Raw genomic sequence first — 576,716 nt, forward strand, 5'->3', positions numbered from 1 at the left:
GGCTAGGGGCCGTGAGGGGGGGGGGGGGTTGAGGCTGGCCTGGGCATGTTTTGGGGTCCGGCGATTGGGCCGTGGAGGGGTTGCATGGCCGGTGATGCAGGGGTCGCAGGGCTGGCCAGCGATCGAGCTGGCCAGCAATTGGGAGGCCAACAGACAGGTGCCACTGCGCATGTGCCAATCTTGGCACTGACAGATCAGCGTTTGCACAGTGGCCCGCTCAACACTATGCTGCCAGCCTCTCCAGCGGGAATGGTTTTTGGACTGATTCATTCTAGTGCACTCTGCAATGCACAATGTGTGGGAGATTCATTTTGAAACATATATCATACATGGTATGTGACAGGGGCAAACATATTGGGGGCAATTTTCCCCAGAAAAATTCTAAGTGTCAAATTTGTGTAAAAACTGGAGTAAATCACGTTGGTTTTTTCAGTGGGAGATTCATTTTGAAACTCCCACTGAAAAAAACAATGTGATTTACTCCAATTTTTACACAAATTCAACACTTAGAATTTTTCTGGGGAAAACTGCCCCCAATATGTTTGGCCCCTGTCACATACCATGTATGATATATGTCATACATCACTGGGTCAAAATCCTAGATCTCCCTTCTGAACAGCACAGTGGGTGTGCCTTCATCATAGTCATCGTCACCTTCTCAAGGGGAATTAAGGATGCAATTGTAAGTGTTGGCCTCACCAGTCACACCTACATCACCTGAACACATAAAATATCTTACAGAACAGAACTGGTGGCACATACAGGGAATCCTGAACAGTGATTCTCTAAAACCACAGGCAGAGCTCAATATAGATCTGTAAGAAATACTTGACCTTATATGGCACTTTTCACACTTCAGAACACCCCAAAGTGCTTTACAACCAATGGAATATGAAGAGGAAACCCTCAGGCGATCTAAATTGACTTTAGTGGGCCTGATCCAATATTCAGGCACTTGATTTGAGCCACATAATTGTTTTTAAAATAAAAGTGAACAAAAGTAAATTATAATGGTACTTAATGACATTTAGATTTCACTTAATGCTACTGTTGCTTCTAAAACCTGGCCCCTCTTAACTTGAATCACTACACCAACATAACACCAATCACGACACCACACCTACAACAAATCATTGGATTGAATTTGAACTCTGCCTCAGATTAGAAGTATGAGGATCACTTGTTAAAGAATTTGTGGCCGAACCACTAAACTACAAAGCGAATGCCACAGCCTCATAACTTCTTTCAATCACTATTCTCAATCTCTTATATTTAATCTTTTATCTTTGTCTCCTCTTTTTGACTCTTTAATTGCTTGCATCTTTTCCATCCCATCTTCATGATTTTGAACATAATCATGTTCAAAATCATGGTATGTGTGTTAACAGAACATAAAGTCAAAATGAGCATAAGACTCAGCCACCTACCTTTCTGGTCCAGAGATCATCTCTCTTGGTTTACTTTCGACACTCAGAATCTATGACAACTGATTGATTGCGCCAGCAATTATTAGCAATAATCGGTCTCTGCTGCATGTACTTTGTTCTCTCCAAGTTCTCCATACAGTGACAAAAGAAACTGCAAGATGATATGGTTTTATTGTTCAAATATGGTATTTCCCTTCTAGCCAGAATCAAGAATTATTTGAATTACCTTGGAGTACACCAACACACCACCGTTTGAGATTGGTGGTTATTGGTTACCACTATGGCTATTGGTTTGGGTGGGGAATGGTGTGTGAAACAACCATTGACAACTTTTTCATTTCATGTTTTAAATCTCAGGCTTCAGTCACAAAATGAGGGTCATAAAAATGCCTCTTTTCAAGAATCTTCTCCTGGTTATATCCCGACTTTCTTCCTTCTTTCAAATGTCTACATTTATCACCAAAGGCAGTGAACTTTGACAGAAAAACGGTCCAGCCGGATGTTTATCATCAGCCTGCCTGCAAAGTGTTTCTGATAATAAAGTCACCGAGCATATCAGCCTGCACCCGAGTCCACCATGGTATCTTCACCCATTCCCATCTACTCTGGGGCCACATTCGTCACCATTCGGCTTCCCCGTTATGGTTTCAGTGTGAGGGTCAGGGTCAGAGCACACCCGCACCCACTTCCACTTCACTCCACCAGGATTTATTCATCCGCCGAACCAGTTGTGCTCCTCTTAACGCGGGCCTCCACCATCTTGTCCATTTGCTGCTCCATCCTTTCAGCCGCAGAGGAACTCGAATCCTGACTGGCCGCTCTGCTAGCCGACAGCGGCGGGGCGCAAACCCCAACGGTGAAAGCGCGAGCAGCCAGCGGGAAAACCAGCGCATGGCAAGACCCACGTGAAGGGAAGGGGAGAGGAAAGCGCATGGCAAGAATCGCGCGAACAAGAGGCGGGCGGGTGGGGGGGAGAGAGAGAATACAGCGCATGGCAAGAAGCACGTGGGTGGGGGGAGAGAGAGCGAGAGTACAGCGCATGGCAAGCAGCGTGCGGCTAATTCGACATAAATTAAGATCAACTGGTTAGTTTTTGATAGCAATTCATTCTCATTATTGAAGCCAACATATCTTTGACTGTCTTTTTTTAATGTTTTTCTTGGGACATGGGCATCCTTGGCATAGCCAGCATATACCCAACATGAATTGCCCTTTTTTAAAATACTTTTCCAATTCAATCAAATCAAATCCAATTCAGAGTCTCAACAAGTTGAGACATTTCAGATCCAGGCTGATGAGACATGGCGAGCGACCAAACCACCCTGTCCTGGGCCTGATCTACATGAGCCAAGCTGATTGGAGAAGGGGGAGGTTCCTCCTCCAAGACTTGAGCTCATTTGCATCTTAGCCAAAAGGCCAAGATGCCGCTTTAAAAAATTGCTTCATATGAAACATATGAAGCTTCAGTGTAACCTAATGACCTCAACCAAGTACGGCCGACCATACTACACTTGATCTTAGCCAAAAGGCCGAGAAGCGATTGAGAAGGTGGTCATGAGCTGGCTACTTTAACTGCTGCCATCCATCTGGTGCAGGGACTCCCACAGTCCTGTTAGGGGCGGAGCTAATACAGTTAAACACCAGTAGAAAATTACAGTAGACATTATGCCTGAAAACTACTTCTGCCCAATAGTCCAAAAGTAAAACCCTGACAGCCCTTTGCAACCTAATGCATCCTACAGATGTTGCTATGCATTTCAAAGCAAACACAAAATGAAGCCTTGAACAAGAATAGCTATCACTACACATAGTTTCAATAACTAAAACTTGAATTTATATAGTGCTTTTATTGTAATAAAACATTGCAAGGCGTTTTACTGCAGCATTATAAAACAGCATATGACATTGAGTCACATAAGAGATATTAGTTCAGGTGACCCAAAGCTTGGTCAGAGAGGTAGGTTTTAAGGAATGACTTAAAGGAGGAAAGTACGGTACCAAATGGAGAGGTGTAGGAAGCAAATTCCAGACCTTAGAGCCTAGGCAGCAAAAGGCTGGAGCATCCCCAATTTTAATTTTCAACAGCTGCGTTGCATGACTGAAGGAGCTTAGAGATAAGAGAGGGACAAAAGGGCTATGGAGGAATTCGAAATAAAAAATGAGAATTATCAAACCAGGATGCTGTTTAACTGGGAACCTCAGCAGCCACAAGGGTGAACAGGATTTGATGCAAGGACATGAGCAGCAGAGTTTTGAATGGTACCAAATTTGCATTACAGAGGATAGAATGTAGGAGAGTGACCAAGAATGCATTGGAATAGGGACAGAGTTAACAAAGGCATGGAGAAGAGCTGAGCAGGGACAGAAACTGGCAATGACAGAGAATCACCTAGGAATCAAATATAAGTTCACGAATAGCCGGAGTCAGCCTCAGACAGTTGCCAGGGAAAGACTTGGAATTGTTGGTATGGGTATGGAGTGTTTGGTGGGGAAGGAAGACAATGGTTTCAGTCTTTCCAATATTTGATGTAAGGAAACTTCTGCCCAGCCATGTCAGATAAGTTGTCTGATAATTTAGAGACATTGGAGGGTTTGAGAGGGGTGGTGGTGCCGAGTGTCATCAGTATCCATGTGAAAACTGACTCCCTTGGATGACATTGCTGAGGTGTAGCATGTAGTTGAGAAATAGGAGACGTGAAGAAATCTTTGGATGACACCAGAGTTAACTGCTGGAGCAAGAAGAGAAGCTATTGGTGTCAGTTCTGTGGCTACGATTAGATAGACAATAATGAAATCAAGCAAGTGCAGTTTCTGTCAGTTGGATGATGATGGAGAGGAAGATTGAGTCATCAACCATGTCAAAGGCTGCAGACAAATCAAGAAGGATACTTTGTCTATGTCACAGTCATATAGGATGTCATTTGTGACATTGATAAGAACTGTTTTGTTACTGTGGCAGGGGTAGAAATCTGATTGGAGGAATTCAACCATAGGCATGAATTTGGGATACAATAACGTATTGAAAGATTTTGGATCAACTCTTTTACAGCGCCCTGGAACAGGTTGGTTCTGGGATTCCATATGCAACCATAACCAAAGATCAAAGATGTGCGGGTTAGGTTGATTGGCCAGGTTAAAAATTGCCCCTTTGAGTACTGGGATGTGGAGGTTAGAGGGATTAGCGGGTAAATATGTGGGGGTAGGGCCTGGGTGGGATTGTGGTCGGTGCAGACTCGATGGGCCGAATGGCCTCCTTCTGCACTGTAGGGTTTCTATGATTCTATAACTAATGACAGGAAATCCTCCTTGCCAGAATTTTCACAGTACTGAATTGCACAGTTTAAGCAAAAATCATGTGCATCATGATAGCCCATCATGTGCTAATGTATAAAATATGTGCAGAATTTAATGCAGATAAGGAAAAAGGCAACAAAATTAACTGAAAATCCAAACTTTTGGAAGATTTTATTTAGATCATACCAGGGCAAGAATCAACCTCGGTTTTATATGTACCAACCAATGTCAAAGGAACAGGCCAATGAAGCCGAGTCTACCATTTGGTAAAATATGCACCTCAACCCCAATTACTCATTTGCTCCATAGTCTCTGATAGAGGACTACCAGAAATGCACCTATCACTTGAAAGCTACAATTGTTCTGGCATCCACGGATCTTTTCAGGAGGAGAGTTCCAGTCACTGAAAATGTGATGATTTCCTTTGGTGGCTTTAGAAATAAAAAATCATAAATACATTCTGAAAGAATGAGCATGGTTTTATTAGAAATAATCAGGCGAAAATTTTTATGAACATTTATTTGTGACTACTACAGGAACCCGGGGCATTCTCATTGCACTGTGACAAAACTGCACCAACTTAAGTGCACTTTTGGAATACGGTATGTTAAAGATAAAACATGCAATTTGCCAATGATTAAAAACAATACTTAGCACATACTTGAAAATTAAAATGTGTATTGTACCTATATCCAAACAGCAAATCCTCCAAATAAATACATTATTAAAAGACAAAATATTCACATTTGTCTTATATGACAAATAGAATTTCTTCTATGATCGAACAAACATAATTGTAGTACTCATCTATCATACCCTATAAATGGATAATGTGTTATGTTAAAGTTTCATCTAAAATGCAGTGTCATCCACCACATCTCACAACGCCTTCCTATGAAAAAAAATCACCATATCTCACAATAGTTATGACTTTAAAATAAGAAAACTTGTACAGGTAACTTAACATTCAAAATAAGTCAGCTGTATTTGGAGACAGTTCATTGTACACTACTAATAGCTATGTTTTTTAAAAAAGTAAAATATCACAGGGTGCAAAAACATCATTGCTAATTATAAATCTATGCATTTCCAAAATATTTTGAATTCACTTCGTATTATTTACAACTAAAATGTTGCCTAGCCTGTGAATTAAGACTAGTGTTTTACTGAAAGAAAAATTACGGAATAAATACATTTCAGAAAAATACTAACAATTTCCTGTCCTAAAAATACCACAAAAGTTTGTGCAGGATAAAAATAACAAAGATTACAGTGAAGGGTCATACAAAAAGTATATTTGATTAATTGTAAGTGTTTAATTCCTTCATGCTCAACGATCTCTTAAAAACGTTTTTACTAAAATCTATTTATTTCTATAAAGTTTTATCCTAAAATTCAAATTATTTATTTTATCCACCATTTATTTTTACTGTGAATAATCTTGTGAATATCCACAACAGGCCTGCTCATGGGAAATGAGTTAGGTGATCATAATGATTTAACTTTCCAGGTGAAACTTTCCAGAGTTTAAAAAACACAACTTGCATTTTTAAATAGCAATCTTTCACCACCCTAGGACACCCCAAAGCACTTTTCAACCAATGAAGTACTTTTGAGTTACTCTCGTAATTTAAGAGCTTGATGACAGCAAATTTCCATACAACAATGTTGTACAAATAGCAATGAGATGCATGTTTTAAAAAAAAGTGATGTTGGTTGAGGGATAAATATTGGCCAGCATGCAGGGAAAGCTCTCATGCTCTTCTTCAAATTGGGATATTTTTATATCTGAAAAGGTGAGGACCTGTTTTACATATCATCCAAAACTCTTCATACTGCAGAACTTTAGAAATAGCAAGGGCCCCTTAAGCCTGCTCTGCCATTCAATAAGATCATGGCCAATCTGATGTTGTCCTCAACACTTTCCTGCCGGTTCTCCATAACCCTTTTTTATTGATTTATTGTCACAAGTAGGCTTATACTGCAATGAAGTTACTGTGAAAATCCCATCCTTGCCACATTCCGGCACCTGTTCAGGTACACTGAGGGAGCATTTAGCATGGCCAATGCACCAAACCAGCGTGTCTTTCCAACTATGGGAGGAAACCGGAGCACCTGGAGAAAACCCACACAGACACAGGGAGAACGTGCAGACTCCGCACAGTCACCCAAGCTGGGAATTGAACCCTGGTCCCTGGCACTATGAGACAGCAGTGCTAACCACTGTGCCCCCGTGCCACCCAAATTCCTGATAGATCAAGAACCTGGATATCTCAGCTTGAAGTCAGTCAATGACGAGCCTCTCTCGAGAGCAAAGAATTCCAAATATTCATGACCTTTTGAGCAAATAAATTCCTCATATTTGTTTAAATGGGTGACCACTCATTCTGAAACTATGCCTGCTGGTTCTAGATGTTTCAAGGGGAAATATCATCTCAGTATCAACCCTGTTAAACACCTCAGAACAAGAAGTCTCACAACACCAGGTTAAAGTCCAACAGGTTTATTTGGTAGCACGAGCTTTCGGAGCACTGCCCCTTCATCAGGTGAACGCAGTTGTCTGACTTGTCTGCCGCTTGAGACAACTCACACCTCTTTAAGCTGTGCTGAACTCTCTCTCCACTTGTATTGTCTGCACTTGTAAAACCTTGATTACCTGTTAAGACTCGCATTCCAACCATTATCTTGTAATTGAGTCTGTGTCTATATATGCCCTGTTTGTGAACCCAACTCTCCACTCACCTGATGAAGGGGCAGCACTCTGAAAGCTCGTGCTACCAAATAAACATGTTGGACTTTAACCTGGTGTTGTGAGACTTCTTACTGTGCCTACCCGAGTCCAACGCCGGCATCTCCAAATCATCATTCCTCAGAATTGTATGTTTCAATAAGATTACCTCTTATTTTTCTAAACTCCAATGAGTATAGGCCTAACCTACTTAAACTTCCCTTCTAAGTCATCAATACCTTCGTCCCAGAAATCATCCTCGTGAACATTCTCTAATTTGCATCCAATGCGAGTATGTCATTCCTTAAATAAGGACACCAAAACTGTGCATTAATTCCTTAAATAAGGACACCAAAACTCTGATTGTGGTCTCACCAACATCCTGTAAATTTGTAGCAAAACTTCCCTACTTTTATACTTTAGCCTCATTACAATAAAGGTCAACATTCCATTTGTCTTCCCAATTACTTGCTCTACCTACATGTTAACTTGTGGATACCCAGATCTCTCTGTACCTCAACATTCAATAGTCTCTCTCAATTAAAATAATATTTTACTTTTCTATTCTTCCTGCCAAAGTGGATAACCTCACATTATTCCACATTATATTCCATCTGACAAATTTTTACCCACTTACTTAACCTATCTATATCCCTTAGCAGGCTTTGTGGCCGTGATTGTCCCAAAAATATTCTAAGTGTCACGGGAAAACTGGTGTAAATCACACTGTTTTTCTCAGTACGACTTCAGACAAGAATTTCCCACACTCTGTGCAATGCAGAGGTCCCAATCAGGAATATCATTAAAAGCTCGGGGGGCGGGGCCTATTCACACCAGAGGCCGACAGTTCCAGGCCTCTGCGCATGAGCAGTGGCCCCAAACTGTCAGCCTGCAATTTGCTGGCCAGCTCGGGACCCACGCAGTGCTGCCCCTCCACGCCCGCACCCCCAACGGCCCAATCGCGGCCCCCACAACCATTCCCGGGCCAGCCCCGACCCCTCCACTCACATCCCGGAGCGCCCCCCCCCCCGCCCCCAGCAGTGACAACTCCCCCCCACCCCCACGGCGGATGCCACCTGGCAGACTCACCAGGCTGACCACCCTCCCCCAGGCTGCTCTGATTGCCAGCCTCCCTCCAGACCTGACCGATTCGCATGCAGAGTAGCTGTGGGACCCCTCACCCCCACGGATCACCCCCAGCTGGCCCCACCCCATGCCTTGTAGGCAGTGCCAAGGTGCCCCCTGAGCTGGACACTTTGCCCCTCGGGCAGTTCCAGGGGGCACAGGCTGGCACTGCCAGGGTGCCCATGCCCAGGGGCCACCACCCTCTGCCGCCCAACACCCTGGGGGGCCCTGATTGCCCCCCCTTCACTCCAGCGGGGTTGTCCCGTTTGTTCCCCAAAAGTGGGGAGCTACTCTAAATCTCGCCAGACTGAAATAGTCCTGGCGGGTTGGCAGATGCTAGCGGGCCCGGAGAATTCAGTCCCCGGCCCACTAATTACATTTAAATGGTATTTTAACGGCTATTTGAATATTAGCCCTGCCTCCCAGCTGATTTCCGGTGCCACGCAGATGCCGCTGGAAATCTGGGCCCGAGAGACGCAATCGCGGCACGAACGCTCGCAGGAATTCCACAAATCGGCTGACATGTGATTCTCCTGGCCCACCACATTGAAATTTAACACGGCGGGATAGGAGAATCGCCCCCCCTGTGTCTTCCACAACTTGCTTTCCCACATATCTTCAGCAAATGTGGTGATAGTACACTTGGTTCCTTTGGTCAAGTCATTAATATGCATCATAAATAGTTGAAGCTCCAGCACTGATCCTTGTGACATCCCAGAAGTTAGTTTGTCAACCTGAAAATGACCCATTTATTCCATCTCTTTTTCCTGTAATTTAGCCAATCCTCCATCAATGCTAATATATTACCCCCAAAACCATGGGCTCTAATCTATCCAGTGACCTTTAACACGGCACCATATTGAATGTTTTTTATAAATCCAAGTACACTACATCTACTGGTTCAACCTACTCTTTGCATTTTCAAAATATATCAAAAACGATTTCCCTTCCATATAACCATGTTGACTCTGCTTGATTGTATTATGATTTCCTAAAAGGGCAACTGCTACTTCCTTAATGATGGATACCAATATTTTGACAATTATCGACATTAAGCTAGTATAGTGTCCTGCTTTTTGATTCCCTCCTTTCATGAATAGGGTGTTACATTTGCAGTGTTCCAATCTGCTGGGACATTTCCAGAACTAAAAAGATTTCGACTAATGCATCCACTGTTTCTGCAGCCACTTCCTTTATGATCCTAGGATGCAGTCTGTCAGCTTTTAGTCCCATTAGTTGCTTGGGTAGGTTTCCTCCAGGTGCTCCGGTTTCCTCCCACAGTCCAGAAGACATGCTGGTTAAATGCTTTAGTCATTCTAAATTCTCCCTCAGTGTTCCCGAACAGGCACCAGAGCGTGGCAACTGGAGGATTTTCACATTAACTTCACTGCAGTGTTGTGGGCTGCATGGTGGCACAGTGGTTAGCACTGCTACCTCACAGCACCAGGGATCTGGGTTCAATTCCCGGCTTGGATCACTGTCTGTGTTTGTACGTTGTCTCCGTGTCTGCGTGGGTTTCCTCTAGGTGCTCCGGTTTCCTCCCACAGTCCAAAGATGTGCAGGTTAGGTGGATTGGCCATGCAAAATTGCCTCTTAGTGTCAGGGGAACTAGCTAGGGTAAATGCATGGGACTATGGGGATAGGGCCTGGATGGGATTGTGGTTGGTGCAGACTTGATGGGCTGAATGGCCTCCTTTTGCACCTTTTGCATAGTTTGCCAAGTACCTTTTCTTCCAGTGATTATGATTCTTTAAAATTCCTCCCTTCCTTTAGCTCCCTGATTTTCTATTATTATTGGGATAGTGTCTTTCACCCTGAAAACAGATACAAGATATGTATTCCAAGTTTCTGCCATTTCCTCGCTTTTCATTATTAATTCCCTAGTATCATTCTGTAGGAATCAACATTTTCTTAACTGTTTTTAATATATATTTGTCGAAGCTCCTACTGTCCATTTCTCTATTTCTTGCTAACTTACTCTCATTATCTATTTTCTCCCTCTTCTGCTAAGTCATCATTTGCTGGTTTCTAAAACTGGCCTAACACTAACCTGCACAACATTTTATGCCTTTTCTTTCAATTTTACAATATCCTTAACTTACTTTGTTAGTCACGGATTATTCATCTTTTGCATAGTCTTTCTTTCTAAATTGAATGTCTTTGTTCAGAATAATGAAATACCTCTTTAAATGTTTGCCACTGCTTAACTTTCATCTTACCTTTTAATGTAATTTCTGTAATTTCTTAGGCCACTTTAGCCATCTTTATCTTCATAACTTTGTAATTGCATTTATTCAAGTATGAGACACTAGTTTCAGATCCAAGGTTCTCACCTCAAACTGAACGTGAAATTCTGTCATGTCTATCTCACTTCTATAGAAGATCCTTGACTATGAAATCATTAGCCAGTCCTGTCTCATTACATATTGGGTGGTCTTGTGGAGCATTTGGTTAGCCCCTATATGCCAAAAGCTATATCAAGATTAAATTCACCCATGATGAATGCAGTACTTTTCCATTATTTCTTGATTTATATTCTGTTGTACACTGCAGCTATGAGGGGGCTTCTTTTCTATGCTATTTCTTAACTGATTGATTCCATGGCAAATAGCCACTTGGCTCAGGTAGTCATTTAGAGATTGCCTTGTTGTTCTGCATTTTAATTTAGCCCGTAGCTGTTCACACTCATTCCACAGAACCTCATTCTTAGTCCTGTCTACATTGTTGGCTCTTGTGTGCACAATGACAACTGGATCTACTTCCTCCCAACCAGAGGCGGATTTAGAATGAAACACACCATTCCAGGGCACAGGGCCCTGAACAACAGAGGGACCCCATAGCAGGCCAGTGTGCTAGGCATCTGATTGGAGGTTGATTACTTTTGCATTTGTTGATATCAGCAGCAAATCAGACTCTGCATGGTGAGTCTGAAAGAACGTGAAAACTAACCTGTTTTCCTTTTCTTTCAGACTCACCTTGTTGTGAACTTGTTGAGGCACACGCACACAAGACCATGACAGAAGGCAAGGGAGAGGTACAGCATTTGGCCACATGAGGAGGGATGAAGCTGCTGAGGTTTATGGTACATGGATCAAGCCACATGAAGCTGAGCAGGCAAACAGATTTGCACCGGGCACTGGCACTAGCAGATCCATGCCAGCAACAGCAACAGGCGCACAATGCCCCAGCTCCCGAATCAAACCACAAGGAATGGAGCAGGTTTGCATCGGGGCATTGACGGTAGCAGACTCAGGCCAGCAACAGGCATGCGGCACCCCAGTCCCCAAATCAAGCCACAGGCAGGGTGCCGGCATTAATGGACCCAGGGCTGATAACAGCAACTGGCACGCAACGTCCCAGTGTGCAACGTCCCCCCAAATCAAGCCACGAGGAGCCGAGCAGGTGAGCAGGTTTGCGATGGGTGCCAGCGCCAGTATTTATGGGCCCAGGCCAGCTACAGGTGCGCAACACCCTGAATTATGACACAAGGATCTGAGCACTAGGTTGTGCTGGCAGCAGAATGTGTCCAGGCTAGCAATCAGCAATAGGCTTGTGACGATGCCCCAAGGCGAGGGAGAGGCATAGCAGCCACAACAAATGAATCAGCTGCCTTGAAGAGTGAAGACCCCAGGTGAGCGTTGAGAGTGAGAATGCAGAGTGTAAGGGCTGGGAGGAAACCATGTGAGGATATGGGGAAGGGGGTCAGAGTGTGGGAGAGGAGAGTGTATGAGGTGTTTGGGTTGTAAATCTGAAGGGAGGAGAGTATGTGAGGACCAGTTGCATCATGGAGGGAGGAGGAGTTTGTGATGGGGTTGAGGGTTCACGAAGAGGGAGAGTTTATGATTTTGTGAGGGGGGAATGGGCAGAGGGAAGAACAGTAGGTGTTGTTTGAAATCCACAAATCAGAAACGCGGCTTCATAATTAAAAGATGAATCCAATTTTTGCAGAACTTGAACCTGATAAAAACGTGGAATTGACTGTGCAAAAATGTGCTCTTTTAGACACTTTATTAGCTGCTTAAAATTAAGATCAGTTTCTTTAGCAATATGAAGCAACACTATCATTCTGGCCATCAAAAACACAAAATTACAGGCAAGGCAAGAGCACAAAGCTAGCAAAACGTTTGTCATTTTACTATTAAAAGTTCTAAGTATTGAGCAGTGCGCAAACTGCATGTTCATTCTCATCCAAAAGTATGGGTGAGTTATCTGACGACTTAAACTTGCCAATTTCCAGAGATGCCACATCGTCTGAAAAAGCTGTAACTACTGTCGCTCTCAAGACTGGCCTTTAGAAAGTCTCTGGGACAAAGAACGGAATCCTGCCAGACAAAGCCACTGATATTGGACTTGGACTTACATGATGCCATCCACATGAATTTATGGCAACAACCTCTTTGATTTTGTGAGAGGAAGTAAACTTCTATTTTCAAACTGAATGACACTCTGCGAAATATACTGAATGGCAGCATATGCACCTCGTTAATTTGAGCATTCGCTCCTGTACTGGACTGGCTCATTCTGCCCTGCACTGGCCTGTGCTGCAATGATATTGTTGGCTGATTTTTCCATCTTGTTGCTCATTGGCAAGTTTCATGTTTGTTCACCTCAAGACTCAAAACACAATATTGACCATCTTTACCATCAATCTAACAAGAGGTCAGCTTGGATTTCAATCCAGCAATTATTCATAGAGGTGTGTTTTTACAAGTTGAAAAGAAGTGATCAATTTGTTATATTTGTGGCTTATGCCTTTGCATTGTGGGGCAAGGATAGGTGGGAAAACCCAGAAACGAAGGTGAGCGTGGGCTTACAAATCTGCCTTGTCTCCCAACCCAAATTCCTCTCAAGTACCAAGGAAATGGCCTTAACCCTAACACCAGCAGGCAACAGAGATTCTGGGAAACAGTACTAAGAAAGCGTCAACCTGGATTATGTACTCAAGGCCCTGTTATGAGGCTTAAATTTAGGACATATATAAATGTGGTTCAGGCACAGAAGTAGCAGAGAGTGAGGAGGTACCACTGAGCACCAACCTCTGGGGTGTGGTGGGGGGTGGGGTTTCAGCCACTGTCATGGTGTGGAATGTGGGGGGGGGGGGGTTTTGCAGAGTGCCGGGGGGGGGGGGGGGGGCTCGTGCCAGTCTGGGGGTCCTCAGGCCGGGGGTTGCCGCTGGCTTGGGGCTCATGTTGCACACATTTCTCTTGTTGCTGAATGACCCCCGAAGGATTGGATATGAGATCGAGTCCCAACCCCACTAGTGTTGCTCTGGTTGCCCTGCCATCTGTCTCTTGGATAAGCTCTGTGGTTCATTGCTAACATTCCATCTAAGGCCCTCCTAACAGTTACAAGAGCCAAGCCTGGCCCAATCATGCAGGTGCTAACGCGGCTCCTCACACTGCATGAATTCTGCAGTGCTCCCTACAATGGCCACCCTTCGCGTGAAGGTTATGAGGATGCTTTTCCACTGTCTGTCTGAATTTCAAGCCATTCCTGGCAGCTAGGGCACCAGATATCCAGGTGCTTGCAATCATGTCTATAGTTCAAAGGTTCCCAAAGGGGACCCCCTCACAGCCACCTTTATACACCCTGTGCCTGCCATGGCGAGGATATGCCAACAGTTGGCAGCCCATTGAGGTGGCACATAGCACCGGGGATGGTGTCAGGTTTGCAGCATTCAGACTCATGGGTAAATCATGAGAGTGAGGAGCCCAAGATGGGTAACCTTACGGACTATCTCCGTCTCTCCTGCCCTATGTCCCTGGGCAGGCCACTACATCCATTTCAACATGGCCTGGGCCCAACAGGGTGCCCGAGCTCAGGCTTCGCCATCTCTAGGATGCCCCATGTGCAGGGGGCTGTTGACGGAATGCAGGCCCCATATGATCAAGGGATGCCCTTTATCAATCGGAAAGGGTTCTACTCCCTTAAAGTGCAGTTAGTGTGTGACCACCTGGCTAACAGTATGCAAATATACGCACACCGCCCAGGAAGCATGCTCAACAGCTATATCCTGCTCAGCTTGTTCAAGAGCCACCCCAAACTATCAGGATGGTTCATGGGGCACCCACTGAGGCCATGGCTGATGATGCCAGGGAGGAGGTAGGCCGAAGGGCCTCTCTTGCGCAGAATGATGCTCTGAGCCTCCAAGCGTACAGTCGGGGTACAAGACTCCCTGTGGAAGGCAGATCATAGATAGGTTAATCACAGCTGTGGAGTGCAATAACATTTATTAGTGAATTTGGAAATTGACAGTTACCAAAACCCTAATTAGTTCATGCCTTCACCCATGCCCTACAAGTTCTAAACCTTACATGGCCTACCACTACGACTAGGTGCCCCCAGATGCACATCAGAAGTGGTGATGGTCAGCTGTGTTCCCCCCCGCAGCTGACGTTCCGGGGTCATGAATGCAGCTATGCCACCCTGTTCAGCCCGTTGCCCGTGAGGTGCAGTGTGTCAGAAAAGGCTGGGTCTCCTGGGTGGAAGGCCCTGCATGGTTTCCAGCGCTTCTTCCTCCCTTGGGGTGCCCATGGGCCCCTGGGGCATTCCATGGGACAGTTGGAGGGCTGCAGTGAGCTCCAGAGGCCTCTGCATCACCCAGCATTGCCAGTCCTGGAGGCCCAACTGTGTCTGCACCATGGTATGCAAGCCCTCAGCAATAGTCCTCTGAATCTAGATCGATCTCTGGATCCCCTCAGCGATAGCTGCCTGAGACTGGGCCAAGCTTTGGAGCCCCTTGGCAAGTGCCCTCTGAAACTGGACCATGTTCATCTGGCAGTAAGGATACTTCAGTTGCAAGCAATAAAATAACTAACTTCATCAAGTAAATCAAAGAAAAAGGTTTAATAAAGAAACTTCATTATACCAACACTCAAGCCATATCCTGGGCCACACAAGCTCCCCACAATCCCCATCTGCTTCCTATTTATACCAGGTCAGCTGGTCAGTTGACCACCACATCATTTTGCCATTGGTTACATTGTCTACTGGGTCAGTTGACCCTCACAGCATGTTACCATTGGTTACATTATAACAAATTCCAATGTTATCATTAGTTACATTATAACAGGCCAAGCTCTTGAGACCCGAAGCTATGGCTTGCTATGTCTTGAGCATGCCCCCAAGGCCCTCAGGCTTGATCTTCTGGGACTCGGCCATAGCTTGGACCCTGCCACCCAAGGTGACCATTTCCTGCCCCAACTTTCCACTGCGGTCACCACCATTGCAATGTTGGCCTGGGTGCCACGCAATGTCGACACCACGTAAGGCACCTAAAGGCTGTGGGACTCCTCCAAACAGCCGTACAGTTGCTGGAATGTTGCTGACAGCCCCTTCTGCAATTCCTAACTCTGCCTCTGCATCTCCAGCAGTTTTGGGAGAACTGATCCCTTGCAGCTTGGCATCTGGCTGGAGGCCAGCTGTGTCCTTGACCCTGGCAGTCTTCCACCTGCTTGAGCCTTTGGATATTCCTGCCTCCACCTGATGTGCATCTATGGCTGTGTGGTGCTCACCAGTAAGTACCCCAGAAGCATTACCACTAACATGTCCCACCGAGGTGACTGTATCTGTGTTGGTGGATGGTGGATGCCTGTGTTGAGTGCTCAGAACTGTCATAGGACATAGGAATTAGGAGCAGGAATAAGCAGTTCATCCCTTCAGGCCCGCTCCGCCAGTTAACATGATCATGGTTAATCTTATCCTGGTCTCAACTCCACTCCTGTTCCCCATAGCCCTTTATCCTGCTTTTCATCAGAAACATATCTATTTCTTTCTTGAATGTTTTAATTCTGCCTCCACTGCACTCTGGGAGCAGAGAGTTCCACGGAGAGCTGTACTCTCCCCCGCCGTGTGCTTCTTGCCAGGCACTGTACCCTCCTCCTACTCCACATGCTTCTTACCCTGCACTATACTCTCCCTCTCCCCTCGTCCCCCCAGTCCACATGCTTCTTGTCAGGCGTGGTACTCTCTCCCTCACTCTTCTCAATTCTTGCCATGCACTGGTTTTCCCACCGGCTGCTCGTGTTTTCTCAGAGCTTTCTGCAGGGCTTTCCTTCAAGATATCCTTGGACCTTCCCTTCGGGGTATCAAAGGGGGGGCGGTCACAGCCGAAGTGCTGAGTCCTGATTTCCCAGCCTAATTGGGGTTGTCTCTGCAAAAGAAGACACATGGGAGGGACAAGTGTCTGGGCAGATTACAACTTACTTGAGATAGGTCATACGAATGAAGGTTTGTGGCTCCTTACTTCTGTGGTACACGCCGACCTGGCTGTTGGTCACGGTTCTTTTCTCAGCCACCCCTCAGAACTCCATGGCATGCTCCTCAAAGGGTGTCAGGAGACACAGATTGGGGACCCCACTGCTGATCTTATGCTGCTCCCTCCTGTTATGGGCCATCTTCTCCTGTGGGAACAGGAGGGGGGATTGAAAACCTATTGGCTGGAAGGGTGCAGGGTGTTGGGGGTGGATGCAATTGGGTGGCGTATATCAGGACCCTGCCTTGACAAGCAGGGGTTGTGACAGTGGGTGCCAAAGGGATTGGAGGAAAATGCTGTGGGTTCAGGTGCTGGAAGGCCAGGGAGTGGATTGACGTGGACATTCCAGACGTGACATATGTGCCTGATGACAGCACAGGATGGACATTCATCCTTGCTGCCCAAATGAGGCAGCTCATTTTCTTGCTGCACTGGCTGCCGATCCTCTGTGTCAGTGCTTGGACACTGACAGCCGCTGCCACCGCTGCCCAAGCTCCATTGCCAGCCCAACCCCATGGTCATTGACCATCACGGGGAAAGGTGGTGGCCCTCCTCTCACCACGGCATCCAGCAGTCATCCCAACACTCCGTGGAGCTGCTCTTCGCAGTACCATCTTCTCGCTATGAGTATAACGCTCGTGTTTAAATGCAGCTTCCTCTTGTTAACGTGAGGGGCGGGGGGGGTAATCCCACCCGAGAGGCCGGCATCAGCTTGCTGAGCGGGCCACTGCACATGCGCCAATCTGTCAGTAGGGAGATCGACACATGCGCACTGCCATCCCTCCTCCCCCTCCCCAACTTCACCATCGACCTCCTGATCGCCAGTGTCCCAATGACTCCCACCCCCTTGGCACTGCCCGAAGCCCAGTGGGCAGTGCCGGAAATTCAGATTTCCATATGGTAATCAGCCTTGCACTGATGTCCGGTCAAGGCTGATTACATTAAAGGGCCTGGGAAAGTCGCAATCGGCTGGACGCCGGTCACAACTCCCACTATAGGCTCCTCGCTGACATTTCCCAGCCCACTGCACTATTCGAGCAGCGCAAGGGTCAGGGAAATTGCACCCATTGAGAGGCGAAGCTACGGAATGATTTGAAAATATGGATGAGAATTTTAAAATCAAGATGTTGCTTGACCGTGAATCAATGTAAGTCAGCAAACACACTGGTGATGGCAAAACAGTATTTGCTGTGAGTTAAGATACAGGTTGCAAAGTTTTGGATGACCTCAAGTTTACAGAGGGTAGAATGTGGGAAGCCAGTCTGGAGTATATTGTAATAATCAGATCTGTAGATAACAAAGGCATGAATGAATCTATCAGCAGCAGATGAGCTGAGACAGGGCAAAGCGAGGCAATGTTATGGCAATGGGACAAGTGGTCTTATAGCGATGACACAAACATGATGTCGAAAGTTCATCTCAAAAGAGACATTGCAATCCCGTTGCGCCAAACAGCCTCCTTCTTTGTATTAGTATTCCATGATTCTCAGTTGTTAGAAATCTGAGTAATGAAGTTACATTCCTCCTCAAGATCGAGGGATGCAACAGTGTTGCAATATTGACCTTCTGCTACTCATAGCCCTTGGGAAAGGAAATTGAGGTTTGGATAGAAAAAAAATGTTTAAAGCAGGTAATCTCAGTATGTTAATTTCTCCCTTTCTTTTTTAAGTTAATGCCAATGTTAGAACTCAAAATATTAATTTACGTTTCTTACTTGTATTTTAAGATACAAAGAAATAACTAAAGCTTCTCAAATCTATTTAACAAAATAATACACTTTACTTCATTTGCTACGCTGCTGTCCAAACATCCACTTGATTGAGACCCCTCCACTCGCTTCACTCTTGCCGCTACTGGCATATTGAATGGCGGAGAAGGCTTGAGCGGCCAAATGGCCTATTCCTGCGCCTAATTCTTATGCTTTTCTAAGGGAGTATATCCATCCATCGCACACAACACAAAGAAATGTAATAATTTAACACAAGTGTGCAACGGTTCAGTAAATTGGTATTTTAATGTTTTCATCCAGAGACAAAAGGCTGAATTTCCCGTCCTGTCCACCACAGGAATTGTAGCAGGCAGGGGCAGACTGTGCAAAGGTCTGTTGACCTTGGGTGGGAATTTCCGGCCTTGGGGCTAGCACGGCCAGAAAATCCACCCAAAATGTTTTTTTTTCCCAGTGTCATCAGGGCAAGTGGCAATAGCATGCTATGCATAGGAAGTGAAGGAATTTTTTTTAGAAATTGCCAGGCAAAACACCCAAACATTCTTGGATAATTTTCAAATGGCTGAAGAGTACACTACATCAACATAATTATATTGACCAAGTGCACAGATGTCATCTTGCATAGGAAACAGGTAACTTCACAGGATCTTTAGTGCAGGAGGCCATTTGGCCCATTGAGTCTGCACTGGCTCACTGAAAGAGCATTTTACCGAGTCCAACTCCCCTACCTTATCCCCATTACCTTTCACATTCTGTCTTTTCAGATAGCAATCCAATTCCCTTTTAAATACCTTGACTGAACTAGCTTCCATCACCCTCTCAGGAAGTTTGTTCCATACTCCAACAACCTTGTGGTGAATGATTTTTTTCCCCCGCAAAACATTTATTTCTCTTACCAATTATTTTGAATCTGTGCCCTCTAGTTCTTGACACCGTGGAGTGGGAACAGTTTCTCACTATTTACCCTGTCCATACCCCTCAGGATCTTGAATACATCTACCACCTCAGCCTTCTTTTCTCCAAGAAAAACACTGTGGCACAGTGGTTAGCACTGCTGCCTCACAGCACCAGGAACCTGGGTTCAGTTCCTGACTTGGGCATTGTCTTTGTAGAGTCTGATGTTCTCCCCATGTCTGCGTGGATTTCCTCCGGGTCCTCCAGTTTCCTCCCAGTCCAAAAGATGTACTGGTTAGGTGCATTGGCCATGCTAAATTCTCCCTCAGTGTAATCTAAGAGATTATGCTTCATGTGTAAGCCAAACAGTATCATTTAAGTATCATGACTGATTAGATCTCCTCCTCATCCTGACTTTTGCCTTTCCACATAGGTAGTTGGCTATGCATCAGAACTAATCTTTCCTCCATCTGCCCAGGGGTACAGAAGTCAATTGTTATGCATCTACTGGAGCTTCAACTGAGATCAGCTCATTTCACCCTTCTCTTTTATACAACATCTTTAAAATGAGGTCAATGTTGATTTCACAACAAGACATGTTAAGTTATTTATATTTTGACACCTATTTGGCTATATGGGCCTAAATTTTACATCACCTATGTGAGCGCTCCCAATGTCTTCATAGTACATTGTGATATTATACTGGGCGAACATTCCCTAATGTTGGCAGTCTGCTTGAGATCAAAGAACCATTAAAGGCTCTTTCCTTCCTCCTTCGAGAAAGAACCTGCTCAGCCACATGGTCATGATGATGACCCAGCAATGAGGCAACATTTGGAAGCTAGGAAGACCAGGGATGCCTTGATTCAAGGGAGCTTCCAGTATGCTGCCAAAGTCAAATCATTGGAAAGATGCAGTTATATTATTTCTCAGAGCTCATGAAGCCCTCTTGATCAAGAAACTATCATGCCCAATCACTATGAGCGATGAGTTGAAGGCCTTTTATCTTACTGACACAGAAAATACAAGGACCCGTGACATGAGACTACATTTTAATACAGTGATGTGTGACAGCAAAGTAAAACACGAGACAAGTGATAATGAAAAAGACCTCACCCATGATATCCCTTGTGTTTACAGGGATTTCATGAATTGCTTGTAAGCGCTACATCTTGGTGCTCCCCAGTCGCCAGCAGCTGCATTGGAGACAGGCTGCTGACCCTGATATCTCTGGTGGCTGTCTTCTGGTCGCTGGTGCCTGTGAGGGCCCCAACAGAGTGGGAGAGTCCTGCACACTGGTAGAACACTCCTCTGTCATTACATACTGTTTGGCTTACACATGAAGCATAATCTCTTCGAGGTTTGTCAATTCCTGTGACACAACACCGCATTTTCAGGAAAGAGGATAAAATTAAAGTTGTGTGTCAGTATACAAATATTGTGTACCACAAATATAGATATTTGATTTCAACTGGACCATAAAGAGATTAGCAATAAGATCCTTTCAGTTAAGTTTTAGTTCAGATGCAATGGTCACTGGCAATGTGGCGACTGTCATCATTGGAAGCACCTTGAGAAGAGCCCCAAGATGCATGGCGCTGCAGGTCTTCCATCAAATGAGATTTGCTTGTACCTCCCTGTTCACCTTAGATGGACAAGCAGCCAGCAGTCACTAGGTGCCTCATCTGTCTCTCACATTGGCTGTGCCCTGCTAATGTTACTGCCAGTATTTGGACTCGCAGGACTGAACACATTTCCCAGAAATGCCTGATCGAGTTCCTGGAGCTGGCGCTCCATAACAGTTGCTAACCTCTCAATGGAGGATACTGTACATTCAGAGAAAAGGGTCAACTCAGTGCTCATACTCCACATGAACTTCTCCATTTGTTGAACCATGGCATGCAAACCCTCAGGAATTTCTGCCAGATCTCCACGTACATCCTTTATCTGCTACCTGTAGATAACTCCAGAGGCTCATCATCTGCCTAGGCTCAGCATCCTTCGATTGTCAAAGATCTGGGAACTCTCAGTCTCCAACAGCTCCTCAAGCAAATGTGACACACCTTCCCCAGTATGTGCAACCATTTTTGCTGGAGTGCTCAAACCCACCAAATGCCTGTAGCTGAGATGTTGCAAGATGCAGAGTAAAGATATGGTGCCAGTGCATCTGACGGTTCCTTCCCCTACGATGTTAATGGAGGGCCTTGCCGGATCATAAGCTGGTTTTAAAGATGATCCCTCTGATGGTGGGAAAGCAAGTGTAAGCATCCATGAGCATTTCAGATTCAGAGTAGGTGACTTCAATTAGATTGTGCAATTGGGCATGCCAATCAAATATTTCCGTAAGTAAAAAACAAAGGATTAATGGAAGTCACCTGGCAGTCTTTCACACATTAACCTCTATTTTTGAGACCCTCCCCCAACTAATGTGTGTCCACTCCTGACCTGTGGTTACGTTCCCAGCTGGAAAGATCCCAGAATGGAACCCTGGCTCAAAAAACTAACTTTTAAAAAATAAAATGTGAAGGAATAGAGTCACAGGTCCACTAATTAATTAACAAAGAAAAAAAATGTATTAAATTTTTAAAAATTGGGATGATGATACAATACTCCTTTACTGTCCCTTATTTTACAAATACGCACATTTAAGATTAACATGGATTACAAAGTACATCTTAAACTACAATGGTCTCAGTAACACAAAGCCGCGTTTAGGCACACAAGATGATTGTGGTCAAAAACACTCTCCACTCTAAACCCTAATTGAATGTTTGTGGATGTCTCCTCAGAATTCCCCAGATGATTGACACATGGGTGCTTCCGAACTCCACTCTCCAAAAGCATGCTTTAAAATCTCCTTTCGCAATAATGCCTTCCATCAGCGGTTTGCATTCTGATATCCAGTCCAGGTTTTACACTACCCCCTTTAGGATTTGTCACGACTACTGTACAAACTATTCACAATTGCTTTAACTTGCAATTCCCAGGTGCTATTAAAATAGCATCAGATTTGATTTACCTCTGAAGTCTGCTTTCCTACATTATATCTGGTTACTGCAATTGTCTCCAATTCCGAACAATTCGTTTACTCTTCCTTGAATTATTCTCAATAATAATTTTGTCTCTGTTCTCTTAATTTCAGTCATCTTAAGACATTCTTTCTGTCCTAAATCCCTGGTTATCGGGACAGTAACTGGTTATTTGGGAAGCTTGCCTCTTTGCAGCTCCCATCATGTTCAGCCTTTCTCCTGGCAGAGTCGAGAGATGCTCACTCCCTGGTGTCTTGTTTTCAACTGCAATCAAATTCAGCTAAACTAAGAACAAAAAAGTTTTTTTGTCCCCTCAAAAGGGTCTTCAGTTGCTAAGCAAGACACACATACATCTTCTGGCCTATTTCCTCTTCATACCATAGCCCTCTCTAAGCAATAATAGAATAACAGTTGGAATTGAAACCAACCCCACACATGCAAACACCTTTGTCCAGCATGAATTTAACTATAGGTTTTACCTTCCTTCCACAGAAACATTAAATTAAACTCACTTAAATCTATACCTTATTTCTTATGCAAATATAAATCCCTTAAAACTACCTTTGTTTTCCTATGTAGGTGTAGAGTTTTGATTTATTTTCGAGTGTTGGTTAGGACCAGCAGTTGGGGTGCCAATATACACACATATTCTTTACTGTCTCAAGAGGGGCCAGATACACAAATAATGCACAGGATAATCTAAATAAGAAATGGGGAAGGTCATTGTGACATTGTCTAATTGTCCCAAACTACCTCAGTGCAGAATATACATACATTATTTACTGTCTCTGGAGGGACAATATCAAGTTCCTGCATTGCAATTACTCTACAAGAACACAATTATCAGAGGGTATTATGCGGAGGCCTTTGCCTACTTAATACCATTAAGTTGTAACTGATAACGAAAACCTATATAAACTGTGTTCATTTGAATCTCGTTGGAGAAGCACCTGGATGATCCAACATTGGCTCCCTGCATGCGTCATAAAGACACCACTTTTATAACAGAGTATTTCTAGGACCTTTCACCTAACAGCATATAGACCCAGGCAGCCTTCGAGGACACAGGAAAATGTACCAACTTTAGCTTGCAGCTTTACACCCTCAAGCCCCCCCCCCAAATGGAAGCTTACACATAAACATTGATTCAAGGTGACAATGGGCTTCATTACTCACCCTTGCAGAGCAGAGAAGGTAATTGACCCTCTTCCGGCATTGTACCCGTGTCTTTTGTTTGACCCTCCAGCTGCTGGTCAGATGTGGGGGCATCACTGCCTGTGGGCACTCATCCAAACAGTCATCAGAGTAGCGAGGGATAGCTTGCTACAGCCATTTCCAAATCTTCTTCCATGGCTTGCAGCTACAGATGACATTGCCCTATTCCTTGACCAAATTCCTCCTGTCTTTCAATCTCCAATGAAAAAATTAAATTTCAAGATCCATGGCCCTCTCTTCCAGAATTTCACTCCATAAACTTCTCTACCTTGTGCTTTGAAACTGTAGAGGATCAGAAGGACCTTGTGGTCCGGGTCCATAGGACTCTAAAATCGGCCCCGCAGGTGGTTAAGAAGGCGTATGGTGTACTGACCTTTATCAATTGAGGGATTGAGTTTAGGAGTCCGGGGATAATGATGCAGCTATATAAGACCCTCGTCAGACCCCACTTGGAGTACTGTGCTCAGTTCTGGTCGCCTCATTACAGGAAGGATGTGGAACAGATTGAAAGGGTGCAGAGGAGATTTACAAGGATGTTGCCTGGATTGAGTGGCATGTCTTATGAGGATAGGCTGAGGGAGCTCAGTCTTTTCTCCTTGGAGAGACGTAGGATGAGAGGAGACCTAATAGAGGTATATAAGATGTTGAGAGGCATAGATCGGGTGGACTCTCAGAGGCTTTTTCCCAGGGTGGAAATGGCTGCTACGAGAGGACACAGGTTTAAAGATGCTGGGGGTAGGTACAGGGGAAATGTTAGGGGGAAGTTTTTCACACAGAGGGTGGTGGGCGAGTGGAATCAGCTGCCGTCAGTGGTGGTGGAGGCAAACTCAATAGGGTCTTTTAAGAGACTCCTGGATGAGTACATGGGACTTAATAGGATGGAGGGTTATAGGTAGGCCTAAAAGGTAGGGATATGTTCGGCACAACTTGTGGGGCTGAAGGGCCTGTTTTGTTTTGTGCTGTAGTTTTTCTATGTTTCTATGTAAACCCCATGCCCACAGCTAATTCTACTGAAGTGGACCCCCACCTCCTCTGAAAATTAATTTCACATTGACTGGCTGTTAATTGGCCAGCTAGCACGTGATTGCTGTGGGCTGCCAATCTCAAGTGGGAATGGAATTGACATGTTTCTAGGCCCGCCAATCACATGCATATACTGAGGGAAAAATTAAGGCCATAGAGTGGAGGGCAATGGCAAAACACTGCTCCAAGAAACAGCTCAGTTTGAAGCATCAGCAAACAACGTGCCAAGGACATGTGTTCAAGCAGAGCACACATGAATGAATGATCAACATAAAGCACTTAAAACAATCCGTTAAGTTGATTCTATTACACCTTTATCCTGTTCCCTTTCAGTTACTTCGGAATATGTAGCACCATTAAAGAAAAATTACATTTTCAACCTTCTAAATTAATTAAAAGGATCTTCTCAATGCTGCGTGCAGAGCAAAACATATTCCCTTGTTTCTGCTCAATGCCTCCTTCAATTGTTCTAATACAAAAATGAGCATAAGATGGAAACAGATCATGAGTAACAGCCCTTCTGCTCCAAGAATGAATTATTAGCCCAATCTTCGGCTACTCTTCTAAACTGAGTACAATGGTCACCTTATGCCATGTTATAGTCAGTATTGTGCTGTGGACACCCATACACTAAGAACTGGGTTGTGACTGTGCAAATTTATTTTATAAAGCACCCCTACAGATCACAATAAAGATACTTTGATTCCAACAGTCAAATTGGATTTTAACAAACTCTACAGGTAACAGGACAATTTGAACACCCCAATGCCCACTAAAACTCGTGAATATATTTTTGAAAAATCATAATGCTTTACACCCTGCAGTACATAAAAAGAAAAAAGGTCAATTAGAGTGCTCTTTCCTTAATAATGACCCAAGATTGAACATTAAAATTTCTATGTTTCTTCACATGCCTCTTGTCATCTCTGGATGCATCAAGTTTGATTTGTGCTAACACAATAATCCCTCTATCACTTCAATACTGAAAACAAAATCCCATTATGAACAATTTTAAATTTATACAAAATTCCAATACTTTAATTACAAATAAAAAGCTTCTCAGTGCAGAAATCTAATAGGTAACGTTGATGATAAAACTGGAAAATCGTAAATTTAGATAAATGTAATTTCTAATGCTATAGTTGGTCTTCTGGGTTACAAGTTGGATTTCTCCACAACACAAAGTAGATTATTCTGTATAACAAAAAGTTTCCCTATTAAGAAACAGATTATTTTGTATTATGTGGCTGATAAATTGTTCATTCAAATTGATGGAGGAAGTGATATCAAAAATTAATAAATTATTGAGAATTGCAACGTTTCAAGTATAAAAAAACAAAGCTCACTTAAAGGAATACTCTAGAATTATAATAGCTTTAACATCAGGCATTTTTATGTATACTGGCTGCTGGATACCTGCCTATGTACAAGAGCTCTCATGCTTCTTACCAAAGTGTCCATTCTTCACGTGCAGTCGTAGAGAGAGTCTCACAGATCATTTTGCAGTTGAGGGCGTCCTTGTTAAATCAGAGTTTGCTACATTTGGTATCCTCGCATGCATTTTCTGACAACAGTGAATATAGTCAAAAAGTAAGAATCCTGGTTTGTCTCTCTGCAGCTCTAAGTTCCAAGGCCATACATAGATGGCCTACTGTTGTTCCAGCCAATTCAACACAAATTACAAATCAAAGATTCCTCTTGCTCTGTACAGATCACAACCACAGTGGGTAACACAAGGGGATGCGTTGGCCTAGTGGTATTTATCGCTAGACTTTTAATCCAGAAACTCAGCTCATGTTCGAACCTTGCCTCGGCAGATGGTGGAATTCAATAAAGAAATCTGGAATTAAAAATCTACTGATGACCATGAAACTTGTCAATTGTCGGACAAAACCCATCTGGTTCATTAATATCTTTTAGGGAGGGAAATCGGCTGTCCTTACCTGGTCATGTGACTCCAGAACCACAGCAATGTGTTTGATTCTCAACTTCCCTCAGGAATGGCCTAGCAAACCACTTGGCTCATGGGCAACTAGGGATGGGCAATTAATGCTGGCCAGCCAGTGATGCCCATGTCCCACAAATGAATTTTAAAAAAACATGTTCCTCAGTGAGTCATCAGGAACCCAAAGTACCACTTTTTCCCCCTTAACTTTTCAGTACCCATTCACAGATAACACAGAAGATGTTAACCACCATATTCTCTCAAACTTTATTTTTCTAACTGGATTGGTGGTGAACTTCTCACAAGCAGTCAAATAAGAGACTACTATAGATCTTGACCCTAGGATATTCCCTTAAGTTTTTCCATTGGAAATATTCTACATGGTTCATTTACACTAAGAAACTCTTTAAGAATTCAACCCATATTGATCTCAGAAATACACACCCAATTACAAATACTATTATGTAAGGATTATACTATTGAGGTCAATATAGACTTACTTTATTGCCCATCATACATTTAAACATATATTTTGCAGTTCCAACTTAGACCATAAGTTTAAATATACTTAAACAACATTTCATTTCTGTTGCTAAATTCAGAACAATGGACATGTAAACTAATGGTTACAATTGTTATAAAAAATGGGCTTGGGAACAAATGCAGTTTATCATGGACTCCAGCTGTAAAATTATAAGTTTTTTGTGTGCTCTCCAGGAGCGGAATCATAATTGATGATGAACTTTCTCAGTTCTTCAATGCAACGTTCACCTATCTCACGCAAATTTTCTCTTAGTGAAAACTGTATTGTATTTTCCAATGATGGGTCTTTGTCAATAAGCATCTGAACAACCATGCCAAAGGTTTCACAGTCTTGTCTATACACCTGAAAGACAAAGTTAAAAGTTTTAAATTCAGAGTAACAAACCTGATTCTGTTATTTTAGTACAACATGATTTAGTTAAATAATTTTTGGAATAGTCACAGCTTTCACAAAAATATTAGTCATGTAATTTTATACAGAACTCAAATCAAAACACTGCACTTTAAAAGATAGATGTTTATCTCAAAGAAGACAGATGCATATGAATGTTTCTTTACAATTTATGGCCTTAGTTGTGAACAGTACATGATGCACTTTTTCAAACCTCTGTCTCACTCACACTATTACATTAAAGGCACTATTAAATTCATGTGGTTATTGTTGGTTGCATCTAAATATTAGAGATAGATGGAGTTTATAACGAAACTATCCAATTTTAACTGGAGTTCTGTGTGATTTCTGTCCAAGACCTTATTGTTTTACTTTAGATTTTTATACGAAGTATTAAAACATTTTATTTCTAATTAAAAGCTTAATATTGACTACAACATTATCAAATAACCAATAATTTACATTTTTCAATAAGTGTTTTTTGTCCTGTTTTCTGACTCGATGGGCAAATGGCCTCTTTCTGTACTGTAGGGATTCTATGATTCAAGTGGACTAGTCATCTAAAGTCATTAGAGGAATATAAAAACACTAAACAGCAAACATGCATCAGCAGCAAATATTTCTACACAGGGCACATTGAGACAAATGGGTTTTAAATTGCTGTTTAATACATTATGACTTATGTTGCATATTCTAAGAATGAATAGTTAATTATATAACCACTCTAAATTTACAGTTCGTCATTACTTTTCCACTTACACATTTGCTGGTTATTAATCTTTAGTATTTTGTAGCCTAAGTCACTGTCTAACAAAACATTTACTCTATGCCTAGAGTTAAGACCACTAGGATGCCTCTCATATAACCGGTAAATTAAATAAAGTAAATAAGGTTTTCTGTTAATTTTTTGGACTTGCTACAAATTACCTGGACATTGCCCACATAAAGGCTCACCCCAGGTTCCAGGTGATGGGGAAAGTAGTAGTGATCTCAGATGTTGAGCCCAAGAATAGTATCTTGGTTACTCCAAGTAAATGAATAGGTTTACTTAATTAGTTTATTGGGTAGAATAAATGTAGTTTTATTGTTAATGTTTTGCAAATTATTCTCCACATGTAATATTACACATGAATTGCTAAATTAAAAAAATCTCAGACCACACATATTGCACAAATTAAATGAATAAACTGCTTCAACTTTTAAACTTTTAAACATCACTCTTAATTTCCGTTTTCCCTAGTGAGCAATACAAGAATTGTTGTGTGGTCTATGTCTGTCTGCCACTGCTAATGTTAACTTTATTTTTTGGTTTCAAAACATGAACTTCTCATTTCCTGAGAAACTAATTACACTATATGGGCTCAGTAAAAAATAAGCACTAAAGAATAATAGTGCAGTATCTTACTTGATTAGGATAAAACATATTTGTAAATGAAAGTGTTAGCCAGATTTTTAATAAATAGCATTCTCACAAAGCAGTGTGATGTTTTTTTCTTTACTCAGATGTTAAATGAAATAACAATGTTAATACTGTTTCCAGCCTTAACTGGAAACTTACTTTAGATAAATCTTAACTGGGTTAGATTGTTGCTTATTGGCTACAACCCAAAGAACAGTAGGCATTATTATTTACAAGATAATAGTTCAGATTGTTACTACTGATCATCAAAAGTCCATTGCAACTGCTTTTTGTCCTCTGGTTGAAGTAATATTTCTATTATTGCAGATAATTATTTTCTTCCCATACATTTATGCTTCATCAACAGTTGGAGTGATCTTTCTCTGGTACAAAATAACAGTATTTACTATTATTTGTCAATCAAACCATTATGCCTAATCTTAAATTAACTCAATTTGCACTGTTGCATACCAGGATCCATAGCTAAAATATAATTAGAACAACAAACCCTACAGTTTGATCTGCCATTGCACACTGCTGCCTAACATAATTTTATACAAGGTTTCTTCCGATACTGATAAGCACCCCAACAATTATTTCTAAAAGAGTATACAATTTAAATTACTTCAGTTCATAGCAACTAAAGCTTTCAGTTATCTTTAAATGGTGCTAAAACAGTTGTGGCTGTAAATTGGAATTTTAAAATTTGTTTTTATAAACTTCATTTAAAATCCTGGGTAAAAAGCAAAACTTAAAAGATATTTCAGTAGCTTAACATTTAAAATGGCACACATTTTAGTAAGAAGGTGAAGCATAGAAAACATCTCAGCCAGTGCTCAGATTGTGATGTTTCTTGATTTCTTCGCATTAGAACTTGTTTTCACCATTAAACATTAAACAGTTTTTAATTAATAGTAGCGGCCTTAGCAACAAATTACACATAAAAAATAAATAGAAATGGATGTTTACGCGAAGAAATTAAATGTTCCAAGGAAAAATCTCAATTTGTTTAACCCTGTGGACTAGAAAATCTAGACCCTCCCTACACTTCATCTCCACACCTCGCTTGCCTCCTTTTGGCCATCTAACATAATGGATGGGATTCCAATTCCACATTTTCCTACATTATACTCCATCTGACAAATTTTTGTCCACTCGCTCAACCTTTCTATATCGGTCTGCTACCTCTTTATTTCCTCTTCAAAACAAGCTTTCCTAGCTATCTTTGTGTAATTTGCAAATTTGCCTTCACTCCCATCATCTAAGTCATTAAAATAATTGTAACAAGTTGAGGCCCCAGCACAGACCACTGCGGGAATCCACCATTACATCCTGCCAATCAGAAAAAGACTCATTTATGCATACTCTTTGTTTTCTGCCAGTCAGACAATCAACCTTCTATCCATGCTAATATGTTACCCTCCACCTCCACCATGAGCTTTTACTTTCCACAATAATCTTTGATGTGAAACCTTAAAATGTCTTCTGGAAATCCAAGTATGGTACATCTACAGGGGAGGCAGTGGCTCACATGCTTTGTTCTGAGAATGAGGTATACAAAATTATTAGGGGTAGGGAGAGAGTAGATAAGCGTGTTTCCCTTGGCAGAGTTCAAAAATCAGGGGTCACAGATTCAAGCTAAGTGGCAGAAGGATTAGAGGGGTCATGAGGAATTCGCTGCCTCAGTTGGTGGTGAAGGCAGAGACCCTAAACTCATTTAAAAAGTATCTGGATTTGCACCTTAAGTGCTGCAAGTTGCAGGGTTATGGGCCATGTGCCGGAAGATGGGATTAGAAATGGTCTTTGTATTGGCATGGACAAGATGGGCCAAATGCCCCCCTTCTATGCTATTGTTCTATGGTTCTAATGTGTTTTCACTGCCTCACAAGTGATTTTCAACTTTCCTGCTACCTTGAATTTTATTAATCTTGATCTTTACTTCCCTGTTGTCAGGCCTTCATGACAACATGTAGCTCTCTATTAGGGCTTTGATGAAGAAGTGAAGCAGCACCAGCATTCTCAGGAGCAAGAGGAGCTGGCTTCCTTAAATGCAGCTGTGCATCAGGAGGTTCAAACTTCCACGGCAGATAGTGGTCAACCTGCTTCCTAGTGGGCCAGGCAGGCACATACTAAAAGACGCCATCAAGGTCACCACAGTCCTTGATTTATTTACTTTACGTTCCTTTCAGATATCTGCTGGTGATATCTGCAGAATCTGAATGCACTAGCTGTATCTCCCAGGTGATGGATGCCATATTTGCCAGGACTGTTACCTATGTCCATTTTGTTGCTGATGAGGCTAGTTAGAAAAAGAGGGCTCTTGCATATGCTGCAGTGGCTGGATTCCTACAAGTATAGTAAGTCAAAGGCTGCACACACGCAAGACTCCCTCCAATCAACCAGTGGTATTTATTAATTGAAATGGATTTCACTCTACCAACAAGCAGCTGCTATGTGACTATCAGAAAGTTTTCATTCATATCTGTGCAATCTCTCTATCCTGGAAACTGTCATGATGCCTTCATAATGCACCAATCCCACCTCCCACAGATTTTCACACCTCCAAACAAAGTCAGTGAATGGCTTCCTGGAGACAAAGACCAGCAAACGTTTGGACATGGCTGATGACACCTGTGAAAAATGCTACCACCGATGAAAAGGAAGGTACAACATGGCCTTTATTGAAAGGTGCGATAGTAGCAATAAATAATTCTTGCTACAATTGTAAGGGTTTTGCTGATACCACATCTGAAGTATTGTGTGCAACTTTGGTCTCCACATTTAAGAAAGGATGTACTTGCAATGGGATGGTACACTAAGTTGGTCCCCGAGATGAGGGGGTTGTTTTATGATGAGAGACTAAGTAAATTGGGCCAATATTTTCTGGAGTTTTAAGAATGAGTGTCGATCTCATTGAAACATACAGGATTCTGAAGGGGTTTGATAGGGTAGATGCTCAGATTGTTTCCGCTGATCAAGGAATGTAAAACACGGGAGCACAGTTTCAGTATAAGGATCTGACTATTTAAAACAAAGAAAAGTACAACACAGGAACAGGTCCTTTGGCCCTCCAAGCTCTGCCGATCATGATGCCCTAACTTAAACTAAACTTAAGCTATGCCCTTACTCGGTCCATATCTCTCTATTCCCTCCCTATTCATGTACCCATCCAGATACCTCTTAAATGTTGCACCACCTCCTCTGGCAGCGTGTTCCAAGCACCCACCACTCTGCGTGAACAACTTCCCCCACACAACTTCCTTAAACGTTCCCCTCTCACCTTGAACCTGTGCCACTTTGTAATTGACACTTCCACCCTTGGAAAAAGCGTCTGACGATCCGCCCTCCCTATGCCTCTCTTAATTTTGTATACCTCTATCAGGTCTCCACTCAGCCTCTGTCTTTCCCGTGAAAACAATCCTAGTTTATTCAACCTCTCCTCAACATCCTCGAGACCAATAACATCCTAGTGAACCTCCTTTGCACTTTCGCCAAAGCTTCCACGTCCTTCTGGTAGTGTGCTGGCCAGAACTGCACGCAATACTCCAAATGCAACCTAACCAAGGTTTTATATAGCTGCAACATGGACCACGATTCTCCCAAAAGTGCTGAATTAGCGGGAAAACTGTTCTAAATCCCGACTGTTTTATCAGTTCAGCTTCTCACCCGAATCTCCCCACACTGTGCATTGCAGAGGTTCCAGTCATGAATATCATAAAAAACTCAGGGGGGCGGGGCCTATTCACACCAGAGTCTGACAGTTCTGGAACTCTGCACATGCACATGGCCCCGAACGGTCAGTCTCCCCGTTTGCTGGCCAGCCCGGGACCCCCGGAGTGCTGCCCCTCCAGCGTCCCCCCCCCCCCCCCACCCGATCCCGGCCCCCAGAACAATTCCCGGGCCAGCCCTGACCTCTCCATCCCAGAGCGGCCCGATGCACAGCTCCCCCCACCCTCCCACCCAAGCAGTGGCGATTCCCCCCACCAACCCTCCCTCCCCAGCCCACCCCAATCGCTGCCCTCCATCCATCCCAGACCCATCCTGTCTATAGAGTGGCAGCAGGACCCCCCACCCCCACCGATTGCTCCTAGGCTCCACCCACAATAGGCCCCACCTCCTTGGCACTGTCCAATGCCCGGTGGGCAATGCCAAGGTGCTGCCTGGGCACAGGCACTTTGCCCCTTGGGCGGTGCCAGGTGGTGCAGGTGGCACTGCCAGGGTGCCCATGCCCAGGGGTCACCACCCGACCCCCTGGGGGGCCCCCCGATTGCCTCCCCTTCATTCCAGCAGGGTCTCCCACTAGTTCCCCGAACTTGGGGAACTAGTGTAAGCCCCACTGGAATGAAGTACTCCTGGCGGGGTGGGAGACTCAATCGGGACCTGAAAGTTCCCGATAACGAACTGCTAAACATATTTAAAATACATTTTAAAAAGATTCAATGACTTACCTGCCTTCTCGCTTCCAGCGTGGTCTGACCGGCGACTATTCGCCGGCTCTGGGAGATGCGCATGAATTCCCGGCGCATGTGCAAATCCCAGTACAAGGCCGCCGACGGCATCTCCGACCGCGACCCACCAGAAAAGTTGTGGGTCGCGATGGGAGAATCGCAGCCATGATTTCCCAACTCTTGTTCTCAATGTCAATCTTTTTATTTAAACAATTCATCCAAGTACAAACCAAAATACATTACAATTTTGAATTACAAACCAGAATATAATAGTCTCACAATAATAAATTGTAAAATGACAACAAATATAACACAATGTCAACAATGAATATGCCATCCTTAATACAACAGCACAAACTAACATAGCACAGCAAATATGCTGTCCTTTATACAGTACAATTATACTCAATGTCCTAGCTGATGAAGGCAAGCATGCCATATGCTTTCTTAATCACCTTGGCCACCTGTGTTGCCACTTTTAGGCTACTGTGGACCTGCATACCCAGATCCCTCTGTATGTTAATGTTCTTAAGGGTTCTGCCATTTACAGCATAATTCACACCTAATTTTGATCCTCTAAAATGCATCACCTCACATTTGTCTGGATTAAACTCCATCTGCCATTTCTGTGCTCAAGACTCCAATATATCTATATCCTGTTGTATCCTCTGACAATCCCCGTCCGGCACTATCAGTAACTCCACCAATCTTCGTGTCATCCACAAACTTACTAATCAGACCCCCCACATTTTCCTCCAGATCATTTATATATACTACAAACAACAGAGGTCCGAGCACTAATCCCTGCGGAACACCACTAGCTACAGATCTCCATTCTGATAAACACCCTTCCACCGGTACTCTGCCTTCCATAACCAGGTCAGTTTTTTATCCATTTAACCAGCCCACCCCAAATCCCATGTGATTTTAGCTTCCATACCAGTCAGCCATGTGGGATCTTGTCAAACGCCTTACTAAAGTCCATGTAAACTACATCCACAGTCCTTCCCTCATCAATTAACTTTGTCACCTCTTCAAAAAACTCAATCAAGTTGGTGAGACATACCTTCCCCCTACAAAAACATGCTGCCTGTCACTAATTAGTCCATTTTCTTTCAAATGTGCATATATCCTGTACCTCAGTATTTTCTTCAAAAGCTTCCTAACCACTGATGTCAGGCTCACCGGCCTATAATTTCCTGGATTATTCCCTGTTTCCTTTCTTAAACAAGGGAACAACATTGCCTATTTTCCAGTCCTCTGAAATCTTGCCTGTGGTCAAAGAGGATATGAAGGTATCTGTTAAGACCCCAGCTATTTCTTCTCTTGCGTCCCGTAGTAATCTGGGTAGATCCCATCCAGCCCTGGGGACTTGTCTTCCTTAATGCAATTTAGGATACTCAATACTTCCCTCTTCAATGACATTCTCTGCAGTGTTCACACTTCTATCCCTGACCTCAACATCCATCATGTCCTTCGCCTTGGTGAATACTGATACAAAGCACTTATTAAGGATCTCACCCACTTCCAGTGGCTCCACATATAACTTCCCTCTATTTGTCCGTGATTGGACCTACTCTTTCTCTTGCTCCTAATATATGCATAAAAAAGGATTGAAATGAGGAAACATTATTTCATTCAAAGCATTGAGAATCTTTGGAATTGATAAAACACTTTTAAGGCTCGGATAGACAGAATTTTGGTCTCCAAGGAGCCAAAGGATACAGGGAGTGGGCAGGAAAGATAAATCTGAAGATCAGCCATGATTGCAGTGAATGCAGTGTAGGCTCAACAGGCCAAGTAGTCTATTCCTGGTGCAATTTCTTGTGTTCTTGTACAAGGACGGGTCTGATATGGGTGCCTGCAGCCACTCAAATAGACTTTCTCTTCTATTTTCTATTACTTCTATGTGATGCTACTCCTGGCCTCAGCAGAGCTGGAGGAAGGCTTCATCTACTCTTCACAATTGAGAAAAAAGATTTGCATTTTCATCACACCTTTCACAACCACTAACATCCCAAAACTTTTCACAGCCAATGAAGTAACGTAGGAAATATGGCAGCAAATTTGCACACAGCAAGCTCCCACATACAGTGACAAAGACCAGATAATTAGGGAATTTTCACAATAACTTCATTACAGTGTTAATGTAAGCCTACTTGTGACACTAATAAATGAACTAAAAAAAACTTTAAATAATCAGTTTGTGGTGACTAGGAATAAATCTTGGCCAGGATAAAGGGGTAACTCCCCTGCTCTTCTTTGAAATAATGCCATTGGATCTTTTCAGGCCAGCTAAGGAGGAAGATGGGCCTCAGATTAACACTTCCATAAAATGGAATCTCCAACAGTATAGCACTGGAGTGTCATCAGCCATGATTTTTGAGCTCAAGTCTCGAATGGACTTGAATCCACAACCAACAGAGCTATGGCGCTGACACAAATGCCTTCGGCAGATTTTGGAGGCCCCTACCTAAGAATGCCCCACCTGCATCTGTGCAGGGGTAGACTCAGCCATGTGCAATACATTGTTTGGCTGAGGGACAGGGCAAGGGATGGTAAATGGAAGCAACTGGAGCATAGCCTCCTTGTGCTCTTTGTCCATCTTCCCTCTCATGGCCCTGCTAGCCAACAGCTGAAGAGTACTTTGCTGCAATTCAGTGAGGCGTTGAATACTAAAGCAAGACATTTCTGCATCCCATTTATTCCACATCCTATTTAAAGTGAGCAATTAAGTGTGCAGTCATTGGTGATGTGTAGCATGCAGTCTGCTGCTGGCTGCATCTGACCTATTATGTGGAATACTCCTTTGCATACATCAGTGCGTAGGCTTAAGATATTGTGGTACTCATGGTAGAGATGGATGCCCCTAGTCTCTCTGCAAGAGAGATTGCGTCTGGAAATTCTGAACAGAATCTCTCACATTATCTGCTATTGTTCAAGGATTATCCTCTTCATGGATGACTTTTAAGGCTCAGCATGTGCCCAAGGTAGCAGAACTTGGGGCTCTGCGCCCTTCAATGGGGACTTTCTACTGCAATCCTAGTCTCCAAGAATTGTTCCTGCTCACTTGTGATATGTGCCTCACCATGCAACACACTCTGGCTAACTCCTTGGGGGTCCTGCCAAAATGTGAGTTTCTGCACTGATGGAAGGGGTGCAAAAGTTAAGTGACAGTGTTTCTTCAGAGTGTGCAATCCCCTTGGAGGACTCCTCAGCTTCCTCTCGCTCCAGCTCTTGTGTCATACTTTTGGGAGATTAAAGACATAAATTAGAACTGAAATGGGGAAAGAGTTCAAAATTGTCATTGTGCTGATGTTCACACTTCATTTAATGGTGATGGCAATTCAATATGAAAGATCCTAATTCAATATGTGAGATCCTAAATGAATATTTCTCATCAGTATTTACTGTTGAGAAAAGTATGGATGTTAGGGAACTTGGGGAAATAAATAGTGATGTCTTGAGGGCTGTACATATTACAGAGAAGGCGGTGCTGCAAGTCTTAAAGCGCATCAAGGTAGATAAATCTCCGGGACCTGATGAAGTGTATCCCAAGACATTGTGGGAGGCCAGGGAGGAAATTGCAGGTCCCCTAGCAGAGATATTTGAATCATCTATAGATACGGGTGAGGTGCCTGAAGATTGGAGGGTGGCAAATGTCGTGCCTTTGTTTAAAAAGGGCTGCAGGGAAAAGCCTGGAAACTACGTGCCAGTGAGCCTCACATCTGTGGTGGGTAAGTTGTTGGAAGGTATTTTGAGAGACAGGATCTATAGGCATTTAGAGACGCAAGGAGTGATTAGGGACACTCAGCATGGCTTTGTGAGTGGAAAATCATGTCTCACAAATTTGATTGAGTTTCTTGAAGGGGTAATCAAGAAGTTAGATGAGGGCAGTGCAGTTAATGTTGTCTACATGGACTTTAGCAAGGCCTTTGACAAGATACCACATGGTAGGTTGTTGCATAAGGTTAAATCTCACGGGATCCAGGGTGAGGTATTTAAATGGATACAAAATTGGCTTCTTGACAGAAGACAGGTGGTTGTAGGAGGTTGTTTTTCAAACTGGAGGCCTGTGACCAGCGGTGTGCCTCAGGGATCAGTGCTAGGTCCACTGTTATTTGTCATTTATATTAATGATTTGGATGAGAATATAGGAGGCACGGTTAGTAAGTTTGCAGATGACACTAAGATTGGTGGCATAGTGGACAGTGAAGAAAGTCATCTCCAATTGCAACGGGATCTTGATCAATTGGGCCAGTGGGCTGATGCATGGCAGATGGAGTTTAATTTAGACAAATGCGAGGTGATGCATTTTGGTAGATTGAACCAGGGGCAGGACTTACTCAATTAATGGTAGGGCGTTGGGGAGAGTTACAGAATAAAGAGATCTAGGGGTACATGTTCATAGCTCCTTGAAAGTGGAGTCACAGGTGGACAGAGTGGTGAAGAAGGCATTCAGCATGCTTGGTTTCATTGGTCAGAACATTGAATACAGGAGTTGGGACGTCTTGTTGAAGTTGTACAAGACATTGGTAAGGCCACACTTGGAATACTGTGTACAGTTCTGGTCACCCTATTATAGAAAGGATATTATTAAACTAGAAAGAGTGCAGAAAAGATTTACTAGGATGCTACTGGGACTTGACGGTTTGAGTTATAAAGAGAGGCTGAATAGACTGGGACTTTTTTCTCTGGAGCGTAGAAGGCTGAGGAGTGATCTTATAGAGGTCTATAAAATAATGAGGGGCATAGATCAGCTAGATAGTCAACATCTTTTCCCAAAGGTAGGTGCGTCTAAAAATAGAGGGCATAGGTTTAAGGTGAGAGGGGAGATGTACAAAAGGATTCAGAGGGGCAATATTTTCACACAGAGGGTGGTGAGTGTCTGGAACAAGCTGCCAGAGGTAGTAGTAAAGGTGGGTACAATTTTGTCTTTTAAAAAGCATTTAGATAGTTACATGGGTACGATGGGTATAGAGGGATATGAGTCAAATGTGGGCAATTGGGAGTAGCTTAGGGGTTTAAAAAAAAAAGAAAGGGTGGCATGGACAAGTTGGGCCGAAGGGCCTGTTTCCATGCTGTAACCCTCTATAACTCTATGAATGATTGTGTCTGGGGTTTGGCAGTGTGATATGTAATTCTGCCATGAATGATCTGGGAGACACGGTAACTTTAATCATTCTGCCAACCTGCTGATTTCTGAGGCCTCCTTCTCCACTGCTGTCAGGGTAGCTATTACTTGAAGACCAACCCCCTCCCTCCTGGTTGTCTGGCACTCCTTGGGCAAGCACGTCTCCTCAAAGCAGTTGAAGTGAAGTTATGAAAGATAAATGCATTGTTTATGAGGATGAAATGACAATTTGAGAGCATCAGTGTGGGATGAAAATGAGATGAAAATAGATGAGGGTGAGTGAGTGTCACCTGTGGCTCTTCTGATGGGGGTGCAATAAGGTGCCTTGATAGAGAGAAGTGGGCAGAACTGCAAGGTGTTTTGGTCTGAGGAAGACTGTGCCGAAGAATGCCAGGAAATTCAAAGAGTGTGGGTTAGCATCTGTATGTGGGGTGTCACTCATCTTTCTGCCCGAGTGAGGTTACTGAATCCAACTGCACACAAATCACACTTCTACTGTTAACTACATCACCAATTCCAGCCACCCATTTGGTTTGAGAGACAGGCCTCTTCTTCTCATGCACGGGAAAGAATACTTCTCTTTGGGCCTCCATGTCACCTACAGCAAAGCTTCCAGAGAGATATCATGTATGTTGCCCATCTATCCTTCTGCTTCCATTTTCCCAAGTGAGAAACCCACAATAGAGAAGCTCCTTTAAAAAGAGGTCATTTTCCTTTTGTGTATAGTGGAACTGAGGCTAGGAAGCATGGAGGGCTTAAAACTAACAGAGCTTTATTTAGAAGTATGTTCACAAGCTGCTTCTTCACTCTGGTAGTTTTCCACGCTAGTGACCTGTGCTATCACTTCCAGTGACAACATGCATATATTAAAACAGTGGTTCCTGCAGTTACTAAAGCGCAATATAAATGCACAACATGTAAAGCGGGGTTGGGGATTGGCCTTCATGGAGTGTAGGGCGCCTGATTAATAGGGACACCATGCCATATGAACCTGCAAGGATGCCGCCAATACTTAGTGGCCCTGTCCCCTGGTAGCATGGCTACTCCTGTCGCTGGTAAAATATCAGCATTGGTGGGAAGAGACCCTTAAGTGGCCACTGCTCTTGTCCTTCTAGATGGTAGTGGTAGTGGGTTTGTAAAGTGTTGTCTAAGGAGCCTTGCGGTAGATATTACACACTGCTGTCACTTTTCATTGATGGGGACTGGGAATGAATGTTTATGCTTGAGCAGCCCATTAGTGAGCTGCTTCGTCTTGGATGGTTCTGAGCTTTGAGCGTTGTTGGAGCTTCACTCATCCAGGCAAGTGGAGAGTGTTCCATCACACTCCTGGCTTGTGTCTTATGCCTCCTGGTTCATTTTGTGTTTCTATTAGTTAAATATGTTGAATTAGCTTTGACTATAGCTCTGTCGTGAAATGACGAGTTGTGAAATTGAAAATCATAGAATCCTACAGGACAGAAGGAGGCCACTCAGCCCATCGAGTCTGCACCGACCACAATCCCACCCAGCCCTTATCCCCATAATCCCATGCATTTTACCCTAGCTAGTCCCCCTGACACTAAGGGGCAATTTAGCATGGCCAATCCACCTAACCCACACATGGCCAATCCATCTAACTGGCACATGGCCAGTCCATCTAATCCACACATTTTCGGACAGTGGGAGGAAACCCACGCAGATGCGGGGAGAATTTGCAAACTTCACACAGATAGTGACCCAAACCGGGAATCAAACCTGGGTCCCTGGTGCCTTAAATCTGGTCACTTCTAAGATAGCACCAAAAAAAAAGTTGTCATAATAATATTAAAACCTAACAAGTTGATTAATATTCTGCAAGGAAGAAAGCGTACCTCCCTCTCTCAGTCTGGCCTGTATATGGCCAATTGTATATGCACAATTTACAGTGATTTATCATCAAATTAAAAAAACTGTCTCAACATTGGACAACCATTCTGAATGAAACATAACCATTTTGAATTGTGCGTATCTCAGGGAAAGAAAGTAGGTTATTTGTTAAAAAGGGAGCCTCAGAAAAGATAATCAAGTATATACATCTTCATGCACAGGGATATTAAAAAACTTAAGCTTAAAAAAGATGTCCTGAAATTTATACTATTAGTCGAAAAGATAATCCATGAATCATGCCATCAGGCAAGTGTTTTCAGATTTTTACAAATGAAAAGTACCACCTTCAAACTTCCTAAGCAAAAAATGATAAATATAGCATAAGCTCAGTAAATTACAGTTGACTTTAAGAGATAATAACTGCACAATTATCAGTTAATTACTGAGTTCAAGAACTCAGTTGGTCTGAAAAGAAAATATACACAGCAGCATTGAAGAAGTACTTTTTCTCCATTCATGTTTCCGTAAAAACTTGCTGCCATCTGCTTCAGGAGTATTGGGACTATTATAACAATAGATTCAGAACACTAGACCATCAGTACATTACCATTTGTGATACACCCTGTCACACATGCTGCTCTCTTTTTTAAAAAAATCTACAGATAATATAAATTAAAAGGTTTTTACAGCTTTTTCTATTTGAGGGTAAAACGATATTCAGAAATAGGTTCTTCAAATATTTATTTGACAAATGCCCACAGCTCAACATGGACTATTTGAAATGTGTGAAATTGCATATAATATATCCAATATCAATTTCAAACACGGAAACTTAGCCACTGTTATGCATTTGAAACTGACTGGTGTCAGTCTATAAAGCTTTCATATGATTATGTTGAGTCTCGACACCGTTCAACTAAAAACCAAGGAAGGAAATATTACGGAAAGGTTGTGCACATAAGCAAGCACAAACATGTGCACATACATCAATGCCAAATTGTGCTACAGAACTTTATTTACAGTGAATTGAATTGAGACCATCAACGTTCGTTGACTTGATGCTTTTATCAATACCAAGTGTGAGGTGGAGACTTTGACCTGATCTGATTGGAGCGTATTTAAGTCCAAATCAGATTCCAAAGTAAATGAGCAGAATTTTAATCCACTTTCTAAAGTCAGACAAAAAAAATATTTTTAAGGAGTATCACTAACACTGCAGAGGTGTCTACTGTACCTCGATATTTTATCATTTGTAATTTAAACAACTTCAGAAGAACACTATCCAAATTAAATAAATAGGGAAGTTCTTTGAGAAACTTTGTATTATCTGGTACTCTACCAACTGGAATTTAACAGATTTTCTGATGTTTTCCGAACACAAATCATTACCAACCAGAAGCAATTACCAAGTTACCCAGAACCCATATCTGTATACTGTATTATTTTACACTTTATGTTTTAATGTACTGTTGAAAGGAATATTGTTCCTTACTTCCTGACTACTTGAATATTAGTTCCAGTGCTAAATTGAACGCTCCATTAACTGGCATTTTTGATTACAAGGCATGTCAAATAAAAAAGATTTTATTGTATCTCTCTGTGCTCTACAGACTTTCCCAAAAAATGTATAATGATACAAAAATCAACTGACACTGGAAAGCTAGCAACTCAGTGAAAGACACACTTTGATCTGGCCAAAACATATTGATTTTCCAGTGCAAGGAGCTGTCCCAGTGTTGGAGACTGGCACATGCCAAGGTCCAGAACTATGTGCAAGGGGTGCATTGAACCGTTATGCAGTTGTCACAAAGGTTCAAGAAGGAATGAGGTAAAGGCCACAATTTGGGACTCTGCTGCCCTGGTACACAGACCAGGGACCCATGTAAAAACCTTCAGGCAGTATATATCAAAGTGTTTTATCGCAATGTAAATGTAGATAGAAATTCTATTGTAAATTAAATGAGGCACCACAGACTTTTATATAAAAGGTAAAGTCACCAAAGTCCAGAATTACCATAGATTTCTCTTGCCTTTGAGGGGGAGAGCTAATGGGTGGTGATTTTAACCTGAGGATCACCACACCTCAGGCAAGGTTGAGAAGGCGGGGCCTTCATGAATAATCTCAGCCAGTACAGGAATTGAACCTGCGCTGTTGACATCACTCTGCATCACAAACCAGCCATCCAACCAACTAAGTTAACTGACTCTATATGGAAAGAAACTGATTTGAAACACTTCCCATCTTCTTCCAGAATGCAGCCTCAACAAATGTAATCCATATAATTTAATTACCTTTAGTCATATGAATGACTAATTTCTCATAAGTGTTCATCATAGGAACAACCAAAGCCAAAATACTGACTTTGGGGGCGATTTTAACCATTTTTTGTCTAAGTGCTGGGCGGACTTGAAACTGAGCAAGTTTCAGATCCGCCTTCTGGGCATGTTTTCAGGCTCCCGCCCCCCCATACCCACTCTGCCTGCAAAATTCTGAGTGAGCCTGTTACTCACTGCAGAAGGCTGTGGGTGGGGCTTAACGTGCCCCATAGCCTGCAGAGGGAGGGAGTGCGTATGTGCAGGCCTCTGATGCTGCACATGCACATTAGCAGTAGCAGGGGTCTGATAGAAAAGGGAGCTGTCAGGCCCCTGCTAATGCAAGCAGCTTGAAGCAGCTTCCCCGCGTGCAATCGTGGGGACCTGCGGCCCGATATACAACCCCTGCTGACTCCCCCCGCCCAGACTAATTGCGGACACCCTCCCTCCCCCAACAATCGTGGCCACGCTGCCCTCCCCCCACCAATGGCTGCAGAGTGGCAGCAGGCCCTATTATCACTACAGAGTGGCATTCTATTGTGCCACCCTGCCCCCGGCACTGCCCAGGTGCCAGGGTGGCACTGCCCAAAGGTCAACCCCCCTCCGCCCCGGCCTTCCCAGTAGGAGGGGCGGGGGGGGGGGGGGGGCCTCAATGACCTCCGGTTCCACAGGCGAGGCCAAGTTGACTGCTCCCCGTTCATGGGGAGCACGTCTATTCCTCACCGGCGAGAACCTTTCCCGGCAAGATCATAAAGGGGAGTGGGCCTGGACGATTGAGCGCCGGGCTCGCTAAGCAGATGGTAAACAGCATTTCAATAAATTTCCATACATTAACCGACCTCTCACCCACTTCTGGCGAGAGGCCGACTACGCCGGAAAGCCAATGCTTGTAAAATGGCGCTGGTCATGAAAACCGGCACCAATCACGCTAATCACTTTATGCCCCTGAAAACGGGCACAATGCAATGCTAGAATCACCCCCTTTGTCTCCCAAGTTAAAATGTTGTCATCAAGCACAAAGTGGTTGTAGATCCAAAACAATAAAATTTTAAAAAAGATTGATTTAGTGTATATAAGCAAATCGTGTGGTTCAAAATAAATCCATATAATGATACTTGAGGCACAGTTAATGTTAAGACTTGACTGTTTAACAGGATTCAAGTAGGTTGATGAAGTAAAAATTAGGACACATATCCTTTCTTCACCCCTCCCCAGTGTCCTAGCTATCCCATATCTAAGTGTTCAAAAGCCAACACTGGTTTCCCTTAACAATGTAATTGACATTAACAAACCTTAACAATGTCATTGATAAGACAATGCTACTGATCACATGAAATATTGTTGAACCATACCCCAGAAGTCCTTCCAGAATCAATGCACATACCAGCTACAAGATGCATGGCAGCAATTCACCAAATCTCCTTTCCAAACCCATGACCTTTAACACCGAGAACAAGGGCAGTAGGCACATGGAAACACCACCACCTGCAAGTTAACCTCCAATTCAAACATCATAACATCGAAACATATAACCTTCAATGTTGCTCGGCCAAAATCCTGGAACTCACTCTCTAACAGCACTACGGATTGTGGTGGTTCAAGATAGCTCACCACTGCCTCCCAAAGATTAAGTCACAGTGACTGAACTCTAAAGTACTTTATTGGCACTATAGTGTCTTGGCATTGGTGGCCGTAAAAGAATTTATATAAATGCAATTCTTACATTTTAAAAAAAATGATGGGCAACAAAAACTGGCCTTCCAGAGTTGCCATTCACTGCATTGTCAGTATTTTAGGATACACACAAAAAACAACTATAAGTGGTTCAGACTCTGTCTTGCCAAATAAGCAGACACCCATATTCAAAAAACTTTATTCAAAGGAATATTCTAAAGAGTTATAAACATTATGGAAGCAGATTCCAATTGAAAAGGAAAGCCAGCTCAGAACTACTTAGCAGATATCTAATTCAAAACAGAAAAGGACAAAGTACGCAAAAATACAATTCATTCCTTTTCTTCAATTAGCCATGTCAACAAATAGCAAAATTGCAAATGAAACTTTAGTGGAAAATACCAAGAATTATTCCTGATTTTGGTAATGAAAATTCAAACAAACCCAAGGGGACAAGTAGAGCAGAAAGAAGTCATGCTGAAAAAGTTCAGAGAAGGTTTACTGGACTAATGCTAGGAATAGGCGGGTTGCCTTATGAAAAAAGATTGGACAGTTAGGCTGGTTTCCACTGGGGTCTTAGAAGATTAAGAAGCCACTTGATACAAACCTTTAAGATCCTGAGGGGTCTTAATAAGGTAGATGTGGAGAGAATCTTTCCTTTGTGGAAGAATCTAGAACAAGGAAAATCTTGCAGCATACATTTTACTTAATTTATTTTAATGCTTAATTTTTGTTTTTATCCACAATACATCTTCTTTTGTAAGTGCAAGTATAAGATGGATCATGCAAAGGACAGAAACAAACAAGAACAGAGGAAAGGAAATCAAAATAGAGCCACTGGAAACTGGCAGTAAAACAAAATTGCAACTTATACAAAATGCTTAAACTGCATAAATTCAAAGTTTCCCCAAGTAAAAGTATTCCAATGCAGTGTGTTGGAGCACCAATATTAGTACCCATTATCTGCATTTTGCAGATTTCGTCTTGCACAAATATATTAATGAGCTACTTTCAAAAACTTAAAGCAGTTTGCACAGAGCAGCATTGATGAAAGATTGGAGGCAGAAGTATACATTCCCTGGCTGGCAGGTTTTCAGACTGGGGGTGGGGAAGGATGAACCTGTGTAACTCCTCAGATGGCCTTCCCACTGTCCTTCCACCCGACTTCTCTACAATTTTACGGTGGGACTGCTTCCCCTTGCCCCAATTGAGGCCCTTAGCAGTCAATTAAGGGCCATTTCCCACTCAGTCTGGCAGGCAGAGTTAAGGGTTTGTGATAGGGGTTGCCTCCATCTATGACCTCCTTTCAACATCAAGGTCCCTCACTGACTTTTCCGGTGACAGAATGAGAAACCCTGCCATCCTAAAAATCTTGGCCTAGGGTTGGATAATTGTTACCTCCGACATAATAAGGGTCAAGAATATGAGAGAAAGGTACGAAGAATGTGACAATAACTGTTTACTGATAAAAATGATTACTGCTGTATTTCCCAGTCCATCAAATCAAAACTTGCAAGGGTTTAAGAAGTATGAAATCAGATTGTCGCCATTTTATTGTAACATTTACTGCTTGCATATCAAGTTCAAATCTACTCCCATTTGAATGAGCACCTGAATTAAAACAAAGTTTATTTATATATTAGTCACAAGTAGGCTTACATTAACACTGCAATGAATTTACTGTGAAAATCCCCTAGTTGCCACACCCCGGCACCTGTTCGGGTACACTGAGGAGGAATTTAGCATGGCCAATGCACCTAACCAGCACGTCTTTTGGACTTTGGGAGGAAACCGGAGCACTCAGAAGAAACCCACGCAGACACGGGCACAATATACAAACTTCACACAGTGACCCAAGCCGGGAATCGAACCTGGGTCTTTGGCACTGTGAGGCCGCAGTGCTAACCACTGTGCCACCGTACCACCCCTAAATGCACTAATGCAGTTTTTCTAGATTAAAATTGCGTCTACACTTCTTTGTTGGCTGTGTAGCACTTTGGGATGTCCAGAGGTTGCGAAAGAAAGCATATGTACATTTTTAAGCAGCTAGAGAACAATGTGAAAATCTTGAAACAAGGCTCTCATGTTGACTTATTCAGCAAACTGATTTCACAGCAGACCTTTGTATAAGTTTTACAATGTGTTTGATTTTTTTAAAGAACAGAAACAACTTATAACTGTGTGGTGATATAAACAGGGCCTAGTTTTAAGGCTGATAAAATTGGATATCCTAAATTAAAGAATTGGGCACATTGAAATCAAACACAGTCAAACCGCAGGCAGGCCAATTGTACAATACACAAATGTGTCTGGGCCTGACCCATCAACCACCCATCAAAGGTCGTTACACTCTACTTGAGACTTAGCAGGAGATCATGGCACCTCATTGAAATGCATCGATCTATTGTTAGAAGCCCAGATCGGGCCAGACTTTCTGTCACCAAGAGATCCTGTAGAAACCTTACCTGATAACAAGTTTAACAACATGGAGATGGACACCTGGGGGGCGGACCCTGGTGTCCTGTCAGGCAGACATCAAGAAACTCACTGGGTATTGGAACCCCTCCTGGGACCTCATTGGCCAGAAGCCAGAGAAGTTTCTGGAAAGGCAAGCAGGCTGGGGATAAAGGGACACACTCAGAAGCACACAGGAGCGAAGACTCGACAGGGGAGACAGCCGTGACCATTCGGAAGACTGACCAGACAAGGAAGGAAGGAAGAAGCGGCCATCGAGACTCACCTTCGTGACAACAGACCAGAGGGACTCAGAGAATCGGGCCTGCAGTTTAACCAAGCCATCTTTACGGGTAGTATACTTGAATCTGCTGGGGTATCCTCTTGTTTTATGTGGGTATTTTAAGGGTTAATAGTGTTATTTAATAAACTTGTTGAATCTTTACTTGTGTTTGTCCTTTGTCCACCTTGCAAATAAGGGCACCGGGGTAAAACCTTGGAGTAAGTAAACTGGTTGAAAGTATCTGAGAATTAACAGGTACAACTGTTGGTTTGGGTTTGCTCACCACATTATTTCATGTTTATGCTGTGCTGCAGTTGGCACAAGTAGACTCACCTCTACTTAAGATCTGAAATTTACAACTTTTTATAGCCCAGAATTGAAATTGCATGTCATAGGATTGACCATTATTACCCTTATTACTGATAGACAATATCTTGGATGGGGGTTGGCCCAACATGTAATCTTGGTTGCTCAGAGGACTGGAAAATATCAAAGTTGAAGACCTAATTAATAAGTCTAAAACTGCAAGTTAAATTTACTTAAAAAAGAATATGATTAGGATTACATGGAAGTAAATAGAAAATTACACATCCCAATAAAGCAATGAAGATCGAATCAGTCCATATGAGTTTCAAAATATCAAATATAATTCTTATGTCAAATGCAAGACTTTCCTGTATTTCAATAAAGTGCTGCCTTCAGATAAAACCTAAATTGCAGGAAGAGCCATCTATACTTAAACAATCTAGACAAGCTCTTGACACACTACATCAAACAAGATCCTTTCCACATAGCCTATAACTTTGAAGAAATCTTGATCTCTCCATTCTTTCTAGCTAGTTTGGTAATTATAATACTCATAATTTCTATTACATGAATAGATGAGAATCGAGTAGCAACCTTATTGTTGCCTAAAGAATTACTCATCACATCAGGCTTGAAATGAAACCTTCCAGAACAGCCATCAGGCATGACATCCCATTAAAGAGAAATAGCATACAATAAGTTTTAAAGTTGTTTTTAACCTAGTAAATTCTTTTTTTAAAAACTCTAAAGTATCAATCAAGTGAGATCTAAAATAAAATCAGAAAATATGAAAGTTCTTAGTTCGCATCAGCGGAGAGAAAAAACAAGTTAATATTTCAGGTATATAATCTGTCATCAGAATACAATGATCTGATTAGCTTTTATCCACAGGCAATGACAACAGGAGGCAGAGTACCTTTGAAGCTAGCAGTCAATCTCCAGAAAGCATTTATGTATTTGTGCATTTCCTTCATACGCAAAACAATAGAAATCTTTTCAAAATTCTAACAGTAGTTCAACTTAATTTGCCATACTGGTTTCGCCAAAAAACTGCATCAAAAGAAATGAAAAGATTTAATGGTTTGAGGCATCAGTGCTCTGCTTCTGCCACAGAAACATGTGAGGTTTCTGAATCACATTACTATGGCATTCTTTGGCAAACGAGTCTTACAAAATTTACAGCATAGCAAACTAAATTCAATAAATTGTAGTAGTGATATAAACACATATCGATAATATTAGAAGCACTTTATATATAATGTAACAAAAGAGTTAATATTTAAGAGCCAGCATTCATTTTGCAGGCTTATAAAAATCAAGACTTTAAAACAATAAAAGCATGTTCAATTTAATTATCTTAAGTTTCTAAAGTCCATCATTTACATCAATTTTAGTCACCAAATTAATGTGCAATGTAGCTGCTACTTTTAATATAATTCAGCAAGATATTTCAGTTTTCCAACAATTAAAAGGAGAAATGCTTTTCTTTTTTAGAGGCATGACATAAATTAGATGAGTAAATGTTTGATTTAATTATTGAGGAAAGAAGCTAACTCACATACGATAATATATAATCCTACAATTACCACTGTGGCAGGAAAAGGGGAAAAATGAAATAGGTACTGCATAAGTAGGAAACGAGCTCACAATTATCATTCACAAACTGTGTGTAGGTTTCCATTTGTTTTCTTTTTTAATGAAACCACTTTGAACAGGTTGTGCATCAGTCATTCTACTCCTTCACGTAGCATTATCTATTCAAAAAGAATAGCTTTGATTAATACTGCTATTTCTATCTACATAATTATAATTCCAATGTACTTTGTAACTGCCACATTAAGCATGTTTTGTGGTCACGAAACATCAGACTATGCTGGAAATGTCTGTGAATATATCAGGGATATATCATATTTCAGAGCTTATTTAGGGAATATATAACCAAACCAATCAACCCACATAATAACAGTATTCTAACACCATCATACTGGCCCTGAGAGACTACTGTGTGTGTGGCCTTGCTCTATTAGCCTCTACAAAACAGATGTGCTGGAAAGAGATAATGTTACCCGATTCATTAAGTTTCCGACTAAATTACAACACGGTCAAAGGTTTGGAAGGTTAACTGAACTGGATAACTACAACATAGCACCCAGTTTTTATTTTATTATTGAATCAGACATCTCAACAACCAAGTAACAATGGCTATTCACAAATAATCCAACTAGTGCTTCGATCCCAAGATGACTGAAATAATGCATACTCATATCCTAAAGCTCCACCTCTGTCACAGAAGACTTCTTATACCATTCATAACAGGAAGGGCACAGTTGACCTGCAACAGATTTAGTTTGCTTAGGTTAATTCTGCAGTTACAGTATAGGCATAATCTTTTGATTGAGTGCACAGGCCACACAGGAAGGTGCCTTCACAAATATTTCTACAAGAAAAACTTAACCAATCTACATCACAAATAAGGGTAAGTTACATGCAGGAGGACAAATAAGGGTTTGTAAGATCATAAAGTAATTATGGACAAATCCATATATTGAAATCTATATTTGCACTATGATGTGCAGTTAGGCTTGGATATTAAAAAAGGTAATCTATGTAGTTTCAGACAAAAATTCCAAGTGAGGATTTCTCTACCAGTTGGGAATTTTAACTCCTTCACAGGTTCCCACCCAGAGGTCAGCTTGATTAACAGGCTGGACTTCGAGTTGAGGGATGTGGGTGGGGGGGGGGGGGCGGGGGGGACTCAGAGCAGGCAAAGGATCCAATAGGTCTGAACAACAACCCAGGGTGGGACATCATCTCCACTCTGAAAATCTTTGAATAGGGAGGCAGATAGAGAAGCACTTTTGTTCCTCATGGCCTTGAAGCACTTAAGTTCTGCATGAAGCTGACCTCACCTCTCCAACTGCCAGATTTCCCAAAGCTCAGGAAACCGGAACGGTTACAGTTAAACCTGTAAAACAAATTGATTGGTTGCTAGTCTAATTGAAATGTATATATTCTTGGAACTGGATTGGCTGCCTCCCCATTTTCCATCCCATTAAACCCAGAAGTGAAGGTGAATTGGCTTGAGATTTTAAACATATTAAGGTAACCCCAAGTCACCCATTTTTGGGCGTTAAAATCCAGTCCTACCATACCATTATAATAATCAACGTTTTGAATCCATGCCTTCTTGTCCTACACCCATAAATATATATTACAGATGAGTTTTTCCATACTGTTTATTAAGTCTCATATCTTCATGAACTGTCAAATGCACTCTTTCGAGGTTAAAATTCCCAAGTCTCCTCATCTATTTCTCATAACTGAGACCCCTTAAACGAGGGGTCACGTGTGTGGCTCTTCTGTGTACTTTCTCCAATATTTGACTGTTTCCCTTGTTTCTTGGTGACAAGATCTGAGCAGAATTCTCAAGATGGAATCAGACCAAAGCACTATGTAACAAGCACCTGGATATTCTCTCAACATCACAAAGGAATAATCAGTAGATGGTTACACCAGTCAAAATATGATGCAATGAGAAGTATTTGAAATAATATTTGTGGAGAGAAGCAAAGTTACTAATCAGAATTATTGTGTATTCTTGCTAGTTCATTGACAGGAAAAAATAACTGTTTCTTTCCACAGATGCTACCTGATCTGGTGAGTATTTCCAGCACCCAGCATCTGCAGTCATTTGTGTTTGTATCCGAAATATACTTATCCTTTTGTGTCTCTAAAATGGAACATTTAGCACACATTAATTTTTCTTCCAGAACCCACCAAAGGCTACGTGCCCGGACAACATCACAGCAATAGTACTGCAGACTTTTCTTCTTCTTAGGTAGTCCTTTGGAGTAAAGGATGACTTGTTTCAGCACGAAAAATGAATTATCAGGTGACTGAGGAATCCAATGTATGACCTACAGTCTCAGTCACAGGTGGGTCAAACAATGGCTGGTAGAATAAGTTAGTGAGATGCCTGGGTTGCCATATGCTCCTTTTGATGTTAACATTTGGTTTCGGTTTGCTCTCGGTGAGATGCCTGGGTTGCCATATGCCCCTTTTGAAGTTAACATTTGGCTTCGGTTTGCTCTCGGTGACGAAACTCGAGGTGTTCAGCTACTTTCCGGCTTCTTTTCCTCCATTTGGGGCAGTCTTGTGCCAGAGATTCCCAGGTGTCGGAGGTAATGTTGCACTTCAAGGAGCCTTTCAGCGTATCCTTGAAGCGTTTTCCTCTGCCCTCCTGGGCTCGCTTGTCATGTCAAAGCTCCAAGCGCTTATTTTGGGAGTCTCATGTCAGGTATATGGACATTATGACCTGCCCAGCGAAGCTGATCGAATGTGGTCAATGATTTGATACTGGGGATGTTGGCCTGATTGAAAACACCGACGTTCATGTGCCTATCCTGCCAATGGATTTGGAAGATCTTGCAGAAGCAGCGCTGGGTGGTACTTCTCCAGTGTTTTGAGAATCCTGCTGGACATAGTCCACATTTGAGCCATATAGGATGCTGGGTATTACTACTGCTCTGTAGATCATGAGCTTCCCGGTCTTCAAACACTCTCTTCCTCGGCAAGCAAACGTTGCACTAGTACACTGAAGGTGGTGTTGAATCTCATCATCGATGTCTGCCCTTGTTGACATTAGGCTCCCAAGATATGGAAAGTGGCTCATGTTGTCCAAGGTCTTGTTGTGGATTTTGCTGACAGGGGGTGGGGGCACAGGGGATCAATGCTGTGTGGCAAGGACAGGTTGGTAGAGGACTTTTGTCTTACAGATGTTTAGTGTAAGGCTTATGCTCACGCACACCTCAGTGAAGGTGTTGATAAACGGCTTGGAGTTTGGCCTCTGAGTATGTGCAGATGCAAGCATTGTTCGCATACTGTAGTTCAATGACAGAGGATGGGACGACCTTGAATCTGCAGGCAGTGGACATTGAACAGATTCTCGATTGTTCTGTAGTTTAGCTCCAAATTCAATAAAATTACAAGGCACCTATATTACGAAATTGACTCTTGAAACCAAACTTTATTTGCTATCACTCCTGGCCCATAGGTGTTGAAGGCATGATGAGCTGGGGTGTATACTGGAAGTGAGCTGGAGGCTCAGTCAGGGAATAATGTGGTTAGAGACTTGGAGGAAAGGATTACTGGAATGGAACACAGAAATAGGGCATGAGCTGGATGAACGTAGATGATAGATTCTAAATGTGCAACAGTTGCAAGATGGCGCTGTTCAATCTCATTAATGCAACTGGGTCCTGAGCTGTCTGGACATATTCCTGCAATAATCTGGCATTTGGGAAAAGTAACTGAAGCGAATCAGTGAGCTGCTATTAAGAATCCAGTTTTTTTGCACACTATTTTATTTATAGATAAAACTTGCTTGATTTTTATCATAAACTGAAAACCATAATTAATTATTCAAATGATCAGAAATCAACATTGAGCCCAACATATAAACATTGTTTTTGCACACTTCATACACATTCCTGTCTGACTGACCCGAAGTAACAATGTGGGCTGGGTGCAACAAGCCAAGGTACGATTGATGGGTGGAAGCAGACCTCCAAGCAGGTGAAAATGGGAATCATGGCCGGCGACACTGGAATGAATGACTGCGGAGGTTACTGCGTACAGAGGCAGGCTGACGGAAAGCTTGCCTCAGTGCACTGGCACTTTGTGAAAGTTTATTAAGAAAATGACAACAGTCCTCTAGCCTGTCCATCCCGCCCCCTACATACTTTCATTACCTCAGCCTTCCCAACCCATGCCCGAATCCTGCCCCCCCCACCCCACTCAGCCCCAAAGCCCGCATACCTCCATGCAAGCTTACACCACTCTACCACCTCACATGACCCTTTATGGCACAAGTAACAATTTATGCTAATCCATGCACCCACCCAACACTGATAGGTTTACACCCTCCATGCCAACTCATCCAATATTCTTTGTGGGCAGACCTCAGGACCCTTGCTGAAATGAAATAAATTAAAATTCCAAATGTCTACTGCAAGACTTTATTTTAAAAAAATCATTGATAACATTTAATATTCCTTCAACTACATAAAACCTTATAAAACAAACATTTCATTTAAATGCTTAATCACCTATAAAAACAAATATTGAAATTCAGGGTCCCATTTCAAGCAACATATAACCACTTGTTTCTGTCAGTCAAACTGAAATGGCAGGAACTTCCAATGAGAATAGAAGGTTGTGAAATCAATCATCCAGCAATAATATTCCTCATGCTTCTATCAGCAGTGTAAAATAGCATGCAATGATTTTTTTTCAAATTACTTCAGTTTTTTAAAAAATATTTAAAAACCGGGTGTTTTAAATGCCTTGACTGCTTGACAGTTGCTTATGACAGTTCACTTTGACACTTTTGACAGCTTGTGATAGTTTAAATGACTTTAGAGTGTAAGCACTTTCTACACACATTGATATCTACTTTTAACAATCCCAAAGGACACCTTACCTTTCCCAAAGGCCACTTGACTTCCTCCAAATAGGTCCCAAAAAGGATACCTTACTTTGCCAAAAACATATCCCACCTCTCCAAAGGACTCTGCAAAGTTTAGACTTGCTTCTACCAGGCCTAATGTGCATAGTCATGTTTCCCATTTCTAGTTAACAAATATCAGACGTGACTGGAGGCAACTGTCTCCATGAACAACAGACGTATGTTTTGGGACCTGCTTCCCCATTCTCCTACCTCCAAAAATGGTGGGGATGGGGAGTTCTGTTGTCATGAAAATGCAGGCTTTTAAGTCCATTAGTAACAGACCTGATTCAGCACTAAACAAAGAAAGAACTTGCTTGCGCTAGCGACAGAATCAAACTACAACCAACAGTGTCAAACATCTTTAATGCAAACCTTCCAGTTAACATGAAAAAGTGTTATGGGAGCAGCGGAAAGAGTTTCTGTAATAGAAAGTACCAAGCTGAAAATTCTAAATTACAAATTGAATTTTATCATTTTTCCATTTCTCAACAGAAATAGAATCAGTAGTCTTGATAACAGTATTCGATATTTAGTGGGTAAATGTATCATCATGTAAATTACTAAGAAATATAGAAAGCAGCTAAAGTAGACATCTAATCTTACAGTAGAGGCAGGAGCAGCATCAAAGTGCTATCATCCTCCCAAACCTAACACCTGTTGCTGATTCTGATGAAGAATGAAAACTTTTGCAAGACTCTTGGGGATGATGATGCCTTGGAACCATATAACAGGAACAGTCAATGACATTAAGGAAGGGATAATAAGGGAAATCTAAACAATTATATTATCTGACATGGAATAGGCAAATCAAGAGAAACATGACATATTTCTGTTCACCACTGTCATCAACAAAAAATAAACTTAGTAGAGAATAATCCCACAATGTTCCCCATCCCAGAATTAACAATGTGTAACTAAAGGATAGTTGGTGTTGGAAGATAAAACATTAAAGCAAATAAAAGACCTGACAAAAAAGCAATTCTGTGGCAGTAACCTAATCTTGGGATTGACAACTGTTATAAATCTTCTGATTTTTGTCATTCTTGTGGCTTACATTAAAATCTCAAGCTTTCAATTTGATTACTCCATTCTAATTGTGCTGGAAGAGGGGTGCAATTTCAAAATGGATTTATATTCACTGAAAAGATCGTTATACTACTTAAATTACTCCAATCTTTTCACTAAATTTAGTTGATAGCCTAGATTGGGATAAGAGGCGTCACCGGCAATAAATGAACTACACTGTCCTGGATCATGTCACGTAGGCGGTAGCCTTGGCTCAGTGGTAGCATTCTCGCCTCTCACTCAGATGGTTGTGGGTTCAAGCTGCATTTCAAAGATGTAAGCACATAATCTAGGCTGATATTAATGCACACTACTGAAGGAGTGTTGTCAGAAATGCTGACTTTTGGGTATGACTGCAAATCAAAGCCTCGTCTAGCTCATGACACGATTTGAAGGGCAGCAGTGGAGTTCCTCTGCTGGATGCTGACGTGAATCAGCGGTCAACTGACACGCCCAATATAAAATGTGAATCTCTGATGTTGGTGGTTGTCATTTTGAAATATAAAAAAATAGTAGCCACAATCAACACTTTTTAAAACCATCAAATTAATGGCCTTTGGCATCAAGGTCTTTTGATAGTCTCAGTCCCTGAACAATCTTGTTCTTCTGTCAAAACACTACACATTTCTGTTCCAAAAGCTGGTTACATCAACTCGGTGCTGCTCTGAAATCTTTCCTGGACTTGGGGCTTGATTTGACCCACTTAAGTGAGAAAGAAAATTACATTTCTGGTGACGACATAACCATTTTGACGATTTACGAGGACGTATTCCGAAACATGCTTCTCAAGATCAGGACGGTTCCCTGTCCTTATGGCACATTTCATGTCAAGCATCTTCAGGACAGATTTCTCTTCCTTCCATTCTTGCACCAATTTTTCACTAACACCAAATTCCCATGTTACATCATTTATTTGCTGAGTTAGCAAATGTTACAACTTTCTGCTTAAAACCAGCTCCTTAGTTCATTCCTTTTACCAGAGGACCCATTTCTGATTGGCGTTTGTAACACGTGGCCTGTGGGGCGTATTTTATACTCCCTTACATCATCTTCGCAATACAGTTCATATCATCTGCTTGATCCCATGTGTCAACTTACATAGTCAGTAAAACATGCATCACTGACATCAAAAGTTGAGGCCAAATCCTAGTGCAAGTATAGGGCTGCATTTTACTCCTGCCGGGTGCATTTTTGGTGGGGGATTCACCCCACCACCTTCCCACCTACACCACCACTTTCCCACCCAGCTCTTAGCTCACCTCCATAATCAAAATTGTCAGCCCACCATATTTAAATAGATAATCAAGGGTTAATTAGGCTTGTTGCCAGGCCAATTGATAAATGCACTGCCAATACATAAAATATGTGGCATGGGCAGTTGGACAGAGTGGACAGCTTGATTTTTAAAATAATTTCTACAAAGTGTGGGAAGGAGGTTGGTGGTGTAATCTTTGGGGGCTGCTCTTTGCAGACTGAGGGGGCAGCCCCACCCAACCCTCAAACCCACCAATCTCAACCCGTTCCTAACATGCCCAAACTCTCGCTGCTCAAGACCCCAGACTTACTTGTTTCTGGGAATCTAATAGGCCTTCTTCTTCTTAGTTATTGTAGTTCTGGCAGTGCTCACTAATGACTCTTGGCACAGACAGAACTAATGGAGCTGGATTTGCTGGCAGCTCCCAAGGGCAGGATCTCCTCACCAGTGAGGAGTGTAAGTCCCACTCAGCCCTTAGGTAGCCTGCCCGCAGTGCTTAATGGCTACTGGGTGGGCTGACATGGATAGAGTGCTTTGGGGGTGGGGGGGGAGAGACAGGCTGGTGCAAGCTATCCACACTCAAAATATTCAGCCCATGATATTTCTTAGCAGAAAGATTGACGTATATGCCAAGTGAAGGCCTAAATATGAATTTTGGTACCCAAAAAATGGGGTCACTTTATACGCCATACCATCTCACGCTGCAATTTATGGTACTTGCTCATTACTTTTTGTTTCTGTACATCTCTCCTCCTGTCTTTTCTGATATGTCTCTCATACAAACTGGGAGACATCCAGAGATGAAGTGTATGGCATACATTCCGTCAGTCACAGTAAATTACATTCCCATTTCATCTGAACCATTCTCTCCTATAGCATCATAATCACGCAGAACAAGAAGGGCAATGCAAATAAAGGAAAGAAACAGTGGAAACTTTAAGCTTAAAACATCTTCTAAAAAATAAAACAACATGCATTTATCTAGTGCTTTTAACATAATAAAGATTAAACATATAATTGTCTTTAAAAAAGATTTGTTTATCATACCCTTAGCCAGAATAATACTGTGGTGTTTTTATAGCATTTTCACTTCACCTCAAATGTTTTAAGTTTCTTCTCGAGTCAGCATATATTGCACTTCAGCTAGCAGACTTAAAACAAATCAAGCACAGTATTTTCCAAGAATATTCCCCACATATTGGGATAAATAGTGATCTGCCAGGGCAGCTTTTGATACCAGTTCAACATACAATTAGCAAATGAAAGAAATTTACTGCACGATTGTTCAGATAACAAATAGCGCACACTGTGATTTGCTTTCAAATCAATGCCACAGCAGAGTCATTCAGCTCATGCCTAACAATAACACTGATGTGTTTAAAATTAGTCTTCTAATATATGTTCTGGAGAAATAATAATCATTCTCATCAATCCCTTTGAAAACAGTTCCTGCATGTGATCAAATGTGGTCAGAGCTACAGTTAACAATACGTTGAAGAGAATAAAAAGCACCAGTAGACTCATCCAGTGTAAAATGAGTTCTCACTTTTCTTAAATAAAGTACTATGCTAACAAACAAGGCACACCACTGCTGAAAATGCATCAAAATAACCACCACCCGACTGAATTACTTGTGTTGAGCATTTTTGTTTGGAGGGGAAAGGAACCATCTGTTTAACACTGTTAAAATCGGTTTTAATTGTTTAAGAATGCCCTTTTTTGGCACTACGTTTCCACCTTTTGACCATATCTTGACTTTTAGATACTCTGTTAATCCTTTTTGGCTCTTATATTATGATGTTCCGCAAAATATTTATCATGTATGTAGATGATGGAAATCAGACTTGTACAAAATCTATAAATGCTGACCAATTCCCACTGCATTAATAGAGGCAATTATTTCACATTTCTTCAAACAACTTCGAAGCAAAGAACAATCTAATTGGGCAGTAATGGTGTAGTCTCAGTACAGTCAAATATGATAGAAAAGCTGGACATCTGACAAGAATTCTTTTTACAAAAGCTAGGTGCCAGACAAGGTTCAAAAGTATGGATTGTATCGTTTTAAACATTTCTTGTGAAGAATATGGTGGAATTATCTTTATGGGGTCAATCCAAATTGACAATCCAAAATTAGTGTTTACATTCAAATCAGATTAGTTGTCTCCGAGATAAATTCCATAAACTGATGGTACCCATTTTTGTACTAGATATTATGTTGCCATTTCCATTTTTTGTCCACAATTTCACTTTGTATGCCACAAAGTAAAATGTCAACATAACTTAAATCAATAGGAGCCCTATAGATGAGTAAATACACTGCATGGCATGATTCTCAACCAGAGACTGGAAGCCTGAAGAGATATTACAATTGGCCTAGGATTAAATGTAATAATTATGCAAGGATCCTTCTCCAGTAACAATGACTTGCATTTATATAGTGCACTTAACATAGTAAAACTTCCCAAAACACTTAATAGAAACCTTATCAAGTAAAATCTGGCATCAAACTACTTAAGGAGATACTAGGACAGATAACAAGAAGCTAGGCTGATTAAGTAGCTTTCAAGGGGTGTCTTAAATGGGGAGAGAGAGGTTAAGTGGTAAAGAGGCTCAGGAAGGGAATTCCAGAGCCAGCAGTGGAACTATTAAAATTGGGGATTCGCGAGTGGTCAGATTTAGAGGAGCATAGAGATACTTCACCAATACAATTGTCCAGCACAATACTTTGTGTACATTGTAGATAAGAACATGTTCAGGTCATGCTCCTTACAGTAAAATCTCCCACCATCATTCACATGAAGCACTGCCTTTGAGTCATATTGGAGTTCTGGCAGCAGGTGGAGAATCACATCCTAATATGAGGCAGCAACTCCAGAACAGAAAAAGCTAAAGAAATTGGAGGAGGAAAGAAAAGTCCCCTTGGAAACATTTCAGAAATAAATATTACAGAATTCCAAAATATCAAAAAGTAAATTTGTTGTCATACAATTCTCCAGAATAATAATATAAAGTAATTCATCACTGAAAGGGTTCCAAGTACTATCAACGACAACTGCTTCTCCACTATGCAATCTGCAGACACTTGTATTTTAAACCCACATTTCTCTGGCAACCAAAACACTCGATACTGCCTATGACTGACAGTTTTAATCTGTATTTGTTGGCTCAATAAGGTGCCAAGGTACATGTTGGCATTTGAATGGCTGTTATTGATTTGTTCTTTATTATAATAGGCTCTTGGCGGTGCAAAGTATGCAGTTATTTTAATAATGCCTATACAAGCAAAGTTTGCGTAGCTGTCTAGAAAGAATGAACTGTAGTCAATGCAACCAGCATCAATATGATGTCTAGACAAGATAGAATGAACTTTGTAGTTTTTTAGGAACCTTTATTACTTGTTTTCTGACTGAATTGCTTAACTATGGCATATCTGAGCACAATGAGGAGATGCCGGCATTGGACTGGGGCAAGCACAGTAAGAAGTCTTACAACACCAGGTTAAAGTCCAACAGGTTTATTTGGGAGATCTCCCACTCCACCTGACGAAGGAGCAGCACGCTCCGAAAGCTAGTGGCGTTTGCTACCAAATAAACCTGTTGGACTTTAACCTGGTGTTGTTAGACTTCTTACTATCTGAGCACAGCATACTTGCCAACAAACAGCTTCAAAATTAAGAATTCTAATCAGTTTTTTAAGCCTCTCTCATAATTTCTCACCCTTTTGAGAGGAACTTCAAACTCAGCCAATTGAAAATGTAATCGATACACTAATAACTCACTGAAAATGTGATCTAATAAATCTTTAGGTTACCAACACATCACTGCTTCTGCCACTCGAATTTTCTGCCTGCTCTCTCTCTCTCGAAGATGTGCGTGGTTGGGGGAAGAGTGAGATGGTGGGTATTTAACTTACCTGACCCATAGGGAACAGGGTTATCAGGAAATTGTGGGAACCTACTGTTTGATATTGCCATTTATTATTAATTTGTGTCACAAATAGGCTTACATTAACACTACAATGAAGTTGCTGTGAAAATCCCCTAGTTGCCACATCCCGGTGCCTGTCCGGGTACACTGAGGGAGAATTTAGCATGGCCAATGCCCCTAACCAGCACGTCTTTTGGACTGTGGGAGGAAACCGGAGCCTCCGGAGGAAACCCATGCAGACACGGAGAGAATGTGCAAACTCCACACAGACAGTGACCCAAGGCTGGAATTGAACCCGGGTTCCTGGCGCTGTGAGGCAGCAGTGCTAACCACTGAGCCACCGTGTCGCCCTGAACATGTTGGTGATGTGACAATATTGTGCTTTTAGGAAATTTGTCATATTTCTTGTGGAGGATCTGTTTTAGCAGTTATTTTGTTATTGCCAATGCTGTTTTGTCTATATCCAGCAGCCCTATATTGTTACTGCAGCAGCATAATTGCAATAATGAATTCCATTAGGACCTGGAAACTTGACAGCTATTAGTCCTAATACTTTTCTCAGTATCCTTTCCCTGGTGATTGCAATGGTTTTAAATTCCATTTATGGGATGTTATTTGTATCTTTACATTGAAGATAAACACAAAATATCTGTTCAATTCATCCATTATTTCCTTATTTTCCTATTATTAATTCTCTATTCTCACTCTTCAAGAGGACCTACACTCACTTTACTTACTCTTTTCCTTTTTAAATACCTGTAGAAACTCTTACTATGTTTTCATACTTATATCAGCTTTTTCTCATATTCTTAATTTCTCCTTCCTGATTGATCTTTTAGCCATTCTTTGCTGTTTTTATGTTCCATCCAATCTTAGACCTGCCACTCATCTTTGAGAATTATATGCTTTTCCCCTCAATTAGATCCATGGGGAATCATTGATTGATCTCCCTGTGGAACTCGTTGAGTACGAGTTCCCCTGGTAACAGGCAATGGCTTGCCCAGCTGGAACTCATTATCTATGCCTGCTATAAGGCTGACCCACGACTGGGCCTGCAGAACTACTTGAACCAAGCAGGGACTAGTGTGTGTATACCCCATGATCGTGCTTTGCATTCTGTAAATAAACTATGTCCCTTTCCAGTTGGGCTTCCTAAGTTATTACAGATACTATACAACATTCCCATTACCTGTCCTGGCTTGGATAGACTCCTATACCATGATGCCATGGCCAGTTTTCCCATCCACCCTGCAGTCACCAGAGGTGGATGAGAAAACTGGGTCATGGCTGATTCCGGGGATGGCAGAACTGATGTATGAGGAGAGATTGACTAGGTTAGGATTGTTTGCGCTGGAGTTCAGATGAATGAGGGGGGATCTCATCTGGAGTTATACAATTCTAAAAGAACTAGACAGGGTAGATGCCAGGAGGATGTTGCTGATGGTGGGGGGAGTCCAGAACCAGGGGTCACAGTCTGAGGACTCAGGGCAGACCATTTAGGACGGAGGTGAGGAGACATTTCTTCACCGTAAGAGTGGTGAGCCTGTGGAATTCATTACCACAGGAAGTAGTTGATGCCAAAACATGGAATGTATTCAAGAGGCAGCTGGAGTTGGGGTGACTGGGATCAAAGGTTATGGGGAGAAAGCAGGATTAGGCTACTGAGTTGGACGATCGGCCATGATCGTGATGAATGGCGGAGGAGGCTTGAAGGACCTAATGGCCTTCTCCTGTTCCTATCTTCTATGTTTTTATGTCACCACTTTCATCTATACAGGCTGCAACAACCATGAACCTGTGGAAAAATTGCAAAGGTTGAAGCTCCTCCATATCTGCCCCACTTGCAGTCACAAGCCTCGGACCCTGAACACTGACAAAATCAGAAGACCCTATCCCAAGGTCTGCCTCCTAGTATAAAGTGTCCAGGTAGCTTTCCCCCTTCATGATGCATCAGAGAGTCTACAGCTCAGCCTCCAGCTCAATATTTCTGAACCAAAGCTCTTCAAGTCACGGACACTTACTGCAGGCCATGTTTGACCTGTCCAAGAACTCCCACATTCTAAAGTCACAATGCATCACTTGCCCGGTCATCTTTATTATTTCTTAATTAATTAATAAACATTGCCACTCCCAATAACCTTTACTATGGCAATTACATCTAATAAACCTTTACAATTACTAACAAATTGTATGAGTATGAAGGATAAGTATAGGCAGGATTGAATAGCTCTTATTGCCTCTCGGTCCTTTTTTCTCCGCTGTTCTATGTGCTGTTGACTGCCTCAGGGTCCTCTTTCTCTCCGCTCTTCTGGGTGGCAGTTACTGTCTCTGGGTCTTCTTCCTCCCCACTCTTCTAGGTGGTGGTTACTGCATCCAGAACCTCTTCTCCCTCCACTGCCCCCCCCCCCCCCCCCCCCCCCGCCTCCCAAAAAAATATAGCAAAGCATTAACTGCAAACATGTGTTTTAAATGTTCACTTCACCGTTGTTCTTACTGTATTCCAGTATCATAATGTTACAATGAAAGTCCCACCCCCCGCCCCCCCCCGATTGTTCCCATGTATGTTCAACTTCATTCATAGAAAAATTAAAAATGCTAACCTCTTCAATCTCTTTGGATTTCTCAGCAATTGTTTTGGTGCGAAGATCTGCTTGACTTAGGTCAAGAAGGTCAACAGAACTCCGTGTATTCATCTCCAGATCATCCAATTTTTCAGGAAATAGCATTTGAATAGCCTCCTACAACCAGAAAAAAAATGACTAAAAGAGAAATGGCACATGATGCTTTTTCATGACAACAAAATTATTTATTGATACGTCAATTTTGGCAAATAATTTTTGGTTCAAACTATCGTGAGTCTGAATTCAGAAACAATAGTTTCAGCTATCAGTTTATCTATAAATGGCAGTTTTGAAGACAAGTGGATTATGCAATGAAGTAACAGCACCCAACTATTTTGAGTACTTGGTGAACTTATAAAGGGTGTATAAATAGCAGCACACGGCTGCATCCCATCAATTTTGAGGGAAATTCAACTGCATCAAGAGTCAATTTTTGAGGGATCTAAATGGTGTTCTTGCAAAGGTTTAATTTGTTGATCCCAGGTGCCTTGCTGTTCTTCAAACTTTTGATGTTCTTTGGATCTCTGATCTGGCAATTTTCCCAGGTAGACATTGAGCTGTTGAGGTATGGTGCTGTCATTGAACTTGAACATGGAGCTGGTGCTGGGCTGCTCGAGAATCTCCTGAAAATATTCCATCCATCTTGCCTCATCCGTTAATAGCATCCTACAGTCCTTGCCCCCTAATAACAAGTGGTGTTGCCTCTTGCACCAGTCAGTTCCAGTACGATCCTGTACAGTGCCTTGGCGTCATTCCAATTTGCTATTTCTTGTGCCTTCCTACCTTTGAAACCCTATCCACCCTGATTTGTTTCTCCTGCATCTTCTATAGAGTTATCCAGTCTTCTTTACTTCTCATTGTTTTGTCATCCTTGCTCAATGTTCTTTCCCTGCTTCCTTTTGCTCTTGTCAACTTTCTTCCATCAAATCAACTTCCTTGTTGGGTCATTGATCCATCATTTGGTTTTTTCCCTTTTGCCCATTGGTGACTTCTGCACTTTCTTTAATACTTCTTTTGAAAATTTCCCACTGATTCTTAATGTTGCCCAACCTCATTAATACTTTGAGTCTGTTGAAGAGAGCCAGCTTGAAACTATCCGTCATGGCCTTTTCCTTCATTTTCTCATTGCATTTGATTTATATATGTAGTTGTTGCATTCTTCAGCTTCAGGTGGACACAACACCCATACATCAGCACATCAAAATATCCAAACATCTTGGAGGGTGTCCTCCATCTGCTGCTGATGCATACATAGTCAATCACCTTCAGTGTTTTACCATCTGGAGACCTCCCTGTCTTTGTGTGGATGTCCTTGAATTTGAAGATGGTACTCCCAATGTTGGGCCCTTTGCTATTGCAGAAGACCAGCAGATGCTCATTGTTGTAGGGAAATATCCCTTACCAGTGCAGAATAGAAGTTGAGTCGCAAATCAAGGTTCAAAGCGTGTCTTTATTGTACAATTACTGGGATCCCAGGGAGACCCCCGTAGCCAGCTCAGAAACAGTGGCTTGGCCACGTTGATCTCAATTAAATCACATCAGCTCTGGATCTTTATAGGGATCCAAAATTCGCGCGGGAACATTTGATTATGCCTTTTTTTACACAATGTATAAAGTGGTCTGTCAGTTTCAAAAGTCCCTAGGAAGTTTCATGGATTAGCATTTGTATGGTGTGTGTTCGTGTTAATGGGATTACTTGGTCCTGCCCCGGTGTCTAAATGCGTTTCCCATTACTATCTCTATGTGTCCTCTTATTTAAATTGGTCCTATTGTTCCGTGTCTGTGTTTCCTGCTTGTGAGATTGAGTGTTAATGTCATCCTGTCCTGTTGGGTGTGTGGGGTATTTCATTCTTAACCTTTTATCCTTATCTCTTAGTTTATCAGATTTTTATGTCTGCCTTGGCCGAATTGGTAATATTTCAGTGATAGCTTGGTTTTGATAACCCACTCTCTGTCTCGTTTCATAGGGATCTTGATCTTCCTTGGCCAGTTTAAAATGCAGCTATGCGCTGTTGCTAGGCAGATTAGGGATCTTCCGTAGTTTCTGAAATTCGTGAGTCTCTCAGCTGTGCAGGGGGAGACCCGATCGAATATCCATCCGGGGGTGCCCCTCTGCATTGTTGGCCCGTTATGAGTGGTGCCAATTAGTCCAATAAAAATATGTTTGATGGTACAAATATGGTTTTCTGGAAAATTTCCTCCTTCACTCATCATTTCCTTTGGACATGTTTGCTGACCCATGGCACCCGATCATACCGTTCAGTGTTGGGCAGTTACGATCAAACTCAGAATTGAAGTCATCAATCAGTTGCTTGATATCATAGCTGGATACCTCATCCAACGTATCCTGCAATTGGTGGTTGAATTAATCTTTCTCCCCCTCTGTGACTGTCTCTGTTGGTGCATAAACTTGCACCACAGTGACTCTGGGATGCCTTGTGTGGAACCTGGCAGTGATGACTTACTGGCTTCCACTGCATTAATGCTTGTGTTGAGGCTCACAACTGCATGGGTGTGGTGTTTTTCTTGTCCGAATTACAGGATCGTCACAACCTCAGTGCTGATTTGTCTATGGCTGGTCCACTGCATCTTGCTGATGTTCTAAGATGTCAAGTCAATGGGTTCTCATTTTCTTGCAGTACCTGGGACATCTTCCCACACTGTAAGAGTATTTTGACATTTCAAGTTCTGATTCTGGTGATGTGTTTTGGCACTGAAAATTGGATTGTGAAGGATTAGACTTCCTTTCAGCTTTTATCCAATCCAGTCACGCATTCACCCTCAGATGTCCCGTCCAGAGGGTAGCAGTGGAAGGGTGCGTTTCTAAATGGAGGGCTGTGATAAGCGGTATTCCTCAGGGATCAGTGCTGGGACCTTTGCTGTTTGTTATATATATATATATATAAATGATTTGGAGGAAAATGTAACTGGTTTGATTAGTAAGTTTGCAGACGACACAAAGGTTGGTGGATTTGCGGATAGCGATGAGGACCATCAGAGGATACAGCAAGATATAGATCAGTTGGAGACTTGGGCAGAGAGATGGCAGATGGAGTTTAATCTGGACAAATGTGAGGTAATGCATTTTGGAAGGTCTAATACAGATAGGAAATATACAGTAAATGACAGAACCCTTAGGAGTATTGGTAGGCAAAAGGATCTGGGTGTACAGGTACACAGGTCACTGAAAGTGGCAATGCAGGTGGAGAAGGTAGTCAAGAAGGCATACGGCATGCTTGCCTTCATCGGCCAGGGCATTGAGTTTAAAAATTGGCAAGTCATGTTGCAGCTTTATAGAACCTTAGTGAGGCCGCACTTGGAATATAGTGTTCGATTCTGGTCGCCACACTACCAGAAGGATGTGGAGGCTTTGGAGAGGGTACAGAAAAGATTTACCAGGATGTTGCCTGGTATGGAGGGCATTAGCTATGAGGAGAGGTTGGAGAAACTTGGTTTGTTCTCACTGGAGCGACGGAGGTTGAGGGGAAACCTGATAGCAGTCTACAAGATTATGAGAGGCATGGACAGAGTGGATAGTCAGAAGCTTTTTCCCAGGGTGGAAGAGTCAATTACTAGGGGGCATAGGTTTAAGGTGCGAGGGGCAAGTTTGAAAAGAGATGTACGAGGCAGATCTTTTACACAGAGAGTGGTGGGTGCCTGGAACTCGTTGCCGGGAGGTAGTGGAAGCGGATATGGTAGTGACTTTTAAGGGGCGTCTTGACAGGTACATGAATGAGATGGGAATAGAGGGATATGGTCCCCGGAAGCGTAGGGGGTATTAGTTAAGTCGGGCAGCATGGTCGGTGCAGGCTTGGAGGGCCGAAGGGCCTGTTCCTGTGCTGTAATTTTCTTTGTTCTTTGTCCTTTCTTTGCAGGTATAGCTGCAGCAATGAATCTTTACAACCTTGGGTGGTGGTAATGGGGTTAAATTAAATTGTACAAACTTATTTTGCAAACATTTATAAAATTTGATATAGCTAACTCAGAGTAACATAAAATCTGAACAAATTCTGTAGCAATTACAATTAATTGGCATACTTACAACGTTATCACATTCAGACATTTCCAGCTCTGGAATCTGCTGCTGTTCAGAACACCAATCATTTACACCTTCTTTGTTCAGGTTATCAGCAGTTTTGCTAGATTTTTCAAAGCTCTAATGAAATAAAGAAACATTTTACTTCTAAATCTGTAACTTCGATTCTATTTGGTGTCTCTCCCCTCCCTCCCCACCTTCAAAAGAACCCTTAAATCATGAGCGGTAAGGCAGATGTTAGGCCATTTCTGAATGCCGAGGATTGTAACTGTTTATTTCTACAGGGGCAAATGACGCATCATTTAAATCAGGTTTGTTGAACCTTTTCACTTGGTGGCGGAGCACATTTCCATTTTCCTCTCACTCAAGGGGCAGATGAGCAAATTTCAGAAATATAAAAATTTGACAGTGTTAAACGTGAATTTCAAGATAGAATTGAGGTATGAAAAGAAGCAACGTGCTCAGCATAAAGAAAACAATGTCAAAGCAATAAATCAATAATTAAAAATCACCATTAGAGTGTGAGGGGGATGGTCTCACTCTCAATCTCTTGATGCTGACCCATTCATCCTCACTCACCTGGTGAATGGGTGTGATTCTGCGTTGGTGTGTGGGGGCGAGAGCAAGTGGCAATCCTGAGTCTTTGAGTGAGCCTGACACACATGCTCTCTCCCTCCCACACATTCACTTTCTCTCCCACACTCCCTCCCTCACTAGCCCAGTTGATCAAGATCCCATTATTGTCTTAGATAACCTTCTTCAATGTCCATTACATCACCAATTTTGGTGTCATCCACAAACTTGCTGACATGCTTCCTATATTCACATAGAATCATAAAATCCCTACAGTGCAGGAGGCGACCATTCGGCCCCTTGCGTGTGCACCGACCACAATCCCATCCAACCTTAGCCCCGTAGCCCCACATATTTACCCTGCTAGTCTCCCTAACACTAAGTGGCAATTTAGCATGGCCAATTAATCTAACCCGCACATCTTTGGACTCTCATCCAAATCGTTTATATAAATGACACTTCTGGCCCAGCAGTGAGTCACTCCCTCCCCCACCTGGCCTCGCATGGAGACAAACTCTCCCTCTTCCATTCAGCCGCCTTTATCTCTATCGCCACCACCTGCCTGCCATTGCCCCCCCCCCTTCTGCAGAGATCACTCGCTGATGCCGGTGTTTCTGTTTCTCCAATCACAGACGACTGCTCATCCACATTTGCTGCTTTTAGTGAGTCTGAGCAACAGCCTGTGATTGGCAGAGCAGTTTTTTTCAGAACCTTCCGCTGCACTTACTGGCATTTTGAGAACTACCTCTGGGGGCCATAACAGGGTTTCACAGGCCACAACTGGTTCACATAGGACAAGCCTAACTTAAATGAATGCCATTCATATTTTTGGTAAGGTTTACTAATATTCAGTTTTGATTCCAAAACTGATAATTGGTCTATCCTAACAGCAGACTCTTGTCAAAATTTTCAAGTAAACTTAGTAGGTAATTTTTATTCTCCTGCTAAATATTAAAAGCAAACTGCTATATATTGCAACCTTGCCTTTAAACAGTTCATTTTTATTTAGATTAGTACGTGCAAGATTTTCCCTCAAATCAGCAAAGACCGATGGTGGGCAGGAAAGTAGTGCTGAACCCGCTGATACCGATGGCGGCTTTTTCCGTCATATAGTCCAGCACTTGGTACCTAAAATCTCCATCCACAGGTTCCACGCAGTATTGCCAGCAGAGCAGGGGAAACAGAGGGGCCTCAGTGCTGCAATCGAGGCGCCACATTTAAAGGTGGCCCAAGCGCGCACCAGCCACATTTCATAGGTCACTGGGAAGTGACTGCTGCTAAGTAACCCACCCCCTTTTTTGGACAGCTCACTATATATACTCCTGGATACAACAGAGGTTCGACGTGATGTCCTCCACCAATGTACAGGAAGAAAACTAGCCAGCAAAGTCACCAACTAGCATGGGAGGCAGTGATATTGGTGGTCAATGTTAATGGCCTGCACTAGCAGACAGCCATCCAGTGCAGGAAGAGGATGAATGATTGCCAGGATAAGTCACTCTTTTCATCACTCTCAACTCACACACCCATCACTAATCCACAGGGATCTCACTCACTGTCAGCTCAACGCACACCACCACTTGCTCTCCCACACACACCGCCATCTCCCCTGTGGGTCATGTCCTCATCACCTCGCTGGTCCCATTCACCACATGACAGGTATCATCATCTGCCTGGACACATGTCCTGCTTACACTCTTTCCATCTATATTAATGCAGGAAAAGTTTGCTAACAACAAGAGAGAGATCACAGGTGGTGGAGGAATGCCAGGGCTGAAGGTCCTCACCGACTTTGAGGACAGAGCCTTCCAACTGGCTGGGGAGGACGTCAACCGCTGCTATGCTCATGAGGAGGTCAGCAGCAAAAAAACTAAGTGAGGATCCAGCACTGCATCATCCATCAGGCAATAATACTGGTGTTGTTAAACCTGGTGTTGTTAAACTTCTTACTGAGTTCTGAAAGCCCCTGCCATGCGCTTAATGACCTTTCCTTTTTGTCGCAGCCTTCACCCCCAACCCCGAGTGCAGTGCAGAAGAGGAATATGTAGATCCCAACATTGCAGACCCGTCACAGCGCTCATCCACCACCTCCACCAGTACAGAGACACACCGAAGTGGGATCTAATTTTAGAGCAGTCTCAGGGTCACAATCTGGTGAGCACATCATGTTTCCAGATCCAGAGCAGGCGGGAGCAGGGATATCCCAGGGTACCAGCACCTGCAGGATTGCTGGAGGCTAGGAATCTGCTAAGTCTCAGTCAGATGATGTGCCTTTGGACTTGGACATGTCTCAGTTGCTGGAGTTCCAAAGGCAAACTCAGGAAGGGATCCACTCCGTGGATTGAAAGGTTGCATGGAAAAATCCACCCACTTTATGTCTGAGGTGACTGTGCCGACACTTCAACCCAATGAGGTCAGCACAGCTAGGGTGGCGGCTCTCCACATTTGGGCCTTCCAGAGAATGCCAGCCAAGGTCATCACAGACAACAGGATGTGGCAGACAGCAGGCTGCCTCCATCTCTGCTGTGGACGGCGGGGATGCATCAAGACATAGCAGCAGGGTTAGAAAGGTTAAGAGGTTCTAGATGCACAGTGCGGCTGGGCCCAGATGTTAAGCACTTGGATATAACATTCACCTCTGTAAATAAACTATCACTAATTGCGCTCTTTCTTGTTCCAATGAGCTGTGTTCTTTCAGTCCCAATCTGAAAATTGCTCCAGCAAAGGTCAGGGTACTCAGTTCAGGGCTTCCTCTATGTGCTTTGTGCAAGATTTTCAGCACATTGGTGGCATCCCTTCACAATGACAGAACACATCAGTCATGTCTGTTTTTCCACAGGGAATGAGGGTATCTCCCACAATGTAAAGAGCTAGCATCACTCATTCCAGTCATTGTCAATGCGTGCTTTCTCTCTCTTCCTTTGGAGCTGCGACTGGCCCCTCTATCCCACATGCCTCAGCCTCCGGTGACAATGAACCTCAAGGGAAGGCTCACAAAGGAAGACATTAGATTAGGAGAGGTGAAACTTTCCCTGTTGTACTCCCATGATATTGAGAGCAAGTGAGCTGCCACCAGCTAGGCAGGAGTAAGACATTCACAGAAGCTGTGAGGATCATGCACAGTCCCCACTGCAAGTCATCATCATCCTCCTGCAAGGACTATGGGAAACCACTATGTCCCCATGACAGGAGCCTTACCACAGAATGCGAGCACTGCCATTAGTCAGATGGGAAAATAATGCCTGTGAGGATAATGAGATGTCCCCATTGGACCTGCTCATCACTCTCCATGAATCGAGCAGCAACGAGCAGAACCAGAACTTGTCTGCCTCACCTGGACTTTGCAATTGCCTCTTGGCCGACATCCTCTCCCTCGAGGACCTCCTCAGTCTTGTCCCCATCAATGTCTTCCTCATTGGAGGAAACATGTTACCCCTCCATCTCATCCTCAGACAGTTCCTTCCCCCATTGCAGTGCCAGGTTGTGCAGAATGCAGCAAATAACCACAATGCATGCCACCCTCTGTGGTTTGTATTGCTGGGATCAATCAGACCAGTCCAGGCAATGGAACCTCATCTTCAGCATCCCAATGGTCTGCCCCACAAAAGCGCAAGTTGCAGCATAAGCCACATTGTACATGGTCTCAGCTGCACTCTGTGGCCTCCACACAGTATCAGCCAACTCCTCAGTGAGCAGCCCTTGTACCCGAGGAGCCATTCCTGCAGCCACTGTGGAGCATGAAACACATCAGGGATTGGGCAGTGGCTCAGAATGTAGGGTTCATACACAGTCCCTGGAAATCAAGCACAAACCTGAAGGATGTGTTTAGCATGGTTGCAGACCAGCTAAACATTTAGCGAGTGGAAGCCTTTATGGTTTATGTAATTCAGATTGATGCCCCAGAGATCTGAGCATCATGCGAGTGCAGTCGATGGCAACCCTGTGGAAAGCCAGAGATTTGCGCAAAGTCTATCACTCTTGCATTCTGGAGTGACTGATCCCAGTCGAAATCGATGAAGTTGTGTGTCCTCGCGAGGACTGCGTCTGTCAACTCTTGGATGCACTCATGTGCGGAGGCCTGAGGCATCTGCAGGTATTGTGAGGCACCGTCTATAGACTCTGGATCGAGCAAGGCACCTATGAATGATGGCTCTCTGGGATTCATCCTCTACATGCGCAGCGAGCCCTACCACCCCTTTCTCTTCATGGTTCTGCTCCTGCCTTTGATGAGCGAGGCACCTCCAATTACTTTTTCTCTCCTGCCTATGGATGAGAAGAATAACAGTGAGTTCACCAGGCTCCATGTTTTGTACATTCTCTTCACTGCAGTATCAGAGAGAGAGAGACTTGATGATTAGCTTCAAACTCCCAAGGACCACTCTTTGCCCAGTTATCGTCTGAAGCTGCCTCTCAAAACCCACTGACTGGCAACCACATTGATGCCCAGTCCTTCATTCGCATGCTGATTGGACAAGACCCCACATCGCCCTTGTCCCACACCACATGACCAAGTTTCCCCAGCTTTGGTAACTCTATTGCTGCATCCTGAGCTCCCATCTCAGGTGCAGGAATCGTCCCAAGCTTCACTCTTCCCAAGGCCTTGTGCTCAAACTGATCTATGGGGGGGGGCATTTATCCATACATATCTCAGCACAAAGCCATGGGTTACGAGTGTTCTTCTCAGGCAGTATGTCATTGCCAACTGTCTCAGGGAATGCATCTGCTTTCCCAGTAAGCCAATGCTACAGGCACACCATGGCAGTCAGTAATTTTGGAAGTCAGTGTGCCAAAGATTAACTGCTGAGCAGTAATCAGTGGCACTCACACATAGAAGTGGTGCTTGAGTGAGCATACTTGTGCGAATAGTTAGACTCCAGACATGTCAATTGAATTACAGCTGAATAGTCTCAGCTGCCATGCGGTAATGATCACACTTGTCTTTTCATTAGCCTTCATGTCTTTTCATTAGCCTTGCCCTGGTTAACACCCTGCCATCAGAAGCACCTCTCCCTCCCCTGCCAGGTTTGAAAACAACTGTCACTCCATGATGATTACACACCTACCAAAACACTGCCTCATGTTTCCCTTCTCTCTGTGAGGCTCTTTCAAGAAGCCCACGGCGCAGCAACAGAAGGCAACCTCAGGTACAGTGCTTTTCACATTTGACAGTCTTGCCCCTGGTTCCACCAAATAAGCCCCTGAAACCTTGGAGTCTACCCCCTCCATTAGGCCCCAACACTCTTCCAGTATTACCACAGTCTCCCTCAAGTCAAAGACTGGTCACCCCCAGTCAAAGGCCTTTTGACAGATCAATAAAGGCCATGTAAAGCTCTTTTCGCTGTTCCAGGCACTTTTCTCGGACTTGTCAAGGGACAAAAATCATATTTGTGGTTTCCCGCGATGACTGGAAACCCATGGCTCTCCGGAAGTATATCTTTGCTGATAGGTCGGAGGCAGTTCAAGATATGCCTTTGAAGTTCCCACAGATTCTTTCACTTTTCAAAAAGGGCGATTAAATCAATGATGGCTTCGTGGAAGTACCTATGGTAATACCTCTTCTTCCAGATGTTTTATAAAAAGATCCGAGAGCCTGAGTGGAAGTTTATGACCACCAATTTTTTGGATCTCTGAAGGAATGTTGTCCAGGCCACATGCATGATTAATCTTCATTTCGTATCTCCATAAATATTGGCAGCATACCCAAATTTGATGTCTTACGTTATTGATGGATTATGTTGATGGTTTATTCTCATACTTTAGACTTAGCCTATAACATTGTTGCTGTCAACACTCATCTGTATAGTCATGGGACTTGGGTCAGCTACCAAAGGCACCTCTGGGTGCTGGTGAATTTTCACCAGCAGTGTCTCCTCAGGATATTCAGTCAATTGAGAAATCAAGCAAACAAACTCCAGGATCCTCACCAAAGCCAATTCCTTCAGCATTGCAGCCATGATCATACAAAATCAGCTCTCCGTTGCTCTGGGCCCTGCATCCACATGCCAAATAATCGGCATCTGTAGCAGATCCTCTTTTCACAACTTAAGGATGGCGTCAGATCTCAAGGAGGACAGAGAAAATGTTTTAGGGACACAATGAAGGCCTCACTGAACAGGGGACAAATTGAAAGGGAGAAACTGACTGTAAACTGTGCCATGTGGTGGCACTTCATACAACAAGCCACCTGGGTGAGAGAGCGTGAGAGTGAGAGCAAAACCCTGGCTTGGGAACCCTCCTTCTTCAGGAAAACTCTTCTGCTCTTTGCCCAAAGATTCCATGAATGGTCTGTTGAGATACCCAAGGACACACAAATCATGAACCCTGGGCAGATGTCATCCTTGTTTTGAAGAATTGACAATGCAATGATGATTGCTATTGCCATTTCAAGATACAGTGATCTAGAAGTTGAAAGAGTACACCAGATTTCTGATGAACAGTATGTAATATTAATTACAGAATTACATTTGATAATTAAATGGATATTTGTTACTTTGCATAGAACAAATTTTCTGATAGATACCCCATGAATCACATTGCAGCATTCTTTTAGGACGATTATCAAAATGATTGAAGCATGAAAATGAGCTAACCTTTGAAGTAGCTGGTGGCACTGAACCAGATGGAGATGCATCTCTTGAAGGTGTCAAAGAGGAAACGGAAGACCTTTCTCTATCTGAATACATAAGCAAAATGAGATTAATGTTTAATGTAGGTTATAGTTTTAAACACAATATGTTTAATGTTTATTTGATAAAGTTCTTTTAGCCAAAAGGTTGTTGCTTGTCTTAAATTAGGTATCTTCAGTTATGCCATTTTGATTCAGCGTTCTAAAATGTGTAGTAACTTATGATACGAAGCCAGAACTCGCGCAGTGTGAATTTAATGGCTTGGATTTTTAGGTGGTAATGACAGCAAACTGTCAGCATTTGCAGTCGTTAGTCCATAATACTGACAGCAACTTTAGGAGTCCGCAGAATAACACAGAAATCCTATTTTGTGCTCCTCTGGAGGCTGCGCTGTTGAGGCCCCCCCACGGAATGCAATTCCTAAGCAATCAGTGAATTGATGAAAACTTATATGTTGCAAGTCTCACAGCAAATACCCTTGAAAAAGTTGTAACTTGTTGAATAAGATGTAATTGTAATTTTAATTCTGCTCTATGTTCATAATTACTCCTGAACACCCTCGCTGGCCCTAAAAACTAGTGTTACACTTGTCGAATGTCAAATATTTATGATGATGATGAATAATACTTCACACATTTGGAAATAAACATTTTTATGGTTGGTTATGATATTTTAGCTTTATCTTGATCCAATAGAGTTTAACCATTTATTTTGCACCCTTATAATTTAAATTTAAAGTGAAGGGGTTCAGTGAATTTAACTTTCTAATTTGTTGTCTGTAAGAATATTTCAATGTGATTGCTGCTTACCCTGCTGACTGGCATCACTGCGCCCAGAAGCCTGGAGATCCCCTTGATTTTTTGCTCGATTTAAACTATCATTGGGAAAGGGAAGGCTCACACCACAGAGATCATTAGGGCTGGAATTCTCCCCCAAAAAATTCAGTGTTAAATTTGTGTGAAAACTGGAGTAATTCACGCTGTTTTTTTCAGTGGGAGTTCAGACAAGAATCTCCCACACTCTCTGCATTGCAGAGGCCACCAGCGTGAATATCATTTAGAAACTAGGAGGTGGGAGAAGCTGAAATCAGCGTGCTGAGCGGGCCACTGCGCATGCGCCGATCTGCCAGTGCGAAGATCGGAGCATGCGCAGTGGCCCTGCACTGATGGCCTCCCGATTGCTGGCCAGCCCCACGACCCCTGCAACATTGGCTCTCCACACCCCCCCACAGCCCAATCGCTGGCCTCCCACCTAGCAGGATATTACGTTCCCACTGAAGTAAATAGCAATTTAAATGGCTCACCATGTTCCCCGGGAGACATGCCGTAGCAGGGCCATAAAATCCTAGCCATTATCTTTTCCTATTTTAAAGAAACCCTTTTTAAACAGTTAAAGCTATGTTTGATCAGCTGATTAAAGATTAATATCATCATGCAAAAATGATATCATTGTGGCAATATAACTTCGAATGTCATCTGGCTCAGCTGGGATAACCTCTGTAATCAGATAGCCTAATTGCTTGGTGAGAAACGTTGAGTGTCACCAAGCATTTATTTCATGTCTGGGAGTTGGGACTGTGAGGGAAATTACTTGAAGGTTTGGAAGTGCAAACTTTTATAAAATTTTAAAATAGAAGCACACATTATAGCCTTCTAAAAATGATCCATATCCAGGAAGATTAAAAAAAGTGAACTTCAAATTGTGAACTATCAGTCTCACTTTGCTTATCAGCTTGCATCGAATTAAACTTTCAGTGTTGCAGTTCTTGTTTTATTACTCATTGGTCAAAATAGCAATCAGGAATCACCTTTACAAATGAAATTCAAAAAGCAATTCACACTACTTGTCCTTCCTCAATTAACTGCAGACTGCAAATACTTCAGGATTATCAAGTCATAGAATCCCTAAGTGCCCAAGGAGGCCATTCAATCCATCAAACCCGCACTGACAACAATCACACCCAGGCCCTACCCCCATAACCCCACACGTTTACCCTGCTAATCCTCCTGACATTAATGGTCAATTTAGCATGGCCAATCAACCTAACCCGCAAATCTTTGGAGTGTGGGAGGAAACCAGAGCACCTGAAGGAAACCCACCCAGACACGGGGAGAACGTACAAATTCCACACAGTCATCCAAGGCCGGAATTGAATTCGTGCCCCTGGTGCTGTGAGACAGCAGTGCTAACCACTGTGCCACCGTGCCGCATGCAAACAACTAACAGAACATTTCAATCAAAGCAATAATTTCATTAAACCTCAACCGAATGTAACACCACCTGCAAATGCCATCTTGTGGTGGGTCGTTGTACAGTTCTTTTTTTCAATAAAATTAAAAATTAATTGGGTACACTTTTCTAACTTTAGACACTGTTATATAATTTGGCTCTTGTTAAATGATGAAATTTAGCTGAAATAATCTACAAGGGAAATTTTACGAAACAAAAACAGTGAGGAGGAAAAATATGAAACAACTGTTTAAATGGCTTGGTATGATGGTCATTGAGCCAAAGATATTAAGCACTTTGAGGATGAGCATTTAAAAAACAATTTTTTTTAAATGGAGAGGATTCATGAGTATTACATTTATCATAACACAAAAAAGCAATATTCCAGATGTACTGCACACATACTGTATTCATGCAAACAAACTGCAGGATATTGATATTCCAGACTCCAAAATTGTAATTGTTAACAGTATATTAGAGGAAAATATCAATGAACTCAACAGGTAAAGCACAAAATTACACCACATTACACTCCAAGGAACTTGTTTCAGTGTAACCGAAGTAATTCTGCATACTGTCATTACGTCTTATAACAGGAAGCATTAAGAGAATTACTTTTATTTTGCACAAATACTCTTTTCAGCTTTTATTAAAACATTTGATAAGTAAAATTTTAAGAAGAAATATTTGGGACCTCCTGCACAACAGTGACAACTAGGCTCAGAGAGGGGTACTTGTTCAAGAGTTTGGATTTAATATAAAATGGTAGGTCTTACTGAACCACCCAATGATTTAAATAATTTCAATGAGCACATCATATTTGATTGAACCTTAATTGAACTGAAACTTAATTGAATTATTTCTGTGCAGTTTCCTCAGCATATTTCTCAACATTTCCCTGTGAAACACAACCCACTTCATAGATAAATATGCAGCTTTAAGTACAGAAGTATCAACATTTGTGAAATTTTGCTATTTACATGTATTTTATGCCAAACCGGAGGATAAAAATGATCTACAATAGAAATAAGCATATATTTGGATCAGATATTGTGTTATTCAATATGAAAGTGTTTTGCATGTCACTACCTGAACAAAAAATTACAATGAAGTACTCACAAGCCGGGAATCAAACTCACAGCGCCAGGGACCTGGGTTTGATTCCCGGCTTGGGTCACTCTGTGCGGAGTCTGCACGTTCTCCCCGTGTCTGCATGGGTTTCCTCCAGGTGCTCCGGTTTCTTCCCAGTCCGAAACAGGACAGGTGCCAGAGTGTGGCAACTAGGGGATTTTCACAGTAACTTCATTGCAGTGTTAACGTAAGCCTACGAGTGACACTAATAAATAAAGTTAATTCTTCCCCTTTAGTTTACTGTTTACATAAAGCAATGCAATATGATTCTATTAAATGTATTAACAGCTATAAAGTTTATTTGTTAGTGTCATACAATAATACTGCAATAATGTTACTGTGAAAGTCCCCTAGTTGCTACACTCCCACGCCTGTTCGGGTACACTGAGGGAGAATTTAGCATGGCCAATGCAACTAACCAACATGCCTTTCAGACTGTGGGAGGAAACCGGAGCACCCGGAGGAAAAGGTGCAGACTCTGCACAGACAGTGATCCAAGCTGGGAATCCCTGGCATTGAGAGGCAGCAGTGCTAACCACTGTGCCATCGTGCCACCCAACTGTGCCATCGTGTCCCCCAGCTTGCTCTTTTGGTTCCAATTTCTACCCCTCTCACGTGGTCCATCTCCGACACTTCCCTTTTGAAGTTCTTTTTTTAAAATCTTCCTGGGCATGGATCATTTTTAGATGGCTATTATGCATGCTTTCTGGTGGTATCACAGCTTGGTATGGCTCCTGCTCTGCCCAAGACCGCAAGAAACTACAAAAGGTCATGAATGTAGCTCAATCCATCATGCAAACCAGCCTCCCATCCATTGACTTGGTCTACACTTCCCGCTGCCTCGGCAAAGCAGCTAGCAAATTAAGGACCCCACGCACCCCAGACATTCTCTATTCCACCTTCTTCCGTCGGGAAAAAGATACAAAAGTCTGAGGTCGTGTACCAACCAATTCAAGAACAGCTTCTTCCCTGCTGCTGCCAGACTTTTGAATGGACTTACCTTGCATTAAGTTGATCGTTCTCTATACCCTAGCTATGACTGTAACACTACATTCTGCACTCTCTCGTTTCCTTCTCTATGAACGGTATGCTTTGTCTGTATAGCGCGCAAGAAACAATGCTTTTCACTATGTTAATACATGTGACAATAATAAATCAAATCAAATCAAATGCTTTTATTTTAAAATATTATAAAAGTTTGCACTTCCAAACCTTCAAGTAATTTCCCTCACTCACCCAATTCCTAGACATGAAGAAAATGCTTGTTGGCAGTCACAGTTCCTTGACCTCTCTATTTCCAGTGACAGACTGACCACCAATCTTCATTACAAACCTACCAACTCCCACAGCTACTTCAAATACATCTCCTCAAACCCCGCTCCCGACATGGATTCCATCCCATTCTGTCAGTTAGAAATCATACAGTGCAGAAGGAGGCCATTTGACCCATCGAGTCTGCACCAACAACAATCCCATCCAGGCCCTATCCCCATAACCCACATATTTGCCCCGCTACTCCCTCTAACCTAGGCATCCCAGGACACTAAGGGGAAATTTAGCATGGCCAATCCACCTAACCTGCACATCTTTGGACTGTGGGAGGAAACCGGAGCACCCGGAGGAAATCCAAGCAGACATGGGGAGAATATGCAAACTCCACACAGACAGTGAACCAAGCCAGGAATCGAATCCAGGTCTAACCACTGTGCCACCCGACTGTTGCTCCGTCTCCATCGCATATGTTGATGTTAATTTTTTAAATGGTGCTTCTGACATGTCTGCTTTTTTCCTTATCCAAGGCTTCCCCCACCTGTGGTTGACAGGGCACTCAACCGGGTTTGACCCATTTCCCACACCTCTGCCATCACCCCTTCCCCTCCCTCCCAAAACCATGATAGGTTCTGCCCCCTTTATCTCACTTTCCACCCCACTATCCTCTGCATTCAAAAGATCATCCTCTGCCATTTCTGCCAACTCCAGCATGATGCTACCATGAAACCAATCTTCCTGTCACTCCCGTCAGCATTCCACAGGGAATGCTCCCTCTATAGTACCCTGGTCCATTCCTCCATCATCCCAACTCTCCATCCCCCTTCTCACAGCACTTTCCTTTGCAATCGCAGAAGGTGCAACACCTGCCCCTTTACCCTCCTCACCATTCAAGGCCCCAAAAATTCCTTCAGGTTAAGCAAGATTGCGCTTCCACTTCCTTCAATTTGGTCTATCGTATTCACTGCTTCCAATGCGGTCTCCTCTACAGTGGGGAAACAAAATACAGAACACTTTCACTCAGTCCGCAAGCATGACCCCAACTTTCCTGCTGCTTGCCATTTTAAGTCAGCCCCTTGCTCTCATCTTGTGACCATCTGTGCCCTGCTGCATTGCTTGAGAGAAGCCCAGCGCAAGCTGGAGGAGCAACATCTCATCTTCCGGTTGTTCAAGTTGCAGCCCTTGGGACTCAATGTTGAGATCGGCAGCTTTAGATTGCGACTTTTCTTCTCCATTTTAAACCCTTTATATCGACTCAATGCAATCCTCCACCGCCCCCCCATCCTCTCCCCCCCCGAAACATCATGTCTTTTCTTCTTAAAGTTGACGAACAGCTAAAAGGAGTAGGAACCAGTTACTCTGCTTTCTCGCCTTACAGAGGCTGCCAGACCTGCTGAGTTTTTTTTCCATCACCCCTTCCCCTCCGCACACGAGGACGGCCTCAACCGGGATCTTGGGTTCATGTCACACTATCTGTAACTCCCACAACTTGCCTGGACTAGCAAAATCTCACTAGCTGTCCTGTCTGGAGACAATCCACACCTCTTTAACCTGTGCTTAATGCTCTCTCCACTCACATTGTCTGTACCTTTAAGACTTGATTAGCTGTATTAGCATTGATTAGCTTGATTAGCATTCCAATCATTATTCTGTAAATTGAGTTTGTGTCTCTGTATGCCCTGCTTGTGAGCACATCTCCCACTCCACCTGACGAAGGAGCAGCAAGCTCCGAAAGCTAGTGGCGTTTACTATCAAATAAACCTGTTGGACTTTAACCTGGTGTTGTTAGACTTCTTACTGTGTTTACCCCAGTCCAACGCCAGCATCTCCACATCAGTTTTTTTCCACCATCCTCGGTTCTTTTTTCAGATTGCAGTCCAGTGGCACATGAAGTAAAGCTTCATGACAGAAGCCAGAGGGTGGTTGGAGAGGGTTGTTTTTCAAACTGGAGGCCTGTGACCAGTGGTGTGCCTCAGGGATCAGTGCTGGGTCCACTGTTATTTGTCATTTATATTCATGATTTGGATGAGAATATAGGAGGCATGGTTAGCAAGTTTGCAGATGACACTAAGATTGGTGGCATAGTGGACAGTGAAGAAAGTTATCTCCAATTGCAACGGGATCTTGATCAATTGGGCCAGTAGGCTGATGAATGGCAGATGGAGTTTAATTTAGACAAATGCGAGGTGATGCATTTTGGTAGACTGCACCAGGGCAGGACTTACTCAGTTAATGGTAGGGCGTTGGGGAGGGTTACAGAACAAAGAGAACTAGGGGTACATGTTCATAGCTCCTTGAAAGTGGAGTCACAGGTGGACAGAGTGGTGAAGAAGGCATTCGGCATGCTTGGTTTCATCGGTCAGAACATTGAATACAGGAGTTGGAATGACTTGTTGAAGTTGTACAAGACATTGATAAGGCCACACTTGGAATACTGTGTGCAATTCTGGTCGCCCTATTATAGAAAGGATATTATTAAACTAGAAAGAGTGCAGAAAAGATTTACTAGGATGCTACTGGGACTTGATGGATTGTGTTATAAGGAGAGACTGGATAGACTGGGACTTTTTTCCCTGGAGGCTGAGGGGTGATCTTATAGAGGTCTATAAAATAATGAGGGGCACAGATCAGCTAGATAGTCAATATCTTTTCCCAAAGGTAGGGGAGTCTAAAACTGGAGGGCATAGGTTTAAGGTGAGAGGGGAGAGTTACAAAAGTGTCCAGAGGGGCACTTTCTTCACACAGAGGGTTGGGAGTATCTGGAACAAGCTGCCAGAGGTAGTAGTAGAGGCGGGTACAATTTTCATAGAAATCATAGAAACCCTACAGTGCAGAAGGAGGCCATTCGGCCCATCGAGTCTGCACCGACCACAATCCCACCCAGGCCCTACCCCCACATATTTTACCCGCTAATCCCTCTAACCTATGCATCCCAGGACTCTAAGGGGCAATTTTTTTTTTAACCTGGCCAATCAACCTAACCCGCACATCTTTGGACTGTGGGAGGAAACCGGAGCACCCGGAGGAAACCCACGCAGACACGAGGAGAATGTGCAAACTCCACACAGACAGTGACCCGAGCCGGGAATCGAACCCGGGACCCTGGAGCTGTGAAGCAGCAGTGCTACCGTGCCACCCTGTCTTTTAAAAAACATTTAGATAGTTACATGGGTATAGAGGGATATGGGCCAAATGCGGGCAATTGGGATTAGCTTGGGGGTTTTAAAAAAGGGCGGCATGGACAAGTTGGGCCGAAGGGCCTGTTTCCATGCTGTAAATCCCTATGACTCTAAAGCTGTATGGAGTCAAGTGATTGAGATTGGCTTTCATACCTCCCAAAGTCAAATTACTTATCGTCATTGTCCAAGTTTATGTATACAGATAGCCGCTTCTGCAATGTAGTGGAGGGCTGCCAACATCTGTAGAATCATACCCAAGCAAGAAGCAATGTCATCAAAATGGGACAGAAAAAATGCACTGATTGTTCCATTGTTGGAGAAGGAAATTACAATTTTGTGTTTTAAAAACTTCACATTGTTACTGCCAGATACATCATAACTGGTAGTCAAAAAAACCTGTAAACTAATACATAAATGGATCCATGTTTGCTCGAATTCAGCCACAATACCACCATCGGAACAAAATTAATTCCTTCTAAAGGCCAGCCTTAAGTAACCAACATTTCTTGGAAACATGCCTAGCACAGATGCTGCCAGATCTGCTGAGATTTTCCATTTTCTGTTTTTGTTTCAGATTCTAGCATTCACAGTAATTTGCCTTTATCGGTTTCTATTGTCCCTAGGAGTAGAAGACACAAAACGCAAGGGAGAGAGAAATAGTCCTGCTCAGAGATTAAGTGACACATCCATGTAACTATCAGCTGGGGATGGAAAGATAGGAAATATATAAATAGTGGTGACAGAATTGCAAAAATCTCTGACAGTCACATGCTGACTATATTTCATCAGCAATCGAATGATTAAAAGAATGAGTATGGTGATCGTCAAGATGGTGACTTTGTCATGATGAATTCATATGCATTTCCTTGTATTCATGCTGCCCTTGAAGACAACTGTCACAGAGCATCCACAAGGATGATTTCTCAGAGGACCTCATTCCTTCTGAAGGTGTATGCCATGATGTGGAAGCGCTGGAAAGAGTGCAGAGGAGATTTACCAGGATGCTGCCTGGTTTGGAGGGTAGGTCTTATGAGGAAAGGTTGAGGGAGCTAGGGCTGTTCTCTCTGGAGCGGAGGAGGCTGAGGGGAGACTTAATAGAGGTTTATAAAATGATGAAGGGGATAGATAGAGTGAACGTTCAAAGACTATTTCCTCGGGTGGATGGAGCTATTACAAGGGGGCATAACTATAGGGTTCGTGGTGGGAGATACAGGAAGGATATCAGAGGTAGGTTCTTTACGCAGAGAGTGGTTGGGGTGTGGAATGGACTGCCTGCAGTGATAGTGGAGTCAGACACTTTAGGAACATTTAAGCGGTTATTGGATAGGCACATGGAGCACACCAGGATGATAGGGAGTGGGATAGCTTGATCTTGGTTTCAGATAAAGCTCGGCACAACATCGTGGGCCGAAGGGCCTGTTCTGTGCTGTACTGTTCTATGTTCTAAACATACTGCCATGCACCAGCACAATTATTTGCACATTGGTGCATTTAATTAGGTAGTTAGTTGGTTTTTGACCCAATTCACACCTCACAATTGAGTGCAAGCAAACACTTATGGCAAGTGCAGATGTGTGGGTTGCAATGGGCAGCACAATAGCACAGTGGTTGGCACCGCTGCCCCACAAAGCCAGGGACCCAGGTTAGATTCCAGCCTTGGGCGATTCCCTGTGTCTGCATGGGTTTCCTCCAGGCGCTCCGGTTTCATTCCAGTCCAAATATGTACAGGTTAGGTTAATTGGCCATTGCCCCTTAGTGTCCCAAGTTGTGCAAATTGGGGGGGATTAGCAAGGTAAATATGTGGGGTTGCAGGGATAGGGCCTGGGTAAGATACTCTGTTGAAAAGTTGGTGCAGACTTGATAGGCTGAATGGTCTTCATCTGCAAGGTAGGGATTCTATGATATTTATGAATTCTCTCCAAGCTCTGCTCAGCTGCACACAGGTGCTGAATCTTGGTGGCTATTGTGAAAGAGAATGCAAGAGGGGTGTACGTCAGGAACTTAACAAGGTATGCCACACACATTCACCAACTCAATTGTGAGAAAATACAAGGTTGTTCCCATTGAAAGAGTAGCCACCACCCTGGAGTTTCAAGCAAATATTTCAACTAAGACCATCAGGTTAAATGTACAGCTATAAAAACTTTGGATACCAATTTGACTGAGACAGGATGACAGATAAACTTATCTGGAGACTTATAACAGGTGGAATTTTCTCCAAGGAAAATAATGGTGGGAGTTGCGCTGGGGGGGGGGCTAAACATGCAGTGAGCCTGACTGCAGAATGCTTGGGTGCCATTCCACACAGGCGCCCTGATCCCATAGCACATTAAGGGACCCCTCCCTCTCCCCACTGACATCATCAGCGGCATGTTTCCCCTACCCCCCTCCCCTGCTTGACCCTACATCAGGACCATCTATGTGCCCCCATTATTACCCTCAGCATGCCTCCTGCCACACCCCCCCCCCCCCCCCCCCCACCCCCACTCATCATGACCCTGACATGCTCCCTCTATAATGCCCCCCTTCATGCTCCCCCACTGCAGGACACCCCCTGCACCCCCTCATAGCCCCCACCATCATGGCCCCCTCCACAATCATAGCCCCCAACCAGGCTCCCCTGTCACAATCCTCACTCAGCCCCCTTCCCCTCCCAACCACCTTCATAGCCCCCACTGGCCCTACCCCTAGGCACTGCCCAACTTGCACTGCCAGGGTGTCCAGCAGGCACAGCTAGAGTGTCTGGTGAACACTGCCAGTATGCCCCCAATCAGCTAGGGGCTTCAATGGCCTCGGAGTCCCCTGGCATGGCCATCGCTGGTGGAGACCAGGTGGAGTGACTCACGCTCATGAGATGTCCCACTGGAGAGTGGGAACATTCGGAAGGCGGGATGATCATGTGCTGAACTCACTAATGAGATCGAGATCCAGTCAATCTCATGTTAACCAGCGTTCGATTCTGGTTTGCGCCAGTAGAAAGCTGCTGGGAAGGTTGCAAACTATTTGGTGCTGGGTGTGGAATTGGTTTTTAGGCCTGCCTGCTATTTTCTGGGATTGATGCAATCTGCACCAGGTGCTATGAGGTCGGTAAATCACCTCCAACATGTCACTGATCTCAAGCAAGCTGTCTGCTTGTTAATCAGATTGGCAAGAGTGATGTGATGTTGACTTAGGAGTGAGCAGATGGCAAAAGGGGACATGATGTGGAAGCTCCACTTAAAGGACTCCCATTTCTCATCCATTGGGCCCTCCCAATTCCCCTCGTGTCCCAGCACAGGTGCAAGTGAAGCATTCTTTGGTGGGACCTCCAGAATCTCCAAAACTTAACAAGTCAAAGGCCTCTCAACAGTTATGGCAGGGATGTAGGCAGCCTGCTTCTAACTCTGCTGAAGACACACAGGATGCACCATGTAGAAGCAGCTGGAAACATATATTGAAGAGATTGTACATTGCCAATATAGGCATATAAAGGTGTATGATAAATTGCTAATTTTCTTTTTTCTCATCGAAACCTACAAAATTCTGAAGATGCTGATAGGAGAGATGTCGAGGGATTATTTCTGGTAGACAGGGGCACAGTGGCTGGCCATCTAGGCCTAAGATGAGGAGGAATTACTTCATTCAAAGTGTTGTGAATCTTTGGAATTCTCTACCGCAGAGGGTTGTGGTTATTCCATCACCGAATACATTTAAGGTTGTAATAGACAGATTTTTGGTATTTTGGGGAATTAAGGGATATGGGGAATAGGTGGGAAATGGAGTTCAAGTTCAAGATTAGCTATGATTATTTTGAATGCTGGAGTAGGCTCAATGGGCCATATGGTCTGCTCCTGCTCCTATTTCTTGTGTTAATGTGAAAACACAAAACTTACTGATTAAACTACTTCCACACCTTGCCTATTATCATGTCATGAGTCCTATGAACACATCATTACCTATCAGGACTCATTGAGCAGAAGTGTAATGGGTGTGAGTGATTGAAAGATTTTTAAAAATTCTTTCATGGGATGTGGGTGTTGCTGGCAAATTCATAGAAACCCTACAGTGCAGAAGGAGGCCATTTGGCCCATCGAGTCTGCACCGACAACAGTCCCACCCAGGCTCTATCCCCACAACCCGACATATTTACCCCATTATTCCCTCTAACCTATGCATCCTGAGACACTAAGGGGCAATTTAGCATGGCCAATCAACCTAACCCGCACACATCTTTGGACTGTGGGGAAAACCGGAGCACCTGGAAGAAACCCACGCAGACAAAGGGAGAACGTGCAAACTCCACACAAACAGTCATCCGGGAATCGAACACAGGCTGCAGTGAAAGCGTAACAGGAAGTGGACCAGGTCGCAGCAGGTTTATTGTGCCAGTGTTGGATTTTGTTTTTTAAATCATTCGTGGGACATGGGTATCACTAGCTGGCCAGCATTTACTGCCCATCCCTAGTTGTCCTTGAGAAAGAGTTGGTGGCTGCCTTCTTAAACAACTGAGTGGCTTTTTCAGAGGGCAGCTAAAAGTCAACCACATTGCTTTGGCTCTGGAGTCACATGTAGGCCAACCCAGGTAAGGTCATCAGATTTCCTTCTCTAAAGGACATTAGTGAATCAGATGGGTTTTTCCGACAAGCGATAATGATTCCATGATCATCAGTAGATTGTTAATTCCAGGTTTTTTTATTTAATTCAAATTCCACCATCTGCCTTGGTGGGATTCGAACCCGGGTCCCCAGAACATTAGCTGAGTTTCTGGATTAACAATCTGGCGATAATACCACTAGGCCATTGCCTCCCCTCACGAAGAAGCACTCATCAGAAAAAATTGATCGACATCCTGCTGCACATATTACCTCACTCTATCTTTTCGAGCTTACTCCATCATATCACTCTTCACACTGATTTATCTTGCAAATGCATATCCTGTTCTATTTACTTCATTACACCCCCAGCTATCCATCCATCATACAGCCACTCTCATTCTTATGCAAATGAATGTCTTTACCCAATAGTCACCCTCATCAAAGGCACTGCATCCAACTGCAGAAGAGAGCACAGAACGAGGGGGAGGGAAAGAACAGGTTTGATTTATCAGTTAAACTGCAAAGGAGATAGTGGCATTTTGACATCCCTGACCATCAGAAATGGGGACCTCTTTCTATGCACTTCCTTACATCCCCATCTATCTATCCAGCAACTGCAAATCAGTTACCAGATGACAATTACATTTCAGCATCCTACATATCTCTCAACACTCAAGTCATGTTGACTTGATTTATGAACATCTTCATTATTCTAAGTTCGAACATATTTAACTTGCTGGGACTAATTCATATAAATTCTCTCCACATCCAGGAATCCATTGACCTTGCAGGTGACAAATTCTCCAAGAAATGAATTCCTTATGAGGATGTACTTAGTATGCGTCTTTTCAAATACTCACAATTCAATAGGATCGGAGAGTCATACTGTTGGATTTTCACCTGGTTTATTTGCATGCATCTTCACACCCACAGTTTTTTAAAGGTGTGTGTGCGCGTGCGCAGGTATGCTGGGGGGAGGAGCTGTTGATGAAAAGGATCATCAGTGATGAGCAGCAATTTGCACTGACAGGTCTTTTAAGAGAATGAAGGAATCTACTTCAACGATGAATGGGATGATGTCACAGTTGCGATGATATCCTCTGCAGAGAGAGAATGGTCAAATCCACAGAATACCAAATGTAACCATCAAATGGTCCCATACATGGCGACACTGAAATGTCTGCACCTTAAAAAGAATTGCACACCCTGCCTTATAGCCTTCGCTGCAGAGTACCAGCAGTGAAAATGAGAGAGATGATGGTGAAAGGAAAAAATGAAATGGGAACTCCACTTGAAGCATTTTCACTTCTCACTCACTGTCCCACCCACCAGCGCCCCCACCCAGTCAGTACCTAACTTGCTGCCTCGTGTCCCTCTGCCTGTGCCATCATGTGGGCAGCACGGTGGCACAGTGGTTAGCCCTGCTGCCTCACAGCGCCAGGGACCCAGGTTCGATTCCTGGGTTGGGTCACTGTCTAAGCGGAGTCTGCACATTCTCCCTGTGTCTGCGTGGGTTTCCTCCGGGTGCTCCGGCTCCCTCCCACAGTTCAAAGATGTGCGGTTAGGTTGATTGGCCATGCTAAATTGACCCTAGTGTCAGGGAATTAGCAGGGTAAACATGTGGGGTTGCAGGAATAGGACCTGGGTGGGATTGTGGTCAGTGCAGACTTATTGGGCCGAATGGCCTCCTCCTGCACTATAGGGATTCTATATCTATATATTGGCTGTGACTGACCTGCATAGCTATAGGTGGTGCAGTCTTCGACAGGGGCCTCATGGGCTCCAAATCTAAAACATTATCAGCCATATTACCCCAGCAGTCAAAACAGGACTTGAGAGGCTTACCGCTACTTCTCCTGAAGCAACAGAGGTTGCACCATGTAGGAGCAATAGGTAAAGGAAGATTAAAGCTTTACAATGGCGGAAGGTTATGCATATGGCTATATGAGAAAATGCTATGTGAATAAAATCACTTAAACATTATTAAGTTGAATCACATTCCTGTCTTGTCCATTCTTATCTGCTGGAAGGCAAGTCACATTTTAAGTCACTTGATGATGAATGAGAAGGCATAAATTGCTGGGGACTAACAATAGGGGATAAGTCAAGGTCAGGGTGGGGGGATAACTGTTTGCAGGATTGCTCATATCAGTGTTATTGTGGAGGGCGGGAGAGAGGTGCAGTGGGAAGAGTTGCCATCATATGCGGTCTTGACAACAGTCCACTGGTGCAAACCAAGTGAACATTGCATTAGTAAGGCCACTGTGCAGCACTGCCCTCATGATCTTCCTCCCCAAACTGTCTGTACATGATCTGCATTTTTTGCCTTCTTCCACTTGCAGGCCAAAAGGTACCTCTTAGCCTTTTCCCTTGTTTTTGTGACTATGACTCATCTTTCATTCCCTACAGTATAAAAATCTCCCACTTTCATGCCTTTTAGTTATGACAAAGGGTCATCCAGACTTGAAACGTCAGCTCTTTTCTCTCCTCACAGATGCTGCCAGACCTGTTGAGATTTTCCAGCATTTTCTCTTTTGATTGCTGCTGCACTATGCTGCACAGCAAACCATTACCATCCTCATCACTTGAGCTGGTGTGTATTCAAGGGCACATCCATATCTGTTTAGACACCTGAAATGCATCTTTAGTGTGGCTATGACTTGCTCAATCACATATCTGATGGCATTATGGTTTTCACTGTACAGCTATTTGGCCTCATTGGTCAGGTTTCTGTCAAATGTATCGAGGTTTAGATTGGGTAATTTTTAATTCACATTGGCCACCCTTCAGTTTGCAGGTTCAAAGGAGTCATAGAATTTGGATTGCCATTATGACAGCTCCCCAGAAATCTTGTGCACACAGGCAGAAATATCTTTAAATGAATGTACATCGGCTGTACAGGTCATAGAACGAAAGCTCTGGTGGTTCATAAATATTCCTGGTTGCCATTATGTTATGTGCCTGTGTGAAGCCAGGCAGACAGCAATCTGTGCAACTGCTCATTCTGGTTAACATCACTGCAGGCAAAGTTTGCATTACTGCTCTCACAAACCATCCAAAAATTACCGTCTTATGCACTTGTGCATTGCTGTCAGGGAGATCTGGATGCGTCTCCAGTGGAGGTCTGTAAGGATCCAGAAAGAAGAAAATGAAGGGCGGTGAACACTTTGACAGTCACAGGTAACCAGGTCCAGCAGGGAGCAGGTCTTCTTTTAGGATGTCGCTGATGTGTTCTGCCATCTGGAATGCCAAGCTGAGCCTTTGGAAGCGCTGCTATTCCAATATGTAAAAGAAACTTAGCTTATAACTAAACCTTTTGCTGTGGGTGATGACTTCTGCGAGCTGCTCCCTTCTGCTGCTCTGCCCTCAATTAGCAGAATAATAGTCAATTGACTACATGATAGATAGCAGAGATGACAGATAACAGATAAAGAATAACTATTCAGAGTAACAAAAAGTGAAAAGCGGAGTCGAACAAGAATCACTGCGGCGAACATTGTTGTTCACAGTTTAGAGCAATGATTTGGATTTTGGAATAAGAAACTCAATATCTAAATTTACAGATGACACAAAAAACAGAGGGGGAACACAACAACTCACAGTGCTAAATAGGATAGATTCAGAACAGATCTAACAGCTTAAAGCTACACATCCAAATGGTGCCATGGGCCATCAGCAGCAGCAGAATTGTATTCAACCACGATCTGTAGCCTCATGGCCCAGTACATCCCTCATGTCAGTGATATCAAGAAACACCTGAGTGCATTGAACACAGCAACGGCTACAAGCTGTGATAAGAACACAGCTGTAATACTTTAGACTTAACCAGAACTAGCCATGTTCTTGGCCAAGCTATTTCAGGATGTGGAGATGCCGGCGTTGGACTCTGAAGCTATTTCAGCACAGCTACAACACCAGCATCAACCAAAGTAGAAAACTGCCCATGTATGTCATAGAATCCTACGGTGCAGGAAGAGGCCATAAGGCTCATCGAGTCTGCACCGACCACAATCCCACCCCAGCCCTATCCCCATAACCCCATGCATTTATTCTAGCTAGTCCCCCTGATGGTAAGGGCCAATTTAGCATAGCCAATCCCGTACAGAAAATGGAGGACAAATCCGATCCAAATTCCCAAATAATCAGCCTGCTCTTAATCATCAGCAAAATGATGGAAGGTTTACTTAAAATTACTTAGAATCCCTACAGTGCAGGAGGTGGCCATTTGGCCCATCGAGTCTGCACCGACCACAATCCCACCCAGGCCCTATCCCCATAACCCCATGCATTTACCCTAGCTAGTCCCCTTAACACTAAGGGACAATTTAGCATGGCCAATGCACCTAACCTGCACATCTTTAGACTGTGGGAGGAAACCGGAGCACCCGGAGGAAACCCACACAGACACGGGGAGAACGTGCAAACTCCGCACAGACAGTGACCCAAGCCGGGAATCGAACCCAGGTCCCTGGCACTGTGAGGCAGCAGTGCTAACCACTGTGCCGCCCCATTGTCTCATTGACTGTGCTATTGAGCAGCATTTATTTGGCAATAAACTGCTAACCAATGCTCAGTTAATGTTCCGCCTGGGGCACTTGGTTCCAGACCTCATTACAGCCTTCGTCAAAAAATGGATAAAAGAGCTGAATTTGAGAGGTGAAGTGGGAGTGACTGCCCTTGACATCAAGGCAACATGCAACTGAGTGTGGCATCAAGAAGCCTTGTTGAAGTCAATGGGAATCAAGAGAATTTGCCTATTGGTTGAAGTCATACCTAATGCAAAGGAAGATGACTGTGGTTGCTGGAGGTCAATATCTCAGTTCCAGGACATCACAGTAGAATTCCCCAGGATCGTGTCTTGGGTGCAACCATCTTCAGCTGCTTCTTTAATGACCTTTTCTCCATCATTAAACAAAAGTGAACACTGATGACTGCATGGTGTTCATGACTCATCAGATGCTGAATCAATCCATGCCCATATGCAGCAAGACCGGGACAACATTTGAACTTGGGTTGATAAGTGGTAAGTAACATTAGCGCCACACAAGTGCCGGGCAATGATCATTTCTGACAAGAGAATCTAATCATCTCCCCTTGATGTTCAACATATTGTCCTCACTGAATCTCTCAATACCAACATCCTCAGGGTTATCATTGACAAGAAACTGAACTGGACAAGCCATATAAATTCTGTGGTTACATGAGCAGGTGAGAGATTGGGAATTCTATAGCGAGCAATTCACATTCTCAACCCAAAGCGTGTTCACTATCAACAAGACACAACTCAAAAGTGTGATGGGATATTCTCTGCTTGCCTGGACAAGTTCAATTGTAACAACATAAGCAGCTCAACACCATCCAACACAAAGCAGTCCACTTGATCCGCATTCTACCCATCACCTTAAACATTCACTCCCTCCACCAATGAAGCACAGTTGCAGTACTGTGTACCCACCTAAAGATGCACTGCGGCAACTGACCAAATCTTCTTTAACTGCATCTTCCAAATCCATGACTTTGAACACCTAGAAGCAGATGCATGCGAACACCACCACATGCAACTTGCTCTCCAAGCCATACAACATTCTGTTTTGTAATTTCAAGATGGCTCACCACACCTCCTCAACGGCAATCAAGGATATGCAACAAATGCTGGCCTTGCCCACACCCCATGAAGAAAAATGAAAAATAAACTTGAACACTTTCTCAGGCTGCAAGATGGTTTATAGTGTTGGTTCCTTAGGTTTAATTTTATTTTTTTTTAAACTTAAGCTACATAAAACATTATAGTCTTTGAAGGTGATACGAAAAACATGGCGAAGTAGTTGATACTGATGAGGGCAAGTATATGTTTTGGGATGATGTACAGGATGGCACAATGGGCAGAAGTTGGAAAATGAAATATAATGCAGAAAAGCATGAAGTACACATTTTGCAAGACTAACATGGAAAAATTGTACACTATTGTTAGGTTCCTGGGGCAGGAAAAGAGATGTAGAATTTTTTTTGCCATTTTTAAAAATTGTTTTTCTGCTGAGCAATACAAAATGGCTGCTACAAGTCACATGACCACATGGGTGGCCCTTTGTTCTGGGAGCTACTACCTGGAGTTCCAAGAACAAAATGATTCTTTTCTCAGCCTGTGGAATCTCACACCTCATTGTACAGACTGTTATAATCACAAAGCCAGGAGACTCTCACATTGAAACTTGTCATGTCTGCAGAGCTACTTTTTTTTTTAAATCACACTTGGGATAGTCCAGGCCCTTTTCAAAAGGAAACTAAGGGACAACATCTATATCTGATAAACTCATTCTTTTAGTGGAGTCAGAAGGTCCACCTAGACAAAGGCTTCCTGACACCAGACTCTCAATTTAGATGTTAACTTTTTCAAATGCTAATGACTAAGGCATTATCAGTCCTGAAATCAAAACAGTTCTAGACTCCGAATAACCATCCCATTTGAAATCATTGTGGAGAAAGAAGATCACATGACTTGAGTGACAATTTTGAAATCTTCAATGCTCAGACTGCTGTTTTAACTCTAGCCCAGCTGAAAAACAGTTTGCCCATCTCTCAGCTCCTCCAAACCTAACTCTGTTGAAAGATTTCCTGATGTGGAGATGCCGGTGTTGGACTGGGGTAAACACAGTAAGAAGTCTCACAACACCAGGTTAAAGTCCAACAGGTTTATTTGGTAGCAAAATCCACAAGCTTTCGGAGCGCTGCTCCTGCACCAGGTAAGTGGGAGTTCTGTTCACAAATAGGGCATATAAAGACACAAACTCAATTTACAAAATAATGGTTGGAATGCGAATCTTTACAGGTAATCAAGTCTTAAATGTACAGACAATGTGAGTGGACAAGACCTCTTCACCGCACAGGACCTTCAACCGATGCTATACACTAGATACATCGATGACATTTTCTTTCTTTGGACTCATGGTGAACAATCACTGAAACTACTATATGATGACATCAACAAGTTCCATCCGACCATCAGACTCACCATGGACTACTCTCTGAAATTGGTTGCATTCTTGGACACACGCATCTCCATCAAGGACGGTTACCTCAGCACTTCACTCTACCGCAAGCCCACGGATAACCTCACGATGCTCCACTTCTCCAGCTTCCACCCTAAACGCGTTAAAGAAGCCATCGCCTATGGACAAGCCCTCCGTATACACAGGAACTGCTCAGAGGAGGAGGGTCGCAACAGACACCTCCAGACACTGAAAGATGCCCTCATAAGAACAGGATATGGCGCCCGACTCATCGATCGACAGTTCTGACGCGCCACAGTGAAAAACCGCACCGACCTCCTCGGAAGACAAACACGGGACACGGTGGACAGAGTACCCTTCGTCGTCCAGTACTTCCCCGGAGCGGAGAAGCTACGACATCTTCTCCGGAGCCTTCAACATGTCATTGAATACGACGAACATCTTGCCAAGGCCATCCCCACACCCCCACTTCTTGCCTTCAAACAACCGCACAACCTCAAACAGACCATTGTCCGCAGCAAACTACACAGCCTTCAGGAGAACAGTGACCACGACACCACACAACCCTGCCACAGCAACCTCTGCAAGACGTGCCGGATCATCATCTCACGTGAGAACACCATTCACCAGGTACACAGTACATACTCTTGCAACTCGGCCAACGTTGTCTACCTGATACACTGCAGGAAAGGATGTCCCGAGGCATAGTACATTGGGGAGACCATGCAGACACTACGACAACGGATGAATGAACACCACTCGGCAATCATCAGGCAAGAGTGTTCTCTTCCTGTTGGGAAACAGTTCAGCGGTCATGGGCATTCGGCCTCTGATCTTCGGGTAAGCCATCTCCAAGTCGGCCTTCACGACACACGACAACGCAGAGTCGCTGAGCAGAGACTGATAGCCAAGTTCCGCACACGAGGACGGCCTCAACCGGGATCTTGGGTTCATGTCACATTATCTGTAACCCCCACGACCTGCCTGGGCTTGCAAAATCTCACTAACTGTCCTGTCTGTAGACAACACACATCTCTTTAACCTGTGCTTAACGCTCTCTCCACTCACATTGTCTGTACCTTTAAGACTTGATTACCCCTATAAAGATTCGCATTCCAACCATTATTTTGTAAATTGAGTTTGTGTCTTTATATGCCCTGTTTGTGAACAGAACTCCCACTTACCTGATGAAGGGGCAGCGCTCCGAAAGCTAGTGGATTTTGCTACCAAATAAACCTGTTGGACTTTAACCTGGTGTTGAGACTTCTTACTGTGAAAGATTTCCTACCATCATGGGCAAAACCAACCCAGTCTCGTTGTGCCTACTTCATCTGTGGTATCCAGACAACTACAAAGATAACCCTACAACTCCTGTTCTTGTACTGTTTTCTCTATCCCCCCTTTAATGTGTGTGTGTGTACACAAAACTGCAAACACTCCTTCTCCAGTTGTCTGAATATGAAATAAACTAACCTTCTGAGTTAATCTGACACACTTTTACTGCTGATTATTAGTCAACTAATAGAGTCAACTAATAGGGGCGGCACGGTGGCTAGCACTGCTCACAGCGCCAGGGACCCAGGTCAAATTCCCGGTTGGGTCACCGTCTGTGTGGAGTTTGCACGTTCTCCCCATCTCTGCATGGGTTTCCTCCGGATGCTCCGGTTTCCTCCCACAGTCTGAAGGACGTGCTGGTTAGGTGCATTGACCCGAACAGGTGCCGGAGTGTGGCGACTAGGGGAATTTCACATTAACCTCATCGCAGTGTTAATGTAAGCCTCGTTTCTGACTAATAAAATAAACTTTAAACTGGATTATACAAACAGAAGGATTGGGAAACCACACCATCACATACTTAAAATTAGTGCAATTTGCCTGTCTCTCTCCTCTCCATAACCCAATCAATGGGATGATTTTGAAAAGCGTAAATGAATCATTGGTTATGCCTCTTCACGAATCCTTAAAAGGTGCGAGTGCAAGTTAATAAGATGATCAAAGAAACAAATGGGTTAGGTAATAAAGAGTAGAATTGGTATAGAAGAAAATAATTCACGTTAGAACTTTATGAAGACTGGATTGGCTTCAGCTGGAGTATAGTTAATTTTTGGGCACCACACTTCAGGAAAGCTGTCTTTACAAACATCTTTAAAATCAACATCACTAATAAACAGATTATCTGATCATTATCACATTGCTACTTGTGAGAGATTGCTGTATGAAAATTGGTGGCTGTGTTTCCGACAACAGTGACTACACGTCAAAAGATTTTCACTGGTGTAAAGCACTTTGGGACATCCTGATGTTATGAAAGGTTCAAGTTTTTCTAAATGCAGTTTTTTATTTTTTTTGCAATTAAGCCTCATTCCTGTAGCAGTGATGATCTTAAGAACATTTCATTTCAATGTATATGTAGTTTAGGATGTTCCCAGGACACTTGATAAAGGTTATTTTCCTTTCAAAAATTGCTATCCTAAAATATGTAAATACTTAATATGGCTTGGAGCTATGGATACACTAACTAGCAGGGAAATGGAAAACACCCAAAATTTTAATTTAGCAATGTTAAATGTGAGCAAGAGGAAATGTCTTCATTCCAACTAATGATGCAGTTTAAAACACAAGTTGCAGAAGTATCAGTTATCAAAAGCCTGATTCTTTGGACATATTAACCATACCAAAAATGATAAAATTGGTCTTATAGTCTTAAAAATCAACAGTAGTATTGCACAATATATATTTTTAAAGGTTTACATGGAGAGCTTTGAATTTCTAACTTGACATGCAGGCCTAGGTGAATTGTCTCTTTAACATACATAGACTGTAAAGTTCATGAACTCCTTTGCTAATACCATGCAATCTCATCACCATTGTCTTTTTTTAAGGCAGTTAACAGTTAATACTTTGATCTTCCCGTGGACATCTGCAGGTTTTAATATCATGCTGTTCAAACTGAATAGAAAGGTCAGGACTTCTATCAAAATCACCCATATAAATCAAGTATCCTTTGTATTCCAGGCAGACCGAGTATAATTAACATGTTTCAACAAACCAACTTCCTCAGTAAATACATGCCTTATGGATGTAACCAGATGCTTCCAACAAAACGTGCCAGTACTTTTTCTTTACATTAAGCCAGTAAGAGAATGCACAAAAAAGCCACCGACTGTGATCAGTCCATTGTTCTATCAATTGCATTCTCTTTGTTCAGGGAGGACTTTTATTTTAATTACGTTAGAAATGGAATCTAAATAATCTCAGCAACGTGTTCTTCTTGAGAGAAATTATCTCATATTTCCAAACACTCTATACTCTTAACTACATTAAATTCATTAAAAAAGATACATCTATTGAGTGTGACTAACCACTTTCATATTAGTATAATTTAAAAATGTTCAAAATACACAATTTTAAATTTGTAAATTACGCAGAACAGTTTAACAGGAAATCTATGAAATATATTAACACATTAAAAAACAGCAACTTAGCCAACATAACCCCACACTCCCAACTTCTCAGTGAATAGTAGAATTTGTGAAATATATATACCTAGCCAAACCAAGTATATAGTGCTTATACAGTATTTATTGAATACAGAGCAGCATTATGTTTAACAGAAAGGAATTGCAAAGGAGAAAAGATGGAAAGGGCTGGATCTTCCGAACAGTGGTATCGATGGTCGGATTGCCACGAGGCTCGAAGATGTGTTACTCGAGGAAGTCCCTCGAGGAACTCTGCTGGAGCGGAGTAGGGGAAGACAGGACATGTAGTCCTTTTGGGGCAGAGGCTGCCATATGGTAAGTTTAAGGGTCGAGTCTTAATGCTCGTGAATGATTGAGCGGAGGGGTCAGCAGCTGAGGTAGGTAGGTGGTAAGTCAGGTGAGTAAGGGAGTGAAGTGGGTACATGAGATTGGTGAGGTGAGATGAGGCGGGCAGTCAGGTCAGGTTGAGGAGGTAGTCAGTGGTCAGTGAAGCGGTCGGTGGTCAGGGTTATTGTGTTGGAGTCGGAAGAGTTGCTGGATCCAGCTGGCAATTGGATTGGGTCGGAGGGATGGGGGCTAATCCGATTGGAAGGGTTAGCCAGCTCAAGGTCATGGTTGATGTTAGGATGTAATCAGTTGGATAGGGACAGGAAGGTAGTCGGAAGATAGTCGGGTGATTAGGTTGAAAGGGGGAGGCACAAATATTAAGGTTGGATGCAGCAAGGAATTGGTTCAGGGTTAGTTTTCCCTGTAACCTCAAATGCAGCTTGCAACTACTAGCGTTTCCTTTTCGTAACACATCCCAGCCAATAGAAAAGAGAGAAGGAAAAGATAGCAGGAAACCAGGCGAGTAATACCAACAAGAGGCTTCCCATTTACTTCCATGCATGGCCAAGAAAGTTGCTAACTTTCAAAAAAAGGGGTTCAGATCAGGAATAGCTTCATATTCAGGCATTACATTATTACAAAAACTAATGTGCAAAATCAATTTTAGGGATTAAGGTAGTTTAAGATTAAGATAACAGCACTGAAATAATGGCAAGCAATTAAGTAGGAAAGAAAAATGTGGAAGCTGTAAATGTTGACTGAAATATTCTAAAAGCATAAATAAATGAATAATTCTTCACTTACTTAACTCATAGACAAAATATGATAAGATTGTGATCCTTAAATCCACATTTTAAAAGCATTTGGAACACAGCAGACTTAAAGCAACTGTAATCCTGAGCTCAAGTCAAAAATGCTTAGTTAAAATCCGCATCATATTCCAGGCCACTGTTTTGAAGATGACTAAGAAATAATCCACAAAACCCAAAGTGCAATTACTGAAAGAGCAGGATTAGCCTTTTCCTCATATATCCCACCCTTCCAAAAGATTGTCCATAAATCCAGACACCAAACTTGGCTGAATAGTGGCTTTATCCAAGATGTTCATTTAACTTCAGAAATAAAACTTCCAAACAAGCAAAATATTTTGTATCTTCTAAATGAGAGCCCAATGTCTTGTAAATATTAAATAAACAATTAAAACATGATGAATAAAACCTTGGCAGAGGACAAAAACTGCTGAGAAAAAGATATTCCCCCTGCAAATCTAGTAAGCATCCTGAGTAAACTACTTGTTTAGGTTATTCAGATTCATTCAGGTACAGTCCATATGGGGTAGCAAACTGAACCATGAAAAAAATATGGATGGTAGAAATATCTATTATAATGATGATTTCATAGCATTTATAGCTATAACTTTAATTCATAGAATCCATACAGTGCAGGAGGCCATTCAGCCCATCGAGTCTGCACCAACCACAATCCCACCCAGGCCCCATCCCCCCAGCCCTAGCCGTTTACCCACTAACCCCTTGACATTAGGGTCAATTTGGCCTGGCCAATCAACCTAACCTGCACATCTTTGGAGTACCTCCCAGGCAGAGTCACCATCTGTCCTTTTCTCCACACCCTTTTAAATATATTCAAATATTTATCTATTTCCCTTTCTAAAATTATGATAATTATGTAAAATTATATTAGCTACTTGCATTATAATTTCTTGTTAGGAACTTAGTGTCCTAACAACTTTCCTTTTAAAATTCCTGTTAATAATAAGTTTACTCTGGATACTTGCTAAGGAAGTCATGATGTGGAGATGCCGGCGTTGGACTGGGGTAAACACAGTAAGAAGTTTAACAACACCAGGTTAAAGTCCAACAGGTTTAAACCTGTTGGACTTTAACCTGGTGTTGTTAAACTTCTTACTTGCCAAGGATACAGGAATTCTTATTTAATTCATCAAAACCTCTCAATTTTGAGCACTCCATTTATTTTTATTGCCCTTTACTTTCTAATGATGAGAGTTTCTACTCTCTGCTTACTACTAAACTCTATTGTCCCTGATATCTTAGAAAACTCATTGGGCATAATATTAACCTAAAGATTAGCAAACAGGATGAAAGGGCATTAAAAAAATTAAAAAACAAATACTCAGGGAACATAACAGTTGTGGAATGTAGTATTTAAAAATATTTGATAATAAAGGAGTATGAAAAATAAGGGCATATTAAAATGGCTGTGTAACAAGGTTGAGAACATCAAAAAACAGGAACTGAAGGCAACAATTAGAAGAAACTAGATTTACTAGGGATAATTGAAACATGTCTGCAGACAAGAAAGGATGACAGTTAAATATTGCATGCTGAAATGTATTTGGAAATGACAGATAGAAAGGGTGGAGGAATAGCAATATTATTCAGAAATAAAAATAGCAGTAGCATCAAAGGACATAAGTCATTGTGACAACATTTGACCCAGAAGCAGGTTAGTAAGGAAAATTTATAATTTCTTAAAAACAATGACCAATTCCACAGACCTTTTAAAGAATGCTTGAAAGGGGCTTTTAAGAGTTCACAACAATTGTAAAAGGATCAACTGTAACTTTCTTGGATAATGGGAAATACTGGCCCACGTGACCTGACGACTCTGACCTAGTAATGCCAATAGGAAGGAAATTAAGGAAGAAGCCATGTGACCAACAGCCACAAAGGAGAGCTACAAGAAAAGAGGCTGAAGGGTGATGGTGTGGATACAGACAAAGAGAAAGCAAAGACAAAAAGAGGAATACAGAATTCTTGTGAGGATAAGCAGCAAATCCCTCTCAGGCAGAGGTCAGTTTTACTGTTTGGCAGAAAAGGATATAGGAGCTTCGCAATCTGTGAAAAATGATCCAAAATCTGGGAAGTTACACGAAAAACTCAGTGCTGGATGTTTTCCCAGAAGTGGCCAAATTGTGAACTCGGTGTAATTGGTTGGTTGCAAAAAATTTTGGAAATCTGCACCATCAAGACTCTCACAAGAGTATGTGGAAGTGTGCCTGATGATAATCCTACCAGTGAGACCAGAGGGTGAACGCTGTTGTCAGATACGACTCTTGACCTACCCTGCGTGAATAAAACATCTTGTGGAACTGTGTAAATATGTGCAGGGAGTGACATGATTATGCATAACCATGCAATATGTATCTTTGTTGAAAGAAGAAAAAAGTGGAAGGAAACAAAGCAATGTGAGAGGAGGTAATTAGAGTGGAAGAAGACTTCCTGAGAAGTATTAAAAATCAACGTGAACCAGTTCAACTGAATAATCTGTTTCGAGGTAGTAGATTCTATGACATTCTCTTAAAGACTTTCACGTCATTCATGAAATACAGCACCAAAAGTGGACAGAAGATCTTCTTGCAGATGCAACAATGATTTATACAGGTTAATCACACCCTCTGCTTTTGAACTCTGCACTTACTTATAAAACCAAGAATCTCTCATAAAAACAGCTAGAAGTCCAACAGAGCAGCAATCTTGGCATTACATACATCAAATAACACACACAATGTCAGTATTTGCTCCAATTCAGCTTCTGGGACCTTCTCCTTTGTTCCAACACCAATCCTGTATTTCCCTTTGCAGATGGGAACCTATTTATTCTATCAGAAAAAACAGCCATTTGGTTTGGACAACTTGGTGGAAATCATTGGTTCCTTTATGTTAGACATTGGCAAAGCTGTTCTGGACACGTTCCACCAGGGTTTTCAGGTGCTCCTTGCCTGACTTAAATACCACTTCACTTTCCTTAAATGTCAGAAACTAGCAGCAGCAGCATACTATGAAATCCAAGAAAACCAAATACCACTGAGAGCACAGACATTGACATCCATAAGTACCTCCCTCTCCTCCCTCTCACCCTCCAGCATTACATCCAGGTCAGCATCTATGAAGAAAAATGGGATTCCTGTCCACTAAGTGCCAATGAAAGTAGAAAGAGGGTGCATCAGATGAAATGTGGGGAATGATCTAATGATTATGCCAAATCCTTCCACTTCATCAGAGGGAAAATCAGTGACTAGTGGCGTGCGCAGGGATCGGTGCTGGGGCCTCAACTATTTACCATATACATAGACGATCTGGAGGAGGGGACAAAAGAACAAAGAACAATACAGCACAGGAACAGGCCCTTCGGCCCTCCAAGCCTGTGCCGCTCCCTGGTCCAAACTAGACCATTCTTTTGTATCCCTCCATTCCCACTCCGTTCATGTGGTTATCTAGATAAGTCTTAAACGTTCCCAATGTGCCCGCCTCCACCACCTTGCCTGGCAGCGCATTCCAGGCCCCCACCACCCTCTGTGTAAAATATGTCCTTCTGATATCCGTGTTAAACCTCCCCCCCTCACCTTGAACCTATGACCCCTCGTGAACATCACCACCGACCTGGGAAAAAGCTTCCCACCGTTCACCCTATCTATGCCTTTCATAATTTTTAGGTCTCCCCTCATCCTCCGTCTTTCCAGTGAGAACAACGCCAGTTTACCCAATCTCTCCTCGTAACTAAGCCCCTCCATACCAGGCAACATCCTGGTAAACCTCCTCTGCACTCTCTCTAAAGCCTCCATGTCCTTCTGGTAGTGTGGCAACCAGAACTGGACACAGTATTCCAAATGCGGCCGAACCAACGTTCTATACATCTGCAACATCAGACCCCAACTTTTATACTCTATGCCCCGTCCTATAAAGGCAAGCATGCCATATGCCTTATTCACTACCTTCTCCACCTGTGACGTCACCTTCAAGGATCTGTGGACTTGCACACCCAGGTCCCTCTGCGTATCTACACCCTTTATGGTTCTGCCATTTATCGTATAGCTCCCCCCTACATTTGCTCTACCAAAATGCATCACTTCGCATTTATCTGGATTGAACTCCATCTGCCACTTCTTTGCCCAAATTTCCAGCCTATCTATATCCATCTGTAGCCTCTGACAATGTTCCTCACTATCTGCAAGTCCAGTCAATTTTGTGTCGTCCGCAAACTTACTGATCACCCCAGTATTACTGATCACCCCAGTGACCGAGTGTAGGGTAACAAAGTTTGCAGATGACACAGATGAGTGGGAAAGCAAATTGCGTGGAGGACACAGAGTCTGCAGAGAGATTTGGATAGGCTAAGTGAGTGGGCAAGGATCTGGCAGATGGAGGATAACGTTAGTAGGTGTGAGGTTATCCACTTTGGAAGGAATAATAGTAAAATGGACTATTATTTAAACGATGAAAAATTACAACATGCTACTGTGCAGAGGGACCTGGGGGTCCTTGTGCATGAATTACAAAAACTCAGTTTGCAGGTGCAGCAGGTAATCAAGAAGGCAAATGGGATGTTGGCCTTTATCGCGAGAGGGATGGAGTATAAAAGCAGGGAGGTCATGCTGCAACTGTACAGGGTACTGGTGAGGCCGCAGCTAGAGTACTGTGTACAATTTTGGTCCCCTTATTTAAGAAAGGATATATTAGCTTTGGAGGGGGTACAGAGAAGGTTCACCAGGTTGATTCCAGAGATATGGGGGTTAGCTTATGAGGAGAGATTGAGTAGACTGGGCCTGTACTCATTGGAGTTTAGAAGGTTGAGGGGAGATCTTATAGAGACATATAAGATAATGAAGGGGCTAGACAGGGTAGAAGCAGCGAGGTTATTTCCACTTACAATGGAAACAAGAACTAGAGGGCATAGCCTCAAAATACAGGGGAGTCAATTTAGAACAGAGTTGAGGAGGAACTTCTTCTCCCAGAGGGTAGTGAATCTTTGGAATTCTCTGCCCAATGAAGCAGTAGAGGCTACCTCGTTAAATGTGTTTAAGTCACAGATAGATAGATTTTTAACCATTAAGGGAATTAAGGGTTATGGGGAGCGGGCGGGTAAGTGGAACAGAACCCACTATCAGATCAGCCATGATCTTATTGAATGGCGGAGCAGGCTTGAGGGGCTAGATGGCCTACTCCTGCTCTTATTTCTTATGTTCTTATGTCCATGTGCATAGATCCCTGAAAGTTGGCACCCAGGTTGATAGGATTGTTAAGAAGGCATACAGTGTGTTAGCTTTTATTGGTAGAGGGATTGAGTTTCAGAGCCATGAGGTCATGTTGCAGCTGTACAAAACTCTGGTGCGGCCGCACTTGGACTATTGCGTACAGTTCTGGTCGCCGCATTATAGGAAGGATGTGGAAGCATTGGAAAGGGTGCAGAGGAGATTTACCAGGATGTTGCCTCGTATGGTGGGAAGGTCTTATGAGGAAAGGCTGAGGGACTTGAGGCTGTTTTCGTTAGAGAGAAGAAGGTTAAGAGGTGACTTAATAGAGGCATACAAAATGATCAGAGGATTAGATAGGGTGGACAGTGCGAGCCTTTTTCCTCGGATGGTGATAGCTAGTACGAGGGGACATAGCTTTAAATTGAGGGGTGATAGATATAGGACAGGTGTCAGAGGTAGGTTCTTTACTCAGAGTAGTAAGGGCATGGAATGCCCTGCCTGCAACAGTAGTGGACTCGTCAACATTAAGGCATTTAAAGGGTCATTGGATCAACATATGGATGATATTGGAATAGTGTAGGTTAGATGGGCTTTAGATTCGTTTCACAGGTCGGCACAACATCGAGGGCCGAAGGGCCTGTACTGCGCTGTAATGTTCTATGTTCTATGAAAAGAGATGCAACAGGGGAGCTGGAGGACTGGCACTAGTTATCAGTGTCTTGGGGAAATTTCTACTAACAGACAGTGCGACACTAAAGCGGAAAGACATACTGTACAATAGAATTTTAAACTATTAAATAGACCCACGTTTATATATCCTGGAAGATTGAGTTATGCCCATAGAATCCCTACAGTGCAGAAGAGGCTATCCAATTTCCATATCAATTAAGAACTCACTGCAGTGAAAATCTGAACTTTTAAACAGTTTCCCCGGAAACTGGGGTTTCTGATCCAAAAACAGACCGGCTCCTGTTTTCCATCTCCCTGGTGAAAATTCAGCCCATGTTTTCAGTAATAAGCAAAAGCTTTAGCGCTCGAGAAATTACTGCCCTTGCCTTAATTAGAAGTGTTTGGAGAAACTGCTATGTTAGGGTTCTATGTTAGGGACTTGTGAGTCAGGCTGACAACATGTCCATTATAGTGGAACTTGCTTACAGAAACAATCTAAAGCACAACGTTCAGAATGCAACGCAGTAGAACAAATTAATTGAATCGAGATGAAATGAGTGCCGGAAGCCGAAAAGAGGAGAATAAGAAAGACAGCACTGGCACTTGTATGAATCATAGAAACCCTACAGTGCAGAAGGAGGCCATTCGGCCCATCGAGTCTGCACCGACCACAATCCCACCCAGACCCTACCCCCACATATTTACCCGCTAATCCCTCTAACCTACACATCTCAGGACTCTAAGGGGCAATTTTTAACCTGGCCAATCAACCTAACCCGCACATCTTTGGACTGTGGGAGGAAACCGGAGCACCCGGAGGAAACCCACGCAGACACGAGGAGAATGTGCAAACTCCACACAGACAGTGACCCGAGCCGGGAATTGAACCCGGGACCCTGGAGCTGTGAAGCAGCAGTGCTAACCACTGTGCTACCGTGCCGCCCCTATGTCAAAATAGCTTTCCTCAACTTTAATGTTTCCTATTAAAAACCATTCCCCAATACATTTTATACTCTTTTCCACACATTACAATCCTAATGAACCTCAAGATTTTAGATGGCAAGCATTGTAAGCAAGAAAGAGATTTTAACTTTCTAAAGATACAATTTCCTAGAAGTAATATTTTAGTTGGCTTCATGAGCATGGAGTGAAGTACAAAGGTGGTGAGAAGCAATGTGTCCTTCTCCTCTCCCTACAATTATTCTTGTTTTAATATAATTTTAATTTTTACTATTTGCTTGCCAAATACTGTACTATTTGACAAGCAATCATTTATTTTCTGCAATATCAACATACATTTTAAAAATGGTCTAAATTATCACATTTTAAAATTGTATTTTTATCAATGAAAATACCCTGTCCTTGCTTTCCTTCTATATACTTACTTTTGTTGAACTGGGACTGATGGGAAGTTGGCTGTTTGTTTTTTTCTGGCGAGTAGCTTCTGCTGCTGATGCTTGATCCAGAGCGGCTGTGAGGAGATTCTCTTCTGTAGTATGATGTTTCTCTTTTATGAGGGGAACGCTCTCTTACATGTGGAGAGGAATAGAAATTCTTTCTTCGGAAGTTATCCCTGTGAGAATATTATCAAAGATTCTATTACAGTTCCACATTGCATTTATTTTAAAACTAGGAAATTAGATAAACCTACACAAATAATCTAGAAATGTCTAACATAACTCGGGGCAGCACGGTGGTACAATGTTTAATGCTGCTGTCTCAGCTCCAGGGGCCCAGGTTCAACTCCGGCGTTGGGTGACTGTGTGGATTTGCATATTCTTCCCGTGTCTGCATGGGTTTCCTCTGGGTGCTCCGGTTTCCTCCCACAGTCCAAAGATGTGCAGGTTAGGTGAACTGGCTGTGCTAAATTACTGTCTGTCCCAATATTCACAAGTTAAATAGACTATGGAAATGTGTGGGGTTATGAGGATAGGACTGGGGAGAGGGCCTGGGCCAGAGAGTCAGTGCAGACTCGATGGGCCGAATAGCTTCTTCTGCACTGTAAGGATTCTATGTTCTATGACATAACTCAATCTTCCAGGATATATAAACATAGGTCTATTTAATAGTTTAAAATTCTATTGTTCAGCATGTCTATCCGCTTAAGTGTCGCACTGTCTGTTTGTAGAAATTTCCCCATCACTCTGATAACATCCTACATATACAACAGCACATCTTCCGATTTAAACTACAGAATATTTAATAGCCTATGTAAAAAAGTATTAAGCATGTTTCCTTTCTCCCATGTTAAATGTTGAATTGCATGTTTACAATCACAGTCCAAAACAAAAGATATACTAAACCTAAATGGGTCTTCCATTTAATGAAGGTTTTACGTCAAAGTCAAAATTACCCAATTAAAATGAGTAAATGTGTCGGGAACAGTTTTTGACCCTGCTAATTTCTTTTCGACTATCCTGTTAGCATTGATTTCCTTAAGAGTTCCACAGGCACTACAATTGTTCCGCACCTTACAAGTGGTCATTCGAAATGTACAAGCCCAGATACGACTGGTGTTCTATTTGATCATGATTTTGATTACCCTTGACATCCATACATTCCCAATTTCTTACTTGGGTCACTAGATAGCAATCAGGAGAAGAAACTCTAGCCGTTTTTCCACTGCGACTGCTGCCTCAAGATAAGTTAACTTGGTACTCACTGGAAATGAAACCTGCTAACTTCTAATCCTTTCTGTTAATGTCTCATTGCACTGTGATTTTCCTTACCTGGAAACACGAGCCATAAAGAAAATATACAGCAACAAGGCATTACAATTTTTAAATACAGCACACGATACATTTGCACATATTGTGATTAGCTACCACTATTAGAAATATTTTGAAACATAGCTCAATATTTTCATTTTTCTACTAAGTGACTTGGTGTTTGGATTTTATTTTGCTCTTTTTTCCCTGTCTTGTTACTTGCCCAAATCCCACCTCCCTTCTTTGTAATTTGCTCTCTGTTCAGTTTATCTTCTTACATTGCATTTTTCACAATCCCAAGGCCTCTCACACATGAACAAGCTTTGTCTCATAGTCAACATCTGACACATTTCTGCCAAAGATGTCTGCAGTATGCTGACAGCTTGCATGATGTGGACACAGTAATGTCAGGGGAAAGATTTTACAGCTTCATCTTGAAAAACATTCAGTTTTGGGTACCAATATTGAAGCAGCTTTACAAGCATATTTCATCACTTATGGTTATATTTTGTTTGGTGACCCCACTAATTGCAATATTTTACATTGTCATTGATTTTTTGGATTGTCTTTGTTGATAATCTAATAATTTTTGCGGATTCTATTCTGACCATTCAGCATTTTCTTTTCTGATGCCAGTAGGCATAAGATTTATTCCTTTTGCAAGAAAAGAAATATTCACTTGGTAACAAATCAACTGAAGTCTCACAATCAGCAGCGAGTCTGTTCAATTTTCAATTATAGGTCACCTTGAAACATTGGGAGTTGAATACTTGCATTGTGTCTTTAAACACAGCAAAATCTCCAAATATAATTCATAGAAGCAAAATCAGAATAACATGGATGTCAACAGAGAGATTAGGGACATGATCTTTCCACCCCACTGCACTGGTCAATTAATGTGGCGAGGCTGGAAAATAGGGCAAGGGCCAAAAAATCAGATTCGTGCCCAGCTATTTTTTCCTGGTGTGAAATGCTCCGTGCCCCAAAATGGGCATTTAGACTTTAGCGTGAATTTAAATGGATATCATTAGTGGGTTCAGCAGGGCCATTTCCCCCCTCCCATACCTTTCCCATCTCTTCAGTGTGACCACCAGCGTGAATCACAGATGGTCTATAAAAGTCTGGGCCAAGTGCAACAGTAGTGAAGGAGAGTGAGAAGGTGAGTACCACTGAGCAACAACCCTCGGAGTGCAGAGGGGGTGGGGGTTGTTTCGCAGCCACTGCCATTTTATGGTGTGGGGTGGGGGGGGCTTACATGGGTGCTGGGGTTTGGGGGGGGTCTCATGCCAGTCTGGGGTCCTCAAGTCGGGGATTGTCGCTGGCTTGGGGCTCATGTTGCACGCGTTCCCCCAGCCTTGGACCGACCCCTGAGGAGTTTCACATGAGGTCGACTACCAACCCCACACATATTGCTCTGGTTGCCCTGCTATCTGTCCACTGGACAAGCTCTGTGGCTGACTGCAAACATTCCAGGCCCCACTGTGACAAGCAGCAGGTCTGGCAGCTGTTGCCCAAATCAAAGGAGCTTGGCAGGTATTAACACGGCTCCTCACACAGCATGGACTCTACAGTGCTGCCTTCGATGCCTTGCACTTCATACTTTTTTTTTTTACAAACCATATATAGAACAAAGAACAAAGAACAATACAGCACAGGAACAGGCCCTTCGGCCCTCCAAGCCCGCGCCGCTCCCCGGTCCAGGATTGAATCCTGAATCCAGGATCCCCGCCCAATTTTCCAGCCTATCTACATCCTAATATCCTATCCACCGAGCTGTCCCTCACAGCTACGATGCTTTGTTCATCACAACCTATTAACTCACCCCCACCCCCCCATTCCAAACCATGTGATCTCCAGGGAGAGGCGAAAACCCAGAGTGAAAACCCCAGGGCCAATATGGGGAAAAAAAATCTGGGAAATTCCTCTCCGACCCCCTGAGGCGATCGAAACGAGTCCAGGAGATCACACTGGCCCTGATCAGAAAATGCTTCCCAACCCTATTCATTTCCACTTCTGCTTTACGAACACCATCTGAATCCCCTGCCCCCGAGACAGGTTCCCAACTATCCGCAGTCTCGCTCTGTACTGGCACCAGCAAGATGATCATAGAATGAAGCCTTGAAACGAGAAACAAAGAACAATTAGCCCGCGCCGCTCCCTAGTCCAAACTAGACCACTCTTTTGTATCCCTCCATTCCCACTCCGTTCATACAGCTGTCTAGATAAGTCTTAAACGTTCCCAGTGTGTCCGCCTCCACCACCTTGCCCGGCAACACATTCCAGGCCCCCACGACCCTCTGTGTAAAATATGTCCTTCTGATATCTGTGTTAAACCTCCCCCCCTTCACCTTGAACCTATGACCCCTCGTGAACGTCACCACCGACCCGGGGAAAAGCTTCCCACCGTTCACCCTATCTATGCCTTTCATAATTTTATACACCTCTATTAAGTCTCCCCTCATCCTCCGTCTTTCCAAGGAGAACAACCCCAGTTTCCCCAATCTCTCCTCATAACCAAGCCTCTCCATACCAGGCAACATCCTGGTAAACCTCCTCTGTACTCTCTCCAAAGCCTCCACGTCCTTCTGGTAGTGTGGCGACCAGAACTGGACGCAGTATTCCAAATGCGGCCGAACCAACGTTCTATACATCTGCAACATCAGACCCCAACTTTTGTACTCTATGCCCCGTCCTATAAAGGCAAGCATGCCATATGCCTTCTTCACCACCTTCTCCACCTGTGACGTCACCTTCAAAGATCTGTGGACTTGCACACCCAGGTCCCTCTGCGTCTCTACACCCTTTATGGTTCTTCCATTTATCGTGTAGCTCCTCCCTACATTATTCCCACCAAAATGCATCACTTCGCATTTATCAGGATTGAACTCCATCTGCCATTTCTTTGCCCAAATTTCCAGCCTATCTATATCCTTCTGTAGCCTCTGACAATGTTCCTCACTATCTACAAGTCCTGCCAGTTTTGTGTCGTCCGCAAACTTACTGATCACCCCAGTTACTCCTTCTTCCAGATCATTTATATAAATCACAAACAGCAGAGGTCCCAATACAGAGCCCTGCGGAACACCACTAGTCACAGGCCTCCAGCCGGAAAAAGACCCTTCCACTACCACCCTCTGTCTTCTATGACCAAGCCAGTTCTCCACCCATCTAGCCACCTCCCCCTTTATCCCATGAGATCCAACCTTTTTCACTAGCCTACCATGAGGGACTTTGTCAAACGCTTTACTAAAGTCCATATAGACAACATCCACGGCCCTTCCCTCGTCAACCATTCTGGTCACTTCTTCAAAAAACACCACCAGGTTAGTGAGGCATGACCTCCCTCTCACAAAACCATGCTGACTATCGTTAATGAGTTTATTCCTTTCTAAATGCGCATACATCCTATCTCTAAGAATCTTCTCCAACAACTTCCCCACCACGGACGTCAAGCTCACCGGCCTATAATTACCCGGGTTATCCTTCCTACCCTTCTTAAATAACGGGACCACATTAGCTATCCTCCAATCCTCTGGGACCTCACCTGCGTCCAGTGACGAGACAAAGATTTGCGTCAGAGGCCCAACGATTTCACCTCTCGTCTCCCTGAGCAGCCTTGGATAGATTCCATCAGGCCCTGGGGATTTGTCAGTCTTTATATTCTCTAACAAACCTAACACTTCCTCCTTTGTAATGGAGATTTTCTCCAACTGTTCAACACTCCCCTCCGAGACACTCCAAGTCAACACATCCCTCTCCTTTGTGAATACCGACACAAAGTATTCATTTAGGATCTCCCCTACTTCTTTGGGCTCCAAGCATAAGGCCCCACTTTTGTCCCTGAGAGGTCCGATTTTTTCCCTAACAACCCTTTTGTTCCTAACGTATGAATAAAATGCCTTGGGATTCTCCTTAATCCTGTCTGCCAAGAACATTTCGTGACCCCTTTTTGCTCTTCTAATTCCCCGTTTGAGTACTTTCCTACTTTCTTTGTACTCCTCCAGAGCTCCCTCCGTTTTTAGCTGCTTGGACCTAACATACGCCTCTCTTTTCTTTTTGACCAGTCCCTCAATTTCCCTGGTTATCCACGGTTCTCTAATCCTACCCTTCCTATCCTTCTTTTTTACAGGCACATGCTTGTCCTGTAGCCCTAACAACTGTTCCTTAAAAGACTGCCACATACCAGATGTGGATTTACCCTCAAACAGCCTCTCCCAATCAAGAGCTGCCAATTTCTGCCTGATCCCACTAAAGTTAGCCTTCCCCCAATCCAACACCTTACCCTTGGGACACCACTCATCTTTTTCCATCACTATCCTAAAGCTAACAGAATTGTGGTCACTATTTGCCACATGTTCCCCTACCAAAACTTTGTAGACCTGACCGGGCTCATTCCCCAGTACCAGGTCCAGTATAGCCCCCTCTCTAGTTGGACTGTCTACATATTGTTCCAACGAACCCTCCTGTACACATTTTACAAATTCCTCCCCATCCAGAGTCCCTGCCCTCAGCGATTTCCAGTCTATACCAGGGAAATTGAAGTCTCCCACTACAACAACCCTATTTTTCCTGCACCTATCCAGTATCTCCTGACATATCCGTTCTTCCACTTCCCTTGGGCTGTCGGGGGGCCTGTAGTACACCCCCAACATAGTGACTGCGCCTTTCCTGTTTCTAAGCTCCACCCAGAGTGACTCGTTACACGACCCCTCTGAATTGTCCTCCCTCTGCACCGCTGTAAATATGCTCTCCAACTATAGTTTGTATCTCCATGTTACATCACTGAAAGAGACATGTTGTCAAAGCTTCTCATCTTGCACTCAATCAGGAAAAATGCAAGAATGACAAATTTCAAACAATCGCAACACTTTACACTATAGGAAAAAAGCTGCTGATTTATTAATGGTCCAGAATTTGGCACTTGCCACTGACCGCAAGAAAAGCTGACCCACAAAGTATTTTTGAGGCTCTATTTTGTTCTGACTTTGAATTTGGAGCCAATAATGGCATCAGAATAGTGCAGGCAGGAAGTAGGCTGATCAGTCAATCAATCAAATTGAAGAATTCTCAGATAGTAAAGCAAGGGTTATAGTTTACATTGGCCAAGGCATTGCCATGGAAAAAGCAACAGGAAACTATCGGCTCGCAATGTCCCAGGGAATTCAAAACAGGTGCAAAGCTTGACTATTTGCTGTTAGTTTGTAGAGAGAACAGGTCAATTTCAAGTCAGCATAAATGAGCCATATTAAGCGCCAAGCTTGACTGATTATCTTAAATTGGTTGCTATTAGCTCACATAGGATTGTTCAGCAAATGTTCCAAGTGTGGGCTGGTTGAGAATGATCTGTAATCTGTCTATTAAAAACAATCATAACAACATTTCACAAGTTGACACTGATTGGCCAATCAGCATGCTTTTTTTTCCTGTAGTATAAATTATTGAGAGTGCTTCATATGTCATTTTGTACTGATGAGCACAAGACAAAAAATTTGGCATCAAGTCGTTCTTTTCAGCAATATTCAATTTTATGTCCTTTGTCACAAAGATGTGCTTATGTCAAATATTGATTAATATCCACTGGATAGAAACAGGAACTGGGCTATTTAAAAAGACAGACTTTGATGATGGCCGACTCTAATTTACATTATTCCACATTCAAACAAAATGGAGAGAACACAAGTCTGTGAAACTCATCACAGACAACAACATCCTCTAGGGTTTATGAATGGTCTTCCTTCCTGCCCCACCAACAAGATGTCCACAGAAACCACTTACAGTATTCTAGTGCTGAAGACAAATCATTCAAGGGTTAATTGCTTGGACAAAAATATCTGGTTTTCATAAGATAGCTCTCCAGACCACTAATCGTGTTATAAATGGAATATACAATTATATTTAAATTTCTGGCAGTTGGATAGATCACGTGATTACCCCAAGTCCTTTGTGTCATTTTAGCATCTTTTGTTCTGAGCAGAACTGGACTAGCAGTTGAACTAAATGGAGCACCTGCTCCTCCCTCCCTTTCTTTCTACCTAACTAACAAGTTTTGACTTTGTCTACTAATTTAACTTTGTCTCCATACTGCAGTAAACAGAGAAGAATGACTAAAGCATCTAAATCTTTAAATGGGAACTTTCAAGATCATCAAGTTCAGCCAGAAGCCAGCTGACTTGCGAAACTACAAACTGTATCCTTTGTATATGGACTCTAACTTAGCCAATCTATCCTCTCATGCTCGATAATCTGTATTTGTGTGTGTGGACTTGGGGTCTGTATGTGTGCACATGGATGTGCGGAAGTTGGAGCAGATCTTATTACATTGCCCAGATTGGTTTAAATAGAATAAAACCAACCTTCTTTGTTAAACTCCAGAAAAACTGTTCGATTGGTTCTATGTGATCACACTGTGTATAACTTTTCCAAACAAAAATCCCTGTTGCGGTCAAATGACGAGAATGAAAAGAGGGAAGCCATTTGACCCCTCCTCACCGGCGTAAAATATTTACTATATTGAAACTTAAAAAATAACATTAAATTCCCCATAATCTATTTTGCTTCACTAATAAAGTTTCAATTTTTCAAGCCCATCTTTTTAATAATGGGTACCAGACATTATACAGTACTCCTACTGTGACCTAATGGCTTTCATTAATTCAACATCACGCCTTTGTTTTATATTTAGTACCTCAACATTTAAAACCTAGAAACCCAATTTTTAAAATTATGACATTTTTTGTCCCCACAGGATTTCTTGGAGAACAAAACAACTGTTCTGATCCCTTTCCGCCAAGGTAAAAATTTGTACAACAGTTTTCACAGGAGCATTTTATTATGTTAAAGGCACTATATAATGCAAGTTGTCAGACAACAACAATCAAGTTAATAACAATCAGCTTGGATTCAGATGGTGAAAATCCAGCCTGACTAGTCCGCTGCATTTTATTTTTGGAGAAATAAATATCAAAATGCACGGTGATAAGCCTCAAGATAAGTCTTGGCTCCCAAAAGACATTGCCAACATTCTACAGGAATGGCTGTTGGTTGAATTCAAAATGATGGGGATTCAGGATGAATCATGGAAATTGATAAGGAACTGTCTAAAAGTAATAAATCAATACTCATGAGCAATTGTCAATTTTGGGGTTATAGAGGGGATGAGGGAAGTATCAATGTGGATGATTCAGTGCTTGGTGCTGGAACCTATACTTTCTACATTACAAAAATGACCTGGATTCACATATGATGTCAAACTAAAGAGGCAGTGGAATTGGAGGAAGGTCAGGAATGAGCGAATAAAATGTACAAAGAGACAGACAATGATGGATGAAATTTATACAAGTTGCTGCACATAGGAATAAAAATAAACTGCAGGACCACTTGGCATTTAACTAAGGATGAAGTTAAAAGGAACCTAGCAATCTTAGTAGAGTTGACAACAAACATAGAAATAAATCAATAACACCTTTAGAATGTTGAATTATGAAACCTAAAAGATAGACTATGGGGACAATTCTCCAACCTCACCACACCTGGCGCACGCAGAGAATAGCATGCAGGCCCAAAATCGGTGTCGCGCCTGGCACCAAACAGTTTGCAATCCTCCCAGCCCCTTTCCAGTGGCATGAACCGGATCACACCCAGAAAGAGGCCGGTTAGCATATTTAAAGTAGCATTTAAATATGCATAGCCCATTCGATTCCCAGCGCACGTGTTTCTCTGGCCTTCGGTGCAAAAATGGCGAGAATCATTACAGGTCTCCACTTGCGGAGACCTGGCGCAGTGGCCATGTCGGGCGGAATGGAGGCCATTGAAGCCCCGGGTGGCTGGGGGCATGGTTAGGCAGTGGCCACCAGGCACTCCGGCAATGCCAGTTGGGCAGTCCCAAGGGGTTGGGGCCTGGGTGGAGGCTATGACGTGGGGCTATGACAAGGGAGAGGGCTATGATGGGGGAGAGGGCTATGCAGAGGATGCCATGCCATGGAGAGGGGTGGGGAAAAATGCCACCGATGTGAGAAGTGGTGAGGGAGGGGTGGGAGTGGTGGTATGGGGAGGTCTCCCGGTGCACTGCGAGATCAGAGCACCCTTGTAAAACAGTGCCAAGAGCTCTGAAGCTGGGCTCACCAGCGTATTTGGCCCCCACCCAGTACTGGCACAAAACTCCCAACTCTCCAAAAACTGATCGAGTATGGGAGGATTGCAGTGCGGAGTGCACCCGAGACCAGCGCAGATTACTCCATTATTCTCATCATTCTGTGACTGGATTGTTTTTTGGGAGAATTCCACCCTATATCAGAGTTGGAGGTGATCCTGGTATAGAGAGCACCTTGAAAGCCAAATCCACTTCTGGGTGCCAAGTAATAAGAGAAGCATTCTCTTATTACTTGGCAACGATCGGCATGGTAACACAGTGGTTAGCACTGCTGCCTCGCAGCGCCAGGGACTGAGGTTCAATTCCACCCTGGGGTGACTGTGTGGAGTTTGCACATTCTCCCCGTGTCTGCGTGGGTTTCCTACGGGTGCTCTGGTTTCCTCCCACAGTCCAAAGATGTGCATGTTTGGTTGATTAGCCATGCTAAATTGCCCCTAGTGTCAGGGGATTAGCAGGGTAAATATGTGGGGTTAAGGAATTAGGGCCAGGGTGGGATTGTGGTGGGTGCAGACTCGATGGACCAAATGGCCTCCTTCTGCATTGTAGGAATTCATTCAAATGCTGGTGACAAAGTAGAATGTTGATTTCCAGTGTCAGGTATCTGTATTTGGAAGGCCTGGGAGAAAATTAGAATTTCAAACCTAGGAATGAGCATTCAAGGGATGATCTTTTGGAAATGTGCAAAATCATCAAGAATATGGAAAAATGAACGCAGAATATTACTTTAGTTTAAAATGTGGAAGGAGAACTAGAGGATATGATTAAACTATAAATTATAATTTTAGGATCATTGTACATTCTGATGCTGGATAGAAACTCAGCACCCACTCTATTTTCAAGGACACACACAGCTCATCCTAATGCTAACGTCATTGCTGTGGGCATGTACTCTGTTGACGCCCTGCTAACCCACTGGCAAATGCTTGCTGCCCTGCTCAGCTCGCTTGCTACCTTCCCTTTGACAATCATGGGGTAGTGAGGGGTCTGGAGCAGGGTGACAGGAGCATGATGCAGAAAAGGTTTGAGAGAAAGGCAGTAAGTAGGCAGAGTGAGGTGACGTATTCTTTTTTTCCCCAGCTGAGTTTGATGTGTGACATTTTTGATGTAGGCAGCCACCTGGATGTTACTGAAAGGTGATGCCAAAGGCACTGTAACTGTATATTTGGATGTGCACCCTCTGCAGTTGCAGCATTAACAAACACAGTCTTTTAGGATTCATATTGTTATATATTATTACATTATCTGTAAATTTCTCAGGACCACAGAGCTCGGAATTAACATGTTGTGTCTAAGTGTTCCGGAGCCACTAAATTCAATGAATTACAGATAGAGTAATTGAAGCAAAAAACCCTGATTCACTTAAGGAACAACTGGATAACACACTGAAGAGAGGAGCAAACATTCAATTTCCTTGATGAACGACTAAGATTACCTGGATGAACTACATTTGAAAGCATTTTACTCATTTCAAAACTTTCACTTAACTATCCAACTCAATCATAGAAAATATTTTGTCTAGCAATAGCATAAGGATAGATTTCTTCTTTCCGTTATGTTAACAAAATCATATGTTCACTTGTAAACAAAGAGCTTACAATTTCACTGCAACTGCACATGATATAAACTGCTCCTCAGTCTATTATAATGCAGTACAAGAACTTTTTTCAATTAAAAATAGAAAATGCTGGAAAAACGCAACAGGTCTGGCAGCATCTGTGGAGAGAGAAGCACAGTTAATGTTTTGATTCCATATGATTCTTCTTCAGATGAAACCTGCTTTCCTATTTTTATAACTTTATCAATACTTTCGTGGAGGTGATGGACGGCATAGAGATATTGTCGCTGGACTAGTAATCCAGAGACCCAGGGTAATGCTCTGGGGATCCAAGTTCACATCTCACCACAGCAGATGGTGAAATTTGAATTCAATAAAAATCTGGAATTAAAAGTCTAATGATGACCATTAAATCATTATCGATTGTCATAAAAACCCAACTGGTTTCCTTCCTCTAGGGAAGGAAATCTGCCATTCTAGCTTGGTCTGGCTGACATGTGACTCCAGACCCACAGCAATGTGATTGACTCTTAAATGCCCTCTGAAGAGGCCTAGCAAGACTCTCGGTTGTATCAAACTGCTGCAAAGTCAATAAAAAGGAATGAAACCAGACAGATAACTGGTACGGCAGACCCCGCAAGGGTGGTGGTGGCACAGTGGTATACAATCAAGAGGGTGATGTCCAGGGAGCCCTCAATATATCCTCTGGACCCCATGAAGTCTCATGGGGTCAGGTTAAACATGGACAAGGAAACCTCCTGCTGATGACCACATATTGTGACCCCTGAGCAGATAAAGCAGTACTCCTCCATGTTGAACTCCACTTGGAGGAAGCACGAAGGGTTGCAACAGTGCAGAATGTAACCTGGATGGGGCAATTCAATGTTCGCCAAGAGTGGCTCCATGTGAGACTGGCTGAGTCCTGAATTGTGCAGCACTGCCACAATGCTGAATAGGATCGACTTCAAACAGATCTAACAACTCAAGACTGGGAATGCTGGGTCATCAGCAGCAGCAGAATTACACTCAACCACAATCTATAACCTCATGGCCTGACATATCCCTCTGTCTAGCATAACCACCAAACCATGGAAACAAGTCTGGCTCACTGAAGAGGAGTGCAGGAGGGCATGCCAAGAGCAACATAAGGCAAACCAAAAATGAAATGTCAACCTGATGAAGCAGCAACACAGGACTACTTGCACGCCAAACTGCATAAGTAGCAAGTAATACACAAAAGCTAAGCGATTCCACAACCATGGATCAGATCTAAGCTTTGCAGTTCTGCCACATCCAGTTGTGAATAGTGGTAGATAATTGATGCGCCATTATAGATGCACCCATAACAATCCCCAGGGTAATGCTCTGGGGAGTCAGGTTCGAATCCCATCACAGCAGATGATAAAGTTTGAATTAAGTAAAACAATCTGGATTTAAAAGTCTATTCATAAAAATCCATCTGGGGAGGAAATTGGTTCTCTTTACCTGATCTGGTCTACTTGTGACTCCAGATCTACAGCAATGTGGTTGACTCTTCAGGGATGGGCAATTGATGCTGACCCAGCCAGTGGCATCCACATCCCATCAAGGAATAAAACAAAATTGCATTCCAATAATTCCAGTTTCTTCAGTGTCGCTGGTTTTAATTCCTCCATCAATGGTGGTTGTGTCTTCAGCTGCAAAGGCCGAGCTCTAGAATTTCCCATCTCTCTATTACTCTTTCTTCCTTTAAGACACTGCTTAAAACCTACCTTTTGACCAAGCTTTTGGTAATTTTCCCTATTACCTCCTTTTGTGGTTTGGTGCCATATTTTGTGCTATAAAGATTCTGCGAACACCTTGAGATGTTTTATTATTTTAAAGGCCTTATACAAGTTGTTGTTGGTTAATAATAATTAGTTTTCAATATCTTTCAAATAGTAGGTAAATACAATAACATTTACAAAGGAAATGAAACTTGCGCATGCATCTTAATTCTCATCCTAATTGTGGAGTCAGTTGTGCATCAATTTGAGGATGACACCCGCTCAGGGTCGTGGACATCTGCTGTAGCGAACATCTAATTCATGGTTCATGTTAATATTTTAAAGGTAATGATCAATCCTAGGAAGATTATTGTTATGAAGATACATTAATTAAAACGTTGCTCTTCAGTGATTGCCAGAACACCTAAGGAAATGGCAGTCTAAAGAGTCAGATTAGAAGAGACAGAAGTAGTAAACAGCTGGTGGGCTTACTTAGCTAAATACATTGTAAGGGAAGGATATATGAATGATTTAAGCTTATTGAGTTTAAAGGTCGGTTTAAGGATAGCCTAAATCATGGAGAAAGGGGGGACTTAGCAAGTGTTTGCTTGGAGAGGTTTTTGGTTGCAGTTTGGGGCCAGTTCGCTTTACATCTCTGAGAAGATAACACAAATAAATTACAGACCTGCACTGTAAGCAGAATAAAACACTAACTCCAACATTGACTGCATGAATGACAGGTGAGGCTTAATCTCAGTTTGAATCTTATGAGGAACAGAAGCTGGAAGATTATCAACTTTAAATTTAATGGGAAAACAACAGTAGGCCTCACTGTGTCTTATTGCAAAAGAAAGCAACCAGCAGATTAGCTTGGAAGTATTGAAAAGTAACACAAACATGGGACAATTGAGAGGCTAAACAAAAGTTCTATCTGAGACTAGCTGGACCTCAGGAAAACTCTCCAGAGGATTGTGGTCCCTACAGAAGTAAAAATCTTTAAGACTGATGTGTCATAAGAGAATTCTTGGGGAAAGTAAACAAACCTGAATGCATGACATACATAGGTGTAAACTATATTGTTAAGTGAATAGTGCTTGTTTTGGTTCATTCTCTTATACACAATAAAGTTTATTTTGTTTAAAAATAAAGTGAAATCTTGTGGTGTAATTCTATTAGTTAAAAGTATTCCGATTTATTTTAAATGTTAATGGTCCCTAAACTGATTGCAACACTGACATGGGTCTTATGTAACTGAACTGGCAGATTTTCGACCTGGGCACACGATATGGAATGTCATACGAGATAGTGGGATCCGAAGTGCAGGATTTTCTTCCTTCTGTCTCAGCGCTCTGTCTTGTAATTAAGACACTCAAAGCATGATAAAGCTTGATGGATAAACTGTTGCTATTCTGAGCAGGTGATAGCAAACCCCTCACAGTCATTAATGCCAATGTCACCATGCTTCAAGAAGAGTAGCTTAGAAGCATTTTCTTTGTCCTCCCTGGAATATTGGTCATCTGAGAGTTGGGAAAACCAGGCCTAAAATGGGAGACTATTTTGGCCATCCAGACACTGTGTCCAGTCCATCAAAGATGATTTTGTATGAGTTTTTGCCTGAATGCTTGACTTCAATAAGTATATTAACAGGCCTGCTAAAGAGTCAAGCCTTGCTTCTTCCATTTACAACAGTTTACCCGTTAAATTCTTAACTGAAGGTATAGGAAAATGTATTAATTTGAATTTCAAAAAAAAATTTCTATTACGTATTAATAAATTTACAAACTTTAAATTAATCAACCTGTTACTCCTTATTTTTATTGTGGGATAGAGTAAACCACAAAGTGGTCTTTAATTAATTCCTTCATTAGGTAACAGTGTTTGTTTGGGTCTATAATACTTATGCTTTAGGAAGGTTAGTTCAATAACTGGTCAAGTCTAAATTATGTATTTGCCATATACTTCCACCAAGAAATACATTAATAATGAAAACAGACTTTGTCAACAGCCACCAGCAGTTATCCATCTTACTTTCACAATCACCCATGCTCCTGTTTTGAGGGCAACAAAAAGGGCAGGACACATTTGTTTTTAAAAAGCAAATTTTGAAACTTATTTGAGGAAGATGGAATTAAAAGCCATACAAAACTAAACTTACCTTATAAATCACAAAAATCTGATTAAAAATGGCCAACTAGCAACAGGTATCTAGAAAAACAACAATGTAGCACCATTTTCAAAAGGCTAATATTGTTAAGAACAAAGAAAATTACAGCACAGGAACAGGCCCTTCAGCCCTCCAAGCCTGCACCGACCATACTGCCCAACTGAACTAAAACCCCCTACCCTTCCAGGGACCATATCCCTCCATTCCCATCCTATTCATGTATTTGTCAAGACACCTCTTAAAAGTCACTAACGTATCTGCTTCCACTACCTCCCCTGCCAGCGAGTTCCAGGCACCCAGCACCCTCTGTGTAAAAAACCTGCCTCATACATCTCCATTAAACCTTGCCCCTCGCACCTTAAACGTATGCCCCCTAGAAATTGACACTTCCACCCTGAGAAAAAGCTTCTGACTATCCACTTTGTCCATGTCCTTCATAATCTTGCAGACTTCTATCAGGTCGTCCCTCAACCTCTGTTGTTCCAGTGAGAACAAACCAAGTTTCTCCGACCTCTCCTCGTAGCTAATGCCCTCCATACCAGGCACCACCCTGGTAAACCTTTTCTGTTCCCTCTCCAAGGCCTCCACATTCTTCTGGTAGTGTGGCGGTCAGAACTGAACACTATATTTCAAGTGCAGCTTAATTAAGGTTCTATAAAGCTACAACATGACTTGCCAATTTTTAAACTCAATGCCCTGGCTGATGAAGGCAAGCATGCTGCATGCCTTCTTGACTACCTTCTCCAGCCTTGCCACTTTGTGACCTGTACACATAGATCCGACTGCCTATCAATACTCTTAAGGGTTCTGCTATTACTGTATATTTCCCATCTGCATTAGACCTTCCAAAATGCATTACTTCACACTGTCCGGATTAAACTCCATCTGCCATCTCTCTGTCCAAGTCTCCAACCGATCTATATCCTGCTGTATCCTCTGACGGACCTCATTTGCTTATCCACAATTCTACCAACCTTTGTGTTATCTGCAAACTTACTAATAAAACCAGTTACATTTTCCTCCAAATCATTTATATATATATCACAAACAGCAAAGGCCCCAGCACTGATCCCCAAGGAATGCCACTAGTCACAGCCCCCCATTCAGAAACACACCCTTCCACAGCTATCCACTGTTCTATGACCGGGTCAGTTCACCCCTGATCCTGTGCGACTTTATCTTCTGTACCAGTCTGCCATGAGGGATCTTGTCAAAGGCCTTACTGAAGTCCATGTAAACAACATCCACTGCCCTCATCAATCATCTTTGTCACTTTCTCAAAAAACTCGATCAAGTTACGAGACACGACCTCCCCTTCACGAAACCATGTTGCCTCTCGCTAATACATCCACTTATTTCCAAGTGGGAATAAATCCTGTCTCGAAGAATCCTCTCCAATAATTTCACGACCGCTGATGTAAGGCTCACCGGCCTGTAATTATCCTTGCTATTCTTCTTAAACAAAGGAACAACATTGGTTATTCTCCAATCTTCTGGGACCTCCCCTGTAGCCAGTGAGGATACAAAGATTTCTCTCAAGGTCCCAATAATTTCTTCCCTTGTCTCTCAGTATTCTGGGGCATATCCCATCAGGCCCTGGGAACTTGTCTACCTTATGTTTTTCAAGACCCCCAACACCTCCTCCTTTTTGATCCCAACATGACCCAAACTATCTACACACCTTTCCCGAGACTCATCATCCACCAAGTCCTTCTTTTTGGTGTATACTGATGTAAAGTACTCATTTAATACCTTGCCCATTTCCTCTGGCTCCACGTATAGATTCCTTCCCCTGCCCTCGAGTGGGCCAATCTTCTCCCTGGCTACTTTCTTGCTCCTTATATATGTATAAAAAGCCTTGGGATTTTCCTTAATCTTGCTGGCCAATGACTTTTTGTGACCCTTTTAGCTCTCCTGACTCCTTGTTTAAGTTTCTTTCTACTTTCCTTGTATTCCACACTTGCTTCGTCTGTTCCAGCTTCCTAGTCTTGACAAATGCTTCCTTTTTCTTTTTGACTAGGCTCACAATATCTCTTGTTATCCAAGGTTCCCGAAAATTGCCATACTTATCCCTTCATCCTTACAGGGACGTACTGGTCCTGAATTCCTATCAACTTACACTTGAAAGCATCCCACATGCCTGATGTTGATATGTCCTCAAACATCTACCGCCCCCCCGCCCCCCCCCGCCCAATCTACATTCTTCAGTTCCTGCCTAATATTGTTGTAATTATCCTTCCTCCAATTTAGCACCTTCTTTTGAGGACTACACTTATCTTTATCCATCAGTACCTTAAAGCTTACTGAATTGTGGTCACTGTTCCGAACTGCTCCCCTGCTGAAATGCCGACCTCCTGGCTGGGCGCATTCCCAAATACCAGGTCCAGTACAGCCCCTTCCCTAGTTGGACTATCTACATCCTGTTTCAAGAAGCCCTCCTGGATGCTCCTTACAAACTCTGCCCCATCCATGCCCCTAGCACTAAGTGAGTCCCAGTCAATATAGGGGAAGTTAAAATCACCCACTGCAACAACCTTGTTACTTTTATACCTTGCCAAAATCTGCCTACATATCTGTTCCCCTATCTCTCGCTGGCTGTTGGGAGGCCTTTAGTAAACCCCCAACCTGGTGACTACACCCTTCCTATTCCTGAGCGCTACTCATATTGCCTTGCCTTAACTAGAGGTGCAACTCCCCCAACCCTTTTACATCCCGCTCTTTCCAATCTGAAACATCTGTATCCTGGAAAATTAAGCTGCCAATCCTGTCCTTCCCTTAACCAAATCTCTGTAATGGCAACAACATCAAGTACTAATCCAAGCTCTTAAGTTCATCTGCCTTACCTGTTACACTTCTCACATTGAAACAAATGCATTTCAGTCCTCCAGACCCTCTTTGATCAGCAACCACACCCTGCCTGCTCTTCTTCCGAGTCTTACTGGCCCTACTCTCTGGTTTGCCTTCAGTTAATCCCTCTTTGCTTTGGTTCCCATCCCCTGCCAAGCTAGTTTAAATCCTCCCATGTCACACTAACAAACCTCCCGGCCAGAATATTCATGCCGCTCCAGTTTAGATGCAACCCGTCCTTCTTGTACAGGTCCCACCCGTCCCAGAAGAGATCCCAATGGTCCAGATATCTGAAACTCTACCTCCTACACCAGCTGTTTAGCCATGTGTTGAGCTGTACTTTCTTCCTATTTTTATCCTCACTGGCACGTGGTACAGGGAGGAATCCTGAGATTACAACCCTAGAGGTCCTGCCTTTTAACTTTTTACCAACTCCCTAAACTGCTGCAGCAGGACCTCATCACTCTTCCTATGTATGTTGTTCGTACCAATATGTACCATGACCTCTGACTGTTCACCCTCTCCCTGCAGAATGCTTTCTGCCTATACAGAGACATCCTGGACCCTGGCACCAGGGAAACAACATACCATCCTGGAGTCTCCTTCACGTCCACAGAAGCACCTATCTGCACCCCCAACTATTGAGTCCCCTATAACTATTGCTCTCATGCTCTTTGTCCCTCCCTGCCTAACAACAGAGGCAGCCGTGGTGCCATTGCTCTGACTGCTGCTGCTGTTACTCCCTGATAGGCCATCCCCCCCGCAACAGTATCCAAATTGGCATACTTGTTAGAGAGGGGAACGACCACAGGGGATTCCTGCATTGACTGCCTGCCCTTTCTAGTGGTCACCCAACTATCTGCCTGCACCTTGGGTGTTGCCACAGCTATAAAACCCCTGTCTATGATGCTTTCCGCCACCTTCATGCTCCTCCATGCATCCAACTGCTGCTCCAACCTATCCATGCGGTCTGTGAGGAGCTGCAATTAGGTGCACTTCCTGCAGATGTAGTTGTCCGCGACACTGGAAGCGTCATGGATCTCACAAGTGCAGCACTTGACCCCACTGACCAACATTTCTATCACTGATTAAATTATTTAAGAAAGTTTATTAAACTCTCACCGTCGGTTATTGCTGCTGTTACGCGAGGTAGGTCTTTATATCATTTACCTTCCCAGGATGTTCTCTGGATCTCTCCCTGTAGATTAACAGTTACAAAGCAAGAGGAAAGAAAACAAAACAAAAAGAAAAAAGCACCTCCTCCCTCTCGGCACTGAATTACCACACTGCTCCAAATTACAATCCCACTCAGCCTGAGTGAGGCTGCCAGTCTCCCACTTCACATACGCAAAACTCATGTTAATCATTATTACCTGCCGCTTATTCATCAGTATACTCCTCAGCAACAATTTAAAAAAGCACAAACATTGTAGGTTTTAAAACGGCAAAAACTAGATCTTACCTGTTAGCTGTAGCATATCTCTTTGTCTTGGGTCCCCTACAAAAATTAGTTCAATTAAAAAATTAAAACTTCCAGCATCAGGCAGTCCTAAAAACTGAAGTCCTGAGAATCATAGTGACATATAAATTAGACAGTAGAATTACTAATTTAATCAAAAATAAAAAAATGTTTAATAGGGACAGTTTGAGTGAGAGCTTTTGGTTAGCACACTGCACTTTTAAGCCACAGGGCTTGGATTAAATCCAGGCCAACTTGATAGAACATCCATGTAAAGGTTCTCACAAAGAATGTGTTTGGGTAGTACTGACCCAATTCCTAATGGGCTCACAAATTGTCCAATAGCTTGGTCCAAATCGATAATCGTACTAAGACAACACAAACCACCGATATGGAAACTGGAGTTGCTGGTGTTTGCATCCAAAAGAGGTTAAGGAATTACTTGTCCTTTCTGTCCCCTTTTTCTTCTCCGTCTCAATCTAACCTTGATGTGGAGATGCCAGCATTTGACTGGGGTGAGCACAGTAACAAATCTCACAACACCAGGTTAAAGTCCAACAGGTTTATTTGGTATTACGAGCTTTCAAAGCATTGCTCCTCCATCAGGAGTCACTCACCTGATAAAGGAACAGCGCTCCGAAAGCTCGTGATACCAAATAAACCTGTTGGACTTTAACCTGGTGTTGTGAGACTTCTAATCCAATCTTCCCTTTCCCTCTTTATTTTACTTCCTGCTACCCAATTTCATTCTATTTCACTGCATTTACTTCTCAGTCAGTTCTGTCTCATATTCAAATCTGTAAATCCCACTGGTTAAAGACATGGCCATCTTTCACCAAGATTCCAGATGCCCTGTTGCCCTTGCACCAATCTCAAGCTGAAGAGTGAGGGAAAATGTCAAATTAATAGGGCACACTCAAGAAAATTCTCAGCCATTATGCCACTCTTGCAAGAAGTAGGAACTGAATCATGAAAAATGCCACAGGGCCAAATGAGGATGGTGTAATTCAGCAATGTTGAAGACAGCAGAGGGGTAAAGGACAACCAATGAATAGATGTTTTAAGTGATTGACCTGTCAAGATTGAAGCCTGACTGGATGGCCAACTAATGGAGAGGAATGCATGCCATGTGTGCATATCTTCTAGTTCTTTGGTATTAACCCACTATAAGGTATCATTATGACAAACCCTAAGTGAGATTCCTCAAAAGGTGTTGATCCAGGCAAGACCCCTCAATTTGCCACCGTTTGGTTGGAATGCCCCCAAATTGTACAAGCCTGGGTAAGGAGGGATAACCAGCTCTGTTCAACCCACCCTCTGCTGGAAGCAAGATCCAGACCCAATGGCTATGATTAAAAAGGATCCAATTTAATCAGGCTTTCTTGAGCTAGGACAGAGTAGAGGACGTTACGGCTGTCCATTTCATTCTACATACTCTTTTAACAGCACAAAACTTAAAAGCTACAAGTGTGGAGTCCCATTTCTTCAACTTGGAGTTATAAAAATGTTTTAATTCAACTTTTATCATTTTCTATGTCTCTTTCTCTATCCTTCTCGATCCAATAAATTTTACTTTCTCTACCTAATTTTACATATAATTCACTGGTTCAAAAGCTCCACTATTCATTATACTCATTTTCAATCCAATTGGTTGAGAGACACAATTACTTGCCTTGTTCGCCATAGAATGAGCCGTGTTATTTCAATCTTCCACTTACACAACTTGCAGTGCAAAATCTCTGACAAACAACAAGTGTCATTTGTTCACAACTATAATAAATGTCACCATGCCAGGAATAATTTAAGCCTGCACAATTTCAAGCATTTTGTTCTGTGATCCATAAAAAATGTATTCTAGGTTCAAGAAATATTAATAAATCTAAAACAAAATGCCTCCAACAGCTCTACCTAGCAACAAGTTAAATAAAAGGTGGACAGAAAAATAAATCAGTTTTTGCTCACTGTAATTGACTTCAATTGAACAAAATCGGCATCACAACTAAATAACATAGGTTGAATGAGTCAGCAGCACGAATTGAACTTGTTTACAAATTTCTTAGGCCTAATTCTGACACGCTCAACAAACTTTGCAGAGTTTATATGGATTTAAAATATAACGAAATTAAATAAATCAAACATCTGCTTTCACTCCATTACCAAAACGTTCCTTTCAAATGAAACTGTAAACCACATTCTTTCATGGTCAGCAACAGGATTTAGAACACTAAAAAAAACTCTACTGGCAACTTTCCAATCCCTTGCAGCTACACTGAACAGCTTCTAGTTAGAAAAGTTGTTTTATGGGTCAAACCAAAATACTTCCCTGCAGGAGTGCCTAGTAATGACAGGAGCCACACCATGTGTACTTATATCATGCTCCCCATGTACTCGTCTATCACATTATTGCATGTTTTTCACTGCAGTTCATCCAATAATACAGAACCTAATCAGCACACCCACAGTGGAAATCCCATTATTCCACTAATGCTATTTTACTAACGTTTAAGTTTCAAACTGTTAATCTCAAATTTTCTCTCATGAAACATTCAATTCAATGCTTTTCAAGAGGAACTGAAGGAGGAGACAAACTATTGGAAAAAGAAAGGAAAACCCAAAGCCTGACAGTGAACATGAGCCAAAATATATAATTGGAACAAGACAGACTGAGGAAAAAAAAGAGGGACAAAGCAAATTTAAATACATCTCTCAAACTGAAAAAGCCAAACATAGGCAAATAAATGAAAACCACAAAATGAATACTGAGTAAACAAAAAAAAACAGAAGATTTTTATATTTGTACTGCGTGAACTGAACATTCACCTGAGCACCTGGCCAGACATTTATATTTAAAAGATATTTTTGGCAAAATAACCTGCATCATTTTCTGAGAGCCAGCAAATTTTTCCAACTCCAAGAGTTAAATTTTTGTGTTGATGGAATGGATGCCTTTCCTGTTGATAAATCTGACAGGGTTGTCACCAAGTGTTCTGAAGGCCACAAGGTTTCAATCAATAATGCCCTGCACTTAGGAGAATCCTGCTTTGGTGCCAGCAATGTCTCCCCTCTTGTGCACTGTCCAGCGTTGGCAAAGAAGGTAATAGTGATTTGTGAGATGCAGTGGTGTTCTGCCTTATGTGGGATGCCATCAGCTGATCCTTGGAAGGAGCCAGAAGCAAAGAAGTTCAAGAACACAGTGACTTGGATGTCTACTTGTCGGACATGGTGACCAGTGCTGCAAGATGATGAGGGCACAAACATCTATGACCACTTGCAGATTGGTCAAATTATGGTAGTTCCTTCTTCAGCAATAGATCCTATTTTGGGGACAGGATCAGTGTGTCCCTTCTGCCACTGGTCCCTCTCTTCTGCTCTCCTGATGCCTGGATTTCTGGACTTCCTGCAGAAAAAGTGTTGCTCCTTGCAGAAACTGTTGCTCATCACCACTGGGAACAAAATCCAGAATTCATGCCCCACTGTCATCTGTTGCCTGCCTTGAGCTCAGTCAATTTCCAAGTCATCCTTGACTGCCTTACCCCCTCTCCTATCCCATGCAATGCTGGGAGGATGACAAATTCCTGCACTTGAGTAATAATTGTCAATTCTTCCTGTCACTTTAGCAGCACAAAGGGCACCTGTCTCCCAATGGCCGAGTTCCATTCAGCGCAATATCCTGGGGAGGTCATGACCATCTCCCCATTCTGCACCATATTTCTTCACCTGTCTCATACAAGCACCTGTATCTGCACCCACTGCGAAGAAATTCTCAACAGCCTACGTGAACGAGCTTTTCAATCATAAGTAAAGTAAAAGTAAAGTTTATTTATTAGTCACAAGTAGGCTTACATTAACACTGCAATGAAGTTACTGTGAAAACCCCTAGTCGCCAGACTCCGGTGCCTGTTTGGGTACACTGAGGGACAATTTAGCATGGCCAATGCACCTAGCCAGCATATCTTTCGGACTGTGGGAGGAAACCAGAGCACCTGGAGGAAACCCACGCAGATACGGGGAGAATTTACAGACTCCGCACAGACAGTGACCCAAGCCGGGAATCGAACCCGGGTCCCTGGCGCTGTGCTAACCACTGTGTCGCCCCAACCTCATCTTAACTGCCTTTAAATCAGGGATCAGGTGCGATCACTGCCCTTACCTCCCCTTCACGCTGGTAAATACAGCCAGTGCCAGCAATGGCATTGCAAGTTGGAACACCAGAAGGCATTGGTATTTCCAGGTCCCAAATGCTTCTGTTACAGACCTCAACACGGCCCAGAATGTCAGCCCTAAGTCTATGACAGAAAGTAGTATGCCAACGAGATGCAAAATGTTAACTATTATACTCCTACATCATTAAATCTAAATAACTCTTTTATTCTGTTCAATTCTTAATTTTAGACTTGGCTTGATTATTACAAGGGCAGATTGTGCTTGATCCTATCAAGCAGAATTACCTTGGTTAAAAAGCCAAATCACTAACCTACTTAAATCACCAAATCAAACATAGCTAATTGCATTTAATATATTTTACCATACCAGCTAAACTTTGAAACTACAACAAAATCTTTTTCTGAACTAATAGTTGATGTGAATTTTGAATTTGTTATCTCCAGCGCGATGTTACATTCTCAACTCAGTGTAATAATCTTTGGCCTGCAGCATTTGCAATGAAATTATTAGGTTAGACAAATACTATTGCAGTCTGAACAAATTATAGCAAGGTTGATTACATTGCAAGAATGATCTTTGTTTGATTTTCACATCTGCTGATGCTTGAATTTGGATACACACCATTAGAATCTTCAGTCAGAGAAATATGTAATAATGAGTTTATTTTTTGTTTTGATAAAGTGCTGTATGACAGATTATTATCTCTAAGCAAAATCAATCAAAGAACGGGTATCAAATGTGGAAAAGTCAACCAGAGTTTATGTGTATGTTACAGGAATATAATAACATTCCCAAGATGTTTCCTGGATGATATTTAGTGTTTCAAGTAATATCTACTCTACTTCATTTTTATGTTTGCAAGCATAATTGGAATTCAATATTAATCATGCTCTTTAAATAAACTACAGGCAGTGAACTGAAGATCAAGATTTCAATTGAAGGGCAGATGTAACAATATGCATCTTCTGATGAATGACAGTTGATAACACTACAAAACTTTAAATGGAAGTCTTCAAATCAAAAGCAATTTTGAAGTATATAATGATGGAAGGGCGAGCTTAAGATTTCTGGGGAAACAGGAGGTGTTCTAAGGCAGGAGAGACTTTTACAAGCCAGATGGGTTAAACCCGAAGAGGGCTGGGACCAATGTCCAGTATCAGATCAGTCATGATCTCATTGAATGGCAGAGCAAACTCGATGAGCCGAATGGCCTATTTATTTGCTCCTATAGTCTTATGTCCTCACAGGAAGATTAACCAGCGCACTGGGAAGGTTTAAACAAATTTGACAACAAGAATATAGCAGCGGAAAGTCATGGTGCACAGAAAATTGAGGACATAGAGCAGTAGAATAAAGAATAGCATGGCCAAAGCATTATACAGATGGATTGAAAAAAAAACAAATAAGACTACCATGGTGTTGGAAGGCAGCGTGCTACAAATAAGTTATAAATTTTCTCATCTAGTTATGGCATTGCAGCTGTACAGAGACTTGCTTAATCTAATTGTTGTTGGCTCCAATTATGCAGGAAGAATAGGGAAAAGGCAACGTTGATCAGGGTTTACAACAGTTACACAGAGGGATGGCAGCATCTGTGTGGAGACAGAAATAGTGTTAACATTTTGAGTTCTGAAGAAGAGTCATATGGATTCAAAATGTTAACTTTGTTTTTCTGAACACAGATGCTGCTAGGCCTGCTGAGCCTTTCCAGCACGTTCTATTTTTATTGCAGAATTGCTAAAATGTACACAGGAGAACTTTCCTAACCAGTATGTTTCCAGCCCAATGAAGAAAGATCAAAGTTCTGGAGAATGAAGTCAGGCAAGTACTATCTGAGTAAGAATGCTCATAACATAATTATGTAAAAGTAGTTACATAAAGGGAAAAAGAAAAATGAACTGTGAAAAAACCCAGTTGGAAGATGGTCAACTTCAGTTATTTGAAAAGAGATCTAGCACAAATGGATTAGAAACAAAGATTGGCCAGGAAACAGTAAATGAGCAGGCTTTCAAGGCAGAGATAATTCAGGTCTAAAGCAAAATATTTTGGAATAAGATGAGATAAGGCATCCAAAGTTTGAGCTCCATGAACGACAAAGGAAGTAGAGACTAAAATAAAAAGAAAGGGTTTATGACAAATATCAGGTACAGAATGCAATGGGAAATAAAGCAGAACACAGACCTTGTAAGGGAAAATTGAAGTAAAAGGGCAAAGCAAATATGTGAGAAAAGGTAAGCAGGTAACATAAAACGGAACCCAATTTTTTAAATTTGCATTTAAAAGGTAAAATGATAGTGAAAGGAATGATAATCATTTAGGGACAAACAAAGAAATCTTCTTGTGGAGGCAGAGGGAGTGACAGAGGCACTAACAAAGTATTTTGTATGCCTTCAAAAAAGATGAGTGTGAAAATCAAGTTGGGGGGAGTAACGATATTATGACAGGATAAAAATAGAGAGTAGGGAGGTGCTGAATGAAGTTGGGACCAAAGTTAACATGCTATACTGGTCCAGATGGAGCGTTTCCTAGGTTGCTCAGGGAAGCAACAATGGAAACAGCAGAAGCTCTGAACACATTCTTTGAACATTTTGGTATGGGAGTGGTACCACAGATTGGAGGACTATACACACCACTGTTCAAAAAGAGAGGGATAAACCTGGTAATTACAGGCTAATCAATCGAATGATGGGAAAACTATTCAAATTCATTGTCTAGGACAAAATTAATTCTCACATTAGACATGAGCATAGGAGGCAGCCATTTGGTCCATCAACCTACTCAGCCACCGAGTATTATCTAGCTAATCTAATTTTGGCCATAGATCCACTTTCCTGGTTGTCCCCCATTACCTTTGACTCCCTTGTAGATCAAAAATCTGGCCAACTCAGCCTCAAAAATATTTAATAACCTAGTCTCCATGGAACTCCAGGGTAGTAAATTCCCAAGATTAATAGCCCTCTTAAAAAATAAATTTCTCTTAACTCTGTTTGAAGCAGGGGATCTCTTATTTTAAAACTGCGTCTCTCATTTCTGGACTCCCCCACAAGGGCAAACATTCCCTCTGCATCTATCTTGTCAAGCTGCCTCAGAATCTTATATACTTCAATAAGGTCACCTCTCACTTCTAAACACCAATGAGTACTGGTCGATCCTGCTCCACCTTTCTAAACCAACCCCTTCATCTCAGAAATCTGTCTAGTCAACCTTCTTTGAACTCCCTCCAATGCAAGCATGTAATGAGACTTAAACGGTATACTGTACTCTAGGTGTGGGCTCACCAATGCTCTGTAGTGTGACAGGAGTTCCAGACTGCTATAATCTGTCCCTCTTACAATAAAGGCCATCATTCCATTTGCCTCCCTAATTTCTTGCTCTACATGTTTAACTTTTTGAAGTTAGCTTGCAATCATGTAAAAGAGGAAGTTTAGGTGGGCTTAAACGTGGACATATCCCCAGGTCCGGATGAGTTCTATCCGACACTGCAGTGGAGGGTAAGTGAGGAAATTACAGGGGCTCTGATGCAAATTTTTAATTCCTCACTGGCTTTTGGGAGGTGCTAGAAGATTTAAGGACAGCTAACGTGATTCCATCTTTCAAGAAGGGTGGCAGAGATGAACAAGGGAATTAGAGACCATTGAATCTCACCTCAGTGGTCGGGAAACTATTGGAGAAAATTCTGAAGGAGAGAATTAATCTCCATTTGAAGAGGCGAGGTTTAATCAGAGATAGTCAGCATGGCTTTGTCAGAGGGAGGTCATGCCTCACAAATTTGATTGAATTTTGCAAGGAGGTTATTGTGTGTGCAGATGAGGGAGTGCAGTTGATATAGTTTATATGGATTTCAGCAAAGCCTTTGATAAGGTCCCACATGGGAGACTAATAAAGAAGTTAAAAGCACATCAGATCCAGGGTAACTTGGCAAGTTAGATCCAAAACTGATTTATTGATAGGAGGCAGATGGTAGTGGTAGAAGGCGGTTTGTGTGACTGGAAGCCACTTTCCAATGTCACAGGAATCAATGTTAGGGCCCCTTAATATATAAAGAACATAGAGGAGAATGTGGGGGAAGGCATTTGCAGATGACACAAAGATTGGTTAATTGTGATGAAGAAGGTCTTGGGTTATTAAAAGAAATGGACAGGTTGCTCAGATGGGTAGATAAGTGGCAGATGAAATTTAACCCTGAAAAGTGCGAGGTAAGGCAGCAAACCTCACAACCTTTAAAAAGTACATGGATGAGCACTTTCATAACATTCAAGGCTCTGGGCCAAATGCTGGAATGTGGGATTATTCTAGTTTTAGTGTAGTTTTGATGGTGCAGACTTGATGTGCCGAATGATCTCTTCTGTACTCTATGCCTTTCCTTATCACCAAGTTAACTGATGCTACACCTTGATCTTCTGAGCCAAAATAAATTCTCACTACTGTACTGATCTCATCCTTCATTGGTGAACTGGCGCAACAACAATAATCTCTCACTCAATGTCAACAAAATGAAGGAGATAGCCATTAACTTCAGGAAACGCAGTGGTGGACATGCCGGTCTACTTCAATGGGGATGAAGTGGAAATGATCAAGAGCTTCAAGTTTCTAGGTATCCAGATCACTAACAACTTGTCCTGGTCCCACTAATGCTATAGTTAAGAAAGCCCACCAATGCCTCTACTTTCTCAGGAGGCTAAGGAAATTTGGCATGTCCGCTACAACTCTCACCAACTTTTACAGATGCACCATGGAAAGCATCCTTTCTAGTTGTATCACAGCTTGGTATGGCTCCTGCTCTGTCAAAGACCTCAAGAAACTACAAAGGTTCATGAACGAAGCCCAGTCCATCATGCAAACCAGCCCCCCAACCATTGACTCTGTCTACACTTCCCGCTGCCTCAGAAAAGCAGCCAGCATAACCAAGGACCCCACATACTCCGGACATACTCTCTTCTAACTTCTAACGTTGGGAAAAGGGTACAAAAGTCTGAGATCATGTACTAACCAAATCTGTCATCAGATTTTGAATGGACCTACATTATATTAAGTTGATCTTGCTCTACACTCTAGCTCTGACTGTAACACTACATTCTGCACTCTCTCCTTTCCTTCTCTATGAACGGTATGTATAGCATGCAAGAAACAATATTTTTCACTGTATACTAATACATGTGGCAATAATAAATTAGATCATTAACATTTCCTTTTTCCTTCCTATCTTTCCAAAATGGCAAATAACCTGGAATATTCAATTCTCAGCCTTGTCTCTGTATGACCATTAAATCATACCCATTTATTTAAATTTCTGCTGTCAATTCATCTATCTTGTTAAGGATTCTGCACCCATTCAGATAAAGAGCCTTTAGCTCTTGTCTTTTTCCCATTTTTCCCTTCACTGACTCGCTTTGCTTGTGCACTCATATGCTTGTATACTCTGTCACACCTTGTTTTTCCTCGTTAGCTTTAATTCTCCCCTCACGTGAACTCGACTTTCAACTATTGAAGTTAATGACCTATCTGCAACCCTAGTTATGCATTTCAGTAAGACACTGGTCCCATCAGGGTTCAATCAAAGGCTGGAAAAGCATGTTTTAATAAGAGACAGTGAGCACAGATGTGTCTGAGTAACCTGATTTAGTTACTTGGTAAAGTAACAGAGCAGGCTGGTGATGTCATGCATATGCACTTTCAAAGGACAACTGGTAAAATACCACAGAAAATGAAAACAAATAAAATTAAAAGGACAGTGGTAACTTGGGTACATAATTGACTAAGGAATGGGGCTAAAAGTATATACTGTGGTCACCCAGGGTTTGATATTACGGGCATTACTTCACTTTTTAAAAATTCTTTCACATGATCTGGGTGCTGCTGGGTGGACCAGCATTTATTGCACATCCCTAATTATTCTTCAGAAGATGGTGGTGAACTGCCTTCTTGATCCACTGCAGTCCATGTGGTGTATGTACATCCCAGTGCTGCTAGGGAGGGAGGGAGTTCCAGGATTTTGATTCAGTGACAGTGGAAGAATGGCAATCCAACTCCAAGTCAAGATGGTGTGGGGCTTGGAAGGGAACCTGCAGGTGGTAGTGTTGCTATACACCTACTGCCCTTGCCCTTCAAGGTTGTGGGTATTGTTGGAATTGCACTCATCCTGGCATGGAGAGAATATTCCATCATACTCTGCAGAATTCCCAGCCTCTGATCTCTACTTGTAATCTACTATTTATACGGCGAGTCGAGTTCAGTTTCTGGTCAACCTTGGTAGTGGGGGTTCAGTGGTGGCAATGCTGTTGAGCATCATGGAGAGAGAAGAGTGGATTCACTTGTTGGAGATGGTCACTGCTTGGCACTTGTGTGGCACAAATGTTATTTGCCACTGATCAGCCTGAGCCTGAATGTTGTCCAGGTCTTGTTGAATATGGGTGTAGAATGCATCAGCATCTGAGAAATGGCCAATGGTGCTGAATATCTGAGAACATCCCCACTTCTGACCTTATGATGGAGGGAAGATCATTGATGAAGCAGCTGATGGTTGTACCCTGGACACTGCCATGGGGAACTTCTGTAATGATGTCCTGGGACTGAGAGGATGAACCTCCAACAATCACGATCATCTTTCATTGTAGTTGATCATAGAATCATAGAAACCCTACAGTGCAGAAAGAGGCCATTTGGCCCATTGAGCCTGCACCGACCACAATCCCACCCAGGCCTACCCCCATATCCCCACATATTTACCCGCTAACCCCTCTAACCTATGCATCTCAGGACACTAAGGGGCAATTTTAGCATGGCCAATCAACCTAACCCGCACATCTTTGGACTGTGGGAGGAAACCGGAGCACCCGGAGGAAACCCACGCAGACACGAGGAGAATGTGCACACTCCACACAGACAGTGACCCAAGCCGGGAATCGAACACAGGTCCCTGGAGCTGAGAAGCAGCAGTGCTAACCACTGTGCTACCGTGCCGCCCCTGTTATGAGCTATCAATATTTTTCTTCCAACTACCTTTGAAAATAAATGTAGGTAATTGAAATGTAATAACACATTTCAAATAACTAGACAAAAGGTTGTCCAGCGTTAATTCACACCTTGAGAACTACAGTTGCATCTCAGTACAAGGCTGTTACTTTCTGCAAAACTTAAGAAACAGCCTTTGGAAATAAACAAAAAGTTCAGAAAATGCAAGAATATGCAGGTATTTTATATCCAATCCCAGATGTTCAGTACTCAGAGTTAAGCAAAATCTCAGCTCTTTTTGTTACTCTGGAAATGCACAAAGACCTCCCTTGAACTTTAAACCAATGTTACTTTTGCTTGCCCTTTTTACAACTATTTCCATATATATATTTATTTATTTTAATCAAAGAGCGATAGTATAAAACTAAGTCTGCTAAAATGTACCCCATAATCTAATAATATACACAAAACTCAAATGATTAACAGTCTATTCATCAAATTAAACAAAACTACAGTTTCCCACAAATATAATAAATGCAGAAAACTTACACTTGAAAGGAAACATTTTATCCACTTTAGTGTATTGAAAACCAACTGTTTTTCAATAATTCAATCAAGCTAAAATGCCAATACCATCTATGTGCAATAATCATCATAGTGTGTCAGTATCAGTAGTTTTTGCTGACAGTGTGAAAACTGTTTTTAAGATAGTCCAAAGAGAGCAGCAAACAGCTGGACTCCCAGACCACTGCTATTTGGTGTCTAGCCATCTTCCCATGGGGTCCTAAAAATCCTTCCAATATAGCTCCATTCCTGGTAGTTTCTTTTGTAAAACTTCCTGCCAGTGCCACCTGGACAACACCAACCCAACCACTCTATATTGGACCCAAGTAGCTGTGCACACGTTTCAGTGTTGAAAGATCAGCCTCAAACAATTAACTCAAATAACATAAACACTGTTCTTGGAATATTACAACAACTTGAAAGTGAAGTGATTTGTAGCCCATTTGTACTACTGAAACATTTCAGCTCCTGTTCTGTTGATGCAATTTGCAGTTCCACTGCTATCAAAACTGTCTCATTTATTTGTTCAAAGATATTTTGATATATAGCTGGAAAGGAGAATAAACATGAAATCCCAGGGCCAAGCTGAACAGAAGACTTTGTACTCGCTGTGCGATGCAATACTCACTATTTGCCTGCATTTATGAAGTAATATTCAAGATGCCATCCAGGAGAACCATTTGCTTGACTGGTACTGCCACTGATCTCGATATCAGCTCTTTCATTACCAGTTCACTATTGCCAAAGTACACATTATCTGCACGATGCATTACACCAACTCCGAGGCTCCCTAAACAGTACCTTCCTACTGTGCTCTCTACCACTGAGGACAAGGGCAACAAGGTTGCCAACATAGCGCTGCTCCTTCGTCAGGCAAGTGGGAGTTCAGAACTCCCACTTACCCGACGAAGGAGCAGCGCTCTGAAAACTAGCGGATTTTGCTACCAAATAAACCTGTTGGACTTTAACCTGGTGTTGTGAGACTTCTTACCAGATTACTGAAACCAGTTCAATACTTCTTAAGGTAATGCCATTGGACCTTTTACATCCACTTGAGGGGAATGATCAAATTTATCACCTTAGCTGCAAAAGAGCAACCCCAACAGCACTCCCTCAGAATTGCACTGAGGTGTCAGGCTCAATTAAGCATTTAATTCTTAGATCCCACACCTTTCTGAATCACATTGCTCTGAATCAGTGGCAAAAGAGCTACTTCTGATTCAAAGCTAACCCCCTAACGTAAAGCTACATCTTTGGTTACAATGCCATTTGTTTTTATTGCACACTGCTTATTTTATTACACATTTATGAAGCCAATGCAGTTATAAAACAATGGTATAAGCTATCCATTCTACCATAAGGGATTGCTTTCTCATTTCCAAGAGATGACTTTAATCAACAAAATTGCAAGCAACTGCAGCATATTCAAAAACGTGCACTGAAGGAAAGCAAGCAAAGCTTTGTTGCTTTAAATCCATCCCAACAAAATTGAACAATTGAATTGCAATTTTATTGCCACAATATCTGACAGTTATGTTACAGTAAATTGAGCTTTATATGATCTGATAGCCTGTTAACTTAAGTGTACATGACATGCCACATGTTATGACTGTTACTAGCTATGAGTAAAAAAAATTGGTAACAAGTCCTTTAGCACAATTACAAGCAGAACTTGAGACAAACTTAAGAGGCGGCAAAGTGGCAAGCACCGCTGCCTCACAGCGTCAGGGTCCCAGATTCAATTCCAGCCTCGGGTCACTGTCTGTGTGGAGTTGACACATTCTCCCCGTGTCACATCTTTGGATTGTGGGAGGAAACCCACGAGGTTGATTGGCCATGCTAAATTGACCCTAGTGTCAGGGGGATTAGCTGGGTAAATGCATGGGTTGTGGGAATAGGGCCTGGGTGGGATTGTGGTCAGTACAGACTCGATGGGCTGAATGGCCTCCTTCTGTACTGTAGAGATTCTATGAACTTTCAAGGCATTTTCATGGGTAAAATGGCAAAGATATGCAAATTATTTGTGAGATGAAAGTCAAAGGTGGGGTGGGGTGTGGCGGAGAGAGAATGATGGTTCTTCAACAATCACTCCTGAATATCTATTGAAAGCAGATCAAGAATAAAACTGCATGAGACTTAATCCACCCGATTCCAGTCTTATTGAGGAGGGAGAAAGCGAGAGAGTAATACTGATGATCAGAAAAAAAAACACACGCACGTTCACACATTGACACGCATGGATTAACTGTCCTTTAAGGCAAGTTGCACACAAATGGATAAACAAAAGTCAATTAATACCGTATAGGGAAAAAGCATTTAATATTTTTAATTACATTGACAGTTTCAAAGAAACCTCATCCAGAAGAAATATCTGTGGAATAATTATGTGGAAGAGTTATGAACAAAGTAACATGGTCCGTTAATAGGGAGAAAAAGGCAAACACAACAAACAGTATTATTGAACTTATTACATTTCACACTCCAGGCTACTCTTTTTTTCAAAAGCTTCAGGCCACATAAATATCCAAAAACATATGTCCTACGTTATTTTCGTGGAAGATTTTGAGTTTTATGAGGTACAAGTGACTTGGTAGAAGATAAATGACAGACCACAGGGCTGGAAGAAATAATTTTAATGTGTTATAATGCTTTGAATTCTCATATCATCGTATCAGAAAACTTATACTAGTTGGTTTGTTACTTTGGTGATTCTCTCTTGCTAAAATACTTATTACAATAAGGTTCAAGAGAAAACTGATTTTCACCTCTCCCAATCATCACAGTGGTATAATTTCCAAGAGGAGTCAGAGAGAGAAACATGCAGATTACACCACAATGCCAAAATTGAATTTTCCCTACAACTCAAGATTAAGTGCTTTGTAGCCTTTTAAAAAAAATATTAGAATCAAGGCCAGCTAAGCTTGAAGTTGCAATATATCCTTTAGAATAAGGTATGAAACTCATACACCAAAAGAAAAAGCTTAAGGAGCACATATATATTGCGAGTGAAGAAAAAAAGATCAGTAAAGAGAAAGACACACAGTCAGAATCAGGGGAATTTATAACGGGGAACAAATAAATAGTTGACCATCTAAATGTATACTTTGGTTCTGTCTTCACAAAGGAGGACACACGTAACCAGAAATGTTGGGGAATACACGGTTTAGTGAGAGGGAGAAACGGAAGGAAATCAGTATTAGTAGAGAAATGGTATTGGGGAAACTAATGGGTTTGAAGGCCAATAAATCCCCAAGGCCTGATAATCTACATCCCAGAGTACTTAAGAAAGCGGCCCTAGAAATAATGGATGCATTGGTGGTCTTCGTCCAAGATTCTATGAATTACAGATTGGTGGATAGCTAATGCAACCCCACTATAAAAAAGAGGTAGAGAGAAAACAGGGAATTATTGACCAGTCAGCCTGATTTCAATAGTGGGGAAAATTCTATTAGCAAAGATTTATAGCAGAGCGCTTGGAAACAGTGGTAGAATCGAACAGAGTCAGCATGGATTTACGAAGGGAAATCATGCTTGACAAATCGACTGGAATTCTTCGAGGATGCAATTAGTCGAGCTGATGAGGAGGCGCTAGAGGATGTGGTTTATTTGGATTTTCAGGGGGGCTTTTGATAAAGTCTCATACAAGAGATTAACGTGTAAAATTAAAGCTCATGGGATTGGGGGTAATGCATTGAGATGGACAGAAAACGAAGAGTAGGAATAAATGCGTCTTTTTCCGAAGGGCAGGCAGCGACAAGTGGAGTACCGTAGAAATCAGTGCTCGGGACCCAGCTATTCACATATATATTAGTGATTTAGATGAGAGAACAAAATGCAATATTTCCAAATTTCAGATGACTGTGATTTGGACAAGCTGAGTGGGTGGGCAAATGCGTGGCAGATGCAATATAATATGGATAAATGCGAGGTTATCCATTTTGGCAGCATAAACAGGAAGGTTGATTACCAGAATAGCTCTAAATTAAGAGAGGGAAATGTGCAGCAAAACCTTGGGTCACCTCGTACACAGTCACTGAAGGTAAGCATGCAGGTGCAGGCAAAAATGGTATGTTGGCATTAACAGCCCTGTAACTCAGAGGGCTAAGGAAAAGAGGAGGAAGGCGGTATTAATCGGGGACTCGATGGTGAAGGGGACAGACAGGCGTTTCTGCGGAGGTAGGCGGGAGTCTCGCATGGTGGTCTGCCTCCCTGGGGCCGGGATCCAAGATGTCGCTAGTCGCGTCCCGGAAATCCTGAGGTGGGAGGGAGAGGAGCCTGAGGTAGCGGTACATATTGGTACCGCTGATGTGGGTAGGAAGGGAGAAGGGGTCATGAAAAGGGAGTACAGGGAATTAGGGAGACAGCTGAGAAAGAGGAAAGCAAAGGTAGTAATCTCAGGATTACTGCCTGTGCCACGGGAAGGTGAGGGCAGGAATGGAGTGAGGTGGAAGATGAATGTGTGGCTGAGGGATTGGTGCAGGGGGCAGGGATTCAGGTTCCTGGACCATTGGGACCTCTTTAGGGGCAGGGGTGATCTGTATACAAAAAACGGGTGGAACTTGAATCACAGGGGGACCAATATCCTGGCCGGTAGGTTGGCTAAGGCTACAGGGGAGAATTTAAACTAGATAGGTTGGGGGGAGGGGAGCTAGAAGAGTTGACTGGGATCAAGGAACTAATTGATGGGGGGGAGGATGCAGGGGTAAGGGGAATTACAAAATTAATGGTAGAGGAGAGGGTGCAAGTGAATGAAGGCGGTAATTTAGATAAGGGAGTAGAGGGAGAGGGTGTTCGTGACTCATCAAAGCGGGTCCAGATAAAAGCTGGAATAAGGACACTTTGCCTGAATGCACGAAGCATTCGGAACAAGGTAAATGAGTTGATGGTGCAAATCAGCACAAGTGGGTACGATCTAGTGGCCATTACAGAAACGTGGCTGAAAGGTGACCAGGACTGGGAGATGAATATCCAGGGGTATCAGGCGTTTAGGAAGAATAGACAGGAAGGAAAAGGTGGTGGGGTCGCGCTATTAATAAGAGATAATATCAGGGTAGTACTGAGGGATGACATAGGCTCTGAGGAACAAAACGTGGAATCATTATGGGTAGAGATGAGGAATAGTAGAGGGAGAAAGACACTAGTAGGTGTGGTATATAGGCCCCCAAATAATAATGTTGAGGTAGGGAGGGCTATAAACAAGCAGATAAGGGATGCGTGTAAAAACGGAACGGCAATAATCATGGGGGACTTCAACATGCACATTGACTGGCAGACTCAAGTCGGTAAGGGTGGAATGGAGGAAGAGTTCTTAGAATGCTGTCGGGATAGTTTCCTTGAACAGCATGTTACGGAACCGACGAGGGAACGAGCTATTTTGGATCTGGTATTGTGTAACGAGGTAGGTAGAATTAAGGATCTTATTGTGAAGGACCCTCTTGGGTCTAGTGACCACAATATGGTCGAATTTCTGATTCAGATGGAAGAGGAGAAAGTTTGGTCCCAAACCAGTGTCCTCTGTTTGAACAGAGGGAAATATGATAGGATGAGGGATGAATTGGCTAAGGTAGACTGGGAGAGCAGGCTGGCAGGTAGGATAGCTGAGGAACAGTGGAGGATTTTTAAGGAGATCCTTTTCAGTTCTCAGCAAAAATATATTCCAGCAAAAAACAAGGATTGTAAGAAAAGGGAGAACCAGCCGTGGATAACGAAGGAAATAAAGGAGAGTATTAAAATAAAGACAGCTGCGTACAGAGTGGCCAAAAATAGTGGAGAAACAAGTGATTGGGAAAAATTTAAGAAACAACAAAGAGAGACTAAAAAAGCGATAAAGAAAGGAAGGATAGACTATGAAGCTAGGCTAGCAATTAATATAAAAAATGATAGTAAAAGTTTTTATAAATATATAAAAAGGAATAGAGTGGCTAGAGTGAATGTTGGACCCTTGGAGGACGAGAGGGGGGAGTTAATAGTGGGAAATGAGGATATGGCTGAGTCTTTAAATAAGTTTTTTGTGTCGGTCTTCACGGTGGAGGACACAAATAGTTTGCCAAATATTAACGATAGAGGGTTGGCAGCAGGAGAAATACTTAATACAATTAATGTTACCAGAGAGGCAGTGCTGGATAGACTAATGGGACTGAAGGTCTATCCGACAGGAAGCAAAGAGTCGGAATAAATGGGTGTTTTTCCGGTTGGAGGAAGGTAACTAGTGGCGTGCCGCAGGGATCGGTACTCGGGCCGCAACTGTTTACCATTTATATAGATGATCTGGAGGAGGGGACGGAGTGTAGGGTAACGAAGTTTGCAGACGACACAAAGATAAGTGGAAAAGTGAATCGTGTGGAGGACGGAGAAGATCTGCAGAGAGATTTGGACAGGCTGAGTGAGTGGGCGAGGATATGGCAAATGGAGTATAACGTTGAGAAATGCGAGGTTATACACTTTGGAGGAAATAATAACAAATGGGATTACTATCTCAATGGAAACAAATTAAAACATGCTACCATGCAAAGGGACCTGGGGGTCCTTGTGCATGAGACGCAAAAGCCCAGTCTGCAGGTACAACAGGTGATCAAGAAGGCAAATGGGATGTTGGCCTATATCGCGAGGGGGATAGAATATAAAAGCAGGGATGTCTTGATGCACCTGTACAGGGCATTGGTGAGGCCGCAGCTGGAATACTGTGTGCAGTATTGATCCCCTTATATGAGGAAGGATATATTGGCATTGGAGGGAGTGCAGAGAAGGTTCACCAGGTTGATACCGGAGATGAGGGGTTTGGATTATGAGGAGAGGCTGAGGAGATTGGGTTTGTACTCGTTGGAATTTAGAAGGATGAGGGGGGATCTTATGGAGACTTATAAGATAATGCGGGGGCTGGATAGGGTGGAGGTGGAGAGATTCTTTCCACTTAGTAAGGAAGTTAAAACTAGAGGACACAGCCTCAAAATAAAGGGGGGTCGGTTTAAGACAGAGTTGAGGAGGAACTTCTTCTCCCAGAGGGTGGTGAATCTCTGGAATTCTCTGCCCACTGAGGTGGTGGAGGCTACCTCGCTGAATATGTTTAAAGCGCGGATCGATGGATTCCTGATCGGTAAGGGAATTAATCGTTATGGGGATCAGGCGGGTAAGTGGTACTGATCCACGTCAGATCAGCCATGATCTTATTGAATGGCAGGGCAGGCTCGAGGGGCTAGATGGCCTACTCCTGCTCCTATTTCTTATGTTCTTATAACAGCAAGAGAATGTGTACAGGAACAGGAATGTCTTACTGCAATTATACAGGGCCTTGGTGAGGCCATACCTGGAATATTGTGTGCAGTTTTAGTCTCCCTATCTGAGAAAGGATGTTTTTGCTGTAGAGGGAGTACCGCGAAGGTTTACTAGACTGATTCCTGGGATGACGGGACAGACAGAGAGATTGAGCTGGTAAGGATAATATTTGCTGGAGTTCAGAAGAATGAGGGGAATTTCATAGAAACTGATAAAATTCTAACAGGAATAGATAGGGTAGTTGCAGGAAGGATGTTCCTGATGGTGGGCTGTCTAGAACCAGGAGTAATAGTCTAAGGATATTGGGTAAACCTTTTAGGACCGAGATGAGGAGAGTGGTGAGTTTATATAATTCAATACCACAGAAAGCAGTTGAGGGCAAAACATTGTATTTTTTCAAGAAGGAGTTAGATATAGCTCTTGGGGGCAAAGGGAATCAAAAGATATGGAGGGAAGGCAGGATCAGGCTATTGAGTTAGATGATCAGCTATGATCATAAATTGCGGAGAAGGCTCAAAGGGCCGAATGGCCTACTCCTGCTCCTATTTTCTATGTTTCTTTCTAAATGGAGTGTGGAGTGGAGATAACAATCAGATTAGCCATGATCTTATTGAAAGGCAGAGATTGCTCAAAGGCCCAAGTGGCTGCTCCTAATTCGAATGTTCACTTACAAAACAAAAGTATGATTCTAATATTGAACACTAGAAAATCAGCCTGTTTAAAATTAACATTTGCACATTAAATTTATTAAACAATAAATGGCATAAGATTGAAGAGTTCTGAGATGCAGAGGGTTCGGCATGTTCAAGTGCATGAATTGCAAGAGGTTAGTATGCAGGTACAACAAATAATTAGGAAAGCAAATGGAATGTTATCATTTTTTGCAAGGGACATTGAATACAAAAGGTAGAGAAGTTATGCTTCAGTTATACAAGGCACTGCTGAAATCACATCTGGAATACTGTGTACAGTATTTGTCTCCTTATTTAAAAAAGGATGCAAATGCATTGGAAGCAGTTCAACGAATGTTTGCTAGATTAATACCTGGAATAGGCTGGTTGTCTTATCAGGAAAGGTTGGATAGGCCGGGCTTGTATCCACTGGAGTTTAGAAGAGTAAGCCTTTAAGATCCTGAAGGGTCTTGACATGGTGAAGAGGATGTTTCCTCTTGTTAGAGCATCCAGAACTGGGGGGGGGGGGGGGGGGGGGGAGATCACTGTTTAAAAACAAGGGGTCACCCATTTAAGACAAAGATGGGGGAAATGTTTTTCACTCAGAGGGTCATGAGTATTTGGAACTTTGTTCCTCAAAAGGTGGTGGAAGCAGAGTCTTTGAATACCTTTTAAGGAAAAACTAGGTAGATGACAAGCAAAGGGGTGAAACATTATCAGGGGTAGGAGGGAATGTGGAGTGGAGGTAACAATCAGATTAGCCATGATCTTATTGAAAGGCAGAGATTGCTTAAGGGCCCAAGTGGCTGCTCTTGATTCGAATGTTTGCTTACAAAACAAAACTACAATTCTAATATTGGACACTAGAAAATCAGCCTGGCATACAATTAGCAATGTTTGCACATTAAGTTTATTAAGCAATAAATGGCACAAGACATGGGTGCCCCAAAACCTTGTGCAATCAGGAAGCAAGTCACAGGTTCAATTTCAGCTGTTATTTGAGAGGAGCACACGGACCAAGTAATTGTTCACAGGAAGATTTAAAACAAAACTGTTGAGAAAATATAAAAGTATATGTTCTGTCCCCTTGAAAGCTCAAGTGAGTTTATCCAATCAGAAGCGGAGTCATTCAGATTAGGAAAATCCCAGTTTGCACTGATTAGCTGTTCTGAATGACACATGCCAGTATAATTGGCCTCAGATTTGCCAGGTTTCAGGAGGAAATGATCCACTAGGGTTTCCAATCCTTGCAATTCATACTGGAAGTGTGCATGTTTGCCATGGATATAGAGTGGATCAGGTTCAACTGCAATCCCTTGCAGGTTATTAAGGCTTAAAGTTGAAAAATGGACACTTGAGCAAGATACAAGGAGAGAGCTCGTGCCTGTGGATCATTATACCATAAAAAAGTAAATATCTCTCGGAAATTAACAGATAGAATAAAATTACCAAGAAAACAAATTGAAAGACAAGTCACTTCAAGCTGTTCTTGGCCACCAATGACAATCAAACAGCAGAGGATGCAGGTCATTTGCCATCACTGTCAGAGAATGATAGGTGACACAGAAATACAAGGGTATGAAAAGGGCAAACATGACAGCTTAAAAAACATATTTTTGATTATTAGACAAATGTTTTATTAACATTATGTGAGGAAGCATATAAATAGAAAAATTAGTCGAGAGTACACAATTACTCAATATGCCAAAATAAAACCACGGTTAACATTCATTACAGAATATTATAGATTTAAATAATAAACTCATGGTCATGAAGGGCAATGAATTAAACTGTTTTAATCCTTGGGATATGTTTATCCCATTGATAGCAGAATCTGCTTTGTAAGATTTGAACAGATGTCCCAATTTACTAAACAGGTTCTCAGCGCCCTCCAATGGAAAATTCATGTCCTGCATCATTTTATCAAATAATCATGAGTAACCTGAACAAGAATGATAGTGATTTAAAATGATACATCAGATAACACTCAAAATATTGTGCTAAGAATTAATTTAAAAATATTTTTAAAATTCACATGCCAAGGACACCGACAGATAAATTCATGCCAAATGACTTTAACAAAGAAATGGTTCCATATTGGGTCGCCCGATGTGCAAATTGAAGTTAAATTATTTCTCAAAACCTAGATTAAACAGCTGCAGTTCTAAAGGGACTGTACTTAGATATGACCAAGCATGCTTAACTTTTTACTGGACTTGGTAACATTTTAGTAACTGCATTTTGTTCTCCCATTTGCAATTAAAGAAATGGATAATGCTGAAACTATTCAATCATCTAAGAACAAGTATACATTGCACTGTAAAAGGCTTTTTAAACTCCCTCTCACTGGGATGGATTCAAAGTCATCAAAACCAGAGCAGCATGTGGCACAGTGGTGCTCCTTCACAACGCCAGGGACCAGGTTCAATCACGGCCTTGGGATTCTGTCTGTGGAGTTTGCAATTCTTCCTGTGTCTGTGTGGGTTTCCTCCCACAGTCCAAAGGTATACAGGATAGGTGGGTTGGCTATGCTAAATTGTTCCATAGCGTCAGTGGGCTTAGCAGGGTAAATATGTGGGGTTACGGGGATAGGGCTTGGCTGGGATTGTTGCCAGTCTAGGCCCGATGGGCCGAATGGCCTCCTTCTGTACTGTAGGGATTCTAAATGAAGTTAGTGTTCCTTTAACAAGGGAGGGATACCTGCTCAAGTTGTACTCATTCAAAGTAAAAGGTGCTCTGATAATGTAGAGTCGTTTTCTTCATTTGTGACATCGTTCTCTTCCTACTTATCAACTTTTGTGCAACAAAGATTGAAGAAAACACACGTTTTCTTCTCTCATAAGGACCAGGAAGAGGTTGATATATCATTTGATTCAGTGAACAGTTACGAAAATCCACAGGTTTTGGTGAATGCAAAACAGGTTTTTGGGAAGAGGTTCCATATTTAGTCAGGTCGTTGACATCTCTCAATGTAATTTGCAATTCTGCACCCCACTGTCATTCCTTCCTCCATCCAGTTTCTGATATTGTCCATCCTTCGCTGATCGGGCACTCTTCACTGATCTTTCACTTTCTATCGTCATCTTACCTTTTCCAGTTTCTCAATTTTCACTTTTTCATTTCAGCCAAAAGCTCATGTAATACTGGGACCTGGATTCTCCTGCATATGAATTCAGTGATTTTTCACTCTGTCCAGGTTCAAAGGAACCTTCACCAGAGTCACATTTCAAAAGTTATAACCCTCTTCTCAACCTCATTCTGGGTTTTATTAGCAGGGATTTGGAAAGTTGCTTTTCAGGTGCAGGCCAATGTTGGAAGAGGTTAGGAAGGTGATAAGCATGCATAGTGGAATGAGATCCTCCAGATTCAGGAATATAACATGAAAATTTGTGAGGAGAGTTGGAAGACACATTTTGGGTGTACTGAATCATGGTGTAGAAGTTCAAGAAAATCAGATGAAGGGAAATGCACCATAGACCTGGGAGTAGTGTGAAGGGTGTGCTGATAATGGAAGGAGGTTTGGAGGATACAACAGCCACAAGACGATTGTACCAGAATGTGATAGAAGTGGATGCGATTGAGCGGTGGTGCAGATTTTTATTTGGTGGAATTCGAGACCTGGGGTGTGACAACATGCTTACTTACTGATATTCCATATGGATTACAAATCGCCCTTGTCCAGGCGTTCTCAACATGCTAAGGTTACTTATCTATCACGATAGAAAGGTCACTCAGCACAAGAAAACAAATTTAATTTGAACCAAAACTCAAATTTCAAGGCCTGAACTCTCTTAGAGAAGGTTCCTGAGACATCACTATATTCAACAACATGAAGGGAGAAGCAGAAGATGAAGCTGCAGGCCTCCTTCAATCTCACATCAATCTGTTCTTTTCCACCCCTATTTCTTTTGAACATACAAACATCTCAGAGATAGCATCTTGTAATGTAGTCGGCTTGACGATTTGTTCCATTTCAGTTCCTGAGCCTAGTAGTGCTAACATTTACAGTGGTCCATATGTGGTGGCCAACCTTGCCACAATTCTTGCATCCATTATCTTTGCTCCAGCACTCAGCCGGTGAATGGTCTGTTCTTGCATGTGAATGACACGCCTGTGGCCGGGTGGGCTTTCTCTGGGTGGCACCCACCCAATGGACTCTTGTTGCTGTTCCCAACAGTGAAGCCTCTCTAGCTGCAAGCTCCATTGAGCCTGCAATCGCAAGAGCTGTTTTTAAGCTTAAAGTGCATTCAGAGAGCAAATATCGCTGGATTGTCTCATTTCTTAACCCACAGACCAAACAATCTCAAAGAGCGTCAGCCATCCAATGATTCACCAAACTCTCAATATTCTGAAAGATGCTTTAAGGCTGCTACAAACTGTGAAATATTCTCATTCTCTTACTGATTTCTTTGATGAAACCTGAACTGTTCCACAATAATCAGTGGCTTAGGTGAATGTTCTTTGAGGACTTTCACCAATTGCTCAAGGGTTTTGGTACTAGAATTATCTGGCGGAACCAAATTATGAAGCAAGTTATAGGCTCTATTTCCAATAGTACTGAGAAAAATAGGGACCACGAGTTCCTCCAAAATTTTATTTGCCTGTACATAATACTGGAACCTCTCGCACAGGAGCTCCATGTCCAATTTCTTCATCAAAAACACTTAAGGTGCCAAATTGACCCAGCATTTTCTTCACGGGCTAGGGGGATTATGCAGTACTCTTCTCCATAGCTAGTTTGTTGACTCATGCTATTAACCCCATTGCACAGCAGACTAACTCCTGATTTAAACACAATGCAGAAATTACTGCACAGACTTTTTCTGCTTCTTTTTTGAGTGCAAACTCAGTGGCTTCCTGACCAAGTGCATGGACACTGCAGACAAGACTCTACCAATTAAGTTTTCGGTAAGAACTCACTTTTTTTGCTTAGACTGCACAGACTTTGACACTATTTTTTCCCTTTTTTTGGTATGCAAGCTCCATGGCTCCATGTTACCCGACCACACCCTGCAGACAATGTCAACTGGAGTCTGCTGCTTACTTTGCTAGGAAGGATACTCAATTTTTTTTCTTGTACCTTACCGGCACTCTCAATATTGCGATGTTTAAACCTGTTGCTGCTCCTACCCAACCTCTGAATTGTCTAAATTCAAACCCCCATGAATTTACAGTTTAAAATTTACAGTTTCTCTGATCCCAACTCATCGCCAGTTTACTTCTAATAGAACACTGATGCTGTGGGATGCGATAATAAGTAACATAGAAGTGCCACATGAGGGTTGGAACAGAAAACAGTGAACAGGTTTATTGGAGAAATGTTCATTTTGCAGGGTTATGATCCAGACTGCCCGCAAGTCTTCAGGAGTCCCAATGGATCACGGGATGACCACACGGTCATTCTCTTAAAGGGGCCATGTCCCAACGCTGTAACTTCTTGTTGTGTCTGTGGTGTTTAGAGATTAGCCTTCAGGGGTAAGGAAAGTGAAATTTGAGTAAAAAGAAAAAAGGAAAGCAGTTTGAAATAAAGGAAGATATGCTCAGTTTCAGATTTAAAAAGGAGAAATTTGGGGGAAAATATTTTTAAAAGAAGATATTGGCTGTAGTTGAACAAGTTCAGAAGTAAAAAAAAAGTCTTGGGGAACTGCAAAGCTTGTTCCAAGAGCCCGGGAAAGTGAAAAGCTCAGATTTGCTCATCTCCCGATTGGAACAAAGCTTGTACGGAACTATCCCTGCACTAATTAAGGGGCTGCAGGCAGTGAAGTCTTTCAGATGAGAATTCCTTGACCTGCTAAAGAAAGGAGAGGAGACAGCACCGGTTTCTCGGAGTGAAATTAACAAAAAGAACAGCACTTTGAGAGAAAAAAAGACTCTCCAGCCAGCCAGGAAAAATGAGAAAACCTTTGAAATTGAAGTAAAAGACAGCAAAAAGATAAATTAACAGTCTAAAGAAAGGGTCCAAGAAGTAGGAGTTGCAGTTTCCTGTCAAAACTCCAAAAGCGCAGGAAAAGCAGAGACAGAAACAGCAACTGTGGCAGTTAAAAAAGAAAAGCTCACAATCTTAAGGAGGTAACACATCTAAAGTAGTACAACATTTAATGCAAAAACCACAAGATGAACAAAGGACAAGATCCCCCTATAGAGGACAACTCTAAAGAGATGGCAACTGTAAAAAGTGGGCCTGTAAGCAACGCAAGACCTCAAAGGAGGAAATTAAGACCTCAAGAAAGAGGCAATTCTGGTATTCAGAGGATAATAAACCCTCGAGCAAGAGGCAATGCCTGACTCGGGCAGTAGAAGTCCCCTAACTGGGGGTACTGAGAAACCCTGGCGAGGGTTGGAGACAGACGGAGTGCAACAAGAGATCCCAGCAGGGTGCTCTGGTTTCCTCCAAAGATGTGTAGGTTAGGTGGATAAGCTTTGGTAAATGCATGATGTCATGCAGACAGGGAGTGGGTCTGGTTAAGGTGCTCTTTTGGAGCGATGGCATAGACTCAGTGGGCCAAATGGCCTTCTTCTGCTCTGTAGGGATTCTATCGTTCTAAACATGAAAAGCATGAGAAGGGAGAGATTGTTATCAAATGTTGTTAGAAGGAAATGATAGATGTATCTTGGAAGAAACTCAAAAATGGATAAACTAAATGGACTGCAAAAGCGGATGCATGGACTAAAGAACTACTCAGATAGAAGCAGAAGAATGGTTGATATGGAAAATGAAAGAAAGAGAATGGTAAATTAAGCCACTCAATTGAAGGAGATATGCTGGAGAGAACTAGACAGAACAGCAATTCAGGCAGAGATGGAAACTGAGATTACATGTCAGAACAAGATTGCTGAAATGGTTACACGAATAGAAATGCACAAGAACCAATATGATAATATGGTCGGTGCAAAATGTGCTGACTAGAAATGCTAGGAAGAGAAGGAACTTCATCACACGGCTCAAGTACCAGAAAGAGTACCACAATCATTTCCTTCACAAGTGACAAACTGAGATTATGCAAGAACTGTCAAGACATATGACTGTGTTGCACTGTGATGATGGTACCTGCCTGTATTGTAGAGAAGGCGCTGGACAGAGAAAAGGATCAATGGACGATTGGAGAGTGACACTGTCTGCAGAGTAAAGTATGTAGTCCTTGGTCAGCGCACAGTCTAGAACAGAATTCAGAAAAAAGCAAGCCTGTATGGAAGAATCTCGTGTAAGACTATATTCAGAACTGTGCATGGTTGAAGTTTTCTAGATGATGTTAAATGCAAGCCTCAAAATCCCTCCATTGAATAAATGCTACATTGATTTACAAATGTCTAACTTGTATGTATAATGCTTATTTAGTATGTGGGTTGAGTAAATCAATTTTGAAGATTGTATAAGTTAAAGGGGGAGGGATGGTGTGTACATGATGTCTGTCTCTTTAAGACTGTATAGCAGAAGTTACCTGACTTGACGGACCAATGGAAACAGAAAGTGAATGATCACACCAGAGGGTGGAGTCCTCTATCAGGCAGAATCGAGTAGCCATGTGGTAAGCATGTAAGGACTGGACAGATTGGGGCAGCAGCCCTCCTGCATCAAGTTTCTCTCATCAATAAATACCTTTTGTTCCTAACAAAGCCTCAAATCTTTTGACAATGCCATAAGAGCCACAACATAACACTACCCCAAATATATACATAACATTAGTAAACAGCAATTTCAGAGAATTTGATATTTTCATCAAAGTCTAAAAGGCTGAAATGTTAAAATAAGAGAAACGTAATTTCCCATTGTGAAAACAACCTCCTTCAACTTGTTCTACTGTATTCGCTGCTCCCTATGGAGGTCTCCTCTCTATTGGGGCGATTGAAGAAACGCTGGATGACCGCTTCACAGAACACCTTCGCTCTGTGTGCAAGCATGACCCCAGCCTGCCGGTCGCTTGCCATTTCAACTCAGCATCATGTTCTAATGCTCACATGTCTGTCCTAGGCCTATTACAATGCTCCAATGATGCCAAACACAAATTGAAAGAACACCTCATCTTTCAGTTCGTCACATTACAGCCATCTGAGCTCAACAACTTTAGACAGTAAACTTCCCCTGCATCTTAACCCTCCCCTCCCTTCTGTAGTTTGTTTTTAGTTGCTTTTCAGCTCCCTGGCCTGGCCCCGCCCTTCCCCACATGGCCACCTGTTCCTTGCTGTTCAATTGCTCCCATTAACACGTTCTAGCAGCTGATCTTTTGCCACCATTAGCATTCTTCACCCCTTAATGGCACCATTAACATCCCCCTTTGTCTTATGTCCATGACAAATTTGTCAATATCTCCTCTGCCTTGACCTTTCCCTGTTCTTCTATTCTGTTGAACCTCCTCCGCCTCCTGTCCAACTATAATTAATTGGGTGTCCTTGTACAGCAGTCACTGAAGGTAAACTTGCAGGTCATAGAATCCCTACAGTGCAGAAGGAGGCCATTCAGCCCATTGAGTCTGCACCGACAACAATCCCAACTGGGCCATATCCCCATAACCCCACGTTTACCCGCTAATCCCTCTAGTTTATACATCCTGGGACACTAAGGGGCAATTTAGCATGGCCAATGCATCTAACCCACACATCTTTGGACTCTGGGAGGAAACCTGAGCACCCAGAGGAAACCCATGCAGAGAGAATGTGCAAACTCCACACAGACAGTGACCCAAGCCACAGCAAGCAGTAAAAAAGGCAAATGGTATGTTGGCCTATACAGCGAGAGGACTCAAGTACAGGGACAGGAATATCTTGATGCAATTATACAGAGCATTGGTGAGGCCACATCTAGAATATTTTGTGCATTTTTGGTCTCCTTATCTGAGGAAGGATGTTCTTGCTCTAGAGGGAGTGCAGTGAAGGTTTATCAGACTTATTCCTGGCATGGCGGAACTGACGTATAAGTAGAGATTGAGTTGGTTAGGATTGTATTTGCTGGAGTTCAGAAGAATATGGGGAATTTCATAGAAACTTATAAAATTCTAACAGAACTAGACAGGGTAAATGCAAGAAAGCTGTTCCTGATGGTGGGGGTGTCCAGAACCAGGGTTCACAGTCTGAGTAGACAATATAGGACAAGGATGAGGAAAGACTTCCTCACCCAGAGTGTGGTTAGCTTATGGAATTTGCTTCTACAGAAAGTAATTGACGCCAAAACATTGAATGTTTTCAAAAAGCAGTTAAGATATAGCACTTGAGGCAAAGGAGATCAAAGGATATGGGGGGGGGGAAGGTGGGAGCAGGCTATTGAGTTAGATATCAGCCATGATCATAATGAATGGCAGAGCAGGCTTGAAGGGCCAAATGGCCTCCTCCTGATCCTATTTTCTATGTTTACATTCCTACCTTTCTTTAGTTCTGTAAAAGGGTGATTAAGACCCAAAATGTTCACTCAGTTTCTCTCCACAAATGCTGCCAGATGTGCTGAGTTCATCCAGCATTTTCTGTTTTTAGTTCAAAAAAAGTACAAGTCCATTATCTTGAAAGTTGGGTTAAAATTTGATCCATGCTGGTTGGTTTGCTAAGTCAAGTTGATAATTTGATTCTTGTTGAGATTATAATTTTAATAGCTTTTACCATGAGATTTTCTGACATTCACATTATGAGCAAAAGATTTCACAACAAATAGTTATTAAACTAATAAGATGTCAAAAAAGCATGCATTTCATAAAATGCGAAATTAAGTCATTTCAAATCTTATAATCTACGTAAAGCAGAAAAATCTTTGCAATTAAGTTGGCCCTGTAATTTGAAGTAAATACACCAATATTATTGCACTAATTTATTCTTCACTCACAACATCAATCTTAAATGTCATATATCAGTATAATTTGCATTTAATCAAATGGGGACCTGTCAACCCCTCCACCAATTAAATTGTAAATAGGAATGCCCATGGGCAACTTTCCAGCTGACCAATTGTGGCCCTTCAGTGACAATTAATGTCCACTTAAGGGCCTAACCCACTGTTGCTGGTTGGTCCTAGAGTCAGTCAATGCCTAAGCTTGCGGCCAAGGATGTTGCGCCCCACAAGGCTTCCAGTTGCTGACTTATGTCACCAAGAAGCGGAGAAAAACCTGCAAGCAGAGCCATTCCACCTACGTATACCTGGTGCTGACCCAGATCGACCTTCCACTGGGATCTTGTCTGAGACCATGAGCATCATGAACTCTGTTGTGGTTAATATCTTTAATCACATCACCTTCGAGGCCCCTGTTCTTGCTGCTGATCCCCCTAAATCCGTTCCCTGCTTAACATGAAAAGATACAGTGGCCCTTCTCAAAAGGGTGACACAGGCTCTCACTTGTTCTCCAGCCAGCTGAAAGCCACTTCACCTCCACAAGATTCTGCCCATGTTTAACAATGTTAGACATTTTAGGCAAATTAATATTACTACTCAAATAGAGAGTGGACAAACCTGAAAGCACTTAGATTCACATCCCTTGCAAGCTGCTGATTGTTCTCCACATATTCTGCATAAATTACATGGCCACTTTGCACCAAGGTGGTTCCCAATTCTTAAATGGTGACAGCCGTCTTTTCTACCATTGTGAATACAATACTGGCTAAGATAGATGGGGTAACTAGATTGAAAGGTATGACAGTGGATAAGCAATGGCGAACGTTAAAAGATCAAATTCATAAATCATAAAAATAATACATTCATTCAAGGAATAAAAATCACATTGGAAAAGTGGTCCAACTGTTGCTCACAAAAGGATAATATTAGATTAAAGGAAGAGATTTCTAATATTGCCAAAAAGTAGCAATAAATCTAAGGATTTGGAAAATTTTAAATTTGGCAAAGGATGATTAAGAAATGATGAAACAAAAGAAAATGGAATACAAGAGTAAACTTTCGAGACATAAAAACAAACTGTTTAAGCTAAGAAGCATAACAGAACAGGAGGCAACCATTTGGCTCATCAATCCTTGTACTGATCCTTGGGAAACACCATTGTCTACCATCCTCCAGAATGAAAACAATGCCCTTTACCATGGTTTTCATATTGCAAGTAAATTGCATTAGCACAAATGTGGGGAGAGTGTTCATTTTGAAGTCTATGTTTTCAGAATATCACAATGAAAAGAGAAAGATATCTCATTACATGCTCTAAAAAAAAAGCTCTATATGATTGATACTTTTCAAATTGTCTTTCTAAAACACTATAATTTGATCAATGACAATGTACTAGAGAAACAGCACAGCCTGCCAAAGCATCTATCCTTTTTTCTAATTTCAATTTTCATTGTTCTCTGCACTGCAAAATTATTTTTGTATCGAGTACATCAGCTTTTTAAAATTCTATGGAATGTATGTTATAAGCTCTTGACTGCTCATTAATGAAATGCTGATTGTCAGCAAAAGAGGCAATTGAAGAAAGAAGAGCTGGATAACCAGTCTTCTATTTCAGGATATTTAACATGCCATTAATACTTGCAGCCCATAAGAATTATCCTGCAATATCCACTTCTCCCATCTTTCTGATCAGGAAAGCATTGATCACTGCATCGCTCACCAACAGTAACAATTCATTTCAAAGTCCCTGTTTGCAATTTGAATTGGTGGTCATGGAGATAGATTTTTAAAAGCTGAAACCATGATGAGAAAGAATGACTTCTCATCTAGTTCTGTCATCAAACTTAGAATACACTCGAAAAGCAAAGGGAAAATATCAAAATGTGGATGTCAAAGAGAAGTTATGAAAAATGTGGCACATGTAAATATTAAAGTTAGTGTAAAACAAGTTAGGAATTATGGGTCCCCTTACCTGCCTTAGAACCAAAGAACAAAGAAAATTACAGCACAGGAACAGGCCCTTCGGCCCTCCAAGCCTTGTTTACAATCACATTCTCCTGTCCCTGACCATTTTTCAAACCAGAAGATTCTATCCTATGGCGTATGACTTCCTCCTGAAACAAAGTGTCCAGGTAAATCACACCCTCCCTTTTGTGTTGCAATGTCCGCAGCTCAGTCTCCAACTCAATGACTCGAGCTCAAGTTCCTCAAGCCACAGGCAATTACTGCAGCATGTTTGCCCTGGATAACACAAGTATTCCTGAGCTCCCACATGCCACTGGAAGTTAATTTGGTGAAACTCAGAAGATTGAGAAAAGGGACGCTCAAAATGAAGACTAGTCCTGTCATGGCAGGGAGAAGGGAGCTTGCTAAAACATCAGGAGAGATTTATCTACAAACTTACATTTCTGCTGAATGTGTGACGTAACGTATAAACATGGCATGCAGTTTTCAGTTACGTTAAGTTGTTCTAAGTAATTTTTCTAGATATATGTGTCAGTTGCCTAAGTAATGTTGAGTCAATGTTGATTTTAGTTTGTTACAATAAAAATCTTAAAAAACATGAAATACTGTAATGTGATGTTTTCTGTCAATAGTTGGAAAATGCATAGAAATCATAGAAACCCTACAGTGCAGAAAGAGGCCATCTGGCCCATCGAGTCTGCACCGACCACAACCCCACCCAGGCCCTACCCCCATATCCCTACATATTTACCCATTAATCCCTCTAACCTACGCATCTCAGGACACTAAGGGCAATTTTTAGCATGGCCAATCAACCTAACCCACACATATTTTTGGACTGTGGGAGGAAACAGGAGCACCCGGAGGAAACCCAAGCAGACACGAGGAGAATGTGCAAACTCCACACAGACAGTGACCCAAGCTGGGAATCAAACCAGGTCCCTGGAGCTGTGAAGCAGCAGGGCTAACCACTGTGCTACCGTGCCGCCCATCTCTCTTAATAGTTACTAATCGTAACAGTATGTTTTTGAGAAGTCTAGGGATCCTACTGTCACAAATATTGAGAGCAAGAAACAAATTAGGAATGCCCCAATTGCATTCTTCATGTCTAAAGAAGTCTGCTTTTAAATTTGCATCTCCCTCTGAAGTGAAACTTTTTTTTCCAACTGTTTGAAAATTTTGTAAAGAAGCAAAACCCACTACAGATCTAATCGGGAAGTTGAAGACAAGTTTTGTGAAAGTTCAAAAACGTTCCAGATAGCTAACTATTCACATTTATAGCTGGACAAATCCAATTGATGTTCTATTGCTGTTGCTGTCAAGGACAAACAAGCCATGGAAGTACTGCTTTCTTCACCTACCTGTAATCAGATGGTCTATTTTCTGAATGCTCCTCTCTGGGCCATCTGGGACCTTCGTCATCCTAGATGAATTTTAAAACAGAAAATAACTCAAAAATCTCGAACATCATGGCCACAACTCGAAATAAGTGTCATAGCATGATAGACCCCACCCTCCACAAACTTCCATCTTTAAGAGATGGAGGAGGCAACCAACCTTTCAACCAAAAAGGTGGGTCCCTCATTTAAATATTTCAATTAAGCTCATGCCTAAGATTTTCATTTATTTTCCAACATTTAAAGGGCCTTGAGATCTTGCGTAAAGAGAGGCGATAATTGCTGGATGGCACAGAATAAGTGTTTTTCTCCAGGATGTGGAGGAACAGAGATGTTCCTGTGTTAGCCACTCTTGCAAACCTCTCTACAACTATAAAAACAATTATCTGTACATTAACACTGCATTTTATATTTAATATCGTTTACATTTCTGCATTCTCCTCAGCATCCCATCCCAAATCTTCTCCCCATCCTGTAATTGCTCCAGGCACCTCCCACCAAGTACTCCCTGATTCCCCTCCCTTCACTCTGCTTGTCTGCAACCTCATGCCATAGGTCTGCCTGCCTGACAAACTGTCAGCCTCTCAATTTGGCTGTCTGCAGTCAGGAAACAGTTTCCAAAACTTGTAATCATGTCATACTATTACATTTTCAGAACTGGAGGAAACCCACAGTTGTGCATCCCAATTGTTAAACTGCACTCTAGTCCCATACCTCACCATTTTCTTATCAGAGGCATTAACTTGTTGGTTTGCATACCATGGCCGGGATTCTCCCAGCCCACTGCGCTACTCAAGCAGTGCAGGAGTCAACAGCAGGGGGCCCTTTCACGAGATTCGCAACCAGTGTCCGGCCGGTCGCGAGTCTCCGAGGTGATTTTTTTTTTTAAGGGCAATCATATGGAAAATAACATATGCCGTGTTCCCCACCCGTGGGAAGTAATTCCCACCAGTGGGGTTTACAACTGCTGTCCACTAACGGGTAACAGGCACCCTCACCCCACTAGTGGGGACAGAGGCCTTGAGGCCCGCCGGGAGGTCATGGGGGTAGGGACTGCCCCTTGGGCAATCAATCAGTGGGAGGCTGGCTGATCGGCACATGCACAGTGGGCCCGCCCCTCCACTTTTCAGTGTGAACCTCTGAGGCACTCTGTGAACCACAGAGTGCTGGAGGGTCATTCAGGTAAGTACGCCCCAAAAGCGGATGGGAAATTCGCCTGTTGGGCACTTAGTTTTGTTTTGGGAGAATTCCGGCCAATTATTTTGGTTCTTATTCTACTCAATTTCAACTCCAGTGTAAAATGAGAATAAACATAAACAAGTGTCAATGGGAAAGTACATAGAAATCATATACCTTTGCCCCATGCTAACCGAGATTTATGAGTCATGTTAAAACTCAATAGTGAGAACTAGCAAATTTCCCCAAATCTCCAGCAAAAGGTACTCTACTTACTTAGGCCTGGATAGCAGGGATACTTGGAACCAAATGAGAAGAAGTCTCAGTATCAGTTATATACCTGCCCCTTTAAGGAGTCAGCCTGGTCAGTTAATCATTTGCAATGTCTTAAAGTGCTACAGATCTACTTAACCGAATTTCTAAATTCTATCCTAGAGCCAACTTGATATTGAACAGACAAAAGCAAATTACTGCAGATGCTGGAATCTGAAACAAAAACAGAAAATGCTGGAAAATCTCAGTAGGTCTGACAGCATTGGTTCTGGAGCAGAGTGTTGAAGTGGAAACTTTCCTGCTTCTTGACTGTGATAGAAAGACTCAGCAAAATTCATTTCGATAAAACAACTAGCCTTTATTTACGAAAGACCGCATGCAGTTTTGGCTGAAAACTCGAGTTCAGAGAGCAGTTGGTACAACTTGCTAATTCCTCCTCAAGTCCGCAATTACACAAAGAATCAGTTCAGTATTTATGCATAATCATTATCAGTTTCCGTGACCAGAGCATATTCAGGAATTCGATTAGTAATAGAATCATAAGCAATGTCATTAATTATGTCATAACTTGCTGACCTCCTAGAACTCTTTGCCTCATCATTCATACCCTTATCTTGTCCTTTGATGGAACAGAAGAAGGTCTGTGACTCCGTCATCCCTGACCTTATCTTGTTTTATTTACTCATACAAGTTTTGCGGTGTCAGCCTTGGTTATATTGTACCAAATAGCTGACCAATTTTCCCATTATGCTATTCCTTAGTTCGGACAACTTCACAAGAGGAGTCTGCAATCTGAATGATTTTCATTTAAATCAATTGGGGGAGGGGGGGGCAACAGAATTTCCCCAATCAATTTTCCCCACCTCCACCAACGATGTAACTGGAATCCTGATTTCAAAAGTTGGGATCACAATTTGCCTATATTTAAATATAATTACCAGGCCTTTATGCCTGATAGTTCCCCCACCCTTAATTATCCATTCATGTTGGTGTACTGAATCTCAATAAGTCCACCTACCTGACGAGCAAAACTCACTGGAGGTGCACAGGTGAGTACACGTTATAATGCCAAAAAGAGGAAGGATGTGCATTAGGACAGATGAATAAGAGCTTAAGGAGATAGTGAAAGAAAGTATGCCACTGGTCACTGTGACTGTCCGAATAATTCGGACACTATGACTGTCTAAATAACTCAAAGCAAATAGGGGCAAAGGAAATTGCAATATAGTTCATCTTTTACATGACACAAGTACTGCAAAGCATGCTGTCTAATCGAAGCATAGAGATCATGGAAGCTATAGATTTACAAAAAACCCCAATAATGTATATTTAGTATTCATTCACTTAATAAAAACAAACAGCAAAGGGAGGGGGGGGATGGAAAAGGGTTGTCTTTACCCAGGAGCCAATTTTGGGTGACGGATCAAACCGTCGGCTATATCCATAATCTCGACTGTCAGTGGAATAACCTCGATACTCCTCCGAATGGTTGTAAAAATTATATTCACGGCTTGTGCTGCCTCCTCTTCCTCCATCACCACCATGATCATAATCCTGCCTCCTTGGCATCACTTGTACTGTTCTTTGAAATTCTGGTGCATCCTGGGGGAAAAGGTTCAAAATATCTGTGGCACAATACCATAGTAACATTATATTGTCATAATGAGAATGGTTTTTCAACTAATGCACACATTGCTAAAGAATATAAATCTAATATCATATTAAAGCAGAAAAAAATCAATGATTTAAAATTGTGACTAATGCTTTGTAAAATGTTTTAACAACTTATAGAACAATAAGTAATTAGGCAGCTTTATCATACCAGCAGGGAACAAATGATTTAATTAAAAATTGTTCACAGGGGATGATTCAACAGAGGAGGGAAATTTAGCCCATTCCTGCTCACTCACAGTGGTCCCTGGGTTTCAATCAGAAATTACCAGTTTGTCTTATTTTCCCTTCCATAGAGACACTGAAGCCAATTTTTATGTCTCCTCACTGAAAGGAATATCAAGATGGGTCATCAGCACAGACCAAATGTGGAACCATCTGTGTCAGTTATGAACCATGCAGACATTTATAACAGCTCTCTCCACCCTAGTTTCTTCATGCAGCAACTTTCCGCAAAGGCAGACACTGGTTCAATGTAGCTAGAATCAAAACTCTCCACTTACTATCAGCATAAAATTTGAAGCAAGTCCCTAGTGAACTGGCATGTGGTTAAAATTTGCAGTTTATAATGCCCAGTTTCCCAAGCTTATGATACCAATCTTCTTGCATGCCACTTCTGCAATCTTCATAATTTGCCCCACCTTCTGACATTATTTCTTGGATCAAGCCCCGCCCTCACCCCACCAAGCCCAAAGAAGAGTTGGAGCTTTCTGGAATATCAACTGGAGATGAACAAATATCAGGGGTTCCGCCTCCAATTTTTCTTTCAGAAATATAGAAAATGTTTTCTCTACATCTAAGTCATGTGCATGTCAAGCATTTTTTCAAATAATATCAAACTGTTGACATTGGAACTTACTTTCTAGCTATTCCAGTAATTAAGAAATGCACGCTTAAGTTTGTTACATATCAGGTTGCCTGTGGCATTAATTTTAGTCCTCTGATACTATATTTCTCATCTTGCAATCCACATGTTTTGTGTCACCACAGAATTTTCTCCCATGTCTTTGTCAATTCCATTTCAAGGGAAAGACACTAATCCATGTTCATCATCTTCTCGCAGCACAGTGGTGGAGTACAATTCTGCTGCTGTTGGCCAACAGCACCTCGAGTTGCTAGGAAAGTTGAAGGAAATGCACACTGATAGTGCCACACGACACAACTTTGTCTCCACAAAGGGTTGTGCGTTAGTCACTCCAACTGATAGATGCACGGACAGATGCAACTGCGGCAGAAGGGTTGGTGATGATGAGATAAAGTATGTTTTTCCCTCTTGTTGGTTCCTCACCACCTGCTGCAGTTCTAGTCTAGCAACTATGTCCTTTAGGACCCAGCCAGCTCAGTCTGTGTTCACACTGCAGAGACTACCAAACCACTCTTGGAGACACTGAACATTGTACAGACTATATTTTGCACCCTTGTGACCCTCAGTGCTTCCTCGAAGTGGAGTTCAAAATGGAGGAGTACTGATTCATCAGCTGAAATGGGAACGGTTTGTGGTAATCAGCAGGTTTCCTTGCCCGTGTTTGACCTGGTGCCATGAGGCGTCATGGGGTCCAGAGTTGATATTGAGGAGTCCCAGGGCAACTTCCTCCCAACTGACGCCACCACTGCTGGGTCTGACCTGCAGTTGCTGTTTCCAGTGCCTAGGTCAATGTTGCCATATTCTTTTTGTGGTTGAATACAATTGAGTGGCTTACTGGGCCATTTAAGATCAACCACATTCATGTGGGTTTGGAGTCACATGTACCAGTTAAGAACAGCTGGCTTCCTTCCCTAAAGGAATTAGTGAACCAGTTAGGTTTTTACAACCATCGATAATGGTTTCATGGTCATCATTCCAGATGGTTTCATTGAGCTTAACTTTCATCATCGAATCTGGGTTCCCAGAGCATTACCCTGGATCTCTGGATTACTAGTCCAGTGACGATACCACTGCGCTATCACCTCCTCATGTAAACTTCGAATGTTTACAGCCTACAATGAGACTATTCAGCCCATCGTGTCCAAGTCAGTTCTCTGTGCAAGGGACTGTTAATTTTTGGATCATCGTTTTGAAAAGCTCTCCCACCATCAAGTTAAACTGCCTGGTCTGTAGTTGCTGAGTTTATCTGTGTACCCATCTTTTGAACAAGTGTGCAACATTTAGAATTCTCCAGTCCTCTGTCCCTCTATCCAAGGAAGATTGGAAAATTATGGCCAGTGCCAGAATTGCAATAATCTCCTTAATCAATACTTCCCACCCCTCCGCTTTTCTTTCCTTCCTCATCTTTCCTAAACACCTGGTGTCCAGACATATTGGGTAGAGTCCTACCCTCTTTTGAGGCAGATCTGGTGCACATGCATTGTAAAAAAGATTAGACCCTGTTGCATTCCCTTTATTTGACCCCACTGAGTCCTTACTATTTTTGACTCTAGTTCTACCTATCCTATTCTACCTTCATGAACTCCAGCATTCCATTGTAGTCGTTTTGATACAAATGAATGGCTTCTTAAGCACCTCAGAGGATGGCTGAAAGTCTACTTTAGTGTGGAACTGAAGTCACCTAGTCCAAACTGATTGAGGACAGGTTCTCTTCCCTAAAAGTCACTAGTGAACTAGTTGGGCTATTAAAACAACTCAACAGCTCCATGGTCAATTCAAGATGTACTGAATGGCTTACAAAACAAAATGATTCCATGGTTCAAACAAACTAGTTGATTTCATCCAAATGACACAAGCACAAACAACTGTAACATGCAGAAGGGGATAGGTGAAAAATAAATGTACATGAACTGGATGCGATGTCTCCTCAATAAGATGTCAGCATTTATTATGTTAGAACTTGACTAAGGAAGGACAGGAGAAAAATGAGAATACAATTACAACAGAAGTTACAATTAAACATACTGCATGTTGTGTTCTTTCAGGATGCAAGCGACCCCGTTGAGTTCTTTCACCACATTGCGATCGTGACTCAGACCACATTCCCTCCTGTATATGACACTTAGCTGTGAAAGCAAAACAGGGAATAAGAATATGTCAAATGCATTATCCTCATCGACACATTCTTGATTAATCCCTGCCTCTTCAAATGTAGTTTAAGTCTGTCAGAATTGCTTCCAATAGTTTCCCCACTATTCTTGATACTTCCATCAATGGGAAGTTTCTGATCTACTCTGTCTAGACCCCTCATGACTACAAGATTGCCAATTGTACTGTTTTGCATTAAATAAAATATTTTGTATTAAATGAAATATTTTAAGTCACGTATCTATTTATTTGCATGTCACAGCAAGCTGCAAGGCTGACTGTTGAGGACTAGAAATGTGCTATCAAAGTGCCACTTTTCTTTTACGTCCAAGGTAAAACATGAGGGATTTTTAAATAAACAACAGTGTTGAAGTAAGATATCTGTGAATTTGCAATTTCATTACAACCAACATACAAACGTGCGAATTAGGAGCAGAAGTAGGCCACTCGCCCCACGAGTCTGCTTTGCCAATCAATAAAATTATGGCTGATTTGATTGAAAGCTCAACCTCACATTCCCGCCGATAATCTTTCACTCCTTTGTTAATCAAGAATCTAGTAAGAGTTTTAACAACACCAGGTTAAAGTCCAACAGGTTTATTTGGTAGCAAATACCATTAGCTTTCGGAGCGCTGCTCCTTCGTCAGAATCAAGAATCTATCCAGCTTAGCTGTAAGATTCTATTTCCACTGCCATTTGAGGTAGAGTTCCAGAGACTCATAACCCTCAAGAGAATGAGCAACCCCTTATTTTTGAGAGTGACCCCTAGTTCTAGATTTTCCACCAAGTGGAACCATCTGCTCCACATTCACTCTGTTAAATAGCTCAGTTGGCTGGATGGCTGGTTCGTGGTGCAGAGCGATGCCAACAGGGTTCAATTCCTGCACCAGCTGAGGTTATTCAGGAGGGTTCTGCCTTCTCAACATTGCCCCTCACTTGAGATGTGGTGACTGTCAGGTTAAAATCACCACAGTCATCTCTGCCCTCAAAGATGAGAGCTATGGTCATCTGGGACCATGGCAACTTTACCTTTACCCCTCAGAATCTTAAAGGTTTCGATCAAGTCACCTCCTACTCTTCTAAACTCTAATGGATACAAACCTCCAACATTTCCCCATAAGACACCCCACTCACTCCGAGTATCAGTCTCGTAAACCTTCGCAGAACTGTTTCTAATATATTTTTATATATTTTCTTAGATAAGGAGACCAGTACTGTGCATAATACTCCAGATATGGTCTCACCAATGCGTTGTACAACTGAAGCATAACCTCCCTTTTGAAATTAATTTCTCTCGCAACGAACAAAATCATTTTTTTAGCTTTCCTGATTACTTCCTGTATCTGTATATGAGCCTTTGATGATTCATGCACGAGGACACAGAGATCCCTCTGCACCTCAGAGCTCAGTAATCTTTCACCATTTAGATAATAAGCTTTTTAAAAAAAATTCTTCCTGTCAGAATAGACAATTTCACATTATCCCACATTGTACTCCATTTTCCAGGTTTTTCCCATTCACTTAACCTGTCCACACCTCTTTTTTAGCCTACTTTCATTATTTTCAGAATTTATTTTCCTACCTATCTTTGTGCTGTGAGAAAATTTAGCAACCGTATCTTCAGTCCCTTCTTCCCGGTCATTTATATAAATTGTAAAAAATTAAGGCCCCTGCACTGAACCCTGTGGAACATCACTCGCCACACCTTGCGAAACTTACTGTTTCCTCTTAGCTAGGCAATCTTCAACCCATGGCAATATGTTACCTCCCACACCATGAGCTATCATTATCCGAAATAATTTTTGAAGTGGCATCTTATCAAATGCCTTCTGGAAAACTAAATGGAGTGTACCCATCAGTTCCACGTTATCCATAGTGCATGGGACTTCTTCAAAGAACTCCAATAAATTGGTTAAACATAATTTCCCTTTCACAAAAACATGTTGACTCTGCCTGATTGCCTTAATTCGTTTCAAATGCCTAGCTATAACATAATTAAAAATAGTTTCTAACATTTTCCCTATGACAGATGTTAGGCTAACTGGCCTCTAGTTTCCTACTTTCTGTCTCCCTCACTTTTCCATTCCCCTAGTGGGCTCTGGCAATACTGAAAAAGCAGCGATGGGTCTTGTCCAATCAACAATCTGTAGCTCTTCCTTTCTTCAGCTCTCTGCTCTTTCCAACTGTATAACACAAAGAGTAACAGTCTCTACTTTATTCTCAGAGTTGAAGACAGCGAAACACCACTGCTCCATTCATTCAGAGAGAATCTGTGGGATTCTATGGTTTCTGTTTTTTTTCCAATGTCATCCCCGGCTTCAATTCCCATATCAAGTTAGCTTAGACCCTCCCCAATAGAATTAGAATATTGTCCTCAATAAGCACATTGGTTTCAGCTATGCTCAGCTGCACCTAGTTTGTCCTTTTCTGGGGATGGTGGGACCTGTACTGATCCCAGAATCTAAATCTTTCTTACCTGTACCATCTTTCCAACCACGCGTTCATTTTCCCAAGCTCCTTTTTCTATACTAACTTGCACGTGGAACTGGGAGTAATCAGAATATTACAACCGTTGAGGTCCTTCCAGCTGGTTTCTTTCAAACATCCCTAAGATCTGCCTGCAGGACATCATCCTTCTTTCTATTCACGTTGTTGGTACCGATAAGGACTCCTGAATTGCAGCCAGTGACATTCCTGACCCTTGCACCAGGGAGGCAACATACCACTCAAAGTTTACAGCCTCAGAAACATCGGATTGTTCCTCTTCTTCTAACTATAAGAAGCCCCTATACCTATTATTTTATCAATCTTCTTCTGCCACCCTTCCCCACCACACCAATACATCTGAGTCAACCATGGTCCTGCGGATTTGGCTCTGACTCCACTTCCCAGAGTAACCATAACTCTCACCAGTGCTGAGAAATTTTCATCAATCTAGTCAAAAATCAAACTTTTATTTCTGTGTCGAACTGACAATGAAACTTAAAATGAACTGCTGCTTAACCAAAATCCAATAAACTATTCCCTAGCATCAACTATGAATTTGCGGTCTTACCCTAACTTTTTAAGCATTAGTCATAAAAGCACTTTTTACAGTGCAAGAAAATAGACTGCCTACATGGCTATCATACCAACTAATTCAGAATACTTGAATGTTCTTCAAAATAAATTAAAATATGCAGTCTTATAAATTTCTTCTAAAATGTAACATATTCATATAACTAGTCATAGGACGAAGTGGGGAGTGTCCCTGCATCTGAGCCAGAAGCTTCAGATTCTAGTTTTACTCCAGGACTTGATGGGTAAGTGTGACAACACTGTGCCTTTAAGAACTGTATATGCGTCATGTTTCTTGTGAAGGGACGGTTTTATACTTCAGCTCTGATCACAGTGTCGACTGCAACCGGCAAAAGAAGCACGCAGAAGAATAATTGCTCCTAGTTATTGGAGTGTTCATTTTAATCTGAGTTAATGCAGTTTTATTCTTAGGGTTCTCCCCTGGGGTTTCAGAGTAGGGTTTAATTAGGTTGATCGACAAGGAGAGAGAGTCATGTGAATCAGCGGAGCTCGTCTTACAGAGACAATCAGCTAGTTGTTGTTTGAATTTGACAGGAGCAGCAGCTCTTTCTTTCTGCAGTGATTAGCACTGCTGCCTCACAGTGCCAGGGACCCGGGTACGAGTCTGCACGTTCTTCCCCTTGTCTACATAGATTTCCTCTGGGTGGTCCGGTTTCCTCCCACAGTCTGAAAGATGTGCTGGTTAGGTGCATTGGTCATGCTAAATTCTCCCTCAGTGTACCCGAACAGGCGCTGGAGTGTGGTGACTAGGGGATTTTCACAGTATCTTAATTGCAGTGTTAACGTAAGCCTACTTGCGACACTAATAAATAAACTTTAAATGAAGTCTTGAACCTGCTCGAAAATGAGTATCTCTCTCCAGAGGTCTGTAAACGGCAAGAAGTGTTTTTTCTCTCTATCTCTCTTTGGAGTTCTGCTATTTGAAGACAGGTCTCTCTCTGGAGTTCTGCTGTCTGAGAGTCAGAAGACAGGTATCTCTCTATACCTCTGTCCAGCGGTATTAAAAGGCTTGGGGATTGGCAACTCATTTAAGCCTCGTGTGCTTTTGCTAACTGATTAAGTATTTCAATTGGTAAAAAAGTTATGCTAATTTTTTTATAGTTAAACTGTGTTAAAATAAAGTTTGTTTTAATAAGAACTTCTTAGTGGGTCAATAGAATCACACCTGGAAAGAAACACCCTAAGTTCACACTAATGCCAAAATCAAAAAAGGTTGGGGGTCTAGGCTAACTTCACAATATACCTTGGAGTTTCTGATCTGGTCCCTAACAAAATGGGAGCTCTTGTGGAATTAACATCTATAATTCCTTGTTTGATTTAGGAGTATTGAACTCCAGAATGGTGAGGGTTGAGTACTGGTGTGGCATTCAGTTAGTTTAAATTGGGAATGCCTTGAAGAATAATGGCTCCTTCAGTGGCTAAAGTTTTCCTGGATGCAGAAGTCACTCAGGGTGGTTTAAAGAAGGTGGTTAAAGCAAAGCGTTTGGAATTGGCAAAAAAGCCGCAGTTGATGGGGCAAGGAGGGTGGAGATAATTGCAGTGAAAGCTCAGCATTTAAAATTGCCAGAAAAACAGTCAGAATAATTGGAAATGGCTAGAATTCAATTACAAATTAACAGGTTGAAGTAGAAGTTAGAACAAAAGAGAAAGAGAAATAAAGAGGAAAGATACAGTTTGAATTGCGATTAAAAGCAGAAGGAAAAGAAAGAATAGCCCTGGCAGAATAAAAAGAAAGAATATCCCTGGTGGAACAAAGAGAAAAAGAGAGATAGTTAGAACTTCAGGAACTGGAAGGACAATTTGAACTCGAAATGTTGGAAGTGCAAATGCGTAAAACTGCGAGTAGCAGCAGCATAGAGTAGATGATTTTGCATTGGTTTGGGAATCAAGGTTCGAATTTTAATCTGAGGAAGAGAAATATCCTCAGGTGGTAAGGGCAAAGGAGATCTCGTTGGAGATAGTAAAGATAGTTTACCACAGTTACTAAAGTTGGACACAAAGTCAGTGTCAGTGGCTTAAGAAAAGCTTGGGAAGACATGTGGTAAAACAGAATAAGCCAATGGGCTTTGTTAAAATGGTAAAGGAAACCATATTTGAAGCTAAAGAGGTGCAAAATAATGTAAAGCCGAGTCAGAGGTTGGTTGATAATCAAGTGTCAGATCTCTTTAAAGAGTTTACTTGTGTGGGTAAGGTTTACTCATATGTACCTGGAGGAGTAGGTAAAGATATTATGATTTTAAGAGCTACAGGATTAAGTCAATCTTTAAAAGTGAGAGACAAGGAGATATGTAGTTTCGAAGGAGTAGTGCCAGAAAAGGAGGAAACATGTGAAATTACTGCTGAAAAGAGTAGTGTTCCATTATGTAAGATAAGGTTGGGGAGTCCAGTGAAAACTGGTGAAATGGTGGTAGGAGTATTAGAGAAAATACGTTTTCCAGGAATAGATTTTATCCTGTGTAATAATATAGCTGGATCATAGGTATGAATGATGCCTCCTGTGGTTGAAAAGCCAGTGGAAAATCAAACAACTGAGGTATTGCAGGAAGCAATATTTCCTGACTGTGGTAACAAAGTCACAAAGCCACAGGTTGAGACAAGAGAAGCCATAGAAAAGTTTAAAGTTTTAAATTTTTATTTATTAGTCACAAGTAGGCTTACATTCACACTGTAATAAAGTTACTGTGAAAATCCCCCAGTCGCCACACCTCAGCACCTGTTCGGGTACACTGAGGGAGAATTTAGCATGGCCAATGCACCTAACCTGCACATCTTTGGACTGTGGGAGGAAACCGGAGCACCCGGAAAAAACCCACACAGACACGGGAAGAACGTACAAACTCCACACAGACAGTGACCCAAGCCGGGAATCGAACCTGGATCCCTGGCGCTGTGAGGCAGCAGTGCTGACCACTGAGCCACCGTGCCACCCCAAGTAAAGATAAAGAGGCTGAGGTCCAGTTATCAGAGACCATTTTTGACCAGATGGTTGAGGGAAAACAAGAACAGGTGAAGCAGATATCTTTAGTTTGGAAAAGTTGGCAGAATTACAACAGAAAGATGTAGAGATAAAGCTGTTTGTATCAGAAAGCATACATGGAAGACGAATCTGAGTGCAAGCCCGAGTTATTACGTTAAAAATGTCTTCATGAGGAAGTGGAGGCCTTTACATATTCAGGCAGACGACAAATGGGCAGATGTTCATCAAGTTGAATGGCCAGTGGGTTATAGAAAGGAGTGTTGCAGGTAGCATGAGGTACTAGTAAGAGGTCATTTCGGTGTAAAGAAAACTCAAACAAAAATACAAAAACATTTTTATTGGCCTGGACTGCATAAGGATGTAGTTGAATTTTGTCATGCATGTCATACGTCAGGTAATAGGAAAACCTCAAGCGCCCATAATACCAATTCGGCATTTGAGGAACCTTTTACGAGGGAATTAACTGATTGTGTGGGACCAGTGCCTAAAATGAAAAGTGGGACTCAATATTTGTTGACCATAATGGATGTGTCTACTATATTTCTGGAGGCCATTCCATATCATAAATTACAGCTAAAAGGATTGAGAAATTACTTAAATATTTTACTAGATACCAACTACCTGCAGAAATACAATCAGATCAAGGATCAAATTTTATGTCAAAGTTATGGATAAGTTAGCGGTAAAGCAATTTAAATCAACTGCATACCACCCAGGATTGCAGGGAGCATTAGAACAGTAGCAACAAACTTTAAAGATCGTATTGAGGGCCTTTAGCCAAGATTATCCAGAGGATTGGGATAAAGGAATTCCATTAGTACTTTCTGCAATTAGGGATGCACCGAATGAATCAACTAAGTTTAGTCCATTTGAATTGATTTTTGGTCATGAAGTCATGTGGATACAAAACTGGCTCGATCAAAGAAGTGGAGATGCCGGCGTTGGACTGGGGTAAGCACAGTAAGAAGTGTCGATATGCACGATCTTCTTGGAGATCCTCTCCACTTGGAGCCGGCAGTTTGTGGTGTCGATGGTAGTCATGATGTGGAGATGCCGGCGTTGGACTGGGGTAAGCACTTCTTACTGTGCTTACCCCAGTCCAACGCCGGCATCTCCACATCATGACTACCATCGACACCGCAAACTGCCGGCTCCAAGTGGAGAGGATCTCCAAGAAGATCGCGCATATCGACACTTCTTACTGTGCTTACCTCGATCAAAGAAGACAGAGGGTAGCAGTGGAAGGGTGCATTTCTGAATGGAGGGCTGTGACAAGTGGCGTTCCTCAGGGATCAATGCTGGGATCTTTGCAGTTTGTAATATATATTATATATATAAAAATAAATGATTTGGAGGAAAATGTGACTGGTTTGATTGGTAAGTTTGCGGACGACATAATGGTTGGTGGATTTGCGGACAGCGATGAGGACGATCAGAGGATACAGGTCAGTTGGAGACTTGGGTGGAAAGATGGCAGATGGACATTCATCTAGACAAATGTGAGGTAATGCATTTTGGAAGGTCTAATACAGATAGGAAATATACAGTAAATGGCAGAACCCTTAGGAGTATTGATAGGCAAAGGGGTCTGGGTGTACAAGTACACAGATCACTGAAAGTGACAATGCAAGTGGAGAAGATAGTCTTGTTTGCCTTCATCAGCCGGGGTATTGAGTTCAAAAATTGGCAAGTCATGTTGCAGGTTTGTAGAACCTTAGTTAGACCGCACTTGGAATATAGTGTTCAATTCTGGCCGCCACACTACCAGAAGGATGTGGAGGCTTTGGAGAGGGTACAGAAAAGATTTACCAGGATGTTGCCTGGTACGGAGGGCATTAGCTATAAGAGGTTGGAGAAACTTGGTTTGTTCTCACTGGAACGACGGACGTTGAGGGGCAACCTGATAGAAGTCTACAAGCTTATGAGAGGCATGGACAGAGTGGATAGTCAGAAGCTTTTTCCCAGGATGGAAGAGTCAATTACTCGGGGGCACAGGTTTAAGGTGCGAGGGGCAAGATTTAAAGGAGATGTACGAGGCAGATTTTTAAAAAAACAGAGTAATGGGTGCCTGGAACCCGTTGCCGGGGGAGGTACCATAGAACCATAGAAAATTACAGCTCAGAAACAGGTCTTTTGGCCCTTCTTGTCTGTGCCGAACCATTTTATGCCTAGTCCCACTGACCTGCACTTGGACCATATCCCTCCACACCCCTCTCATCCATGAACCCGTCCAAGTTTTTCTTAAATGTTAAAAGTGACCCCGCATTTACCACTTTATCCGGCAGCTCATTCCACACTCCCACCACTCTCTGCGTGAAGAAGCCCCCCCTAATATTCCCTTTAAACTTTTCTCCTTTCACCCTTAACCCATGCCCTCTGGTTTTTTTCTCCCCTAGCCTCAGCGGAAAAAGCCTGCTTGCATTCACTCGATCTATACCCATCAAAATCTTATACACCTCTATCAAATCTCCCCTCAATCTTCTACGCTCCAGGGAATAAAGTCCCAACCTATTCAATCTCTCTCTGTAACTCAGCTTCTCAAGTCCCGGCAACATCCTTGTGAACCTTCTCTGCACTCTTTCAATCTTATTTACATCCTTCCTGTAACTAGGTGACCAAAACTGTACACAATACTCCAAATTCGGCCTCACCAATGCCTTATATAACCTTACCATAACACTCCAACTTTTATACTCGATACTCCGATTTATAAAGGCCAATGTACCAAAGGCACTCTTTACGACCCTATCCACCTGTGACGTCACTTTTAGGGAACTCTGTACCTGTATTCCCAGATCCCTCTGTTCAACTGCACTCTTCAGAGTCCTACCATTTACCCTGTAGGTAGTGGAAGCGGATACGGTACTGACTTTTAAGGGGCCGTCTTGACAAATACACGAATAGGATGGGAATAGAGGGATATGGTCCCTGGAAAGGTCAGGGATTTTAGTTCAGTCAGGCAGCATGGTCGGTGCAGGCTTGGAGGGCCGAAGGGCCTGTTCCTGTGCTGTAATTTTCTTTGTAAGAGATGACGATTGAGGAGCAGCAGCATTTTACTACTGCAGGCAAGAGGACAACAACGTGAAGTGAGACTGTTTGCTGAATCACTTAAACTGATCAAGGAAATATTGATGAGTCAGCATTCTTAGACTACATTATTGGACTGTGTGTCAAACTTTAGGGAGAGATTAACTAGAGTTGGTGAGCTGGCTGAACAGCATGTGATGAAACAAGAATTCGTAGTTTTTCTAGTGGGGATAAAGTATTTGTACTATTACCAGGGGTAGGTGAATCTTTAAAAGCAAGGTTTATCAAATCAAAAAATTAAGCGAGGCGAATGATTTGATAAGAACACTGGATGGAAAGAAAAATCGTATGTCATGTGAATATGCTCAAACAGTACTTTGATAGGGTAGGAAATCAGAAGGAGGATGTGTTAGTTGTTAGAACTCAAAGGGAAGAAATAAATCCAGATGATTCTAAATTTGACATTCCTCAAATTAAATTGGACAATGAGGAAGCTGTTCCAATTGAGCAATATTCATATAGATTTAATCCACTCAAATTGGCACAGGTTCAGGTGAAGCTGACGTTTGTTCGGTCTGAGATGCAGAAGCCAAAAATCTCGAAGAAACGCCACAAAGGGCTGGTGGATAGTTATAAATCTCAGTTAATGAAGACTTGAATCGAGGCAAATGAGTGCAATGTAAAACTGGTGATGGTAGACAAGGAGAACCATTTGCTGGACAATGATGTGAATAAGACAAATGAGCAGGTGCGGAGACAGATGCAAGAAAAGTTGACTGATTTGGAATCTGTTCCTGAGTTGTTGAAATTATCCAAGCATAAACTGCAGGATTGTCACAACAACAGCTCGTCATCTATGAAAAGAAAATTGTAGATCAATCAGCAGCCATGTGTGATCTCAAGATGGAGATTGAGGAACAGAAGTATTTTACTTCTGTAGGCAAAAATTAAAGGGCAACAGCGTGATGTGAGACTGTTTGCTGAACGTGCACCATCATTCAAAATGAACTGCTAGAATAATGAATGTATACGGCTTGCAAAGACGTGGATACCAAAAGAAACAGAACTGTTCATAGCTGAATTTCAAGTCAGTTATGATGGTTTTTGCAACAGCATAACTGCTACAGCGTAACTGCCATGGTGATTGCTGGAATCATAGTTGCAATCCGCTATATGCTAGAACTAAGGGGCATGGCTTAAAATTAAGGGGGAGCAGATTTAGGACTGAGTTGAGGAGGAATTTCTTCACTAAATCTGTGGAATTCCCTACCCAGTGAAGCAGTTGAGGCTACCTCGTTGAATGTTTTTAAGGCAAAAATAGATAGATTTTTGAACAGTAAAGCAATTAAGGGTTATGGTGAGCAGGTGGGTAAGTAGACCTTCCACGAAAAGATCAGCCATGATTTTATTAAATGGCAGAACAGGCTCGAGGGGCCAGATGGCTTACTCTTGCTTCTAGTTCTTATGTTATATGTCCTTACCAAAGATTATGCAGAAAACAATGATGAAGATCCAGAACAAATTAAGGAATTGATAAACTACCTTGGAGCAGAAAGATATAAATTGGAGAGGCATGAAAGAATTTTGAGTGTACTATTTTGCAACAGAAGGTGGAGTTGGACTGCCTGACAAAGGATCTATGGCCTGCAGGTCTAGGCAACTGTGGGGGTTACAAATAGTGTGACATGAACCCAATATCGAGGACGGCCTCAACCGGGATATTGGGTTCATGTCACACTATTTGTAACCCCCACAGTTGCCTAGACCTGCAGAGTTTCACTGGCTGTCTTGTCTGGAGACAATACACATCTTTTTAGCCTGTCTTGATGCTCTCTCCACTCACATTGTTTTGTTTCTTAAAGACTTGATTAGTTGTAAGTATTCGCATTCCAACCATTATTCATGTAAATTGAGTTTGTGTCTTTATATGCTCTGTTTGTGAACAGAATTCCCACTCACCTGAAGAAGGGGCTTAGAGCTCCGAAAGCTTGTGTGGCTTTTGCTACCAAATAAACCTGTTGGACTTTAACCTGTTGTTAAACTTCTTACTGTGTTTACCCCAGTCCAACGCCGGCATCTCCACATCATGTCGGTCATAGAAAACAGAGGATAGCAGTGGAAGAATGCGTTTCTGAATGGAGGGCTGTGACTAGTGGCGTTCCTCAGGGATCAGTGCTGGGACCTTTACTGTTTGTATATATATAATATATAAAGTGATTTGGAGGAAAATGTAACTAGCTTGATTAGTAAGCTTGCGGATGACACAAAGGTTGGTGGAATTGCGGATAGCGATGAAGACCATCAAGGATACAGCAGGATATAGATTGGTTGGAGACTTGAACAGAGAGATGGCAGATGGAGTTTAATTCAGACAAATGTGAGGTAATGCATTTTGGAAGGTCTAATACAGATAGGAAATATACAGTAAATGGCAGAACCCTCAAGAGTATTGATAGACAGAGGGATCTGCGTGTACAGGTACATAAGTCACTGAAAGTGGCGATGCAGGTGGAGAAGGTAGTCAAGAAGGCATACGACATGCCTGCCTTCATCGGCCGGGGCATTGAGTTTAAAAATTGTCAAGTCATGTTGCAGCTTTTTGGACCTTAGTTAGGCCGCACTTGGAATATCGTGTTCAATTCTGGTCGCCACACTATCAGAAGGACGTGGAGGTTTTGGAGGGGGTACAGAAAAGATTTACCAGGATGTTGCCTGGTATGGAGGGCATTAGCTATGAGGAGAGGTTGGAGAAACTTGGTTTGTTCTCACTGGAACGAGGTTGAGGGGCAACCTGACAGAAGTCTACAAGATCATGAGGGCATGGACAGAATGAATAGTCAGAAGCTTTTTCCCAGAGTGGAAGAGTCAACTGCTCGGGTGCATAGGTTTAAGGTGCGAGGGGCAATGTTTAAAGTAGATGTACATGGCAATTTTTTATTATTACACAGAGGGAGGCGAGTGCCGGGAACTCACTGCCGCGGGAGGTAATGGAAGCAGATACGATAGTGACTTTTAAGAGGCGTCTGGGATGGGATTGGAGGGATATGGTCTCCGGAAGGATAGGTTTTAGTTCAGTCGAGCAGCATGGTCGGTGCAGGCTTGGAGGGTAGAATGGCCTGTTCCAGTGCTGTAATTTTCTTTGTTGGCTCTATTCTCTTTCCACAGATGCTGTCAGACCTGCTATGATTTTCCAACATTTTCTGTTGTAGTAATCCAGAACCCAGGCTAATCTCCTGGGGGCACAGGTTCAAATACCAGCACAGAGCAATCTAAATTCTATTATTAAAATCTAGAACGGAAAGCTAGTCTTAGTAATGGGCGTCATGAAACTACCTTTTAGGGAAGGAAATCTGTCAAGCTTACCTGGTCAAGTCTATGTGTAACTCCAGACCCACAGTAATGTGGTTGATATTGGTAGGAAAGCAAATAGAATGCTATAATTTGTGAGGGGAACTGATTATAAACATCGGGTGGCTATGCTTCAATCGTACAGGGCATTGGTGAGGCCACATCTGTGTTTACAGTATCGGTCTCCTCATACATTTGAAGCAGCTCAGAGAAGGTTTACTAATCTATTTCCAGGAATTGGCGGGTTATTTTACGAGGAAAGGTTGGAGACGTTAGGTTTGCATCCACTAGAGTTTAGAAGTGGTACGGCACAGTAGCGCAGTGGTTAGCACTGCTGCTTCACAGCTCCAGGGTCCCAGGTTCGATTCCCAGCTTGGGTCACTATCTGTGTGGAGTTTGCACATTCTCCTCGTGTCTGCATGGGTTTCCTCCGGGTGCTCTGGTTTCCTCCCACAGTCCAAAGATAGGTTGATTGGCCAGGTTAAAAATTGCCCCTTAGAATCCTAAAATGCGTAGGCTAGAGGGATTAGCGGGTAAATATGTGGGGGTAGGGCCTGGGTGGGATTGTGGTTGGTGCAGACTCGATGGGCCGAATGGCCTCCTTCTGCACTGTAGGGTTTCTATGATTTCTATGAGAAGTGCAAGAGGCAATTTGATCAAAACCTTTAAGATCGAGGGGGATTAACAGGGTGGACGTGGAAAGGATGTTTCCTCTTGACAGAGAATCTAGAACTGGGGGGTCACCGTTTAAGAAATAAGAGCTTGCTCATTTAAGACAGATTTTTTTTTCCTCAGAGGGTCATGAACCTCTAGCACTATCTTCCCGAAAAGGCAATAGTGGAAGCAGAGTCTTTGAATATTTTTAAGGCAGAGCTAGATAAATTCTAGATTAAAATGGGGGGGGTGGCAAGAATCTGGAGTTACAATCAGATCAGCCATAATTTTATTGAATGGTACAGCAGGCTCAAGTGTCTGACTCCTGCTCCTAACACTTATGTTCATATGTCCTCTTAACTGTCCCCCTGAAATAGCCTATCAAGCCACTCAGTTCAAGGACAATTAGGGATGGGCAATAAATGTCACATCCCATTAAATTTTTTCAACCAAAACAGAAGTGATTGAGTGTGTGAGTATTTTTATTGTTTGCTGTATGGATCATTGAGGGGTGGCTTTTAGCGAGCGGGCGGTTGAAGACTGGCTAGTAAAACTAAAACTACCAGGCTTACGACCATCATAAATGGCTGAATTCCTATGCTGCTATATTGTAAAAGGTAACAAATGTGCCCAAATGACTAGTTGCGAGACAGTAACACGATCATGACAATGAAGCAGATACCTGATATCGTTTTGATTAATGAAACTCTATCAAGAGAAACAAATAAACCATCAGTTGTTTAAAATTGAAATATTTTGATGTTCTAATGTTGGATTTAAGAACCAATAAGGCATCGGTCGTTCAAAATTATCTCAGGAATAAAACCAAAACGAAATTTATAAATCCAGGCAGGCTGTTCCACCAAATGTCAAACCCAAGTGATGCGGGTTACCCGCCTCCTAAAGCTCTGCTGTACAAATGGTCTCTCACATCTCGGCTCCAGTGCAGCCAGGAATCAGACGGATGGTGGGAGGAGGAGGAAAGGAATCAAAAGGGATAAAAAGCTGGCTTCCCGGGTTCCGCTGTCAGTTGTGTTGAAGAGCACCCGAAACCGCTTGGCACAGATGGCCAAGTGACAGCCGCCTTTGGTCTGGGCAACACTACAAAGCACTAAAGGATTGAACATAACGAACAGCGGTCTGAAAGTACTGACCCAGGAAATCCCATCACCATTAGCTTGCAATAGCACCGAGGCCTAACTAACAGGGGATCGAGCGGGGCGGGGAGGGGTCGCCCAAGCTACCTAACCCACCCAAACCTTTTTGGCAAGGGCCAGAGCAACCGTCCGTCTGTCTGTCTGACTGACTGTAACCCGCCCCGGCCCACTCATTCGGAGTAGGTGTAAAGCCGGCCTGGAGTGAAGCGACGGGCCGGCGAGAACAACCACGCAGGATGTTGCTAGGGCGACGCCCGCCTTCCGCGCCGAGGGAGGCCGTTGGTCGCGCGTGACCAGCCCACCCTCACTTGGAGCTTTTCAAACCTTCCTCTCGCCAACCGAACCCGCGGCGCGAGAGCCACCAGTCTTCAACCGCCCGCCCGCTGAAAGCCACCGTCTCCCTCAATGATCCATACAGCAAACAATAAAATACTCACTCTCAATCACTTCTGTTTCGGTTGAAAAAAAATCCACCGATTTAACGTTTGAAGAACCGAGAGGTCTAATCTGTCGCTTCTGACCTGGTACCGGATAAGTCCCTCCCTTTATTTCCCCCCCCCCCCCCCTTCCCGCCCGCCCGCCCGCCCGCCTGAAATCAGGGAACGTCAAACACGAAAACAAATGGCCGCCCGCCCACTGCGGTTACCAGGCTGTTGCTGTTTGGCGAATCAACCTATAATTGTATCAGACCTGTATCATCGTCAAGTTAAAATAGAAACCTCCCCTACACTTTTTGAAGCGGACCCCCAGGCATTTTCCACTGTTTGGCCAACGCAACTTCAAATCTCGCGCGAGGGGAGGAGAGATCACCGGCAGCAACATGGCGGCTGAGCTGCTGGCTGGCTGTGTTGGTAACACAGTTACTTAAAATGTGAAGGGAAGGCATGAATCCGGCGGGGCAATAAATCCAGGTAAAGAGTCCGGAAGTATATATTTCACTTAATGGTAGCTTGCAGACATATCCCTGATTAATCTTTGCACCTTAAGTGAGGTAGGCATTGCAACCAGGTAATGAGTTGGATAGTGAGAACATCGGTTTTCTTGTTTTTTCTTCTCAGTGAAAATAGACCACTTAAAATAACGTCTGCTTAATCCAAATTGGGGCCTCACCTTAAAAGTAATCAAGTCAATTTACGGATCTGATTGAAAAATTGAATCAGTCTGGTCTGGTGGCCACTGGATGGAAAGGTCTTGAGGTAGGTTAAGTTGGCCACAAGTAATTTATTGGGTATATGTTACACTGCGAGGTAGTTTTCTTTAGTGAAGTGTCAGCTCCTGTTGTTTGTGTACTGTTGTCTCCGTGACTTGAATATTTTGAGATTAAGTGTGTGTTTCTGTTGGGCATTTTGTTTTACTGACATTGATGTACTGCATACCGTGCTCGAACCTTTTTGCCAAGTTCACAGCTACACAGGAATCTCCAAGAAGATTTCTGGTAATGAGCTTGTGGCTTTTGTTTTGGTTTGACTTTACTGAGGATGAAAATTCATGTAAAATTTCAAGGTATTCCTGTCATAAAACAAAAACTTAAGTGGCAAACGGAAATGAGAGTTCATAAATACGTGCCAGTAATTGTACTTTTGCCACAAATCTTGGTAATGGCAAGACTTATTAATGAATTTAGAGCATCTAGATATGTCATAACCAGAAATAAAAGTAAGGTAGATTAATTGTGACCAATAGCAAATATGCAACTTTTAACTGAAGGGCAGGAGGTGATTTTCAGATTTCCAGCATATGCAGTATTTTGCTATTGTCTTTCAGAAAATTTTGACCCTCATACCATAAAATCAGTACTTTATTTTTTTATCTGACAAATGGTTAGATTTTTTTATCTATAAATGGTCTCACACATCTCATCAGTGACTGTTTCTACATTGAAGACACTATAGAAGTGCTTTTGCTTGTGATTGCTGCAGTTGATCTGATGGTAAATATGTAAGTGCAGATGCTGCTCAGCTATGCCGACCTGGAATGTTTAATCCAACACTTTGCCTCTTTTCTTGGGGAAATAAGAGGGCAAAACATCAGACACTTTTATTGTTATTAGAACGTACTTGTGAACTTGAAGTGAGAAACAGTTCATATTAAGAATTGAAATTCTCTCGATTTCAATGTGTAAGCTGTCGGATAAATGACTTAAAACGTACAAGTAGATTTTTTAAATGGAGAGAAGTAACTGGTGAGAATTGGCAAAGTTTTGCAAAAATGATGATGCTCTGCCTCGGATGCACTGGGGAAATGAGAAAATAAAGTGCATCGATGAAATGTGTGCGACGATTGTTAGGAGTTTCATTTTTGGGGTGAAGTTTGTTTAGCTGATTTTGATACACGTGACTTGCCTGCACTAGTGACTGGATTCTTCTGTGAGTTTGCAGATTACATTTTGGAGTTTCAAAATGAATCTGATTTAGGTGCTCAAAATTATGAAAGAACAGAACTATCCACACTATGTTATGTATTTGCCACTAAATGTCAGGAAAAAATGCTTCTGAAATAGGATGTTGAGTAGTATAGAGTACATCAGCTCCAGAAGGTTGGAAACATTGCAGACTTTCCAGTGAACAAGGATTGTTTTGATAGTTGGCACAAATAGATATTCTAGGATACCAAGAGGTACAAGTAGACTAGACTTCTTCAGTGACAGATAGTGACTAATGGAAATTAATTATTGTTTGAAATCTTTGTAGCGGCATCCCCTTATTACTGTTCTCATTCCATAATTTTCTTCCAGTTGGTGGTTCCTGCTAAGTTGTGGTTCTACGGGTTCCAACAGCCAAGAAGTTATTAGCTCAGTCTTCGTTCCTCAAATTGAACTTGGCCAGTGAATGCTAGCAGGTAATCAGACACTGAGCCTGATCCTGCCTCACCCAATACCTATGGATATATTTTCTGACGGAGATTTGCTGGATAACATCTAGGGGTGTAAACGTTTGTTGACTTTTCTTGACCAGGCCAGGTCATTCTTGTTGTCCATCTAACGTTCTTCAAACATTAATTCAGGTCAGAAACTCGAGTGTTCTATGAAGTCCATCTGGATCATAAGTTTTGCACTTTGAATTTGGCTAGGGTGAGCATGAGATATTTCACTTCAGGTATGATTCAAATGACCTACTAAGGAGCTTTTATCAAACAAAGTTTATTTAAGTATACGGTTAATATGTATAGAAAAACAGCAATAATTTTTACCAATTATAAATAAGAAAAAAAAAGTTGTATTGTATAAACAGTGAATATAGGAAATGTCCCAATCAAACCAATCCCATAAACAAACCCTTTTCCTCAGGTTTAACACAGCAAGGACTAATGCTCACATGATACTGGAATTTAGTCCTTTGGTTGAATGCTGCAATTCTCTTGAGACTCACACAGACAAGCTTGGAGTCAGAACAGCTTCCCAAAATACCACGGAGACTCTAGTCAAGCCAACCACTGACAGCAGATTTTCTACTTCAGAAGGCCAGGAACCTTGCTTCCAGCTAACAGCAGAATTTCCAAAACGAGGGAGAGAGAGGGAGACTCTGCTTTCCAGCTCGATATCCACCCACTGCTAAACTAAAACTGAAAATAAATCCTTAGATTGTTTTTCTGGGGAGGAACCACCTCACTTTGGCTTGTCAGTCAATCTTTCCCTGAACATGCAGGGTCATAAAACAAATTCCAGAAAGTACTTGAGGCCCATAGTAAAAATAAACAAAACCCCATTTGAGCCATTGAAGGGGCAATAAAAGGTCTTCTCCACCCCAGCAACAATTTTTTTAAAAAACTGACGCTATGATAGCTGTAGAGATCATGATTTTAAAAATTTTTTTTAAAGATGTACTCATGTCACCCATCTTGCCAAAGGTAGAAACAAGCCAAAGTTATTTGCCTTTTTATTAAGAAGTCTTAAATTTATCAGGTCACAATTCAAACTTCTCAGCCCTTCAGAAAGTAAACCAACTTCTGTTGCTGACCTGTAGCATTTTATCCATTCATAAAATATCTAAGCTGCATTGTCTCCTTTTATATTTCATGTGGGTGATAAATTGTATTTAATACTCTATCCAGTCTATTTGGAAGCTTCTTATCATTTTTTTCCCTTAATTTGGGTTGAACTTTCGAAAGGGTTTTCAGTTTTCTTACCAGTCCACCTAATTAATTGTCTGTTGAGGCAGACATTGAGTTTAAATTGTTATAGTGTCTGATAAGATCATGAAATCACAGCACAACAAACATAACTTAATATGGAAGATCAAACTCAAACTGCAGACCTTTTGGCATTAATGCTGGATGAATAAATGTTTACAATTGACCTGAGAGCTGAATGTATATAGGTATGCTTTGGCTTTAATTTTTATCAGATACTTGGTATAAATTGCTTGTATATTTGGATTGAGACTGATTTTTGTTTTTGTGCAAGAAAATAAAATAACAGAAGCTCAGGCAGACTACTATGTAAAGTTAAAGCGTGTGGGATTGTGTAGTGTCAGGAGATGGATAGAAAGCTGGTTAGCAGATAGGAAACAGAGTTGGCATAAATGGGACTTTTTCCAATTGGCAGGCAGTGACTAGTGGGGTACCACAGGGGTCTGTGCGAGGACCCCAACTATTCACATTGATTTGGAAGAGGGAACTAAATGTATTATCTCCAGATGAGCTGTGAGGAGGATGCAGAGATGATTCAGCGTGATTTGGACGGGCTGAGTGAGTGCGCATATGCGTGACAGATGCAGTGTACAGTGGATAAATGTGAGGTTATCTATTTCGGTAGCAATAATAGGAAGGCAGATTATTATTTGGGTGTAAATTGAGAGAGGTGGAGACTCAATGAGACCTCGGTGTCCACCAGCATCAGTTGCTGAAAGTAAGCGTGCAAGTACAGCAGGCAGTAAAGAAGGCAAATGGTATATTGGCCTTAATAGTGAGAGGATTTGAGTGTAGGAATAGGGATGTTTTACTGCAATTGTCGGTGACGCCACATCTGAACTAGTGTGTGCAATTTTGGTGTCCTTATCTGAGGAAAGATGTCCTTGCTATATGAGGAGACGCTAAGTCGGTTTGGATTATATTCATTGGAGGGGATCTCGGAGAAACTTATAAAATTCTAACAGGATTAGAAAGGATGGATTCAAAAAGAATGTTCCTGGTGGTGGGGGAGTCCAGAACTAGGGGTCATAGTTTGAGGATAAGGGGTAAACCTTTTAGGACTGGGGTGAGGAGAAACATCTTCACCCAGAGAGTGGATGAATCTGAGGAAGTCACTACCACAGAAACATTGTGTGATTTAAAGAATAAATTAGATACAGCTCTTGGGGCTAAAGGGATCAGAGGATGGGGTGGATGGGCTGGAAAGGTGGGATCAGGATACTGAATTTGATGATCGGCCATGATAATGAATGGCGGAGCAGGCTCAAGGGGCCAAATGGCCTACTCCTACTCCTATTTTCTATGTTAACTTTTTATCAACATCTTTGAAATTGAATGGTGACCAATCCAATAGATCCAGTGACAGACACATTGAGGTTATGATCGGCAATGAGGTGCTCTACCTTCAGAAAGGATTTAAAGGCACAACTGAAATGTTACTTTCTACTTGTTGACAGTCATGGCTGGAGCATAACACTTGGTTACCAAGCAGTGCTGTTCAAGGCAAAGAAATCTCCTAAAATTAATGTGAAGCACAGTGACTGTGATGTGTAGTATTTAAGAAAGAACTTTATACAACACATTTCACTTCCTGAAGAGAACAAACAAAATTTTGATGAAGTGCAGCCATTATTCTTGTGGAAGCTAATATAGCAGCCAATTGTGCATACAAGAGATCCGACAGATAGAAAGATTTGCATTTTCTCTCATGCCTTTCACGACCTTGGTACTCCAAAGCACTTCACAATCTATGAAGTTTTTCTGAATCAGTCACTGTTGTAATGTAGGAAACACGGCAGTTTTCATTTCTGCAAGCTCCCACAAACAGCAACATGATTACTCAATAATTGGCTTTTTGTAATGTTGATTGAGGGATAAATATTGACCAGCACACTTGGGATAACTTCCTTGCCCCTCTTTGAAATATCACTATGTTATAGAAACATAGAAGATAGGAGCAAGAGGAGGCTATTTGGCCCTTCAAGCCTGCTCCGCCATTCATCAAGATCATGGCTGATCGTCCAACTCAATAGCCTAATCCTGCTTTCTCCCCATAACCTTTGATCCCATTCCCCCAAGTGCTATATCTAGCCACCTCTTGGATACATTCAATGTTTTGGTATCAACTAGTTCCTGTGGTAATGAATTCCACAGGCTCACTACTCTTTGGGTGAAGAAATGTCTCCTAGTTTCCATCCTAAATGGTCTACCCCGAATCCTCAGACTGCGACCCCTGGTTCTGGACTCCCCCACCAACAGGAACATCCTCCCTGCATCTACCCTGTCTAGTCCTGTTAGAATTTTGTAAGTCTCTATGAGATCGCCCCTCGTTCGTCTGAACTCCAGCGAAAATAATCCTAACCTAGTCTATCTCTCCTCATTCACCATTCCCTCCATCCCTGGAATCAGCCTGAAAATCTATCATTTACCATTTATATCAATCCAAACTGTTGCTGATTTGGGCAAGGGATGAGGGGGTGGGGGAGGAGGGAGATAGGAGATATGAGGAAGAACTTGTTTCATGCAGGGAATTTTAATGACCTGCTGCTCACTGCCTGTGAGGGTTATGGAAGCAAAGATGATCGATGACCAAAAAAGGAAATTGGGTGGACACTTGATGGAAATAAAATTGCAGGACTACAGGAATACAGCAGTGGAATGGGACCAACTGGATTGCCTTGCACAGGCATGGTTTCGATGAACAGAATCACTCCCAGTGACTGACTCGAAGAGGGCAAGTATTCCTAGATTTGTTAGTAAGCAACGAGCAGAACTTGGTTTGTGTAAAAGCCAGGTAACATTTGTATAGTTGTGACTATAATATAACTGGATTCTATGCTCAACTTGAAAAGAGAAACTTAACAGAATTACTAAGACTCTGGTACAGCTAATTTTAACAGTTTGAGACTGACTGATGACAATAACTGGATCAACACTATTATTGGGCAGGTGAACAGTGAGGAGTTTAAAAAAAAAGCTTTATCCAGGACCAGTAGATGGCCCTAAGGAGCAAAAATAGCAGTAATCAACAAAAGGGGAAGTCACAGATAATGTAAACTAAAGGAAGGAGCATCCCTAGGGGACTGGAAGTAAAATACAAAAACAGCCAATGAAAACAAAAACTTGAATAAGACTTGCAAAAGTGAGTTTAAAAAACTGATTAACATAGGAGGAAGTGTTGTCAGGGGTAAGTTTAAAAATAGATGCTGATAATATTGCAAACAAATATAAGAAAATGGCTAACTTAATACTTTGTGTCAGTCTTCACAGTAGAGGAAGAAATATTATACTCCAGACAGACTAATAGTGAATCAAGGACTGGAATTCATTCAAGTTTACAAGCAAGAAAATAGTTGTAGAAAAATAATACCATGAAAGACTGACAAATCCACAAGATGGCTTCTATTCGAGGTTTTTAAAGGAAATAGTGGGAGGCATCACCCAATAACTTTGAAAGATTATAACCCAAGATATCTAGATTCCAGAATTGTCCCTTAGATGGAAGAATGCAAACTTAAGCATCATTTAAGAGAAGGGAGAAACTGTTGACTGGTTTAAAGTTTATTTTATTAGTGTCGAAGTAGGCTTACATTAACACTGCAATGTGAAAATCTCCTAGCCATCACACTCTGGTGCCTGTTCGGGTACACTGAGGGAGAATTTAGCATGGCCAATGCACCTAACTAGCAAGTCTTTTGGACTGTGTGGGAGGAAACCTACGCAGACACTGGGAAAACGTGCAGACTCCACACAGACAGTGACCCAAGCCAAGAATCGAACCCGAGTCCCTGGTGCTGTGAGGCAGCAGTGCTTACCAACGTGCCGTCCTGGTTGGGCAATTGGTGAGGCAGCCGAAGACAGTAGGGATAATGAGTATGCACTTGAATTGGAAGGATGTGACTCATGCTGTCTTATGGTTAATGACTTGCATAATATTGTAGCCACATATCCACGTTTTCTGATGATTGAGATTGGTGGCAGGGTAAGAAATGTAGATGGAAACTTAAAATTATACATAGAAATTGATAGATGAATTAAGTGGGAATAACTATGGCATTTCACTGGAATAATACTAGAGCTGTATAAATTAGAGATACATTCCCTGGAATGAAAAATGAATCTCTAGGAGGCCAAGAATGAGTGACTCGCTGTCAGCAACAAGGCCGGAACAGGCCCAGGGCACTGTTACTCAGCCTTGCACCAGGCTCAACCCAGTTGTCATCTGCAAATTGAGCTACTCTAGGGAAATTGAAGGGGTCGAATTTGATCCCCTTCTGCTGATATTGCATTAAGCCATCGGTGAGTTATCTGTTAACCGGGTTTGGAGTTGTTGAGCGAGAAGAGTGCTGTGTCAGTGTGTGGGACAATCGCAGCTCAGGTGCTGAGTCGGTCATGTAAACCTTGAAAGGGTGAGGGGGTGCGATTTAGTAAGGGAGGGTGGGGGGAATTTTGTTCCCAACTCTGCTCCATGCCTACTCCCAAAATTCCAAACATGGCTGTCCTCACATATTTAACTGGACACCACTTACCTGGAGACGTGCTGTGATGCTAACACTGGTTAACACGCAATGACCACAGGAAACTCCCCCTTCCTCTTGGGTATCACTGATGCATAGACATATGGAAAATATTGGGGTGGCACAGTGGTTAGCACTGCTGCCCCACAGCTTCAGGGACCCGGGTTCGATTCCCGTCTTGAGTCACTGTCGATGTGGAGTTTGCACATTCTCCCTGTGTTTGAGTGGGTTTCCTCCGGGTGCTCCGGTTTCCTCCCACAGTCCAAAGATGTGCGGGTTAGGTTGATTGGACATGCTAAATTAACCCTTAGTGTCCTGGGATGTGATAGGTTAGAGGGATTAGCAGGGTAACTAAGCGGGGATAAGGCCTGGGTGGGATTGTGGTCGGTGCAGACTCGATGGGTCGAATGGCCTCCTTCTGCACTGTAGGGATTCTGTGATAAATAGGAATAGGTATAGGGCATTTGGCCCTTCAAGCCTGTTCCGATATGATCATGGCCAATCCTCTGTCTCAACACCATACTTCTGCACTCTCTCCATGCCTCTTGATACTTTTAGAGTCTAGCAATCTATTTCCTGCTTAAATATGTTCATTCCCTCTGTGGTAGAGAATACCACAGGTTCAGCATCTTCTGAATGAAGAGGTTTCACCTCATCTCAGTCTTTTGTAGCCTATCTTGTATCCTGAGACTGTGACGCCTTGTTGTGGACCCCCCAACCCAAGGAGATAACATCCTTGCATCCAGTCGGTCTAGCCTTGTCAGAACTTTGTACCCTTCAATGAAAGCCCCTTTCATTCTTGTGAATCCAGGTCTACATGACCCAAACTCCCCTCATACGACAATCCTGCCATCCCAGGAACCAGTCCAGTCAACATTTACTGCATTCCCTCTATAGCAAATATATCCTTTTCTTAGATAAGGAAACCAAAACTGTACACAATACTCCAGGTGCCATCTCACCAAGGCCCTGTACAGCTACAGTAAGAAGTACTCCAGTCCTCTTGTAGGGTTCCTATTCTATTCCTTTACAATGAACTAACTGGAAGGTCAATATCCTGAACTGATCAAGTGGCAGTTACATTTAGAGTATAAAAATGCTTTCATCTCATGGCACTTTTATAATCTCACCCATTTGGAGTGTATTTGTATTTCACCACAGATGACTAAAAAGTGCTGTAATTTTCCAGCCTCTCATTCTGCACTGATTTGGCTGCTTTACGCTATAATGTGTACATGATTCCTTGTCACAAAAACTTTCAGCCCTTTTTTGTCTTTGGCCTCTCTCATCCCCAATCTATGGAGGAGGTGATTTTGAACATGTGGGGCAGCACAGTGGTTAGCACTGCTGCCTCACAGCAGCAGGGATCCAGGTTCAATTCCGGCGTCGGATGACTGTGTGGAGTTTGCACGTTCTCCCCGTGTCTGCGTGGGATTCCCCTGGGTGTTTTGGTTTCCTCCCACAGTCCAAAGATGTGCAGGTTAGGTGGATTGGCCATGCTAAATTGCCCCTCAGTGTCAGGGGGATGAGCAGGGTAAATACGTAGGGTTATGGGGATAGGGCTTGGGTGGGATTGTTGTCGGTGCGGGTTCGATGGACTGAATGGCCTCCTTCTGCACCATAGGGATTCTATTCTAAAACCCTCTATGACTAGTGGGTTTTCATACTGGTCGGATAACTCCATTATTGTTGTATTGTACGATTACGAAGCTAGAAGGTGAACTAGATGGAATAGGTGTTCTGTTGGTCTTCCATTTCTGTTCGTATAAATGAATGACCAGTTTTTTTAATTGTGGTGTTTTAGTCAGAGGGAATTGGAGAATCAGAACACTAAGAAATTTCCCCACTTGTTGAATAGAACCATATCTATCAGAGCAAGCAGACTGAGCCTAAGTTTAATATATCTCCAGTTGTTGGGTTTTTTTAAGTAATGCCAAAACTTCAGCTAATACAAAGATGCATGAAGTCAGTATCCTGGTTAATGAGGTATCTTTATTTGACCAACGATTACTGAGAGAGAGAGCGTTGGGCAGTCCAACACCTCTCTGAAGAGAAGGCCCTGAGCATTCCAATACCACTCTGAAGTTACAATGCTGACAGGACAATTATACATTTTCAAGTTTACTTTTCCTGCCTTCCCGTTAGTTATGGACCAGTCATCATTAGTGCAAATCAATCATTGTTAACAGTTGTCATATACCTTAGCCGATTACATTCTACCCGCTGACATCATTGATCCGTAGAATCCGGATGTTTCTTGCCCCTATTGCTAGCACCCCCTGATGCTGAGCTATCGAGTTCAAAGATACTGTTCTAACCAACTCTCAATTATGTCAATGGTTGAGTCAGACAGTTGATATTCCCATGTCTAAGAAGCATTGTCTTATCAGCACAAATTGAACATTCATACTATGGTCTTGGGAACCCAAACTGTCCGTAATTTATGCTGATAAGAATATACACGTTCTGTGGTTTTATTGTTCCAAAGAATGTGGTTCGTCTCACTCCGTCTTCATCCCATGATGCTCTGGAGCAGCCTGTCTTTGCCTAAAGTGTACAGATTTTTTTAAAAATACCTTTTAAAATCCAAAATACATGTTTAAATCAAAAATACTTGGAAAATCTCTTACTATGATTATATGTCTCTTTATGCAGACTGTACCCCTGTTATTCTGTAAGTCTGACCTGGAGTCTTTTCACTTAATGCTAGTAGTTTAATTAGTGTCTTAAATCCCTGATTATTTGAAATTTCTCTAACACCAATAATGCATTTATTTGACAGCCCAGATTATCTCCATTGTGGGGCTTGAATCTACATCCTGAGCTGAGAGTACTACTAACTGAGTCAAGCTGACTGTAGTCAAAGATGATTTGGAGCAAATCCTTTTACCCTACAGACGTATACTTCCTACCTTGTGTTGCTGATGGCTTTTTTATTAAGGAAGGAAAAAGTATGTCAGTTAAAAATGAAAAAGGAACACTTGGGCTAGGGCTAGACCATTTGTCTACAATACAAAGAAAATTACAGCACAGGAACAGGCCCGCCAAGCCTGCACCGACCATGCTGCATGACTTAACTAAGACCCCCTATCCTTCCGGGGACCATATCCCTCTATTCCCATCCTATTCATGTACTTGTCAAGACACCCCTTAAAAGTCACTACCGTATCCGCTTCCACTACCTCCCCCTGGCAACGAGTTCCAGGCACCCACCACTCTGTGTAAAAAAAAAAAAAAAAAAATCTGCCTTGTACATCTCCTTTAAACCTTGCCCCTCGCACCTTAAACCTATGCCTCCTAGTAATTGACTCTTCCACCCTGGGGAAAAAGCTTCTGACTATCCACTCTGTCCATGCCTCTCATAATCTTGTAGACTTCTATCAGGTCGCCCCTCAACCTCCGTCGCTCCAGTGAGAACAGACCAAGTTTCTCCAACCTCTCCTCGTAGCTAATGCCCTCCATACCAGGCAACATCCTGATCAATCTTTTCTGTACATTCTCCAAAGCCTCCACATCCTTCTGGTAGTGTGGCGACCAGCATTGAACACTATATTCCAAGTGCGGCCTAACTAAGGTTCTATAAAGCTGCAACATGACTTGCCAATTTTTAAACTCAATACCCCGGCCGATGAAGGCAAGCATGCCGTATGTCGTCTTGACTACCTTCTCCACCTGCATTGCCACTTTCAGTGACCTGTGTACCTGTACACCCAGATCCCTTTGCCTATCAGTACTCTTAAGGGTTCTGCCATTTACTGTATATACTGTATACAGACAACCTTTAATTTAGAATGGTAGTTGAGGAAGGTTATAACGCTTTTTAAAAACTTCAGAAACCTTTGGAAGCTATTACTTTGATTTGCCAAAGTAATTTGTAAAATGAGTGAAGGTAAAATATTGGTAATATGTTTCAAAGCATTATTGTTGCTATAGTATACCCATGCCTTGTTTGTGGAGGTTTTCTCTTTGCAATTGTCAAACCTCTTGTAACCTAAAATTATTTGTTAATCAGTTGAGAGGATAAACATTTAAGATAACAGTTCTATCCATAAAACTCAAAGAATGCTGCTCCATGACCCTAATTTGATATATTCTAATTTGTTCCAATGCAGTGTTCAGTAAAAGTGGGAAGATAGTCTGCCCAACTTGAATAATTCATCAGCTACTGTCCAGAGCTTTGTCTCATTATTGTGAAAGCTGTTGCCGGTCCGATTTTCCATTTTCAATCCTGTAAGTGCTATTGACCCAAAAAATACAGCTGAAACTTAATTAACCTTGCTTCAAAGTGTTCTTGAGTGTTACACCTACACAGATGCATGCACTTAAATATTTATCTTCCCCCTGTATAGCTACTGGCATCAGATTAAAAATTAACTATTATAACTTCTCCATTGTGATTTTTTTTTTCTCTCAGTTGTTTGTGAAGGAGGAATTTTGGATTTAAAAACAATGAGTGGTGGACTGGCACCAAGCAAAAGCACAGTGTATGTATCCAATTTGCCATTTTCACTGACGAACAGTGATCTGCACAAGGTAACACTTTAACTGTCATTTGCATTATAGGTGTTTGAAACAGATACTGTACTCTGGACTGTGCATTTCACTCTTAGGATATTTTTTTCTAACATTGCTAAGATTATGCTTTATTTATCTTGCCCTGTTGGAATTTGAAGCTAGAGCTCTCTCAATGCTTTTACAGTTTATCCAATGGCAAGGATGGTCCCAGGAATGAACCTGGCCTTTACTCGAGGAAATTTCAAGGGGCAAATAAATAATTTAATATTTATTTGCATCTTTTCATGTCCTCAAGGTGTACGGCACAACCAATTAGTTGATATATTTACTATTATTATGCAAGTAAGCACAGCAAAGATGCAGAAAAGAGAATGAAAGTAATGACCAAATATGTGTTGAATTGTACTGATTGAATGAGAAATATTTGCCAGGATACCAGGAGCATACAAATGGTGCCATGAGAGCTAATAGATTTGAGTAATGCACCTTACCAATGAGTTGTGACACTGAGTGTCATGGTTGATTTTAATATGGTCACTGAATAAAGTACTTGGCAGTGACGAGCTCCTCTTGGGTGCTACATCATAAAAGAGGCAACCCTTCAGGGAAAATAAAGAAAGTAACATATAAATAATTTCTGCAAATTAGATTTGAATTTACCCCCTTCAAGTGCATACTGTGTCCTCTGCTTCCACTGCTGTGGATGAGGAAAAGCAGCTTGACCTCATCTACATTATCTCGCCTCTTTAAAATCCTAAACAACAATCGTATCACCTGTCAACATTCTCTTTTTCATTGAGAACATGCCTAATTTATATAATACTCCTCATAACCCAAATATACTATCTTGATCATTCCAGTTGCCTTCTGTGCCCTTGCAATAGTTGTAATGTCCTTCATGTATTTCAGTGATGAGAAGTATACATGGTATTCAAAATTTAATCCCATAAAGGATTTAATGCCATTAATTACCCTGCTGTTTTGGTTCAATACTATCCTTTTTATTATATCTCCACATTTTATTTATTTGCTTTATTCACTGCCACTGAGCAGAGTTACAATGACAATCAAGATCTCCAGATGTCTTTAATTTTCAATACATTTTGTTTCCCTTCAAGTAATAGCCCCTTTCTTTATTTTCTGTACATATTTGAAGCACTTGTTCACTAAATTTCATTTACCATCTGTCTGCCCAATAGCCAAATATATTCAGATCCTTCTGTAACTTATTCTATATAGTTGAGAGGTTTTCACCTTTATTAGCTTTGCAATAGCTTCCCAGTTAAATCGAAGAGTACATCAGGGATTTGATTTGTCCCCAAAACTGTTCAACCTGTACATATCTTCAGAGACATCTACCATGATGAAACAAATGTTGATGGGTTGAACGTCAAGAACTTGAGATATGCAGATGACACTACTCATTATTTACAATTTCCTGTAGGGTCTTGTCTCTTATTCTGCAAAGTAAAAGCAAGGAGTGTGGAACACAAGGTGACCAGATTTTCAAAAGTCAAAACCAATGTACTTTGAAAAGCCTTGGGAAGGTGAGGCTCCATGATGATTGACATGTTGGGTGACCAGGAGTCTGGGAGAGGGCAGTTGAAGATCGGAGGACATATCATGCCATCTCCCAGAATATGTCCAGCCAGATTTGAGAACCCAATTCCATCGATTATGAGTCACTAAGAAGTTCCCAATCAATTTAATTTTAACTCGATATCTTTTCCCCTGGAACACACAGGCCTTCAAGAAATCATGCTGTTTCGGTTTGCTGTAATTTTACACTTTGCATGCTACTCTACTATATAAACAACAATATGTGATGAAACTATATTGGGGGGTGCGGGGAAACACACCTTAGAATCTCCTCCCAAACAGTGCTTTCTCTCAGATGCCTTCACCAAGAATTCACTTCCAAGATTCCAGTCTCTTCTTTTAGTATTCCACTGCCTTGGATTGCCACAAGCATTCAAGCTTCCACACAATCTCTCGGGTACCCAACCATGCTAACAGAACACAACTGCTTCACAGGCTGTATTAAGATATCACCAACCTTAGGATTACTTCACCTGTCTGGCTTCTCGCTAGCTGACTTCACCTTTTAGCTCTGTCTTTAACTGGGAGCTGCTTTCTGCCTCTCTCTTTAACTTCACTGAACAGTACCTTATTCAGATTCCAGTTGTTTGTCCCTTTGACTTAAGTGTTCCTGGGATTCCTCTTTTCATCACCTTTTTTCCAGAATTATCTGTTCTTGAGCTTCTGGTACTTTCTGCCCCTTACTCTATTGTCTTGCCTCTCTGCTGTCTGTTTCTTTGAGAGCTACTCCCTTCTCAGGTACCTGGTTTCGATCCCTTTAATCACATTTTAGTTTAATGTTTTAAGTTTCCTTTCTACTTTGCCTTTTGTTTCAGGCACTTCCCTTTTTGGGGACTACCCCTTTTGATTTGTCTCTCAGTTAATTTGATTTAGTTTAATTGTTTTGCCAAAAACATTAACTGAATCACAAGTGTTTATGCTTTTCAGTGAGGGGTCCCTGGTTGCTACCCAACAAACTCATCTTTTTTTAACTGTTTGTTTTCATAGCTGATCTGATTGTGACATTAGTTCCACATTCCCGCCTACTCCCAATAACCTTTCACCCCCTTGCTTATCAAGAATCTTATCTATTCTGCTTTAAAAATATTCAAAAAATTTGCTTCCACCACTTTTGATAAAGTGTTGTTCCAAAGACTCATGACCCTATGAGAGAAAAAAATTCTCATCTCTGTCTTAAGGGGTCACCCATTTATTTTTAAACAGTGATCCCTAGTTCTAGATTCTCCTGCAAGAGGAAACATCCTTTCCATCAGTCCTGTTAAGACTTCTCAGGATCTTGTATGTTTCAATCAAGTCACCTCCTATTCTTCCAAACTCTGGTGGACAACAGCCTTTCCAACCTAAGACAATTCTTCCATTCCAAATATCATTCCAGTAAACATTCTCTGAACTGATTCCAATGTATTTACATCCTTCCTTAAATAAGGAGACCAATGCTGTGCACAGTACTCCAGATGTAGTCTCAACAATGTCCTGTATTACGAAAGCATAATCTCTCTATTTGTATTCAATTCCCCTCACAATAAACAGTAACATTCTATTAGCTTTCCTAATTTTTTGATGTACCTGCGTACTAACCTTTGGAATTCATGCACTAGGACACCCAGATTCCTCTGCATCTAAGAGTTCTTCAATCTCTTAATCATTTAGATTAAAAAATGGACAATTTCATATTTTCACATTTTGTACTCAATTGCCAGATCTTTGCCCATTCACTTAATCTATCTATCTCTCTCTCTCTCTCCCTAAGCTCCTTATGTTCTCTTCACAACTTGCATCCCTATCTTTCTTTGTTTCAGCAACAAATTTAGCGACTATATCTTCAGTCCCTTCATTCAAGTCATTTTGATAAATTGTAAGAAATTGAGGCCCCAGCACTGTGGCACATTACTCATCTCATCCTCCCAACCAGAAAATGACCCATTTATGCCTACTCTGTTTCCTGTCTTCTATCCATGTTACCTCCTGCACCTTGAGGTTTCATTTTCTGCAATAAGTTTTGATGTGGCACAAATCAAATGCCTTCTGGAAATCTCCTGCTTCCCCTTTATCCACAAAACGTTATTTCTTCTTAAGCCAACAAATTGGCTTAAACATTATCTTCCTTTCACAAACGCATATTGACTCTGCCTGATTGCTTTGAATTTATCCAAGTGCCCTGCTATAACGTCTTTAATAATAGCTTTTAACATTTTCCCTATGACAGATGTTAAGCTAACAGGTCTGTGGTGTCCCGGCTTTATTTCTCCCTTTTTTTTGAAGAAAAGAGTTGCATTTGCTATTTCCCAATCTGATAGAACCTTCCCCAAATCTAGGGAATTTTGGAAAATTAAAACCAATGCATCAACTATTTTACTAGCCACTTCTTTTAAAACCCTAGGGTGATGTCCATCAGGACCTGGGAACTTAACAACCCACTGCTCAACAATTTGCTCAATACCACCTCAAGATGATTCCTCCCTTCTATTCCCTGATTTGCAGCTATTTCTGGGATGCTACTTATATGCTCTATACTGAAGACAGATGCAAAAGATCTGTTCAATTCATCTGCCATCTCTTATTTTCCACTATTAATCCACGGACTAATTTTCTATAGGACCAATGCTGCCTTGTGAACTCTAGCTTTCTCTCATATTCTATATTTTCCCTTCTTATTAATCTTTTAGTAATTTTTAAAATATTCTGTCCATCCTCTGACCTGTCTCCCATTGTTACACAATTATCTGCTTTTTAAGTTTGAAACTTACTATAACATTTCTAGTTAACCAAGACTGGTGGATCCACTTGTTGGAATTTCTCTCTCGTTGAAATTCTGAAATGTCCCTTTAAATGTCGTCTCCTGTATCTCTATTGACCCATCTTCTAACCTAATTTGCCAGTTCACTTTAGACAACTCTGCTTTCACGCCTTCATAATTGCCCTTACTTAAGTGTATATTATTTGTCTTGGACCATTCTTCTCTCCCTCAAACTGAATGTACAAATCAGTCATATTATGATCAGTGCTACCGAATGGCGCCTTCACCAAAGGGTGATGAATTAATGTTATCTCGTTGCCCAGTAACAGATCCCCTGTAGGCTGCTCTTGGGTTGACTCCAGAATATGCTGTACCAAGAAACTATCTCAACAACATTCTATAAACTTGGCTACCATTTCCCATCTGATTTTTCCAGTCTATATGTAGATTACAATACACCATCATTGTTCTGTCAAGCACCCATTATTTCTTCTGTTTGTACTTCGTCCTACCATGTGCGTACTGTTAGGGGACCTGTAAACCATTCCCACAACTGACTTCTTGCCTTTATCATTTCTCATCTCTACCCAAACCGATTCTACATCCTGGTTTCCTGAACTTGGGTTATCCCCTAATTCCATCCTTAATTAACAGAGCCACACCTCCCCCTTTTCCTAGCTCTCCGTCCTTCCTAAATGTCATGTACCCTTCAGTATTCAGGTCCCCGCATGTCTCTATGATGGCTATCAGATCGTACTTATTTCTTAGTTCATCTGTTTTGTTTAGAAGGCTATGTGCATTCAGATATACAGCCTTTAGTTTTGTCCTTTTTAGTATTTTTGTAACTTCTGGCCTTATCTGCTGATTTACTGTTAGATTTTCTGTCAGGATCTCTTCATCATTTCCCATGTTAGTACTTTTGTCTTTTACCTTATCTGTACTCTTTGATTTACCACATCTTCCCAAATTTGATCCCTCACCCGACTATTTATTTTAAAGTCCTCTCTACTTCCCTATTTATGAAGCTCACTAAAACACTGGTCCCGTCATGGTTTACGAGTGGACCATCGCAATGGGTCAGTCCCCATTTTTCCCAGTACTGGTGCCAGTGCCCCTTTAGAACTCAATTCTATCACGTCAATCTTTGAGCCACACGTTCATTTCTCTAACCTTATTTACTCTCTGTCAATTTGCATGTGGCTTGGGTAATAATCCAGAGATTATTACCTTTTAAGGTTCTGTGTCTTAACTTGGTGCTTTACTCCTCATACTGACTCAGCAAAACCTCTTTCCTTGTCCTGTCTGTTATTGATATCTACATGGACCACGACAACTGGATCCTCCCACCCCTCCTCCCAAAATCCTTTCTAGCCCTGAGCAGATTTCCAGAATCCTGACACTGGGCAGTTTGGTAAAAAGACCAAAGGTTAATGAACCAGGACATTTTACAGAGGACTAAAGCAATCCCAGTCCAGTCAACACTGCAGATTTTTCTTAAATATGTTGGATTGACAATTGGACAAGTCTAACTCAGTCAGTTAATTACCACCCTATCAATCCTCAAATGAAGTTACGGAAGGAGTCATTCTCTTTGCTGCAGAGAACAGTGTCAATCCCCTCACTATGCTGTCCCCTACAACCACTACAATTTTTTTTTGCTCCCCCCACTTGAATGACTTCCTTTTTATTTTATACTTTTCCAATTCAATCAAATCAAGTCCAATTCAGAGTCACAACAAGTTGAGACATTTCCGATCCAGTCTGACAAGACAGGGCATGCAATCCTCTACCCTGTCCTGGGCCTGATCTACATGAGCCAAGCTGATTGGAGCAGGCGGAGAATTCCTCCTCCAAGGCTTGATCTCATTTGCATCTTAGCCAAAAGGCCGAGATACCGCTTTTAAAAATTGCTTCATATGAAGCATATGAAGCTTATAATCTGACCCAATGACCACTACCAAGTGCAGCATCAGCAGACTACACTTGATCTTAGCCAAAAGGCTGGGAATGACTTCCTTTACCATGTCCAGTCAGCTCATCCACCCTGCAGCCCTCATTCTCATTCAAACAAGCTCAAAGAACCTCAAACCTGTCAGACAATGGCAAAGGTCGAGGCTCCAGCACTCCTGCCCTCTGGGCCTCCCTTATCTACCTCGATTTGCAGTCACACTCTCTTGTTCCCAACAACTAACCAAATCAGAAGACCCTATCTTAAGGAGTATGACCACCTCCCGTTAAAGTGTCCAGATAACTCTTTCCCCCCCCCCCCCCCCCCCCCCGCCACCCCCGATGCATCGCAGTGTCTGCAGCTCTTCTTCCAGCTCAGTGACTGAGTCTTTGTTCCTCAAGCTGCACACGCTTACTTCATATGTATTTGGCCTGGAATATCACAGTGATATCCAGGATTCCCCACATACTGCAGCCAGGACACATCACCTGACCTGCCATCCTTTAATGTGTTTAAATTAACTGAATTATTTTCAATTATTTTCCTCCTTTATGTATTTTATGAACCTTGCCACCAATTCCCATACTTTTTTAAACTTTAGGAATGGAATAGACCATAACCACTTCACAGATTATCCCCAAGCAGGAAGCTTCTTCCCCTATATTAGAGTAAGAACCAATTCCTACAGGGTGAAAATGTTAGAAATGGCAAAGGAACACCTCTTTCCTCTTTTTCTTAACTCACCTTCTTCAAACAGTTCTCAGCATTCTTGTTCAAAGCCACACTCGTGCACCAATGGTATCCTGGGGCTGACAATTGACTCTTGACAGCCATCCTTCTTTGTGTCTGATATAACCCCAACCAGTTAAGGTTTCCCCATAAACACTCTTCTATTTTTCTGGCTGTTCCTTGGTACGATGCTTCTTGGAATGTTGTCTAGATGTTAAATGTTGACAGCAGCTACACTCACTCCTCAGATATTCAGCTCTTGGATCTGTGCACCTGTGAAATGACTTTTGATGCTTTACTACATTTAAAGCATGATAGAAGTGCATGTTCTGTCTGGTGAGGTCTGAAGCCAAGAGGTTGTGATGAAACCTATGCTGAGCATCTGTGAACAGGTTATTGATGTGTAGATTCCATTTGATCATACAGTTTATGATTCTTTCCATAACTCCATTGAGGATTAAAAGTGGGCTGATAGGGTGGTAATTAACTGACTAAGTTAGCCTTATCCAATTGTCAGTGTTGCAAAGTTTGGTAGAGTAATTGTAGATTGGTAATTGTAAAATGCTAGGGAGAAAGCATTGCATGGTCCCTTTAAAAGGTGGTGCTTTTTCTGTGCTTCGAGAGTTTTTTAAAAATGCAAGTACATAGGGAGCCCCAAACTGAAACATTTGTTTCGAAAGGCCAAGCAGCAGTTTTTACCAAGACAACAGGCTTTTGAATTTAGCCAATCAATTTAATCAGGCACTTAAGAACCTATTAAATTTAAATCTGAGGTTTTGATAACCTAAGACCAATCCTATTGTGAGAAATATTGATATGTCATCACAGGTATAAAAGAAGAGGGGCAGTGGGACAAACGAGAGAGCAACTGCCATCTGTCAGAGGTAACAGCTCTCAGTTCAACTCTCAAGAAAGCGAGAGAATAGCTGGCACTCATAGCTTCATCTATGTCTTAGAGAAAGTACCATTTAGGTACCAAAGAAGAAAGAAGTTCCAGAGAAGAATAAAAGGCCCAGAATATTCCAAAAGAGACACAGCCTGGTTGTAATTTAGAGAGTGACTAAATTCTATTTTTGTTAATGAGTGGGAATTGTATTTATTGGAACAGCACACCATTCAAATCTTGTTTTATTTTGGGATAGTTAGAAGGGATTTATTTAGTTTGTTAATAGTTTAGTTAACAATTTACCTAATAGTGAACAAATTATGTGTTGATTTTAGAGTGAGTGTCAGGGATTTAATTTGTATTTAACCATTCGAAGTTGCTGAAGCGCAGGTCACACTACTTCTCTCACACTTTTTACAGATTATAAAGTGAGGTACTCCTCTGTGTTTCAGTGTTAGTCCTCAGAGGGAGGAATCAACCTCCACTTTATAACAGTCAGCACAACATATTTAAGAAAAATCTGCAGAGCTGACTGGAATGAAATTGTCTTAATCCTCTGTAAAATGTCCTGGTTCATTAACAATTGGTTTGTCTCATTTTTCTTTTTACCGAACTGTGTATAGTTTTACAACGCTGGAGTTTAATAATGGTCAAATGCATTTTTGGGGGCAGGGGCAGGAGACAGAGAGACCAGACAAGATAAAAGTAACAGGCTAGTCTCCGGAGAGCAGATAAACTAGTTGCATTTTTGTGCGGAGAACACACTTTTTCCAACTAAACGGCAGAATCTGGAGGGTAGGCCACTCCAATGATATTCTATTTCTCCAGTAATGACTGGCAAAGGCATGAGGGCAGATCCCTTGGTCATTCTGTCAGGGAAACCCTGTTTGGTACAGGGAGCATAAAAGAAAATACTTCACGAAATAGGCTGAGTACAAGATTAATATGAAAACCGAACATTCTTCACAAATCAAAATCCTTTCTGTAAATGTTTTAAACATTTTCATTGCTAGAAGGGTTTTCTGGGTTGCAAAGCTTCGTAGCAGTAAATAAAGAAATAGATATTACACAACTGCTATGATCAAGCCTCAATGTGCAGGGAAGCAGCTATGATTTTGAGGCAAAATTGAATTTTAAGATTTGAAACGACTTGTTTTGAATGTGTTATTGGAAAAATTGAGTTTCTATATTTCTGAAGGTTTGTATAAAAGTGTCTCATTTTACAAGTGATCCATCCGATTGCAGAAGGAAATTGACATCGTTGCTATCCTACATTTGCAAGCCTGCTTAACATATTTGTACCAATTCTTCAGTGTTGATTCATGGAAGTCAAATATTTCTCAGATGCCAGTGACACATGAAAGCAATCAGCAATTCAAACTTGCATGACTTGGGATACAGCTCAAAATGCTGTCTTCATACACAACCCTACTTTAAAAGAACAAAATCTGCAACTGTACTGCCAGATGTTTTTCATCATTTAATTGGATATCTAACCATATTAAAAATCCTGTTATATTTCTTATCGACATCTTTCCATTGAAGATTCGTATGATCACATTTCTGTTGGAAACTTTCTATGATCTTGTTCTGTAATTAAACCAGTGAAGGTACTTCAGTGCTGTCACAGTCAGAAGATCTAGTTATTTTTTGTTTTTTTCATTGCTGATCTTGAAATAGGAATTTATAATAGAAATATAAGTTGACTATTAATTGTGCTGGCACTAATTCTTCACCTGAAGACTACACTTGGTCTTGACTTCCATGTGCAATGTAATATCACAGAAGATTGACTAATAATTATAAAATATATCACACCATTCACTGAAATCCTCTTGGCAACAGATCTGGCATATGCTTCCATGAACATTTCCATTCTTGTACAATTAAATTTCTGCAGTGCAATTGTTTTCCTTATCTCATTTCTTTAATTGCTCCTCATAAATAGATAAGCAGGCAAAACAACAACTACAGTTGAGAATATCATCTACTAGCAGGAGGAAATAATTGTGGAAGCATGAACATTTTTTTTAACCATCCAATTTTCAGACTTTAGGGGGGCGGGGGGGAGAGGAGGAGGAAGAAGAGTGGTGGTGTTGACTGTAACTCGGTGGTCATACTTTTGCTGATAAGAAGTCAGAGACTTGAGCATGCAATTTAGGCTGACACACAATTGCTGTATTGAAGTTCTGCCCTGTCATATGCCTCACCCTATCCACGGAATTGGACTTTAATATTGAATCTAAGAGATTCACATAAGGGAATTGACAAACTGTCCTCATTTGTTAAAATTTGTTTCCAACAGATATGAACTTCCATATATTGTGGGGAGATGGTTATGGCCTGTTATTCTTACCTATCTGTAGAACTAACATTCACAATTGCTCCCCAACCCAATGCTACTGCTGCTTCCTCTTCAGTGATCACTCCCTAACATGTATGATTGTCCACTTACGAAACTCCATGTTATTGAACATGGGTTCTGTGGGTCCTTGTGGGGCTGATTAGCCCAACCCTGGAGCCGCATCTTCAACCACATACTTCTGTGATGATACTGTGCCTTTTGAGAAATATATTTTAATCGTCTTTCTTTGCAGGATATTTTGTCGGGACTGTGTTGTCTGACCGGTATCCTTCATTGTTGCTGAAGGAGGATAATTGAAGCATTTGTTGATTTAATCTGAACTAATGCAGTGTTCTGTGGTTTTAATGTCCCCTGGGATTGTTGGGTGAAGTTTAATTCGGGTTGGTTTGACAGGTCATGTAATGTGGCCAGGTTCAGCTATTTTTCACAGAGCCATTCAGTTTTAGTTTTGTTTTTAGCTGCTTGAAGCTGAGAGAAACAGCAGCATCTTTGTCAGCCATTGATGAGAGGTGGCTCCCCAGGTAAGGGTAATGTTCTGTTAGAATGTAACTGGTAACAACGTTGTATTGGATGTAATGGGAACAAGATAGAAGGGCCAGCTGACCCAGTAAACCATGGAACCAATTACAGGATGATGTAATAGTCAGCTGACCAGCTGACTCACTATAAATAAGAACCTGTTTAGAATTGTGGGGAACTTGGAGTGGCCCAGGGCGCAACCCCAAGTTTGGAGTAATGAAGTTTCTTTATTAAACCCTTTCTTTGATTTATAAGTTGGAGTAAGTTTTGTTGTATTTTCATTATCTGCATTTTGAAGAGTTTCTTCTGGAGAAATATTGGTAGCAGAGGAAAACCCATCATGGTGTTTGTTTTTGAAGAAGTACTACAACCATGGCAGAAGGTAGAAGTAAACCGGTGGGATTTGATTGTCCTCCTGTCTTTTCAGATGCCGAACCATATCGGCAATGGAAGGCAGAGGTGGAAATGTGGACCCTTGTCACCACAATACCAAGGGGGAAAACAAAAGCAAAGTATGTCATTAGCTTTGTCGCTTCCAATTAGGAGCAAAGTATTTTCCGATTGGACAGCAGATGCCCTGAATTGAGAAGAAGGGCTACAGCTCCTACTACAATTCTTAGGTAAATTTTACCAGAAAAATGAGTTCTTAGAGAATGATGAAAGATGGGTGATGTTTGACAGGATTAGGAGACAGGACACCCAGTCCATGGAAAAGTATATCATGGATTTTGATAGGGGCCACAACAGGCTAATGAAATTTAATTTGGAGATTCCAGATGCAGTATTGGCCTCTAAGTTGTTGGACTATGCATGTCTGTTGCAAGTGGATACTCTTTTAGTAATGGCTGGAATACAATTAAGGGGAACCGAGCCCCTCCTTGATCAAATGGCAGCATCATTAAAAACATTTTTCTGGAAACAATCCTTCCCCGCCACCTTGTTCAATGCAGACCGGAATGCCAGAGCACCCAGAACAGAGGAGTCAATGGTGACTCAACCACATGCCAGACCAAATGGTACACAAAGACCTTTAAACAGAGACAGTTACATTAATAACAGACCTAGTGTTGAAAACGGGTATAGCCGATTTGAAAATGGGGAAAGAAGACACATGGGAAACTGATAAAAGATGTTTAAATCGAAGAAATGCTAGAGGGATTATGAATCGCTGTTTCCAATGCGATTTCCCCATTCCACTACATTGTAAACTGTCCGAAAAGAAGAAATCGTGTCTTTGAAACCACATGTGACACAGAATACGTGAAAACCAATAGTGATGAGGATAAGGACCAAGAAGGCATTGTTTTGGTGGCAGAAAAGTTGAGTCCCATAATGAGCATCCTGATAGACTCTTTCAACTGTGCTGTTTTAGATAGTGGATGTACGTCCACTCTGTCTGCGGCCAAGAGTGGCTAGATTGTTATTTAGGGTCTCTTGGTCATAAAGACCGAAAGAAAGTAAAAGAACATGATAGTTCCACCTGCTTTAGATTTGGAGATGACAACACTCTAACGTCCTCCAAAAGGGTGACACTTCCCTGTAAGATTGCAGGAATCAGTTTATTTATAAGTACAGATGTAGTTTCCAGTGATATACCTTTGTTGTTAAGCAGGTCTGCAATGAAGAAAGCTCAGATGACCATCGATTTGAAACAGGATAAAGCTGTGGTATTTGGGAAAACTGTGTACCTACTTTTTACAAGATCTGGCCATTATTGGCTTCCTTTTAAGCAAACCAAAATTATCAGACCAAAGGGTTCATAAGGCATTAGTGTCGCTAACAGACAACAGCATGATGGACCAGAAGATTATTCTGAAACTCCATAAGCAGTTTGGTCATCCAGCACCACAGAGACTGAGAGCACTGCTGCAGGATGCAGGTGTGCTGGACAAAGGATCTAATGATCTCCTGGACCAAATATCAGCCAAGTGTGAAATTTGCATAAAATTTAGAAGGACACCCCTGTGTCCAGTCGTGAGTCTACTGTTAGCACAAGATTTCAATGATGTAGTGGCGATGGATCTAAAAGACATTGACACAAGGACTAAGGCTTCTATCTATTTTTGTTGACATGGCCACCCGGTTTAGCATATCCACGGTGATTTACAGCAAAGATAAAAAGACCATTTATAGATAAAATTATGACCCACTGGATTGGAAGCACCATCTAAATTTTTGACGGAAAATGGGGGCGAATTCGCAAATGATGAGTTTCAAGATATGTGCGAAAATTTAAATAATGCACAATGTAGCAGAGAGCCCATTCATCAATGGCCTCTGTGAAAGTAATTATGCAGTTATAGATGACATGTTGCATCAAATTTTGGCAGATCAACCGGGCTGTAAATTGCAGGTTGCATTAGCATGGGCAGTGCACATCAAAAATTTGTTACAAATGATGGGGGGCTATAGTCCATACCAGTTGGTATACGGGAGGAATCCGAAGCTGCCATCAGTAACAGATGCTCCCCTGGCGCACGAACGGACAAGCATTAGCACCATGTTTTCTGCACACTTAAACGCTATGCATGCAGGGAGAAAGGCCTTCATCAAGGCTGAGGTTTCAGAATGGATAGGAAGGGCCTAAGGAATCGCATAAGACCGTCGGGGGTATACTTTGAGAAAGGGGATAGGGTCTACTATAAAAGAGTGGAACGAGCGTGGGAAAGTGATAGGAACAGACAGCAAAGTAGTTATAGTACAATACGGTAACCAGACAGTGCAAACCCACTCTTCGAGAGTAGTGGGACTTGGTATGAATTTGGAGCATCTGAGCAAGATGCAGAAGTGCAGAAGGTACCTTGTACCTCACATGCACATACCCTGAGTTATTATGAGGAGCAGTCAACAATAGATGAGAGGGAATCTGATGATCAATAAAGTACCAGTGAAGCAGGGGATAAAGTTGCTACTTCAAAGGTACAGCTCCCCAAAGTAGGCACAGTGGTATCGTACATATCCGAAGGGTCAAGCGAGTGGAGGGAGGCCACTATAATCAGGAAAGAAGGAAAGGCCTCTGGAAAGTACAAACATTGGCTCAACATACAAGAGCAAGGGCAAGAAGCCAAAGCTATAGATTGTGAAAATGGGGTGGACAGATGGAAACAAAAAAAGTGAGACTGAAGTCCTGAGGATGAGACAGTAAGCATTCATGAACCCAGGAAAAAATCACGAATCTGTGACCGAAGAGGACAGCAGTCTGAGAGTAGCAGCCCTGACAGAAACAGACATGGCAGTAGAGGCTGGAGTTTAACGAGGAAGGCGAGGAATCAAATCAATGATAGGAATAGGAGTAGAAGCCCCCATGATAAGGAAGTATTGATAGTTGCAAACAAAATGGAGCTTGTGGAAGTAAGAGAGGCCAAACAAAAAGAGCTGGACAGTTGGAAGGAGTTTGGGGTGTACACCAAGGTACCAGATGAAGGGCAACCTGCTTTGTCCCATAGGTGGGTTTGCACAGAGAAAGTTTTGCAAGATGGAATGTATAAAGCTAAAGCCAGATTAGTAGCCCGTGGGTATGAGGAACATTTAGATGGGAGAGACATTAGGGTTGATTCATTCACAGGGAAAGTGACACTGAACATTTTTTTTGCTGTTCTATCATCTAATAATTGGATATGCAAATCAATTGATATCAAAGCAGCACTTCTGCCGGGCGAAACATTTCGGAGAAAAGTTTTTTTGAGGTCACCCAAAGAAGCAGGTAAAACACCGGGACATCTGTGGAAATTAAACAAATGTGTATATGTAATGCATCAAGAGTTTGGTATTTCTCTGTACGCTCTGTATTGCTGAAGACTGGCTGTGTCCAGATAAAAGCAGATCCAACAATGTTTTACTGGAAGGCTAAAGGAAAATTAGCTGGAATTTTTATAATGCATGTGGATGATTTCCGATGGGGTGGCACAGAAGAACTTGAAAAAGGATAATTGAGAAGCTGAAAACAGAATTTAAAGTAGGGAGTCAAGCAGCTGGTGCTTTTCGATATCTTGGTCTTTATATCCGACAAAGTACATCTGGTGTAACGATGAGTCAATAGGGATATCTAAAAAGTATTGATCCCATTCTCATCACCGGAGAAAGGTCAATGGAAAAAGAGGAACAGGCCAACGAGAAAGAAACAGAGCTGTTAAGTATGATAGGACAGCTAAATTGGCTATGCGCACAGACAAGACCAGATGGGAGCTATAATGCCCTAGAGCTCAGTAATATTTTGAAGCACCACAGTCAGAGAGATCTTGCAAGCTAATAAAACATTAAAAAAGTTAAAATTAGCGGAGTGTGTAATTAAATTCCCAGCACTAGGAGAACCGGAAGATATGAAATTGGTTGTGTTTAGTGATGCTTCACATGCCAATCTACCAGGTGGACAAGTGATGCTGGATTCATAATATTCCTGGTAGGTAAGGAAGGAAAATGTTGCCCCTTGGCCTGAGAAGCAAAGGGTAGTTAAAAGCACATTGGTGACTGAAACCCTAGCATTAATGGAGGCGTTGGATATGGGGATATATTTGTCTGACACATTAACAGAATTATTTTTCATGGGCACATTAGGTAAGTAAGTATCAATTGGGTGTTATGTGGACTTTATGGGACAATGTTCACTCAACAAAAAGTGTAGCAGAAAAACGACTAAGAATTGATTTGGCCAGCATTAAACAAATGCTGGAAAACAAGGAAGTTTCCAAACTTAACTGGGCGGTGCAAATCTACAGGTATCCGACTGTTTTACAAAAAGGGGTGCAGGTACTGGAAAGTTATTAAGAATACTGGAGGATGGTTGTCTTAAGTTATTTTTTTTTAAATAAAGGGAATCTGTTAGAATGTAACCGGTGACAACATTGTATTGGATGTAATGTGACCAATGGGAACAAGATGTAAGAGTCAGCTGACCCAGTAAACCATGGAACCAATTACAGAGTGGTGTAATAGTCAGCTGACTCACTATAAATAAGAACCTGTTTAGAATTGTGGGGCACTTGGAATGGCCCGGGGCACGACTCCAAGTTTGGAGTAATGAAGTTTCTTGATTAAACCTTCTCTTTGATTTATAAGTTGGAGTAAGTTTTGTTTATTCATTATCTGCATTTTGAAGAGTTCCTTCTGAAGAAATATGTTCCACGTTTAGAAGGTTTCTCCATTGATCTTGATAGAGTGAGAGACTGGATCTTGGCCTGGGGTTGGTAAAGGACTTGAGGCATACATAAATTTCAGGAAATTGAGAACGGATAAGGCTCTTGAGGAATATTAAGATAGCAGGAAAGAGCTTAAACAGGGACTTGGAAGGCTTGACAGGGCCAAGAAATGTCTTTGGCAGACAGGATTAAGGAGAATCCCAAGGCTTATTATGCATATATAAGGAGGAAGAGTGTAGCTAACGAAAGAGTGGGTCTACTTGAGGACAGTGGAAGGAATTTGTCTGTGGAACCAGATGAAGTGGGTGAGGTCCTTAATGAGTATTTTGCCTCCGTATTCACAAAGGAGAAGGATGTGGGTGGTGAGTGTTGAAAGGAGGATGTTATGTCAAGAAACAGGTGTGAAGTTTCTCCACTCTTGTCCTTGTGTTTGATTAACTCGCCCTGTGTATGGCCATCCATTTTCAATCGGCATCGACCATTACCAAGAACATAGACCCCGTGAACGGTCCGGCACTGTCATGTGCAGCCATGTCTACAGCCGTCCTGGCCATTCCTAAGTGTGAAGAGTAGTGACTGGTGACGGTTCTGCCCATGTTGATATTGCCAACACTGACCCATGAGCAAATATCCATACCTGGCCACCAGACATGGTAACTTGGAGGATCTTCAGTTTGCCACTTCTGGGTGGCCATAGTAAAGTTCAGCCAGGATGGGATGGTGAACCTGGCTCAGGATAACACTCTTGAACCCCATAGGAGTGTGCCATCTTCCACAGTCAGCTGCTCTCTGCGACTCCAATATGGGTGCAGTTCAGGCTGTAACAGCCTTTTGGATACCCCCATCAGCACTAGCTGCTTCAATTCATTCAGGACTGGGTAATTTTGAGCCAGTAAGAAGTTTAACAACACCAGGTTAAAGTCCAACAGGTTTATTTGGTAGCAAAAGCCACACAAGCTTTCGGAGCTCTAAGCCCCTTCTTCAGGTGAGTGGGAATTCTGTTCACAAACAGAGCTTATAAAGACACAGACTCAATTTACATGAATAATGGTTGGAATGCGAATACTTACAACTAATCAAGTCTTTAAGAAACAAAGACTTGATTAGTTGTAAGTATTCGCATTCCAACCATTATTCATGTAAATTGAGTCTGTGTCTTTATAAGCTCTGTTTGTGAACAGAATTCCCACTCACCTGAAGAAGGGGCTTAGAGCTTCGAAAGCTTGTGTGGCTTTTGCTACCAAATAAACCTGTTGGACTTTAACCTGGTGTTGTTAAACTTCTTACTGTGTTTACCCCAGTCCAACGCCGGCATCTCCACATCATAATTTTGAGTCCACAGCCAAATATTATTGGCTGTCATTGGGAGAGTTTCGAAAAAGTTCATGATTACCGTCTCTTCCATTAGGGGTACGACAAGTATCTGTTAATCGTAATCAAACCTCAGCATCTGCATTCGCAACTCAGCCTCCTGAAGAGTGTTCCAATCGATAATGCAAGGCAGATAGTAATAAAGTCCAAAGCTGGATATGGGCCGATGTTATGGGCTGCACCGCCATGCAGATACTTCTGAAATTTCTTTGTCCAAACTAGCACCATAGACGAGGTGTCACAGTGGTTAGCACTGCTGCCTCATAATGCCAAAGACTTGGGTTCAATTTCTGGCTTGGGTCACTGTGCGGAGTCTGCACATTTTCGCTGTATCTGAGTGGGTTTCCTCTGGTTTCCTCCCACAGTCTGAAAGACATGCTGGTTAGGTGCATTGGCCATGCTAAACTCTCCCTCAGTGTACCTGAACAGGCACCAGAGTGTGACAACTAGGGGATTGTCACAAACTTCATTGCAACGTTAATGACTTTATAAATGTTAAACTTCCTCTGACTATGAATTGCTGAATGTCGCTGGGAATCCTCATCTAGCTTTAAATGTGAGTACACATGAATAAGTTCATAATCGGAAACAAAAATCCTCTTTGCGTTTAAGTCCTCGATCCAAGGGATTGGGTATTTATCCAGCTGCGAGAAACAGTTTACCGTTTGTTTAAAATTTCCCAGTACAAAGTATTTGTATTCATTCTTGGAACTTGGGTGTCGCTGGCCGGCCAGCATTTATTGCCCATCCCTAGTTGCCCTTGTTCAGAGGGCAATTAAGTGTCAACCACATTGCCCTGGAGTCACATTTAGGGCTGACCACGTAAGGATGACAGATTTCCTTCCCTGGCACATTAATGAACCAGATTGGCAGGGGGGTGGGAACCAAAGCAAAGGTGAATTAGCTGAAGGGGAACCAGAGAGTAGGGCCAGTAAAACTCAGAGAAACAGCAGGCAGGGTGAGGTTGCTAATCAAAGTGTCTGGTGGACTGAAGTGCATTGCTTCAATGCGAGAAGTATAACCGGTAAGGCAAATGAATTTAGAGCTTGGATTAGTACTAGGAATATGATGATGTTGCCATTACAGAGACTTGGTTAAGGGAAGGACAGGATTGGCAGCTTAACATTCCAGGATACAGATGTTTCAAGCGGGATAGAGGGGGATGTAAACAGAGTGGGAGAGTTGCACTACTGGTTAAGGAGAATTTCACAGCTGTACTACGGGAAGACACCTCAGAGGGTTCATACGCAAGGCAATATGGGTAGAGCTCCGGAATGGGAAGCGTGTAGTCACAATGTTGGGGGTTTACTATAGGCCACCCAACTGTCAGTGCGAGATAGAGAAACAGATATGTAGGCAGATTTTGGCAAGGTGTAAAAGTAACAGGGTTGTCGTGGTGGGAGATTTTTACTTCCCCTATATTGACTGGGACTCACTTAGTGCTAGGGGCGTGGATGGGGCAGAGTTTGTAAGGAGTATCCAGGAGGGCTTCTTGAAACAGTATGAAGATAGTCCAACGAGAGAAGAGGACATACTGGACCTGGTATGGGGAATGAGCCCGACCAGGTGGTTGACATTTCAGTAGGGGAGCAGTTCGGGAACAGTGACCACAGTTCAGTAAGCTTTAAGATACTGATGGATTAAAAACAAGTGTCCTCAAGTTAAGGTACTAAACTGGGGGAAGGCTAATTACAATAATATTAGGCAGGAACTGAAGAATGTAGTTTGGGGGCAGATGTTTGAGAGCAAATCAACATGTTGCGTGTGAGAGGCTTTCAAGTGTAAGTTGATAGGGATTCAGGACCTGCACGTTTCTGAAAGGATGAAGGATAAGTATGGCAAGTTTTGGGAACCTTGGATAACGAGAGATATTGTGAGCCTACTTAAAGAGAAAACGGAAGCATTTGTCAAGGCTAGGAGGCTGGGAACACACAAAGCAAGTGTGGAATACAAGGAAAGTAGAAAGAAACTGAAGCAAGGAGTAAGGAGGGCTAAAAGGAGTCAAAAAAGCATTGGCCAGCAGGATTAAGGAAAATCCCAAGGTTTAGAGGGTAGCCAGGGAGAGTGTTGGTCCACTCAACGACAAGGGAGGGAATCTATGCATGGAGCCAGAAGAAATGGGCGAGGTATTAAATGAGTACTTTGCGTCAATATTCAACAAAGAGAAGGAATTGGTGGATGATGAGCCTGGGAAAGGATGTGTAGATAGTTTGAATCATGTTGAGATCAAAAGAGGAGGAGGTATTGGGGTTCTTGAGAAACATTAAGGCAGACAAGTCCCCAGGGCCTGATGGGGTGTACCCCAGAATACTGAGAGAGGCAAGGGAGGAAATTGCTGGGGCCTGGAGAGAAATCTTTGTATCCTCACTGACTGCAGGGGAGATCCCAGAGGATTGGAGAATAGCCAATGTTGTTCCTTTGTTTAAGAAAGGTAGCAAGAATAATCCAGGTAATTACAGGCCGGTGAGCCTTACATCAGTGGTAGGGAAATTATTGGAGAAGATTCTTCGAGACTGGATTCATTCCCACTTGGAAATAAGTGGACGTATTAGTGAGAGGCAACATGGTTTTGTGAAGGGGAGGTCGTGTCTCTCTAACTTGATCGAATTTTTTGAGGAAGTGACGAAGATGATTGATGAGGGTAGGGCAGTGGATGTTGTCTACATGGACTTCAGTAAGACCTTTGACAAGGTCCCTCATGGCCAACTGGTGCAGAAGGTGAAGGTGCACAGGATCAGAGGTGAGCTGGCAAGGTTGGTACAAAACTGGCTCGGTCAAAGAAGGCAGGGTAGCATTGGTAGCAATGGAAGGGTGCATTTCTGAATGGAGGCTGTGACAAGTGGCGTTCCTCAGGGATCAGTGCGAGGACCTTTGCTGTTTGAGATAGATATATATATATATATATATATATATATGATTTGGAGGAAAATGTAACTGGTTTGATTAGCAAGTTTGCTGATGACACAAAGGTTGGTGGATTTGCGGATAGCAATGAGGACCATCAGAGGATACAGCAGGATATAGATCAGTTGGAGACTTGGGCGGAGAGGTGGCAGATGGAGTTTAATCCAGACAAATGTGAAATGATGCATTTTGTAAGGTCTAATACAGATAGGAAATATACAGTAAATGGCAGAACCCTTGGGAGTATTGATAGGCAAAGGGATCTGGGTGTACAGGGACACAGGTCACTGAAAGTGGCAATGCAGGTGAGAATGTAGTCAAGAAGGCATACAGCATGCTTGCCTTCATCGGCCGGGGTATTGAGTTTAAAAATTGGCAAGTCATGTTGCAGCTTTATAGAACCTTAGTTTTAGGCCGCACTTGGAATATAGTTTTCAATTCTAGTCGCCACACTACTATAAGGATGTGGAGATTCTGGAGAGGGTACAGAAAAGATTTATCAGGATGTTGCCTGGTACGGAGGGCATTAGCTATGAGGAGAGGTTGGAGAAACTTGGTTTGTTCTCACTGGAACGACGGAGGTTGAGGGGCGGCCTGATAGAAGAATACAAGATTATGAAGGGCATGGACAGCGTGGATAGTCAGAAGCTTTTTCCCAGGGTGGAAGAATCAATTTCTAGGGGGCACAGGTTTAAGGTGCGAGGGGCAAGGTTTAAAGGAGATGTACGAGGCAGATTTTTTACACAGAGGGTGGAGGGTGCCTGGAACTTGTTGCCAGGAGAGGTAGTGGAAGTGGATACGGTAGTGACTTTTAAGGGGCATCTTGACAAGTACATGAATAGGATGGGAATAGAGTGATATGGTCCCCGGAAGGGTCGGGGGTTTTAGTTAAGTTGAACAGCATGGTCGGTGCAGGCTTGGAGGGCCGAAGGGCCTGATCCTGTGCTGTAATTTCCTTTGTTCTTTGTTCTATTCCAAGACACATTGAGATTACAAAATGAGGAGGTATTGGAGGTTTTGAAAAACATTAAGATGGAAAAGTCCCCAGGGCCAGGTAGGGTCTATCCCAGAATACTGAGAGAAGTGAGGGAAGAAATTGCTGAGGCCTTGGCTAAAGTCTTTGTATCCTTTTTAACCACAGGTGAGGTACCAGAGGATTGGAGAGTAGCTAACATTGTTCCTCTGTTTAAGAAGGGCAAAAGAGACAATTCAGGAAATTACAGGCCTTCCATCAGTGGTGGGGAAATTATTGGAGAAGATTCTTAGGGACAGGATGTATTCACATCCAAAAGAGAATAGGTTTATTGGCGATAGACAGCAGAGTTTTGTGAAGGGGCGGTTGTGTCTCATAAACTTGATTGAGTTTTTTGAGGAAGTGACAAAAATTGACCAGGCAAGTGCTGTGGATGTTGTATACATGGACTTTAGTAAAGCCTTCAATAAGGTTCCTCGGCAGGCTGATACAGAAGGTGAAGTCATATGGGATCCGAGGTGAGCTGGTAAGATGGATACAAAACTGGCTTGGTGTATATATATATATATATATATATATATATATATATGATTTAGAGGAAAGGTTAGATGGTCTGATTAGTAAATTTGCAGATGATACAAAAATTAGAGGAGTAGCGGATAGTGAAGAGGATTGTCGGAGGATACAGCAGGATATAAATAAGCTGGAGACCTGGGCCGAAGATGGCAGGTGGAATGTGAGGTGATGCAATTTGGACGGTCCATTGCAGAAGCAAAGTATACAGTAAATGGTCGTGCCCGTAAAATATTAGCATACGAAGGGATCTCGGCGTACACAGTTCCCTGAAGGTGGCAACTCAGGTGGACAAGGTGGTCAAGAAGGCGTATGGCATGCTGGCCTTCATCGGTCAGGGCGTTGAGTATAGGAGTTGGAAAATCATGTTGCAGCTGTATAAGATTTTGGTTAGGCTGCATTTAAAATATTGTGAACAATTCGGGTAGCCACACTAGCAGAAGAATGTTGATGCAATGGAAAGGGTGCAGAAGAGATTTACCGGGATATCTCCTGGTTTGGAGGATGTGGAGTATGAAGAAAGGTTGAACAAACTTGAATCATTTTCATTGGAGGATGGAGGATATGGGGGGACCTGATAGAGGTTTACAAGATTATGACAGGCTTGGATGAGTGGATAGTCAGAGGTGTCAAAGAGTCAATTACTCGGGGCATAGGTTGAGAGTGAGAGGGAAAAGTTTAAAAGAGAAGTAAGGGGCAGGTTTTTCACACACACGGAGGTGAATGCCTGGAACGTGCTGTCGGGGGAGGTGGTGGAAGCAGATTCTATAACAATGTTCCAGAGCAGTGGTTCCCAAAGGGTGCGGCGCGCGCCACACTGGTGCAGCGTGAGAGGATGGCAAGTGTGGCGGGAAGATTCAAGGACAATCAAAGAAACATTTAAACATGGTTTAAATAAGCATTCTTTCATACTTTCTGGATGTCCCATGATATCATAAAGTAGTTGTGTTCTATGTTATGAATCAAGCACTGCTCGGAGTTGGTTTTTTTTGTTTTTGAATGTATTTCTTATCAATAAAAAATTTGGTATGGCGCGAGCAAATTTTTAATCCGAAAGTGCAGCCCAGTGAAAACAGTTTGGGAACCACTGTTCTAGAGGCATCTGGATGGATACATGAACAGGCAGGGAAAAGAGAGATATGGACCACATACAGGCAAGACAATATTAGATTAGAGAGGCATGTGTTGGCACATACTTGGTGGGCCAAAGGGCCTGTTCTTGTGCTGTACTGTTCTTTGTTCTTTGAGTCTTTTTGAGGTCGAGGCTGAGACCGATTCTTCAGTATGCTTCCATGGAGGTGTCATGCATTGCATGGGGATTCTCTTGAGAGAGCGACGTCATCCGCATACTGATGTCAGTGTCGTATTCTTGGATTTCAACCGGTTGAGGCTGAAAAGTTTTCTGTTCATTATGTAGACTATGTCCTTTCCACTGAGAAGCTTGTTCTTGATAAGCTGAAGGATGGTGATGAAGATGGTGAAATGGGTGGGGGCAATGACACATCCCTGCTTGACTCCAGTCTTTATCTCAAAGGTTTCTGTCTTATTTCCATCGGCAAGGACTGTCACTGACATCTTATCATGGAGGAGTTGGAGGATGTTGATGAATTTTTCTGCAGAGCCAGTCTTTAACAGGTCTTCCATAGCACTTCCTGATCGACTGAGTCGAAAGCCTTGGTCAGACCGATAAAGGCCAGGTAGAGTGGTTGATGTTGCTCCTGGTATTTCTCTTATTATTGAGCAGTGAAAATCATGTCTGCTATTCCACAATTTGGTCGGAAGCCACACTGGCTTTCTGGAATGATTAGTTTAGAGACTGGGAGAAGGTGGCTGGTGAGAATTCAGGCAGTGACCTTCCCATTGATGGAGAGTAGGGAAATTCCTCAGTCGTTCCCACAGTTCACTTTGTTTCCTTTCTTGAAGAGGGTAGTGATGACAGCATCCCTGACATTGGCAGGAATTTCTTCTCTTTCCTAGATTTTCACAATTTCACAACGCACAAGAATAAAGTGTTTGTAATTGACAAGCTACTTTAAACACAAATAGATGTTCTGTTAGCCAACTGTAGGTTCCAACCAGGTGGCTTTTAAACTAGCAAAAATGCTGTTAGTTCATTTTAATTAACTTTATAGGTTTGACTGGTCAATCTTCTGATTTTTCTTCCATATATATCCAGTTTTGACAATTTTTTTTTCTTTCAGATTTTTTCCAAGTATGGCACAGTGGTCAAGTAAGTGAAACATAATTCATGTTGTTGGAAATTCTTCTGTGGTAAATGTCAGGTATTGAGGGAATTAAATGTATTACAATTTATTTCTTTGTTTTAAAAATAATTGATCTAACTAAAATTTGTAAGATCAAATGTTTGTTTAACGATATGCCAAAATGATGAAAAATAAAACAATATTTAGATATCATGATCTAAACATTGTAAACTTGGTATTAACACTTAGAAAGCTCTTGCTCTGGCACTTTAGTCTTGCGTTTAAAATCCCAAGTTCATCTCCGCTTTAACAGAATCTTTTCTCTCTGTTGCACCAGAGTGAATGTTCCAGTGTCCGAGTCCATTTATTCAATCTTCTGAGCTTAATCGAATGTAATAAGGTGCCCTCTAGCAACTCATTGTTCTTTAACCCACCACAAAGATCGTTTCTTCGAACAGGAGATCTGTCCTCGCTCTGCTTGGTGATTAACTCAAAAACAGTCCATTTCTTCTACCTGGCATAGCAGCCCGTGTCTAAGGTCATCTTTCCCAAATCTTTCTGTCTGACTGCCTCTATGAGTCTGTATACAGCAAGGCAAGCTACTGCCTCCCTTGTGTCCAGGTGTTCAAACTTGCGCCTTACTTAGACTGGCAATCAAGTCACATGGGTTTGTCTCTCGGTAGATTTAGTATGAGGTCACATGGTCCTGTCGCATCACATTCGTAGAAAGTAACATCCCCCTCTCCAAACGACTCAATTTTACCTTGAATTAAAGGAGACAGTTTATAATATATTAGTAGTGTTTCAATTTCTTGGTTGATGTTTGAAGAACCTTTTAATGTGATTGGCTGTTTGGAGAGTTTGATGACATCACTGCAACTCAACATGGAAATCCTCACGAAAGAATGCTGCAATCAATTGCACATTGAGCAAGTTAAAATTATCATCGCAAAGGTGACTATTTGACGTCAGCGGCGATTGCAACCTCTGGGCTAATGTGCATCATACTGTTACCCAGTCTTACTGCAGTTTGTAGTTGGTTATTAAGCTACTCACTATGTCTATTTCACATGTAATTGAATAGTTTTGTGAAAAATTGTAATTGTTTGATTAGGTAGAGAACTTGTATTTGATTATGAGAAATTGAAACTTTTGTATAATAGATCTCAAATTGGCTGAAATCTAGTCCCCAGAGTTATGTTTGAGTTTGGTACTGTTATAGCAGAAATACTCGGTTAAAATCTCTTTGCTGGTAACATTACTTCTGCTCAAAATAATGAATCACCTTGCGGCCTTCTGTGAAAAAATTTTAGTTCAGTGACTGTTTTTGGCTTTTATTCAGATTTACTGAGAGGCTACTTATTTGTTTACAGAGTTACAGTTTTGCGAGATAAAGATTCCAGGAAAAGCAAAGGTGTGGCATTTGTTCTGTTTCTGGATAGGGAATCAGCATATAACTGTACCAGGGCACTCAACAACAAGCAAGTGAGCAAAACTTGGTTCTCAATTCCATTTTAATTTCATTTTCAACTGAATGAGAACTGTCTTGTCTTTAGCATAAACTTTCAAGTGATTCTGTTTTTCTTGTCAACTGCAGTTGTTTGGCAGAACAGTAAAGGCAAGTATTGCAGTTGACAATGGAAGAGCATCTGAATTCATCCGAAGGCGCAATTACACTGACAAATCCAGATGTTATGAATGTGGCGTGAGTACAAAACATTTAAATGAAAAACCTGCAACAAACACTAATTCTTAGGTTTGACTGACATGACAGTATTGCAAAAACGATTTAAGAGGTGTGAAATTACAGATCTTCTAGGATGAAATTAAATCTCAAAGTTGTCATTAAAACCGTGATGAAAACTTCACCAGGCATCAGCCTGGCAACATGGTGTTAAAAACACAACCCACTGTCAGTCCCCACATCAGACACAATCTAGTCCCTTCACGAAATTCACTACTGGGTTGCACTATTTATAATGTACATTATGGATGCATTGTATGTCGATGTTTCTCAACCCAAGGACAATTACAGTCAAGAACAAAATTAAAGACAACCACAAAATTGAATCCTTAGAAAGAAAGTTGATGATTGAAATTGCATAGCCATATGTAAAATTATTTTGTGACATGGAAAATTATGACATATTATTTGTACATATGGGCCAATCCATCTAACCTGTGAGGAAACTGGAGCACCCAGAGGAAACCCACACAGATATGAGGAGAACATACAAACCCACACGGTCACCCAAGGCTGGAATCAAACCCAGGTCCCAAGCACTGTGAGGCAACAGTGCTAATCACTGTGCAACCGTGCCATTATTCAACCTCCACTGTAAGGAAAGCAACAGAGCAAATTACCAGCGGGTTATCATTTGGGATTAAAACTTTCACAATGGGATTATACTGTTAAATGAACATAGACTTTACTCATATTTCCTCCATGGAAATAGATCTCTTGTCGAAGAAATTTAATTCCTCCTTTCTGGCATTTCCTATTTAAACGCCTTGTGTTTCACATCCTGCTTCAATCATTATGTTCTCTTTCCCTCTACCAAATGGTTACATTATGTTAATGCACTTTTCTGCTGTAAATCACGGGCACAGAGTAACTTTATTCTTCTCAGCCAATTGGCTGCAATTGTTGAACTGAAAAATTGCCAAATTTAACATGCTTTTCACCAGCAGTAATCTCAAATATTAACAAAATGTTACTAATGAGATCTATTTATTCGGAGATGAGCTGACATTAAAGGATAGTCTATAGTAGAGAACCAGCCAATCTAGCCAACATATCTTTGACCTTGTGAAAGTAAGAGTTAATGTAAGAGTATATGAATTGACTTTCAGTTTGAGCTTTGAGCAACCCGGTTTTTACAGAAGATCAATCTGTTGCTATTTAGTATCTCTCACAGATTTGTTGGTACGTTTTTAAGCAAGTAATGTGCACATTCCTATTTGGCATTGAAAATGTCATTACATTATGCACCATCAACATTCCATTTGAGGTCAGACAAAGTTTGCCTTATCTCTAAAGTTGAGATTTTAATTGTTGTATTAAAAATACGATATTCATTTCTTAATACAGGATTTTGGCCATTTAAGCTATGCTTGCCCAAAAAATATGCTTGGAGAGCGAGAACCTCCAAAAAAGAAAGAGAAAAAGAAAAAGAAAAAAGTCAGTGAACCGGAAGAAATGTGCGTATATCATATTGTTAACCTATTGAAAATATTTTTTAAGAGGTTTGTTTCAAGGACACGTCTCAAAGCATGTTTCTGCATTTTCAGTGAGGAGGAGGAGGAACAGCAGCAAGAAAGTGAAGATGAAGGAGAAGACCCTGCCCTTGATAGCTTGAGCCAAGCAATTGCTTTCCAGGTATGCAGTTCTGAAAAGATAAATTGATGCATGTCTTTGGAAGAAGTGAAACCGATCATAAAGTGACTTTAACCCGATTATAAATCATTTTTGTTTCTTTGTAAATCATTTTACCTTTCTGTAGTTTTTCAAACAAGCCTTGGGAGCACTATATTTCTCTGTCACTGTTTGGTATTGCAATTTAATTGTAGTTGTAATTGATCACTGTATTGAAGACACAGTATTGATTAGCTTAAATGCTGTTCTGCAAGCTTAATTGGAGTCCTTTGCAAATTACTCATAATACATATACAAAGTATCAGTCGCCTCCTTGATCTTAGCACTGTATTCCTATATAATCCCATGTTGTAGTTTGCTTTAAGTAAGCTAACTGAACAATAACTGAAACAGTGATTAAATAATAATGGACAACATCACATGGATTGTGCTAGAACATTTGGAAGCCTGTTGAATCTTCCCTAATACTTGAACCGCTTGGATTGGGGGTGGGACAACAAAACCTTGGGAGAAGGGACAGAAGTGGGAGAGAGAATGGAAGACTGTAGGGGATGAACAAGTTGTTCAAAAAAGTTGAGAGGTAGGGGTTAAAGAGATCAGAAATGCTGACAGATGGTGCTGGGGCTGCCAGTTTGAGAAGGAGGGATGGGAGAGAATAAGAAGGGATTGGAGGGAGAGGACAGAAAGGAGGATGGTCGGAGACGGATTGTAAGGAAGTGTGGGTGGGAGGGCAGTGGGAGGTGAAAACAGGAGGAGGAAGAAAGAGAATGAAGAAAGACAATGAACATATATCTGTTTCATCAACAAGACAACCTATTTCCGTACAGTGTTCTTCTGACTGGTCTCCGATCTTCCACCCGATGTAACATGGAGCTTGTCCAAATTTCTGTTGCCCATATTCTGACTCTATACAAGAGGTGACATTCATCTGTCACCTCTGTGTACATTGACTCATATTAGCTCCCAGTCTGGCAACTAATTTTAAAATTCTCATCCTTATCTCCAAATCCTTTTCTTGGCTAACTTTGCCTCTCCCTGTCTCAAACAACAACCCTTGGTTATCTCAACGCTGCACCAGTTCTGGCCTCATATGCATCCCCAATTTTAATCACTGCACTGTTGGTGGCTGTGTCTTCAGCTGCTGAGGCCCAAGGCTCTGGAATTCCCTCCCTATATTTCTCCACCTACAGCTGCCTTTCAAGATATTCCTTAAATCTTTTTACTCTAACTTCTGATCATTTGTCCTAATACAAGAACAGTAAGTTAAATCTGGCTACCCAAAACCTGGAGATGTCTGAAACCAGACCCGCTTTTATAAGCTGCCATTCATGAATTTTCTCATTAAATGAGTGAAATAACTTGCGCATTGGACTAGTTATTGACTTTGCGTGCCAATTTTTTCCCAGGCTCCAAATGTTCCGAGTGACCCTTGTCCCCAACCCAGCTCGGCCTAATCTGCTTGACAGCACCCAAACCAGAAATGATGAGATCAGAAATCTGGCACAGACTCTGGTCTGAGGTTACTGGTTTTGAAACACTACCAGTAGCTCCTCCTTGCGTGACTGTTTGTTGTGCAAAAGTACTCTCTTCTGAAGTACCTGGAATGTTTTCCTACATTAAAATTAATTCATGTTGTTGTTAGGACTAATGTTTACACTTGCCAGTTTACCAAGATACTTCATGAGCTTGCTTTCCTGACTCGCCAGGAGTTCTGGCTGGTTGCTTTCATTGCTGAAAAGCTCAACGTCCTTACCATGATAACATTGGTAATTTCCTGGAGCTTAATCACTTCATCCTTGGATTTTAGTAAGTATTGGTCTAAAGCTGAAGGAGAGGATTTTTTAAACTCTCAATTCACAATGTCTGAGATGTGCATTCACTTGCATATGTCAGCCAACTTAGCCATTGAAATGGTGGAGTGTTGTTCATGCCAGTCCTTTTTGGTTCAGGCACACAACTCTGCTTCAGGGACATCATGGATCTTCATTTCTTGCTGATTTAATGGATTTAATTAATTGAAATGTTCCTCGAGTCATTTGATGACAGTTCATTATAAATGTGTCTCGCACCTCATGGATTACTGAAGGGGTTAGAAGGCTGCAGTACCCCATCATATAACATCAGGAGAAATTAGTTCCACTTTGTTAAATGGGTCACAATGTCACATGCAGCATTGTCAACACATTTAGGACTATTTTTAGAATGATGCAACTGCCCAGTATTGTTCATGTACAACTAGTCAGTTGCCTCTTGACACTTCACATGGGAGTTAAAAGGCTGCAGCCAGCCAATTTGTACACAGCAACATCCCACAAGCTGCAAGAAAATTAATGACTAGATCATTTTTTTGATTATTGAGAGTTCCATATTGGCTGAGAGAATTCTCCTACTCTTCTTTGATAAAATAGGATCTTTTATATTTTCCTGAGAGAACAACATGAGCTTCACCTTAGCGTCTCATCTAAAAGACAGCATTTCATTGGTAGTCTCCATTGCTACTCTACTGAAGTGTTATTATTCCGATCAAGAAAATTAAAAAGCTGTAAAAATTGGAGCCAGGTGGGTGAGGAAGAAAGATTTTATTGGAGGTGGTTGAGGAGGAGGGAGAAGAGCTGGAAACATAAAGTTGTGGAGGAAAGGGAGCAACAGTGATCAATGAAGGAGTGCCAGTGCCCATTTCTTCACAATGGAGGAGGGATATGGATGAGTGGGTTAGGAAGCGAATGAGTCCGAGGGAAGCAGAAGACAACATTGGATGATAATGTGGCACTTTACTCGGGCCAGGTTTTCTCCCTTTGAATGGGAAAGCTTCACTGAAGTCCAATTGAATCTCAATTTTGTAAGGGGAGGAAACCATTTTTCTAAATTATGCAAAGACAGTTTTTAGGTCAAGATGGGTTTCCTGCTGAGTTGTTTCTAGGTGAGGGAATAGAAGACGCATGTTATTCTTGGCATGTCAAAGGAAGAATACATTTGGTTCTCAGGTGGTGGGATTTTGTCCAGATTTGTTCTTCAGTGAAGTGAAATATTCTTCAGTCCAAAGATGTGCGGGTTTGGTTGATTGGCCATGCTAAAATTGCCCCTTAGTGTCCTGAGATGTGTAGGTTAGAGGGATTAGCGGGTAAATATATGGGGGTAGGGCCTGGGTGGGATTGTGGTCGGTGCAGACTCGATGGGCCCAATGGTCTCTCTCTGCACTGTAGGGTTTCTATGATTCTATGACCCAAGTAAGCCAGCGTCATGAAAGATACATCACAAGCAATGTGGAAAGCCAAGGATGTGCTTAGTTAAACCAGAAAAAGAATGCCTAGTTTGTTGTTGAGGGAAGAGAAAGGAATCGTTTTTTTCTTTCAAGCAAGGAGAGGTGGATGTGATGGAAGATTTGTTCCTCAGTGTGGATGTGATGGAAGATTTGTTCCTCAGTGTGGATGTGATGGAAGATTTGTTCCTCAGTGTGGATGTGATGGAAGATTTGTTCCTCAGTGTGGATGTGATGGAAGATTTGTTCCTCAGTGTGGATGTGATGGAAGATTTGTTCCTCAGTGTGGATGTGATGGAAGATTTGTTCCTCAGTGTGGATGTGATGGAAGATTTGTTCCTCAGTGTGGATGTGATGGAAGATTTGTTCCTCAGTGTGGATGTGATGGAAGATTTATTCCTCAGTGTGGATGTGATGGAAGATTTATTCTTCAGTGTGGATGTGATGGAAGATTTATTCTTCAGTGTGGATGTGATGGAAGATTTATTCTTCAGTGTGGATGTGATGGAAGATTTATTCTTCAGTGTGGATGTGATGGAAGATTTATTCTTCAGTGTGGATGTGATGGAAGATTTATTCTTCAGTGTGGATGTGATGGAAGATTTATTCTTCAGTGTGGATGTGATGGAAGATTTATTCTTCAGTGTGGATGTGATGGAAGATTTATTCTTCAGTGTGGATGTGATGGAAGATTTATTCTTCAGTGTGGATGTGATGGAAGATTTATTCTTCAGTGTGGATGTGATGGAAGATTTATTCTTCAGTGTGGATGTGATGGAAGATTTGTTCTTCAGTGTGGATGTGATGGAAGATTTGTTCTTCAGTGTGGATGTGATGGAAGATTTATTCTAACAAAGGGTTGTAAGGCAGGGACCTCTGCTTTCAGAAGGGTTGGACAAGGCTAATTTATATCTCAATGGAGGGCGATATGAATTTCTCCTCCGGGATGGTTATCAGTTGAGGATTGTTTTGGTATTTCTGTTCTGCAAAGGTGAGGGAAGGAGTGAAGCAATTCTGTTAGTTTTTTTTGTACTGATCTCTGCCCAATTGAAGTTAAGGGAGTATTTTTGATCATCGTGGGTGTAGGGAGGTTGGAGGCCATATCATGTCAATTATTCTCATCTCCTATATGATGTGCAGAACTCGCATTTATGTGGTGCCTTTACCATAATAAAACACACCAAGGTGCTTCACAGGAGCAATATAAATCAAAATATGACACATGCTATAAAAAGGAGATCATAGGTCAGGTGACCAAAAGCTTGGTTAAAAGAGAAAAGAAAGGTAGAGAGGCTTTTTAAAAAAATTAATGAATGGGATATGGGTATCATCTGCAAAACTAGCACTTGTTGCCCATCTTTTACACTAGAGAAGGTGGTGGTGAGCCAACTGCTGCAATCCGTGGTGTAGATATACCCACAGTGCTGTTAGGAGAGGAGTTTTTTTTTAACCCAGTGGCAGTCAAGAAGCAGCAACATAGTTCCAAGTCAGAATAGTGTGTGGCTTAGAGGGGAACTTGCAATGCTGTGATGCCGTTCCCATGTTCCTGGAGCACTTATTCTTCAAGGCAATAGAGGTTATGGTTTGGAAGGTGCTATTGAAGGAAACTTGGCAAGTTGCTGTAGTGCATCTTGTCGACGGTATACACAGTTTCCACTATGCGCTGGTGGTGGAGGGAGTGAATGTGTACCTGTGGTGATTGGGATGTTGGTTAAGCGGGCTGGTTTGTCCTGAATGATTTCAAGCTTCTTGAGTGCTTTTGGATTCATCCAGACAGGTAGGAGAGTGTTCCACTACACTCCTGGCTTGTAGATGGTAGGGAGTCAGGAGATGAGTTACTTGCCACAGAATTCCCACCCTCCAGTTGTTGCTAATGCCATTGAATGTCAAGGGGAGATGTTTGGATTCTCCCTTATTGGAGATGGTCTTTGCCTGGCATTTGTGTGGTGCAAATGTTACTTGATACTTAAAAAGCCCAAGCCTGAATGTTGTCCAGATTTTGCATACTGATATAGGCTGCTTCAATGTGGGGAGGTGATGGCCTAGTGGTATTATCACTAGATTATTAATCCAGAAACTCAGCTAATGTTCTGGAGACCCGGGTTCGAATCCCACCATGGCAGATGGTGGAATTTGAATTCAATACAGAATACCTGAAATTAACAGTCTACTGGTGAAACCATTGTCGATTGTCAGAAAAAAACAATCTGGTTCACTAATGTCCTTTAGGGAAGGAGATCTGCCATCCTTACCTGGTTTGGCCTACATGTGACTCCAAAACCACGGCAATGTGTTTGACTCTCAACTGCCCTCCAAGGCAACTAGGGATGGGCAATAAATGCTGGCCAGCTAGCAACGCCCATATCCCAGGAATAAATGAATAAAAAATATGAGAAATTGTGAATGGTACTAAATATTTTGAAATCATTGGCATACATGCAGATCTTTTACCTTATTCATGGAAGGAAGGTCATTGATGAAGCAGCTTGAAGATGTTTGGTCCTAGGATATTATTCTGAGGAACTCCTGCAGTGATGTCCTGGGACTGAGAGGAATGGCCTTCAACAACTTCAACCATTTTCCTTTGTGCTAGGTATGATTCAAACCAAGGAAAGTTTTCCCCATCGGCCATTAAAAGGGCACCATGAACTTGGTGGCTCACTATGTCCAATTCTCTGTGAAGGTGGCTACTATTTCAGTGGAGGTAGTCATTAGTGCAAATGCGTGAGACATCTTGCCGGAGAGGAATTCTTGCATTTTCTGTGCAAGGATATACACAGCATCTGGAAATTTTGACAGAAACACGCACACGTGTTGCATTGCTACTCCACAAGTACCTTTTTAGTGCAGACCCCTAAGACTCGGGGGTATGCATCCAACTGAGGTAAGCTTAAAGAGTCCTTCACCCCACTGAATTGCTCAGCTGCTGTCCAAGTGCCCTCTATCTGAGAAGTTGAAACCATATGTTTGTGCACAGAGGCGTCACAGATGTCATGTGCATGTGATGTCAGGTGCATCCTCCATACAAGTTCTTCTGAGGACTCCTTGAGCTCCTCTGTCAGTACCTTCGATGCACCCATGGGATAATTCTGTGATTTAGTTCTGAAAATAGGTGAAATTTGGTTCCAAGTTAGCATAATGTAGATCATGGCATTTAATGTATTGATGACATCCATTCAACATGAGTGATAGTTAAGTGGCAATATGCTATTTGATGCTGTCACCAAATCTGTGTCACCTCCATCTCTCAATCACCAATTGTCTATACTGGTGCCACCCTGCCAATCTCAAGGAGATCTCCCTCCATCTGCTATGGCTGCACCTTCATACCCAGTTTTCTGCTTCTCCCTGGAGTTGTGGCTCTCTTCTAATGAGAAAAGGCAGAGATTTGGAAGTGAGAAGAATGAACCAATTGTTCAGCATAGAGGGTGAACATATGAGATGGGGAACTGGAATGAATGAATGTGAGGGCAGTAGAATGAGGATGTGTGCGAGTGATGTTTGTTGAGATGTAGATTTGAAAAGGAGGCTGGAGAAAAAATGTGTATGCCAGCAGGGTGTGTCAGTCAAAGGAATGCGTGCAGGAAAATGCTATACAGGTGTGAATGATGGTCACCGCCAGAGAGTTGCACCTTTTCTGGAGCAAATTAGATCATTAAACCATACTTCTCGGCTGCTGATTCACACCAGCTTGGTGAGTCTGGCTGGTCTCCTGTCATCCTCCGAGAAGAAGACTTTGTGCCTTCACTGCATTAATCATCACCTCCAGGGACAGTTCTGGGAACCTGTGGGGCAGTCTTTCCATGTCTTCACTGCATTCTACAGCTCTTTATTCCTTCTCTATGGTAACTGAATGCTGCAATCACAGCTGCTTTTGAGATCCTGCTAGGTCTGTTTAAATAGCACTCCTTCATTGCTTAGGTGCTCATCCCATCCACTCTTATGATTTAGCCAGAGAATCTGGAGGTAGGATGATAATGTCATTGCTCTGGGAAAGAACCATTGCAAATTGTGCAAATTAGTTAATCAGGTTCTTGGCCTGAAAATGATAGCAATGGGAGCAAACACACTGGATTCTACCTAAGGCTGTTTATTAACCCTGTCTTCAGCCATAATAAGAATTTGACTTTGTTGGTGTCTTTGCTGTCTGGTATTTGTGAGACATACATCACCTGTGAATGTGTAGGTGGCCTGCTGCCTGGCCCTAGAATTGGCTATGGGGCATACTGGAATGACTATTGGGTAATTGTACATGGTGGGGATATTTGGTTTCTAAGCATGGATCTACCTAAGCTTAGGAACTTATCTCACGTGTGCAACTAGACTATAATGGCCAGAAGGAGGTTTTGAACAAGTAGTATCCTGCTTATTGCACAGCTAAATAGATAAATTTTATTACTTGTTTCATCATAATAATGCTTTTTTTTTGCTCTGTTTATCACTCTGTTGGAAGCCTCAATTCCTTTTTGACATCAGGTTCCATGAGCGCCAACCACTTTCCAATCTTGTGCTCAGAGTGATAGATTATTGGACTGCAGGGGCAATTATAGACCCTTTCCTTATCCAAAGTCCATAAATGCAAACTGCCAGCAGTTAACACTATACAACAATTGCAAATATGAATCATTGACCTTTTTTTATTTGATGACAGCATGAAGCTCAGTTGTGTTCTTTGTGATTGAATAAACTATCCAAACTGTCTGATAACCATTTGTGAAGAAGGTCAATCTGTGAGTTACTGGACTGTGTATGTGAAATTAGACCTGAGCATTGAGTCACCATTTTCAGGGAAAGAGTGACACCTGAATAATTTGAGGAAGTTGTTTCATAGAATCATAGAATGATACAAAAGGAGACCATTTAGACTATTGTGCCTGAATTGGCTCTTTGACAGCCATCCAATTAATCTTTTTCCAATTCCCTTTTGAAAGTTACTTTTGAACCTGTTTCCATCACTCTTTCATGCAGCACAGATCACGACAATTTGATGTGTGCATAAGTTTTTTCTCATCTCACCTTTGGTTCCTATTAAATCTGTGTCCTCTGATTACTGATCTGCTGACACTGGAAACAGTTTTTCCTTCTTAACTCTATCAAAGCCATGTTTGATTTTGAACAACCCTATCACATCTCTCTTTAACCTTTTTCTGCTTTAAGAACAACCACCCCAGCTTTTCTCATCTCTCCATGTAACTGAATTTCCAGATCCCTGATATGAGTCTGGTAAATCTTCTGTGCATCCTTTCTCAGGTCTTTATATTCTTACTAAAGTGTGGTGCCTAGAAATGGATACCATGCTCCAGGATAGGGCCTAACCACTGCTTTGTAAAGTGTTGTATAACTTCCTTGTTTTTTTTCACTAACTCTTGTCTCTGTTTATAAAATCAAAGATTTCATATGCTTTTTAACCACCATCTCAATTTATCATGTTACTTTCAAAAATTTGTACCCACCAAGGTATTTCTGTTCTGGCACCTCTTATTAAAATTGTACCATTTTATGTGCTTCTCTTCATTTTCCCTACCAAAATACATCATTTTACACTTCTCTGCATTAAATTGCATCTGCGTATGTCCATCCTTTTCATTAGTCTGCCTCTGTTCTCCTAAAGCCTGGGACTTCTATTCTGCCACTTTAACAACTTACTTTGCATCCAGCGGTTGTTAAAAAGGTAACAAAAATTAAATATGTAAAGGATAAAAGAGTATGAAAAGACTGTGAATTCTAAAACAGTCAAAAATCCTAGAATACCAAAAATTATTTTTGGTATTTATTTTTCCAGATCTTAATAGTTGTGACCTTTTTTGATTTCAGCCAATTATAAAATACAAAAGCCAAGTGTGACATAAGGATGAAATGCATGCTATTATACCATTAGTAATTAAATTCCCATAAATCAAATGCATTGTGTGTAACTTGGCAAAATGATAAATTCTATAATTCAGCCTCCACAACATCACAAGAGATTCACTAGTGTCCAAAGTATAATGCCATGACTTTCACATGTGTCACACGATTGGTAGAAATGGGAAATAGCCACAATTCTAAGATATTCTATCTAGCAGTTTAAAAAAAGAGAAACTGAAATGATCAAGTCACTCAATGTTTTTCATCTAATTTCTCTCATCAGCCTGACGACATTTGCATCTAAATAACGTTTATATTGTAAAAATGTTTAAAACTGTTGTCTTTACAATCATTTGGTTAATTCTAACGACTCAAAAAAAAACTTTATAGTTGGCTTTTATTTAAGATTTTTACTTGGAGGCTTCAGCCTCAAAAATCTGAGCTTTCAATCTGATATTTTCCCAGGACTATGATCTGACGTGGTGTTACCAACTTCACTTGTATATACATTTCCCAAAGTGCCACAGGTTTTGAGTGTATGTTTCAGTATGTTCAATATAATTGGTGTTTTTCCTCAAGTTGAAGAAATTGAGTTTTTTTTCCCCAATTGATTACAAAACAAAGTTGATGATTAATTTCCAATAAGCTTTTTGGGGTAAAATCTCATCAAAATTATTTTACTTTTTTTTTAACCTTCAGAGACTTTTACCTCAAAATAAAGACATGACTTACAGCATCTTTGCTTTCTTTTAACTTGCCTGTGCCTTAAAGGGACAAAGTAGCTTAAACATAATTCTGCCTTAGTAGCAGAAAACTGCTCATTTATAAACTAGCACATCATGTCTAATTCTCAGGGTATGTACAATGCTATCTATGTTTATTATCCAGCTCTATTTGTTGCCCAAAAATGTTAATGGTGTCATCTTGAACTTGTTGCAGTCCTTGTTCCAGTGGTTCTGCAAATTGTAAAACAGCACGACTTTTCCATCAGAGGAAACTTGAATCCTTTTTGTTCTTGTTGAAAGTAGCACACATTCATCTGTCTTTCACTCAGCCACCTAGTAGTTCATGCTGCAGTCATCTGACATGGGCTGCTTAATTGTTGGATGAGTTAAGTGGAGCTGGATGCTGTAGAATAATTATGGAACAGTATTATGGAAAGAAAGTTATTAATGAAGCAGTTGAAAATGTCTGGGTCAAGACCTCTTGAAGTCCTAGTGCTGCAATAACTGGCTGCCAATAACCATGAATGACTTTTGTCAGTTTTGACCATTGGAGGCTTTTCCCTTGACCCTATTATATTCAATTCTGCTATGGTTCTTTCTAGCATACTCATAAAATGTTGCCTTAACGTCAAGGACAATTCTTTTAGCTCCTGCGTTCCAGCCTTGTTGAAGGTGGTGAAGAGCTCTAAAGCTAAATGGTTCTGGTTGAACTTGCCTGGAAATTCAGTGACATGGTTAATGATTCGATATCACTTCATGGCACGACAATATAAAATAAACTATTTTACAGTCAATTAAGTACTTTAATGTATCGGGTAATGTAGGAAATGCAGCATCCAGTTTTCTCACAGGAAGATTATAAATAACCTTGTGGTCTAGTTTTTTTTAATGTTCATTGAGGGGTAAATATTGGCCAAGCCCCACACAAGAACTTCAGTGGGTCCTTTGAGCATGTTGCTAATGATTATGAGGAGGCTGATAGGGCAGTAACTGGTATATGACCAGGTGTTTGTGTGCATGTTTTTTTTGTGCATAGAATATTCCAATACAATTTTCCTCATTGCATAGATTCATCATTTTGTGGAAATATCTTGACATGGGGCTGATTATATCTGCTGAATAGGTTTTGAAAATAACAGCTGATATATTATTGGTCTAATCTGCTGAACTTTGTTGTTTAGCATGCAGATACTTCTGTTGCAGCTTCATACAAAGGTATGCCTGACGTTGCTCCTGGTATGCTTTTGTACAATCTCATTAAATTAGCTGGTGTCCTCACTTGGCGCTGATGGAGGAATGAGGGTATGTAGGGTCATGGGGCCTGTGGTGATATAGCGTGGGGCTGCTGCTCATGAATGCACAATTTGAACTGCCAGGGTTTGTTAACTTGTCTAGCTCAATGTGGCGGTAATTCAGCACTACCTAGTCAAGAGTGCACTTGCTGCCTTCACAACAACTGTGGTGGTGACAGCTATGTCTGTGATAAATTTGTACGGCCAAGGTTAAGTAGGTTACTCCTGTGCAGGATTCCTCAGGATCTGATGGAGGTGTAGTCTGGTTGTTGCGTCTTCAAAACTCACTTGCTTGGTCAATGGTGGTAATACTGAATTGCTTTTAGTAGAAAAACTGTAATTCCCAACTCAAGGTACTTTCTGTCTTCTTGCTTCTACTGAGTGGTGTTCTGGGGTGTTATGAATTTGAGAATCAGTTAGTGGTTTATTTGGCTTTGTTTGACTTGAACCCATGATACTTTGAGATTCAGAGTAGATGCTGAGGATTCCAGGTCCACACATACCATTTTGCTGGTGAGACAGGACATATCTAAGGATGGTGACGGATGAGACCAAGTGAGGATGATCATTCTGTTTGACAGAAGGCATGTATAGACCTGTCTGGGTGGATGTTGCAGGTTTACTTCCCTAAAGGGTAATAGTAAGACAGCAACTTTGATCTGATTTTTTTTTTTCTGTTGCTATCCCATAAATTACCAGTTTATTGAATTAGTTATTGCAGAATTCATTATGGTACAAATTGAACGTGCAGCCTATGGGTAGTTGGCAGAGTAACAGTTAAGTTACTATACAAAGAATCCAGAAAATTTGAATTGAAATGTGCCTATGTGGGATGCGGTATTTTAAAAATAAATGAATAACATCAGTATCCTAATAATATCTTAACACTTGTTCTCAACAGCAAGCAAAAATTGAGGAGGAAGAACTTAGACGTAAACAGACTGCTGGTGATGCAAGTGAATGTTCAACATCTGAACTGTCGAAACGTCCACGAATCAAAAAGAGTGCATATTTCAGTGACGAAGAGGAGCTGAGTGATTAGATATCGTTTTATGTAACAATGAGGAGTACAAATTTATTTAAATGGAGAACTGGTGTAAAAATAAAAGTCCAGATTACTTTAGGATCTTGTGTTTGAGGCTCTCATGAAGTACCAACAACCATTACAAATATGCGGACTGGATATTTTGATATCTTTTAAAATAGTTGAGTTTTTAAAAATGCATCTTTTATTCATAGTCATTTACTCCAAATTAAGTACCCCTTACAGTGGAGGGATTGTGAAGTTGTAGGCAGACAGCTTTCAACTCTTAACTGGCTGCACAGATCTCTGCACAACCAAAGCTCATGAACAGGCTGTTTTTGTTTGTCTGCAGCAATATTTAACTACTGACTGAGTGCTTTTGTGGGTCGTAGACTAAAATTCCAGCTCATTCTGGCCACGATCATAGAAGAATTGGTTACAATTTGGGTGAAATTGTTTTCATCCTCTGGGGAAATAATTCTTGACATTCTAAGTATGTAAACAAAGCAAAATTGTTTCAGCCATATCATCATTAAAATAAGAGGGAAGGGGAATTAATTTGCATTCAAAATCACAGTTCCAATATTTTAAAAATATACAGGAGAATATTGTATAGTTGTCATTGTAATTATTTTCCTATTTATCATAGATTCTTCTCCCATATTAGTTAGCTATGATATATCAGTCAGTGTTTCGCAGTTGGTTCTGCTGCCATTAGGAATGAAAAACAAGAACTCTCAAAAGTTAGAATGGTGGGAAGGCAATGCAACTTCTAAGTTATTCCCTTGTTCCAAACAATGTGAACAGTTTGTTCTCCCTCTACTACATAATCATCATTGACCATAAACTCTGAGGTCATTGTGATTTCCATTCAATGCATCGCAAATGTAGTAAATTCATTTTCTGCGAACATTTTTTAAAATGTTTTTTGCCTCCTTAAGCTTGCAATCCATTTACTGGATTGTACCTTTAAACTGTTAGTAGTTATTCACATTGTTTTTACTGGTAATTGTTGCATTTCATATGTTAAATATTTGGTCCAATGATCTATTTGAAAGCAAAGTCACAATAGTCTGGAAATCTAAAACAGAAAATACTGGCAATACTCAACAGCTCAGGCAGCATCTGTGGAGAGAGAAACAGGGGGCAGGATTCTCCAGCAGCACACACCCTAAGACCATAAAATTCCCGCTTGCACTTACCAGATCTTTGAATGTGCATCTAATTTTCTGTCTTGCCAGCTGCAATTCCCACGGTGGGTGGGATGGGAGAATTTCGGCCAAGGTTAACATTTCAGCTAGATGACCTTTTCATTAGAACTTCTATACGAGAGCTTTAAGCCCACGCATCAAGATTTTAGTGTCAAACATTGCTTTTCAGAAAGAATGGCAGTTATTCCTTGGTGTTTTATCCTGATCCTGAGCTGGAAAGTTGCAAGCAACTTCCAAACTGGATTTTTTCCCACCTGTCATTGAACACTGACTGCAGGCTCCATCTCTGTAATAAGTCTCACAACACCAGATTAAAGTCCAACAGGTTTATTTGGTAGCAAATGCCACTAGCTTTCGGAGCGCTGCTCCTTCGTCAGGTAACCTGACGAAGGAGCAGCGCTCCGAAAGCTAGTGGCATTTGCTACCAAATAAACCTGTTGGACTTTAATCTGGTGTTGTGAGGACTAATAATTGTGTTTACCCCAGTCTAACGCCGGCATCTCCACATCATGGCTCCATCTCTGACAGACTTTGTGGTCTAAACACACTGATGTTCAAATTACAGAACATTTGGCCATTTTCAACCTATAAGCCTTGATAGGTTGGCTCACAGCTTCATTTGTACCTGCATTTCTTTCTTGCTAAAAGCAAATTACTGCAGATGCAGGAATCGTGTATAAGGAGAGAAAAGAGCTGATGTTTTTGAGCTCTTTTCTCTCCTTACAGATGCTGCCAGACCTGCTGAGATTTTCCAGCATTTTCTCTTTTTTGATTTCTTTCTTGCTGGTTTATGCTGTTTTGTTTTCATGGGTCTGGTAGTTTCGAAGGGACTGTTCTTGATACTATTGCCTCAGTTCTTAAATAAATACAAAATTAAAATATCAATAATTTGTATTCACGGCTTGAGATGTGTGTAAATTAATGGTAATAGTAATTCATCCTTTATAAGATACCTGCAAAGGTGGAAATTTTGTATCTAAGCAGTCTAAAATTACAAAAAGCTTGTCCCTCCTGCCTTAAAGGGACAGATCTGCTTAAACACAACTCCAGTTTAGCAGCGGAATAATAATACATTGTGGGTTATATGTGTTAACACTTCTGTCATTGTAAAGCAGTGCATCATCTGACTTGCCATGAGAAATGCTGAAGATCAGCTAGTACATGTCAATTTTTTTTTAAATCAACTGCGAACAGACATTCTTGTTTTCACTATCTTGTCAGTTTGGGTATATGATTAGTCTCTTGTATCATGTGATCATATATGAAATGTGATTGGTGGTGTTGCTAGTATGTGCAACATATACAATATGCTGCAACACTTAGTATCTGATGGTCTAATGCTCTTGGGTCTAACTGTGCGCTCAGAATGCTCCCAATCCAAGCCATTTGCCTATCCCTTGTGCTTATAACCTCTGGACTCAATCTTCCCAGCCTCTTTGCTTCTGCTTGAGCACCTATTCCAATTTCTGCTGGATTATTCAAACTTCACTTTTAATTTGCACCTAGATGCCAGCACAGATTTTATTTTAGTTATGGTATTTTTTTCTGAAGTCCAGAGGTAGTTGAGAGGTGCCTTTCTTTATAAAAACAAAAGGAAATGTAGCTCCGAATATGTAATTTTCTGGCCATTCGCTCATGGGCAAATCCATGTGGGAGTCCAATACATTAGCTACACATGACTAATTGGGAATCCATAGCTGGCTAACTGCATTTCTGATGCATGAATAAAGAATGAGTAATAGATACTATTATGGAACATGTGATCACAACGCTTGTTCTTGTTTTGTATGCATATGCACTTTTAGCTTTTTGTGCATTTATCAGTAAAATGTTAAGACAAAAAACACCAAGTATTTGAAAGTGCTTTACTTCTGTAGTTACTGAATGGTGGTAGATGTTTGCTCAGTAAATGTACATTTACCGTTATTGTGAATGTATGGCATTTTCTACTAACATTTGTGCATATGCCACAGTTGGTATAATCATAGCGATACCAGTGTCTAGTCACAAATTTCAGTTGGACATCATTGGCCAAGACAATGAGCCTGATTCTGTCCTCGCCTGACATCTAATTATTGCAAACTTGCTGAAGTTAGCTATCTAAATACAGAACAGGGAAACCTGAGATCTTCATTCACTCACTCTTATTTCTCACTTCTGCATTTTTTTGACATAATACGTTATTTACAGCACAGAAACTGGTCAATTGGCTGAACAGATCCATGTGGGTGCTTATGTTCTCGACCAGTCTCCTTGCACCTTTCTTCATCTAACCCTATCAACATATCCTTCCTTTCTTCCTCATGTTCATCTAAAATCCTCTTAAATGTTCTATGCTTTTTGGCTCAATTGCTCCTTGCATTCTAACCGCTGAGTAAAGAAGCTTTTTTCTGATTTCCTTAATGGTTTTATTAGTAACTATCTTATAATGATGACCCTTAGTTTTGGTCTCCCCAGGAAGTGGAAACATCTTCCCTTTGTCTACCCTACCAAATTCTACAATAAAACCTCTATCAAATGAATTTTGAACCTCTTTTCTGTATCAACTACTTATTATAGAATATGGTAAAACATCCCAGGTTGCTTAGTAATGTCAATAAAAAAAGCAAAACCGCAGGTGGTATGAGGACAAATGATCAAATGTTGTATCAAAGAGGTAGGTTTTAAGCATTTTCAAAGATGAGGTTTAGGAAGTGCATTCCAAGTGTCGGACCAAGGCAGCTGAAAGGACAACTGCTGGTGCTGCAGCAATTAAAATCAGGATGGACAAGAGGCAAGAATTAGAAGAGCAAAGAGACCAGAGGGCAAGAGTAGAACTGGAAGAGGCTGTGCAGATAGGGAGGGGTGGGACAATGGAGGGATTGGAAAATAAGGAAGAGTATTTTAAAATTGATATGTTGGACCAGGAACCAATGAAGCCCAGCAAACACGGGAGTGATGGGTGAATAAGATTAGGAGCGAGTTAAGAAGTGGGACCAGAGTTTTGGATCAGCACAAGTTTACACAGTGTAGTAGATGGAAGTACACTGGAATAGTCAAGTCTGGAGGTAACAAAGGCATGGAGGAGGATTGCAGCAGCAGATGATCAGGCAGAGTCAAAGTTAAGCAACGTTACACAAGTGGAAGTAAACAGTCTTGATGGAGCGGACATGTGGTCATAAACTCATCTCAGGATCAAAGGTTGTGTTTTCCAGAGAGCAAACTGTCTGTTCAATCAATCCTTATCAGTGTAACCTCTCCATTCTGCTACCACAGTCAATCAATTTGCACCTTCAAATTTTTTTTATGATATGATGACCATAACCATTCACAGCACTTCCAAATGTGGTCTAACCATGGTTATATTTAAGTTTAACATAACTTTTTTTTGAATATTTCCCTCTAGAAGATGCCTCAGTGCTTTGTTTTTTAAAAAGTCCTTATTAACCTGCATTACTGTGTTTGTATATTTGTATCCCTGAAACCCTCTGCTCTTTGATCTCATTTAAGTCCTTATTTTCCAAGGAGTAGGTGACCTCCTTATTTTCCTATTCTTTGCATCATCTCACACTTTTCTTCAAGTATGTTAATATCTATATCTTCTGTATTAACTATCTTCCTGCATTCCTCACCTCCAAAATTTGGTGTCATATGCAAATTTTAATATTGTATTTCAGATTTCCCCATTTGATTCATTTATGTAGATGATGAACAACATTGGTTCCAGCACCAATGATTGTAGAACATCATTTCCCATCATTTAAATAACTACCTTTAACCCCTAATCTGTTTCCTGATTTTTTTTTTTAGAAAAATCCAGCTTGCTACCTGTCCCCTGACTCAATTTGTCTGACTTTAGGCATGAATACACTATGTGGTAACTTATCAAAGGCCTTGGAAAATCCGAATATATTGCATTAGTTGCATTACCCTTGATTGGCCTTTCTGTTACCACTTCAAAGAATTCAATAAGATTGGTCAGTCATGACCTTTTTTGAAATCTGTCATGACTTTTAAGTTTATTTCAATTTCTAGATGTTTTTCAATTGCAACATTGAATAAGGATTCCATTATATTTCCACCACCACTGCCAAGCTAATTAGTTTATAGGTCCCTGGTTAAATATTGGATTCACATTAGCTGTCTAACGGTTCTCTGCCACTATTGCCTTTCCTAATGAATTCATGTAATGCTATCTCTTTCCATCTTCTAATATGCACAATGCAATCCATCTGGACCAGGAGTTTTATCCTCTCAATTTGATTAGTTTTTCAATCATCTCCTATCTTTAGTGTCTTTTTTTAACTACTTCTAATCTCATGCTCACCATCCATTGGGCAGAGAGCAAGAATGACCTGCACCTCTGATTATGCTTTGGGAGCTGCTTGTCACCTTGGCATTATTCCACTTAGTGCTACTCTTATTTTTGACTGGGAGCTCTCTCAACTCAGATGAAAGCAGTATTTGGTTTATTTCCTGCTTTTGCCACATAAAACTTGGGCAAGCTTGAACCTTGTACATTGAATATGCAAGATTTTGCTATAATCACATATGTATCTTCATCTACAACCAGCTGTATGTTGGCAACAAACCTGCTTCTCATGTGTTTCTTTTGAGCTGTAACTTTAAAATCAATTATCTTCTGATTTTTTGTTTAATTTTTTAAAATTATGCTTTCCTTTCTGATAATTTTAAGTTGCATATGATCCAAGTATGAGCATCAAGGTGCCTGTCAAGTACAAAGGACAAATAATTTGATATTCTACTTAACATTTGTTCGTGTCTCTGGTAATTAGGCAAACTAATTATTGGATATTTGCCATTCACTATCATTTACCTGTGAGTTTACCATACATATCCCTTGTACCTTCAATATCTTGATTTTTTTTTCTTTCCATTATTACATATCTGTAGAATACTGTACAATTTTTATTACTTTAAGTTAGTTTATCTTTAACTTCCTATGTGTTTTTGACTTTTGTAACCACTTTGTATTCCCTTTTGTAATCCTCTGCTTTTTTAACGATGTATTTAGTGTATGTCTTTTTCCTTAGTTTCAATTTTGCCCTTATTTCTTTATTCATCCATTATGAGTCAATATTGGCTAGTTTTTTTTCTTTTTAGTAGGAAATATTTCTCCTGTTTCCCTTGGTTCCATTCATATGCCCTTAAAATAAACCAAAGTAATACATTAGAAAAAGGCTGTAGTCTTGCATTCTTTATCTTAGACCATATTATGTTATGATTGTTATTGCCTAGATGTTCCCCTCAGTGCACTTCTCTCATTTGTCCTAGTACGTTCACTAATGCTGGATCCAATAGTGTTTTCTCCTCCTTGGTGGGCCCTTTTCATAACAGACAAGAAAGGAGTTCTGTACATGTAAAAGCTCCATTCCCTATATCCCTTTCACTTATTCTTGGGGGTAATTAAAATCTCTCGATTATTATTTTGGCATTCTACTAATTCACATTCACTTGCAATACTTCTGCCTCCAATAATTTCTAGTATTAGATGGCCTGTAGTACCCTTAAATGATTCGTCCTTTGTCATTTATTTCAATCTGTTTAGATTCTGTTTCTATCCTGTTAGTTATGTCCCCTTCTCTGTTGCTAATACCACCATCTTCCTCCTTCAGCCTTTCTGATTATTACAACCTGCAATATTTTGTTCCCAGTCCTTTTTCTAATGAAGCACATTTCTGTGCACATATTACTTATTTAAATATTGCATCTTATCTAAATAGTGCATAACTTTAAAAAAAAAGAAACAGGCTTTTCTATTTCTTGCTCATGCATTGATAAGATTGATCTCTAAACCTGACGGAAAAGCCCGTCAATCAGCTGCATATCAATCCATTGGTCACAGGTTTTAATTTCACTGTTAGGGAAAAATAGACATCTGAGCAGAAGCACTAAATCATCAGTGATGTCATGGGGATGTAAACTGCCAGCTGCCATATTGCTCTAGGCATAAAGCACCGATTAATCATGTTGTACAGCAGGTAAGCTATCAACTGTTCTTTAGCAGGATTGTTCTTTGAAACTAAGATTCCTATTTCAAAACTGTTGCAAATTGTATCTCACTTTTCTTATCAATGTATAAATTAGTGTTCCATATGCAGTGTTCAAATACGTGAAGGCACATCAGCTGAGAAAAGTATCTCCTACGCAATAGCTGCAGACCTGGAAAATTCAAATATTGTTTGCAAATCATAGACTCCCTTTGGATTACTTTACAGGATACATCTAGCCATCCCCTTTAGCAATTACTTTCTTTAATAACCAACAACCTGCTATTTGGCGTTCAGTTCTAATACCGTTGTTTCATTTGTATATTTTTAATTTTAGAGTTTTCCTGTTAATTCTATGCATTTTTGATTCCATTTGCTTCCCTTTCTCCATTTAAAATATGACTGCATTGTCAGACTTTGATCAAGATTGCTGGGAATTCTCACTTAAATTTCTCATACCTGTGATTTGTAAATAACAATCGGTATATATGTTGTCAGCTATGTATCTGGATTACAATTAACTTTTCTTAATGTTTTTTCTGGTTGTGCAGCAGTCTCCCAGAAAGTGTTATCAGCTGGGACAATCTTGCTTGAGAAACATAATACACAGAATAAACAATTAGTTGGTGGATTCTCTGGACTATTTTTCTTTTTGATGGACATTTTACAAATGTTCAGGTTTTTTTTGTGACCTCTGCATCAAGTTGGTGATTTTCATAATACATTACTTCTTTGTTGCAGTGTCTTACATGTGTTCCTTGTTAGAAAAAAAGCCACCATCAGCCACAGTATTCTGCAGCCTTCTATAAATTTATATAGTAGTCATATCTAAATAACTGGTAAGATACTGAATATTTTTTGAAGTAAAAGCCAAAAATACAAATATGTAAGTAGTCAATACACTTGCTGTTACTCTGTCATGGCATCACAAAACGGCAAGAACATTCCAGTTATTGGCCTGAAATATTAACTCTGTTACTGTTTCTCCTGATGCTGCTAAGCCTGTTGAGCATTTCGATAATTTTGTGTTTATATATTACAAGTGCTGCTTGCCTATATATTTTGTTTCTGTATATTTTTTATTTGTAAATAAATCTACAGTAGTATTTTAGCCTGTATAAATCAGACTAATGTTTGATATTTTCTGACATCCTTTGACAGGAAGTGTCTTTGACATCTCCCATGACCAGTTTGCTACAATCAAGTTAATTATTAGGCCTGGGCTGTGCTATGCTAACCTAAATCCAAGAATAAATTCAGGTTTTGGTTCAGAGGATTTGGCCTACTTTTCAAAACTGATGTCAAGCCACATAGCTACAAAAGGTAATGAAATAAAGGTTTTAAAAAAATTCATCCTGTCATTAAAAACTAAATCAATTTATGTGACCAGTTTAAAATGAGGGATAAAGCATTGATTGAAGAAGGTTATTCTACCACTGTAAAGCACTGTTCAGGCCACACCTCAGTAATGAATGCGGCGCTGAAATACTACAAAAAAGAACACTTGAATTTATGTGGTGCCTTTCGCAGTATCTCTGTATCCTAAAGTGCGTTATAGTCATTTAAGTACTTTTGAAGTGTGATCACTGTTATAAGGTGCATTACTGTGGTTCAGTGAATTTAATCCAATGACCTATAAGAAAACAACAATGTCCCAGATTCAAAATGTGTTGATTTAACCAAAGGTAGTATTAATACTGCAACTGGCCTCAATACTTCTATGTTCGAAGAGGGAAATTTTGCTTTCTGCTTCAGTGCCCAAATACCATCCAGTGACTTCCTGCTTGAAGTGTAAATTTATTGACAATTTCTTTTTATTCCTTCACGGGGCATGGACGTCACTGGCTGGCCAGCATTATTTTTTTATTAATGTCACAAGTAGGTTTACATTAGCACTGCAATGAAGTTACTGTGAAATTCCCCTAGTTGCCACACTCCGACGCCTGTTCGGGTACACTGAAGGAGAATTTAACATGGCCAATGCACTTGAGCAGCATGTCTTTTGGACTGAGAGTAAACCGGAGCAACCAGAAGAAACCCACACAGACACGGAGAACATGCAGACTCAGCACAGACAGGGGCCCAAGCCGGAAACCGAACCCATGTCCCTGGCGCTGTAAGCACTGCTACCATTCCATCCATTTATTGCCCATCGCTAGTTGCCCTTGTTTAGAGGACAGTTGAGAGTCAATCACATTGCTGTGGCCCTGGAGTCACATGTAGACCAGACCAGGTAAGGACAGCCGATTTCCTTCCCTACAGGACATTAGTGAACCAGATGTTTTCCTGACAATCGACAATGATTTCATGGTCATCAGTACATTCTTGCGTCCAGTTTTTTAAATTGAATTTAAATTCTGTCATGTCTGGATTTGAACCCAAGTCCCCAGAACATTAGCTGAGTTTCTGGATTAATAGTCTAGCAATAATACCAGTAGGCTCGTCTTTAGCTTACATGGTTTAGTAGTTTATACACAAAATACGATTGATCATTTTTATGGTTTCATCTATCTGTCCTCACTTTCAATACTTTCACTAAATTAGTTATAGGAAACTCAAGAGGTTAATCTGTATCCTTGAGTGTTTTTGCATTATATGTCCCTTTTTTTTCCCCTCCTGAAGGAGTATCTCTCACTCTCCCTATTAAACTGTTTCTGCCATGTTTGTCCTGTGTTCTCCTGAAGTTTTATAATACTCCTCACGTTTATCAAACAGATGCATCACCCAATGATATTCCATCTGACGACTGAAGCAATTCAAATTTCAACTGGACATACTTTACATCATTATGTTCTGGTGAGCTCTCTGAATAAAAGGGAGGCATTTAGTCAAACACATTGGTGCAAACTTGCCTGTAATCAACTTGGATAATTGTTATTATGTGGCAAATTAATTTCAAGATTGATGAATAGTACATTCTGCTCCTCTGAAATGACTGGATGGCCATGATATCATGGGTAGTGGCAGTCCTTCAGCCTTGTTCAAGTGACTAAGTATGATCCTGGATATTGATGTTGGTAGGCTGTGGGGGATTACTGTCATGATGTGGAGATGCCGGCGTTGGACTGGGGTGAACACAGTAAGAAGTCTCACAACACCAGGTTAAAGTCCAACAGGTTTATTTGGTAGCAAATGCCATAAGCTTTCGGAGCACTGCTCCTTCGTCAGATGGAGTGGAAATGTCATTTCCACTCCATCTGACAAAGGAGCAGTGCTCCAAAAGCTTATGGCATTTGCTACCAAATAAACCTGTTGGACTTTAACTGGTGTTGTGAGACTTCTTACGGGGATTACTGTGTCAGTGCCTTCCCTCAGTGACCATACATGTAGTTCCATCAAAGGCTTTTGTTCTTGTCGACGAACTTGTGTGGAGGCTCAGGATCAGTAAAGTTGAAATGTTAGAGGAGAGAAAGTGGAGTATCAGACTGTGTCTCAGTTTTGATGGACGTGTATATGATTCCACATCCATGTTGCCTGGCATCTAGCCTATTTTCTTGTATCAACCGGTATGATTTTCTTTGATCTTCCTCTTTATCTTTGTCCTTTAATTTCCCAACATTACTTCAATCTTTCTTAGGTGATCTTGCTCTCTACTTATATATCCGAAATTATTCCGTTTCCTTTTTCTTGATTAGAACCATTCTCATTCTCTCTTTTACCATCTCGTAGGACATATTTTACACAGAGGGTCGTGGGGGCCTGGAATGTGTTGCCGGGCAAGGTGGTGGAGGCGGACACACTGGGAACGTTTAAGACTTATCTAGACAGCTATATGAACGGAGTGGGAATGGAGGGATACAAAAGAGTGGTCTAGTTTGGACCAGGGAGCGGCGCGGGCTAATTGTTCTTTGTTTCTCGTTTCAAGGCTTCATTCTATGATCATCTTGCTGGTGCCAGTACAGAGCGAGACTGCGGATAGTTGGGAACCTGTCTCGGGGGCAGGGAATTCAGATGGTGTTCGTAAAGCAGAAGTGGAAATGAATAGGGTTGGGAAGCATTTTCTGATCAGGGCCAGTGTGATCTCCTGGACTCGTTTCGATCGCCACGGGGTAGGAGAGGAATTTCCCAGATTTTTTTTTCCCCATATTGGCCCTGGGGTTTTCACTCTGGGTTTTTGCCTCTCCCTGGAGATCACATGGTCTGGAATGGGGGGGTGGGGGTGAGTTAATAGGTTGTGATGAACAAAGCATCGTAGCTGTGAGGGACAGCTCGGTGGATAGGATATTAGGATGTAGATAGGCTGGAAAATTGGGTGGGGATCCTGGATTCAGGATTCAGTCCTGGACCGGGGAGCGGCGCGGGCTTGGAGGGCCGAAGGGCCTGTTCCTGTGCTGTATTGTTCTTTGTTCTTGTTCTTTGTAGCTGGTGAAGTCTCAGGTTTTTTCTGGATGCAGATTTCAAAGGCTCAAAATAATTCTGTGTCCACCTCTTTCACTATTATTACTTCTCATTCCTTGAGAAATACTGACCATATTATGGTTTTCAGCACTCTGGAAGATAGGCCTCCATCTTTCAAATTTTGTTCAGCTCTTGAAATGCGTTTCTTGCAGAGTTTGTCTAGTTCTTATTCTACTAAACATCCATTCACCATCAGTGCACTGACAATCCCATCTGGATGGCAATGCCTTGTTTAAAAACAAAAAAAAATCATCTTTGTGCTCAAATGCTTCTATGATCTCCTCACTTTTTATGTAACCTCCTCCAACTGTATAGCCTTCCAATTCTGGCCTGTTGCACATACCCAATTTTTACTGTTGAGTTATTGGTTTCAGATCCTGATGCCTAACGTTCAGGAATACCCTCCTTTAAATACGCTGCCTTTCTACCCCTCTCTCATTTCAAGATCTTCCTTAAACATACTTCTTCAATCAAGCTTTTGGTCTCATGTCCTAAAATTGCCATATGTAGTTCAGTGTCAAATTTTGTTTGATTACACTCATGTGAAGTATTTTGGGACATTATACTAAAATTTCTTATAAATAAAAGTTGTCTGGACTGATGGACTTCAAGGTTTAAATTATGAAGAGACACTCCGTCCCTCATCCTAGCTATTTTCTGAGGCTAAATCAGGTTGCTCAGAATTTTAGCATCCTACTTTAACCTGAGCTGAGCTTCTGAACCTCTATCCTGTCCATCACCAAGACCGCCTAATTCCAGCTCTGTAACATCATTCTTGAGTGCATTCACAGCTGAAACCCTCATTCACACCTTTCTTATCACTGAGCTTGACTCTCCTGGCTAGTCTACTGCCTCCATAAATTTTAGCTCTTCCAAAGCGTACTCAAAGTTCTGTTCAATGATCATCCCTGTGCTCACTAACATAGAAGGGCTTTTGGTCTGGCAACACCTTAGTTTCAAAATCCTCGTACTTGTTTTTAAGTCCCTTCATAGCCTCACCACTCCCTCTCCCTACATCCTTCCGAGGTGTTTGCATTTCTCCAACTCTAGCCTCTTGAAAATATCAGATTTTATTCACTCGCCCACAGGCACCCATGCTTCAGTGGCCTAAGCTTTGGAATCCCCTCCATAAATCTCTCCACTGCTAGCTCTCCTCTTTAAAATGTTGCTTAAAAACTATCTCTTTGGCCAGGGCTGTGGATATCTGACCTGATAGCTTCTTATATGGCTCAGTGTCAAATTCTGTTTATCGCTCCTGTGAAGTACCTTGGAATGTTTTACTATATTAAAGGCTCTATATAAGTTATTATTGTTAATAGTCTATTTACTTCTGAGAAGAAATAGGAGTAAGCCATATGGCTCCTCAAGCATGCTCCTCGGTTTAATAAGGTCCCAAACCTAAACTCTAATTTCCCGCCCTATTGTGACATCCTTTGATTCCCATAGAATGTAAAAATCTATCAACCTTAGCCTTGAATATATGAACATCTAAAGTCCTCTGGAGTAGAGAATTCCAAAGATCCATAACCCTCTGAGTGAAGAAATTTCTTACATTTCGGTCCCTTATCCCTGAGAAAAGGACTCCTAGTTCTAGGCTCTTCAGCCAGGGGAAGCTGTCTCTCAACATTCATCCTGTCAAGCTCTCTCAGAATTTTCTCTGTTTCAATGAGGTCACATCTCATTCTTTTAAACAGCAAGGCATATAGACCCATTTACTCAACGCCTCCTCATAGGACAACCCTCTCATCCCAGGAATCATGTTAGTGAACCTTGTTTCATCCCCTCTAAGGCAAGTATTCTTCCTTGGAAAGAGAGAACAAAACTGTGCACAATATTCTAGATCTCACCAAAGCCCAGTCCTATTACAGCAAGATTTCCTTCCTTTTGTACTGTTCTCCAACCCCGTTGCAATAAAAGTCAATATACCATTTGCCCTTCTAATCGCTTGCTGTACCTGCATGTTTCTTGTACGAGGACACCCAAATCCCACTGAACACCAACTTTAAATAGTTTTTATTCATTTGTGGGACACAGGCATCACTGGCTGGCCAGCATTTATTGTCCATCCTAGCTGCCCTTGAGAAGGTGGTGGTGAGCCACCACCTTGAATCGCAGCAATCCATGTGCTGTGGATTAACCCACAATGCTGTTAGAGAGGGAATTCCAGGATTTTGACCCAGCGACTGCGAAGGAATGGCAATATATTTCCAAGTCAGGATGGTGAGTGGCTTGGAGGGGAACTATGGTGTTCCCATGTATCTGCTGCCCTTGTCCTTCTAGATGAAGTAGCCATAGATGTGGAATGTGCTAAGGATCTTTGGTCAATTGCTGCAGTGCATTTTGTAGATAGTACACACTGCTACCACTGAGCACGGTGATTTGATTTTATTATTGTCACGTGTTAGCATACAGTGAAAAGTATTATTTCTTGCGCGCTATACATAGAGAAGGAAACAAGAGACTGCAGAATGTAGTGTTACAGTCATAGCTAGGATGTAGAGAAAGATCAACTTAATACAAGGTAGGTCCATTCAAAAGTCTGACGGCAGCAGGGAAGAAGCTGTCTTGAGTCAGTTGGTACATGACCTCAGACTTTTGTATCTTTTTCCCAACGGAAGAAGGTGGAAGAGAGAATGTCTGGGGTGCGTGGGGTCCTTAATTATGCTGGCTGCTTTGCCGAGTCAGTGGGAAGTGTAGACAGAGCAATGGATGAGAGGCTGATTTGCATGATGGATTGGGCGACATTCACAACTTTTTGTAGTTTCTTGCGGTCTTGGGCAGAGCAGGAGCCATACCAAGCTGTGAAAGAATGCTTTCTATGGTGCATCTGTAAAGGTTGGTGAGAGTCATAGCTGAGTCCTTGGTCTTCTGAGAAAGTAGAGGTGTTGGTGGTCTTTCTGAACTATAGTGTCGGCATGGGGGGGGGGGAAACCAGGACAGGTTGTTGGTGATCTGGACACCTAAAAACTTGAAGCTCTCGACCCTTTCTACTTCGTCCCAGTTGATGTAGACAGCGGCATATTCTCCTCTACGCTTCCTGAAATCGATGACAATGTCCTTTGTTTTGTTGACATTGAGGGAGAGAGTATTGTCGCTGCACCAGTTTACCAGATTCTCTATCTCATGCCTGTACTCTGTCTTGTCATTGTTTGAGATCTGTCCCACTACGGTGGTGTCTCAGCAAACTTGGAAAATCGAATTGGAGGGGAATTTGGCCACACAGTCATGGGTGTATAAGGAGTATAGTAGGGGCTGAGAATGCAGCCTTGTGGGGCACCGGTCTTGAGGATGATCGTGGAAGTAGTGTTGTTGCCTATCCTTGCTGGGAGTGGATGTTTGTAGATGTGGTGTCAATCAAGTGTGCTGCTTTGTCCTGGATGGTGTCAAGCTTCTTGAATGTGGTTGGAGCTGCACCCATCCAGGCAAGTGGTGAGTATTCCATCATGCTCCTGATTTGTGCCTTGTAGATGCTGGATAGGCTTTGGGGGGGGGGGGTCAGGAAGTGAGTTATTCGCTGCAGTATTCCTAGCCTCTGACCTACTCTTGTAGCCACTGTGTTTATGTGGTGAGTCCAGTTGAGTCTCTGGTCAATGGTAACCCCAAGGATGTTGAAAGTTTATCATTTAAAATGTATTTGTTTTTATATTCTTCCGATCAAAGTTAATAACTTCACATTTCCCCATATTATACTCCATCTGCAACCTTCTTGTCACTCAATCCATCTATATTCCTTTGCGGATGTGTTGTCTTCCCAACTTGCTTTCCCACCTAGCTTTGTAAAGTTAAGGTATATTACATTTGATTCTTTCATACAAGTCTTGAATATAAATAGCTGAGGTCCACCATTATCCTGGCAGCCCCACTAGTTACGGCTTGACAAACCAAAGATGACCCATTTATTCCTGTTTTCTGTCTATTATCTATATAATTCATTCCAATCCCTTTTGTGTGGCACTACATCGAATGCCTTTTGAAAATCCAAATATACTATGTTCACTGGTTTGCCTGAAATCTGAATAGATTTATAAATCAAGATTTCCCTTTCATCAAACATGTTCACTCTGACTTTAGAAGTGTCCTGTTGCCGTGCCAGTCCATGAATGTTTCTTGTAGACCATGATCATGAATGGAAAATACTCTTTGTTTTGCTCCTTTTGACCACGGCAGATTGCAGAAGTCAGTCGTGACACCTTTCGAAACCCAACCTGGCTGTGATGATCCAACCCAGGACAGTGATCAGCAAAACTAAGGCCTTCGTGGACTAAATGCCAACTTCAAGTTGCGATGTCCTGCTTGATATTTGGGGCAATACTTTATCATGTAACACGTGGTACGTCTACAGATATCACAAAAAAACAAGACCTTACACTTTGGTAGTGAGCAAATGACTAATAGAGTTGGTTACAAAACAACATAGTGCCATGTTTATTCTACGGTATTTTAAGCGGTTACAAATTACCGTATTTGAGCCAGTCCCTTTGATTAGTTTCTTGAGATCTACTCAGCTTACTCATCCGCCGTGACTCACTGGTCATGGTTGGAAAGAAGTAATCTATTTCACTTTTAGAAGTGAATTAAACTTCATAGTTTGCAAACTTTTTTTAAGACCGTGAATAAATCTCGCCTCTTATATTTCCCCCGCGCTGACAGCTTTGTCCCAGCAATGGTGAAAATCTCGCACAAACTCTGGCGCCCACATTCATTCATTGCTACCCTCTGGTGTCCTGCAGTCAGGCTGCTGATGTCATTAAATTTCATCATATGGGGAGAGAGGGGGTGGGGAAAGGATAAGTGCTTCCTCCTCCATGCTTTAAAAAAAGTAATTTCGAACAGAATCAGGAAGCCGGTTTACCGATGGGAGCAAAGATTGTTTTTGTTGTGCGCTCCCTCCCTCCCGCTACCGTGTGTGGAAACCAGTGGCACAGTTAGAGCGGCAACAAACATCAGTGCCATGCAAACCTACCGCCTTGTGCACCGTGTGTCTGCTTCATAAAAATCCTGGCGAGCTGGTTGGCCCCCGGCACGCCACGTGAGGCGAGTCACCGGACAGCTGGGGGTGGTGAGAGGGGGGGTTGGGGGGTGGGGGGGGAAATCCAGGCGCTAGCAGAGGAGCCCTGAGCCATTCAGACGGGTTTCAAATAATAAATAATAATAAGAGGACTTAAGCCGCTATGGGAGACAAGAAGAGTCCCACCAGGTAGAGTACTTTTAGACTCTCCGCTCCCCTCGTCGCCTCCGAGGAGGGGGAGGGGGGGAAGGCAAAGGAGAAAGGATACCCCCCTTCTGAAATATTTCCTTAAGTGTGTGGAAATGGACCGATGGCAGAATGGGAGCTGGTGCTCCGGGAGCAGAATGTTGCAGAGCTCGATACAATGTAGCAGCCATGGCGGACGGGTTTGTTACAGTACAGGCAGTGCGTGCGTGCGTGGGAAATTGACATGGGGAGCTGCAGTTTCGCTCAAAGGATCTGGCCCTTTTTTTTCCTTTTGATCGTCACCGATTGCCAGGAAGGTCTTTCGGGGAGGAGGAGGAAAAAGAAAGAGGGGTGGGGAAGCAACAACAACAAAAAAAGAGCAAACTATTTGCCAATAAGCCGGTGCACCTATGTATTTTTTCACCTCCTCTTTCTATTCCTTTTGTTGTCCAAAACAGACCCAAAAGGCAGCCCAAGCCTTCCACAGACGAGGGATACTGGGACTGTAGCGTTTGTACGTTCAAGAACAGCGCAGAGGCTTTCAAATGCAGTATGTGTGATGTCAGGAAGGGCACATCAACACGGTGAGTCTCTCCAGTTCCCCTTTTTATTTAATCTCTTCCCCATCTATTAATAAATTAACGTTGCACAGGCTGAAATAGGATCGGAGAGATGGGGGTTGTTGATGCGATCTTTATTTCTATAGTCTTGGATACATTTGTCATTTGAAATGTACTATTTTAAAGCAATCGGTTACGATATTATCAATTTTGCAGATTTAAAGCTACACTGTCAGAGATCTATGAATGAAATTGGGCTTCCGTACTGCTTAAGGGATGTTCTCGGATCGTTACTGCCTGGTTACATTTCTGGTTTTCAAAAACTGATAGTTGAACCACTTGACCAAACAAATAAAAACGCTATTGCCCCTGAATAGAATTATCCCAAAAGCTTCAGGATTCAAGTCTCTATATAATTAGTTTTTTTTAAGCTACATTGTGTTATTTAATTTTCTGTTTTAAGACAAATGTACAATAACTAATAGATTCAGACAAACGAATCTGTCTTAAATTAACTATTTAGAAAAGGTCTATTGCCTCATTTTATCGTACCTGTCTGGCTCTTCAATCCATGCACCCTTCCTTCAGCCTGGAGACGAGAGGGCATATTCTTTGTGCAAGCTGAAACTGTAATAGGGTGAAATTCAATTGGGTTACACATTTATATTCAGAATAATATCTTGTACTGAATACACAATAAGTAGCATAACTCCCCCCTTCAGTTTAATAGTCATAAAATGCTACTTTATGCATAGATGGTTTATTGAAATATATCACAGCAGGAGTGTGAAGAGGGAGTTGCCATCAGGACTTGTTTTTAATAGGAAGTACTTATGAAGAATTCAGATTAACTTGAATATTCTTTCTTTTTTCTTTCTTCAAACACAAAGTACTTGGGAGCAAGTAGGAGAGCAACCTTTTGAGAAAATTGAATAATTATCTTAGCCATAGTCATTAACTTGGGATGCTTCAGTGCTCATGTCATTTCAGCTTCGTGTTTATCAGCTCCCTTTCACTATTTGGTTCAGTAACTTCATGCCAGTTCTCCCAATGATGGCATCAGTACTCAGATGTTTCAAATAGCTAAACACTAGCAGGGAAACAAAAATCGATTGTTTATTTGGAACAGCGAGACACCCTCTTTTGTAATATCATTTTGAGTGTCCTTTCCGAATTAATGCAAATGTGGATTGCACTCTCATTATTGCTATATTTATTGCAAACTCTAGCCCATGATTCACGCTCAAGAGTTTCAGGGTTTTTTGCAAAGCGATCATTTTGTCACTCAGTTGCCAGACTTAAGTCATGTGTTTGCCTTGTTCAACAAGTGTGACCTAGCCATTCATTTTACAGCACCTCTCCAGTTAATTGGGGAGAATATGATTACAAAATTACTTTTCTGTTTTTTTTGGATCCATCCTGCACATGCACTGTTTTCTTCCATTGTATCTTGGAGTGATTGATTTATTGTTGGATTATGTTCCCATAAGTTTTGGTTAGTGTCCGGCATAGTTGTGGACAACCTGCAGCCCGGGGGCCACACATGGCCTAACTGGGTTCTGAGTGTGCCCACGAGATTTTTTTTACCATTGCCCATGTGCAGCGTTGCTATGATTTATGAGCACGTAATTTTTTTCCTACTGGTATGACTGAAGTAATACACATATTAAACAAGGGCAACTGAAGTGAGGTGTGTGTTGACTGCCCACGGCATTGACTGAGAGCCGTCCGCTCCCTCTGCTTTCAAAGTGTAAATATTTTATTTTTGCCATTTCAAGTTGATAGTTGTATTAATATATGAATGATTAAGCATTTTCTATAACTCGTTATGAAATATTCAGTGGGTAGTAAATGTATTTAATCTTATGAGGTCATGGTTAGTGAATGTAGAATGCCCACAGTGCAGAAGGAGGCCATCTAGTCCACACTGAGCCTTCAAAAGAGCACCCCACCCATCCCCATAACCCCACACATTTATGATGGCTAATCCGCATAACCTACACATCCTTGGATAAGCCTGATTTCAATCTTACAGCCCACTGAGATGAAGGAGTGCCACTCATATGGCCCACTCACTAGCCCTGGTTGCCCATCACTGGTCTGGCATCTTGCCCTAGTGGCGTTTATTCGCATGTGAGCCTTAGCACCAAGTTTCAGCAGTCTAATTGCCTGCATTATAACAAGCCCCATACAGGGAAACTACAGGAAAAAATCCTGGGATACTGAACAGGAATCTTGGCTATTATTTTTCAGTTTCTTAATTTGTAGAGCAGCAAAGGCAATAGCAACATCTCAACTAACTATGTGCAGACCTTTCTGGTCCATACAGCTTAACTACTCATTGATAGACTTGAGGGGCAGGATTTTCCGACCGTGCTCACCCCAAAACAGAAAAATCTCGGCCGAGGTCAATGGACCTTTGCTTGGTCCATGTCCTGCCCACTACGATTCCTGTGACGGGCGAGATGGGGAAATCTCTCTCTCTCTCTCTGTGTCTCTCTCACTCTCTCTCTCTCTCTCTCTCACTCACACACACACACACACACACACCATGTTCCCCCCCCCCCTCACACACACACCATTCCTTCCCCCCCCCCCTCTAAAAATTAAAGCAAAGCCAATCAGCAGAAGAGATCTTCAAGGAATTTAGGACAGGGGTCGGAGAGACAATTCTGAAATTGGAATTAGGGCACTTAAGAATGGAATTGGGAAACATTTCTTCCACACTCAAGGTAGTGTGAAACTTGAGTTCAAAAGGCTATGGTGAGCGGATCAATTGAAATTTAAGACTGAGTGATTCAGACATTTGTTGGGTAAGGGTAGCACAGGATATGGAGCTGAAGCATTTAAATAGTTTTGAGGTACAGATTAGCCTGGATCTAAATGAGTGTCAGAACAGGTTCAAGGGGATGAATGGTCTACCTATGTTTCTGTCTACCTGTATTTTGGGCTTTACGTGGATCATGTGATTGATTTCACTTTATTTGGGAAACTTGTATTTAATTTCATTTAATTGAGAGTGTCTTGATAGAGTCAATATTATGTTAAAGATTTACCGTTAGGTGCATGAAATATATGATATGGAATTGGGTGTGGAGGGGAATTAGATATTGGTTTTCAATCTGTGGAATGTGTTGCATTCGCCCAGGTTCTTCCCATCTCATTACTGAATGTAAGCGACCTTGAGGTAATTTTAACTTTTGGAGATGATATTAAACTGGTGATATTAGATGGGCCATTCATTAGACATGTCCAATTATTCTTTGTATTAAAGTTAAAATTATCCCCATACTCAGTAAACTGAATTTTGGGCAGTCACAATCCAGTCCTGAGTATGGAAAATAGAACCTATCACGTTGATACATTAGGAAAGAGGTTAACACCGAGGGACATTGTTGGACAAACAGTGTAGTAGATGCTGGGAATCTGAGATTAAAATAGAAAATGCTGGAAAAACTCAGCAGGCTTGTCAGCATCTGTGGAGCAGGAAATTGACTTAATGTTTCAAATCCAATATAACTTCAGTATTGAAGTTCCACACACACACGGGGAGAATGTGCAAACTCCACGCAGTCGCCGAAGGCCACAATTGAACTCTGGTCCCTGGCGCTGTGAGGAGGCAGTGTTAACCACTGCCACCGTACCAAACAGTTTAAAGCTGAGTTGTTCTTGACCTGGAGTTATTGATACTTGCACTGAGTGCCAAATTGAAAGTCTTCCACTCCATGATGTTGACATCCCTGAACTTTGTGTCCAAACAAAAGGTAAAAGAATGAAAACTTTGTCAGGAATTTGAGTAGAAGTCTTGTTGAGGATTATTTATGACCTGCCAGTTTTTATATAATTTCTTAGGTCAAGTTCATTGTGATTGCATTAGAAGTGGGATGTTGTGGGATGACAAGAGCACTGATTGAAACTGTGGCAAATTTAATAAAGTGTTCAGTATTAAACATGGTTTATTATGGCTCTGGCCAATGTAAATGTACATAAGAATTACTGATGATGTCTGCCTGGATTGTTGAAATTTTATTTATTTGTTATAAACATGGTGTTGGGCTTCGAATGAATTGTGGTACAAGTTAGGTAGTTTTGCAGTAAAAAGTCAAACATCTTGGCATCAGTATTTAAAGTTATAACTTAAGGAAAGTACTTGAGGATGCATAGTCATGATGTCCTTTTTTAAAGGTTAATTCTCAACCACTATCTGAAAAGAAAACTGCTAATTTCATCCTTATAAATTTTAACAAAACGACTTCCTTTACATACCTTTTGTTTAATGCATAACAGCATGATTTATACCTTTTTATGTTCAAAATATTAAAACCGTTTTATTTTAGCTTCTCAGCTATTGGTTGTAAAGATCTAAAGTCATCATGAGTAGATTTTAATATACCTTGTCAGGATATGTTATAGACCATATAACTGCAGCCTGCCACTGTTGAGCTATGAATGTGTATGATCAGCTGGGGTCTCTCTTACCATTTTTTCAGTGCACATGTGTGATATAATTGCAGATTTCAGCAAATACTTAGTATTGGATGATTTTTATCCAATGAATCTTGTTTAAAAGTAGGCCTGTCAAACCCAATTATGAATAACGAGAGCTTTTAGTTGTAAGACCATTGCTCCTGATTTACCATCAGGAGACTGGAACCTCCAAGGCATCGTGACTTGCTTTTATAACATTTGTCTATAAGTTCACTGTATAGGGTACCTCATTTGTATCTGACTTGGGAAGAGAGCTGGGTGGATTGGAAGTGGTGGGGTGTAGTTCATGTCTGATGCCAGCAAAATAACAATTTCAAGAGGCTTTTCTTACAAGTTGTGAGTACATTTGTATTATAGTATGAATCAGTGTGCCAAACAGTTTAAAAGCTAATGGGACTAAAATGCAATAACTGCTGTTTTGTGAACTGTTTAATTTTACATTTTAATTTTGAAAACTTCTCCATGCTGAAGTAAACTGTCAGTTTGATTAAGTCTGCATTTTATATAGTTATTGCTTCACTCTTATTGAAAAGTCTGTTTTGATGCTTAATTCTTATGGTATTAAGCACTTTATTTTTACTGTTTGTAGTAATTACAGCTCTGACCTTAGATTTCACATATAGATAGCTACTAAACCAATTTGAGCAGACTTGTCCAGAGGCTGTCTTTGTAAATACCACTTGGTTTTCTTTTAACAACCTGTGGTAAAATTTTGCATGGTTTTTATTTTAGACTTAATGCAATAATTGAAGACCAGAAGTAAATCTTACCGGTTCTGAAGAATTCCTCCAGAATAAACTCCTGTAAAAAGACAACTGAGTATTGCACTTGCTAGTTAATTGCAATATAAAATCCTACCTCAGAAAAAGATGTAATTACTAGTAAACAGGGACTGATTATTTTGGCTTTATTACTGCAAGTAATAACTGTTGATTGTAGCCCTCTGCCTTAAAGAAGGTATGAGCAGAGGGGAGGTTAAGTGAAGAATGTGGGACACTGAGCTGTTTGAACTAGTTCTTCATAGGGAGTGCATGTGCACATGTTCTCTCTCAGCTACTCTTTCTTGTAGTGATCCATGTTCAAATCAGCTGACAATGTTGAGATACAAGTCTCTTTCCTCTGGCTTTAACATCCTAAGTGAATAAGGTTCAGGAGATTTCAACCTAGATGTCAGTGGATGAGAGTCCATAACACTTAACCAGCAATTCAGTACAAATTGGCAACTTGGATATTTCATAGAATCCCTACAGTGCAGAAGGAGGCCATTCGGCCCATTGAACCTGCACTAACAACAATCTCACCCAGGCCCTACCCCCATTACCCCACCTACTTACCCTGCTAATTCCCCCTGACAGTAAGGGACAATTTAGCATAGCCAATCCACCCAACCTGCACATAGAAATCATAGAAACCCTACAGTGCAGAAAGAAGTCATTCGGCCCATCGAGTCTGCACCGACCACGATCCCACCCACGCCCTATCCCCATATCCATCCACTAATCCCTCTAACCTACGCATCCCGGAACACTAAGGGGCAATTTTGCAAGGCCAATTAACCTAACCCGCACACCTTTAGACTGTGGAAGGAAACCGGAGCACCCTGAGGAAACCCATACAGACACCTGAGGCCGGAACTGAATTTGGGTCCCTGGCGCTGTGAGGCAGTGCGAACCACTGTGCCACCATGCAGCCCCACTTGGAGAGACTTAACTGATAGTTTGTGTGGGGTTTGGAATTATTGCATTAAAGTCAGGAGATAGATTGTGATGAGGATTTATTTGTATTTATAGCTAGTATTCAAAATTTGAAGCCAAGTGAGAAATAAATGAAGGGGAGAAGAAAATTCAGCTCATTATGCTTCTTTCTTCCAGTGAACACAAACATCATCTACCTAACATGTTTGTTAACCTGATAGAAAGTTCTGCAGAACCACACTCCTATCCCTAATATTAATGAACCTCCACATCCCCCCACCATGGGGGGATCTTATTGAAACTTACAGGATACTGCAGGGCCTGGATAGAGTGCTCGTGGAGAGGATGTTTCCACTAGTAGGAAAAACTAGAACCAGAGGGCACAACCTCAGGCTAAAGGGACAATCCTTTAAAACAGAGATGAGGAGGAATCTCTTCACATAGAGTGGTGAATCTGTGGAACTCTGCCACAGAAGGCTATGGAGGCCAGGTCATTGAGTGTCTTTAAGGCAGAGATAGATAGGTTCTTGATTATTAAGGGAATCAGGGTTATGGTGAAAAGGGAGGGGAATGGGGATGAGAAAAATATCAGCCATGATTGAATGGCGGAGCAGCCTCTATTGGCCGAGTGGCCTAATTCTGCTCCCACATCTTATGGTCTTATCTCTACTGTTCAACCTTGTCCTTTTGCCTTCCAAGACAAACAGATCTTTTTGATGCGCACATTCCTAGCATGCAAAAGCTGCTGAAGGAAATACTGATTAGCTGATCAGATGTATAGGTTGCACGTTTAAAAATGCTCATCCTAGTGTTAAAATGCCTCTACTGCCTCTCTCTTCCCTCTCTCTGTCATGTCCAGACCTATAATCCTATGAGAAATCTGTATTCTTACAATTCTAGGCTCGCACACCCCTGATTATATTCAGCCCACCATTAGCAGCTTTTCCTTAGTATGGCTCTAAAATTAACTCCCTGAACCTCCGCTCCCCTAAACCTCCACTCCTTTTTTAAAAAAAACAATCTTTTTGATCAAACTTTTGGTCACCCGTTACAAAATCTCCTCGCATGCCTTGTTCACACTGCTGTCACATTTTGTTTGGTAATGCTCGTGTGAAGTGTTCTGGTGCATTTTACTGAATGCAAATTGTTGTTGTTTTTGATACCTGGAATTGCAAATTGTCTCAAAAGGCCTGCTGGACCAAATGCATTTATTTTGTTCTTTTTGCTCCTTATTGGCCTCAAACATTGCATATTGATGCCATGTTCAGAAGATTATGTTCCTCCCTGTATTAATGCAATATTTTCTGTTTCTTCTACAAGTCTTCATGGCAGGCCTCTTTTATATGCAATTCCAATTCATTTCTTTCACAGATTTTGTTGTTCTGATCAAGGCAAATATTCCTATAGATGGGTAAACTATCAATGTAATATAAAGCCAAAACACATTTTTGTTACTAAAACAATCAATATCTCTCAAGCTCGTCAATTTAGAACTGTGCATTAGTGCTGCTCTTGGACCCAGAATGTGCATTGGTGCACTAGGGGTGGAATTTTACTGGCAAGTCCGCCCAAGGTTCGTATGATCCCGCCCGAGGCCAACGGAGAATGCTATTTTCCAAGCCTCGCCCACCCCCGGAATCGGGGCAAGCATGCCAGTAAAATTCCGGCCTAGGTCTCTACTCCCAGTCCATTTATGATCTTTGTCTTTCATTAAGGTAAAGATGCATGAAGGAAACATGATGCATTCTCCCCTCTCCAATGTAGAATAACCAAAGGCTGTTGTACATCTAGCAGATAATGAGCACTAATACATGAAAAATGCGAGAAAAGCCACCTACTAGTTCTCCTAGTTAGAGAATGGGATGCCCAGAGAGTGGGAAAGAAAAGACAAAATTTTTAAAAAGATGCAAGCAGATTGGAAAGTGTTTCAACACTTGAAGTATGACATGATGGTTCTCCTTATGATGTTCAGCTGGTTTGTTATCTCTTTGTTTTCTTGCCAATTTGTTCTGCTCTATCTCCTTTCTCAATATTTCAAAGAGAAGGGCCAAAGCAGCTAAAGATTCTGCTAACAGGGTGGAGCAGAGGAAAGAAAAGATGCAGAGAACTGGAATTTGGTTCTATTTGTACCTCAACTAAGTGACCGTTATTCATGTACATGTCTTAACAGTGAATGTGTACAGATTATCTCATTGCAGCAGAGAGGGAAATTGGAGCAAAGTTTAACCTCTATTAATACAATTGTGCACTTTACAGAGGTTGGTTTAGCTTAGTTGGCTGGACAGCTGGTTTATGATGCAGAGCGACGCCAACAGTGCAGGTTCAATTCCCATATAAGACCATAAGACATAGGAGCGGAAGTAAGGCCATTCGGCCCATCGAGTCCACTCCACCATTCAATCATGGTTGATTTCAACTCCATTTACCCGCTCTCTCCCCATAGCCCTTAATTCCTCGAGAAATCAAGAATTTATCAATTTCTGTCTTGAAGACGCTCAACGTCTCGGCCTCTGTGGCAATGAATTCCACAGACCCACCACTCTCTGGCTGAAGAAATTTCTCCTCATCTCTGTTCTAAAGTGACTCCCTTTTATTCTAAGGCTGTGCCCCCGCGTCCTAGTCTCCCCTGTTAATGGAAACAACTTCCCTACGTCCATCCTATCTAAGCCGTTCATTATCTTGTAAGTTTCTATCAGATCTCCCCTCAACCTCCTAAACTCCAATGAATATAATCCCACGATCCTCAGACGTTCATCGTATGTCAGGCCTACCATTCCTGGGATCATCCGTGTGAATCTCCGCTGGACCCGCTCCAGTGCCAGTATGTCCTTCCTGAGGTGTGGGGCCCAAAATTGCTCACAGTACTCCAAATGGGGCCTAACCAGTGCTTTATAAAGCCTCAGAAGTACATCCCTGCTTTTGTATTCCAAGCCTCTTGAGATAAATGACAACATTACATTTGCTTTCTTAATTACGGACTCAACCTGCAAGTTTACCTTTAGAGAATCCTGGACTAGGACTCCCAAGTCCCTTTGCACTTTAGCATTATGAATTTTGTCACCGTTTAGAAAATAGTCCATGCCTCTATTCTTTTTTCCAAAGTGTACGACCTCGCACTTGCCCACGTTGAATTTCATCAGCCACTTCTTGGACCACTCTCCTAAACTGTCTAAATCTTTCTGCAGCCTCCCCACCTCCTCAATACTACCTGCCCCTCCACCTATCTTTGTATCATCGGCAAACTTGGCCAGAATGCTCCCAGTCCCGTCATCTAGATCGTTAATATATAAAGAGAACAGCTGTGGCCCCAACACTGAACCCTGCGGGACACCACTTGTCACCGGTTGCCATTCTGAGAAAGAACCTTTTATCCCAACTCTCTGCCTTCTGTCTGACAGCCAATCGTCAATCCATGTTAGTACCTTGCCTCGAATACCATGGGCCCTTATTTTACTCAGCAGTCTCCCGTGAGGCACCTTGTCAAAGGCCTTTTGGAAGTCAAGATAGATAACATCCATTGGCTCTCCTTGGTCTAACCTATTTGTTATCTCTTCAAAGAACTCTAACAGGTTTGTCAGGCACGACCTCCCCTTACTAAATCCATGCTGACTTGTCTTAATCCGACCCTGCACTTCCAAGAATTTAGAAATCTCATCCTTAACGATGGATTCTAGAATTTTGCCAACAACTGAGGTTAGGCTAATTGGCCTATAATTTTCCATCTTTTTTCTTGTTCCCTTCTTGAACAGTGGGGTTACAACAGCGATTTTCCAATCCTCTGGGACTTTCCCTGACTCCAGTGACTTTTGAAAGATCATAACTAATGCCTCCACTATTTCTTCAGCTATCTCCTTTAGAACTCTAGGATGTAGCCCATCTGGGCCCGGAGATTTATCAATTTTCAGACCTTTTAGTTTCTCTAGCACTTTCTCCTTTGTGATGGCAACCATATTCAACTCTGCCCCCTGACTTTCCTGAATTGTTGGGATATTACTCATGTCTTCTACTGTGAAGACTGACGCAAAGTACTTATTAAGTTCCTCAGCTATTTCCTTGTCTCCCATCACTAGATTACCAGCGTCATTTTGGAGCGGCCCAATGTCTACTTTTGCCTCCCGTTTGTTTTTAATGTATTTAAAGAAACTTTTACTATCATTCCTAATGTTACTGGCTAGCCTACCTTCATATTTGATCCTCTCCTTCCTTATTTCTCTCTTTGTTATCATCTGTTTGTTTTTATAGCCTTCCCAATCTTCTGACTTCCCACTACTCTTTGCCACATTATAGGCTCTCTCTTTTGCCTTGATGCATTCCCTGACTTCCTTTGTCAGCCATGGCTGCCTAATCCCCCCTCTGATAACCTTTCTTTTGTTTGGGATGAACCTCTGCACTGTGTCCTCAATTACTCCCAGAAACTCCTGCCATTGCTGTTCTACTGTCTTTCCCTTATCGGCTGAAGCTGTGGTTGGCATGGTAGTACAGTGGTTAGCACTGCTGCTTCACAGTGCCAGGGGCCGGGTTCGATTCCCGGTTTGGGTCACTGTCTGTGTGGAGTTTGCAAGTTCTCCCTGTGTCTGCGTAGGTTTCCTCCGGGTGCTCCAGTTTCCTCCCACAATCTGAAAGACATGCTGGTTAGGTGCATTGACCTGAACAGGTGCCGGACTGTGATGGCTAGAGGAATTTCACAGTAACTGCATTGCAGTGTTAATATAAGCCTTGTGACTAATAATTAAACTTTAAAACATTTTATTCTTCTCAACTTTGCCCCTCGCCTGAGGTGTGGTGATCCTCAGGTTAAATCACCATCAGTCAGTTCTCGTTCTCAAAGGGGAGAGCAGCCTATAGTCATCTGGGACTATGGCGACTTTACACTTGTACTGCATTTTTATAGGGAGTGTCAGTAGATAACAAAGAGCAGGCACACTAGCTGGTCTTTGTTCTTTTTAGTCCTTACAACTAAGGCCAGGTTTAGCGCACGTTCCTCCAGTTGCAATCCACTAACTCAACATTGAATAGGGAATGAATCTGAGATTTGGCTGGTCACTGGACTAAGTCATTCATTAGATACCAACCAGAACCACCTTTTTAAGAAAAAATGTCAACCTTGGCAACGTGTTCGCATATTGCCAATTTTCTCTGCTATGATCTTGGACATAAATTTGTGCACCACTCTCCAAAGAGAATTTGGTTTCAGTTACTTGTTTTGCTCTTCATTTGAAGACCTAACTGCACTGTTGCTGCACAGTCTAATTTAGACCACTTTGTTTATAAGTTCCTTCATCCATGAAAGTAACATCTCATAGAATTTATTTTAACCAGAGTCTTGGTTTGTTTTTTTTAGATTTGAACGCTTCTGGCAAAACATTTCTGCCTATTTTGTTTCCTCTTTCTGAGGTGTTGATTCCTCCTTGCTGAGGAACACATTTCCATATGTTTCTGTTGACATTAGGTATGTCTTGGAAATGTGTGATCTTTGACTGAATATCAACAAGGTACTCGATATTTGGGAGGCAAGATCTTTGCTCTGGGTTGTCACAGTGAACCGACGACATTCATACTCAACTGCACATCTGGAAGAAATTGTTACATGGGCTCCAGTATGTTGTTTGAGATCACCCACATCAACGTCAACTATAGATTGAACATGGTTCCTTCCTGGTTAGTTTTCCTGTTATTAGCTGGGTAAATTTGCTGAGCCATCAACAATAATAATTTGTATTTATGTAGTAACTTTAATGTAGAAAATATATCCGATTTTACTTCATGGAGAAAATGAAATAGGCACCTATGTTAGGGTAATGAGAGATGACCTAAGACTTGATAAGCAAAGTCATTTTGAAGAAAAATGTTAGAGATAAGGAGAGAAGTATAATGTCCAGGAAGGGAGTTTCGGAACATAGGACTAAGATGTTTTAAGGCTGTAATATCACTGGCAAAGCAGAGGGCATGAATCCCAGAGTAAGATGGTCTTATGACTTGGAAAGAGGTGTAAGACTGGTGAGGATTATAGAGAGATGAGATGAAGTGAGACTGCGGAAAGACTTATAGATGAGTACAAATATTTAAAATTGATCCACAAGGATCATGGAATTTGTTTTAAGGCAGAACGTACAAGCTTTGCTGAATAGGTAAGACTGGTGAGAGTCTGGATGGATATGGCTCATTGCCAGACAATTTGGAATTTAATCTTTATCTCTCATGTTGGTTCTCTTTTTGTTTTATCCCATCTATTGGGTACTAAATACATTTTTGTTGCAATTGATTGCCTAGCTGCCTTGTTTCGATGTTTAAAAAAAATTAAATGTCTGGTTGAAAGTTTTCATAAAACCATAGTTCAGACCTTTTTTTAAAAATCCAAACTTCTTAGTAACTTCAGCTGTCTTGTCACATTAGTAGATATTATGTCATATGTTATAACCATTGATAGTTAGTGGTTAAATGTCTCTCATAATCTACAAAAGGCAGCAGTTGCTTGAACATGCTGAAGGTATGACTGCTAAAACCTTACCAAGACCAAGTTACCAGCTTGTGCTCAGTTAGCTGATCTCAGTGATACTCACGCCTAGGAGGTGGTCACTTGGCTATTGGAGGGTGATTGGTGTCTGTGGAACTCAGTGAGAAGGGCGAGGAGGACATTAACGAATAGATAATAAATGTGGCATTAACCTTATCCTGGAGAATTGCAATATTATACAATAAATTGCTGCTCCATTGCAGTACCATTTCATACTTTGTATCACTGTTCTGTTCCTTTGACTAAATGTTTCATCTGAAATGGCTCCTGTATGAGCAAATTTAAGAAGTGCCTTTAAATTACCATTATTTAGTCACTAATTCAAAAGCAAAATACAGTGCCTGGTGAAAATCTAAAATAAAAGCAGAAAATGTTGGAAATACTCACAGGTTAGACAGCATATTTGGAGAGAAATCAGAGTTCATGTTTCAAATATGTGCCTTTCTGTGACCCATTTTATTAGCCAGTTCATCACTGACCTGAACATTGACTCTGATTTATCTCCACATTGCTGCCTGGTATTTCCAGCTTTTTCTGCTTTTATTTTATATCAGTCTTTATTTTGCTTTCCAATTGAAACTATTACCACATCAAGCTAGAAAGCTCAGACCTTATTGCTATTTTCATAAGAGGAAGAAAATATTGCCCACCGCTGTGATTGACATTTACAAGAAACTGTGACTATTTTTAAATAAATTTCAAAGTTGGATTGCAATTACCTTAATTTTGCCAAAACTTTTGATGGTTTGAAATGCTTGGTCCTGATTGAGAGTCAGCAGTCTGCAGTTTAAATGGTTAAGAAGCATTTGTTTGTGTTCTGAGTACCCAATTCATCCCTGTTGGTGGATCTTGTGTATAATACAAAAGATTGGATTCAAAAGCTGTACACCTGCGCTCTTCTGCTTAGTGTTAAAGTAGATGTGCTTTCTCTCATCATCTCTGCTCAGAGAAAACATTTATGGAACAGGGCAGTAGGTACATGAATGTAGTTTGATTTATTTTCTATTCTAACTTTGTTCAAACAAATAGATTACCTTTTTGATAGTGGTTTTGCTTCTGCTTGGTACCAATGGAAGCCAACCTGGTGACACAACTGTTTTCTGTCACCTTTCTGTGATTTACAGGTACAACAATTTGTTGAGCTTGCAAGAAGCCCAATTCCCTGCTCTCATTAATGCAAGCTTTTCATATTTTTGTTTGTGCTTTTCCTAGTGCATGAGTTTTCTCTCCTATCCTTTCTGCTTTTATATACTGTATATATGTATTCTCTTTCTATTCTTATTTCTTTGCTGCAGACCGTGCTATGGCAGGACAGCAAAACAACCAGGATGTCAAAGGTAAGTCATGGCGATGGATCTTTTTGATTCAACTTGCCCCACATATCTTGGATTCTTTCATTAGCTGGCTTTAGTCACGTTGATGGGTCAGTTGGACATATTTTCATTTAATAATCATGTCTAGTTTCTTGCTTGCAAACAACAAATTGAGTCTATCTCTAACTTAAAGCTATGTGATTCTACATGAAAGTCTGCATGAGGCCACTTTTTAAAAAATGAGTCTGACCATAGTTGCAGCCCAGCTATATCGTACAACTGTATAGTTGACCTGCAGTTGGTAAGTAATAAATGTCATATTGTACATGCTGTTTATTTGACACAGGATTTTGTTTAGAATGTTTATATTGTGAATCCAGAAAATCAAGTTGTCTTGTTAACTGATTCATCAATTTGACCTGAAGTAATCTGCAGGCTTAGCTGCATATATTTAACCACTCACAAGCAATTTAAGTAATAGCAGTTCAGTGTAGTTTGTTACAGCAACAATGATGCTGTAGGCCAAATACTTGTTTTCAATAAAGCATATAAATGTTTGAAATTTATACTTTTTTAAAAATTTGAATGTCTGCTAAGTTAAAAATTTTAAAAAAACATTTTGAACAGTTATCATTTACTTGATGAATTTAGTTAGAAGTATAATTACCTAGACCATATGTGTTTTGTCATTTAGCCCAGGGAAACATTAGGGCCCATTACAGCATTAAGTAGATTACTAGCAACCTTCACTGACTATGGACCTCTTTTAAGCCATGATGTGAAGATACCGGCGTTGGACTTGGGTGGGCACAGTAAGAAGTCTCACAACACCAGGTTAAAGTCCAACAGGTTTATTTGGAATCATGAGCTTTCGGAGCGCTGCTCCTTCTTCAGTGGAGTGGAGTGGACCAGAAGAACCTGCACTTTTTTGCTCCAGAATATGGAGCTGTAACAAATGTAACTTAAAATGAAACTCCACTCACCTGAGGATGGAGCGCTCCGAAAGCTTGTGATTCCAAATAAACCTGTTGGACTTTAACCTGGTGTTGTGAGACTTCTTACTTGACCTTTTTTAAAATTAAGAACAAACTTTAACACCTCACTGTATAATTCCATTTTTTTGATTCAATGTCCACGTCTCCTCATAGCCAGAATGCCTATGAATGTTGCATTCTGGGTGGGAAATGAATGGGAAGAAACTCGCTTAGAATGTGGGGGAGGTCTGTTTAACTAAGTTACATCAAAAGTTTGGATTTCTACCATCACTGGCTCAGTTTCCTTATGCTACTGGGCATTGTAAATTCTTTTGGTAGAGTTGGATTGCTGATGTTTTATTCATATTTAAACAAAAGTGACAGTTGAAGCTAGTGGTGGCAATAGGTAATTGGTTTTAGAAAAGAGCTTTTAACTCGCTAAGTTAGACAACAAGTTCAATCTTAGAATTAGTCCTGTGGCAAGATAATACAAGAAAAACCGCCATTTAATTTGTAGGCCCTATGGTGCAGTGTTTATGTCACTGGACTAGCAATCAAGTGGTAGACTAATAATCCACAGATTGTGAGTTCAAAATCCTCCATAACAATTTTTAGAATATGATTTTAATTTTGAAAATCTATGAGCAACATCTTGATACAGTCCCCAACACTTAGACCATCCATGTTTATCAAGCAAATTCCGCTAATCATTTTTCCATTACGATATGAATTAAATTACAAAGACACAGTTTATAATAATGAGTGCAGGTTATTTTGCACAGTTCAATAAATACATATTTAAAAAGCTGTGCTGATTTCAGTCAAAGTTGAATCTTCCAGCAGTTTCTGTCAGCTATACATGCATTATTAGAATAAGCTTTTCTTAGTGCTGAGATTTTGTATACAGCTGCTAACATGTCGGGAGAGTTTATTACTAAATGGAGATTGCTTGCATTCTTGAAAAATACGTTGGCTGTTTAACTTTTTGATTTTACTGTCCATCATGTATAGCAGTCAAATTGCACTTCTACCAACTTGCACACTATAAACAGTGGAGGAAGTAGCTGTAAAAGTGAAATAAAGGTATTTGATTCACACTAGTTGGATTTTTAGGGCAAGGAACTTGTTGCCTTATCTGACGTAACACATACTCTACCTCCATATAAATTTGGTGGATAAGAAACTTCCCTCTGATGTGGCACCGCAAGCCATTCAGTTGTTTTGCATGGGCAGTAAGGGCCGAATTTTTGTTCCTGAGTCAGATGTGCAGATTGGGAAAATTTCCAACTCACCAAATGCCACTCGGGAGAAACTTTTCCAACTTGCTGGATTTTAATGTTTGGAGAAAGGGATGATGCTAACTGGAGTTGAGCCCATGGTCCCTGGAAACAGTGTGGAGGCATCCATGAGCTGCTGCATCTAGAGTTGGTCTGGTTAAAAGGCCTGTCTCAGTTTTCTGTGACTTTGTCCTAGTTGCATTAAAACGTGTAAAAGAAAAAAACAGTCTTCACCCATCATACTATCTCATCTCCCCCACTCTCCCCATGTGCCATTCATACCAACTCATTGCCACCTTATACTCCCTCATACTGTCCATACCAACCTTTGCCCCTCTACCCACCCCCATGGCTCCTCGTACCCTCCATACTAACCCATGATTCCAATATCCGCATGGTTCTTTATAGTCTCTATGCCAGCTGAGTGTCAACACATGCCCCCGCTCATCACCATGGCCCTTTATAGCCACCTAAATGCCAACTCATTCCAACCCATAATCCCCAGCCATCACATATTGTCGGGCAACCTTCATGCTAAATCACCCAACATCCACCATGGGCAGACTTCAGAAGCCATGCTGAGATAAAATAAGATAAAATTCTGTGTATATTAAAGACTTCACCATACTTTAAAAAAAACACACTCATTGATAAAAGACTATTCAATAAATTTAAATCTCTTCAACTACTTAATCTATTATAAAAACAAGGAAAGAAAAATCCCAAGGGGTTGACCCATTATCTGTGGTTAACTAAAAAAGATAACGATAGTATCAAACTTAAAGAAAAATAATATAATTGTACAAAGAGGGGTAGCAGGCCGGGAGATTGAAGAGGGATAGCAGGCCGGGAGATTGAAGAGGGGTAGCAGGCCGGGAGATTGAAGAGGGGTAGCAGGCCGGGAGATTGAAGAGGGGTAGCAGGCCGGGAGATTGAAGAGGGGTAGCAGGCCGGGAGATTGAAGAGGGGTAGCAGGCCGGGAGATTGAAGAGGGGTAGCAGGCCGGGAGATTGAAGAGGGGTAGCAGGCCGGGAGATTGAAGAGGGGTAGCAGGCCGGGAGATTGAAGAGGGGTAGCAGGCCGGGAGATTGAAGAGGGGTAGCAGGCCGGGAGATTGAAGAGGGGTAGCAGGCCGGGAGATTGAAGAGGGGTAGCAGGCCGGGAGATTGAAGAGGGGTAGCAGGCCGGGAGATTGAAGAGGGGTAGCAGGCCGGGAGATTGAAGAGGGGTAGCAGGCCGGGAGATTGAAGAGGGGTAGCAGGCCGGGAGATTGAAGAGGGGTAGCAGGCCGGGAGATTGAAGAGGGGTAGCAGGCCGGGAGATTGAAGAGGGGTAGCAGGCCGGGAGATTGAAGAGGGGTAGCAGGCCGGGAGATTGAAGAGGGGTAGCAGGCCGGGAGATTGAAGAGGGGTAGCAGGCCGGGAGATTGAAGAGGGGTAGCAGGCCGGGAGATTGAAGAGGGGTAGCAGGCCGGGAGATTGAAGAGGGGTAGCAGGCCGGGAGATTGAAGAGGGGTAGCAGGCCGGGAGATTGAAGAGGGGTAGCAGGCCGGGAGATTGAAGAGGGGTAGCAGGCCGGGAGATTGAAGAGGGGTAGCAGGCCGGGAGATTGAAGAGGGGTAGCAGGCCGGGAGATTGAAGAGGGGTAGCAGGCCGGGAGATTGAAGAGGGGTAGCAGGCCGGGAGATTGAAGAGGGGTAGCAGGCCGGGAGATTGAAGAGGGGTAGCAGGCCGGGAGATTGAAGAGGGGTAGCAGGCCGGGAGATTGAAGAGGGGTAGCAGGCCGGGAGATTGAAGAGGGGTAGCAGGCCGGGAGATTGAAGAGGGGTAGCAGGCCGGGAGATTGAAGAGGGGTAGCAGGCCGGGAGATTGAAGAGAGAATATAAAAAACAATAAAGAATTACCAAAAAATTAATAAGGAGGAAAATTTAGAGTATGAAAGAAAATTAGCTAGAAATATAATGGCAGATAGCAAGTGTTTCTATACATCTTTAGAAAGTGAAAAGAGCTAATAGTGAGCATTGGTTCTCAAAGTGAGTCTGCAAATTAAGAATGGAAAATAAGAGCATAGCAAAAGAATTGAACAGGTGTTTTGCATCGGTGTTTGCATAGAGGATACAAGTAACATTCAAGAAATAGCTGGAAATCAGGAAATGTAAAGAGGGAGTAACTCAAGAAAATTACATTCAGCAGGGACATGGGACTGAGCAAAAGGTTAGAGGCTGACAGATACGCAGGTCTTAATGGACTTCATTCTAGGGTCTTAAACAAAGTGGCAAGTTGATGGTTTGGTCTTAAATTTCCCAAATTCCCTACGTGCGGGGAATGTTCCATTAGGTTAGAAAATAGTGAATCTAACTCGTTTATTCAAAAATGTAGAGAGACAGAAAGCAACCAGTTAACTTAACATCTGTAGTAAGGAAAATATAAGAAACTATTATGGAGACATCATAGCAAGGCACTAAGAGAAATTCAAGATAAACAGGCAGAGTTGGCATGGTTTTGTGCGAGGGAAATCATGTCCAACCAATTTATTGGAGCTCTTAGAAGAAGTAAGATGTGTTGTAGAAAAAGGGGAACTGATAAATGTATGTACTGAGATTTGCAAAAGGCATTTGATAAGGTGCCATGTCAGAGGTTATTGTGGAAAATAAAAGTTGATGGTGTAGGGGTAACATATTGGCATGGATAGAAAATTGGTTAGCCAACAGGGACCAGGGTAGATATAAATGGGGCATTTTCTGGTTGACAAGATGTAACAAATGATATGTTGTAGGGATTCCAGCTGAGGCCTCCACTTTTTACAATTGATATAAATGACTTTGATGAATGGGCCAAAGTGATGGTTGCTAAATTTGCTGATGACATGAAGGTAGGTAGGAAAGTAAGTTGTGAAGAGAACATAAGGAGGCTTCATAGGGACGAGAGAGATTAAATGAGTGGACAAAGATCTGGCAAATTGAGTATAATGTGGGAAAATGTGCAATTGCCCATTTTGGCAGAAAGATAAAAAAGAAGCATATTACTTTTTACGCACATCCAGGTCTACTCTTAACAATCCCAGAGGACATTTACAAAAGGGTATGTGACCTCTTCAAAGAACTCTGATAGATTTAGACCTTTCCCTCAAATGTCTAAAGCCTACAAGTTGTGTTTCAGGAACTTGAATGACAAAAACTTTTTCTGAATCAATGGAGCTGTACTTTTAATTTTGCTGCTGCCTTCCTGAGCTACAGTTGTGTAAAATACCCCCTGCCCCCATTTCTTCACAACAGCAAAAATGGCGGGTACTGGCTTTGGGGGTGGCACTTCGGGAACTGGGTCTCCAGCACTATTTGGCTAAGATCCATCCAACTTGAAAATTCAGATCTAAACATTAGCCTTGACAGTGATGCCCACAACCCAAGAATTCTCTTTTTTTTAAATCCCAATATTATTTATCAGCAAATTAAATTGACAGTTCGCATTTTACAAGTTCCATATTGAAAACATAAGCAACTGCACATGGTCAGAATCTTATGTAATGACAGAGAACGCTGAAAATATTGAGCAACCCCGCATATTCCTTACTCTACCATTATCATTAAGCTGGGGGATGAACCAAGTTACAATGAAAAGTTCAGAAGGGCATTCCTGAGGTGGCACCAGGCATACCTAAAAACAAGGTGTCAATCTGGTGAAGCTACAACAACAAAGGGCTACTTGCATCCCAAACAACGTAAGCAGTATGTGATGGACAGAACCTAACAATCCCACAACCAACAGATCAGTTTTGAGCTCTGAAAGGGTACTAAAGACATGTGCTCCAGAACTAGGCATGCCCCCGAGCCAAGCTATTTCAATACAGCTACAATGTTGGTATAAACCTGGGAATGTGGAAAATTGCCCAGTATCTCCTGTCCGCAAAAGCAGAACAAATCAAACCCAGCCAATAACCGTCCCATGAGCCTGTATTCAATCATCAGCAAGGTGATAGAAGGTGTTGCCAACGCTGATACAAAGTGACACTTTTTCAGAAATAACCTGCTCACTGACATTCAGTGTGGTTTCTGCCAGGGCCACTCAATTCCTGACCTCATTGTAACGTTTGTTCAAATAGGCCTGAACTCCAGAGGTGAGATGAGAGTGACTGCTACTGACACCAAGGCAGCATTTGACAGGGTGTGACAACACAGCAAAACTGGAGTCAATGGTAATTGGGGAAAACTCTCCACTAGTTTAAATCATACCTAGCACAAAGGAAAATGGTTGTGCTTGCTGGAAGTCAATTGTTGCAGTCCCAGGACATCACTACAGGAGTTCCTCAGGGTAGTGTCCTAGGCCCAGCCATCTTCAGCTGCTTTACCAATGACCTTCCCTCCAATATAAGGTCAGAAGTGGTGACTTTTGTTGATAATTCTACAATGTTCACCATTCATGACTCCTCAGAAACTGAAACAGACCATGTCCATATGCAGCAAGACCTCGACAACGTTCAACCTGGTCTTGTAAGTGTCGAGTAATATTTACGCCTCAAGTGCTTGGCGAAAACCATCTTCAACAAGAGAGAATCTAACCATCACCATTTGACATTTAATGGCATCAGTGTTGCTGAATCCTCCACTATCAACATCCTGAGCGTTACCATTGACCAGAAACTGAACTGGATGAGCCAGAAAAATGCTGTGTTTAAAACAGCTGGTCAGAGGTCTGGAGTTCCACAGCGAATAACTTGGCTCCCGACTCCCCAAAGCCTGTCCACCATCTAAAAGCACAGGTCAGGAATGTGAAGGAATGCTCTCTACTTGAATGAGTGCAGATTCTGCAATGCTCGAAGCTTGATGCCATCCAAATCAAAGCAGCCGGCTTGATTGACACCCTATCCACCACCTTCAACATTCAGTCCCTTTACAACCGATGCACAGTGGCAGCAGCATGTACCATCTACAAGATGCACTGCAGCAACTCATCAAGGCTTCTTTGACAGCACCTTCCAAGCCCACAACCTCCAGCACCCAGAAAGACAAGGGCAGCAGATGCATGGGAACACCACCCTGCAAGCTCCCCACCAAGACACACACCATCCTGCCTTGGAAATATATCACTGTTACTTTACCATTGCTTTGTCAAAATCCTGGGACACCCTTCCAAACAGCACTGTGGGTGTACCTACATCACGTGGATTGCAACAGTTTAAGAAGGCGACTCATACCACCTTCTCAATGACTATTAAGAATGAACAATGAGTGCTCGCCTTGCCTTGGACACTGTAGGGAAAAATGTTTAAAAACAGACCTGTCAGGAAGAAAAATCACTGCATGTTTTGGGTATAGCCTTACACTCTGTGTACTAATTGGCATTCTGGGTGGAGACTTTTGTAGATTTACATGTGAAATATTAACCTGTCTTTTCTCTTTACAGAGAAGTTTGGGCCGGTTGATGATTTCCAGCATTTTTGATTTTATTTGAAGTTATTTACTGTAATTAAGTACACTTTTTCTGCTGCATTTGACTGCTTTCTAAAATATCCCCCTTTTAAAATGATTACTCCTATTATAACGTAACTTCAAGCAAAATTTAGATTTTGTCTTTGAACACTCAACCATGTTACCCTTTCAGTAGCCAACATTTCATTATTTAAACCCTGTTGAACTGCAGTTTTGTTTCCCCCTTCTAATTACCATAAGACGTAGGTGCAGAAGTAGGCCATTCAGTCCATTGAGTCTGTTCCGTCATTCAATGAGATCACGGCTGATCAGATATAATCTTCAACTCCAATTTCCCACCTTATCGCATGACCCTTGATTCCCTTGCTGATTTAAAAACCTGTCTATCTCAGCCTTGAACATACTTAACCCAGTCTCTACAGCTCTCCGTGAACAATTCCACAGATTCACTATCCTCTTGAGAGAAGAAATTCCTCTCTCAAGTGGGTGACCCCTTACTCTGAGATTATGCCCTCTGGTCCTAGATTCTCCTGCAGGAGGAAACATCCTCTCAGCATCTACCCTGTCAAGTCCCCTGCGAATCCTATTTGTCTCAATAAGGTCACACCTCATTCTTCTGAACTCCAATGAGTACAGGCCCAGCTTACTTAACCTCTGAAATGATACTGACAATATTTTGTTGTTGTGATTGGGACTTGCATTGAGAAATGACTAGACAAAAAGTTGTACACTGATGACCTATGCAGCAGAGTAATATATTTGTCAGATCCATTCAGGGTGTATTGCTTCAATGCTCAATGTCTGTTCTTCCATTGTAAGCCCTTACCTGTACATTTATAACTCCTTTTCAGGGGGGATGCAAAGCTGACAAGGAACTTAAAGGGGAATAGTGAATGATTGCAGACACTTAAAACATAAAAAGATTATTTAAGGACAGGAGAAAAAGGAAATCTTGTTATAAATGATCAACGAATAGCCGAGGTGCAAAATTTATGCCTTGGCTTGTATCTGAAATGATAATGGGAATGAAGGAAGAGGTGAGAGCAATTTGATTGGGTAGATTGGGACCCTCACTGATCTGCATCCTTAATTGCTGAGAGTGTTGGAGAAGAAGTATCATAGAATCCCTACAGTATAGAAGGAGGCCGTCCAGCGCATCTAGTCTGTACTGACCACAATCCCATCCAGGCCCTATTCCCGTAGCCCCACACATTTACCTTGTGAATTGCCATGACACCAGGGTCAATTTATCATGGCCAATCAACCTAACTCACACATCTTTGGACTGTGGGAGGAAACCAGAGCACCCAGAGAAAACCCACGCAGACATGGGGAGAAAGTGCAAACTCCACACAGGCAGTGACCCGAGGCCGGAATTGAATCTGGGTCCCTGGCGCTGTGAGCGAACAGTGCTAACAACTGTGCCACTGTGCCGCCCAGAGACTCTGGCAACAATCTTTCAAACAACAAGTAGAGACTCTGGCAACAATCTTTCAAACAACAATGGGGGTGGAAGTTGTGCCAAAGGACTGAAGATTGCTCATGTTATGCCATTATTCAAAAAGGAAAAAAAGGATAAACTAGGTAAATATTGATCAGCCAGCTTAGCATTGGCAGTAGACCAGCTTTTAGAGGCCACAATACTGGATAAAATTACTTTGTTAAAAAGGCATTGGTTGGTTGAGCCCACCCTGCCCAGATTTCTAAGATGTGTGATGCGCTTATTCAGACACGAGGCTCGAAGCTCAGTAAATGAAGGCTTTTATTTACTGTTAATGAAGCTACCAGAACTTATATACACTATCCCAGACTGAAGGGGTCCCGGCCAGAGCAGGGACTCTTATACCTCTCCCAGGAGGCGGAGCCCGACTGGGATGTACTACAATACAAAGGTGTAACAACCCCACCCTAACCCAACAGCAACAATAGCACAATCCAACAGTAACGTATGTACATCCTTGTAGCCCTGGCCAGCCCCTGGTTCAGCACTGTCCAGTGGGAACCAACGATGGTTCACCACAATGTGTCATCTCTGATGTTCAATTTCTTTGAGGAAATTATGGAATAAACTGATAAAGCAGTGATTGTTCCATGTTTCGATATTCTACAGGGCATCGGATAAGGTGCCAAGTAGCAGTCTTGTTGACAAAATTGGGGCCTGCTATTCAAGCGAGTGTAATAGCACAGGATAAGAAGCTAGTTGGATGGAAGCAGAGTGCTCTAGTTAAATCCATTATTAAATACTTGTTTTTCTGTCATTGAACTAAATTTCAGTTGACCAAGAATGGGTGGCATAGTGGTTAGCACTGCTGCCGCACAGCTCCAAGAACCCGAGTTCGATTCTGGTCTTGGGTGACTGTGTGGAATTTGCGCATTTTCCCGTGTCTGTGTGGGTTTCCTCCGAGTGCTCCCACATTCAAAGTAGGGCAGTTTAGGTGGATTGGTCAATGGTAAATTGACTCTTAATGTCAGCGAGGTTAGCAGGGTAAATACGTGGGGTTACGGGGATGGGGCCTGCGTGGGATTATTGTCGGTGCAGGCTCAATGGGCCCAATGGCTGCCTCCTGCACTGTAGGGATTCTATGATTCTAAGAAAAAATGAGCAAGTTAGGGGATTGTGCCAATAGATGTTAGATTAAGTTTAATGCTGTGAGATGTGATGAAGCATTTTGGGAAGGGGAAAATTGACTAAAACATAAAGCTTTAGATGGAGAAGAGTAGAAAAACTGAGGTTTAGACACGAGAATTATAAAAAGTGGGAGGTTTGTTGGAAAAGCTGCAAAAGAGTTTAGCATCCCAAGTTTTATAAACTCGGGCATAGTTTTCAAAGAGGTTATGTTACACCTATATCAATCATTGATTCGGCCACTTTAGAATATTATCTAGTATTTTGTGCACGTTTTATTAGGAAGGATATTGAGGTCATAGGATGTGGTAAAGAGGTATGTATTGAGGTTCTATGAAAAATAAAACAAATTGATAAAGGAAAAATAAAGGAGTTTGGGAAAGGGTAAGAAATTTAGACCAAGTGGATAGCTATCAGACAATCAGACAACTGGCACGTTCCCAGTGTGAACTGTTAAGTTCAATAACTTCTCAATGGTCCTTTTGATGTTTTTTCAAGTCTTCCTGCTGATTCCAATTGCATTTATTGTTGAGAATCATGGAATATTAGAGCATTTAAAAATTACAAACTTACCGGTCTCTCTGGGATGTTTACCTGGTGGAGGCTGAGGACTACAGGCTCCAGCATGCACTGGAGCTCCTGTGCATGTGTGGAGTGGGGCAGTTTGTACATGCATAGCCTAGTGTTCCACATTCTTCAGGGGCAGAGATCACCAAGGCACCTTGATGCTGGTGATGGTGCAGATACCCGACCATAGGACCAGCGATGATGCTAAGGGTAAGCCCAGCTGACTTGATGTGCTGAGAGGCAGAAGAAGAGGCTCCAAGCAGCAAAAGATTTTGCTGTTAACTGGCCTCGTGTAGCTGAGGTTCAGGATAAGTTCTCAGAACCATTTGATAGAAATACTGGGGAGCTGAGAAGGTGGCAAGAGCTGCTGGCTCTCTACCATTGAAAAGATTGGGGCTCAGAGGAAGCCCTGGGAGCCTTTGATAGCATGGTGCAGGTAGGGAGATTGAAGCTTGGTGAAATCCAGGGGCAGAGCCAGCAGTGATGATAGTTGCCTGCTAACAAACTGAAATTGTGCCAGTAATTAGATGCTGGGTTGCAGCTTTTGGAATCCTGGGTGCATTGTGGCTTGTTCGACCACATTTTCCCTGTTAACTCACATTTACTTAATGTTAATTCTGTAAGTATAAACTGGATATTGTGAATTGCTTTACTTTTCTGACTCGTGTAGTAAACTTGATTTGTTGGTTTAAACCTGTGGAATCTTGTGGCTTTATTCTCTCAGTAAGTACCTGGAATTTCAAACTTTGTCTACTTTACATACACAACGTTATTGGTCCCCAACAGGATTGTAACAAAACATAGAAATAGACCACTTTGGCAGTGATGCATGCCTGTGCCCCCATATGAGCCACCAAGTCCTATCCAGTGGCCCTATGGCCTTTTTTAAAAAACAACTAGCTAATTTATTTTTAATTTGTCATAGACAGAGTATCTATTTTGTATTCTGTGTTCAAAGTGTTTCAATGTATGAGGCTAGTATATTTCCTTACCCTCAGGAATTTTTCCCAATTTAAATCATTTCTGGCAGCAAGCTTTTGTGAAGTTTAAAATAAAAAATATTATTCATCATCTCACACTTTCTCCAGAAATTTAAACCATGAGGTCACACACACTGTCTGACACACACAAAGATTAGATAGACATTAAAAAAAAACACAATTACAATCTGGAACTATTTCACACTCTTTCAAAGCAGGCCCGTCATTTCTTACATGAATTAATGCCTTAGCTGCATGGTGGGCTTGTAAAAGCGGATGATTCTTAGCAAGCTGTGAGAGTTCTTGTAGTTCAGTTGCCAATAGGTTGGCTATCAGATAAACTTGAAATTGTACAGTTCCATAGTTTTAAACCAGCAGAATAAACGTTACCATGCAATGTCTGAAGAGTAAAGCAATTTACAATATCCAATTTATACTCAACTTACAGAATTACCATGAAGTAAATATGAATTAACAGGCAAACTGGTTGAACAAACCACACTGTACTATAAATGACAGATGTAATCAAGATCCAATGGATTTCTCAACAACCCACCAAGACATCAATAACCACTGAGCATCACAAAATCTGCTTAAAGCTCTGTCTCCCTCGCAAAGGATTTCATGTCTTCACATTCGAAAGTCTAGCCTCTGAATTTGCTCAAAAGTCTCTCTGACTTGGGTTGCCTCGGTGACTGCTCACCTCCCACAGGTTCAAACTCTTCTTCTGAGGCTGTGTTCCTCTTTCAGTATTGAACTGTATATTACTTTGGCCGTATAATTGTCTTGCAGCTGGTTTGATGGCTTAGATGATAGTTCTGATGGTACCAATCATGAGTTTTCCAACTTGAATAGCTTCTATTGTTTTTAAAAGCAGGTAGTACATAGGACAGCCTTCCCATGTGACTTGGCAAAAGTCCCAAGTCCTTTTCCAAATAAGATGGGGTGTTAGACCAGTAAACATCCAATGTCATGGCTTTTTAACATTCTGAGAGTTTCAGACAGTCGAGATTTTTGTGTTTGGGATGAGGAGCCAACAATACAAGGGAAGTTCAATTCAGTCTATTTCATATTTGGCTAACGGTCAATGAATTTCCATATCTCTGTTGCCTGTGGTGAATATGATAGTTCATCCTTAGCACAAGGATGTGTGAATTTCATAGTGGCTCTAATTGTCCATATATTATTAGGTACTTGCCTGAGTTTCAGGTGTGTCTGGAGTTAATACTGGCAAAGTCAAATGATATGCTATAGCCACCTTAAAGTTTTGGTGATCATTTATAAAATAAAATACAGCTTTAAAGCTTGTAATATGTTGATATCTGTGTTGGGCATGACACAATCATGGATGCTACTTCAACAAAGAGAATTTTGTATTCTTAACCTCATTTTATTCTCCCTTTTAGTTATTCTTGTAATTAGTCTTGTAATTATTTTCAGAATTAAGGTGACTATAATGGCATGAGGCATAAATTGGCCATGATGGACTGGGAAAGGAAAGACAGTGGACAGGTAATGGCAGGCATTTAAAGAACAAATAGGTGAACTTCAGAAGTTGTTTGTTCCTGTTTGGCATAAGAGTGGTAAGGGAATTGTGGTCAAACCAGGCTTGCAAGGTAAATTAGAGAGAATATCAGATTCAAGGAAGAAGCATACAAATTGGCAAAAAAAAAGCAATAGGCCTGAGGATTCGGAGCAGCTTAAAATTCAGCAAAGGAGGACCAAGTGATTGATTAAGAAGAGAAAAATAGAATATGAAAGTAAGCTAGCGGGGAACATAAACTGACTGTAAAAGTTTCTATAGATATGTAAAAAGAAAAAGATTGACAAAAACGAATGTAGGCCCCTTACAGTCAGAAATGGGTGAATTCATAACGAGGAATTAAGAAATGGCTGAGGAATTAAATTTGAACTTTATTCTTGTCTCCCTTTGTGAAGATTGAAGCAATGTGCCAGGAGTGCTGAGAGAAACATGTTTTAGTGAGGAGCTGAAGGAAATCAGCATTAGTAGAGAAATGGTTTTGGGGAAATTGATGGGATTGAAGGTGGATAAATCTTCAGGTCCTGATAATAATCCCATGGTACATAAGGAAGTGCCCTTGGAAATAGTAGATCCATTGGTGGTAATTTTCCAAAATTCTTTTGACTCAGTAAAGTTTACCAGGCTGATTTCTAGAATGGCAGGTCTGTCATATGAGGAGAGACTAAGTCGGTTAGGATTATATTCACTGGAGTTTAGAAGAGTGACAGGGGATCTCATAGAAACTTATAAAATTCTAACACAGATAGAGTAGATTCAGAAGAAATGTTCCCAGTGGTGGAGGAGGGATGAAATTGCTGGGCCTCTAACAGAAATCTTTGTTTCTTCATTGGACGCAGGTGAGGTCCCAGAGGATTGGAGGATAGCAAATGTGGTCCCGTTATTTAAGAAGGGTAGCAAGGATAACCCGGGTAATTATAGGCCAGTGAGCTTGACGTCCGTGGTAGGGAAATTGTTGGAGAAGATTCTTAGAGATAGGATCTATGCACATTTAGAACTGAATAATCTCATTAGCGATAGACAACATGGTTTTGAACGAGGGAGGTCATGCCTCACAAATTTGGTTGAGTTTTTTGAGGACGTGACAAAAATGATTGACGAGCGAAGGGCCGTGGATGTCGTCTACATGGATTTAGTAAAGCATTTGACAAGGTCCCTCATGGCAGGCTGGTGCAAAAGGTTAAATCTCACGGGATCAAAGGTGAACTAGCTAGATGGGTACAGAACTGGCTTGGCCATAGAAGACAGAGGGTAGCAGTGGAGGGGTCTTTTCTGATTGGAGGTCTGCGACTAGTGGTGTTCCACAGGGCTCTGTACTGGGACCTCTGCTGTTTGTGATATATATAAGTGGTTTGGAAGAAGATGTAGCTTGTCTGATTAGTAAGTTTGCGGACGACACAAAGATTGCTGGAGTTGCGGATAGTGATGAACATTGCCAGAGAATACAGCAGGATATAGATAGACTGGAAAATTGGGCAGAGAAATGGCAGATGGAATTTAATCCAGATAAATGTGAAGTGATGCATTTTGGTAGATGTAATGTAGAGGGGAGCTATACAATAAATGGCAGAACCATCAGGAGTATAGACACAGAGAGATCTGGGCGTGCAAGTCCACAGATCCTTAAAGGTGGCAGCACAGGTGGAAAACGTGGTGAAGAAGGCATATGGCATGCTTGCCTTTATTGGACGGGGCATAGAGTATAAAAGTTGGTATATGATGTTGCAGTTATATAGAACGTTGGTTCGGCCACATTTGGAATACTGCGTCCAGTTCTGGTCGCCACACGACCAGAAGGACGTGGAGGCTTTGGAGAGAGTGCAGAAAAGGTTTACCAGGATGTTGCCTGGTATGGAGGATATTAGCTATGAGGAGAGATTGAGTAAACTAGGGTTGTTCTCCCTGGAAAGACGGATGTTGAGGGTCGATCTAATAGAAGTTTATAAAATTATGAAGGGCATAGATAGGGTGAACAGTTGGAAGCTTTTTCCCAGGTCAGAAATGACAAACACAAGGGGTCACAAGTTCAAGGTAAGGGGGAGCAAGGTTCAGTACAGATATGCGGGGGACGTATTTTACACAGAGGGTGGTGGGGGCCTGGAATGCACTACCAAGCAAGGAGGTTGAGGCAGACACGCTAGGATCATTTAAGACTTACCAGATAGCCACATGAACAGACTGGGAATAGAGGGATACAAACGGATGGTCTAGTTAGGAACACATGATCAGTGCAGGCTTGGAGGGCCGAAGGGTCTGTTCCTGTGCTGTATTGTTCTTTGTTCTTTGAATCCAGAACTCGGGGTCATAGTTTGAGGATGAGGGGTAAACCTTTCAGAACTGAGGTGAGGAGAAATTTCTTCACCCAGAGGATGGTGAATGTGTGGAATTCACTACCACAGCACGTAGTTGAAGCCGAAATGTTGTCTGATTTCAAGAAGAAATTTGATTTGGCTCTTGGGGCTAAAGGGATCACGGGACATGGGAAGAAGGGGGTGGGGGGTCAGGATACTGAATCCCATGATCAAGATGAATGGCGGAGCAGGCTCGAAGGGCCGAATGACCTAGTCCTGCTTCTAGTTTCTATTTTCCCTTCTTATTATCTTGCCAACCAATGGAAACAAGTTTTTCACCAATTATCCTATCATAATCTTTCATAATTTCCAAGTTCCATATCTGATTGACACCTGAGGTTTGCTGAAATGAGCCCAAATTCTCAGTTCCTGATATTAATGGTTAGTATTATTTGGATTTTCAGAACAACCCTCAAAATGTTCTATTGAGTATAACATTTCCTTCCCTAACTACTCTTGGGTTACATGCAGCACCTAACCTACTGGATGAAGCCTCCATGACTAACAGATGTATTAAAAGTATAAAGAACCACAAACTTTGATTGCAAGACCTAGCAGGGTCCTAACCTAACAGTTCCTTGCAGAGGAAAGCAACAAACCAAATTGAATCAAAAAGTCCTGTGATTGCTGGAAATTGGCAATACAAACAGAAAATGCTGGAATACTCAGCAAGCAGCTATGAAATGAAAGCCACCAAGGTCACAGTGGACCATAGGCTGCTCTCCCCCTTGAGAGAGAGAGAGAGAGGGCTGTTTGGTGGTGATTTAACAACATCTCGGGAGAGTGGTAATGTTGAAAAGGTAGGGTCTTCAGGAATAACCTCCACCAATGCAGGAATTGAACCTGCACTGTTGGCATCGCTTCACATCATGACCCAACTGAGCTAACTGACCATTCACTTGCATCTGTCGAGGGAAATGGAATACAAGTTACAAGTTGACCCTTTGTCAGAACAAAATTAGAAACTTTTCCATTGCTGTTGGGAAAAATTAGTTTATCTAAGTTTATTTATTTATTAGTCACAAGTAGGCTTACATTAATACAACAATTATGTTACTATGAAAATCCCCTAGCTGCCACATTCCGGCGCCTGTTCGGGTACACTGAGGGAGAATTTAGCGTGACCAATGCACGTAACTTACACATCTTTAGGACTGTGGGAGGAAACCCACGCAGTCAGGGACAATGTGCAAATTCCACACAGACAGTGACCCAAGCCAGGAATCGAACCTGGGTCCCTGGAGCTGTGAGGCAGCAGTGCTAACCACTGTGCCACTGTCCTGTCCTGAGGAGATCAGCCACAGTAAGTCACTCAATTCAACACTACCATCATTACCAAAAGCTTTTGAGTAAAGCTATAGTAAGTTGATTCTTTTTCAGAACCCCAGTTTTAATGAAACAGAGATTTCACTTGTTTTACATGATGGTTTGCAAGAGTATTTCTGCATCAATGAAGCTAAAGTTGAGACAAGGGTGAACAATTTTATGTTGTGTCATTACCAGGAAATTGTGGAAAATGTGGAGATGCCAGCATTGGATTAGGATGGGCACAGTAAGAAGTCTCACAACACCAGGTTGAAGTCCAACAGGTTTATTTTGTACCATGAGCTTTCGGAGCACTGCCCCTTCATCAGGTGAGTAATGAGCTTTCGGAGCGCTGCCTCACCTGATGAAGGGGCAGTACTCCGAAAGCTCGTGCTACCAAATAAACCTGTTGGACTTCAACCTGGTGTTGTGATATTTCTTACTGGAACTGGAAATTGCATCGCAAGTTTTTTATAATTTTAATGGCAACAGTATTTGCTAATAGTAACCATTTTGCCATCACAATGCATTAAGCACCATCAACTTGTTCTATTTCCCTCAAGCCTCGACCACAATATGATCATTTTCTGGATTCTTATTTTGTCATGACAGCACACAATTGTAATAATATCAGTAAGTTATCTTGATGTACTGGTGAAGGGCAATGTAGAAAAGATCTATGTTGGCACAGTTGTGGATGTCGCCCTTGAAGAGGATGATTTCTGTGTTGGTATATTTTCTCACGTCTACAGTTGAAACTTTGTGATTGTTTTGTTGCTTCACTTGATGTTAATCAACTCCTCAAATTAGTTTAACTTGCTTTATTTTGCTTTGCTGGATATGGGACTGAGATACTGACTATTTGTATGTTGTTCTATAAAGTCAAACGTGGATGAGCTGCATCTGTTCATTTTATGTGGCAGCTGAGGAAATATCACTGTTGTTACATTGCCACTTAGTGTGTGTTTCGATGTGAAGCTAAAAGTGTAATTTGAGTGTTGGATTGACTAAGTAACGTCAGAGTACACTAAAGTCAGCAAGTAGGAGACCAGCTTCAATTTGTAATATGGTTTATGCTTTTGACCTGGTCAGCAAAACATCAGGTAGGGCTGAATTTTTTTATAAAAGGCCCATCGGTGACCTGCCAGGAAATTTCTTTTTCTGTATTTCATTTACTGTGTATTTAATGCTTGGGGAGAGGTCATGCTTCCAGTGCCTCTTTCTTAATATAAAAATGAAGTAATCTGAAGTAGTAAACCTGCTTGCTTGCACATGTACTTTTAGCAATATTCTGGGTCCACTGCATTTGTAATATGATGAGAGTCTCAGAGCAAGGCTTGCTATGCAATAACTTCTCAAAACAAGCTGGAGTAGTGGACTAAATTGTGTCACAACTAAAGAGTGAACTGCCTATGATTAAATCATTTCCGAATTGGAAAGCTAACAATTGTTACATGTTAAATCCAGTTCCCGCACTGTACTGCATTCTTAATATGATGCCATTTCCACCATCACACTTGACTATTCTTCTGGTCCTTTTTTAATCCAAATTGTCCATGCAAACCATCCTTCCCCTTCTTGCCTGCCACATCTCCCTCATTTAATGTTACCCCTTCATTCACCCTCTTTTGGAGAGTAATTGCTATTAGTATTGTGGCAAATATGGAAACCTGTATGTGTTCAACAAAGTCCCACAAAAATGGCCAGCTAATTATTTTTGTGGCAACGGATGTAGGATAAAGTTTGTCCAGAACATCAGGCTGTGCCGTGAAGTTAGATGAGGGTATATGGTATACATGGATTTCCAAAAAGTATTTGATAAAGTGTCACATAACAGACTTGTGAGCAAAATGAGAACTCATAGAATAAAAGGGACAGTAGCAACATGGATATAAAATTGGCTGAGTAACCACAAGCAGAGTAGCAGCGCATGGTTGTTTTTCGGACTGGAAGAAGATTTATAGTGGAGTTCCCCTGGAGCTGATGTTAGGACCCCTGCTTTTCTTATATGTTGATGACCTAGACCTGGGGTGTGCAGGGCACAATTTTAAAACTTGCAAATGATACAAAGCTTCTAAGTCTTAGGAGCTGTGAGGAGGATGGTATTAAAATTCAAAACGTTGTTGACAGACTGGTAGAATGGGAGGACAAGTGGCAAATGAAATTTAATGCAGAGGAGTGTGAAGTGATTCATTTTTGTATGCAGAGTGAGAAGAGGCGATATAAGTTAAAGGGTACAATTCTAAAGGGGCGCAGGAGCAGAGGGGCCTGGGCATAAATGAGCAGAAACAACTGAATGTGGTTGGGCAGATTGAGATAATGGTGAATGAAGCATTTTTAAAAATTATTCATTTATGGAATGTTGACATCCCTGGCTAGGCTAGCATTTATTTCCCACTCCTAATTGCTCATGAGAAGGTGGTGGTAAGCTGCCTTCTTGAACTGCTGCAGTCCATGTGGTGTAGGCACGTATGGGATCTGGGTTTTATAAATGATATGAAGTATGAAAACAAGGAAGTTTTAGTAAATCTGTATAAAACAGTGATTCAGCTTCAACTCAAGTATTGCCTCCGATTTGAGACACCACACTATCAGAAGGATGTCAAGGCACTTTAGAAGGTGCAGAAAATATTTCATGAGAAAGGTTCCACGGCTGAGGAAGTTCAATTGCATAAATAGATTGGAGAAACTGTTCCCCTTGGAGAAGAGAAAATTAAGAGGAAATTTGATGGAGGTGTTCAAAATCATGAGGGCCTGGACAAAGTACATAGGGAGAAACTGTTTCTTTGGGTGGAATGAATGAAAATCAGAGGACGCTGATTTAAGGTGATTGGCTAAAGAAGCAACGATGGCAGGAGGAAAATGGCCTGGACTTGGTCACATGTCTTTAATAATGGATTCTAGCATTTTCCCTGTGACAGATATTGGGTTAACTGCCCTATCACTTTCTGCTTTTTGCTTCCCTCCTTGCTTGAATAAAGATTAAGGTGTTACATTTAATTATTTTCCAGTCCACTGGAACCTTTTGGCACGGTGGCACAGTGGTTAGCACTGCTGCCTCAGCGCCAGGGACCCAAGTTCGATTCCCGGCTTGGGTCGCTGTCTGTGTGGAGTTTGCATATTCTCCCCGCGTCTGTGTGGGTTTCCTCCGTGTGCTCCGGTTTCCTCCCGCAGCCTGAAAGACGTGCTGGTTAGGTGAATTGACCCAAACAGGTGCTAGGGGAATTTCACAGTAACTTCATTGCAGTGTTAATGTAAGCCTTACTTGTGACTAATAAATAAACTTTAAACTTTACCTCAGGAATTTTAGAAGATTATAACCGATGCATCTGCTTTTTGTGTCGCCACTTCTTTTAAGACTCTCAAATGCAGGCCATCCCTTCCTGGGTACTTGTCGACCTTTAAGTCTAATAGCTTTCCCAGCACCTTTGCCCAAGTGATGGTGATTATTATTAAGTTCATCACTTCCTATCACCTCTTGATTTTCAAGAATCTTTAGGAAGCTTTTTAAGTTCTCTACCATGGAAGCAGACACAAAATATCTGTTTGCATCTCTGCTATGTCAATCCCCCAGACACACACTCTGGAAGATCCAAACAAGCTCTAGTTACTCTTTTCCTATTCAAATACTTGCAAAAACTTTTACTATGTTTTTTATGTTAGTAGCTAGCTTTCTCTCAAACCGTGCTTTTTGTCACTTTATTGTCTTTTTGGTGACTCTTTGCTGGTCCTTAAAATCTGTCCAATCCTCTGACCAATCACTCATCCTTGCAGATTTGTACAGTTTTTTTTTCAATTTAATACTATCCTTAGCTTCCTTATTTAGCCACAGACGATGCATCCTTCTCAGAGAGCCCGTCTTTTACTGGAATAAATCATTTCTCAGCATTATTAAATATCTGCTTAACGGTCTGTCATTGCAACTCTACTGTGCTACCTTCTAACTTAGTTTTATAGTTCACCTTGGTCAACTCTGCCTTCATACTCTCAAAGTTACCTTTAGATTTAAAGCATTCGTCAAGTCTGCCTTCATACTGTCATAGTTACCTTTATTTAGGTTTAAAGCATTAGTTATGGACCCACACTTCCCCCTTTTCAAAGTGAAAATGAAATTCAGTTGCAACTTTGTTGTACGTTAGTCAGTCACCATTATGTGATTGTCAGGTTTCCCTGACAAAATCCTCTGCCGATTTAGACTTTCGTTGATCATAAATGTATGGGTGTTTTTTTTTCCGAAATATGTTTTCCCACTCTTCAAATTGGAAGTAAGAAGCTATGTCGTTTTGCTATTAAATAGTTAACTTCATGATACGTTTATACCTCAAGCCCATTTCACATATTGGTGAGGTTAATTGGTCAGGAACTAAACAAATTATATTTTGCTGCTAATTGAAATGCTTTTCACCATAAGTCTAATAATAATAAGCATTTCCAATCCTCCAGTTGATAGTGAGTGACATCACAGGATATCAACCTGTGCTTTTAATTACAGTACCAACAAGATATGGAGGAAGATTTCCTCTGTGCAAAAGCTGTTCTATATAAACAGGTTTTGAATTTCATTACCCAAAGCACAGAAGAAATCTTACCTCTATCGATAAAATTCAAGAGGTTGGCATGCATATTTCATAAAGTATCCTTTAAAAATCAGCAAATTTAAGCTTTGCTCAGTTTAAGGGTTGTCCCGAAATGCAAGTTACACTTTGTTTCAAATCTTCAAATTAGTGGTAGCAATTTGGGTCCATTTGCTTTAATGCATTTGATTTCATGATACATTTACATCTGAAGTCCATCAATCATGTTGTTTCTAACTAGTTACAAATACATTACAGGAGGTTTTCAGTTTTAATGATGATGTTGAGAATTTGTCACTTATATTCTCAGCAAAATTTCAGTTGGTGGGAATATTGTCACTTATAATAGTTTCTAAGGTGAGAGTGGAGATGGTGCCAGCTAATTTTGGAAAAGAAAATTATGGCAGGCTGTTATTTTTACTTGGGTTACTGGTAAGGTGGTAGGGAAGGAGAAGAGAACTTCATATATCTAAAGATATTTCCACTCTAACTGTGATTTATCTTGCATCCTAAACAAGGAACTTGACCATTACATTTGAACAACAGTCAGGAATGAGACTTGACCCCAGATCCTCTAATTGGAAACCTTGTCAAAAGCTGCACCTCCTTTCCACCATCTTCAACGTCAATAAGCAAGTTGCTGTATTACTCATGAGGCTTCATCTTTTGGATTTTCCAACTTGCAAGCCAAAAATGTCTGATGACAGAAGGGCCTTCAATATCATTGGAGTGGGAAAAGGACATGTGCTACAAAACCTCATTTGCAACAGAAATGGGCAAATTTTTAGAGTTCCAACTCTGAGGAATGACACTGAAAATATGCATACAACTAAATCAGTGTTAAATAGCAGCTTCATACTACATTTCCGAATGTGGATTTATTGATCCTTCTGACATACAGTGCACCCTAAGAACAGTGTCAAGATTTATTAGGCCTCAGATGGGGGATGGTGAGAGTCAAGCCTGGCATGATGGAGAGGGTGTGGGAGTCACATGGGTGTTCAGGGGTGTGCGTGGAGTCCCCTGAGCTTATGGGAGGGATGGGAGATCGGTGAGTCCCATAGAGGGTTAGTATGCATCTGTACCATAATTACCCAGAAGTTAGAAAAGGTTTTAATTCTCTTTCTGGGAAACTACTGGTGTAACCCAATCAGAACCAGTCAACTTGCAGTGCATTTTCAGGTGGTTCCCAGTGCAGGGCAAATGAAAGTTTGTACTTCTGGCAATTGCTGTGCAAACCTGAAATGAGAACTCCCGAGGGGGGTACCCCAACGTATCTTTGGAGCACCCCCGATATGACACCCCAGAGCCCGGAAGTTTTGGCCTGCTGTCTTATCTGTGAGATGATACCTGAGGAGTTCAGCACACCATCACTACTAAATTAAACTGGGAGAAATAAAAACAAATAAATGCTGTTTTTATTTCAGATTTCCAAAATCTGCAGTATTTTGCTTTTGTTTTGCTGTACCAGCCTAGATCTTGTGCTGAAGACTGGAGTGAAACTGAGAACACAAAATTTTATGATTGTACCTTCAGCCTTCTGAGGAGCAATTGGGTAACCTCTAGCAGTATAGAATTCTTCAGAAATGTAAAAAGTCCATTTAGCCCACAGGAATTTTTTTTGTAAATTAAGTCCACTACATTGTGGTTTCACCATTTACTTAAATCCCCATCTCCCCAAAAATGCATCTTATTTCTTGACTGTATTTGATATAACAAAACAGGATGATGAGGGTAATGAAGTTAGGGTCATGCATGGACTTTGGAAAAGTGTTTGATAAAGTGCCACATAATTGACTTACTAAGCAAAAGTGAAACTCGGGGAATTAAAGGGGGCATGGCAATTTGTGTACAAAATTGTTTAAGGGACAAAAATCAAATTATTGGTAAACAATTGGTTTTTGAACTTGAGGGACGTAGACAGTGGAGTTCTCCGGGGTCAGTATTAGGACCATTTCTGTTTGATATATATTAATGACATGGGCTTGGGTAAGCAGCATAATTTCTAAGTTTGGAAATGGCACAAAACTCAGAAAAGTAGTGAACAATGAGGAGGATAGCACCAACCTTTAGGGGCCTTAGATAGACCCACAAAATGTATGGCATTGTAACACACAAATGTGAAATGGTGTATTTTGGTATGAAGAATGTGGATAGGCAATATAAACTAAATGGCACAATTTTAAAAAGAACAAATACTGGAGGGTAAATCCTTGACAGTTTATTTTTTTTTTAAATGGGATCCATGGTTTTCTAAAAGAGAAATCAAGTACTGTACAAAAGTCAGCATGTCATTACTAAGCATCAAACCATCAGAAGGATATCAAGGCATTTATGTGCAGAGGAGATTTACAAAATTGCTGTAAGTGATTTGGGGCTTCAATTACATGGCATTAGAGAAACTGGGGTAATTCTCCTTTGACCAGAGAAGGTTAAAGGAAATTTAATAGAGTTGTTCAAAATCCTGGACAATTTTGATAGAACAAACGAGGTGAAACTAATATCAGTGGCAGAAGAGTTGATAATTTTAGAGGATTCATAATTAAGGTAATTGGCAAAGGGCAGTAGTTAGTTTTTAAAAAACAGAGTGAAATGTAATAATTGGGAATGCACTACGTGAAAAGGCAGTGGAAGTAAATTCAGTCGTAACTTTCAATAGGTAATTGAGAAAATTCTTCAGGGCTATGAGAAAAGAGCAAGGGTGTGGGGCTAATTGGATAACCCTACTAAAGAATCGGCCAGTTCAGGCAAGGGTGACCTTCTATTCTGTATCATTGTGTGATTCAATGAATTATATCATTGTCTGCATAAAATCCTTCCCTGGTATAACATTCTACAATTTAATGACCCTTTGAGTGAACATCTTGATGTTGATACTGTAAATATAACCTGAATGCTAGGAATAATTTGCTCATTAGTGCTTGTCCCAGCTTGGAAATTTTGAATAACAAAGTGATCTTTATTCATTTGCCATAAAGCCCAAGTCTGACATTGTCTCCCATTGGAGACATTTATCTGCATCTGGTCTTTTTATTGTCACTCTTTGGAATATGCATCACTTTATATTACATCCTTGTTCGTAAGTTAATTTGTCCGCAGCATCTGTGCAGTGCTCGTGCGCCGGTTGTTGTTCTTGTGTGTATTATATACTTGCTAAATGTTCTCCTTTTTCTAAAGAAGGAATTGGTTCTTTGGGACGTGGTCCCGTTGGCACGAGTCACATGCCAATGTTTTGCCCGCTTGACTTAGAGTATGGCTGGCTATTTCATTCAAGGGCAGCAAAGCATAGACTAATCCGGTTCCAATCAGATGTCCATGAATGTAAGATCATCACCTGTCTGATCAGGAGCAAGAAACCCAGTCTTATTTATCCTTTCCCTATCCGAGGGACCCTGAGACTAATTGTAGTACCCCTATGGTATGTAAACTGACTTCCTAAGTATTTCCAGCATTTTCTGATTTTATATCTGGAATCTCCCATGTTTAGCAACTTGCCATGTGAATTTGCTGACCACTGGGGAAGCAGTCAGTTACTTTTATTATTTTCCTTTGAAATCTTGGAAATCTTGTTCTGATGCTTTTATGTTAGTGCAGTTTTAATTTTGATTTTTGAAAGTTGGATCCCAGTTTCTGCCCTTTTACATCTCTGGCTCTGCTTATTCTAAATTAGTAGATCTAGTTTTTTGTGCGTGTTCACTGGGATAAGGGAGTGAAGTTAACAGAACAAACTCACTGAACTGATGAACTTACAGTTTTGCCAGAATGTGAAGCAAGCAGTTTTAAATCACTGAGCAGTCAAGCCTAATATCAGCCATTAGTGGGGCATTTTACATGTACACAAGTTCTCTGTAGTTGCTGAATTGTCATTTGTCATCTATCAATAAAAGTCCGAGAATATGCGCCAACTGCTCTAAATACTCACAAGTTAGTTGTCACTGTGACCAGGAGCAGATTAAAGCACTGGCTTCTTTTCTGTCCTGGTCATGTACAGATATTATCCCACCTCTATGACTAATCTCTTGGTCACCTGTCTTTGGCTTGTTTCATTTTTGTCTAATTGTGCTTCTGTGAAATGCTTTGGTATGTTTTACCATATTAATGACAGTTTTCTGCTCTGAATGCATTCAAATCAGGAATTGGGTTGAACTGTCCAAACTCATTTGACTTTGGAATTTTAATAGACAGAAGAAAAGGAATAAAAATGATCATGTTCAGGCTCAAATATGAAAATAACAAGTTCCATTACCACCTTTGTTTCATTTTAACTTTGTCAACTGTTTTGACATGTAAACATTGATGTCACAAATTTCGATTCCAAATTGCTGACAATTGGGATTGCATTATATACTCGGTTCTTGCCGTCTTATTGTTTTGAGAGATTTTGAGCGCTGAAAGTTTATTTTTGGCTCATTCCTTTTAAACTGGAGATCTTCCTTGTTATTTCCTGGTTCTAAAATAAACCTCGTCGGCATACAGTAGTGCAGTTAAACGTGACCAGCAGCTTCCATTGAACTGTAAGTTTCTATTGTGAATTCTGCCAATGTGTCCACAGTTGTTTTTCTGGTGGATTCAGTTTATTAAGGTTTCCCTATGTGACTAAAATCAGCCAAATGCCACATTAAGCCACACATCTTCCTCTTTGTGTGCCAGTTTGTCAAAAAGAACATCAATAAACAAACTTTGAAGATGAAGCACAACACTCGCTAGACTTGCAGCTTGCAAACATTTTTGTGTGAAGAATGCTATGCTCGTAAAAGGTGATAGATTTCACCTTCACTGAGAAATGGAACAATTTAATATTTTAGTGTTGACATCAAGCACTCCCAGGATGTAATGATTGCTGTTAGTCGCAGAGTAGAACTTTCATTCAGCATCCACCTCCAAAGAGCATCCCCAATTGGTGTTTTAACGTTTTCCCATTTTCCACATAATTACTTATTGGTACTAGATTCAGGACCCTCTATGCTGTGACAGCAGAAATTTTAATTATTTATAATAAATTCTAGCAATGAAAGTTCAAAGTCTGTTCAACTTTCCACTTTGTATATATTCTTTATTAAACTGCTGCTGAGAAAATAGTTTTAGAAGAAAGTGAGTGAGAAGGATGGAGATGCCGTTTTGTTGAGCCTAACAAGAGACATGGAAATCAGTCAAGTAAATGGAGTTGAGGTAGAATCATGGCCTAGCCCCAGTCCTATGCTTAAATCCTGAAGAAAACCAAGAGCATGGATTCTCCCTCGCCCATTGAAATAGTGGGAAAAACCGCAGTACAGCACAAGTTATATAGGACTGATGATGCATTTGTGCATATTGTTAACATTTGTAATATGTATAGATATTAAATAAAGGTAGGCTTATATACTGTTCTGGCAACCTGGCCAGAATATTCATGATTGTTTTAAGATACTGTGCAAATAACAGAAGAATGCTAATTAAAATTACTAATTAAAATACTAAATTTAAAAATGCTGGAACTACACAGGTCTGGCAGCAGCTGTGCAGCGAAAAACAGAGTTGATGTTTCAAGTCAAGGACCTTTCTTTCGAACAGAAGAATGTTAATTTGTCTGCAGTCAGCTACATATGAATTTGTGTTTCACCAGAAAAGATGAATCGCATTCTGTTTTTGTATACCTGACTCAGTAGGCCTGGGGTTAATTTGCCTGCTCTTTTGATCAGAAGTGAAGTGGAGCAAAGTGAAATGTTGGGCATTGTGAACTCAAACGGGAACAGTTTCAGATATTCTCCTTCCCTCCAGAGTAATGTGGAGTGGACTGTCCCTTACTAGTAGGTAATGTTGTGTTGATTAACTTGTGTAAGAAGTAGCTGGATGATATCTGATTACAATTAGGACTGAAGGTCATAGGAGCAAGTACAAAAATAAAGGATCAAATCTTCTAGGAAAAACTGTCCCAGGTCCTCTTGGGAGTATCCCTTGGCACTCAGTTAGTCACAGTTGTGAGATAGATTTTGGTAAAACATAATGGAGAGATGGAATGTGGTGAAATGTTTGTAGTTTGTCCAGCTGTACTTTGAAAATCACCAAGCAATTTATAGATTGTTATTCCTGCAAACATAGGTTAGATCCAAAGAGACCTTTTTGAGCCATGTGAAGCACTATTTGTGTTTTTGTAGGTTTTTCAATGGTGGAAGTAGCGAGTGCAGTTGGAGCTGACAAATTAAGAGTAGCAAGCACTCAGTAGTGAAACATAGTGACTTGTTTAATTTTCTGTAAGTATATTAGTACCAGTATGCTAACCACAGTTGGTGATGGGTCTGGGTCTTAATGAAAATTCCATTTATCCGAACACTTTTGCTTAGTTCTTGTTCACAATTTAAGGGAAATTATCCTCTTTTGAGTGGGTGTGATGTGGAGTCATCAAATTGAATGCATTCTATTAAAAATATAAGGGTTGGGTGACCATTGTTCACTTAATTTTCTCTCTATTTAACTCTAATTTTTTGGTCGAATAGAAGCAGTAGACTACAATTGGACTGACAAAACGGTTCAGTAATTGCATTGGTCATTTTTATTGTTTATCAACAATCTAATGTTCTACCACTTGTTTTATTCCTAGTGCATCCCTTAGAATGTTGTTTTCAGCTGAGAGTTCTGAACACAATCTCACCCCAATCCAACAGGGTTATAATATCATTGCAGTGTATGGAGAGCAAAAACTGCATTTAACTTATAAATGTATGTGTAAAGAATGTAAAATAGTTGTTGTGCACTTGCCCATCATTTCAATTCATTTGGATTTTTTTTCATGTCTTTATCCATCCAACAAGCAATAACATGAAAGAAAAACCTTGCATTGATATAGTACTTTCCACTGTTGTAATGCAGGGGAAAGTCGCAGCCAATTTCTGCACAGCAAGGTCCAGCAAACAGCATAATAATTAATGACCAGACCATTATTTTTGAGAAATAAGTATTGGCCAAGATACTGAGCAAACTCCCCCACCCTTTTTGATGAATAATACATTCACATGAGAAGGCAGTTAAATAGGCTAGTTTATCCTCTTATCTGAAACACCAAAACAGCTTTGAGTCATCTTCCTCCTCTGAACAGATCAATGTGGAACAGTCTCTCATTACTAGTAGTTAGTATTGCATAAGTAAGTCATAAACAGTAGCTGGGAGATGTACCATACGTAGTTGTCTCTAAGTACTGCATTGAAGTCTCAGCCTGGATTATGTGCTCAAGTCTAGAGGTGGATGGATGCTCCGTCACGATTTCCCTGCAGTATGCAATTGGTCAGTGTTTGATTGCATGTGTCTATTAATTGTTTTTTGTGCTGTTAGTCAAGCCTGGGTGTGTTACTGAGAAAAAGAAACTAAACTGAAGCAAGAAGCTGGAAACACGAGTGTGCAGGCAAAGCACTGTGAATAAAGCTCCTGTTTCGACATAGACTGGTGGCATCATTGCATATTTTTGAGGCATAAAATACAACAACTGGTGACAAAAATGGAGAAAGTTTAAATTATCAGCTCTAGCACCTTTCCTTATTTCATCGGGCAATCCACCTATGCTGTGAGATCAATTAAATTTTGAGGTTCAAGACCTACTTGCTCGCTACAAGGATGGACGGTCCAGTTGTAGCAGCATCCACATGTAGGCAATACTCATACAATGTCCTGGAGCAGGAGACCAGCAAGTATTCAAGTAGCTCACACAAGATATGTCAAAGTTTGATACGGCGGCAGAGTGCTCTTGAAAAATACTTCTAGCAAAGTTAAGTGTGATGATCAAACAATTTTCATTCCACCAGAGATGCCAGGGAAATGGTGAGCACATGAAACAATATGCAGCAGCATTACAGCAAGTGGCATCTGCAGGTAAATTTAGCATTCTAACTATCAAACTTATTCATGACCAATTAATTGAAAAACATTTCCACAAATTAAGCAGCACCTAGTCATGAAGGATGATAATTGAACCTTGGAAAAAGCCACACCATGGCAGCGCAAATTGAATCTCCCTTTGTTGATGTGAAGAGGTCACTCAGAAATGCACTTTCAGATTCAGGGTTGCGGACGCAGCTTGCCCAGCCAGCTCACCTGCATGGATTATGCACAAAGGCTCATCGACATGTGCTCCATCACGGTCAAATACCTTCAAACATGTTCCTAAATTGTGGAGGTATCCCATTGGTTCCAACACCATTTAACGTGAAAGAGTTCACATTCCTCGATGGTACATCCGTTTCTGAGTACTGTTACTGTGCAAATGAGTACTGTACACTATACAAATGGCCAATCGCACAGTAAAAGGTGTTTGACTGTTAAAGGCATAGATAGGATCTCTGTCTGTCTTTGCGGGTTTAAACCCACATGCAGAAATGTGGGTTACAACTGATGTGTTAGGATATGTGATAGAAGTTGCACTCTTACAGTACATTGAAGGAATCGAATGACCAGTCGCTTATGCAGAATGCCTATCGTTGGAAACTGAATGCAAATGCTCCCCTAAAGAGTGGGAAGCATTAGCTTGCATCCATGCTTGTAAACATTGGCACATGTATCTCAAGGGTAGGAAAATTCACTCTCTGCACCAGTCTCCAAGTGCTGACTCCATTATTAGTCTCATCAGGACCTGGTCCTTGATCTCCACACATCAAAAAATGATCAGATTGTCTTCTCCAGTTCAACTTTAAAGTTGAGTATTCCACAGGTTCATGCAGCAGAGTAGTTGATATGCTTAGCTGTCCTACGATTGCAGATGGTAAACGATAGGAAAATGACTTGCAATGCTTAAGACTGTGAGATTGCGGTGATTTAACACATGACTGTAAATTTTGTAATGCAAGAGGAGTTGAAGACACAACCAGCAGGCAGTGTACTGCGGGGAGTAAGCCAACCATAAAACAAAGTAGCCTCTCAAAATATAGGAAGAATGGAACCTATACTAATGAGTATACAAACTTGCATGGTTTGATAACAGCTGTAACACATGCATAACCTCAAGCAGTGATCCAGAAAGCCTTACAGCAATGAGCATTGCATCTTGACCATAAAGGACATCCAAGTGTTGTTAGATGAACACTAATCCTGTGGAGCAGCCTGGTGACCAGCAATAGAGTACTCCATAGATGAGCACATCAGAAACTGCATAGCTTATGTACTCCATGAAAAATCAGTTAAAACTGTGTTCCAGACCTCTGAACTCGTGGCCAACCGAACCATGGCAACAACTCCAAGTAGATACTTTGGAGAAGTGCAGGCAGCCCCAAGGGGCTTTTAGCTTGACCATGATCTAAATAGCAAATGGCTGGAAATTGCTACAACTAATTCTAGTCAAGTTGTTTACAAAATGGACTGCAGTTTGTTTCCAGTCAGTTCATGGAGTTCCTAAAAATTAGAGAATTCACCACCATCCGCAATACGATCAGTAATCCAATAGTGACATTGAATGATTCAGCAGGGTGATAAAGGACAGTTTGCGAGCTAGTATGTTGGAGGGGAAACAGTTTGGAAATCCATGTGTATCCTTCTTCACACATATCCATCCTGCACTCTATGACCAGAAAGATACCAGTTGAATTTATGACTGGTTGTAGCTTTCGTATGTCGCTGACCATCCTTAACCTGTCACTGCGAAACCATGCCAGAGCGAAAGCAGAAGAAATCACAAAGTTACAAAACTAAAGAGTATTTTGACAAGCAAATGCACACAAGGAGATCACAATTTGAAATTGGAGATTTGTTTTGCTGGATGGCACAGTGGCAGTGGTTAGCACTGCTGCCTCACAGCACCAGGGACCCAGGTTCGATTCCATCCTTAGCCATGGTCTATGTGGAGTTTGCACTTTCTCCCTATGTCTGCATGAGTTTCCTCCGGGTGTTCCGGTTTCCTTTCACAGTCCAAAGATGTTAGTTTGATTGGCCATGCTAAAATTGACCCTAGTGTCAGGGAGATTAACGAGGTAAATGTGTGAGGTTACGGGAATAGGGCCTGGTAGGATTGTGGTCGATACAGATAGCCAAATTGTCTCCACACACTCGCATCATCACTATCAGGACCAAATCAGATCAAGCAGTTGGAGAAACCTTGGTGAGTTGCTGTAGTGCATCTTTCAGATGGTACACACTGCAGCGGTGGTTCACCATTAGTGGAGGAAGTGAACATTTAATTGAATGGGGTGCCATACAACAACGTGGTTGCATTGTTGAACTTCAGTGTTGCTGGAGTTGCACTCATCAAGCAAGTGGAAGGTATTCAAGCACGATTCTCACTTGTGCCTTGGAGGATCGGCTTTGAGGAGTCATGAAGAGAAACACTCATCACATAATTCCCAGCTTCTGATTTACTCTTGTAGCTACAGTTTTTATATGGCTGGCACTGTTAATTTTCTGGTCAGTAGTGACCCCCAGGATGTTGATGGTGTGCCGATTCAGTGATGGTAGTGCCGTTGAATGTCAAAAAATTAAACCGCCTCTTTCTCTTCAACACTGATTTTTTTTTTAATGCCCCCATGATTTTTCTCCGTTTGATCGCAGCTGTGACCCAGGAGGTTAATGTTTAATTTGTGGATAATCCAGGATGGTTTGTGATCAACTCTGGGGTGGGACTTGAGCCCAAACCTCTTGGCTGAGAGATGAATCTGAGGGACAGTAACTCTCTTGGAATCTGAACACTGGGACTGCAAGCCGTCATATTTGCGTCAAACCCTGTTCTCATGAGCTGTCAGTACAGAGGTATTTTGAGCATCTTTTGTTAGTCTCTGATCCAGTTCTATGCTACATGCCATGCTTATTCATTGAAACATTACTTTGGGGCTAGGAAGATGCTCTGAGATTCACACACATCTTGACAGCTTTCTGCCCCTTGCCCTTCAACAGTCATGACTCTGCTGTACGCCCCTCAGTGAATCATCAAGTTGAACATTCCTTTGTGCTAACCTGGGATATTGGCAATAGAAAAGAAATTGTGTTCTTAGCCAATGTTCAAAAATGCACACCTCCAGCAGGGCTCAACTTGGGGGTGCTTCAACATTCCCTGCTGACATCTGCTAGTTCAGCCAAGAATGGAAATCAATCCCATTCAGTTATATACATCTGTCTAGCTTAGCTGTTCACTGCTTTAACCAGGTAAGCTATCAGAAAAACTTGCTTTTTTTAATTCTCAAATCGCTCTTTGAATGTTCCAGACACAAGAAGGCTTCATTACTTCAGTAAGTTGCAGATTGCACTCCTGGGACTTGCTGTGCTCTGCATGTCGATGACCTGCACGTTTTTGTATTCCACTTGCTATTTTCATGTCCCTCATTTCCCTTGTGTGTGCACTCTTTATATTTTTGGGGAAAAAAATTATACTTAAGAAATTGATGAATTAATCCATCCTCCTAACCCCAGCTGGTCCCACTTTCCTCTGGGTAAGAAAGCGTGAAAAATGTGATAGTTAGCCTGTCGCATCTGTCAGTATACCATGTACAGCCTGGGAAACTGGGTCAGACTCCAGGTGGGTGGGGATGTGCATTTGCAGTCTGTTCACATTCAAAATGGCAGCTCTGAATTATTTAAAAAGAAAGTCAGACTGGTTGTGGAATTACAGTGCTAGCAAATTCTGCCTCAGATAAAGCCAAATCAAGATATACAACTCTAACTGGACACACGTAGAACCTTGCAGTTTCAGATGTAAACAGCAGTACAATGGCCCTACAAATATAGTGGGTGATGAGTGAGTTTTCTGGTGGTGGGCTGTAATTCCTATTAGAATACAGAATTGTTCATGCACAGCTTTTGCATTTTCCCTTTGAGGGAACTGAAGCACTAACTGCTGATGACACCCTTTAATTTGATTGCAGTCTGGCTGAAAGTGTGGAGCAAGGATGTGTGGGGGTTGTGGAATGAAGCCAGTGTCTGTGTGTATTACACTGCTGTTAATTGGATTCTGTGACCAAATGCGTTCTGGTTCATCACATGGTTGTGGAATTGTCACAGTAAATTGAGGGCTCTGGGAATGTAGCACCATAGATCTACCCAGAGGGGTGCTCCACATAACCAATCTGCCCTGGTTTTTGGTCAACACAACATACAAATTAGGAACAGGAGTAAGTCATTCAGACCCTCAAATCTGCTCCACCATTCATTCAGATCATGGCTGATCTGATTCTTGCCTCAACTCCACTTTGTTGTCTGGCCCCAATTTTGATTTGATTTATTATTGTCATATGTATTGATATACAGTGAAAAGTATTGTTTCTTGAGCGCTATATAAACAAAGCATATCGTTCTTCCGGGAGAAGTAAAAGAGAGGGCAGAATGTAATGTTGCAGTCATAGCTGGGGTGTAGAGAAAGATCTCCACATCTCTGCCTCAGTTGAGAGATCCCTTGTTTTTTGACTGTTCCTAGTTCTAGTCTCTCCCACAAGGGGACACATTCTTTCAACATCCACCCTGTCAAGTCCCCTCAGGATTCATTTCAGCAAGATGGCATTCATGCTCCTGCTCCCCACTAGTATGGCCAGGACTGATTTGGTGCAGTCAAGACACTGAATTTACATCAGTAAATCCAAGATAGCACAGTACAGGCTCTTTCCCATGGCCCCAGCTTCCCATTTTTTATAAACATCATCTTTCTGTATCTACATTGCTCAGAGAAAGCGAGAGGATAGTGGGATGTATAAAAGAGAAAATAAGGAGAAGCAAATTAAGGGTGTTTGGAATATTGAACGAAGAATCAGTAAGGAAAAGAAAATAGATATAGCTTCTCCAAGATGGTGATCCAAAGCAAGAATTTCTTTCCTATTAGTCAAAGAATGTCTTTGTTAAAACCAACTTTTCCCTAAATCTGGTGTCCATAAGCTGACCTGCCCTGCTTTGTGTGACGGAAAAATGGCTTAGAGGAACAAAGGGACTAATATAAACGGTTCTAAGTTAGGAACCAAACAAAGGAATAATAGACCCATGAGTGAAGGATAGGGAGAGTACAAAATCATTCAAGCAGTGAAATAAGTCCCTTAACGCTCTGCAAATGCTGTGTACACACTCCCTGTATTTATAAATTATTCCCTGTTATTTATTTTTCAGTGTGCAAACTACTCCAGGGGGCCGGGAAATTCTTACTCCACCTCAGGGGAGAATGGTAGCCTTTTTTGTTCCACTAGCCTTAGAGGTCATTTGCCACAGACAATCGGTTTCATTATTGCTCACTCAAAGCTCAATAGCAAGCGGCAGTAAAAACGGTTTTGTATCATATGGTTCTATCTATTTTTTTTCTTGTCTGATTTTTTTTTTTGCGAAGGCAGTGGCTCGCCTGAGGATGTAATAAAAAATTGATTACATTTTCTGTCAACAGAGTGGTCGGGTGCTGCAGATGTGACCCTGTTAGTAACCCATGCAGAAAGATGCTACTTTAGATATACAGTAAATGCAGCCCTTTTACTCTGTGATTTGCTAGCAATCTTTACCTCAGTAAGGTAATGCCATTTGAAGCTTTGTGAGTCACAAATTACTACTTGCAATAAATCGCCTCTGATTTTCTACAATTAGTAACTGCACTAGAAAGAAGAATGTAACACTGTTGCCTGGAGCTGGGGCTATGTTGGGTTCACCTGGAATGGCTGATCACTATTAGTGGGCAACACCAGGTTTTGCTGGCAATGTTACTGTTTGGTGGAATGGTGGCTAAGTTCATGGCGTGCCAACTCAAATGGAATGTAAGTGATCAAATGCCTGTGTGTAGTTGATATCTTTCTATTTGACTGAAAAGACCTCACGCAAAATTACAAGGAGATGTAGTGGCCAGCTGTGTGTGATTTAGTCTGTATCTATGTTGAAATGCCAGGACTTTTCCGTTTCTGGTTGCTTTCCAATCATCTGAGCTGCGAAGTGCAGACAGGAACAGGAGCAGATCATTCAGCCCCTCGAGCCTGTATTCCATCATTAGTTAAATCTTTCCTAATCTATACCCCAACTCAATTTACTCGCTTATGATCTATATCTCTTGATACCCTTACCGAACAAAAATCCGTTGTGTCTTTTGGGCTGTGTTCCAGATTTTTGATAGCCTATGTATGAAGCGGTGGTTCCTGATTTCAATCCTATATGGCCTAGTTCTAATTTTAAGATTACGGCCTCTCATACCCGAGTGCCTGAGCTATCAGAGGAAATAGTTTTTCTATATCGACAAAATTGAATAGATAAATCATTTTAAACCCTTAACCTTATAGACTTTAGGGAATACAAGCTAGGTTTATGCAACCTGTCATTATTTAACTCTTTAATCCTGGGTGTCTATCATTCTGGTGAAACTGCTCTGCAGTCTTCCAAGGTCGCTATATCCTTCCTGAGATTGGATATGATATTTTCATACTTTATTCAATTGGACTGGAAAAACAATTACCAGTACAAGTGTTAACCATCTAAACTTTGGTTACATATGGAGAAGCATGTTTGAACAGTGCAGAGTGGTAAGTGCTGAATGGTGCAAGGAAGCACTGAATTTGAGTATTGCACCTCATTAAAGTGTATTGCTTTAGGTTGAGAACCCCCACTGCATTTGCCACCCTTCTCCTCCTATTTCCCCCCAAATCCCACCCTCCCCAGTAGGAGGCTGGTCTTTTGCTACCATATAGGATTCCACACATGAATAAACTTTCATGTACCAGAACCCAAAAGCCTAACCCGATTTTTGCTAAATTCACATCCCAATGAGAAAATACTAGATTTCCAATTTTGGCACTTTTAGTGGATAACGCTCTGTTGCAGGAATGTAAATTAGATGTTGGAAATAATAAAGTCCAGAATTCAAAACTGGCTCCTTTGCTAATACTTCGGCATTTTGGAATTAGATATTGTTGTGTGAATTTTTGTTTGCTGCTGTAATTGGGATGATGTACAACTGAACCAAGCTGAGGCCAGTGTTCCAGTTGGCCACATAACTATGGAAGTGGAGAGGATTTCAAGCTAAATACTGGGGGCAAGGGAACACATTTGAGAAAATGTAGTAATCGAAGTAAAGACCAGTGTGAAATGTACTAATATGGGAAATGATAAACAAACCATGACAAGAAAGGATAAAATGTACAAATCTAAGAGTAAATCTGAAGATAAGGTGAGAGATTACAAAAGTAATAATAGGGAAAAGCTAAAGGATTTATATCTGAACGCACATTGCATTTAAAACAATACAGATGAACTGATAGCACATACAGAAACAAATACGATCAGATAATCATCACAGAGATGTGGCTACAGGATGATATAGATTGGGACCTCAATATTGAAGGGTACAAGACCTTTAAGAAGGACTAGGGGCACGTGTGGCTCTGATAATGAACGATGGTACTAGCAGAATAGAAAGGGATGACCCAAGTTCAAGAAACCAGGATGCAGAAGTGGTTTGGGTAGAGGCGAGAGATGATCAAGGCAAGTCGTCACTTGTGGGAGTGGTGTACAGGTCCCCTAACAGTACCCACACAGTAGGACAGAATGTATAGGAAGATATAATGGGAGCTTATCAGAAAGATATCGTGGAGGGGGGTCGCATGATGCAAGCGTGTGAGTAGTTGTATTTCTGCCAGCTCTGGTGCTAGTTTTTTGATCCTTTTTTTATCCTGATGCATAGCTCAATTGTTTTATCCTGGAGTGTATTCTTTCTACTATTTCGTTGGAACATTTTTGAGGGAGTGTTGATGACAGAATGCCAAGAAGTGTCAAGAAAATAATAAGGATCGGTCAGAGGCACCTGGGGCAGAGCTGGACCCTCCATATGGTGACCTGGTTGGGCCCGGTGCTCTCGAGGGCATTCCAGGAGATGACTGCAAATATTAACAAAGTTCTGGATGACAAACTCAGTGTTTTGACACAGATCATTAATGTTCACTCAGATGAGCTGCAGAATATCTGCAAGAGGCTCAGTGAAGTGGAAGATAAAAGCCTTAATGTTGAAAGTTCTGCTGTTTCAGTCGAGACATGACTGCAATCCTTAGAGACTCGGCTGCATGGTACTGTCAGATATCCTGATGAATCTGGAAAATGGGGCCTGAGGAAGAATATTTGTATAATCTGTTTTCCAGAGGAAGCTGAAGCCAGGTTCCCGGTTAAATCTTTCAAAGGCTGACTGCCAAGTTTCTTTACCCTCGACACAACAGTAGGGCGGATCGAACTTGAAGGGACGCATTGTATCCTATCCTGGAGGCTCAAAGACAACCTACGTTCACGGCCTATTATCAAATGTTTCCATAGCTTCAGGGACCGCCAGGCATGGTGGGGCTTGGCTTTCTGATGAGGCAAGAGTCTTGTTCTTCCAGGACTCCTCAGCAGCAGTGCTGCAAAAGCCAAAGACTTCAATTTGGTCAGAAAGCATTTGAAGGCTTTTGGAATTCAGCATGACTTGCATTATCCTGCTGTCCTGAGGGTTACCCTCGAAGGATCTATTAGGACATTCAACAATCCTGCTAAGGCTTCGGCTCTTTTAGAATCCGTGAAAGACAATGAGTCGGAGTTGCGATCCTTAGTTCCTCATTAATCCTGAACTGTACGTCCTATTATTACTGCATTGTGAAGATCTTGTACCGTACTTTTTCATATTGAAGCAGATTTCGCCGAATATCTTGTTTAGAATCATATTCTGCAGTTAACGAACCTTGAATGTATCCCCTGTAATTGCATCTCTTAATTGATCCTGTTATGTGATTTATCACATTGATAGGGTCCATTCTATGAGTGAGCATGCTAGCAAATCTTTACTTGAAATCCTGTTATCCTGATGTCCTGATGAGTACAAGGACAGTCATTCATCCTTATCCCCTGTAATTTCAGTTCTTAATTGATCCTGTTACGTGAGTTAGCACATTAAAGGGAAATCCTGTGAGATCCTGAGGCGAACTTTGTCAACCATCCTGTTGGGTGTCATATTTTGCAGTTCTTTGTCAACAACTTGTTAATCGTTGAGTGTATTCCCTATAATTCCATCTCTTAATTGATTCTATTACACGATTTATCACATTGATGGGGCAATCCTATGAGTGACTATGCTAATTAATCTTTGCTGGTTATCCTGATGATGTCCTGATGAGCCTAAGGACAGGCACCCATTCATCCTGACCTCATGTAATTTCACCCTTTAATCGATCTGTTACATGATTTATCACATTGATAGGGTAAATCCTGTGAGTGAGCATGATGGTGAACCTTTGTCTGTTATCATGAGGTATCCAGGAGCTCTCATTTATCCTTAATGGAAGGCATCCTACAATGTACTACTTGTTCTTAAGGAGTCTGTTGCGTCAATTGTATGGTATTAGAGCTGTATGATTTTTATCCATTTTCTTGTCTTATAATCCTGGTATATGTAACAGTGGACTTTTTCACCAGGTATCCTTTATTTCAAATATGACTAAAATGAGTAGTGCCACTGCAGGGAGGTGGGCACGTGGATTAATATGGGTAAGGTCCTACGAGTCATCAGAGTGGGTGAGGAAACCCTGCTAGAATTTATGGGCTTGAGTATTTTTTTGTACTTCTGTTAATTTGGGGTTATAGAATCTTTGCTTAAATCCTGTCATAATAGACAGACCATATATCTTAGGAAGAGATATTGTATTATATCGTTGCATGTCCAATATGGCTGGGGATGGGGAAGCTTCCTTTAGTGCACAACCAAGAGTGGTGTGAAAATCCATGGAGGTTTAATGCCATTTTACCTGTGCTGATATCCTGTTGTTTGGTGGTTGAATAAGCAATGGCAGTAGCTACTATAAAGATTTGTTCCTGGAATGTGCAGGGAATTCATCACCCTATTAAAAGAAAGAAGGGTGGCACTGCTGCCTCACAGCGTCAGGGTCCCGGGTTCGATTCCAGCCTCGGGAGACTGTCTGTGTGGAGTTTTCACATTCTCCCCATGTCTGCGTGGGTTTCCTCTGGGTGTTCCAGTTTCCACCACAGTCCAAAAATATGTGGGTTAGGTTGATTGGCCATGCTAAATTGTCCCTTAGTGTCAGGGGGATTAGCAGGGTAAAAAAATGGAATTACTGGAATAGGGCCTGGGTGGGATTGTGATCGGTGCATTCTCAATGGGCCAAATGGCCACCTCCTGTACTGTACGGACTCTATGAAGATCTTGTCTTTTCTAATGAAGAAGAAAGTTGACATAACTCTGTTGCAAGAACTCATTTGGATGACAGGGAGCACCTCCAACTCAAAGACTGGGTTGGGCAGGTGTTTTTGTTTCTTTCTCAGCCAGTAGTCGAGGGGTAGCAGTGTTGGTTAATAAGAATCTGCATTTTAGTTTGGAAAGCTGCATGAAAGATAAAGAGGGTAGGTATGTGGTTGTCAAGGAATGGTGTATATAGGGAGAATGTGTCAACGATGAATGTTTATGGTCCTCCTAATTGTTCCACAGACTTTATCACTAAGGCCTTTATGGACTTTGGTGAACTAGCCTCTAATTATTAATTTATTGGTGGTGATTTTAATTACCATCTTAACCTGCTCATCGATAAACTCCCTTTTACAAGAAACCTTCCTACATAGCAAGCTGCGGCGTTGGCTTGAGGAGGTGGGCTATTTGGATGTGTGGAGAACTTTGCAACCCAAGGATAAAGAGAACACTTTTTATTTGGCTTCTCATTTGTGTCACACCAGGATTGACTATTTTTTTGAACCAAAGATGATCCTGCAATCTCTGCTATGAAGGAACTGATAGTTTTGGCTGTGAATTCTACAAGGAATTCAAGGACTTGTTATTAGACTTATTAATTGGTATGTATATTCATTCATTTGGTATAGGGCAGCTACCACAATTGCTTAAGAAGACGAATATTTCCTTAATCCTGGAACTGGACAAAAGTACTGAGCAGTGTGTATCTTATGACTCATTTCTTTATTGAATGTTGGTTTGAAAGTGTTGTCTAAGGTTCTGGCGATGTGCCTGGAGAAAATCCTTCCTGTGATTTATCCAGGGTGATCAGACTGGATTTATTAAGGGCCAGAACTCATGCAGTAATGTTACGAGATTGCTGAATATTATCCAAGTATTCCAAAAGCATGCTTTGGTTGGGTTAGTGATCTCCATGGATACCAAAAAAGTCATCAGTAAGGTAGAATTTAATTATTTGTTCTATACATTGCCTAAGTTTGGGTTAAACACAGTAAGAAGTTTAACAACACCAGGTTAAAGTCCAACAGGTTTATTTGGTAGCAAAAGCCACACAAGCTTTCGGAGCTCCAAGCCCCTTCTTCAGGTGAGTGGGAATTCTGTTCGCAAACAGAGCATATAAAGACACAAACTCAATTTACATGAATAATGGTTGGAATGCGAATACTTACAACTAATCAAGTCTTTAAGAAACAAAACAATGTGAGTGGAGAGAGCATCAAGACAGGCTAAAAAGATGTGTATTGTCTCCAGACAAGACAGCCAGTGAAACTCTGCAGGTCTAGGCAACTGTGGGGGTTACAAATAGTGTGACATGAACCCAATATCCCGGTTGAGGCCGTCCTCGTGTGTGCGGAACTTGGCTATCAGTTTTTGCTCAGCGACGCTGCGCTGTCGTGTGTCGCGAAGGCCGCCTTGGAGAACGCTTACCCGAATATCAGAGGCCGAATGCCCGTGACCACTGAAGTGCTCCCCAACAGGAAGAGAACAGTCTCTCCACATCAAGTTTGGGTTAGGCAGGGGCTCTGTAACGTACTCCAAGAACCCAATGGTGGTGGTCCATATAAATGGTTATAGTTCTGAGAATTTTGGCCTTCAGAGAGAGATGAGGCAGGGTTGTTCCCTATCACCTATTTTGTTTGCTAAAGCTATTGAACCTTTGGTGGAGGCTATTAGACATGATTCCCAGATTTATGGGTTGTTCAGTGGCAGTAAGCAGCACATGGTCCCCTTTGGTGATTCCCTATCTGGGAATTTGTATTATGTCTAGTTTTTGGCAGCTATGTAAGGCAAACTTGTCTCTAAGTGGGACTTACATCGTCATCTTTACTGATTACCTGGTTGAGTAGAATTACATAGAAACATAGAAAATAGGAGCAGGAGAAGGCCATTTGGCTGATCTCCTCAGGAGACAAACATGGGACACAGTGGACAGAGTCCCCTTCATCGTCCAGTACTTCCCCGGAGCAGAGAAGCTACGACATCATCTCCGGAGCCTTCACATGACATCGATGAAGACGAACATCTCACCAAGGCCATCCCCACACCCCCACTTCTTACCTTCAAACAACCGCACAACCTCAAACAGACCATTGTCCGCAGCAAACTACCCAGCCTTCAGGAGAACAGTGATCACGACACCACACAACCCTGCCTCAGCAACCTCTGCAAGACGTGCCGGATCATCGACACGGATGCCATCATCTCACGTGAGAACACCATCCACCAGGTAGACAGTACATACTCTTGCGATTCGGCCAACGTTGTCTACCTGATACGCTGCAGGAAAGGATGTCTCGAGGCATGGTACATCGGTGAGACAATGCAGACGCTATGACAATGGATGAATGAACACTGCTCAACAATCACCAGGCAGGAGTGTTCCCTTCCAGTCAGGGAACACTTCAGCAGTCACGGGCATTCAGCCTCTGACCTTCGGGTAAGCATTCCCCAAGGCAACCTTCATGACACACAACAACGCAGAATTGCTGAGCAGAAACTGATAGCCAAGTTCCGCACACATGAGGGTGACCTCAACCGGGATCTTGGGTTCATGTCACACTACCTGTAACCCCCACGACTTGCCTGGGCTGGCAAAATCTCACTAACTGCCGTGGCTGGTGACTATACACACCTTTTTAGCCTGTGCTTAACCCTCCCTCCACTCACATTGTCTGTACCTGTAAAGACTTGATGATCTGTAAAGACTCGCATTTTAACCATTATCTTGTAAACTGTGTTTGTGTCTGTATATGCCTTGTTTGTGAACACAACTCCCACTCACCTGATGAAAGGGCAGTGCTCCGAAAGCTTGTGCTACCAAATAAACCTGTTGGACTTTAACCTGGTGTTGTGAGATTTCTTCCTGTAATTGCAACAACACATCCCTGTTCCTGTACTCGAAACCTGTCGCAACAGAGGCTAACATGCCATTTGCCGCCTTTACCGCTTGCTGTACCGGTATGCTTACCTTCAGCGACTGGTGTGCAAGGGCACCCAGGTCCCACTGCACACTCCCCTCTCCCAATTTACAGCCATTCAGATAGTAATTTATCTCCTTGTTTTTGCTTCCAAAGTGAATAACCTCATATTGTCTTAATTAAGATGAGAATGTGTTGTCTAGGCTAGTTTATTCTCTGCAAATGCCACCTATCCTGTTCTTTGCTCAGGTCGTTGAAGAAATTTATGGGTCATTTAATTCTTTTGTTTGGGATAAGAAGAAGCATTGTTTAAAATTGGCTAAGTTGCAGTTGTCTGGTTCTAAGAGAGGGTGAAAGATGCCAAGTATTAAGATGTATCAGTTAGCTTCCTATTTTAGATTTATATGTGAATGTGTCAGGAGAGACCCCTCCTCCATACGGTTTAATGTTGAAGCTGATCAGTCTTTGCACTCCTTGCAATCAGTTTTATTTCTCCGGAATCCTAACTTGATTTTGGATAAGTTTGATAATCCTGTTGTTATTAACGCTCCAAAGGCTTAGAGGACGGTCCATGAGTTGGAGGGAGATCTAATTTAACTTCCACTCTTTCTCCAATTCAGGGTAATCTGATTTCCCACCAGGTCTTATGGACCATGGTTTCGATATCTGGGGAGATAGACGTCTCTGTGGACTAGGGGGACACATTTGATGACACCCTGTTATCTTTTGAGCAGCTGTGTCAACAGTTGATATTCCAAAATGCTCTTTTTTTCGATATTAGCAACTTAATAAGACAACTCTCCTTTCTGATGTCATGTTTTCCCCAGTGGGAAAACATCCTGCTATCTGTGGAGCCCAGGCATTTAGTTAGTAAATTTTACGACACCCTATGCTGTAGATTCTGTGATAATATATTGGGCATGCTGCGGTCTTGAGAGAGAGACCTCACAGTGAATATTGATGAGAAAACATGGGGTGATATTTGGGAATGTGCTAATGTAATAGAACAAAAGAAACTCAGTTTAAGATATTGAACCGTCTGCATATTACTCCACGCTTGCAGCACAGGTTTGACCCCACCATATCCTCATTATGCCATAAGTGCAAGGTGGACATGGGGGATTACTTGCAATTTTTTTGCTCCTGTGTTAAGATTAAAGCCTGTTGGTTTAATGTTCTTAAAAAGCTTGAGAAAATTTTTGAAACAGTCTTAGAGTTCGACCTTATGCATCTGATACTTGGTCTCCCAGACAAAAGAAATCAGTAATGCGAATGAGAAAAGGCTGTACAATATCTTAAAGTTTGCAGAACGAAAAAATATCCTTTGCTCATGGACCAATGATAAGCCCCCTTCAATTTGGAATTGACATACAATCATTCTGGAATAAATACCAATGGAATTTTGACTTGTTTACTTTGAGGTAAATCGGATGCATTCCGTAAAGTTTCGGACCCTTATTTTAAGGTCCTGGGCTCCACGTTGCCTGGTTTACTTCTGCAAGGTTTCCCATAAGTTCTGTGGCTCTGCCACTGTTATCCTGTGAGCTTGGTTGTACAATTCTGAGCCAGTTGTAGTTGTTTCCTGATATCCCTCCATTCTTTGATACATCTTTTTATTATTTGTGTGGTGGGGGTGGTGCAAGGCACGATGAATAATCCAAACCAATTGTTTTGGTCATTTTCTTTTTTTCCCCCCTCTCTCTTCCTATATGTATTTGTTTGAAAGGTTGCTGTACTGTACCAATCTTTGAGAGTTTGTTGCGTTATTTGTATAAAATGAAAAAACTTCCAATAGAAATGTATTTTTTAAAAAGAAAGGTATGGTGATAAATGTGGGCAATTAATCTATATATAGACTGGTAAATTTGGATGGGCATAGGTAGATAAGGAGTTCACAGAATGTTTTCAGGATAGTCTCTTAAAATGTTCTGGAGCCAACCAGAGAGCAGGCTAAACAGAGATGAACTGTAAGCCACACAATAGCAAGAACAATGAGAGGATTTAAGGACCAGTCTTCCATTGGCCAGGAATTGAACCCAGGCCTCCCACTTGACAGGTGAGAATTCTACCACTGAACCACCAATGCTGCTCTTAAAACATTCTAATTTTCGCATTCGCATTCTAATCAGTATTCTGTAACTTGATGTTGTGTCTCTGTGCACTGTTTGAGAGCACATTTCCACTCCATCTGACGAAGGAGCAGTGCTCCGAAAGCTTATGGTATTTGCTACCAAATAAACCTGCTGGACTTTAACCTGGTGTTGTGAGACTTCTTACCGTGTTCACCCCAGTCCAACGCCAGCATCTCCACATCGCTCTTAAAACAACCAGGACTGCACAAGTAATACTAGACCTAGTATTCTGCAATGAGGTAGGATTAATTAATGACCTCATAGCGAAGGCGCCCTAAGGTAGCAGCAAACATTCAGTTTGAGGGAGAGAAGAGTGAGTCCATGATTATTTTAAACTTAAATAATGGTAATTATGAAGGCAAAAAGTCAGTGCTAGCTAAAGTGAACTGGTAAATTAGGTTCAGGGATATGTCAATTGAGATACTGTGGCAGAATTTAAAAAGATGTTTCAGAATACGCAGAATAGGTACATTCCAGCAAGAGAAAAATTCCAATGAGAGGGACTCACCATTTGTGGTTAACTAAAAAAGCTACAGGTAGTATTATACTTAAAGAAAAAGCAATGGGTGGCAGGTCAAAAGATTGGACAGAATATTAAAAAAACAAAAAATAATAACTGAAAGGTTAATAAGGAGGGAAAAATTAGAGTTCGCGAGAAAGCTAGCTAGAAATTTAAAAACAATTTATAAGTGTTTCTATCTATTTTAAAAAGGAAGGAGAGTGAGTCTAGGCAATTAATAAGGGAAAATAGGGAGGTGGCAGATGAATCGAAAAATTATTTTGCGTTAGTTTTCATTATAGAGGAATTAAGTAATATCCCAGAAAAAGCTGTAAATCAGGAAATGGAAGGGAGGGAGATGCTATAACAGGACACCAAGATAGATTCAAGGAGTCAGGCAGAATCAATATGGTTTTGCGGGAGTGAACTTGGGTTTAACCAATTTATTGGAGTTCTGTGCATAAAGAGGAGCTAGTGCCATTTCAAAGGTTATTGTGGAAAATAAAAGCTCATGGTGCAGCAGGTAATATATTGGTATGGGCAGAAGATTGGCTAGCTAACAGGAAACAGTAGGCATAAATGGTTCATTTTCTGGTTGGCGAGGTGTACAAGTGATGTGCCACGTGGAGCAGTGCTGGAAACACAACATTTTACAATTACAGAAATGACTTTATTGATAGGACCAATGATATAGCTGTTAAATTTGCTAATGGTACAAAGAGGTAGGAAAGTAAGTTGTGAAGAGTGTATAAGTAAGCTTCAAAGGGATTTAAATAGGTTAACTGAGTGGACAAAGATCTGGCAAGTGGAGTATAATGTGGGGAAATGCGCAGTCGTTTATGTCAGGAAGAATCAAAAAGAAGCATGTTATCTAAATGGTGAGAGATTGCAGAGCTCTGAGATGTACGCGGACCTGTGTGTCTTCATGCATAGCAAAAAGGTTAGTATTCAGCTACAGCAAGTAATTGGAAAAGCTAACAGAAAATTATTGTTTATTGCGAGAGGAATTGAATACAAAAGTAGCAAGATTATCTTTCAATTACACAAGGCATAGGTGAGACTACATCTGGAGTGCAGTATTGGTCTCCTTATTTCAGGAAGGATGTGACTTAATACCAGACTTAATACCTGGGAAGGGAAGATTGTCTTATGAGGAAAGCTGGAACAAACAAGCTTGTATCTGCTGGAGTTTAGAAAAGTAAGATTGAGACAGACATGAACCTGAGGTGTCTTGACAGGGTGGCAATGGAAAGGATGTTTCCTCTCGTGTGAGAATAAACTAGGGGGTTACTGTTTAAAAATAAAGTGTTGTCTGTTTAAAGCAAGATGAGAAGAAATTTGTTCTGAGGGTGATGAGCTTTTGGAATTCTCCGCAAAAGGCTGTAGAAGCAGAATCTCTGCATTTTTTTCAATCAGAGCTAGATAGATTCTTGATAAGTGAGGAGGTGAAAGGTTATCGGGAATAGGTGGAAATATAGAGTTGAGGTTACAATCAGAATAGCCTCGGTCCTATCGAATGGAAGATCAAGTTCAAGGGGCTGAGTGGCCTACGCCTGCTCCCTATGGTACTCTGTCGTACTCTATGGTACTCAGAGTACTCTGTCGACAGATAAAGTTACAGAGCACAAACCCCAAACAAGGGGAGGAAAGATTTGACAGCATGGCGGCACAGTGGTTAGAACTGCTCCCTCACTGTGCCAAGGACCCAGGTTCAATTCCACCGTAGGTGATAGTGTGGAGTTTGCCCGTTCTCCCTGTGTCTGCGAGCGTTTTCTCCAGGTGCTCCAGTTTCCTCCCACAGTCCAAAGATGTGCAGGTTAGCATGATTAGTCGTGCTGAATTGCCCCTTAGTATCAGGGAGATTAGCAGGGTAAATACATGCGGTTACAGGGAATTGGCCTGGTTGGGATTGTTGTTGATGCAGGCTCTTTCTGCATTGTAGGGATTCTATGATACCCAAAAACATAGTTTTGAATTTTCCAAAGGAAATGAGAAGGTTGGGGATAGAGACATTTGGGCAAGAAGTTTCAATGATCAGAATGCAAATAAATAAAAGCTATCAACTGTCAACAGTGGGACAAAAAGTTGAAACTACAGGAGTTCTTATTCATATCTATGTATGCTCGTATGTAAATCATGCGTTTGTATGAATGCTAACAACCTCTCTACCTATGTTCTGATTTTTGGGGATCTAAGTGCTCTCCAAATCAAAAACTACTATTTTATTTGAGGTTGGTGGGGGGAAAAAGGGATATTTACCGTCCAATAACAATTACCTCTTGGGCAAGACACTGAACAAGATTTAGGCTTTGACATCAATGCTGAGTCCTGGAACTCCTAAACTGTGGGACTCTCTTTGCCACACAAATTGCAGGTGTTCAAGAAGAAGGCTCACCAGCACGTTCTTGAGGACAACGAGTGTGGGCAATAAATGTCAACTGTGTTAGTGATGCCCACATTCCAAGAATTAGTTTATAAAAATAAGCTGATATGCAATGCCGTAAAAGTAATTCCATAAAATGAAATCGAAATTTTGTTGGTTGCTGTGCAAAGACTCAAATTTGATTGAAAAATCTCCTCCATTGAGTTTTTCTTACCTTTTGGCCGCAGAGCCAGGCTATGATTCTAGGAAGTTTGGGTAGAACAGATGATTTTCTTTTTGTGATTTATATGTTGGAATAGATCTGAGAATTGGGAATATCTGTGCGGTTCAATGTATGCTCTGCATCCTTGATGAGCTGTGCCTCGGGTACTATTTTTTTTCCAACCTGATGAGATTCTTAGCTAAGTATTTTTTGGCAATGTACTGGTATTATTTAGGTAAGATACAAACACACAGCAAGAATAGATTTTATTTGATAACATCTCCCAGAAGAGTAAATGATAAGAACAAAATAAGGCTTCGGTACTAAATCAAATTTGTTTGAACACACCATAATACATATCTTTCGTCCCCCATTAATAATCTCTCTCAAACTCTGTCACATACCTGTATTCTAACTTGCACCGTACTGTTCGTGCATTAGTGCTGACCTATAATGGCTCTTTGATTCTAAAAGTTACCATCATGTCCAAACCCTTCCATGGGTTTGTCTTTCCCCATCGCGAAGTTCCTCCAGGCTGGCAACCCTCAGAAAACTTTGCTTTCCTTCTCCAACATTAGCCATTTGCACATCACTGATTTTCTTTGCATTATTATTGGTGGCTGTGCTTTCTGCATCTAGCCCCTAATCTCTGAAATTCCCTTTTCAAAACTCTTTCCTCCTTTAAGATGCTTCTTAAAACCTACTTTGACAAGATGTTAGTCACCTATCCTCCAATCAACTCAATGTTGAGTTTTGACTGATGCTCTGCTGAGAAATATTTTGAGATGATTTGCTATCTTTAAGGTGGTTTATAAATACAAATTATTGTTGCAATGAATTCTAAGAAGCTAGGCCATTCCTAAGACAGGGCAAGGTGCTGTTTGAAGTGGGCAACAATGTGTCAGGATAAGTGCCACTACCGGGAAAAGTAGCTTGGTTGTCTTCAAATTGCTTTTAAGGACTGGAACACTTTGAGCATTGTCACTTTTCACCCTTTTGGCTAAGATCAAGTGTAGCATCGACAACTTGGTTGAAGTCATTAGGTTGCATTTAAGCTTCATTTGAAGCAATTTTTAAAAGTGGCATCTCGGCCTTTTGGCTAAGATGCAAATGAGATCGAGCCTTGGAGGAGGTGCAATGCCTACTCCAATCAGCTTGGATCATATAGATCAAGCCCAAGACAGGAGGTGAGAGCCCTGCCATGTCAGCTTGGATCGGGAATGTCTCAACTTGTTGAGACTCTGAATTGGACTTGATTTGATTGAATTGGATTTTAAAAAAACTTTGAGCATTGTGCCTCATTTTCACCACCAAGCAAAGCTACTCAGTTTTGATATGTCACTGGCTGCACCAACTACAGTGCAACAATACATTTTCAGTTGGAGAGTTCTGCTTAACACAGCAAGGAAAACAAACCTCATCTTCCCCTCATATTTTAGGTTCAACACTTATTAAATTCTTATTACTGTGGTTTCTGATGCACAATAGAGTGTCATTAAACTGAACTAGTTGGCATAGTAAGGATCAGACAGAGGTGGATTTACAGTTTGTAGGACCCTGCACTCACTCTCATTTCTGGCCCTCCCCCATGACATCATGCCCTCTCCTGACCCGCCCATCCTGCAAGGTGTGTATTAACTATAAATCTATGACTCTGGATTTCAAGCACTCGCTCTACTTTTCTCCTGCCCATTCCAACCTCTCAAACTCTCCCTCTCTGCAACCCTGGCTAACCCCCCTCATACATTCTCCGCCTCCAGTCCACCAGATCCCCACACTTCCTCCCCCACCCCTCACATTCTCCAACTCTTACAATCTCACTAACCTCGTTCACCTGGGTTATTCAAGGCAGCCTCCTGCCTCACTGTAGTCTCCCCATGCTGGTAAGGCTTGATTCAGAACCTTGCTGTTACTAGTTGGCCTTCCCTCAGCCTTGGCTGGGTTGAATTGCCCCTTGCCTGCTACTCTTAATGCTCAACGGCTATTGACCCTCACTGGCTGCCTCACCTCTGGCTGCCTCACCTCTGGCTTTTGTCTGGTGCCTTGCTGCTGCTTGCTGACTTGTCCTTCTCAGCCCTGGGGGTCGAGTTACCCTTTGTTGCTTGATGGCTGCTGACTCTGACCGGCTGGTTCACCACCTTGTGGCTTTCGCCCAGCCCTGGTGCCTCACCTTGCTGTTGCTGGCTGGCTTGCCCTCCTCAGCCCTGGCTGGGTTGAGTCACCCCTTGCCTGCTTCTCTTGCTGCTGACAGCTGGCTCACCTTGGCTCATGGCTTTCGCCTCACACCTTGCTGTTGCTGGCAGGCCTGCCCTCAACCCTAGGTTGAGAAACCTGTTGGCTGCGCTTCTGTTTTGCAAAAGTAAAACGCAGAATCTTCTGCCTCTGCTTCTCTCCCTCGTCACCTCACGTTCCTCAATATTCGGACCAGTCTGTTTCCCCACACTAAGGGGACTTGACCAATCAGAGTCTGCAGTGCACAGCAGACCCAGAGTTATCAGGCTCCGATTGGTCCCCACAGTCACCAGCTGGCGCTGGTCGGGGCCCTGTGCCTTGGCATGGTGTATTTCATGGTAAATCCGCCTCTGGTCAGACTACAATTTATTCAGCCGAGTGCTGTCCTCCTAGTTGTGTGATTTTCCTGCTGCAAGCAGTGGACAGTAAACCTGTCATTAATTAAGGAATTAAATATTAACCCTAGGTGTTATCCTGAGGATTTGGCATGATTAGCTTCGATACACGCGGGAATAGATTTTCACAAACTTTGCTCAACAGCTGTTCCTATCTTCGGTGGAGCCAAAGGTTTTGTACAGAACTTTTAAATGATTGAAAAGTTAAAAATAGTCCAGTAAGACCCATAATCAACAATATGCTTCCTACATTACAGTGGTGACAATACTTGAAGAATGTTTCATTGGCTGTAAAGTGCTTTGGAACATCTTGAGTTTGGGAAATATGTTATGTAAATGCAAGTCTTTTTATTGGCATCTGTTACCCTCACAAATCTATTTTGTCAGTAATTGCTCTGCATTTGATTGGAACTGTTATTCTGTATGAGGAAAATGGTTGTGGTACGCACGAACATTTAAAGAAAAAAAGGCTCACATTTATATTGGGTCTTTCATGGCATCAGGATGTCACTTAGCGATCAGTTAAATTTAGCAGAGTAAACTGTCTCGTCACCTTGGCACAGTTGGTAGCACACAGACATATAGGGTTGTGGGTTTGAGCCTTATTCTGGAGCTTTGAACAAAAAAATCAAAACTGGCACCCCAGTTCAGTATCTTTGGATGTGTTGTCTTAAGGCCCAGTCTACCCACTTAGGATAAACTTAAAAGATCATGTGGCAGTATTTCACAGAAGAGCTGGGGGTTTTATCCTCAATGCCCTGGCTAATATTCATCTCTCAATCAAGAAGGACCCTGGGAAGCACCGAGAATTAGAGGGACCTTGGTACGTATGTACTCTGATCCCTTAAGATAGTAGGATAAAGTGGTTAAGAATGCATATGGTATGCTTGCCTTTACTAGCCGAGGCACAGAGTTGAAGGTCAGGGAGGTTATGCTGGAACTCTATCAACATTGGTTAGGCCATGGCTAGAGTATAGTGTGCAGTTCTAGAATCCATGTTGTAGGAAGGATTTGATAACACTGGAAAACGTGCAGAGGATATTGCCTGGGCTGGAGAGTATTAGTTATGATGAGAGATTGGATAGACTGGGATTGTTTTCCTTGGAGCAGAGGAGACTGAAGAAGATATGATTGAGCTGTATAAAATTATAAGGAGCGTAGAGTAGACAAGAAGAAACTTTTCCCCTTGGTGGAGAGATCAGTGACTCGGGGCATAGATCTAAAATAAGGGGCACGTGACTTAAAAGGGATGTTAGGAAAAACTTTTTCAGGCAAAGGGTGATGGGAGTTTGGAACTCATTGCCTGAAAGGGTGATGAAGGCAGAGACCCTCATAACATGTAAGAAGTATTTAGGTGTGCACTTACTATGCCAAGTCATACAAGTGCTAGGAAATGGGATCAAGATAATTAGGTGGTTTGTCTTTGACTGATGCAGATGTGATGAGCTGAATGGTCTTTTACTGTACTATATACCTCTATGACTGTGTAATATCATAGAAGAATCATAGAATCCTGACAGTGCAGAAGGAGTGATGTGTAGATGCCGGCGTTGGACTGGAATAAGCACAGTAAGAAGTCTCACGACACCAGGTTAAAGTCCAACAGGTTTATTTTGTAGCACAAGCTTTCGGAGTGTTGCTCCTTCAGGTGAGTGAAGAGTTGTGTTCACAAACAGGGCATACATAGACACAGACTCAATTTACAAGATAATGGTTGGAATGTGAATCTTTACAGGTAATCAAGTCTTTACAGGCACAGACAATGTGAGTGGAGAGAGGGTTAAGCACAGGTTAAAGAGGTGTGAATTGTCTCCAGCCAGGACAGTTCATGAGATTTTGCAAGCCCAGGCAAGTCGTGGGGGTTACAGATAGTGTGATATGAACCCAAAATCCCGGTTGAGGCCGTCCTCATGTGTGCGGAACTTGGCTATCAGTTTTCGCGCGGCGATTCTGCGTTGTCATGTGTCGTGAAGGCCGCCTTGGAGGAGGTAGAAGGAGGCCATTCGACACATCTAGTCTGCACCAACTTTGAGACAGAGCATCTTAACCAGGCCCTATCCCTGTAACCCCACATATTTACCCTGATAATCCACTAACCTATACATCTTGGGACAGTAAGGGATAATTTAGCATAGCCAATCCACCTAACCTGCAAATCTTTGGACTGTGGGAGGAAACCGGAGCACCTGGAGGAAACCCGCACAGACACGGAAGTATGTGCAAACTCCACGTAGACAGTCACCCAAGGCTGGAATTGAACTGGATCTCTGGCACTGTGAGGCACCAGTGCTAATCACTGTACCATTGCAGAACCATTGCACGTTTCTCTTAAGTGCTTGCTGCCATGTTTCTTGTCACAATGGCTGCACTGAAAAGTACTTTGTTGGCTGTTAACTGCTTTAGGATGTCCTATATTCATGAAAGGCACTATATAAATGTTTTTTTTTCTGTGTATGGCATTGTGGTTTGAAATTGGCAGCTAATCTATGATGTAAATTTGCCATTAGGCCTTTTGAGCTATCTTTTTAATTCTTTTGTTTTTTCTCTGTTTCTCTTAATGCACATTTCTAATGTAAATATCCATCTCCCTTTTAAGTGTGCAAGTTACTGTTTTTACCTGTAACTTTCTGGGACACAGTGTTCTATATCTTCATACTTTGCATGAAGCAGTGCTTTATGGATTGATCTGACAACTGAGTTTGCCCTAATTTTAATTCCAGGGAAGAGAGGCAAAATGTCAGTTTCCTCTCCTTTTTCCCCCTTCAAACTTGTTAATGAATTCAGTTAATTATTGTCACTCTTTTCATGATACTCCTTAAAACCAAATTTATAAGCCTGGTTTATTACTCATAACAAAATCAAAATTGTCTGCTTCCATGTTTGTGCTGATAGTTCTGGCTAATTGCACTACGAAGCAAAAACTGCTATGAATGATGTGTTTTTGATAACTGCCTAATGCACTCTTCCCATTCAATCTATATACAAGTTAAATTGTTACATAATTGTTTTTACTTGATGGCCATAAATGCCAAGCCACAAAATAGCAAAAGCTGACACTTGAGCAATGAGAAGAGCAAAACAAGGGCATGAAAAAGGACTTGTGAATAAGATTAGGGAGAATCCTAAAATATTCTATAAATACATTAAGGGGAAGAGATTGGACTGGCACGGTGATTAGCACTGCTGCCTCACGCTCCAGTGACCCGGGTTCAATTTCTCAACCCAGGTTCACACTTTCTTTTGTGTCTGCGTAGGTTTCCTCCGGGTGGTCCGGTTACCTCTCACACTCCAAAGATGTGCAGGTTAGGTGGATTGGCCTTGCTAAATTGCCTCTTCGTGCCCCAAGATGTGTAAATTAGATGGGATTAACCATGTTATGTGTATGAGATTACAGGGATAAGGTGGGGGAGACGCCCTGGGTAAAATATTCTCTGAAAGTTCATGCAGGCTCGATGGGCCGAATGACCTCTTCTGCACTGTAGGGATTCTATGATTAACCAGGGAAAGAATAGGACCCATTAGAGACCAGGGTGTGTGAAGCTGCAGGATGTTGGAAGGGTATTTGATGAATATTTCTCATCGGTCTTCAGTCAGGAAAAGGAGAACATAGGTACAAAGTTCAAGGAAAGGGACAGTGAGGACCTTGAGCAATTTGATTTAGGAAGTGAGGAGGTATTAGAAGCTTTGGGCTTGGACAAATCCCCAGACCAGGATGAATTGCATTCCAGGCTGCTGTGGGAGGCAAGGCAGGAAATTGCAGGGGTACTGACACAAATTTTTAATTCCTCTCTGGCCATGGGGGAAGTACATCTCCACATCATGGGGGAAGTATCAGAGGACTGCAGTGTGACTAATGTGGTTCCACTTTTCAAGAAGGGTGGTAGCGACGAACCAGGGAATTACAGACCTGGCAGTCTCACGTCAGTGTAGGGAAATTGTTGGCGAAAATTCTAAAGGAGAAAATTAACCACCACTTGGAAAAGCATGGGTTGATTTCGGGATAGTCAGCAAGGCTTTGTCAGAGGGAGGTCATGTCTAACAAATTAGATTGAATTTTTTGAAAAGATGATGGAGTGTGTGGATGAGGGAAGTACAGTTGATGTAGTTTAAATGGATTTTAACAAAGCCGCCACATGGGAGAATTATTGAGAAGGTTGCAGCACTTAGAATTCAGGGAAACCTGGTGAAATGGATCAGAAATTGGCTTAGTAATGGGATGATGTGGAGATGTCGGCGTTGGACTAGGGTAAGCACAGTAAGAAGTCTCTCAACACCAGGTTAAAGTCCAACAGGTTTATTTGGCAGCTTAAGCTTTCGGAGTCTCGCTCCTTCATCAGGTGAGTGAGGACTTGTGTTCACAAACAGGGCATATACAGACACAAACTCAATTTACAAGATAATGGTTGGAATGCGAGTCTTTACGGGTAATCAAGTTTTAAAGGTACAAACAATGTGAGTGGAGAGAGGGCCAAGCACAAGTTAAAGAGGTGTGTATTGTCTCCAGCCAGGACAGTTAGTGAGATTTTGCAAGCCCAGGCAAGTCGTGGGGGTTACAAATAGTGTGACATGAACCCAAGATCCTGGTTGAGGTCACCCTCATGTGTGCGGAACTTAGCTATCAGTTTCTGCTCAGCGATTCTGCGTTGTCCTGTGGTCATGAAGGCTGCCTTGGGGAACGCTTACCCGAAGGTCAGAGGCTGAATGCCCGTGACTGCTGAAGTGTTCCCTGACTGGAAGGGAACACTCCTGCCTGGTGACTGTTGAGCGGTGTTCATTCATCCGTTGTCATAGCGTCTGCATAGTCTCACCGATGTACCATGCCTCGGGACATCCTTTCCTGCGGTGTATCAAGTAGACAACGTTGGCCGAGTCGCAAGAGTATGTACCGTGTACCTGGTGGATGGTGTTCTCACGTGAGATGATGGCATCCGTGTCGATGATCCGGCACGTCTTGCAGAGGTTGCTGAGGCAGGGTTGTGTGGTGTCCTGGTCATTGTTCTCCTGAAGGCTGCGTAGTTTGCTGTGGACAATGGTCAGTTTGAGGTTGTGCGGTTGTTTGAAGGCAAGAAGCGGGGGTATGGGGATGGCCTTGGCGAGATGTTCGTCTTCATCGATGACATGTTGAAGGCTCCGGAGAAGATGTCGTAGCTTCTCCGCTCCGAGGAAGTACTGGACGACGAAGGGTACTCTGTCTGCCGTGTCCCGTGTTTGTTTTCTAAGGAGGTCGGTGCGGTTTTTCGCTGTGGCACGTTGGAACTGTCGATCGATGAGTCGAGCGCCATATCCTGTTCTTATGAGGGCATCTTCCAGCGCCTGTAGGTGTCTGTTGCGATCCTTCTCATCTGAGGGCTTGTCCGTAGGGGATGGCTTCTTTAACGTGTTTAGGGTGGAAGCTAGAGAAATGGAGCATCATGAGGTTATTCATGGGCTTGCGGTACAGTGAAATGCTGAGGTGAACGTCCTTGGTGGAGATGCATGTGCCCAAGAATGCAACCAATTCCGGAGAGTAGTCCATGGTGAGTCTGATGGTGGGATGGAACTTGTTGATGTCATCATATAGTTGTTTCAATGATTATTTGCCATGAGTCCAAAGGAAGAAAATGTCATCGATGTATTTAGCGTATAGCATTGGTTGAAGATCCTGTGCGGTGAAGAAGTCTTGTTCGAACCTGTGCATAAAGATGTTGGCATATTGAGGTGCGAATTTGGTCCCCATGGCTGTTCCGTGCGTTTGGATGAAGAACTGGTTGTTGAAGGTGAAGACGTTGGGGTCCAGGATAAAGCGGATGAGTTGTAGAATTGCATCTGGAGATTGGCAGTTGTCGGCATTGAGTACTGAGGCAGTTGCAGCAATGCCATCGTCGTGGGGGATGCTGGTGTAGAGTGCCGAGACATCCATTGTGACAAGGAGTGCTCCTGGTTCAACTGCTCCATGTGTGCTGAGTTTCTGTAAGGAAGTCCGTAGTGTCGCAACAGAAGCTGGGGGTTCTTTGTACAATGGGTTTCAGGATGTCCTCAACGTAACTGAGTGAGTCCTGCCCTGGTTCAATCTACCAAAATGGATTACCTCGCATTTGTCTAAATTAAACTCCATCTGCCATTTGTCAGTCCACTGGCCCAATTGATCAAGATCCAGTTGCAATTGGAGATAACCTTTCTCACTGTCCACCATGCCACCAATCTTGGTGTCATCTGCAAACTTACTAACCATGCCCCCTATATTCTTATCCAAATCATTAATATAAATGACAAATAACAGTGGGCCCAGAACTGATCCCTGAGGCACACCGCTGGTCACAGGCCTCCAGTTTGAAAAACAACTCTCTACAACCACCCTCTGGCTTCTGTCAAGAAGCCAATTTTGTATCCATTTAGGTACCTCACCCTGGATCCCGTGAGATTTAACTTTATGCAACAACCTACCTTGTCAAAGAGATGATGCACTTTGGAAGAAGAAACAAGAAGAGGGCGTATTTAATGAATGGCAGGTCACTGGGAAGCTCAGAGGATCAGATGGATCTTGGAGTACTTGTTCACAATCCCTGAAGGCGGCAGAGCATGTGAATAGGGCAGTTAAGAAGGCATGTGGGACACTTGCTTTTATCAGTCGTGGCATAGACTATAAGAGCAAGGCGGTTATGTTGAAGCTGTACAGAAGAATGTTGGTTAGGCCACAGTTGGAGTACTGTGTGCAGTTCTGGTCACCTCACTATAGGAATGATGTGATTGCACTGGAGGGAGTACACACGAGGTTCAACAGGATGTTGCCTGGGATGGAGCATTTGAGCTATAAGGAGAGACTGGATTGACTGTATTCTTTACATTAGTGCGACTTTAGTGGTCGTTATTATCATTGCAGACCCAACGGCCCAAAGGGCCTTTTCTATGCTGTAAGACTCTGACTGTATGACAATCCTCAAAAAAGCTGACAACTCAAAATGGCCCTGATCATAAGCCTTTGACCTGAAAATAAGCAGTTGTAATAATTGGCATTTTTAATTTAAGTTTTGGATTCATTCAATTATTTTACCTACATTGGAAAGAAAACAAATCCTAAGTGCATGAAATTTTGAAGAGAAATTTATGTTGGATGAAAAAAAAGCAATGTTAGTGCTTTTTTAGGAAGGGTGGAAGAATGCTGCCTTCAAGTATTACATTTTTAACATGGAAAATGATGTTCTGGCTAATTTTAAGCATGTTTATACGAATTCACAGACTTTTAATCCTGAAAATCCTAATGTTAATTTATTGTTTCTGCTTGCTGAGTTGAACTTGGTGCTCATATTCCACACCCTACCCTGTCTCAAATTTAAGTTGCTACTCTTCACCCAACAAACTTAATTCAAAGTAGTGCTCCTCTTCCACCCTGTCCATACTTAATGCCAGCACTCTCCTTTCACTTCTAAATATATGTTGACACACTCCTTCATCCTATGCCCAAGTGCTGCAGCATCATCAATTCCTTATTCCAATTCCATGTTTTCTTTTTCTTCCTCTCCTTATAAACAAAACTGAGTTATAGATCAGATATGGTATAACTGAATGGTAGAACCGGCTTGATCTGACAAGTAGTTGCAAAACATTTTTAATTTGGCCTGCTCTGGTTCCCATTTAATTTCTGCTCTTCTCTCCCCTCTCCTCAATCCCTATTCCTCAGTCTCAAATCTATATGAGCCTGAGCACTGTTGCTGATGGACTGGACCTACACTTGTCCTTTCAATGCAGTTCTTCCGCTAAAGGGTGAGATACTTACCAATTTATATTTCGGGCTGATATTGCCATTCTTGTGTGAATTCCTATCTGCAGTGTAGCAGGCATAATAGCTCCTGTTGGTATTAAGAGGAGGGGACCACAGTCCAATCATTAGGCAGATTTGGGTAAGACTTGCACTGAGATTACAGGGGCTTGACCTATAATATTTTGGTCAAAAATACTAAGGGGTTTCCACAATTGCTGTCAACATTGACGATTATTATGAACGCAGGTATTCTCATCTGCATACATATATATTTTACATCTATTCCCCTCAAGTAATGGTGGGGGTGGCTTTTGTTGGGGGGGGGCGGTGGGGGGGGGGGGGGGGGGCGGTGGGGGGGGGGGGGGGGGGGGGGGGGGGGGGGGGGGGGGTGGAATGTTCTTTCAAATACTCCTGCCAGCATTTTCCATCCTTTCCTGTTAGCGCTACTCATAGTGGTTGTGTCTGCCCTAGTTTCTATTATTTCCTTTTATGGATTGACAGCCAATTAAAATTCATTTTTGACAATTCACCCACTCCTCATTTTGAGTTTGAAATGTGCTTTTTATCCTTGTGTACAATTCTTGCTATCTAATCAGTCATTGAACTTGTAGCCCACTTTCATTGTTAAATCTGTCAGCCCTGACTACGGATGGGCATAGGCATCTTCATTACCGGAACTATGAAGCATTTATATAGTGCCTTTAATATAGAATGCCTTTAACGTAAAAGGCATTATGTTTTTGGACATTTTGCAGGTAAAGTTGTTTGTTTTAGAGTGATAGACATTTGATAGAATATGATAGTGATGGTCACAAAAGCTTCCACCAATGCCCTGTACCCATAAGAAGTACTCCTATCAAAGCTCGTGGGTTTGCTTTGTTTTGTGATCATTGACTGATTAGCAATTGCAAATTTTACTATTATGCAATGTCTTGAAGGAAGGACAATCTATAGGAATGTTTTCCAAAGGTTGAAATAGTTCAAAACAGAAATTTTATTTGTCTCTATTATGCAAGTCCCTATCATTAGATTAACTACTCAAGAATATACCCTCAGTATCTACCTGCATGTGCAAAATTCCACAAATTGAAATGTTAAAACATGCTAATGGTTCATAGAAATGTACTGTACGTATTAAAGACACTTGTGATGTGTCTGTTTTTGACATCATTGACATGTGTAAAGAATCCTTTCCATTCCTTCATCAACTTTTTGGTTTTGGGAATTTTCAATTTATATCTTAAGATCTGAAGTGAAGGGCCATTTGATCCAAACTCTTCTCTCTCTCCCCCCCCCCCCCTGAAGTGAAGGGCCATTTGATCCAACCCCCCCCCTGCCTGCACTCCTTCCATTGTGCACTCCTTCCATTGTTTCTAAGATTGTACTAAGGTCATCCAAACTGTAGCATCACCAAACTGGATGTTGTGGACTTTGAAGCACAGTCCAATTTGTACTTGTATTTTTTGATCGTTGGGCTGGGGGGTGGAAGGCTCCTTTGTCTCATTGGTGCATAAAATTTAAACGAGAACACAGAGATCTGTTTGCATCAGCAACTTGAGAAAAATACAAGAATTTTAAACCTTGTATATGGCCACTATGCATCCCAAGTGACAGTGTACTCAACTGCATTCAGCCATACACCAATGGCACCTGAAAAACTACCCATTTCTTTGATTTGGTGAAGAAATTGAATACCATCATTTAAAATACATAACGTAAGAAAAAGGAGCAGGTGTGGACTATATAGTCCCTCAAGCTTGCTGTACCAGACGACGGTTGAACTCCATCAACTCCACTTTCCCACCCTAATCCCATATCCCTTGATTCCCCCAGTGATAAGGGTGGTTATTATCCCTGAGAATGCAGCATGCAGTAGAATTGGACACATCCCTATCACAGGAACTCAGTTCATAGGCAGGAAAGCAGCTATCCCCTGTTGCAGGCCCAGAGAAGGATGGCAATTTGTTGATGAGGCAAAAAGTTGACCACCCATTGGGCCTGTGTCCCCTGATTGTGTGGTGCCCCTCATTAGTTATAATACAAGCCATGTTCTTTCCAAGTGGATGACACTGGTTCTATTAGAATCTCATTGAGCAATTTGAATAGTAGAATTAGGGGATTTTTCATTCGGGGTGAAACCACGGGCTGGCAGTATGCTTTAAAGCATAACATCTGTAAAACAAGGTCACACTTCTCCTGGAGCAATATGGGAAACAAATTTATATGGTGCTTTTCATGACTACTGGATTTTTCAAAGCACTTTACAGCCACGAAGTACTCTTTAAAATTTTATTTACTGCAGTAATGTAGGAAATACAGCAGCCAACTTGTGAACGACACAAATAGCAATGTGGTAAACTATGTTTATCCTTCAACATTACATTGACCAGGACACTAAGGGTAACTCCCTTGCTGCTCTTCAAATAGTATTATGGGATCTTTTACATCCACCTTGCAGGGCAGATGGGGTTTGATGACTCATCCAAAAGACAGAAGTTGAAATGCAGTGCTTTCCATACATGTATAGCAAGTCTATCAACTCCACTTGGAAAGATTCTATTGGTTTCTCATTAGCAGATTGCATCATTACATTAATCAATCTCAATGTCACCCTGTTACCAAGGCTTCCTGGAATAATGCACTCATCCATATATTCTCACCTTATACCAGTCCATATCCCTGAATGAGTTCCAGAATTTAATTTGATTGTCCATGACAAAATTTGTCATCCAATTGTTTTCTGAATCAGTGACCACCTTTTGAATTTGATTTAGCACGTTCCATGCATGCTGCAACTGGGGTTCATTTGAGAGGAATTGAATTTGCAAAGCAGAGAAATTATTTTAGACTTGTACCAAATTCTTGTGATCTCCACTTGGATTACTATGTACAATTTTGATCTCCATATTATAAAACAGATTAAAAGACACCGGAGAAATTGCAAAAAGGATCCGCAAGTATGAATACAGAACTGAGCATTTATACTAACAGGAAAGATTGAACAGGCTAGACCGGTCTTCTGTAGAAAGTAGAAGGCTGAGGGGTGACCTATTAAAGGCCTTTAAGATTACACAAGGATAGAAGTTGAGAAGAAGTTTGACTAAATCCAATAGAAAATTCAGGAGGAATCTTAACCAGAATGGAAAGAATGTGGAAATCACTATCACAAGGAGTAGTTGGGGCAAACAGCATAGGTGCGTTCAAGGGGAAGTTCAAAATGCACATGGACAAAGGGATAGAAGAATATATTTGTTGATCAGGAGGAAGAGGGACTGGAAGAGGTTTGTGTGGAGCATTTGTGTTGAATGGCCTATTTCTGTTGTGGACTCTAATAAAGCAAGCGATTGGCTTAGCGGTTGGTTGTTGCTTTACATATCTGTGTTATTCTGAATGAATGCAGTGTTAATTTTATCCCTCAACTGCCATAACCCCTCTGCTAATCCTTTTATTTAAACTGGGAAATGTTTTTATTTCTAATGGTGACATTCTCTGTCTATCTAGTTATTTCTTTAAGCCATCCCTTCAATTGCTTGCATGTTGTTTCATCATATTCCACATTCTTTGTATGTCAATTTATCTAAATCTCTACCCAAACAGTACTCAAATTTGTGCACAATTTCTCTTAGTATTGCATGATTTAAGCAAAATCTACAAAGCTGAATTTCTACAAGATTTGCCTGAGCCCACTAGGAAAGCCAAAAACTGCAGGTTATTAATTAAACATTAGTGTATGAATTATTCAGTGCTAACCAATTGCAGATAAGATTCCCATGGGCTGAACGCAAGGTTCCACAGAATTTTTGATGGTCATTTAACTATCAACTCTTGTTAAGATAAATATTCACCCAAGTCTATTTTTTAACTATTAACTCTTGTTAATATAAATATTCACTCAGGTCCATTTCAAAAGACATAATTAATGCAGTTTACCTGCAGATATCTGCAATTCTTTGAAGGGCAAGGGAGCAAAGGAACTTTTTATATTTTATCCTGTCCATGGCTTGTTAATTCTGTTCTTCTACATTGTAGATTAAGCTCTGAAGTAAATAACCAGTTTGTTCTTGTATTATCTTAGAATTTCAAAGACTTGGACCATGTCCCCTCGTAATCATCATCCTAATAGAAGCAATTTATAGGTATGTCAGCCTGTTGTGACTTTTATATTTATAGGGCTGGTTTCAGGCGAGTGGAGCCACACGCACCTGCCAGTACTGCTTTTTCAACCAACACCTTCATTCTTTAGGTGAATGTTTGGAACTGGTTGGCCCCGGAGCATCTCCTACAATCCCTGAAAAGTGAATGTATGTTGCTACCAGAACAAGGGAGCTCAGCAAGTTTCTATTAATGATGGCATGGGCTGAAGTGCTTAAATCCAAAAGATGTTTGAATTCACAGCTTTGACTTTGAATCTTGAAATAAGCCAACCAAAGATGAAGATGAAATGTGTTCTTGCGTACTTTATGACTATCAGAATAATTAGCCAGTGGTACATTTCCATGGGTCAGCTTACAAGAAGGAAGAAGTCAAATGCATGTGAACAAAAGCAAGACATTCAGCCCCTCAAATCTGTTCTTCCATTCATTTAAAATTATAGAGTAATGCAGCACTGAAGGATGCCATTTGATTCCTCCTATCTGTACCATTTGGGTTAGGGTTGGATTGACCTCAACCACATTTACTTTGCTTTAACCATTATTCCGTGATATCCTTACAAAAAAAATCTGCGTTTTGAAAATTTCAATTGCCCTAGCCCCACAGTTTCTGAAAAGGAGAGAGTACCAGATTTCCAATACCCTTTAAAAGTGCTTTCTTAATTTCACTCCTAAATAACCTTGCTCTAGTTTTAAGATTCTTGTTCTGAATTCTGATTTGATTTATTGTTGTCACATGTATTAGTATACAGTGAAAAGTATTATTTTTTCACACTATTCAGAAAAAGCATACCATACATAGAGAAGGAGAGAGTGCAGAATGTAGTGTTACAGTCATAGCTAGGATATAGAGAAAGATCAACTTAATGCAAGGTAGGTCCATTCAAAGTCTGATGGCAGCAGGGAAGAAGCTGTTCTTGAGTCGGTTGGTATGTGTCCTCAGACTTTTATATTTTTTTGCCGGTGGAAGAGAGTATGTCTGGGGTCCTTGGGGTCCTTAATTTTGCTGGCTGCTTTTCTGAGGCAGTGGGAAGTGTGGACAGCATCGATGGGTGGGAGGCTGGTTTGAGTGATGGACTGGGCTTCGTTCACGACCTATTGTAGCTTCTTGTGGTCTTGGACAGAGCAGGAGCCATACCAAGCTACGATTCACCCAGAAGGAATGCGTTCAATGGTGCATCTGTAAAAGTTGGTGAGAGTCGGAGCGGACATGCCAAATTTCCTTAGTCTTCTGAGAAAGCAGAGGCATTGATGGGCTTTGTTAATATTAGCGTCGGCATGGAGGGACTAGGACAGGTTGTTGGTGATCTGGACACCTTAAAAACTGAAGCTCTCGACCATTTCTACTTCGTCCCCATTGATGTAGATAGGGGTATGTCCTCCACTACGCTTACTGAAATCTCGCTTCATTTTGTTGACATTGAGGGAGAAGTTATTGTCATCGCACCAGTTCACTAGATTCTCTATCTCTTTCCTGTACTCTGTCTCATCATTGTTTGAGATCCAACCCACTACGGTGGTGTCATCAGCAAACTTGGAAATCGAGTTGGAGGGGAATTTGGCCACACAGTCATAGGCTTATAAGGAGTATAGTAAGGGGCTGAGGACACAGCTGTATGGGGCACCAATGTCGAGCATGATTGTGGAGGAGGTGTTGTTGCCTATCCTTACTGATTGCGGTCTGTGGGTTAGGAAGTTCAGGATCCAATCGCAGAGGGAGGAGCCAAGCCCCAGGCCATGGAGTTTGGAGATGAGTTTTGTGGGAATAATGATGTTGAAGGCTGAGCTGTAGTCGATAAATAGGAGTCTGACATGGGTGTCTTTGCTATCTAGATGCTCCAGGCTTGAGTGCAGGGCCAGGAAAATGGCGTCTCCTGTGGACTTGTTGCAGCGGTAGGCGAACTGTAGTGGATACAGGTAATCTGGGAGGCCAGAATTGATTCGTGCCATGACTAACCATCATGAAGCACTTCATAATGATAGATGTCAGAGCCACCAGACGATAGTCATTAAGACATGCTGACTGGCTTTTCTTTGGTACTGGCATGATAGTCGGGATCCATCCATGATGGATTTTGCCATCATGGGAAGCAGTTTCTCTGTGTTTACCCCATCAAATTTCTTTATCATTTAAAAACATCTGTGTTGGATCAATCCTTAAGCTTCTGAACTCTAGAGTGCACAAACCTAGTGAACAGATGGAGTCTAACCAAGGGACCATACAACCAAAACATCACTTCCTTAGTATGCATTTCAACCCTCTTCAGATAAAGACCACTGTTCCAAAAGATATTTGATCGCTTTTTGTACCACTGCACATGGACACCCAAATCCTTTGCTCTTAATATCTACCTTTAAATCACGAAACAAAGGAACTTTTTAATCCAGGAGTGTTCAAGGGCTAGTTATTTCATACCTTTGAGCCAATAGAGGCGCATTTTAATCCACATTCCCATTAGTTTGCTTATCTCTCAATTTGCAGAAAGTAGGTAGGTTTTGGTGTTCAAATGTATCCTTTAATGAGGTCAAATTGCGAAGAGCTGCTTTTTCCAAACATGGCTTTCAAAATTCAATTTATTAGTAAGGGAAATGAGCACAGATATGACTGAATTGACCAGATTCATCAGTTGGCTTCAAGGGAGGCGGTGGCCTTGCAGACTAATAATCCAGTGACCGTGGGGACAGGAATTTGAATCTCACCATGGCAGATGATGAAATTTGAATTCAATAAAAGCTGGAATTAGAAGCCTGATTGGCAGCTATCTTAAAAACCCATCAGGTTCACTGATGTCTTCAGGGAAGAAAATCTGCCTTCCTTACATGTGACTCCAGACCCATAGCAGTGTGGCTGACTTTTAAATGTCTTCTGAAATGGCCACTTAGTTCAACGGCAATTAGGGGTGGGCCAGCAATGCCCACATTCCATGAATGAATAAAATTGTCATGGCTCTTCTGGAAATGGCCACATTCCTGTTTGGCCATTCCTGTATCTCCTGTGGGGGAGAGGATGGGAATTATTGGGATTTATTATATGTGTTATGTTGGAATAATGCGATAGAAATGTATTGCATAAACGTCAGTGCACCATGGTTGCAAATTTGTTAAAGTATTCCTTTTCATTCTATTTCAATATTTTTGTTCCTGTCTGTCTCCCTATATTTTTTTGTACCCAGTTATTTTTCCTCTCTACTGGAGAGTACCCATATTTCCACAATAACCAATCTCCAATAATTGCAGCCCAAATGATGCAGATCTAAACATGAATAGAAAACAGATCATTTTCGCCACCACTCCGATCTCCATGTAGTTCTTGTCTGGTATTTGAACAAACCTGACAATTGGCAACGAAAACAGAAAATGCTGGAAAAACTCAGCAGGTCTGACAGCATCTGTGGAGAGAGAATAGAGCCAACATTTTGAGTCTGGATGACCCTTTGTCAGAGCTCTGATGAAGAGTCATCCAGATTTGAAACGCTGGCTCTATTCTCTCTCAGTAAGAGTTTTAACAACACCAGGTTAAAGTCCAACAGGTTTATTTGGTAGCAAATGCCATTAGCTTTCGGAGCACTGTCCCTTCATCAGATGGAGTGGATATCTGCTCTCAAGCAGGGTATACAGAGACACAAAATCAAGTTACAGAATACTGATTAGAATGCTCTCTCCACAGAAAACTATTCTCTCTCCACAGATGCTGTCAGACCTGCTATGTTTTTCCAGCATTTTCTGTCTTTGTTTCAGATTCCAGCATCCGCAGTATTTTGCCTTTATCTGACAATTGGCAAAGCACTTTTAAGTGTTGAATCAGGCTGTTAGTTTTTTCTCAGGCCAGAACTGGGTAACGGAAATAGTTCTATAGAACAGCAGGAATAAGGCTGAATCTTGATTACTGGAAAGCGCCATTGTCATGATCTGTGACCTTGTGTTACCATATAGGAATAAAATTAGGAACCGGCCCAGGAGTTCATGTGCAATTACTGAAAACTCAATCTTTCTCCAGTTTTGTAGTTATCAAAATTGCCAGGTAGATAGAAATGTATTATTAAAAATGTATAACTAAAAAGTAGATCAAGCATAGCTTAATCAGCCAGAGCATTGAGGAAAACATTGAGGAAAATAGTAAGAGCATTGAGGGAAATATGTAGGAGTACTACACTATCGGAGGAGCTGTCTTTCAGATGGCATCTTAAACTGAAACCCCCATTTACTCCCTCAGGTGGATGCAAAATATCACATGGCACTGCTCCAAAGAAGAACATGTGGAGTTCTAACTTGTCCTGATCGAAATTTATCTCTTAACCAAATCACTTTTAAAAAAAACAAATCTGGTCATTATCACATTGGTGATTGTGAGACATTCCTATGTATAAACTGACTTCCAGGTGTTCACCTAGCTCCACTTCAAATCTACTTTGTGAAACCCTTTGGGATGCCATGAGTACTGTGGAAATTACATAGTATTACAAAACACACAAACAGGCCATTCAGTCCTACTGGGCTATGCTGGTATTTAGACATCACTTAAGTCTTCTCTCATTCTATCTGCCTCATTTCATCCCTTCAGCATAAATTTCTATTCCATTTTCTCCTGTATACCTGTCTGGATTCCTTTTTGAAAGCATCTGAGTTATTTGCCTTAACCATTTCTGATGGTAGTGAGTTCCGCACTCTCTGAATAAAGAAATTTGCCCTATTTTGCTATTAGTTTATGGACTCTAGTTTGGATTCTCCACAAGTGAAAACATCCTCTCAAAATCTATCCTGTTAATCTATTCATTATTTTAAAGACCTCGGTTACATCATATTTCCTCGAAAATATCCCCAGATGTTCAATCTTTTCCAGCAGCTGGAATCTTAGTTCTGGAATCATATTTATCATTTTTGGGGAACTTTCTCCAGAACTTCTATCTCACTTTACTATATGGAAACCATAAACCATGGTGCTCTAAGTACAAACTAACCAGGTTGCTCTGCAAGTTTAACATCATGATTTTGAATTCTATGCCCCTAGAAATAAATCCTAGTGCTTTATTAGCATTATTAATTGCTTTGCTGACCTGAAATTCTGCATTTAATGTTTTATTTACCTATATCTCCAGATCCCTTTGTTCTTCAACCCCATTCAGTTTCTTATTTTCTCAGGTGTAGCTGATTGCTACAGACAGAAGGGGAGCTAACTTAAACAGCACTAATTTCTCCTCTCACCACCCGTCTGTAAACAGAAAGGTGGTTTGATTTGCTGCTCCCTTTATAAGTGGTGGCGTAGTTCCCAACCTATTAGTTTTGATGTGATCCATTCTCTATTCACAACCCCACAGCAAACTTGAGATAGGATGAATTCAAGGAGTTAGTTTATTTGCGCACATACTCAAAACGCGAGAGGGTTGCAAAGTTGCTTTCTGTACATTCATACAGTAAAAGGGGGATAGAGAAAAGAAAGATTCACAGTGCAGCGACCATGGAACATAATTATTGTTTCACATAGATTCCAGAGTTCAGAATCAGAGTCCAATGAGGTAAAGTTAAAGTCATGGGATTGCAGGTAGTGTCTTGAGATGGATAGAAAGCTGATTTGCAGACAGGAAGCAAAGAGCTGGAATGAATGGGTCTTTTTTAGCTATATGACCGGAGTGGGAATGGAGGGATACAAAAGAGTGGTCTAGTTTGGACCAGGGAGCGGCGCGGGCTAATTGTTCCTTGTTTCTCGTTTCAAGGCTTCATTCTATGATCATCTTGCTGGTGCCAGTACAGAGCGAGACTGCGGATAGTTGGGAACCTGTCTCGGGGGCAGGGAATTCATATGGTGTTCATGGAAGTGGAAATGACTAGGGTTTGGAAGCATTTTCCGATCAGGGCCATTGTGATCTCCTGGACTCGTTTCGATCGCCTCAGGGGGTCGGAGAGGAATTTCCCAGATTTTTTTTTTCCCCATATTGGCCCTGGGGTTTTTCACTCTGGGTTTTCGCCTCTCCCTGGGGATCACATGGTCTGGAATAGGGGGGTGGGGGTGAGTTAATAGGTTGTAATGAACAAAGCATCGTAGCTGTGAGGAACAGCTCGGTGGATAGGATATTGGTATGTAGATAGGCTGGAAAATTGGGCGGGGATCCTGGATTCAGGATTCAATCCTGGACCGGGGAGCGGCGCGGGCTTGGAGGGCCGAAGGGCCTGTTCCTGTGCTGTATTGTTCTTTGTTCTTTCTTCTTTTGTTCTTTTCCGATTGGCAGGCAGTGACTAGTGGGGTACCGCAGGGGTCTGTGCTAGGACCCCAGCTGTTCACATTATATACTAATGATTTAGATAAGGGAATGAAAATGTATTACCTCCAGATTTGCAGATGATACAAAGTTGGGTGGGATTGTGAGCTGTGAGGAGGATGCAGAGATGCTTCAGCGTAATTTGGACAGGCTGAGTGAGTGGGGATATGTATGGCAGATGTATGATATGGATAAATGTGAGGTTATTCACTTCGATAGAAAAAATAGGAAGGCAGATTATTATTTGAATTAGTGTAAATTGAGAGAGGTGGATACTCAGCGATACCTTGGTATCCTTGTGCATCAGTTGCTGAAAGTAAGCACGTAAGTACAGCAGGCAGTAAAGAAGGCAAATGGTATGTTGGCCTTCATAGCAAGAGGATTTGAGTATAGGAATATGGATATTTTACTACAATTGTATTGGGCATTGATGAGGCCACACCTGGAATATCATATGCCATTTTGGTGTCTTCATCTGAGGAAGTGCAGCAAAGGTTTACTAAGCTGATTCCTGGGATGGCAGGACTGTTATACGAGGAGAAACTAAATTGGTTAAGATTATGTTAATTGGAGTTTAAAGGAGTGAGATGGGATCTCATAGAAACTTATAAAATTCTGACAGGATTAGACAGGGTGGATTTAGAAAGAATGTTCCCGAAGGTGGAGATGTCCAGAACTGGGGGTCATAGTTTTAGACTGAGGTGAGGAGAAATTTCTTCACTCTGGGGCTAAAGGCACAAAGGGATATGGGGAGAAGGTGGGATCAGGGTATTGAATGATCAGCCATGATAATGAATGGCAGAGCAGGTTTGAAGGGCTGGGTGGCCTACTCTGTTTCTATTTTCTATGTATGTTTCTAAATGTGAAGTATTTCATGACAGCGGTCTGGGAGTTGAAAACTGATGCTGGTTAATTTGCTTTTTCCATGGTGTTGACTTTGGATGATAAGATAGGCATTCGGAGATGATTTAGTCTTGTAGATGATGGTACAGGATTTCCAGGAGAAGCAATGTACAAGAGGCCAAGTGTCCAAACTGGGCCAGAGCTCCTTTTTTTTGTGATGCTGTTATTTAGATTATAAAATTGCAGACTGACTTTGCAGTTTCACAAGGCAATATTACTGGTTCCACAAACTAGAAGTCCATGTCGCATGACTTCCACTTCTTTACCCTGGCTTGACAAGGGGTGTGTATCTCTTGTCTGAGTCCCTGAAATTGTGGAATGTCTCAACGATTAAGAATAGAAAGGAAGATTGTGGGGTCCTTGTCTTAGCAGATGAAATGGCTCCTGTTTGCTGCCCTGGGTTATGAAATGTAGATGGCCTTTATGTAGCTCTCTTTGAATTTGGTCTGTGCCTCCCACAATGTGCCGTAAGTGGCTCTTCCGAGATAATGAGGTGCAAGTTTCTCCGATACTGCCAGTTGCTCCTTTTGTCTAAGGGTCACAGATAGACATAGATTCAGCCATGTTGAGCCTTTTCCAGTTTGAAATTTTTAGAGATAGCAATGAGCATATCTTTAAATATTTTATAAGGAAAAGTATACAGGCTGAAGTCTTAGTCCCTCGCATGTTTCTATTTTTCTATTTTTCCCAGCAAAGTTCATCACCTCACGTATATCTAAAGTAAAGTTTATTTGTCATTTAACTGCATAGTTTGTAATTTTCTAATGGCCTTCTGTTTTATGTTTCATTGTTCTTCAGTGCTAGCTGTAGACCCCTGTTCGGTATCATTTGCAAACTTCTTCCCAAGTCAAAATCATGAAATTAAGAATAACAGTGATCCTTGTAACTTCCTTTATATCTTCCTCCAATATGAATAACTACCCTCTTTTGCAATTCTTTTTGCCAATTTGCTGTCTATTTGTCCCTTGACTCTGTGCCCAACCATCATTGTGTGCCTACTATGTGGTGCTAATTCAATACTGAGGAGGACTGCACTAAATTGCAGAATGGGAAAATAATGGACAAATTATGTTCAACACCTATAAATATGAGGTTGGGCATTTTGGCAGGAAGAATGGGAAGTCATTCATAACTTGGAAGATGGTAAGTCTAGGTCAGGTAGAGAAACAAAGGAAATCCTGGAGTACAAATATGTCAATCATTAAAGTTGTGCCACACAGGTTAGCAAGGCCATAAAACCAAGTGCTGTTTTTTTCTAGAGGAATAGAATTGAAAAGAAGGGAAGTTAAGCTAAACCTGTATTGAATCTTGGTTAGATCACACTTGAGGGTATTACCATATTAAAAAAATATAGAGAAGAAGGTGCAGTGAAATTTTGCAAGAGTAATATCAGAAATGTGTGGGTATACACATCAGAAAAGGATGAACAGACTACATCTCTTTTCTCTTGAAAAAAGACAGCTGAGGGGTGCATAATAAAGATCTTTAAAATGATGAAAGGTTTTAACAGACCAGGTGCAGAGAAACTGTTTCTTCTTGTGGGGGAGAGCATAACCAGAGGCTACCAATATAAGATAGTCACCAAAAAAATCAAACAGGGAATTCAGAAGAAACTTCTTTACCTACAGAGTGGTACGAATGTGGAACTTGCGACCTCGGAGTGGTTGAAATGAATAGTATACTTGCATTTACAGGAAAGCTAGGTGAACAAATGATGAAAAAGGGAATAGATGAGGAAGGTTAAGGGGGGGGCTCGAGTGAAATGGCCTGTTTCTCTGCCATATATCCGATATGCTTTTTCAAAGGTCTTTTGAAAAACAAATATATGATATCCACTGTCTACTGTTGTGATATCTCTATAAAGAATTCAGTTCGGTTAGTTGAGCATAATTTTAACTTTTGAAATCTATGCTATTGTTTATTGTATTTTCTGTTTCTACAAATTTTTCATGTTTGCGTATAGATTCCAATATGTTTCCTGGTGTTAAGCTGACTTATATATGGTTCCCAGTTTTTGTTGCATCTCCCTTTTTGTGTATTTGTTGCCCACCAGCCCACTGACACTATCCCCTGTTCCAAGGAAATTTTGCTAGTCTTGAGTTTTTGAAGAGTGCATAACATCTGGACCAGTGGTTTTACACTCTTTTTTTTTTCGTTTTACTAGTTCGTCAATTATGTTTTCCCCCATTCTACCCCAAGTATACTAATATTCATTTAAACTCATAGACTTCCAACAGTGCAGAAGGATGCCATTCCACCCATTGAGTCTGCACCGATGCTCCGACAAACCCAGAGCCACCCCCGCCTTCTCCCCGTAACCCCATACATTTATCCAGCGAATCCCCCTAACCTACACATCTTTGAACACAAAGGGGCAATTTAGCATGGCCAATCCACCTAGACTGCACATCTTTGGATTGTGGGAGGAAACCAGAGCACCCGGAGGAAACTTACGCAGACATGGTGAGAATGTGCAAACTCCACAGACAGTCATCCAAGGTCAGAATCAAATCTGGCTCCCTGGAAATGAGGCAGCAGTACTAACCACTGTGTCATTGTGCAGCCATCCTCTAGTGAAATTCTATTACCTTCTTTGGTTAAAAACTGAAGTGAAATTGGTATCCAACACTTACGTCATCTCAAGCCATTATCTATGAGTTTTGATCATATTTTGGGGCCTTACCTTTAGTTCAATCTTCATTTTGTTTTGTTACTTTTCCCTCGGAACACTTCATTATTTATTTTTAGATTCATTATAATTTGATTTTCTATTTTCTCATTGCCTTCATGCTCTTTTAATCCTCTCCTAGTTCCTAGTATTCCTTTATGCCATTCTCTCCTATAATATATAAGTACTTCTACATATTTTTCCTTATTCATCCATGGTGGCCTATAACTATCTTCTTTGATTTTGGTGTTTAGTGGAATACACTTCTTTTGAGCTCAGTTGATTACTCTTTTAAAAATGTTCTCTGTTTTGCCATCTCTTTGATTTTGAGATTTCTCTCAATTTATCTTATTTAGGTTCACCCTCATTTCCTCATCATTTTGTCTTTTTGAATCCATTACCTTAGTCTTTACCTTACTTATGTCGTACTCAACTCTCGTCTTGAACTATATCTTGTTTACTGCTATAAAAATGCTCTCCTAGTCCTACTTCCTACTGTCAGTCTGGTTACCAATTACAAACTCCAGCAGTCTTTTCTTTTTGGACTTCTTGCATACTAAGTACGGACTGCAACAACCTCTGCTGCTCATTTCGTAGATTTGCCTACATAATCTTTCCTCTAATTATTTTCGTATTTGGAGTTATATCCCTATTAGGATGACGGATTCCTTAACTTTTAACTCCATTCATATAGATTCTCTACCTATCTCACTACTACTTGCATTCTTTTTGTTCTACTGCCATCATTTATCTTTAATACAACTACTCCACCATTCCTCCTTCCTAAATGTATTGTATCTTTCATTGTGCTGTATAACTTTACATAAACACTGATCTTTTGTGTTATTCATATTCATTCCCTTAGTTGTCCTTTACCCTCTTTCCTGATTCTTTTATTCTGTAATTTCTGTCAGTTTCTTCTCTTCCCTGCTACCATATTACAAATTAAAGTCTTACTTACAATAGCAATAATTTGTATTTATATTGTGTTAAAGCCGATTGTCTGGATTAAACAAGATGTCCCAGAAAGGGGGACATGAATTTGGGAGTTATTAATCAACTTGTTTACTGCTATAAAAATGCTGTTTATCCTTTACATTTTGGCTCAGTTTAGGTACAGCCCCTCTCACCAATACAGATTCCTGTCCTATCCTCATCTGTTTGTCCTCATGTGAATTTGTATGTGGCTCAGGTAATAATCCCAAGACCATTAATCATGAAGTCCTGTTTTTCAACTTGAAGCTTTCATCTTATCCACAGTTTGAAGTTACATAGTAAGACAGCACAGCATGAAAATGGTGAAGTGATGGCTGGCATCTGTACGGAATCTCACCCTATGCTTTACTGGTGATGTAAACCTGGGATGAACATTTGGATTCGAATACAGGTGCACTGAAGATACTGAAGTGTAGCGATATTGGACAGGTCATGGTTCAAATAGAACTGTGTTTGCCCATAACTGGGTGGAAAATTGAGGCCTTAATTGCCTTGAAAGCCAGTTTTCCATTGTAACAAATTCACTGGAAAACTAGGCATTATTATGAATCTGAATTTTAATCCCAGTTTCTGTGATACCAAAATAAATAAAATCAAAATTTATATTTCACTAATTAAGATGACTATATCAAGATGCTGATTAGTGGATCCATTGGTTACAATATTCTAAAACTCCCTGGATGCGGGAATGGTTCCGGTGGATTGGAAAAATGCTAATATAAAGCCCTTATTTACAAAGGGAGGGAGGCAAACTGTAGGGCAATTAGTTTAACATCTGTCATTGGGAAATTGTTAGAATCCATTGTAAAACAAGTAACAACAGGACATTTCGAAAGTCAAAATGCAATCCAGCAGAGTCAGCATGGTTTTAGGATGCATGCTTGACTAATTTGCTTGCGTTCTTCGCAGATGTAACAAGCAGGGTGGATAATGGGGATTCTGTAGACGTAGTATATCTGGACTTTCAGAAGACATTTGATAAGGTGCCACCCAAAAGGTTAATACACAAGGTTAGTTCACATGGGATTAGGGGTAATTTGTTAGCTTGCATAGCGGATTGGCTAACCAATAGAAAGCAGAGAGTCGGGATAAACTGGTCTTTTTCGGGTTGGCACGATGTGACTAGTGTGGTGCCACAGGGTTCGGTCCCCGGGCCTCAGCTATTTACAATCTATATTAATGACTTGGATGCAGGGATAGTAGGTACCATAGCCAAATTTGCAGATGACAGTAAAATAGGTGGGATAGTAGGTTGCGATAATGAAATAAGACATTTACAAATGGATATGAATAGGTGAAGTAAATGGGGCAAAATTTGGCAGGTGGAGTTTAACATTAAGTGTGAGGTTGTACTTTTCCTACCAAAATGGATAAAGGCAAATTACTTTCTAAATGGAGAGAAACTTCGGAGTGTATTGGAGCAGAGAGATCTGGGTGTCCTCGTGCATGAATCGCAGAAAGATATTATGCAGGTGCAGCAGATAATAAAGAAGGCAAATGGAATTTTGGCATTTATTGCAAAAGGAATAGAATATAAAAGTAGTGAAATGTTGGCTGCTACTGTACAATGTATTACTGAGATTGCACTGAGAATATTGTGTACAGTTTTGGTCCCCTTACTTGAGGAGGAATGTAGTTACATTGGAGGCAGTTCAGAGAAGGTTCACTAGATTGATTTCAAAGATGAGAGGTTTGTCTTACAAAGAGAGATTGGGCAATGTAGGCCTATGCTCCCTGGAGTTTAGAAGAATGAGAGAAGATCTAATTGAGGTATACAAGATAAGGAAGATTGATAAAGTAGACGGGGAGAGGATGTTTCCTCTTGTCAGGCAATCTAGAACAAAGTACATAGTCTTAGGATGACAGATGACAAGAAATTACTCCTCTCAGAGGGTCGTGAGTCTGTGGAATTCACCACCCCGAGCGTGGTGGCTGCTGTGAGTTAGAGTAAAAAGGAAGAGGTGGACAGATTTTAATTTAAGGGCTATGGTGAATGGGCAGGTAAGTGAAGTTGAGGCCGAGGTGAGATCAGCCATGATCGTATTAAATGGTGGAGCAGGCTTGAGTTACTAAATTGCCTATTTTTGCTCCTAGTTCTTATGAAACAATAAAAAAAACTTGCATCAATTCTAAGCAATTATATTTTGAATTGATTGTTATGTACTTTTACCCCAGATGTGCTGCCAACTGGACAATTGTGCTTGCAGTGTGCACAATTTGCATTTGTTCTGCACCCTAATGTAATATAACATCCAAAGGTACTACAAGGGTCATAACCAGATAAAAATTGACACAGAATCAAAGGAGGAGACATTACAACAGGTGACAAGCTACTTGGTCAAATGACCAGTTTTTAAGCTCGGACAGCAAATAATGCATGGGTGATGCACAAGAGGTCAGAGTTGGAGGAACACAGATCTTTGAAGGTTGTTGAGCTGGAGGTGGTTAAAGGAGGTGCAAGTTAGGATATGGGCACACTCATTTTTAAACAAATCAGTCTTAAAATGAGAATATTGTGCTTTTTCCACTATTCCAAACGCAAACCTGCAGTGTAATGCTGGCATTTACACCCTTAAAGAGGCCAGATTTGGTTATCTGACATAGAAGTGGTGCTGCATTGTGGTGAGGGAGAAAACAAGTAGGAACAGAGATTTTAAGGGAAAAGAGAGAGAGGGGGGCAAGCGAGCAAGGAATTGAGAGCAACAGAAGAATGAATGAGGTAATATGGAGGAGTGAGGGATTAAGGGGCATTGATATGGAGGATTGAAAGAGGAAGGGGGATTGATTTGAAGTTTGAAGTGTTGGGGTTACAGTAGGGTGGCAGGTGAGGCTGGGAGGGTAGAGGAACATGAGCATTAAAAGTGATTTTTTTTTTAATGTGGCACTTTCTCGAGGAGGGATGTTCTTTTTTTGACCTTGGTCTTTGAAAGCTTGATGGTACCTGAATGTTGTGGATGAGAAATGGGATGTGGCCCAATGCTTAAGCAGATTGCTACTTTGTCACAGGGATTTGGATTTCAATCTAATCTGAGCAATGGGGTGAACTTGAATTGTATTTGTCAGTTTGTGGTATGTACTGCTTATGCTTTGATAAAAAAGTTCATTTTGAACAATTGATTTTTTTCAGGCTTTAATGGCTATTATTGCGAGAAGCAAACACGTATGCAGCAAAATAGCAAGTGATTTTCTTTTGAAGTTGTGATTGAACTAGTTTGTCAGAAAGGAATAGATGGAAATTTTGATGGTACCTACTTTTGATGGATGCTGTGGCTGAGCATTAGACGCTGTTGAGGTGATGTTCCCCAGCGCTGACTTTCTTCACCTTTAATGAGTATGTTTTAAAAGAGAAGTCACTGGAGATGTGGAAAGACATTGGACTGGTGTTTTCTCTCATGATCATTTAAACACTATGTTTTGGCAGTTGATGGAAACCAGATTAAAATGAAGAAGGCCAATTACATTTCTAAAGTGGGACTTCAGTTTGTGCATTATTTATGGAGATGGCTAAGATGCAAAAGAACAAATGCACTAGGGCACCTCATACTGTATAAAATGTGGGTTTTTTTGTCTACAAAAAATGTCTTATGGAAAATTCTCAATATTTATATAAAAAGATCAGAGAATACACATTTCATAAAATACTGCAAGAGTGTGTCTTCACCTTCACAGCCAAGCTAGTTTACAGTAATGTTGCTCTGGCTTGCATCAAGTGCTTAGGTAACAGAGATTGGAATATGATGATATTGTCATAAAATTAAAATATTAAAGTGCTTTAAAACTAAATTATTGTACAATTGAATTTACTGTGCATGTTATGCACAGAGGAAGTTAGCTCAGGCACATGGGGTTAGAACTTTTGATTGTGTGAAGAATAAACACCATGGACTGGTTGAGCAGAATGGCTTGATTCCACATTGTGATTTTGATGAGATACTGTGAATGATAAAGGTAAAATCACCAACATCCCTATCCGCCAAATATTCTTTAAATCAAGGAGTGTGAAGCGTTCACGACTTGTAATAGCAACCATTGTTCTTCTTTATTGCCTTTCCCTCTTACTCTTTTACAAACTAAGTGGTACCAACTGATTCTGCAGTTGAGCTCAATAGGTGTCAAGTCAATGTTTGATTCTAAATACTCACATTCACGCTCTCCCTATGTGTGAAGAAGTACTTCCCAACATCACCTCTAAATGTCCTGTCTCTAATTTTAAGTTTATGCCCCCTTGTTCCGTGTTCCGCCAAACAGAGAAAATAGTTTTTCTCCATCTACCTTGTTAAGTCCTTTACTCGTGTTAAATAACTCGATTAGATCATCTCTTTTATACTCCAGGAAATGCATACCAATTGTAAATAGCCTGTCCTTCTACATTAACCCTCTAGTTTCAGTATCACTTTGGTGAATCCACATTGTTTCCCTTCCAAGGTCAAGATATCCTCCCTGAGGTGTGATGTCCAGAACTGAAGATCAATTGCAGCACCCAAAAAGCTCCACCTTGTTCAGCTAATCAAAACCACAATTGGGGCCTTACCCAGCCTGAGTAGTTATCACTCCCTTTAGGGCATTTAGCCTTTGAGCTGAAGAGCCACTTCTGTGTCTGACACTGTTTATAAATATATATGTTCATTAATATTTCCATTCTAAGAACAATATATATGTCAGAACTTGCATTTAATTGTAGTGCTTAGATATTGTATTAAATGTGTTACATTAACTGTTTTGAAATGTTTCCATTCTTGCATGCAAAATTTATTTGAGAGACTCTGCAGGATTCACTTAAATTATTTGTGTTGCGAAGATAAAATCTCAGATTCATGCTTTAAAATGATCAGAGACCATCAATGGTAATATAATGCAGTGAGCAACTGAGCAGAAATTTTGCACAAAATGCATTCAGCAGATAAAGAGAATTTGTGTTTGCATTTTCATTTAAGTTAATCATAAGCTTTCTAGTGTGGTAGTTTTATATATTAAAAGAAAAAAAGTCATTTGCAAATTGAATGCCTATTGAATCTCTTTATTCAATCACTGTAGCCATGGAAACATACCCAAGTTGCAACACATCAGATTTCGGGCATGATCCATCATGTTCCTGGTTAGGTTCTTAGTTTATTCTTTGTATGTTGAATTTTGATGAGTGGCTCCACAGTTCTGGCGGAAGTCAGTAATGGGCCAGCAAATGCAGTACGGCAATCAAATACTTCTCTCTGCCTCATTGCTTGCACCCTTTCCCCATTAGCCCGTCCCAAGGAAAGCCACCGGTCAGCATCACCACTTCGAAAAGCCACCCGGGACGACCTACAAGATCCAACCCAAGCAGCATGTGAGTATTTGACATACCAGGACAAGCACGCACTCTTTAGTGCAGTGGAAGAGCTCATGCTGTTCCTTTCATTAACATGTCCGAACCAGTTACTGTAAGCTAATTCAGCCTCAATCTATTGCTTTCTTATTTTATCTCTTTAACTGCTTGTATAGTTAACAGTTCAATAATTAAAGATTTTAACTGGAGGAGGCTACTTCTGTAGCTATTGAGCTCTAAGAGGATGCGTTAATGATTTCTGTTTTTTTAATTGTGGGAATGTTCTCAAATGAGACTTTAAAGTTGTGCATGCAATTTGACAGTATTTTGAAAACTTTGAAAGTGGTGGGACAGGGATTCACCAGCACCAGATCTCTGAGCTGTGCAAAGTGTAATAAAGAGTAGTTAATTTTTTTAAAATTGCCAAGTGTAAATATTCAGCCAAGAAAGTTGAATCTAAAATGTCTCAAATGTGCATTGTTCACGATTTTATGGTAAACCATGTTACCTCATATAGACAAGTGAAACAAATGCCTTTCCTACCTAGAGAAAATGCTGGAAACGCTCACCTGGGTCTGGCAGCATCTTAGTAGAGAGAAAGTCAATGACCTTTTACCAGAACTGAAAAATATTAGAGATGAACAGCTTTTGGAAATGAGAACTGGACATTCTGTCACACTTTAAGCTTCCTATGAATATATCTTTGTTTTCATGTTTGTCCCTTTATTACCTTTTTTGCCTTGGATGATAATCAGTTCTTTTATCATTTAATTGTTCCAGCCTTCGACCATATTACACATATCTCCATGTTGTTCTTTTGCCTCCTCCCCCTCTCATTCCCTAGTTCTGCTATTATTTAAAAACTATTCATCTCCAACATCTCTCAGTTCTTGTCAAAGGTATTGATCTGAAACGTTAACTCAGTTTCTTTCTCTGTCAGACGCTGTCTGACCCACTGAGTGTTTAAGCATTTTATCTTTTTTCTCAGATTACCAGTATCTGTAATATTTTGCTTTTGTACATCCTAATTATTTGTATTTAAAAGTGTAGCCAGATGCATGTCGGCTTAATTGTCCCGCCTGTGGCCCCCATTGCTATCAAATTCTAAATAAATTGTTGGTAATTCTCAAACCAGATTCGCAGCATGGCAGCTAGCCTCGTGATCCAGGACAGCTTCTTTGTGATTTGTTGGAAACTAGTGAGTTGAAACAACATAAGATTGTTTCACTACACTTTCACTTGAGATTTTCTCTGTCTCTCTCTGGAAAGCTGCAGCAGCTGCAGCTGTTGGAGCTCATGTTAAGGAGAGAAGTATTCAGTGGGACAACGTCAAACAACACAAAGGTGATGGCAGCCTCATCACATGGTGAGTCTTCAGCTTTAAGATCGAGGCAGGAATAATGGGATGGGCCTTTAAGGAGGACTCCAGCAGCAGAAAGTGTAGAGCAGTTGCTTATCCCTTCAGTGTTTGCAAAATGCCTACTAATAAGAATTGAGATATGTAGGCAGTTTGTAATGAAATGAGGAAATCAGATCAAGTGTTTGAACAAAGAGATGATGACGGCCACTAAATTGTCACTGTGCCCTGAAGTTCAAACTCATTAACAAGACTATGTTCCTTTACAGCTCTGACAATATCTACTGTCCATTCCCTTCCTCCCTGTTTTCTCATGTTACTTTTCTAATGTAATGGGGTATGGGATAGCCAGGGATTGAATGACATTCACATAAGCGTATCTACTTTGCCATCAATAACTCAAGACTTTATTCGCGAAGCACTGAAAGGGTATAATTGTTACACTATCAAAGCTAACCTATTAATTGTGCAAACAGAGTTCTATAAATAAGCCACCACTTTGTGTTGTTTGATTGATGAAAGATCTTGTTCACCACCCTCCTCCCCCCCCCACCCCCCTCACTTTGCAGACAATCAAATTCTGACTTGGTCATTCTGTTACAACATATTTTGAAATACTTTCTTCTCCTGTGTATGGTGAGGAGTTGGGGTGGGGTTCTTCCTCAACGTATTTAGAATGTTCATGAGGATCAGCATGCATAGATTTTTATTGGTTGGAGTGACAGCAAAGCCGATCAAATATTGCCATTTATGATTTTATATACTACTTTGTGGTGGTGACGTGGCATTACTATTTAGTTGTGTGATGATCTTGTTCAGTGATAGTGGTATGTGGAAGACAGTGGAGCAAAGGTGCAAAAACCAAGCACTTAAGCAAAAATAAAACTGCTTCCTACGAATTTCATGGGGAATTTGCTCCCTATGCAGATACTTAAGACTGGATGTGTTCCTCATGACCCTTACCATTGTGATACTCAGTAAGATCTAGTTGACTGATTAACAAGGTCTGCTGGATGTTGAAGCATCCTCATTGTGTTAAATGCATGAAAGAATAACTCATGAAATTAGGTTCATTTCGTGGAGGCCAGATTGTCAAAGTAGAAGAGTTGTGTAGGGGTGTGAAATGGTCCACACATGAACAGTGACGATGCATATTTCCCAGTACAAGTTTTCAGAGAGCAGTGAAAAAACTGCTAGAAAATGTGGAAATTAGATTAGATATTCAGTTGTATAGAATAACTATCTTTTTATATTGCTCAGCGAGTGTCTTTTGCATGCAGCAACCATCCACAAGTTTTGAGTCTTCAACCTAGTTGCTAAAATACCTGCACCTGTTGAACTTCTATTTGTGGCGTGCACACACTGTGCCCCTAATCAGTGAACTTAGGCACAGGTTACCAAAGTATAAGCACCTCATCTGTGTATGCCAAGGTATTGTTGCATTTGAAGTGTAGTTTACTAAAACAGAGCGCTGGTACATTTCCTCTTGCTCATTCAGTTAGGAACACCTTATCAATTGGGGTGTTGCTTTGTGGGATTATTTGGAACTGATTGGAAAATTCCCAGCTTTTGATTTGATTTGATTTATAATTGTCACGTGTATTAACATACAGTGAAAAGTATTGTTTCTTGCGCGCTATACAGACAAAACATACCGTTGATAGAGAAGGAAACGAGAGAGTGCAGAATGTAGTGTTACAGTCATAGCTAGGGTGTAGAGAAAGATCAACTTAATGCAAGGTAAGTCCATTCAAAAGTCTGACAGCAGCAGGGAAGAAGCTGTCCTTGAGTCGGTTGGTACGTGACCTCAGACGTTTGGATCTTTTTTCCGATGGATAAAGCTCCTCATCAACAAACCAGCATGTCCATTTGTAAGCCAGGCTGTACACATCGTCAGCAGTAATCAGGAACATTATAGATTGGCTTTAGTTATCAGATTATCAAGTGTGCCATCTGGAAGTTCACTTACTTGCAGTTCAAAGTTTGGAACTATGTCAACTTGGAGCCACCTCAAGCCAATGAGGATTCACTTAACTTCTTCATTCCCCTGTCCCCTCAGGGAGATAGCCATCGGTTCACAACTGGATCTTTCTTTTAAGGATACCTGTGGAAGTGGTTAAAGCATGCGCAAGCGATATTTGTACAACATTTGTATCACAAATGAAGGGTCTATTTCCATTTCTAAATCAGATCCACTGGATCATAGAAATTTTAGAAGGTGATTTGGTGGGGCCCATCATACCTGTGCAATCAATTGTATTCCTGTTTACTGATCCCAACAATATTTGTTCAGATAACTTTATTGATGTAACTTCAGAGACATCTGATAGACTAAGTACAAGTGGTCACAGAAATACAGGTTTGTTTAAAGATTTAATTATGTGCCTGCTTCACAGACTTGGCCCAGTTACATTGACAGTTACTTCCACATAAACCAATTAAATTCACTTTTGCAAAATTTGGTTAAATGGAAATCATTTTATTCACATTGGTTTGGTGTGTTTGGCTTTGTATTTTGTCACAAGAGATTAGTCCCCCTGTGTATTTGCAGCATTTCTATCAAGCTTTGTTTGCAATGTCCACAAAATTGCAGTACTTAAATTTTGTCCTGACCGTTAATCTAGCTCTATAATCCATGCAAAATAATTGCTATGAAACTTGGTGCAATTTTATAGAAATTAACCTTTCCTGCACTTTGTGCTTACCCAAGTGAGGGATGTTAGTACTGGAAAACTATGTATTTTCTTTGCCCGCCTATTGTCTGCATCTATTGTGTTCCAAATGGACTCCATTTGATGCTGGATGAAGCTCTTCATGCTAATGTGTTGGAACATCAAACCATAGAAATGCACCCTACAACTCTTAAGCATGACATTTCCATTTCCCAAACCAGCACATCTGTTTGTGAGGTTGCCAATTTGTGCACTAGAAACTTTGACACTACCTACATTCATTCCCATGGGATCCAGGCCATTACAGACTGGTTGTCAGTACCAAAGGACGCATGTTTAACTGCTGTGTAACCCAATTCTTTTTAATACAACATTTGGCCAAGTTAATTTTTATTTTATGTTATGTGCCATGAATGAGATAGTGATTGGGCAGCATGCTCACAGGTCTCAGCAATGCAATTCCATAGCACTTTACAATAATCATTTGACAACCTCCTTGAATGCCTTCATTTTTGAGTGAAATAATGAGAGGTGGATGCTAGACATTTCTCACAATAGCAATTCCTGCAGTTTGGGATTTGACTCTTCTGGCTATAGGATCAGTGTCTCATTATGCCAGCAAGCTGCATGCTGATTCTAGAACTGCATACAGTTAAGAGATCTGCAAACTCAATTTTGCTGCCCAATCGCTTCCACAATATAAACTCAGCCTTTTATATATTGTAACTGAATTTCTGTAAAAAGGCCCCCCCATTGACATAAAGCCCAGTTTTTTTTGTCTGCAGTTTTCACCTTTATGCCCGACACAGAGGAAGAAAAGTATGTACTTAGTCTCACAAAGCAGTCATTGCTTGGTGCTTCCAGTTGTTGACCAATATACAATGTCTTCCTCAACCTGAGGGGTAGGAAACAGAGATGCAAATTTTACTCATCCATTGCACATTCTCACTTACATCTTCTAGTTTTTTTTCTTGTTATTCCCAACTATCTACATCTTCTAGCAATAGAAAAATGAATTGGGTGTGGTACTAAAAGGCCATTATACTGTCTCAAAACTACCTAGCTGCAGCCTCAAGGGCTTGAGTCCTTCTTGCAGATTATTAGTCAGTCACAGTGATGGCAGCAAGAAGTATCTGATTCATTTTTAATTATGCTCATCCTTTCTATAGCACATTGCGAACAGATTGAGTGGATTTTTTTAAAAGATTCTTATGGTTTAAAGGACACCGGCTATCTGAAATCTATCACTTTCTAATCTGAGTAGGGCCTATTGTCATGATTTTTAAGCCTTCTCAGATCACTGCTGTGAAAACTGACCTGTCTCTCGAGGGCTTATTTTTGTTTTGTCCTCTGGACTATTTCGATCCTTAGAAGTCAAGTCCTTGTATTTGCTCACTAACTAGGTTTTTAAGATCTCTTTTGTGCTGCTAGCTGGCCTGGAACAGTTTCATTAAAAATCAGAAATGTTTGTGAAATTCAAGATTTGATTAAAAGATTCAAAGGCAGGTTGGTTCCCTCAATATGCAAGTACTGAATGGCTTGCATCCCAACTATTCTGCTGCCAAGTTCAAAAAGATGTCTTTACACATTGATGGCAGCACTTTGACATTAATACGAAGTTACTGCTAACTCCCAAGAACCATTGACTGGACCTTCAGAAGCTGTGGACGTTATGGGCTTATACATTTCTTGTACATTGATTGAGAATCAATGTGGTGGCAAAAAACAAGAGTGCATACATTTATCTTTCAGTCACTCCAGTGGTCGAGTCTGTGTTGCAGCACAAAGCAGGTTGGTTGCACAGCACCAAAAGCCTGCGTATTAGAAAACTTAACCGACTGCTTTGCATGCTTTTAAGCCCTGAGGGAGTCTATTCACCATATGCATTATTTAACGGCGAAATTTCAGACTTACCCAGAAGGCTTCCCTCATTTTTTTTTATTAGCACTAATTGTTTTTGATTTTGGCTGCAACCTTGGCTCAGGATAAGCTCATTCATGTTCAAGCCCCACTTTAGCATGATGCATATATAATTTATACTGACATTCCAGTGCTGCACTGTTGGAGGCACTGTTTTTCAGATAAGACATCAAACCACCTGAGCTCATGTCTGCTATTTTGAGTGAACGGAGAAGATTTTATGATCTTATTTGAAAAAGTGTATGGGAATTTTCCCATGTGTCCTCAGCCAAAACTTCAAAAATAGATTACCTGATTATTTGTATTATTGATGTTTGAGGGACCTTGCTGTGTGAAATTTGGAACCACTTTTCTCTACATTGCAACAATGAGCACCTTCAAAAGTACTTAATTGACTGCTTTAAGATATCCAAAGGCTGCCAAATGTGCTATAGAAATGCAAGTTCTTTCTGTTTGTGAGACCTTGCTGTACGCAAATAGGCTGCTGCATTTGTCGACCTAACAACGTAAATCTTGAAAAGAAATTCATTTGACTGTGAAGTGTCATGGAATTTCTGAGGCTTTGGAAAGTATCATGTAAATGCAAGTTTGTTCTTCTACAGAAAATGAAAGGTTGGAGACAAATATATTCTATCTGCTCTCCACAGCAATCATCCCTTTTGTGCCATCAGCTTCTTGTCATCAGACGTCACAAAGCTCTCCTCCAGCTCCGTGGCAGGGTTTCCTTTTCACTCTACTTAACAGATTGAGAGTGTCATTGACTCATTTTCAGGAACTCCATGGAAAGATTATAATACATTGTACTGTTCTCCATTTTACTATCAGGAATGGAGCATAATCGTGGGTTGGTGAAATCTTTGCTTTGTGTCCACTTGGAATTGTGGAGCAAGACTAATCCATACAGTTGTGGATTTGTGTCCTTCGCTACATTGGCTGTGCCAAGAGAGAACATTTTAACTGCACAAGTGAATCAAGAATTGCTTCTTGTGACTGGACCAGTTTGAGCCAATGATTTGAGAATATTATGGAAAGAGTATGTTGATTTATGTGCTTTTTGATATGCACATAATCCTAGTTATAATGTTGTTTCTGTTTCTTATCACTCGGAGTTTAAATCTGAATTACGATGATTTCTGAACATCATTAAATGTTCGCCCTGCTCCTCTTTACCCACCTACAGCTTCTTCCTTTGCAACTTCGGGTCATATTTTGGCAGTGAAAACAAAACATTTTAATGAATCAAATTGGCCTTTTTTAAAATTTCTTTTGGCTGTGAAGGTTGATAACTCTCCACTGAGGCCTGAGGCACCAAAGGCTCTTCTCCTGTACTGAGCTTCAGCCAGTGATTCTGCTATTTAATTCTTATTCCTTTTGGAGCAGCAACTGGCCACAACCTGGCACCTTTTGATGCAACATCTGTCTCTGCAACATAACAGCAAAAGGTTTTGGCTCATTGAGTCTTTTTTTCCTGATGGCTTCAGGTTATGAGTGGTATCAAAGCCTGGAAATTCTGCTGATGATCCAATTTGTCTGGTGCTGTGATCATTGTTTTGCTGTTCTCGCAATTTTAATTAAACATTCACAGATCCTTGTGGAGCGATGGCTTAAAAAGCTTTTTGTGATTTATCCTCAGGCAAGATTTTTTTCTTTTTTTCAAATTTTCTCTTCTGTGTGCAACCTTCATCCGTTATTAGGGTACAGCCTCTCAAGTAGCCTCTGCTAACTTACTCCACACTTTTTTATTTTCACTGGAATGGAGCTGCATGTTTCTTGCCTCGACTTCCGATCTGGGTCTGCTGAGAAATGTACAATTCAGCAAATGTGGTCAGGAGGTCAGTGATGTAGTGGCCCAGAAGTTAGAATTGGTTTTAATTCTTCCAACTCTTTCTGGATAACTATACTGCCTGGAGTGTCGGAACCATCCAAAGTTTCCAAATTAAATCAGAGTTTCAGATGGTTCCAGGTACAGGATAATTGCTCAGTGAAAGCTTAAACTTGCAGGGAATTCCTATGCGGTCCTTTTTTGTTCATTGTATTGTAAAAGCTATACAGATGTGGGCATTTTTTGATTAAGAACTGGGTGCACATTTAAAAGAGAGTCAGCTGGAACATTGGGGTAGTGGTACATCCCTCCCCTTCCTCCGTTCTCGCTGATTTACACTGATTCTCAGTCCACCAGTAACTCAAATTTATCATTACCACGCATGTGTTCAAACCTCACAGGGCAAACACCTGTTTATCTCTGTAACCTCCTCCAACCATAGTGGAGTCCAAGAACTCTCCATTCCCCCAATATCAGCCTTTTGTATCACCCCAACTTCTTTCACCTTGCTATTAGTGGCTCTGTCTTCAACTGTCTAGCCTTAAACTATGGAATTCCCTTTCTAGACCTGCCACCTGTCTCTCCTCCTACTTTGGCTCAATGACTATTTCTGCCTGATCACACTCCTGTGAAACACCTCAGGACATTTTGCTACAATAAAGGTGCTTCATAAAGTCAAGATGTTGTTGAAAAACCTTTTGGTCTTAAACACCAACTTAGTAAAAACACTACAAAGTTTTATTATTAATGATCAATTCAAAGTGCAGCGAGGGAAGAAAATATAGTTGATAAAGATTCTGAGGCATGGAAAATCAGTGAGAGATGAATTGGTGGGAGGAGAAGCAAAGAATGTTTGAAGGCTGCTTTTCATGACATCCATGCTTTTAACTTTGAAGTGCTGTACAACTCGAGCAAAACATTTCCCCCAGCATATTATGAAGAATGTACCTGTATTGTTGGAGACTCGGGATTGCTGCCAAATCTGAAAACATGCATCTTCAGTTCCCTAGGAGTCAAGCTGGCCTCCATTACCTTTCATGATGAAGACCTACAACTGAAAGCCAGTAAAAAATGATGTCTTAAACTGTGAATCATTACACTACAACCATTGCTTTCAGAAAGCCATGATCTGTAACCTCATGGCCCAGAATATTCTCTATTCTACCATTACCACCAGGCCAAGAGATTGACCCTGGTTCAATGAAGAGTATAGGAGAGCATGCCAGGAGCAACACCAGGCATGCCTAAAAATGAGGTGTCAACCTGGTGAAGCTACAACACAGGACTACTTGCCAAACAGCATGAGCAGCAAGTGAATGAGAGAGCTAAGCAATCCAACAGATCAAGTCTAAGCTCTGCAGTCCTGCCTTGATTGGTAGTGGACAATTAAAACAACTCACTGGAATCTATTCTTGATTATTAGTAAAAGTGATGGAAGGGCTCATCAATAGTGCAATCAAGCGGCACTTGTTTAGAACATAACATGCTCACTGATGCTCAGTTTGGGTTCCGTCAGGGTCACTCAGCTCCTGACCTTATTCCAGCCTTGGTTTAAGTGTGGACAAGAGAGCTGAACTCCAAAGGTGAGGTGAGAGTGACTACCCTTAATATCGAGACCGCATTTGACTGAGTGTAATATTAAGGATCCCTAGCAAATATCCCATCCTCAATGATGGGAAAGCCCAGCACAAAAGATAAGGCCTTAGCATTCGCAACAATCTTCAGCCAGAAATGCTGAGTGGATGATCCATCTCGGCCTCCTCTGGAGGTCCCAAGCATCACAGATGCCAGTCTTCAGCCAATTCGATCCATTCCACAATTGCTGAAGGCACAGGATACTGCAAAGGCTATGGGCCCTGACAATATTCCAGCAATAGTATTGAAGACTTGTGCTCCAGAACTTGTTGTGTCCTTAGCCAGACTGTTCCAGTACAGCTACAATACTGGCATCTACCCAGCAATGTGGGAAATTGCCCAGGTATGTCCTGAATCCAAGAAGCAGGTCAAATCTAACCTAGCCAATTGCAGCCTCATTAGTCTACTCTTGATCATCAGTAAAGTGATTGAAGAACTCATCAATAGTGCAATCAAGCGGCACTTGTTTGGCAATAACCTGCTCACTGGCGCTCAGTTTGGGTTTTGCCAGGCCACTCAGCTCCTGACCTCATTACAACCTTGGTTCAAACATGGACAAAAGAGCTGAACCCCAGAGATGAGGTGAGAGTCACTACCCTTGATATTAAGACCGCATTTGACTGAATGTGACATCAAGGAGCCCTAGCAAATCTGGAGTCAATGGAAATCAGGGGGAAAGCTCTCCACTGGTTGGACTCATTCCAAGCACAAAGGAAAATGGTTGTGGTTGTTGGAGGTTCAACATCACTGCAGGAGTTCCTCAGGGAAGTCTCTTAAGCCCAACCATCTTCAATTGTTTCATTGATGACCTTTCTGTCGTAAGGTCAATTGCACAATGTTCAGCACCATTTGTGACTCCTCAGATATTGAAGCAGTCCAAGTCCAAATGCAACAAGACCTGGACAATATACAGGCTTGGGCTGACAAGTGGCAAGTAACATTTGCACCATATTATCACCAGGCAGTGACGATCTCCAACAAGAGAGGATCTAACCATCGCCCCTTGGCATTCAATGACATTACCATCTCTGAATTCCCCACTTTCAACATCGTGGGATTGCCATTGACTGGAAATTAAAATGAACTGGCTACAGGAAAATTGTGGCAAAAAGAGCAGGTCAGAGGCTAGGCATCCTGTGGCAAGTAACTCTCAAAGCTTTTCCACAATCAACAAGACACAAGTCAGGAGTGTGATGGAATACTCTCCACTTGCCTGGAAGAGTGCAGCTCCAGCACTCAATAAGTTTGACACCATCAAGGACAAAACTGCCCGTTTGATTGGAATCCCTTCCACAAAAAGTCACCCCCTCCACCACCAAAACATAGTAGCACCATTACAAGATGCACTGCAGGAATTTACCAAGGCAGCACCCTCCAAACTCATGACTGCTACCATCTGGAAGGACAAGGGTAGCAGATATACAAGAACACCAACACCTGGAAGTTCCCCTCCAAGCTCCTCACAATCCTGAACTTGAAATATATCACCATTCTTTCACTATCACTGGGTCAAAATCCTGGAACTTACTCCCTCACAGCACTGTGGGTGTATCTACACCACATGTTCTGCAGTAATTCATGAAAGCAGCTCACCACCACCTTCACAGCAATTAAGCATGGGCAATAAATGCTGGCCTAGTCAGCGAAACCCACCTCCCCTGAATGAATAAAAAAATATTACTACTAATGGCCCAGAGGTTCCATTCCATGGGGGACTTCCCCCAGAAGAACTGCTGGAGGACTCCCAGATGTCCTCGCACAAAGAATGCACGGAAACTGCCCAGTAAGTTTCAGTTTCTGTTGGGCCATTACCCTGCATCTTGAACCATCTGAAACCCTGATGTCTGAGCAGAATAGTTGAATAAATATTATCCCAAAGAGAATGGCATAGCTTTCTATGGGCAAACTTAGAATGCCGTTATGTAGGATTTCCTTCTAAATGGTAGATAAATGCAAACCCATATCTATTGCTTTCACTAGCACCAAGGTGCTTTTAAATTGGCTTGGAAAGTATAACTTAAACAGGGCTAACTTCAGATTGTTAGGGTTACCCAAGACTAGAAACTTGTGCGCATTTCTTTAAATTTAATTTCTTTAATGTTCTATTTGCCCTGAAAACCTCTAACCTGTTTCATTACAACAGAATTGGCATCAGGTATCATCTCAATGCACAGTCAGTTCAGCTGTCCAATCAAACTTCTTAATTGGCCTGTTCCTTTCTTGGATGCAAGATCATCTTTCTGAGAGGACTTGGTCCGATTTATTGGGATACAGTTAACGTTTTCTAAGTATGATTGTTGATTCAAGGTGACTCCCGATCTATTCTGCTTAATGTCTAACCCTATATATTTAGAGGCACCCAAAGTCTTACTTCCCATCTTACCTCGTCTATAACAAATTGCTAAAATTCTGCAGAACCTCCCCAAAGAAAACCACCATGCATTATAAAGATACCTGTGAGTTTCTCTTGTGCATTGATATCACTTTGTCATTATCAATTCCCTTACCTGCCGTATTTTGTTTCTCATTACTGTTAAACATATGAATATGTGATGTACAGGGTGACTCATCACCCTCTAATTGCTCAGATTCTGTAAGTTTATAATCAATCCCAATTAACCTCGATAGAATCATAGAATCTCTACAGTGCAGAAGGAGGCCATTCGGCCCGTCGAGTCTGCACCAGCCACAATCCCACCCAGCTCTATTCCCACAGCCCCATATATTTACCCTGCTAATCCCCCTGACACTAGGGTTAATTTAGCATGGCAAATCAACCTAACCCGCACATCTTTGGACTGTGGGAGGAAACCGGAGCATAGAACATAGAACAGTACAGCACAGAACAGGCCCTTCGGCCCACGATGTTGTGCCGAGCTTTATCTGAAACCAAGATCAAGCTATCCCACTCCCTATCATCCTGGTGTGTGGGTTAGGTTGATTGGCCATGGTAAAATTGCCCCTTAGTCTCCTGAGATGCGTAGGTTAGAGGGATTAGCGGGTAAATGTGTAGGGATAAGGGGGTAGAGCCTGGGTGGGATTGTGGTCGGTGCAGACTCGATGGGCCAGATGGCCTCTTTCTGCACTGTAGGGTTTCTATGATTCTATGATTCTATGATGTGCCTATCCAATAACCGCTTAAATGTTCCTAAAGTGTCTGACTCCACTATCACAGCAGGCAGTCCATTGCACACCCCAACCACTCTCTGTGTAAAGAACCTACCTCTGATATCCTTCCTGTATCTCCCACCATGAACCCTATAGTTATGCCCCCTTGTAATAGCTCGGGGGTCGCGTAACTTACCCCAGCACCCGGAGGAAACTCACGCAGAGAAGGGGAGACTGTGCAAAATCCACACACACGGTGAGCCGAAGCTGGAATTAAACTGGGTCCCTGGCACTGTGAGGCAGCAGTGCTAACCACTGTGCTGCCATGCCGCCTGGTCAATGTGTCTTACAAATTTGGCTGCCATGTTGGAGAATTACCGTATCATTTTACCTGGACCTTTCTGATACACTTTTTAAAATAATACACTAAATTGCAAGGATCAAAGTTTATCTCTGGTTTTATGTGATAGTATAAGGCTTGCAGAATTTTCTTGGAGACTTCTGCTATTCTTAATGCCATTCTTCCTGTATGCAGGGCAGTCAAGTCCACAGAAAAAGTGTAACTCATTGTAGTCTTTTCCAAGGTCAGAGGGGATGATCCCATAACACCAAAGGTATTTTGGATTTCTCTCATAGAACAGCTCATATGGACTATAGGCCCGCAACCATTTGAAGTGAATTCTTCATGTGAACTGCCCAAGCCAGAGCAGATGATACCTTGCATGATTTCTTTCACATAGCCCATTACTGAAGGGACTTTTAGCTGCAGTGTTCATCACTATGATTGGCCATGCTAAAATTGCCCCTTAGTGTCCTGAGATGCGTAGGTTAGAGGGATTAGCGGGTAAATGTGTAGGGATATAGGGGTAGAGCCTGGGTGGGATTGTGGTCGGTGCAGACTCGATTGGCCAGATGGCCTCTTTCTGCACTGTAGGGTTTCTATGATTCTATGAATAATTTTGCATATCCCTAAATTCATCATGAGCAAATTCCCCGTCATTGTCAGTTAAGAATTTAGTCAGTACCTCCAGTCCACTCCCAATCCATTTTTCCATGATTATTTTCATAATCAGTCTTTTGTTTTTTACAAGGTATTACTGTAGACAGACTGAATCTTGTTGCCATGTCTATGAAGTGCAAAATGAAAATGTTTCTATCCTTGTTTCACGTCTTTAAAATCATAGCTACCATGAAACATTTACGTTAGGCCGTGATGGTGTCCTCTGATACTTTTTACATATCACATTTTTCAAGAATCCCTTCAATAAGCTTTGTGCACTCATCATCAACTGCCCCTGCAGCCTTTCATAGATTTTAACCAATGACAAAAGGGATGAGCAAAGTGTCAATGGAAATTTAAGGCAATTTTCTTCTTCTTCTCTCAAATTCATATCACCTGGTGCTGGTAACACTGCTTTAACATTCTGATTAGAGATGTTAGGTTTTGTTAAAGGAATGCAAAATGGTCCTGATTGGAAAGTCAGCAAATTTATTATTTACCCAAAGATAATTGCTTTCTCATGTCCCATGTGCAGTTTCATTTGTCTTTTTCATGCATGGTTTGCTCAGCAGCAAGGTAATCTCACAAGATACTGTATCTGCACTAATAAAGTGGCTTACCCCAGCTATGCCGTGTGGATTTACCACTCTTTTCAGTGACTTCAATGTGCTGTCATCCCCGAACCTGAAGCAGGTGGAGCTTCCATATTTATTGACCTTCAACCCTTACTGCTGACTGAATCCAAATAACCAAATTCAATCAATTCATTCCACATACTGTGAACATGCAATCACTGTCCAACACAGCGAATTAAATGAACCCACGATGAGTTTATTCATTAATATACTGAAACTTCTTGAGACCAATACAATTCCCTCAGACTGATCAGTTTTTGTCATCTTCCCCTTCCAAGCGTCTGTCATGTGTTGCCTCAAAAACCCTGTTTAATTTGGATAACTTACTGTTAAATGATACTTTGAACCACATAGAATTTATGTCATAGAATCCCTACAGTGCAGAAGGAGACCATTCAGCCCATCAAGTCTGCACCGACTACAATCCTACCCAGGCCCTATTCCTCCTACCCCTCATATTTACCCTGCAGAATCTCCCTGACACTAGGGTTAATTTAGCATGGCCAATGAACCTAACCCGCACATCTTTTAACTGTGGGAGGAACCCGGAGGAAACCCACGTAGACACGGGGAATGTGTAAACTTCACACAGACAGTGATCTGAGGCCAGAATTGAACCCGGGTCCCTGGCGCTGTGAGGCAGCAGTGTGAACCACTGTGCTACCGTGCCACCCCACATCTGAAGCACCTGTTAATAATTCCCCAGACATTCCTGGAGTTCATTATTATTCCATTCCTGTCATCTGCCAGGTCAGCAAAATGTGTGATTTTTCTGTTGAATTGAGACCTGCACCCCATACTTGAACGGTCTTAAAATGCTGCAAGTATTGAATCCTCCATCTTTTGTGTCCTATTCGGACCAAGGATGCCCTGGAAATGATTACTTTCCCAGGATTTTTTTTTAAACTTAGGACATCTGATCCAAAAGCATGTTTCTCACTGAGAATCAAACTCTGGTTAAGAACAGGAACGTATCCAGATGTAACACTTCAGCAGAATCCGACAACTTGAAAGCGAGCACTGAACCAGGAATTTCCAAATATAATTTCTGCAATCTTCTATCTAACCTGTGAAATTCCATGGTATATTTTTCTTTGGCAGTCTTGTGAAAAAGGGAGCCACTTTTGCATATTTTTCTCATTCAAGGGGCAGGTGAGCAAATTTCTGAAAGATAAGGTTGGGCACAAAAGCTGAATTTCAAAAAGAAAAGTTGAGATTTTAAGGAAAGAAACAATTGCCAAACAAAAGTACAGCAATGTCAGAGCAATAAATTGTTTAGTTAAAAAAAATTACCAACATGTTAGACGGTCAATGTATGTGGGTGAGTGATTGTAAATGGGTACGTGTGTATTTCGATTTGATTTATTATTGTCACATGTATTAGTATACAGTGAAAAGTATTCTTTCTTGCAGTACTCACGGTGAGGAAATGTCATCCCAAATACCTCTGTCTGTCTCCTAACTCGTACTGAGTTCCATTTTCTTCCATAAATGGTTTGTTGATCATTGTATTTTGTTGAAGATGCAAAGCTTTGGTAGACCTGGGGAAGAGATGGTGCCATAATGAATACGTGGGAATAAGTGAGTAGGAGAGTGAGTGAGTACAGACAAAGTATACTGTACGTAGAGAAAGAAAGGAGAGCGTGCAGAATGTAGTATTACAGTCATAGCTAGTATGTGTTGCTGAATGGTCGTAACAGTGAGAAACTAGACTGGGCGTAAAATAGACTCTCATTTATCCAGCAAGTTCATTCATCCTCTCAAACACCCACCCACCTCATCCCTTATAAGCAACTCCCTAACCACCCTGTCCCTCTCAAACATCCACCAACCCCATCTCTTGCACCCACAACCACTCGCTCCCCCCACACAAGCTCACTCATTCCCTCCAACATACTCGCTCATTCCCACACACAAACACTCACTCCCTCTCCTACTCATTCATCCTCTCCATATTCATTGTGGCACCATCACTTCCCCAGGTCTACCAAAGTTTTGCCCACCTGGGCCTTGAATTGACCATGACCTTCCAGTCTTCGACTTGACCTTGGCCTCCCTGGACTTCCTCTTAACCCAGGATCTCAGCTGGTTCTCTGCGTGATCCCAATTTTTAATCAAACAATGCCCATCATCTGTGTATCTTTAAAAAATACGCTGATCAGCAAACCATTTATGGAAGAAAATGGAACTCAGTACAAGTTAGGATACAGACAGAGGTATTTGGGATGACATTTTCTCACCTTGAGTACTGGAACCAAAAGACTAAATTAATGTCATCTCGAAAAACAGGACAGATTGCTTTTCCAACACTGTACTTCATGCAATATTGTCTAAATCTGTTTTTAAGAAAGGGTGTAAAATTCTAAAATATTACACCATGACTTTCTGCAAATGTATTTTATTTTCAGCAATTCAAACTAAAACCATATTACTTATTTTATAGCAGTCCAAGTTTATCGATGCCAATCATGGATGATTGAGTCATTTCTTGCTCCTGTCCCCACCTCCAATCTGTTGATCTGCTGCTCCAGGGGATACAACCAATTATACATTCCAGGCAGAAAGTCTTTACTTTTGTGAAATCAAGTAATCTTGCTTCCAGTTTCCAGCAGAGCTCTATCCCCTCGAGCCACAGCAGGTTCAGGAAAGAGCGGGGAGGTTGCCAAGGTAACTGGGGGGGGTAGAAAAGAGATCCCCAGTTTGGACTCCAGCAAAGAAGGGAGAAGAATGCCTGCTTAAAGTGCAGGAAAGAGGAAAGGGATTACATGCCAATTTAAATTATGGAGGTGGGAGAAGAGTGTTGGTGTCAGCTGAGCAGAGTGGGAAGGAAGAATACCAGGTAGAGTTGAGAGGAGAAAATGTCAGTATACAGTGCACTGAAGAGTCTGAATACGGTGTACTGAGAAGTCTAAATGATAACTAATGTTGCAGGCTACTGTAAATTGAGAAGGGAGGAAAATGTTTCTGTCACTGGTGACCAGGTCAACAGCCCGGAATCTCCAATCACTGGATGGTCATTACCTCCCTCGCCCCACCCAGGATGCACTAAAGGAGCCCCTGGAGATCCTAACGTACTAACTACATGAGAATTTCCCAGAAAGGTTGGACTGATGATGGGGAATTCCCCTGAATCCGGAACCCTCCAAAGTCGTCTCCAACTGTGAGTTACGATCATAGACTCTCAAATCCAAGATGGCGCTGGAGTGAAGCGACGACTTGCGAGCTGTGCCTAACATACCCTCTAATTGTATCTTTTATTCTTGTTCTATGCTTCTAAAACTCTATTCTAACTCTTTTAAATTCTCTAACAATGATTAAGTTGATCTTTCTCTACACCCCAGCTGACACTACATTCTGCACCCTCTCCTTTCCTTCTCTATGTACAGTATGGCTTGTCTATAGCGCTCAAGAAACGATGCTTTTCACTATACTAATACACGTGACAAATCAAATCAAAAGACTTCAGAGGGTTCCAACTTACTTTTCTGGATAGTTATCCAGGAAATGTCAGACAACACAAAAACAGTTCTAACCCCAGCTGGGTAACTGTACATAATTGCTGATACTGACTCCCTCCGAATCCCCACCATCCTACTCCTCCCCAACTTGAATGCACCACACCCTGCTGATGGCCCCCTGAACGACAACCTACCAGCACACCCCCAACCCAGATCACCTGACTATCCCCCAACTCCCCACTGACCATGTGATTACTCCTAACCATCTGCCTACTCTCCTGACCCATCCAAATCCCTCACCCACTCTACCCAGCCACCCATGCACCTACTTCCTTATCCCCTCACCCAACTACGTGCCACCCTATCCTTTCACCCACTTAATTGCCATCCTCTCCACCCACTTCCCTGCCATCTATCCCTTGATCCCCAGGGGAGGACAAAGACACTGCTTCAAAGACACTCTGAAGCTTTCCTTGAAGCTTCCATCAACATGAATGACTAGAAAAAGCTTAGTGCCAAAAATGTCCATCACCTGCAACATTCTTTAAGTCCAGAAACATTAAAATTGAAGCAAAATGGTGGCAGAGAAGAAAAGAAAGTGAAGCAAATCCTGCACTCTGAATCCCATGACCTCATGGGAGCGCCTTGCCCATGTGCCCAAAGATCTGTGGGTTGAGAATGAGTCACATGAAGATCCATGGCAGAAACTCATGAACCTGAATAGATGTCATGCTCAGATGGAGGGACAGACAACAATGACAAGTCATAACATATTGGTCAAGACAGATTGGCAAGCTATTCATCTGTGGAGGCAACACACAAAATATGACCTGTCAATGTTCATTATCTTCAGGTGTATTTTCTAGCAGAAATTATTTGATCTTCACAAGGAGCTAGAGTACTGTTTTGATTTGTTCTTCCACCTTTTCACCTCACACCCATTGTGCTACAAAGGCCATCAAAAATTCCCGTGTACAAATACCTTGGATGTATATAGTCACACAACTTATTATGTACATTTTCCTTCACTGAATTAAATGAGTGATTTTTTAGCATTTATTTAAATGCTACTAAATATATTAATGGCCCCGGAGATGTGTTTCTTGACCTCAGTGCATGTGGCCATTTAAAATGACCGTGCACCTGTACTTGATCCAATTAATATCTTCTTTCACAAAATGTAATTACGTTATAAGACCGTCTAAATGTGCTTACGGTTTTTCTTTGCAATAGTTCTTTTTTTTTGATTTGTTGTCTTTAATCCCCTTTCTTCACTTATCTCCTGAATCATTTGCTCACTGGGGCAGAGTTCAGTGGACAATGGTCACCTCCCAACATTTGCCCTAGTTGGTCATTGCTAATGGATGAGCCTTGACAACAAGATGTTCAACAGTAGTTCTAGCCAGCTCAATTCTGTCACCAACCTAAGCCTGTACAGGAATACTTCCAGCAGGAATCACTAAATGGTTGTCAGGCAGCCAGGTGAATGTTCCCAACACCCAGGTACATGGGTGTCAAATGTAGCCTCCCAGCTGATGAGGGGTAACTCATCATCGATGGGGAACTGATTTCAGGACCTTACTGGTCTGCACGGACCAGGTTTATCTCAGTTCCACATTTTATTTGGCTGGTTTGCCAATGTGGTATATTACTTGTCAGGTTTATTTTAGACTGTATTGCGCTTGTGGTTCTGCACTTGTTTTCTCTCCAAATCTTGGAGAAAAGCCAAAATTCAATATTCCTAAGTGCATGATATTCTGATTTTTTTCTCTTTTTATATCCAGGCTGAATCATTAGCATAATCTGGTGCATTTAAGGCCTGTCACTGTGCTGAATCTGCCATTTCAAATGCACACACATTCTCGCAGTCACTTGCACTGGAGTTGCCAAGTCTGGATGGACACATCCTCCTGGCTTCATTACATGACCTCCTGTCTAAAACTGCCCCAGCCAGTGCAACAGCCTTTGCCCCAATTTTAATATTTTTATAAGTAATAACTAAAGGATTTTTAAAAATTGAATTATTCTTTGATGCCCCCCCCCCCCCCCCCCCCCCCCATGATTTTTCTGTGTGTGTTTGCTCATAACAATGTTTAGGAGAGTAACCTTCAATTCCTGTAGACCCTGGGGAAATCCCGGAGGATTAACAACCCTATCTCTCATTTACACTCCCTCTCACAATGTACCTGATTTGCTGTTTCTGGACCAATTGATAGATTTAACATGCACAATGATACAGGGATCTGTATAAAAGGAAATGCTCCTTCTGAATTTGAAGTTTCCATTCCAGTATCTGTTCAGATGCGATTCATGGAGTTTAAAGTTTATTTATTAGTATCACAAGTAGGCTTACATTAACACTGCAATGAAATTACTGTGAAAATCCCCTAGTCGCTGCACTCCGGCGCCTGTTCAGGTACACTGGGGAAGAATTTAGCATGGCCAATGCACGCAACCAGCACGTCATTCAGGCTGTGGGAGGAAACCGGAGCACCCAGAAGAAACGCACGCAGACACTGGGAGAACGTGCAAACTACACACACAAAGTGACCCGACGCCAGAATTGAACCCGGGTCCCGTTGAGGCAGCAGTGCTAACCACTGTTCCACCGTGCTGGACAGTAGTGCAGTGGGTACCAGTAGTGCACTGGACTAGTATTCCAGGTTAGTACACTGGGAACATGGGTTCAAATCCCACCATGGCAGCTGATGAAATTTAAATTCAATGAATGAAATCTGGAAGCAAAAGTTAGTCTCAGTACCATAAAATTATTGTCAATTGTGATTTTTAAAAAACCTATCTGGTTGACTAATATCTTTTAGGGAAGGAAATTGGCCATCCTTTCCCATATTGATACCTGACCCACAGCAATGTGGTTGACTCATAACTGCCCTCTGAAATGGCTGAGAAAGTTACCCAGTTTAAGGGCAATTAGGGATAAACATGCACCTCCCATGAGGGGGGTGGCATAACTGCCATTGCTGGATTGTGGTTTTGTGGTCCTTTCTCATGGTAGTTGGCCAGCTGGACAGATTACAGCTGGTCCATCAGATCAGCTGCCCAACCTGCTACTGACTGCAACTACTACAGGAACAGGGCAGGGTAGGACAATTCTGTGGAGTCTCCATTAGCTGATGTGGAGGAATGTAGAGTGGGAGGCAGAGGAATTGTATCAAGATCTACTGTATTCTACTAAAATGAAGTGCGATTTATGCTTGTGCCTGGGCCCACTAAGAAAGTCATATAGCACAGAATGAGCCCACTCAGCTCATCACGCCCTTGTGGTTCTTTGAATGATCTGATTAGATCTACTCCCACGCTCTTTTCCCCTGCAAATGTTTCAATTTTCAAGTAGATATCCAATTCATTTTTGAAAGTTACTATTAAATCTGCTTTCACTTCCCTTTCAGACCATGCGTTCCAGGACAATTGAAGTCAATTGATCCCAGATACGAGCCAGAATACCTTTTATATTTTAACTTGTACACTATAATGTGTAGCTGGGTTTGTCAAATAAATCCCAGCACCTTAAAATATATGCATGTTAAGGGAGTTTAAAAATTAATTCACATTGACACTGGCTGTTGTAGTGATTAAGCAAACTTTTTTTTTCCCAGACAGATGAGATGAAAACAGTGGCAGGAATTTTACCGGCACGCCTGCCCCGATTCCGGGGGTGGGTGAGGCTTGGAAATGGCATTCTCCGTTGGCCTCGGGCGGGATCGTACGAACCTCGGACAGACGTTCCGCTAAGATTCCGTGCAGTATCTCAGCAACTATTGGTTGTGTTGCACTTTTGAAATCCTAGCAGCTTTGTTTATAATATAGCCAAATATTCTCTCTCCAGTTAAGGCAAAAAAAAGCCTTTCACTGCCTGTCACGTTTGACCTGGAAACAACTGCAATTTTAAAAAAATACTTTCCTCAGTCTTCCATTGTGGTAGGATACAATAATAAGATACAAAAAACTGTGAATTGTACAAGGTTTTATATAAACTGGAATTACTCCACCACCAGCCAACTACAAAGCTTGGAATTTTTAATGAAAACTTCAACTAAGTGATGTGGATAGAAAGTGCATGCAAGCTCTAGTTTTATTAAGCGATATAGATATTATGGTTTCCGTGAACGTGTGACAAAAGGAATGACATTGCCAAGGCTGCGATAGTTGTGGTTCAGATATATCTGTGTAAAATAAGTAAAGTTGCCATAGTCCCAGATGACCATAGGCTGCTCTCCCCTTTTGAGGGGGAAAGCTGACTGGTGGCGATTTCAACCTGAGGATCACCATCAGGTGAGGGGCAAGGTTGAGAAGGTGGGCTTGCATGAATAACCTCAGTCGGTACAGGAATTGAACCAGTGCTGTTGGCATTCTTCTGCATCACAAACCAACCGACTAGCCTAATGAGCTAAACTGACCCCCAAGAAAAACCGTGGAATGTAGTACAGCTCTTTAGCCTGTACAGGGACCGAACCTGCTCCCTTGGTGCTATTAGAACCATGGTTGAACCATTTGAACTAACCAGCTATATATACATGTATGTATGTTGAGTCCAATAAATATAACTCAAAATACACATGGCTAAGTGGGACTATAAAGATACGCACAGAAATACAGATGTAAAGATGCAGTGAATTAGTAATGTTTGATTTTTATCACAGCAAAGGAGAGAGATGGAATTTTTTAAACAATATACTTTGAAACCTTATTTTTTGTCGCTCTACTTTACTCTAGTGGGTATTTTAAAAAATATTTTTTGTCCTTGGTTGGCAAAAAGCCTGGCATTTTGTAAAGATGGTTACTCTCTAGAGATTTTCCTCGACTTTCCACCAGCTCATTCTCCCACCTGCTTTTCTCTATAGTCCGGATGTTATAACTTTGCTTCACATGCAGCTGTTGCTTATAAACAGGGAACATGGTTGGCCAAAGGGAACTCCTACACTTTCCAGTTTCCAACTTATTTGTGTGGGTGTCATGACGTGGCACAGAACATGCATCTGCATTAATACTGTCTTATATGGATACTTGAGCAGAATAACATGAGTGTATTGCAGGGTTCACCAGTGGCTAGTTTTAAATGTAAGGTGACAACATGGATAAAGGAATGATTAAAGATTTTAAAGTAGAAATGAATAGATGTTTCTCCAATTGGCAAGATGTTTCTCATGTTTTGTCCTAGGTATTTGCCTTGGGATCTCTATTTTATAAGAGCAACAGAAAGAACTTGCTTCTGTGAAGATCACTTTTCATTGACCTCAGGACACCCTGAAGCACTTCACTGCCAATTAGTACATTAAGTGGAATCACTGTTGGAATATAGGAAAATGCCGCAGCCAATTTGCATGCAGCAAGCACCTACAACTAACAATAAGATAATCGACCAGCTGATCCATTTCAGTGATGTTGATCGAGGAATAAATATTGGCCAGCTCACCGGTGAGAACTTTAAATGAGTATCATGGAATCCTTTATGCCCACCTGAGAAGCAGACAGGGCCTTTATTTTTAATGACTCACTTCTGACAGTGCAGCAATCGTTCAGTATCACACTGGAGTTAATACACAGATTATGTGCTAAAGTTTCTGAAGATGGGACTTGACCCCATGAACGAGTGCTACCAATCAGGTCAAGGCTGACACATACAAACATCCAAATAAACACACACAGTTATAGAGGAAGTCATCCCTAAATTTGCTAACTGCATCAAATCATTGGCTTAGGTAGATTAGATTGAGAAGCTATGTGATGAGTATAGTTCATTTAATAAATGTAAAATAGTGTTTTGGTACTAATAGTTTCAGTATTTAGGTTGTATTATCACTCTTGGGAGCATGAAATATCAGAATAGTAGTACAAATGTGTATGTCTTTAAAAGCAAGATTTGAGGAGGAGAGCAACAAAAGGAGCTTTTATTTGTACATAGAGAGCATCTTAAACATGACCTGGATGCTATGGTATTTGACTTGGAGGTGTTGTTCTCATGTGCTTGCCATAGATTCAAGAGGTTCTTAATATTTAAGTTTACTGTTTCAAACTAAGTAAGTCAGACCACTTCAAAAATATTTGATTAGCTGTAAAGCGTATTGGGACATCCTGAGAAGACAAAAGGCACAGTGGCACAGTGATTAATGAGTACACAGTAACACAGTACACAAGTTCAATTCTGGCATTGAGTGACTCTGTGTGGAGTTTGCACATTCTCCCCGTGTCTGTGTGGGTTTCCTCCCACAGTCCAAAGATATGCAGGCTTGGTAGATTGGCCATGCTTTATTGCCCCTTTGTGTCCAAGATGTGTAGGTTAGATGGATTTGGTAAATATGTGGGGTTATGGGGATAGGGAGGGGTAGAGGACCTGGGTAAGATACTCTGTCAGAGAGTCGGTGCAGACTTGATGGGCCGAATGGCTTCCTTCTGCACTGTAGAGATTCTATGATTTGAGTTCTTTTTTGGAAATGCATTTGATCTAGGCCTGAACTGAAAGGCAATTGCAAAGATGAAATCAAGATGAGAGATCAGTGTCACAATATAAGTTCACAATTCTAGAATTTTGCACGTGATGAGTTATTGACATTTATTTGTGCTTACCGGGGGAAACTTGAATGGACAACGGGTGGGAGGGAGCTGGGGTGACCAGATTTCCAAAAGTGAAAAACAGGACATAATGTAAAGCCTTGGCAGGTGGGGTTCTGATGATGCACGTATTGGATGATCAATGGCAGGAGTTTGGGGGAGGGGCAGTTGAAGGTGGAGGTAAAATGATTGACGAGGGAAGGGCTGTGGATGTTGTCTACATGGACTTTAGTAAGGCTTTTGTCAAGGTCCCTCATGACAGGCTGGTGCAAAAGATTAAATCTCACGGGATCAGGGATGAACTAGCTAGATAGATTCAGAACTGGCTTGGCCATAGACGACAGAGGGTAGCGGTGGAAGGGTGTTTTTCTGAATGGAGGTCTATAACTAGTGGTGTTCCGCAGGGATCAGTGCTGGGACCTCTGCTGTTTGTAATATATATAAATGACTTGGAATAAAATGTAGCTGGTCTGATTAGCAAGTTTGCGGATGATACTAAGGTTGGCGGAGTTGCAGATAGTGATGAAGATTGTCAGAGAATACAGCAGGATATAGACTGGAAAATTGGGCGGAGAAATGGCAGATGGAATTTAATCTGAACAAATGCGAGGTGATGCATTTTGGTAGATCCAATTCATGTGGGAGCTATAAAATAAACGGCAGAATCATCAGGAGCATAGACACACAGAGACACCTGGGAGTGCAGGTTCACAATTCCTTAACAGTGGCAGCACAGGTGGAAAAGATGGTGGAGAAAGCATATGACGTGCTTGCCTTCATCAAACGGGGTATTGAATATAAAAGTTGGCAAATTATGGGGGCGATTCTCCCCAAAGTGCTGAATTGGCAAGAAAACTGGTCTAGACCATGACTGTTTTTTCAGTGCAACTTCAGACCCGAATCTCCCCACTTTGTGCAATGCAGAGGTCACAATCGTGAATATCATTAAATGGGGGGGGGGCCTATTCACACTGGAGTCTGACAGTTCTGGAACTCTGCGCATACGCAGTGGCCCCGATCTGTCAGTCTCCCTGTTTGCTGGCTAGCTCAATCGCTGGCCAGCCCAGAACCACTGCAGTGTTGCCCCTCCAGCACCGCCCCCCCCCCCCCCCCCCCCACCCCACGGCCTGATCACTCCATCACGACAATTCCCAGGCAGCCTGCCCCCGACCCCCCCCCCCCCCCCCCCCCCCCCACCGCCCCCCATCCTGAAGCGCCCCGGTGTCCAGCCCCCCAGCCCGCCCCAATCACTGGCCTCCCTCCAGCCCAGCAATCACTGGCCTCCCTCCAGCCCAGACCGATCCCCATGCAGAGTGGCAGCAGGACCCCACCCCCACCAATTGCCCCCTAGGTCCCACCCACAATCGGCCCGCCCCCTTGGCACTGTCCCATGCCCTGTGGGCAGTGCCACGGTGCCCCCTGGGCATGGGCACTTTGTCTCTTGGGCAGTGCCGGGGGCACAGGTTGGCACTGCCAGGGTGCCCATGCCCAGGGGGCACAAACCCTGCCATCAGACCCCGTGGGGGGCTCTGATTGCCCTTCCCTTCACTCCGGCGGGGTCTTCCATTAGTTCCCCGAACGTGGGGAGCTACTCTAAATCCTGCTGGAGTGGGAGATGCTATCGGCGAGAATGACATTTAAACTCCATTTAAAATAAGTTTAAAACAGATTAAAATCACTTACCTCTCTTCCCACCGGTTTCCAGCGTGGTCCCGACTACGCCTGTTCCATGGCTCTGAGAGACGCGCATGCGTCGGAAATGCAAAATGGCCGACACGTGATTCTCCCAACCTGATCCGCCAGAAAATTTGTGGGTCGCGATGGGAGAATCGCCCATGTTATAGTTGTATAAGACATTTGTTAGGCCACATTTGGAATACTGTGTCCAATTCTGGTCACTACACTACCAGAAGGACGTGGGGCTTTGGAGAGAGTGCAGAGAAGGTTTGCCAGGATGTTGCATGGTGTAGAGAGGGTATTAGCTATGAGGAGAGATTGAATAAACTGGGATTGTTCTCCTTGGAAAGACGGAGGCTGAGGGGCGACCTGATAGAAATCTATAAAATTATGAGAGGTATAGATAGGGTGAACAGTTGGAAGCTTTTTCCCAGGGCAGAAATGACAGTTACAAGGAGGGGCACAAGTTCAAGATAAGGGGGGAATGGTTCAGTGGAGATGTGCGGGGGAAGTTTTTTTTACACGGAGGTGGGGGCCTGGAATGCACTGCCAATTGAGGTGGTTGAGACAGTTACATTAGCCACATTTAAGACTTATCTTGATGGGCATATGAACAAACGGGGAATAGAGGGATATAAGCGGTTGGTTTAGATAGGTAAACGTGATCGGCGCAGGCTTGGAGGGCCGAAGGACCTGTTCCTGTGCTTTGTTCTTGGTCATGTCACGATATCTCCCAGAATATTTCCAGTAAGAGTTAACAAACCGAAAAGCACTCCCTTATTGAAGATAGCAGTTGCAAACTACAGATTTTTGTTTCAATGACATTTCTGCCCTATTTTCTTTAAAAATCTGAACCATAGGTTAGTTTGTCACAAGAACTCCGAGTCCTTTATTGAGTTGTAACTTTATTGTGCAATGCACATTGGTAACTCCAGTCTCCATTTAGTCTTTATTTTCATTTGAACACTGGATTCTAACAATAGATGTTTTCAGTATAAAGTTGAGGTTTACATAGAAACATAGAAAAAAGCAGAAGTAGGCCATTGGCCCTTTGAGTCTGCTCCGCCATTCATTATGATCATTGGCTGATCATCCAACTCAATAGCCTGATCCCGCTTTCTCCCCCATCTCCGTTGAATCTCTTTGCCCTAAGAGTTATATCTAACTCCTTGAAAACATCGAGGAGGCGATTCTCCCAAAATAATTCTAAGTGTCGAATTCGTGGGAAAACTGGTGTAATTCATGCTGTTTTTTTCAGTGGGAGTTCAGAGAAGAATCTCCCACACTCTGTGCAATGCAGAGGCCATCAGCGTGAACATCATTAGATTTAGGGGGTGGGGTGGGGTTATTCATGCTGGAGAAACTGAAACCAGTGGGCCTCTGCACATGCGCATTGGCCCCGAAGTGTCAGCCTCTGGTTTGCTGGCCAGCTCGATCGCTAGCCAGCCCAGGACCCCCACAGTGCTGCCCCCAAACCCCCATGGTGTGATCGCGTCTGTCCCCGTCCCCCCCCCCCCTCCATTCACGGGCCAGCCCCAAACTCTTTCTCTCCCCCCCGCAGACACTCCTCCACCCCAACCGCCCGCCTTGATCTCTGGCCTCCCTCCAGCCCTGATTGGATCCCAATGGCAGTGGGACCCCTTGGGCATTGGCACTTTGCCCCTTGGGCAGTGCCAGAGGGCACTGGCTGGCACTGACAGGGTGCCCATGCCCAGGAGGCACCAACCCCCGCCACTCGACCCCCTGGGGGGGTCCTGATTGCCCCCCCCCCCCCCCCCCCCCCTCATTCCAGGATCGTCCCGCTAGTTCCCCGAAAGTGGGGAGCTATAGTAATCCCTGCTGGAGTGAAACGCTCTGTTGGGGTGGGAGAGGCTAGTGGGCCTGGAGAATTCAGTCCCGGGCCTGCTGAAAGCATTTAAATAGTATGTAAAATACTATTTAAATGCTAGCCCTATCTCCCAGCCTATTCTGGTACCGCGCAGACGCTGCGGGAAATCCAGGTCTGAGAGACGCAAGCACGGCGTGAACGCTCGCGAGAATCCCACGAATCGGCCTACGCTGACTCTCCTGGTCTGCTGCGCTAAAAAAGTAGTGCACCAGGGTGGGAGAATTGCCCCCAAAATGTTTTGGCCTCAACTGCTTTGAGTGATAGCAAATTCCATAGACTCATCACTCTCTGGATGAGGAAATTTCTCCTCTTTCTCAGCCCTAAAAGGTTTGCCCTGTATCCTTAGAATATGACTCCTGGTTCTGGACACCCCCTCCATCAGGAACATCCTTCCTGTATCTACCCTGCCTAGTCCTGTTAGAATTTTATAGGTTTCTATGAGATCCTCGCTCATTCTTCTGAACTCCTGTGAATATAATCCTAACTGACTCAATCTCTCCTCATACATCAGTCCTGCCAGAATCAGTATGGTAAACCTTCTCTGCACACCCTCTGTAACAAGAACAACCTTCCTCAGATAAGGAGATGAAAACGGCACACAATACTCCAGGTGTGGCCTCTCCAAGGCCCTGTATAATTGTAGCAAGACATCCCTGCTCCTGTATTCAAATTCTCTCGCTATGAAGGCCAACATACAATTTGTTTTCTTTACTACCTGCTGCATCTGCATGTTTACCTTCAGTGAGTGGTATGCGAGGATGCCCAGGTATCATTGCACATTCTCCTCTCTTAATTTATAGCCATTCGGATAATAATCTGCCTTCCTCTTTTTGCTACCAAAGTGGATAACCTCTCAATTATCCAAAATATACTGCATCTGCCATGCATTTGCCCACTAACTCAGTTTGCCTAAATCACATTGAAGCATCTCTGCATTCTCCTCGCAGCTCACCCTCCCACCCAGCTTTGTGGAGATGATGCATTTAGTTCCCACATCTAAATCGTTTATATATCTATATATACTGTGAATAGCTAAGGTCCTAGCACTGACCCCTGGAGTACCCCACTATTCACTGCCGGCCATTCGGAAAAGACCCATTTATTTGTATTCTTTATTTCCTGTCTGTTAACTAGTTTTCTATCCATCCCAATACATTACCCCCAATCCCATGAGCTTTAATTTTACACGCTAATCTCTTATGTGAGACTTTGTCAAAAACTATCTACTGGCTCCCCTTCATCAACTCTTCCAGTTAGATCCTTGAAGAATTCCAGTAGATTTGTCAAGCATGGTAGTGGATCCCAAGAAAAGGAATTTGTAGAATGTCTAAGAGATGTTTTTTTGGAGCAGCTTGTGACAGAGCCTACTAGGGAACAGGCAATTCTGGATTTGGTGATGTGTAATGAGGAAGACTTGACCAGGGAACTTAAGGTGATGGAACGCTTAGGGAGCAGCGACCACAATATGATAGAATTTACCCTGCAGTTTGAGAGGGAGAAGCTGGAATCAGATGTAACTGTATTACAATTAAGTAAAGGTAACTACAAAGACATGAGGGAGGAACTGGCCAGAGTGGATTGGAAAGGGAGCCTAGCAGGGAAGACAGTGGAACAGCAATGGCAGGAGTTTTTGGGGATTATTCGGGAGGCACAACAGAAATTCATCCCAAGGAGGAGGAAACATGCTAAGGGGAGGACGAGGCATCCATGGCTGATGAGGGAAGTCAAGGACAGCATAAACATAAGAACGTAAGAAATAGGAGCAGGAGTAGGCCATCTAGCCCCTCGAGCCTGCCCCGCCATTCAATAAGATCATGGCTGATCTGAAGTGGATCAGTTCCACTTACCAGCCTGATCCCCATAACCCCTAATTCCCTTACCGATCAGGAATCAATCTATCCGTGATTTAAACATATTCAACGAGGTAGCCTCCACCACTTCAGTGGGCAGAGAATTCCAGAGATTCACCACCCTCTGAGAGAATAAGTTCCTCCTCAACTCTGTCCTAAACTGACCCCCCTTTATTTTGAGGCTGTGCCCTCTAGTTCTAGCTTCCTTTCTAAGTGGAAAGAATCTCTCCACCTCTACGCTATCCAGCCCCTTCATTATCTTATAGGTCTCTATAAGATTCCCCCTTAGCCTTCTAAATTCCAACAAGTACAAACCCAATCTGCTCAGTCTCTCCTCATAATCAACACCCCTCATCTCTGGTATCAACCTGGTGAACCTTCTCTGCACTCCCTCCAAGGCCAATATATCCTTCCGCAAATAAGGGGACCAATACTGCACACAGTATTCCAGCTGCAGCCTCACCAATGCCCTGTACAGATGCAGCAAGTCATCTCTGCTTTTATATTCTATCCCCCTTGCGATATAGGCCAACATCCCATTTGCCGCCTTGATCACCTGTTGCACCTGCAGCCTGGGTTTTTGCGTCTCATGCACAAGGACCCCCAGCAAAAGAAAAGCAAAAGAAAAAGCATACAAAGTGGCAAGGATTAGTGGGAAGCCAGAGGATTGGGAATTCTTTAAAAGTGAGCAGAGGACAACTAAAAAAACAATAAGGGGGGAGAAAATGAAATATGAGTGTAAGCTAGCTAGTAATACAAAAGAAGATAGGAAGAGTTTTTTTCAATATATAAATAGTAAGAGAGAGGCAAAAACAAACATTGGACCGCTGGAGAAGTAATAAGAAGCAAAGAAAAGGCAGAGGAACTGAATAGTTACTTTGCATCAGTCTTCACGGGGTGGAAGACACCAGTGGGATGCCAGAGCTCCAGGAGAATTGGGGGCACAGGTGAGTGTAGTGGCCATCACTAAGGAGAAGGCTCTGGGGAAACTGAAAGGTCTGAAGGTGGATAAATCACCTGGACTGGATGGACTATGCCCCAGGGTTCTAAAAGAGATAGCTGAGGAAATTGTGGAGCATTGATGGTGATCTTTCAAGAATCACTGGAGGCAGGGAGGGTTCCAGAGGACTGGAAAGTGGCTAATGTAACCGCTGTTTATGAAGGGAGGGAGGCAGCAGACAGGAAATTATAGGCTGGTTAGCCTGACTTCAGTCATTGGCAAGATTTTAGAGCCCATTATTAAAGGTGAGATCGTGGAGTACTTGGAAGTGCATGATAAAAGAGAACTGAGTCAGCACGGCTTTGTCAAGGGGAGGTCATGTCTGACAAATCTGTTAGAGTTCTTTGAGGAGGTAACAAAGAAGTTAGATAAAGGAGAACCAGTGGACGTGATTTATTTAGATTTTCAGAAGGCCTTTGACAAGGTGCCGCATAGGAGACTGTTAAATAAGTGAAGAGCCCATGGTGTTAAGGGAAAGATCCTGGCATGGCTAGAGGATTGACTGACTGGCAGAAGGCAGAGAGTGGGGATAAAGGGATCTTTTTCAGGATGGCAGCTGGTGACTCGTGGTGTGCCTCAGGGGTCAGTGCTGGGACCACAACTTTTCACAATATACATTAACGATTTGAAAGAAGGAACTGAAGGCACTGTTGCTAAGTTTGCAGATGATACAAAGATATGTAGAGGGGCAGGTAGTATTGAGGAAGCAGGGGGCTGCAGAAGGACTTGGACAGGTTAGGAGAGTGGGCAAAGAAGTAGCAGATGGAATACAATGTGCACTTTGGAAGGAGGAATGGAGGCAGGGACTATTTTCTAAATGGGAAAAAGTTTAGGAAATCATAGAAACCCTACAGTGCAGAAGGAGGCCATTCGGCCCATCGAGTCTGCACCGACCACAATCCCACCCAGGCCCTACCCATCCCTACGAATCCCAGGACTCTAAGGGGCAATTTTTTAAACCTGGCCAATCAACCTAACCCGCACATCTTTGGACTGTGGGAGGAAACCGGAGCACCCGGAGGAAACCCACGCAGACACGAGGAGAATGTGCAAACTCCACACAGACAGTGACCCGAACCGGGAATCGAACCCGGGACCCTGGAGCTGTGAAGCAGCAGTGCTAACCTCTGTGCTACCGTGCCGCCCACGGCAGAAATACAAAGAGACTTGGGAATCCTTGTTCAAGATTCTCTTAAGGTTAACGTGCAGGTTCAGCCGGCAGTTAGGAAGGCAAATGCAATGTTAGCATTCATGTCGAGAGGGCTAGAATACAAGAGCAGGGATGTACTTCTGAGGCTGTATAAGGCTTTGGTCAGACCCCATTTGTAGTAATGTGAGCAGTTGTGGGCCCCATATCAAAGGAAGGATGTGCTGGTCTTGGAAAGGGTCCTGAGAAGGTTCACAAGAATGATCCCTGGAATGAAGAGCTTGTGTATGAGGAACGGTTGAGGAGTCTGGGTCTGTACTCGTTGGAGTTTAGAAGGATGAGGGGGATCTTATTGAAACTTACAGAATACTGCGAGGCCTGGATAGAGTAGACGTGGGGAGGATGTTTCCACTAGTCGGAAAAACTAGGACCAAGAGCACAACCTCAGGCTAAAGGGACGATCCTTTAAAACAGAGATGAGGAGGAATTTCTTCAGCCAGAGAATATTGAATCTGTGGGACTCTTTGTCACAGAACGCTGTGGAGGCCAGGTCATTGAGTGTCTTTAGGACAGAGATAGGTTCTTGATGAATAAGGGAATCACAGGTTGTGGGGAAAAGGCAGGAGAATGGGGATGGGAGAAATATCAGTCATGATTGAATGGAAGAGCAGATTCGATGGGCCGAGTGCTCTAATTCTGCTCCCACATTTTGTGGTCTAAACATGATTTCCTTTTTATTAATCCATGCTGACTCTGTCCGATTCTATGATTCTTTTCCAAGTGCCCTACTGTAAATCTTTGATAATGGGCTCCAGAATTTTCCCCAGTACCTGATATCTGGCTGCCTGGCCTACAATTGCCTGTTTTCTCTCTACCTCCCTTCTTAAAGAGTGGGATTACATTAGCTACCCTCCACTCTGTCAGAACTGTTACAGAGTCTATAGAATCTTGGAAGATGACCACCAATCCATTATTTCTGGCACCACTTTCTTAAGTCTATGCCTCCATTCCTCCTTCCAAAGTGCATAACCTCACACTTTTCCACATTGTGTTCCATCTGCCACTTCTTTGCCCACTCTCCTTACCTGTCCAAGTCCTTCTGCAGCCCCCCTGCTTCCTCAATACTACCTGTCCCTCTACATATCTTTATATCATGTGCAAATTTAGCAAGTGTAGATTATCAGGCACTGGGGATTTATTAACCTTCAATCCCATTAATTTCCCCAACACCATTTCTCTACTAATACTGATTTCCTTCATTTTCTCCCTCTCCCTGAACCTTGTGTTCCTCAACGTTTTTGGTATGTCATTTGTATCCTCTGTGAAGACAGAATCAAAGTATGTATTTATTTGGTCAGCCATTTCTTTATTCCCCATTATAAATTCCCCTTTTTCTGACTGTTGGGGACCTACATTTGTCTTCACCAATCTTTTTCTCATCACATATGTATTGAAACTTTTAAAGTTAGTTTTTATGTTCCCTGCAAGCTTACTCATGTATTCTATTTTACCCTTCTTAATCAATCTCTTGGTCCCCCTTTGTTGAATTATAAACTGCTCCCAATCCTCAGGTCTGTCGTTTTTTTCTGGACAATTTATATGCCTCTTCTTTGGATCGAATACTATCTCTAATTTCCCTTGTAAGGCATGGTTTGACCATCTTTCCCATTTTAATTTTGCGCCAGACAGGAGTAAACAATTGTTACAGTTCACCCATGTGCTCTTTGAATGTTTGTCATTGCCTATCCACTGCTATCCTTTTAAGTAATGTTTCCTAATCCATCTTGGCCAACACGCATCTCATACCATTGTAGTTTCCTTTATTAAAGTTCAGGACCCTGGTCTCAGAATCAAGTACGTCACTCTTCATCTTGATGAAGAACTGTGTCATATTATGGTCACGCGTCCCCAAGGGGTCTTGCAAAATAGGTTGCCCATTATTCCTTTCTCATTGCACAATACCCAGTCTAGGATGGCCTGTTCTCTAATTGGTTCCTCAACATATTGGTCCAGAAAACCATCCTATACACACTCCAGGAATTCTTCCTATATGGTATTGTGACTAACTTGATTTGCCCAATCTATATGCAGATTAGAGTCACCTATAATTACAGATGTTCCTGTATCACATGCATCTCTAATTTCCTGTTTAATGCCATTCCCAACATCACCATTACAGTTTGGGGGTCTATATGCAACTCCCACTAATGTTTTTTTTGCCCTTCAATTTTTCTAAGCTCGCCCCATACGGATTCCACAACATCAGAGCTAATATCTTTCCTCATTATTGCGTTAATTTCCTTTTTAAACAGAAATGCAACTCCACCACCTTTTCCATTTTGTCTATCCTTCCTAAATACTGAATACCCCTGAATGTTAATTTCCCATCCATGGTCAGTAATCCCAGGCCTCCATAATCCCTACTATATCATAGCTATTAACATCTATTTGCGCAATTAATTTATCCACTTCATTGTGAATGCTCCACATATTAAGGGACAAAGTCTTTCGACTCATCTTTTTAACAATACTTGTCCCGTTCTCTCTATTTTTCACTGTGGCCCGGTTTGATTCTGGCCCTTGATTTCTCCGCCTATTACTTTTCTTATTCCCCTTCCTGTCTTTTGTTCTTGTCCTTGTTTCCCCTTCATCTCACTCCTTGCATAAGTTCCCATCCCCCTGCCACTCTTTTAAACCCTCCCCAATCACTCTGGCAAATACAATTAGTATAGAAGGTTTTATTTGCACCCAGAGCCATAGGCATAAAAGCACATACTCCTCTAGTTAGGAGCTTGGTTGAATGTGCCATGGCTCAACCAACCTCACCTGCCACCTTCCTCAGTTCTGAATGGTTGTTTATTGATGGCTATTGACTACCTCTATATGTGCCTGCTTGTGATTAGCAGACATCACTGTCTATCTTCTGATATCACCCAGGTGGTGATTCCCTGTCCGTTACCAGGTGGTCATGGAGTAAGTATATAGAGATCCTGGGGGTAAATTACCCCCATGACCTTCCATTATTCAATGCCTCCATTGCTGTCGCCCTGCTCTCCCTTACTTTTCCTCTCTGACCTCCAGCTCTCCTCCACTGGCGTTCTCCATGGAATTCCTGATTGGCCAATCAAAGCATTCTGACTGAATGGCCAATCAGGACACTGAAAGGCAAACAATCAGGGCAGTGAAAAACTGTCCCATTGAAACCAATCCATTTTGGAGAAGAGGGTCACCTCCCCCTCCCCCACCCCGCCCCCAGCACCAGCCCTGGATGCTGGTGAAAAGGATTTCTGTGCACGTGGGAGTGTTCTGATGCACCCACTTAATGATCAGTGAGTGGGAGGAATTCCGATTCACAGAAGTGTTTTTTGGGTTTGCTAACAGTAAATGTGCTATTTAAAGGGATGGGGAGAGGAAGTGAAGAGGACTGTGGGAAAAGGTAAATCTTTCTTAAGGTTCATGTGAAGAGGGAAAAGCTGAAAACCGGCACGTTTGAGCTATTTACAGCAAATTGTCAGGACAGAAAATCATAGAATCGCTACAGTGCAGAAGGACACCATTTGGCCCATTGAGTCTGCTCCGACAACAATCCCACCAGGCCCTATCCCTGTAACCCAACGTATTTATCCTGCTATTCCCCCTGACACTAAGGGGCAATTTTGCATGGCCAATCAACCTAACCTGCACATCTCTGGAGTGTGGGAGGAAAACAGAGCATCCGGAGGAAATCCACGCAGACAAGGCGAGAACGTGCAAACTCCATACAGACTGGCCGGAATTGAACCTGGGTCCCTGGCGCTGTGAGGCAGCAGTGCTAACCACTGTGCCACCGTGTCATCGTCTAGAAATTTAATGAAAACCTGGGACTGTGCTTTCAAAGGCTGGTTACCATAAATGGGGGGAGGGATTGCTGAGGTGCTTGTTAGGAGGAGAAACATTGGGTTCTTCCCTGTAATTTTTATTCTCTTCTCCCAGAGGTAACGTCTCTTCTATTACCTGACCTAAGTGGCTGTTGTTAAAATGCAAACCTAGATGATGTGTTGTTTGCTCCATTCTGTCTGCTGAGCCGGGTGACTGGATAGCGGTTGGGAGCAGGAACCATAATTTCCTCTTCTGGCTGTTTAGCTGGATCAGATGAACCTGGCTTTTCTGGCTGAGCCTCAAAGCTTTGTTTGACCTTTATCCGTTGGCCGCTGCAGCAATCGTCTGTTTGTGAAGGTGACCTGCTACTTGCAAGTAGATTTTTGGAAAGGAATAGTGTAACTTGGAAAGCTTATGCAGTAAGAAAAAGTGCTAAATTTAGCTCGGCTTCAACTAGAATCTTTTTTGTTCCCTGAGGAAAATTCAGCAATTTATTTCTTTGTTCGAAGTCTTAAATGTAACCCTTACAAAAAAATGCTCCAGTATAAAACCGACACGAACCCACTGCCCCCTCAAATTATCAGTGCAAGGTTTATGTTAGGTTATTGCTGGAATATGTGATGATACACTGCATAATTAGCAGCCATTGATAGAAACTGGCCAACCGAGAATTTTGTTTCAATAATCCCTGCGATGAATGGCTACCGTGTCACTTTCTGGGTTTTGTTACAAATGAGGCTTGTTAAACCAGAGTTAAACACTTCGAAACACTTATTCCTCCAACTGCTCAGATGCTGCCCCCAACCCACAATCTTCCTGGAATGGGTTGGGGGAGTCGGTGCAGAGAGCTGAGATTGAGAGCTCTGTAGGAGGCTTGTTGGACCCATCTGCTTCATGCCAGCTGGAAAATAGGACAGTGCCCGGTCTGTGGGAACAAATGGCCTCTGGAGAGGGTCGGGGGTGGGAACGGAGGATTTCCCGCTGCAAATTTCTGATTAGGGCAAATTAAACCAGATGTGCCCAGAAGAAGCCGAGTTTACACTAATGAGATTTGATAGAGGTCAAGAACAGGAACTGTCCCTAATTAACCCTTCGACGACTGCGTTTCCTCAGACACTGGATGTAAAAAGTTTCTCTAACAGCATAAGTTAGACAAAGAGCCAAGAAATGATGGATGAAAGCAGTCTTAACTCGTTACCCAATGTTCAAAAATAAGGAAGTAGCTGATTTTGTTTAAATATGTATCTTGGACAAGGAATATTTAAGCTGAATTCTAAGAATTTTGTACAAATTTACAATTAGTACTTGAAATATAGAATGGGGGTTAAAGCTGCTTTAAATTTGAAGATTATTAAGCAAATAGAATGAAATTGTAAGGGTTACAATATGTAAAAGAAAATTAGTAAACATATGAAGAAAAATGTTACAAGATATTGGTAAAGAGCAGGAGAAAGGGATTAAATTAGCTAACTGATTTGGAGCTACTGCTGACGCACACAAAAAAGGTTAAATTCTCCTGAGGAATGGGAGTAAGCCATTCAGCCCCTCAAGCCTGTTCTACTGCTTTGTTAACCACAGCAGCCCTTAAATCCTGATTGATTCATTCCTGGGGTGACATGGTGGCACAGTGGTTAGCACTGTTGCCTCACAGCACCAGGGACCCAGGTTCGATTCCTAGCTTGGGTCACTGTCTGTACGGAGTCTGCACATTTTCTTCATGTCTGCGTGGGTTTCCTCCGGGTGCTCCGGTTTCCTCCCACAGTCCAAAAAACATGCTGGTTAGGTGCATTGGCCATGCTAAATTCTTCCTCAGTGTACCCAGACAGGCACTGGAGTGTGGTAACTAGGGGATTTTCACAGTAACTATGTTGCAGTGTTAATGTAAGCCTATTTGTGACATAAATAATTGCTGTTTTCCCTGTATGTATTCTTCCATTTGCTTTTCAGCAGTAGCTATCTCCCTTTTAAATACCTTAATTGATTATGTTTTGTGTCCATTCTGTATTCTCATTACTCAATGTAAAACTGTTTTATTTTGAATTTGTTTTAACTGGCATGGGTCTGATTTTAAAAATATTCCTCCCTTCTGTGCCAAGGTTTTTGTGATAAAGTAAATGTTGTTCATTATTTGTCAACTAGCAAATTTAGTATTTAAATTTTTGAAAATCTGAGGAACAATATGGCAAGTTAAAATTTAGATGGTTCTCATAGTTTTTTCATGTTGAGTTGATGTCACAGCTTCTGTTTTGGGAATTGCTTTCAAAGTTTCAGGCAGACACAGCTGAATGTTATACTGATCCAAACTCGTCCAACTGTTTTGTAAAAAGGAGGGGAGTTTCAGCCCTGCCATTAAGTCAAGGGCTGAAGTGATCTGGGGCCAGAGATCATGTGGAAGCTGAGCAAAGCTGGATTACCACATGCTGTCATGTGTAAGTGGAAAACAATTAACAGTTTATTTTGCCAATGAAGTAAGTATGGTGAAAATATACTTGTCTCAGCAAATTTTTTCTATCAGATTGAGTAAATAGACGAACATAATATAATTGAGCCAAATCTGTGGTAAAATACTTCTAAAAGAGAAGAATGCCTTGGATTTTGCCTGAGGCTGGTTAAGTTTGACATGTAATTTGAGTGCTTTTCTTGACATTTCCCAGCAACATGACTCTCTTTTATCAGAAATTCCTGCTTTATTTTGTTTTCTCCTTTTTTTAAACTAAAATCAAAGTGTATAACACCCAACACAGGCCTGAATATTTGGAAACTAATTCCAGATAGTGGTTTTGAAAAAGCCAGGAGAGAATTTCCTAGTTTTAACAAAAATGTTTTGAACTGAGTCAAAGAATGTAGGTTCACACCCCACTCCAAGATGCAATCTCGATTAATATTGGGATGCAGTTCTGAGAGGGTGTTGCACTGTTGGCAATGTCCTCATAAACTGCGTTAAACTGAAACTGTGTCTTCTTGTTTCAGTGGTTCAAAACCCTTACAGAACATGGATAGGCAAAGATTACTGTAAGATTGGAAACAGTACTGCCCACGGTATGATGTAGCGACTTGAGAAGGAGCAAGCATGGACACAGCACCCATGCAGGCCTGTACCTTGGAAATGTATATGGTTATGAGTTAATAATTTTTGTTCAACCACACAAACCTCCAGACCTCTTTGTGAGACACCAAACAACATTACAACATGGTGGCAGTGAAGGATGGATCCTGAAAGTATGTAAATGTAAAGAAAATGCAGTCTAACCTGTAGGAAGTGTGTCTAAGTTGAAGACGCAGCTGGAGATTGCCGAAACAAAGCTCCACTGCCAGGCCTGAGTGAACGCAGAGTTAAAGGACCTAGGTAGATCACAAAAGGCTAAGCAAAGTTCAAAAATAGAAAGAAGGCTGAAAGGCAGATGAAGAACCTGAGTGAACGCAGAGCCAAGGGACCTGGCCACATTACAAACAAGGTGAACAAAATTAAGTAAAAAGGCAGAAATTATCTTTTAAAATAGGCAGCAATCAGGATCAGCACCAGTGATCCCTTGTTCTGGACCCAGCCACCCCCCAACTTCCCGCCCCCCCTCATCCCCGTCAGAGTTTTAACAGCTGAAATGGAAATAAGGAGCCTAGAATGTTAAGGAAGAGTTGCAAGAAAAAGAATAAATTCTTACAAAGGAGTGTGAAGAGTCTCAGAAATTACTAGCAGAAGTAAAAATTAAAAATGTGAGCATTGAAGGATAACACACAGGAAATAAGACTCTGCTAAGGAAAAATTGTTCAATGTACAGAACCAACTTCTACCTACAAAAGATAAGTTTGTGAACTGGATGAACTCCCGAGTATCAGAAGTAAATATTAAGTATCATGAAAAATGCCTGGAAAAGGAGTTACTGATGAATCGGAACAGCTGGTTGAATGCAGAATTAGTATTCAAAAATGATTAAATTCTTGAACTTTGATCCAAGCTGAAGAATATGAAAGATGAAATACACAGTATGGAACAGCAAATACAGATTTTAAATGCAGAAAAGGAAAACAGATTGAGGATCAAACAAGTGAATTGAAAGAGTCTAAAGAGCAGTCAGTGACCATTGAAGAAAGATTCTGAAAGGAACTGAAGTCGCTTGTGTAAGAATTTCACAGATAACCCTGAAACAAAGACAAGTGAATTCACCATAGTTGCTGTGCTGAATGAAAAGATTCATAAGCTTGAAAAAGATTGGAAAATAAGAGAAACAAATATTTCGCTGAAATTGTGAAACAAGTGGAAATTAAGGTTTCATTTTTGAAATGTGAACTTCCAGGAAGAACATGGTGGACCCCATGGACAAAGAAAATCCGAGTCCACTCTGTGTGAACACGAGTGCATAATCTCTTTGGAAAGAGAAGGACAGACCTAGGGTATCCGAGAAAAACTGATGAGCTGTCGATAAAGAGAAACCCAGCTCGAAGGGCAAAAAGCCCTCTGGTGGTAGATTGAGTAGAGTAGATTCTAGAACAGGCTTGACGGGCCTGCGGTGCTCTTCTAGGAGGCCACTGAAATTCCACTCAGACAAGTCAGTGAGTTTTAAGATTTCTGAAGTGGTCTGCTCCTCCAATCACAGTCTGTTTCTCTCCCATATTTGCCGCTGATGAGCTCAATCCCTATCATGAGAACCAGACTGAATTGGAGGAGTAGCAAACACTGGCAACTGTGAGGATATAAAGATGAGACGGACTGATATGCACAGGAATCTGCTCACCATGTTTTCCCGTGGCCCCAGCTGCTTTCCTCTAGCTCCTGGTTCCATGGTCCAGCCCCCACCTCTCCTGGCATTCCCCCATCTCCAAGTGCTCCCCCTCTTCTGGCACTCTCCTCGGCAGGTATCAGTGTTCAGGCATCACCAGGCCTTAGGCTTCAGGTCCCTCACCCCCCCCCCCCCCCCCCCCCCCCCCGAGCCAATTTAGTAAGGGTGAATAATTGAGTGTGAGGGTTGGTGGGTGAGTGAGTGTGACGAAAGGCAGCTAAGTGGGCGGGGGTGTACGAACGAGGGTGTGAGAGGGAGGAGTGAGTGTGTGTCTGGCTTACTCCCAGTCTCGGGGTTCTCATTTGCCCTCACCAGCAGACACACTCACCCATTCACACTGTGGGTGAGAGTGTGAGTGAGTGAGCATCCTGAAACTGAGAGTGAGCGGAACATGCACGCTCTCACCCTTTCACACTCTAACAGCTGTCTTTGTTTATTACTTGTTTTTTAATTGTCAATGCATTGTTGTGACTTTGTTTTGCCCAGCAAATTGTATTTCCTGCATCAGCTTTTTTAAAAAAATCATGTCTACTGTTGTGTCAAACCCAAACTTCCTTACGTTTGTTCATCAACCAATCCCCCTCGCACCCCGAGTTTGAAAATTGAAATATGCCCCCCACCCCCACGTGAAAAGGTTGGACAAGCCTTGTCTAGAAGGAGCCAGTGCCCATGTAGGGCTGTGAGGGTGGGCGAATGAGTGAGTGTATAGAAAATGTATATAGTTAGGACTTTTTATTGAACAGTTTATGTTTAACCATACAAGCCTCCAAATCTCTTAGTGCGACACCAGGAAAAAAATCCTGCAGCAGTTCACATGCATTTGGCAGAATTTGAAATACTGGGAGTTCTCCTGGTTTCCCTGACCACCATCACCAAAAATAAACTAGTTAGTCATTGCTGTTTCTGAATGCTTGCAGTGTGCAAAATGGCTGCCGGATTAATCTAAAGTTGTTGCACCTCGAAGGTAATTTGATGTGCAAAGCATTAACGCAATATTTCTGTGAGATGCAATTCTTCTTTGTTGCAAATTGTTTATTTTTTTTCGTACTTCAGTTGTGCATTGCACTTTGGTTGTGTGCCCATAGAGCCAGTGTGAGGCAAGATCTTGAGGAAAGAAGGAAGAAGAAATACTGAGAAGGTGTCATAGTTCCAAAAAACCTTTTTTTTTAAAAAGTGAATGCAAGTAACAGAACAAAATCCAGAAGATCGGAGTTTATTTTTTTACTGATGTGTGAATTTAAGTCATTTCCCAAAAAAGTTGTTTATTTGTGTGTTGATCATAGACACCAACAGCAGCTAAAACAGGAGCAGTTTGAAGCTGCCGTTCATTGCGATAAACACAATCCGCCAGCAAGTTTACTCTGCTCTCTAGTTATCTCCAGGAGAAATTCTTGATTCAGCCTCCTCGAAATTACTGTCCTTGTCTCAAGAGTAGTGGAGAACATGCCCCTGTCTACATCAACTGGGATAAAGTAGAAATGGTCAAGAGTTTCAAGTTTTTAGGTGTCCAGATCACCAACAACCTGTCCTGGTCCCCCCCCCTTTCCGACGCTATAGTTACGAAAGTCCACCTCTACTTTCTCAGGAGACTAAGGAAATTTGGCATGTCCGCTATGACTCTCACCAACGTTTACAGATGCACCACAGAAAGCATTCTTTCTGGTTGTATCACAGCTTGGTATGGCTCCTACTCTGTCCAAGACTGCAAGAAACTACAAAGGGTCGTGAACGAAGCACAGTCCATCCCTCAAACCAGTCTCCTATCCATTGACACTGTCTACACTTCCCCATTGATGTAGACAGGGGCATGTTCTCCACTACGCTTCCTGAAGTCAATGACTTTCTCCTTTATTTTGTTGACATTGGGGGAGAGATTATTGTCATCGCACCAATTCACCAGATTCTCTATCTCTTTCCTGTACTCCGTCTTGTCATTATTTGAGATCCAACCCACTATAGTGGTGTCACCAGCAAATTTGAAAATCGAGTTGAAGGGGAATTTGACCACACAGTCATAGGTGGATAAGGAGTATAGTAAGGGGCTGAGGCACAGCCTTGTGGGGGACTGCTGTTGAGGATGATCATGGAGGAGGTGTTGTTGCCTATCCTTACTGATTACGGTCTGTGGATTAAGAAGTTCAGGATCCAGTCGCAGAGGGAAGGGCCAAGCTCCAGGCCATGGAGTTTGGAGATAGGTTTTGTAGGAATAATCGTGTTGAAGGCTGCGCTGTAGTCAGTAAATAGGAGTTGTGTTATCTATCCTGGGATTCAGGTTTAGAATAAAAGCCTATGCAGTACTTCAGCAATACAAATCTGTAGCTGATGACAAAGTCACTCACTGTTACTTATACTTAAACTATAAACTGTGTCTGTATTACCATGTTCCAACAGTGGTGGTGGTCCAATTCTTGTGGAAAGCATAAACTTGAGCCAACTTCATCTCTGCCTTGGGCATTGGATAGAATTGTAAATGGGAGAGAGTTTACGTTGAGGTCAATGTAGCAACAATCTCTACCACGCTGGCACTATAACATTAAAGCACAGCACACCTTGTGCACAAATTGGCTGCATAATTACAACAGTGACTATACCTCAAAAGTGCTTCTTCATCTTGAAGCATTTTGGGACGCCTAGGAGTCACAAACAGTGCTTTATAGATACAAGTTTTTCTGACTTTAATGATTGAAACAAACATGCTCCTTTTTTGTCTCCTCCGCTATTGTCTGGTCTGACAAATCACTTTAGCTCCTTTATTTTGTTGTACAAATGCCCAGTAGTGCCAGGAATGAATTCAGCATTTACTGATGAGTGGGTGGACATTTTAGGAAACAGCGTGGGAACAGATTTGTCCTGGTTATTTTTTTCCCCACATTGTCCTGATTGAGATCAGTTGTGGGCTCTTTCATTCTGAGATAGCTAGTTGGATGATGAAGTACAGTAGTAGTTTTCAATATTAAAGCCTTTGAGCAAATGAGATGACTATTGAATGTGTGTCCCACACCCCCCACCCTACCTCAAATAAAAGCTGCTCTTGTAGAGAACAAATGGTAACTACTGAGTAACATAAGGGAGAAAAGGCACAATCTTGTTGATATTCATACAAGGCCTTGTACGGCTTACAGTCTGGTCAGTGCTGTTTTCTTGCTGCAACTCTTGAAATGGGATGACGTGCTAGTTTTGAAACCTTCTGTTTTGTAGCTGATGATGTTGAAGGCGATGGGGCTTAATTGTTTGTTTTTGTCCAGATTAGCCATGGAACAATTATTTGAATAATTAGTCACTGAAATCTGCAGAGAAGAACTGCATTGCATTACTTTTCACAAACTAAAAACCTTTACAATTTGACTGTAGTTTCTGCATTAGTCTATAAGGCCTTTTTGTATGTCTCTCTCTGTCCATATATGTCTAATATATATTATATGTATATCGTTGTTTTCTTGGTGGCTAAGTAGTAACTGGGTGGAAGCTTTCTCTTTCTCGGACAAAGTCTGTCATTCTAAGGAGCATGAACTGCTTGGCAAGGCGTGTGTGAATCTGCCTTCTGCACAATAACAGCTGAACATGACAGGAAAGCAGATTCATCTGATTCACTGGTGTCTATGATGTGTTGGAAGAGGAATTTCAAGCATCTCCTTTTTAAGGCCCTGTTTTCTTCAAGGCTTCTGGGGAAACTGCTAAAATTGAGCAATGCTTGGTACGATCTGTCCCTTTAAGGCCATTACCTAATTCTTTCCTTAGGAAGATATGCTCTAATTAAGCACATCTGGGAGTCAGGATTTTTCCACAAAGTATATTGACTGAACAATCAAATTGCGAACCAAAATGCTTCTGGAAAATGCCAAAGCTACAGATGAGTGATGTGAAACTGTGGGCTAAATGTTCACAAAGGAGTCATTTGTTTTATTACACAGTTATATTTTCTAAACTCTTAAGCATCAGAAAAAAATGGGGGGAGGGGGATGGTTAATCACAGATGACCTTTCTGTGGTGTGTTTGAGTAATCTGGGATCTGGTATTTAGAAGCAGTTACCAAGTTATAGAAATTTTCTAGAACAAGTAACTTCGAATTGATCCTAGGATGTGCTTAATTAGAGCACCTGCTCCGAAGGAGGCTGTTGAGTGGTGGCCTTAAAGACACAGATTATGGGTGGCACTGCTGCTTCACAGCGCCAGGGACCCAAGTTCGAGTCCAGCCTTGGGTCACTGTCGGTGTGGAGTTTGCACATTCTCCCCGTGTCTGCGTGGGTTTCTTCCAGGTGCTCCGGTTTCCTTCCACAGTCCAAAGATGCGCAGGTTAGGTGGATTAGCCGTGCTAAATTGCCCCTTAGTGTCAGAGGGACTAGCTCGGGTAAAAGCATGGTGTTACGGGAATAGGGCCTGGGTGGAATTGTGGTTGGTGCAGACTCGATGGGCCGAATGGCCTCCTTCTGCACTGTAGGGTTCTAAATACTTAGCATTGCTTCATTTTAGCAACTAACCATCACAACCATGCTTCAACACTGTCCTTCCCCAACAGATGCCCCTTCGGATATTTCAATTGTTTACAGAGGATGAAGTCATAGAAATTTGCAGCACAGTGTAGTTGCATGGCCTTTTAAGCCGGGTTGGTGTGTGGGGGGAGGGGGGGGGAGGGTTTGGTTCTCCTCAGGCCACGTGATCGGTGAGGACCCTATGGATCATCCCAGCAAGAAACTGAGCTAGCCAGCAGGAGGATGTATACCACAGGTCGAGGAGGGACTCGCAGTTGGAGCCAGGGAGTTGAGTAGAGCAGTCGCATTGTAATATAGTCCAAACTTGTGTATATATATTCTTTATTTGGCAATAAAGCCTTTATTGATTCAAGCCACATCGAGTTGCCCTCGATCTATTACACACACAAATACGTTCATCCCAAGTGTGTCTGGTGTCTTTTTGAAAGTGGTCATGCTTATTCCCACAACTCCACTTGTGGTCCATAACCCTGTAAGTTCCTTACCTTGTTCAACTGTTTTAAAATAATTTTATATTTCACCTACTCCCCATCTCAATCACTTGGTACTTCGTTAGTGGCGTTAGCATTTACATGAGTGGTCATTTTTAAAGGAATTTGGTGATATCTTGGCACCTTAGATACTGCCCTTTCACTTCTGAAACTTGGCATTAAATATAACTCAGACTGGTGAAAAAAAAATCTGTTCAGTCTGTTGGTTTAAGGGCCCCAATAACTGGGCACAGTACTCCAGCTGAGGCCAAACTGGTGTTCTTATAATTTCAACATAACCTTCTTGCTCTTGCACTCTCTGCCTCTATTAATAAAACACAGTATACTGTATACTTTTTTAACCACTCTCAACCTGTCCCGCCACCATCAAGATTCATGCTCATATACACCCAGGTCTCTCTGCTCCTGCACACCCTTTAGAGACCTTGTACCCTTTAGTTTATATTGTCTCTCCACGTTCTTTCCACCAAAATGAATCACTTCAAATTTCTCCACATTGAACTTGTCCGCCCATTCCTCCAACTTTTCTCTGCCTTTTTGAAATTCTACATTAACCTCCTCACAGTTCACAATGCTTCCAAGTTTCATATCTTCCCCAAAATTTGAAATTGTGCCCTGTACACCAGTATCTAGGTCATTAATATATGTCAGGAAAAGGAACAGGTCCAACACTAATGCCTGGGGAACACCAATACAAACCTTCCTGCAGCCCGCAAAACTCCATTAACATTTTTTCCTGTCACTCAGTCAATTCTGTATCCATGTTGCTACTATCCCTTTTATTCTGTGAGCTCAACATTTGCTCACAATCTATGCTGGCTTTATTTAATTAACCCACATTTGTTCATGTGACTAATGATTTTGTTCCAAATTATTATCTCAAAGTTTCCCCACCACCGAAGTTAAACTGACTAGCCTACCATTGCTGGGCTTATTTTTCCACCCTTTTTCGAAAAAGAATGTAATATTTACAATTTTCTAGTACTTGCGTTGAAAGGAGTTAAACCCAATCAGAGTGTTGTAACCGTTTCTGGGCACCACACTTTAGGAAGGATGTAAAGACGATACAGATGAAATTTACTGAATCGGTTCCAAGGATGGGAGACTTTGGTTTGAGTTAGTTGGATTGGAGAAGCTGGGGCTATTCCCCCAGAAAAAGAGATATGTCACCTAGAGTCATTTTGTCAATTAGCTTAAATCTATGTCCTCTGTTTACCAAACTTTCTGTCACTGGAAACAGATTCTCTGTTTACCCAGTTAAAGCCCTTCATTATTTTAAAGATTTCAATCCCCTTTAACTTTCTGTGCTCTAAGGTGATCAAATCCATTTCTCCAGTCCTTTCACATTACTGAAGTTCTCACCCACAGTATCATTTTAGTAAATCATCTTTAAACTTTCTCCAAGGCATGGAGATACTTGCTGAGGTGTGGTGTCCAGAATTAGTCACAATATACATCTCCCCTCTTTATAAAGTCAAAGAACTCCTGTGCATTTTCAATGGTTCTGTCAGCTTGTCAGTTTCAAAAATTTGATTTTTGATTTGATTTATTATTGTCACATGTATTAGTACATAGTGAAAAGCATTGTTTCTTGCACGCTATACAGACAAAGCATACCATACATAGAGAAAGGAAGGAGAGAGTGCAGAATGTAGTGTTACAGTCAGAGCTAGGGTGTAGAGAAAGATCAACTTAATGCAAGGTAGGTCCATTCAAAAGTCTAATGGCAGCAGGGAAGAAGCTGTTTTGAGTCATTTGGTACGTGACCTCAGAATTTTGTATCTTTCTCCCAGTGGAAGAAGGTGGAAGAGAGTAGGTGTGTGGGGTCCTTGATTATGCTGGCTGCTTTTCCGCTGCAGCGGGAAGTGTAGACAGTGTCAGTGGATGGGAGGCTAGTTTGAGTGATGGACTGGGCTTCATTCGCTACCCTTTATAGTTTACTATGGTCTTGGACAGAGTAGGAGCCATACCAAGCTGTGATACAACCAGAAAGAATGCTTTCTATGGTGCATCTGTAAAAATTGATGAGAGTCGTAGCAGACATGCCAAATTTCCTTAGTCTTTTGAGAAAGTAGAGGCATTGGTGGGCTTTCTTAATGATAGCATCGGCATGGAGGTTTGTTGATCTGGACACATAAAAACTTGAAGCTCGCAATCATTTCTACTTCGTCCCCATTGATGTAGACAGGGACATGTTCTCCACTATGCTTCCTGAAGTCGATGACTATTTCCTTCATTTTGTTGACATTGAGGGAGAGATTATTGTCATCGCACCAATTCACCAGATTCTCTCTCTCTCTCGTACACCGTCACGTCATTGTTTGACGTTCGACCCACTACGGTGTTGTTATCAGCAAACTTGAAAATCAAGTTGGAGGGGAATTTGGCCACATAGTCATAGGTGTATAAGGAGTATAGTAAGCAGTTGAGGACACAGCCACACAGCCTTGAGGCACTGGTGTTGAGGATGGTCATGGAGGAGGTGTTATTGCCTATCCTTACTGATTCCAGTCTGTGGTTAGGAAGTTCAGGATCCAATTGCAGAGGGAGGAGCTAAGCCCCAGGCTATGGAGTTTGGAGATGAGTTTCGTAGGAATAATGGTGTTGAAGGCTAAGCTGTAGTCAATAAATAGGAGTCTGACATAGGTATCTTTGTTATCTAGGTGTTCCAGGACTGAGTGAAGGGCCAGGGAGATGGTGTCTGCTGTGGACCTATTGCAGCAGTAAGTAAGCTATATTGGATCCAGGCAATCTGGGAGGCCGGAATTGATTCGTCCCATGACTAACCATTATAAAGCACTTCATAATGATGGATGTCAGAACCATTGGCCGACAGTCATTAAGGCACGCTGCCTGGCTTTTCTTTGATACCGGAATGATAGTCATCGTCATGAAGCAGATAGGGATCTCAGATTGTTGTAAAGAGAGGTTAAAGATGTCTGTGAATACCCCCGCGAGGTGGTCCATGCAGGATCTGAGAGCTCGTCTGGGTACCCCATCCGGGCCAGTCACTTTCCATGGGTTGACCTTCGAGAAGGCGGCACTGACGTCTGCAATGGTGACCTGTGATACAGGTTCGTCCGAGGCTTTTGGGGTGGAGGGCTGACCTCTTGCTCAAAATGGGCATAGAACGCATTGAGCTCATCAGGGAGGGTTGCATTGGTGCTGGCGATTTTACATGCCTTCATCTTGTCGCCTGTTATGTCTTGCAGACCTTGCCATAGTCAGCAGGGGTCCATGCACTAGCCTGGGACTCCAGCTTGGTCCGGTACTGTCTTTTGGTATCTTTGATAGATCTACTTAGATCATATCTGGCTTTTATATAGGTCAGGATTACCTGACTTGAATGCCTCAGACCTGGACTTCAGCAAGCAATGGATATCCCTGTTCAGTAAGAAGTTTAACAACACCAGGTTAAAGTCCAACAGGTTTATTTGGTAGCAAAAGCCACACAAGCTTTCGGAGCTCCAAACCCCTTCTTCAGGTGAGTGCGAATTCTGTTCACAAACAGGGCATATAAAGACACAAACCCAATTTACATGAATAATGGTTGGAATGGGAATACTTACAACTAATCAAGTCTTTAAGAAACAAAACGTGAGTGGAGAGAGCATCAAGACAGGCTAAAAAGATGTGTATTGTCTCCAGACAAGACAGCCAGTGAAACTCTGCAGGTCCAGGCAACTGTGAGGGTTACAAATAGTGTGACATGAACCCAATATCCTGGTTGAGGCCGTCCTCGTGTGTGCGGAACTTGGCTATCAGTTTCTGCTCAGCGACTCTGCGCCGTCGTGTGTCATGAAGGCCGCCTTGGAGAACGCTTACCCGAATATCAGAGGCCGAATGTCCGTGACCGCTGAAGTGCTCCCCAACAGGAAGAGAACAGTCTTGCCTGGTGATTGTCGAGCGGTGTTCATTCATCCATTGTCGCAGCGTCTGCATAGTTTCCCCAATGTACCATGCCTTGGGACATCCTTTCTTGCAGCGTATCAGGTAGACAACGTTGGCCGAGTTGCAAAGAGTATGTACCGTGTACCTGGTGGATGGTGTTCTCATGTGAGATGATGGCATCTGTGTCGATGATCCGGCAGGTCTTGCAGAGGTTGCTGTGGCAGGGTTGTGTGGTGTCATGGTCACTGTTCTCCTGAAGGCTGGGTAGTTTGCTGCGGACAATGGTCTGTTTGAGGTTGCGCGGTTGTTTGAAGGCAAGAAGTGGGGATGGCCTTGGCGAGATGTTCGTCTTCATCAATGACATGTTGAAGGCTCCGGAGGAGATGCCGTAGCTTCTCTGCTCCGGGGAAGTACTGGACGACGAAGGGTACTCTGTCCACTGTGTCCCGTGTTTGTCTTCTGAGGAGGTCGGTGCGGTTTTTCGCTGTGGCGCGTTGGAACTGTTGATCAATGAGTCGAGCGTTATATCCTGTTCTTATGAGGGCATCTTTCAGCGTCTGGAGGTGTCTGTTGCGATCCTCCTCATCCGAGCAGATCCTGTGTATACGGAGGGCTTGTCCATGGGGGATGGCTTCTTTAACGTGTTTAGGGTGGAAGCTGGAGAAGTGGAGCATCGTGAGGTTATCCGTGGGCTTGCGGTACAGTGAGGTGCTGAGGTGACCGTCCTGAATGGAGATGCGTGTGTCCAAGAATGCAACCGATTCCGGAGAGTAGTCTATGGTGAGTCTGATGGTGGGATGGAACTTGTTGATGTCATCATAGAGTTGTTTCAGTGATTGTTCACCATGAGTCCAAAGGAAGATCCCTGTTCATCCATGGTTTCCGGTTGGGAAACACGCAGACTTGCTTCTTTGGCACACAGTTTTCTACACACTAATGAAGTCAGTTACTTGTAGTGGCGTACTCATTCAGGCTGGTTGCAGAGTTTTTAAATACTGACCAGTCTACTGACTCTAAGCAGTCTCATAGGAGATCATCCGATTCCTCAGACCAACATTGCATGACTTTCTTTGATGGATTCTCACGTTTCAGTTTTTGCTTGTAAACTGGGACCAAGAGCACAGCCTTGTGGACTGATGAACAAGGCACCAGGATGTTTCGTCTCAAGGCTATTTGCAGTGGTGTATATTTCATTCAGTGTGGTCCTCACGTCCGCGTGAGATTGGATATAAATGCTGTCAGGGTAACAGAGGTGAACTCCTGCGGAAGGTAGTCGGGGCAACATTTTAGCATCAAGTATTCTAGGTCCGGGGAACAGAAACTCACCAGTGTTGCTACATCTAGACACCACAAGGTGTTGATTTGGAGGCAAACCCTGCTTCCCCTAGTCTTGCCTGAGGCCGCTGTACAGTCCATTCGGTGGATTGAGAAGCCCCATGGTTATAGGGCACAGTCCAGTGAAGCAGGAGTGAGCCATATCTCCGTGAAACAGAGTACATAGCAGTCCCTCAATTCTCTTTGAGAAGTGAGTTTGGCTTTAAGTTTGTCTAGCTTGTTTTCCAGAGATTGGACATTTGCCAGGAGTAAGCTGGGGAGGGAGGCCTTGGGATCACATTATTTCACTCTCATCTGCAGGCCTGCACATTTTTCATGCTTCCTTGAGTGACTGCTTCTTTTCGGGAGTGAGAGTAGTTTGCGGTGTTAAGGGTATAGTTGTGTCCAGTGAGGTTCTTTTCTCTGGTCAGTGTGTAGATAGAGGATTTGTTGCCATGTTTGCAATTCCTACGTCGTTAGATGCATCTACGCCATCGGGTGTTCCGGGTCGCTGTCAGGCTGCGGTTTGGCTTTGGAGATTGAAGAATGTCCAGAACACGCTCTGAGATGGACGGGTTGAAGGTTGGTAAGTGGATGATGTTTCTGGGGTCGCAGTCATGGGTGAGCTGATGGCTGGGTCCATATGTTGGGGTTCTCAGGGTCATTGCTTGGTCGGGGTCTTCCTTCGGAGGTCAGAGGATCTCTAGACCTGCAAGTAAATTTTTTAAAAGCAATATTAGTGATTTTTAGGCAGTGAAAGTTGATTTTTAGGAGTGTTGGGCAATTGTAGAAGGGGAGAATTAGGGATTAGGACTCAGAGTTGCAGAGAACTGGCACAGACACAGTGGGTCCAGTGGCCACCTTCTGTGCTGTAACTCTTCTATGATGAGTGCTCAGCGGAAACATGAGCTGAGTCACTGGAAGGTGTTTGATTTCCCTGAGAGATCCAAATTCTGACGATAACCCAAACATGACCATAAAATTTTGACTGCATTTCAGTGTGTGCAAGAGCCATAATCCAGTCATATTTGCAATTAAACTTTGCAAGTGTGCCTGCGTTAAGAATGAAAAGCACTCACCTTCAGTTTTACTTTCCTTGCCTATTGCGAATTTTAATTTTCACAAAGGTGAGGAGGCTTTTTCACACACGCTAGCTAATAGACACATTGTAATAGTCATGGCACTCCTTTCCAATAGATGGTTAGGGACATCATAAATTTTTGAGCCTTTTTGCTTACCCAATCCTTTGTCCTTATTTCAGTGTGATCATTTTGTGCTGCTCATGTTTAGCAAAACTTGCCTTTTATAAATTGGCCTTGCTGCACCATTTGGTTCCAAAACAGGGACTTCTTTGACAAGTAGGTCAATTTGAAGGGGATGATGCACATTTAAAAATCTTGCTCACAAATCAGTTTCACTGGAAGCCATTACACATGCAGTGCTCAGAGCAACATATCCCCGACACAATACATTTTAATTGGAATTTGCCACAGCCATTTTCCCCAGGGAGTTTTCTCCTGGGTGATTCATGCAACTGACAGATCTCAACAGACCTGCTGACAAATACAAGACTTTTTACAATTGAATTATTTCCCTCTAGCCTCCAAAACCCCCAACCCCAAACCTAAATTAAGATGGCCAGTCTAGATTCCAATTGAATTTATCGTATGTAATGTTTATTCTTAACTTGTTTAGAACATGGAGTTTTTGCCATCTTTTGTAGTTTGCGGGGAGTCTGCAATACATTTTACCACAGTTTTACTTGGTGGCTGCAAAGCAAAAATAAGTATAATAAAAATATTATTAAAAATTTGAGACGAAGAATGTTATTTTGCTGCATTTACTAGATTACAGTAGTATTCCCTTTGCTGCAGTGGCTGACTGATTAATTTCCTTAGATTGATTCAGATTTTAAAAACACAAAGCAGAACTAGTTTGTTCTTAAAATATACCTTCTAAAAGAACAATCATAAAAATTGCAACATAAGATTCATCACCAATTGGGGAGGGTGGGGTGTGAAGGCAAACAAATCACATCTTAGATTTGTTTCCTACTCTGCACTGAACTAGCTGATCCCAGCTCATGTGACAATGGGGATTCTAAATTGAATTCAGTGACTCTTGATTTGGGAATAATCACCCAAGGCTTCTCTTTTGTCTTCCCTTGATAGGATCACTATCTACTGACCCCTTCTGGAAAATGAGGGTTTTCAGATAAGGACAGTTTGTGCTTGGTTATGACGCCATCTGTAGTCAAACAACTTTCTGGCTCTCCCTTTCAACACTGGATTGATGGCACTGGTTGAGGTACAGGAAAGCATCTGACCAAAATACGCATTCTCTTGGGCCAGTTTAACCCGGAGCCATCAGTGCTTTCAGGCTGGGAAGAAACGTAAAAGAAAACCAGCAAGCAATTTACATTTATATTTTAATCGCCAAGATTTTCTAATTCAATTAAATAAACATTTTGCTTCACAAGAAAATATAGTTCAGGTAGAAAAAGGCCCTTGTCACTTTTTTATGTGCCGGTTGGTTGGTTGATGCGCATTAAGCTATCATCATGTTTAATGACCTCCAAATCAAGTTATTTACAGCTAATGGACTACTTTTGAAATGTAGTCACTGTTGTAATGTCGGAAACACAGCAGCCAATTTGGACACAGCAAGGTCTCAAAAACAGCAATGAAATAAATGATCAGATTATCTGGGATAGTAAGATGTTAGTAAAGGAATGAATGTTTGCCAGGGGATCAGGCAAATTGCCCCGCTCTTCTTCGAATAATGTTGTATAATGTTTTACATCTGCCTGAGAGGGCAGATGGGGGCTCAGTTTAATGTTGTAAGCAAAAGACGGCACCTCTGACCAGGCGGCACTCCCTCAGTACTGCATTAAAGTGTCAGTCAAAATTTTGTACTGAAGTCTCTGGAGGGAACCTTGAATCTTTTGACTCTGGCAAGAATACTACCGTCAAGTCATAGCCGGCACCTCATTTGTAGAACTGCCCGCCCCCCATCATGAGTCAGTGTTTAGAAATGGAAGGTAAAAATTTGGAGCTTACGAAATGCCCTCACAATTACTTTTACTCATTTTAATGACACTCTTTATAGCAGTATTTGCTTCCACTTACTCCTGACTCAGAGGCAACGGTGCAACCTGAGCTGATACATCTGCAGGATTATTTGGAGTCAGCTGGGATGATTCCCAGATGATAGTCAGAGATATGCCTTCTCGGTCCTATTACTGAGTTAGAATGGCTGGTCAATCATCAGTGGTGTTCTAGAATACTGCGAACCACCTGGATCAGGCATTGTATTGAATCTCTCGGTGAGAGTGAACTTGAAGACCTGATGTGGATATTCAGAACTATCATAGGGGACCCCAATCCCAGATAGATCTGGCTTACTTTCTCCATTCTGTACCTCTGACAAATCATCACGAACCATGCCACTATTTTTCTTGGGTCAGCAACCCAAGTATTGCAAAGAAGTTACCAGAATTTTTCATCAGGCAGAGTTATTCAGTTGATCAAACAGTTAGCATGGATTTGTGAAAGGCAGGTCACCTCCGCCTAATCGAATTCATTTTAAAAACAAAAGTGCTTACATTTAAACAGTACCTTTCATAACCACAAGACATGCCGTGCCCAGTAAAGGTATCATATTCTTAACTTTCAAGGTACAGACTCTATCCAATGTGAACTCTTTGAAAATTGACTTTAAAAAGTGAAGTGGACAGTGCGCGTCAAAGATGACTGCGAAAGGTCAGGTGATCGTCTTTGATTTCTGCACAAAGGGTTAACTCGCGTGACCATGCCATTGAAAGCCATTAAAATATAAATGTCAGGGGTGGAAGACCCTCCCTAGAAAAGTCATTCAAAATGTGAAACCAATTGTGGAATTTGATGTCCCATTGTCAAAGGCCCCAGACTCAATGGGGCGAATTTTCCCATTTTGCCCACCATGGGAATCGGAGCGGGTGAGGGGCGGACCATGGAAAGGTTCGTTGACCTCTGGCAAGATTTTCCAGGTTTCGGGGCGAGCACAGCTGGAAAATCCCACCCAGTGGCCAGAATTTTACCGGCACGTCCACCCTGATTCCGAGGGCAGGCAAGGCTCGGAGAATGACATTCTCCTTTGGCCTCGGGAGGGATCGTACGAACCTCAGGAGGACGTGCCGGTAAAAATCCATCCAATGCCTCCAAACTAGATGCTTAACAAGGAGAACTGCAGAGAAACCAGTTTACCACAAGGAGATGTGAACAGCCATCATTCATCTTACATTGTGTAGCACTTGCTTCTAACTGAATCATTTATATAGACAATGAGAGTATTGATCAAAACTGACTTCAGGTTACAAATCTTACTCAAAAAAATCAGTGAGAGGCAAGATAGTCTGGAAAACAACATTTGATTTGATTTATTGTTGTCATATGTATTAACATACAGTGAAAAGTATTGTTTCTTGCGCGCTATACAGACAAAACATACCGTTCATAGAGAAGGAAACAAGAGAGTGCAGAATGTAGTGTTACAGTCATAGCTAGGGCGTAGAGAAAGATCAACTTAATGCAATGTAAGTCCATTCCGAAGTCTGACAGCAGCAGGGAAGAAGCTGTTCTTGAATCGGTTGGTATGTGACCTCAGACTTTGTATCTTTTTCCCGAAGGAAGAAGGTAGAAGAGAGAATGTCCGGGGTGCATGGGGTCCTTAATTATGCTGGATGCTTTGCCGAGGCAGCGGGAAGTGTAGACGGAGTCAATGGATGGGAGGCTGGTTTGCGTGATGGATTGGGCTACATTCACAATCTTTTGTAGTTCCTTGCAGTCTTGGGCAGAGCAGGAGCCATACCAAGCTGTGATACAACTAGAAAGAATGTTTTCTATGGCGCATCAGTAAACGTTGGCCTTTCTTGTGCACTGTTCTCAAGCTGACATGCCAAATTTCCATAGTCTTCTGAGAAAGTAGAGGTGTGGTGGGCTTTCTTAACTATAGTGTCGGCATGGGGGGACCAGGACAGGTTGGTGGTGATCTGGACACCTAAAAGCTTGAAGCTCTTGACCCTTTCTACTTCGTCTCCATTGATGTAGACAGGGACATGTTCTCCTTTATGCTTCCTGAAGTCGATGACAATCTCCTTCATTTTGTTGACAGAGGGAGAGATTATTGTTGCCGCATCAGTTCACCAGATTCTCTATCTCATTCCTGTACTCTGTTTCATCATTGTTTGAGAACCGTGCACAAGAAGGGCCATTCCTCCAGCAAGAAGAGTAGAACACTGGCTGACAACCAGCTAACCCAAGCAGTAAGAGAGAGAGAGCCAAGGACTAACTTGTCTTCACCTACACAGATTTGTCCCTTCAGTAACTTTTTTATAAAACGTAGAGGAAAGGGGTCCCAGGGCTGCTAATTAGTTTTAACAACAAGAAAAAACATTTATTACACATGAAAAAATTGGATTATGATAAAATACTCCTTTACCCCCCCTGCTTAACAAATGCACATGGATTTTAAGATTAACAGATTGCGAAGTACATCATAATCTACAATGGTCTTATTACATACGAAGCCCCTTCTAAGCACAAAAGATGACAGTGGTCAAATACACTCTCCACTCTGAAATCCAATGATTGTCTGTGGATGTCTCCTCAGAATCCCCCTAGATAATTGTTACATGAAAGCTTCCAAACTTAACTCCCAAAGGACACACTTTAAAATCTTGTCTCATAATAATGCTTTCTCTTAGTGGTTTGCATTCTGAAATCCAGACCAGGTTTTCCAAATGGCACTTTTAAACAAAGCTTGTGCTCTACTGTTAACAGTGAATCCAGTCCAGGATTTTACACCACCCCCCTTTAGGATTTATTTGTTTTGACTGCTGTGCAAACTGTTCACAATTGCTTTACCTCTCTGTTCTCAGACTCTTACTAAAATAGCATAAAATGTTTTATTTACTTCTGAAGTCTGCTATCTCACTTTAAATTTAGTTACTGCAACTATCCCTTTAACTCAGAACATTTATTTACTCTTCCTTGAATTCTTCTGAACAATACATTGGTCTCTGTTCTCTTAACTTTAGTCACCTTCAACATCCTTTCTATCTCAATTCCCTGGACTGTATCTTTTCGTTAGGAAACTTGCACCTCTACAACTCCCTTGTCCTGTCCATCTTCTCCTGGCAGAGTTGAGAGTTGTTCGCTTCTTACTGTCCTGTCTCCAACTACCCTGGCTTCTAGTTAAAACTAAGAACAAAGGAAAGTTTTTTCCTCTGGGATGTGTGCCCCTGTCGCTACACAACACCCCTACTACTATTTTTTATTTTACATGCAGTAGCCCTCTCTAAGCACAATAGAAACACAGTTGGAACTTAACCAACCCCCACAGTTACATGAATACTTTGTCTGGCATGATCCTAAGTATAGATTTTGCCCTTCCAGGCACAGAAACATTAAATTAAACATATTTAAAACTATACCTTATTTCTAATGTTTATCAATACAAATATAAATCCCTTAGAACTATCTTTATTTTCCTATTTTGGCAGGAAAAATAAAAAAGCTGACTATTACATAAACAAAGAAAAGCTGCAGAATTCTGAGGTATAGCTAGGTTTCTAATGTATGAGTCACAAAAAGTTAGTATTCTGGTACAGCAAGTAATTAAGAAGGCTAATGAAATGCTATCATTTATAACAACAGAAATTAAACAAAACAGTAAAGATGTTAAGGTTTGGTGAGACCACATCTTGAATAGTGTGTGTCATTTGGTCACCTTATTTAAGGAAGGATGTAAATGCACTGGAGACAGTTCAGAGGAGCTTTACTAGATTGATATCTAGAATGCATGGGTTGTCTTATGAGGAACAATTAGACAGACTGGGCTTGCTTTTGCTGGAGTTTAGAAGAGTGAGAGGTGCATTGATTGAGGTATACAAGATCCTGAATGGTTTTGACAAGGTGGACGTGGAAAGGATGTTTCCTCTTGTGGATGAGTCCAGAACTAGGCATACAGTTTTAAAATTGAGGCTTGCCCTTTTAGGACAGATAAGACAGAGATGAGGATAATTTTTTCTCTGAGTGTTGTGTGACATTGGAACACTTTGCATCAGAAGGCAATGGAAGCAAGTCATATTTTTAAGGCAGAGGAAGACAGATTCTTGTTCAGCAAGGGATCAAAGGTATCAGGGATAATAGGAATGTAGAACATGAAACACAAATAAATCAACCATGATGTTTTTGAATGGTGGAGCAGGCTCAAGGGCCAAATGGAGAATCTAGTGAAAATGAGGAAGTTAGGGATATTATTATTGGTAAAGAAATAGTTCTGAGAAGTGAATAGGACATATGGTCAACAAGTCCCCTTGAATTATTGGCCTGCATCCTAGGGTTTAAAAGAGGTAGCCACAGTGATAGCGGATGCATTGGTTTTGACTAGTTGGACTGATGTCGGTAATAAGGAAAATGGTATCCAAGATTCCAAATTTGGTCTCCAAGATTGATATCCAAATATTATTCAAGATATTTTAACAGCTCTTACAAAATCATAATATAATTATGCAACATAGATTTATGAAAGGGAAATTAAGTTTAACAAATCTGCTAAGAGTTTTCTGAGGTTGTAACATAACGTTGCAGCTAAGCTGGGAACCATTGGATGTGCTGTACTTGGATTTTGAAAAAGCATTCGGTAAGATGCCAAATAAGAGGTTATTGCTCAAAATTAGGGCTCCTAGGATTGGAGGTTGTGTATTAGCATGGACTGAGGATTTTTTATGGGACAGAAAACAGAATAGGAATAAACAAACAAGTTTTGGGTTGATAGGCTGTAATTAATAATGAATGATTAGGCTTCAGCTATTTACAATTCATATTGATTACTTAGATGAGGGTCCGAACGTAGTGCATTCAAGTTTACTAAGAATACAAAGTTAGGTGGGAGTGTAAGCAGCAAGGAGCTTCTTAAGAGATGGCAAAATGATTCAGACAAATTAAGTGAGTGGGCAAGAGCATGGCAGATGGAAGACTGTATGAGGAAATGTGAAATTATATAATTTGGAAGGAAAATAGTAAAGCAGAATATTTTTTAAAAGGTGAGAGATGAGGAAATGTTGACATTCAAAGTGACCCTCATTCATGCTTTAATAATCTCTACTCTTGACTATTCTAAACACTTCTGGCTGGTCTCCCAAATTCCATCCCCCATAAACTTGAAGTAATATGCCTCTACTTACACCAAGTTCTGTTCACCCTTCAGCCTTGTGCTTGGTGACCTACTTTGGCTCCTGTTCCAGCAATGCCTTAATTTTAAAAGGGTTTGTATTTTCTTCGAGGACAAGCAATCGCCTCTTTCATCCCGCAAAGACAATATCCTGTCAGTTGCACATCAAGGGACAAAGTGAATGAACAGATTCAGTTATCCATTGTGGATCAGCTCATTGCCTATCAGAACGCAAATTACTAGAAAATATTGGAGTGGCACAGTGGTCAGCACTGCTGCCTCACAGCGCCCGGCACCCAGGTTCAATTCTGGCCTTGGGTGACTGTCTGTATGGAATTTGCAAGTTCTCCCCGTGTCTGTGTGGATTTCCTCCGGGTGCTCCAGTTTCCTCCCACAGTCCGAAAGACATGCAGGTTAGGTGGATTGGCCATTCTAAATTACCCCTTCATGTCAGGGGGATTAGCAGGGTAACTGTGTGGGGTTACATGGATAGGGCCTGGGTGGGATTGTTGTTGGTGCAGGCTCGAAGGGCTGAATGGTCTCCATCTGTACTGAAGGGATTCTGTGATTCTATGAATTTTCTTATTCTTATTTTCAAATCATTCCATGGCCCCACCCTTCTTTCTTTTTAAACAACCTTAATCTCACAAATCTCCAAGATACCTGTGCTCATCAAATTCTGGTCTCTTGTGCATCCTGATTGTAATTGCGATAACTTTTGTGGCTCTGCCTTCAGTTGTCTAGGCCCAAAGGTCTGGAATTCCCTCCCCTAAACCTTTCCATCTCTCTACCTCTCTATCCTCCTTTAAGATGCTCCTTGAAACCTACCTCTTTGACCAAGTTTCTGTCCATCTATCTAATGTGGCTCAATGTCTAATTTTGCTTATAGCATTGTTGTGAAGCACCTTTAAGATATTTTATTATGTTAAAAGCATTATATAAGTACAAGTTGTTGCTAGACTAGCGTGTCATTGTACACAGAAAGCAGAAAATTGACATGAAGATACAGCACATAATGAGGAAAGCAAATAGCCTGTTAACCTTCATTATAAATGGATTGGAATATAGAAGCGCAGAAGTCTAACTGCAATTGTTTAAGGACCACACCTGGAGTATTGGGTACAGAACAAAGAACAAAGAACAATACAGCACAGGAACAGGCCCTTCGGCCCTCCAAGCCCGCGCCGCTCCCCGGTCCAGGATTGAATCCTGAATCCAGGATCCCCACCCAATTACAGTTTTGGTCTCATCTAAAAAAGGATAGATTTGACTTGGAGGGAGTACAGCAAAGGTTCACCAGACTCATTCCTGGAATGAGGGAATTATCCGATGAGGAGGAATTGATAAACTTAAGTGTATGTTCTCTAGAATTTAGAAGAATGTGAGGTGATTGCATTAAAACATAAAATTCTTCAGAGGCTTCATGGGGCGATTCAAGAACTATGGGCCCGATTTTACCATTGCGTTGTGCCCGTTTTCAGGTGAGAAAACTTGGTAAAGTCGGGCGTGAGGCAAGCAGTGTGATCCACGCCTGCCTCTGCACTGGTTCCCCCTTTACCAAGGCCTGAAAATGCCTGTGATTGGGACCGTGCCCGATATGGACGCGACAGCCATTTAAATGCATTTGCATGCATTTAAATTAACTTAATGGGCTGCATTTTACCGGCACTTCGCCCATCCAGAATTGACACGAAACAGACATGCTCCACATAAGTCCGATTCGGGCGCTCCAGTTAGTGAGGAGGTAAGTGCCGAGCGTCCGACAGCTCTCTGCTTGAGATCGGTGAGAGGGGGAGGAAGAAAGGAGGGGGGGTCCACTGCCACTCTGTCTGAGATCAGTGGAGGGAAAGGGGATCCGCTGCCTCTGTGTCTGAGATCAGTAGGGGGGAAGGGACCTGCGATTAATCTGGGTGGTGGGGGTATAAGGGGGTCAGTAATTTTGGGGGGGCGTGCGGCAATGTCTGTGAGCGCCAGGGGGAGGCATTATCCGGCCCGGGAAGGATGTGGCAAGGGAGTAGCATTCTATCATTTTTTTATTTCTGCACATGTGCAGTTGGAGGCTCCGATTGGAGCTGCAGTGTTTTGGGCACGTGAAGCCCTGCCCACAGGTTTCTGCAGCGTGATTCGGAATCGCTGATATTTTTGTAGGCAGAGTGCATATGGGGGGCACCTGAGAACGGTTCTAAAAATTGGATGTGAAAACACTCCCAGTTTCAAGTCCACCCAGCACTTAGAATCAAAATGGTAAAATAGGGCCCTATATCTTAAATGGCCAATCGTTTTTTTGAGACTGAGATGAGAATAATTTTCATTTAGAGGATTATAAATATTGGAATTTTCTATCCCAGAGAGCTGTCAATGCTCAATTGTGACTATTCAAGACTGATAGATAGATTTTTGGATACTTGAGGAGATTAAGGGACACTGGAATTGTACAAGAAATTGGAGTTGAGGCAAAAGATCAGCCATGATCGTATTAAGTCTCAAAGGATCCCACTTCTCTTCCTATTTCTTATGAAATGTTCTCAATTTAGTCTCAAGTGAGTGTGCCCAGGCTAAAGCTGACAACCACCAGATTCCTAAAGAACAGATGTGAATCAATACACCGCTACCACTGATATCTTCCAATCATGTAGAGTACAAGGATTAACATCAGGAGCATATATGGTGGTAATGTAGTAATGGTGTCAGATTACATGACTGAGAAGTAAGAGTCCTGGAAGAGGAGCAGCTCCAGCCTTGTGTCGAGATCCAAATGTCAAAATACTTGCTGTAAATAAAGATTAATGGTTTTGAGAAACTACGGGCTCAAGCAGCATACTTTGGGACAATAGACAATTCCCCAGAACTCCATCTAAACCTGACCACAACAAAACTAATCAGTACTTCAAGATCCCCTCACTAGCAGTAATATTGCACTTGGGCGGTACTCATTATCATTTATTACTCATTATCATTTTTAAGGTGAATATTGGGATTACATCCCAAGATATTGATTTGATAAGAGCACGATATCAGTTTGATAAGAGCACAATATCAGCTGCAAGCATCATAATTCATTTCTCCATCCTTTTAGTGCCATCCAGAATATCATTAATTAAGACACGAACAATGCTGATAATGATCAGCCTGCCTCAAAGAGTGATTAGTCCAATGTGTCTTTTGTCCACCCTCTCTCAATCCTGAATCTAGATATACATCCTGGGTAAACTCCAAGATTTGGTCACATCCTTCCACAGCTTCACGTATTTTCATGAGGATTTCTTGAGACTCAGGATTAAAAATCATTGAATATAACAGTTGTGACAATTGATGGCACTGCTACTGATGCACTTGGAGTCCTGTGTTGGGCCATTATAAATTAGTGGAAGTTCTTGCTGTTTGTGGGAACGGTATGGTAGGTCTTAATATTTAACATTGAACTCTCCCTCTGTCTCTCTCTCTCTTTCTGTGTGGAAGCCATATGGTGTAGTTAAGAGCATGTGAGCAGGTCAATAGGTTTGTCTTCAGTTCGGCAGCATTAGTTTTGTAGGTTATGAGCTGAGGACAGTGGCTTTTAAACAAATGTTAATTCAACACTTGCGGCCACACAATTTTAAATCTAAAGAAGCAAACATTTCATTCTGCCATTAGACTGCCAGTTTCCTTTCCTTGCATTAATTTTTCTCCCTGCTGTCTTCATCCATTTAATAAAAGACTGAACGCATTATTCCAAAAAAACAATCTGACTGTGTACTTGTGTATCTTTTGATATTGGATTTGACAGTTCTATGATTCTACTAAAAGCAAATTTTATATATGTTGTAACTGTAGTTATAATGTACCTGCCTCACAAGTACGTTAGCAAACCATTTACACTGATGAATGAGCTACATCATAGAAACCCTACAGTGCAGAAGGAGGCCACTCGGCCCATCGAGTCTGCACCGACCACAATCCCACCCAGGCCCTACCCCCACATATTTACCCGCTAATCCCTCCAACCTACGCATCCCAGGACTCCAAGGGGGCAATTTCTAACCTGGCCAATCAACCTAACCCGCACATCTTTGGACTGTGGGAGGAAACCGGAGCACCCGGAGGAAACCCACGCAGACACGAGGAGAATGTGCAAACTCCACACAGACAGTGACCCGAGCCGGGAATCGAACCCAGGACCCTGGAGCTGTGAAGCAGCAGTGCTAACCACTGTGCTACCGTGCCGCCCATCATGTGCTCCTTTCAATTAAAATTCTTAATTTAGGCTTCCGATAGCAGATGTGGAATTTTAAAGCAAACATAAGCTCAATATTTATGGAAACATAGAAAAATAGGAGCAGAATTAGGCCATTCAGCCCTTTGAGCCTGTTCTGTCATTCATTATGATAATGGCTGATCATCCAGCACAGTAACCCTGTTCCGCTTTTCCACCTATACTTTGATCCTTTTAGCCCCAAGAGCTCTATCTAACTCCTTCTTGAAAACATAGAAGAAATGCTTTCTATGGTGGCAAATTTCACAGACTCACCAATCTCTGGGTGAGGAAATTTCTCCTTATCTCAGTCCTAAATCATTTACCCCGTATCCTAGTTCTGAACTCCCCCACCATTGGGAGCATCCTTCTTGCATCTACCATGTCTAGTCCTGTTAGAATTTTATAGGTATCTTTGAGATTCCTCCCTCATTATTCTAAATTCCAGCAAATATAATCCTAACAGATTCAATCTCTTCTCATACATCAGTCCCGCCATCCTGGGAATCAGTTTGGTAAACCTTCACTGCATTCCCTCTATAGCAAGAACATCCTTCCTCAGATAAGTAAACCAAAACTGGTCTCATCAAGGTGCTATATAATTGCAGCAAGACCATCTCTGCTCCTGTACTTGAATCCTCGCGCTATGAAGGCTAACATACTATTTGCCGCCTTTACTACCTGCTGCACCTGCATGCTCACTTTAAACGACTGGTGTACAAGAACACCCAGATCTCATTGCACATTCCCCTCTATCAATCCATAGCCCTTCAGATAATCTGCCTTGGTTTTTGTGACCAAAATGGATAACCGCACATTTATTCACATTATACTGCACCTGCCCACTCACTCAGCTTTTGTCCAAATCACACTGAAGCACCTTTGCATCCGCCTCACAGCTCACCCTCCCTAGCTTTGTGTAAACTGCAAATTTGGAGATATTACATTTAGTTCCCTCATCTAAATCATTAATATATATTATGAATAGCCGGAGTCCCAGTACTAATTCCTGCGGTACCCCATTAGTCACTGTCTGCCATTTTTAAAAAAGGGAGGTAGAGAGAAAACAAGGAATTAGAAACCAGTCAGCCTGATGCTGGTATTGGGGAAAATGCTAGAGTCCATTATTTATTGGCCATCTCTAATTGTGCTTGAGAAGGTAGTGGTGAGCTGCCTTCTTGAACAGTTGCCGTCCCAAGTTGTGAAGGTATGCGCACATTATTTGGGAGGGAGTTCCAGGATCTTTACCCAGCAACAGTGAACAAATGGTGTGAGATAGTTCCAAGTCAGGATTGTATGTGGTTTTAAGGGGAACTTGCAGGTGATGGCACTCCCATGCACCTGCTGCTTTTGTCCTTTAAAATAGTGGAGGTTGTGGATTTGGAAGGTGCTATCGAAGGAGTTTTGGTGAGTTTCTGTAGTGCATCTTGTAAATGGTACACACTGCTGCCATTATGTATTGGTGGTAGAGGAAGTGAATGTTGAAGATGGTGGATGAGTTGCCTATCAAGTGGGCTGCTTGCCTGGATGGAGACTAACTTATGTATTGTTGGAGCTGCATTCATCCAGGCAAGGGGCAAGTATTCCATTACATTTCTGATTTGTACTTTGTAGGTGGTGGACAGCTTTGGGGAGTTAGGAGGTAAGTTACTCTCCATAGAATTCTCAGCCTCTGACCTGCACTTGTAGTCACAATATTTTTATAGCTAGTGTAGTTCAGTTTCTGGTCAATGGAAACATCCAGGATGTTGATGGGAGAGGATTCAGTGATGGTAATACCATTGAACATCAAGAGAGATGATTAGATTCTCTCTTGTTGGTGATGGCCATTGCCTGGCACTTGTATGATGCAAATGCTACTTGTCACTTATTTGCTCAGGCCTGAATGTTGTCCAGGTCTTGCTGCATAAGAGCATGGACTTCTTCAGTCTCTGAGGAGTTGAAAACGGTGTTGAATATTGTACAATCATTTTCGAACATCCCCACTTCTGAAGGAAGGTCATCGATGAAGCCGCTGAAAATGGTCAGGCCTAGGACTCTACCCTGAGGGACTCCTGCAGTGCTGTCCTGGAATTGAGATGTTTGACTTCCAACCACCACAACTATCTTCTTTTTGTACCAGGTATGACTCCAATCTGTGAAGGGTTTCCCCCCTTATTCCCATTGTTTCCAGTTTTGCTAGGGCCCTTGATTCCATACGTGGTCAGATGCTGCCTTGATGTCAAGGGCAGTCACTCTCACCTCACCTCTGGAGTTCAGCTCTTCTGTCCATGTTTGAATCAAGGTTGTAATGAGTTCAGGAGCTGAGTGACCCTGTTGGAACCCAAACTGAGCTTCAGTGAGCAGGTTATTGCTGAGTAAGTGCTGCTTGATTGCACTGTCGACAACACTTTCCTTCACTTTGATGATCAAGACTAGACTGAAGGGGCAGTAATTGTGTAGATTGGATTTGTCCTGTTTCTTGTGGACAGGACATAGCTGAGCAGTTTTCCACATTGCCAGGTAAATGCCAGTGTTGTAGCTGTCGTGGAACAGCTTGGCTAAGAAGCAACTAGTTATGGAGCACAAGATTTCAGTATTATTGCTGAAATGTTGTCAGGGCCCATAACCTTTGTAGTATCCAGTACCTTCAGCCATTTCTTAATATCACCTGGAGTGAATTAAATTGGCTGAAGACTGGCATTTGTGTTGCTGAGGACCTTGGGAGGAGGCTGCGATGGATCATCCACTTGCCACGTCTGCCTGAAGATTGTTGCAAATGCTTCAGAACTGTCTTTTGATCTGATGTGCTGAACTTTCAATGAGTTTGAAGGACAGACTACATGAGCTTGTGCTTCCTTGAATATTGGAGATTGAGAAGTATCCTATTCAAGATGTTTAAAATGTTAAAATGACTTGGTAGGATAGATACAGAGAAACTATTTCTTTTGGTAGGAAAATCAGGAACTTGGCTTAATCTTAAATTTAGGAATGGAATCAGGAAGCACTTTTTCGCACAGAGGGTAGTGAAAATCTGGAGCTTTCCTTCTGCAAGTCTATAGATGTTGGGACAATTGAAGTTTTCAAGCCTGAGAACAATAGATTTTTTTTCATAAAGGGACGTGGAACAAAAGAAGGAAAATGGATTTCAGGTGAAAATCAATCATGATCTAATTGAATAGTAGAGTCAGCCCAAGGATTGAATGGCCTACTTTTACTGAATGACATCAAGGGGTATGGAGCAAAAGGGGGAAATGGCGTTGAGATCAAGGATCAGCGATGATCATATTGAATGGTGGAGCAGCCTCAAAGGGCCAAATGGCCGTCTCCTGCTCCTAGTTTCTATGTTTCTACTTTTGTTCCTGTGTTGCCATATGACTAAAATAAGGACAATTCTGTTCCATGGGCACTGGAGGCTGAATTTCATGGACAGTGCCAAAATTCATTTTACATCCAAGATGTAAATAAGATTCAGATCAATCAAGTTCTATTTAATAATCTGTTCAATTTAACATGCAACAATTCCGACATCTAAGTTAACATATTGGGGAGAAATTCCTTTATTTGTATCTTGTTGCCACAGTATTGGCCCCTGCTCAATTCAATTTGACTGTAATATGACTAATGATTTGCCCAAATACCAGTCAGTGAACTTGAAAATAATGTATTGAATGTGAGCTGCTTTGGGAATGTTTCAGGAAGTTGTCATGAGGTGTCATGTAAATACAGGTCTTTCTTTCTTCCCACATTATTAATATAGAAACAGCTGTTTCTACCGATCTACAAACACCACTCATCACTCCTTACAGACTATGGAGCGCGGGTATGGAATTCTGAGCTTAATTTCTCTATAGCTCCAGAGAGTGCTTTTGGATTATTGGCAGCATCCCTGTCTCAGAATGAAAGGTACAGGTTTCCAAACCTGCTGCAAGCAGTTGTAGTAAGTGGGGACCTCTGAATTCTGGGGTGACATCTTGCAGGATACTCCACATCCAGTCACTCCAACCACATTGTCAAATGGTTTGCTGAAGCCTGTAAAACCTTCCCATTGTATCAGACTAACCATCCTGAGAAGGGGTATCCACATCATGGTGTCAGACTGTTAATCAACCTGTGAACCTTTCTATTACTTCATATCATTATCCAAGGGAAGAGTGTGAAGATACAAACACAACCAAAACAGGAATGCTGTTTTCATTAGAATGATTGACATTGCATAAAGCATTTAGAGTTGGATTATGTCCAAGGTCACTACAAGGTCACTCCCGTGTCAATGGTACAATAATCTGTAATGTAATTTACTTAAAGTTCAGTAAGTGATCAGCACTGAGGTGAGTGGCTAATGTTTATAGCAGGACAACCAGATTTTATGCACTGTTCATTTTCTAATGGAGTTTAGAGTCTGATGAGATGATTCTTTATCAACTTACCTGTATTGGATTCAATTATATATTCTGCACCTTCAATACAGCATTGTATAAGACATTTATATTTTCACAACAAAGTGCAATTCAATAGATAAAGTGTATTTCTTTCATCCAAAGCACTCACTTCTTCCTTCCTGAAGGTACAGAATCTCATTAGCAAGCTATTGAGAAAGCCTTGCTCAACCTTAAATTCCTCACTCAAGTGGATGCCTGAAGATCATGGACAGAATCACAGTCAAGTACCAATTATATACATGTGTACTTTGAGAGGAATCATGTTAGGAGCAGGAACCCAGAAATACCTTATCTTTACAAAGATTGGGGTCAATGAGTTTGCTCTTCACTACCTATATACTGCCATGCAGTGCAATGCACAAGAGCAGAAGAGGGATCTCCTGCCTGCCTGACATCTCTCAGCAATAGGAGTGCCACATTTACTTCACCTTGCTGTTGATGGAAAAGCTGTCACATGGAAAAAGCCATTGAAATAAATATCTGCCATTTTCTGTTTCAGTATCTGTACAATCTTCAAAATTTAGAGGGGTAACAATCTAAATTATTAGTCATATTGCAGTCAAATTGAATTGAGCAGGGGCCAATACTGTGGCAACAAGATACAAATAAAGGAATTTCTCCCCAATATATTAACTTAGATGTCGGAATTGTTGCATGTTAAATTCAACAGATTATTATCAAATAGAACTTGATTGATCTGAATCTTATTTACATCTTGGATGTAAAATGAATTTTGGCAATGTCCATGAAATTCAGCCTCCAGTGCCCTTGGAACAGAATTATCCAAATACCAGTATTGCATGCAGCTGAGTTTCAAAAAGAGCACTGAGATGAATCACCAGTTAATCTGTTTGTGGTGTGGTGTTGGTTGAAAGAAGAATGTTGGGGTGGATATTGGGGGAAATATTCAATCCCTGCCTTCTGATTGCACACTATAAAAATGTGTTTATTTAACTATAGATGCTGAAAGCTATCTCGGGATTCAAAAAATGAAAACTACAACTTACTATTTTAATCTAAGCTGATTTTTTTTTTTACAAGACGTACACTCTCCGATGTCTCAAATTCACCTCTGCACATTTTGGATGAAATACTTCTCATGGCTTCCCTCATGCATTTGGTTGAAAATTGTTACATTTTTGTCCTTGGCTTCTGCATTATAAATTGTGAGCACGACTGACATCGGAGAATAATAGTTTTAAGATTGCCAAGATTTAGATCATGAGATCAGGATATTGAACATAAATCCTTTTTGCTAACTTGTTTTAGGTGCTTGATCTACCCTCTGCTGCCACACAAAAAGCAGCTAAGTCTCAACATCAGACTATTTTAGACATAATTATTTGGTGGTAATTATACTCCATTAATCCTTTAATAGTCATAGCCTATCCAAACCTATTATTTTGCAGTTGACCTTTATGTATGAAGTACCCTTTTCTTGTAGTCTTGCTAATTGCAAGTGATAAACTAATACATTCTATCCCTCTGAAAGTTCTAACCAATTTGGCCTAAGTCATAGTTGAACAATTCAATCTAGGGCAACACAGTGGTTAGCACAGCTGCCTCACAGCGCCAGGCACCCAGGTTTGATTCCGGCCTTGGATGACTGTGTGGAATTTGCACATTCTACTGTGTCCATGTGGGTTTCCTCAGGGTGCTCTGGATTCCCCTCTCAGTCCAAAGATGTGCAGATTAGGTGGATTGGCCATGCTAAAGTGCCCCTTAGTGTCCAAAGATGTGTAGGTTAGGTGGATTAATCATGGCAAATGTCCTGAGTTACGGGGCTAAGGCAGGGGGGTGGGCCTGAGTAAGATACTATTTCGGAGAGTTGGTGCAGACTCGATGGGCCAAATGGCCTCATTCTGCACTGTGGGGATATTTAAATGTGATTGAAAGAGTTACTGAAACTTGAGTTTGGATAATTTAAAAGGAATTATCGTAGGCAGTCCCTGGGGATTGAAGATGACTTGCTTCCACTACGTTTTGATGGGTTCTCAGCTGACTGATAAGTCCGATGCACAATTTGCACATTCTGTCACGTGGGGCAGGTGGTGCTTAGAGTGTGAGGTAGTTGAGTTGTTTGGAGGTTTGTGCACACTCTCCAATGTCTCAAATTCACCTCTGCGCATTTTGGATGAAATACTTTGATGTGTTTGGTTCATTATCAAATGAACCTTCTCCATTTTGATCGATCACCAACCAGTGTCTCTCACGAGTCGGCGGGGGTGTTTGATCTCTTCAGGAATTCTTTGAGAACACTCAAAGCATTCTTGCTGCCCCTCTGAGAGTTGCCTGCTTTACCAAATTCTGAGTAAAGCAGTTGCTTCCAGGGTCTAGTGTCAGGCGTACGATAACATGTCCTGCCCAGTGGAGCTGATTTTGAGTGATCAGTGCCTCGATGGTGGACTTGTTGGCTTGGGAGAGGACCGTCTGACTGCCGCCTTGCCACCGAATTTGAAGGATCTTTCAAAGGCACTTCTGGTGGTATTTCCCTTTTGTTTTGAGGTGCTTGCTGTAGGTTCTCCAAGCCTCCGAAGCTGAAGAATATAGGAAGGTGAGGATCACTGCTGCCATAATATTAGTTTTGGATAAGAGATCCTGGTCCTCAAATACTCTTTCTCTCGGTATACTGAAAGCTAAACTGCTACACTGCAAGCGATCAAGGTCGTGCATATAATTGAACAAAACACAATATTATGGGCTGCCTCACAGTAAGAGGTTTAACAACACCAGGTTAAAGTCCAACAGGTTTATTTGGTCGCAAAAGCCACACAAGCTTTCGGAGCTCCAAGCCCCTTCTTCAGGTGAGTGGGAATTCTGTTCACAAACAGGGCATATAAAGACACAGACTCAATTTACATGAATAATGGTTGGAATGCAAATACTTACAGCTAATCAAGTCTTTAAGATACAAACAACTTCTTACTGTGTTTACCCCAGTCCAACGCTGGCATCTCCACATCATGACTGCCTCACAGTGCCAGGGACCTGGGTTCGATTCCCAGTTTGGGTCACTGACTGTGTGGAGTTTGCACGTTCTCCTCGTGTCTGTGTGATTTTCCTCCGGGTGCTCCGGTTTCCTCCTACAGTCCGAAAGACATGCTGGTTAGGTGCATTGGTCATGCAAAATTCTCCCTCAGTGTACCCAAACAGGCGCTGGAGTGTGGCGACTAGTAGATTTTCACAGTAACTTCATTGCAGTGTTAATATAAGCCTACTTGTGACACAAATAAATAAACTTTAAAAAATGTTTGAATATGTTCTTCCTTTGAGACTGCAAATCTGTGGGCGTAACAATTGTATTGAGTTAGGCTAGAGACCACAGCTGGTTTTTAAACATCTTGGGTGTGATTTTCAACATCACCTGAGCTTATCATAGTGGAGCGCATCACCATTTTAGAACTGACCTACATTTGACCAGGTTCTTCTCTTCATCAGGATAATAAAGATTAACAGCTACATAGAGGCTAGGTATCAAAACAAGCAAATATTGGAGGGGATTGGGGAAAGAGAAGCAAATCTACAATAATCCATTGTTTCTAAAAGCCAAATCATTGTTTTTGATTTTGTTCCGGTTGTCCTCCACTTAATTGCACACTCTGTTTTCTTGTTGAAATCCCTCTGCTGTTTCAAACATTAAAATTATACCAGTGATTGTTACTTTACATACCATATCTTTAAGTCAGCAGCAGTCGTATGTATGATTTATAAAGCCCAGTTGTTTTCTCCATATATCATTTACCCTGCCATGGACTCTGCATGATTTATTTTACTCCCTCAGAAGTCCTTTTAACCTTTCTTCAGTGTACACCACTCCAGTTTCAAGTCAGCAACTCAGCAGCCTTTCAGTATTGCCTTTACAACACTTTCTGCGCGAAGAGTTTCCTATGATTGAAATCCTTTCCTCCTCTCAGGCTGCTTCATTGACTCAGCTAACTTTGTTGTTTGAACTACCTCTTTCGTTTGAACTACCTCTTTCAGATCTGATTTCCTTACCAGTGCCTTTGCTTGTTCATTATGAATATCTGAGTAGTTTTGTAGGTTTTATTTTTCCTCGTACTTTTTCTCTTAAGACATCCAAAATTGTTTCTTACTGAATTTTCTTCACCTTTTGGCCAGGTTGTACCTACATCCGATCCCTGATGACTAGGTCCAGCGCTAGCACTCTGGTTCACTGAGCTTTGGTGACTTTGCAAAGCCTGGTCCTATCGTCAACAACAAGTAACAGGTGAGAAGGTTTCCTACTCACTTATCAGACAGGCAGAAGATGAGTTATAACAGTTTGTAGCCTATGGTGATGATCTCTTTTGTCTCTCAAACTGGCTGTGGTGTTAAGCCAAAGCTAGCATGGATCCACCTCCAGGATGAGCTGATTAGGGTGTTAGGCTGAAGCTAGCATGAACTCACCTCAGCAAGCCCTTCTTCTTCTGCCTGCATGCTCATTTATATCGCTTATTCTAGAGGCCGGTGAATATCTCACATCAATTAATTACTTTTACTCATTTAATTGTTCAAAGACCAGAGAATAGATATCCAAGGTAAAGACTCCCTAACCTGGGCTCCAGCCCCAAGAGCATTCCAAATCATATTTCTTGTATAGACATCTTTTTGCCTTTTCCCAGACAGTTTGCTTGGAAATGTGAATCATGAGTCTTTCCCAACCTCTTATCAAGCCTAGTCACACTTAGTCTGTTACGTCCTTGGCCATGTAACCAGCCCCTGTGAAAATCTTTATCTAACAAGATTTACGCTGTTCTGTGTCTGCCAGACAGACTGCTGAAGAATTTCCCTTTGCTGGAGAAATACGCTTCTGATGGTTCTTTAAGATCATTATTTCTCACAATCCATAGTTTGAGATTTCTCACAGTGCACTTCAGCCAGAATGTGGGGAGGAAATGGACTCATTAGTAGTGACTGAATTTCTGGTGGTGCTGAAAACGATGGCTTTGGAGGTCCTGATGTTGAGCTAAATGAAGATGTAAGTTATTCGAGATGTCAGAGAGGTGATCAGATAGTCATGATAAATCTTGCTCTTTTCTATCATCTGTCACGTGCGGATACATAGAAGCTGAACACCAAAACAAGCAGATATTGGAGGGGATTGCAGAAAGAGAAGCAAATCTACAATAATCCATTATTTCTGAAAGTCACGTAATTGTTTTTGATTTTGTTCAGGTTGTCCTTCATTAAATTGCTCACCATTTTCTTGTTGAAATCCCTCACCTGTTTCAAATACTGAATTATCCCAGTCTTCTGTGAATTCTGGACCATCCTGTCTGATATGAAAATCTTTTCCTTTCACCTTTTTAAACAATAGAAAGGTGTTATTTTTTCTGCATCTGCTGTAGCTGTCTTGTGTGTTTAAATGTCCCACAGCAAATAAAGCACTCAACTTCCACTCCTCCACAGACCTCATCTGCCATCCGAATTCATTTCCCCATCTTTTTATAGGTACGCTACAGATCTGCTGAAGAAAACTTAACAGGTTCAAAAACTTGGCAAAACTCTTGAATGAAGTCTGAGAGCCAAGGTCTCTGAAACCCAATGTACCAAATTTGGAATGTTGCATGTTCCTTCTCTATTTTGGTATCTTTACTGCCCTCTGAAATTTTACATATCTGTGGTATGGAGAGCATTGATAAGAGTAATGCAGTTGATGTTAAGTATGTGGACATTCAAAGGACATTTTACAGAGTACCACATAATAGAATTGTTAGCAAAATTAAGACTGTGGGATTAAATGGACCATGGCTTGGGCCAGAAATGATGTGGAGATGCCGGCATTGGACTGGGGTAAACACAGTAAGGAGTCTAACAACACCAGGTTGGACTTTAACCTGGTATTGTTAGACTCCTTATTGGGCCAGAAATCCAAAGAATAGCGACAAATGGTTGTTTTCAAATTTGCTGGGAAGTATACAGTGATGTTGCCCGGGGTTGGTATTGGGTTCACTGCTATTTTGATAAATATTAATGACCTTGAATTTGCAGGACATAGTTTCAAAGTTTGTTGATGATAGAAAAGTCAGAAATGCAGTAACAATGAGAAAGATGGTAACAGTCTTCAGGAGGACATAGACATTACCTGGGCTTTAAGCTCTAGAATATTCTGTCTACACCCCTTTGCCTGTTTAACTTGCTTTCTTGCTTTAAGACATTCCTTAAAACCTACCTCTTTGCCCAAAGATTTGGGCATCTATTTAATATCTCTTTATGTGGCTCAGTGTCCTACTTTGTTTTATAATGCTCCTGTGATTTGCTGTGGAACGTTTTGTTCTGTTAAAAGTGAAATATAATTACAAGTTGCTGTTGTTGTGATATATTTTAGCCAGAAGAATAAGGGGAGGAAACAACTAAATTAAAATGTACATTTTTTAAGTGAGTGCAGGAACAGGGATACCCAAGAGTGTATGTATATAAATCTTCGAAGGCTGTTAAAAAATCACATTAGATCTTTGGCTTTATTAACTGACCACCTGGCAGTGCCAGATTGGCATTGCCAAAATGGGCACTGCCCAGCCATTTTCCCAACCACCTGGGGACTTCAGTGGCCTCTGATTTCCCCTTGCCTCTGGCTTGGCCATCGCACCTGTCTCCATTTGTGGAGACCAGTAGTGATTCTCACCAGGTTCTTGCTGCGCCGAGGGTTGAAGAACCCCAGGAGTAGGGAGAATCTGGCCTCAAACGGACCACGCATACTTAAATGTTTATTTAAATACGCTAATCTGGTTCCCATCCTCACTGCACAGAAACCAGATTATGTCCAGGTGTGGTGGCTGGGAGCATTGCAACAGGGTTTCGTGCCAGTGCTGAACACACTAGACCCCTCACACCGCTTTCCAGACGCTATACCACCCAACACAATCTGCGCCTGGCCTGATATGGCTGGAAAATCACGGCCTATCTTAAAACTTTAGAAAACACCTGTAAAGCCTCAACTGGAGGCGTTCCAATTCTGGCGACCAAGTTTTAAGAAGAATGGCTAGGCCTTAGAGAGTGAGAACAAAAATTTAATAAAATAATCCCTGTGATGAGGGATTCAGTTATGTAGAGAGCCTAGAAAAGCTGTGCTCATTCTCTTTAGAGCAGAGAACATGAAGAGGAGATTTGATAGAGATGAACAGTTTTGATGGAGTAAATAAGGCGTAACTGTTTCCAATGGCAGAAGGATCAGGAGGACACAGTTTTAAGGCAAAATGGTAAAAGAACCAGCAAATCATTGTGATCTGAAATACATTGCTAGATAGGGTGATGGGAGCAGATTCGATAGTAACTTGCAAAAGGAATCAATAAATCTTTGAACGGGAAATATTTGCTGAGCTGTAAAAAAAGAGCAAGGACGTGGGACTAATGGAATAGCTCTGCCAAATAGCCAGCACAAGTGCGATGGATCCAATGGTCTCTTTCTGTGCCATATAATTTGACTCTATGCAAAATTCAATTTTTCCAAGATGCCTTTAAAATTTCTTATCTTGTTCTCTGATGTTGTATTAGGTCTCTCCAGCACTGGAGCAATTAATACTTAGAAGACAGGTTCATGGCTCCATTTGCCTCTAAAATGGCACTATATTGCCAACATAAAGATGTGCCTCCTAATACCACAGTGACTGCCCCATATATGGCACTGCAACAAAACAGCTGAAGGAGAATCAAATCTTGCAAAGAAATGAAAGTCAGTCCAATTATTTGTAGACTAACTTCTAACCATGGGATAAAATGACATCATTACATCAGTACCACCCATGCCCCCCCCCCCCCCTCCCAAATCCATTATTTGTGAGAGGAAATTACTGGAATTCCTTACTTACAAATTCTCAGGAACAAACATACATATGGGAAAATCATAAATATGAAATGTACAAACATAAAGATATGAATGTCCTCTGGACTTTTCCCTCAATTGACAAATTCCCAGTCTCAACCCTGCTGTTCGGCCAGGGAATGGGGGAGGATGATGATCAGGTTGGAGTGTTAAAAGTGTGGAGGGGGATAGGTTGAGTCTCACAACAACTCTTGCTCAACTGCAAGGATCAAGTGCAGCTGGTCAAAATAACCTGCAACAAAAGCTAAACCAAACCACAAATGAAGACTGGTAAGGTATGAATATTTTTTTGATTTGATTTATTATTGTCACATGTATTAGCATACAGTGAAAAGTATTATTTCTTGCGTGTTATACAGACAATGCACACCGTTCATAGAGAAGGAAACGAGAGAGTGCAGAATGTAGTGTTAGAGTCACAGCTAGGGTGTAGAGAAAGATCAACTTAATGCAAGGTAGGTCCATTCAAAAGTCTGATGACAGCAGGGAAGAAGCTATTCTTGAGTCGGTTGGTATGTGACCTCCGTTTCCCGACGGAAGAAGGTGGAAGAGAGAATGTCCGGGTTGCGTGGGGTCCTCTATTTTGCTGGCTGCTTTTCCGAGGCAGCAGGAAGTGTAGACAGAGTCAATGGATGGGAGGCTGGTTTGTGTGATGGATTGGAATCTTGTGGGCCAATTCCTTCGACAAATTTGAAAGGTGCTTAAATAATTTCAATGTTGCCTTTCTTTTATTGCAGTTTTATCAAGAGTATTGCTCACTCTTCTAGTTGATTTTTGTGGTTCACAAACCACTTTATTATTATTATTGTTGTTCTATTTTTGGCGTTGAGATGTTAACCTAATCCATAGCCACTCTTTTTCGTTTTATATATTTGTAGAAACTTTTGCTATCTTTTTATATTCTGAGCGAGTTTACTCTCATCATCCATCCTACTTTTCTTTATAGTTTTTTTCGTGGCTTTCTGTTGACCTTTAAAGATTTCCCAATCCTCTAGGTTCCCACGAATCTTTGCCACTCTGTATGCATTTTTTTTCAATTTGATTCCCTCCTTTATTTCCTTAGATATCCATAGCTGATTATCTCTTTTCCTACAGTCTTTCCTTATCACTGGTATATACTTCTGCTGAGCACTGTGAAAGATCGCTTGAAAGTTCTCCACTGTTCCTCAATTGTCCCACCATAAAGTTTTTGCTCCCAGTCTACCTTAGCCAACTCCTTGGTAGAGGGAAAGTTGGCTGATTGGATAGGTAACTGGCTATCTGATCGAAGTAAGAAGTCTCACAACACCAGGTTAAAGTCCAACAGGTTTATTTGGTAGCAAATACCATTAGCTTTCGGAGCGCTGCCCCTTCGTCAGATGGAGTGGAAATCTGTTCTCCAACAGTGCACAGAGACACAGAAATCAAGTTTCAGAATACTAATTAGAATGCAAATCTCTACAGCCAGCCAGGTCTTAAAGGTACAGCATCTCCACATCATGACTACCATCGACATCGCAAACTGCCAGCTCCAAGTGGAGAGGATCTCCAAGAAGATCGCGCATATCGACACAGACATCAACCGGCATCTCCACATCATATCTGATCGAAGACAGAGGGTGGTGGTGGATGGAAAATTTTCGGACTGGAGGCAGGTTGCTGGCGGAGTGCCACAGGGATCAGTGCTTGGTCTTCTGCTATTTGTGATTTTTATTAATGACTTGGAGGAGGGGGCTGAAGGGTGGATCAGTAAATTTGCTGATGACACCAAGATTGGTGGAGTAGTGGATGAGGTGGAGGGCTGTTGTAGACTGCAAAGAGACATAGATAGGATGCAAAGCTGGGCTGAAAAATGGCAGATGGAGTTTAACCCTGATAAATGTGAGGTGATTCATTTTGGTAGGACAAATTTAAATGTGGATTACAGGGTCAAAGGTAGGGTTCTGAAGTTTGTGGAGGAACAGAGAGATCTTGGGGTCCATATCCACAGATCTCTGAAGGTTGCCACTCAAGTGGATAGAGCTGTGAAGAAGGCCTATAGTGTGTTAGCTTTTATTAACGGGGGTTGGAGTTTAAGAGCCGTGGGGTTATGCTGCAACTTTACAGGACCTTGGTGAGACCACATTTGGAATATTGTGTGCAGTTCTGGTCACCTCACTATAAGAAGGATGTGGAAGCGCTGGAAAGAGTGCAAAGGAGATTTACCAGGATGCTGCCTGGTTTGGAGGGTAGGTCTTATGAGGAAAGGTTGAGGGAGCAAGGACTGTTCTCTCTGGAGCGGAGAAGGTTAAGGGGAGACTTAATAGAGGTTTATAAAATGAGGAAGGGGATAGATAGAGTGAACGTTCAAAGACTATTTCCTCGGGTGGATGGAGCTATTACAAGGGGGCATAACTATAGGGTTCATGGTGGGAGATATAGGAAGGATGTCCGAGGTAGGTTCTTTACTCAGAGAGTGTTTGGGGTGTGGAATGGACTGCTTGCGGTGATAGTGGAGTCAGACACTTTAGGAACAGTTAAGCGGTTATTGGATAGGCACATGGAGCACACCAGGATGATGGGGAGTGGGATAGCTTGATCTTGGTTTCAGATAAAGCTCGGCACACCATCGTGGGCCGAAGGGCCTGTTCTGTGCTGTACTGTTCTATGTTCTATAACAACACGAGACAATTACCTGACTGAATGAATAAAGTGTCGACCTGTCATTACAGACACTAATCTCCTTCTTAAAAAATGCCTTTGAAAGTGTATTTTCAGAAACCTGAAGAACTGGTATTACTTGGAACTGGCTGCTGCCTTAAGCAGCTCTTGTGCTCAGTGGGAATCTGACAAAGAAAATCACTCTCCCTCCCTTGTGGATGTTTTTAAAAAGAGAGAAGCAATTACCATTATTTTAGCATTTTTCCCGACCTCAGGATATCATAAAAGTTCTATACAGTCAATTTTGACATGTAGTCATTGTTGTAATGTAGGGAATGCGGCAATCACGTTAGCACAAGTAAGCTCTTACAAACATCTGACAGGTCATCTGAAAGTTCTTCAGGAACACAGAGGTGTCACAATGCACTCGGGATCCTTTTGAGAAGCTTGACTGTGGCTTAGTTGCTCACACACTTGTTTTTGAATCCCAAGGATCCAGATCAAGTCTGAGACCAGGGCTGGAGCACAAAATTCAAGGGTAACACTCTGGTGCAGTACTGAGAGAGTGAGGTGCTGTCTTTTGGATGAGATATTAAACCAAGGTTCCACCTGCCTGTTCGGGTGGATCTAAGAGATCCCATAGCACTATGTCCAAGAAGAGTAAAGGAGTTATCCCCGATGTCCTGGCCTATATTTCTCCCTCAATCAACATCACCAAAATAGATTATTTGATCATTATCACACTGTTATTTGTGGGACTTTGCTATACAAATATTGGTTGCTGCATTTCCCACATTATAGCAATGAATAAACTTAAATTATTTTGATGGTTGTAAATTGCTTTGAGACATTGAGCAGTTGTGAAAAGTGCTATAAAAGTACAAGTCTTTCTTTATTGAACCCACAATCTTCTGACTCAAGGATGGCAGTGCTGCCACTAAACTGTGGCTGACATCTATACTAATGTCCAGACAGTTAACGCATTTAAATAGAAATAGTAATCAGAAACAAAACAAAGAAGGGTCAATAGAAAATAAATTAGCGTTTATAAAAATGGGTGTGATATAGTAACAGTTTCAAGGCAAGCAAAGACCTTTGGTCCAACTATCCCACCCAGCCAGTGTTTTCCCTTCTTGCTTTCCTAGACCCTGTGCAGTTACTTCTTTACTCATTACGTCTTCTTAGTTCACCACCTGTGATTTGCTGTTATGAATATGAAATTCACAAGCTTATTTTTCAATCAGTGGTTTTACAAATGATGCTTTCTTTTTGACAAGAAGTAATCCCTGAACAAATTGTCACTAATTGTGAAAAATTGATGGCATTTTACATTAGTATATAAATTTATACATTAAAGTTCATTAAGTTTCAGATTGCCAACCGCTATTAATATTACAACCTCATATTTGATGAAGAAATCCGTTAACTAAGGGTTTATCCTCTGTAACTTGTTTGAGACTTTGGAATTAAAGTAACTTTAAGAAGGATATCAAAGAAAGTTTTGTAACACTGTACATTTCATACCATATACCTGCTGTTAGATGTCATCACCAATTGAAACTTACTCAAAAAAAACATAAGACTAATATTTTTATTGCACCTTTCATGATCATGGGACTTCCTTAAGCATTTCATGAAATAACTTTGAAGTGTAGTCACTGTTATCATGTAGGAAACGCAGCAGCCGATTGTGGACACCAAGGTCCCACAATCAACAGTGTAACAACAAACAAAACATCTCTCCTCGTGTCTGCGTGGGTTTCCTGCGGGTGCTCCGGTTTCCTCCCACAGCCCAAAGATATGCGGGTTAGGTTGAGGGCGGCACGGTAGCAGTGGTTAGCACTGCTGCTTCACAGCTCCAGGGACCTGGGTTCGATTCCCGGCTTGGGTCACTGTCTGTGTGGAGTTTGCACATTTTCCTCGTGTCTGCGTGGGTTTCCTCCGGGTGCTCCGGTTTCTTCCCACAGTCCAAAGATGCATGGGTTAGGTTGATTGGCCATGCTAAAAATTGCCCTTAGTGTCCTGAGATGCGTAGGTTAGAGGGATTAGTGGGTGGATATGGGGGTAGGGCCTGGGTGGGATTGTGGTCGGTGCAGACTCGATGGACCGAATGGCCTCTTTCTGTACTGTAGAGTTTCTATGATTCTATGATCTCTCATAATGTTAGTTGAGAGGTAATTATTGACCAGGACACCGGATGGGATATCCCCCCTCCATTTTCTCGCAATAATGCCACAGGATTTTTTACATCCATGTTTCAGTCGAACATCTCTTGCAAAAGTCAATGGCCAGAATTTTCCAGCTGTTCTCTCCCCATCAGCGCTACCAGCGAGGGCAGAGAATCTGGCGCTCAGCCAAATCTCCGTTCACTGCAGCAGGACCGGAAAATCCTGCCAGCGTGAACGGCCAGAAAATTCCAGCCAACGTCTCCAGCATCTTTGACAGGGCAGGATTCCCTCGGTACAGCAGAGGAGTGCCAGCCTACAGTTGGACTTGAAATCACAACCTTCTGACTCAGAGGTGGGATTGCAAGCTTGAGCCACAACTAACGCCTATTAAACAAATGTATTACATGTAACTCAAGCTAGCTTGGAGAATAATTTGCCTTAACCAGTTGTTTTAAGTGGAAAGCTCAGAATTTTTTGTGGGACCAAGCTTCATGTTATCTGACAAGGCATTATGTTACATTTTTATGAAACAATATATTTTACACTTAAATATTATGTTTCTGTGTAACTTGACTTTCTTTAGCTATTTGGTAAAGCTATATGGTAAAGCTATACAAGTAGTACCCTAAACCCTCTAATGAAGTTACAATCCGGAGTTTGGGAAGGAGTTAGAATGTCTGGTAAGGCAAGTAGAGAAAATTCCTAACTTGAGGTGAAATGTTGTGGGCCAATCTGTTGGTGCACATTTTTTTGATCATGATTTACTTTAAATAGAAAAATGCAAGAATTATCATATGTTATTACACCACCAATATGAGACAGTGGCATAGTCTAAAACTTGACCTTGATATAGAGCAGTGATTTTCAACTTTTTCCTGTGTAGAACCCATTGTTAACATTAGATTCATAGAATCCCTACAGTGCAGAAAGAGGCCATTCGCCCCATCGAGCCTGCAGTGACAACAATCCTACCCAGGCCCTATCCCCTATAACCCCACATATTTACCCTGCTAATCCCCAACATTAAATTGAGCATGGTCAGTCAACCTAACATTGATGCACTTCTTCTGCAAATGTTGCTGTGACCAGGACCTAGGATTCCTTGCAAATACAGATACATTCCAATGAACATACTTCCAGGAACCCCTTGTGGGAATTTCCACAACTACTCCCTGGGAACTCCTACAAATACTGATGCTATCCTAGGGCCCCCTTGCAAATACTGACACACTCCCAGGGACCCCTGCAAGCACAGATACATTGTTGTGGGTCCTATATTCTAGGTTCATAAACACTGTTAATCAGCCAACGGAAATAAATATTTCATACATACCAACAGAAAGAAAAATATCAGTGCAAAATTCTGAAGGTAGAAATTCCAAATGTCACTTTCACACGCAAGAGATTATTGTTGTCTATATGTCGCCTGTTTTGTTCTAAAAAGGGATTCCACACAAAAATGCAATCAATATTTTGCAAATTTGTGCTGACCTATATAATTTAACAATATATCAAGAATTCTTGCTGCATTGAGACTTGAGGTTGCTAATCTGCACATATGCATTATGGTCCTTTTATTTCTGTATGGTAGTCATCCTTCTACCCATAATAATTTGTCTAAAGAGGCAACCTAAACCCTTTAGGCTGAAGTTTCTCCTCTCACTGGTCACAGGAATTGTAAGAAGTCTCACAACACCAGGTTAAAGTCCAACAGGTTTATTTGGTAGCAAATACCATAAGCTTTCGGAGCACTGCTCCTTCGTCAGATGGAGTGGATATCTGCTCTCAAACAGTGCACAGACACAGAAATCAAGTTACAGAATACTAATTAGAATGCGGATCTCTACAGCCAGCCAGGTCTTAAAGGTACAGACAATGTGGGTGGAGGGAGCATTCAACACAGGTTAAAGAGATGTGTATTGTCTCCAGACAGAACAGCTAGTGAGATTCTGCAAGACCAGGGAGAAAGCTGTGGGGGTTACTGATAATGTGACATAAATCCAACATCCCGGTTTAGGCCGTCCTCATGTGTGCGGAACTTGGCTATCAGTTTCTGTTCAGCGACTCTGCGCTGTCGTGTGTCGTGAAGGCCGCCTTGGAGAACGCTTACCTGAAGATCCAAAGCTGAATGCCCGTGACTGCTGAAGTGCTCCCCCACAGGAAGAGAACAGTCTTGCCTGGTGATTGTCGAGCGGTGTTCATTCATCCGTTGTCGTAGCGTCTGCATGGTTTCCCCAATGTACCATGCCTCGGGACATCCTATGTATGAGGGACATCCTCGGCATCTCCACATCACAGGAATTGTAGCAGGTGGGACAAGGTCATTGACCTCTGGCAGGATTTTCCGGTAATGGGGCAAGTGCGGCCGGAAAATCACGCCCTCGGTCTCTCTACACTTTCCTTCCATATATTGGCTGAATAGAAGGGCAGTAAGCAAGACTCTTGTTGCCACTGTGTGGTGCTTGTCCCTTGAAGGGCAATACAGCAATGACAGTAAGACATGGCGTCATTTCGCCTGGGGGACCAATCAGGACTGAGGGTGTGGGAATCATCCCAAGGTGAGAAAGGCTGCTGGGCAGAGACATTTTGGGAACAACGGACAGCCCATGCAGCTGCTGTACAATTTTTATTAATAAATACTTTGTGTCCACGAATGAAGTCTCTGAAAGTGATTTTTACACACTTTTTGTTTTCTTTCGGTCTCCATTTTACCATGAATAAAAATGTTTGCATTGATCATCGGTAAATGCATCAGTCAGAATATTATACCACAGCATGGGATGAGAAGCTTGGTGTATAGGTTGCAAATTAAACACGCCATGTCTTTCTCTGCATTCTCCATGTAAATGAGAGGTGACTATGCTCACGTCTTCTAACTGTCATCCTGAGCTTTCATTTGTGCATGAACCATGCTGGTGCCACTGGCCCTGAACCTACAGGTTTACTACCGACAGCAGCAGTCCCAAAAGAAACTTGTCAGTTTTGCAAACGGCAGCTTCCAAGAAGACCCTGTTGAGAAAACAAAATTAGATTTTTTTTCAGAAATTAACAAATCAGACAAATTTACTTCAGCATTAGCTGTACCAGGAGCCAACCAAGCCATGGATAGAGAATTGGCAAACTAACAGGGTGGCACGATGGCACAGTGATTAGCACTACTGCCTCACAAGCCAGGGACTCTGGTTCGATTCCGGCCTCAGGTGACTGTCTACATGGAATTTGCACGCTCTCCCCGTGTCTGTGGGTTTCCTCCGGGTGCTCCGGTTTCCTCCCACAGTCCAAAGATGTGCAGGTTAGGTTTATTGGCCTTTAGTGTCAGGGAACTAGCAGGGTAAATATGTGGGGTTTCGGGGATAGGGCCTGGGTGGGATTGTTCTTGCTGCAGGATTGATGGGCTGAATGGCCTCCTTCTGCACTTTAGGGATTCTATGAACAGGTACAAGGATAAGTGTGGCATTTTGAGGTTGGCACTGTAATTATAGTGAAATACCACAGGGGTCAGTCCTGGAGCCTGAACCATTTACAACCTGTATTCATGACTTGGACGAAACTAAATTTGCTGACACTATAAAGTTAAGTGAGAAAGCAAGTTGTGAGGAGGAGTCAAAGAGTGCAGATGGGTATAGATAGATTTAGTGTTAGTTTTTATTGCAAGCAATTTGATTTATTATTGTCACATGTATTGGGATACAGTGAAAAGGATATTTTCTTGCACTACACAGACAAAGCACACCGTTCATGGAGTACATAAGGGAGAAGGAAGGGAGAGGGTGCAGAATATACAGTCATAGTTAGGGTGTAGAGAAAGATCAACTTAATATAAGGTAGCTCCATTCAAAAGTCCGATGGCAGCAGGGGAGAAACTGTTCTTGAGTCCATAGGTACGTGATCTCAGGCTTTTGTATCTTTTTTCTGACGGAAGAAGGTGGAAAACACTATGTCCGGGGTGTATGGGGTCCTTGATTATGCTGGGTGCTTTTCCGAGGCAGTGGGAAGTGTAGACAGAGTCAATGGATGGGAAGTTGGTTTGTGTGATGGACTGGGCTATGTTCGCAACACTTCATAGTTTCTTGCGCGCAGTCTTGGTCAGAGCAGAAGCCATACCAAGCTATGATACATCCAGAAAGGATGCTCTCTAGGGTACATCTGTAAAAATTGGTGAGAGTTGTACTGGACATGCTGAATTTGCTTAGCCTCCTGAGAAAGTAGAGGCGTTGGTGGGCTTTTAATATAAAAGTAGGGGTGTCTTAATACTTGATTACAATGTTCAGTTTTGGTCTCCATACTTAAGGAGGGATTGGAACCTGTTCAGTGAAGGTTCATTAATGCTGTTTCCTGGGATAAAAGAGTTGTCGTATGAGGACAAGTTAACCAGGTTGGTCCTATATTCATTGGAGTTTAGAAGAATGAAAGATTATCTTAGTAGATATGATTCTGAAGGGGTTTGACAGGGTAGATGCTGGGAGGATGTTTCCCCTCATTTGGGAATCTAGAACTGGGGAGCACAGTTTACAAATCAGATGTCTTCCAATGAAGATGAGGGAGAATTTTTTCTGAGGGTCATTATTCTTTGGAATTCTCATTCATGGACTGTAGTGAAGGCTGAGTCATTGAATATATTCAAGGCTGACTTAGGCAGATTTTTGATCTACAAATGAGTCCAGGGTTTGGGGCTAAACAGGAAAGAACAAAATTATCTTATTGAATGGCGAGCAGGCCCAAGGGGGCCGAATATCCTATTCCTGCTCCTATTTCTTATGATCTTTATTCTATACTAATCAGGAATCCTTGTGATTAATACAGTATTGCAACATCATTAGGATTATCAATATGCTAAGCAATAACATTGGGATTAATACACTAATGATATTTTTCTGTGAGAGTGAATTTATTACCGAACATTAGAATTTGTTGCAACATCCTGGGTTCAGAATCCTGGAATTCCCACATCAGTTTCTTGGAGGGTTAATGTCTCAAAATGTTTCCAATGGCTTGAAAGTGAACAGACATTTTGTGCATCTGTGTCCCTGGGTCCAAGCGCCTGTCTGTCTCTGTGCAGTTGTTTGGCTGTCTCTATTTCAGTCTTTGAGCCAAAAATTAGACAATGGTGTGTTTCAATCCGTGACGTCTTCTCTAATTAGTTTGCAGATATCTGAACTGTGCATTGAGAGTGCTGTTTGAATTATAGATAGCAAAAAAAAACACTGAAGTGAACTAAACAGGCGTTTAAACAGAGGAGGTTGCTGCTCTGTGACAATTTGTGAAAGGCTGATGCTGCCTTTGAAAACAAACCTGCCTTTCAATGTTTCCATCTGCTGGTGCCCAACAGTTACAGCATATTTCTGCTGCACTGCTTTGTTGAGTTTTAACTCTTGCTCATAGCTCCCAAACCTTCCATTCATCTCAATTGACCATCACTGAACAACTAGATAATAAAGTATGTGATCATCAGAATTTTATCACTTGGGAAATTTCAGAGAGAGTTATTGTGGGTGAATTTGCCAAAAGCAGCAATAGTTTAGAAATAAAAATGCAGTGGGACTTTTACCCAACTTTACTTCCAAATGTCTTTTTTCATAATACAATCAACAACCTTATAACCCTCTGTGTGAAAAAAGTTATTTTCTTCCATGCCCTAAATTTTCTGTCTGTTATCTAGATTCCCTGTTTGAGATATTCAGTCACCGGAAGCAGTTTGTTTCTTTCAGCTGTGTGCCTTCCCTTCATAATTTTAAACACGTCTATCAAATCACCCTGCAATCTGAACTTTCCAAACAAAAATTGTCACAATTACCTCAGTATCTTTCCTGTGACATGAGCCACAAAACTGCACACATTATTCCACCTGGTCTTATTAGGGCTGTGTATAAATTCTAATTTTCAGCTCAATTTTTAGATGGAGGAGAGAATCTGACGTGTATTGGGACTTGTGTGGTAAATGGAGCTATTTAAGTTGTACGTCAAAATGCAAATTTCATTCGGTATTTACAGTCATATGTTACACCACAACTGTGATAAAATGCTTTGTTTATGCTGTTTTTTTTGTGGCTCACAGAGACGGTTGAGCCTGCTGTGCAGATAAAGCACTGAGCTACACATACTATTATTATTTGGGAATTTATAGATTACTGTCATAAGCTGCAATGTATAAGCACCATCAAAATGTGCTACAGGATAGTGAAATCAGTGCTTTTCTATAATGCAGGGCAGCAGGGAAGTCATGTTGAGTTGTATAGAACTTTGCTGAGGCCACAGCTGGAGTACTGTGTGCAGTTCTGGTCACCACATTATAGAAAGGATCTGATTGCATTGAGGGGATGCAGAGGAGATTCACCAGGATGCTGCCTGAGATCATTGTTTTTGTTGGAGCAGAGAAGACTGAGAGGCAGTCTGGTCGGTGTACAAAATTATGAGGGGCATGGACGGAGTGAATAAGGAGCAGCTGTACCCCTTAGTTGAAGGGTCAGTCATGAGGGAACATAGGTTCAAGGTGAGGGGTGGGATGTTTGGGAGGATGTGAGGGAAATCTTTTTTACCCAGAGGCTGGTGGTGGTCTGGAATGCGCTTTCTGGGAGAGTGGTAGAGGCAGGTTGCCTCACATCCTTTAAAAAGTATCTGGATGATACTTTGGCATGTCATAACATTCAAGGCTATGGGCCAAGTGCTGGTAAATGGGATTAGGTGGGAAGTCAGGTGGTTCTCGTGTGTCGGTGCAGACTTGATGGGCCAAAGGGCCTCTTCTGCACTGTATGATTCTATGATACGGTCCTCACTGTTTAAAACTGTCACGTCATCAACAGATTGGCAGACAGGAAACAGAGTAGGAATAAAAAGGTATTTTTCCGAATGGCAGGCAGTGACTAGTGGGGTACTGTATGGATCTGTGCTAGGACCAGAGCTACGCACGATGTATATTCATGATTTAGATGAGAGAACTAAATGTATTATCTCCAAATTTTCAGATGATACAAAGTTGGGTGAGCTGTGAGGCGGATGCAGAGATTATTCAGTATGATTTAGACAAGCTGAGTGAGTGCACAAATGTATGGCAGATGCAGTATAGTGTGGATAAATGTGAGATTATCCACTTTGATAGCAAAAATAGAAAGGCAGATTATTATCTGAATGGCGATAGACTGAGGGAGGGGATTGTGCAAAGAGATCTGGTGTCCTACAATAGTCACAAAGTAAGCTGGCAGGTGCAGCAGGTGATGAAGGAGACAAATGGGATGTTGCCGAGAGGATTCCTTTAAATAAGGTAAAGTTGCCATAGTCCCAGATGACCATAGGCTGCTCTCCCCCTCAAAGGGGAGAGCTGACTGGTGGTGATTTAACCTGAAGATCATCACAATTCAGGAGAGGGGAATGTAAAGAAGGTTGAGAATAACCTCAGCTGGTACAGGAATTGAATCCGTGCTGTTGGCCTCGCTCTGCATCACTAACCAGCTGTCCAGCCAACTGAGCTAACTGACCTCATGCAGGAGCAGGGATATCTTGCTGCAGTACACAAGAAACAGGATAAATCCAACCTGGTCAGTTACCACCCCATGAGTCTATTCTCAATCATAAGGGTGGCAGAGTGGTTAGCGCTGTTGTCTCACAGTGCCAGGGACCCGTTTCCGATTTGGGTGACTGTGGAGAGTTTCCACATTCTCCCCGTGTCTCCATAGGTTTCCTCCGGGTGTTTCAATTTCCTCCCACAGTCTAAAGATGTGCCGGTTAGATGGATTGGCCATGGTAAATGTGTGGCTTTATGGGGAGAGGGCAGGAGGAGAGGGACTGTGTGGGATGCTCTTTCAGAGAGTCGGTGCAATCCCAATGGGCTGAATGGCCTCTTTCGGCACTACAGAGATTCTATGGTTCATCTGCTAAATGATGGAAGTGGTCGTTAACAGCACTGTCAAGCTGCACTTATTCAGCAATAACCTACTCATGGACACTCAGTTTGGGTTCCATCATAGTCATTCAGCTCCTAATCTCATTACAACTTTGTTTCCAACATTGGCAAAAGAGCTGAATGCCAGAGGTGAGGCAAGAGTGATTGCCCTTGACATCGATGCAGCATTTGATCAAGTATGGCATCAAGGAACTCTTACAAAACTGGAGTCAATGGGAATCAGGGAAAAACCCTCTGCTGGTTGGAGTCAAACTGGGCGCAAAGGAAGATGGTTGTAATGATTGGAGATCATTCATCTCAGCTCCAGGACATCACTGCAGGAGTTCCTCAGGGCAGTGTCCTAGGCCCAACCATCTTCAGCTGCTTCATTAATGACCGTCCTTCCATCATAAGGTCAGAAGTGGGGAGGTTTGCTGATGACTGCACAATGTTCAGCAACATTCGCGACGCCTCAGGTGTTGAAGTAGTCCATGTCCAAATGCAGCAGCACCTGGACAATATCCAGGACTGGGCTGACAAGTAGCAGGTAACATTTTTCCCAACAAGTGCCAGGCAATGTCCATTTCCAACAAGAGAGGATCTAATTATCGCACCTTGACATTCAATGGAATTACCATCACTGAATCCTCCACTATCAACATCTTTGGGGTTACCGTTGACCAGAAACTGAACTGGACTGGCCATATAAATACTGTGGCTACAAGAGCAAGTCAGAGGCTAGGAATCATGTGACAAGTAACTCCCTCCCAACTCCCCATAGCCTGTCCATCAACTGAAAGGCAAAGTCAGGAATATGATGGAATACTCTCCATTTGTCAGGATTAATGCAGCTCCAACGACACTCGAGAAGCTTGTCACCATCCAGGACAAAGCAACCCACTTGATCCCTTCCATAAACATTCAATCCCTCCACTACCGATGAACAGTGGCAGCCACGTGTACCATCGACACTGTAGGAACTCACCAAGGTTCCTTCGACAGTACTTTCCAAACCCACAATCACTACCATCTAGAAGAACAAGAGCAGCAGATTCCTGGTAACAGCACCACCTGGAGTTTCCCCTCCAAGTCACACACCATCCTGCCGTGGAAATATATCGTCAGTACTCCAACGTTGATGGGTCAAATCTTATGGAACTCCCTCCCTAACAGGACTGTGGGTGTATCTAAACCTCAGGGACTCCAGTGGTTCAAGCAGGTAACTCACCACCACCTTCTGGAGGGCAACGAGGGATGGTCAATAAATACTAGCCTGGCCAGCGAAGCCCATATCCCATAAATGATTTTTTTTTAATTTTATGAGGACTTGTTGAGACCATACCTGGAATATTGTTTGCAGTTTTGATCTCCTTATCTGAGGAAGGATGTTCTTGCTATGGAGGGAATGGAGCAAAGGTTTACCACACTGACTCCTGGGGTGGCGGGACTGAGGTGTGAGGAGAGATTTAGAAGAATGAGGGGGGAGGGGGATCTCATAGAAACCTATAAAATTCCAACAGTACTAGACAGGGTAGATGCAGGAAGGATGGTCCTAATGACCATGGAGTCTAGAACTAGGGGTCACAGCCTGAGGTGACAGGTAAACCATTTAGGACTGAGATGAGAAATTTCTTCACCCAGAGAGTGATAAGCCTGTGGAATTCTCTACCAAAGAAAACAGCTGAGACCAAAATATTGTTTGTTTTCAAGAAGGAGTTGGATATAGCTCTTGAGGTTAAAGGGATCAAAGGATATGGGGGAAAGCAGGAACAGATTACTGATTGGATAATCGAATGGCCTGCTCCTGCTCCTATTTTTTATGTTCCCATATAATTCTAGAGTTGTTTTGGTTCAGGTCCGTACTTTGTTGAAAACATTATTTTAGCTGGAATGACGGAGAGACCCTTACTAATCTCTTCTAACTTTTTTTTCGATGGCTGTGATGTTTCTTTCTCCTCATGCTTCCCCTGATTCTGCTTGGCAAATTCAGTTTTTAAAACTCCTCTCTGTATGTACCCAGAAAGGAATTTGATTAGCATGTATTGCAGTCATTATTTAAGACTAAGTAATCCCATTTTGTGATTTATTTCATCTCTGAAACTTTTGACACATTTCAGGATAGAAAAAGTTTAAAGTTTATTTTATTAGTGTCATAAGTAGGCTTACATTAACATCGCAATGAAGTTACTGTGAAAATCCCCCAGTCGCCACACTCTGGTGCCTGTTCAGGTACAATGAGCAAGAATTTAGCGTGGCCAATACACCTAGCCAGCACACCTTTCAGACTGTGGGAGGAAACCGGAGTGGGAAGAATGTGCAGACTCCACACACTGACCCAAGCTGGGAATTTGAACCCGGGTCCCTGACGCTGTGAGGCAGCAGTGCTAAGCACTGTGTCACTGTATTGCCGTGTCATGATAGGAGATGGGGTTATTTCATCCTCCACATGGGGTTTTGAATGTTTGATGAGTATCTGGCTGGTTAGCAGTTCCCATTGTCTTGGTTAGAACTACAGCTGATCAAAGTCTAGCACTTTGCATTTTAATGCTTTTCTTTCAAGAGAGTCCCTGTTTGGTGGACCTTGACACCCGACAGATCTGAAATTCCATGCAACATGTCTGCAGTGTAATTCATATAGAACCTTTCTAGAGAAATGGTCAACTTTCAGTATCCAACATCAGATGACTTGTGGCAGTCATTTTTGATGAGTGTCTTTTCTTGTATTTTTAAACATGTCGCTTTAAACAGTGCAATATGTTTTTGGCTAGTTGGTGAAGTAGTAGGCAGATCTCATTCAGTCATAGCTTCCCATCCTGTGGGAGATGGTAGAGGAGTGGCACTAGATCGCTTGCTCCTGCAGAAAACCGGTGCTGATACGGTTCTTCTGTGCTGTAATAATTACGTGATTCTGTGATGAGGAGCTTTGAGTAATCAGTTGGGAGATAACAGTGTGAATAAAGATCTCACTATAAGACTGTACGAATCTTAGTGGATAGAAATAACGATTCTGCAATCTAATATAAGAATTGTGGGTTTCTTCGTATATATCTTTGGAGCATTGTTTTGAATGTGGCTTGTCTTGTATGTGACCATATATATGATTGAATTATTCTCTGTCTAGCATTCTGAGGCTCTCAGTATTTACCTGTAATGGAGAGAGGTGGATATATTAAATTGAGTTAATAATTGTTCCCTGAATTAAGGCCAATTGTAATACTGCAATATTGATTTGTCTTGACTTTAGGAAGCCTCGCCCAGTGTCTCAGCTGGTGACACAGCAAGTAACCCAACAATTTGCATCACCCACACAACCAAAGAAAGAGAAAAAAGACAAGGGAGAGAAGGAAAAAAACGAGAAAGAAACTGTCAGTAAAAAAAACAGCCACAAGAAAACAAGGTAATGCTTTGCCATTAAAGTTACAGATACCGATCAGTCAGAGGGAATTGTATTCTCACAGGAAGCTTTAGTCCGATAATGGGTGCTCTAGTTATGGATTAATTAAATTGCACCTGTATTATTAGGCAGTGAATGCGTGTCCACAATATGTGGAGGAAATTGGTTAAAATGTTACCTGGATTCTCTAAAAAGTTAAGACCAAAGTAAGGTTAAGGAATATGAAAGTTCTGTTTGCTTCAGTGTCGGGTGACAACACACTAAAGTTACTGAAAAGACTGGTGATTCACTGTAAGATAAACCACTTTATTAACATAGACATAGATGTAGTATCCAGTTAAATATCCTTACTGTTGAATTAAGCTGTCTATGAAAAAGACTTGAATGAAATTAGATATGGAACACAATAAGGCAGTTTTTTTTTTAGAAAATCTCTAGATTTATAGTTTACACAATCAGGACATTGTTGTATCATTTTAACAAGACCTAACATCTCTCATCAAAATTTTAAAGAAATATTAATGACATCAAGGTGTAGGAGTTGAAAGGAAAAAGGTAATTTGTTTTAAAACTACATCTACAGTTTACCCATTCATCTATTCATGGGTTAAAAATCCTAAAGAAGGCAGGGATAATGGATGATGAATATATTAAACTTAAGAGATCAGTGAGAAATGCGATGATGATATGTTAAAAAAAAATATAGGAGGAGACCAGCACGGCTTGTAGTGAGTCTTCCATTAGCTTTAATGAAATGGTAGCAGTGGACTTGAAGGTATGGGATAAGGACAAAAACATATTTCTCTTGCACTTCATAAACAAGATTCAGTGTGTCAACAGTAATATGTAAAGACAAAAAGGTAGTGGAAAAATGGATAGGAAATGGACTGGGAGCACCAACTAAATTCCTGACTGACAACTGGGGGAATTTATCAACGATAAATTTAAAATTGTGTGTGAAAATATGAACATTGTAGTAATAAACACAGCAATGGAGAGTTCCTTTAGTAATGGGATTTGTGAAAGAAATCATGCATTAATTGATGAGATGCTTCACAACATCTTAGCTGACCAACTGAGTTGTCAACTAAGATCTACTCTGGCACGGGCAGTCCATGTGAAGAACTCATTTCAAATGGCTGGAGGGGGCTACAATCCGTGTCAATTGGTTTATGGGAGAAATCCGAAAATATCTTTATGATCATCCCCCAGCCTTGGAAGGGACTACAATTAGTTCAATTTTTCAGAGCACTTGAATGTCTTGCTTGCAGGGAGAAGGACATTTATCATGGCTGAGGTTTCAGAGAAAATCCATCGAGCCTTATGGCATCACATAAGACTATCAGAAACAAATTTTAATTCGGGGACCTGGTATGTTACAAAAAAGGATAGAACGAGTGGAAAGGCCCAGGTAAGGTTATAGGTAGTGATAGAAAAACAGTAACTTTCCAACATGACAATCAAACTGTTGGGATACATTCCTTGGGGTTAATTGGCACTCATATCTTTGCAGAATCTGAACAAACTAGAAAGTGATGAAAACCATGGGCTTCACATACACATGTGTTGGATAATTGTGAGGAACAGATTATGGCAGATAAAGGGATAACTGAATATGAACGAAGTAACATTGAAGCATAGGATAAGGACACCAAATTGGCACGAGAGTAACATATATGCAAGAAGGGGTCAGTGAATGGAGGGCTGCCACTGTAATAGGAGAAATAGGAAAAACCACAAGTGAATGCAAACATTGGCTGATTGAGCAAGGTGAAGGCCAGGAGGTAAGAGCCATGGATTGGCAAAATGAGGTAAAGATGTGGATGACCAGAAAATGCAGTACGAGTTCTGAAAGTGGACTTGGAAGTGATTTTCATTCTAGACAAAGTTCACAGACTTGCAAAAGGAACTCTGATACTATGATCGTAGGAGGCAGAGTTTGTGTAGCAGTAGTCCAGAAAGAGAAAAGAGGGCAAATAGACGCCCTAGTTTGACCAAGAACAAGGACCATAGAACAGGCTAGCAGTGCCATGAGAAATAGCCCTTATGAGCAAGGTGTTTTAGTGATCACCAAATCAGCCAGACTCATGACTGGGGACTTCAAAGAGACACTTAGTGATCAAGATGTCAGAGTGGACTCCCCCACTGCAGGAGCGGTGAGCCTGAAGATTTTCTTAGCTCTTTTAGCAACATAGTCCTGGAATGAAAATCAGTTGATATAAAAGCTGCCTTTTTGCAAGGAGAAATTTCAAGGGAAAGTGAATTTGAAAGTATCCTAAGAAGCTGGAGTTATAGAAACCCGGAAATTAAACAAGTGTGTTCATGAGCTGAATGATGCTTCACGGGTCTGGTATTTCTCAGTTAGGTATATTCTGCTAAAAAAATGCATTCAGGTAAAAGCAGACCTAGCAACGTTCTATTTGTATCACAAGAAGCAACTAACAGACATCTTTATGATATACGTTGATGATTTTCTGTGGGGAGATTCTGCAGAATTTGAGCAGTGGATGATAGGTAAAATAAAGAAGGAGTTTAAGATGGGAAGTCAGATTTCAGGGGTCTTTAAATATCTCGGGTTAGACATTAAGCAGAATAATTCGAAGCTACCTTGAATCAATAATCTTACTTAAAAAACGTCAATCCAAATAAATCAGGCCAAGTCCTTACAAAAAGAGGATTTTGGATCCAATGGAGAAACAGACCAATTAAGAAGTTTGTTTGGACAGTTGAACCGGTTGTGCACTCAGACTAGACCAGTTAGACATATTGAAACAGACTACTACGATGAAATGTGCTACAGTTGAGGAGTTTCTGAGAACAAATAGAACATTAAAGAAATTAAATTCAGAGGCATGCACACTCAAGTTCTCAGCCTTCATGGTCCACAAGATATGAAGTTAATCATTTTTAGTGATGTTTCACATACCAATCTTCTGGGTATTCGGATACAACAAGATTTATCATAGTCTTGGTGGGAAAGAATAATAAATGTTGTCCATTGGCCTGGGAAGCAAAGAAAATAAAAAGTATAGTTAAAAGCATTTAGCTGCTGAAACACAGGTGCTAGTAAAAACAATGATATTGTTGTGTACTTACCTGAAATTCTGAAAAAAATCTGAGAAAAGTTTGCTCGTAGAATGCTATTTGGGACAATGTTCATTCGACGAAGGATGTCGCTGAAAAAAGGTTGAGGATTGACTTTGCAATCGCAAAGAAAATGTTGGAAAGACAACAAATTTCCAGAATAAAATAGCTGGATGCCAGTCATCAATTGTCAGACTGTTTTACAAAGAGAAGTACTTTAACAAATTATTCGGTGTATTGGAAAAGGAATGTCTTTTGTAATAATGAGGATATGGAAAATCAATATTTTCTTTGATTGCTTTGTAATTATTTATGCATGTTAAAAAGTTTTGTTTAAAGAAAGGGGAATATGAGATCTGTTAGTGACTAGTTATATTATGTGAGACATAGATGAAAAAATAAATATAATTTTGTTTCTTTTTGATCTTGTTTCAAAAGTTTTAATTTTAAAGAGAAAAGGGGAATCTGTTAATCTCTTGTCAATTACATTATCATGGTAAGAGAAACAAGTCTTTGTTATTAATTGACTTTGAACACATATAAATAAGGGATAAATGAAGAGCAGTGAGAGTCAGCAAGTAAATAAACTCTCTCAGTAAATAAGAGTTCTGTGTCATGGTTTTGGCTTCACCAAATGGCTTGGATCCTATTACACAATATTGAGGATTCCCAGGGCTAGGTCCTCTGACCGTATACAACTGTGTCACCACCTCTGTTGGGGCAGACATACCTAGAGATGGCAACATTGACTGTAAGTTGTGATTCTATGACTATGACTGCCAGGCTGCCACTTGACTGGCCTGTGAGACATTGTCCCCAGATGTCCATGTGAAGGACTTTGTAGGATTGACTATGCCTTTCTTAATCTGAATCTGATGTTTGCGTAGTTTGCTAGACCATTTCGGATGGCAGATAAGAGTTCAGCATTTTGCTGTTGATTTGGAGTCACATACAAGCCAGGCAGAGTATGTAGGGAAGGTTTCATTCCTTAAGAACCAGTTGAGCTTTTATGATGATCCAATATCTTATTAGCTTTTTATTCCAGTTTTAGTCAACTAAATTCAAATTCAGCAACTGCATGATGGAGTTTGAAGTCACCTCCAGATTATTAGTCCAGACCTCTGGATTTGTGTCAACATACCAAATCAATGCCAACTATAAACTAACCACAGGCAGTTCCCCTTTCTGTCACTTCTTTCAAACCCTATGTCTGCCTCTGTAAAGTCAGATTTAACCTGACTAGCATTCCATTGTAAATAAACCTCTAATTTCTCTACTGAACTGAAATCATCATATTGTCGTCCCCCAAACTCTCTGCTCCCTTGCCACTAACTCCATGGTCCTAAGTCGCTACACATTTCACATGAGCATATTTCTTGTGTTTCGTTTGATCCAGAGTTGAACTTCAAACCTTGTATTTCATCTACAACCAAGATGTCAATTACCTTCACGATATTATGACTCTTTCCAAAACTTATTCCCAATGCAGTCTTTTGGTCAGGTCTTTGTCACCTATGAACTGAATTTCTTCAATGTCTTCATTCTTTACTTCTAATCTCTATAAATCCTGAGTATGTGCACCTCTTGAATGCACTCAATTTTTACTCATCCATCATCTTGCTATTTTCCTTGCTGCCTTTAAAGGACTTCAAGTCTATCAATCTGTTTGATCAAGCAGCTCTATCTCTCTATCTCTCAAAGGATTGTGAAATGTTCCTTATCCTCCTCTGTGAAGACTTTTTCCACATTAATGGTTTTGAATAAATGCACATTGTGGTTGTTGTCTTGGCTTTTTATTTCAGTGTGGTTTTAAATGTTTCCCATGGGTGGGTTAATTGGAGTTTATTTAGTTATGAACTGTATTAGCCTCTTGAGTCAGATGTTCTAACAATGTTTGTAGTTGAAGTCTCCTTGTATGTCTTGTATTTGTTGTTTACAAGAAGAAAGTTATTACGCCCAAACAAAACCATCACTTTCTCATGAAAAGTGGCCAGATTACTAGTGTGCAGGTCTTGCAGTGAAAAGGAATACATTAGGGTATGCATCTATCATCCTTGATCAAAAATATTCCTGTAAAAATATCTTCTTCCCAGATTTCTTTGCAGGTAAAAATAATCCTTTATGCAATTTTCAGATTGTGTGTTTCTTCCCAATTATGTTCTCTGTCATCCAGATCTGTGTGTGCAACAGGAATCTGCAGTGATCATCATATATGTTCTTGTGTTGTACTTTGAACTCTCTTGGCCTCTGGGAGGATTCAGCATCAACTAGGCAAGCTCTTGACTACTGCTGTTTGTTACAAGCAAAATGTGCCAACCACAGTGCTCTGTTTCTCTATCTGCAGCAGTGCAGTTGGGAAATTTATTCTGGTCACTGAGAAACAAGATGGCTTTCAAATGCTGGAGGTATTGAAGAGAAGAACCACAGGTCTAAACCTTAGTACATTACTTTATATGGATCTTTATTGACTATGTGAAGTATATGAATCATTATGGGCTGTAGTATTTTGTATGGATTATTACTGACTGTAAATGCAGTATTTCATATGAATCATTATGGGCTATATGCAATGCAAAACTATCAATCCACTTTTTTGTGTTAATTTTCTTCCCTGCTTTCTCTTTTCCTGCTAACGGAACTCATTTCTTCTTGGGATTTGGTCCTATATACATCCATCTTTCCATACATTTAACATGTGGCAGTTTTTCAGTTGTGAGCATCAGCTGAATACTCAACTATTGTACAGCCGATACAGAAATTCTTTTGTCAGTGCTCCACTGGAGTTATTTGATAATTTGCCTCATATTTTCGCTATCCTCCAGATATTGGGGCCAATCATAGTACTACTTCCTCTTCCTTGCACCCTTCCCACCCAAACCCCATCCACTTCTGCTGACTTTAGCATAGACCAGGGCTTGAAGCTTTGAACGTGAATGTCTGGCTCAGCTTCTTGCCTCTGTAATTTGGGAGTCTTTGAGATAGTCGGTCTATCTTGACTACAAGTTATTCTGAGCATTGTACAGACAATCTGAAATGACAACAGTAAGGTCACCCCTTTATGTGCTGATTGATCATAGAAGATCTTGTTTAACAAAATTTACAAATGGAACAGATGTTTGGCTTATTGTTGGTAAATCTGTAACTTCAGATGAAGATCTTTAGAATCTAATAACAGAATAATCTGACATCCATGTTACATCATGTGTAGTTCTATAAATTAAGGGGTGGATTGCATGCCTTGGTATTGGACTCTTTCAATATCATAGGCTGGGGAGGACCAGAGGTTGTGCATTTAAACTGCGCAATGGTAGGAATAGGTAGTTCTTTTCTCAGAGTTAGTGAACCTCTGTCAAGTGTTGTTACTACTGTGCTGACTGTACGTGTCTCAACGAGGGAGTTAGATTAGTTGTTGTTGGGGGCAACGATTGCATCAAATAGAAGAAGGTAAATGAACAGTTAACATACATATGGTCAGTGTGACCTCCTGGATTAGTTTTAATCTCCTAAAAATGTGGGAGAAGAATTTTCCAGATTTTATTCATTGACCATAGTTATATTTTTGCCTCTCCCAGAAAAATACATAAAAGACTACCATTTATATAGAACCTTTCCTGGCCTCAGGTCATCCAAAACCACTTTACAGCCAAATTAAGTACTTTTTAAAGTGTAGTCATTTCTAGGAAGGAAAATGTTCAGTCAAAACGCTCTGGACATTGTGAGGATGGGCCGGGATTGATAGCCTTTCATATTTTTAAATTTCAGCAGGCCTTTGAAATGAACTTTTATTCATGGGTTGTTTTTGCCTTGTCCCATTTTCCTAGGCCGAGGTTAAAAAATGTGGATCGGAGCAGTGCACAACATTTGGAAGTGACTGTGGGCGACCTGACAGTCATCATTACAGACTTTAAGGAGAAAGCGAGGTCAGCCCCGGCGGCCACTGCTACCTCGAGCACCACTGCCGACCAGCACAGCCTGAGCAGCTCCAGCTCCGACAACACAGAGAAAGGCTTGTCCCGATCATCGTCACCCAGGGGGGAAGGATCAATAAATGGCGAATCCCACTAAAGTACCGGCTGACCTACTTCCTTTACTCACTCCTTGCTCAACAATTCAATGGACAGCATCTCAACAACTTCAGTCCTGGGCGTTCAGTGTTAATACTGGCAAGTTGGGCTGCCTTCTTCAGTTTCGGTTTCAGTGCTTTCTAATACTTGCATAGCAATCTGGAACTCCTGCACTGCGGCATGTTTTTGAGTGTAATTTTCTATAACTAAGATCGGACTGCCTAAGTAATGTGTTCGAGGACTGAATTGTGAAGCAGCTGGCTTTAAGTATTCAGTGCTACCTTCGGTCAATTTTCAATCGACTGCTGCAGTAACAAAACAATTTCTGAAAATCATTTGCCTAGTTAAGTGCACCTGCTGGTACTTGGTGTGGTTAAATAGGAAAAACATTCTCAAAAGCATTTGTATAAATACTTGCCAATGTTTTTCAACACTTGTTATTTGGATGGGAAAAAACACTTAGCCATTAAAATTGTGGCTTTACCAATGTCCACTGTCATTCATTTCAGTAAGTTACAGTTTTAATATGTAGTCTTGGGCTAATTGACCAGGTTTGACTGAGGATACAGTCCATGCTACTTAACTGCAGCCACTCGGGTAAAGGAATTGAGTTGCTGTAATATATTAAAAAAAAGGAGGGTAATTTTGCACCCTTTAATTGGGAAGGGATGCAGATGTGTCGCTTGCGTGACTTTGTATTTCACGCATGCCCTCTCAGCTGAGCGCTCCCTGCAAGAAAGGAGGAAACGCTAATAATTAGATGCTTAGTATGTCTAAAAGTAGTTTCAATGGTATGTGTGGGAATAGTTTATGATGATATTGCCAGTTCTGGAAAATTCATTTAAGGTGTTTTGCTGATGTTTTGAATTTGCGACAGTATTTATACGTATTGTTGTAATAAAAAAAGTTATGCAAGAACACATTCTATCTTTGAAGTTCTGTTACTTCTCTGTTACTTTTTAAATAGCCTTCTACTTACTTGTGTCGTCACGGTGAAAGTGATTTTTTTTTGTGGGAGAGCCCTGTGCTGAAACTTTGTGCAAAGGCGGTTGGGAGGAACAGAAGGATTTGTCATGGTCTGACGTTTAATTGGTACTAGATGTGTTTCTGTCCCCTTTTTATGTACATCTAACATTTTCCAAGCAATACAAGAAAAATACCTCACGGGAATTATACCAATTTTTAAAAATGTGTTGCAGCAACTAAAAAATAAATAAAAACTTAAGCAGATCTGAAGTTATGTTTGTTACCAGCAAGCAAAACACCTTTTTAAAAACAAAAATGAAATGGTAACAAAACTAGTCAGTAATATGGGGAGGGCCTAGCAACTGTGTTTGATGTCAGATACTGTTCCAATGTAACATGCAATAAGTGGCATAGACTGTATTTTCAGATGTAGGTATTTGATACTAATACCTGTATTCAGTGATTATAGATTGTTTTACATGAGATTTTTATATCCTTTAAAAAAAACTCTCGGTGTTCATGCTGATATGTGTAGTGTTTGGTATATATTTGATTTCTATCAGAAAAACAACTCACAATTAAAAGATATTTGAATTATAAAGGCCAGTATCCATTTTTAAAGGGGAGGAATGGGGTTGAAAGGAAACAATTGCAATAATTGTATTTAATTTAGCCAAATGAAAAAAGTGCTATTCGATGGTGAGCATGAATACATCAGATGATCAATCGCATTACTCCAGGGGCGGGGGGGAGATCAATACACGTAAGTCACAGTAATTGTGCATTTTCTTTCTTTTATTTGTCAACTTCCTATCCGGGACATTTCCCTGCTGTCAAAGCTCCTGATGATGTGAATTCCTTTCTAAGGCTTAGCCAATAGGATCCCAGGCATATAATTAACTATTATTGAGATTTGACAGTGGACTATTAGATTACAAAGGACATCGCAGCTAATATATCCACTCTTCATGGATTATTGATGCTCTATTGACATTGTGAGGGTCTTAATATGTTGAATGCTTAGTTTTGCTTAAATTTGCCATTAAAGGAATCACTTCTTCTCTTGAAGCTGACAGCCATCAACTTTCAGTCTTCCTTTGGGACAAGAAAATCAACTGCTTGCATCATTTGGTTCCAGTTTTTAGAGCCAGAATCTTGTACAGTGTTCCCCCCCCGCCCCCCACCCCACCATCTGATGCCCACAATAGGTGACTAACTTGATGCTAAATCCTACTTCCCCATGTTGCAGGTCCGTTAGTGAGCGTATCAAAGAAATTGATATTGCTTCTGAAAAAGTCACATCCATTTTTCATTCAGGGGATTCGGAGATTTTTTTTTAACCAATGTCGTGTGATTCAAACTCTGGGTGATTTTCTGAGATGACAACCGGCGACCTTGAAAATTGTGGTTCAAAGCTTTCTTTCGTTTTATCAAGAATCTTCATTCAATTGCATCTTATTATGACAAATTCATAAATTCCAAAGTAGTCACTTGTCTCACCACCAGAGTTCAGCTATTAATATCCACTACATACATAGAGTCAATGTCTAAAAGTCCTTCACATGCCTTGATCATCTCCCAAACCCATCCCCAATTGTCCTGCAAGTCTGGATTTGAGTGCATCCATTTAGGTATTTCTATACTGTACTGAGTTGCTTCTTATGTGCTGTTGGTGTGAATAAACAATAAACTCCCCTTGAGTTTCTCGAAGTGCAAAATCAGATAATGTAACTGAAAATAGTCAATATTTACCCTCTGTTTTTTACATTTTCCATACGCATTAGCACTAATCTAATTGTTGCTAAATTGACAAGTGTTTTCAGTGAATCCTGAGGACTTTGGTTTGGCAGGAGATTAGGCTTTGTTTTGCTGCTTTCCATAGTTGCGTGACCTGTGCTTTTTGTACTCTATCTTTACACAAGAATAGCTGTTTAAATTGGGTGCTGGAGAGGCGACTGAAAGTTTGGTCAAAAAGATGTGTTTTGAGAATGTGGGGAGAATAATGCAGAGGTGGAAGAAATATCAAAAACCAAGTGAGGATAATCAACAGGATGCATAAAAGACCAGTCATGGAAGAGAGGAAATAGAAAGCTGCAAAGTGGATAGGGCATGGGCATGGAGAGCGTTGGAGATGAGGAGGATTTCAAATTCCAGACATGGGGATCAAGATAGATCACTGATGATGGGAAGGTATGGAGTGCAGGGCAAGTTATGGACAATTGAGATTTTGACAATTTAGTTCATTGAAGGTGAAAGACAGGAGACAGGCTTGAAAGAAATAGCCTAAAAGTCTGATTTAGGGATCCGGTGACAATGAGGCTAAGATAGGCCTGGAGTCCAGACAATTTTATGGAGGTGGTGCCTAAATTTATGACAATGGATAGGATCTGGCATCTGAAGTTTGGTTATGGCAGAACAAGCTGACAATCATTCATGTGGTGTGGTTTAACATGAATAAGTGGCCATGAACTGCAATTAAATCAATGGGAGTGGATTTTATGTTTGGTGCTGAAGATGATGATTTAGGTCTATTCGGTCTTGAGTTGAAGACTAATCCTCAGGGATATGAGATAGGCAGTCTGCAGGAAAGATTGTTATGGAATTGAATAAAAATGGTCTTGAGGCAGAGTTGTGTTTTAAGTATACATGTAAAGGCTGAACCTGTGCCTGAAGTAGTCTATGGGGCAAAATGTTTCAAGAAGAGGAGAGAGATTAAGGATAGATCTTGGAAATTCTGGAGGTGGCTGTGCAGGAGTGGAGAGTGCAAGCTATTACGTTGGCTATATTTAAACAGATGGGAATGGAGTCACATGAAGGCAGTACCATTGAGCTGAACATGTTGATTTTGTCAGAGAGGAACTGACGGCACCCTCAAGGTAGCATTCTAAGGCGGTTGTCCAAAGTAGAAATGGAGATAGAAAATTGGAAATATCTAGGTAGAATGTTCCAAATGGCTGGATGGACCAACTGTCTGATGGTGAAGAGGAGCGAAGGAGACACGAGAAGAAATTTAATGTCAGAAAATCGGATATAAGATGGGGGATGAGTTCCTTTTAGCACCCTTTGTGCACAGAACACTGCAAACAGCAATTGATGCTAAATCAATTGTAAATTTTAAAACTGAGATTGTTAGACTTGTGTTATCCATAGGTATTAAAGGATATAGGGCAAAGGAGGGTATTGTGGAATCAGATCAGTCATAATCTTGAATGGCAGAATTGCCAAGTTCCTATGGGAAGGCCAAGAATGGTCCCCTGGGGACACTGAGATTGACTGAGGAAGTTGACAGTGTTCTTTTATCTGGTTACTGAGGAAGAATTATTGTGATTTTCTTCTCCATCATTGGGTTTTCTTTTTTTTTTAATATTGAAAGTTGGTTATTTGCTTCTAACTGATCTACTTATTTTCTTGGTTTTGTTCTTGTATTTATATTCTGTACTCAGCATTTTATCAGCTGCAAGATGTTTTGACAATAATCATTGTAAGTTGGAGATGCCTTTCCATTGAGGTGGAGTTACCTTATTGAAAGTTCATAAATTGATGCATTTTTGCTTCTACACTTTCTGGAAAATCCTTTTTAAAAATTACAATCACTTGTGCTGAATTTATGAAAGAAAGTAAGTAATAATTATAGACTTGAGTTTCTTCTAATTGGGAAAGTAAGATCAATGGAAAAGACCTAAAGTCTACAACATAATTAATTTTGAACAGAGCAAGATATTAGGTAAAGAAGAAAATAAAATTGCACTTATATAGTGCCTTACCTGTTCCCAGGCTATCCCCAAACAGCCTGCTGAACACCATTGAATTTTGTCACTGTTCAGTTAGGAAATACAGCACTCAACTTGCACAATTATCCCATAAACTGTAGGAACATAGGAACAGGAGTAGGCCATTCAGCCCATTGAGCCTGCTCTGCCATTCAATAGGATCACAGCTGATCATCTACTTCAATGCCTTTTACACACACTATCCCCATAATTCTTTACGTTATTGTTGATCAGAAATCTATCAATCTCTACCATAGATATACTCGATGACTGAGATCCACGGCCCTCTGGGTTAGAGAATTCTAAAGATTCACATCCCTCAGTATAAAAAAATTCTCCTCACCTTAGTTTTTAATAGCATCCCCCTTATTTTGAAATTGTGTCCCCTAGGTCTAGACTCCCCAACCAAAGAAAACATCTTGCCTGCATTGACCCTGTCTATCCTTTTAAGTATTTTGTAGGTTTCCATGAGGTCCCCTCTCATTCTTCAAAACTCTAGAGAATATAGGCCCAGTTTGCCCATTCTCTCTTCATAAGGCAGCCCTGCTATTCCCGGAACGAATCTGGGGAACCTTTGTTGCGCTCCCTCTATGGCAATAATATCCTTTCTGAGGTAAGGGGTCCAAAACTGTACACAGTACTCCACGTACAGCCTAACTAACCTTCTATACAATTGAAGCAAGGCCGCACCACTCGTACTCAAATCCTCTTGCAATAAGGGCTAACATTCCATTAGCCTCCCTAATAGCTTGTTGCACTTGTCTGTTAGCCTTAAGTAATTTATGGACAAGGACACCCAGGTCCCTTTGTACATCCACACTTCCTAATTTCTTACCATTTAGGAAATACTCTGCACATTTGTTCCTTTTACCAAAGTAGATTACCTCATCTTTTTCCACATTATATTCTATCTGTCATGTTCTTGCCCACTCACTATGTCTGTCCAAATCTTCCTCTAACCGCTTTACATCTTCTTCAATTGAGGGATAAATATTGGACCTTGGTTCGCCATCTGAAAAATTGTATTAATGCAGAATTCTTTTAGTACTGCACAGAAGCTTCAATCTGAATTATGTGATGGAACCTCTGGAAAGAGGCTTGAACCTGTAAAGTTCTGAGATAGAAAGAAGTAGTAATGAAATTTACATAGGAACGTTTGGGCCATTCAGCCCTTGGAGCCTTCTCCAACATGCAGTACGATCATGGCTCATTTGGTTATGTCTCAGCTCCAATTTGCTGTCTGCCCCTGTAGTGTCCTAACTCTGTTAAGGGTTGTGGGTTTTAAACAAAAAGAGAAAGACATGATTTGCACACATCGATTCAAAGGTTTATTGAAAGAGATGTTCTCTGCGCTGTAGAAAACAGAAACTGAAACCAAACAGCAGCCTGTGAAACACCCTAATGACATCACTATCAAATCATGTGACTGGCTCCTAAAGCAATCATGCAACTATTTAAATATATAACACCCCCATAAAGCTTGACTCCCTTGTGTATCAAAAATCTGTCTTACTCTGCTTTGAATAAATTCAATGACTCAGCCATCACTGCTTTCTGGGGAAGAGAATTCCACATACTGAAGACCCTTTGAGAGAAAGAAATTCTCCTTACATCTTAAACATTAGGCCTTTTATTTTCAAACTGTGTCCCTTAGCTCTAGTATCTCCCACAAGTGGAAACTCGTAACCACTCTATCAAATCTCCTCATGATCTTGTATGTTTCAGTAAGATCAACCTCTCATTCTTCTAAACTCCAATGAGTATAGACCCAACCTGTCCAGCTGGTTTGAAGGTGGGGGATGGCTATAACGTTTGTCGAATAGCCTTCCAAACAGACTTTTGCCTGCCCTGAATTCTCCACAACTTTAGACAGGGATGGGCAAGGCCTAGGTTAGCTTGTCTACCCATGCTTCAATTGATGCCTTTCTTATTGACCACTTAATAGCTGTATCGCACCCAACCTCAATTTTTAGTCTGGCAGGAGGAAATTAGGGGTAAAGTCTGAAAAGTAACCCTGTTCAGGCCTTGGATGGGAAGGTACCTTCATTTGAGTGTTTGGTGGCAAGTGGTTAGCACTGCTGCCTCACAGCACCAGGGACTTGGGTTTGATTCCCGGTTCCAGTTTCCTCCCACAAGTCCGAAAGATGTGCTGGTTAGGTGCATTGGCCATGCTAAATTCTCCCTCAGTGCACCCGAACAGGCGCTGGAGCGTGGCGACTAGGGGATTTTTCACAGTAACTTCAATGCGGTATTAATGTAAGCCTACTTGTGACACTAATAAATACATTTTAAAACTTTTAGCAGCCTCCTTTTAACACTGGGTGCACCCCCACAAAATGACTGGCACATGGAGGCCCCTGCCCGACAAAAGGATTCACTTTCCCACCATCCTGCCTTGGGACCCCCAAAATGGTCCTTGTCCTTGTCCTAGACTCTCAAGACTTGGGTTCTGGGGACTGCCTGCACCCTCAGTCCTGGCCACTGTAGCTTGTGGTGCTGCATAACTAGTGAGCTGCCAGCCAATCTCATTGGGCAGCAGGTCTCTGAGGCGGGACTTCCTCCTGAGTGAGGGATGGAAGTCCCGCCTCCAGCTAATTAATGCTTGTTGCAGCAGATGTTCAGACTTGAAAGAAATTAAGTAACTGACTTTGGAGAATTAAGAAATAATTTTACCACCTAATGAAAATAATACAGATCAATGTGTAAGGCATTCAACCATTTCACTGTAAATGGAATGGAGTTTTGCAATTTGCAGAAATTTTATAAAGTAATCTTTCATGAAGCATATGATGTAAGCCTCTTAGTGATGTAGAACCCCAAACTTCCTGGAGGTATCTAACCCATTTATGACAAAGGCCTAAAACATTGTTTGTTTAATACAAGTTTTTCAACAACTGTTCAGATTACAAAACAGGGTGCGCAAATGCATATTTACAGTGCACTTCCTGCCAAAGTGGGTAACATGGGGCTGTCCTTGCTAATGCCAGAAATGGTCAAATAGGAGACTAAATGCTTGTTCAGGCCCCCTTCTGTGAGATTGGTTTGTCCTAAGGTAGTGGGCACCAGCACGTAAGAAATTCGAGTAAACGAGCCCCAGAAACAAATTGCAGCAAAGAAGATCCTCAGCTCACCTGAATGTAAACCAGTAATTCCTTTCTCCTCTTGACACCAAAACCTGCAATCCTCCACACTGAGCCAAGTCCAAATTCTGAGACCTTCTGTGTCACCAGCAGCATCCCAAACTTGGTGTCCTCTTCACTGAAAGACTCACTATGCTTCATGGGAGGCACTGAAATGAGGCCTGAAAGCCAATATCTAGAGAGCTTTGGGCCTAATCATTTAGGTGGGAAATGGGATGCAAACTGCACCCCTCATAACCCCAAAAGTAGTGGCAGCCCATTTTCTAGGAATTGATTATTTTGCTATTTCTCAGTTTTGCTCAGTGGAACCCTTGGTACACTTTAACAGCTCCTTACAATGGAGGGAACTACACTTGAATACTGGAGATTTACTAAATCCTCTGAATGAGGTCCAAATTCTCAGTTTCAGAAGTCAACAATTGTCAACACTTTTTGCTGCGCTGGCCTTTAATAATAGATTATTCCTAAGTGATATTTTATGATCCACTTGTTTCTTCTTTCGTACCACTGATATTGTTGAGAAAATCTCTAACTCTTTGGGATGTCTGCATTACAAAACAAAACTGTCCTATCTAATTTTTTAACAGCTCTTCCAATTGCTGCACAAAGTATAAGGGGCTTTTCCCAATGTCAGTTTTCATGCAGGATATAGGAGTCTTCTATAAAACTGTAGTCTTCTATATTGAAATATCACATTTTCAGATACAACAGCAGGACTCAGAGAATGACAATTTAGATGGTTGATTCTGGCAATGAGTGCAAGACAGCCTTTAATTGATCACAAACCTGGGACTTTTCACTGCTCAAGCAGTTGATTGGCTGGCTAACTGGAATGGTGTGTGTCATCTGTAAGATCTCCGAAAGCTTCAGGAAACGTGCAGCTTGCAGTAGAAAATAGTGAGAGCAGCTATTTCTAATGTTCTGTTTTACAGTTTATTGCTAAGTGTTGCTGTTCCGTGAAGTAGCTGAAAAATACTAGTTAGAAGTGGGTGGGATCTAATTATCACTGAATTCTTGAAGGAATGGGAAATAATTGCTAAGGCAAGAATTTAGGAAAAATAATCTTCAATATGACTAAAGTCAATAAAACTACTTTAGCCTTCCTGCAGAGTACTTACAAGTCACAAGGGTACAAGCTGAGAGTCTTCACCACAAAGTGTTTATACCTAGTCGTGAAGGTGGATGCTGGGAATGTTCACTACAGAGTACTCACCACTGTTAGTAGTCATGAAAATGCATGCTGGAAAATACCAGATTTCTCATATCTATTCACAAAAGGTGAATACTGGGATTGCTTAACACAGAGAGCTTACCCCTGCTTTACTGATGTGACTAAGATGCAACTTGCCACATATCAACCCCAGCCTGAATGTTGTTCAGGTCTTCCTGCATGCTTTGGTATCTGAGGAGTTACAAATGGAACTGAGCATTCATCAGTGAACCTTCACACTTCTGATCTTATGTTGGAGAGAAGGTCATTGAAAGAAGCAGCTGAAGATGGTTGAGCTTAAGACACTACTCTGTGGAATTACTGCAGGGTGCCCCAGGGCTGAAATGATTGGCCTCCAGCAACTAAAGTTAATTTTGCTTTGTGGTAGGTATACCTCCAACCAGCGACACTTTCTCCCCCCGATTCCCAACTTCAGTTTTACAAAAGCTCCTTGATGTCACACTCAGTCAAATGCTGCCTTTTGACAATCAACCTCATCTCTGGAATTCAGCCTCTTTCCCATAATTGGATTAAGTAGTGAGCAGATGATTGATGAATAAATGCTGCTTTGATAGTATTGTCAATTACACCTTCCATCAATTTGCTGATGACTGAGAGTAGGCTGATGGGGCAGTGATCAGTCAGATTAAATTTGTCCACTTTGTGAACAGAACATATCTGCTGATTTTTCCACATTTTTTGGATAGAATTCAAAGATGTAGCTAGTTCAGCACAAGTCTCCAGCTCTACAGGCAGCCAAGAAGGATGTTTTTGGGCCCTCATAGCTTTTTACCAAATCCAGCATGCTCAGATGTTTATTGATATCAGATTTTAAGTATGGCCCTAACAAAGACATTCCTATGGAGTAAGATACTCCTATAGTTGTTGTAATCCACTCTGTCGCCTTTGTTTTTCATGATTTTGGTGTCTGCAACTCCTGTAGAATGCAGCCTGACTTCCAGCAGAGAGGGAGAAGGTCAAAAAGGTGTGGCAATAGTTGGGGCTTTCTGTGCTTGATCAGTTTGGCTGGAATTCTGTCTTTGTCGAGTGTTCCTTTTGTTTGCTAGGTAGTCCATGGTCTTCTTGAATTCAAGTGATGAAAGTTCTTCATCTAACTCCTTGATGACAGGAAGCTGCAGGAGAGCATCTAGCACAGACTTGAGATCTCTGACTCACAGGGGTACATCTGGCAGTATTGTTCGACCCAGCGGGACATTTGATTACTTTGTCGGTGAGTATCTCACCATTTATCAACTTCAGAGGAGCAACTCTAGTGGTGGCAGGGCCAAGCACCGTTTTGGTCCCTTCATACATATCACACATCAGGTTGATCCAGTATTTGCACAGTTTCTCCCTGTCTTCAACATGGTTGTCACGCCATGAGTGTTTTTGCTATTGAGTTTATGATGTGCAGCATGTAGGCTTTTTTTTGCATTGATGATAGATGTCATCTCAGCTGAGTAGGTCAAAAACCAATCCTCATTGCAGGTTCTGCCTTTACTAAATGATGCTCCTGCTGCGTCTCAGATGATTGAGCTCAGCAATATCCAAGCTCCATCAATACCAACATCGGCACTTCACTGTAAATCTTTGGTGGGTAGCAATTGTTCTAGCGACAGTGTGAAATGCTGGTATTTGGCAACATTACTCGTGCAAGCGATAATGATGCATGGCGAGCCCTGTTGTTTGAAGCTGTCAAGCTTTCAGGGATGCACCTTGACTGCTGCTGACAGAGTGGTCGTGTTGTAATCTGCTTTGTGGTATGTGAAAGTGTGGAGAATACTGGGCAGATTGTGTTTTCTTTTGATGACCAGGTCTTGTTGGTGCCAATATCCAGAACTTGGGGTGTTAAACATATACCATGTGGTGATGTCTGCCCTGGAAGAAACTGTTGGTGACGCACAGTTCATTCAGGGCACAAAACTCAAAATGGTGGTGTCCATTATTTTGTTTTTACCACTTCATAATAGCCAAGGCATGGGAGCCAGGAATCAACGTCTGCCCCAACACATGCATTGAAATCATCCAGGATGAATCGCCTCTCGCTATTTGACATTTTCCCCAGAACATCACCTGGGAGACACAGAAATGCTCTTTGACTGGAGATGCTGGCAGACAATGTTGGGCTGCAGGCACACGTCATGTTGACTGCACCTCCATCAGATGATTGCTGCAAGATGAGGTGCTCCAAAGTCACTACTGGCAGCTCAGTTGACTCTTTAAACTGCTGCTCAATGAAGCCTTTACCATGTATATGGCAGTCTTCAGTGCTTTTTCCATGCCAGTGGAAGGTTTAGTCTCACAGAGCCAGTGTCTGCCAATCTGGTCTTGTAGAGTAGCAATGTCGACACCAGACTGTTGTAGCTCACGGTTGGTCAGAGCGGTCTGACATACACTTGCTGTGGAGTGTAGATTGTTGTTTATGCCAGGGCTAATAGTCTTCACATTCCAGCTTCAAAACCGCAAGCAAATTGTCCAGTATTTGAATCTCCAAGAGAAACAACGCTACTGTGATTATCATCTGTCTATCTTTTGATCTACTGCTAAGCACAGGCTTCTTTGGGATACCAGCTCTTATGAGACAAGATTTGATTAAAAAATAAATACATCTTAACATAGCTCACAGCCAAGTCTTTCCCATGGCAAAATTGGGCAAAGGATCACAAAGAGTAAAGATGCTGCAGTTATGTTATAACCAACTTCACAGGCAGGATAAAAATTACATTATTCAAACAGCTATCATAGAACCCTACACTGCAGAAGGAGGCCATTGGTCCTTCGAGTCTGCACCAACTCTCTGAAAGACTATCTTATCTATGCCCTCTCCCCCACCCTATCCCCGTAACCCCACACATTTACCATGGCTAATCCATCTAACCTATACATCTTAAGACACAGATAATTTTTTTTGCCATGGTCAATCCACCTAACCTGCATCTTTGGATTGTGTGAGGAAACCAGAACACCCAGAGGAAACCCATGCAGATGTGGGGAAAATGTGCAAACACTACACAGACAGTTACCCAAGGCTGGAAAGGAGCCAGACTGTGAGGCAGCAGTGCTAATCTTTTTCAACATCACTGGCTGATTTGTCCAACCACTGAGACAATCCTTACCAGGGTGAATTTATTGATCGACTGCTTCCAGTGCTGTGTTGCATTTGAAAGGAATGCAGTTCAGAGATAGGATGACAATACAGTCATCTAACCCATGCCCCCTTCCAAGCTTGGCTCCCTACTGGGAAGATTGATTTGACCACTATTTCAAAGCAAAAAAAAATGTTAAACATGATATATATGTGTGATTCATTATGTAGATAGCTAATTCAATATAGCATAACTCAAATGAAAGCAAAGTACTGCGGATGCTGGAATCTGAAACCAAAAGAGAACATGCTGGAAAATCTCAGCAGATCTGGCAGCATCTGTAAGGAGAGAAAAGAGCTGATGTTTCGAGTCCAGACGACCCTTTGTCAAAGCTAAAAGGCATAGAAAGTGGGAGATATTTATACTGCAGGGTGAGGGAGTGAAAGATGAGTCATAGCCACAGAAACCAGGGAAACCAGTTAATAGCTGTCCACAGAGAAAATAAAGGGTGTGAATGGCCAAACAGCAGAGAAGCTAAAATGAAGATGTTGGTGGGGTGGGGGTGGGGGTGGGGGGGGGGGGGGGGGAGGTCTCTGCGGAATGCTGACAGAGGGAGTGAAGGGAAGATGTGTTGAGTGGTGGTATCACACTGGAGTTGGTGAAAATGGCGGAGGCTGGTGGGGTGAAGTACGAGAACAAGAGGGATTCTATCCTTGTTCTGGGAGGGAGCGGAGGGGGTAAGGTCGTGGCGTGGGAGATGGACCGCACACTGTTGAGGGCCCTGTCGACAACTGTAGATGGGAATCCACAGTTGAGGAAAAAGGAGCACATATTAGAAGCACTAATTTGGAAGGTGGCATCATCAGAACAAATGCGGCGGAGGCGAAGAACCTGAGAGAAAGGGATGGAATCCTTACAAGATGTAGGATGTGAAGAGCTGTAGTCCAGATAGCTGTGGAAGTCAGTGCTCTTGTAATGGATATTGGTAGATAGTCTATTGCCGGAAATGGAGACAGAAAGGTCAAGGAAGGGAAGGGAAGTGGCTGAGATGGACCAGGTGAAGGCGATGGAGGGGTGGAAACTGGAAGCGAAGTTGATGAATTTTTTGAGGTCTGGACGAGAGCATGAAGTGGCACCAAAATAGTCATCGATGTACCAGTAAAGGAGTTGTGGAAGGGGACCTGACCATAACTCAAAGATACCTCTGAATCAAAAGACTCAAATCTTGCTGTAGGACATTACTGCTATCAGTCAAGATGATGTAGTACCCAGACATTTCCCTGTTGCATTCCTGGGTGATGTCTTTTGGTTGGTGACATTAAACTGAAGCCACATCAGTCCATTATGATTGTAAACAGACCCATGGAACTATACAAAACAGATAAGATTTTCTCGTGGATCCTGTCCAATCTTCATTCGCCACCAACATTACTAAGGCAAATTAATTGGTTGTGTATCTCAGTTACTGTTTGTGGGACCATGCTATGTTCAAATGGAGTGCTGTATTGCCAACAAAACAAGTGACTATCAGAATCAATTCATTTGCTATAAAGCACTTTGAGAATTCCATGTAGCATAAAAGGTGCACTAGGGCTACAAGGAAAGATTAAGGCAACCATACTTTATAGTTTTTGAAGGGAACTCCAGGGGCTCTATGCTAAGGGTCATAGTGTGCCAGATACCTAATAAATTATTTGACATAACCACAAGCTGGAAGCAAGTACCCAACATCAGAAATGGAACCCTATGCCACAAAAAATGGGAAAAGTGGAATGAAGTTCCTAAAAGACAACAGACATTGGAAAGTGCTAGCACATCCAAGAGAACTGACAATTTCTTATGGAATATATGAAAAATGACAGACAGGGTAAGTCCATAAAGCCCATCCATACACTTATGGTGTAACTTATGCATCATGATCCCCAACTAGTCATAAAATATGATATGAACAAATTTTAAAAAGCTAGGTTTTTGAGATCGTGAAGACCCAGCTCTATCACCATTGTTCAAAACTCACTTCCAGGTGATGCCACCTACCCTGGTATCTTCTTGGCAGTTTAAAGACAAACTTGAGCCAAGCATGAGTATGTGATCTTCGTATGGGGTTAGTCTGGGATAGATATTTCATAAAAGTAATGCATTTTGGAAATTCAGGAAATGTTGTATTGTTAAGGCAATTCTAATTTTTGCATAAAACCTGACATATCACTTTGCTCATGAAAATTTTCTAAAGTATTGAAAAATTGTTTTCTTTATAAAACCATTGTTTGCTGGGCATCAGGACAATGATGTCCGGCCCAAATGGAGGTCTGCAGCCCACCTTCTGACCCCATTCTCCTAATTGGCCACTTCTCCATTTGCCACCCAGTTAAGGATGGCAGATGGTTTACCAAGGCAGAGGTCCTGCAGCACAGAACAGCTGGATGCCTTATCATGAGAAAGAAGATTGCTGGCATGAACGTGCTCTGTTGTCTGCATAGAAATCAGCAAGTAAAGAGGCCTAACGAGCATCAGGGTGGAGCAAAAACCCTTCTGCAGGATTGGTTTCAGATGAGGATGCGAATGGATATTTATTTAATAAAAAGAGAAGAGTACAAGCATCGATCGGTGTGTTGTAGACAAGTTTCAGCTTCAACGCATAGGAAATAAGTGGCTCACACCTGCCAGGAATTAGCAAGGTGTAACAATTAGGGTAAGCAAGCCACAAAGTCTATTTTGGAAGCAATAATGAAACAGAATAATCCAACCAAGTTCAGTAAATTTACGGCTATAAAAAAGATTAAAAAAAGAAAGCAAATGTGTGCTTTCTTAAGAACATTGGCTACATGATTTATTATCCTATGATGTTTTTCTTTAAGCCAAAGTTTCAAATTTTGCCAACTAGCATAGTGTAAATAATGTATTTAAAGTTAGAGACTTAAGGGAAGATGTAGTGTAAAGGATTAATGCAAATAGACAGTGTAGATCGTCAGTGATGTAAGATGACAGAATATGCTGAGAGATAGTTCTATGTGAAGCCTCATGCCAAGCATTATCCTGTACATAGGGGAGAAAAATGACTGACACTGCAGTTTGTAGGACACAGAAGTAGCAGTACACCTGCTTAAAAACAGGAAAAGGGCAAAGAAGGTGGGGTAGCTGCCATTACTCAGAGTTCTCGCAGGAAAAGGCTGCATCTGTGTGAAGAATATCCTGTCAAAAAATACAGGGTTCCACTCCTGTAAGAGGAAAGGATATTTTAAAGCTGTACGCAGCAACAAAAAACTCCTAACTCAGAAATTTATGGAGAAGCCAACTGAAGCATGTGATATTCAAGAAATTGAAGACCTAAGGCAATGAGGATCCTATAATTTCTTGGGAGAAATTACAGGATCTAATGAGAACTATTACATTACACATATTGTGGTCAATGGACATTAAACGGACACTGGAGAAGTAGTTCAATTCTTTTAGACACAGAACAGTGGCTAAAGCTAGACCTTCAGCCATCGACCATACAACTCCATGTCCAGGTGACATTCAACTGGAGGTCAAGGAACAACTGACTGTTACACTTTAGTACAAAGGATGAAAAATCACAGAAACTTTGTACATGATCCGAAGCCAATAGTATTCACTATTAAGCCAAAAAGCTAGAACAGATCGACAACTCATCTATCAAGTGGACGAATTATAAAGCCAAGACAAAGAGAAAGAATTTGGGACAGAAATTCCAGACTTATTTAGAGGTCTTGAGAAGATTGAAACAAGTAGTCTGAAATGGAAGCTAATGTAATAGAATCAAGTGAAAACCTTGTAAAAAGCAGGCATTAGATTTCCCATGAACTGCAGATGAAGGAACGCATGTTAATTACCAGGGAGGGCAACTTGTATCAAGAAATGGATGGCCAGACTTGAGGATGTGAACAGGAGAGACGAGCCTGATCAAGAGGGCATAAATTTTGTTGACGATGTAGAGTCCTATACTTCATTGAACCACAAAATTTCTACCAGCAAACCAGCAACAACAGAGGTTAAATTAAATTGAAAGGGCACAAAGAGCAAATGAAGAATGTGCTCAAATTGAAGGATGGCCAGAATACATTACAAATAAACTAATCCTGAAGCAATCTTCAAGCAAAGAAGTCATCTTAGTGTTGTGGATAATTCGCTGATATACAATCTGAAATTGCTCATATCTAGAGTCCTCGGACTCGAGATCCTTCAGAGAATACACCAGACACTCCTGGGCATTACAAAATGAGGTGAGAGAGCACAAAATTCTGTTTGGTGGCCAAGTTCTCAAAGTCATTAGAAGAAATTATTTCAGACTGATCATCTGCACCATTACCAGGAGCAAAGAGAACACTGACGACATGCTCATTTCTGTCCACACCATGAGAACATCTTGGAATGAAATGGATCTTTTTGACCTCAAAGGGATAACATTCCTCATAGGTGTTGACTTTTACTCCAAATGGATTGATGTTAAGCATCTACTTCCAGTACCATCCTGGAAGCTGTCTTTATACTAAAAATATTTTTTGCCACACGTGGCATTCTAGACCTCGTAGTTTCCCAACAAATAATTGAGACAATTCACAGAAACCTATGGGTTTGTCCACAAGGCTAGCTCCAAAGCTTTGTTTGGTCCCTCGAGGGGTGTGGAGAATGAATAGCTTGCTATCCGTTTTCGCCCCACAATAAACTGCATAGCTGCTGTTTAGGGGCCCCATAAACTACTCCTACCAGCATATTCTGGCCCTTATTATTTTTTTTCCACCTATAATGATTCTACTTTCTGTTCTTCTTCACTATCCACCTTATGTTATCCTTTATTGTCAGCCTTGATAATTCTCCTTTCCATTTTGTCTGTCTTTTCAAATCTTCAAGTGTTAATTTACTGAATCTTTTTCTCTCTGTAATGAAATCTGATTATGTAAAACAAGTGATCATGAATGAGTGGGACTAGTATGAAGAAGATTATGAGAGGCCTGATTTCCAGTGTTAGATAATAAGATTGGATCTTAACAAAATGGGGACACAAGAAAAGCAGTATCCAGCTGTTTGGAAATAGATTGCTATACTTCTATGTCTCCCTTAGGTAAAGGCAGTGTGGAGCATGCTTTATGCCTAAAGTAAAGGAACAAAACCACTTTCCAATCCAGAATGCACAACAAAGTGTTATCTGCTGTACATGTAACAAAAGCAAATGGTCTGGTGTTCAAATAAATGAAATCTTTCTGATAGCTATTGGAAATTGCTAAAAACACAACACTACAGCAGATATCATCCCAATCATGGTCATCAAATTCCATCGAGGCCAGTCTTTCATTAACAAATACTCTTTAATGATAACACAAGAAAGAGCTGCACCACGGCTTGCAGCATGCAAGTCAACACCTGGGGAACTACAGAATACCGGTCTGGGTTGAAGCAACAGGTTTTAACCTTCCCTTGCTCACTTCCAATTGGACGAGTCTCCGCTTGCTCAACAAGGAAGTTCGTACTACACAAAGTCCACGGGGAGATCTATTGATGATCCCCCATGTCCATTGTGGCCATGACAATAACTGAGGTGCAACATTATAGAATTTTCAAAACTTTTTTGTAAAGCATCTTCAGATGCAATATTGTATATTTTGTGAAGAGTTTTGACCAGTTAGATGTTAAATAGATCATTAATGAGATTATAAACCAAATATTCATCTATATTGATTTATGTTTGAAGAAAACATAAACTCACCCTTTATTCGTCTCCAGGAGACAAAGAATAAACACATTAAAAAAGAGAAATTTTCTGTTTAACTGGCAGCTCGCTGACGCCCAGGAAGCTCTCTCTATGAGTCAAGATGGAAAGGATTCCCAATCTGAATTAGAAAGTCACACAAAGCGAAAGAGGCAAACAGAATAGTTAGCAGCCCAATTGTAAACCACCAGTGCCTCAAAAGCTGTGATACTAACTAAAGATGGAGAAGAGTTGTCAGAGAAGATTGCAAGTTATCACTCCCCAGGGAACTCAATAACACAAGGAGCTGATGCTGAGAATAAAGCTGAGATTTGGTTGGAGAAATTAATGCATGAGAAGTCAAAGACCTATGTAAGGTGAAAATGTAAGGAAAGCACACTTTAAAATAGCTGCCTGGCACATAAAGAGTTAACTGGGAAAAGGAACTATAAAAGCAGACACCGGCTTCCACTTATACAAAGATCACTTCAAATCAAACCTAACAGACAAGCCATTTCTAAATCACAGACAGTGACTTAAAGTAAACAAACACCTCAGGAAGCCAAGCCAAGGATCGAGACATCTTTTAGATAAGGAAAAACCCGAGACAAAGGGAATAGATTAGTCATAGGAAGAGCGGGAAAATATGAATGCAGGAAACCGATTAGCCCCTGAATGAGCCGAAACCAACCATTGATAGCCACAGACATAGGAAATGTACCCATTCATAAGAACAATACTATGTTAAATGTCTGTATCTGTTTGTATCTGCCTATAACGATGTGATAATGTTCAAATCACCGGTCCATCTATTGTGTAAAAAGTATAAAGATGGACCGTTCCCGTCATTTTGAGAGAAGGTTTGCTACAGACATGTGCCTAGTCTCCACGGAGCTCCGTTGAATAAATCATGTTTTTGAATCTCGAGATCTGACTACTAGTGGATTTTTCCCACAACAACCTATTTACGCAAATCCAAAGTATATTACAGTATATGAAATGAGAAGGGGACTGTCAGTTGTAGTAGTTCTGGAACGTGAACTGGGAAAGGTAGTGGAACCCGTGATTTGGCTCCCAGTACTACCATCTCAACCATACATTGTGGCTGGAATTTAACACCTTATTAGAGCTGAGTCCCAAGATGGGGGCGTGACCTTGATTGGGAGGATGGGGACCCTGCCTGTTCCCCATCTTCCCAATGAAGGTAAATTGAAGCCCTTAAATGGGTAGTTAATGCCCACTTGAAGGCCTCATCCTACTGTTATTCAACCAGCAGTGGCTGGGTTACTCGCCATGCGGGGAGATCAATGAACATATCTTGTTGGGTTTTCTTATAGTCTAATGGTGGGTGGGATCCCTCAGGCACTGACAGTGATCAGTTGATCAGTCAAGCCCGAATACCAAGGTATATTATGAAGCCAGAGTAGACCCCAACAATTTTTCTATTTTGCCATAAACGTGAGGAAAGGATGCCTTGCCTCAGGAGTAATTCCACTGCCAAATTAGGGATTTTTAAAAATCAAAACAAGCTTTATTCATTACACAGTTCAAGTATAACTCTAACAAAATGAAGCAGTTTAACTCTTAACCATTGGGCAGTCTTTAATAATGAAAAGAAACAACTCTTAATTTCTAACTTATCACTATTGCAGTTCCAATTAAGCAATATTACTCTTGTAGACTTAAAATGCACTTTAAATATAGTTAGCAATCACAGATATACTTGCTCTGACTTGGGTAACAGTCGTAAAGGTTCCAGAGAGACTTTGCAAACAGGGACTTATCAGAGAGAGAAAAAGCAGCTTGTCAGCTTCAATCTGTTAACAGACCCCCGCCCCCTCCACCTAGCTCCTCCTATTAACTACATCATCACATGACCCTTGATACCTAACACACCATCCATTACTTTAATCAACAAAAACCATCTTGGGTCATTTCTCATTTATAAACAAAATGCAATTAGCTCTATTCCAAGTAAACATTACGTGGCTAAAATGAATAATTGTCCTGCTTTCTAGCGTCTGTTGCATTCCCTCCACACACATCGGCTGCTTTGAGAAAAAAAATACTGAACTTTAAATACTCTTATGATGCTACTGTGCCTTAAGCATATTCTCTGCAGTTATAAGCAGGTACCGAGCTGTCTGTCCTTTTATTGCTGCTAAAAGGCATATAATGGGCCTTTTTGTCTATTTTTAATTTGGGCCTAATGCAATGTCCTAAAGTTTACGACCCTTTTGAATTGTCTGGCTTGTGATTGATTGATAGGTCACGATCAGGTGGTTCCTTCCTAGGGAAAGCCAGAGTTAATTTCAGTTTGGCGAGTTAGAACTCGAGTTTGGACTCCAGACTGAAAACAGTGTTTTTGTCTTTCTAAGATAAAGGCAAAATACTGCGGATGCTGGAATCGAAAACAAAAACAAAAATACCAGGATCAGAAAGCCTCAGCATTTTCAACTCCCCATCCAAAGGAGTAAACCACAGAGGGGGTTGGAAAGCTGCAAGATCCAGCATCACATGAGCATACTTATTTTCTGTGCTGAACCTAGGGCGGGTGTATGTTTGTAAGAGTATTTGTTTGGTTGCAACAGTTCATTTAGCTGTTAAGGTATATGCAATATCATGACTGTTTTATTTTGTTTGTAATTGGTAAAAGTAAATGCTAATTATCTTGTATGTTAACTGTATTCTTAAATAAACTTTGTTTGATAAAAGCTCCCTCGTGGGTCATTTGAATCATACCTGGAGTGAAACATCTTATGCTTACCCATGCCAAAATTCAAAGTGCAAAACTTATGGTCGAGGCTGACTTCATTAAACACCTTGGAGTTTCTGACCTAAATTATAACTTTACAGAAACATAAAATATATCAATAGCACAATATCATCACAACAGGTCCAGGGAGTTATTGGTGTCTCAGTTCAGCCAGATACTTTCTTAAATCAGAAGAGCTTTCATTCCCTTTCTGTCCAGCCAGTTGGTGATCCTGCATACCCTCACCAGGTATTCAGGGAGCTGGCATGACTCATTCATTCTTTGCCAATTGCATCTCTCCACCAGGCAACCTCAGTGGCTAGCTGCTGGGAAACAAGGGTTACCCACTGAAGACCAGGTAACTGACTACTCTGTGGAGTCCTACCAGTGACTGACTGGAGTCATATCAACACTGGGACAATTGTTGTTCTCCTTCCATGCCTTCTAAAGATTTAGACATTATTTGATGGAAATAGTAATTGTGTCTGCACCAGTATCTGGGTAATCTATTGCAACAATAATGACCAATGGGTATTATAAATGTGGTCAGCAATCTGGATTCCTTGTCTAGAGTCACTGCAAAAATCCAATGTTCACATCCAATTTGGTAAATAAGATGTTCCTGGCTAATTTGGCACGGCTCACATCCACTGAGGCCATCAGGTGGATCTCATGTTTTGCTGATTTGTTGAGTTAAATCTGAACATCACTTTGTTGGGATGATGACCAGTGAGATAACCCATTGCTGATGCACCTTTTTCTATTTTGATCTTGATGTTGTCCCAGAATGGGTGAGGGACCTTCCTTGATGTAAAAAGCAAATTGGTCACCGTATTTTCAGAAGGTTATGAAAGTCCTTGAGAAGGTGCAAAGGCGATTTACCAGAATGAATCCGGGGGAAGATGTGGGGAGAGGGTTTAGATACAAGGTTAGATTGAAAGCCCGGGATTGTTTTCTTTGGAGCAAAGAAGATCGAGGGAAGATTTGATAGACGAATACAAGATTGTGACAGGCTTAGCTAAGGTAGACAAGGAAAATCTCTTCATTATTTGATTGCATAAGAACTCAGGTTCACAGATTTATAATTTTAGGCAAGAGGTTCGAAGGAAATGTGAGAAAGAACTTTTTTTACACAGCAAGTGGTGCTGGAACTCTTGGTTTCCAATTCCGCCATCCTTGAGAGCAATCAGTGGTTGGTTTTTTCATACAGAACTTGAGTATTGCTAAAATAAGAGACATACTGTTGAAGCTTTTTATCTTACATTCATCAGGATAGATTAACAAGAATACCAATAGCAAAGGGAACAATTGTTGTTCCCTTTACTATTAGTACTCTTGCAAACTGTCCTAACAACTGCCAGTTGAAAAGCTTCAATACATTTTGATTTGATTTATTATTGTCACATGTATTAACATACAGTGAAAAGTATTGTTTCTTGCGCGCTATACAGACAAAACATACCATTCATAGAGAAGGAAATGAGAGAGTGCAGAATGTAGTGTTAGTCATAGCTAGGGTGTAGAGAAAGATCAACTTAATGCAAGGCAAGTCCATTCAAAAGTCTGACGGCAGCAGGGAAGAAGCTGTTCTTGAGTCGGTTGGTATGTGAACTCACTTTTGTATCTTTTTCCCGAAGGAAGAAGGTGGAAGAGAGAGTGTCCGGGGTGCGCAGGGTCCTTAATTATGCTGGCTGCTTTGCCGAGGCAGCGGGAAGTGTAGACGGAGTCAATGGATGGGAGGCTGGTTTGCGTGATGGATTGGGCTACATTCACGACCTTTTGTAGTTCCTTGTGGTCTTGGGCAGAGCAGGAGCCATACCAAGCTGTGATACAACCAGAAAGAATGCTTTCTATGATGCATCTGTAAAAGTTGGTGAGAGTCATATCTGACATGCCAAATTTCCTTGGTCTTCTGAGAAAGTAGAGGTGTTGGTGGGCTTTCTGAACTATAGTGTCGGCATGGGGGGGACCAGGACAGGTTGATGGTGATCTGGACACCTAAAAACGTGAAGCTGTCGACCCTTTCTACTTCATCCCCGTTGAGTAGACAGTGGCATGTTCTTCTTTACGCTTCCTGAAGTCGATGACAATCTCCTTAGTTTTGTTGACATTGAGAGAGAGATTATCGTTGCCGCACCAGTTCATCAGATTCTCTATCTCATTCCTGTACTCTGTCTCGTCATTGTTTGAGATTCGACCCACTACGGTGGTGTCGTCAGCAAACTTGAAAATTGAATTGGAGGGGAATTTGTCTGCACAGTCATAGGTTATAAGGAGTATAGTAGGGGGCTGAGAACACAGCCTTGTGGGGCACCGGTGTTGAGGATGATCGTGGAGGTGTTGTTGTTGCCTATCCTTACTGATTGTGATCTATGAGTTAGGAAGTTCAGGATCCAGTCGCAGAGGGAGCTGCCGAGGCCCAGGCCACGGAGTTTGGAGATGAGTTTCATTGGAATAATGATGTTGAAGGCTGAGCTGTAGTCAATAAATAGGAGTCTGACATAAATCTCCTTGCTATCTAGGTGTTCCAAGGTTGAGTGCAGGGCCAGGGAAATGGTGTCTGCTGTGGACCTGTTGCAGCGGTAGGCAAACTGTAGTGGATCCAGGTAATCCGGGAGGCTGGAATTAATTTGTGCCATGACTAACCTTTCGAAGCACTTCATAATGATGGACGTCAAAGCCACCGGCTGATAGTCATTAAGGCACGCTGCTTGGTTTTTCTTAGATGCTGGGATGATGGTTGTCTTCTTGAAGCAGATAGGGACCTCAGATTGTTGTAAAGAGAGGTTGAAGATGTCTGTGAATACCTCCACTAGCTGATCTCATGTCTCATTTTTCATCAATTCTCAAACAATCACTGATTTCAAAAGGAAATTTGATGGATACCTGATGGAAATAAACTTACAGGCATATGTGGAATGAGCAGAAGAGTGGGACTGACTTAATTATTCTACCACGCCAGCCACACAAGAACACAAGTATGCCATTCCGCTCCATTTTGGCCGATTTTCAACCTCAACGTCTGGGTCTTATGCCTATTTACCTTACATCACTCGTGAGACTACATCTGGAGTGCTGTGTACAATAAATGCACTGAAAGCAGTTCAGAGAAGATTTACTAAACTAATAGCTGGAATGGGCATGTTGTCTAATGAGGAACGGCTGGATAAGCTAGAATTGCATCTACTGGAATTTGGAAGAGTAAGAGGTGACTTGGTTGAAACTTATAAGTTTTTGATGTTCTTGACAGGGTGATGTGGAGAGTATGTTTCCTCTTGTGGGAGAATCTAGAACTATGGGCCGCCATTTAAAAAGATGTTAAGACAGAGATAAGGCAAAAAAACATTTCAGACAGAGGGCCATAACTCTTTGGAACTCTTTCCTGAAAAGGTGGTGGAGGCAAAGACTTTGAATATTCTTAAGGCAGAGGTGGATAGATTCTTGGTAAGCAAGGAGGTGATAGGTTAACAGGGATAGGCAGAGTGCAGAGTTGAGGTTACAATTAGATCAGCCATGATCTTATTAAATGGCTGAGCAGGCACAAGGGACTTACTCCTGCTCCTTGTTCGTACCTTTGTATAGTCCTTGATTTCCTTAGAATCCAACATTCTGACTGGATCGCCCTGGCATGAAAATGATAAGCTGCATGTGTCATAACTTACATCTATGATTCCATAATCCTACCTGGCTCCTAGAAATTTTTTTTGGGGTGGCACGGTGGCACAGTGGCAATGTTGCCTCACAGCGCCGGGGCCCGGGTTCGATTCCAGCCCTGTGCAGAGTTCTTCCCGTGTCTGTGTGGGTTTCCTCCAGCTGCTCCGGTTTCCTCCCACAGTCCAAAGACGTGCAGGTTAGGTGGATTGGCCATGCCTTAGTGTCAGGGGGATTAGCACGGTAAATAAGTAGTGTTACATGGATGGGGCCTGGGTGGGATTGTGGTCGGTGCAGACTCAATAGACTGAATGGCCTCCCTCTGCACTGTAGGGATTCTATGATAATTCATGGGGCCTTGTGAATTACTGAGTCAAACCCTTTGGTTAAGTCAAATGAGGGCAATGAAGACATTTTTCTTGGATTTGCCTAGCAACAAAAATCATGTCCTACTTGAACAATACTTCATCAATGACAACTCTTCAAAAGTATTTCCTTGGCTGTGAAGCCAATGGGATGTCCTGGCGTTGTTGAAGAGCTGTGTACATGCAATACACTAGGAACCTCTGTCATCTTCATCACAGCTGTGGAGGCACGAACCTCTTGCCAAGCAACCAATAACCGCCGCTGGCCCAGGCCCGGTATGTTTCTATTGGATAGACCCGGAGTGCGAATGATTGACAATGCGATGGTCCAATGGACAGAAGGTGGGCGGGACCTTCGCTTAACCCGTTCATATAATATTTCAGAAGCTGCTCGCGGAGACTTTGGGCAGCGGGGAGGGGATTTGAATTTAAATAACTGCCAGTGGTGGCGCGTGCCGCGGTGCCCACAGCCCGGCCACGAGGGAGGGCGGCGATGAAGCGTTACGTGCGGGCGGTGCTGCTGTGCTCGGTCCTGGCTTTCCTCTGCATCCTCTATGTCTTTAACGAGATCGCCGAAGCGGAGGAAGAAGTTCCAGGGCCGTCCGCTCGAGACGGGAGAGCACGAGGTCGGGAAGCGGGCCTGCCAGCCGCGGTGCGGCCGAAGCCGCTGAACAGGTAAAGGGGAGGAGGAGGGATGGCCTCACCGGACTGGGGGTGTCCTGGTAGCGGCGGAGCAGCCTGGCTTTAGGTGCAGCGTTAAAATAGGGATTCCCGGTAACCCGCTTAAAGAGCGTCTCCTACTGGCTCGGCGTGTTAATGCACCTCCATCGTACACCCGGAGCTCAGACTGTATGCACTGCCCTGCCTGTCTCCCCCCTCCATGGTGCTGAGGCTGAACACGCATGTTGCCTGTCTGAACACACTATGCCTGTCTCTCGCACTCCATGCTACTGAACATACTAACAGGAGGAGGCCGTTCAGCCCCTCAGCCTATTCCGCCATTCAGTGAGATCATAGCTGATCTCTTGTCGTCCAACTCCAATTACTTAACTTTGGCCCACATCCTTTAATATCTTTGCTTAAAAAAATTATCTATCTTAGATTTAGGATTAGCAATTGATCTAGCATCAACTGTCATTTGTGTGTCGAAGTGCTTCCTCGCATCTCTCCTGAATGGTCCTGCCCTAATTTTTAGACTGTGCCCCTAGTTCTCGAAACTGCAACCAGTGGAAATAGTTTCATTAGTACAAGAAAGCCAGGTATGGTCTAAGGAAATCCATCAAAGATGCCAAAAGACCAAGCTAGAGTCCCACGCTAGACACAAGGACCCCCGCCGACTATGTCAAGGTCTGCAAGATATAACAGGATACAAGATGAGAGCGTGTAAAATCACTGGCTTCAACACACCTCTCCCTCCCTGATGAGCTCAGTGCATTCTATGCCTGTTTTGAGCAAGAGATCAGCAAGAGTACACCCTCCACCCCAAAAGCCAAGGATGAACCTGTATCTGTAGTCACCATTGCAGATGTCAGAGCAGTCTTAGAATAGATCATAGAACCCTACAGTGCAGAAGGAGGTCATTCAACCCATCGAGTCTGCACTGACCACAATCCCACCCAGGCCCTATTCCTATAACACCACGTATTTACCTTGCTAATCTCCTGATGCTAGGGTCAACTTAACATGGCCAATCAACCTAACCCGCACATCTTTGGACTGTGGGAGGAAACTGGAGCACCTGGAGGAAACCCACACAGAACGGGGAGAATGTGCAAACTCCACACAGACAGTGACCCGAGGCTGGAATTGAACCCGGGTCCCTGACACTGTGGGGCAGCTGTGCGAGCCACCGTGCCGCCCCTTCTCGAAGGTCAACCCACGGAAAGCGACTGGCCCGAATGAGCACTCAGATCCTGCGCCGATGAGCTGGCAGGGGTATTCGCAGATATCTTCAACCTCTCTTTACAATAAACTGCAGTTCTTATCTGCTTCAAGAAGATGACCATCCCTGTACCAAAAAAATGCCAGGCAGCATGCCTTAATGACTATCGTCTGGTGGCTCTGACATCCATCATTTTGAAGTGCTTCGAAAGGTTAGTCATGGCACGAATCAATTCCAGCCTCTCTGATTGCCGGATCCACTATAGTTTGCCTACCGCTGCAACAGGTCCACAGCAGACACCATCTCCCTGGCCCTTCACTCAAGCCTGGAACACCTAGATAACAAAGACACCTATGTCAGACTCCTTTATTTACTACAGCTCAGCCTTGAACACCATTATTCCTACGAAACGCATCTCCAAACTCGGTGGCCTGTGGCTCGGCTCTTCCCTTTGTGACTGGATCCTAACCCAGAGACCACAGTAAGGATAGGCAATAACACCACCTCCACGATCATCCTCAACACCGGTGCCCCACAAGGCTTTGTTCTCACCCCCTTACTATACTCCTTACAACCTTTGACAGTGTGGCCAAATTCCCTTCCAACTCTATTTTCAGTGATGACACCACTGTAGTGGGTCAGATCTCAAACAATAATGAGACAGTACAGGAATGAAGTTGAGAATTTGGTGAACTGGTGCGACGACAATAATCTCTTCCCTCAATGTCAACAAAATGAAGCAGATAGTCATCGACCTTAGGAAGTCTAGTGGAGAACATGCCCCTGTCTACATCAGTGGGGACGAAGTAGAAATGGTCGAGAGCTTCAAGTTTCTAGGTGTCCAGTTCACCAACAACCTGTACTAGTTCCCTAATGCCGACACTATAGTTAAGAAAGTCCACCAACTCCTCTACTTTCTCAGAAAACTAAGGAAATTTGGCATGTCAGTTCCAACTCACCAACTTTTACAGATATACGATAGAAAGCATTCTTTCTGGTTGTACCACAGCTTGGTATGGCTCGTTTAGTATACAAAGCCGAAAAGTGTCTCCCTCCTCGATGCACTGAATTCCCAGTTTGAACCTGTCATGACAACCATGAAGGCCACGGGGATCATCAACAAATTTATTCATAAGCTTCATGGAGTATAAGAACTAGGAACAGGAGTAGACCATCTGCCCCCTTGAGCCTGCTCTACCATTCAATAAGATCATGGCTGATCTTTTTGTGGACTCAGCTCCACTTACCCGCCCGCTCACCATAACCCTTAATTCCTTTACTGTTCAAAAATGTATCTATCCTTGCCTTAAAAACATTCATTGAGGTAGCCTCAACTGCTTCACTGGGCAGGGAATTCCACAGATTCACAACCCTTTGTGTGAAGAAGTTCCTCCTCAACTCAGTCCTAAATCTGCTTCCCCTTATTTTGAGGCCATGCCCTTTAGTTCTAGTTTCACCTGCCAGTGGAAACAACTTCCCTGCTTCTATCTTATTTATTCCCTTCTTAATCTTATATGTTTCTATAAGATCTCCTCTCATTCTTCTGAATTCCAATCAGTATACCCCAGTCTACTCAGTCTCTCCTCATAAACCAACCCTCTCAACTCCAGAAGCTATTTTATGAGTTGTCTTATTGAACGAGTGGGGTGTTTTAAGGCGTTTTAAGCCTGTAACTTTACCCAGACCAGAGTTGTAGGTCCTGAGGTGAAGACTACCTAAAGTAAAGTAAAAGTTTATTTATTAGTCACAAGTAATGCTTACATTAACACTGCAATGAAGTTACTGTGAAATTCCCCTAGTTGCCGCAGTCCGGCACCTGTTCGGGTCAATGCACCTAACCAGCACATCTTTCAGAATATGGGAGAAACTGGAGCAGATGCAAACACTGAGAACGTGCAAACTCCACACAGACAATGACCCAAGCCGGGAATCGAACCTGGGTCCCTGGTGCTGTGAAGCAGCAGTGCGAACCACTGTGCTACCATGCCGACCTGACTAAGCCTTGGGAGCAGCTTTTTCCTTTGGTGCACAATAAAAGGTGTTGTTGATGGGAAACTGGCATGTGGCTGAAATACTGCACTGGTGACAAGGAGGGAAAAAAATTTTTTTTTCTTTCATCTTTCCCTCTGGACAACCTCTGAACGTCAATACTTTCTTCGGTAAGAAAAAGCCATTTTATGCCTCTTTTTGTTTGGGAAACTTGAGCCCTATGACACCAGTGGGGAAGACTGGGCTAAATACTTTGAGTGCATGCGTTACTACTTCTGTGCTAACAAGATTGAAGGATATGAAAAGCAAAAAGTAATATTGCTAACAGCATGCGGGCTCCAACTTTGTGTGCTAAGTCTGACCTACACTGATGCCCCCGATTCAACTTTTAATGAACTGGTAGACCTGGTAAAAATAAAACACTGCAACCCAAAGCCCCTGGTAATTCTCCAGCGATATCGCTTCAACGTGCTTGGGAGAATCCCTGGGAATCTGTTACTGAGTTCTTGGCTAGGTTGTGGAGACAAGCTGAACACTGTCAATTTGGACCGCCTCTTAGCAAAATGTTGCAGGTGGGTTTGGTATATGACAATGACTTAACCATCCAAAAGAACTTGGAATTAAAAACTATTGAGATAGCCTTGTCACTTGAGAACATGCTCCAAGGGGCATCAGACAGCAATGTCTTCCAACTAGGGGGAGGGACCTCATAGGAGAGTTCTTGGGTCAATCAGATACTAAAGCGTCTCATTCAATATAGGAACCTTAGTTTCACCATCAGACTTCAAGGAATGGCAGTGCCGACTCCAAGAGTATTAAAAAGCATACTCCAGAAAGGTATAGATGCCAGTTGACGGATTACTGCAAGCACTTTCAAAGGACACAACCACGGCAATGCATCAGGTACAGGCAAATGTGTGTTGCCTAGGAACAAAGCGGAGACTGGTACCTGAGCGTACCATGCAGGTATCCCCTCTTTCAAAGTCAGGGACACTACAACTGAATCGTATTGTAACAACAAAATTTGCTCTGAAGATGTTGGAATTACTAGTAAATGGCCATCCCTTGTAGATGGAGGTGGACATGAAAGCCACAGTCTCCGTTATAGGGGAACAGACTATAAGCATCTCCAATTTGGCATTCAACTCCTGAGGTTAGGAGGTACGAAAGCCAGGCTAACCAACTACACAAGGAGACCTTTACAAATAAAAGGCACAACAGTGAGCCCCAGTGATTTATAAACAGCAATCCGCTCGTCTCCTACTCATTGTTGTATGTAGGCATGGACCAAGCCTTATGGGGAGAAATTGGCTCCAGTAGATTTGGCTCAACTGGTTGGAGATCTTCAGTCACAACGTGGGGGAACTGTACGAAATTGTCAGTAGATGCTCTGGAGTTTTTAATTTAAAATGGGAACATTGAATGGATGTAACTCTCCTAATTAAATGGCAATGGGCTTCTGAGAGCTGGTGGTAGCACGTTACACACTGACTCTTGCCACTTGACATCCTTAAAATTCTAACCAATATTTTAAATTAGTTAATCCATTGATGTTCATTCATTAGAAAAGCCACACTGATAGTTTCTTGTTGCCTGATTTGGATTGCACGTATGCCTCTCCTTAGCCAATTTGAGGGAGTTTAGACTTGGGTTGGCAAAAGTTTACTCAGGATTACTGCTGTACTGTCAGCTTTGTACTGTCTATCTAGCCAGGATGCTTCCATCCAATGGGATATTGTGATATGGTGTTTAGGGTCAAGTGGAAAGAGCCCCAACAATTTATTTACTGACTCTTTAAGGCATTATCAATGAAACCAGCTGCTTGGTTAATCATTGATTTTGTCCTCTGCCTCTGCAAATTTGCCTGTCTCAGATATTTGATCATTGAGTCTGCTGATGAGTATATATTTGGTTTTAATCTGACACCAATGTTCATGTCATTTTAGAATCCTTTCCACCCCAAAGAGAACCTGTTCACATTTCCCCAAAGGAGGACCATTTCAGAAGTTAGATACAGTGTGACATTAAGTCCTGACTTGCAGGTGACAGGAATGTTTGAGCAGATGATGAACACAGCTGTCCATAAACCATGAATGCTGTCAATGTCCTCCTGCACACAGCGTGAAAGGCCTTATTTGGAGGTGTGAGACTACAGGAACTGTTACTACTGCTATTTCAGTCAAGGGAGGCATAGAACCCATATTTTCACAGAGGGTTCAAATGCTGAAAGCACAATAAACCAAGCAAAACCATGTGAAATGTTTTTAGTTTAATATGCAATAGCCAGCAGATTGGAGCAGTGCTTTAGAAACGTATATTTTCTTATAGTTTGCTTTTAAAACTTCCAAGGGAAGCTACGATTTGTGCCATTGGAAGAATTGACATATCTTGTACTTGGAAAGAAGTACACATGCATATCAAAAGCATTACTGTGGATTAATTGTAATGTGAAGAAGTTTGGTTAAAAGATTTGTGAGAATTGTGTGATTAGTTAGTTGGGTATTATACAGTCTGTTCACTTTGAAGGAGGATTATTTGAGTGAAAAGGTAAACTTCAATTAAAAATCTAATATTTACAAAAAATAGGATGTTAGAGGTAAAGTACAAAAACAATTTAAAAACTGGTAAGCTTTGATAATTAGCAAAAAGCAGAATGACAAAAAATTTAAACATCAGTTATCATAACCCAAGATCAGTTTGAAGTCCCCTGGGGCACAGCTTGACAGGCAATAGGAACGTTTTAAAGGCTTGAAAGGAAAAGAAGAAACCAAACAATTTGTAATGAAAATTATGAGAATAAAATCCCAGAATAGAAATGGTCACAATCAAAAAAATCTTTACTATTTTAGTAAAGGAAGAAGAGAATGTTGCTGATCTGCACAGTGAATGGCAAACCTTGCAGAGCAAATCATAGAATCCCCATAGTGCATAAGGAGTCCATTCGGCCCATCGAGTCTGCATCGACCACAATCCCATCCAGGCTCTATTCCCATAACCCCACATATTTATCCTGCTAATCCCCCTGACACTAGGGTCAATTTAAATGGCCAATCAACCTAACCCACACATCTTTGGACTGTGGGAGGAAACCGGATTACTCGGAAGAAACCCATGCAGATATGGGGAGAATGTGTAAACTCCACACAAACAGTGACCTGAGGCCAGAATTGAACCCGGGTCCCTGGCGCTGAGAAGCAGCAGTGCCTGCGACTGTGCTGCCCATAACAAATCGTGAAACGGAACTCCTATCAAGAGGCAAACTTTTTACAACAAAACTAAGATCTCCCCCAGCACCATTGTGAAAAGCCATCACATCTGCTTGAACTTTTGGTCATATTGGATGACTTTACATAACTCTTGACCAGCTAACTTGATTCAAAGGCTTGGGATACCACAACATGGAACAAAACAAATGCACTCAATTATTTGACCATAATGAAATCCAAAGGGACTGACATCCTGACACACTGGGCCTTGTACATGGTAATCATGGAGGCAATTGTCCTTTTGAGGATTTTTTGAATATTTTAACACACATCCTTCCAGTCATTGTCTGAAATATCCTAACCAAAATATTCTATCTCTTAAAATCAGCATTAGCTCATTGTGCTCACATTATGCAAAAAAGAAGAGTTGTGAAATCAATCCCTTGAGAAGCAGAATCAGGTAAAGTTGTCGTTAGTGTAGACACCTTGCTGGGAATTATTTTAAATGAGTAATTTGGAGAAAGCAAAATAAATGACTGTTGATGGACAGTTGATGCTATAATGAAGCAAAAGATCTAACAGTTTCTCAAATCCTCCCCCATTGTTCCCAGTCTCAGTCAATAAATGTTTGACCCAACCTGTGGCAGTCAGGAAAGCACTGGCATGTCAGCAAGGTTGTTGCAAGGCACCATGGGATTTTACTGTGCTCTGTGACATCTGAAACTTGGTGGGACGTTCTGTGCACAAAAACACCAGCAAAGTGACATTTTGTGAAATAGTATTTCCAGCTGTACTCTTGTACTGGGAAAGTAAAAAAAAAGCTATGTATTAGGACTGTTTCAGTACATGTGATGAGTCAGATAATTCCATTGTGTGAAAGGTGTCACCGTAGTTGAATAACTTAATGACATCCTTACAAGAGTATACATTCATTGATAGCACACTTGTGTTCCTTTTGAAATATGGTGAGTGCCATGAATTATGAACTTGTGTATTGATTTGTACTGTATTGGTTAGCTCATTAGCATAATGTGTATCCTCCTGGCACCACCATGTGGCCTGTGAGAAGCATCATTCTTATGGTGTAAAATCGCACAACAGATGGGTTAGCAAAGTTGACAAAAGCAGAATTTCCATAGTGTCAAATAGCAAACATTTTATATATCAACTGGAGATAAAATAAATATAAGTATAAAATTAGCATTACAAAGTGCTTTTGCCACCAGGATAGGAAAGTGGGCAATACACAAAGTCTGATTTAACCATTGTTGGATTACGGCCTAACTGATTAACCGTGTGTAAGTGAATGTGTTTTGTGCATGTTAAAACCGGGCCCAAAAGTATCTATTGATTCAGAAGCAGGTGCTTAGTTTCAGGTGAAAACCAAATGCCTTTTGAAGAACAATGTGAATTTGGTTTCTAAACTCCAACAGTTGTCTGTCAGTCACGTGAAAGGTTAATGCTGCTGGCAGATGTCACAGTTGAAGTTTTCAGAGGAAATCTTTGCTTGCATAAAACGGCATCAAGAAAACTTTGTTTTTAGAGTCAAATATTAAAAGTAAACAAGGCATCAGATGGATTGTAAACTACTGTTAACACCTTGTCTGGATGCTAGAATAGGATAACATCCTAACTGACTGTCAAGACAAGATCATGAAATGAGTGTACTTTAACTTCTGGAATCAGTTCCCTGCTTTGCCATGCCTGAACTGACTGAGGCTAAAGTGATTTATTGTGAGGTCACTTTTAATCATCATCAGTGCCAGTCTGCATTCATATAGTGCCTTCAACATAGTAAAATGCCCCAAGGTGCTTAACAGGAGCATTACGTATGTACAGTAAATTTTAATTATTGATGCCATAGTATATTTATTTATTCTTGACATGCTAAAAATGCAGACGTCACCTCATAGAACTGGTTAAAATTGTTGGGTGGAAATTTGACCCGTTAGCAATATTTAACAGTGATTAAAGCAGCTTATGCTCAACTCATTGTACAAAGAAAATGTATGGGTGTTTTCTACAGGCCACCCAATAGTAACAGGGATGTTGAGGAGCAGATACGGAAACAGATCCTGGAGAGATGTAGTAATAACAGGGTTGTCCTGATGGGAGACTTTAATTTCCCAAACATTGATTGGAATATCCCTAGGGTAAGGGGTTTGGATGGGGAGGAGTTTGTTATGTGTGTTCAGGAGGGTTTCCTGACAAAGTATGTGGATAAGCCTACAAGAGGAAAGGCTGTACTCGACCTGGTACTGGCTAATGAGCCTGGACAGGTGTCGGATCTCTCAGTGGGGGTGCATCTTGGGGATAGTGATCATAACTCTATCTCCTTTACGCTAGCATTGGAAAGAGATAGGATCAGGCAAGCTTGTTTATCTGGAGTAAGGGGAAATATGAAGCCATCAGGCAGGAGATTAGAGGTGTAAATTGGAAGGAGGTATTCTCGAGGAAAAGTACTGAAGTAAGGTGGCAGATTTTCAAGGAATGTTTGTCTGGAGTTTGTCTCCGATGAGACGGAGGTTTTGGTAGGTTACGGGAACCGTGGTGCACGAAAGCTGCGCTGAACCTAGTCGAAAAGGAAAGCGTACAAAAGGTTCAGAGAGCTAGACGATGATAGGGATCTAGATGAGTATATGGTTTGTAGGAAGGGACTTGAGAAAGAAATTAGGAGAGCCAGAAGGGGTCACGAGAAGACCTTGGCAGGTAAGATTAAGGAGAACCCTAAGGCGTTCTATAAATATGTGACGAGTAAAAGGATGAGATGTGAAGGAATAGGACCTATAAAATGTGAAGGTGAGAGAGTCTGTACAGAACCGGAAGAAATAGCAGAGGTGCTTAATGAATATTTTACCTTGGTATTCACGGTGGAAAAAGACCTGGGTGGTTGTACTACAGGATTGAGGTGGACTGAAAAGATTGAGCATGTCGACATTAAGAAAGAGGATGTGTTGGAAATTTTGAATAGCATCAAGATAGATAAGTCGCCGGGATTGGATGGGATGTACCCCAGGTTACTGTGGGAGGCGAGGGAAGAGATTGCAGAGCCTCTGGCGATGATCTTTGCGTCGTCGATGGAGACGGGAGAGGTTCCGGAGGATTGCGGATGTGGTTCCTATATTCAAGAAAGGGAATAGGGATAGCCCAGGAAATTACCGACCGATGAGTCTAACCTCAGTGGTTGGTAAGTTGATGGAGAAGATCCTGAGGGACACGATTTATGAACATTTAGAGAAGTTTAGTATGCTCAAAAGTAGTCAGCACGGCTTTGTCAAAGGCAAATCGGGCCTTATGAGCCTGGTGGAGTTCTTCGTCAATGTGTTTAGTCACATTTTCAAAGGAAAAGTGGTAGATGTGGTTTACATGGACTTCAGCAAGGTGTTCGATACGGTCCCCCATGCAAGACTTCGCGAGAAAGTGAGAGGGCATGGGATCCAAGGGCTGTTGCCTTGTGGATCCAGAACTGGCTTGCCTGCAGAAGGCAGAGAGTGGTTGTAGATGGGTCTTTTTCTGAATGGAGGTCGGTCACCAGTGGAGTGCCTCAGGGATCTGTTCTGGGACCCTTGCTGTTTGTCATTTTCATAAATGACCTGGATGAGGAAGTGGAGGGATGGGTTGGTAAGTTTGCCGACGACACGAAGGTTGGTGGTGTTGTGGATAGTTTGGAGGAATGTCAGAAGCTGCAGCGTGACATAGATAGGATGCAAGACTGGGCGGAGAAGTGGCAGATGGATTTCAACCCGGATAAATGTGTAGTGGTCCATTTTGGCAGGTCAAATGGGATGAAGGAGTATAATATCAAGGGTAAGACTCTTAGCAGTATAGAGGATCAGAAGGACCTTGGGGTCCGGGTCCATAGGACTCTTAAATCGGCCTCGCAGGTAGACGAGGTAGTTAAGAAGGCGTATGGTGTGCTGGCCTTCATCAATCGAGGGATTGAGTTTAGGAGTCAGGAGATAATGATGCAGCTTTATAAGACCCTCGTCAGACCCCACTTAGAGTACTGTGCTCAGTTCTGGTCGCCTCATTACAGGAGGGATGTGGAAATTATTGAAAGGATGCAGAGAAGATTTACAAGGATGTTGCCTGGATTGGTTGGCATGCCTTATGAGGATAGGTTGAGGGAACTTGGTCTTTTCTCTTTGGAGAGACGAAGGATGAGAGATGACCTGATAGAGGTGTACAAGATGTTGAGAGGTATAGATCGGGTGGATTCTCGGAGGCTTTTTCCCAGGGCTGAAATGGCTGCTACGAGAGGACACAGGTTTAAGGTGCTGGGGAGTAGGTACAGAGGAGATGTCAGGGGTAAGTTTTTCACAGAGGGTGGTGGGTGAGTGGAATCGGCTGCCGTCAGTGGTGGTGGAGGCAAACTCGATAGGGTCTTTTAAGAGACTTCTGGATGAGTACATGGAACTTAATAGGATTGAGGGTTATAGATAAGCCTATATATACGCCTAGGTAGGTAGGGACATGATTGGCGCAACTTGTGGGCCGAAGGGCCTGTTTGTGCTGTATTTTTTCTATGTTCTAAATATTGTGATCAGTAACACGACTTGTGGTGGTGACTGTCTGTCTGCTTTTGCAGTTTTACTTTGCTAATTTCAAGTCTGCTGTCTATGATCATATGTGGTTTCAGCAGAAGGGAGAAAGAAGTGCTCAAAGTTATGGTTACAACCTGTTTCCTGTTCCACATTTTCAGCAACTGAAGTGGTTTAATGGAGCACTTCCTGTTGCTGAGCTTTCTTTTTTTATTGTTAAAATTGACTTTAAATCTTGAAGTACATAGAAAACTACAGCACAAAACAGGCCCTTCGGCCCCACAAGTTGTGCCGAATATATCCCTACCTTTTAGGCCTACCTATAACCCTCCATCCTATTAAGTCCCATGTAAGAACATAAGAACATAAGAAATAGGAGCAGGAGTAGGCCATCTAGCCCCTCGAGCCTGCCCCGCCATTCAATAAGATCATGGCTGATCTGACGTGGATCAGTACCACTTACCCGCCTGATCCCCATAACCCTTAATTCCCTTACCGATCAGGAATCCATCCATCCGCGCTTTAAACATATTCAGCGAGGTAGCCTCCACCACCTCAGTGGGCAGAGAATTCCAGAGATTCACCACCCTCTGGGAGAAGAAGTTCCTCCTCAACTCTGTCTTAAACCGACCCCCCTTTATTTTGAGGCTGTGTCCTCTAGTTTTAACTTCCTTACTAAGTGGAAAGAATCTCTCCGCCTCCACCCTATCCAGCCCCCGCATTATCTTATAAGTCTCCATAAGATCCCCCCTCATCCTTCTAAACTCCAACGAGTACAAACCCAATCTGTATGTACTCATACAGGAGTCTCTTAAAAGACCTTCTTGAGTTTGCCTCCACCACCACTGACGGCAGCTGATTCCACTCGCCCACCACCCATGTTTAACAAACATTTTGGCCAGAATTCTCTGGCTGTTCATGCTGGCAGGATTCTTTGGTCTCGCCATTGACTGTTGCCGGTTTTCCGACGGCAGGGGGCAGCATCAGTGGGGATTACCGTTGACAGCAGTGGGACCAGAGGATCCCGCTGCCTGAAAATGGCATACTGCCGACGAAAAACACTGAAGGGAGGCCAGAGATTGCGCCCCCTGAATTTTAAATTTTTGTGCATTTTTTAAAAATGCGAGGGCAAGGAGTCACAGCACTAGTTAATACTGTTAACATCATTTGTGTTTAAAACCCATTTGACAGCTAAGTTTATTTGGTCGTTGCTGGTTTCAGTTTTTCCCCCCCATGCCAGCTGCATGGTTTATTCATGCTGGCAAGATTCTCTGGTTGATGTTTGGAAATGCACCCAGAATGTTGCTTTTTGGATATTATTTTCCAATACTGTTGTTTATACTGCAAATTGGAGACAAACCATTTATTTTGTAATTGTAAATGAGATATAATACTAGATCATGAATAGTTCTCCACCAAAACACCCCACCCCGCCTCAGCAAAAAACAAACCAGGGTTTTTGTGGTAGGTTAGGATTCATCTTTACAATTCCAACACCTTGGGGCGGCACGGTAGCACAGTGGTTAGCACTGCTGCTTCACAGCTCCAGGGACCTGGGTTCGATTCCTGGCTTGGGTCACTGTCTGTGTGGAGTTTGCACATTCTCCTCTTGTCTGCGTGGGTTTCCTCTGGGTGCTCCGGTTTCCTCCCACAGTCCAAAGATGTGCAGGTTAGGTTGATTGGCCAGGTTAAAAAAAATTGCCCCTTAGAGTCCTGAGATGCGTAGGTTAGAGGGATTAGTGGGTAAATATGTGGGGGTAGGGCCTGGGTGGGATTGTGGTCGGTGCAGACTCGATGGGCCGAATGGCCTCCTTCTGCACTGTAGGGTTTCTTCTATGATTTCTTAGTACAGATAAAACTTTGACCAGTAGAATTAATATGAATTTTGATATATCTAATACTGAATCAAGGATATTCATCCATTTGGAGTCCTTATGATTCAACCAGTGAGTGCTCAGTGTCTGATTGATGGTATTGGTGCTAATAAATTGCTTTTGTTTGCTCACGTTTTCACACACCAACATGACTAAAGTGAAAGAGTGTGTGTGTCTCCATATTCACCCCTGTTTGTCTCACTATCTTCACTACTGGTTCTTTCTCAGTCACTTGCTGTTTTGCTCTTTCTCCCCTTTGTTAATTCTTGTTTATGTTTCTTGTGTGCCTTTTTGCTTGTGCACTGAGTGGAGAGCATGGGGTAGAGGGAGGAGGTAGAGATTAGCATGGGGGAAGTGACGACACGTGTAGCAGAGGATGTGCATAAGAGGCACACAGAAATGGAATGAAAATCTCTGTTCTTTGTTTTGGTGAGTAGTTCAAATGTAGCAGTAGCAGCGACTTTGGAGCAGGCTGCCTGTCACTCACCTCAACTTAGAAATTAGTGCATCTACCAATCAGCCATCCCTGTCCCATCCCACTCTGCTTCCTGCCTCTGAGTCAATTTTGGATCCAATGTGCCACTTTGGGCACATGGGGATAGGGCTTGGTCAAGATGCTCTTTCGAAGAATCAGTGCAAACTCGGTTGCCCGAATGGCCTCCTTCTGTACTGTAGGGATTCTATGATTTTTCCCTAAACGAGTCAGTGTTGACTATTACTGATTAATTCATGTTTATCCAAATGCAGATATATTTTGTCCCTCAGAATTCGTTCTAATAACTTTCCCAGCACTGTGATTAGACTGACTGGCCTATAATTTCCTGGTCTATGCCTACCTCCCTTTTTTAATAATGAGACAGAGTTAGCAGGTCGTCAGCCCTCTGACACCTGTGGCCAGAGAGGATTTGAAAATGACTGCCAGTGCCCCTGATATCTCCTCCCTTGCCCCCCTCATCATTTAATCCGGGCCTGTAGATTTATCCACTTTTAAGACTGCCAAACCTGCTGGGGAGGGAGACGAGAGAGGAAATTGCTGGGCCTCTGACGGAAATCTTTGTCGCTTCTTTGGACACGGGTGAGGTCCCTGAGGATTGGAGGATAGCGAATGTGGTCCCGTTGTTTAAGAAGGGTAGCAGGGATAACCCAGGAAATTATAGGCCGGTGAGCTTGACGTCCGTGGTAGGGAAGTTGTTGGAGAGGATTCTTAGAGACAGGATGTATGTGCATTTAGAACGGAACAATCTCATTAGTGACAGACAGCATGGTTTTGTAAGAGGGAGGTCGTGCCTTACAAATTTGGTGGAGTTTTTTGAGGAAGTGACAAAAACGGTTGATGAAGGAAGGGCCGTGGATGTCGTCTATATGGATTTCAGTAAGGCATTTGACAAAGTCCCACATGGCAGGTTGGTTAAGAAGGTTAAGGCTCATGGGATACAAGGAGAAGTGGCTCGATGGGTGGAGAACTGGCTTGGCCATAGGAGACAGAGGGTAGTGGTCGAAGGGTCTTTTTCCGGCTGGAGGTCTGTGACCAGTGGTGTTCCGCAGGGCTCTGTACTGGGACCTCTGCTATTTGTGATATATATAAATGATTTGGAAGAAGGTGTAACTGGTGTAATCAGCAAGTTTGCGGATGACACAAAGATGGCTGGAATTGCGGATAGCGAAGAGCATTGTCGGGCAATACAGCAGGATATAGATAGGCTGGAAAATTGGGCGGAGAGGTGGCAGATGGAATTTAATCCGGATAAATGCGAAGTGATGCATTTTGGAAGAAATAATGTAGGGAGGAGTTATGCAATAAATGGCAGAGTCATCAGGAGTATAGAAACACAGAGGGACCGAGGTGTGCAAGTCCACAAATCCTTGAAGGTGGCAACACAGGTGGAGAAGGTGGTGAAGAAGGCATATGGTATGCTTGCCTTTATAGGACGGGGTATAGAGTATAAAAGCTGGAGTCTGATGATGCAGCTGTATAGAACGCTGGTTAGGCCGCATTTGGAGTACTGCGTCCAGTTCTGGTCGCCGCACTACCAGAAGGACGTGGAGGCATTGGAGAGAGTGCAGAGAAGGTTTACCAGGATGTTGCCTGGTATGGAGGGTCTTAGCTATGAGGAGAGATTGGGTAGACTGGGGTTGTTCTCCTTGGAAAGACGGAGAATGAGGGGAGATCTAATAGAGGTATACAAGATTATGAAGGGTATAGATAGGGTGAACAGTGGGAAGCTTTTTCCCAGGTCGGAGGTGACGATCACGAGGGGTCACGGGCTCAAGCTGAGAGGGGCGAAGTATAACTCAGACATCAGAGGGACGTTTTTTACACAGAGGGTGGTGGGGGCCTGGAATGCGCTGCCAAGTAGGGTGGTGGAGGCAGGCACGCTGACATCGTTTAAGACTTACCTGGATAGTCACATGAGCAGCCTGGGAATGGAGGGATACAAACGATTGGTCTAGTTGGACCAAGGAGCGGCACAGGCTTGGAGGGCCAAAGGGCCTGTTTCCTGTGCTGTACTGTTCTTTGTTCTTTGGTGCCTCCTCTATGTTAATTTCTTCTAATATTTCACAGTCCTCCACACTGATGTCTACATCTGCATCATCATTTTCCATTGTGAAGAACGATACAAAGTTTTCATTGAGGACTGTTTGAGAGGGTAAATAACCAAATGTTACTTCTGGCTGATGCATTAGTAACAATGGAGCATACGTTATATAAATGAGATTAGAATACAATTTTTCGACGTTATTTTTAGAATATAGACTATATTACTAAAAGTAGCCATTGAAGCAGTTAAATTGAATTGGGTAAACTTTTAAAAGAACTATGTCAGAGCATTTTCTGGGGAGGAGCAGGGATTTGGGATAAGGTAGATAATTTAATCTTGGAACTCGCATCAATACAAATGCGATAGACAAATGGCCATCTAATTTGCTGAACTTGCTATGAATGCTACATCCCATCTAGTTTTTCTAAACTTTTCGTAGCAGTGAGTAAAATTTGTACGGTCAAATTAACTTAAAGTTGAAGATGCAACAACAGTGACTTGCATTGTTACCACTGAATTTTAGCTTTCTGTCTTGATTATAAAGCCATAATGTTAAGTAGCATTTGAAATTTCTTTCCTCCGTTTCCCCAAGACGATTGCTGAGTACAATTCCACAAACATCCACAAATGCATTTTTCAGTCGGCCTGGTAACTTGATTTTTCTCTCCTCCTCTCCATTGATACCAAATCTCATGTTTTTCTACCCAAGCCAGGAAGTTCTGAGGCTCCTAATTTTCACCTTTCATTCTCATAAGTATCCAAGCTGTGGCCTGTACCAACCAATGAGAAAAGTGTGTGGTCAGTTATCCCAATCCGATGTGGTACCTGCATATATGTTTCTTTAAATAGTTTTCGTTAAAAAACCCTGGGGTTAGACATGGTGCACAAAGCCTGCTTGTCGTCTTGTGTTGCACGCCTGCAACATGCTCTATTTTCAGTCACATCAACTTTGTGAATTGAATTCATCACCTATTTTTTAAAAAATGAGGTCTCCAAGACAGCTCCTGGTCCCTTCAGGAGAGGGTTCAAAGCATCTTTTATACTTTTAAGTAATCCCTTGTTTAAAGGTAAAATACAACTTGTGAACAATTAAAAAGTTATGCAATTAGCATGAACTGCAAATATTCAGTGAAGAACTTTGGAAAAATGTAAATCCTTTGATCATACTTGCTTGAAATTCTCCACTATATCAGCCCAGTCATTTCAATTGTTTTAAACTTCATAATCTGTTATTGTATGTAATAATTTTAGATTATTTTTTGAATAACCTACATAATACATAAACTGAATGCAGTCACGCTTTATATGCTTTCCTTAATGCTTGGTAATTTTATTATTTTGCACATTGCTTTGTGAAAAATTAAGTTATTTTTCATAAATAGCCTACTTTCTTTTTATTCAATCAGGTGTAAGGATGTACCTGTATCTTTCTGGAATCCATATTGGATGCTGCCCACTGGTGTTTGTGCAGTGAACTGCTTTTGGGAATCTGCATTTAGGTAGGCTGCTTTGTAATATGTATACAGAATAGTGTAATTTATATTCTGGGTTTTCAAGGATTAGTGTTATGGGGGGGGTAAAACTTGTATTTGGAAAATGAGCAAAAATAGTTACAAGTTGTTAGTTTTGATACACATGCATGCAAATGAATGCTTACGTGTGGAGAGGCATACATGCTGGAGGATTCACTGACCCCGTCAGACAACCCGCGGGGATCCTGATGCCCCGCTGAATGGGGCGTCGGCCAAAAACTGAGATTCTTAATGGGCATAAAGGCAATTGGGATTGACACGACTTGCCCCGCTGGCCCCAATTGAGCAGCAACCCAATTATTATGTAAACCTGTTAAGTGTCATACAATTAGCGGGCAGGACAGCCCTTTCAGTGGCCTCCCACCATTCACCTGCCTTTTCGGGGGGGGGAAACTGCACTGGGTGAGCTCTGGTGCTGGTAATGACCAATGTGGACCTGGCATGCTGGACCCCAGTGTCCAGGTCCAGTAGCCATTTGCCCCTCCATCAGGCTGTAGAGGGAGGGACCCCAAAGGGTCCTGGGGGGTTGGATAGGCTGGGGCCAGAGGATGGAGAATTGTAAGTATTTCACCCTTATTCAAAAAAGGTTGCAAAGCTAAGTTTAGCACCTGCAGGCCAAACAGTTCAACTTTGGTGGTGGAAAACGTTCAGAAATAATACGTTGGGACAAAATTATTAATAGTCACTTGGGGAAATGTGAATTAATTAAGGAAAGCTGGCATGGATTTGTTACGGGCAAATTGTGTTTAACTAACTTGCTTGAGTATTTTTTTTGATGAGGTAACAAAGACAGTTAATGAGGATAATACTGTTGATGTGGTGTACATGGACTTCCAAAAGGCATTTGGAGTGCTGTACAACAGACCTGTGAGCAAAATTATAGCTCATGGAATAAAAGGGACAGTAGCAACTTGGATATAAAATTGGCTGAATGGCAAGAAATGATGAGTAGCAGTTTATGAATTTTTTCCAGTCTGGAGGAAAATTGGTAGTGGATTTTTCCAGGCAGCTGTGTTAGGACCTTGCTCTTCCTGATATATATTAATGATCTAGACCTTGGTGTACAGGGACAATTTTTAAATTTGTGGATGATATGAACCTTGGAAGTATTGTGAACAGTGAAGAGGATAATGTGAAACTTCAAAAGGATGTAGGCAGGAAAAATAGGTTGGTAGTGTGAGTGGACAAGTGGTAGATTAAATTGATGCAAAGAAATGTGAAGTGATTCAATTTAGTAGTTAGAATTTGGAGAAACAAAGCAAAACAAAGGAAACTATTCTAAAGGGGGCGCTGGAGCAGAGGGATCTGGGTGTATGTGTGCATAAGTCATTGAAGGTGGCAGAATAGGTTGAAAACATGGTTAATAAAGCATGCAATGTCCTCAGCTTTATTAAAAGGACAAATGATACAAAAGCAAGGAAGTTGTGCTAAACTTTCATAGAACGCTGTTTCGGCCTCAACAGTGGTATCGTGTCCATTTCTGTATGCCACACTTTAGGAAAGATACGAAGATTGATAAATTCCCTGGACCTGAAGAGCTACATCCAGATGGTACATCTTTCAGCACCATCTTTGAAAGAGGTGGCTATAGAGATAATGGGGGCATTGGTGGTTCATGCAGACTGGAAAATAAGAAATGTATTCTTACTATTTAAGAAGGGAAAGCCTGAGAAAATAGAGAACTACAGATGTACAAACATACAAATTAGGAGCAGATTAAGACTAATTAAGACCACTTGGCCTTTCAAGCCTGCTCTACCATTCAATAAAATCATGGCTGATCTGATTGTGACCTTTCACCCTCTCGCTTATTAAGAATATATCTAACTCTGCCTGTAAAAAAAAATCAAAGACTTTGCTTCCACAGCCTTTTTAGGAAGTGACTTCCAAAGATTCACAACCCTCCGAGAGAAAAATAAATTCCTCATATCTCTGTCCCAAGTTGGCAACCCCTTATTTTTAAACAATTCCAGATTCTCCCACAAGAGGAAACATCCTTTCCAGACCAATCCAATCAAAACCCCAGGATCTTTTATAATTAAGTTCAATCCAGATCCGTTAGAATCCATTATAAAGGGTGGGATTTTTTAGACATGTGGAAGATAATATGATTGGGCAGAATCAACATGGATTTATGAAAGGGATATTATATTTGACAAATCTATTGGAGCTTTTCAGGGTGTTACTTGTAGCATTGATAAAGAAGAACCAGTAGGTGTGGGATTTGGATTTTTCGAAGACTTTTGATAACGTCTCACACAGGAAGCTAGTAAACAAAATTTGAACACATGGGGTTGTGGGTAACATACTGGAATCGACTGAGAATTGGTTAACAGACAGAAAACAGTAGAAAATGGTTATTCTCAGGATGGCAGACTGTGTTATTAGTTGGGATTAATAAATTATAATTTATTATTTATTATTATTGCAAGGATGAGTGCTGGAGCCACAGCTGAGCACAATCTATATAAATGATTTGGATGTGAGGGCCAAATGTAATATTTCCAAGTTTGCTGGTGACCTAAAACTAGGTGGGAATGTAAGTTGTGAAGAGGATGCAAGGGGGCTTCAAGGGGATTTGGGCGGTTTAAGTGAATGGGCAAGAACATGGGAGATGGAATATAGTGGAATGGCAGGATTATCTTGCAAGGAAACTGGGCCTGTATTGTCTGGAATTTAGAAGAGGAGAGATGATCTCATTGAAACTTATAAAATTCTTACAGGGAATGGCAGGGTAGATGCGGATAGGATGTTTTCCCTGGCTGGTGAACCTAGAATAAGGGGACACAGTTTCGGAATAAGGGATAGACCATTTGAGACTAGAGATGAGGAGGAATCTCTTCATTCAGAGTGGTGAATCTTTGGAATTCTCTACCTCAGAGGCTGTGGAAGCGTTGGATACTAATGACATCAAGGGATATGGGGTAAAATGACATAGAGCTAGATGATCAGCCACAACCTGTTTAAATGGGAGAACAGGCTCATACTCCTGCTTCTCTGTTCTATGAAAGCATTAAAGAGAATTTGGAAAAGATTCACAAGATGGGTTCCATGGTGAGAAAGTTCAGTTACATAGATTGGAGATGTTGGGACTGTTTTCTTGAGAGAAGAGATTTGATAGAGATATTCAAAATCATGAAGGTAAATCTGCTCCCATTGGTGGAAGGATCAAGAACAAGATGGCAGAGATTTAAGGTGTTTGGCAAAAGAAGCAATGAAGACACAAGAAGCTTTGTTACACAGTGAGTGGTTGGGATCTGGAATGCACTGCCTGACAGTGTGGACGCAGGTTTAATCGAGGTATTCAAGAGGGAATAAGATTATTATGTGAAGAGGAAGAATGTACAGGGCTATGGGGAGATGGCAGGGAGTCATGCAGACACAACAGGGTAAATGGCCTCCTGTGTTGTAACAGTTTTGTGATCCTGAGTCTATCATCTCTTTCAATTCTATATTGTTTTTCTAGTTTGACGGCTATCATCATAGAAATATGTTTCTATTTTTTTCCTTACAAAGTCAGTATCTGGTACTTGTGGCTATAACTGACACTGCTTCAAGAATTATATATTATAACTGCTTTTGTTCTGCCCTCCACAGACTTGAGGTAATCCAGAACTCTCTTACCTGTATCCGAACTTGCATTAAGTATCAAGTCAGCACTTCTTGCTGACTTTGTCTCCAAGTTAAGCAACACCTCAATTTTAAAACTCCCATCCTTGTATCAATTTCTGTCATGACCTTGCCCCTTCCTATCTATGTAATCTCTTCCAGCCCCATAACACTCTGGAAATTTGTGCTCCTTCAATTCTGGCCTCTTGTGTATCCCAATTTTTATCGCACATCATAGCTGTCAAGGCCTGAAGTTAGAATTGCCTGACTAAATCTGTTCAGTCTCCTTCCTCCTTAAAACCTACCTCTTTGGTTAAGTTTTTGATCATCTGCCTTAATGTCTCCTTATGTGGTTCAATGTTAAATTTTCTTTGGAGATATTTCTCTGAAGCATTTTGGAACTTACAACTTTAAGAGTACTTACTACATTAAAAAGGAACGATATTAATGCAAGGAGGTCTTGTAACACAGTGGATCGCGTCCCTACTTCTGAACCAAATACTCCAGGTTCCATTCCCATTCCAGAATTTGATGGTCATGGAAGGTGAGTTAATAACATAGCCAAACAGGCTGATTATCAACCTACAAGTCCTTCCATGGGAGAATCTCCTGGTCATCTATGCTTGATGTGGAATGGTGCCTCTGGTGACAGGCTAGAGGCCTGTTCCATGAAGAACTAGTTACAAAAACAGAAGTAAGCATGTGCTCCATTTGCCTTCCCCTGTGTCTCCAGACAGGGGAAGAGTATGAAAAAGAATGTTAATGTAAGTTGTTGGTCCCAGTTGCTTTTTCTGACTCAGTTGTCCTGCCTTAGTTCAGTTCAGCCAATGTAAGAAATTTGCATTGAGCTTCTGAATACAAGTAGAGACAGGTGCCACAGTATGATTGTCTCTGGGCATTCCTTTCATTGATGCTTCCCTTCTGCCTCTTGACTCAAGTATCCACCTCTTCCTCTGCTTCAGTCAATTTCCTATCTCTTTTTAGATTTTCCTTTGAATTCCCTCTGTTTTCAGCTTCTATAGCATTTCCAATAGTCTTTTATAGGGACCTTTATTGATCTATTTTTGGAAAGGTTGATGCACCATGATTTTTAGTTGATGTCTGGCACCAATTTCTCCAAAATGTGAGAGCTTGATCAGGTGAGTCTTGAAGCGACGTTCGTTGCTATTTTACTAATCATTTATCTATAGTTGATATATTGGTAGTTGTCTGATTTAGTTTTACATCCTTTTGCAGATGGTTACTTTACAAATAAGGGAAGAATCTGTGCAACCTTCCAAAGTCCAGTGATTTCATCATGAACATCTGTACCCATATTTTTATTTTGTAAAGTAGAAAGCTTTCTAGTCCAAATTTGAGCATGATCCATAGTTTTTGATATGCTCTATGAATCTGTTTCTAATGTAGCAATTTGAGCTGTACATTTCACGAAATGGGCAAGTCAACCAAGTTACAATTAGAATCAGTGCAGAAGAGGCCATTTGGCCCATCGAGTCTGCACTGACTCTGACAGAGTATCTTACCCAGGCCCTTTTCCCCCACCCTGTAACCCCACACATTTTCCATGGCTATTCCACCTAACCTACACATCTTGGGACACTAAGGGGCAATTTAGCATGGCCAATACACCTAGCATTCACACCATTGGATTGTGGGGGAAAAACTGGAGCACCCGGAAAGCAGATACAGGGAGAATGCGCAAATTCCACACAGACAGTCACACTAGGCCTGAATTGAACATGGAATTGTACATGGGTCCCTGGCACTGAGGCAGCACTGTGCCTGCCCATTGATAATGTTTTTTTTGTGACAAAAAGGTGTCGTAAACGATCTCATCTTGAAAAGCTGATGATTTTAAATTTTAAAATCACTTACTTCCACTCACCACTGCTCAGGAATTCAGCTCTTTATGTTTGGTCCAAGAGTTGTGATGAGGCAATGGTGAACAAATTGATGGTACTGTTAACAATACCTTCAGTAACTTTGCTACTGATTGAGAGCAGACTGATTGGGTGGTAATTAATCAGCTTCAATCTGTCTGCTTTTTGAGGACAGGAAATACCTGGGCAATTTTCTACTTTGACAATGTGCTTAAATGGACAGAAATTAGCATTCTGTTGATCAAAATATTTGTCTTTGATATTTACTATTTAGCGTGTAGACTTTAAATTACAGTTTAATACTTCCAATGTTAGCTAGTTGTTTAGCGCAAGATGATGTTCATATAGTAATTTTTAACAAATTTCAGTTGGTACCATTTTAAAGGCTGCCAATCTTGTTGTGCTGTTGTAAAATAGATGAGTGTTATGGAAAAAAATTGTTATTTCAGTGGTCATATTGCAGTGTGCTGTAGAAATTTTAATTCAGGATGTCTTGTCAAAAGTGATCAATGATTTGCGTTGAAAAACATGACAGTACAACAATTAGATCACTGCATCCCTTGCATTCAGTTTGTGCTGTAGTCATGACTTAATCCTAAATACAATTGATTCATATCAGTGATGAGCAACCTAGGCAAGTGATGGGCCATATGAGTGGCCTTCCTATATCTCCATGGGCTGCTAGTTGAAATCAGGCTTGTTCACTTAGCATGACCCCATAAATAAGATTAAGTACATTCAATACATGCTGAAGATTTCATAATGAGTTAAAGAAACTGCTGAATCATTTATATATTAATAGAACTAGCATCAACTTCAAATGGTAAAAACAAAATAAATATTTACACTTTGGAAGCAGAGAGCGCTCAGGCCCCCTCACAATCAATGTTGTGTGCAGTCTGTATGCATCTCACTTGCTCTTGCTTTATGTGCGTATCACTTCAGTCATACCAGTAGGAAAAAAAACAACACAGAATGTGGCAGCCCTGCACGTGGGTCACGGTCAACAAAATGTCTCGTGGGCCTCACTTAGAAACCAGATGGGCAGCATGTGGCTCCATTATTAAAATTGGCTGCTTTGTGATTCCCGAGCAGCTGATCATAATCTAATGAAGCCCTTAAACCATGAAGTTAAATCTTGCGTCTATTACATATTTTACATATGGATGTTAACACAGACAAATCTATATCATCATCGTCAAACCCTCTAAATGTGGGTGATGTCATGAAGTTTTACAGCATGGAAAGAGGCCCTTCAGCCCATCATATCTGTGCCAGCCACCAAGCACCTAACTAGACTAATCCTGGAGCCATAGCTTTTTGGGCAGAGAGGACAAGCTTTCTCCTCTTCTGCTTTCACCACTTCTCTGCAGTAGAGTTTTAATGAGGTAAATTTCCGATTGTGTTGTGACTTGTTGGATGAAGCACTGACATATGGTTCAGTTTGCAATAAGTTTCTCGCATGCTATTGTTATTGCAGGGGTGACGTCAGAAGTCAATGAACACTTGCCATATCTCAGCAACCTCTTTTCTCAATAGTTCACCAGAAGAGGCGATCCAACACAGAATAAACAGTGCCAGCGCAGCCTTCCAAAAATTGCAGAGATCTGTATAACTGGACAAAAGCTTTAGTCTACAACGTTGTTGTTGTCACCATTCTTCTATATGCCAATAAGACTTGGGTCATCTATTAGAGGCACCTCTGGGTGCTGGAGTATTTCCAACAGCAGTGTCTCTGTAGGTTACTCAATTTGTGAGCAGACAGGCAAACAAACTCTGGCATTCTAACAGAAGCCAGTTTTCTAACTTTGCTACCATGCTCATGTGATTTAAACTGCCATGATTTCTCCCCTCGCCACCTGTCCATAAAAAAGATATTTTAGTTGATAAGTGGTGTGCATTTTCCAACCCAGAGTTTTGGTGTGATCCAATTTTCATAGCAAACACAAAATTGGATGAACTCTGAGGGTTAGTTTATTTGAGTGCAGGGGGAGTTTGCTACATCATTCTCTCTGCACTCACACGCAGTAAAGAGGAATTGAAGATTTACAGGGCAAAGACCACAGAGAAAATAATTATTGTTCACCCGAGGGCTGAGTCCAAAATCAAAGTCCAATGGTGAATCCCTTTGCAGGCCAGCAGGCTGGACAGATGACAGAATAATTTATTTTTCCAGTAGAATTAATGATACAAAATATCTAGTAGAAACAGTGGAGATGGGGCCAGGCATTCTAACCTGAACAGAGCCCCCTTTTTGTACTGTTACAAGGTAGATGGAAAGATGGCAGACTGAGCTTTGCAGCTCTGCAAGGCAATATTACTGGTTTTGGGAAGTGGGGGGGGGGGGGGGGTTGCCTTTGAATTTGGCTTTGCAGCCCTCAAAGATCATTTGTTTCTCTTCCGAATTAACGATATGCAAATTTCTTCAATATTGCCAAATAGCTCTGTGGGTCACAAACAGATATTGCTTCAGCCATTTTAAAAACCCAATTTTCCAGTTTTAAAATTTTAGGAATTAGTCAGAAAACGGTCTAGCCCCCTGCCAACATAAAGTAGAGGATGGGTTTGAATTATGTTTTGGGACTGTACAATGAACATCTTAATTGTAAAGGAGTATGAACATAGGAAGATAGATTTTACTTTCATTTTCTACAATTGCTGAGGCTACCACATGGCACTTCTGGCTTGGGTATTATAGCATTGACTATATGCAGAGTAACAAGTTCCTGTAACTATAACACAACCACAAGAGAGTATTCTTCCTCAAATGTGAATCTTCAATGCTAGCAGCCTTATTTATTATCAGATTAGAGGCAATTAATTCTGTAGATTTTTCTCATTTAGGGATTTGTTAAGGCCACCAAAATGCCACGGACCTCTCAGACAAAGAAGATCATGATTTCATAATTGGAAGAGTTGAGGCTTAATTTGGTTAAAACTGGGAATGTCTCAGATTTTCACTTCAGCTGTGAAGATAAATATGGGCATATAAGGGCATTTATACTCATTTGAATCTTGTATTGAATTGTTGAACTACTCGATGGCATATGAAATAGGTCAATGATACGGTTGTGGCTACAAATCTCTTTTTTTTTAAACTTACGGTGTGAGGGCAAAAGTTGAAAATTTTCCCTGCTCACCTACATGAGGATGCCATTCCTAAGGCAAACTACATTTGTTGTAGTCCTTCAATGACATAGCTAAGCTATACAAGTCACAATCCATGTCTCATTCTGATTTGAGCTGGTCTAAATTGAAGGTGCAATAGGAGTACTGCTATTTGGATCAGTGTTTCAAAATAAGAGAGTCAAATATCCTATTGGGCAGCATTCCTGATCACTGTCCGCCAAATTATTTTGGAATGCACATGTGTCTTGACCTCAGGTGGGGATAAGATCTGTCTTGGCTATGGTTTTATCCACATTTTACCAGCACTGATGTTTTGGCGTGCACATGACGAATGGCTACTTGGCTAATATCTGGAGTGCAGCCATTATCTATAGAACTGTGCTCAAACGTGGATCAACACGTTTGAGATGAGTATTTCTGCAGCGTAAATCTTTTTTTTGCTCTTGCCTGTCTGACTGAGATGGTAACTTCATTAATTACCTAAGAATGGACAACTGTGTTTTGGGAGTCTGTCCTCATTGGGTTGAGATCTTTCTAAGCTCCATTTCTTTCAGAATATTTGTTGCCAATAATGAGAGATTAGGTTTGATCCAAAAATTGTGAAACAATTGTGTATAATTTGTTGCCAATAATAAATTGTGAAACAATTGTATATAAAGAAAAAGAACGATACCACACATTCAACATATTGTTTTAATTTGGAGAAATGTTGCAGTGACTCCAGAGAGATAAAATGTTAACCAAAACTGATAATTAAGAAAATTAATAGATTTTTTGAAAATTATCTGTGAATGCAGTGGAAATTAATTTTAATAATACCAGAAGTATTGGCTGTACCCTTAGCATCTAATTTGGAGACGGGGTTGTATAGACATTGGGACATACTGAAGAGTAGTTAATCATTCAGACTTAAGTGTAAAGAAAACTGAAATGTGTGGTCCACTGATCCATATAGGCCATGAGTGTTCAGATTTCAAAGAGTATTGTAGAATGAAACTTCTATTCATTGGCTTCCTTTTTATTAAAAAGGTAAAACCATCTTGAGTATAAAGGGGTAATTTTTACCTTCAGCACCTGATCAGTAACCTCTTGACCATTGTAAAACATACGTGAATTTCACCCTATTAGAATCTATTGAAGTAAAATCTGACACATTCGTTATTCACCTTCACTATGGTACAATGGTGGTATAATAACCAGCAGTGAAGGTGAAAATACCCATTTAATTTTCTCTTGTGAAATGGATTTCTGGGTTGCATCAGTTCACAAAGGAAAAACTCATTTTTGAGGGGAAGATACATAGGTGTATGATTGTTTATACAGTAGGGACCTGAATATTCCGCATTCCAAGATATATTTTAATCAAAATCTTAATTCCACAGGCATGAAGTAGGAACTTGGAACCCTGCAGACTCATCGAAAAACTCTTCTTGGAGGATGCATCTGGCCGTGGTAGCTTGTGGACAGAGACTGGAGGAAACTTTAACAATGCTGAAGTCTGCAGTTTTATTTAGTCAGAAGCCACTTCACTTCCACATATTTGCAGAAGATGACCTCCATCAGAAGTTCAATAGCTCAGTATGTACCTACATTGATATTTAACACACTTTTTTGTTTAACAGGTTTAGAAAGAAATTTGATAAGTGTCCACGAGCATTTCGAATTTGATTAATTCAGAAGTTCGAAAAATATTTCTAATTAATGTAGTTACTGCACCATTTTCCCTTTTCTCATCTTGCAGTGTTAAATATGTCTTGTACTCGGGATGACCTCCTCTTTGGCATCAGTTGGTGCCATTGTTTAGATAGCTGTGTGGTGACTGTGGCCCTGTAGTAACTCACTTAGTTATTTTTCTACCCACCCCAGAATGAAAAGATACTTGATCATCACTTATCATTAGATTGGCAATAGAAATTGTTTCAATGTGTATTTATTTTATTTTGAGGTAGCGCATTCCTGGAAATGAATTTTGATAGACATCCTGTTAGTAATGTATCTCTATTTTGCACACAGTTGGAAACCTGGAAAAAAGCATTTCATCAGAAATTTAGTCACACCATCTACCCAATAACATTTCCAGCTGAGACTGCAGCGGTATGGAAGAAATTGTTCAAGCCCTGTGCTTCACAGAGACTCTTTCTACCTGTAAGATTGATTCTGTGTTATAGTTACTTAATGACTTCTCTATGAATGAAATGATCAGAAGAAACTGTTTAATTAAGAATGTTACCATGGTTCTTTGTTCAGATACTGTCTCAATGTGGGACTTTTTCTGAAGCTGTAAAGCCAAAAATAAAAGTGAAAGCTGGGATTCTCCCAGCCTGCTGCGCTGCTCGAGTAACACAGTGAGCCGGGAGACATCAGCGGGGGCCTGTAGTGGGACTCGTGAAAGGTGACCAGCCGATTGTGAGTCTCCCATGCTCTTTTATCTGACGTAATAGGCGCGGGGCTGATTGCCATATGGAAATAGCTATTTCCATATGATTAGCCGGTTCAGGACAGTAGTCTCCGGGCCCGCTAGTGTTCTCCTTCCCGGTCGGGTGAGGTTCCCACCAACGGGATTTGCAATTGCTTCCCACCAACTATGAACAGGCGTGCTCATCCCGCTTGTGGGGATTACGGCCCCCCTCTCTGACAGGTCGGGGATGGGGGTTGTGTCCCTTGGGCACTGCCCACTGGGCCCCCGGCAGTGCCCAGGTGGCAGGGCCTACTGGGGGAGGGAGGGGCGATGGGTGGTAGGTGCCGGCGGGGGGGGGGGGGGGGGGCGGGGATCGAAGCCAGCGATTGTGTAGGGGGGAGATCAGGAGTGGGGAAGTATTCAGAGGATTGGGACTGGCCTTGGGGGGTGGGGGGGGGGTGTCGATGATTGAGGAGGGGAGGGGTGGCCAGCAATTGGGTGGGGGCTGTGGTGGGAGGGGAAGGCCAGCAATGGAGGGGGCATGGGCTCTGCTGGAACCCCCATCCCCGATCACTGGCCTGCCAGAGCCCCCTTACCCTCCCACACCGCCCCTGCCCAATTGCTGCCCACCCTTCTCCTCCTCAATCGCCAATACTCCTTCCCCCTAGGCCAGTCCCAATCCCCCAAACACTCCCACCGTGCCACATTTCCCCCCAGGCAGGTCAATGTTCAGGGTCGGGGAGGCCGATGATCGGTGGGGAGGGGGAGGTAGAGTGGTCAGGGAGGCCAGCGATCGGGGAGGTGGTCGGAGATAATCTCAGGGTGGCTAGAGATGGGGCGCTGGTGTGCATGCGTTGATCTCTCCACAGACAGATTGGTGCATACGCAGTGGCCCGCTCAGCACTATGCTGCTGGCCACTTCAGCAGGAGTAGATCCCGCCCCCTACTTTCCAGATGAATCTCTCTGAGACACTGTGATGCACAGGGTGCCGAATATTCATGAAACTAAGTACACCCAAAGAACAGGTGGGAAAATTTCCCATTTTCCCATTTTTGGGCACTTAGTTTTTTTTGTGGGGGAATCCCAGCTGTAATTTTTCAAGGAAATATGTAGAAGTCCCTGTTGATTTTCTGCAGTTAAGTGCATTAGGTTAGTTTTGGCATTCATTTTCGCTTCCTGTTCAAATAACCATAACATCAGAAATGGGTATTTCGATACATCTTCAGCTGACTCCAGTTTGTGGTATTAAAGGTGGAGAAATTTTGTCCTGGTCAGCAGTTCAATCAGGTTCGCTGTGAGATACTCTGTCACAAAATGGATTATGGTTGGATTCAAGACAGTAGTTATTATCTGTTCATACTTCTAGTCAAAATATCCAGTTGAGGAAAATTAGCTGAAGTAACTTTGATATTGTAACAGCAGATAGAGTAACCTTCATTCAGTATCCTGCAGTCAGTGCTGGAGTTGAGATGGCAAATTAACTGCAAATTACATGGCAGAGAGTGTTTTTTCATATGACCAAGTGTCATCTTGGAGAGGGGGAAACCCAGTGTGATTCCTGTCAGCGCAGGTGACACGATCATGATCGTCCAACACTTTGTAATTTTTTTGCGAGGGGTGTGTTTTGTGCCGTCATTGAGAGAGGCATGACCTAAATATGCCAGCAAGTCTGATTCCTCTGTGATCACCATTTTTAAAGGGCACCCTGATCTTAATATTAATGATCCCTGCCCATCGCCGGCATCATCCACTCCCATCCCACATGAGTGAGCCTCCCAATATGGGGTTGGCTAAGGGCCCCACCCCTACTGAATCCATCCTCGGGCAGTGCCAACCTGGCAAATTATTGCTAATGGCCAGGATGGATAACTGTCTTCAGGTATACCTGACTGGAGTTTTGTTGAGGTTTTCCATTTGTGTCTGCTTGCATGTAATTTCCACCCCTCGCATGGGCAATTATTTTAACGGCCAGGAAAATCTCATGCTGGTGTGTACACAATCAATATTTGTTTGCAATATCCATATTGCATTCTCTACCTACTTGACTAGGACTGACTCCTGTGAAGTTCTGTATTACACAGTAAGAGGTCTAATAACACCAGGTTAAAGTCCAACAGGTTTATTTGGTAGCAAAAGCCACTAGCTTTCGGAACAGGCTGTTCCTTCGTCAGGTGGGTGGGAGTTCTGATCACATGATGTGGAGATGCCGGCGTTGGACTGGGGTAAACACAGTAAGAAGTTTAACAACACCAGGTTAAAGTCCAACAGGTTTATTTGGTAGCAAAAGCCACACAAGCTTTCGAGGCTCTAAGCCCCTTCTTCAGGTGAGTGGGAATTCTGTTCACAAACAGAACTTATAAAGACACAGACTCAATTTACATGAATAATGGTTGGAATGCGAATACTTACAACTAATCCAGTCTTTAAGAAACAAAACAATGGGAGTGGAGAGAGCATCAAGACAGGCTAAAAAGATGTGTATTGTCTCCAGACAAGACAGCCAGTGAAACTCTGCAGGTCCACGCAACTGTGGGAGTTACAAATAGTGTGACATGAACCCAATATCCCGGTTGAGGCCGTCCTTGTGTGTGCGGAACTTGGCTATCAGTTTCTGCTCAGCGACTCTGCGCTGTCGTGTGTCGCGAAGGCCACCTTGGAGAACGCTTACCCGAATATCAGAGGCCGAATGCCCGTGACCGCTGAAGTGCTCCCCAACAGGAAGAGAACAGTCTTGCCTGGTGATTGTCGACTCTGCGCTGTCGTGTGTCGTGAAGGCTGCCTTGGAGAACGCTTACCCGGTAAGCATTCTCCAAGGCGGCCTTCACGACAGCGCAGAGTTGCTGAGTAGAATCTGATAGCCAGGTTCCGCACACATGAGGACGGCCTCAACCAAGATATTAGGTTCATGTCACACTATCTGTAACCCCCAACTTGCCTGGATGTGCAAAATCTCACTAGCTATCCTGTCTGGAGACAATACATGTCTCTTTAACCTGTACTTAATGCTCCCTCCACTCACATTGTCTGTACCTTTCATACTTGATTAGCTGTAAAGACTCACATTCCAATCATTATTCATGTAAATTGAGTTTGTGTCTTTGTGCCCTGTTTGTGATCAGAACTCCCACCCACCTGACGAAGGAACAGCCTGTTCCGAAAGCTAGTGGCTTTTGCTACCAAATAAACCTGTTGGACTTTAACCTGGTGTCTTACTGTGTTTACCCCAGTCCAACGCCGGCATCTCGATAAGTTCTGTATTATGCAGGGCGATATTGAATGAAGGAAACCACATGGGGAAATCCACTGACCATGTTGTAATGAGTCAAAAAAAAAAATTTTCACCTCTACATCAATTAGTGCTGAGCATTGTTTCAGCCCAACCAGATGAAACTCTGATCAAGAACCTGTCCGGTCAGGCCCAAGGGACCAGTTCAGCATTAATCAAGATCTAGTAGAAGACAGCACAGAACAATTCCAAACTAAGCAAAATACTGCAGATGCTAGAATATGAAACAACAAGAGGACACCGGAAAAGCTCAGCAGGTCTGCCAGCATCTATTAGGAGAGAAACACAGTTAACATTTCATACCCTTTGACTCTTTGTCAGAACTGAAGGGAGGCAGAAGCTCTTAACACGTTCTCCCTCCCTTAAATTCTGATGTACAATCAAAGGATTCAAAATGTTAACTCTGTTTCCTTCCTAATAGATGCTGCCAGACCTGCTGAGTTTTCCGACGTCCTCTGTTCTTGTTACACTCCCAAACTGATTACTTTCATTTGCCTGATATGCTGCAATTGAGTCAGCCCATAGAATGGGAACTTAAGCTGATTGATGCCTTGTCATTGTCCAGTGTCAAAACAGTTGATTAAGTGGGCTCCGTAATAGTGTTGTTAAATGCTGAGTTGCTTGCCAAAGCTGTTGACAATGTAGGCAGTCCCCACAAGACACACCAGTTCAGTCAAACATTTAATCACCACCTCCTTTGCATTCACTAACAATTTATATGTGGGGAGTTGGGTTCCTTTCTGCATTTATTACCAGGAGCCATAGCTCCCAACAACTGTATTTGAAAATCTTGCCAAATATTTGTCAATTTGTTAAAACTATAAAAATAAGTGTTGCATTTGTAATCCAGATGGACCTGTCCACCCACATATTGAGGTAATTAGCCTCTTAACATGGTATCTGTTTTAGTCAGTACTGAAATTGTGGATGCTTGCCTTGACACACAGATTTCCAAATCATTGTGAACCAAGAAGGAAATAACATCAAAAAATCACCAGAGGTGGATCTCTATGTCAAATCTTTGTAAGCTGTCTCAGACCACTAATTTAAAACATGATATAAAAGAACAAGAGGGACACCAGAAAATATATTTGGATTATGCTAATCAGGAAGCTTCAGTGACTTTAGTAGTATCCAATTCAGTGAAATTCTGTTTTAAGTGGGTTGGTGTTGCTCCAGAGCTAAATCTTGATTCGTCTCTTAGCAAGACTAATAAACAGAGATCTCCATCCTGTGGACACACTGAAGAACAATTCTTTTTGAGTGTCAATGGATGAAAATCTTCTATAAATTAAGATAATTCCAAAATAAAATACTTGCCAAGGATGCTTCCAAGAAATTGGTTGTTAGTACAATGGATTATCTATCAAAGGACTTATTATTTTAAAGTATATTGATTTTTTGCCTTCATATAATAGTAGTTGGAGCTGAAAACTCTGACTGCACAGATTGTGACCTGCGCTGACTGAAACTATTAGGAAATAGAGTTATCGTGAGCAGTCTCGGTATTCAGCATATATCTGCACTAAGTTGATTCAACAGTACCTACTTTCTGTTTTTCCTGACACGTTTGTCTTTTTTCAGTTAATTCTGAAGGACGTGGATTCTTTGCTCTATGTGGACACAGATATTCTTTTTTTGCGTCCTATGGATGATATATGGGCATTTCTTGAAGATTTCAATCGCACGCAGATTGCTGGAATGGCACCAGAACATGAGGAGCCACGAATTGGCTGGTACAACCGTTTTGCCAGACATCCATATTATGGGAAGACTGGAATCAACTCTGGAGTTATGTTGATGAACATGACCCGTATTCGAAAAAAATATTTTAAGGTTAGTGATCTGGATTGTTTTTCTGCTGATATATTAAATTGTGGCAATATTTTATGTATGTTTATGTTTTGTTTGATCTATTGTAATATACTCTGAAGGGGTAGGAAATAAATTAACACACTGAGACTCTTCTGAGTTCATATAGCACAGTTGGTTCCTTGCACAGCCCATTCTTTTGCAATGAAAATTGTTCCCCTATTGCTTTTGCTTTTAATTATTTGGTTGATTATAAATGTTTAATTATATAGTATATAGTAAAATTGTATTTAATTAATATAATAATAGTCAAATGCAAAATCTAATTAGCAGAAAATTGTAATTGAATATTTTTCTGGGCTCTAAACTATTTGTGTTTAGCTTGAAATATTTTTTTAATCCCACTTTTTTTCCTGAAGGCTTTCCAGCAACAGTCACAGGATTGTGATCAAGATAGGAAGCCCTGATATTCCCCCTGTCCTTTCTTATTCTGAACTGTTTCTTAAAACAAAATTTCAGCCCCATAGAAGCAGGATCACAAAAAACTAACTTAAACTCTGAGTGTTTCTCTGCACAGAAATCTTTAGTAAAAGGTGAAAGATTTATACGATCTGAAGAGAAGCAATTGTAGTGTATTCAACCATTAAACAGTGACCTTTTTAACAAGTACCAGCTGATACCATTAGTTTGCAGCAGAATAAGCGGAGATTTAGTGACCAAATTAGAGAATCTTGTTACAGCAAGCAGGCATTTTTAAAATTAATGTCTGCAGTCTCTAATTTCAACCTCTAGAAATGTCTCCCAAGTCTATATTCTGGTGGGTTAAATATTAGCAATTTTGACCAGCTGATGGCGCTATTAGACTTCCTTTTGTGCCACCGAAACACTATTATTGGAGGTGAGAAAATAATCTGATTTCAATTTAAAGATGGAATAAAGGTAATTCACAGAATGGTGTTTGATGTGTGACATGCTTGCACCATTTCAGATTGCTTTGTTTTCCAACTGAAATACTTAAAGGAGATAAATTGGTTGCTTGTTAAAATGGAGAAGCAAACTATAGTGCTCTAATAGTTATTTTCTGTTGAGCTGTTATTTTTATGTAGCTAAGTGAACTGTTCAGGTCATTTTTCTGTGATGGAATCTGTCCAGAGTATTAGAGGAGAATATCCCTCATCAATAATATATGCTTTGACTAATTAGCATCTTACATAAGAGAAATTGATATCTTGTGTGGAAAACATAAGGTTTTTTTTCTAAACCTGAGACAAAGAAATGGGGAAAATGGCACATTGCTATAACATTAAACTTGTATTTGACATGAAGATGCCTAAAATAAATTGTGCTCCACACCCAACAACATCATTTTCATTCCATCACAAATGTTCCTGTTCATACATCCTCACACTCTCTCTCACACTAACTCTAATAGAATACAATATTTATTAGCATACACAGATTTTTATCCTTTTTAGCTTTTCAAACGTTCATTGTGTTGTTTTTCTTGTCTACTTTAGCCTTTTCTCAACAATTGTATCCCTTGTGTCACTTAAAATAACATTTTCAAGCTGCCAATTGCTTAGTCTTTGCTGTAGATGTTGATCTGCTGAAGAACTCCGTTCCTCTCCCTGGCTACTTTCTCAATATGTTTGCAACCTCTGCATTGCGTTCACCCATACATTGATTTTCTCAAACCTTCACACATGGCTCTTCTGCTTCTTGCCTTTCATATTCCATTCTCTCTCAACTTCAGCTCATCGGAATCTCCTGCGCTATTCTACATTCCACATAGCTACACACCTAGAATCCTTGTGCTCACTGATCTACATTGTGAAGGGTAGAATTAGAGCCACATTATAACCTTTGTCTACATGTACAATTATAGATGTGTGTGTGTGTGGTCAGTTCCCATCACCTGAGTACAATTAAACATTCAGATCATATTGAGCAGCATAAAGATATTTTAACAAGTGAAAAACCAATAAGGTATGTTTTTCAAATGTTTCTGTAATGTGCAGAAGTGTGAACTCTCTCTGACAGCTTAAGGATGTAGGCTGGGATTCTCCCAAAAACATTTCAGGGGAAAACTGGAGTAACTCACGTTGATTTTTTTCAGTGGGAGTTCACATTAGAATCTCCCACACTCTGTGCAATGCAGAGGCAGTAAGAAGTCTCACAACACCAGGTTAAAGTCCAACAGGTTTATTTGGTAGCAAAAGCCCACTAGCTTTCGGAGCAGCGCTCTGAAAGCTAGTGGCTTTTGTTTCCAAATAAACCTGTTGGGCTTTAACCTGGTGTTGTGAGACTTCTTACTGGGTTTACCCCAGTCCAACACCGGCGTCTCCACATCATACAAAGACCACCAGTGTGAATATCATTAGATTTCGGTTGAACTGTCAGCCTCCCTCTTTGCTGGCCAGTTCAATCACTGGCCAGCCCAGGACCCCTCCAGTGCTGCTCCCCCACAGCCGGATCAAAGTGCGCGTGCGCGCGCACACACACACACACACACACACACCCCCACACCCCCCACACCCCCACCCCCCAGCAGTGACAATCCACCTCCCCCTGAACCGGAAGACTCGTCCCAATTACTGGCCTGCCTTCTGCCCCAACTGGATCCCAATGCAGAGTGGCAACGGGGCCGTGCCCTCTTGGCACTGGCCCGTGCTTGATGGGCAGTGCCAAGGTGCCCCCTGGGCAATACCATGGGGCCCATGCCCAGGGGGCATCACCTCCTGCCGCCCGATCCCCTGGGGGGCCCGGATTGCCCTCCCTTCACTCCAGCGGGATCTTCCGCTAGTTCCCCGAAAGGGGGGAGCTAGGCTGAACCCTGCTGGAGTGAAATACTCCTGGTGGGATGGGAGATGCTAACAGGCCCGGAGAATTCAGTCCTGGGCCCTCTAATAGCATTTAAATAGTATGTTAAATGCTATCCCCACCTACATCCAATTTCCAGCGCCACGCGGACACCGCTGCAAATCTGGGCCTGGTAGATGCATGCGCAGTGCGAACGCTCGCGGGAATCCCACGAATCAGCCGACAAGTGATTCTCCTGGCCAGCTGCGCTAAAACATTAGCGCAACAGGATGGGAGAATCGCCCCTGTAATCTTTACAGAATATTGATGCCCAAAACACCAGGTCAAAACACTTGGAATTGCATGTTGTAATGAAGTTGAGATTTTGATCTAGCCGCCTCACACCAAAACCTTCACTGTCTCCACTTGGTGTGAGTGAGGCAGCGAGGGTTCAACAAAGGAGCAGTGAGCAAAACAGAGAGGGGTCAGGAGTAAAGTGACAAATGGGAAACAGTAAGGGGTTGGGAGCATTCAATGGGTGCAAAACAATGACGATAAGAGAAAGCAGTTCTGTGCTGGTAGACCAGGTGATCTTTGTCCAACCTTTTCCTATAAGGGTTTCCATTAAGTTTTGTTCTCAGTCCAGGGGCTGATGAACAAATTTCAAAAATATATGGATTGGCGCATTCTTAAACATGAATTTCACAAAAGAAGCAACTACCTGAGCAAAAATAAGGCACCAAATTGATCATTTATAATATGGGGTAATTAATAAAGATGACCATTAGCATGTGAGAGGGTCAAATTTTATTGTGTTTTTCCAGCGCACTCACAGGGTACTTATTCATTTTTCACTTACCCTCACTCCCATACACCAGCACACTCATACCTCTTGGTGTGAGTGTGAGCCGTGAGATTAGGAGTGAGCCTCTACCTCTCTTCGTCTCACACACACACCTATGATCTAACAGGCGACATACCCCTTGCGTGTGTCACAAGCCCCAGTGCTCTCTGCGGCCCGTCCCAACCGCGCTCACATGCACCACCCCAGACTCTCGCTTGAGACCCATGCCCATTCGTGCCTCCTGACCTCTCACCTGCCCCCCGACACGCCAGTGACAGGTGTCTCCGCACCACTACAACCAGCACCGCCCAACACACATTTTTGTCAGCTTTAGTTAGTGATTGTTGTTTTGAAGTGCAGCTGCTCTAATGTCATGGTGACTGGAGTGCATGAGGCACATGCACTACCAGCAGTTGGTGGTGGGGAGGGTGGAGCCTCCAGTTATGTTCTTCTCCGTTAGGCAATAGAGATAGTTAAATCAGTTGTATTTATGGGTGTTGGTGCAAGATATAGTTTCAAGTTTAATTTATGTTCTTTATCTGTGGGTTTCATTTAGAGTTTTCTCTGTTAAAGTGGAAACAACAGGCAGGATTTTATGACCTTGTCCCAAAATTGTAAAATCCCATCCGAAGTCAACGGACCTTTCCATTGTCCACCCCTCGTCCGCTCCTTTTCCTGTGTTGGGCGGGGGATAAAATTCCAGCTAGTAAGTCTGGAGCTGTTTGTATAGCTGCATTTTCAATAAAGTTTTACTACTCATGAAAGGAAGTTTTGAAAAAAACTCAGCTGTTGCTTAGCAATAAGGCATTGGAGACAAATCCACAGAAATAGGAGGTAAGTAACCTCGAAGAAAGGAACATTCCATAAAGTGCCGGATCGGGCAGGATATGGAAAGGCACAGATAGCAAGTCTCAAACTAAAGAAGAAACTAAAGCCAGGGGTCGAACAGGAGAAAGGCCCCAAGAAGACCTTCTAGTCAAAGGAAAAGAGCAGAAATCTGAAAAAATGTCCTGTTTAGTGAAGTCAAGAGTGAGAAACAGAGCAAAAGGCTCCAAGGTAAAAGACACATGCAGGAAGCAGACGTGAAGCAAAATTAGCTTGTAAGAAGCCAGAAGATAAGTGGAGACAGCCAAAGGTTGGTAACTTCTTACTGTGGGCTTGTGAAGCAGTGGTGTCCTGTTGGCACAGAGAGCTCAGTATCTGAGAGAGAGTGGAAGGCAAAGCTTGAAAGCATGTGGCGATTCATGGGATAGGAACATCGTAAAAAGAGATCCAAACCCTGGAGGTGAATCTTTATTAAAAATATCCAAGTGAAACCATAGTTTAGAGGATATTTCAAGGCAAATTCTTCGAGAGTGAAGATTGGAAACCCAAATTAAAGGACAGAGAGGTTCTGTGAGACCAGTTGGCTCATAGTGTAACAAGCATCTGGGGGAGTTGATGAGAAATCCATGGAAGTTACTTGAGATGGCATCTGTCTCTTGGTTTCAGAGTGCGGTACGTCTGACCACAGGTTGCCTATCTGTTTGCATGGACTGTTTACATACTGTGAAATTTAGAGTATAACGAGCTGTATTTATCTGTAAAGGTTTAGTTGTAGATGAAGGAGCAGTATATTATAGTTAATTGTTTCTTGTTTAATAAATGTTTTATTCTTTTGTTAAAAGTTCCTCAGTTAACTCCCATGACTCTGTAAACAAAAGAATAAAAGTTTGGATCAAGCCTGGTTTCATCCTGGGATCTGACATGTCTAGTTGTAAGATCAGCTGGGATCATAACACCCACAAGATGAAACATTCTCTCTGTATCCATTCTATCAAAACCTTTCATAGTTTTATTGAATCACACCTCAATCCTTATATTTCCATGAGAAAAGGGACCCAGTCTTTCATTTTTTCCTGAAGTATATGCATGCAGTGCTAGTATCATACTTATAAATCTTTGCACACTATATCCTTTATGCGTCTGTATCCTTTTTTCGTTTTGGCAATTAGAACAATATGCAGTAAGTAGCCTAACCAAGATTCTCTCTCTCTGGGTTTAGTTCAACTTCCCTTTCTTTCAATTCTGTTCTCTAAATAAAGCCAAGTGTTTGGTTTGCTTTTTAAATATATGACTTTGCTAACCTGTAGCACAACTTTCAGTAGCTGGTATACTTATACTCTGAGGCCCCTTTGTTCCTCTACCCCACCAGCCTTGTAAATTTCCAAGTAATAAGTGACCTCTGTATTCTTTGTACTACATGTACGACCTCACATTTATGTGTGTTGAACTTCATTTGTCAATTACTTGTCCATTCTGCGGGTTTATTAATGCCCTCTCTGTAGTTTGTTGTAGTCCTCCTCAATATTGGCTATCCCCCTCCACCCCTACAATTTGGTGACATTTGCAAATTTAGAAATTGTGTTTTTGCTTCCAACATCCAAATCATTAATATAAGTTGTAAACAACAATGATCCCAATACTGATCCTTGTGGAACAGCACTCCCCACCTTCTGCCACTCTGAATATCTATCCTATACTCCACTCTCTGCTTTCTATCTCAAAGCCAGCTGACAATCCATTTTGCCGCTTGTCCCTGACTCCACATTCTCTGACTTTGTTCATTAGCCTATTATGTGACACTTATTGATGGCCTCTTGAAAATTCTAAAAATCTAATGCATTGCCATTTAATAAATAAAGCAAGACTTGCATTTATATAGTGCTTTTCATCTCTACCAGGTGCCTCACAGCCAATTAGTACTTTTTGAAGTCTAGTCACTGCTATAATGTCAAAAGTGCCAACATGCACTGAGCAAACTCTCGCAAACAGCAATGTGAGAATCAGAAAATCTGTTCTGATATTAATATTATTCTGGTATTAATTGAGGGATACATATTATCCAGTACACTGGTGATAACTCAGGTGCTTGTCTTTGAAATAATACCATGGGATCTTTTACATCTACCCAAACAGGCAGATGGGGCCTCGGTTTAATGCTGAAAGACTGCACCTCCAATAATGTAGTACTACCTCAGTACTGTCTTGCTTTTTTGTGTTTGAGTCCTGGAGTGGTGCTTGAATCCAAAACCTCGTGATTCAGAGGTAAGAATGCTACCACTGAGCCACAGCTGACACTTTGACCAGTATCTACTCTCTTGGTTATCTCCTCAAAAAAAATTGATAAAGTTGGTCAAGCAAGATTTTCCCATTTGAAATCCATGTGGTTATTCATCACTGCATTTTTCATTTATAGGTTTTTTTTCTATTCTCTTATTTAAGGGTTCCATTAACTTTCCTACTAGTGGTGTTAAGCTGACTTCCTTATAATTCTCTCTACATGTTCTGTGTCCCTTTTTTTAAATATAGGAATCACATTAGCTAGCCACCAGTCCTCAGGCACTGCACATTTTTCTAATGAATTATTAAATATGTGTAGTAATTCTCTGCCATCTCTTCCATAGATTCTTCTAAAATACGTGGACGCAATCCAACTGGACAGGGGCTTTATCCTCTGAGTTTATTCAATGCAACTCCTTCTTTATTTTAAATGCAGTTATCTCATTGTTCAATACATCATTCAGTGTCATGTCTACCGATTCTATCTCCCCGGTAAATACTGAAGTGAAATAATTAATATTTCTGCTATCTCCCTATCATTATCCATGGTATTATCCTGTCTATCCCTAATAGTCTTCTTTGAATTACAGCCAACCTTTTTTATTAATGTGCTTGTAAAAATTTTACTATTTTGTTTTATGTTCTTTGATAATTTAATTTCATGCTTCCTCTTTGCCTTCCTAATTGTTTCTCTCCTAATCTCTTCATATTCTCTCCCATCATCTGTTATCTATGTACCCATATGCACTGTAATTCCTGCTGCCAACAGGTAAAGGAAATCAGGAAATTCTGGATGCTCGCGCATGTGCCTTTTTCCAAATGCCATCATCGTGTCCCCCCAAACCTTGCTTCCTCCTTCCTCTTTTCGCTTCTTCCCCCAGCCTTTCTTGCTCCCCCGACAATCTCCTGCAGCCCTTAGTTCCCTTTGGTTTTCATTTCCACTTCCCTGCCGTCCATTTCTAGTCCCACAATTCAACGTGCAGAACATTGGAAACGCAGCATGTTGCTACTGTGTGACTGCACTGCTTAAATTAAACCAGATGTGCAAATTCAAATTGACTACTGCACAGAATGCTGGCTGCTTTCAATGTTATCCTGTTAAGTGGGCTTTAAACCTGTGAAATACACAATATATCCAAAAATTGCACTTGTATATCAGCCAGTAGGAAAAGATGGTGATTGTTAGGAAAGCCTAATTTTGCTATTTCTATAGTTGCAAGACCACACCAGTGCATACAAATCCATCCAGCTTTTGGTGTCAATGTCAGTTTTCTGACTGGAAGTCACTGTTGGAATTTAAGTGGTATCATTTCCTTTTTTCTAGGAGCCTAAATTGTTTAGGAAAACAAACTTTAGTATTTTCATCCTCATTGAATAGTGTCCTTAAATTGAATATTACAATCAGTTCACCAGAGTTCAAGTTCATGGGAAGTTGGGAATCTCATTATCATTTACTGGATCATCAGAAGCATGATTTACAGAGTTATCACAAATGTGTAGCTTTGATTATAGCAGATTTTGTAAGAAAGCTCATCTTTATTTTAAATGGAGCCTTATAAATGGCTGTTAAATCGCCTGACCTTTTACAGCTGCAATGTTTGTCATGCTACTAGAAGGCTCCGAGTGGATTGCAAGTAAACATATCCAGATATACTATTGTTTAAAATTCAATGTGCATTTCTATAAGTGTTAATAGAAGCTAATTGACACTGGCTTCCCTGGTAATGTGAATAGCTATTTCCTATCTCAACATTCCTGAAAGAATGGGAGCCATTTAAATTAGTGGTTGAAATATTTCAAACGTTAATGACCTCATCTGAAAGACAATGGATGGGACTATGCCCCAGACTGGAGCTAATCCAATACCATTTATGAAAGTGTTAATTTAAAAAAAAATTAAACTAATATGAATTATTTAGAAGAGACTAATTAAACTAATGAATTTATTAAAAGACATAACCAATATTCATGTACTTGGGAGTAAAAGATACCAATAGCTATCACTAGTTTATGTAAGCGGTCAACTTGACTATTACCAGTGGGATGAGTTTCCCAAGGCCATGGCAGTCTATTGTAGAAGGAAGGAACAGCTGGCTGTTTATTGCAGAAGGGACAAGCATTGAGACAGAGATTAGGTGTGGCCTCTGGGAAGATAAGGAGGACTGATAATGCCTAAATTCTGTGAACCATGTACCACTAGGATCCAGAGATATCTGTTTAATATAAACCTGTATGCAAACAGCATTGAAATCTAAACAATGTTTTGCGTACGTGATCATCAGTGTAAAGAGGTACTACAATTCTATAGCGTTCTGCTTCGGAGGTTCCTCCGATATTGTTCTCTCCCATCATGTATTGGAAGAATAAACAATTGTACCTACCCGAGTCTCCTGAGATCATTTTATGTATACATCATCATGACAGAAGCATGAGTCAATAGCTTTCAGCAGTCTGACTGAGTACAGCCATTTTGAAAAAATGAATCCAGGTAGTCTTCAATGGCATACTGGCAGAACCAGTGAATAATGGGGACCTTCACTTGCTCCCCAAAGCTACCTGCTGAGTCCAGCTGAAAAGGCAAACACCAACCAATTGACTACAGAAGTCATTGCAGCTGCTGAACACAACCCTTCATTCCAGACAACCAATACTTCAAGCTATGAACCTGCAATGATATCTTAAAGGACTTAATCGAATCTTATCTTTATAAGCATCTTTATCTGAATTTAATTTTTGTATATGATATAGAATACAAAAGTAAGGAGGTTATACTTCAGTTATACAGGGCATTGGTGGTGGAGTACTTAATTGACTGAATGGCTTTCTTCTGCTTCTATGTCTTATTGTGAGACCACATCTGGGTTATTATGTTCAGTATAGGTCTCTTCATTAAAAAAATGTAACTGTGTTGGAAGCAATTCAGAGAAGGTTTACCAGCCTATTTCCAGGAATGGGCGGGTTGTCTTATGAGGAAAGGCTAGATAGACTAGGCCAGTATTCGCTGGTGTTTAGAAGAGTAAGAGGCAACTTGATTGAAATATATGCAAGCCTGAGGGAACTTGACAGAGTAGATGTAGAAAGGATGTTTCCTCTTGTGGGAGAATCTAGAACTAGAAATCACTGTTTAAAAATAAGGTGTGGAGATGCCGGCGTTGGACTGGGGTAAATACAGTAAGTCGTCTCACAACACCAGGTTAAAGTCCAACAGGTTTATTTGGTAGCACAAGCCACTAGCTTTCGGAGCGCTGCTCCTTCATCAGGTAAGTGGGAGTTCTGTTCACAAACAGGACATATAAAGACACAAACTCAATTTACAAAATAATGGTTGGAATACGAGTCTTTACAGGTAATCAAGTCTTAAAGGTACAGACAATGTGAGTGGAGATAGGGTTAAGCACAGGTTAAAGAGATGTGTATTGTCTCCAGCCGGGACAGTTAATGAGATTTTGCAAGCCCAGGCAAATCGTGGGGGTATATCTGGATATGTTTACTTCCAATCCACTTGGAGTCTTCTAGTAGCATGACAAACATTGCAGCTGTAAAAGGTCAGGCGATTTAACAGCCACTTATAAGGCTCCGTTTAAAATAAAGATGAGCTTTCTTACAAAATCTGCTATAATCAAAGCTACGCATTTGTGATAACTCTGTAAATCATGCTTCTGATGATCCAGTAAATGATAATGAGATTCCCAGCTTCCAATAAACTTGAACTCTGGTGAACTGATTGTAATATTCAATTTAAGGACACTATTCAATGAGGATGAAAATACTAAAGTTTGTTTTCCTAAATAGTTTAGGCTCCTAGAAAAAAGGAAATGATACCACTTAAATTCCAACAGCTAGCTCAGTGACTTCCAGTCAGAAAACTGACATTGACACCAAAAGCTGGATGGATTTGTATGCACTGGTGTGGTCTTGTAACTATAGAAATGGCAAAATTAGGCTTTCCTAACAATCACCACGACGATGGCATTGCTGCAACTGCCTCAGTACTCAATGCTGACAACTGCCAATCTCCAGATGCAATTTTACAACTCATCCGCTTCATCTGGACCACAATGTCTTCACCTTCAACAACCAGTTCTTCATCCAGACACACGGAACAGCCACGGGGACCAAATTCGCACCTCAATATGCCAACATTTTCATGCACAGGTTCGACCAAGACCTCTTCACCACACAGGGCCTTCAACCGATGCTATACACTAGATACATCGATGACATTTTCTTCCTTTGGACTCATGGTGAACAATCACTGAAACAACTATATGATGACACCAACAAGTTCCTTCCCACCATCAGACTCACCATGGACTACTCTCCGGAATCGGTTGCATTCTTGGACACATGCATCTCCATCAAGGACGGTCACCTCAGCACTTCACTGTACTGCAAGCCCACGGATAACCTCACGATGCTCCACCTCTCCAGCTTCCACCCTAAACACATTAAAGAAGCAATCCCCTACAGACAAGCTCTCCGTATATACAAGATCTGCTCATGTGAGGAGGATCGCAACAGATACCTCCAGACGCTGGAAGATGCCCTCATAAGAACAGGATATGGTGCTCAACTCATCGATCAACAGTTCCGACGCACCACAGCGAAAAACCGCACCGACCTCCTCAGAAGACAAACACGGGACACGGCGGACAGAGTACCCTTTGTTGTCCAGTACTTCCCCGGAGCGGAGAAGCTACGACATCTTCTCCGGAGCCTTCAACATGTCATTGATGAAGATGAACATCTCGCCAAGGCCATCCCCACACCCCCACTTCTTCCCTTCAAACAACCGCACAACCTCAAGCAGACCACTGTCCGCAGCAAACTACCCAGCCTTCAGGAGAATAGTGACCACGACACCACACAACCCTGCCACAGCAACCTCTGCAAGACGTGCCGGATCATCGACACGGATGCCATCATCTCGCGTGGGAACACCATCCACCAGGTACACGGTACATACACTTGCAACTCGGCCAATGTTGTCTACCTGATATGCTGCAGAAAAGGATGTCCCGAGGCATGGTACATTGGGGAGACCATGCAGACGCTATAACAACAGATGAATGAACACCGCTTGACAATCACCAGGCAAGAGTGTTCTCTTCCTGTTGGGGAACATTTCAGCGATCATGGGCATTCGGCCTCTGATCTTCAGGTAAGTGTTATCCAAAGCGGCCTTCATGACACACGACAACGCAGAGTCGCTGAGCAGAGACTGATAGCCAAGTTCCGCACACCTGAGGACGGCCTCAATCGGGATCTTGGGTTCATGTCACACTATCTGTAACCCCCACGACTTGCCTGGGCTTGCAAAATCTCACTAACTGTCCTGGCTGGAGACAATATACATCTCTTTAACCTGTGCTTAACCCTCTCTCCACTCACATTGTCTGTACCTTTTAAGACTTGGTTACCTGTAAAAACTCGCATTCCAACCATTATTTTGTAAATTGAGTTTGTGTCTTTATATGCCTTGTTTGTGAACAGAACTCCCACTTACCTGATGAAGGAGCAGCGCTCCGAAAGCTAGTGTCTTGGTGCTACCAAATAAACCTGTTGGACTTTAACCTGGTGTTGTGAGACTTCTTACTAAAAATAAGGTGCCATCCATTTAATACAGAGTTGAGGAAAATATTTTCTCTGGTTGTAAAACTTTGGAATTCTCTTCAAAAAGTGTTTGAAGTCTAGTTTTCAAATACCTTTTTGGCAGAAGTAGATAGGCTCTTGATAAGCGAGGAGGTGAAAGGTTAACAAGGGCAGGCAGGAATGTGAAGTTGAGATTAAAATTAGTTCAGCCATCATTTATTAAATGGTAGAGCAGACTCAAGGGCCTACTCCTGCCCCTAATTTGTATGTTTGTATGTATTCAGTTAGTAACTTTTATTTAAGTAACTTACAGCAGTCTTGTAACAACCTAACCTTTTCTGGTTTAAGACACAGCTTTGTAACTGGGTTATTTGTAAATAGAATCAATCACATTTAATAGGCACTACATACAAACACACACACGCTCACGGACCATTTTGAGGGAATGCCTTTAATGTATTTGTATTGGAGGGATCCATTGATAAATCATAGGTGGACTGATTACAAGAACTTGCAATTGGTCAAGGACTGCACAAACCTAAAAATGCAGTCCTTTCCAAATATTTTCCGTTTTAACACTTGCAAATTAACGTGACCCCAGATGCCAGCAAAAACAAAAGAACAATGAAGCAACATAGTAATATTCGGTATATAATCACATTTTGTATATTATAGATTAACATACCAGATGTCATACATAATATAAATAGGAAAATCAGTTTTTAAAATACTCCGTAAAAGTATTATTTAACATACTCAGGTCTTAGGCAAGCTTTCCCCATACCCTTATGACAGAAGACTCAGTGAAGCCCTTCTCTCCCTGGCCCTCTGCACACATTGCAATCAGCTCCTCTCCCTCAGTGCATACACACCCTGATTTCCAAACCCTCTCGCCTACCCCCCAACACATACCAGTCCTGCTTCCCAACTTCCTCTACTCCTTTGTTCCCCTCTGTCCTCAACCTTTCTTGGCTTGGTTGCTGATGAATGTGAAGAAGAGTCACTATCCTGGGGAAAGGGGCTTGAACAAAAAGCCGACAAGAGCAGAAACACAGCAATGTTTGAAGGTGCCACTTGCTTTCCTGGCTCAGCTGCATGACGATCCAGTTTTTCCTGCACTCAGTCAGCAACTGCATTAAACTTGCCTGCCTGTGCTTATGTCAAATCGGTGCACAGACTCAAACTTGTCACTAAAGTGGTCTGATATTAAAGGCATTTTGGACTCACCTTCTGCCATTTGCTGTTCAGCAGCATTAATCAGTGCGTCCAGGGCTACCCCAGACTGGGCAGTTTGCTCTTCACAGTCACCATTGCTGTTTCGGAGGGGTGGGCAACTCACGGCCCAGATACTGCCCCATTGGAGTGTTGTGACCCAGTTTGCAAGAGCCGGCATTAGTGTTTATTTTTTTTCCTTTTAGCAGAATATATTGTTCCTGCACTCTGCTGATCACTGTTTGTAAATGTTTTCCATTATTGTTCTACAATGTTATTTGCCAATATTATTGCCCATTTTATTTTCACAAGTTCTATTCTCAACACCTTTGAAACCAGCTTTCCTGTGTTAACCTTATTTTATGTCATATATATGTCACTATCACCATCTTAAAGTGTAAAGATATGATTGTCGAGATGTTTCCCTACGTTTACTTCTCCTATATGCTCTGGTTCATTTCCCATCGCTAGACCCAATAGCAAGCCCCCCCCTTATTGTGTTTTTTACATATTGGGGGCATTTTAATGAGAGTGGGGCGAGCTGGTAAAATTGTGCGAGAACTGAGAAACCAGGTTTGTGCCAGATTTCTCTCCTCTTGCGATCTGACCGGCACCAGATATCCGGTGCATTCAGCCTCCTGCCCATTTCTGGCGAGAAACTGAATAAATTATTTTATTGTATTCTAAACCTCATTTAAATGTAATTGGCGAGCCCGGGATGCAATCGTCCAGGCTCACTTGCCTTGTGGCCTCGCCGTGAGAGATTCGTTCCTGGGATGATCATGTATGGCCCCCACGAATGGGGACCAGTCATGATTGCCTCGCTGATAGAACCGGAGGCCAGAGGCCTCCTCGGGAAGTCAAGGGCAATGGTAGGGATGCCCCATAAGCAGTGCCAGCCTGACACACTTGCATTGCCCATCAGGCAGTGCCTGAGGGGGGTGAGGCCTGAAAGGGCTGGACCATGCTGGGGTGGGCCGATCAGGTCGGGAGGTTGGGCTGCACTGCCACTATGCAGGAGATCGTGGGGGTGGGTGGGGGTAATACTTCCGGGCGGTGTGGGGCTTGTGATCGGCCATGGGTCCCTGCAATAGCAGAGGTGGGGGTAGGTTGAGCAGCAACAGAGGCCTGACAGCTCTCTCTCTCTCTCTCTCTCTCTCGTTGCCATTGCGCATGTGCAGCTGCAGAGCTCTGCACTTACTCAGTAGCACCCTCTGCATGCTATAGCAGGCTGGCTGGTGATTTAGGCCTTGCCCCCTTCCCCTGCAGGCGAGGAATGGTTCAGCCCATTTTTTTTCATGCACTAAGTGCATGAATTCTGGATTTGAACTCGCCCAAAAGCCAGGTAAGAAAGTCTTCCGTTTAACCACCCTTTCTGTACTTAGACATTTTTTGGTAAGATCGTCCCCACTGTGTTAAAAAGGAGTCTTGTGCACATTGTAGGCACTCTATACCCATATGTCTTTTCTGCCCAACTAATATTTGGATAGTTGAAATTCCCACTTTTTAAAAAAACTCAGTTCCTTAATTTGTCTGCGTATTTCTTCCATCACCTCTCTTCCATTATAAGGTAGTCTAATACACTACACCGATTAATATGATTGATCCTTTGTTATCTTTTATTTCTATCCAGATGGATACTGTTTTGGTCGTGCTGATAGTTGCATCCCTTTTTTTTTCTGCCATTATGCTATCCCTAATAAGTGTAGTTACTCCATCTCTCCTTTTCCCTCTCTAGCCTTTCGGAAATATGTTACACGTTCGATGTTTAATTTCCAATCCTGATTTTTCTGTAGTTGTGCCTCCTTAAACATTACTGTATCTAGTTCCTCCCAATGCAATTGCCTCCACTCCCCTGTTTTATAATGCACATTGAAAGCTTCCTGTGACCAATTTCCACAACTATTATTTTTGTTCCCTGCCTTTTTTGTGCTTTATATGCAGTAGTTTATTGTACATTTCGGCATAAAGCTCTATTTTCAGGGAAGATAAATTTTGTAAAATAAGCTCTGGTGTTTTTCATGAATATTGCAAGTTGTCATAGTATAATGAAGCTTGGTGTCAATTGCTGTTATTCATCTCATCTCTCCCAATTTTGTAAAGATTGGGGACGAGCATAAACATTATTCAGCAGAATGTCATTTGATACCAAGTTACCAAACCGTTATTAGATTGTACTTGGTGGAGTTACTTAACACCAAGCTCTCAAACAGAGAATTTGACACATCTTATATTGCCGTTTTTATGTTTGCCCGTTTCTGGTTTGTTCTGTCCTCCATGTGCCAATATAAACTGGGAATGAAATCTATTTAAATCATTAGAAACAGAGTGTAATGACATCTGATAACTAAAGGATGCACTTATTCTCCTTCTGTCCAAAAAAATTAATAGTTGACGTTGTGAAGAAACCTCCACTTGAGATATCTTTGTTTGGCAGGCAGATGATAACTTGTTGAGTGGTGTCTGGAACTGGATTTTTGAGGAATTTAATCAAATATTTTGTAAAGAACCTGGATATTTTTCTTTGTAATTATCAGTTACTATTAGAAACTCTGATTAGAAATATTACTTGGCCACTTTCTCAACTACTGATGCAGCAAATTGCAGCATTAAAATTACTTTTATGTTCAATTTTTCTATCACAGAATGATATGACAACTGCGAGGCTGAAATGGGAAGATTTACTTTTACCTCTCTTCAAGAAGTATAAGCTCAACATTACTTGGGGAGACCAAGATTTACTCAATATTGTCTTCCACCACAACCCAGGTTTGTTCTTGCTTCTCTTTTTTGTTGTTCCTTTCTCGCACTCTCTCTTCCTCCCCTTTTCTTTCCCTCTTGCTCTCTTTTCCTCTTTGCTCTCTTGCTTGGGCTCTCTTTCTCTTTTTTTCTTTCTCTCTCACACTCTTTCTCCCTTTTTCCCCTTTCTATCTCACCCTTTTCCCTGCTACTCTCCCTTTTTCTCTTTTCTTCTTTCTCTCCTTTCTCTCTTTTCTTCTTTCTCTTTCTTCTTTCTCTTCTGCGCTCTCTCTTTTTTCCCCTCTCCCACTCCCACTTTTCCCTTTTCTCTCTTCCCCCTCTCTTCCCCTTTCTCACTCGTACTTTTTCCCTTTCTCGCTCTCTTGTTCTCTTTTTACCTTGCTCTCGCTCACACTCTTTCCCCTTGTTCGCACTCTTTCCTTTCTCATTTTCTTTGCAGCTTTTTTCTCTCTTTTGCTTACTCACTCTATTCCCCTTGCTCACGCTTTCATTTTCTTTTCAGCCTTCTCTTGCTTTCACTGTCTCCCACTCTTTCCCTCTTTTACTCTCTCTTCCCCTTTCTCTACATTGCTTTAAGAGCTGCTTAGGCTTTTAAAAAAAAACATGATATGTTGGATGTCTAAAAATCCCTGCAGATATGTTGCAAGAATGTTTCTGTTTTGAATAGAGACAACAGCTGACTCTGCTTTTGGAACAGCTGTGTATTCATGCCACAGGTGACAATCAATGTCCATCTCCAACACAAAATCTAACCACTTCCCCGTGATATTTGGGGTGGGGGGGTGGTGCGTGGTTGGTGGTTATCATTGACTTTAACGTGATAAGCCACATTACTGTGGCTACAAGAGTAGGTCTGAAGCTGGATATTCTTTGGTGAGTGACTGCTCTTCTTACTCCGAAAAGCCTTCCCATCGTCTAATGGAATGGATTTACTTAACTGCATGTGCAATTACAAAAATATTCAAGTAGCTTGACAATATCCAGAACAAAGGCCAGTTACCAGCAAAATTGACAAGGAATATTTGCAAATCATTTCATTGATTTTTAAAGATCTAATTATTTTTAACTCCATTTTCTAGACAGGTCTTTACTTTTGTACATTTACATTGCACTATCTCATGCTTTGCTCTTTTTCCTATTATAGAAAGCCTGTTTATTTTTCCATGTCAATGGAATTATCGTCCTGACCATTGTATGTATGGGAGCAACTGCAAAGCAGCAGAGGATGAAGGAATCTTTGTTCTTCATGGAAACCGTGGTGTCTACCATGATGAAAAGCAGCCAGCTTTCAGGGCTGTGTATGAAGCAATAAAAAGTGTAAGTACCGCAGCCCAGAAAATATGGGCCGAAAATAATTAAAGGTCTTTTATTCCCTCTGTTTGAAATGATCAATTGATGCACAGTAAGTGGAACATTCTAGTACCATTGTGAAGAAGTATTTTCCTGAAATCTACGCAACGAGGCTGCCTCTGGGTCTGATGCTGCTCTGCGTATTCGTTTTTCCCTTCTAAGAGGTTATTTACTTGGTTCCTGTTACATGATTTTTAAGATTGGGAATCTCAAGCAATGGTTTCCTGTGTTGAAATATGATGTTGTGGTAGTTATTTTTCACTACAAATCAATAGTAATGACCCTTGTAATTAGTCCAATGCACAAAGAGGTGGTTTTTCTTTTTCATTCTACAGTAAGGTTGCATCAATTAAAGGCAGAATTCTGGCATGTAATGAGCCCCCCTCCCAATTCATGTGTGCTAAAGTTGTAAGCTTCTTTTAACCTCAATCCTTATAAGTTAATGTATCATAAGGTTGTTTCTGTCACAAGTTATAAAATGTCATCAGTGCTTTTTTTTAATAGAATGCATATTAATATATTTTAATTTTAAATGAAGTTGGCTGTTTTGTCTTTTTTCATACTGAGCATTTCTTTCCTTGGTTTCACGAAGGATTTTTTTGAAAGTATGAATACCTCTGGATAGCATGATTATCTCCGATTTTCAAGCAGTTTCTGCATCAATCCAGAGTTGAGCTTAGTGATGCCATGTTGTGATGTCTATCCAATTTGTGCCTGTATTGTTCAGCGTCATATCTTGAGTGGAGGAAGCATGCAGAGAAATGTCTGCATTTTTTGCCACATGGTCATGGAATCTGTCTTCAGATGCTACAGCTGTTCAATAACAGAGACCAGGCTCAGATCGCTGCGCTAATAGTTTGTTTGAAGATGATCAACCTCCATGGGTCAACTTCTCTCTAATAAGGTTCAACTAACAACAGAGAGTGGCAGCATTTTCCAGTCAGTGAATTTGATGGAAATATTAATTAAATTTTTATAATTGCCATCATAATTAACCCTTTAGCACACACAACTCTTGCCCCAAAGAGTGCCTGACCCAAAATCTCTGCTAATGTTAGTGTCCATCTAGGACACACAGTGCTCTATAGTGATTCTGCTAATATGTCTTTACTGCAAGTTCCCTATAGTGTTACTGTTCAGGTTGTTAGAGCCACTTCATGATGGTACATGTTGCTGCTTCATTGCATTGTGACCCTATAATGTCCCTTCCTTTTCCGTTTTATTGCCAAAGTTAGTTGCTTTGAAACCTGTTTTTCATCATTTTTCCTTTCTCACTCCTATTTTAAAATTCTTGACCTAGGAAGAGCTAAGAACATGACAGCAATGATGTAGTACAGACAGTAAAAGAAGCAATGGTGACAAAAGGAAAAGCATTTTTAAGCAGCAAGTGGTTTGGATATGGACTGTAAATCTTCAGGGTGTGGTGTGGATGCAGGTGCAATTGTGGCTTTCAAAAGGGAATTGGATAAATGCTTGAAGAGAAAATTTGCTACCAGGCAGTGGGATTAGTTGAATTGCTCTTGCAGAGAGCTGGCATGCATGTGATGGGTCAAGTGCCTTCCTTCTGTGCTGTAATCGTTCTATGATTCTGAATATGGAAGATAACTACAGAGAAAATGTGACAATTCATGGCTTCCTATAAGCTAAATTGTTTCATTTTTTTTGCAGCCAAAATTAATTTTAGTTTTCCTTTACTCACCATGCTGACCTCCACCATCTATGCTGACCACCCAGCCAAAACTGAGAGGCCATCACTATAGGGAATACATAAACACTATTCTTTAATAGATTTGTGCTAATACTTCTACACTACTTGAGGTGTTCTCATTTTCTCTTTCGTAACTAAGTACATTTCATCTGAGTTTCCCATTGTTATTTAATTCTCTTTCTTTTGTTTATATTGTTGGCATTTCTGCCTTTTGGGCAAACTGTGTCTCAAAGAGGAGGTTTTGGAAGTGCTCTAGGAACTCACCAGTGCTATCTGTGTTGCTGGTATTAGTGATCATATTAAGCTTTGGTTTTAGTTGCACCAGTAGGTTCTAGACATTGAGGGCTTGATTTTACCATCGTGTTGTGCCTGTTTTCGGGCGCAAAAACTTGGTGAAGTCGGGCGTGAAGCGCGATCTGTGCCCACCTCTACACTTGTTTCTCCCTTTACCAAGACCCGAAAATGGCTGCGATCAGGATCGTGCCCGAAACAGGCGCGACGGCCATTTAAATGCATTTGCATGTATTCAAATTGACTTAATGGGCTGCACGCCCAACTTTACTGGCACTTCCTCCTTCACCATTGCGTTCGTCCATCCAGAATCGGTGCAAAACAGATATGCTCCATATAAGTCCGATTTGGGCGCTCCAGTTAGTGAGGAGGTAAGTGCCTAGCGTCCAACGTTTCTCTGCTCGAGATCAGTGGTGGGGGGGGAGGTGGGTCCACTGCCACTCTGCCTGAGATCAGTGGGAGGAAGGGGGAGGATGGATCATTCTGCCTGGGATCGGTGGGAAGGGGGGAGGGGATGTGGGGGGGGGTAAGGGAGTCAGTAATGTTATAGGGGGTAATGTCTGTGGGCGGCCAGGGGGAGGCATTATCAGGCCGGGGAGGGATGTGGCAGGGGAACAGCATTCTATCATTTTTTATTCTGCGCATGCGCAGTTGGAGGAGCTGCAGGGTTTTGGGCACGTTAAGCCCGGCCCACTGGCTTGTGCAGCGCGATTCGGAATCGCTGATATTTTTGCACGTAGAGTGCGTATGGGGACGTCTGAGAACGGGTCTAAAAGGCGGATCTGAAACACTCCCAGTTTCAAGGCCGCCCAGCACTTGGAATCAAAATGGTAAAATAGTGTCTTCTGGACTTTCAAGTGGAGAATGTCTGAAAGTAATTATAAAATTTATATCTGAAAAATCAATATCAAGTAGCGAGCTTGTAATTGACAAGAGATTTTCACTATAGAAATTAAGGTATCTGCTGTTTAGGACTGTATTGATCACAGCGGAAATGTATTGCTATAAAATTTTGATTGTGGCCTTTGTCCTGTGAGTATCATAAAAATGGTACAGGCAAAATGCTTTCATCATTCTATGCAATTTCCTTCATGGTCTTGTTTTGTATTGCGTGTGTGCTAAAATTAAGGTCAGTACACTAAAATACTATAAAAACATGAAAGCTTTTTTTTTGAGAGCATGAAAATATTTTTTGAAAACATTCTGGTTGTTTTCACAATTTAAGACTTGCATAAACTCATTCAATTCTAGTTATTGCCTTGGGTGTATAAAATTTGTTATTGAATAAAAATCTCTAATGCTCATACTCTTAGAGACAGGAATATTGCATCCTGTAAAATGCAATGAATTATTCTGCTGCAAAATTGTAGAAATTGTCCCTTAAGACTATAAAGTCTAATTTTCAAATACTTGTTGATATTGTTCAAAGATTGGGATCATAAGCTCTGTGTTTATTTGCGGTAAGGTTAGTTGAAAAGCTATAGTTGCTGTAGATCTAATTGTTTTGCATTTTCTGTAAAGGCATATCGGTGCTTTTTCTCCTTTTAATACTTCAGGCATGATACAAAACTTCATGTTAAATTTTGTAACATTTAAAGTGAGAGTGTGAAGCTATGGAAAGTTTTTCATATATTTGTTAAATTGGCCCTTCAAATGCTCAGAGTAGTTTTGATACAAAGATATTTGGGGCGCAATTCACCAGTCCCACCCGCCGCTGGCGGGGCATCGGGGCTAAAACGGGATTCCCAACGGGCATCAAACTTGCTGCAAAACACCTACCTTGCCATCCCCAATCTGGTTCCAGCCCAGACCAGTTCCCAGGCGGGAACTGAATAATTATGCAAATCCCGTGATTTGCATTTCATTAGCAGGCTGTATCAGTGACCTCCCACAAATGCACCCACCTCCCCAACTGGAAATCATCCAGGTATGATTTGGTGATGCTCTTGAAAAGTCAAGCCCTGGTGCCCTGGAATCCAAGGGTGCGCAAGGAGATAAATGGCCTGCGTTAAAGTTTTCTCATTGCTTTGGGGGGGGGTGGTTTGTGCAGGAGGGAAGGGGGGAAACCTCATGGGCTTCCCTCCGAAGATGGGGGTGACTTGGCTGGTTGGCTTCATAGTGCACTTAAGCAGTGACAACTCGCTCCTTAATAGGCACCTGACTGGTAAAGGTATTCATTCCCCTCTGTGTCTTTTAACAGCTGTGAGGTCTCATGTTCAATGTCTACTTCACGCAAGGTGCTTATCTGTCCCTGCTGGTTTTGTTTTCCTTTCCCAGCCTGCTCACACCTGGGACCTCCTAAAGCAGAAGCCAAACAGTGCACAAAGTTAAATAAATGTGTGCTATAAGGACAGGTAACAGAGAAATAAGTAAGCAGAAGAGGGGGAAAAAAAAGTGCGTGCAATCTTCCCAAAATTGTAGAGTGTTGGATCAGGTGAAAAAAACTGTGTGAAACTTGCCGGCTTCACAGCTGCCTTTTCCCACCTGATTCAATGGCACTCTGCAATTTCAGAGTGCTGATGAGGATCTCTCAGCCAGCTGGAGGGGTATGGTCTAAGAATGCCAGCAACGCCAGGAATCTGAGATCGGAGTGCCCTTTATGAATCTGAAAGTTTAAACTTTAATGTATAGAACATAGAACAGTACAGCACAGAACAGGCCCTTCGGCCCACGATGTTGTGCCGAGCTTTATCTGAAACCAAGATCAAGCTATCCCACTCCCTATCATCCTGGTGTGCTCCATGTGCCTATCCAATAACCGCTTAAATGTTTCTAAAGTGTCTGACTCCACTATCACTGCAGGCAGTCCATTCCACACCCCAACCACTCTCTGCGTAAAGAACCTACCTCTGATATCCGTCCTGTATCTCCCACCACGAACCCTATAGTTATGCCCCCTTGTAATAGCTCCATCCACCCGAGGAAATAGTCTTTGAACGTTCACTCTATCTATCCCCTTCATCATTTTATACACCTCTATTAAGTCTCCCCTCAGCCTCCTCCGCTCCAGAGAGAACAGCCCTAGCTCCCTCAACCTTTCCTCATATGACCTACCCTCCAAACCAGGCAGCATCCTGGTAAATCTCCTCTGCACTCTTTCCAGCGCTTCCACATCCTTCTTATAGTATACCCCCCCCCCACCCCCCAGCGGATAAGGGGAACACCCCCAACCCCCACACATAAGTGTGGATTAATAAAGGAAAGCCAGCATGGATTTGTTAAAGGCAAATTATATTTAACTTGAGATTTCTGATCAAGTAACAAAGAGTTAATGCAGTTGATGTGGTATACATGGGCTCTCAAAAGATATTTTACCAAAATCCTTGCTAATAATGACTATGTTATCATTGAAGTTCCATAGATCAAATTGTAGACAGCTTGATGGGTGGACCCATACCAGTGCTATGTACCAGCTCATTACCACATTTTATGAAGTGATTTACAGGAACATCTGTTTATTTCACTAATCAAGAAGTTAGGAGATAATAAACTGTAAATGGTTATTGTGAGGTTATCTTCTCACTGCTCACTAAAATTTATGTTCACCGTCATTTTAATTCCTGAAAATCTGAGATGCATCTGAAAGGTAGGTCATTGTTCAATGTTCAAATGTTACCATCGACCAGAGCACGTCCGGAGACTAGAAATTCTCTTTCCTGACTTTTCTGTGGAGAGTAACACACCTTCTGACTTCCCAAAGCCTGTCCACCATCTACAAGGCAGAAACCAGGAGTGTGATGGAATACTCTCCACTTGCCTGGATGAGTGCAACTCCAAAAACACCTGAAGCTCAACACTATCCAGGATAAAGCAGCTTGCTTCATTGGTACCCTATCCACGACCTGCAGCATCCACTCCCTCCACCCCCAACACACTGTGGCAGTGGTGTGTACCATCTACAAGATACACCACAAGTACTTCTTGAGGCTTCTTCAACAGCATCTTCCAAGCCCACAACCTCTACTACCCAGAAGGACATTGGCAGCAGATGCATGGGAGCACTATCACCTGCAAATTCCCTTCTAAGCCACATATCCTGACTTGGAACAGTATCACCATTCCTTCACTGTCTGGAAAGTGGATAAAAATCCTGAAAGTCCTTCTCAAACAGCATTGCAAGTGTACCTACACCATGTAGACTGTAGCAGTTCAAGAAGATGACTCACCACCATCTTCTCGAGGGCAATTAATAGGTGGGCAATAAAAATGTTGGCTGAGCCAGTGATGCCCATGTCCCATGAAAGAATAAATTTTAAAAAGCAGGTATTTGAAGCCCAAATTTACCTTCGCTTTTCAGACAAACTGAACTGTATGTTTTTACTTCAAATATAAGTAATTCATTCGTGCTTTGTATGTTGTCTTGTAATCTCTGCAGTACCCTTTTTGGGAAGATCCCATCCATTCACTCCTACATCCACTTGAAAAAGAACTACAGAAAACTACAAATACATATTGTGGAAGGATCCATCAGGTCTTTACACAACAGCTGCTGAAGAGTGTAAGAACTTTACAGGACAAAATTTCAAGAGGAAGGTGATTTTGGTAAATTACTGTAAATTTTCTCTTGTGTCTTTTTGTCTTGAACGGCAGGGACTTGAGTTTTCATATTTACAGTTACAACCTAAATAAAGGTCTGGAGGAATATTGAGGTGACTTACAGAAGTGAAAGAACTCCCACCAAGCACTGTATCTACACTGAAACCTCAAGAATGACTTCTGTGAATGTAATCCTTATCTCACACTTGAGCACTAATTTACCTTAAATTGAAGAATTTATTTAGTGAAAGACTTTGTTTACAGAGAAAGGAGTGTTATTCTGTCATGTGAAGATTTACTGGAATTAACGACAATCTGTGCTTTTCATTTTGAAATTATGGCAATTAATCTCTACTTGTGTGTTGCAAAGTAATTGCAGGAGTGTGTTGTATGTTTATGACAATCAGGTCTTGAATAGTACACCATATTAGTGCTCCAGTTTAAGGATCAGTTGGGGCCACTGGATAATGTAATAAAGTGCAAAATATTAGTACTTTTGAGTTGATTGTTTGCCTGGTCATTGGTAGAAACTGAGCAACTAAAAATAGTTCATTTTAGTCAATTGAAATCTTGTCAATAAGAAACGCTGGACAAGATCAATGTTTTAATCTTTGCATAAATTTAACCAAATTGCTTTGTGTATAGAGTAATGGTGAATCTAAGTGCAGTAAGTCTACATGGCAGATAAACTTGCAGCTGAAATATGCAGATGCAAAGCTCAAAAATAACTTTCTATCCATTTTAATGCAAGTCAGTGAAATTTGTTTTACAGTTGATATTGAAAGAAAAATGTCTCCTGTATTTTAAACGTTAACTGAAAATCACCACCTTGGATGCATTGAAATGTATTCATTGTCTCTTAACAGTCAAATAGTAGATATGACAAGAGTTTTGTAGGTCTTGCCACCAGCCAAATATTTTTTTGAAGGCTTTCTGGGAATTTAGCATTTTATGAAAACTAATAATTCAGCTAATGATGTAAAATTGGGTTATATTAGTAGTTTAGAAATGTGACTTGGATATATACACATATAGGCCAGAAATTTCCGACCATTCACGCTGGCCGGATCTTCTTGTCCCACCGATGGAACATCCCTGCCGTGGGTTTCCGATGGTGTGGGGTGCATTCAATGGGAGTCCCCGTGGACGACAACAGGACCAGCCAGCGGGTTGTGTGGAAAATCCGCTCACTGTGTACATCGCATAATAATATCAGATCCGCACACCTACTTTTTGGAGTGCAGTGATTTCATGGGCAGAGCCAGAACAATTCTGCACAATTTACTTAAACTACTTCTGAAATTTCTTCTGAAAGTTATTATTACAATTGCAGGCATAACAGAATTTCACGAGTGATAATATGAAAACTGAACTAGTTCATTTTTTGTTAAGTTTGGTATGTGTGTGATCTCTCTTGCTTCACAAAACTTTGCCACTTCAGTTATTGATCATCATCTTCTCTCTTTCACTACCACACCCCCCCACCAAACTGAATGGTTGTTCCATTATTGGAAGCCTATTTTTGCCACTTTTCTGTAGTGTTTATTGCTCACATATACATCGTCAATGTCAGAACAGCATGTTTGGAAGTTGCAACGTTTATAGACTTCTAACTTTGAACCCAACTTAATTGAAATGATTTGAATTTAGCTGTGTTGAGTTGCAGTAGAGTTCAGCACTATTTATATCAGGCTTATTACTCTGGAACCCAGCTAACATTTTTTTACTTAAAATTGTTTACTTGACTCTGCCGTTAATTGAATAGAAGCTTTTAGTGAGCTTTTGAAGTCTCCATATATGAAACTAATGAAGTAAATGTGTTTAATTTAACCAGAGTAAAGAAAACCCACAGCTAATGTTACAGACATGACATGCTCTTGAAAGCAACTCGGGAAAGCATTTGATTTATATAATGAAATGCCTTGCTAATCTTGGGTGTCACAAAATATGGACATAAAGAGTGTTAAGTGCACTTCTTAAAAACAAAAGGAGGCAGATAAAAATGCATTCAGTTGCCTCAAATTTAATGATAAATTCATGAGAGTTGAGCCACTATTTTATTAGCTTGAGTGTTAATTATTTTAATGCTTTCAGGTTGAAACTTCTCGTGTAACATGGCTTCTACAAGTCATAGTAAATTATATGTAAACATGGAAATCTGCATCTAGATGTTTTTAATAACTGACATTGATTATGTGTCAAAATATTGTAATGGTAAACATTAATATAGAATATACATTTTTACTGAAATAAAATTAAATACAAAATCTGGATGTGAACCATTATGCATCATGTTTCTGAGAGCAAGTTGTGTGTTCGGGTCGTGGTTTGTTCATCTGACATTTGGTATGCCAACTAACATTGTTGGAGGTTGAGATAATAGATGGCAAAATAGTCAAAAACTGGGTGAGATTTGAGCTATATTTGTATACTAATGATGTTAGACTGTCATATTCTTTTCACCACCAGAACAAAACAATATGAACAAGCTGAGACCTGCATCTTTGAGACCTAGGATCTAAAGTTGTGTATCTCAAAAGTAGAGTACAGATGGAACCCAAGTTTCCCTTTGGTCCAGCCCTCCAAAGATTAGCAGCAGGATATGAGTGCTGCTGTGACATTGCATTCTGCTTGAACCCTGCTCTCCTGGAACCTGATCACCAGTAAAAATGGCTATAATTAGCAAGACAAGTGATTCCTGGAAGAAACTTGTGGAAAATTGTGTACCCCTCTTCAAAGTCCACTTACCGTTTCGTACTGCATCATGTTACATAATGGATAAAGTTTCTAGAAAGGGCCAAAGTTGTATAGGACTGTTGCAACATTGGACAAAAGTAAGACTTGTAAAATATGTTGTGGCTTAATAACTTAACTCTGAATCCAATACACAGATAACATAGAACATGGTTTGTTAAACGACAAAATAACTAAAGGCAACAAGCACAGATTACCCCCACAGAAGAAGGTAAGTGTCACAGCTGAAGACAGAACTTGCCAACATTACAGCCGCCAGCCTGCTAAGAAGGAGTTTGTATGTTTGAGGTTCATATTTTGGAGAAACAGCTGAATGCTGGAGACTTTTAGTAATACTTGGAATACGGATTTTAATTATCGTTGCTCCTAGACATTCAGCATTTTTGCATAAATGTTAAATGAAACCCAGCTATGGTGAGCCTAACTTCAAAACTAGGATTCTCCTGTTCCTCATTGGATAAAGTTATTGAACTAATGGCAGCAAGGGGATAAACATACAATAATGTTTTAACTAAGGTCGTAATTGTTTGTATTTAGAACATTTTCCAGGCCTCATTTGGTACATTTGATGGCTCCCTTAAGAAAAACTTGTCAGATATTCAGCAGCAGTGCATCTACATGCTTTTAAGGGGTATATAAAGATTAGAACAGTACAGCATAGGAACAGGCCCTTCAGCCCAGAAGCCTGTGCTGACACATGATACCTCTCTAAACTAAAGACCTTTTGCTTCTTTGCAGTCTGCATCCCTCTATTCGCTGCCTGTACATATCTGTATTGTGTGTCTGTCGAGATGCCTCTGAAATGTTGCTATTGTATCTGCTTCTACCACCACCTGTGGCAATGCATTCCAGGCACTTGCCACCCTCTGTGTTCCTTTAAACTTTCCCCCTTTTATCTTAAACCTACGTTCCCTAGTAATTGACATTTCTACCCAAGAAAAAAGACTCCGACTATCCATGCCTCTCATAATTTTGTAAACTTGTATCAGGTCGCCCCTTAGCCTCCAACATTCAAGTGTAAACAAACCAAGTTTGTCCAATCTCTCCTAATAGCGAATAGCTCCAAACCAGTCAACAACCCGGTAAACCTTTTCTGTACCCTCTCCAAAGCCTCCACATCCTTCTGGCAGTGTAGCGACCAGAACTATACGAAGTAAAGTTCTATATTGCTGCAACATGACTTGCCAATTTTTGCCCCGACTGATGAAGGCAAGCATGCCATGCACCTTCTTGACCACCTTAGTCACTTGTGTTGCCACTTTCAGAGAATTGTGGGTCTGTATGCCTAGATCCCGCTATATGTTAATGACTCAAAGTGTTCTGCCATTTACTGTGTACTTCCCCCCCTGCCTTAGACCTTCCAAAATGCATCACCTTGAATTTGTCCAGATTAAATTCCATCTGCCATCTCTCTGCCCAAGTCTCCAGCCTATCTATATCCTCTGGCAATCCTCCTCACTATCTGTAGCTCCTCCAATCTTTGTGTCATCCGCAAACTTACTAACCAGACCAGCTACATTCTCCTCCAAAATATTTATATTTGTATATTACAAACAACGGGTCCTGGCACTGATCCCTTCGGAACACCACTGGTCACAGATCTCCAGTCATAAAAACACCCTTCCACCACTATCCTCCGTCTATGACCAAGCCAGTTCTGTATCCATCTTACTAGCTCACCATGGATCTTGTTCCTTCACCTTCTGTATTAGACTGCCGCAAGGGACCTTGCTAAAGTCCATGTAGACATCATCTACCGCCCTGTCCTCAGCAATCATCTTTGTCACTTCCTCAAAAAAATCACGTTTGTGAGACATGACCACCCCTGCACAAAGCCATGCTGCCTATTGCTAATTAGTCTATATTTTTGCAAATGTGTCTAATTCCAATCCCAACGAAACTTCTCCAATAATTTTCCTCCCACTTATATAAGACTCCCCAGTCTGTAATTTCCCAGCTTATCCCTGTTGCCCTTCTTAAACAAAGGAACAACATTAGCTATTCTCCAGTCCTCTGGTACTTCTCTTGTGACAAAAGAGGATACAAAGATTTCGTACAAAGCCCCAGCAATTACCTCCCTCGTCTCCCTCAGTATTCGGGGATAGATCCCATCAGGTCCTGGGGACTTGTCTATCTTAATACTTTTCAAAGCACCCACACCTTTTTTGTTTTGACATGTAGATGTTCATCAGAGATTGGTGAATTTTGCTATTTTTTTTCTGGAATTGAATTGGAGAGGTGATCCAATTGAGCTACCAAAATAATAAAAGGAATTTTTCTGGCAATAGCTTCTTCTCCCTCTGCTTGAGCAATCAAGAACAATGGGATATAATAAAATTGCAACTACTCTGGTTGCTAGCAAATTCAGGGGGAAAGTTCACAATTGATCAGGACACTGGAAACTCCCCACTCTTCAAATTGTGTGGGATATTTTGCATCCACCTGAAAAGATAGAAGGGGCCTCATTTTAACATTTCATCCAAGCATTGGAGCCTCTGAGTGCAACACAGTCTTAGGCCCACAAGCTTTCGGACACAACATTAGCTTGCATTTATATTACACTTTAAGCATAACAAAATCTCCCAAGACACCTCACAGGAGCATTATCAAACAAAATGCGAGACCAATTCACGTAGGAAATGTTAGCACAGATGACCAAAAGCTTGGTCAAAAAATAGGCTTTGATTATAATGAAGTAGATAAGATAGAAAGGCAGAGGGGTTTATGGAGGGTCATTCCAGAGCTTTGGGCCTCAGTAGCTGAAGGCACAGTTACTCCTGGTGGAGGAATTTAAAATTGGGAATACTCAAGAGGCCCAAATTAAAAGAGAGATAATTTCACTGAAGGCTGTAAGATTGGGAGTGGTTACAGAGATAGGAAGTGGTGAGGGCATGGGAGAAGTTGAAAATAAGAATGCGAATTGTAAAATTACTATTCAATTGGTACCAGTATAGGCCAGGGCCACAGGTTATGTGTGAGTGTGACTGGGGTGCATGTTAGTACATATGCAGCACAGTTTCTGGTGAGTTTAAGATTATGAAGAATGGAAAAAGGCAGGCTGGCTTGGAGTGCATTGGGATAGTCAAGTCTAGAGGTTACAAAGACACAATGATGGTTTCAGCAGCATATGATCTTAGTTTAAACTTCCCTCTGCCCTCACTCTGAACTTTCATCTTTCTCTAGTTTCTCCTCTGTTTGCCCTCAGGCCCTCTGAGCTCACCTTGTCCATGAGATCCATTCCTTATTCTCTTGATCTTATTCCCGCTAAATTGCTAACCACCCAATTTCCCTTCCTGACTCCCATGTTGATATTTTTAACAGTTCTCACTCATCAGATACCATGCCGCTCTCCTTCAACTCTGCCATCATCACTCATCTGAAAAACCTAACAATTAAATCCTTGCAAACTACTGCCCCATCTCCATCTGCCATCTCCCAAATCCATGCCCACCTTTTCCAGAACTCCTTGTTCGAATCTTTCCAATTGAGATTTTGGGCTGATCATAGTATTGAAACAGCTTTTAATCAAAGCCACCAGTGAATTCCTATGTGACTCCCGTCATATCCTCCTCACCCCAATAATTATCATCCTCCTCCAATGCCGCGAGTCCATCATCCAGCTGGGTGGGACTGCACCCTTTGGGTTCCATTTTTATCTGTGCGGTTGTAATAGGGGAATTGCCTCCAACGGCTTCTCTTACTGCTGCTGCAACATCACCTCTGATGACCCTCAAAAATCTGTGTTGACCCTTGCAGACATCATCCGATGCCAGTTTCCACATGTTGGCTGAGAACACTTTACCTCACTATATCCTCTCTTGAACCCTCCACTGTCTCTATGACAGCAACTACCAAATGCTGCATCACAGCTGGATCTGTTGTTATAGAATTCACCACCATTTCATTTCTTGGAAAGGATATGCTCCAAACTGCCTGATGACTTGTGCCATGTTGGAGTCTGGCTCCTCTATACTTCTTGGCAGTGACAAGACTGTCAAGACAATAAAATTTCTTGGTGGATGCTCATCAGCATTCTTCCATAGACCCACATTGATGTATTCATCTGAGTCCACTGTGGCAACTTGTGTGTAATATCTGGGAAGTTGGTATGTGAGCTACCCTTTCCCTCATTGTTGCAACCAACTTCTGTTCAGTGACTCTTCACGTTCAGTTTGTATTGCAGTATTACTCTCAAAATCACGCTGTGCTAGAATTAGAGCTGGTGTCTGATTAATTGATGATGCTTCTTCGTTAGCAGTCTGTGGTAGGTCTTGCTCTTTTCTCATGAGCCACCATGGCTCATCAAATGGCAAAGTCTTTGGTAATTTAAAGCATTTCATAGAAATAGAAAGAAACCCTACAGTGCAGAAAGAGGCCATTTGGCCCATCGAGTCTGCACCGACCACAATCCCACCCAGGCTCTACCCCCATATCCCTACATATTTACCCGCTAATCCCTTTAGCCTACGCATCTCCAGACTCTAAGGGGCAATTTTTAGCATGGCCAATCAACCTAACCCGCACATCTTTGGACTGTGGGAGGAAACTGGAGCACCCGGAGGAAACCCACGCAGACACAAGGAGAATGTGCAAACTCCACACAGACAGTGACCCAAGCTGGGAATCGAACCCAGGCCCCTGGAGCTGTGAAGCAGCAGTGCTAACCACTGTGCTATCGGGCCGCCAGAAAAGCAGAAAATGAATAAGGGAGGAAAGTGGGATGGGATGGAAAATGCAATGTTCAAGGGCACAGAATCTGCAGCTTTCACTTCACAGACAGCAGGATAGGGTGAGGAGTGATGTGAGAAGGGCTATTGACATGAACATAACCGGTATCCTGAATGATCTTATGGCACAGAATGCAATGAGTGCTGTAACAACGAGTTTGTGTTGCATGCATGTTTGTCTCCATCTGGTTCTCTGCTTCATGTGGTTATGTTCTGTAAGAGAGGGGGAAGGATATCAGTAAGTGTGTTCAATTGGGTGAAGTGCCTGCCACCTTGAATAGGTGAAGGTAGTGGAGGCATTGAGGCTGGCATCATTCATGGATATGGGGAAGTATCTGAATGTTAGGTCTGAACTCTGACTGCTGGGTATGGTGCATTGAGCAGCGCATGAGGTTAGTGAGTGGGTGAGAGATATCATGATGCATTCACTGACTTTCACCACAAGCATCAGGTCATTAAACTTCTTGCAGTACTGTTGTCAGGTCTTTTGGGCTAGACTCTGGAAATTAACCTCCCTGGCCACTGTCTTTGACTATCCTCTAGGGATAATCCTTGAGAGCCATTTCAAATCCTTTTCCTTTTGATCTCCTGGACTAAAGGCCTCTAGTGTCAGATCTAAGAACATGAAAGCCCACCATTCCCTGTTGCCCATTTGGGATACTTCAATTTACAGCCTATTCCTGCACAGAAAGTCAGCAATAGGCAATCGATGTAGCTCCCTTTCAAGAGTGGCAAGCTGTCTTTTGTAGATGCAGGCTAGATGGAATGTGTATCAGCCAAGCACTTTGGGCCAAATGTTGAGCATTTAGCTAGCCAGCAGCATAGCTCCGCAGAATACTTCAATTGTGGAATTGAGGGAGGAGTGTGAAGTTTGTGTGCTGCCTGCCTCAACAGGATAGACCTTGGGCTGATTGTTAATTGCAGCCCTTATGTCCGAAAAAAGGAACAAACTGAATTTTAACTAGAATGTTATAATACAACTAGACTATTCCGTTACATCTGCAGAAGTGATTACCTCTACATGTATCCCCTGTCCAACCACAGTTTTTTACTTATCCCCATAATCTTTAATAATGCTCTTTTTCAGGCACATAAACACTTAAAAAAATTTATGGGATTGCAGACAATTTTTGACAATACTAAACACCAGCTATCCTTTGCATAGCGAATTTTCCCAATCTCTTCTATGCATTCACTATGGCTTTCTATAATTGGGCCCTTGATGTCTCATCAATCATGGGAACAATCCATCACCTTATCATAATCCTCTAATATCTTGAAGACCTCAAACAGATCTTTCTTTAACTTTTTGTATCTTCATTAAAAAATCTCAAGTCATGTTTCATAACTATAATTCTTAATTCCCCGTAACATTCATGAATCCTTCCCAGAATTCAGCAGTCAAGACTATACCCCGAGTCACTATAAGCTCAACTGCATCCCAACAAAGATCTTACTTCTCCATTGTTGCCTCCCTGCCTCTAAATGCAAAAACTAAGGCTATTTTTACTTGAATCATCATCTTTAATGACATGTGCATCCACACACTAAGGCCTCATTCTTTTCTCCATTTGGACATCATCTGTTATTGATGCAATTTCTTTCCTTAATATGCATTCAGCTTTATCCACACATCCTGCCTATCTATGTCCTCTTCAGTTATTGAAGAGTGGAGTCATGTTTCAACTGTACAGACCTCTGGCACAATTTTCCTTCCAGAATTTTGGGGAAATTATCTTTGGTGCCTCTAATTTTTTTTCTCTAACCTCCCTTGGGATCTTTGGATTATGAACCATATTTGAGTAACTTCTTGAATGCCATTTCACTTTGGACAGTACCCACCGCTAACTTCTGTTGGCTCTAAAATCCTAATGGCTATCTCCACAGTGAAAACTGAAGATCATTATGGAGCCTCTGAACGTAGCCAAGTCCTGTGTCAGTGAGTGGAATGTGTGTTGAATCCAACAACAGCTGGCACATTTAAGTGCAAGGTGGTTAAAATTCAGTTTGTTCCTTTTTTCGGGAAGCTGTATATGACAGTAAAACCAACATATGGTAGATAAAACTGCCTGCATCTTAAAGGTTCTTTATTTCACAACTGGATGTAAGACAAGCCCAAACTAATACTTAAAATAATACTTAACGAAATACCAAATGGTGATTTGACATTGAATGGAATTATGAGTAATTTGCAGCAATGATTATTAAAGTCCTGTCTGTATAAATTCAAACTCCATTTAAAACTGTATTAGCTCAACAAGCACTGAATTTTGAATTTCAGAATTTGGTCAATAGATGCAATTATTTGTTAACAGCATGCCCATATTAAGTGTAGCTAACTGCTACTAAATCCTCATCTATAAATTTCTTTGTAACATTTCCAATTCCAATTCAAGATATCCAGCCTGTTATTTTATTCACAGCAAATCCAAACAGACAGCACACTGCTGTTGTATGATATTATACTGCACACAATGGATGTAGTTACCACCAAGAAAATGTGGCCAAAATTTATCGATTGGAAAATGATCATGAACTAATCAGAGTTTTTTTAATGCTGCTATCCTATTTAAATGTTGCAGCCATAATATCACTTGTGGACCTTGAAGTTTTTGCCAGGTATTTTATGTTACAGAAGCGTATAGTAGTAACTTAGGTTATGAATTGCTTTAGAGGAGCAATGCCCACTTGATTTCAAAACTATAAATTTGCATGAGACAATTATATTGGACTGTGGTAAACAGTTTGCTTTCCCAAGTAAAGGATAACTGCTGGAGATGGAACATTTTTAGCACATTTAAAATATTAACGTCACCTGACTGTAAGATGTTCAGAGTAGTTGAGTGACCATAAGCCTGTTTTGAATAATTGATCTTGTTTTACAGACCGTAATAAACTTGAACAAAAACCCGTTTGCTCCCACTTTATATGTGGTCTGGCAGATTATGGATGGTACGTCAGAGAAATTTACAACTAGTGGTTAAACTGTGTAATGGAGGTCACTGTATCCTCTTATAATGCAGACCCCAATCTACATTGCTGTGATTTGTTCAAACATTGAAATACTTTATGACCAACCTGCATTCCACTCTTGCTTCTGTTTTGCAAGAAGTGTCATAGACATAGTCATGAAAATACAGATCCACACCTCCACTTTGGTTTGATTTGATCTGATTTTGCAGCACATATGTGGTAAAACTTCTAGTGCGTGCTTCACTGTCAAGCTCACAGTCTGAAAAAAAGGCCGTTGAAACCTGAGTCCAAACAGTGTTTTATTAAACAGCAAAATTCAAATATGTTGTGAAAAGTAAGTTTAGAATCAAAAAATAAATTCAATGAGTGACTGATAATACTGTGGGTTCAATCATAGTGATGAGTTTGTCGGGTCAGTCAAATGTAGTGCACTGGTCAAATGTTATAGGGACTGTACCATGAAATATGATGGAGTGGCACAGTGGTTCACACTGCTACCTCACAGCACTAGGGACCTGGGTTCAATTCCAGCCTTGAGTGACTGTGTGGAGTTTGCACATTTTCCCTGTGTCTGCATGGGTTTCCTCTGGGTGCCCCTATTTCCTCCCACAGTCCAAAGATGTTTAGGTTAAGTAGATTGGCCATGGTAAATTGCCCCTTAGATGTGTAGGTTTAGGGGAATTAGTGGGGTAAATATGCGAGGTTTTTGGGGATCGGGCCTGGGTATGATTTTCTGTCAGAGTCGGTGTAGACCCAATGGGCTGAATAGCCTCCTGCACTGTAGGGATTCTATGATGGACTTGTAGCCTCGTCTTTTTATTATTTATTCGTGGAATATGAATATTGCAGGTAAGGCCAGCATTTACCGTCTATGCATAGTTCCCTTGAAACAGTGTTGGACTTTTTGTCTAGCAATTTGAATGCAATTACATATATAGCTAGAGTTCTTCAGAGGGCAGTTGGCGTGGGTACACATGTTCCCTTTGACTTCATGCAATTGCATCATTTTTACATATTTTCATAAATTAGGTGAAGCTAAGCTTTATGTATGAAGGGGTTGAGACAATTTAATAAGGGCACCCCTGAATATCTTTAATTTAATTTCAAATGTTTACTTTGGTGTACTGAATAGAGCAAATGTTCCGATGTGAAATGTGATTATGTGATGCAACAGCTAGCTTACGGTATTAGAAAGAAGTGTCACACTAGTTACGAGGCTACAGTGATTGTACAATTGTGCTCCATTTGTTGGTCAGAAGATGGAGCAGTTCTGTGTCTGCACCTATCAAGTCCACACTGTAAATTAATGTAAACTTGACAAATTTGTGCATTGTGAATTGGTCCTGGCACAAACGAGGTCTACCTCTCGGGGCCAATTTGGAAACTACTGTGTAAACTGTCAGTGGATTCACTGCTGAATTATCCATTGAAAAATGTTCATGACCTGGAACCAGCTGGAGGAGCGGGATTAGGATGAAAAATGGCCTAATCAGGGACTTGGGCTCACCCTGGGGACACAAAACTCTTGCGTTGCTTACTTTGTTTAGAATAAGAGTGAAACTCCCCAACTTCATTACATTGACAGCAAGCTACGCATTTATTTACTTGGGTTAAAATGATGCGAACTTCAGCATTCATAGTGACAGAGTGAAAAATAACTTGTGATTTGTACAGGCCGTTGCAAACAGTCTGTCGACTTTTATACGTGATGTTGTTAAAACTGGCTGGTATTAATGCTTCTGAATGACGTGCTCATTAATAATAGTAACTTGGCTAGAAATGAAACCTCACTTTGCATTTATAAGGTTCTTAACTGTGAATCCACAATTCCAATCATATTGTAGAATACAGATACTAAGTGTGTCAAAATGTGAAGGCATACAAAGAATGGATGGAAGGGAATGCCGCTTAAATGAGGAAGCTCTGCTGAACTCAACATTCGGCCCCTCTGATGAGCCTGCGTTAAGAAGTTGGTTTTCTCATAAACGTAGTATCTCTGCTGTTTAGTAAGATTTGTGTGTCACTGAATGTTCTCGAGAGATTTTAGATGAAGCAGAATTTACTATTTGTGATTCTTCATTTTTAGAATTGTAAGTTAGATTGACCTCCTCTATTTGTTCGGCCTTTCCTCAATTTGATTTGCGTCAATCTATTCAGGGTTACCATTCTGGCTTGATTCTTGCTACAAATGTGCAGGCCTCGATTTAGGTATTTGGAGATTCCACTTGCCTGACATTTTTACTGATCAAAAGTTCAACACATTTTGCCCACATTCCTTGCAACAGATCACTAGACCAAGAAATTATCTAGCCATATCATTCCAGTAGGCTTGAAGAGGAAACAGCCCAGGGAAAGAGTTGAGAGTAATTTTGGTTATATTAGGTAGATCAAGCTATAAAGGTTATTCTCTTGCCAACATTTCAGTGCTTTCTGGCCAGTCTGCCTCCTTTTCCAACCTGTAATATATTTGGTGTGGCCCAGTTCACTCATGTTCATGGTCTGCAAAATTCAGTATGCACAATCAGTCTTACATTGCAAACTCTGGACTGAATTAATTTGGATGATTTCAGTCTGGCTGACTATAAGGATTGGAGTTGGTCTAATATATACTAAGTGAGATGAATGCACAACTAATTGTTATTGATGCTAGTAATTTTTAAATGAATTCTCTGTGGGTGCCATTGGGAAGGTTGGCATTTCCCACCTCTCGATGCACTGAGTGGATTGATACAACTGCGTGGGGGATATGTTAGGCCATAAGATTGCAGATTGTGATTGAGTTCACTTCTACTGCAGATGGCCCTCAGTGTCTCATAAATGCCCAGTCTGCTAGATCTGTTTGAAGTACGGTGGGAGTGCCACACAACACGATGGAGGGTATCCTCAATGTGAAGCCGGGACTTTGTCTCCGCGAGAACTGTGTGTGGTGGTCACTCCTACCGATACAATCATAGACAAATGTATCTGCGCAAGCAAGTTGGTTCCCTCACCACCTGCCGCAGTTTCAGTCTAGCAGCTATGTCCTTTAGGATCCGGCCAGCTTGGTCTGTGGTCGTGCTACTGAAGCTATCTTGGTGATAGACATTGAAGTACCCCACCCAGAGTACAAGCCCTCGGTGTTTACTCCAAGTGATGTTCAACATGGAGGAGTACTGACTTATCAGCTGAGGGGGGTTGATACGTGGCAATCAGCGTGTCTGAACTGGTGACATGAGACTGTGCGGTCCAGAGTTGATGTTGAGGACTCCCAGGGCATCTCCCTCCTGACTGTATACCACTGTGCCACCGCCACCTCTGCCCTCCACGTACTCAGGAATGGTGATGGGGATGTCCGCAACATTGTGTATGGTATGATTCTGTGAGTATGACTATGAGAACTCTCCAAATTTTGGTACAAGCCCCCAGATGTTAGGATGTTTTATTGCATTTCAATTTCACCATCTGCCATGGTGGGATTCAAACTTGGGTCCCCAGAGCATTACCCTGGATCTCTGGATTACTAGTCCAGCAACAATACCACCTCTCCCTGTTGCTAAACTGTTGCACTTATACTTGGGATGTGGGCATTGCTGGTAAGGTCAGTGTTTGTAATCCATTCTAATTTCTTTTGAGAAGGAGGCAGCCCAAACTCAAAAGCTGTGCAGGATTCCTGCAGCCATGACTGCTCCATTATCTGATGAGTTATGGATTGGACTGAACACTTTGTAATCATAAGTGAATATCCTCTTTTCTGACTTTGTGATAATGGGAAGCTAAATTAATAAAGCAGCTGCAGATGACTGGGCCTAGAACATTACCCTAAGGAACTCCTGCAGCGATGTCTTGAGGCTGAGATGATTGGCCTTCAATAACTGCAAGCATCTTCTTTTAAAATAGGTATTACCCCAGCCATTGGAGAATCCCCCGACTCTCTTTGACTTCGGTTTTACTTGGACTGCTTGGTGCCTCATGTGATCAAATGTTGCCTCAGTGAATGTCAAGGTCAGAGGCCCTATTTTACCATTTTGATGCTAAGTGCTGGGCAGACTTGAAACTGGGAGTGTTTCAGATCTGACTTTTAGACCCGTTCTCAGGCGCCCCCATACGTACTCTGCCTGCAAAAATATCAGCGATTCCAAATTGCACTGCACAAGCCTGTGGGTGGGGCTGAACGCGCCTGAAATCCTGTAGCTCCGATCGGCGCCTCCAACGGCACATGCGCAGAAAAAAAATGACAGAATAACGCTCCCCTGCTACATCCCTCCCGGGCCAGATGATGCCTCTCCCAGCCCCCACAGACATTGCCCCACCCCCACAACATTAATGACCCCCTTATCCCCTGCCACCCAAACCTATTGTGCCCCCCCCCCCCCCCCACTGATCACAGGCAGAGGGATCCACTCCCCCCTCCACCCTACAGATATCAGGCAGGGTGATCCCTCTCACCCCCACCCCGGACCCTCCCCCACAAGGCCCCATCTCCTCCGGACTCTGGCACCTCCCTCTCTCTCCTCTGCCCCCAATCATTGAGGCACTGACACCCCGCCCCACAATCAGCACACCTGCAAGTGCTCACTTGCCTTCCCCTCAATGCTAGCAAGCAAACTGCATGGAACTTGCTGGAATGCTCTGCCAAACTGCCTGCAGCTGATCTGCCCTAACCAGGGGCAGCTCCATTAAAACCCCAAGGATGGACAGGCAGGCAGGCATTCCTTTATAAAATGTGCGCACGACCAGTTCTCTCCCCCCCCCCCCCCCCCCCGCCCCTTGCGATTTGCTGGGGAGGCTGCTGATAATGAAGCTGTCATGCAACTACCTGGATGTCTTGCACAGACATGCATAATGTTCATGTTATGGTTGCACATGAGTTGAGCATTCAGGGAGTGGAACCCCTTTTCTGTTGATGAATTCTGTAGGGGGGCCTTGAGGGAGGGGGGCTGTGATTATGAGGAGCATGTGGCTGGGGGAATTGGGAGGGGAGCTGTGATTGTGGGGAGCATGTGGCTGGGGGAATTGGGAGGGGAGCTGCGATTGTGGGGAGTATGTGCCTGGGGGAATTGGTTCGACATGTGTTCGACTGTGTTCAGTCGATGGCCCCTAGTACGTTAGGCATCCCCGCAAGGGCTGCGAACCCTGCAGCCCGGGCTTTCTGATGGACCAGGTTAAATTTGATGTACTGTCCAGCCCAGGCATACAGGGCTTCTATGACCTGCTTGACACAGGTGTGCACAGCTCACAGAGGTGGCATCTCCGCTAGGGGTCTGTAAGGAGCCAATCACGTAAGTTCAGAGTAGCTGTAATTTGACAGCCACCGAGAATGGGCGCCCCCCCCCCCCCCGCCTCCCCCGCCTCTAGGTGCCAGGTCCTACAACAGGTCGCTCAGATATTGCACTGTCTCCTTTTGGAGGCGGAGACGTCAGCGGCACATGGTGTCCGACAGGGTTCAGGATAAGCACATTCCTCTTAGAGTGAAAGGCAAGGTTGGCAGAAGTAAGAAACCCTGGATGACTCGGGATATTGAGGCCCTGATCGAGAAGAAGCAAAAGGCACATGACATGCATAGGCAGCTGGGATCAAGTGAATCCCTTGAAGAGTATAGGAGGTGTAGGAATAGAGTTAAGAGAGAAATCAGGAGGGCAAAAAGGGGACACGAGATTGTTTTGGCAGATAAGGCAAAGGAGAATCCAAAGAGCTTCTACAAATACATAAAGGGAAAAAGAGTAACAAGGGAGCGGGTAGGGCCTCTTAAGGATCAACAAGGTCATCTATGTGCGGATCCACAAGAGATGGGTGAGATCCTAAATTAATATTTCTCATCGGTATTTACTGTTGAGAAAAGCATGGATATTAGGGAACTTGGGGAAATAAATAGTGATGTCTTGAGGAGTGTACATATTACAGAGAAAGAGGTGCTTGAAGTCTTAGAGCGCATCAAGGTAGATAAATCCCCAGGACCTGATGAAGTGTATCCCAGGACATTGTGGGAGGCTAGGGAGGAAATTGCAGATCCCCTAGCAGTGGTATTTGAATCATGGATAGTCACTGTGAGGTGCCTGAATATTGGAGGGTAGCAAATGTTCTGCCTTTCTTTAAAAAGGGCTGCAGGGAAAAGTCTGGGAACTACAGGCCTCACATCTGTGGTGGGTAAATTGTTGGAAGGTATTTTGAGAGACAGGATCGACAGGCATTTAGAGCCGCAAGGACTGATGAGGGACAGTCAGCATGGCTTTGTGAGTGGAAAATTATGTCTCACACATTTGATCGAGTTTTTGAAGGGGTAGCCAAGAAGGACCGATGAGGGCAGTGCAATTGATGTTGTCTACATGGACTTTAACAAGGCCTTTGACAAGGTACCGTATGGTAGGTTGTTGCACAAGGTTAAATTTTTTATGGGATCCAGGGTGTGGTATTTAAATGGATACAAAATTGGCTTCTTGACAGAAGCCAGAGGGTGGTTGTAGAGGGTTGTTTTTCAAACTGGAGGCCTGTGATCAGCGGTGTGCCTCAGGGATCAGTGCTGGGTCCACTGTTATTTGTCATTTATATTAATGATTTGGATGAGAATATAGGAGGCATGGTTAGTAATTTTGTAGATGACACCAAGATTGGTCGCGTAGTGGGTAGTGAAGAAAGTTATCTCCGATTGCAACGGAATTTTGGTCAATTGGGCCAGTGGGCCGACGAATGGCAGATGGAGTTTAATTTAGATAAATGCGAGGTGATGCATTTTGGTAGATTGAACCAGGGCAGGACTTACTCAGTTACTGGTAGGGCGCTGGGGAGAGTTACAGAACGAAGAGATCTCGGGGTACATGTTCATAGCTCCTTGAAAGTGGAGTCACAGGTGGACAGAGTGGTGAAGAAGACATTCGGCATGCCTGGTTTCATCGATCAGAGCATTGAATACAGGAGTTGGGACGTCTTGTTAAAGTTGTACAAGACATTGGTAAGGCCACACTTGGAATACTGTGTACAGTTCTGATCACCCTATTATAGAAAAGATATTATTAAACTAGAAAGAATGCAGAAAAGATTTACTAGGATGCTACCGGGACTTGATGGTTTGAGTTATAAGGAGAGGCTAGATAGACTGGGACTTTTTTCTCTGGAGCGTAGAAGGCTGAGGAGTGATCTTATAGAGGTCTATAAAATAATGAGGGGCATAGATCAGCTAGATAGTCAACACTTTTCCCAAAGGTAGGGGAGTCTAAAACTAGAGGGCATAGGTTTAAGGTGAGAGGGGAGGATACAAAATGTTTTCACACAGAGGGTGGTGAGTGTCTGGAACCAGCTGCCAGAGGTAGTAGTAGAGGTGGTACAATTTAAAAAGCATTTAGACAGGGTACGATGGGTATAGAGGGATATGGGCCAAATGCAGGCAATTGGGATTAGCTTAGGGGTTTTAAAAAAAAGGGCGGCATGGACAAGTTGGGCCAAAGGGCCTGTTTCCATGCTCTAAACCTCTATGACTCTATGTTCAAATGACACTCGTGCACGGAATTGCCGGAGTCTCTGCTCTCTCCTTCTCCTGTGCCCCCTCTGGGTGAATGGCAGCCACCTCCTGCCTCTGGTGGTCATCACCCTCTACTCCTGCAACTGGTAAGGCCCGGGCCGCTTGTGCCCACAATTCTTCCTCCAGCTCCTCCTCCTCAGCTTCAACAGCAACCAAAAGAACAGCAAGATCGATTGGTTGCATCGCAAAAGCCATCTCATCACTCTGAAGCGGGGGAGGGGGGGCAGGGAGTGAGATGGAGAGGAATACATAGAGGTGAAGGAATTTTGCTTGCCCCTAGCACATCAACAATCACAGCCCCACCCCAATTCCCCCAGGTACATACTCCTCACAATCATAACCCTCCTCTCAATTCCCCCAGCCACATGCTCCCCATAATCATAGCCCCCCCCCCATTCCCCCAGTCACATGCTCCCCACAATCACAGCCCCCTCCCAATTCCCCCAACCACATGCTCCCCACAATCACAGCCCCCCCCCAATTCCCCTAGCCACATGCTCCCCACAATTACAGCCCCCCCATTCCCCCAGCTACATGCTCCCCACAATCACAGCTCTTTGCAAAGTTGAGAGGTTGCAGCAGTGCTATTTGCAAGGGCTTCGTGCACATCCTTCAGCTGGAAGTGAGTTGAGTGCACTAGGACCCAGCAGCATCGCAAGACCCGAGGTCAGTGCTGAGACTTGGGTCCGTGCTGCAAGTCACATGCTCCCCACAATCACAGCCCCCCACCCCCCACACACTCAGAGCCACCACCGACCCAAGAAATAAAAGGACACCCGTGAGCAGCAGAGAGCCGTCAGACGCTAGGCACTTACCTCCTCACTGATGGAGTGCCCGAATCGGACTTTTATGGAGCATGTCTGTTTCGCCCCGATTCGGGATTGGTGAACGCAGTGATCAAGGGGGAAGTGCTAGTAAAGTTGGGCGTGCAGCCCATTAATTCAATTTAAATGCTTTTAAACGACCATCGCGCCCGTTTTGGGCACAGTCCTGATCAAGTCTATTTTCGGGCCTTGGTAAAGGGGGAACCGGTGTGGAGGAGGCGCAGATCATGCTACTCGCCATGCCCCTGACTTTATCAAGTTTTCAGGCCCAAAAATGGGCACAACTTGATGGTAAGATCGGGCCCATAGACTCTGACCTCTAGAATTCAGTTCTTTTCTCCATGTTTGGACCAAGGCTATAATGAGGCCCGGAGCTGAACCCAATCAGAGCATCAATGAGCAGATCATTGCTAATTAAGTGTGTCTTGATAGCACTTGACCACACCTTCCATTATTTTGCTCATGATTGAGAAGAGACTGATGGGACAACAACTGGCCAATTGAATTTGACTGGACAGAACATACCTGTGCTCTGATGAAAGGTTACTGATCTGAAACATTAATACTCTTTCTCTCCCACAGTTGCTGTCAGACCTGCTGAGTATTTCCAGCATTTTCTGTTTCTGTTTCATGTTTTCAGCATCTGTAGCATTTTGCATTTGTTGTCTTGGTAGATGTGGCAGGATCACACAGGAACACTCTTTAGTGTTAGTCAGGGTCAGTGATGGCACTCTTGCCTCTGATTTGGAAGGTTGTAGGCTCAAGTTCCACTCCAGAGGTTTGTGTCATTAGGTTATTAATGCAGCACTGCGTCCGTATTGCATTGATTTATTAAAGGTGCCTTAGATGAGATGTTAAACTGTGGCCCCAGGTGGGCATAAAAGATCCCACAGCATTATTCGAGGAAAGTCGGGGTACTTGTTACGATTTGCCCCTCAACTAAAAGCAATAAAATGGAATATCTAGTCAATAACACATTTTTGATTTGGGATCTTGCTCTGCTTAAATTGACTACCAAGTTTGCTACATTACAGCAACAACTACACTTGAAACAACTTCATTGCTGTCAAGCACTTTGGTACATCCTGGTTTCATGAAAGATGCTATATAAATGCAACTCTTTTTCTTTCAGTACAAAATATTGTGAGGATTTTGAGAGTGAAATCTAGAAAATAATCTGTAAACTGCTCCAAAACAGCGTGGTGGCACAGTAGTTAGCACTGTTGCCTCACAGTGCCAGGGGCCTGGGTTCAATTTTGGCCTTGGGTGACTGTCTTGTGGAGTTTGCATGTTCTCCCCATCTCTGCGTGGGTTTCCTCCAGGTGCTCCGGTTTCCTCCCACAATCCAAAGATGTGTGGGTTAGGTTGATTGGCTATGCTAAATTGACCCTTAGTGTCAGGGAGATTAGCAGGATAAATAAATGGGGTTATGGGGAAAGGGCCAGGGTGGGATTGTTGTCGGTGCAGGCTTGATGGGCCGAATGGCTTACTTCTGCACTTTAGGGATTCTGTGATGCAAGAAGCTTATTAAATTCCTGAATATCAAGCAACTTGGACCATCCTATAAAGGCCTGAAATAGCCAGAGTGCCAAAGCAATGTCTGAATATCTAATTCAAAAAGATCCTTCAGGGAGGTCGCTTCATAAATTTCACCAATACAGTGATGGGTTTTTCCAGGCTCAAGGGCAGTGAGTATCTCGCAGCCAATTCCATTTCAGTTTCCGATGGTCATAAAGGATTTGCTGCCAACCTTTCATTTTTATTTATAAAAGGTAATCACTAATTCAGCTGGTGGTATTTTAGCTGTGGCATGGTTATTAATAAAAATGGTTAGCTGCAAAATCCAAAAATGTCTGAAAGGGGTGTGGGGATCATGAAATGTAATTAACCTGCTTCCACTGTTCCTGATGCAAACTTCACGTTGCCTGTTAATTTAAATAACGTAACCTGCATCCAACACTAAGCATGATTGTGGTTGGATGTCTGTGAAGGGGGCACAAAATTGTGACAGCTCAGTATGAGTTCAAGCCAGCCTGCGCTACTTAAAGGGGGGATGCATTTTGGCTGGAGCAGGAGCTGATTTTGACATGGGAAAGACTCACAGACAACATAACATGATAGAGAGTAGCCGCTATGATTTTCGAATGACGTACTTTAGGCAGGATGAGGAGAGATTGTCAGCTATCTTCCAGTAATTTAAAGAAAGGGGTAATTATGAGTGGGAGGCCAGTTTGTTGCTGTCGGTGTCGGATGTGGGAGTTCATGGAGTTGTCTAGCCTCCCAGAAGTCCATATCTGCACCAGGTGCGTCGAACTGCAGCTCCTGAGAGACCGCTTTAGGGAACTGGAGCTGCGGCTCGATGACCTTAGTCTAGTCAGGGAAGTTACAGGCAGGTTGTCACACCAGGGCCACGAGAGGAAGACATGTGGGTCACGGTTAGGAAGGGTAAAGGTCATGTACCAGAGAGTACCCCGGTGGTTGTCCCCCTTAACAGTAAGGGATGGGTGACAGACAGGAGAGAGGAGGGGAGAGGGCAGTCAGTAATGGGATCCCTTGTGGTTGTCCCCCTCCAAAATAAGTATACCGTTTTGGATACTGTCGGGGGGGGGGGGGGGGGGGGGGGGGGGCGGATGACCCTCCAGGGGTAAGCCACGGTGACCAGGTCACTGGCACGAAATCGGGCTCTGTGGCTCAGAAGGGAAAGAGGGGGACTAGGAGAGCAATAGTAGTGGGGGATGCAATAGTTAGAGGCACAGACAGGCGGTTCTGTGGGCGCAAACGAGACTCCAGGATGGTAGTCTGCCTCCCTGGTGCCGGGGTCCTGGATGTCTCTGAGCAGGTAGAAAGCATTCTAAAAGGGGCGGGTAACCAGACAGACGCCATTGTCCACATTGGTGCAAATAACGTAGGCAGAAAGAGCAGGGAGGTCCTGCGAGAGCAATTCAGGGAGTTGGGTAGTAGGCTAAAAAGCAGGGCCTCTAGGGTAGCGATCTCTGGACTACTCCCAGTGCCACGTGCTTGTGAGGCTAGGAACAGGGAGATTGTACAGCTGAACGCGTGGCTAAAGGACTGGTGCAGGAGGGAGGGTTTCAAATTCGTGGATCACTGGGAAGTCTTCAAGAGAGGATGGCACGTGTACAAGAAGGATGGGTTACACCTAAACTGGAGGGGCACGAATATCCTAGCTGGGAGTTTTGCTAGTGTGGTTCGGGTGGGTTTAAACTAATGTGGCAGGGGGGTGGGGATCAGAACAATAGGTCAATAAGCATAGAGGCTGGGGACGAGGTTGGAGCCAAGACAAGGCTATCTAAGAGGAAGAGCATTCTGGGGGAGGATGACCTCAGTGGGCCTGGAGGTCTGGAGTGCATCTGCTTCAATGCAAGGAGTGTCACGGGCAAGACAGATGAGCTTAGAGCCTTAATTCTTGCGCGGAACTTGGATATGGTTGCAGTGACGGAGACTTGGTTCAAAGAAGGACAGGACTGGCAGCTGAATATTCCAGGGTATAAGTGTTTTAGGCGAGACAGAGAAGGGGCTAGGAGAGGTGGGGGAGTAGCCATGCTGGTTAGGGAGCATATTATAGCCGTACAGAGGGTGGACAATTTGGAAGGGTCAGGTAACGAGTCACTGTGGGTGGAGCTCAGAAACAGGAAGGGCGCAGTCACTATGCTGGGGGTATACTACAGGCCTCCCAACAGCCCACGGGAAGTTGAGGAATGGATATGTAAGGAGATTCTGGACAGGTGCAGAAAAAATAGGGTTGTTGTAGTGGGAGACTTTAATTTCCTTGTATAGACTGGAAATCGCTTAGGGCTGGGGGCCTGGATGGGGAAGAATTTATAAAATGCGTACAGGAAGGTTCTTTGGAACAATATGTTGACAGTCCAACTAGAGAGGGGGCTATACTGGACCTAGTACTGGGGAATGAGCCCGGTCAGGTCATCAAAGTTTCAGTCGGGGAACATGTGGCAAATAGTGACCACAATTCTGTAAACTTTAGGATAGTAATGGAAAAAGATGAGTGTTGTCCTATGGGTAAGGTGCTGAATTGGGGAAAGGCTAACTACAGCCAAATTAGGCAGGATTTGGTGGCTGTTGATTGGGAGAGACTGTTCGAGGGTAAATCCACATCTGGCATGTGGGAGTCTTTTAAGGAGCAGTTGATAGGACTGCAGGACAGGCATGTGCCTGTAAAGAGGAAGGATAGGAAAGGTAGGATTCGGGAGCCGTGGATAACCAGTGAAATTGTGGGTCTAATCAAAAAGAAAAAGGAGGCATACATGAGGTCCAGGCAGCTAAAAACAGATGGAGCGCTGGAGGAACACAGAGAAAGTAGAAAAGAACTCAAACAGGGAGTTAGAAGGGCAAAAAGGGCCACGAAATGTCCTTGGCAGACAGGATTAAGGAGAATCCTAAGGCATTTTATACATGCGTTAGGAACAAGAGGGTTGTTAGGGAAAGAATCGGACCTCTCAGGGACAAAGGAGGGGAATTATGCTTAGAACCAAAGGAAGTAGGAGAGATCCTAAATGAATACTTTGCATCAGTATTCACAAAGGAGAGGGACATGTTGACTGACAGTGTCTCAGAGAGATGTGTTGACCCGTTAGAAAAAATCTCAATTACAAGGGAGGAAGTGTTAGGTTTTTTAGGAAACATTAAGACAGACAAATCCCCAGGGCCATATGGCATCTATCCTAGACTCCTCAGGGAGGCAAGAGCTGAAATTGCTGGGCCTCTAACATAAATCTTTGTCTCTTCACTGGACACAGGTGAGGTCCCAGAGGATTGGAGGATAGCAAATGTGGTCCCGTTATTTAAGAAGGGTAACAAGGATAACCCGGGTAATTATAGGCCGGTGAGCTTGATGTCCGTGGTAGGGAAATTGTTGGAGAAGATTCTTAGAGATAGGATATATGCACATTTAGAACTGAATAATCTCATTAGCGATAGACAGCATGGTTTTGTATGAGGGAGGTCATGCCTCACAAATTTGGTTGAGTTTTTTGAGGAGGTGACAAAAACGATTGACGAGGGAAGGGCCGTGAATGTCGTCTATATGGGTTTTAGTAAAGCGTTTGACAAAGTCCCTCATGGCAGGCTGGTGCAAAAGGTTAAATCTCACGGGATAAAAGGTGAGCTAGCTAGATGGGTGGAGAACTGGCTTAGCCATAGAAGACAGAGGGTAACAGTGGAGGGGTCTTTTTCCGGTTGGAGGTCTGTGACTAGTGGTGTTCCGCAGGGCTCTGTACTGGGACCTCTGCTGTTTGTGATATATATAAATGATTTAGCGGAAGATGTAGCTGGTGTGATCAGTAAGTTTGCGGACGACACAAAGATTGCTGGAGTTGCGGATAGTGATGAAGATTGTCAGAGAATACAGCAGGATATAGATAGGCTGGAACATTGGGCGGAGAAATGGCAGATGGAATTTAATCCAGATGAATGCGAAGTGATGCATTTCGGTAGATCTAATGTAAGGGGGAGCTATACAATAAATGGCAGAACCATCAGGAGTATAGACACACAGAGGGACCTGGGTGTACAAGTCCACGGTTCCTTAAAGGTGGCAGCACAGGTGGAGAGGGTGGTGAAGAAGGCATATGGCATGCCTGCCTTCATTGGACAGAGCATAGAATATAAAAGTTGGCATATGATGTTGTAGCTGTATAGAACGTTGGTTAGGCCACATTTGGAATACTGCGTCCAGTTCTGGCCGCCACACTACCAGAAGGACGTGGAGGCTTTGGAGAGAGTACAGAAAAGGTTTACCAGGAGGGTCTTAGCTATGAGGAGAGATTGGGTAAACTGGGGTTGTTCTCCCTGGAAAGACGGATGATGAGGAGCGACCTAATAGAGGTGTATAAAATTATGAAGGGCATAGATAGGGTGAACAGTGGGAAGCTTTTTCCCAGGTCAGAGGTGACGAACACAAGGGGTCACGGGTTCAAGGTGAGGGGGGCAAGGTTCAACACAGATGTTAGGGGGACGTATTTTACACAGAGGGTGGTGGGGGCCTGGAATGCACTGCCACATGAACAGACTGGGAATAGAGGGATACAAACGAATGGTCTAGTTGGGCACATGAGCGGCGCAGCCTTGGAGGGCCGAAGGGCCTGTTCCTGTGCTGTATTGTTCTTTGTTCTTTGTATCTCTTGGAGGCCCTGCAAACAAACTTTATGAAGGCAGTAGACCAAATAACAAGGATGGTCAGTGCCAGCATTTCACCCTAAGAAGCTGGATCCAGTACCACACAAAGTTTAATGACCGCAGAATAGTCAGTGACAACGGGAAATGTCACATCCCACCAACTGCACCATTGGCTTCACACACTGCTCCTTGCACCACATTCCCATCGCTTATCTACCAACAATCTTATCAGTCTAATAATAATACATGGGCGCTCATAGCTTCACCTCATCCTCACATTCAGCACTGCTGCAAGTCTCACACACGTTTCTCATTGCCAGATATTCAACTATGACCGCTACATCACCCAAACAGACGATACCACATTCATTGATGTGCTTCCCTTTCTCTTGCAGGACAAGCTGGTTCCTAATTGGAAGGAGCAGCACCAAACTGGTAGGAGGCAGGCAGGGCTGCATATCCTCATCCTGATGGAAGAGATGGCCCTGGCAATCATTGGAGTGGCCACGACTGAGGTTGTGGCCAAAGGCAGAGTTGAAAGCATTGAAGATAATGGCATTCTCCTGCCTAAGCCTCCTCCTCGCATTCCACTCCCCCCTCATCCCAAAATCTCTTCTGATTTAAAAGCTGCAGATGGTGTCAGCAGGCATTTCTTACTTTCCCTCTCTCTCATCGTAACCTTACCCTTGGGTATCTGAAAGGAGAACAGCAATCTGACCGAGCAGTGGTGGAAGAGCAAGAAGATAAAAGCATTCATCCTCCCACCCCTGCTGCCCATGCCATGGTGGTGTAGTCCTTCAAGATCATTCAAGGGTCTTCCTCACTGAAAGTCAACAGCCTTTCACCAGCTGTGCTGTAGTCACTGGGGTAGCTAAGCACGGGACAAAGACACGCGGAAGATGGGCACTAAGGGAATGTGCAAGAATGGATATTCGATTTATTATTGTCACATGTTTTGGGATACAGTGAAAAGTATTGTTTCTTGAGGTATTTATTGACATTTATTTATGTATACCATAAATTTAGAAATTTGGTTTGGAATGTTTATTTTGGGGTGGCTTTTATTTTTACACTGTAGCCAAATGGATCCTATGTTGTCTAGACTGAGGGCAAGTCAGAACTGGGCTGTTGGCGAGTGGGGAAATGAGCTTGTGTTCACTGGTATCACAGTCAAATGGGTCTATCATGGAAAGCCCTTCCCAAGAAGGGCTGTGTTGGTTCCTCCTCTTCTTCCTCCAGCTTCTCAGATGATCACTGTATAGCTGGTATCACATGATGGTGAAACAGTGCAGTATGTAGCTGACCACCACAGATTGTGCGAGGCATTCTGCAGGATTCCTCCAGAGCGGTGCAGACAGTGGAAGCATTGTGGTCTGCTCTATCACATTAAATGCAACTTTTGTTATATGCATGCTGCCCACATGTGTTTGGGTTGCACACAAGAGTCATGAGATATGTTGCCAAAGGATAGCCTTTGTTGCCCAATAGCCAGCCTCTACTTTGTTGTGATGACTCAAATGTAGATGGCACAGCGGATTGCTGCAGAATGAAGGCATCTTGACTGCTACCCGATACTGTGCATTGGTTTGCATATTATGCTGTATATGGTCACTTGCCAGCTAAATGTTAAGGGAATGGTATCCTTTCTGATTGTGGAATATCTGAGTCGATATGCACCGTCCACAAAATGACATGCATGCAGTAAATGGCACCGTGCACCACAGGGATGACTCCAACCCCTCCAAAGCTCTGTGTTCACATCGTCTGCTTCTCAGACGAGAGAATTAAATATATTCCGTTTTCTTGTTTGACAGAGCCTCAGTGACTTCTTTTATGCAACAGTGGATGCAAAGTGGGAAATGTTGCAGATGTTGCCTATTCCAGCTTGGAATGCACCAGGTGAAAAAGCTTCACCATCTCCATGTGCCTCAGCGACCACTGAGGCTATGGTTGAGACTCCAGCCGTTGGCAACTTTCAATGAAGACAACCTTAGTGAAATGTAGATGTCTCAAATGTTGTTCCTTGCTGAGGTTCATATAGGATAATTGCCTCCTGAACATCCTGGGTAGATACGATTTCCTGCTGAGAAGCTCTCTCTCCTTCCTCTTCCAGTAGCTTGTCCTGCTCTGTGTGGCCTCTGCTCACTCTCCCTGAAATGCTGGAGTTTGAGGGGATTGCAAATGGCTGCACATGAAAGTAGTTGATGATCCCGTTAAATAGCACTAATGGTAGTCTTTCCTGCTGCTGAATGCATGTTCAGCTGTGCGTGTACAGAAACAACTGGACCATTGGTCTCCAAAATAATGGCTTTAGTGTTAAATCAGTGTTAGCCATACTAACACTGTCAAGCAAGGGGAGGCAATGACCTGGTGGTATTATCGCTAGACGATTAATCCAGAAACTCAGCTAATGTTCTGGGGACCCGTGTTCGAATCCTGCCATGGCATATGGTGGAATTTAAATTCCATAAAAAATATCTGAAATTAAGAATCTATTGATGACCATGAAACCATTGCCGATTGTCAGAAAAACCCATCTGGTTCCCTAATGTTCCTTACCTGGTCTGGCCTACATGTGACTCCAGAACCACAGCAATGTGGTTGACTCTTAACTGCCCTTGGGCATCCAGGGATGGGCAATAATTGCTGGCTGGTTAGCGACGCCAATGTCCCATGAATAAAAAAAAACTTATTGACATCACAATCTACCTACTGTCCATAATTATATTGCACACCCTCCTGTGCATGTGCGAATGTCTTTGTCAATGGTGTACGGTGCAGCTAACACCAGAAGTGTGTGCTTATGCGGCAGATACCATTTTGGAGGTAAAACAGCACTTGCAGTCCTGAAATTCCAAGCACAAGGGAGCTGAATATTGTGGCTTTTATTTTGTACCGAAACAATTAAAGTTTCTCAATCAAAATTGCCCTTGGATAACTTTGCATTGTATTTGAATTAATTAAAATATTCTCTGTCAGTTTTGCCCTTTCGCAATATGTTTGATTTTATTAATCATTCTTTTCTCATGGATGAATCGATATCTAGTAAAACAGTAGCACTGCAGAAGGAAACTGTAGTGACATTTTTATAAATGTTTATTTGCATTGGAAAGGCAATAATAAAACTGTCTTCCTGTTATGTCTATATTTTGTTGGTTCACTGTTTGCTGGTTGATTAAGATATTTCAACCTTTAAGTCAACTCAACTCTACCAAGTGTAGTACCAGCTAATGTTTCCGTCAGTCGCAATGCACAACAGAAATGATGCTGTAAATTATGGTATGTTAGTATTTAACAAGAACTTGTATTGATAATCGTGTCATAAAATGGTTCAAGGCACTTCACAAGAACGTAATCAGATAAACCAAAGAGTCAACAAGGAGACTTTAGAACAGTTGACCAAAACATGGTTAAAGAGATTGGTTTTAAGGTGTGTGTCAGAAGAGGAGTGAAGGAATTGCAAACCTTGAGGTTAAGATAGATCACAATAAGCAGGATATGTGTGAGGAGCAGCCTGCTAATCTCAAGATGTTAAACATTTGACTCCAAAAAGGACAGGTTAAGGCTTAAATCACAATTTATCTTCATTTCTGCAAAAAATGAAATCCAGGAAGGTATGGCAAGATTGCATGTTTACACATTAAATAGAAAGAAAATTAAGAAAAGTTTCAATTAAAAAAGATGTCGGGCCTTGGATTTTGTAAATCATTCCCCTGGATATCAATACAGACTGGGAAAAGGAAGGCATTTCAGACAGGTTTGGAAATGAATGATTGAAGCTCGTCACTTTATTAGTCAGCTACAGGGATTCTGCTTATCAACATCACACACCTGTATGTTTTGATTTTCCTTTGCTGTCCAAGAAACATCAGAGGATTGATCTTGCTCTTGCTGGACTATTTGTCAATGGACATGTGATAATTTTCACAGATACTGGCGGAAATGCCATTGACATATTGACATTGATCTGGAACTGCCAGTGGGACAAAGCATGGAGGATAGTTTTTGATGAACTTAACCATTTTCAGATTTTGTGCTCTGTTTAGCAGTATTATTTTGCAGTGCCACACAGAAAGATTGGAGAATTGCTCAGAGGGTAAAAGTGGTTCAGATTTGATCATGAAAAACACAACAAAACAGCGCTTGCGTTTTAAAAAAAATCCTTTTCATTTTACATGATTCTAAATGTTCTGGATGAATTTGATAACAATAGTACATAGGTTTGCAGAATTTTCCCAACAGAAAACTCATAACAACGGTAATAACGGAGTCATCCACGCCAGTCTCTCAGGTGTGTTCTGCACCGCAATCATCCCACACTCAGTCACCTTCTTGGACAGTGGTGAGTTGCGCGCCGGTCCTGAAGGGGACAGAGCCTAAAACATGCTGGTGAGCCCAGCTTCAGAGCACTTGGGTGCCATTTCACAAGGGCGCTCAAACTCACAGTGCACTGGGACACCCCTCTGTCTGCAGATTGTTTCCCCACCCCCTTCCCTACACGGGTTACTAACATTAGGGCTCTCCCACTCTGTTTTTCTCGCTATTATGACACCTATGACACCAGAAAAGGCTAGAGGTGGGAGAAAAGAATGTGTCTAGTGCGATCTTACCTGCCGTTCACGCCACGCTCCCGCTGCAGTGAAATTGGAGAATTTGGCGGCTCGTTAAATCTCCATTCACTGTGGTAGGATGGGAAAATCCCACCGCAGTGAACAGTGGTAAGATTCCGGCCAGTGTCTTATCCTTTATCATGTTCAGAGCCTGACAGTTCTGCAGATAGGGTAGGGAACTTTTCAAAACAGAATCATGAACTGCGCCTGCTGACACACTCCATTATCTTTGCAATATTGCTAGGCTTTTAATGGGAGCAGAGCATGGTCCCAGTACAACTGCAAGGAAGCATTGCTTTAGTGTCCTTTGTGCTGCAGCTGGTTTTCCTGGATTGTTTTATCGAACCACATCGAGGGCAGTATACATAAAACTGTCCTGGACCTGATCTTTTCTTCAGTGCCCTTATAGTGTATACCTACGTTTTGTGCTCTCCTTCACTCATATATATATATATATGCACAGACACACTAGTGGTTATGTAAATACATAATTTTCTATTTTCAGCATGTTGGAATGAATTACTGTCACGGTGGATTTCGAAGAAAATAAGGCGGTGGGGGTTGCATGCATGTGTTGAGTACCGTCCAAATATCTTTAAGGAGGAAAATCAAGACACGTTGTGTTCAGAACAAGCTCCTTTTCTTTTAATAAGCATCTTTGGACGAAGTGACAATGGTCAGTAAATTGTTCACCTATGGAGTTCATCTAAGTAAACAGCAAAGCATTGAGTCCAGCTCATTTGCCTGGAGTTAATGTTCCCTTTCTGCCTTGCCAGTAAACAGGCCCCAGTTAACGTGCAGTCTTTTAAGAATTTACACTTGCTGGTCACTGTCTAGATTTCCGGCTGAGATGCCCATTGAATCGTTGGTAAAACATGGAAATAATTGCCAAAGAGGGGAGACAATTACAGTCAGGCACAGCCCATATTTCTCAAGAAAATTACAAGAATATCACCTGGAAAATCTTAACAATGACCAGAAAGCAAGGCAAGAATTGTCAGAATATTCGATTTGGTTTCAGAAATCAGTGTCTGCATAAAACAAAGGTTAGCAACTGCAAACAGCTGTCAAATCTGTAACGCTGAAGATTTGCTGAAATTACAGAAATGTTTTCGTGTTTGCTGCTTGACTGCTGCTCTAACATCTTAATTATGCAAATGATCAATTGAATCACTAATGCAGATTTATAAATTCACTTGTTTTCACAAATACAATTTTCTATCGCATCAGCGAGTATCCTAACACCATTGGTTCTCAACTAACATTACTGTTTATTAAATGATGTTGTTTAGTCATGGGTTTCTGATGTCTATGCACAATAATTTCCTGTTGATGATAAACAAACTCACATTGTAAGTGGCCAAAATTAAGAATTGATGATTGGAGAAAGCTCTGCTGGTCTGTTATCTCATTTTACCCCCTTAGCAAATAGATACATGAGGAAGGTCATTTAGCATCACTAAGATCTCCCAGCCAAATGGACCCAGCAGTTGCCTCCTCATAGCATGTATTCTTAAATGGTTGCAGGGATTTGTCTCCGTTGTCAAGCATAGAAATCCAACCTCCAGCTGATCATGTTCACCAAATGAAGAGAACCTTCCTGATATCCATTCTAAATTTACTCATTGCTACTTTGATCCTGTGCATCTTTGTCCTGTTTTTGTGGATTAGCTGGAAGCAATGAAATGATGTCCTGAGTTTACCTTTGCCACTGCATCTGCCTTTTTAATCAGCTCTGTGACAGCTCCTCTTAATCCCCTGTCGTTTCTTTGGGCAAATTGCTCAAATTCATTCACACTTTTCTCATGACTCTGTCCTCCAGTGCCATTCAGTCTGCCTATTTTTGACACACTGATGCCAAGCCATCTTCCTTGCCAAATTGGATGCAGAAAGTCCAGATGTACTGTTGCTTTGAACAGGGAGCAGACTGTGTTAACACAGTTTTTGCATGTGGTTCATTTCTACCCACTCTGGATTAAGTGACCTCTTCCAATTACATTCTGAGCTCTCACATCTGTCCAAATATCAAATATTTCTAACTTGTCATGCACAAGCTATCAATTTGTACCACTATATTGGACCTTAAAGAAAGTTGCCTTGGGTTATTTGGAATCGATTTAGTCATAAATACACAGTTCCAAGTGTTTTCATTTAACACGTGTAATGTGTCACCTTTGGGTATATTGACACGAAGGGCCCTTTGACGTGCATGTAACTTAATGAAAGATGCGATTTGAAAAGACCTTGGATACTTCAGGAAAGGGGAGAAACCATTTGACATTCCACAGTTGCGAATCACATGCCTCAAATCAGTACTTTCCTTTGAAAAGATGAAAAAAACACACTTGTTTTAACATTTATTCTTCTTAGGCTATGGCCACATATCCAAAATCAATTGGAGTAACAATGTAAATTGTTTTGGAGTCAGGCAGGGCACGTGAGACTGTTCATTGCAAATGAGAAAAAATTAAACTCCACTGTAAATTGTTTCAGAAAGATATGTCTCTCAAAATATTTGCAGTATCTAAATTGGCACTCTACTAGGTATGATGACCAATGGGTTCATCTCGTAATTGGATTCAGGAATTCCTCTTTTCGCATTATTTTTAAAAGGTGTAAATACATCTTGAAAACTAAGGTGGGGGCGGGGGCGGGGGCGGGGGCGGGGGCGGGGGCGGGGGGCGGGGGCGGGGGGCGGGGGGGGGGGGGGGATTTTCATTTATTTATGTCAAGAGTCACCTTTAGACTATTCCCTGGTTTCTGATGTAAACCCATTTTGCAGGTCAGTTTGCAGATGGAACAATTGCCCAAAATGAGGTTGGGAGAGATTTTCTTTCCTTCCTTATGAATGAAATGACTATTGAAGGTTGGACTAAACACGTGTAAGCATCCTTCATTATGCTTTTAAACTTGGATAGATGATACATTTCTCTAACAACACCTCACAAACACCATACTGTCTGGTTCAGGAGAATAAGGGCAGCAGGCACTTGGACACCCAACCTCCTGCAAGTTCCCCTGTAAGCCCCACACCATCCTGACTTGGAGCTATACTGCCATTCGTTGGGTCAAAATCCTCGACCCCCACACTTAATAGCACTGTGGGTGTACCAACACCATATGAACTGCAGTGGTTCAAGAAGGTGCTCGGCACCACCTTTTCAAGGGAAATAAATATTGGTCTTGCCAACAACAATGAATAATATATATATCTGCACAACTCAAATTAGTATTGAGATGCAATATGTATTCTTTACTCGAATCAGGTAAGCTACAATAACACTGAGGAAGTTTAACATGATCCAGGTCAGAGCACATTTGATCCTATGATGTACTGCATGTACGATTCACTGCAGCTTCTCACCAATTTTATCAATAATCATTTTGTTAATAACTAAATGATGGCATTTTACCTGTCTGGGAGTGAAGTGTTTAACCACAAACACTGCTAAGCTGCTTATATTTGTGCTTGTTATCTTCTAAATGGTGGGAAATGAGTGACAGTCTGTTGATGCTCACAATTTGATAACATGCGAAATTAATCCCTTGTGTTAGATAGACTGTGTTATGAGAAAGGACTGGAGAGAATGGGGTTATCCCTCCTCTGAAGGAGGGACAGGAAAGGGGACCTGATAGATAACGTTGTTCATGGTGGAAGTGAGCAGGTGAAAGCTGGATAGTGGAACATAGCAAGGCAGAAAAGAGTAACATACTTGGAACCTTTAGACAATCCTAATCTGAGGGAGGAAGACAGAAGAGCATTGATCTATTCCAGCAAAAGATAAATTAAAGATTGATGTCAGGAGGTTTTATTCCACACTAAGAGCAATTAATCTTCGGAATAGACTAGCACGAGAATGATAGAGCGGACATGGGGAATATGTTTCCATTAGTAGGTGAGACTAGGATCTGAGAACACAGTCTCAGAATAAAGGGACGATCCTTTAGAACCGAGATGAGGAAGAATTTCTTCAGCCAAAGGAATCTGTGGAATTCATTGCCACAGAAGGCTGTGGAAGCCAGGTTATTGAATATATTTAAGACAAAGATAGACAGGTTCTTGATTGGTAAGGGGATCAAAGGTTACAGGGAAAAGGTGAAGAATGTGGTTGCGAAACTTATCAGCCATGATAGAATGGTGGAGCAGACTTAATGGGCTAAATGGTCTAATTCTGCTTCTATATGTTATGGTCTTATGGTCTTAGCAGATGAAAAAAAAACGCATTAGAATTATTTACAGGAGAGTTGGATGCTGTAGTGTGGTGACTGTGGGTTATTTTTGGATTGGGAGCAATGGATGTCCATCCTTACCCCCATCAATCTTGTAATCTCGTTAAATGATTCAAATTTATCAAGTTAAATCCCACATAAACCTGCCACACCAACCAGGTCTATTCTACATTTGACTTCAATCCCACACTGCATAGACAACTCAATGAGCAATAAACACACTGTGACATATCATGATCAAATGAGAAAATGAACATATGAGCCAAACAAGAAACTTCCCTGGAGCACCCCAGGATGAAACCCTGATGTAGAAAGAGTCAGGAATGCTTTTTATCTGCAGGTCAAAACAAAGCTGGGCCCATTTATAGCTCTCAAGGACAGAGTGCCACACGTGCCTGAATTAAATTCAAATTTGATTGAAAGAAATCATTCCAATCCACTCTAATCCTGTTCCCAAATCTATACCAAAAACCTTGAGAAGTAATGTCCATTTATTTTTGGTTGTTACACATTTCATTTTTAATTACTGATACTTTGAAATATCACTTTGTAGAACAGAATACCAGTGGTTTACTGGGTATATGGACATCATCAATAATAAAAAAGGTAGGAAAACAGAGCACTATGATTTGAATATTCTATCTGAATATATTGGATAAACAGATTCTACAATATAGACACCCACTTGCAACATGTAGTTATCAGGGATTCAAGTTTCAATATGGCATATGTCAAGTGACAAAAGCAAACTTTTGGGCCTGATATTTTTGCCCATTGGGCACACATTCGGCAAGCCTGGAAGCGGGTGAGAAACATGCTTCTGGCTGTGATCTGTCCCAGAAGGTGATTTCATGTTGGTGACCAATTAAAAGGCAGCCAATGCTGGGTAAAGCTAGACAGTAGCTGCAGTGCTGCTGGTGGAAGGCTGTCTGCTTTACTGGGGGAGACTAAAGATGGCCTTGCAGAAAAATCTCAAGTAGCTCTGCTTATAGAAGACCCTAGCTTTGGACTGCACTATCTCATCAAAGGCAGTGGAAGTCTTGGGTGGCAACAGCAAGGGCACATATACTGGAGAGACACTGCAGACTTCAGGCACAGCAGTAGTAACCGTGGCATGTCAGAGCCAGACAGCAAAGCTGCCAGTCTTGGTAATCAACGGGGACGAAGTGGAAAGGGTCGAGAGCTTTAAGTTTTGAGGTGTCCAGATCACCAATAACCAGTCCTGGTCCCCCCCATGCCGACACTATAATTAAGAAAGCCCACCAATGTCTCTACTTTCTCAGAAAACTAAGGAAATTTGGCATGTCAGCTACGACTCTCACCAACTTTTACAGATGCACTGTTAGCATTCTCTTGGGTAATAGCAATCTAAAGGCACACTCAGTCAACTCTTGACACAAACAATGTTGGACATCATGCATCCAATGCAAGGTCTTTAATTACTTGTGCACAAGGAGAACTCTATGGCCAACACGGAATGATGTGTAGAAAAACACGGAATGGCCAGAGCAGTTCTGAGGTTACGGAGAAACAGCTCAGCAGTTATGATCAATAACAGCAAATCAGGAACAAGAGATTTTTCACATCTTTCATTGACATACATATCCATCAATCATAGCATAGCCTTTTGCCCTTTCTTATCCAATAGAAAACCAATCCTTCATTAACATAATATGTCTTCATAGCTTACTATTTGGTAATCACCATGGTAACTTGTTCTTTCTTTTCATCCTGTTGTCCTAACCTGGAATGCAGTGTTTATGGAACAAGGTTTTAGATAAACTTGCTTATCCTGCGCATATCAGTGTTGGCCTTACTGAAGGCCTGACTGAACGCCATGTTTGATTAATAATAATTTTCCATTACTTGACAGTTTTTTTTTGACAATTATGGAATTTCAATTTTCACAATTGTTGTAACCTAACTTCCGCAGCACCATCGAAAGCATTTTTCCTGGTTGTATCACAGTTTGGTATGGCTCCTGCTCTGCCCAAGACTGCAAGGAACTACAAAAGGTCATGAATATAGCCCAATCCATCACACAAACCAGCCCTCCCATCCATTGACTGTCTATACTTCCCGCTGCCTCGGCAAAGCAGCCAGCATAATTAAGGACCCCACGCACCCTGGACATTCTCTCTTCCAGCTTCTTCCATCGAGAAAAAGATACAAACGTCTGAGGTCACGCAACAACTGACTCAACAACAGCTTCTTCCCTGCTGTTGTCAGACTTTTGAAAGGACTTACCTTGCTTTAAGTTGATCTTTCTCTACATCCTAGCTATGACTATAACACTACATTCTGCACTCTCTCGTTTCCTTCTCTATGAACGGTATGCTTTATCTGTGTAGTGTGCAAGAAACAATACTTTTCACTGTATGTTAATGCATGTGACAATAATAAATCAAATCAAAAGTCACAGACTTAGTTTAATGGGACGTGATTGGTTAAAGTAAATACGGTTAAACTAGCTGGAAACCTTAAACCGGAGGAACGGAGATTTTCAAGAGCCATTGGATCCAGGATTAATGAGATTGTCATTCTCGTGTGTTTCGTCTCATCCTTTAAATACAGACCAGCCTGCGACCGAACTGAGGAGCTCTACAGAGCCAAGAAGGCCCTGGACCATTTGAACTTTTGATGATTTTCCAAAGATTTGTCTGGATACCCTTTTCATGTAAGAGCCTGTGATGTGCCTACTAATGGCGTTCTTAGTTTCTCCACAGTGTATTCAACCTTCCATGTTCTTGTCCATTCATTCCTCCTGCCCAAATCCTGCTGCAGCCTTTTTACATCATCCTTGCAGCTTACTTGACCAAACTTGATCACGTTGCAGCCAAGTCTCCAAAATGCCTATTAGATCAAACCCATTAATTCTATCTTTGCCATTAATTTGTCTCTTTCTTTATGAACGCTCCACTGGCATTCGAAGACACATGCACTGACTTTACTCATGTGGGGTCATTAATCTTCTTGTCACACTGCACTCTATTCAAATGCTGGTTGTCCGCTACAATCACTTACGTTAGCAGGCAGCACTAATTTTGAGTGTTGCTTGCATTTGAAGCTTTGGACAAAAAAATGTAAAGCTGGATATTTTTTAAATGATGAATATTGGCTTTCAGAAGGATTTAGATATCCTTGTACATGAATCATAAAGTTAGCATGCAGATACAACAAAATTAGGAAAGCGATGGTGTCATAGCCTTTATTGCAAACGTGATCCCAGTGTCCCTTTTTAGGAAGTTATTTTGTGGCTTATCTGTTCATGAGTTGCCTGGGAAGTCACAACTTCTTGTGGGCAATTCCCCCACTCCCCGGGATTCTTCAGGAATGTCTCTGATTCTGTGCTAGAGTCAGGACAGTTCCAATCTACTTACCTGGATAGGTACCCAGGAAATGTTAGTCAGATTAAAACCTGATCTAACTTCTGGGGAACTACACAACCAAACACCCAATTACTCATGACTATCCCTAGACTAACCGCTCCCAAACTGACCATATTACTCCCCCCACCATTGACCCACCAGTCACTCCGACTTAACTACCCCCCTAACCCGACTTAACTACCCCCCTGACTTGACTATCACCTACGTCCTACCCATTTATCCAGCTCACCCATTTGCCCATTTATGCACCTCACTCACTTACCAATCTTACCCACCCACCCCTCCATCCACCACACCCACTTCTCCACCTGCCCACCTCAGCCTCTTACCTACATTACTCACCCATTCATCCATTCAAAGTGGATGTTTAACCTCACTATATGGCAGCTATTACCATAAAAGATGGGTGTGTCTTCTATACCGATCCTCTTCACAAGTCTCTACATGGGTTCCTGAGCTGACACAGTAAGGAGTCTAACAACACCAGGTTAAAGTCCAACAGGTTTATTTGGTAGCAAACACCACTAGCTTTCGGAGCCACTAGCTTTCCATCATCATTCCTGCGCTGAGCCAGTTCATCTGCTGAATCAGTAGTCAGACCTTTTAAACAAACCAGGGAACGAAAGCAGTTTTCTATCTGTTCAGGGTTGGCTGGATGCAATAGTTCCAAAGCTGCTCAAAAGAATTGGGCCGTGGCTGTTAATTCATTGAGCAAACTATTTGTTGTGGCTGCTTTGAGCTGATGCTAGTTGCTTTTTTTAATGTGCAGCTCTATTGATGCAATCATTTATTGCACATCCCTAATTACCCAAGGAAGGTTTGTGGTGGGTCCCCTTCTTAACCACTGCACTCTTTGTGGTGATGTTGTAGTGGCGTTAGACAAGGAATGACAGGTTATTGGCCCAATGGCTGTTAATATATGTCCAAGTTGGGATGTATTCGCTGAAGACTTATGTTGAAGACCTGACATTGAATAGTTGAGCATACAATGAGAGAACTCCGATCCTGAAAAAGTAAAATTAATGAATAAGTTTGATCAATGTTTCAGTATCACTCACACTCTGTGGCACATACAAGCAAGAGTAAGCTACATTTTTTACATCTAGATCCATCAGACTCTATTCATGACATTATAACATTCAATTGCCTTTGACAGGCTGTAGTAACTTTTTGCCATTATTATGAACAAGTTTAGTGAGTGAGTAGATGATTTTCAAAGGACAGGGGCAAATTAATGAAAGAATATGTTTGAAAGTATGGCAGTTTGAAAGTGAGGCAGAAAATAGTCTTTCAGTTTTGCATTCATTTCACATTGCTGTACAGTTGGGTGAGACGTTTTGATCAGTTATGCTCAACTATCATGAAGTGATAAATTGGATCAATAAAATGGGAGGCAATCTGTTAGCATCTGACCCAACTTTTCAGTTAGATTTCCCATTGTTATCAGAAATACCAACTAGTTTACAGTTAATTACATTGCAATTAGCCCTGATTATGTTATTTAGATATTCAGACAATTCCTTGATGCTTATGACAGTATGACATTCAGTATTTCAACCCATCCATCTGAAATAAGTGTCCAAAGTTCGAGTTTTTGCTGTTTATAGATGGGTATTTAAAGAACCCAAAGTTGAGAGTAAGATTTACAGTAGCGCATCAGTTCACCTGAATGCTTACTTTTGATTTAATTCCTCTTTCTGCATATTCATCAAGAGACTTTTGTCAAATACTGCCATTGTTTTGGTCCATCCACAACATCGGAAAAATGGGTCTCCCAATTGGAATCTCCCTGTTTGTATGTTTTCTGGGGGGGAAGGAGAGGAGCAATGGGAGGATGGCAGACAGGTTAGGTTGCGTCAAGGAAAGATGATGCCCATCTTCAAGTGTCCTAGCAGCCATATTTACCTGCAGAGGTGGATCAACCTAGTTCGAACTGCACTGTGGTTGATTCAAATCAATCTCAAAATAAAAATTTGAATCAGTAAAATTGACCATGAAACTATTTGGAATTGTTGTAAAAATCTAAATGGTTAACACATCTCCTTAAGGGAAGGAAACCTGCCATCTGACTGCAGTCCCACTCTTAATTGACTTTTGAAATGATCCACAAGTCATTCAGTTCCATAAAACCAATACCTGTGGTTTAAGAAAATGGACCATTTCCACTTCTTCAGTTCAATGAGACATGAGTGATAAATATTTGCTTTGCCAGCACCGGTCATATCCAGAGAATTACATTTTTAAAAACTTGAGCAGGAAACATTGCATTATTTATTGGGCAGCTGTATCATTTTTCAAGCAACTTAAATGGCTACAGTATAGATTATATAAATACTGTACGATACATGTACTAGATTTTATTTGTCTGTGCTGTGACCTGTGAACCTAATTGGGCTGCTAAGAAAGCACTATTGAAATAAAACACTGATGGTGCAGAGATTGGAAATTGTGATGTATGTATTGCGATCAGGGCCTGGTCTTTTTTTAACAATTGTTCAAACCACTTGTATCAGATTTCAGGTTGTACTGATCCTTTAGGCAAACAATGGTTGCAATCAATGGATGGATTAATTGGCACAATGAATCGGATGGGATTATGGATGACATTCTCCCATGGCTGAAGTGTTAATGTTACATGAACTGATCATTTAGTTAGTGCTTTCATTATGAATATGTGAGGTTTTTAAACAAGAGGGTTCAGTGGCAAACCAAGACAGGCCTCTGCTAGAATTTAATCTACCAACTCCACTTCCAGCCATTTTGTCACTTTCCTCATGCTAAGACATTATATAATGTGGAGATGCTGGTGTTGGACTGGAATGGGCACAGTAAGAAGTCTCACAACACCAGGTTAAAACCCAACAGGTTTATTTGAAGGAGTCACCTGATGAAGGAGCAGTGCTCCGAAAACTCGTGATTCCAAATAAACCTGTTGGACTTCAACCTGGTGCTGTGAGACTTCTTACTAAGAACTATGTTTAATCTCTGACATAGTTAGTGGAATTAAAGATACATTGCAAAATAATGGTGGAATCCTCCCAAATGTGGGACTAAGTACCGTGGCGGGGGTGGGAACACTGAGTGTTACACACTGCAGCGACCACCGGGAAAAATACCAAATCTTCTGGCCTGACTGCACTAATTTTGTACCTGAGTGTTTCACACTATATTCAGTGACAGGACAGGCCTAAATGGTGCGTAGTCTGCCGGCAAGCCCCGTGCCGGCTTGTCTGGGTGCCATGTTGAAAAGGTGCCTGACATCACGGATCCACTATTGAAGACAGAGTGGACCTCTTGAAAATGAGGATGGATCTCTGAGATTGGACCTCCCTGAGAATGAAGATGAATCTCCAGGAAAATTTGGAGGCTGAACAATGAACCTCCTCCAGGACACCTGATCTGGAAGGTCTACCTGCAGATGCTCTCCCAACCCACTGCTGTGATCCAGACTCCATCCCATACTCCAGAGGCAGCCCCAGGCATTGTTCAGATGAGTCCCAACATCTGTGAAACACATGTTCCAAACATGTTTCATGCCAGCATCGCGGAGCAGCTAACATGTGAGGCAAATGAAGTTCACGGCATCCTCTGGCGGCTTTTCTGATCTGCCATGGTGGGCACCAGCAGAAGATCCCGCTGTAAATTCACACCGGCATGAACCAATTTCTGGCCATCTCGCTAACAAACACGCCAGAAACTTGGCAGAATTCCACCCTATGTTTTCAATTAGCACAGGAATTTAACACTTAAAGAGACATTCCTATCTATAGAAACCAATTTCCAATTCAGTTTTTTGAATTATGCCACTAGTCTGCAGTATCTACATATGTTGGCATTCCTTTCAATTCTGCTACTTTAAACTGCACTATCGAGAAAAGCCACTGACTTATAATTTCTACAGTAATCCATGCTGTTACTTTATTTGGGATCTTTTCTGGGCACGGAATGCTAGAGATAAGGATACTGAGTTAACAACATTGAGGTTGAATGCAAATCGCACGATGGCAAGTTTTAAATTTGAATTCACAGTTGAGGACGGTGCAGTGAAAAGGACTCTAGGAGGCTGCAGACAGCGAGGGACGAGATGTGATTTAAACAAGAAGATGTGGAAGCGCTGGCAGCCTAGAGGCAGTGTATATCAGTGAGTACCAAGTGTTTGTACATGGGAAAAGATCAGACTCTTTTTAATCTGTACCAGTTATTTCTTTTGTCTGGTGCAGCTGATATCAGTTGATGAAGTTTACTGCTTATCCTCAATTCTTTTATATAGTTCTTTTAAATGTGTTATATCCTGACCACACACCAGATGGTGCTATTTGTCAATCCCACCTACCTCAGAGGTTCTGGGACTATATTCTGAAGATATCTATATTTGTCTTATATCTTGGAGTCCTGTGAATTTCCCATTTGGTTATTGACCACATTCTTAACAACAACATCAGACAGAAGGAGGCAATAATGTCTCCAGATGATATAATAAAATGCTGAAAATGATTTGCCCCATGATTACTGCCTTGCATCACATTACAATAATATAAAACATAATGGTGGATTCTCAATCAAAACTCCTAGAGTGGTCTGTATCCTGGATGTTTTCCACTGTTGTTTCAATATGAGAGTAGTGTCCCATGAAGTGGAAAAAAGATATTGGTGCTTTTAGATTGTCAGCCAGACTACAGTACGCAGTTCTGGTTGCCACATTAGAGGAAGCATGCAATAGAGAGAGTGCAGAGATTCACCAGGATATTGCCTGGGCTGGAGTGCTTCAACAATGAAGAGAGGCTGGTTGGGCTGGGCTTGTTTTCCTTAGAGCAGAGAAGGCTGAGGGAGGACATGATCGAGGTACAAAATTATGAAGGACATAGACAGGGTAGATAGGAAGATGGACACAACTTGTCTGTACAACTCTATTGCCAGTAACATTTGATTTTGTTTTGATTTGATTTATTATTGTCACATGTATTGGTATGCAGTGAAAAGTATTATTTCTTGCAGACAAAGCATGCCGTTCATAGAGAAGGAAAGGAGAAGGTGCAGAATATAGTGTTACAGTCATAGCTCGGGCATAGAGGAAGATCAACTTAATACAAGGTAGGTCCATTCAAAAGTCTGATGGCAGCAAGGAAGAAGCTGCCTTGAGTTGGTTGGTACGTGGCCTCAGACTTTTGAATCTTTTTCCTGATGGAAGAAGCTGGAAGAGAGTGTGTCCGGGGTCCGTGGGGTCTTTGATTATGCTGGCTGCTTTTCCGAGGCTGTGGGAAGTGTAGACAGAGTTAATGGATGGGAGGCTGGTTTGAGTGATGGATTGGGCTTCGTTCACGATCCTTTGTAGTTTCTTGCTGTCTTGGTCAGAGCAGGAGCCATATCAAGTTGTGATACATCCAGAAAGGATGCTTCCTATGGTGTATCTGTAAAAGTTGGTGAGAGTCGGAGCGGATACGCCAAGTTTCCTTTGGCTCTTGAGAAAGTAGAGGGGTTGGTGGGCTTTCTTAACTATAGCGTCATAAGACTTATTGAGAGGGCAAAGTGGTACAGATGTTTTTCAGTTTAAGTTTCACTTGTAAATATTTCACATTTCATTAGTTTCGTTTTATTCATGGGAGTGCATCATCATTATTTGTTGAGACCAGCTGAGTAAGAGAGTTAATGTACTGGCGTGCTTCATGGTTGGCACACATTGACGGTTACAGGGGCACTAGAGACATTTCTTCATTGTGGTAGAAATGACAATGTGTTTTTGTATTCACTCTTTATTGCATGTTCATGTTAGTGTCCAGTGCTTTACTTGTCATTCTGTGGGGGATGGTTGACCCTGCAGGCTCAATGGTAAAGGATATTGTTGGAGATCATTCTCACTGGAATAAATGAAATGTGGAAGGTGAATTCAAAGCTCTGTAATGGCTCTGCTGGCCTTTGGACCCCGATGTGTACAGTACTGACACTGTCTTGCCAGCTCCTCGCTTTCTCATCTTGACTGAGTGTTCCCACCACCCAGGATGCCAGGCTCTCCCTACTTCACTCCTCCATAACAGCCCTCACCCCCACCACTGACTCAGCCTGTCAGTGCCGAGCCTCCATGCAATCTCCTGCTTTCTTCCCATTTGCCGCAGAGATCAACAAGGAAAACTACTGTCCTTAGACACACCCACATAAAGCCAATCATTGCATGCCTCCTTTAAATGAATGTGAACCGAGTGGCATGAGCTTCGAGTCTGCTGCTTACGTTATCATGCAGGTAAAAAGCTTTATTATAATGAGGATTAATTGCATACAGGTAGGAAGCCAGCACACAACAGTGAGGCCCGACCTGCAACAAACATGATGCTGAGTTAATCTCTAAATTTGGACAGGCTGTTGGGCAAGCCAAATTTCAGCTCCCCCCTGATTAAGTCTGTCATCCCCCCATCACATTTCCCCTTATTCAGATCCCATTAAATCTACCCTCCCATGTCCCCCTCCCCCCCAATATTAATAGAAAACATCCCCTGATAAGAAAGATCAGGGCTGGAAGTCTCCCAAAAAATTCTCAGTGTCGAATTCACATGAAAACTGGAGTAAATCACGCTGGGTTTTTCAGTGGGAGTTTCAAAATGAATCTCCCACACTCTGCGCACGAGCGTGATTGACTCCAGAATTCAGGGGCTGGGGCTTATCCTTGCCCGAGAGGCCAGCAGCATTGTGCTGAGCAGGGCCACTGCACATGCGTCAATATGTCAGCGCCGAGATCAGAGCATGTGCACTGACCCCGCAGTGCCTGCTTCCCAATCGCTGGCCAGCCCTGCGACCCCCGCAAAGCCAGCCCTCCCCCACGGCCTGTTCGCTGACTCCCTGACCATGTCTGCCCCAGCCTCCACTCCCCCCCCACCCCCCGATCACGTCCCCACCCATCCCGATGGCCAGCCCTGATCGCTGGCCTCCTTCCCTCCCCCTCCGATCCCTGTGCAGGTGGCAACGGGACCCCGCACTCCCACTGATTGCCCCGCTAGGGCCTTCCCCATCAGGCCCCTCCCCTTTGGCACTGCTCATCGGGCAGTGCCAAGGTGCCTCCTGGGCATTGGCACTTTGCCCCTTGGACAGTGCCAGGGCACACAGGCTGGCGCTGCCAAGGTGCCAATGCCCAGGGGGCACCAACCCCCCCCCCGCTCTCTGACCCTTCGGGGGTCCCAATTGCCCCTTCTTCACTCCAGTGGGTTCAGGCTGCCAGCTCCCTAAAAGTGGGCAGCTATAATAAACCCTGCTGGAGCGAACCACTCTGGCAAGGGGGAGACGCTAGTGGGCCTGGAGACTTCAGTCCTGGGCCCGCTAATCACATTTAAAATTTATGGTAATGAGTATTACCATAATTTATGCACCTCCCCGCCGATTTCCGACGCGGATGTGACACTGCCGGAAATCCTGCGCTGGAAACGCTAGCAGGCCGCGGCACCCAATGCAGATCCTGTGTATCGGGCGCCGCTGGAATCTCCCAGCACGCTGTGCTAAAACGTTAGCGCAGTGGGATGAGAGAATAGCCCTCCCCCTGCCGATCATGTGTTCTTTTTAAGGTTGAAGGATAAATATTGGACAGGACACCAGGCAGAATTCTTCCCTTGCTCTTCTTCAAAATAGTGCCACAGGATCTTTTACATGAATGAGAGTAGACTCCAGATTGACTCCAGAATTCAGGGGCTGGGGCTTATCCCCGCTTATCCCCATAGACTTGGGGATCGATTTTACCAAATCGGCTCTAAGTGCCGGGTACGGTCATAAATCAGACCCGCGCCTGGCAGCCGCGCTCCAGCGCCCCCATATGCCTTTTTTCAGCGCGGGTCCAGTGGGCGGGGCCTAGCGCATTTGCAGCTGTCGGAGCACCGAACTGCACATGCGCAGTTCGGAGCCAGCGCGCCCGAGCATGAAAGTCAAAGGCAGCGCTGACAGCACTGCTGTCTGCGCTGCCTTTGACTTTCCCTGGTGGGGGGGGGAAGAGACGTCACATCCCCCCCTAACCCACCCCCCCCCCCCTCCCCCCCCCCGCAGGGAAGAGATGTCACATCCCCCCCTACCCCCCCTCAGGGAAGAGATGTCACATCCCCCCTGTGGTGAACCATCGTTGGTTCCCACTGGATAGTACTGAGCCAGGGTCTGGCCAGTACTACAAGTATGTACATATGTTACTGTTGGGTTAGGGATGGGTTGTTCTACTCGTTGCTGTTGGGGTTAGGGTGGGGTTGTTACACCTTTGTATTGTAGTATTGTGGTACATCCCAGTCGGGCTCCGCCTCCTGGGAGAGGTATAAAGGTCCCTGCTCTGGCTGGGACCCCTCAGTCTGGGATCGTGTATTTAATTGGTAGCTGCCTTGTTACAGTAAATAAAAGCCTTTATTTCCTGAGCATCAAGCCTCGTGTATGATAACGCGCATCAATTTTATTTACTGTAAATAAACTCTCGTCGAAGAAAAAAAAAGAGAGTATGGAGCAGATACTGAAGCCTGAACGCCTTACACTAGATCCACGTTCGGTGGGCGCCTCTAACACCTTCGACCACTGGCTGAAGTGTTTCGAGGACTACCTGGCAGCCTCCGCAGCGGTCACCACAGATGATGACAGACTCCGGGTCCTCCATGCGAGGGTAAGCGACACTGTCTACCTCGCGATCCGTGCGGCCACCGATTACACAAAGGCCCTCAAGCTTCTGAAGAAGCGTTATATCAAACCGCCCAACGAAATACATGCTCGTTACCTCTTAGCCACTCGACGACGGCAGTCTGGCAAAATGATGGAGGAATACGCGAACGAGCTCCTACAGCTAGCCAGGGGCTGTAACTGCAAAGCTGTGTCGGCTGAGCAGAGTATGAACGACCTCGCCCGAGATGCGTTTGTGGCGGGAGTCGGATCGTCGTACATTCGACTCAAACTACTGGAGAAAGGTAACCTTGACCTTACCCAGGCAATAGAGCTAGCGGAGATGCTGGAGACGGCCTCCAAAAGCCTAGTATTGTATCCTGAAGACCACGTGGAGACAACGTGGCAGGAGCAGTCGCCAATCCCTCCTCGTCCCTCGGGTTCGAAATGTTGCGTAATGGCGTGCTCACACTCGGGCCAGACGACGGCAGCAGCTCCGGGCGGCCCGCGGTGTTACTTCTGTGGGGGAGCGAAGCATACTCGGCAACGGTGTCCCGCTAAAGCTGTGTTGTGCTCCGCCTGCAGTAAGAAGGGGCACTATTCGAAAGTGTGCCGATCTAAATCTAGGAACAGCAGTGCGGCCTGCGATTCCTCAGAGCCCGGTTCTTCGTAATCAAAATCGTCGAGGGTTTCGTCCACGTGCGAGGCCAGGACGACGCCATTACGGTCAACGGAGTCGGAGATGTGTGACCACCAGGGGTCACTGAGTTTGGCGCCATCACCCACGTGCGACCTATGGGAGCGGCCATGTTGGTCGGCACCGACCGCAAACGACCAGCAGGGGTCATCCTCGTCAATTTCAGCTGCCTGCAGTGGCGCTCATGAACCAACGGTGGCGTCGATCATCCTGGACCAGGCCAAGCCTCATAGACTTGACAAATCTATGATGGACATTCAGGTAAATGACCACTTGATTTATTGTCTGTTTGACAGCGGGAGCACTGAGAGCTTTATCCACCCAGATGCTGTGAAGCGGTGTGGACTCCGGATTCAACCTGTCAAACAGACAATTTCTATGGCATCGAGGTCCCGGTCTGTCACCGTGCTAGGGAGTTGCGTGGTAACTTTAATGGTGCAAGGCACAGTTTACGAGCGTTTCAAGCTCCTAGTGTTGCCGCACCTTTGCGCGCCAATATTTCTCGGACTAAACTTCATGGTCCACTTGAGGAGTGTAACCATACAGTACGGTGGGCCACTCCCTTCGCTTTCAGTGGGAGAACAGCAGCCTCCAAATTGCCCAACGCGCCCCGCCTGTAGCCTCTCGACGCTGAAGATCACCACACCCTCCCTGTTCCAGAATCTTGTGCCAGGCTGCAAGCCCATTGCGACTAAGAGTAGGCGTTACAGCGCTGAGGATCGGATCTTTATTCGATCTGAGGTTCAGCGGCTCCTCAAAGAAAGGATCATACAACCCAGCGCTAGGCCGTGGAGAGCGCAGGTCGTGGTGGTCAAGAGCGGGAACAAACCCCGGATGGTCATTGACTATAGTCAGACCATTAACCGATACACGCAGCTGGATGCGTATCCCCTCCTGCGCATATCTGACATGGTCAATCAGATTGCGCAGTACCGGGTGTTCTCCACCATAGACCTCAAGTCTGCCTACCACCAACTCCCCATTCGCCCAGAGGACCGACAATACACGGCTTTTGAGGCAGATGGTCGCTTGTATCACTTTCTCAGGGTTCCCTTTGGTGTCACCAATGGGGTCTCGGTCTTCCAGCGTGCTATGGACCGAATGGTGGACCAGAACGGGCTGTGGGCTACCTTCCCGTACCTGGATAATGTCACCATCTGCAGCCATGACCAGCAGGACCACGACACGAATCTCATGAATTTCCTATGCACTGCATCTCTCCTGAACCTGACCTACAACAGGGAGAAGTGTGTGTTTCGTACGCGCCGTTTAGCCATCCTAGGATACGTGGTGGAAAACGGGGTCATTGGCCCTGATCCAGACCGTATGCGCCCCCTTTCTGAACTTCCCCTGCCCACTAGTGCAAAAGCACTGAGAAGATGCTTAGGCTTCTTCTCTTATTATGCGCAGTGGGTTCCCAATTACGCGGACAAAGCCCGTCCGCTCATTAAGTCCACTACTTTTCCCCTAACGCCAGAGGCCCAATTGGCCTTTGATAAATTGAAAGCCGACATCGCGAAAGCTACGATGCACGCGGTTGATGAGTCCATCCCCTTTCAGGTGGAGAGCGATGCATCTGATTTCGCCCTGGCCGCCACACTTAACCAGGCGAGCCCGTCGCATTGTTTTCCCGCACCCTCCAAGGCCCCGAAATTCGGCATTCAGCGGTGGAAAAGGAGGCCCAGGCCATTGTGGAGGCCGTCAGGCACTGGCGCCATTACTTGGCGGGAAAACGGTTCACCCTGATCACGGACCAGCGGTCCGTGGCGTTCATGTTTAATAACACGCAGAGGGGCAAGATCAAGAATGACAAGATCTTGCGGTGGAGAATTGAACTCTCCACCTATAACTATGACATCATGTATCGTCCAGGGAAACTCAATGAGCCCTCGGATGCCCTGTCGCGTGGAACATGCGCCAGTATACAGGAGGACCGTTTGCAGGCTCTCCATAGTGACCTATGCCATCCTGGGGTCACTCGGCTCTACCACTTTATAAAAGCCCGCAATCTGCCCTACTCGGTGGAGGACGTCAGGTCCATAACAAGAAGCTGTCGGGTATGCGCGGAATGCAAACCGCACTTTTACCGACCTGACCGGGCACATTTAGTCAAGGCCACTCGTCCCTTCGAGAGACTGAGTGTCGATTTTAAGGGCCCCCTTCCCTCAACAGATCGGAATGTGTACTTCCTCAACATCATTGACGAGTACTCTAGATTCCCTTTTGTTGTTCCCTGCTCTGATACATCCGCTGCCACGGTTATCAAGGCATTCCGTGATCTTTTTACCCTGTTCGGGTACCCCGGCTACATTCACAGCGACAGGGGCTCGTCATTCATGAGCGATGACTTGAGGCAATACTTGCTCTCATACGGATTGCCTCTAGTAGGACCATGAGCTACAACCCTAGGGATAACGGACAGGTGGAACGTGAGAATGCTACAGTCTGGAAGGCTGTCTTACTGGTGTTGAAGTCAAAAAGCCTTCCAGTCTCCCGTTGGCAAGAGGTGCTCCCTGATGCGCTCCATTCTATTCGCTCACTCCTGTGTACGGCAACCAACGCTACTCCCCATGAGAGGATGTTTTCATTCCCTCGGAAGTCTTCCTCGGGGACCTCCTTACCGTCTTGGTTGACGTACTCAGGACCTGTCCTCCTGCGGCGACATGTAAGGGCCCGCGAGTCCGACCCGTTGGTCGAACAGGTCCATCTCCTCCACGTCAACCCTTAGTATGCCTATGTGGCATACCCTGATGGGTGAGAGGACACGGTCTCGATCCGAGACCTGGCGCCAGCAGGGGACGTAGCAACCCCTGTCGCTCCCATACCCCCTGTTACAAACCCCATAACTCTTGTTTCCCCCCCGGACACGGCGCGGGCAGCATCGGGACCATTGCTTAACCCTTTTACTCCCGTGTACAGCTTGCCTGAGTCCAGAGGATGGTCGCCACTTCAGGGCGTGTTGGGACTCCATGGATTACCGTCACCTCAGGGTCAACCGGCCCGTGAGTCTGTGGAGGAACAGCTGGACATCGCCTTGGGGAGAACGCCACTGCAAGTGCCTACTCCGGTGTCATCGCCGGTGTTGAGGAAGTCACAACGACGGTGCGGTCCCCCTGACCGTCTGAACTTATAGACTGATGACAAGTTATTCTGTTTTTGTACCCCGCCGGCCTTTGTTTTCAAAGGAGGGGTAAATGTGGTGAACCATCGTTGGTTCCCACTAGATAGTACTGAGCCAGGGTCTGGCCAGTACTACAAGTATGTACATATGTTGCTGTTGGGTTAGGGATGGGTTGTTCTACTTGTTGCTGTTGGGGTTAGGGTGGGGTTGTTACACCTTTGTATTGTAGTATTGTGGTACATCCCAGTCGGGCTCCGCCTCCTGGGAGAGGTATAAAGGTCCCTGCTCTGGCTGGGACCCCTCAGTCTGGGATCGTGTATATAATTGGTAGCTGCCTTGTTACAGTAAATAAAAGCCTTTATTTCCTGAGCATCAAGCCTCGTGTATGATAACGCGCATCACCCCCCTACCCCCCCCTCAGGAAAGAGATGTCACATGCCTTTGACTTTCATGCTCGGGCGCGCGCCGGATTGGCACCCGGATCGGCCGTTGGTAAAGGCGCGATTGGCCTTGGGTCGGGTCTGGACCGCGTTTTAGACCCGACGCCCAACTTTTGCGCGCCCGAAAACGGGCACGAAATTTTGGTAAAATCGGGCCCTTGGTTTAATGTCTCTCACCGTAATAATGGCACTCTTGAGAGTGCAGCTTGTCTCAGTATTGTGCTCAAGTGTCAGCCTTGCTTCGGAGTTCTGGAGTGGGAAGAACTCACAACCTACTATTTTAGTTTTTAGTTTATTTATTAGTGTCACAGGTAGGCTTACATTAATTCTGCAATGAAGTTACTGTGAAAATCCCCTCGTCGCCACACTCTGGCGCTTGTTTGGGTACACTGAGGGAGAATTTAGCATGGCCAATGCACCTAACTAGCACGTCTTTTGGACTGTGGGAGGAAACTGGAGCACCCAGAGGAAACCCACACAGACATGGGGAGGATATTCACACAGTGGCCCAAGCTGGGAATTGAAGCCGGGTCCCTGGCACTGTGAAGCAGCAGTGCTAACCACTGTGCCACCGTGCCACGCACAACTCAGCGGGGGGGGACAGTTGTGCCTCCCACTGCACAACTGCTGATATCTTTAAAAGGGTATGCATACAAGAGAGTATCTTTTGACATCATTGGCTGTGCTCTAGCCTATTCTGGGCAGCAGGCTCTCTGTGAGTAACGAGTATGCTGCCAGTCCAACAATGAGGGCTTGGGCATGGATCTGGTTCTGGGTAACAAAGGAGAACAACTGAATGACTGGAAAGGCAGACAACCGGAAAGTAGTGACCATACTCAAAAAAAATTGGAATAAAAATAGTTGAGGGAGGTAAAAAGCAGTTTGTTCTGGAAAATAGGCAGGTTGAGTGGGCTCAGAAGGGGGACTTTGTCCAGATTAATGACTTGGGAAAAATTGTGACAGACTAACCAGCAGATCAACCTCTCAACTTCAACTTTAACTCAAGAGCTGAACTGTTGCTGCGAGGAGAATTTTAAGTAGTTGTGAGCTCACTTTAATTTAAAAATTATCTAAGTTATCTTTCATTTTCAAATACTTTCAGCAGAAAAAGAGAATTATTAAAGAGTGTGGAGGAGCAAGCAAGGGGGATTAGAATCAGTAGCTCACATGGAGAAAAATAATACTGCATACTTGGACGGAATGACTTCTTCCTGCAGTGTAATACTTTATGAGACTTCCCATCGCAGGGGCCTGATGTTCATTTTGAAAACCTGTGTTCACTTGTTATTAGTATTTTACCAGAAACGTTCTGTTACTTTGGGAACACTCATCACTCTAATGTGCTTTGGTGTGTAAAATATTTCTCGGATTGCACAGCAGGAGAATTTGGAGTTACACCTAGCTCACGCTTGACATATCTGTCCTTGAGATGAAGTAATTATATTAAATTGATCAGCCCTTGTACAAAGACGAATTTCTCTGGCTGTAAAGTTTAAAGTTTATTCATTAGTCACAAATAGGCTTACATTAACATTACAATGAAGTTACTGTGAAATTCCCCTAGTCGCCACAGTCCGGTGCCTATTCCGGTCAATGCATCTAATCAGCACGTTTTTCAGAATGTGGGAGGAAACCGGAGCAGCCGGAGGAAACCCACACAGACACGGGGAGGACATGCAAACTCCACACAGACAGTGACCCAAGCCGGGAATCGAACCGGGGTCCCTGGCGCTGTGAAGCAGCAGTGCTAACCACTGTGCCTCTGTGCCACCCCAGGCATATAGGAATTCCTATACGCTCATAATAGTTGCTTTTCGTGACGAACTGTCCACATGACACAAGCTAATTGTGTTGTTAGATAAATGGGCCGGGAATTCCTTCTGCTTCAAATGGATCAAAACAAAAAAGGGTTTGCCACATATTCATCACTAGAGTGGTCCATTCAAAAGATGAGGCTGCAGCCAATTACCTTGGCCAGACCTTGTCCTCATGACATGAGGAAAGACAAATCATTTCTGCCACGTTCTGCCTTCAAGCATGTACCCCTTTGTGATTATTTCTGAACGCATTTGTAAACATTCACTGATAAAGGAAGCAAAAGAAGGCAGGAAAATTTATGCAGATGGTAACCCCTTGACAGGTCTATCTTTATGCTAAACTAATGCATTTTCAGATGCTTGCCCCATCATACCACATAGCATCAGCTGCAGACCAGTCATAACACTTTTGCATCTGAGTCAGAAGACTATGGGGTCAAGCCCAACTCTTGAAACCCACATACATTCCAAGGTGACACTTTAGAACGTTACTGAGGGAACCATACGCTTCAGACATGTTGATGACTTGTTGAACTGAGGCCTTGTTTACTCTTTCTGATTGGATGTTAAAGGTTTCATTCAGTGACTTCAAGACCACCAGAAGAATTCTTCCTGGTGTCTGGGCCAATATTCAATCCTCAACCAACATTACTAAAAACAAGTCATTCAGTTGTTTATCTCATCAGTGTTTGTAGACGTTTTTCTGTGCAAATTGGCCACTGCATTTCCATACATTACAGCAATGATTGCATATACGTGATCACTGTAAAGCATTTTGGGACGTACTGAGGTCATCAAAGGTGCTCTATAAATGCAACTTCTTTTATCTCCATCACTCTTAACATAATACACAGGGCATGCAACAAAATATCATTGAAATGTGTGTTTTTAAACTTTAGACAGGTAGAGGTTAGCTTGTTATCCTAAGACATTTCAGTGTAGTAGTGTTAATATTGCAGGTTGGTAGCAGATTTGAGTCTTCTGGCATCCTAGAAGTATCCTTGTGTTATCAATAAAATACCCATGCTGGAAATACACAATGAGATGAGTAAGCAACTGTATATAGATAAAACACAGCTTCTGGTGTGTATACTTAATCAGAAATGTGTTAAACATTATGGTTTCTTTTCTTTGCAGATGCTGGCTAACTTATTTTATATATTCAGCACTTAAACTTTTCCCTTTTTTTCCCCTCTGTATAGTATCGAATACATTCTTTGGAGGGGTGTGAATTATGGCCCAGAATTTCCAGTCACTACCAATTTATACCTTTTGATTTGATTTGATCTATTATTGTCACATGTATTAGTATACAGTGAGAAGTATTGTTTCTTGCACGCTATACAGACAAAGCATACGATTCATAGAGTACATAGGGGAAAAGGAAAGGAGAGGGTGCAGAATGTAGTGTTTCAATCAAAGCTAGAGTGTAGAGAAAGAGCAACTTAACATAAAGTAGGTCAATTCAAAAGTCTAATGGTAGCAGGGAAGCAGCTCTTCTTGAGTCTGTTGGTACGTGATCTCAAACTTTTGTATCTTTTTCCTGACAGAAGAAGTTGGAAGTGAAAATGTCCAGGGTGTGAGGGGTCCTTGATTATGCTGGCTGCTTTTCTGAGGCAGCGGGAAGTGTAGAAGGAGTCAATGGATGGGAGGCTGGTTTGCGTGATGGACTGGGCTACCTTCACCACCCTTTGTAGTTTCTTGCAGTCTTGGTCAGAGCAGGAGCCAAACCAAACTGTGATTATCTGGAAAGGTGCTTCCTCCCCTTGACCATCTTGACCACCCCCTCCTGACAACCTAGCCCTCTCCCACCATCTTAACACTCGCCCACTTACCTTACACACTTACCTTCTCCCTGGCTTCTCAAAGTGGCTGAGACCTTTAAACTTAGCAGGTCTTACAGCATCTGTGGAGAGAGAGAATATAGAGCCAATGTTTCAGTCCCAAGTTCTATTCTCTCTCCACAGATGTTGTTGGTACCTGCTGAGATTTTCCAGCATTTTCTATTTTTATTTCAGATTCCAGCACGGTGATATTTTGCTTTTACCATTAAAGTTACCTGATTTTTGGCAGCTAGTGCTGTAAAATTAAGGCGTGGTTTCATTTTTCCCTATGCTGCTGTGCTGCACTAGAAGGAGTCCGGAGCTGCTATGCTGCACATTTCTTACCAGACCTGGGATGGACGATCGGGCGAGAGATGTGCAGCTCCCAACCTGGGGATGGGAAAAAGAGCTCAATGCAATCTGACAGTGATTGCTACTCCATGGATATCCGGGATCGATTATCATTCATTGGATCACTAGTCTTTGTTCAAATCAACATCTGCCATTTTTATCTCTGTATCTGTCAGGATCTGAGTGTAAAGTTATGCTAGAACAATGAAAACTCAATGTTCAATCCTTCCATGGCTCCTGGTGAATGTAGGATCAAACTCATTAGTGGCTTTGAGCTGTGTCAAGTTAGATATTCCGTTAAGGCTCTAGGTGTACCTGTAATAATTGCATATTGTTGTTGCTCCTTGACTTAAGAAGTCTCGGTGAAATAGAATAAGCTCTGGGGATTTTAATTTGCATGTGTTTTGATTAGTCTGAAGATTTGCAGAATGTGAACAATGTACAAGTGTCTCGATGCCTCATGACTTTAAGCAGCAATTATTGAAAGATTCTTTAGACACATCAAAAGAACTTATATTTATTATAACACTTTTCAAAATCTCAGGATGCCCAAAGTGCTTTACAGTTAATTAAGGAAATGTTTGAACTAAGTACAATTGCTGAACCTGCTGCCAAACTCATGCTGGAAATGTTGCCTCTTCAGATGCCATCTATTCAATTTGAAGGGACTAAGGGCAGAAGCTGACATCTGCTGTTGGTTACGGTTTCCATATCTTCATACTTTTTCCCATTAAGAATAGTGTGAAGTAGTGGAGTGCACAGATTTGACAGACTGCGGTGTGGAAGCTTCTTCCCTAAGTGTAACCATTTTTCTTCTAGCCGGTGGGCTGGTCAGTCCCATGGGAAGGAGAGGCTTACAGGTTCCAATAATAAATATAATACTCGTGGAAGCTGTCCAAACACTCCATGCTCGCATATCCCATGTCAAGCCAGAATTCAGAACCTGTAATAATGTATCTACTCGTCAGGTCTGTTTGGATTAGGGTTTGACCACTGCACTTCCTGATTCAGAAGTGGCAATGTTTTCATTAAGCAAAAGGCCCACTTTGCCTGCACCACCATCAACCACCATTAGGGATGGGCAATAAATGCTGGCCAGCCAGCGAGCCATGTCCCACACATGAAAAGAAAAAACAGTGCTGACAGCGAGGGCAGGGGTAACAAGCTTCCTTCTACCCTTCCATTAACCAATAGAATTGCCCATTCTTTCATTCACTTGTATGGTGTGTCTACCTTCACTGGAGAAACTGCGGAGAGGAAGCAAAATATTTTTCACCAACCTTTTCGAAAGTAAATGCCCTGGTCACGTCTGCTGCTAAATTGTAGCAGAGTCTCCATCACAGAACCTGTGGGAATTTATACATCATACCATATAAATCGGTGAAAATCTAGCGTGTGCCCTATATCCCATGGGACTTATCTTGTTTCACTCGTGGAGCCATTCCTTGGCATTAGATCTGGTTCTTGGTAGTGGCTGCTGATTGAAGTGGTGAAATGTTGCTTCTAATATTAATCCTACCCTTG

At 42.0% G+C, this 576,716-nt stretch overlaps 4 protein-coding genes and 3 non-coding genes across 21 annotated transcripts; 3 read left to right on the plus strand and 4 right to left on the minus strand.

Annotated features, from left to right (window-relative positions):
• Nucleotides 1-2,776: 2,776 nt before the first annotated feature.
• Nucleotides 2,777-2,968, minus strand: LOC144499388 (U2 spliceosomal RNA). Its single transcript, XR_013498849.1, has one exon. It is a non-coding gene; the product is annotated as a U2 spliceosomal RNA (small nuclear RNA).
• A 22,386-nt stretch (nt 2,969-25,354) lies between these two features.
• pphln1 (periphilin 1) lies at nt 25,355-178,519 on the minus strand. 10 transcript variants are annotated; one of them, XM_078220201.1, is made up of 10 exons: nt 178,462-178,513; nt 163,370-163,470; nt 160,207-160,410; nt 157,324-157,385; nt 124,571-124,606; nt 105,326-105,513; nt 74,028-74,110; nt 66,871-66,984; nt 62,808-62,945; nt 25,355-27,546 (listed from the first exon to the last, which is right to left on the minus strand). In XM_078220201.1, the coding sequence occupies exons 2-10, from the start codon at nt 163,445-163,447 to the stop codon at nt 27,352-27,354; spliced, it is 1,098 nt and encodes a 365-aa protein (XP_078076327.1). In that variant the 5' UTR covers nt 163,448-163,470; nt 178,462-178,513; the 3' UTR covers nt 25,355-27,351. The 10 variants fall into 10 exon arrangements, with proteins under 10 accessions (XP_078076327.1, XP_078076325.1, XP_078076328.1 ...); XM_078220199.1 differs by lacking the exon at nt 178,462-178,513 and adding an exon at nt 178,171-178,318; XM_078220202.1 differs by lacking the exon at nt 178,462-178,513 and adding an exon at nt 178,255-178,302.
• zcrb1 (zinc finger CCHC-type and RNA binding motif 1) lies at nt 178,331-233,408 on the plus strand. 2 transcript variants are annotated; one of them, XM_078220210.1, is made up of 9 exons: nt 178,534-178,644; nt 180,468-180,571; nt 190,793-190,911; nt 214,834-214,862; nt 216,210-216,321; nt 216,434-216,541; nt 217,928-218,037; nt 218,128-218,215; nt 230,237-233,408. In XM_078220210.1, exons 2-9 carry the CDS (start codon nt 180,562-180,564, stop codon nt 230,375-230,377), a joined length of 717 nt encoding a protein of 238 aa, XP_078076336.1. In that variant the 5' UTR covers nt 178,534-178,644; nt 180,468-180,561; the 3' UTR covers nt 230,378-233,408. The 2 variants fall into 2 exon arrangements, with proteins under 2 accessions (XP_078076337.1, XP_078076336.1); XM_078220211.1 differs by lacking the exon at nt 180,468-180,571 and having other exon boundaries at nt 178,331-178,644.
• A 13,586-nt stretch (nt 233,409-246,994) lies between these two features.
• yaf2 (YY1 associated factor 2) lies at nt 246,995-440,235 on the plus strand. 3 transcript variants are annotated; one of them, XM_078220212.1, is made up of 6 exons: nt 246,996-247,155; nt 247,611-247,736; nt 261,704-261,745; nt 340,157-340,240; nt 431,373-431,525; nt 438,428-440,235. In XM_078220212.1, exons 1-6 carry the CDS (start codon nt 247,130-247,132, stop codon nt 438,669-438,671), a joined length of 675 nt encoding a protein of 224 aa, XP_078076338.1. In that variant the 5' UTR covers nt 246,996-247,129; the 3' UTR covers nt 438,672-440,235. The 3 variants fall into 3 exon arrangements, with proteins under 3 accessions (XP_078076339.1, XP_078076338.1, XP_078076340.1); XM_078220214.1 differs by lacking the exon at nt 261,704-261,745 and adding an exon at nt 324,021-324,081 and having other exon boundaries at nt 247,033-247,155; nt 438,428-440,234; XM_078220213.1 differs by lacking the exon at nt 261,704-261,745 and having other exon boundaries at nt 246,995-247,155; nt 438,428-440,234.
• trnad-guc (transfer RNA aspartic acid (anticodon GUC)) lies at nt 306,380-306,450 on the minus strand. The gene has a single exon. It is a non-coding gene; the product is annotated as a tRNA-Asp (tRNA).
• Nucleotides 440,236-463,681: 23,446 nt separating the features above from the next.
• Nucleotides 463,682-523,795, plus strand: gxylt1b (glucoside xylosyltransferase 1b). 3 transcript variants are annotated; one of them, XM_078220215.1, is made up of 9 exons: nt 463,727-463,995; nt 480,759-480,851; nt 490,885-491,080; nt 491,516-491,647; nt 496,772-497,023; nt 513,194-513,317; nt 514,453-514,625; nt 521,033-521,199; nt 523,663-523,795. In XM_078220215.1, the coding sequence occupies exons 1-8, from the start codon at nt 463,814-463,816 to the stop codon at nt 521,192-521,194; spliced, it is 1,314 nt and encodes a 437-aa protein (XP_078076341.1). In that variant the 5' UTR covers nt 463,727-463,813; the 3' UTR covers nt 521,195-521,199; nt 523,663-523,795. The 3 variants fall into 3 exon arrangements, with proteins under 3 accessions (XP_078076344.1, XP_078076341.1, XP_078076343.1); XM_078220217.1 differs by lacking the exon at nt 523,663-523,795 and adding an exon at nt 521,248-523,464 and having other exon boundaries at nt 521,033-521,155; XM_078220218.1 differs by lacking the exons at nt 480,759-480,851; nt 523,663-523,795 and having other exon boundaries at nt 463,682-463,995; nt 521,033-523,464.
• LOC144499348 (U5 spliceosomal RNA) lies at nt 497,518-497,628 on the minus strand. The gene has a single exon (XR_013498823.1). It is a non-coding gene; the product is annotated as a U5 spliceosomal RNA (small nuclear RNA).
• Nucleotides 523,796-576,716: the final 52,921 nt, after the last annotated feature.

This window comes from Mustelus asterias, chromosome 9, assembly GCF_964213995.1.
Source record: "Mustelus asterias chromosome 9, sMusAst1.hap1.1, whole genome shotgun sequence".
In the NCBI taxonomy this organism is placed as follows: Eukaryota; Metazoa; Chordata; class Chondrichthyes; order Carcharhiniformes; family Triakidae; genus Mustelus; species Mustelus asterias.

Excerpts from the sequence above, each read along its gene's own strand:
- pphln1 (XM_078220201.1), bottom strand. The coding sequence starts at position 163,447 with ATGTGGTCTGAGTCACGATCGCAATGTGGTGAAAGAACTCAACGGGGT. Across the intron at positions 124,607-157,323 it reads AATAGACCATCTGATTACAG|GGGACCCAAGACAAAGAGAT; the intron begins GTAGGTGAAGAA and ends TAATTTTTGTAG. Across the intron at positions 105,514-124,570 it reads AGATATGCTACAGCTAACAG|GGATAACTTCCGAAGAAAGA; the intron begins GTAAGATCTAGT and ends ATATTCTCACAG.
- zcrb1 (XM_078220210.1), top strand. Across the intron at positions 214,863-216,209 it reads AAGTATGGCACAGTGGTCAA|AGTTACAGTTTTGCGAGATA; the intron begins GTAAGTGAAACA and ends ATTTGTTTACAG. Across the intron at positions 216,322-216,433 it reads GGGCACTCAACAACAAGCAA|TTGTTTGGCAGAACAGTAAA; the intron begins GTGAGCAAAACT and ends TGTCAACTGCAG.
- yaf2 (XM_078220212.1), top strand. The coding sequence starts at position 247,130 with ATGGGAGACAAGAAGAGTCCCACCAG. Across the intron at positions 247,737-261,703 it reads AGGAAGGGCACATCAACACG|ACCGTGCTATGGCAGGACAG; the intron begins GTGAGTCTCTCC and ends TCTTTGCTGCAG. Across the intron at positions 340,241-431,372 it reads AGATCCAACCCAAGCAGCAT|GAAGCCTCGCCCAGTGTCTC; the intron begins GTGAGTATTTGA and ends TCTTGACTTTAG.
- gxylt1b (XM_078220215.1), top strand. The coding sequence starts at position 463,814 with ATGAAGCGTTACGTGCGGGCGGTGCTGCTGTGCTCGGTCCTGGCTTTC. Across the intron at positions 463,996-480,758 it reads CGGCCGAAGCCGCTGAACAG|GTGTAAGGATGTACCTGTAT; the intron begins GTAAAGGGGAGG and ends TTATTCAATCAG. Across the intron at positions 491,648-496,771 it reads CACAGAGACTCTTTCTACCT|TTAATTCTGAAGGACGTGGA; the intron begins GTAAGATTGATT and ends GTCTTTTTTCAG.